Source organism: Felis catus, chromosome B1 (genome assembly GCF_018350175.1).
Source record: "Felis catus isolate Fca126 chromosome B1, F.catus_Fca126_mat1.0, whole genome shotgun sequence".
NCBI classification, from domain to species: Eukaryota; Metazoa; Chordata; class Mammalia; order Carnivora; family Felidae; genus Felis; species Felis catus.
In genome coordinates, this window is record NC_058371.1 from 43,380,898 (window position 1) to 43,957,613 (window position 576,716).

General features: G+C 39.5%; 6 protein-coding genes, 2 long non-coding RNA genes and 2 pseudogenes across 44 annotated transcripts; 4 read left to right on the top strand and 6 right to left on the bottom strand.

The window, feature by feature from the left end:
- Positions 1 to 4,403: 4,403 nt before the first annotated feature.
- On the bottom strand, positions 4,404 to 181,657 carry ADAM32 (ADAM metallopeptidase domain 32). 18 transcript variants are annotated; one of them, XR_006596508.1, is made up of 25 exons: positions 180,444 to 180,884; positions 167,791 to 167,870; positions 157,195 to 157,256; positions 154,700 to 154,775; positions 151,935 to 152,011; positions 150,516 to 150,693; positions 145,381 to 145,449; positions 142,473 to 142,544; positions 142,101 to 142,267; positions 125,819 to 125,900; positions 116,969 to 117,105; positions 108,459 to 108,636; positions 101,441 to 101,533; positions 100,013 to 100,208; positions 50,020 to 50,125; positions 48,002 to 48,185; positions 45,482 to 45,565; positions 31,309 to 31,408; positions 30,570 to 30,732; positions 23,537 to 23,569; positions 21,403 to 21,463; positions 12,153 to 12,191; positions 7,712 to 7,750; positions 5,389 to 5,427; positions 4,404 to 4,522 (listed from the first exon to the last, which is right to left on the bottom strand). XR_006596508.1 is itself a non-coding variant. In XM_019828534.3 (24 exons), the coding sequence occupies exons 1-24, from the start codon at positions 180,499 to 180,501 to the stop codon at positions 4,516 to 4,518; spliced, it is 2,319 nt and encodes a 772-aa protein (XP_019684093.1). In that variant the 5' UTR covers positions 180,502 to 180,873; the 3' UTR covers positions 4,404 to 4,515. The 18 variants fall into 18 exon arrangements, 12 of the variants coding, with proteins under 12 accessions (XP_019684093.1, XP_019684094.1, XP_044911471.1 ...); XM_019828534.3 differs by lacking the exon at positions 21,403 to 21,463 and having other exon boundaries at positions 180,444 to 180,873; XM_045055534.1 differs by lacking the exons at positions 4,404 to 4,522; positions 21,403 to 21,463 and adding an exon at positions 4,529 to 4,777 and having other exon boundaries at positions 180,444 to 180,877.
- Positions 181,658 to 184,816: 3,159 nt separating this feature from the next.
- ADAM9 (ADAM metallopeptidase domain 9) lies at positions 184,817 to 330,059 on the bottom strand. Of its 2 annotated transcripts, XM_003984768.6 has the most exons (22): positions 329,722 to 330,055; positions 318,590 to 318,687; positions 315,218 to 315,276; positions 301,909 to 301,987; positions 294,819 to 294,895; positions 293,265 to 293,460; positions 292,112 to 292,177; positions 289,729 to 289,800; positions 288,336 to 288,505; positions 283,167 to 283,248; positions 282,529 to 282,662; positions 261,745 to 261,916; positions 253,535 to 253,627; positions 252,361 to 252,556; positions 244,780 to 244,885; positions 236,039 to 236,222; positions 203,154 to 203,234; positions 202,767 to 202,872; positions 194,750 to 194,891; positions 192,933 to 193,020; positions 187,921 to 187,988; positions 184,817 to 186,276 (listed from the first exon to the last, which is right to left on the bottom strand). In XM_003984768.6, exons 1-22 carry the CDS (start codon positions 329,816 to 329,818, stop codon positions 186,183 to 186,185), a joined length of 2,460 nt encoding a protein of 819 aa, XP_003984817.1. In that variant the 5' UTR covers positions 329,819 to 330,055; the 3' UTR covers positions 184,817 to 186,182. The 2 variants fall into 2 exon arrangements, 1 of the variants encoding a protein (XP_003984817.1); XR_006596512.1 differs by lacking the exons at positions 184,817 to 186,276; positions 187,921 to 187,988; positions 192,933 to 193,020; positions 194,750 to 194,891 and adding an exon at positions 209,867 to 209,993 and having other exon boundaries at positions 329,722 to 330,059.
- On the bottom strand, positions 204,307 to 207,007 carry LOC109498844 (annotated as a pseudogene).
- LOC123384840 lies at positions 219,302 to 222,309 on the top strand. Its single transcript, XR_006596514.1, has 3 exons — positions 219,302 to 219,569; positions 220,656 to 220,749; positions 221,273 to 222,309. It is a non-coding gene; the product is annotated as an uncharacterized LOC123384840 (long non-coding RNA).
- A 244-nt stretch (positions 330,060 to 330,303) lies between the features above and the next one.
- TM2D2 (TM2 domain containing 2) lies at positions 330,304 to 335,423 on the top strand. Its single transcript, XM_003984769.6, has 4 exons — positions 330,304 to 330,652; positions 331,441 to 331,528; positions 333,159 to 333,274; positions 334,700 to 335,423. The coding sequence occupies exons 1-4, from the start codon at positions 330,426 to 330,428 to the stop codon at positions 334,911 to 334,913; spliced, it is 645 nt and encodes a 214-aa protein (XP_003984818.1). The 5' UTR covers positions 330,304 to 330,425; the 3' UTR covers positions 334,914 to 335,423.
- Positions 335,424 to 337,837: 2,414 nt separating this feature from the next.
- HTRA4 (HtrA serine peptidase 4) lies at positions 337,838 to 348,554 on the bottom strand. 2 transcript variants are annotated; one of them, XM_023252584.2, is made up of 9 exons: positions 347,896 to 348,554; positions 347,343 to 347,442; positions 346,355 to 346,559; positions 345,284 to 345,478; positions 344,829 to 344,861; positions 342,889 to 343,003; positions 342,212 to 342,266; positions 341,700 to 341,795; positions 337,838 to 338,024 (listed from the first exon to the last, which is right to left on the bottom strand). In XM_023252584.2, exons 1-9 carry the CDS (start codon positions 348,371 to 348,373, stop codon positions 337,859 to 337,861), a joined length of 1,443 nt encoding a protein of 480 aa, XP_023108352.2. In that variant the 5' UTR covers positions 348,374 to 348,554; the 3' UTR covers positions 337,838 to 337,858. The 2 variants fall into 2 exon arrangements, with proteins under 2 accessions (XP_023108352.2, XP_044911479.1); XM_045055544.1 differs by lacking the exon at positions 344,829 to 344,861.
- A 142-nt stretch (positions 348,555 to 348,696) lies between these two features.
- Positions 348,697 to 421,322, bottom strand: PLEKHA2 (pleckstrin homology domain containing A2). Of its 4 annotated transcripts, XM_023252581.2 has the most exons (14): positions 406,630 to 406,772; positions 406,182 to 406,276; positions 393,975 to 394,138; positions 380,553 to 380,648; positions 380,284 to 380,340; positions 374,812 to 374,860; positions 373,299 to 373,396; positions 366,003 to 366,143; positions 365,287 to 365,433; positions 364,895 to 364,963; positions 364,445 to 364,515; positions 360,998 to 361,061; positions 352,892 to 352,969; positions 348,697 to 352,450 (listed from the first exon to the last, which is right to left on the bottom strand). In XM_023252581.2, exons 3-14 carry the CDS (start codon positions 394,113 to 394,115, stop codon positions 352,088 to 352,090), a joined length of 1,374 nt encoding a protein of 457 aa, XP_023108349.1. In that variant the 5' UTR covers positions 394,116 to 394,138; positions 406,182 to 406,276; positions 406,630 to 406,772; the 3' UTR covers positions 348,697 to 352,087. The 4 variants fall into 4 exon arrangements, with proteins under 4 accessions (XP_023108349.1, XP_019684102.1, XP_023108351.1 ...); XM_019828543.3 differs by lacking the exons at positions 406,182 to 406,276; positions 406,630 to 406,772 and adding an exon at positions 421,135 to 421,322; XM_023252583.2 differs by lacking the exon at positions 380,553 to 380,648.
- LOC123384841 lies at positions 372,695 to 374,367 on the top strand. Its single transcript, XR_006596516.1, has 2 exons — positions 372,695 to 372,853; positions 373,946 to 374,367. It is a non-coding gene; the product is annotated as an uncharacterized LOC123384841 (long non-coding RNA).
- A 32,254-nt stretch (positions 421,323 to 453,576) lies between the features above and the next one.
- On the bottom strand, positions 453,577 to 574,100 carry TACC1 (transforming acidic coiled-coil containing protein 1). Of its 15 annotated transcripts, none has more exons than XM_019828544.3 (15): positions 573,838 to 574,100; positions 511,996 to 512,182; positions 510,925 to 511,040; positions 484,881 to 485,982; positions 482,556 to 482,591; positions 481,196 to 481,256; positions 479,112 to 479,319; positions 476,494 to 476,546; positions 467,981 to 468,106; positions 466,292 to 466,368; positions 465,135 to 465,178; positions 463,575 to 463,735; positions 462,657 to 462,763; positions 459,435 to 459,555; positions 453,577 to 458,348 (listed from the first exon to the last, which is right to left on the bottom strand). In XM_019828544.3, the coding sequence occupies exons 2-15, from the start codon at positions 512,154 to 512,156 to the stop codon at positions 458,280 to 458,282; spliced, it is 2,442 nt and encodes an 813-aa protein (XP_019684103.1). In that variant the 5' UTR covers positions 512,157 to 512,182; positions 573,838 to 574,100; the 3' UTR covers positions 453,577 to 458,279. The 15 variants fall into 15 exon arrangements, with proteins under 15 accessions (XP_019684103.1, XP_023108356.1, XP_023108353.1 ...); XM_023252588.2 differs by lacking the exon at positions 573,838 to 574,100 and adding an exon at positions 545,324 to 545,473; XM_023252585.2 differs by lacking the exons at positions 511,996 to 512,182; positions 573,838 to 574,100 and adding an exon at positions 545,324 to 545,473.
- Positions 533,808 to 534,288, top strand: LOC109498846 (annotated as a pseudogene).
- Positions 574,101 to 576,716: the final 2,616 nt, after the last annotated feature.

The following is a 576,716-nucleotide window of genomic DNA, read 5'->3' on the forward strand; positions in this document are numbered from 1 at the left end:
AAACAGCCCTTCATAAGTTTACAAGAATTGAAATTATACCATGCATACTTTCAGACCACAATGCTATGAAGCTTGAAATCAACCACAGAAAAAAGTCTGGAAAACCTCCAAAGGCATGGAGGTTAAAGAACACCCTACTAACGAATGAGTGGGTCAACCAGGCAATTAGAGAAGAAATTAAAAAATATATGGAAACAAACGAAAATGAAAATACAACCATCCAAACGCTTTGGGACGCAGCGAAGGCAGTCCTGAGATGAAAATACATTGCAATCCAGGCCTATCTCAAGAAACAAGAAAAATCCCAAATAGAAAATCTAACAGCACACCTAAAGGAACTAGAAGCAGAACAGCAAAGGCAGCCTAAACCCAGCAGAAGAAGAGAAATAATAAAGATCAGAGCAGAAATAAACAATATAGAATCTAAAAAAACTGTAGAGCAGATCAACGAAACCAAGAGTTGGTTTTTTGAAAAAATAAACAAAATTGACAAACCTCCAGCCAGGCTTCTCAAAAAGAAAAGGGAGATGACCCAAATAGATAAAATCATGAATGAAAATGGAATTATTACAACCAATCCCTCAGAGATACAAACAATTATCAGGGAATACTATGAAAAATTATATGCCAACAAATTGGACAACCTGGAAGAAATGGACAAATTCCTGAACACCCACAGTCTTCCAAAACTCAATCAGGAGGAAATAGAAAGCTTGAACAGACCCATAACCAGAGAAGAAATTGAATCGGTTATCAAAAATCTCCCAACAAATAAGAGTCCAGGACCAGATGGCTTCCCAGGGGAGTTCTACCAGACGTTTAAAGCAGAGATAATACCTATCCTTCTCAAGCTATTCCAAGAAATAGAAAGGGAAGGAAAACTTCCAGACTCATTCTATGAAGCCAGTATTACTTTGATTCCTAAACCAGACAGAGACCCAGTAAAAAAAAGAGAACTACAGGCCAATATCCCTGATGAATATGGATGCAAAAATTCTCAATAAGATACTAGCAAATCGAATTCAATGGCATATAGAATTCTAGGTGCAATAACTAGACATATCTTATGAAAATGAAGATAAATAAAAACGTTTTCAAACATAAAAAAAACAGTGAAAGAATTATCAGCACCAGTAGCACACTCTAAGGAATACTAAAGAAAGCTATTCACACTGAAGGAAGTGATTCCACATGGAAGCACAGATCTATGAGAGGAAATGAAGAATACCTGAAAGATTAAACATGTGGGTAAATGTAAAAGACTAAATTTTTGAGAACACTGTTGACTCTTTCAGGTGAAAATAATAGCAGCATATAGGTGGAATTTATTAAATGTGTAGAATTAAATGTAGGAGCACCAAGGGTAGGAGGAGATAACAAAAATTACACTGTTGTAAAGTATTTTGTTGTTAGGTAGGATAATACTAATTCAAGGTAGACTGTGATAAATTAAGGATAAATGTTATAATCTCTGGAGTAGCCACCAAAAAATTAATATTTAAAAAGACAGCTAGAGGGACGCCTGGGTGATTCAGTTGGTTAAGCTTCCAACTTTGGCTCAGGTCATGATCTCATGGTTCATGTGTTCAAGTCCTGCATCAGGCTCCATGCTGACAGTGTGGAGCCTGACTGTAATTCTCTCTCTCTCTCAAAATAAATAATAAACTTTAAAAAAGAAAAAAAAGACAGCTACAAGAGCCAACAGGGAAGAAAAACAGATTAATCCTCAATTACCCTAAAAGAAAAACAGACGTGGGGGGAAGAACAAAGAAATGTAGGACAAATAGAAAACACATAATAAAATGGTAGACTTAAAACCAATAGTATCAGAAGTTATATTAAATGTAAATGCTTTTAACACTTCAATTTGAAAACATTATATGACTGAATTTAAAAAATATAAGATTCAATTCTATTCTGTTTACATCAGATACATCTTAAATATAAGGAAAGATACATTGAAAGTTAAAGGATGGAAAAGATATCTGTATGCAAAGAACTGTAATGGCTATATTAATATCAGAAAAAAAGTAAAATTAAAAACTAAGACTATTAGAAATAAAAAGAATTATGTCGTGATAAAGGGTCAGTTAGTTCGTCAGAAAAGCATACCAATCCTAAAGATATATGCACTAAAATATAACTTGAAAACATGTGAAACACCAATAATATACCTAAAACAAATAACATATGAACAACAATAATAGGCAATTTTAACACATGTCTCTCAGGAAATAATAGAAAAGGGAAAAAAATTTAAAGGTTTCAAAAATACTGGTAACAAACTTGGCTTTATTGACATTTTTCAATAATCGCAAATTGTACATTTTTTAGTGCACATGGGAGCACTCACCAAAGTACATCATAGTGTGGACCATAAAGAAAACAATAATTTCAAAGAATTGTTAATTGTGTATGTATGTTCTCTGCCTATGATTGAATTAATTATAAATCAATAAGAAAAGATTAAACTGAAAATATCCAAATATTTGGAAGTTAAACAATACACGTCTAAGTAACCTATAATTCAGATATCAAAGTGAAAATTAGAAAATATTTTGTCCTGAATAGAACTACCCTGTGACCCAGCAATTGCACTGCTAGGTATTTATCCAAGAGATACAGGTGTGCTGTTTCAGAGGGGCACATACACCCCAATGTTTATAGCAGTGTTATCAACAATAGCCAAAGTATGGAAAAAGCCCAAATGTCCATCAATGGATGAATGGATAAAGAAGATGTGGTATATATACAATGGAGTATTACTTGGCAATCAAAAAGAATGAAATCTTGTCATTTGCAACTACGTGGATGGAACTAGAGGGTATTATGCTAAGTGAGATTAGTCAGCGAAAGACAAGTATCATACGACTTCACTCATATGAGGACTTTAAGAGACAAAATACATGAACATAAGGGAAGGGAAATAAAAATAATATAAAAACAGGGAGGGGGACAAAACAGAAGAGACTCACAAATATGGAGAACAAACAGAGGGTTACTGGAGGTGTTCTGGGGGGGAGGATGGGCTAAATGGGTAAGGAGCAGTAAGGAATCTACTCCTGAAATCATTGTTGTACTATATGCTAACTAACTTGGATGTAAATTTAAAAAAATAAAATTTAAAAACAAAATTAAAACTACTAGGCAAAAATTAAGGTCAAATAGGAAACATCCACAATAAAAAAAAATAGAAAAGAAAGGAAAAGAAGAGAAAAGACAAGAAAAGAAAAGAAAAGAAAAGAAAAGAAAAGAAAAGAAAAGAAAAGAAAAGAAAAATATTTTAACCTGAAGAAAAATAAAAATACAACATATCACATTTCATGAAATGAAGTTAAAGAAGTATATAGAGCAAATTTACACCTTTAAAATATTTAGAAAATGTTTAAAATAAATGAACTAAATTTCCACTTCCAGAAGCTAGGAAAAGAGCAAATTTTAAAAAGACAGAAATCAATGAAACAGAAAACAGAGATGCAATAAAGAAAATAAAAAGACGAGGTGGTCTGAAAAGATTAATAGATTTTAGTTAATGTGAAAACACTTATCAACCCTGATCAGAAAGATCCCATAAAAAGTTAATAACACTAAGAAAGGTTATTAAGAACAACTTTATGTCAAAAGATTGACCATTAAATGAAATAGACTCCTTTAAGATTACAATATATGAAAAACCTACTGCAAGAATAAATTAAAAACCTGAATAGTCTTCTGTTAAAGAAATTGAATCCATAATTAAAGTACAACCCACAAAGAAAATTCCAGTTTCATTGGTGAATTCTGACAAATATTTCATTGGAAAAGTAAACAATTTCATACAAAATTTCAAAAAATGAAAATGAGAGAAACTTGACCTAACTCAATTTTTCAGCCTTGCCACTAAACTCTGATAGGGATTAACCTTTGCCCCTGAGACCCAAGCCCAAGCTCTCTGGGTTCTTCTGTCTTCTAGGATTCACCCTATGGGTCACTTAGCCAAGGGACAAGGGAAAAGCAGTGGTTAGAGCAAGAGTCCTAGACAGTAGTATAGTCCTTAAGGCAAATATAGCTTCCCTCAGAAACCATGGATTCGGGTTTTGGGGAAGGTGAGGTGGGAAAATATCAGGATTAACTGAGATCTATATACAGCCAGCCAAGTCCAGTGAGAAGGACTAGGAGGAAGAACATGGACTACCACCCAGAGCTCTTCCTGAGTAAAAGCAGTTGATGCAGACTGCCAGCATCTGAGGCTCCAAGCAAGTAAGCAGGAGTGGGTGGTAGGAGAGCTGGGAAAAAGAGCTCAGGGAGCCAGGTTGGGATGGAGATGCCTGAGTAGAGATGAGTATCTTCAGTTAAGGGCCCTGAAATGACAGAACTGCAGCCTCAGGGGTGGAAGCAGAAAGAAAAACAGATGCACATGCAAATAGTTCCACACTCGGTTTATTGTTTCCTTCAACTGTGACCAAGGGAGCAAAGGTGAAATTTTCATTTCTCAGTGAGATACTCTCTGGTATCCATTGCCTTCTGAAGGAATTATTAGTTACTGTGAAAGAGAAAAAAGACACACAGGCTTAAGGTATTGAGAGCAATAAATTCCCTTCCACCGCAGAATATACAAACTGGGGGTACTGCCGAGCAAAAAAATTCACGTCAAAAAAAAGGATTCTAGGGTCTCCTGGGTGGCTCAGCCGGGTAAGCATCAGACTCTTGGTGTCAGCTCAGGTCTTGATCTCAGGATCATGAGTTCAAGTTCCACATTGGGCTCCACGTTGGGAATGGAACCTACTTAAAAAAAATTCTAGACAAAATTTTTGTTAATTTTGCTTGTGAAATTATTTAGCTGTGAGTAACATTTACGCTACAATTTTATGAGATTTCTGGAGAAGCATCATTTTTAATCAGAAGTATTTGCAAATGAGAAAATCTTACATTTTTCTACATAAAATAAAATGTTCATGAATATGAATCAAACTGCATTATTTTTTAGAAATTGAAATATATATTAATTATACCTTTTCCATATCTTGGGGCCAATCTGTTTGGTTTTTCATGTTGTAAATAGTTTTGTTTTTGGCAGTTGGAAACTCATAGGACTTAAATATTGTGCTTCAATGCCTAACGGATAAGGTGGCCCTGATTATAAATTTACTTTATAGACTAATTTACATATCAGATATCTTACTGGATTCAACCCTTTAATTCCATTCTACCCACAAAAGATAGTTCCCAACACACTTAAGAGAACAATATTGAATGAAGAAAAAAGACCAATAATAAGATTAGTAAAGATTAATACATTGTTTCTGATTTAGTACTTTACTAATTCAACTACCCAATAAATACTATAGATTATGAATTTCATTTTAATTTCAAACATTTATTTTAAGAGACAGCTTCTAATATACTTACCTACTGTTATGTGTTTGGGTGCTTTCCTGTGATTTGGATCTAAATAAACAATGAAATAATACTTTTACTTTGATACAATACAATACAATAAAGTTATTTTATATTTTTAATGGAAGTTTCTTCCTCTTTGCCTGCAAAAGAATGGTAAAAAAGAAATATCTCCCAAATGTCTACATTTATAGTACTTATTACCAAAAGTCAAAATCAAATTTTTGGATCCATAGATCCATAGATTTTTTTCTGATCCTCTAACCAACAGAATTAGAGAAAAAAATAATAAATTGAAGACAAATTAAATGAGGTTTATTGACAGAGAAAATAATATAGACGATAAGATTAGGGAGATAATTCAGTGATAAGTGATATAATTTTACTTTTCTCATCCTTTCCCTACCTCTGCTATTTTATATCTTCAGACCTTAAAGAAGATGTTTCCAACTATACTCACTATGAAACACCCCTTTTTAATATACAGTTGACCCTTGAACAACAAAGGGGTTAAGGGTGTCAACCCCCACAGAGTTGATTACCACATATAACACTTTTGATTCCTCTAAAATTTAATTAATAATCTACTGTTGACTGGAAGCCTTTCTGATAACATAAAAGGTTGATTAACACATTTTATACTTCATATATATATATATATATATATATATATATATATATTATAAACTGTATCTTACAATAAAGTAAGCTGGGGAAAAGAAAGGCTATAAAGAAAATCATAAAGATGATACATTTATGGTACTATATTTATATATTTATCAAAAAGCCCATGTGTAAGTGGATCTGCACGGTTCAAATCCATGTTGTTCGAAGGTTAACTGTAGTTAGTTCTCCCCCAAACCAATAAAGGGATCTAGACTTGTGTCTACTGACATGCACAACCCATTAGACTTCCAGCATTTAAAAAAATTCTTGTTTTGGTAGTGTTAACCATGCCTTTGACTATCCCTCAGTCCAGTTGAATACCACTTCTAGAAGAAGATGATTATGTGAATCCCATATTCTATAATGAGAGAGGGGACAATTGGAGTAGTAATAATATTAATTATGTGTGTATGTGAAGTTCAAGAGTAATCACTCATTCATTAACAACTTATTCTTTAAGCATGTACTCTGCTAGGTGTACAGAGCATTACCCTCAAGTGATTTCAGAGTATATATAGGGAAAGTGATGCTTCTAGGTAAGCAAAAGTTTGGAAGAATTGTGTTGAGCATTCTCTTGACAGGAAATGGAGACAATAAAGAAAATTAGCTCTTTTTTCATACCTAGTTGGGAGAATGTAACTAACATATATAAAAGGGTAATTATGTTGGAGATATCCAAAAATAACAGAGAGAATAAACAATGTAGAAATTCCATAAGCTTCCCTAATGGAGGAAGTGACTTTATCAGAAGGGATAGAAACTATAAATGTTGTGGTGCAGCCTGAAAATTTAACCTGTGGCTATAAAGGGATATTCTGGAATACTAGTAGATTGAAAGTAACTAAAAGACACTTTAAGGAAAAATGTCAGACAGTACAAGAAAACTAAAATTCTAATAAGGGAGAAAGAAATATTTGATGACTTTAGAAGGACCACAAGGCCACAACTGTGGAGCATGGGAAACTAAAAATTTAAGAAGAATTCAGAGAACCTTTGTTAACACAATTGTGGGCTGTTGCGGGGCTATGAGAAGCAAAGAATTTTAGTGTGTTTATCATACCATCTCTGTGATAAACCCCTCCTAAGTGGAGTTTACCCCATTGTTTATACTGAGTTTGTGGATATAAATGTAATCTGAACAAAAAGTAGTATTTTCCTTTGTGTACCTCATCATAAAGAATGTAAAAAATGCTCTGCTTATGAGTTACTTCCACATAATAATTATAGATATCGTGTCTCATTAGATTTAACTAGTTTTTTTCCTGTGTATCAAAAGAGTAGGGAATCAATAAAAATTTAGTCAACTGAGAAAAAAGACTGAGTTAATAAATATTTATTCCTAGAACGAAAAATACTGATAAATTGTTTTTTAGGACAGTACTTTATCATCTGTGGCTGCTAAAAAATAGTAAGCAATTATTTTTTCACTATTTTCTTTTTTAAAAGTTTATTTATTTACTTTGAAAGAGAGAAAGAGAAAGAGGGAGCAGGGGGAGGGGTTGAGAGAGAGGAAAGAGAGAATCCCAAGCACGCCCTACACGGGTTCAATCACATGATTTGAGCCGAAATCAAAAGTGGATGCCTAACCAACTGAGTCACCCAGGTGCCCCTGTTCATTCTTATTTTCAAGATACACTTATTTATGAGAAAAACTTTCTAAGTTACTTACCTGCTGGTATATGTTTGAGCACTACTTTCTGAACTGGATCTAAATAAAAATAAAAAATAAAAATAATGTCTAACAGTTAAGAAACTTGCCTAAATTGAGAATGATGATCAAGCCATTTTATACCAAAAGTAACTCTCTTAACACTTGGTACATGCAAATAAGTAATATTCTTATTTACACAACACCAAGTACAACATATAATGCAAAATATAAAACTTCCAGTGGGGGAAAAGTATCAAGATGGTAGAGATGCATTTTTTTTTCTTCACCACTTCTAAGCACAATACATAAGTTTGACTATGAATGCCTAAATTTGGCTTTCAGGCTTCAAGTTAGTTTTTTTATTCATTGATATGTAAATTTCCACATTTTGCAAATGAAAACTCACATTTATTTACTTCTGGGCAATTTAGCACAATGAAATGGCAGGAAAGAGTTCCCCTTTCTATTCCACAAGAAAAGTTTTCCCTTTCTATTCCACAGAAAAGCTGAAGAAGATGGCACAAAAATTTAATATCCAATGGAGATCGACAGCCAAAAAGGTTTTTCCTTCTGTCCGTAAAAAATGAAGAAACTAAGAGTTCAGAAGGAAAACAGGAGCAAAAGCTGAATGACTACAAGGGAATATGAATGATTTACATCCTAAGAGACATAGTTTTACTAACCGTAGCTTGGAAGGAGTAGAAGACACTGTTTCTAACAGATGTTAGAAAGATAGAACAAACCTTGAGACTAGTAGTCCTAAATAGAGCAAATAAAAATTATGGCCATTGGGAATGCAACAAGTAAGCTGGCTTATCCACGTAGATGGAAAAGGGCCACATAGAGAAGTAAAACCTCAGGCCTGTACTATGCAGAGGGGCAGGATCTCAATTCCTTAATCCTACTACCTACAAATTTGAGCCAGTAAATATAGAAAATATTGAAACATTCATGCTCCAGGACAGGCAAATCTGAAACATTCCCCTCTTCCTAATGTATGCGTAAACTCAGCATGCAGAATTCCCATGAGACCAATCATTGCTCCTAAGGATGACATCATTTACAAGTCTAAATTACAAACTACTGCTCTGTGTTAAATGACCACAGCCATAGCACAGCAGAACAAAAAATTCACACATTAAGATCAATGGACAACATAAAAAACAAATAGAAATATTTAAGATCTCCACAGAGAGTAAGATGGGAATAAGTCATGAAAAAGATAACCATTAGGAGAATGAGTGATTTGGAAGCTCATATGAAGGAATCAATGCCAGATAGAGAGGTGAAAAAGTACGGTACATGAACAGTCCAGTTAAGAAACATGGACGCTAAAACGAGAAGACTCTCCCCAATATAATCTTTTTAGATATTAGTCATTTTAAAGAAAAGAAAAAGAATGGGGAAGGGTCAATAATTGAAGAAATAATAACTGAATTTTTTTATAGAATTAATGACCTGAGTATTGATATCTAAAGACTATATTGAATCCAGATCAGTATCAATAAGAACAAATTATATCAGAACGTATCATAATAAAATAACAAAACTCAGGACAAATAGGAAACCTTAGAAGCCATTTAGAGCAAACACATTAATTGGAAAGGAATAAAGAAATTAATTACACTAACAACGGAGGTCTCATCAATGACAGTAAATGTCACATTACAATAGAATGCTTTAAAAGAGTTGTGTAAAGTGACTCTCAACTAGGAGCCTATAATCATCCAGGTTCTCTTTCAAAGCTGGGTGTGGAAAAAAATATATGTTCAGGCATTTAACACAAAATGCTTATAACCATAGACACTAATTGAAACTAAAAGGGTTGTACTTCAGGAAAAGGGAAATTGAAATCAACATGAGAAAATGGGTTCAAGAATGAATAATGAACAAAGTAATTGGTAAATATGTTGTTAGATCCTAGTAAATATAATAACAACAACAACGACTAATGGAAGGGAAATCATGTAGGTAAAGAACCTAGAAGTTAAAACTCAAATGACAATATATGAAAGATTCATAATGTAGTTTGCTATTAAATGATCTAGGATCCTTCTACTGTTTAGGAAAAGACTGGAAATATTAATTTAATTCAGATATTTAAAAATTAACGACGCTTAAAGTGGCATTAATATAACAATACTGGGATTCACGCCTCTCTGTATTCCTTGACTTCAACAGCCTTTCCCACTAACTTTCCACCAGATAAGTATTCCAAAAATAAATGACCTGAAAATTATAGTGTAGATTTTATGTTAGTAAAGCAAAGCAATAGTATCAAGTGACATTATTAAAACTTACGTGAATAATTATCCCAAAAATGTTTCCCTAGTACACACTAAGCCAGAAGGTTAGTGTAGTGGATTCACATCCTAAATTATACTACTCCAACTGAAATGTAAATTTTCCTATAATTAATGTTATCATCCCTCACCCAATGTAGGTGAATAATGACCCTAGAAGAGATGAATTATATCAACAAGTTTTAGGATGAGAGATAATATGAGAGAAGAAATGAGAGCAGTTATAACATCACAGCAGTTGTAACATCCATAGAGATATGGATGTGTATATGTGTGTGTACGTATCTATGTACTTTTGTATTTGTAAGGTTTTTTGTTTAGCTGCCCATGTGGGGAGGGGCAGGGGGAGATTAAAAGTAATCATTTATTCATTCATTCAACAAATATTTATTGAGCACTTAGCATATACCAAGAATTCTGCTACAGGCTGGCTATACAATGCTGAGAAAGATAATCATGGCTTTCATTTTCTGAGATAACAGTATAATAAGACATATGTCCAAGTTGAGGAAAAGTACCTGAGACTTGCTGTGTTTGAGTACCATATGAAAACTCCCTGACACAGAGAGGACATATTACTATTATCATTATTAAATGAAAATCAATTTTTTTTTGTTTGGTGATGGTAACTCATGATTTCAAAGTGTCACTATAAAGAGATTGTCATAATGAAAGAGAAATAAAGAAAGGCAGGCATTCTTATTGAAGAGGAAGCTCTCATCTGGAATAAGACAAACTATATAACCATGTTGTACAGCCTAAAAGGTTTACTCTATAGATCTGGAAGTGTTTTTGGAATAGCAGTGGACTTTGGAAGAACACATAAGGAATAACACCAACACTTCCTCACAAGTAAATAAAGATTGTAAGTCAGGGAGAGGGGTGTGAAAACTCCTAAACATTTTATATCTGCAGAAAGACCCCAAACCCAAAAATGACAGATGTGGGAAACTAGACTTACTGTTTTATTATACAGAAATATCCACCCTTCAGGAAATGGATGGAAATCTAATTAAAACTCTTTTGTGATATTGAAAGGCTATGGAAGATGTAGAATTACTGTGTTTTTTTCTAATGTTTATTTATTTTGAGAGAGAAAAAGATAGACTACAAACAGGGGAGGGTCAGAGAGAAAGAGGGAGAGAGAGAATCCCAAGCAGTCTCTGAACTGTTCGTGTAGAGCCTGATGTGGGGATAGATCCCACAAACCGTGGGATCATGACCTGAGTCGATATCAACAGTCAGACACCTAACTGACTGAGCCACCCAGGCACCCCCATAGAATTATTGTTTCTTGGGTCACCTGGGTGACTCAACTAGTTAAGCCTTCGACTCTCAGTTTCAGCTCAGATCATGATCTCACAGTTTTGTGAGTTTGAGCCCTACCATTGGGCTCTGTGCTGCTGGTAGGGAGTCTGCTTGGGATTATCTCTCTCCCCCTCTATCTCTGCTCCTCCCCTTCTCATGCTGTTTCTGTCTCTTTCAAAATAAATAAATAAACTTACAAAATTTTATTATGATGTTTCTCTTCAGCAAAGTTTTCTTAAGTGACCAGGGTAAGAATTCATTCAGTTGTTCATGAGCATGCACATTTAATTTCTAGTTGTAAAAATCTATAAATACAGAGGTAAACTTCCCCATTTATGAGTTAGCTCCATAAACATTTAACCAATCATTTTTTCCTTTGTTTCCAAAAACTAAACCCCCAACATACATTAACAAAATCAAAGTAAGAAGACATTGATTTTTCTAGACAAATAGTCATTAGTTATTAGATTGGCAAATACTAATAAGTTATTTTTTGGTATAGCACCTTACCAATTGTTACTGCTCAATTGATACTTAGTAATTTATTGCTGGTTATCAATTTGTTAATCTTATTTTTAACACATACTTATTTTGAATTTTTTTTAAATGTTTTATTTATTTTTAAGACAGAGAGAGACAGAGCATGAATGGGGATGGGGCAGAGAGAGAGGGAGACACAGAATCTGAAGCAGGCTCCAGGCTCCAAGCTGTCAGCACAGAGCCCGACGCAGGGCTCAAACTCACGAACCATGAGATCATGACCTGAGCCGAAGTCGAACGCTCAACTGACTGAGCCACCCAGGTGCCCCCACATACTTACTTTAAAAGACACCTCCTAATTTACTTACCTGACTGTATCTGTTTGGCTGCTGCTTTCTGATCTGGATCTAAATGAGAATGAAAATAATGCTTTCCAAGTTAATATTAAAAAAATATGCATCCATAACAAATGAATGTCAGACTATTTTGTAACCTGCATTAACTCTTTTATATCACTAATTGCCACTAATGATTAAGAGATTACTAAATTGAAGTATGCAATTAATATTCTTATTTATACACATACCATATCCATAAAGAATATAAATATCAAATCCCCAATAGGGAAAGGAGTAAGAAAACAGATTAGTTTTTCTCCTTTTTACTTGCCAGGATATGCTCAATTTTAAATGCCTGATTCTGGCCTTCAAGTTCCAATCTAATGTTTTACCCACTGATAAACAAATTATTACAGGTCATGATTTAAAACCCTCACTGACTTCTAGATAATCAAGCTGACTGGGCTGACAAGGTAGCTTCCCCCTTCTACCCTGCACAGAGAAATAGTGAAAAAATAACACCAAATACTAGCCAAAATTTAAAAGACGGGAAATTTCCCATGATAGTATTAAAAAGAGAGAAAACTATAAGCATGAAAGGTAAATAGGAACTAAAGCTGAGTGACTCCTGGGGCGCCGGGGTGGCTCAGTCGGTGAAGCGTCAGACTTCGGCTCAGGTCACGATCTCGCGGTCCATTAGTTCGAGCCCCGCGTCGGGCTCTGGGCTGACAGCTCAGAGCCTGGAGCCTGCTTCTGATTCTGTGTCTCCCTCTAGAGAGAGGGACCTCTGACCCTCCCCCGTTCATGCTCTGTCTCTCTCTGTCTCAATAAAAATAAATAAATGTAAAAAAAAAAAAAGCTGAGTGACTCCAGAAGTAGGTGAATTAGTCACCCACATAGCCAATAAGGAGTTGAGCCCTCCTAGAAAGCTTACACTGACTCCTTCTCTAAACTTGGAAGCCATAAAAGAGGGATAGTAAAATCTGCTACTATTAATCTTTGAGATGCAGCAAGGTAATTGTTTCAAAAGTGTAGATGGAAAAGGATCACCTAGAGACATAGAAACTCTAAGTGCTTCAAATGGTTTAAGGATGTGAATGGAAAAAAATATCAAATAGAGAAACAGGAACCTCAAGCCTTATGAGTTTTAGGTTTAGGATACAGGCCCATGCTTCCTATGAATTCTAGATCTCCAGGTATAACAAATGTAAGCATTTATGACTTAGGAGAGTAACACATGAAATAATCTCCACAAGGAAGATTCTACAAAGCAGGATACACAGAAATCTCATGATATAATTATGGGTGCTTAAGGTGGCCTTACAATCAAAGAAAAAAAGGCACTGAGAGTTAGTGCCCACAGGCAGAGAAAAGTAAAGAATTCATACATAAAAAAAATTACAAGTAACAGACCAAAAAAAAAAAAAAAAGAAAAGAAAAGAAAAAGAAAGAAAAAAAGAATGTTTGGGATTTCCATAGAGACCAATAAAGAAACAGAACCCATTAAACAAAAAATGAAAGAACTGGAAAAAAAGGATTACTGATTTTTTAATTGTTTAGGGAAATCACCCAGAACACTTGACAAACAGAAATGTAATAAAATATAAAAATACCAGTTAAGAAACATGAAGGAGTTCAGACACAGAAGATTTAGAATGATAGAGACTCAATATTTGAAGAGAAAACATCTAGGACTTTTCCAAACTTGAAATTGTGAGTCTTCTCACTTAAAGAAAATACTGAATTTGGTACAGGGGTTTAAAAAAAAATCTCGGGAAGGAGAGAAGATGGCGGACAGCATGGAAGTTTTTTGTGTGTCTCGCGTCCATGAAATACAGCCAGACCAACACTAAACCATCTTACACACCTAAAAAACTGATTGGGGGAATAACACAACAATCTGCACAACCTGAACCACAGAATTCAGCAGGTACACGGTACAGAGAGGTGAATTTGGGGAGTGAGAAGCCACAAAAGGTAGGGAACTGCTCTTGCGGGCAGAGGATGGAGACTGGGGAGGGGGGAGAATACGGGAAAAGCACCCCTCCCCAAAAGCAGCCAGAGAGAAAGTGGAAAATTGGAAATAGCCACAGGGACTAAACTAAAAAGGGAGAAAGGAGAAAGGAGAGGGTTTAAATTCCATTAAGACTGTAAGCAAGGGAAGTGCAAAGGCTGCAACTCTGCAGCTCGATACCTGGCAGTGCCCCGGTGGGAAGGGCGAATCCCCAGGAACAGACTGGGGTCCGGGAGGTTCTCGAGCCACACTGGGAAAAGCAGTTCCACAGCTGGAAGGACATTTGGTACAGACTGTTGAAGCCACCTGGTCCCAACAGACCCCAGAAGGTGGCCACATTCGCTGGTGCTAGAGCAAGGTCATTAAGGGTGAAGCCTGGTGCCAGATGTGTGTTGTGATTTTCCATAATCCCTGAAACGCTGCTGCTACATTGTCTCACGAACATTTTCTGGGGTGGGCTGGCACCCGGCCACAGTCTCAGGGTACAGGCAGCAGCAGGGTCCAGCGGGCATTCCTGGGTGCAGCCGACATTTGGCCATTGCTCATTTGGCCATTGCCTGGTGAGACCCTCCTACAGAGGGGTGGAACAGGTCAAAGCTGCAGTCCTTTGGATGTTAGGGGCCAGGGAAAACAGCCGCATCTGAGACAAAACTCAGGATAGAGGTACTGCCTGGAGCCTGGTCACAGAGTGAAAAAGCAGGGAGTGGACAAGAACTGAAGACAGAGGACGGGTGTGCGATCTGGTAGAACAGACTGGGTAGCTGGGTGGGGCCATTTTCACCGCTCAAGTGCATGCACATATGCACCTATGAGTCCCGCAAAAATACACCCCAGTAGGCTAACAGCACCATCTAGTGGAGAGCGGAGCTGTTACACTGAGCCCTGCCCAACTGGGCCAACTTGGCTCTTCAAGAACAGAAGTCTCACCGCTGGCTTAATTTATGGACTATAAAGAGCTATGTAGACTGACTTCTAGGGGAAAAGAAAGCAATTTCAGTCCTACTTCAATCTGTTACCAGGTTCATCTATTCAAGTTTCTTTCTTTTTTCTTTTCCTCTTTTACAATTCTTTTTTCTTGAATACAGAAACAGAAAAAATTTACTTTTATTTTCAATTTTTATTAAAAATATTTTTCTTTAATTTTTATTACTATATTTTTTACTTTTATGTAAATTTTTTCAATTTCTACTTTACTTCCATAATTTTATTTTAGTCTACTTCAGTGTATTCACCTTTTCAAATTTTCAAACAATTTCCTTTTTTTCTTTTTTCTTTCTTTTTCTTTTTTTCTTTTTTGTTTCTTTTCTTTTTCTTGAATGCAGAAAGAGAAAAACTTCATTTTTACTTTCAATTTCTATTAAAAATATTTTTATTTAATTTTTAATACTATATTTCTTGCTTTTATGTAAATTTTTTCAAATTCTATTTTACTTCCATTATTTTATTTTAGTCTACTACAGTGTATTCACTTTTTCAAATTTTCAAACTATTTCTTTTTTCTTCTTTTCTTTTTTTATCTTTTTTCTCTTTTTCATTTCTTTTCTTTTTTCTTAAATACAGAAAAAGAAAAAATTCATATTTATTTTTAAATTTTATTAAAAATATTTTTCTTTAATTTTTTTCTACTATACTCTTTATTTTTCTATATATTTTTTCAAATTCTATTTTACCCCCATCATCTCATTTTAGTCTACTTCAGTGTATTCATTTTTTCAAATTCTCAAACAATTTCCTTTTTTTTCTCCCCCCCTTTTTATTTTCTCTAATTGTCAAACCACTTTCAATACCCAGATCAAAACACACCTAGGATCTAGCATCATATATTTGATTTGTGTGTGTGTGTGTTAAATTTTTATTTTTAAATTTTTTTAATTTTAATTTTTTTTAATTTCAATTTTTCTACCTCATTATTTCCTTTTCTCCCTTCAAAATGACAAAACGAAGGAATTCACCTGAAAAGAAAGAGCACAAAGAAACGACAGCTAGGGATTAAACCAACACAGATACAAGCAAGATGTCTGAACCAGAATTTAGAATCACAATAATAAGAATACTAGCTGGAGTCAAAAATAGATTAGAATCCCTTTCTGCAGAGATAAAAGAAGTGAAAAATAACCAGAATGAAATTAAAAATGCTGTAACTGAGCTGCAATCATGGATGGCTGCAGCAGTGGCAAGGATGGACAAGGCAGAACAGAGAATCAGCAATATAGAAGACAAACTTATAAAGAATAATGAAGCAGAAAAAAAGAGGGAGATTAAGGCAAAAGAGCACAATTTAAGAATTAGAGAAATCGGGGCACCTGGGTGGCTCAGCCAGTTAAGCAGCCGAATTAGGCTCAGGTCATGATCTCACGGTCCGTGAGTTCAAACCCCGCAACAGGCTCTGTGCTGACAGCTCAGAACCTGGAGCCTGTTTCAGATTCTGTGTCTCCCTCTCTCTGACCCTCCCCTGTTCATGCTCTGTCTCTCTCTGTCTCAAAAATAAATAAATGTTAAAAAAATTAAAAAAAAAGAATTAGAGAAATCAAGGACTCATTAAAAAGGAACAACATCAGAATCATAGGGGTCCCAGAAGAGGAAGAGAGAGAAAGGGTTATGTGAGCAAATCATAGTGGAAAACTTTCCTAACATGGGGAAAGACAGATATCAAAATCCAGGAAGCACAGAGAACCCCCATTACATTCAACAAAAACTGACCATCAACAAGGCATATCAGAGTCAAATTCACAAAATACTCAGACAAGGAGAGAATCATGGAAGCAGCAAGGGAAAAAAGTCCCTAACCTACAAGGGAAGACATATGAGGTTTGCAGCAGACCTATCCTCAGAAACTTGGCAGGCCAGAAAGGAGTGGCAGGATATATTCAACGTGCTGAATCAGAAAAGCATGCAGCCAAGAATTCTTTATCCAGCAAGGCTGTCATTCAAAATAGAAAGAGAGATAAAAAGTTCCCCACACAAACAAAACTTAAAGGAGTTTGTGACCACTAAACCAGCCCTGCAAGAAATTTTAATGGGGACTCTCTGAAGGGAGAAAAGATGGGGGCAAAACAAATAAATAAAGACCAAAAGCAACAAAGACTAGAAAGGACCAGAGAACACCACCAGAAACTCTACAAGCAACATAATGGCAATAAATTCATATCTTTCATACTCACTTTAAACGTCAATGGACTCAATGCTCCAACCAAAAGACACAGGGTAACAGAATGGGTAAGGAAACAAGATCCATCTATATGCTGTTTACAAAAGACCCCCTTTAGACCTAAAGACACTTTCAGATTGAAAATAAGGGGATGGAGAACCATCTATCATGCTAATGGTCAACAAAAGAAAGCCGGGGTGGCCATACTTACATCAGACAATCTAGACTTTACAATAAAGACTGTATCAAGACATGAAGAAGGGCATTATATCATAATCAAGGGGTCTATCCACCAAGAAGACCTAACAATTGTAAACATTTATGCACCTAATGTGAAAGCACCCAAATATATAAATCAGTTAATCACAAACATAAAGAAACTCATCGATAGTAATACCATAATAGTAGGAGACTTCAACACCCCACTCACAGGAATGGACAGATCATCTAATCAAAAAATCAACAAGGAAATATGGCTTTGAATGACACATTGGACCAGATGGACTTAACAGATATATTCAGAACATTTTATCCTAAAGCAGCAGAATATACATTCTTCTCCAGTGCATATGGAATGTTCTCCAGAATAGATCATATACTGGGACACAAATCAGCCCTAAGTACAAAAAGATCATACCGTGCATATTTTCAGACCACAACGCTATGAAACTCGAAATCAACCACAAAAAATTTTGGAAAGGTAACAAATACTTGGAGACTGAAGAACATCCTACTAAAGAATGAATGGGCTAACCAAGCAGTCAAAGAGGAAATTAAAAAGTATATTCCTAAACACCACAACCCAAAACCTCTGGGATGCAGCAAAGGCGGTTATAAGAGGACAGTATATAGCAATCCAGGCCTTCCTAAAGAAGGAAGAAAGGTCTCAGATACACAACCTAACCTTACACCTCAGAGATGGGAAAAGAGCAACAAATGAAATCCAAAACCAGCAGAACACAGGAAATAATAAAGATAAGAGCAGAAATTAATGCTATCGAAACCAAAAAAAGCAGAACAGATCAATGACACCAGAAGCTGGTTCTTTGAAAGAATTAACAAAATTGATAAACACCTAGCCAGTTTGATCAAAAAGAAAAAGGAAAGGACCAAATAAATAAAATTAAGAATGAAAGAGGAGAGATCACAACCAACACAGCAGAAATAAAAACAGTAATAAGACAATATTATGAGCAATATATGCCAATAAAATCAGTAATCTGGAAGGAAAGGACAAATTTCTAGAAACATATACACTACCAAAACTGAAACAGGAAGAAATAGAAAATTTGAACAGACCCATAACAAGTAAAGAAATCAAATTAGTAATCAAAAATCTGCCAAACAACAAGAGTCCAGGGCCAGATGGCTTTCCAGGGGAATTCTACCAAACATTTAAGGAAGAGTTAACACCTATTCTCTTGAAGCTGTTCCAAAAAATAGAAATGGAAGGAAAACTTCCAAACTCTATGAAACCACCATTACCTTGATTCCAAAACCAGACAGAGACCACACTAAAAAGGAGAACTATAGACCCACTTCCCTGATGAACATGGATGCAAAAATCCTCCACAAGATAATAGCCAACCGGATCCAACAATACATTAAAAAAATTCTTTACCACGACCAAGAAGGATTTATATCTGGGATGCAGGGCTGGTTCACTATCTGCAGAACAATTAACGTGATTCATCACATCAATAAAATAAAGGACAAGATCCATATGACCCTTTCAATAGACACAGAGAAAGCATTTGACAAAATACAGCATCCTTTCTTGATAAAAACCCTGAAGAAAGTAGGGATAGAAGGAGCATACCTCGAGATCATAAAAGCCATATATGAACGACCCAATGCTAATATCATCCTCAATGGGGAAAAACTGAGAGCTTTCCCCCTAAGGTCAGGAACAAGACAGGGATGTCCACTCTCACCACTGTTATTCAACGTACTATTGGAAGTCTTAGCCTCTGCAATCAGACAACACAAAGAAATAAAAGGCATCCAAACCGGCCAGGAGGAGGTCAAACTTTCACTCTTCGCAGATGACATGATACTCTATATGGAAAACCCAAAAGATTTCACCAAAAAACTGCTAGAACTGATTCATGAATTCAGCAAAGTTGCAGGATATAAAGTCAATGTACAGAAATCGGTTGCATTTCTATACACCAAAATTAAGCAACAGAAAGAGAAATCAAGGAACTGATCCATTTACAGTTGCACCAAAAACCATAAAATACCTAGGAATAAATCTAACCAAAGAGGTGAAAAATCTATACACTGAAAACTATAGAAAGCTTATAAAAGAAATTGAAGAAGACACAAAAAAATGGGAAAAGATTCCATGCTCCTGGATAGGAAGAACAAATATTGTTAAAATGTCGATACTACCCAAAGCAACCTACATATTCAATGCCATCCCTATCAAAGTAACACCAGCATTCTTTACAGAGCTAGAACAAATAATCCTAAAATTTGTATGGAATCAGAAAAGACCCCAAATAGCCAAAGCGATCTTGAAAAAGAAAACCAAAACAGGAGGCATCACAATCCCAGACTTCAAGCTATACTACAAAGCTGTAATCATCAAGACAGTATGGTACTGGCACAAGAACAGACACTCAGATCAATGGAATAGAATAGAGAACCCAGAAATGGACCCACAAACGTATGGCTAATTAATCTTTAACAAAGCAGGAAAGAATATCCAATGGCATAAGGACAGTCTCTTCAGCAAGTGGTGCTGGGAAAACTGGACAGTGACATGCAGAAGAATGAACCTGGACGACTTTCTTACACCATACACAAAAATAAACTCAAAATGGATGAAGGACCTAAATGTAAGACAGGAAGTCATCAAAATCCTCGAGGAGAAAGCAGGCAAAAACCTCTTTGATCTTGGCCGCAGCAACTTCTTACTCAACATGTCTCTCTCTGGAGGCAAGGGAAACAAAAGCAAAATTGAACTTTTGGGACCTCATCAAAATAAAAAGCTTCTGCACAGCAAAAGAAACAATCAGCAAAACTAAAAGGCAACTGACAGAATGGGAGAAGATATTGCAAATGACATATCAGATAAAGGGTTAGTATCCAAAATGTATAAAGAACTTATCAAACTCAACATGCAAAAAACAAAGAATACAGTGAAGAAATGGGCAAAAGACATGAATAGACGCTTCTTCAAAGAAGACATCCAGATGGCCAACTGGCACATGAAAAAATGCTCCACATCACTCATCATCAGGGAAATGCAAATCAAAACCACAATGAGATACCACCTGATACCTGTCAGAATGGCTAACATTAACAACTCAGGCAACAACAGATGTTGGCGAGGATGCGGAGAAAGAGGATCTCTTTTGCATTGTTGGTGGGAATGCAAGCTGGTGCAGCCACTCTGGAAAACAGTATGGAGGTTCCTCCAAAAACTAAAAATAGAACTACCCTACAGCCCAGCAATTGCACTACTAAGCATTTATCCAAGGGATAAAGGTGTACTGTTTTGAAAGGGCACATGCACCCCCATGTTTATAGCGGTGCTATCAACAATAGCCGAAGTATGGAAAGAGCCCAAATGTCCATTGATGGATGAATGGATAAAGAAGAAGTGGTATGTATATACAATGGAGTATTACTCGGCAATCAAAAAGAATGAAATCTTGCCATTTGTAACTACATGGATGGAACTGGAGGGTATTAAGGTAAGTGAAATTAGTCAGAGAAAGACAAAACTCATATGACTTCACTCATATGAGGACTTTAGGAGACAAAACAGATGAACATAAGGGACAGGAAATAAAAATAATATAAAAACAGGGAGGGGGACAAAACAGAAGAAACTCATAAATACGGAGAACAAACTGAGGGTTACTGGAGGGGTTGTGGTGGGGGGATGGGCTAAATGGGTAAGGGGCATTAAGGAATCTACTTCTGAAATCATTGTTGCACTATATGCTAACTAACTTGGATGTAAATTTTAAAATATAAAAAAGAAAATTTAAAAAAAAATCTCTACAGAATATATTATAATGAAATAACAAGTCTTGGGACAAGAAGAAAATGTAGAGGCTTTTGTTAGGCAGAATTCTAGAGGTGGCTTACTAAGTTCCCCATACCTTGGTTATTCAAATATTCTTCAAAGTACTGAAAAGATTTCCCAGCTCCAAATCCGTTGACCTTAAAAAACAAAGTTTATTTTTGGTGGGCCTGACTCAATCAGATGAGCCCCTCAAAAGTAGAGTATTCTGGGGGCACCTGGGTGGCTCAGTTGGTGAGGCATCTGACTCTTAGTTTTGGCTCAGGTCATGATCTCACAGTGTGTGGGTTCAAGCCCGACATCAGACTCTGCAGTGACAGTGCAGAGACTGCTTGGGATTCTCTCTCTCCCTCTCTCTGCCCATCCCCTGCTCTCTCTTTCTCTCTCTCTCTCAAAATAAATAAATAAACTTAAAAAAAAAGTATTCTGCTGGTGGCAGAAAAGGAAGTAAGAGAGAGTCAAAGCCTAAGGAACAGTTCAACGCCCTTTTTCTTTGAAAATTAAGGGAGGTACGTGAGAAATAATGCAGGCAGACTCTAGGAATAGGGAGGGACCCTTAGCAGACAGCAAGCAAGTAAATAGGTACCTCAGACCTACAGTTGCAAGAAATTAGATTCTGCTTACAACCTGAATGAGTTAGGAACATAGCCTGGCCTTCAGGCCTTACAGTCAGTCTTGTGAAAACCCAGCCAAATCCACCTGGATTTCTAACTTACAGAACTTTGACATAACAAATAAATATTGTCTTAAGTCACTAGGGTGTGGTAATATGTTATGCAGCAATATAAATACAACAGATAAACTACAGATAAATTCCTATTAGCCATTAAGGAATAAATAAATAAACACACTAAGAGAAGATTTATCATCATCTTCTAGCAGTAAATGCCAGACTACAATGACATATCTTCAAATAGTCAAGGCAAAATAACTCTCAAATTAAAAGTTCACACTTCATAGACTCTTATTCAAGAATGAAAATAAAGATAATTTCAGGTGGGTAAGATAAATAACTTACTACACAGAGACTCACTGATGGAAATTCTAAGAGATGTACTTCACCAAAAGGGAGATTGAACATAAAAAGATGGAGTGAAATTCAAAAAAGAATAGTGAGCAAATAAAGTGGTAAACATGTAGTGAAATCCTGGTATGTTTTGACTAAATACAACAATGACAATGATGACTTGTTTGCAGGAGGTTAAAATTCAGGAGTAACTAAATATCAAATAATAATAATAAGAGTGAATAAAAGATTATAGGGTTAAATGGGCTAAGATGTTCTTAGAAAACTGTAAATGCTCATTATAGCTGAAGTTAACATTTAATATCAAAAATTAAATAATAATACAATTCAATCATTAAATAATATCACTAAAAGAATAAAATTAGAACATGTAATGACTAAATTAATAGAAGGAAAGAAAAAACAATGAAAGTACAATTGATACAATAGAGTACAAGAAAGTAGAAAAATAAAATACTGGAAAAGTATGAAATATAGAACAAAAAATAATAAAGTGGCAGAATTTAGTCAGCAGACATGCAAGTATATACACATATTAAATTCAACTATTGAGAAACTCTTGAGATTACATATGTTTAAGCTCCATTGGCAGGTTGTTTTTAAGAAACCACCTTAAATAAAAGATTGAAAGCAAAAGAATTGAAAAATTGTATCATATAAATCTAACAAATAGAATGTTCACACAGCAATTATAGAACAGTGAGGGCTGAATTTATGGGTAATAAACACTAATGGGGGACAAAATACTAACAGCACAGTTAGGTTAATATAATTAGTTCTTCCCAATCCATAATTATTATAGATTTTACCTGAGCTCAGTCATGTACAATCTATGAAATGTCAGGTATCTGCTTGTTTATTTACCCAAGCAATACATGAATACAACACAAGTTGGGCTATTTCTAGGCACTATACAGCCTTTTTCTTTACTAATTATGTACATCCTATTTCTGACTAGAGTTGGCTATTTTAGTCCTTGTTTTCTCAGAGTAGGCTTCCAATAACATTTATTAAATGAATAATAGACTAATTTACTAGAAATTAAATTGCTATATATATTAGTAGCCTGGTTTTCAGCGCATTACTTTACTAATTGCAGCTGTTCAAACAGTATCTAAAAATTATGAATTATTAACTCATTCTTAATTTACAACATATATTTTAAGATGCCTTTTAATTTACTTACCTGCTAGCATATGTGTGAGTGCTGCCTTCTAACCTGGATATTTAAAAAAATGGAAAATTGTGTCTCATGTTAGTCCTAAGAAAGTCTTGCCAACTACATGAATAAAAGTCAGACCATCTTATAAACAGTTTTACCTCTCTTACAAGACTAGTTACCAATAAAGAAAATAATGTTCGAGGTCACTGAACAAAGATAGAAAAAAATAATACTCTTATTTACCCATATACCTCATCCACAAAGAGTGCAAATTTCAAATCCCACAGTGAGGAGACTATCAAATAGGCACAAATTGCTTTTTCCTTATTGCTTCTGAGTACAGAATACAGATTTGACCCTGAATGCCTGATTCTGACCTTCATGCCCCAACCTTTAACTTTTATTCATTGATTTAAAAAAAAATTCTACATTTGTGAATTAAAAAAACAACAACAACAACAACAACCATACTGACTTCTAGACAGTCTGGCAGAGTGAGGTGGCAGGGCAATTTCCTTCCCCTTTCCTTCCAATCCTCATAACAGAGGAATTGCTGAAAAAAATAATGCAAACATTTAACACATAACTGAGATTAACAACAAGAAAAGACTTCTCCCAGTGCTAACAAAAATGAAGAAACTGAGAGTTCAAACGGTAAACAGGAGCTAATACTGAATAATTTCAGGGGTATCTAAACCAGTAATAACACCTTTGGGGCTAGAGATTTAATAGCTCTTTCTTAAGAAGGAGTTCAAGACCTTTGCCTCATGGTGGGAAAACCATGAGTTCCTTAATTAAACCTGAGAGCCATGAAGAGCCATATCACCAATGAAACAGGAATAATAAAAATTCTGACTAGTGGACTTGGGAATGCTGGAGGGAAATGAGGATATGAAGATGGGGAAAAAATGTATCATTGAAAGAAGTAGGAATCCAAGCCTTTGAAAAGTATAATTTTAGGACCCCAGTTCACACTCCTACAAATTCTTGAACAATTACACGGCAATTATTTTAAATATTTTTGCTTGATAAAAGAAGCAAAAGTGAAACAATCCACATGTATTTTTCTTCAACACAAACATGCAGAATTCTCACAGGAAAACAAAAGACATTGAAGATCAGAGTCTGATTACAAACCACTGAAAGCTAATGTGAACATCCACAGCAAAACAATGAATTCACACACCAAAAACCATTAACGATTAAAAACCTTTAATGTAATAATATTCAAAATCTCCATAGAGATCTTTGCAAGAATAGAATCCATAAATCCAGAACAGGACAGTGATGGCAGAAGAAATGGTAAAGTGAAATAAAAAAATCTAACACAATGTGAGATGTTGAGACAAATACAAAAGTATGGTTACAGACTATAAAGGCATACTTCTAATTCTGACCAAAATGTAGTAACAGACTTGATTTATCCTCCTGCCTAAAATAACTGAAAATATGGACAAAATATATGAAACCGTGATTTTCAGACATTAAATATTAGGCAGCACAGGACAGTGATCTCTGATAGAGGGGAATAAAAAAGGTGAGACCTACTGATTGACCCTTCTTACTGCCTGGTGAGAGTTTTCAGCCTATAGCACATCCAGGGGGACCCAGACAAAGCCCAGAAATCTCCCTGAGTTGAGCTATTAGAATTGGGAGTCTTGGGAGGCCACGGCAGCTAGAATTCACAGGGAAAACTCCAGAAAGGGAAAGAGCTGTACACAGAGAGCTCCTGAGACCTGTGGAAGATCCCTCGTGCGTCTTCTGCAAAGTACTGATTATTGAACACACATAAGGAAACTACCTAAGCCAGAGAAATATTATTTGAAATTGAGCAATCTTTTGTGTTCACATAGGGACAGGAAAAGCTTGTGTTCCCACCACCTGAGTTTCAAACTATTATGCTATGGAGAATTGGGTAGAGTTACTCAAAAGGGTATTGCCTCAGTAGTGGTGACTGTTTTGATCCCACTTAACAAAGCATTAAAAACAATGCTGTTAGACCAATTGGATATTCTTACACAGAAAACAACCACTTTATCCATACCTTTAACCCATACAAAAGTTAATTCAAATCATATATAGGCCTAAATGCAAAACCTAAAACTATAAAACTTTAGAAGAAAATTTTTATGAATTTTGGTTAGGCAAATATTTCCTAGACACAAAACCAAAAACATGATATATAAAAGAAGAAATTGATACATTGGATTTCATCAAAATTTAAACTTTTTGTTCTTTGAAAGGATAAAAAAAATAAGTCTTAGACTACTCCTAATCTACATATTTGCAAATCATATATATATATATATATATATATATATACATATATATATATATATATATATATATATATATAATAAGACATATCCAGAATATATACAGAACACTCAGAATGCAATCATAAGAAAACAACTCATTTAAGAATGACCACAAGATCTGAACTCAGGAATAAAAAAGATAAGCCAACCAAAAAATGGAGCCTTCCAGCTGGAACCACCATCTTCCATAGTTTTTCAAAATGACCAACACAAAGGGAAAGAGGAGTGGCACCAGCTATACATTCTTTGTGCCTTTTAGAAAACATGGAGTTGTTCTTTGGCCACACATGTGAATCTACAATTAATGTATTTATAGACATCAAGGGAATGGGCACAGTTCAAAACAGAATGTCCCACAAATGTTAACATGGCAAAATTGAGTCTACAATGTACCTAGCATGCTATGATTAAGGGCAAAATTCATGCCAAGAGAATTAATGCACCCAATGAGCATATCAGGCACTCTAAAAGCTGAGAAAGCCTCCTGAAACGCGTGAAGGAAAATGGTCAGAGAAAGAAGGAAGCCAAAAAGAAACGTACGTGGGTTCCACTGAAGCACCAATCTGCTCCACCCAGAGGAGCACATTTTGTGAGAATCAACTGAAAGGAGCCTGAGCTGTTGGAACCCATTCCCTATGAAATCATGGCACAATAGGTACAAAAAAAAATAAGTAAAAGACTTCTAAACTGTAAGTTAATTAATTAATTACTTAATTTTAAAAAGGGCCAAAGATTTGCACAGACACTTCTCCAAAAAAGTACATATAACAACAAAAAAAACACATGAAACAACTGACAATTTCGTTAGTCATTAGAGAAATGTGAATTAAAATCACAATGAGATGCCACTACACACTATCAGAATTGTTAAAATTTTAAAAATAAATATGTTACCATATCAAGTGTCAGGAAGAATGTGGAGGAACTAGAATTCTCACATTCTAGTGGCTGGAATATAAGATGGTGCAACTGCTTTGAAAAACAACTCAGCACTTTCTTTAGAAGTCAAATATATCTACCATATTGCCCTACCATTTTATCTTGGGTATTAACCCAAGAAAAAGAAAGCACATATTCCCAGAAATTTGCATATAAATGTCCATAGTGGCTTTACTTATAATAAGCTAAAATATGGAAACAACCCAAACATATATCAACCAATGAATGGATAAACAAATTATGCTGTATTTGCACAACTGAATACCTATCAGCAATAAAAAAAGAAGTACTGACATACATCAGAACATGAATGAATTGCAAAATAATTACAGTGAGTGGAATAAACCAGACAAAAATAAAGAGCACATACTGTAGGATTCCATTTATATAAAATTCTAGAAAGTGCATATTAAACTATACTGACAGAAAGCAGTTCAGCAGTAGTCTGAGGATAAAGGAGATGGAAGAGGCAGGAGTGGAGATTACCAAGGAACACAAGGAAGCTTTTGGGCATGACAGATATCTTCATAACCTTGATTGTGGTGATGGTTTCATGAGTTTCATGGGTGTTACTTTTCAAACTATCAAAACATACCAGATTATGCACTTAAAGCATATGCAATTTACTGTATATCAATTATACCTCAATAATCTGTATATTTATAAAAAGAACAAGCACATAACAACATGGATGAATCTCAAATGCATTATCCTGAGGGAAAGAAGACAGACTCAAAAGACTACATACTGTACAATTCCATTTATACAAAGTTCTGGAATAGGCAAAACTACAGCAAAAAAGACAGATCTGTTAGTGAGAGGAGCAGGAGGTGGAGTTAAGGGAATTTGTGGGGTAATGGAATTGTTCTGCATTTTATTGCAGTCATGGCATGCATATGGATTTGTTACTATGTATTTGTTAAACTCAGAGAATCACACACACTAAGAATATTAATTTTACTATATGTAAAGCATAGCTCAGTTTTTAAAAGCCTCATTCTAGTGTCAAAAGGATAGAAAAAAATGGAGGAGGAAGTGGAGGAGAAGGTGATTAATGAAGAGAAGGAAAACAACCATCATCATCACCACCACCATGAATGTCAGAATAGAAAACCCTAAAATATAGGACTTGCAGAAAGATAAGAGAGGTAAGAGTCAATTATTGAAGAGATCATTGAGAATTTTCTAAAATTGAAGAAAAACTTTATAATTAAAGATTATGCTGAGTTCAGAGCTGGATAAATAAAAACAAATTCATCACAACAGGTAATAATTTAATAACATAAGACTTTGGACAGAAGAATACTTGGGAACCTAACTTAAAGAAGAAATACAGTTTAAGCATAAGGTAAAAATAAATTAAGTCGGCAACAGACATCAACAACAGTACATGCCAGAATTCAATGGCATATCACAAGAGGGCTTACAGAAATAATTGTTCGCCTATAATTCTATACCCATACAAGAGTGAAAATGAAATAAAGCCATTTTCAGGCATGTAAGTCAAACAGATTACCACACATAGACAATCACTCTTATAACTACTAAAATTTGTACTTCCTAAAAATAAAATCAAACCTTGCATGAAAAAAGCAGGATTCCAAAATAATGGTGATGATTGTGGTATCACAAATGATGTGATTAAATTTCATAATACTATACACACACACACAAACACACACACACACACACACACACACACATCATATATATGATGATATATGAAGCATATAAGCATAACAAACTCCACTGGTGTCTTCCATATAAAGGCCGTTTACAAGATACCTACTAAAAACAAAGAAAGATTGAGAATAAAGGATGAGAAAAGACATACTAGGTAAGCCTAAATATCAAAGATCATGTCGGCATAGCAATATAAAACAGTGAGAATAAAATTTAAGATAAAATTATTAATGATAAAAATATAATATGCCAAGAAATCACAACTAAACTGAACATTATGCATTTAGTCACTTCCTCAGAATATATAAAGCAGAAGTGTCAACAATCAGAAGGAAAGCCATGAAATATTGAAAAACTTTATGGGGAAGGGGGGGAATGCCAACACGTGAAAAAATGATTTGAAACAACATAATTAAAAAGTTTGTTTTCAAAATTAAAACAACAAACATGTTATGTCACAATAATTGAAGCATACATACAATCATACAAAAATTGACTTTCATTCTGGTTCCAAAATTTAAGAATAAATCATAGAAACAAGTCTCCCAAAAAGGTAATGAAATTGGAAAATATTTTTTCAGCAATATAAATCAATCTATAATTGGAAGCTAAAGACTACAATTTATTCATAATTTAAACAAGAAATCATACTACAAGTTTCTAACTTTTTGAACTCAATGTCAACTGTACATTAAAAACTGAGTATGTCTCCCTCTCTGCCTCTATCCTGCTCACACTGTCTCTCTCTCTCTCTCTCTCTCTCTCTCTCTCTCTCTCTCTCTCAAAAATAAAACTTAAAAACTGAAGAGTGTACATGAAATCATATAAAGGGGAAAGTTTTAGCTTTAAAAGTATATGTTGGAAATAAAAAAATGTTGAAAATTAGTTTTTAAGAAAAGCATTAGACTCAAGAAAGCTAAAATTAAAATAGAGCAAAGATAAACAGAGTAGAAAGGAGGAAACGAACAAAACTTAGGGATAGTAAACACTAAGGAAATATAGAGATCTCAACAAAACCAAAAGTTGTATTTTTCAAATTATCAATAAAGTAGAAAAACCTCTGAGAAAACTGCTCATGAAAAATAAAAAGGGAAAAAGAAACACATAAGCAAAATCAGAAGAGGAAACAAATCTATACAGTGTAAATATTTAAAATTATATATAATTCCAAATAATAAAATATTAATATATAATTCCAGATATGGCACATGGATACAGCCATATGTAAGCAAAAATATTTAATACCTATCAACTTTCAGTGTAGAGGCTGTTCTCTGCAGAGAGGGAGATAATACTAGAAGGGGATTCCAGCCGTAAATGCAATAGTTTATCTCATAAAAGAAACAAGAAAAATATTAACATTTGTTTATTTCCACTGGTGGGCAAATGAGTATGTCACCATGTTCTCTGATTTTGTGTTTGAATTACTTTTTTTTAAAAAATTAAAATATGCTACAGGCTAAATTATAAACTTGCTGAATACCTTACCCAGAGAATATTTTTAAAGTTATTTCTTAGATGAAACAGCAACAAAACCTGAAATATGTCATCTGTGATAAGGACTAGAAGGGTGCCTGGGTGGCTCAGTCAGTTAAGCCTCCCACTTTGGCTCAGGTCATGATCTCATGGTTTGTGAGTCCAAGCCCTCCATCAGGCTCTCTGCTGTCAGCGCAGAACCCACTTTGGATTCTCTATCTCCCTCTTCCTCTGCCATGCACTCCCTCTCTCTCTCTCAAAAATAAGTGAACATTAAAGAAAAAGGACTAGAAATCTGAATTTCTAATAAATATTTCTGGTGCTTCTCCCGTAGGTAACACAGATCACAATTTGAGAACCACTTAAGTATTTGAAAGCAATACATAGGGATACATTTGAGTTTTTCCTCTGTTAATTTCCAAGGCAATGACTTTGGCAAATTATTTAAACTACACTCCCAAATTTTTGCATCTTTAAAGTGGGGATATTCAAAACGATCTCACACAACTGAATGAGATATTTATGTAGTACTCAAAATCCCTGCAAGATGTAAAGTATAGTTGCTGCTCATGATACTGCCTTATATATGGCTAGAGTCAAATGGTACTAAAGTTTAACTTCAGAACACAAATTCAATTTACTCGCTACTCAAGGATTCCTCTTCCTTGGTGAACCACTTTTTTGAACTCTTCCATGAAACAATGGCTATTATGGTTGCTATGATGAGAATAGGCAAAGCAATGTAGAAACCTAGAAGCCACCGGTTCTTTTCAGCCTTCCTAAAAGCTCTTTCCATGATTAAACCTAAAATAGAAATACATTAAAAATCAGAGCCAAAAAATTAAACCATCTACTTTTATTTTCAAGTTGCAGCAAACCAATTTTTGTTGTTATTCAAGAAACATGGAAAAATAATAATATAATTATATAATACTTAGAACTCTCTCTATAACCTCTCATTCTAAAACATTATAAAACAAGTTCCAGGAAATTCCAACGTATTCTACATCATACAGCAGCTGTAGCAAAATCTCACTATAGCACTCTAAGTTGGACCAAAAACTTCAACAATATATAAAGTGGGATCATGTAATTGCAAGGTTATCCAACAAATTTACAATATAGTCTAAAGGAAAAGTCAATGACATCAGTAAATAAAAATTTTAAAAGATACTGTCAGTTTCAATCATGATTTTGAGAGTTAATATTGGAAGAGCAAGATTAAGAAGATATATTTGGTTTTCATTTCTTGAAAATAAGCCTATTTACCTTTTAATTGCAAATATTGACCTCTAGGTGATAGAAATCTAACTTTGTTTTTGTGAAGATAAGCATTTTGATAATTTATTAACTGAATACGTAAAGATATTAGATACTTGCCCTGTTTCTCAGGCAAACTAGAAGCTTCTCTGCCACGCGTTTCACAAAATGGAGGCCGGTAGCCTTCAAAACAATGGCACGTTTTATTGGAAGTGCACACCTAGGATCATTTTAAAAAACTCAAATGATCATTTAAAACTATTTTCTCGTGAAAAATAAAATTATCAGATGGATCATCAAGCTTACTTTTGCATTTTGATCTAGTGTAATTTTATTTATTTACAGAGATAATCTTACAAATCAAATAGTTTGGTTTCTAATGCACACACAAACACACCCACAAATAGTTGGGTTTTTTTAAGCTACAGAGGCTGACAGTATTTGCATTGAGAAAAATTTTAATATTTCAAATATTCACCTGAAAACTTAGTTTTCAATTTCAGAAACACACCCTCAAATTCTAATGAAAATAAGACCTTTCTAGTGGTGTCCTGGAGCCACGTAGTATCGTTCCAGAGCTGAATGTGCACATCTCTTCCTATCTCCAAGTTCAGTGACATGCCATAGCTTGAAGTATTTGCAGTTGCAAATGAGCACCTTCCCAACTGCCCTACTCCAGGATTGGGTTGTGTTTTGTTTGCTTGATTTTTAATCCAAGGGATTTTGTACTTCAAGAGGCCATCAGATACTTAGGTTAGGAACTGATGGTTTCTTAAATAAATAAATAAATAAATAAATAAATAAATAGTAAACACCTTTATGGTACTTACTAGGTGTGTGTCTCTATTGTGAACACTTTCTATAGATTTATTTATTAAATCCTCACAACAGCCCTGTGAGGTTGGGACTATTATTATTCCCACTTTATAGACGAAGACCCTGAGGCATAGATATTTAACTTGTCAAAGTCAAATGGCTAGTAAGTGATGGAACAAGGATTTAAACTTATGAGATCTGGTTTCAGAGACCTTGACCTTGCCCATTTGCTATGTTACCTCTCAAAATAATATAAAACATCTCTCAGTTTCTAAGATCTCAGTTTAACAACTTGGATCTAATCCCATGGCTTAAATGTATATGGGGGTGGAAGTGTTGTGTTGAGGGTATCCATTACCCCAGCTTTTGTCACACCACCTTTAAGCTGTTTGAGTTTGTGTGTGTGTGTGTGTGTGTGTGTGTGTGTGTGTTTGTGTATTTTTATGCTGAAATACTTCACAGAAGTGAACTTGTCCTTCTTAGGAGATACGTGTTGTCAGTTTGTCCTAATATTGTATTGTTATTTTTGGATCACTTGGTTAAGTTGCTGTCTTCCAGGTTTTTCCACATGCATCCATTTGTAATTAATAAGTAATTTGTGAGGAGATAGTTGTTAGATTATGTAAGTATCTGGGTCCTCATAAAACTTTCACCCACTAGTTTGAGCATCCATTCATAACTATTTTACTCCATTATTCCTTCTATATTGATTACACTATAAGGAAGAATTTTCTTTTATCTCCATTTATTTATTCAGTTATTGCTATCAATAATATATAATTGATATGGTCAGATGATCAATAACAAGAATGCCAAGACCACTCAATGGGAAGTCTTATCAACAGATGAGGCTGGAAGAACTGGATATCCAATGCAAAAGAATGAAATTAGACCTTTATGTACAAAAATTAACTCAAAATGGATTAAAGGCCTAACTATAAGACCTAAGACTATAAAACTCCTAGAAGCAAACACAGTGAAAAAGCTTCATGACACGGACTTCACAATCATTTCTTGGACTAAAAGCACACACAACAAAAATAAAAATTGATAAATGGGTCTACAACAAACTTAAAAACTTTTGTGCATCAAAGGACACAATCAACAGTGAAAAGGTAATCTACAGAACAGGAGAAAAGATTTGTAAGTCATATATCTGATAACAAATTAACATCAGGAATATGCAACAAACTTACACAATTCAACAATAATTTTTAAAATTGGATAATTTAAATGGGCAAAGGACTTGAATAGAAATTTCTGCAAATATGATATACAAATGGCCAATAAGAATATAAATAGATGCTCAACATCACTAGTCATAAGACAAATGCAAATGAAAATCACAATGATACCAAACTACATCCATCAGGATTACTACTTAAAAAAAAATCACAAACAACAAGTGTTGGTGAAGATGTGTTGGAATCCTTGAACACTGTTGATAGGATTGTAAAACCGTGAAAATGAAAAACAGTATTGGAAGTTGTTTTTAAAAAAAAAGAGAGAGAGAATGACAATATGATCCAGTAGTCCCACTTCTGAGTACATATTTAAAAGAACTAAAAGCAGAGTGTCAACGTGAAATTTTCACACCTATGATCCCAGAAGTATTATTCACAAGAGCCAAGAGGTGTAAACAACCCAAATGTCCATCAACAGATTACTACATTAACAAAATGTGGTACATACATACAAGGGAATATTATTCAGTCTTAAAAAGGAAGGCAATTCCATCACATGCTACAACATGGATGAACATTGAGGAAATTATGGTTAACTGAAATGAGCCATAAATGAAAGACAAATACTGTATTACTCCACTTATGTGAGGTATCTAAAGTAGTCAAATTCATCAAAACAGAAACTAGAATGGGGGTTTGCAGGGCTGTTGGAATAAGAGAAAAAAGTTATCACTTAATTGTTTGCAATATTGTGATTTGTAAGAAATATGTACTTGTTCATTCAGATGATCAAAACATATTTCTCTAATGTATTTGGTCTTCACCCACAATTCTTGGCTTACACCTCCCAAAACCCTTAGAATTACCTGTGTTGAGAGAGAGATAAAGGTGTCTTTTGTTATGTGAAATAAGTAAGTTTTGAAGTCACCTAAGAATGGGAGCTGGTTTCCAGTGGAATCCATGTGATTCCAGGTGCCTGTGCCAATCTTCAGGGAGGAAAGAGGGCTAGAGGTTGAATCAATCACAATGGCTGATGATTTAATCAGTTGTGCCTATGTAATGAATCCTTCACAAAAAAAGAAAAAGAAAAAAAAGGATAGGTTTCAAAGAGCTTCTGGGCTGGTAAACATGTAGAGATTTGAGGACAGTGTGCATCCAGAGAGTGGCATGGGAGCTCTGCACCCTTTCCCTATATCTTGCCCTATTCATCTCCTCCACCTGGTTGTACCTGAGTTATATCCTTTTATAATAAAAAAGTAATCTGGTAAGCAAAATGCTTCTCCAAGTTCTGTGAGCCACTCTAGCAAATTAATTGAGGGAATTTTGGGAACCTCTGATTTATAGCCAATCAGGCTGGGGGCCGAGATGGCAGAGCAGCAGGGAACTTTTTTGCCTCTCTCATCCTTGAACTGCAGCTAGATCAGCGCCAAACCATCTTGCATACCTAGAAAACTGATTTGAGGATTAACACAACAGTCTGCACAACTTGAACCACAGAACTCAGCAGGTATGCAGCGTGGAGACGTAAAATAGGGGAGAGAGAAGCCATGGAGGGTAAGGAGCTATTTTTGCTTGTGGAGAGAAGATGGAGACAGGGGGGAGAGTACAGGAAAAGCACTACCCCTGAAAGCAGCTGGAGAGAAACAGAAAGAGTGTACTGAACAAAAAAGGGAGAAAGGAAAAAAGGGAAGGGAGAAAGGAGAGGATTTAAATTCCATTAACACACTATAAACAGGGAGTGCAGAGTCCGAAACTCTGCAGCTTGATACCTGGCAGAGCTCTGATGGGAAGGGTGAATCCCCAGGAGCAGACAATGAGGTCCGAGGGGTCCTCAGGCCACAAGGGGAGTGGCAGTACCCCTACTGAGAGGACATCTGGTAGAGGCTGTGTGGCCTCCCTACAAGGCAAAGTTCCCAGCAGACCCCAGAGAACAGCCACATTTGCTTGTGTTGGAACAAGGACATTAAGGGTAAAGCCTGGAACCAGATAGCTGTTGTGATTCACCACAACCTCTGAAATGCTGCTGCTATATAATTGCACAAACTTTTTCTGGGGCAGGCAGACACCTGGCCACAGTCTCTGGGCTATGCAGCAGCACAGTCATGTACACGTACCAGATGGTGGGCCAGCACCTGGCCATTGCATGGTGAGACTCTCCCAGAGAGGTTCTGAGCGGGTCAAAGCCGCAGGGCCCTCAGAAGTAAGGGATTTGGAAACACAGCCCCATCTGAGATAAAACTCAGGAGGGAGGTGCCTCCTGGCAGATTGACCGCTTGGTCACAGAGAGCATAGAGGCAGGGAGTGGATGAAAGCAGGAGACAAAGGAGGGGTGCTTGATTGCCAGTGGGTGAGAGCACAGAGTTCTGATACTAGAGGCTAGGTAGCTGGGTGACGCCATTTTTAACCCCTCCCGTGCATGCGCATACATGCCTACGTGCACCACAACAATCCACCCCAATAAACTAAGCAGCACCGTCTAGTGGAGAAGGAAGCTGCTACACCAAGCCCTGCCCAAATGGGTCAACTGCACTCTAGAGGAACACCACAAATCTCTCAGCCTGCTTAGTTTATGGACTATAAACGGCCTCATAGTTTGGCTTCTAGGGAAAATTGGGTGTAATTTCAATCATATTTCATTCTGTTTGCTGGTACATCTATTCAATTTTTTTTCTTTTTCTTTGCTTATTCTTTGTGGGAGATGCAAGAGAGAAGCATCAAAGGAAAAGACTTCAAAAGGGAAGGGCTGGAGAAGGTGCAAGGCCTTAGGATATGTTTACATAGCTGACCGAGGCTGTGGCTGGTAAGGAATGCCTAGAGCCATTAACATTGTCCAGGGCCAGATCCTCCTTCACACCTGACCCTTCCTAGTGTTATAGAAACCAATTAACTCAAAATTCAACCTTAAAAAGCTAAACCATTAGATTGATTAACACACTTGCTTAGCTGACTTTATGCACGTAGTCTTTAGCAATTATGCTAATAAAAAGACGCTGCATTCTGGAGTTGGGGCCTCATTCCGACTTGAGTATGAGAACCTTCACTTAACTGCAATTTGTTTGCAGACTCATCTTTTGCAACTCCAGCCATACTCCCTGCAACAATTCTTGAATACAGAAAGAGAAAAAAATTTATTTTTATTTTCTGTTTTTATAAAAAATATTTTAATTTTTTTCTAGTATATTTTTTACTTTTGTAAATTTTAAATCCTATTTACTTTCATCATTTCATTTTGTTCTATTTTACTGCATTCATTTTTTTAAATTTTCAAACATTTTCCTTTTTCTTTCCCTTTTTTCTCTATTCTGTCAAGCTTCTTTCAACAGCCAGACCAAAACATACCTAGGAGCTCACATCCTTCCTTTGATTTTTTGTGTTGTTTTTAATTTTTTAGTTTTAATTTATTTTTTATTTTATTAATTCTTTTTCTTTCTTCAAAATGACAAAATGAAGGAATTCACCCCAAAAGAAAGAATAGGAACAAATGACAGCCAGGGACTTAATCAACACAGATACAAACAAGATGTCTGAATCAAAATGTAGAATCACAATAAGAATACTAGCTGGGGTTGAAAATAGAATAGAATCCCTTTCTGTGGAGGTAAAAGAAGTAAAAGCTAGTCAGGATGAAATTAAAAATGTTGTAACTGAGCTTAAATAGATAACACGGCGGCAAGGATGGGTAAAGCAGAGCAGCGAATCAGCAATATAGACGACAAACTTATGGAGAATAATGAAGTAGAAAAAAGAGGGAATACTGGTTCATGGTTTTTTTTTTCAATCCTTTTAAATCTTCTTCCTTCAATTTAAATAGTTTCTATTGGTTTATCTTTAAATTTACTGATATCTTCTATTGTGTCTGTTGAGCAGTTAATCCCATTGATGGAATTTTTCATTTCAGTTATATTTTCCCATCTCTAGAAATTATATCTCCCATTCTCTTATTATTATGTTAATATTTTTTAACTCCATGAGAATATTTATAGTCCATGGGGGAGGGGAAGAAAAAAAAAAAGAGGTTAGAGAGGGAGGGAGCCAAAACATAAGAGACTCTTAAAAACTGAGAACAAACTGAGGGTTGATGGGGGATGGGAGGGAGGGGGGGTGAGTGATGGGTATTGAGGAGGGCACCTTTTGGGATGAGCACTGGGTGTTGTATGGAAACCAATTTGACAATAAATTTCATATTAAAAAAAAAGTTCCTATCAGGTAATTATATCATTTTAAACATTTCAGGGTACATTTTTATTGACTAATTTTTTTCTCCTTATAGGTTACATAATTCTCTTTCTTGGCATATTTCCTTATTTTTAAGAATTTTATGCAGGATATTATTGATATTGTAGAATATATAGATTTTATAGTTTCCCTTTAAAGATTGCTATACCTTGTGCTGGGAGACAGTTAAATTACCTGCAAAGCAGTTTGATAAGGATTATTTTTAAGTTTTGATAGGGCAGATTTAGAATATCCTTTTCTCTAGGGCTAACTTACTGCTACTGTTGCTAGTAAAACAACGACTTTTCTGAGGTCTCCAGTGACTGTTCCAAGTTTTCTACAGTTTAGTAAGTTATATAAACAGAAATGAATGTGCAAATATTATTAACTTCCCTACACATTAAATGTAATAGGGAAAGATCCCCATAAGCCATACAGAGAAAGACAGATACCATATGGTTTCACTCTTATGTGGATCCTGAGAAACTTAACAGAAACCCATGGGGGAGGGGAAGGAAAAAAAAAGAGGCTAGAGTGGAAGACAGCCAAAGCATAAGAGCCTCCTAAAAACTGAGAACAAACTGAGGGTTGATGGGGGGTGGGAGGGAAGGGAGGGTGGGTGATGGGTATTGAGGAGGGCACCTTTTGGGATGAACATTGGGTGTTATATGGAAACCAATTTGACAATAAACTTCATATATTGAAAAAAAATAGGGAAATATCCCTAATCACACTAAAAACAAACAATGGAATATGAAGAAATAATTTTAACAAAGTATATTCAACATCACATGAAGAAAACCACAAAACTTTCCCAATATTATAACAAAGATTTGAATAAATAATCCAAGAGAGAATAGTTAGAAAACTTGACATATCTAATATTAATTTGTAATTGTTTTTTACCAATTGCTATAAAACATAAAATAGTATTATACTATTGTGAGAATAGTCAGGTCAATAAATAAGACAGCCATTATACATATTAGACAAATGATAATATACACAGCACCACATCTTAGACACCACATGGAAATTAGAAGCTTAGTGGGAAAAAGGTAGGAATAGTTTTCTTTCTTTCTTTTTTTTAATTAAAATATATCTATCAGGAGCACCTGGTGACTCAGTTGGTTAAGCATCCAACTCCTGATTTTGGCTGTCATGATCTCACAATTTGTGAGATTGAGCCCAATGTCGGGCTTTGAGTTGAGAGCATGGAGCCTGCTTGGGATTCTCTCTTACCCTCTCACATCCCCTAAAATAAATAAATAAACATTAAAATATATCTATCAAGATGAGGTTACAATTATAATTCTCTTATTGTTTTTTTAAATGAGAGGGTTTTTTAAGCTTATTTATTTTGAGAGAGAAGAGGGAGAAAGTGGGGGAGAAGCAGAAAGAGAGGGAGAGAACCCCAAGCAGGCTCCACACTGTCAGCATGGAGCCCAACATAGGGCTGGAAATCACGAACCATGAGATCATGACCTGAGCTCAAATCAAGAGTTGGATGCTTAACCAACTGAGCCACCTAGGTATTCTGAGGCTATAATTCTTTTATATGACAACCATAACACCAAACCAAATATTTCAACTATACAAACACAATACACATACAACACATACAACATATTTTAGGTTTCTATTCTTTAAAATAGTATTTGAAAAATTTTTTTAGAATAAATTGAACTTAGCACTGGATGTATAAATAAGGTTTTTTTAAGATTCATCAGTATCAAGAGTCAGTCAACATGGCAGAGAAGTAGGGGGACCCAAAGTTCCCTCATCCCTCAAGCACAGCAGTATTGAGGCCAGAAGACTGGAAATTCCAGGAATCTGGGCAATGGAGTGACAGAAACATCTCTAGGGGCCCACAGGGACAACTTGGTGGGCCATAGGTGGATGATTGCGAACCAGGAGAGAGAAAAAGGGCAGTATAGGCATGGAGGGGAGGGATCCCCTTCTGTGGAGAGACAAAAGTAATAGAAAGAGAGGTTGTGGAAGTGTAGGATTGTATTTGGACAAGAGGAAAACCACAAACCAAGGAATGGAAAAAACAGAGAAAGAACCAATTTCTAACTGTGAGGCTTTCTCCGCCCTACTCAAGCACCTGGGGAGGAGGGGAACCAGCCTTGGTTCCATAGCTAGCTCCCAGGTGCAGTTGGAGAGAGCAATCCTCTCCCTTGAGTGCTGTGGGAAGAAGGCAAACAGCCATTCAAAAGACAAAAGACCCTGCAGGCCCCTGCCACACAGAGGACCTTTGTAACAGTACCCGGAGTGACAGTACACTGGAACTGGGACACATGGAGTGGGATCCTTTAAGACACAGGGGTTTGAATCCCAGCCGAGTGCCAGGGAAGTGCAGGAAATGGTGGAGCGGACATAGTGGCCCACTTGCGCCCAGTCAGCACTGTGAGGAACTAGAGGCCATTAGTCAGTGGGCTGGGAAGAGTGGCACTTCTCTGGAACCAGGGTGCATGGAGTGGGATCCTTTCAGACATCGAGGTTTGAATCCCAGTCAAGCACCTAGGAAGTTCAGGAGACTGTGGAGTAGAACAAAACCAGCCTGCTCCTGCCCATGTGGCACTGTGAGGATGATCTGAACAGATTGGTTTGGGACCCCTGGTCCAGGGAGGAGAGACTGGGGTGTCACCATTTTTCTCCCCATCACCAACAAAGCAGGGTTTCAGGGAACAGACAGTGGGTGCACAGTGGAGGCAGGACCTGTCTACACCAAACCATGCCTCTCTGTTCCTGGTAACTATGTATCTAACAGAGCAGGACTGACACTGACCAAACCAGACAGTCCCTCCTCCAGACCAGCGCAGGCACTGGTTCCAAGGCACCATCAAATATCAAGTATCGAGTGGTTTTACATTCTCTGATTTGGCTCTTGGTCAATTCTTATTTGTGTGTGTGTGCGTGTGTGTGTGTGTGTGTGCGCGCGTGTGTGTGTGTGTATGTGTGTGTGTGTGTGTGTGTGTGTGTTCTTCCTTTTATTCCTCTTATTTCTTCCATTCTCTAGTCTGATTGTTCTGTTTGTTGGTTTGTTTAAGCAGACATTTTGAATCTATTCCTTTTATACCTCTTCTGTATCTCCTTATTTATGTTCCTCTTTCTCTCTATGGACTAAGCCCTATAGTTTCTCTGATTCTCTGCCTGGTCAATTTTTTGTTTGTTTTCCTTTACCCCACCTCAGTAATTTCTCTCTTTCTATGGGACAAGGCCTCTTCCACCACCACCACCCTTTTTAAAAAAATTTTTTCCAGGGGTACTTCAACAAATCAAAGCACATGTGGTGGAAGGACCAAACCACCACTACAAGTAGGGAGATAAAGCAACCAGAGTCTCAACAACAGACAGCATGAAACACACTCCAAAAATACCTCCTGAAGGGCCAGACCCTGGACAGCATTATGACCCCTTTTTAATATAGTAGTGCTTGCAGGAGCAGGACTCATAGCAAACTATTAAAACACAAAAGGGACAGAAAACTAGTCAATATTATGAAACAGAAGAATTCTCCTCAAAAGAAATTCCAGGAAGAAGTGACAGCTAGAGAATTGCTCAAAACAGATATAAACAATATAACTGAGCAAAAATTTAGAATAATAGTCATAAGATTAATTGCTGGGCTTGAAAAAGCATAGAAGACAGCAGAGAATCTATTACCGCAGAGATCAAGGAACTAAAATAGTCATGACAAGTTAAGAAATGCTGTGAATGAGGTACAAAATAAACTAGATGCAGTGATAGCAAGGATAGAGGAGGGAGAGGGGAGATTAAGTGAAATACAAGATAAAATTATGGAAAATGAGGAAGCTGAGAAAAAGATAAGAAAATACTAGACCAAGAGGGGAGAATTGGAGAATTAAGTGATTCAATGAAACATAATATCTGTATCATAGGAGCTCCAGAAGAAGAAAAGAGAGAGAGAGAGGGGCAGAAGGTTTACCGGAAGAAATTATAGCTGAGAACTTCCTTAATCTGGGAAAGAAAATGGACATCCAAATCCAGAAGGCACAGAAAACGCCCTTCCGATTTAACAAGAATAGATCTTCTCCATGGAATATCATAGTGGAACCAGCAAATTACAAAGATAAAGAGAGAATTCTGAAAGCAGCTAGGGACAAATGGGCCTTAATTTACAAGGGTAGACACATCAGGGTACTAGCAGACCTATCCACAGAAACTTGGCAGGCCAGAAGGGAGTGGCAGGAAATATTCAATGTGCTGAATAGGAAAAACATGCAGCCAAGAATCCTTTATCCAGAAAGGCTGTCATTCAGAATAGAAGGAGAAATAAAGACTTTCCCAGATAAACAAAAACTGAAGGAGTTCATGACCACTAAACCAGCCCTGCAAGATATCCTAAGGGGGGCTTTGTGAGTAGAATGCTGCACAGACTACAAAGGACCAGAGACATCACCACAAGCATGAAACTGAAACATAACACAATGACACCAAATCCATATCTTTCAATAATAACACTGAATGTAAACAGACTAAATGCTCCAATCAAAAGACATATGTTATCAGAATAGATTTAAAAACAAGATCCATTTATGCTGTCTACAAGAGACCCATTTTAGACCTGAGGACACTTTTCAATTGAAAGTGAGGATAGAAACCATCTATCATGCTACTGGAAGTCAAAAGAAAGCTGGAGTAGCCATACTAATATCAGACAAACTAGATTTTAAACTAAAGGCTGTAACAAGAGATGAATAAGGGCATTATATCATAATTACAGGGTCTATCCATCAAGAAGAGCTAACAATTGTAAATGTTTACACTCCCAACTTGAAAGAACCCAAATACATAAATCAATTAATCACAAACATAAGCAATCTTATTGATAGGAATGCCGTAATTGCAGGTGACTTTAATACTCCACTTACAGAAATGGAAAGATCATCTGGGAAAAAAAATCAATAAAGAAACAATGGCCTTGAATGATACACTGGACCAGATGGACTTGACAGATATATTCAGAATCTTTCATCCAAAAGCAGCAGAATACACATTCTTTTCACATGCACATGGAACATTCTCCAAAATAGAATCATGTACTTGGTCACAAAACAGCCCTCAATAAATATAAAAGAGATAAGATCATATGTTGTTCTGATCACAATGTCATGAAACTCAATAAGAGAAAATTTGGAAAGCCTCCAAATGCATGGAGGTTAAAGAACATCCTACTAAAGAAAGAATGACTCAACCAAGCAATTAAAGAAGAAATTAAAAAATATATGGAAGCAAATGAAAATGAAAACAGGACAGTCCAAACCCTTTGGGATGCAGGAAAGGCAGTCCTAAGAGGAAAGTACACTGTAGTCCAGGCCTATCTCAAGAAACAAGAAAAATCCCCAATACAAAATCTAACAGGACACCTAAAGGAACTAGAAGAACAGCAAAGAAACCTCAAAGCCAGCAGAAGAAGAGAAATAATAAATATTAGAGCAGAAATAAACAATATAAAATCCCCCAAAAATAGAATATATCAATGAATCTTAGAGCTGGTTTTTGAAAAAATAAAATTGATAAACCCCTAGCCAGACTCCTCAAAAAGAGAGAGGACCCAAATAGATAAAATCATGAATGAAAGAGGACAGATCACAACCAACATCATAGAAATACAAACAATTATCATAGAATACTATAAAAGTTATATTCCAACAAACTGGACAACATGGAGGAAATGGACAAATTCCTAGACACCCACACACTAACAAAACTCAGAGGGGAAGAAACAGAAAATTTGAACAGGCCCATAACCAGCAAAGAAATTGAATCAGTTATCAAAAATCTCCCAGCAAATAAGACTCCTGGGCCAGATGGCTTCCCAGGGGAATTCTACCAGACATTTAAAGCAGAGTTAATACCTATCCTTGACAGCTTGAGAGCTGTCCCAAAAAGTAGAAATGGAAGGAAAGCTTCCAGACTCATTCTATCAAGCCAACATCACCTTGATTCCCAAACCAGACAGAGAACCCCCTAAAAAGGAGAATTACAGGCCAATATTCCCGATGAACATGGATGCAAAAATTCTCAACAAGACACTAACAAATTGAATTCAACAGTATAGTCAAAGAATTATTCAACACAATAAAGTGGGATTCATTCCTGGTATACAGGGCTGGTTCAATATTCACAAATCAATCAGTGTGATACATCACATTAAGAGAAGAAAGGATAAGAACCATATGATCCTGTCAATAGATGCAGAAAAAGCATTTGACAAAATATAGCATCCTTTCTTAATAAAAATCCTCAAGAAGCTGGGATAGGAGGAACATACCTTAACATCATAAAAGCCAAATATGAAAAGTCCACAGCTAATATCATCCTCAAGGGAGAAAAACTGAGAGCTTACCCCCTGAGATCAGGAATCAGCAGGAATGTCCACTCTCACCACTGTTGTTTAATATAGTGTTGGAAGTCCTAGCCTCTACAATCGACAACAAAATGAAATAAAAGGCATCCAACTTGGCAAAGAAGTCAAACTTTCACTTTTCACAGACGACATGATACTCTACATGGAAATCCCGAAAGACTCCACCAAGAAGCTGCTAGAACTGATACATGACTTCAGCAAAGTCGCAGGACACAAAATCAATGTACACACCATAAATGTAAATAGCATTTATGTACACCAATAATCTAGCAACAGAAGAGAAATCAAGAAATTGATACCATTTATAACTGCACCAAGAAGTATAAAATGCCTAGGAATAAACCTAACCAAAGTTGTAAAAGATTTGTATGCTGAAGACTATGGAAAACTTATAAAGGAAATTGAAGAATACACAAAGAAATGGAAAAACATTCCATACTCATGGACTGGAAAAACAAATATTGTTAAAATGTCAATACTACCCAAAGCAATTTACACATTCAATGCAATCCCAGTCAAAATTGCACCAGCATTCTTCTCAAAGCTAGAGCAAACAATCCTAAAATTTGCATCGAACCACAAAATACCCTAAATAGCCAAACTGGGATCTCATCAAGATAAAAAACTTCTGCACAGTGAAGGAAACAATCAGCAAAACTAAAAAGCAACCGATGGAATGGGAGAAGATATGTGCAAATGACATATCAGATAAAGGGTTAGTATTCAAAATCTATAAAGAACTTATCAAACTCAACACCCAAAAACCAAATAATCTAGTGAATAAATGGGCAAAAGACAGTAATAGGCACTTTTCTAAAGAAGGCATCCAGCTGGCAAACAGACACATGAAAAGATGCTCAGCATCATTCATCGGCAAGGAAATACAAACCAAAACCACAATGAGGTACCACTTCACATCTGTCAGAATGACTAACATTAACAACTCAGGAAACAACAGATGTTGGCAAGGATGCAGAGAAAGAGGATCTCTTTTGTTCTGCAAAAGCACTGGGAAAGCAAACTTGTGCAGTCACTCTGGAAAACAGTATGGAGGTTCCTCAAAAAATTAAAAATAGAACTACCCCACGAGCCAGCAATTGCACTACTAGGTATTTATCCAATGGATATAGGTGTGCTGTTTTGAAGGGGCATTTACACCCAATGTTTATAGCAGCATTATTGACAATAGCCAAAGTATGGAAAAAGCCCAAATGTCCATCGATAGATGAATGGATAAAGAAGAAGTGGTGAATGTATACAATGGTGTATGTATACTCGGCAATCAAAAGGAATGAAATCTTGTCATTTGCAACTATGTGGATGGAACTGGATGGTATTATGCTAAGTGAAATTAGTCAATCAGAGATAGACAAATATCATATGACTTAGCTCACATGTGAAATTTAAGATACAAAACAGGTGAACATAAGGGAAAGGAAGCAAAAATAATATAAAAATAGTGAGGGGGACAAAACAAGACTCTTAAATATAGAGAACAAACAGAGGCTTGCTGGAAGGGTTTTGGGAGGGGGGATGGGCTAAGGGTATTAAGGAATATACTCCTGAAATCATTGTTGCACTATATGCTAACTTGGATGTAAATTTAAAACTTAATTAATTAATTTTTTAAAAAGTGTTCAAATAGATGTAATTTGGGGAAACAAATTTTGTGCTTACTTACTCCATGTCCGTTGCACTTTTTTGAACAGACAGATGATTCAGACTTAATTATTCTTGATTCTACACATTCACCATTTACACAGATCTAAAAAAAGAAAAAAAAATCTTTTTTCCATGTTAAAGGAGTCCAGCTGCCTTGACATAAAAGTCAGTAATTTTATACCATAAGACCATAAGTGTTCAATGTAATAAATTTCCATCTAAGTATTGCTTTTGCTGTAACCTGCAAATTTTTATGTTGTGTTTTCATTTTCAATTAGTTCAAAATATTTTTTCAAATTGTCTTAAAATTTCTCCTTTAGCACATTTAAAAATGTGTTGTTTAATCTCCAAGTATTTTGCAATTTTTCAGATAAATCTAATGTAAATTATGGACTGGGTGATAGTGATGTGTCAATGCAAGCTCACCAATTGTATCAAATGTACCACTCTAGTGGGGGATGTTGATAATAGTCTTATGCTTATGTGAGAGCAAGGGAGTATATGGGAACTCTGTACCTTCTTTTCAGTTTTGCTGTGGGCCTAAAACTGCTCTAAAAAATTCGTTTTAGGGGAGTCTGGGTAGCTTAGGCTGTTGATTGTCTGACTTCAACTAAGAGCATGATCTCGTAGTTTGTGGGTTCGAGACCACATCAGGCTCACTGCTGCCAGTGCAGAGCCCTCTTCAGATCCTCTGTCTCCCTCTCTCTGCCCTTCCCCCACTCATGTTCTCTCTCGTTCTCTCTCTCTCTCTCTCTCTCTCTCTCTCTCTCTCTCCTCTCTCTCAAAAATAAATAAACATTTATTTTTAAAAATTAGCTAAAAAAATAATTCAATGTAGGGAAGTGACAGATACAAATAAGACCAAAAAAAATCATGTTCACATAACCACTTATAATACCCTGAAATCTAACAAAACTATTCCTAAGAGCACAGTTAAAAGAATATGCTGTATTTGTCACATATATCAAAAGTTTGCATCGAAAGAAAATCATCAGGACATATAGTAAATTTTCCTCAAATATGAATTATTATTAGAATTCTCTAATAAAGTTGATAGGAATTTTTATTAAAATATGCTATACATATCTAAATTATATTATGGAATGTATGAAACATCCAGATATAATCATTCTAAGTTTAAAGTGTATTAATCAGAGGATTAAGGATACATTACCAACTCCAGTATTTACAGCAGTATCAACTACCCTAAGATACAGTTTTCTTATCTGAGTACAAATCATACTTTTTCTAAAGCATTGAGATTTGTTTTGAAGTTAAAATGGGATGTAGTATGTGAAAATGATTTCCTTTTAAATGTTAAAGCACAGTACAACTCTTCAAAAAAATAGTTTTAGGGGTATCTGGGTGGCTCACTCAGTTGAGTGTCTGACTTAAAAAAAAATAGCCTCACAAAACACTTTCTAAATGCAAACAAACTAACAATTCTTTTAAACCTTCACTGTGTTGAGTTTTCTCATTAGTTCTTGGCCTTGATGGTGTGTCTAAAACTCCCTTTGAGTGTAGTATCTATTGCATGCCTGCCTCAGTTGAAACTGAGATGAAGAGTCCTGTTGTATTAGGATGCTACTGACAAAAAAAGTTGCCAAGAAGGTTTCATCAATGTGATTTGTAATATCATTAAAAACTATCTGGTAAAATGTGTTTTCATACATTAACACTGAGAAGAACTGTCCATGTTATAAAATGGATTCTATTCTTACTAAATTATTGACTGAATAATATCAAATCATTTGTTGACTATGTTTCATTTTTTAGTTGTTTTGGCTCCAAAGCCAAAATATAGCTACTGAGCTCCTTGGTATATACATCCTTTAAGGAGGCATTTAAGGCCTACACTAGATTATCATTCCTCATAAGCAAAGATCTGGCCAGGAATTAAATGAAATGTTCAAGTAAGTTTATTCCTCCTATGTTTTCTCCAGATTTGGGTTAGCCTCAAACATAGTTAATTATAATAATCAATAATAATAGCCAATCTACATTTAGCTCTATGTGCCAGGAATCTCATTTAATCTTTGCAATAACCCCATAGAGTAAATGCTATTACTATCACCACCTTACATCCAGTTGTGGCATCTCAGACTGGTTAGGTTACTTGCAGAATGTCAAAAAATAAGAAGTTTTGAAGAATCGATTCTAAGAAGCCTGATCTAAGTGGTGCTCTTATCTACTGGGCTACGAAGAGACATATATTACTAAGGGGGATTTCTTCTTTCTTCTCTAAGAAGAAAAGTGAATTTCCATGCAATGGAGTACTTAAGATAGTCACAAGATAGCTCTCCTCACACTCCAGTTCCAAAACACTTGGGAGTTTCCTTGGTCACAATACCAAATTCTGAAAAAGATCAAACATTCCTATTGCCCTCTTAATATCTGGAGACAAAATGAAGCTTATTCATTTTCTCCTTATCCAAATATTTAAAGTTACATAGAAATGAACTGAAATTTGATACTTAAAGGAAAATATTAAAGAAATTAATAAAACTAGATTTAAAAAAATAGATTTTAAATCATTTACCCTCCCTTCATCACAATGAGAACCATTGAAGACTTTCATTGGATCTTGATTTGCATTAGGCAATCTGTAGTCTATGGTTATACATAAATTATTTCGTACAAAAGCATAAATCACAGCGCCATTTTCTTTGCGAAAAGGAATTCGTGTAGGGTAAGTACAAATTAGTCTCCCACATTGAAGATTCCTGCAAACATAGTAAAATTATATGATTATTACACATTAGGTATTTGTTAGGAATTTGTTAGAAATGCTTCAGATTTTCTTTCTTTGACAAAAAAAAACCCAAAACAAAACCAAGTACAGCTCTCCATTTATGGCAAATGTAACTAGGGAAAATGTAACATTTTAACACCAACATTTAAAGTAAATACTCCAGAGATGCCTGGGTGGCTCAGTTGGCTGAGTGTCTGACTTTGGCTCAGGTCATGATCTCACAGTTCATGAGTTCAAATCCTGTGTTGTGCTCTGTGCTGACAGCCTGGAGCCTGGAGCCTGCCTTGAGTTCTGTGTCTCCCTCTCTCTCTGTTCCTCCCAATGCACACTCCTTCTCTCTCTCTCCCTCTCTCTTTCTCTCTCAAAAATGAATAAATATTTTAAAAATTAAAAAGGAAATCACTCTGCAAGCTTATCTTTCAATGCTGCTAATGAAAGGTCTTTTATTCACTGTGAAGAATTATATACTTACTGTCAAATAATCAATTCACTCAAGTATCTCAATCCCTCTGTAGAGGGAAAGAGTGATAAGTTGTTACTCTTAACCTCAAGGACCTTACAGTTTAATACTAAATGTAATATAAATCCCATTAAAAGTGCCACAATAAATTAATTCTCACAGAGATTTAAGATGAGGACCCATTCTAACTTAGCAATTAGGAGAAACTTCATAGAGAAGATGATTCATAAATCTAAGTCAAAGTTTACAAATTAGTAGAATTTCAATAGCCAGAGTAAGGTATTTCTATTTTTTTTTAACATTTATTTATTTTTGAGAGAGAGAGAGAGAGAGAGAGAGAGAGAGAAAGAAAGTGAAAGTGGGGGAGGGGCAGAGAGAGAGGGAGACACAGAATCCAAAGCAGGCTCTAGGTTCTGAGCTGTCAGCACAGAGCCCAGTGTGGGGCTTGAACTCATGAACCATGAGTTCATGACCTGAGCTGAAGTCGGACGCTTAACCAATTGAGCCACCCAGGCACCCCAGAGTAAGGTATTTCCAAACAAAATTAACAGCATAACCAACCAAGGAAACAAAACTATGTGGTGTGTTTACCAGTGTACAAATTCAGTAAGCACAAGGGCCATGTATGCTTGCTAATGAGTATCTAGTTCAGTGTCCAGCACATAGCAGATTCTTTTAAAATGTACATTTTTTAATGTTTATTTGTTTTTGAGAGAGAGAGAGACAGAGTGTAAGTGGGGGAGGGGCAGAGAGAGAGGGAGACACAGAATCCAAAGCAGGCTCCAGGCTCTCAGATGTCATCACAGAGCCTGGCATAGGGCTCAGGCTCACCAACCATGAGACTGTGACCTGAGCCAAAGTCTGACACTTAAGCGACGGAGCCACCCAGTCACCCCACACAGTAGGTTCTTAATAAATGTTTAAAACAAATTAATGACCAAAATATCAAAAATATTGCTTTTCAAATGCAGGGGAAATTTAATTTCATTTTATGGACACTGGGCAGTCTTCAGCTTGGGCAAACAATCAAGTGAGTGAGGATAGTATTTTTATAAAGAAAAATGAGCAGGTTCAAAGAATAAAAGTGCAATGGATATTATTACTTTCAATCTTGGATTGAATTTAGAAGTCTAATGATCACCCACATATAGATGTTTAAAATTAGATAGAAATTTAGCCTATAACACAAGAAAGATGTCAGGGCTACAGATTTTGATTTAAAATTCACTCCCTTACACATGTGATACTTGAAACCACTGGAATGAATGAAATATAGAGAGAAAAACTAAAAAAAAAAAATCTTATAGAACATAAGAAAAGTATCTTTAATATTCCCATGGCATACCTCCATGAACAGGATTGAAATTTGCCTCTTATTTTACCACAGTTCCCAAACCTATCAGCGTGAGACTGTATTTCTTCATAGCAGGCAAATGGTGCATTTTTTGAACCTGTCAGAGTTAGAAATATATTTGGATTAAAACTCCCTTCTTCATCTTAGTTCATTCTCTCTTACATATTTACTTTGCCTTCTAATATTAGCATCTAATTCAAAAGTTTTCCTAGTGAGATTGTTTAATAAAAGAGAATTAAAGTGAAAAGTAGCGCTCATAATTATTTCCCCTTTTGTTTCATTTTCAATTATTTGCATCACAAAAGATATCATGAGGGGAAAGGAGAGTTACAGAAGTGTAAACCATGAGAGTGCTCTATGAAAAAGGCAATAGAGAGATAATGCAAGAAAACGATACTCACTTTCCCAGTTTGTGAGTAGGAACATATAAAAAGCCAGGTCTATTACAAAATCTCATTGAAGAAACCTAATTGTACTTTCAGAAAGTCTAAAATGAAAGGAGCAAAGCTGCCAACCTATTACCTACCTTTTCCCTTCATTACTGTATTTAGTTTTCATCACTGTGTAAAATATTACCAAAATCTTGGCAATTTAAAACAACACCCATTTATATTACACAAGTGAGGTCTCTCTCTGCTCAAGAGTCTCATAAGGCTAAATAATGTTACTGACTGGGGCTGCAGTCTCATCAGAGGCTGAAGTCCTCTTCTGAGATCATTGGTTGTTGGTAGAATTCAGGGGTTTTTTTTGTAGCCATAACTTCATTTGCTGCCCATCTGGCAGGGGTTGCTCTTGGCTCCTAGAACTCCCCTCACATCCTAGTCACATGGCCCTCTCACAACGTGACAGGTTGTTTCTTCCAAGCCAGCAAGAGAATCTCTCTGACATCTCCCATCTTTTAAAGGGCTCACATGATTAGGTCAGGCTCACTCAGAATGATCTTCCTTTTTGCTTAACTCAAAGTTCACTAATTATGGACCTTAATTACATCTTCAAAATTCCTTCATCTTTACTATTAACTATAATCACAGGATTGACATTCCATCACATATTCACTGGTTCTACCCCAACTCAAAGGAAGGGGATTAATCCAAGGCCTGAACGCTAGCAGAGTCTTGAATTTGCATGAAATCACAAAAGACCCTAAATCACAAAGCAGTCCTGCAAAAGAATAGCAAAGCTGGAGGCATCACATTTCTGGACTTTGACTTATATTACAAAGCTGTAGTTACCAGAACAGTATGGTAATGGCAAATATAAGTTTAAAAAAAGGCACATAGATCAATGGAACAGAATATAGAACTCAAAAATGAACCCACAATTGTATGGTCAATTAATCATCAAGAAAGAAAGAGAGAATATCCAATGAAAAAAAGACAGTTTTCTCAACAAATGGTGTTGGGAAAACTGGACAGCAACATGCAGATGAATGAAACTAGACCACTTACTTACACCATACACAAAAGTAAATTCAAAATGGATTAAAGACCTAAATGTTGACAATGGCCATAGCAACTTCTTTCCAGATATGTCTCTTGAGGGAAAGGAAACAATGCGAGAATAAACTATTGGGGCTACATCAAAATAAAGTGTCTGCACAGTGAAGGAAACAATCAACAAAACTAAAAGGCAACTTACGGAACAGGAGAAGATATTTGCAAATGGCATATCTGACAATGGGTTAGTATCCAAAATCTATAAAGAACTTATCAAACTCAACAACCAAAAAAACAAATAATCCAGTTAAGAAATGGGAAGAAGACTTGAAGAGACATTTTTTGCAAAGAGGACATCCAGATAGCTAACAGACACACAAAAAGATGTTCAACATCAATCATCAGGGAAATATAAACCAAAACCATGATGAGATACCACCTCACACCTTTCATAATGGCTAAAAATAACAACACAGGAAATAACAGGTGTTGTTGAGATGTGGAGAAAGAGGAACACTCTTCCACTGTTGTTGGGAACACAAACTGGTGGACTCACTGTGGAAAACAGTATGAAGGTTTCTCAAAAAGTTAAAAATAGAAGTACTTTATGATTCAGCAATTGCAGTAGGTATTTACCCAAGGAATACAAAAATACTATTTTGAAAGGATACAAGCACCCTGATGGTTACAACAGTATTATCTACACTAGCCAAATTATGAAAACAGCCCAAGTGTCCATCAATTGATGAATGGATACAGTAGTGTATATACATATATATGTATATGTATGTATATATATATATATATGTATATGTATGTATATATATACATATATATGTATATATATATATATACACACACACACAATGGAATATTACTCAGCCATAAAAAAAGAATGAAATCTTGTCATTTTCAATGACGTGGATGAAACTAGAGAATATTATGCTAAGTGAAATAAGTCAGTGAATGACAAATACCATATGATTTCACTCATATGCAGAATTGAAGAAAGAAAACAAATGAACAAAGGGGAAAAGGAGAGAGGCAGGCAAACCAAGAAACAGACTATTAACTATGGAGAACAAACTGATGGTTACCAGAGGACAGGCAGTTAGGGAGTGGGTGGGTTAAATGGGTGATAGGTGATAAGGAGTACACTTGTTGCAATGAGCACTGGGTGTTGTACAGAATTGTTGAATCACTATATTGGAATTATATATCAGGAACAGTCTATTCCCTGAACTACTATTACCCTGTATGTTAATTAACTAGAATTTAAATTAAAACTTTAAGAAAAAAATTCTGCCTAGCACAGTTACCTTCTCTAAAATGAAGCTTGCTAAGCCCAGCTGCCTCATCTATAAAAGTAAACAGTATCTACCTCAATAGATTGTTATGAGAATTAATTAACATGATGTTTATTTAGCCACTGTAAATTCCCATCTAATCCTTTTCCATTTTTCTTTTAGGATCAAGAGGATTTCTCTTGTTTACCTGCTCCTTTCATTAACTACATCTTCCCCAACATTCTTTTTCTTTCTTTACCATTTCCTAATTCTCTTTTCACCAGTTTTAAACATCGGTCCATCAAAGGTGATTGTATAGTACCATTAGGACAGACAATGTTATTTCTAAGTATTCACAATGTCTAATCAGTTCACTTGTAAATCTGAAATACCAGGTCAAGAATGCCAATTCAGGACTTGTTAAACACCAAGATATTACCCAGGACAAGTCAGAAATTGGATAATTCAATCCAGTTTGGAGATATAATATAAAAATTATGTTTAGTCACAGAATACAGACAGTTCCCGACTCACATTTCAACTTAACATTTTTTTTAAATTTATGATGGTGCAAAAACAATATGCATTCAGTAGAATCTGTACTTCAGAATTGAAATTTTAATCTTTTCCTGGGCTAAGTGGTATGATACTCACTTGTGATGCTGGGCAGCAGCAGCAAGCCACAATTCCAAGTCAGCCTCATGATCATAAGCATAAACAACCAATATACTTACAACCATTCTGTATGCATATAACCATTCTGTTTTTCACTTTTCATATAGTATCCAAAAAATTACATGAGATATTCAATACTTTGTTACAAAATAAGCTTTGTGTTAGATGATTTTGCCCTATTGTAGGCTAATGTAAGGGTTCTTTCTGAGCACCTTTAAGGTAGGCTCATCATAGCCTAGGCTCTGATGTTCAGTAGGTTAAGTGTATTAAATGTATGGTTTATCAAGATGTAACCCCATCATAAGTTGAGAAAGATCCGTAGTCAAATGAATTCTCTTAAAACTAATGTTCTTCAACTAGCCTATTTTTTATTAGTCCATCTTTTGTGAAGATACCAATGAGCTTTATATTAATTTCTCTCCTGAATACCATCTTTCATTAGTGTTAGAGACTTTCTCTCAGACCAGTCTGTGTTTTCCAGAGTAAGATGGAAACACTAAAAGGGCAACACTTTGCAAATGTGAAGTCACATGTCAAAATGTTACCTCATATCCAGTATAGCAACCAAATCTACTAAAAGAATCTGTCCTTCCATAGTCCAAATAGTGTATTTAGATTGCCTATACACTATTATAAAATGCTATGGGATACAATAAAATAGTAAATACACTGTCATAGATATTTGTGCATGGCTGGTACTAGGGCAATAGATATAAGTATTGCAAAATTATTGCAAAAAATTTAGGCAATCCTCATATATAGCATTGAGCATTAGGAATATTTAGCCTATACTCCTTGACTGTTATTAGAGACTACTGGCTTATGTTTCCAGTTAGATGGAATAAAAGGCTACCTCCTCTCAACTAGAACAAAGGGAGCCAATGAAATGTTAGCTAAAATTTTAGCTTTCATAACCTGACATCTAACTCAACTTCATCTTCGGTTCAACATACTCTGATTTACCGCTAGACTTCCTTGTTTCAGTTTTTAGGACAATTAGTCAACCAGATGCTCAGGCCAAAATAAGAATCTTCCTTGATTTCTTTTTTCCCCTTACTGCCTGCCTCTACCACCTAATCCAAGTCTTACTGACACTATCTCCTAAATATAGCCAGAGTATGATCACTTCTTACCTTCTCACTGGCTACAACTCTAGTTGAGCTATCATCAATTCTCTTCTAATATTCTACAACAGCCTTCTAAGTGATTCCCTGCTTCTGTTTTTCCACTCCCTAAAATAGTGCATTCTCCATACCATAAATCAGTCATTAAAAAATAAATAAAAATCATATATTAGTCTCCTACTTAAATATCTCCAAGGGCTTCATACTACCCCAAGGATAAAATCCAATTTTCTTGCCATGGTCTTTACTCAGTTTGGTTTACTACACTTCAGCAACACTGCTCTTCTTTTTATGTCTATTGCCTGATCCCATCACTGGACTATAACCTCCATCTGGACTATAACCTCCAATATACATCTTTTTTTTTGTCTTGTCCATCACTGGGTTTCCAGTGCTAGAAGGGTAGTGCCATACCCAATTAAAGTGTTATATAAATATTTATTCAATGAATGAAAAAATCAACACCTTGGATAACTATATCCCACAATCGTTCTTCCTTATGGAGTTTGACATCCAAAATCAAGACCTCCAATACGAACCATACCTACTCTCTTTGAGGCAATACATATTTTTTTTTGAAAGTTTATTTATTTATTTTGACAGAAAGAGAGCGTGAAAAGGGGAAGGGCAGAGAGATAGGAAGAGAAAGAATCCCAAGCAGGTTCCACGTTACAAGTGCAGAGTCCAGTGTGGGGCTTGATCCTATGAACTGTCAGATCATAACCTGAGACGAAACCGAGAGTCAGATGCTCAACCAACTGAGCCACCCAGGTGCCCCAAAGCAATAGAGATTTTCAAAGATTAATGTTTGAAACAAACTTCTTAGTAATCTCTTCTAAATTATATTTCCAATGTCACCTCACTAATTTCATTATATTTTCTTTTTTGTGATCCCCTATTTTTATTAAAAGAGGCCATATCAATGCTATATTTTTCAAAGAATTTGCAGATAGAACCAATTTAAACTTTCCACAAATGATGAGAGGAGAGAGTAGAAATCTTTTCTTCATGGCTTCTAAAACAGTCTTAAGAGCAATTTAAGATAAATAAGTCTTACTCATAGAATCTGAAGCCCCTTGACCTACAATGCTTTTCCACCTTTAATAAACTATAGAGTACTGCTGTACACCAACTGAAATGATGGAAAAATAACCACTTCTAACAAGTCCAGAAAATCCATAAAAATTATGAGATAAGAACAGGCAGATTAAATATTATTTATTACACTGGCATTAAAGGAAGAAATATAAGTAGATTATCTCCCTTTCTCTTGTTTTCATATATGATTACACTCCAGCTTCATTTCTCCATTTCTTTGAGGCCCACCTTTCTCCACATGGTCAAAAGCATAGCTGTCAAAAACTCTAGAGCTATACATATGATATTTTGAGTACTTAGAGGGAAAATTCTCTTGTTCAATGGCCCAAAATTCCAGACAAGAGACTCAGGACTTCCCAATCTCCCTTAACATGAGTCAGATGCTCACCTTAACACAGACCAACTGTAGCAAGGTTGGAGAGTACTGCAATTGGACCAGATCTGGTTAGGTACCCACTACAGTATAAACAAATATGAATAAATGTATTATTAGACCATACTATATTAATAGGATATTTTCCACAGTAGTCATGTGAATATTGGACAGCTCCTAGAAAATGGTACTAAGAAAATCCTACCTGAGATCTCTACAGGAAGGGATGAAGCTAGGAGTTTACTGTGAAATCTTACTTATTATCATCAATAAAACAGTTGATGATATTCAAATCCATACTGATCTCTGCCTTCTGTATATAAACTTCAGCACTCCAGACAAACATGACTAGTACAAAGAGTATCATGCTACCATAACTTATAATGACTAATGCTGAGCTAAAGAGAGAGGAAAGATAGCATAGAAACTGGCATTTCCTCCCAATATCCATTCCTTCTTTTTTCCACTAGTGACAGAAGTTTCTTATTAATAGCAGGGCAACAGAAACCAAGCTAAAGAAAACATTTCTCAGACTCTCTTGCAACCAGATGTGGTTATGTGACTAGATTCTGGCCAGAGGAAAAGCAGTAGATATTATATATCCAAAACATCAAGTTAATATCAGTAAGTAGAAGCTAAGTACACTCTCATTTCCTCTTTCCTTGATTCCATGGACTGGTATGAAGATTTTGTGCTGGGAAACCACCTTCTACCAGAGACACAAGGGATTGCTAAGCAAGAATAAAGACCATTACAGCAAATGGAAAATGTCATTACAGCAAAGTTGCTGAAATGCCTCTGATAACATGCCTACCTCTAGAATATTATATGAGATAAATAAAGCTCTTTGAACCACTATATATGTATAATAACAACTTATTTTATTTTTTAACCAATGAAGGGGATTGCCACTGTGGTAAGCCAAAAATTTTAGGAATGGGTGTCTCATACCACACCAGATGCCACAGTTCACTAATAACAAGAATATAATACTGACCCATACAAAGTTCCAAACTGAGCCAGGGTTCAGAGGACCAGTGGGAGATCACGTAGCCATCTCAACCTATGTAAATACATTTTGGGAATTGGTGAATTTGGAATACTGAATTAAATGAGATCACTATTAACATAAGCGATCTTACAGATACTTTATAAGCAATCCATTACCATTCATGAGATCACACACACTAAGCTCAACTGAATAACCACTTTGAATACCTGCAACTTCCATTATATAATTCTTGAAACTTCCTAATGATATTCTCACTTTTATAGACTCTACAATAGCACAATTTGTTTCTAAGATACTCCATTTTACCTCAGATAAATGCACAAGTACTATCTTCCAATAGCCACCATTCCTATATTCCTTGTATCTATCATACCAACACATTTACCACTTACAAAGAACTTTTCTAGGGGCCAAAGACAGTGGGGTATCATCTATACTGAAAATGTGTGATAGATTTTGAGTCTGGGAGTTTGGGACCAAATGTTAATGAAATGAGTGGGCTCCCTCTGGATACTAACATTCACAGAATAATTTATGGTAAGGAATTTCTGAGGCCTTGATTTCTCTTATTAAGATAATCCTATACATTTTACCAAGAAATGAACTAGAAGATCTACTAAGCTAAGGATACACATTTGTTTCTCTTCCACTTAAAAAATTCTACTGATGAGAGGAGCTAAGATGGTGGAGGAGTAGGGGGACACTAAGCTTGGCTCGTCCCTTGAACACTGTTAAATACATATCAAATCATTCTGAAAACCTATGAAATTGATCAGAGGGCTTAAAGAACAAACTGCACATCTACAGGTAGAAAAATGGCCTTATGGAAGGTAGGAGCTATAGAGAATTAATTTGGGGGAGAAAAGGACTGCAGGTGCCACAGAGGGAAGGAAATCATGAACATGAGAGAGTAGCGAGAGAAAGAGAGAGACAAAGAGTGAAAGCACGTGCAGGGGACTGCACAAGAAAAACTCTTCCCTAAAACCATTGAAGAGGAGAAAGGAGAGGGACTGACCACAGAAAGCTTTAATAAGCAGTGGAGCACAAAGTCTTAAGTTTTAGAAGTCCATGCAATGCCAGGGCCGTGCCTGGTGGGCTTAACAGTATTCAGTACTCGGAGGGCAAGGAGGCCAGAGACTGGCAAATGGGATGCATGGTCTGAGGATCCCGTGGGTCACAAAGGGAAAAACAGTTCCCTTTCTGGGAATGCATTTTGGAGTGGTGGCACAGCCTCTCTGGGGACAAAAGAACTGGTGGACCCAACATGCTGCAATGTTCACTAGCATACGAACAAAGACACCAACTTAGGGCAAAAAACTTTGGTGCCAGGTGTTTGCTGTGCTCTACCATAAATTCCAAACCACTGTGCAGTCCAGTGACCATTTTCTGGGATGAACTGGAGGCAGCCACAGCGTGGCAAAACATTCCCCAGTGTATCAGTGCAGGACCACATCATGCAGATCCCTAAAATTTGGAGGTTTGAAATCCAGCCATGCCCCTGAGACAAAACACAGGAATACTATGCTGCCTAGCAGCCAGACACCTCAAACACAGAGACCTAATGAAGGCAGGGATTTGATGGAAGCTGGGGGAAAAGGAGACGTGAATGTTTGCTCTTCTGTGAGAGCTTCCTGAAGAGAGCAGAGTAGCACCATTTCCTCCCACCCATAAGCACTGAACCACTTCACTGAGCAACACAACACCATCCAGTGGAGGCTGGAGCTGCTACAAGCTGCTCCAAGCTGCTACAAGCTGCTACAAGCTGCTACCAAGCCACACCCAACTGAGCCCTACAGGTGCATCTCCACTAGGGCAAGTCCACCTGACAGTGTAGCAGGCACCTCTCCCAGAACACCAGCATAAACCAAGTCTACTGATTATAGAGTAATGCAAAGCATCAGATCTAGGGGAAATAGGATCTATCCTCTTTTTTTGGATCTAACTTCTTTTAACAAGAAGACCAGCATACACCTAGCTAAAACTTGACAAACAGTGAACAAAGCACAAACACCTCCACTGCAGGCAAGGAGAAACTCTGCAGAGGACTGATGTGAGGGAAGGAGAAGCCAAAACACAATAGCAGAGTGTACACTCTGAAACACCTCCTGAAGTACCAGGCTCAAGGCAGTAAAGGCCCTTTTATCTATCTATCTATCTATCTATCTATCTATCTATCTATCTTTTCCTAATAAAAACATTACTATCAGGGGGAGGAATATAAGTGGTCTGAAAATCACACACACACACACACACACACACACACACACACACAACAGTGACTTAGACAAAATGACAATATGTAGGAATTCACCCCCCAAAAAAAGAGTAGGAAGAAGAAGTAATGGCCAGGGAGTTAATCAATACAGATATAAGATGCCTGAACCAGAAATTAAAACAACAATTACAAGGATAATAGATGGGCTTGAAAAAAGCATAGAACACGTTAGAGAATCCCTTACTGCAGGGATAAAAGAACTAAAAACTAGTCAGGCTGAAATTTAAAAAATTCTCTGAGATACAAGGTTGACTGGACATAATGACAACTAGGATGGGTGAACCAGAGCTATGAATCAGTGATAAAGAAGATAAAATTATGGAAAATAATGAAGCTGGAAAGAAAAATAATGGATCATGAATAGAGACTAAGGGAATTCAGTGACTCTGTAAAGCATGATAACATTTGTATCATAGGAGTCCCAGAAGAAGGAGAGAGGGGAAAAAGGTGCATAAATTTATTGAGCAAACTAGAGCAGAAAACTTCCCTAATCTGGAGGATACAAATATCCAAATTCAGGAGACACAGAGAATTCCCATCAAAATAAAAAAAAAGAGTAGGCCAACACCAAGACATACTATAGTTAAATTTGCAAAATACAAAGATAAGGAAAGAATCCTGAAAACAACAAGGGAAAAGAAATCCCTATACTATAAGAGAAGACAAATCAGGTTAGCAGCAGATCTCTCCACAGAAACTTGGCAGCCAGAAGGGACTGTGATGACATATTCAACATGCTGAATGGGATAAATATGCATCCAAGAATATCCAGCAAGATCATCATTCAGAATAGGAGAGATAAAAAGCTTCGCAGACAAACAAAAACTAAAAGAGTTCATGACCACTAAACTAGCCCTGCGAGAAATGTTAAAGGAGACTCTTGAGTAGGGGGAAAGGACCAAAAGCAACAAAGACTAGAAAGGAACAGAGAACATCACCAGAAACACCAACTTTATAGGTAACACAAAGGCACTAAATTCATACCTATCAATTATCACTCTGAATGTAAATGGACAAACTGATCCAATCAAAAGACACAGCGTAACTGAATGGGTTAGAAAACAAGACCCATCTATACATTGCCTCAAGAGACTCATTTTAGACCTAGAGTCACCTGAAGATTGAAAGTGAGGGGATGGAGAATCCTCTATCATGCTAATGGACATCAAAAGGGGACTTTAACACCCCACTTACAACAATGGACATATTATCTAAGCAGGAAATCAACAAGGAAACAACGGCTTTGAAAGACACACTGGAACAGATGGACTTCACAGATATATTCAGAACATTTCATCCTAAAGCAGCAGAATAGACATTCTTTTTAAATATACATGAGACATTCTCCAGAGGAGATCACATACTGAGTCACAAATCAGGCCTCAACAAGCACAAAAAGTTTTTGATCATGACATGCATATTGTCAGATTACAATGTTATGAAACATGAAGTCAACCACAACGAAAAAAAGCCCTTAAATACATGAAGGTTAAGAAACATTCACCTAAATAATGAATAGATTAACAAGGAAATTAAAGAAGAAATTTAAAAAATGCATGAAAGCAAATGGAAATGAAAACACAACAGTCCAAAACCTTTGACAGGCAGCAAAGGTGGTCCTTAGAGGGAAGTACATTGCAATACAGGCCTACCTACCTCAGAAATGTCTCAAATACTCAGAGTAACCTTACATCTAAAGGAGCTAGAGAAAGAACAGCAAATAAAGCCTAAAGCCAGCAGAAGAAGGGAAATAATAAAGATTACAGCAGATATAAACATCATAGAAACACACACACATACACACACACACACACACAAAACAGGACAACTGAAAAACAAAATTAAGAGCTGTTTCTTTGAAAGAATAAACAAAATTGATAAACCCCTAACCAGATTTCTCAAAAAGAAAGAGAAAGTACCCCAAAAAAATCATGAACGTAAGAGAGATCACAACTGACACCAGAGAAATACAAACTATTATAATAGAATATTATGAAAAATCATATGCCAACAAACTGAACAATCTTGAAGAAATATATAAATTCCTAAAAACATGCAAACTACAAGAACTGCAACAGAAAGAAATAGAAAACTTGAAAAGACCCATAACCAGCAAATAAACTGAATCAGTAATAAAAAATCTCCCAACAAAAAAAAAGACCAGGGCCAGATGGTTTCCCAGGGGAATTCTACCAGATATTTATTTTATTTTATTTTTTTACTTTTATTTTTTTATTATATGAAATTTATTGTCAAATTAGTTTCCATACAACACCCAGTGCTCATCCCAAAAGATGCCCTCTTCAATGTCCATCACCTACCCTCCCCTCCCTCCTACCCCCCATCAACCCTCAGTTTGTTCTCAGTTTTTAAGAGTCTCTTATGCTTTGGCTCTCTCTCCCACTCTAACCTCTTTTTTTTCTTCTTTTTCCTTTCCCTCCCCCATGGGTTTCTGTTAAGTTTCTCAGGATCCACATAAGAGTGAAAACATATGGTATCTGTCTTTCTCTGTATGGCTTATTTCACTTAGCATCACACTCTCCAGTTCCATCCACGTTGCTACAAAGGGCCATATTTCATTCTTTCTCATTGCCACGTAGTACTCCATTGTGTATATAAACCACAATTTCTTTATGCATTCATCAGTTGATGGACATTTAGGCTTTTTCCACAATTTGGCTATTGTTGACAGTGCTGCTATAAACATTGGGGTACAAGTACCCCTATGCATCAGTACTCCTGTATCCCTTGGTCTACCAGATATTTAATTTTTTTTTAACGTTTATTTATTTTTGAGACAGAGGGAGACAGAGCATGAACGGGGGAGGGTCAGAGAGAGGGAGACACAGAATCTGAAACAGGCTCCAGGCTCTGAGCTGTCAGCACAGAGCCCGATGCAGGGCTTGAACTCACGGACCGCGAGATCATGACCTGAGCCGAAGTCGGCTGCCCAACCGACTGAGCCACCCAGGCGCCCCTCTACCAGATATTTAAAGAAGACGTAATACCTATCCATCTCAAACTATTAAAAAAAAATAGAAATGTAAGGAAAATTTCCATTCTAGGAAGCCACCATTAACTTGATTCTAAAACCAGACAAAGACTCCACTAAAAAGGAGAATTATAGGCCAATATCCCTGATGAACATAGATGCAAAAATTCTCAGAGACTAGCAAATCAAATCTAACAGTACATTAACAGAAATTCACTACAATCAAATGGTACTTATTCCTGGTAGTTCAATATTCACAATCAAATCAACCACATTAATAAAGGATAAGAACCATACAATTCTCAAAAGATTCAGAAAAAGCATTTGACAAAACACAACACCCATTCTTGACAACAACCCTCAACAATGTAGGACTATATGGAACATACCTCAACATTTTAAAGGACATATATGAAAGACCCACAGCTAATATCATCCTCAATGGAGGAAAAAAATGAGAGCTTTTCCCCTAGAGTCAGGAACAGGACAGGGATGTCCATTCTCACCATTAATATTTAACGTAGTACTAGAAGCCTTAGCCTTGGCAATCAGACAACAAAAAGAAATAAAAGACATGAAATTAGCAAGGAAGAAGTCAAACTTTCACTATTTGCAGATGATCTGATACTCTATGTAGAAAACCCAAGGGGCACCTGGGTGGTCAAGTCAGTTAAGCAACCAACTTTGGCTCAGGTCATGATCTCGCAGTTCGTGAGTTTGAGCCCTGCATCAGGCTCTCTGCTGACAGCTGAGAGCCTGCTTCAAATTCTGTGTTTCACTCTTTCTCTGCCCCTCCCTTGCTGTTCTCTCTCTCAAAAACAAACATTAACAAGTTTTGTAATAAAAAAAAAAATGCCCAAAGACTCCACCAAAAAATTTCTAGAACTAATACATGAATTTACCAAAGTTCTAGGATATAAAATCAACGTGCAGAAATCTGTTGCATTGCTATACACCAGTAATGAAGTAGCAGAAAGAGAAATCAAGGAATTGATTCCATTTACAATCAATTGCATCAAAATCAATAAGATACCTAAGAATAAACCTAACCAAAGAGGTAAAAGATCTGTACTGTGAAAACATAAAACACTTATGAAAGAAATTGAAGAGGACATAAAGAAATAAAAAAAACAAAACCGTGTTCATGGATTGGAAGAACAATTATTGTTACAATGTCTCTAATACCAAAAACAACCTACACATTTAATGCAATGCCTATCATTTTTTACAGAGCATTTTTTACCCCAGCATTTTTTACAGAGTTAAAACAAACAATCCTAACATTTATATGGTTCCACAAAAGACCCTGAATAGCTGAAGCAATCCTGAAAAAGAAAAGCAAAGCTGGAGGCATCACAATTCTAGATTCTAAGCTATATTACAAAGCTGTAGTCATCAAGACATCTGGCAAAAAACAGACATGTAGATTAATGGAACAGAACAGAAAAACCAGAAATTGACCCACAACTATATGGTCAACTAACCTTCAACAAAACAGGAAAGAATATTCAATGGAAAAAAGACATTCTCTTCAAATGGTGTCAGGAAAACTGGACAGTGACATGCAGAAGAATGAAACTAGACCACTTTCTTACACCATACACAAAAATAAACTCAAAATGGGTTTAAGTACTAAATGTGAGATAGGAACCCATTAAAATACAAGACTAGAACATAGGCAGCAACCTCTATGACATCAGCAATAGCAACTTCTTACTAGGCATGTTGCTGGAGGCAAAGGAAACAAAGGCGAAAACGAACTACTAGGACTTCATCAAGATAAAAAGCTTCTGCACAGTGAAGGAAATAATCAGCAAAACTAAAAGGCAACCACCAGAATGGGAGAAGATATTTGCAAAGTACATATTAAAGGGTTACTATCCAAAATCTATAAAGAATTTATCAAACTCAATACCCAAAAAATATGTTATCCGCTTAAGAAATGGGCAGAAGACACAAATGGACACTTTTCTGAAGAAGACATCCAGATGGCAAACAGACACAGGAAAAGATACTCAGATCACTCATCATCAGGGAATTACAAATCAAAATGACAATGAGATACCACCTCACACCTGCCATGATGGCTATAATTAACAACACAGGAAACAACAGATGTTTGCAAAAATGCAAAGAAAGAGGAACTCTCTTTACACTGTTATTAAGAATGCAAACTGGTGTAGCCTTTCTGGAAAACAGTATGGAGGTTCTTCAAAAAGTTAAAAATAGAACTACCCTATGATCTAGTATTTGCATTACTAGGTATTAACCAAAGTATACAAAAATACTGATTTGAAGGGGGACATGTGCCCAGTGTTTATAGCAGTATTATCAACAATAGAAAACTATGGAAAGAACCCAAATGTCCACTGACTGAAGAATTAATAAAGAAGATGTGATGTATATATATACAATGGAATATTAGCGATCAAAAAGAATGAAATCTTGCATTTGCAAGGACATGGATAGAGCTAGAATGTATTATGCTAAGCAAAGTAAATCAGTCAGAGAAAGACAAATACCGTATTATTTCTCTCATATGTGAATTTAAGAGATAAAAGAGATCAACATATGGGAAGGGAAAAAATAGGTAAGCAAACCATAAGAGACTCTTAGTGATAGAGAACAAACTGAGGGTTGATAGAGGGAGATGGATGGGGGATGGGCTAAATGGGTGATGGGTATTAAGGAGGGCATTTTTGCGTTAAAGTAAGTGATGAATCAGTAAATTCTACTCCTGAAACCAATATTACACTATGTTTACTAACTAGAATTTAAATAAAAATTTGAAAAAAAAATTCTACTGAGGAAAAGATCTGCCACATGGCAGAGTAGGAGATGCCTTCATCCCCTCACAAGAAAACAAGAAGACAGCTATCCACAAATGAAAATAGCCCAGGAAGGGCTCAAGAGTATCATTTAAGAAGTTACAGAAAAAAAAGTTACAGCTATGTAGTAGAGCAAAAACAAAGGGTGAGAATAACTGAATAGAAAGAATTACTGGGGAGATCGACTTAGTGGAGACACGTGGGCACAACTAGGAACAAAGAAGGGTGGGAGTTATAAATAGCATTCAGCAGATGCCACACAGTGCCCAGGGGACTGCTCTGCAGAGGACACTACAGACTTTTCCACTAAGGATCTCCACGATTCCCATGACAGCCATAACCTTCCCACAGCTTTCACAGTAGAGGATCCCAGCATTCACCTGGAGCTCCACAGAGGCACTGGTAGCTTTTGCCACTGAGGTTATCAACAGCCATCACAACTGCTGATACTCCAGATAAGAAGATGCTGCTGAAAAAAAAAAAAAAAAAAGAAGATGCTGCTGTGCCCCACTCAGAAAGAGTTGATGTTCTGCTGTCCCAGAACCAGGGCTGCCACCCCTTTCCCCAAACACACTGCAGCTTCCCCAGACTCCAGAGCAACAGATGCTCCACATACACCCATATCTCAAGCACAAGAACCACTGCCCCTGTGTGCTATTCACATAGACCCTGGATCTGTTGCTGTTCAATGAACACATGCTTTCCAGTCCCTGCCTCCACAGATACTCCAGGATCACCTGGGCCTGAGGCAACAGAGCCACTGACACTCTGGGCTAGCCATGGCCCCAGACCTTGGCATGCTTTCACTCTGTGAGCACCCTATCACTGCTACACAGGCCCTGTGCATCAGACACCATGCCGCTACCACCACCACCACCACCACCACCTCCACTATTACACCACCACTACAAGGGAGCCCACAAACTGATACAAGGGAGTCCCTTAGCCACAATATCTTCCATGGGAGAAAGAGTGATAAGTAGGCTGCCAAGAGCCTTTTTCACTGAAGAACCCAACAACCTTGCCACGGCTTTGGCCATTTGAGGACCCCCTGCAATCTTCACTGGCACTGACCTCAGCTGAAGGAGCTACATAGACACTGTGCCACAGTGCCTTCCCTGGAGCTGGAACCTCTATACTCCTCTGAGATTCCACAACACAGTCACCAATAGTAAAGATATTTCCCCACCAAAACCACTCCATGAAGTCTGGAAGAGGATGCTTCCCTATCAAATATGCAGAAAGTGCAAAAACACAAGAAACAACAACAAAAAAAATCCAGGAATTTGTTGAAATTTTCACCATTAAAATATGTTGTAGTTTCTCAAGTGCTTTTTCTGCATGTAATGAAATAGTCACATATGATTTTTACCCACTATTTCTTTAAATAAGCTTTCAATCTCCTTCTTCTCTTTTCCTTATGGCACTTGTTTCTTTTGATGATATTCCACGGATCGCATAGGATTTCTTTGCTCTTTCTCATTTTTTTCTTTGTTTTTCGCTGATTGGATAATTTCATAATTCCTATCTTCTAACTCACATATTATTTTTCTTCTGTTTTATCCATTATGCTGTTGATGCTCTCCATTGCATTCCCCATTTGGTTCACTGTATTCCTCAGCTCCAGAATTTCTGTTTGGTTCCCTTCAATGATTTCTATCTCTCTGTTAAACTTCTCATTTTGTTCATGTACTGTTTTCATTTAGTATCTTTTTGTGTTTTCTTGCAGCTCTTTGAATTTCCCTAAAACAGCTATTTTGAATTAAGTTCACTGAGCTACAAGAGAAAGAAATACCTTTCTTGCTTTCATGAAAGAAATACCTTCCGTCAGCTCTGCTAGGGATTTTGAGGCTTTTTCAGACCTTCTCTGAATATATCTGCTCCATCTTCTTGCTTCCTTTTGTGGCAGAATTCTTAAGCTTATAAGACTTTTCTCAATCCTGTAATGCACCAGGCTGAGTGATGGAAAACTGCCTTTTGCTCATGCGTGGCACTAAAGAGCTCCAAATGCATCCAAACTTTTTTTTTTTTTTTTTTTTTTTGCTCCACTGATGTGCTGGAACTTCTCTTCTGGAAACCTGGACTTCCACAAAGGCTTTCTCATCAGTGGGTGATTGTCTAAGATAGTATTTTCTAGGCACTGCTGGACTGTAACCAAGAGGAGCAAAACCAGCTCATAAGTCACTGCAGGTCCACAGCTGGCCCTTATATTCCTATTATTCAATGCACAGGTGGGTTGAGACTCCTCCTAAGTCCCTTGGCATATGATGCTGGGTCACATAGCTCCCACAAAGGTATTACCATAAAGGTCCACGTATGAATGCCAAATTGTTGTTGTTGAGGGTGGAATCAATGAGGGACATTGTACCAAATACTTAATGAAGAAATAATATTCTCAGAAAACAGAAGAGGACTTTTCTTGTACTTTCTTTTTTCTTTTTTTCTTTTGTTTTTTTTTTTTTGAGAGAGAGAGAGAGAGAAACAGTGAGCATGGGAGAGGCAGAAGGAAAAGGAGACAGAGAATCTTAAGCAGACTCCATGCCCAGCATGGAGCCCCATGCAGAGCTCAATCTCACAACCATGAGATCATGACCTGAGCTGAAATCAAGAGTCAGACACTTAACCAACTGAGCCACCCAGGCACTCCAAAAGTGAACATTTTATATTCATTTTATGAGTGTAACATAATTCTCACACTAAAATCTAACAAAAATATTTACAAAAAATATTATAGCTCATATACCTCATAAACACAGACAAAAATCCTTAGCAAAACATTAGTTAATCAAATTTAAGAATACATAATAAAACAATAACATATAATAAATAGGTTTTAATCTAGAAATGTAAATTTGTTTACCCCCTGTAAAACTGATAAACATAATCTACCATCTTAACAGACTATTACAAAAATATAATCATCTCAATTGAAAAAATTCAACACCCATCTATGGAAAAACTAAAAATAGAAGGGAATTACCTCATCCTTATAAAGGATATTCAGGAAAAACCTGTGACTAATATCATACGGGTAACATTATACATATTAACTAAGTATAATACTTAATGCTTTCCACCTAAAATCACTAAAACATTGATGTTTTACTATTCCTTACTACCTTCATTCAACATTGACCCTGTAGAGTGGAATAAGGAAATAAAAATAAGTATATGGCATACAAACTGAAAAATAAAAAATAAGACATTTTTTTTCTCAGAAGATATGATTGTGTGTGTGTGTTAGTGTGTGTGTTGCACACATGTGCAAAATCCAACTCAACAAAAAACACTAGAAGAACTAGAAAGCTAGGTACTGCAGTACATTAACAAATTCCAATGATCTCTGTGAAAGGTCACTTTTCAGACAAAAAATGTACATAGAGGCACCTGGATGGCTCAGTCAGGTAAGCGTCCAACTCTTGATTTTGGATCAGGTCATGATATCATGGTTCATAAGATTGATCCCCACATTAGGCTTTGTGCTGACAGCAGGGAGCCTGCTTGGAATGTTCTCCTTCCTCTCTCTCTCTCTCTCTCTTTCTCTCTCTCTCTCTCTGCCCTTTCCCCACTCACTCTCCCTCTTTCTCCCAAAATAAATAAATATTATTTTAAAAAGTATATAATCAGTTTGCTTCTAGTAGTAAATTTTATATCAAATTTGTTATCTTTGTTCATCCTTGTCAGCATTTATATAGGAAAGAATATATTTTAAAAATCCCTGAAATCCTTGGACATTTGTGTAATTATCAGGCACATATACACAATGCGTGGTAAATTTTTTTCTTATGATGATTCAGAGTAAGTGCTCTGAATTCTTTTTTTTTTTAATTTTTTTTTCAATGTTTATTTATTTTTGGGACAGAGAGAGATAGAGCATGAACGGGGGAGGGGCAGAGAGAGAGGGAGACACAGAATCGGAAACAGGCTCCAGGCTCCGAGCCATCAGCCCAGAGCCCGACGCGGGGCTCGAACTCACGGACCGCGAGATCGTGACCTGGCTGAAGTCGGACGCTTAACCGACTGCGCCACCCAGGCGCCCCGTAAGTGCTCTGAATTCTTATTAAATGGTTTTGTCATTTAACAGTTCTGCATACCTACATCATAGTATGGCTCCATGTTCTCTGGTAACAAATTAGAGTAAGACTTGTCTATACTTAGTAGATATCATTTTGTCTCACTACATCAGATCACAGATAAAAGATCAAGGTACAAAAATCAATTATATTTCTACTGATTAGCAACAAACAACTGGAAAACCAAGTTTCGTGAAAACAATAGCATCAAAATCTAAAACATAGATAGCAATAATGTAAAATAAAAGTATAAAAAACATGTTCACTATAAACTAAAAACACTTCTTAAAGAGCATGTTCATGGTTTGCAAGACACTACATTGTCAATAATCCAGAATTCATCTAAAATTTAGTACAACCTCAATTAAAATCCTAGCTAGCATTTATTTTAGAAATTGGCAAGTTCAGGGGCACCTGGGTGGTTGAGTTAATTAAGTATCCAACTCTTGATTTCGGCTCAGGTCATGACCTCATGGTTCGTGAGTTCAAGCCTTTGCACTCTGTACTGACAGTGCAGAGCCTGCTTGAGATGCTCTCCCTCCCTCTTTCTCTGCCCCTCCCCCACTCATGCTGTCTCTCTCTCTCTCTCTCTCTCTCTCTCTCTCTCTCTCTCTCTCTCTCATTGTCTCAAGTAAATAAATAAACTTTTAAAAAAAATTCTGTGGGTGCCTGGGTGGCTCAGTCAGTTAAGCGAACGACATCAGCTCAGGTCATGATCTCACAGTTTGGGAGTTTGAGCCTTGCATTGGGCTTTGTGCTGACAGCTGACAGCCTGGAGCCTGCTTCACATTCTGTGTTTCCCTCTCTCCCTGCCCCTCCCTCACTCATACTCTGTCTCTCTTAAAAATAAATAAACATAGGGGCGCCTGGGTGGCGCAGTCGGTTAAGCGTCCGACTTCAGCCAGGTCACGATCTCGCGGTCCGGGAGTTCGAGCCCCGCGTCGGGCTCTGGGCTGATGGCTCAGAGCCTGGAGCCTGTTTCCGATTCTGTGTCTCCCTCTCTCTCTGCCCCTCCCCCGTTCATACTCTGTCTCTCTCTGTCCCAGAAATAAATAAATGTTGAAAAAAAAATTTTTTTTAAATAAATAAAAAAAATAAATAAACATTAAAAAATGTTTAAATAAATAAATAAAAATTCTGTTTAGAAATTGACATGTTAATGTTAAAGTTTAAATGGAAATGAAATGGACACAGAAAATCCAAAGCAATATTGAAAAAGAATAAACAAAGTTGAATAATTTACATTACCTGATTTTAAGGCTTATTGTAAGCTAAGGTAATCAATAACATAAGGATAGATAAACAGATCAATGAAGCAGAAGAGAATCCAGAAATGGAACTATCTTATATTATCAATTGATTTCTAACAAGATATCAGATCAACTGAATGAAAAAAATCTTTTTGAGAACTGATGGAACAACTGGACAAGCTTATGGGGGAAAATTAAGCTCAATCCTTATCTCATACCATACACAAAAATTAATTTGATTTAAAAGAAAAGCTAAATCAAATAATTTTAGAGAAAAACATAGAAAAATAATGTGCATGACCTTGGAGCAAGCACGTGTTTCTTAAAATAACTATAAAAGAAAAATATTCGATACACTAAATTTCATCAAAATTAAAATTTTCTTATATGTCACCATAAAAATGTGAGGGAGGAAGACTCATACTGGGAAAAAATACTCACAATATTTATGTTTTAATATGTACTTGAATACAAAATGTATAAAGTACACTTATAAGTCAATAATAAAAGGAAAAAAACCAATAAAAATGGGCAGAAATGTGAACACTGCAAAAAGAAGATATATATCATGTATCATATAGTCAATAATCACTAAATAATGTGCTCAACATACTCAATATCATTTAGTCATGATAGAAATATAAATTAAAGCCACAATGAACTATCACTTCACATCCACTAAAACGACTAAAATTAAGAAAAGTAACAATATGAAATGTCACCAAGGATATGGAGTAACTGAAATTCTTACATTGCTGATAGAGTACTAATTAGTGCAATATTAGAAAACCATACAGGTTTCTCATAAAATTAAACACACAGCTACTTGAAGACTGCATTTCCACTCCTAAATCTTCACTCAAATGAAATATGTATTTTAAAGACTTATATATGAAAGTTCACAGCACCATTATTCATGATAGAGAAAAAAACAAAACAGGAAATAATCCAAATGTCCATAAACAGGAGAATGTAAAAGCTACTAATAGTATACTCACACAATGAAATACTATTTATTGTATAAAATTCAATAACAAGTAAAATTAATCTATGATAACAGGAAAGATAACAATTGTTGCCTTAAAGTAACTGACTGCAGAATGTACCAAGCAGATGGAAAATTTCCTCCTTTTAATTGGGGTGAGGATTACATGAATATGTGCATCTTTTAAACTCATTAAAATATATACTTAAGGTCTATTAAGTTCACTTTATGTAATTATATCCAATTTTTTTTAAGTCCACAGAATGCTGCTAGTAGAAGTATGATAACCAGAAAGGTAAATCCATATCCAAATTATGTCTATATTCTAATGAAAACAAATTCCTACCCTCTAAATATCTAGAAGGATCTAATGTCATCAAGCTAGCTGAGCATTGTGCTATATCAGAAGCTGAATTTTGTCCCATTGCTGTTTACTGCTTGTTAACTTAGCAACAGAGGTAGCCATATCATCTTGATGAGGGAAATTCCTATTTTTGAAACTATTCACTGTCTCCATCCCTGCAGCCATAAATTCTTTGTACATGGGTTCATTATGAAAGTACTAGGGTACGTGAAGAAAGAAGCTAACATTTACAGAACAGATCATCTTATTATTCTTATTACTGAGAGCCTCCTCTATGTGAGGCTTTACATGCAACACAAATATCTTCACACTCCATGCTCATTCTGAGAGGCACATATACCTTCTCCCAAACTCCTTGTCATCAGTTTTTAAATCTTATTTTTCCAGTTCTTAATTAATTGCACATCATTAGCCACTCTCAGAGAGCAATATTAATTAACCTGTACCTCTGGATATCTCTCTTTTCAGACAAAGTAGAAAACAGATACACTGCTAAGATAATTTTCCTAGACTGCTATTTTTCAGACACCTCTGATTGTAATAGGCAGAAGGAATCTACTTCCAATTGATGCCAAAATACTGGAGAGACTCATCTGTACCAGACTTCAGTATTTATTTCTCCTGGCAAATGGTTATAGGAAACTCCTGTGAAAGCCATACATATACACTGAGAAAGGGTTAGAGATGCAGCCAAGATTAGGTGGCATAAGACATAACCATCTGCTCACACAATTTATTTATATCTTCCTCATTGGTGTTTTGCACATAATCTTTCTGACCTACTGTATCAATCAGCATTGTGTGCGTGGTGGGCAGCTCAGATTTCATAATTTTGGGAGAACTCAGATTCATCTGTCCTCCTTAGATAGGATATACTTTCTCTAGGTTGCCACAATGTCTGCAATTTCATTATGTCTCCTTGACACAGTTTGAGAATCAGATTTCCTTCACTGTCATGCTTGCACTATGTTTTTCTTTCTTTCACAATAAGTATTTTTCATAATTTATGTACCTATATAAAATATTATTAAACCCTATTTCTTGGTAGAAGAAACCAACTCCCCACCATAAAGACTGAAAAATCCCAGATATTACATTTCCAAACCATTTTGTGGCCAGATCAGGGGCATGTGGCTTAATCATGGCCAGTGAATCCTGAGGAAAATTCTGCTGGGGATTTCTAAAAAAGGTTGTTCTTTCTTGCAAAATATATAGGTAGAAATATATAAGCCCCTTTTCTCTATCTTTGAAGAAAAAAAGTACCTGGACAAATGAAGGGAAAAATCAAGACAATGATGGGGAAGTCAGTCTGGAAATTTGACAGTGATGAAATTCAATAATCCACCTCTAAAAAGCATCTTTTGTCTTTTTTCATTATGTGTGCAAAGTAAATCCCTATTATCTCCCTTTTCTTCAGACATTGATGTAGATAAAAGTTGCTAACTAATAAAATATTCAAGTCCTCACTATAAAGCCAGATATGTGAACTGCTTACAAAAGCAGTTGTAAAAGTCCTCTCACTATTCATTTATTCAACAAAATTTACTGAGCAACTATTTTGTGTATTATGTATTATTCTATGTGTTGGAGATACAGTAATGGACATAAGATATAAGTTCCTGTTTACATGCTAGTGAGGAAAGACAGATAATAAGTAAACAAAAAGTGGTGAGTCATATGGCAATAAGTGCCATGGAGAAAATAAAACAAAAGAAGACAGTTGAGAGTTCAACAAAGGGTCTAATCTTTATTATTTCCTTCCTTGTGTTTGTTTTGGATTTTGTTTTTTTTCTAGCTCTGTTAGGTATAAGATTATATTGCTTATTTGAGATTTTTCTTGCTTTTTGAGGTAGGCCTGTATTACTATAAATCTCCCTCTCAGAACTGTTTTTGCTGCATCCTAAAGGTTTTGGACCATTGTGTTTCATTTTCATTTGTTGCCATGTACTTTTTAATTTTATTTTTTATTCAGTATCTTAATTCCAGTATAGTTAACATACAGTGTTATATTAATTTCAAGTATACAGTATAGTGATTCAATAATTCTATACATCATCATGATAAGTTTACTCTTAATCCCCTTCACCTATTTCTCCCATCCCCCCACACACCTCCTATCTGATATGTTTTATTTTATTTTTATTTTTTTTTCAACGTTTTTTATTTTATTTTTGGGACAGAGCAAGACAGAGCATGAACGGGGGAGGGGCAGAGAGACAGGGAGACACAGAATCGGAAACAGGCTCCAGGCTCCGAGCCATCAGCCCAGAGCCTGACGCGGGGCTCGAACTCACGGATCGCGAGATCATGACCTGGCTGAAGTCGGACGCTTAACCGACTGCGCCACCCAGGCGCCCCTGATATGCTTTATTTTAAACAAGCACCTTCAGTTACAGTTATTTTTTTTTCAACAAAAACATTTTTTACTTGAGGCATACTTCAGAACACATGAAGTATATATGTAAAACATTCCATCCAAGAAAACAGAATATAAATTTTCCTCAAGTACACACAGAAGAATCCCCTAGTTAAATCATGTAAAAAGAGACATAACAAATATTACAAAATTAAGAGGACTGAAATGTCTATGTTTCAACCACAATGGTACAAAACTAAAGATCAAAAATAAAACAAAGCTATAAAATCTACAATGTAAATACAAAATATTTAATATGCAATTAGTAAACAACACACTACTGCACAAGCAATGGGCCAAATAAGAACTCAAACAGCAAATCAAAATAGGTCTCATTGCAAAAGAAAAAGAAAACACAATATTCCAAAACCTAAGGAATACAACCAAAGCAGATGTTAAGAGGGAAATTTATCCTATAAATGCTTATATTAAGAAAAAAAGTTCAAATGAACAACTTAACATTATACTACCCAAGGAACTAGAAAAAGAAGCTTAGCTGAAATTTAGTAGATGAAGAAAATAACAAGAAAAATCAGAAATAAATAAAATAGAGACCAGAATAAATAATAACACAACATTAAAAGTAATGACCAGATTTTCCAGAAAAATAAACAAAATTGGCAATGCTTTAACTACATTAATTAATTTAGAAAAAAAGAGAGAAGACTCAAAAACCAAAATGAAAATGGAAAACAACACAACAGATAACCACAGAAATTCATAGTGTGACAACAGATTACTAGAAACAAGTATATACTAACGTATCAGATAATTTTAACACAGAAGTTACCAAGATTGAATCATGAATCCAAGAAGCAGGAAATCCTCTTAGACCATTGAGAAGAATGAAAGTTAAATTAGGAATCAAAAATCTCCTAGCACAGAAAAGCCCGAGGCACATGGCTTCATGGGTGAACCCCATCAAACATTTAAAAGAAATAATGACAATCTTTATCATACAAATAAGGGAATAGAGAGAATACATCCAAAATCATTCTATGAGGCAGTATTACCTTGACACCAAAACAGTACTAAAATAGTACAAGAACAAAAAAGTCTACTTTGTCCAAATATAAGTACAGCCACTCCAACTTTGTTTTGACATCCGTTTTAGTGATAAATGTTTCTCTACCCCTTCACTTTCAATCTGAAGGTATCCTTAGGTCTAAAATGAGTCTCTTGTAGGCAGTCTATAGATGTGCATTTCTTTTTTATCCATTCTGACATCCTATGTCTTTTGATTGGAGCATTTAGTCCATTTACATTCAAAGTAATTACTGACAGATATGTGTTTATTGCCATTTAGTTACTTGTTTTGTCATTGTTTCTGGAGAGTTTCTCTGATCTTTTCTTCTCTTTGTGACTTTTAGTTTCTCCTTTGCACTCAGAGTCCCCTTTAATATTTCTTGAGGGGCGCCTGGGTGGCGCAGTCGGTTAAGCGTCCGACTTCAGCCAGGTCACGATCTCGCGGTCCGTGGGTTCGAGCCCCGCATCGGGCTCTGGGCTGATGGCTCAGAGCCTGGAGCCTGCTTCCGATTCTGTGTCTCCCTCTCTCTCTGCCCCTTCCCCGTTCATGCTCTGTCTCTCTCTGTCTCAAAAATAAATAAACGTTAAAAAATTTTAAAAAATATATATATATTTCTTGAAAGGTTGGCATAGTGATCACAAACTCCTTTAGTGTTTGTTTGTCTGAGAAACTCTTTATTTCTCCTTCTATTCTGAATGAGCCTTGCTGGATAAAGTATTCTTGGCTGCAGATTTTTCCCATTCAACACATTGAATAAAACATACCACTCCCTCCTGGCTTGCCAAGTTTCTGTTGAAAAATCCCCAGATAACTTTATGGGTTTCCCCTTGTAAGTTAAGGACTTCTTTTGTCTTACTGCTCTTAAGACTTTTTCTTTATCAGTGTATTTTGCAAATTTAGTTATAATATGTCTTGGTGTTTGCTTTTGATTTTGTTGATAGTTCTCTGTGCCTCCTGGATCTGAATGTCTGTTTCCTTCCCCATATTAGGGCAGTTTTCTGATATTATTTCCTCTAATAAATTTTCTGCCCCTTTTTCCCTCTCTTCTTCTGGGACTCCTGTAATACAAACATTATGTTTGATGGAGACACTGAGTTCCCGATGTCTATTCTCATGTTGCATAATTTGTTTTTCTCTCTTGTTCAGCTTCATTATTTTCCATTATTTTGTCTGTTAGACCACTAATTCATTCCTCTACTTTTCCCAGCCTGTTTGTTGATTGCATCAAATCTCGATTATTGCATTCTTCACCTTTGATTCTATTTTAACTCTTTTACCTTTGTTGTAAGGTGCTGACTAATGGCTTCTACTATTCTTTTCTCAAGTCCAGTGATTATCCTTATGATTTTTGTTTTAAATTCTCCATCCGGCCTGTTATTTATAGCTGTTTCACTTAGATCTCTGGCAATGGCCTTATCTTGTTTTTTGATTTGGGATAAAGTCCCCCATTCTGGCATTTTGTCTAAGTCTCTGTCTTCTTCTGTGTGTTTGAAAAGCCAGTTATGTCTCCTACTCCTGAAAGCAATGGCCTTAGGAAGGAAGAGATCATACAGTGCCCAGAGTTTGGTATTTCAGGGAGTATCTCTGCTATGTGCTGCATGTGCTCTGCTATTATGTTTTGGTTGCTCTATCTTTCAGACCAGTTGTCTGCAGAGGCTGTCCTCACCTACTGTGGGCAATGTTTGGTCCCTGGCCTGAATGTAGTGAGTTTTAACTAGGTGTGTTCTGGTCTTCTTGTGAAATGAGACCTGACACCAACCACACCATAACTGAGGCCCTGAAGAACTGTGTGGTTGGGAGATATGGTATGGGAAAAGGTTTGTGCTGGTTTTCTGGGGAAGGGACCTGCCATGCTGGGACTGAGGCAAGCTTGTCTGAGAAGAGTAGTCCCACCAGAGTGCAGATTGGTGGGGTTTGGTGTAATCAAGTTAGCCAGCCAGTGGCCTCACTGAGCTGCTTCCCACAGATGGCTTTGTTTATGCTGACCGGTGGAGGAGGAAAATCAGACAGCCAGCTCCTTTGTTCTTGGGGAGGTATCTCTGTGAACACTAACTCCTAGGGATGCTCTTTGAGATAAGCAAATAATCTCCCCACTGCCGGCCCCAGGAATTTTTCACATCTCTTTCCATGCTGTCAGCACTTGCCTGCCTTCTTTCCAGAAGCAGCTCAGTGTCCTCCAGGCTCCATCCTAGCCAAACCCACTTAACCTTTAAAACTTCAGGCCTTAAACCCTGCTGGTTGCAAGAACACATGAAATTCAGTCCCTCTCATTTTCTAAGCCAATGGCTTGGGGAAACATTCTCATTGTGCCATCCCCTGTGTGCTCCTCTCTCTCTTGCCCTTCACTGAGAATGGCTCCCTTCTCTTCACAGCACCTGTGATTCATTTCCTCCCTAAACCATGTTTCCGCATTTCCTTTCTTCGATGTGACCTCTTCTTTCTCTTTAGTTGTGGAGTTTGTGCTATCAGTCTTCAAGCTGATTTCTAGGATATTTATGATTAATTGATAGTTATCTAATTATGTTCCTGGGACAAGACAAGCCTAGGGTCCTCCTCCTCCTCCACTGCCATCTTTATTCAGAAGCTGCTTACATGTACTTTTTGATTTCTTCTTTGATTTCCTGGTTGATCCATTCATTGTTTAGTAGCATGTTATTTAACTGCATGTACTTGTGGTCTTTCCAGATGTTTTCTTGTGGATGACTTCTCATTTCATAGCATTGGTCAGAAAAGATGCTTTGTAAGATTCCAATCTTTTTTAATTTGTTGAGGCTTGTCTTGTGGCCTAATATGTGATCTATTCTAGAGAATGTTCTATGTGCATTTGAAAAGATTGTGTATTCTGCTGTTTTAGGATGGAATGTTCTGAAAATACCTTTTAAATCCATTTGGCCAAGTGTTTCCTTGTTGATTTTCTGTTTTGATGATCTGCCCATCAATGTAAGTGGAGTGTTAAAAGTCCCCTAATACTAATGTATTACTATCAATTTGTTCCATTATGTTTGTCATTAACTGTTTTATGTATTTGAATGCTTCCATATTGAGTGCAGAAATGTTTAAAATTGTTATTTCTTCTTGTTGGATTGTCCCCTTTATTGTTATACATTGTCCTTGTTTGTCTCCTTTTACAGTCTAAGTTTTAAAGTCTATTTTGTCCTATATAAGTATTGCTATTCTTTCTTTTGATATCTACTGCATGACAAACGCTTCTCCATCCCCTAATTTCAATCTGCAGGTATGTTTACATCTGAAATGAGTCTCTTTTAGGCAGCAAATTGATGGGACTTGTATTTTTATCCACTCTGTCACCATGTCTTTCGACTGGAACATTTAGTTCATTTACATTCAAAGTAATTATTGATAGATATGTATTTATTGCCATTTTGTTACTTGTTTTGTGGTTGTTTTATAGGTCTTCTATGATCCTTTCTTCTCTTTTGCTCTTTCATGGTTTGCTGGTATTCTTTAGTGATATACTTGGATGCCATTCTATTTATTCTTTGCATACCTATTGTTTTCAATTTGCGGTTACCATTAGATTTGCATATAGCATCTTCTGCATATAGCAGTCTTTATTAAGTTGATGGTCACTTAAGATCAAATACATTCTTTACTACTCTCTACCACCAACCCACCATGTTTTAGGTATATGGTGTCATATTTTACATCCTTTTGTTTTTTTTAATCCCTTGACTGATTTTTTACAAAAATACTTATTTTGACTGCTTTTGTGTTTCCTTCTTTTCACACTGCCAATTATGGTCTTTCTTTCCACTCAAAAAATCCCCTTTAATATTTCTTGTAAGGCTAGTTTAGTGGTCATGAAATCCTTTAGTTTTGTCTCAGAAATTCTTTATCTCTCTTTCTATTCTGAATGATAGCCTGTTAGATAGAGTATTCTTGACTTTAGATTTTTGTCTTTCACCGTTTGAATATATCATGCCACTCCCTTCTGGCTTGCAAAGTTTCTACTGAAAAAAAGAAAAAGGCACTTATAGCCTATGTAATTTCCCTTGTATGTTACTGTCTTCTTTTCTCTTGCTACTTTAACATTTTTTATTTATCACTACCTTTTGCCATTTTGATTACTATGTGTCTTGGTTCTCCTTTGGTTGATTTTTTTGGGGTATCCCTGTGCCTCCTGGATCTGGATATCTGGTCCCCTGTTCCCTGCTACAGACTAGGGAAGTTTTCAGCTATTATTTCTTGGAACAAGGAGCTGGTTCTTTGAAAAGATCCACAAAATTGATAAACTTCCAGCCAGATTCATCAAAGAGAGGGAGAGAGAAAGGACTCAAATAAATAAAACCACAAGTGAAAGAGAGAAATAAGAGTAAACACCACAGAAATACAGAAATTAGACAACCCAGAAAAAATGAGTAAATTCCCTGAAACATATGACCTAGCAAAACTGAAACAGGAAGAAACAGAAAATTTGAACACGCTGATTACCATCAAGGAGATTAAATCAGTAATCAAAAAAAAACTCCTGACAAACAAAATTCCAGGACCACACAGCTTCACAGGCAAATTCTACCAAACATTTAACAAAGAGTTGATATATAGCTTTCTCAAATCATTCCAAAAAACAGAAGAAGGGAAACTTCCAAATATACTCTATGAAGCCAGTATCATCCTGACACTAAAACCAGATAAAGACACCATTAGAAAAGGAACTATAGCCAATACCTCTGATGAACACAGGTGCAAAAATCCTCAACAAAATACTACCAAACTGAATCCAAAAATACATTGGAAAAATCATTCACCAATATCAAGTGGGATTTAACCCCAGGATGCAAAGATGTCTCAGTATTCACAAATCGGTCAACATGATACATCACATCAAAGAATAAAACTATATGATCATTTCAATAGATGCAGAATCATTTGACAAAATGCAACATCCATTCAATATAAAAAGGCTCAACAAAATAGGTTTAGAGGGAACATATCTCAACATAATAAAAGCCATATATGAAAACTCACAGTGAACATCATCCTCTATGGGGAAAAAAAAGAACTTTTCCCTCAAGGTCAGGGAAAAGACAAGGTTGACCACTTTCACCACTTTTATTCAACCAGGTCCTGGAAGATCTAGCGAGAGAAATCAAATAAAAAGAAAGCAAATGCATACAAATTAGTAAGGAGGAAGTAAAACTTTTACTATATGCAGATGACATGATATAGAGAACCTTCAAGCCTCCAACAAAAAACTACAGAACTGATAAATTAATTCAGCAAAGTCACAGGATACTAAATCAATGTGCAGAAATCTGCTGCATTTCTATACACTAAAAATGAAGCAGCAGAAAGAAAATTAAAAAAACAATCCCATTTACAATTGCACCAAAAATAAACAAACCTAGGAATAAACCTAACCAAACAGATGAAAGACCTGTACTCTGAAAACTATAAAACACTGATGAAAGACATTGAAGATGAGACAAAGTCCTAGTCCTAGTCCCCAAAACACAGGTGTTGAGGTCAGATTACTTGGAACACCCCAGAAACTGATCTCCGGACTGGCAGAAAGATCTCCATGGTTGGAGGGCGACAGTGTGGCAGGTGCAAGGTGCATGAAAGTGAATTGGGGGAGAGAAAAATGAAGGTGCTGCAGAAAGGAGAGAACCTGTTCTGTGGAGAGACAAAAGGGAGAGAAAGAGAAAAGAGTTGAGAAAGTGCAGTATCGAGTTCACACAAGCAGAAAACCTCGCTGAACCATGACTGGGAAGCAAGAAGTATGGAGTGTCCAAGTTTTTTGTTGTTGTTTGGTTTGGTTTTTTTTTTTTTTTTTTTTTTGGCAATCAGCTTTTGGAGCTCAAACTCTGAGGTTTTAGAAGTGCATAACTTTCTCCTGAGCACAGCTGTGATGTGCACTCCTGGGTGGGAAGGAAGAAGCTGCTCCTGGAGTGCATAGTGTGCTGTAAAGATCTCAGGGGCACATTGGAAGAGAACATTCTCCTTCCTGGAGTACTTGTGGAAGACAAAGAGGTTATATTGCCTCCCCAAAGACAAAAGGCCCCTGAAAGTGCCAGCAAAAGGCCTTTCATCAGCAGGGAACAGAGACACACCAAGAGGGAATATAAACTTTGCTGCTTTTAATGGTGCTACACTCTAGATTCCTCACACTGCAAAGGTGTGGGACTGTTTGTCAGAGACAAAGGACTTCAGACACAACATGGAGAGGCTCTACTCCAGAGGAGGGGCATGGGTCCCCAAAGTGTCAGGTCCTTTAAGACTTTGAGTTTTGAATCCCAGCTGTGTGCCAGAGAAAAAAAATTCAGGAGAGTTGAGACGCAGGGTGAAAAGACTGCCCTCACTATTCTCTGAGGGCTGCCTAAAGAGCAGGGGTTGTGAAATCCCTTGTCCCGGGACAAGATATTGGGGTGTCAACACTCTCCCCCAACACCAACACAGTGGGAATTCAGAGAGCAACACAGCTGCACCCGGTGGAGGTGGAATCCATTTACACCAACCCCCCCAAAACCCCACCCATACTCAGCAAGTGCTTGTTCACTGGAGCAAGATTGACTCTGAGCCAACGCAGTGGACCCCTCCTCCAGAAGACGAGCACAGCCAGCACCCCTCATGCAACAACTGTACTAAAAAATCAAGTGCTTCAAAATGATACCTGCAGTTCTGGTGGAAATAGATCCAGGCTCACTTTTTTTCTTTCATCTTTTTCTTCAGAAATCAGGCTCATAGTTTCTTGTTTGTTTTTCATTTCATTTTCTCTCTCTCTTTCTTTTTTCCTTTGGATGAGGCCTTTTTATTTTTTTTTCCTTTTCTTTCCTCGTTTTTTCTTCATTTCTTTTTCTTTTAAATCAGGCTTATAGTTTTTTTATTCTGTTTTGTTGTTGTTGCTGTTCCCTTTCTTTTCCTTTTTTTTTTTTTTTTTGCAGCCGGGGTTTTTTTCCACCTTTTTACAACTTATTTTTAAAAACAAATTAAAGCACACTTAATTAAATGTCCACAAACACTTCACACTGCAATCAAGAGGAGCTCTGCAGAGGACTGACTAGTGGGAAAGAGCTATAAAAATGCAACAACAGAGTGCACACAGTGTGCACCAGAAACACTTCCTGAAGTACCAGGCCCTGAACAATGTATGAGCCCTTTTTAATTTACCACTACATCTCAGGTACAGGAAACACAACACGTTTTTAAAACATGCCAAAGACAGAAACAGCCAAAATGACAAGACAGAGGAATTCTTTCCCCCAAAAGAGGTCAACAAGAAATCACAACCAGGGACTTGATCAAAACAGATATAAGCAATATATCTGAACAATAATTTAGGGGGCACCTGTGGCTCAGCTGGTTAAGCGTTCACACTTGGTTTCAGCTCAGGTCATGATTTCATCATGGTCTTATGGGTTCAAGTCCCTCATCAGGCTCTGTGTTGGCCGTGCAGAGCCTGCTTGGGATTCTTTCTCTCCCCTTCACTGCCTCTCCCCCACTCATGCTGTCTCTGTCTCTCTCAAAAAAAAAAAAAAGAATTTAGAACAGTCATAGCACCACATAATACCACTAACCGGGCTTGAAAAGAGGATAAAAGACACCAGAGAAACTCATGCTGCAGACATCAAAGTCAGAAAAATGAGTCAGGCTGAAATAAAAATGCTATAACTGAGATGTAAAACCCACTGGATACAATCCCAACAAGAATTGAAGAAGCAGAGGAGAGAATAGGTGATATAGAAGATAAAATTATAGAAAATATTGAAGCTGAAAAGAATATGGAAAGGAAACTATTAGATCATGAGAGGAGACTGAGATAATTTACTGTTCCCATAAAAATGAAACGATATCCATATCATGGGAGTTCCAGAAGAAGAAGAGCAGGAAAAGGGGGCAGAAGTTTTATTCAAACAAATTATAGCTGAGAACTTCCCTAATCTGGAGAAGTAAATAGGCATTGAAGTCCAATAGCCACAGAAAACTAACTCCCCTCAAACTCAACAAAAACAGGTCAACACTATGACATATTATAGTGAAATCTGCAAACTACAAACATAAAGAGAGAGTCCTGAAAACAGCCAGGGGCAAAAGTTCCTTAACCTAAAGGGTAGACACATAAGGTTAGCAGCAGACTTGTCCACTGAAACTTGGCAGGCCAGAAGGGAGTAGCAGGAAATAGTTAGTGTGTTGAATGGGAAAAATATGTAGCCAAGAATGCTTTATCCATAAAGGCTGTCATTCAGAATAGAAGGAGAAATAGTTTCTCAGACAAACAAATACTAAAGGAGTTTGTGACCACCAAACCAGCCCAGCAAGAAATTTTAAGAGGGACTCTCTAAGTGGAGGAAAAAAAAAGACCAAAGCAACAAAGCCTACAAAAAGCCAGAAGACATCACCAGAAATACCAACTTTATAAGTAAAAAAAAAAGGTACTAAGTTCATATCTTTAAATAATCACTCTGAATGTAAATGGACTAACTGCTCCAATCAAAAGACATAGGGTATCAGAATGGATTAAAAAAAAAAAAAAAAAAAACAAGATCCATCTATATGCTGCCTAGAAGAGACTCATCTCAGACCTAAACATCCTGCAGATTAAAAGTGAGGGGATGGAGAGCCATCTATCATGCTGGTACATATCAAAAGAAACCCAGAGTAGACATATGTATATCAGAGAAACTAGATTTTTAAACCACAGACTTTAACAAGAGATGAAGAACACCATTATATCATAATTAAGGAGTCTAAGACCTAACAGTTGTAAATAAATTATGCCCCCAACTTAAAAGAACCCAAATATAGAAATCAATTAAAAACAAACATAAATAAACTCATTTATAATAATACCATAATAGTAGGGACTTTCACACCCCAACTGATAGCAATGAATAGATCATCCAAGCAGAAAAATTAGTAAATAAACAATGGCTTAGAATGACACACTGGACCGGATGGACTTAACAGATATATTCAGAAAATTTTATCCTAAAGCAACAAAATACACATTCTTCTTGAGTGCACATGAAACTTTCTCCAGGACGTATCACATAGTGGGTCACAAAACAGCCCTGAATAAGTACAAAAAGATTGAGATCATACCATGCATATTTTCAAGTCACAATTCTATTGCAATTCAGGCCTATCTGAAGAAGCAAGAAAGGTCCCAAATACAAAACCTAACCTTACACCTAAAGGAGCTAGAAAAGAAGCAGCAAATAAAGCCCAAAGCCAGCAGAAGAAGGGAAATATAAAGATTAGAGCAGAAATAAACAATATAGAATCAAAAAAAAAAAAAAAAAGAATAGAACAAATGAATGAAACTAAGAGCTGGGTTTTTTATTTTGAAAGAATAAACATAATTGATAAACTCCTAGCCAGAGTTATCAAAAAGAAAAGAGAGAAGATTGAAATTGGACATCTGTCTGACATCATACACAAAGATCAACTCAAAATGGATTAAAAACTTAAAACGTGACTTAAGAATAACCCGACCAAAATGGCAACATAAGGGACAACAGCCTTCTCATTTGCCCACAAATGTCAACAATTAGATAGCTATCCACGAATAAAAACAGTTCTGGGAGAGCTTTAGAGTCCCTCTAAAAAAGTAGTACAAAAAACCTGAAAGTAATCACACAAGAAGAGAGACAAAAGATAGCTTCATTTTGTCTGTGTGGCCCATCCCCAAGCTGATCAAAAGGGAACTTTCTTGGCAGAAAGAGTTTCCCCGGCAAAGAAAGGAAAAAGTTGGTGAGTGACCAGTACTTCCAGCCTTCCAGGAAGCTGCACAAAGGTCCTGCTTTGGTTTTACTGCACTCTGACTGGCAAAACTGAGCAGCTAGAAACAGGAAGAAAACTGGGGATTACTAGTAATAGCCATACAGTGGAAGGAATCATGGTCCCCGGTGACCTATTTTATAGACAAAACCAGAAGTTTCACTGCTGATGAAACTAATGGCCCACACAATTGCTGCAGATTACCTGCAGATTTCACAACGTTTCATCACACAGGTATTCATGATTGCTGAAGCCAGCTACTTGAGTTCGTCCCATTACCTCCACACCAACCCATGCCAGAGCCCAGGAACTACATTTATAGTCAGCCTAGGCCTCTATGGTTGTGCAGTGCAAGACACCATCCTAAACCTCCCCACCCAGCCCAGCAGACCCCACCCCCATATATATGCTTGGGCTACCCCTACAACTGTGCACTTGGACACTGCTGACCTGACATCTGCCACCAGATGCAGTGTGTTCATCCAGAATGAGGGTGTTCAGCTACAGAGGAACATACTAATAGCCAGGGCCTCACCAGCTATTTTTAGGCTTGCACTAGGCCCCATCTTTAGTTAATGGTCTGCACCTCAGGGCCTACCTGGAGCTAGCCCCTCCACAATGCACCTGCATACAAGTGGCCTAAAGACTGTCATCAGCCTCTAATGCAGTGTGTATGCCTAAGAGGGTGCAGCTATGGTAGAGTATACCAACAGCCAGTGACCTGACAGCTGCCAGTGAGCCTATAATTGGCCTCAGCACTTGCTGCTTTCCCTGGCCCCCATCACTGTAAGTGTGTATCCAACCAACCCCTACCCCTACACAGGCACCTGGAAAAGACCTCTGCAGCCAAGGGTTGTGCACTCAACCACCTCTAGTCATCATCACTGCCTGTACCTAGTCTTTAGCCAGTGGACCTGGAGTTTTTGCTGAGGACTCCAAGAGCCCCAGCAGTCACTTTCAGACTGTCTGACTACACAATGTCAATGTCGTGGACCCCAATGGCCTAAGCCAAAGAGATACCACACCCCACAGACCAAGTGCCACCAACACATGCCTAAATTGGGTGCACTGCACCACTAGCCTCAGGGTCACCACCTACTTCAGAGTCCCCCCACCCATAGGTGAAAGTCTTCCCTTATCAAAGTCAGTCTGGAAGAGGTGACTGTTTCTTCATGAGTAGATAGCTACACAAAGCTACAGGGATCATGAAAAGCAGGGAAACATGATGCTACCCAAAGAATACAGTAAACCTCCAGTAAATGGCTTCTCACAAATAAATATCCAGGAACTTTCTAACCAATAATTCAAAATAATTGTTCTAAAGATGAGCCACAAGAGAACATGAAAGTACAGATTAACAATTTAATAAAATCAAAAAACCATACAAGAACAAAATGAGTGGCTCAACAAATAGAAAACCTAAGAACCAATCAGAAATTTTTGGAGCTGAATAATACAATGACTAAACTGAAGAATTCAATAGCATAGTTTAACAGTAGAACTGACCAAGCAGAAGAATCAGTAAGCTAGAAGACAGATCAACTGAAATTATCCAATCAGGGAAACTAATAGAAAAAGAATGAAAGGGAACAAAGAAAGCCTATGTGACTTATAGGACACCACTGAGAGAAATGATGTATATGCATCATTGAAGTCCCAGAAAGACAAGAGAGGGAGAAAAAAGTAGAAGTCTTACTTAAAGAAATAATGGCTGAGAACATCTCAAACCTGAGTAGAGATTTGGACATTCAAGTTTACGAAGTTAATAGATCACCTCAAAATTTCAATCCAAAATAATCTTCTCTAAGACACTTAATAAAGACACATTATAATAAAAAAAAACACATTATAAAACTATGTGAAATTAAAAACAAGAGAAAGTGGTGAGAGAAAAATATTGTCTCTCCTAAAAGGGACCCTCCCCCCTAAAGGGCTGTCAGTAGATTTCTCAGCAGAGATCTTGCAAGTCAGGAGAGAATGGAAAGATATATTCAAAGTTCTGAAAGAAAGAAACTGGTAACCAGTTTTACCCAGCAAAGTTGTCCTTCAGAAATTAAGGTGAGATAAAGACTGTCCCTAATAAACAAAAGCTAAGGGAATTGATCAACACTAAATCTTCCTTAGAAGAAATGCTAAAAGGAGTTTATTGAGCTGAAATGAAAAAAAGCTAATCAGTAACATGAACACAAATGAAAATATACAACACACTTGTAAAGGCAAGGATACAGTCAAATTCATAATACTCTATAACTGTAATATGGTGGTATGTTAACTCTACTATAAAGGTTAAAGGAAAAATGTATTAAAAAGAAATAGCTGCAGTAATTTTTTAGTGGATACACACTACAAAACGATGTAAAGTGTGACATCATAAACATAACAGGAGGGGAGAAATGGGTAGGGTTTTATAATATCAAAATTGCTATCAGCATAAAATAAGCTGTTATACATATATTCATGTAAATCTTATGGTAACCATAAACAAAACCTGCAGTAGACTCACAAATGATAAAGAGAAGGGAACCAAAGCACACCACTATGAAAAATCACAAATTCACAAAGGAAGACATTAAGAGAGGAAGAAACAAGGAAACTACAAAATAGGAAAATAACAACTAACAAGATAGAATTAGTAAGTCCTTACCTATCCATAATTACTCAAATGCAAATGGACTAAATTTTCTAATCAAAAGACACAGAATTGCTGAACAGGTAAAAAAAAAACAAGTATATGCTGCCCATAAAAGAATCACTTCATCTGTAAGGACACACATAAGCAAACATAAAGGAAAGGAAAAAGATTTTCCATGCAAGTGGAAAACAAGCAAGCAGAGATAGCTACACTTATATCAAACAAAATTGACTTTAAGCCAAAATGGCAACAAGAAAAAAAAAAGGTCATTATACCACGAAAAGGCAGTCAATTCATCAAGAAGATACAACAATCATAAATATATATGCACCCAACATTGGAGTACCTAAATATCATAAGCAAACACTAACAAAACTGAAGGGAGAAACAGACAACAATACATTAAATATTCCACTTTCTGGGGTGCCTGGGTAGCTCAGTTGGTTAAACAACCAACTTCAGCACAAGTCATTATCTCACAGTTTGTGGGTTCATGTCCCATGTCGGGCTCTGCACTGACAGCTCAGAGCCTACAGCCTGCTTGCGATTCTGTGTCTCCCTCTCTCTCTGTCCCTCCCCTGCTTGAACATTTTCTCTCTCTCAAAAATAAATAAACATTTTAAAAAATCTTTAAAAAATAATAAAAAAATATTCCACTTTCTACAATGGATAGATATCCAGACAGAAAATCAACAAGGACAAGCTGAACTAGGACCAGACTTAGGACCAAATGTGTGTAACAGACACATACAGAGTTATTTCATTCATCAGCAGCAGAATACACATTCTTCTCAAGTGTGCATAGAACATTCTCCAGGATAGATCATATGATTCATCATAAAACAAGTCTTAGCAATTTAAGAAGACTGAAATCATACAAAGTATCTTTTTAAACAACAATGGTATGAAACTAAAAATTAATAATAGAAGGAAAGGTGGAAAACTCACCAATATGTGGAAATTAGAGGACATTCTCTGAAACAACCAGTGGATCAAAGAAGAAATCAAACATGAAATAAAAAAAAATATCCTGAAACAAATGAAAATGGAAGAACAACATATCAAAATCTATGGAATTCTGCAAAGCAGTTGTAAGAAGGAAGTTTATAGCAATAAACACCTCCATATAATAAAAAAGAAAGGTCTCAAACAAACAACCTAATTCTCTACACCTCAAGGAAAAAGAAAAGAACAAACTCCAAATCAGAAGTTGGAAAGAAATAACAAAGATCAGAGCAGAAATAAGTTAAATAAGGATGAGAAAAACAAAAAGATTAACAAAATAAGAGTTGGTTTCTTGAAAAGACACTCAAAATTGACAAATATATAGCTAGACTAAGAAAAAAAGAAGATTCAAATAAATAATCATAATTAAAGAGACATTATAATTGATATCATAAGCATGCGAAGGATCATCAGTGACTATTAAGAACAATTATATGCCGACAAGTTGGATAACCTAGAAAAAATGGATAAGTTCCTGGAAACATAACCAACCAATACTAAATCACAAAAAAATACAAAATTAGAACCAACCAATAATAAGTAATGGGAGAAAATTAGTAATCAAAAACTTCCCAACACAGAAAAGCCCAAATCATATGGTTTCCTTGGTGGATTATACCAAATACTTAAAGAATAATTAATGCCAATCATTCTCAAACTTTTCCAAAAAACTGAAAATGAGAGAAAATTTCCACACTCATTGTATGAGGCCAGCTTTATCTTGATACCAAAGCCAAATGAGAACACTACAAGAAAAGAAAACTACAGACCTTGGGCGCCTGGGTGACATTCAGTCAGTTAAGTGGCCATCTCTTGATTTTGGCTCAGGTCATGATCTCATGGTACATGAGTCTGACCCCTGCATCAGGCTCTATGCTGACAGCACAGAGCCTTCTTAGGATTCTCTCTCTCTCCCTCTCTCTGCCCCTCCATTGCTTATGTGCTGCATCTCAAAATAAATAAATAAACATGAAAAAAACAATAACTACAGACCAACATCTCTCGTGAATATAGATGTAAAAATTCTCAACAAAATATTGCCAAACTGAATTCAACAGAACATTAAAGAACCAAACACAAGAACATGGTGGAGAAGTAGGGTGATCCAAACTTCCCTTGTCTCTCAAACAAAGAAATGTTGAAGCCAAAGAACTTTGAGCCCCAAGAGTCTGGGAGGAAAACAGGCAGTCGTGCTTCCAGGAACCCACTGGGACAACCTAATGGGCCATAGGTGTGTGATTGTGAACTGGGAGAGAGAAAACGAAGGGAGGGGAGGGATCCCTTTCTGCAGAAAGACAAAGGGAAGAGAAAGAGAAGCTGGGCAGCATAGGACTATATCTGGACAAGAGAAAAATCTCAGACTGGGATGGAGAAAGATCCAGTCTCTAAATGAGGGGCTTTCTCTGGACTGGGGCCAGCTGCCCTGATCACGCACCTGGGGAGAAAGGGAGCCAGCCTGGGGCTCGGTGGCTAGGTCAGGGGCACAGTCCACACTAGGAGAAAGCAGTCCCCTCCCTGGAGTGCTGTGGGACAGGACAAAGCCTGCCTGTAACCACCAGCTAGGGGCCACATATCAGGTGGTGCAGAGTGGCACTTCCCCAATACAGGGGTATGCGGAGCAAGAGTTTAAATCCCAACCAAGTGCCAGGGCACACAAGTTGGCAGAGTGAGACAAACCGCCTCCTTTGTGCCTGTGGCACAGTAAGGATGGCTCAAACAGAGTGGCGTGGGACACCAAATCCGTGGAGGAGAGACTGGGGGATTGCCATTTTTCTCCCCACCACCACTGAGGTGGGGTCTCAGGGCCCACAGGGCCCCTTCTGAGGGGCCCACAGTGGAGGCGGGACGCGCCTACACCAAACCACGCCCCTCTGCGCCTTGTAACTGCGAATCTACTGGAGCAGAATAGATGCTGATGAACCAGACCGCCCCTGCTCCAGATCAGCACTGCTGATTTAATTCTGACAGTTTTTATTATATAGATTCATTCTTCCTTCCTTGTCTCATTCTTATCTCTTCTCTCCTCTAGTCTGGCTGTGGGTTTCTTTAAGCAGACATATTTAATCCATCCTCTTGTTACATGTTCCACACCGCCATCTTTATTCTCTGTTCTCTCTCTCTAGATTAAGCTGTATAATTTCTCTGTCTGGATAACTTTATTTTACTTTCCTTTTTCCCCACCTCCTTCTTATTTTCCTTTCTCTCTCTCTGGATTAAGCCATATAGTTTCTCTAGTCAATTTTTATTCTTTCTTTTTTCCCCACCGCTGTCATTTCTCTCTTTGTATGGGATAAGGCCTCTTTCATCAGCAACACCTCCACCCTCTTGTTTACTTGTAGCTGGTGTTTCTGGTTGTTTATTTGGTTTTTGTTTGTGTGTTTGAGTGTTTTTGTTTTGTTTGTTTTTTGTTTGTTTGTCTGTTTATTTTCTTTTTCAGGGTTACTTCAATGAATAAATCAAAGCACACCTGGTAGAGGGTCCAAACATCACTACACGTAGGGAGATAAAATAACCAAAGTCACAACAATAGAGAGCAAGTAACACTCTCAAAAAAATACCTCCTGAAGGTCCAGGCCCAGGACAGTGTATGACCCCTCTTTAATATAGTAGTGCTCGCAGGTACAGGGCATATAACAAGCTTTTAAAACACGTAAGAGACAGGGGCACCTGGGTGGCTCAGTCGGTTAAGCATCCAACTTCAGCTCAGATCATGATCTCGTGGTTTATGGGTTTGAGCCCTGCATCAGGCTCTGTGCTGACAGCTCAGAGCCTGGAGCCTGCTTCGGATTCTGTGTCTCCTCCTCTCTCTGCCCCTCCCCCACTTGTGTTCTGTCTCTCTCTATCAAAAATAAATAAATGTAAAAAAATTTTTTAAATAAATAAATAAATAAAACACGTAAGGGACAGAAAACTAGCCAAAATGAAAAAATGGAAGAATTCTCCTCAAAAGAAATTCCAGGAAAAAATGACAGCTAAAGAATTGACCAAAACAGATATAAACAATATAACTGAACAAGAATTTAGAATAATAGTCATAAGATTAATCTCTGGGCTTGAAAAAAAGCATAGAAGACAGTGAGAATCTATTGCAGCAGAGATCAAGGAAATAAAAATAGTAATGATGAATTAAAAATGTTATAAATGAGGTGCAAAATAAAATGGAGGTGGTCACAGTGAGGATTGAAGAGGAAGAGGGGAGAATAGGTGAAATAGAAGATAAAATTATGGAAAAAGAGGAAGCTGAGAAAAAAATTTTTTAAATCTGGATCATGAGGGGAGAATTAGAGAACAAAGTGATTCAATGAAACAGAACAATATCCATATCATAGGAATTCCAGAAGAAGAAAAGAGAGAGAAAAGGCCAAAATATACTTGAACAAATCATAGCTGGGAACTTCCCCAATATGGGGAAGGAAATGGACATTGAAATCCAGGAGGCACAGAGAACTCCCTTCAGATGTAACTTGAATTGATCTTCTGGACGACATATCATAGTGAAACTGGCAAAATACAAAGATAAAGAGAGAATTTTGAAAGCAACTAGGGATAAACGCGCCTTAACATGCAAGGGTAGACACATACGGGAAGTAGCAGACCTATCTACCGAAACGTGGCAGGCCAGAAAGGAATGGCAGGAAATCTTCAATGTGATGAACAGGAAAAATATGCAGCCAAAAGTCCTTTATCCAGCAAGCCTGTCATTCAGAATAGAAGGAGACATAAAGGCTTTCCCAAACCAACAAAAACTGAAGGAATTTATCACCACTAAACCAGCCCTACAAGAGATCCTAAGAGGGACTCTGTGAGTGAAATGTTGCAAGGACCACAAAGGACAAGAGACATCACTACAAGCATGAAACCTACAGATAACACAATGACTCTAAACCCATGTCTTTCAATAATAACACAATGTAAATGGACTCAATGCTCCAATAAAAAAATATAGTGTATCAGAATGGATTAAAAAATAAGACTCATTTATTTTCTGTCTACAAGAGACCCATTTTAGACCTGAGGACACTTTCAGAATGAAAGTGAGGGGATTGAGAACCATCTATCATGCTACTGGAAGTCAAAAGAAAGCTGGAGTGGCCATACTTCTATAAGATAACTAGATTTTAAACTAAAGGCTGTAACAAGAGATGAAGAAGGGCATTTTACAGTAATTATGGGGTCTATCCATCAAGAAGAGCTAACAATTTTGAAGCACCCAAATATATAAAACAATTAATCACAAACATAAGTGATCTTATAGGTAAGAATGTGGTAATTACAGGGGACTTTAATATTCCACTTACAACAATGGACAGATCATCTAGACAGAAAGTCAATAAAGAAACAATGGCCCTGAATGATACACTGAACCAGATGGACTTAACAGACATATATATTGAACTTTTCATCCCAAAGCAGCAGAATAAGCATTCATCTAGAATGCACATGGAACATTCTCCAAGATAGATCACATACTGGGTCACAAAACATCCCTCAATAAATATAAAAGAACTGAGACCATACCATGCACACTTTCAGATCAGAATGCTATGAAACTTGAAATCAACCACAGGAAAAAGTCTGAAAAACCTCCAAATGCATGAGTGTTAAAGAACATCCTACTAAAGAACAAATGGGTCAACCATGCAATTAAAGAAGAAATCAAAAAATATATGGAAACAAACGAAAATGAAAACACAACAATCCAAACCCTTTGGGATGCAGTAAAGGCAGTCCTAAGAGGAAAATGCATTGCAATCCAGACCTATGTCAAGACACAAGAAAGATCCGAAATACAGAATCTAACAACACACCTAAAGGAACTACAAGCAGAACAACAAAGAAACCCCAAAGCCAGCAGAAGAAGAGAAATAATAAAGACCAGAGCAGAAATAAGCAATATAGAATCCAAAAAAAAAAAACCAAAAAACAAAAAACAAAAAACAAAACAGTAGAACAGATCAATGAAACCAAGAGTTGGTTTTTTGAAAAAATAAACAAAATTGATAAACTTCTAGCCAGGCTTCTCAGAGGACCCAAATAGATAAAATCATGAATGAAAATGGATTTATTACAACTAATCCCTTGAAATATAAGCAATTATCAGAGAATACTATGAAAAATTATATGCCAACAAACTGGACAACCTGGAAGAAAGGACAAATTCCTAATCACCCACACACTACCAAAACTCAAAGGGGAAGAAATAGAAAATTTGAACAGACCCATAACTAGTAAAGAAATTGAATCAGTTATCAAAAATCTCCCAACAAATAAGAGTCCAGGACTAGATGGTTTCCCTGGGGAATTCTACCAGACATTTAAAGCATAGTTAATATCTATCCTTCTCAAGCTGGTCCAAAAAATAAAAATGGAAGAAAACTTCCGTAATCATACTATGAAGCCAGCACTACCTTGATTCTCAAACCAGACAGGGACCCCACAAAAAAGGAGAACCACAGGCCAATATCCCTGATGAACATGGATGCAAAAATTCTCAATAAGATACTAGCAAATTAAATTCAACAACATACAAAAAGAATTATTCACCATGACCAAATGGGATTCCTGGGCTGGTTCAATATTCACAAATCAATCAATGTGATACATCAAAAGAAAGGATAAGAACCATATGATCCTGTCAATAGATGCAGAAAAAGCATTTGACAAAATATAGCACCCTTTCTTAATAAAAACCCTCAAGAAAGTCGGGATACAAAGAACATACTTAAACATCATAAAAGCCATATATGAAAAGTCCACAGCTAATATCCTCAATTGGGAAAAACTGAGAGTTTTCCCCCTGAGATCAGGAACATGACAGGGATGTCCACTCTCACCACTGTTGTTTAACATAGTGTTGGAAGTCCTAGCATCAGCAATCAAACAACAAAATGAAATAAGAGGCATCCAAATTGGCAAAGAAGAAGTCAAACTTTCACTTTTTGCAGACGACATGATACTCTACACAGAAAACCTGACAGACTCCACCAAAAGACTGCTAGAACTGATACATGAATTCAGCAAAGTCACAGGGTACAAAATCAATGTACAAAAATCAGTTGTATTTTTATACACCAATAATGAAAGAACAGAAAGAGAAATAAAGAAACTGATCCCATTCACAACTGCACCAAGAACCATAAAATACCTAGGAATAAACCTAACCAAAGATGTAAAAGATCTGTATGCTGAAAACTACAGAAAGCTTATGAAGGAAATTGAAGATGACACAAATAAATGGAAAAGCATTCCATGCTCATGGATTGGAAGAATAAATAGTTAAAATGTCAATACTATCCAAAGTAATCTACACACTCAATGAAATCCCAATAAAAATTGCACCAGCATTCTTCTCAAAGCTAGAACAAGCAATCCTAAAATCTGTATGAAACAACAAAAGACCCCAAATAGCCAAAGTAATACTGAAGAAGAAAACCAAAGCAGGAGGCATCACAAACCCAGACTTTAGCCTCTACTACAAAGCTGTAATCATCAAAACATTATGGTACTGGCACAAAAACAGACACATAGACCAATGAAATATAATAGAGAACCAGAAATAGATCCACAAATGTATAGACAACTAATCTTTGACAAAGCAGGAAAGAGTATCCAATGGATCAAAGACAGTCTCTTTAGCAAAAAAGCAGGAAAGAATATGCAATGGAATAAAGATGATGATGGGACAACTGGACAGCAACATGCAGAATAATGAAACTAGACCACTTTCTTACACCATACACAAAAAATAAACTCAAAATGGATGAAAGACCTGAATGTGAGACAAGGAAACCATCAAAACCCTAGAGGAGAAAGCAGGAAAAAACCTCTTTGACCTTAGCCGCAGCAATTTCTTACTTGACACATCTCCAAAGGCAAGGGAATTAAAGGCAAAAGTGAACTATTGGGACCTCATCAAGATAAAGAACTTCTGCACTACAAAGGAAACAATCAACAAAACTAAAAGGAAACCAACGGAATGGGAAAAGGTATTTGCAAATGACATATCAGATAAAGGGCTAGTATCCACAATCTATAAAGAATTTATCAAAATCAACATCCAAAAAACAAATAATCCAGTGAAGAAATGGGCAGAAGACATGAATAGACACTTTTCCAAAGAAGACATCCAGATGGCCAACAGACATATGAAATGATGCTCGATGTCACTCATCATCAGGGAAATACAAATCAAAACCACACTGAGATACCACCTCACACCAGTCAGAGTGGCTAAAATGAACAACTCCGAAACAACAGATGCTGGTGAGGATGTGGAGAAACAGGAACCCTCTTACACTGTTGGTGGGAATGCAAACTGGTGCAGCCGCTCTGGAAAACAGTGTGGAAATTCCTCAAAAAATTAAAAATAGAACTACCCTATGACCCAGCAATAACACTGCTAGCTAGCCAATTTACCCAAGGGATACATGAGTGCTAATGTATAGGGGCACATGTACCCCAACGTTTATAGCAGTGGTTTCAATTATAGCCAAATTATGGAAAGAGCCTAAATGTCCATCAACTGATGAATGGATAAGGAAGATGTGGTTCATATATACAATGGAATAGTACTTAGTAATGAGAAAGAATAAAATCATGCCATTGCAGCAACATGATGGAACTGGAGGGTATTATGCTAAGTGAAATAGTCAGAGAAAGACAGATATCATGTGTTTTCACTCATATGTGGATCTTTAGAAACTTCAGAGAAGACCATGGGGAAAGAGAAAGGGGGAAAAAGTTATAAAAAGAGAGGGAGGGAGGCAAACCATAAGATACTCTTAAATATAGAGAAAAAAACTGAGTTGGTGGGGGGTAGGGCAGATGGGAAAGTGGATGATGGGCATTGAGGAGGACACCTGTTGGGATAAGCACTGGGTATTGTATGTAAGACAATTTGACAATAAATTATATTTTTTAAAAAGGTACCAAACACCATACTCAAATGGTATTTATCTCTGGAATGCAAAGATAGTTCAACATATGCATATCAATAAATGTAATACACCACATTAACAGAATGAACGATAAAAGATCACAAAATCCTCTTAATAAATATAGAAAAAGCATTTAACAAAATACAACATCCTTTCATGATAAAAAATAATCAACAAATTGAGTACAGAAGGAACATACCTTAACACAATAAATGCCACATATAATAAACCACAGCCAGCATCAGACACAATTGGAAAGGTTGAAAGCTTTTCCCCTAAGATCAGGAAAAAGACAAAGGTGCTCATTCATACCACTCCTACTCAAAATAGTACTAGAAGTCATAGTGAGAGCTGTCAGGGAAGAAAAATAAAAGGGCATCCAAACTGAAAAGGAAGAAGTAAAACTGTCTTTGCAGAAAATATAATCTTATATAGAGAAAGTCCTAAAGACCCCATCAAAAAGGTGTTAGAACTAATAAATTCGATAAATTTTCAGGTTACAAAATCAACATATAGAAATCATTTGAATTTCTATACACTAACAACAAAACAGCTGAAAAAGAAATAAAGATAACAATACCATTCTCACCAACATCAAAATCAATAAAATACTTTAAAATAAATTTAACCAAGTAAGTTTGAGGTCTGTACTCTGAAAACTACAAGACTTTCATGAAAAAATCTAGTAAGATACAAAGGAAAGCTATCCTGTGTTCATGAATCAGACAAATTAATAGTGTTAAAATGTCAATACTACCCAATACCATCTATAGTTCCAATGCAATTTATATCAAAATTCCAATGGCATTTTTCATAGAAATAGAAAAAAAATCCTAAAATTTGTATGGACCCACAGGGATTTTGAGAAGCCAAGGCAATCCTGAGACAAAATAAAACTAGAGGAACACAATTCCTGATTTCACTTATACTCCAAAGCTGTAATAATTTTAACAGTATGGTACTGGTATAAGAATAGACACAGACTAATGGAACAAAACAGAGAGCCTAGAACCAAACTCTATGTATATGCTCAACTAATATTGGATGAGGGAGCCAAGAATACTCAATGGGGAAAGGAGAATCTATTCCATAAATGACACTGGGAAAAACACAATATTCATATGCAAAAGAATTAAACCCCTAGCTGACACAACTCACAAAAATTAACTTGAAATAAAGATTTAAATGTAAGAACTGACACCATAAAAATTCTAGAAAATAACATAGGGAAAAAGCATTGACATGGACATTATTTTCGGCAATGACTTTTTACATAAGATACCAAAGCACAAGCAACAAAAGTAAAAAATAATAAGTGGGACTTCATCAAACTAAAAGGCTCCTGCATACCAAAAGAAACAATCAAAAAATGAAGACAATCTATGGGATGGGAGAGAATATCTGCAAATCATGTATCGGGTATGGGAAATTTCAAAAATATATAAAGAACTCATAAACCTCAATAGCAAAAACTCAAGCAATTTGATTTAAAATTTAAGAACAAAGGAATACAATAATTTTCAAAGACATAAAAATAGCCAACAGGTACATGAAATATACTCAATATATCACTAATATCAGAGAAATGGAAACCAAATCCACAATGAGATAACTCCTTACATCTATTAGAATGGCTCTCATCAAAAACTCAAGAAATAACAAATGTTGGTGAAGATGTGGGGAAAATGAAACACTTATGCACTGTTGGTGAAAAGGTAAATTGGTACAACCACCATGATTAGGCAGTACATAGGTTCCTCAACAAGTTAAAAGTAGAACTACAATATGATCCAGCAACCCATTTCTAATCCAGTTCATGTCCAAAGGAAATGAAAACAGGATTTTGAATAGGTATCTGCACACTCATATTTATATCAGCATTATTCACAATAGGCAAGATATGGAAATAATCTAAGTGTCTGTCAATGATGGATAGGTAAAGAAAATATAGTATTTATATAAAATGAAATTTTATTCAGTCATGAGGAAGAAGCCATCTTCACCAAATGGATAAACTTGTGGGCATTATGCTATGGGAAATAAGTCAGGCAAGGAAAGACAAATGCTCTATAATATTACTTACATGCGAAATCACTTAAAAAAACTGAACTCATAGAAATGGAGAGTACAGTTGTGATTACTACAAGCTGGGAGATGGGGGAAAGGGAGAGATGTTTGTCAAAGGGGACAAATTTCTAGCTATAAGATGAATAAGTTCCGGGGATCTAATGAACAACATGATGTTTATACTTAATGCTGTATTATATACTTGAAAGTAATTAGAAGAGAAGATTTTAATGTTCTCACTACAAAAAGGAAATGGTAATTATGTGACATGTCGCAGATGTTAGCTAACAATATGGTGGTAATCGTTTTGCAATTATAAGCATATCAAATCAACATGGTATACACTTTAAAATGACACAATGTTATATGTCAATTATATCTCAATAAAGCTGCAGACTGGGGATGAGGGTCTGGATGGACTTATACTTAAGACCTGAAACCGTAAAACTACTAGAAGAAAATGGGAAAAGCTCCTGACCATTGGTCTAGAAAATAGTATTTTAGATATGACAAGGGAGCACAGGCAGCAAAAACAAAAGTAGACAAGTGGAACTGCATCCAACTAAAAACTTCTTAATAAAGAAAACACTCAAGAGAGTGAAAATGAGACTTGCAGGAGAAATAGTTTCAAACCATGTAGCTGATAAAGTTAATCTACAAAATATGTGATAACTCATACAACTTAATTGCAAAAACAAACAGAGATGTAAAAAGAGCAAAAGACCTAAATAGACATTTCTCAAAAGAAGACATACAAATGACCATCAGATATATGAAAAGGTCCTCAACATCACTAATCATCAGAAAAATGTAAATCAAAACCACAACTCACACCTTTTAGACAGGTATTATAAAAAAGAAAAAAAATTACAAGTGCTGGCAAGTGGAAAAAGGGGAGCCTTTGTACATTGTTGTTGGGAATGAAGTTGGTACAGCAGTTATGGAAAACTATATACAGACTCCTCAAAAATTAAAAATGAACTATATTATGATGAAGCAATTTCATTTCTCAGCATATAGACATAACTAATACGTTAAGTACCTTGATTGTGGCAATTATTTCACAAAATTATTTCAAAATTATTTCATAAAATTATTTTAGCAAAACATCAACTCATATACCTTAAATATGTATCTTTGTCAGTTATATCTTAATAAAGTTTGAAAAAATAAAAATGTAGATGTTAAACTGAATAAATAATTTAAACATATAGAATTTAAATTATACATACATATATGTAATACAGAATTATAAAATGTATATGTACATATATTATAACTATATATAAATATAATATGCATGTATAATTATATATTTGCCAATTGTCTTGAAAATGTTAATAAAAATATTAAGGATGAACTATGTAGACGTTACAAAACAATATTACCTTTTCCAAATGTGACCTCACACCGTGCATCTGTATCCTGGCAGACTCCGTCATAACACACATATTTTTGTTTACATACATGTCCATTGTGTATAGTCATATCAGGTTGACATTCTGGTGAGCTTCCATTACAAAACTCAGCAATATCACATTCATGATGTCTTGCTTTCCTACATTCAACACCTTGTCTTTCAATCTAATATAAATTAAAATACAAAAAATAAAACATTACATTTAAGATTGTTGTGTTTATCAATATTTATTTCAAAACTGTTCTATTTCAAAATTAGTTATATATTTTTTTAATTTTTTCATGTTTATTTATTTTTAGAAACAACATGAGCAAAGGAGGCACAGACAGAGAGGGAGAGAAAGAATCCCAAGCAGGCTCCACACCACCAGTACAGAGTGCTACACAGGGTTTGAAACCACGAACTGTGAGATCATGACCTGACCCCAAATAAAGAGTCAGATGCTTAACCAACTGAGCCACCCAGGCACCCCAAAATTAATTATATTAATTAAATAATTAATCTTTCTCTTGAATTATCCTATAGGTAATTAACACTTTCAAATACAGAATTCTGAAACACTCTTAAATGGGCATCTATTTCATACATCTTAATTCATGACTTCAAGTTGACACTAAAAAGATCACAGAGGTAAGAATGTAACCACATGATAAGATTCTAGAAAAAAATAACATAAAACTGCATCAGTCAAGGATAATCAAGAATGCAGAACCCATAGTAGGTAATAGACGAATTCTCATATGACAAATTTGTTATAAATATATTGGAGGAGCTAATAAGGAAAACACAGGACAAGAATCAACATCTTCTACATATAAACTAGTGTGTGATCTTTAAATCAAATGATCTTTCAATAAATGGTTAAGTTTGCAGTTTAAACTTTGTGCTAATGTAGCATTTGGAAAATGCTACTTCTACTGAGTTTCATTATTTATATATTTATGGGAAACTGCTGTGTCTTTCAGTTACATACCTAGAGCTACCTATCACAACTAGTAACAATATTTTTACTTATAAAAATATAAATATTGGATAGAATAAATTAAAAGTCCCTTTTAATGGAGATCTATATTGAATAATTTTATGGTAGCTCTCAATCAAGGCTTAAGAACATCAACATAAATATTATGGCAAAATAATGGCCATAAGAAGGAAACCTGAATACCCAACTAAGGTTCACAAAATCAGAAATCTGATTCTGAATTTAGTATCTTTTTATTTGAAAGTTCATTTATTTTTAACCCTTTATTCAAATTCCAGTTAGTTAACATAAAGTGTAATATTAGTTTCAAAAAGTTCACTTATTTTTACTTACTGCCATAGGTCTAAATGTACTAAGGTATCTAAGGCATGATTCATTATATACTTGGAAGATATTAATAAACTTAAATCTTACTTGACAGTTCTTGCAGCATAATCCATGACCACACCGTGCTCCTGATTTCAGTGTACAAGTTCGAAAATTACAACAGCTAGACTTTCCACATTGCTATTAGTAGAATAAGTAGAATTAGTAGAATACACAAGTAAAAATACATCATGATAATAATATAAACTTTTGCAAGAATTATATTCACTGGGCTTATTTTTTCAGTTTTGGGGACGAATATGAATGCTGTCAACATTTATAGTTTTGCATCTCTAAACAAATAAAATACTAAAATAAGACTTTCACGTCAGGTCAGAACAGAGCACTAGTACCCCAGAAACTCTCAATCAACTAGAAAACTAGGAAAAAATGTATGAAATAACTTTTTTCAGAAATTAGAGAATAGTAATAGAGAGTAGAATGGTGGTAAATAGTGTCTGGAAGATGGGGGGAAAGGGGAGATATTGTTCAAAAAGTATAAATTTTCATGCTACTGTATAGCATGATGACTATAATATTATGTTATATGCTTGAAATTTGCTAAGAGGATAGATCAATTGTTCTCAACATATACAAAAAATGGTAATGGATATACTAATTAGTCTGATTGCAGTAATCATTTCAGAAGGTATACATATATCAAAACCATCATGTTGAACACCTTAAAAAATACAATTTTTATCTGTTAATCATACCTCAGTAATCCTGGGGGAGAAAAGGTGTGTAGAGTTTAGGCCTACTGCAAAGTTAGAACAGTCTCCAAAACTCCTCACTTCTTACACCAAACAAATACAAGTTCAGTGGATTTCCAAAACCACTCTCAGGTTTGATAATTTACCAGAAGGACTCACAGAACTCACTGAAAGCTGTTAACTCACAATTATGGCTTATTATATGGAAATGATACAAATTAAAATTAGCCAAGAGAAGAAGCAACTAGGACAAAATCCAGGAGATACTCATACTGCCTTCACCCCACACAAAACTCTCACAAAATTAATACGTGACACTTCCTAATTTATTCTATGAGGCCAGTATTACTCTAATACCAAACTCAGAGACATTACAAGAAAGGAAAATTATAGACCAATATCTCTAATAAACATAAATTCAAAAATATTCAACAAAAAGTTAGGCAATAGAATCCAACAATGTATGAAAAGAATTATACATGCCAACCAACTGGAATTTATTGCAAGTATACAAAGCTGGTTCATCATTCAAGCATCAGTACATACAACCCATCATATCAACAGAATGAAGAAAAAAAATCACATGACTAAAACAACTGATATAAAAAAAGCATTTGACAAAACCCAAATTCACTTAATGAGTTATACAAAATATGACAAACCAGGAAGAGAGAACTTCCTAAGTTTGGTAGTGAACATTTAGAGAAAACCTACAGCTAACATCATATATATGGTGAGAAACCATTAGCTTCCCCCCTGAGATCAGGAATGGGGCAGGGATGCTACCTGTCACCACTCCCTTCAATATCTCACTGGAAGTCCCAGCTAGTGCAATAAGATAAGAAAATGAAATACAAAATATAAAGGTTGAAAAGAAAGAAAAAAACCCCTATTTTTTCCATAAATTATGTGATTGACTATGTAAAGAAAATCCCAAATAAATTACCAAAAAGCAACAAAAACAAAAATCTCCTGTGACTAATAAGTTATTAAAGAAGGATTTCTGGATACAAAGTTAATGTAAAAAATAAACTGTTTTCCTGTAATATGAACAATGAAAAATGGGAATTTCAATTAAAAAACACAATGCCATTTATATTAGCACCCAAATGGTGAAGTATTTGTGAATAGTTGTAACAAAATTTTATAGGATTTGCATGAGGAATAAAACTCTGATGAAAACCACTGTTATTTTCTCAATATGTCAAGATGTCAGTTCTTCCCAACTTTATCTAGAGATTTAATGTAATTCCAATAAAAGTTCCAGCAAGTTATTTTGTAGATATTGATGAATTGATTCTAAAGCTTATATGGAGATACAAAAAATGCAGAATAATCACATAATACTGAAGAGGAGGAAGAGGAAGAAGAGGAAGGGAAAATGAAGAAGAAAGGAGGAGGAGGAGGAAGAGGGGAAAAAAATGAGGAAGAGGAGGAAGAAAACTGAAGGATTGATAACACCCAACTTCAAACTTACTATAAATTATAATGACAGTGTGGTATTCATATAAGAATAAACAAAGGGATCATTGGGGCAAAATAAAAACCCCAGAAACACCAATAATAAATCTTTAACAATGGAGCAAATGCAGCTCAATGGAGAACGGACAGTCTTTCCAACAAATGGCGCTGGAACAACTGGACATTCACAGGGAAAATAATGACTAGACACTGACTCTACACCTTTTACAAAAAAATAACTCAAAATGGATCATAAATTTAAATGTAAAATGCAAAGCTGTAAAACTTCTAGGAGCACAGATTTAAGAGAGTAGATATCATGTGAAGTGCTCTTCCATGATAAAAATAATAAACATATAAATACATAAATAGAAATAATACTAATCCTAAATAAATTCATTCAGAAAGTATTGAGTAAAGGGATCACTTTCCAACTCATTTTATGAGTTCAGAATTGCCTTGATGCTTAAACCAGAAAATATTACAAGAAAAGAAAAATCTGCAGACCACAATTCCCTTGTGAAAATAAGTGCTGTAACCCCAAACAAAATATTAGCAAATTAAATCTAGAAACACATAAGCAAAATAACCCAAGTGAAGCTAATGCCAGAATACATGGTTGGGTTAGCATTCAAAACCAATCAGTGAAATGTGCCATGTTAACTGTAAAAAGAAGACTCACATGATCAGCTCAATACACACAAAAATAAGACATTGGACAAAATTCAACACTAATTCTTGATTTGAAACTCTCAGCTAACTAGAATATAGAAAGAAATTTCCTCAACATGGTACGGGCATCTGTTTACCAAAAATGCTTTGATCTAACATTATATTTAATGGTGAAAGTCAGAAAACGTTCCCCCCCCCAAAATAAAAAGAAACAAAGGCCATTCTCAACATTTCTAATCAACACTAGATCTAAGGTGAAGTCACAAGTCAGTTGTATTTTCTATACTAGCAATGGATAATTGTTAAATAAAATTTTAAAACAATGCTACAGAAACAGCTATAGAAAAACTATGGAAAAACTATATGAATTAAAGAAGAGCCAAGTAGGTGGAGATATACACCATGTGCATAGATTGGCAGACTCAATTTTAGTAAAAAACGTAATCCTCCCAAAATTGATGTATGGATACCACACAATTCCAATCAAAGTTCCTACATTCACATGCTGATTTTCCAATTTATATCAAAATACAAAGATCTTAGAATAGTAAAACTATCTTGGAAAAAATGAACAAAGTTGGATGATTTACATTATCTGTTTTCAAGATTTACTGTGAAAATGCATTAATCAGAGTAGTGTAAAACTACCATAAATGTTACATAAATAAACAGAAAAAAATCCAGGGTAACACATAGGTATGGTAATTTATTTTCATAAGAATGCTAAGTTAATACAATGGTGAAAAGATGGTCATTTTAACAAATACTACCAACAAATTGATATTCAAATGGAGTGTGGTGAATCTCAACCAAAATCACCCAAAACACAAAACACACTTAAAATGGATCACAGACTAATTGTGAGCGATAACTATAAAACTTCTCACAGGAAACAGAGGAGAAAATATTCATGACCTTGAGTGGGCAAAGATTTCTTAGGACGAAAAAGCATTACCATAAAAGAAAAAAAATGATAAACTGGTCTTCATAAAAAAATAAAAAGTGCCTGCCATTCAAAGATGTTATTAAGCAACCAGAAAGGTAATACACAGACTGGAAACAATATTTGTAATGAACATGTCTGACAAAGGACTAGTATCCAACCTATAGGAAAAAAAAACCTCATACAAATCAATTACAAAAAAACAAATTAATGGTTACTAAGGACATGAGAACAAGCACAACATAATTACAGTCAGCAAGAAAATACAAACCAAAACCACTGTAATGGCTAAAATTTAAAAGGCTACAACATCACATTTTGGTGAAAATGTAGGGGAAATAAAAGTTTTTATGTCGCCAGTAGAAATGTAAAATAATACAATGCTTTGGAAAATAGTTTGGCAGTTTCTCATGAACATACACTTATCATATGACCCAACAATTCTACTTTTTGGGAATTTGGAATAATGGCCCATTACTGTTAACAACTCAAATATATATTAGCATGTGAATGAAAAAACAGATTATGTTATATTCAAACAAAATATTACACAAAATTAAAAGGAAGGAATGATTGTGACATAAACAATGTTGAGTGAATCTTAAAAACACAGTATTGAAAGGAAAAAGCCAGACACAAAGGATATGTGCTGTATCATTCCATTCACATGACTTCTAGATCAGGCAAAACTGAAAATCAGAAGTTTCCTAAAGAAGTATCACAATCCCAGATTTCAAGATATACCACAAAAGCTATAGTAATCACAGCAGTATGGTACTGGCGCAAAAAAAAAAAAAAAAGACACTTAGATCAATGAAACAGAATTACAGAGTTCAGAGCTAAACCCACAATTATATGGGCAATTAATCTACAATAAAGGAGGCAAGAATATACAATGTGGAAAAGACAGCCTCTTCAACATATGGCGTTAGGAAAACTGGAGTTGCATGCAGAAGAATGAAACTGGACCATTTTCTTACACCATACACAAAAGTAATCGCAAAGTGGATTAAGGAACTCCATGTGAGACCTGAAACCATAAAACTCCTAGAAGAAAATACAGGCAGTAATTTCTTTGACATAGGCGTAGAAACATTTTTTCCAGATATGTCTCCTCTGGCAAGGGAAACAAAAGCAAAATTAAACCACTGGGACTGCACCAAAATAAAAAGCTTCTGCATAGCTAAGGAAACCATCAGTGAAACAAAAGGTAAGCCTACTGAATGGGAAGATGTTTGCAAATGCTATATCCAATAAGGGTCTAATATCCAAAATATATAAAGAACTTCTACAACTCAACACCAAAATCATCATCATCATCATCATCATCATCATCTAGTTAAAAATGGGCAAAGTATCTAAGTAGACATTTTTCCAAAGAAGACATGCAGGGGCCAACAGACACATGAAAAGATAATGAACATCACCATCATCAGGGAAATGCAAATCAAAACTACAATGAGGTATGACTTTACACCTGTCAGAATGGCTAAAATAAAAAACACAAGACATAACATGTTGGTTAAAATGTGGGAAAAAAAGGAACCGCATGCACTGTTTGTGGGAATGCAAATTGTTGTAGCCATTGTAGAAAATAGTATGGACACTCCTCAAGCAATTAAAAATAGAAATTATCATATAAATCTGTAATTCCCCATACAGGGTATTTACCCAAAGAAAACAAAAATGCTTCAAAAAGATATATGCACCCCTATGTTTGTTGCTGAATTATTTATAATAGCCAAGATACAGAAGCAACTCAAATGTCCTATCATAGATGAATGGACAAAGATGCAGTATATAGATGCAATAGAATATTACTCAACCATAAAAGAATAAAACCTTGCCATTTGTGACAAAACAGATGGGCCTACAGGATATAATGATAAATGAAATAAGTCAGTCAGAGAAAGACAAATACCATATGATTCCACTCAAATGTAGAATTTAAGAAACAAAACAAATGAACAATGACAACAAAAAGACAAAAAAAAACAGAGAAAAAATGGTGGTTGCTAGAGGGAAGTATGCAGGGGAATGTAGAAATTAAATAAAGAGGATTAAGAGTACACTTATTGTGATGAGCACCAAGAAATGCATAGAATTTTTGAATCATTATTATTGTGCACCTGAAATTACAATAACACTGTATGTTAATTATACAAGAAAGAAAGAAAGAAAGAAAGAAAGAAAGAAAGAAAGAAAGAAAGAAAGAGAAAAAGGAAGGAAGGAAGGAAGGAAGGAAGGAAGGAAGGAAGGAAGGAGGGAGGGAGGGAGGGAGGGAGGGAGGGAGGGAAGGAAGGAAGGAAGGAAGGAAGGAAGGAAGGAAGGAAGGAAGGAAGGAAGGAAGAATTAAGTAGGAAGACTTGTTCTACCAAATGGCAAAACATACTAGAAAGGCACAATAATTAAAACAGTGTGATACAGATACAAGTATATCCAGACCCATATATGTATCACACCCTAATATCATTTCCATCTATTTTAATTTTTTAAATATTTTTTATTTTTGAGAGAGAGAGAGAGAGAGAGAGAGAGAGAGAGAGCAAGCAGGGGAGGGGCAGAGAGAGAGGGAGGGGAGCAGAGAGAAAGGGAGACACAGAATCTGAAGCAGGCTCCAGGCTCTGAGCTGTCAGCACAGAGCACAGCGCAAGGCTCGAACTCATGAACCCGAGATCATGACCTGAACTGAAGTCAGACACTTAACTGAGCCACCCAGGCACCCCTCCATCTATTTTATAGTCATGCAAATATATGATATCTACAGAATTGCTGCAAATACTGAACTGTCTAAAAGTATTACAACCTGGACTTTTTGTATTCACTGTTTTTTCAGAGTTTTGTTTCCAAGTGAATAATTAAAATCACCCACGTTCAGACTGTAATATTAATAGTCTTCCCTTACCATACTACTAATTCCATTGTGAAATAATACCCTAAAGTATACTTGATGGTCGGCTGACAAATTAATCTTCAGTAAAACATTTATAGTTAAACACAGGTTTGGAAAAATCTTGAATGTTCAGTTTAGAATACAAAAGCTCACTCTAGACTCTCTTTTTTCCCATCAGCAATAATTTTTAGGAGTACATTTCATTCTTGTTCAAAATTCTTCAACCTCTATCTATACAGTATACTCTTGCATGTATTTCAAACTTGATTTCACTTAACTGTAAATATTCTGCATAGTATTCAGCCATATTTGAGATACATAACATTCACAGCAAAGAGATGAACTAAAACAATAAATTTATGAATTTTCCTATTTCAGACTTACTTCCTCAGTACCACAGTCACACACTTCACCTCTCTCCACTTTGCCGTTGCCACAGATTGCTCTCAGAGCTGTTTGCATTTGGGGTTTATTCTGAAGACATTTGGCACCCATATTTGAAATGAAATTTTCAAAGTCACTCAAACTGCAACTGCTAAAAGTCTTGACACCACTTGATCGCCTAGAGATGAATCCATACAATGTCATTGGCAATACACTTCTGAAAGCACAACTCTATATATTTCAAAATGTTAAATTTAATAGGTAACAATAAATGTTCATAACAAGTGCTAAGAGGCGAAAATCATTCCTGAGTAGATCATGTGATTTCATTCACTGGAATACATGTCCCTATTCAAATAAAATTATTACTTAACAGTAAAAAACAAACAAACCAATTAGAAAATGGGCACAAAACATGGATAGATCACTAGCCAAAGAATACATATAAATGGCTAACAGGTAAACGAAAAGGTGCTCAATATAACTAATCATCAGGAATTGCAAATCAAAACCACAATAAGGAGCACCTGTGTGGCTAATTTGGTTAGGCAACCTACTGTTGATCTCAGCTCAGGTCTTGATCTCAGGGTTGTGAGTTCATGCCCCACACTGGGCTCTGCAGTGGGTGTGAAGCCTACTTAAAAAAACACACACAATAAGATATCACCACACACCTGTTAAGATTTCATTTTTAAAAAGATAAGAGTTGACAAGGATATGGAGAAATTGGAATCCTTGGTACACTGTTGGTGGGAATGTAAATTAGGACAGCCACTATGGAAAACTGTAGAGAGGTTCTTCAAAAAGTTAAAAATAGTGGGTGATGGGCAATGAGGAGGGCACCTGTTGGGATGAGCACTGGGTGTTGTATGGAAACCAATTTGACAATAAATTTCATATTTTAAAAAAAGTTAAAAATAGAACTACTGAGTATATATTGGAAATAACTGAGGGATCTCAGTATCTGCATCCCCATGTTCATTGCAGCATTGTTCATAATGCCAAAGATATGGAAGCAACCTAAATATCCATTGACAGATGAATTTTAAAAATGTGGTACACATGTGCAATGGAAAATTATTCAGCCTCAAAAAAAGAAGGCAACCCTGCCATACGCAACACATGAATGAACTACGAGGACATTAAACTAAGTGAAATAAGTCAGTAACAGAAGGCAACTACTACATGATCTCACAAATATAAGATATCTAAGACAGTCAACCTCATAGATGCAGAAAGTACAATTGTGGCTGCCAGGGGCTAGGAGGAGGCAGAAATGGGAGTTATTCAATGGGTATAAAGTTTCAGTTATTCGAGATGAGTACGTTTTAGAAATCTGCTGTGCAACATAGTGCCTCTAGTTAACAATAGTGTATTTCATATTTAAACTTTCAAGAGAACTCCTGTTATGTGTTCCTACCACAATAAAAAAATCAAGAATAGATTTAACTTTATTTTTATATGCATTACAAACTACATCACCTAAGATAAAAATTTTTGGAAGTTTATTTATCTATTTTGAGAAAGAGAGAAAGCACAAGTGGGGGAGGAGGGGCAGAGAGAGATGGAAAGAGAGAGAATCCCAAGCAGGCTCCACACTGTTAGTGCACAGCCCAATGTGGGGCTCGAACTCACGAAACCATGAGATCATGACCTGAGGCAAAAAACAAGAGCTGGCCACTTCACTGACTAAGCCACCCAGGTGTCCTCCTAAGAGAAAATTTTGAGTTTTGGGGTATGATTGTATGTAAATTCTTGTATATAGGAAAGAAGTATTTATATATGTATATGATGCTTCTGCCTAGGAATGGAGAAAACCTCATATCCACTTATGTCAATTCACAGATATACATCAAATATATTCTTCAAACTTCTCTTCTACTCCCTCAGTCTTTCCCATGACCATTATAAAATTAAGAATCAAGCTCTTTGAGGGGTACCTGGGTGACTCAGTTGGTTAAGCATCTGACTCTTCATTTTGGCTTAGGTCATCACTTCTTGGTCATGAGATCAATCCTGGCATGGGGCTCCATGAGGAGCATGGAGTCTGTTTAAGATTCACTCCCTCCCTCTCCCTCTGCCTCTCCCCTGCTTGCACACATGTTCTCTCTCAAAAAAAATTTTTTTTTAAGAAAAAAGAATAAAGCTCTTTGAAAGTTTAAATCTCTTCTACTTCAATAATTTTTCAATAGCCATTCACAGGTTTGTAGTATATATATAATATGATAGATAACTCAATAAGTTGTTAGCTGTTTGAGGCAGGAATTTTATCATCCTTATTGTTGGTATTACTTATTACCAGGACAGGACTTAAAACATAGAATCAGCTGTCTACTGGTTCTTCGTAACAACAAAAAACTTTTATTAAACAGACTATACTGTGCTTATTCCTGAGTTTTCTCACAGATTTCAGAGAAACTGTATATTAATCAAAACTTTATAAGGTTAACACACCACTAATAAAGATAACCTCAGAGAATATTTCTATGAGTCACTCTAAATACGTAGCAAAAATCTAACAGACAAGGTGGAAACTAACATTTATTGCACACATATTATTAGCCAGATATTTTAATTTTTTTTTTCAACGTTTTTTTAATTTATTTTTGGGACAGAGAGAGACAGAGCATGAACGGGGGAGGGGCAGAGAGAGAGGGAGACACGGAATCGGAAACAGGCTCCAGGCTCCGAGCCATCAGCCCAGAACCGATGTGGGGCTCGAACTCACGGACCGTGAGATCGTGACCTGGCTGAAGTCGGACGCTTAACCGACTGCGCCACCCAGGCGCCCCAAGAATAAACTTCTTTAGCCTTTACTCCATTTATTTCTACTGTGATCATTCTTATTTCCTCCTTCTACTTTGGGCTTTGTTTCTTCTTTTTCAATTCCTTTAAAAGTAAGGTTAGATTGATTATTTGAGGTTTTTCTTGTGTCTTACTGTAAGCCTGTATTCCTACAAATTTCCCTCTCAGAACTGCTCTTGCTGTGTCCCAGAGACGTTGAACTGTTATGTTTTTATTTTCATTTATCTCCAAGTATGTTTTGATTGCTTCTTTGACTTCTTTGTTGATCTAAGTGACCATTTAGTAGCATGGTATTTAGCCTCCGTGTGTTTGGGTTTTTAATTGATTTCTAGTTTCTTAGGACTATAGTAAAAAAAGATGCATGATATGGTTTCAATCTTCTTCAATTTATTGAGACTTGTTTTATGGCCTAATATGTGAAATATCCTTGAGAATGTTCCATGTGCACTTGAAAAGAATATATATTCTGTTGTTTTTGAGTGGAATGTTCTCTATGTACCGGTTAAACCCATCTGGTTTAATGTGTCATTCAAAAATACTGTTTTCTTAAGTGTGGTCCAAGATGGCAACATAGGAAAACCCTGAATTCACCTGCTCCAGGGAACACACCAAATTACATATAACTATAGGACAATTTTTCCTAAATGAGAACAAAGGGCTGACTGAAAGGCTACTGCACAACATAATATAGAACAGTAAAAGAAAACAGCAAGAAAGATGGAGACAGTGGAGCCTAGGTGGCTCAGTCAGTTAAGCCTCTGACTTCGGCTCAGGTCATGATCTCACAGTTAGTGAGTTCGAGTCCCACGTCAGGCTCTGTGCTGACAGCAGGGAGCTGGAGCCGGGAGCCTGCTTCAGATTCTGGGTCTCCCTCCCTCTCTGCCCCTCCCCCGCTCACGCTCTGTCTCTCTCTCTCTCTCTCTCTCTCTCTCTGACGCCTTTCTCTCTCTCAAAACTAAACATTAAAAAATAAAAATTAAAAATAAATTTTAAAAAAGAGAGATGGAGACAAGGTAACAAAGGCAATTCCTACTCCTGACTTTGTGAACCCCAGTGGGGAGGTATATACGTACAGAAGGACCAAAAACAGATTCTTCTGTCCTTAGACACAAGAAAACAAAACAACTGCAGCTTTAAAAAGCAACTAGCATTTGAAAGACACAACACTAGAATGCTGTCAAATGGTGGAGGGGCTGCAGGAACTTTCTCTGGGTCACAGGGTCACCCATCTGAAGAATGATGGGTTTATATTTCCCCTCCTCCTTAAAAACGCAGACTGGAGCAGGGTCCAGATGTCATAACGGGCTTGCTGACTCATGAGTCCCAGGCCCTCAAACCCACCCCAGCCCCAGCTGTGCAAGGACACAGAAAAAAATCAAATCCTTTCTTTCTTTTTTTCTTTCTTTCTTTCTCTTTCTTTCTTTCTTTCTTTCTTTCCTTTTCTTTCTTTTTGTTTTCTTCTCTTTTTCTTTTTCTTTTTGTCTTTTATCTTTTCTTTAAAAAGCCATGATTTATTTTTTAATATTTATTTATTTATTTTGAGAGAGAGAGAGAGAGAGAGAGAGAGAGCGCAGGGGAGGGGCAGAGAGAGGGAGAGAAAGAGATTCCCAAACAGGCTTCATGCTGTCAGCACAGAGCCCTATATGGGGTTCAGTCTCATGAGCCATGAGATCATGACCTGAGCTGAAATCAGGAGTAGGACACAACCAACTGAGCCACCCAGGTGCCGCTAAAAAGCCGTGATTTAAAAGAGCAACTAGCACATAAAACAGCCAGCACTAAGACTCCTCCAAAAGGCTGAAGGAGCTGCTGGATTGCTTTCTGGTAGGAGGGCAGTCTTGAAAGTACCTTGAAAGCACAGACCAGTGCACAGTCCCAGTGCCCTAATTGGCCTGCCATCTCAGTGAGCCCAGGCCCACAGCTCACACCAACCCCAGCCATCTTACCAAGGTGGCCGATATGCATCAGGACACCCCTGGTTAGTCTCACTGAAGCCCCAGACTTCATGCCAAGGTAACACAGGTGCAAATCACCACAGAACACCCCAAGCCCGCACCACTTGGACTTCAGACGTCTTGCTAGGACACCCCATGGTGAAGAGTGCTCTGGAACCTCTTGATTGATGTATGTTTCAAATCCCACTGCATGAGGTACCCCAGGAAACACAAGCCCATGCTTGCATCAATTTCAGCCACTCCAGCAGGGCATCCCCTATAAGGAGTGCTCTGAACATATCACCCACACCACTCTTGGCTCCAGTCACCCAGCCAGGGCAACCCTGAGCTAGCACCTTCAGAAAACCTGGCTTGTATGCAATTCAGCTTCAGCTGTCCTGCCAGGGCACACTGTATGCAAAGAGCCCAGGAATCACACTGGCTCCTGTCCATTTTAATTTTAGCTGTCCTGCCAGGGTGCCCCATGCGCAGAGCATGCCAGGACCTCCCAGCCTATACCCCACCTCAGCTTCAGCCACACCTAAAGGGCATGCTCTGTGCAGACAGTACTGGAACAACCCAGTTTGTATCCACTTCAGTTTCAGCTTTCCTGCCAAGGTGCCCTCTGTGCATAGAGATCTGGGTGCCCCAGTTTGCACGCACTTTAGTTTTAGCTGTTCTGCCATGCAGAGAGTTAAGGGATCTCCAGATACTACCTTAGCTCCAGCTGCCCCACCAGAGTATGCCCTGCACAAAGCGCCATCAACAAATAGCTCCCCAAGACACCCTAGCCTATAATCACTTCATCTTCAGCTGTCCTGACAGGGAACCTCCTACACAGAGTGCCGTCAACATATAGAATCCTGGGATATCATGTACTGCATTCACTTCAGCTTCAGCTATCATGACAGGGCACACACCATGTGGAAAGCCTCTGGATATCCAGCCAATGCCAGCCACAGCTCCAGCCAACCAGCAAAAGTCACCAACCACACAGTCTACCTAGAGGATGGCTATACATAAGACCATTCCTTCAAGTTTATAAGTAGCTGTTCTGACTAATCCATACAAATAAGCACAGTAAATCAAGCAAAATAAGAAGACAAAGGAATATGCTCCAAAAGAAAAAACAAGACATCAGGAAAAAACTAAAAGAAATGGAGATAAGCAATATGCTGAATAAAAAATTTAAAGTAATAATCATAAAGATGTTCACTGGAATGAAAAGATGAGGGTTAGAACTCAGTGAGACTTTCAATAAAGACATACAAAATATTAAAAAAGAATCAATCAGGGGTTCTTGGGTGGCTCAGTTGGTTAAGTATCCATCTTCGGCTCAGGTCATGATCTCACAGTTCATGAGCTCGAACCCCACATCAAGCTCTCTCCTGTCAGCATACAGCCCACTTCTGATCCTCTGTCTCCCTCTCTCTGCCCCTCCCCCACTCATGTGTATACACTCTCTCTCAAAAACAAACAAACATTAAAAAATAATAGAAAAATAAAATAAAAAGAAGACCTGAAGAATATAATAACTGAAATAAAAAACACACAAGAGAAAATCAGAAATGAGAAAAGAAGTAACAACTGATACCACAAAAGTACAAAAAATTATAAGAGAATACTGTAAAAAATTATATGCCAATGGATTCAATAACAAAGAAGAAATGGAAGCATATAGTCTTCCAAAACTGAATCCAGAAGAAATAAAAAATCTGAACAGACAAATTACTAGCAACAAAATTTAATCAGTATCAAAAAACTATCAAAAAATAAAAGTCCAGGACCAGATGGCTTCACAGGTGAATTCTATCAAGCATTGAAGGAAGAGTTAATACCTAATTCCAAAAAACAGAAGAAAAGCCTCCAAATATATTCTATAAAGCCAGCATTACTCTGAGACCAACACCAGACAAAGACACTACAAAAAAGAAAAGGCCAATATCTCTGATAAACATACATACAAAAATCTTCAAAAAAATTAGTATTAGCAAGCCACATTGAACAACACATTAAAAGGACCATTTATGACAACCGAAATTTATTCTGGAGATACAAGGATGGTTCAATATTTGCAAGTCAATCTATGTGACAAAGGATAAAAATTGATCATCTCAATAAATGTAGAAAAAGCATTTGACAAAATTCAATGTCCATTCTTGATAAAAACTCTCAACAAAGTGGGTTTTGATGGAACATACCTCAATATATTAGGCCATATATGAAAATACCACAACTTAGTCAATGGAAAAAAAACTGAGACCTTTTCCTCTAAAATCAGGAACAAGGCAAAAAATGTCGACTCTTACCACTTTTATTCAACATAGTACTGGAAATTCTAGCCATAGAAAACAGACCCAAAAAAAGAAATTAGAGGCATCAAATTGGGAAAGAATTTAAACTATTACTATAAGCAGATGGCATAATACTATACATATAAAACCCTTAAAGCTATATCAAAAAACTAAGAAAACTAATAAATGAATTCAATAAATTTGCAGCATAGAAAATTAATATACATAACTCATTAGCATTTCTATACACTAACAATACAGTAGGAGAAATAGAAATTAAGATAACAATCTCATTTATAACTGCATCAAAAACATTATAATACTCAGGAATAAACTTAACCAAAGAGGTAAAAGACCTGTACTGTGAAAACTATAAAACACTGTTAAGAAATTGAAGACAACACAAAGAAATAGAAAGACATTCCATGCTCATGGATTGAAAGAACAAATATTTTTTAAATGTCTATACTACCTAAAGAAATCTACACATTTAATGCAATCCCTGTCAAAATACCAACAGTATTTTTCACTGAGCTAGAACAAACAATCCTAAAATTTGTATGGAATCCTGAAAGACCCCAAATAGCCAAAACAATCTTGATAAAGAAAATCAAAACAGGAGGTCTATCAATTCCAGACCTCAAGTTATAGTACAAACCTGTAGTGATCAAAAGAGTATGGCACTGGCACAAAAACAGACACCTGGATCAATGAAACAGAATAGACACTTGTGTCGAGCACAGCATAATATATTAACTTGTCAAAAAACTAAGTTGTATATGTGAAACTAATATAAAATTATATGTAAACTACAAATAAAATAATTTTAAAAATACATACAAAAAAACACTGTTTCTTTACTGATTTTATTATATTACTGTCAATTTCTCTCTGTATGTTTGTTAATATTTGCTTTAACTATTTAGGTGCTTCTATGTTAGGTGCATAGATATTTACAACTGTTATGTCCTCTTAATGGATAGATATTTTTGCCATTATGTAATTTCCTTCTTTGTCTCTTATTACAGTCTTTGTTTTAAAGTCTATTTTGTCTGATATAGCTATTGCTACCCCAGATTTTATTTGTTTCCATTTGCATGTAAAAGCTCTCTCCAAACCTTCACTTTCAGTCTGTGTGCTTTTCTGTCTGAGACTGTTGTAGGCAGCATACAGATGGGTCTTAGTTTTTTATCCATTCTGCCACCCTATTCTGACATATTTTTAAACATGTCATTTCACAAAATACATAGTCTAAATATCACTCCCTTGCTAATTTTTCTTTCCAATTGAATTTGTTATCCTTGACTATTCTTAATGGTATACCTCCTTCCAACTCTCTTACACTTAAAATTTCATGTTTATATTTTATAGTACTTGGTCCATTTATGGCTAATTTGTGCTATAAGTAAACACTAAATTTTTGTACTTGAAATATTTAAAACAAAATAAACATAATCTTACTTTTAAATAAACTTACATAGCTTCTGGATTCATTATACAGATAGCTCCTGTACAATGACATTTCTTTGTGTCATCATATGATATTCCCAGACTCAGTCCGAGCATCTGTGTAACAATAATGGAAAATGCCTCCAGAGTTACCTCCTTGGGGTACTACATTAACAAAAACAAACATTCAAATGAAAGACAAGTCACTGAAAGGTGATAAAAAGTAATAATTTTCTAATTTTGAATATACTTATTATTTTATCAAATACTTAAGAATAGAAAATACAGTTCCTTGAACAGGTGAGAAGCTTAAGTTCTTCTTATGAAATTTTACTGAGATATAAGCAAACTGAGACTATGCCAAGCTTTATCATGATTTAACAATTGAATACCTAATATAATTCTTACGTAGCTACCATAACTATATAAAAGGGCTGTTTTTCATTATATTTTTGGCTATATGGGTCATCATCTTCAATTTAGCTAATTTCTTATGACAGCTCTTGTATTCATTCTGCTTCCCAGCTCACAAAGTGGCCATGTAACCAAATTACTCAGTTTAAGTGTGCTATCAGCTTCCTATCAGGATTCTCCATGACTCAGTAACTCATATCAGGGGAAACCACAGAAAGACTCTCAAGATAGCATTCCTGGATTATGCTGCTCACATATTTAACAAAGCACAGGGATAACTTCCTTGCCAAAGAGAAATGTGACACTGATAATTCATGATATGCAATAACATTATAATTTGTCCAGTTATTACCAAATATGGCATAGGATAAGGTATAGGTGAGGACAAGTTGTGAGGAAGATCAGGGCACTTCATTGCTATAATGACAAGCTCTAGTAAAAACTTTGGGTTCAACTGGATTTTTGACAGCACTAGAGGATGCACACTATGAAAAATATAAACAAAAAGCTGTGAACGAGCAACAGAGAATGCAAATAGGCAATCAGTAAGCTCATGTACCAGCACTGTAGTAACTCTTCATATCCTGTAGTTGTTGGATTGACATGGCTGAGTAACACCATATGTAAAGTCTAAGGATAAGGGCTGAAAGGCTGCAGAATTAATTTAATTCCCAAATCTACCAGGCTTGATGGGGAAGAAGCTAGAATCTGAAACTTGGGAAGGGAACAATTGGATGACATGGACAAATATACTTGGATTTCACTTTCCAGCATAGGAAGCCTCCCTCTAAACAATATGAGAGAGCCCCCAAATTAAAAACAAACAAACAAACAAACAGGGGCGCCTGGGTGGCTCAGTCGGTTAAGCGTCCGACTTCAGCCAGGTCACAATCTTGTGGTCCGTGAGTTCGAGCCCGGGGTCGGGCTCTGTGCTGACTGCTCAGAGCCTGGAGCCTGTTTCAGATTCTGTGTCTCCCTCTCTCTGACCCTCCCCCGTTCATGCTCTGTCTCTCTCTGTCTCAAAAATAAATAAAACGTTAAAAAAAATTCTTTAAAAAAACAAACACAGTTTTGATGATGATAATACCTAGGACATTTGTCTCACCAACCCTCATTGCCTTCAGGTCCATGTTAAGAATTAAATCACAACATTAGTGATGTTATCAAGATGGTGTGGTAGGTCATTCTCAATTTTACTACCCCTCACAAGAACAACTAACAACTATTCCTGGACAAGAATCCACCAAGAAGATCCTAGAACATGGAGGTGAGCCTGAAGCACTCCGTGAACTGCAGAAACCAAGACAGACCACATTAGAAGGGTAAGAGCAGCTACACACTGACTACCTTGCCTCTTCCCAAGGCTGGTGCAGTGACAGAGGTTTCCCCAGAGTCTACAGTACCTCAAGTGGGAAATGAAAGCCCAGGGTAGACATCTAGCTTCCCCAGCAATTTAGGTGACTTCTTGGGAGTCCCCAGTCTAGTCTTCCCTGACAAGGAGCACAAAGGATGCTACGTGACTCAATCATGGGAAATCTGTGACAGAGAAGGGTGGAGGGGCTTGCAACAACTAGCATTCAGATCTTAAGACCACATTCCTACCCACAGCACCCAAGAAGTAGCCTCGACCAGCAGTTTTGCCCATCTGTGGAGCTAAGATAGTGATGCAGTCCGACCAGGGAATGCAATGAACAGCGAGTCTTCCTTATTCAGGTCATCAAAAAGCCTTGCCACTGCTGGAGCCTGTCAACCTCACACCCCCACCCAGGCAAGGAGGCTGAGTCATAATCCTACCCAATGCCAAGTGTAGCTTCTTGCCCCACCTGACCAGAAGCCAGGTCATAACAACTGGAAGTTATATAGCCCAGCAATGTGCAAGTGGAGAGTATGGTAAGCATGGCTGATTGTCCACAGAGCAAAACCAATGGCACCTTTCAGCCAGGGAACTTGGGGCACATGTCAACTTAAATTAAGACCACAAAAAGCCTTCCTGGGCTTGGAGTCAGTTCCACCCAGACAGGGGTGGAATATTCAATGCTGAATATTGAATCTCCTTGCCCTACCTGAACAGAAAGCCTAGCTGGTACACCTGAAAGCTATGTAGCCCAGTATCACTTGAACAAAGAGAACTGCAGGCACAGGTGATTATCCACAGAGCAAAGCCAGTGATACCATTTGACCATGGAACTTGGGGTACAGGTCAGCTTGAATCAAGCCAGCTGATTGTCCCATTCCACCTTTGCAAGGAGACTAATTTTTAATCATGCCCATTGTTAAATACAGACTTCAGCCAGCCTAGACCAGGGAACCTAACCAGTGTACATGGGAAACTGTATAGCCATACAACAACCCACTTACAGTGGCACTTGAACAGAAGACACAGCCCATGGCTTTCCCCACCTTTACCACAAAACAACTGTCCCATCTAGCAAAGGAATTCAGTGTACAGTACTGCCTGTTTTGGGTTCCCAAACAATGGGTCATACAAGCCTTGGGACATATTCTGCTACCCTGCCATGGCAGGGAATCTAAATCATAGCCCATTTCCTGTTGAGTAAAATACCTGTCCCAACCATCTAGGAAGCCCAATGAGTGAAGCCAGGCAACTGCAAAGCATATCCCACACCCTCACTTGGGCAGGGAACCAAGCCAGCACTCCCGTCCAATTATTAACAGCTAGCAGCAATTCCATCCCCAACCTCAGAGCTCACACAGTGGCCTCTCTCAAAAATGGACCCTGAGAGCAAGCTTGACCTGCCCAAGGACACTACCAATGGACATGTCTAGAAACCCAAACTAAACTAACTGGTAATGAACTATCTCTGCCAAAGTAAATCTGTAAAACCTGGAAGAGGAGACCGCCTACTCAAATGCACATATACCAAGGGAGACTCCCAGATAGCAACCTAGGAAGACCCTGAACTCATCTCCTCCACAGACACACCCAATCTATGTCTACCTATACAGCAACTCCTCCTGAAAAAGAACTAAGGGCTGACTGAACAGCTTCTGAACAACTTAGGATAGAGGAACTACATAAAGAATGGCAGGAGACATGGAGACACAAAAATAACAGGAACACCATGTCAGATGCTGTGAGCTGCAGTATGGGGGGATAGTACAAAGGAACTGTGAGCAGATTCATCTGTCCTTGGGCTCATTTTAAAAAGCCAGAGTTTAAAAGAGAAGCTAGAATATAAAGGAATTAACCCTCCACCAAGTGGTAGAGAATCAGAGGGGCTGGCACCATTGTTTACATTATCCTGTTACCTTGATAGCACAGATGACAGCCGAATTCAGGCATCCTAGCCAGCCCACCACCTTAGCCAACACTAAGGAGACTGGTGGGCCCTAGCCAACACCAGTCCTGGATACTATGGAACAGAGAAAAAAAGCCATAGTTTAAAGAGCTACTAGAATAAAAGGAACTAGCCCTAGAATTCTAAGAAATGGCAGGAGAGTTGTGAAACTGTCCCTAGAGCCAAAGGAGCAGGAGAGTACCATTGTTTATGTTCCTTCTCCACCTTGATAACACAGACAAAAGAAGGGTCAGGGCACCTTAGCCAGCCCAATGCCTCAGTGAGCCCTGGGATTCTGACCTACACCAGACCCTGCCATCCCCCACCCCCCCGCCCAAGAAAAGTCCCACAAAGTGGCCCCATGTAGCACACACAGGGACATCCTTGGACAATACCCACTATAGCTCCAGCCATTTCACCAATGTAACACATGTACAAAGCATCCTGAAGCACTCCAGGCCAACAGCCACTATACAAAGAACCCCAGAATCCCCTGGCCAGTGCCCACTGAAGCTCCATCCATTCCACCACGGCAGCCCCAGTGTGGAATGCTCTACTTCCAGCCCACACTCATTACAGATCCAGCAAGCCAGCCAAAGCCACCAGGCACATGCAGTCCACATAAGCAATGTTCCTACAAAAGGCCATTTCTTCAAGTCTAAGAGAAGTAGCTGTTCTACCTAAAACATAGAAACAAACACAGAAAGACAAAGAAAATGAGGCAACAGAGGAATACACTCCAAACTGAAGAATAAGACAAAACCTCAGAAAAAGAGCTAAACAAATCAGAGATAAGCAACCAATCTGATAAAGAGTTCAAAGTAATGGTCAAAAACAGACTTACTAGACTAGAAAGAAGAGACGATGAACTCAGTGAGAACTTCAACAAAGAGATAGAAAATAATTTTTAAAAAACAATCAGACTTGAAGAATAGAATAACTGAAATGAAAAATACATCAGAGAGAATGAACAGCAGATCAGAAAATGCAGAAGATGAATTAATGACTGGGAAGACAGGGTAATGGAAAATACCCAAGCTGAACAGCAAAAAAGTAAAAAAATAAAAAACAATGAAGATATGTTAAGAGATCTCTGGTACAACATCAAGCATATTAATACTCTCATTACAGGGATCCCAAAAGGAAAAAAGAGAGAGAAAAGACCAGAAAATTATTTGAAGAAATAATACCTGCAAACTTCACTAACCTTGGGAAAGAGACAGACATCTATATCCAGAAAGCATAGACAGCCACAAATAAAATAAATCATAGGAAGTACACACCACAACACATAGTAATTAAATAATTAAAATGACAAAGATAGAGACAGAATCTTGAAAGTACCAAGAGGAAAACAACTATTTACATACAAAAAAAACTCCATAATGCTATCAGCTGATTTTTCAGCAGAAACTTTAGAGGCCAGAAGGGAGTTGCATGATATATTCAAAGTGCTAAAAGCAGAAAACTACAAACAATAATACTCTCCCTGACAAGGTTATCATTCAGAATTCAAAGAGGGAGAGTTTCTCAGACAAATAAAAGTTAAAGGAATTCATCACCACTAAACTGACCTCCCAAGATATGTTAAAGGGATTTAAGTAAAAAAGAAAAGATAATAATTAGAAGAAAATTACAAAAGGAAAAAAATTCATAAGTAAAAGAAACAAAAGAGCATAGGGGAATGAATGAGAGAGAGAGAGAGAGAGAGAGAGAGAGAGAGAGGCAAACCAAGAAACAGACTCTTAAATATAGAGAACAAACTGATGGTTATCAGAGGGGAGGTGGGTAGCAGATGAGCTAAATAAGGGGATTAAGGAGTGTACTTATGATGAACACCACATGTTGTATGAAAATATTGAATCATTAAATTGTACACCCAAAGCTAATACTATACTGTATTGTTAACTAACTGGAATTTAAAAACTTTTAAAAAAGAATGAAATCATACTATTTGGAACAACATGGATGGATCTAGAGAGTATAATGCTAAGTAAAATAAATTAGTCAGAGAAAGACAAATACTATGTGATTTCACTCATGCGGGGAATTTAAGAAACAAAGCAAATTAGAGAGGAAAAGAAGCAAACCTAAAACCAAACTTTTAACTATAAAGAACAAACTGATGGTTACCAGAGGGGAAGTAGGTGGGGGAATGGATGAAACAAGTGAAGGTGATTAACAGTACACTTATCTTGATGAGCACTGAGTAACAGTACACCTGAAATGAATATAACACTGTATGTTAACTACATAGAAATAAAAATTTTTTTAAAGACCTACATGAAAAGATAAAAATATTTTAGATTCTTACATTCTCATCCTGCATCTCTACATTGAATATAAAGGAGTTCTAAAATATTCCTCCTAGCTTTCCAAAAAAATAAAGATAAATCTAGACCAGATAGACCACACTTATCTCATGTCTCCACTGCCCCAAAAGCAAACAGAAAAGCTACAGGTGAGAGATGGGCAGTCATAGCTGAGAGTTCCCTATGGGTGGGAGCAAGCAATCAGTTTCTTGGAGGAGGGTCCTCCTGCCTAAAAAGTCCTGAACTCAGAACACTGGGCAAAGGATCTAGTCAAAAACAAAAGAAAATGATTGCTTATAATTAAAGGAATGCAAAGAATAATTTTTTAAATAATTTAACCCCTAATACACTTAGCATATAGGCCCTATGAGGCCAGAGAAAGGAAGTGACATTGAAGCAAAAATCAGATCTACAAATGAATTCTGAACTAGCCCATACTCAGTCATCTGAAGACATAAACTTTCCTTTACCTTGAACTCAATGTATCATACCCAATTCAAATAAAAAATAACAATACATTAAAAAATAAAAGAAACTGGAAACTAAAAGCAGGCAAACAAACAAAAACTCATCAGTTATTAGAAAAAAATAGGAAAGGATTCTAGGAAAAGGAAGATGAGATTCAATTTTCTATGGCAGTTGGTTTCACCTAGAGAAGGTAAAGAAGTGAGGAAAAAAATTAAGCATCTCCATTAGACCCTAATGCCTAAAAGGTTTTCTTAAAGCTTTACTAGCATAACAATATATTTATTTATTTATCCAAGAGTTAATAATTTACATTTTTACAATATTATACTATTTATTAATTTAATCTTTAAATTAACCTGTATACAAAGTATAAAAGTTTTATAGAATAAATTATAAATTTTATAATCTTGACAATGGACATAAGAAGTGTTGAACTATTTTAATCTCTTATTTTTCATAGCAAGTAATCAATGGACATTGTCTAAGGTAATTATATATTTATAATATAAATAATAAGATATGAATAATAGAAACAAATATTACTAAAATGTCATGTAATAATATGTATTATGTATATATTACATATGCATAACTATAAAGCATATATATGCATATAATGTGTAATGATGTATAATTATTAAAATATTTTTACATATTTTTATAATATATGGTATATTACATAGTAACATACATTAATAATATATCTTATTTTATATAACAAATTATATACTATATATAAATATATAATAAATATATGCATACTATATACAAGTATGTTCTGTATTTTATATGCTATATATAAATATATACCATATATACTATATATAATATATATATTTATAAATATATATACACTATATATTATAAATACCCAAACATATATTATACATAAATATATATGTGCTATATACAAATATATTTACAAATATATATACTATATATGTATAAATATAGCATGTAGTAATACATTTTGATAAACATATACTGTTAAAATAATGAATAGGTAAGAATATATACATGACAAAGAGAGTGGACTAAATATATCAAAGATAATATTACCAACATTGCCTGAAGTTTATAAATGAAAATAAGGGTAAGAGCATATTTACTTTAAATAATAAATTTAGGGGCACCTGGGTGGCTCAGTCAGTTAACTGTCTGACTTCAGCTCAGGTCATGATCTCACAGTTCATGGGTTCAAGCCTTGTGTTGGGCTCTGTGCTGACAGTGCAGAGCCTGGAGCTTTGTGTGTATATCTGTCTCTCTCTCTGCTTCTCCCCACTTCTTATGCTCTGTCTCAAAATAAATAAACTTAAAAAAATTTTTAGTACTTAAATTTGTTTTTTTAAAAAAATGAATAGGATGGGAAAATTTCTCAACAAATTACTTCACCTTTCAACAACACATCTAATTGTATCAATAATTTATTTTTCTATATATAAAATATTTACCAAAACTATAAATATTTAAAATAGACATAAAAATTTCTTTTACACACTTTTGGAGGTTTGAAACATTTTAAAGAATTTTTATCATACTTTTTGTTTAATCATTTGTTTTCATTTTTTTAAGACAAGGTAGATTCTTTTTTTTTTTTTTAAGTTTATTCATTTTGAAAGACAGAAAGAGCGAGAGTGGAGAGAAGCAGAGAGAGAGGGAGAGAGAGAATCCCAAACAGGCTCCATCCACACTGTCAGCACCAAGCCTGACACGGGGCTCACTCATGAACCATGAGATCATGACCTGAGCTGAAATCAAGAGGTGGACACTTAATTAACCAACTGAGCCACTCAGGTACCCCTCATTTGCTTTTGTTTTGAAGGTATTTTATTAGGAAGACTATTTGTCTAATTTTCTGTCTATAAGCAAAAATCTATTTGGGTTATAAAAGTTTTTTAAAGGTAATTTCTCATGAGGCACTATTCTATATAATAAGGAATGCATGTGTATTGATGATATTTCTATTCTACTTCAACTTCCAAAATAATTGCAACAAGATGTTATTCTGCAAAATACTCTTTCATCTACACACTTCAAACTTTTAACAGTAATAGAAAGTAAGTGTAATCTCTAAATGCAAATATAAAACTAAACTGTATAAAATCTTTGCTATAATGTTGAATGCTATTTTTAATGTCTATTTTGAGAGAGAGATAGAGTGCATGTGGGGGAGAGGCAAAGAGAAAGAGGGAGACACAGAGTCTGAAGCAGGCTCTAGACTCTGAGCTATCAGCACAGAGCTGGATACAGGGTTCAAACTCACAAACCATGAGACCATGATCTGAACTGAAGTCGGATGCTCAACCAACTGAGCCACCCAGGCACCCTGAATGATTTTTAAATGTATAAATATTTTTTAAATAGTAAGATAAAATAATTACATACCATAGCAATTCCAGCTGAAAAATGGGTAACACACATCTTTCCAGGAACTGCTGCCCCCACATAATCTGGATAATTTCTATAGCTAAATAAATAAGTGTACATTTATAATTAATTTTGCAAATAATTCAGAGGTGAGATTTCCTGCTAATAATTTGTCCGTAGTCCATAAAATTCTAGTCTGAAGCAAACTGAGGTACAATCTCTCCATACATCCTTATTGTTTCAAATTTGGAAGACATTCTTATGAGATTAAGCATGTTATATTTCTAAAATATGTTCAGTGGATCCAAGTTTTTAATGGCTTTACTGTTCTCATCACATTTGGTTAGGATTGCTTTTGATAAAACAATTTTGATCAAAAGCATTTTGCTGAGTGACAATGAAAAAGTTTTAATAGTTGAACACTAATATGGATTAAACATTTTCATTCTCATATAGAAAAGCTTACCAGTTTCTCATTGGAATGACTTTATTGTTCTAGAACTTAACATTATTATTTCTGCTTTGAGTGAAGGCCCATATAAACTGTCCTATAATAGCACTATTCCCAGAGGTTTTTCATAAATTATTCCATTTAATTCTCAAGTCAAGCCAGTGAAATAAATATTATTTTCACCTCTATTGAACAAATCAAACATCAGATGAGAAGTATAAGTAACTTTCTCAAGGTAGCACCATTAATAAGTGCTACTAAAGGATATGAATTTAGGCAATCTGAATCTACAACCATACTCTCAACCACTTAAGGTATAGATGCTTCAAATATATTCTGTCGTCTTTATAGCTCCCACCAGGAAAAAAACATTCCAAGATGTATATAAAGAAACTTGTTTCAGTCATCAGTTTGAAACTTCCCTCAGTTTCAACTGCTTTTCCTTCACTTCACATTGCACTTTCTCCCTACTGCTGCCTCTGTTCTGTTATCTCTGATATTTTCATACCTAACCATTCCAGCACTTGTGTACAAGTATTTACACTTAACATGCAACTTTGGCTTATTTTCCCCAGTGTCTTAAGTATGGTTTATACTCTTTCTTAATCCAAGAAAGTGCTACCAATAGATTGTGAAAAGGCAAGGAGGTTTGCTCTCACCACCAGTATTCAGCATCATACTAGAAGTCCTAGCCTGTTCAATAAGGCAAGAAAATAAAATAAAAGATATATGGATTGGAAAAGAAGAAATACAGTTTTCTCTGTTTATAGATGATGTGACTGTCTACCTAGGAAATCCCACAGTATACAAAAAAGCTACTAGAAATAAGTGTATTCAATAAGTTTTCATGTTTCAAAGTCAATGTATAAAAGTCAAACTGATTTTTATAACCTAGCAATAAAATATTTGAAACTAAAGTAAAATGAAACATTTACAGTAGTGCTAATGTTATTTAAGGGTACAAACATGCAATGAGTCATCAATAATACCTAGAGATCGAATACACAGTATAGTAGACATAAATAACAATGTTGTATTATAATCTTTAAATTTGCTAAGAGCCTAGAACTTCATTATTTCAACCACTAAAAAGAAATGATCATTACACAATATGATAGATGTGCTTATTACCACTGGTGGCAATCAGGGCTGTGCAGCGTTGGTGGTATAGTGGTGAGCATAGCTGCCTTCCACTAGTGGCAATCATATTATAATATATAAATGCATTTATTAACATGTTGTACACCTTATATTTACAATGTTACATAACATTCAAATATATTTGAATAAAAAATTTTTAAACAGGTAAATTAAATCTTTTCAACCTGTGTTCAAAAAAGAATAAAAAATAGCACTAAGGACATGAAATACTATGATATAACGCTAACACAATGTGAGAAATGTCTGTATACTAATGGAATACTGATAGATCTGTATACTGATAGAACTGTACAGAACACTGATGAAAGAAATTAAAGAAGACCTAAGTAAATGGGAGGATATACCCAGTTCATTGATTGGAAGACTTAGTATTATTAAGCTGTCAGTTCTCCCTAAACTACCAGATACATTCTATACAGTTCCAATCAACATTCCAGCAAAATATTTCATAGCAACTGAGAAGCTGAATCTAATACTTATGAAGAAAGGCAAAAACTAGAATAACCAAAACAATTTTTAAAAAGAACAACACTTTTGGAGAACTTATATTACTTGATTTAAATGGTTTTTATAAAGCTATAGTAATCAAGGCAGTGTGTTCCTCACAAAAGGATAGAACGAAAATAGACTCATACGTGTAAGGTCAAATAATTTTTGACAAAAGTGCAAAAGCAATTATATGGAGAAACTATACTATCTTTTTGAGGATTGGTGAATAATTAATTATTCATATGCAAAAAAATGGCCTCTTCCATACCTCATAATATATACAGTAATTAACTCAAAATGAGTAATGAATCTAAATAAGAAAAACTTAAAACTATAAGGCTTCTAGAAAAAGACATAGTAGAGATATCTATAACCGTAGGTGAGGCAAATATATTTTTAGGTACATCAAAAGCACAATTCATACAATTAAAAATTGATAAGTTAATTATGAATTCATCAAAATCTGCTTTTTAAAATATATTGTTAAGAAACTTAAAAAACAACCCACAGCCAGAAAATATTTTTAAATCATATATTATTATAAAAGACATGTACAAGAATGCTTAAAGAACACTTAAAACTCAATAGGAAGAGCTGGTCCAAGAGAGCGACACAGGAAGATCCTGATTTCACCTCCACCATGGACACACCAAATCTACACCTATTTATATAGCAATTCCTCCTGAAAAAGAACTGAGGGCTAACTGAGCAGCTTCTGTACAACAAAAGATAGACAAGAAAGAATGGCAAGACAGAAGAGAACCCCCACCTCCAACACTGTGAATGGCAATGAGGAGGTACAGTACTAAGAGACCAGGAGCAGATTCATCTGCCCTAGGCTCAGACAAAAAAGCTGTGGTTAAAAGAGCAACTCATACATAAAAGAGCCAGCCCTAGAAATCCACCAAATGGCAGGGGAGTTGCTGGAACTCTCTGCAGGTTGGAGGGACAAGTGCAATGGTTTATATTCTGCCTGCACCTTAATAATGCAGATAAAAGCAGGGTCTGGGAGCCATAGCCAACCAGGCCTCCAGGCCACTCCCGGATGCCCTGAGGCACAGAAAAGAAGCCAGCATTTAAAAGACCATCTAGTATATAAAAGATCCAGCCCAGAGAACTCCACCAAACCGGGATTGGGGGTGGGGTTGGAGGGCAGCTGCTAGAACTCTCTCCAGGCCAACAGAGGTAGTAAATGCAACAGTTTGCCTTCCCTAAGTTCCCCTTCCATCTTGATAATGTGAATGGGAGCAAGGTACAGGTGCCCTGGCCAGTTTATTACCTCAGTGAGCCCTGCCAACCCCAGCTGTTCCTCTAGGATGCCCCTGGTCATTGCTCACTGAAGCCCCAGCCATCAGAACAATCCAGGCCCACACCACTGTAGCTTCAGTCAGCTTGCAAGGGCACCCCCAGCACAGAATACTCCAGGACCTCCAACTGACACCTGTTTCAGCTCCGACTGAAGAAAGAAAATATTAACCAATATAAAGGGAGAAATTGACAGTAATGCAATAATAGTAGGGGACTTAAATACCCCACTTACATCAATTGATAGATCATCCACATCTAAAACCAATAAGAAAAACAGTATCTTTGAATAAACACATTAGACCTGATGGACATAACAGATATATACAGAATATTCCATACAAAAAAACAGCAGAATACATAGTCTTTTCAAGTGTATATGGAACATGTTCTAGCATAGATCATGGTAGGACACAAAATAAGCTCTCAATAAATTTGAAAACACTGAAACTATATCATGCATCTTTTCTGACCATAACAATATGAAACCAGAAATCAATTACAAGGGGGAAAAAAAACTAGAAAAACCAAACACATTGAGGCTAAACAACATGCTAATAAACAACCAATAGGTAAACAAAGAAATAAAAAAAAATACGTGGAGACAGATGAAAATGAAAAACACAATGTCCCAGGGGCACCTGGGTGGCTCAGTCAATTGAGCATGGGACTCAGTTTCAGCTCGGGTCATGATCTCAGTTTTGTGAGTTCAGTGTGGAGCCTGTTTGGGATTCTCTGTCTCCCTCTCTCTCTCTGCCCCTCCCCCACTTGTGCTGTCTCTGTCTCTCAAAATAAATAAACTTAAACACACACACACACACACACACACACACACACTGGCCCAAAATCCATGGCACTCAGAGAAAGCAGTACTAAGAGGAAAACTGATGGTGATACAGGCACACCTCAAAACAACAAGAAAAATCTCAGTCTAACCTTACATCTAAAGGAACTAGAAAAAGAACAAGCCCAAAATTAGCAGAAGGAAGGAAACAATAAATATCAGAATAGAAATAAATGAAATAGAGGCTAAAACAAATCAATAGAAAAGATCAATGAAACAAAGAGCTGGTTCTTTGAAGATAAACAAAATGGATAAACTATTAGTCTGTCTCAAGGTACTTTTTGCTTTCTCTCTTGATTTTTTTGACCCATTTTTTTCAGTAGCATTTGTTTAAGCTCCATACATTTGTGAATTTTCCAGTTTTCTTCTTGTATTCATTTCCAGTTTCATACAATTGTGATCAGAAAAAATACCAGATATGCTTTAAGTCTTCTTAAATTTATTAAGACTTGTTTTGTGGCCTACCACATGATCTATCCTGGATAATGTCCTACATGTGCTTGAGAATACAGTGCATTGTGTTGGTTTTAAAAGTAATATTCTGTATATATCAAGTCCATATGATCTAATATGTTATTTAAGGCCATTGTTTCCTTTTTTATTTTGTCTGGATCCATTCCTTCACTTTCAGTGTGTGTATGCCTCCTTACATATGAAGTGAGAACACTGTAGGCACCACAGAAATGTGTCTTGTTTTTTATCCATTTAGCCACTCTGTCTTTGGATTGAAGAAGTTAGTTTATTTACATTTAAACAATCATAGATAGTCCCCAACAACAGGTATATTCTTATTGCCACTTTATTGTTTTATGGCTGCTTTGTAACTGCCCTGTTCATTTCTCTTTCTCTTGCTCTCTTCCTTTTTAATTTGATGATTTTCTGTAATGGTATGTTTACATTAATTTCATGTTACCTTTTGTATGTATACTACAAAGGTTTGTAGGTTTTACATTTGTGGTTATCATGAGACTTACACAAAACAAATTATATTTGTACCAGTCTACTTTAAGGTGATAAAAATTTAACTTTAGGGGGCGCCTGGGTGGCTCACTAGGTTGGGTATCCGACTTCAACTCAGGTCACGATCTCACAGTTGGTGGGCTCAAGCCCTGCATCAGGCTCTATGCTGACAGCTTGGAGCCTGAAGCCTGCTTTGGATTCTGTGTCTCCCTTTCTCTCTGCCACTCCCCATTCATGCTCTGTCTCTCTCTGTTTCTCAAAAATAAAAGTTAAAAAAAAATTTTAAAAACTTAACTTTGAACACATTCTAACTCTACATTCTTACTGCCTTTACCCCCATGTTTTGTTATGATGTCACAATTTATATCTTTCGACCTTGTGTATTCTTTAAAAAATTATTGTAGTTACAGTTGTGTTTACTACTTTGTTTTTAAACTTTCTTGCTATCTTTATAAGTGATGAACCCATCCCATTTACAACATTAGATTTATCTGGATTTTACTTTTGTTTTTTTAATTTTTTAACTTTTATTTATTATTGAGAGACACAAAGAGACAGAGCATGAGCATTGGAGGGGCAGACAGAGGGGAGACACAGAATCTGAAGCAGGTTCCAGGCTCTGAGCTGTCAGCACAGAGTCTGACGCGAGGCTCAAACTCACCAACCGTGAGATCATGACCTCAGCCAAAGTTGGATGCTTAACCAACTGAGCCACCCAGGTGCCCCTGGATTTTACTATTACTTTACCTTTACCAGTGAGATTTATATTTTCATGTGTTTTCTTGTTACTAATTAGTGCCCATCTCATTTTAGCTTAAACATATCCCTTTAGCATTTCTTGTAAGACTGGTCTAGTGGTTACGATATCCTTTAGGTTTTGCTTATTGGAAAACTCTTTATGTCTCCCTCAATTTTTCTAGGTACAGTATTCCTAATAAACATTCTTTTTCTTTCAGTACTTCAAATGTATCATGCAACTCCCTCCTGGCCTGGAAAGTTTCTGCTGAAAAATCTGCTAATAGTGTTATGGGGTTTCCTTGTATGTAACAATTTGGGATTTTTTTTTCTTGCTGCATTTAAGATTCCCTCTTCTTTAACTTTTGACAATTTGATTTTAATGTATCTTGGTGTGAGTCTCTTTGGCTTTGGCTTTTTTGGTTCTCTCTGGAATTACCATATCTGAATGCCTATTCCCTTCCCGAGGTTAGGGAAGTTTTCAGGCATTATTTCTTCACCAAAGTTTTCTACTCTTTTCTCCTTCTGATATGCCTGTAATGTGAATATTGGTCTGCTTGGCATTCTCCCATAAGTCCTTTAAGAAGCTACTTTTATTCTTCTTTCTTTTTTTCTATTTGCTGCTTTGACTGGGTGAGCTCCACTGACCTTTGAGTTCACTGATGCTTTCTTCCACTTCATCTCATGTGCTGCTGAACGCTTCTAATGTCTCTTTCCATTCAGTTATATCTTCAGCGGTATGATTTCTATTTTGTACTTCCTTACATTTTGTCTCTTTATTGAAATTCTCACCTTGTCCATACATTCCTGAGCTCAAACAGCATCTTTAAGACCATTATTTTGAGGTCTTTATCAGGTAAATCACTTATAACCATTTCATTAAGATCTTTTTCTGAAATTTAATCTTGGTCTTTCATTTGCAACATAGTCCTGTTTTGCATTTGCTTGACTTTGTATTAGTTTCTATGCATTAAATAAATCAGTTACCTTTCTTAGTCTTAAAGGAGTGACCTTGTTTAGGATATAAACATTATCATTCAATCTTGTCCTACCTCTGGTAGTCTCTCAAGCCTTTGTGATTCTCCAAGCAACATCTATTTTTAAAATATTTTCAGGGGCGCCTGGGTGGCACAGTCGGTTAAGCGTCCGACTTCAGCCAGGTCACGATCTCCCAGTATGGGAGTTCGAGCCCTGCGTCAGGCTCTGGGCTAATGGCTTAGAGCCTGGAGCCTGTTTCCGATTCTGTGTCTCCCTCTCTCTCTGCCCCTCCCCCGTTCATGCTCTGTCTCTCTCTGTCCCAAAAATAAATAAACGTTGAAAAAAAAAAATTTTTTTTTAAATAAAAAATAAAATAAAGTATTTTCAAATGGTTCCAGGCCACCTGGGTGGCTCAGTCAGTTAAGCATCCTACTTAGGCTCAGGTCATGATCTTGCGATTCACAAGTTTGAGCCCCAGGTTGGGCTCTGTGCTAATACCTCAGGGTCTGGAGACTGCTTCAGATTCTGTGTCTCCCTCTCTCTCTCTGTGCCCTTCCCCCACTCGCACTCTCTCTCTCTTTTTCAAAAATAAATGAACATCAAAAAAATTTAAAAGGTCCCAGTAGTTGGTATGCCAAGATCTGTCACTGTCCCAAATAGGAGCATCTCAGTCAACATCTAGATTCAGGCTGACTAGAAGCCAGACACTAAGACAGAAGTCTTTAATGTATGCAAATGTACCTCTTTCATGAGAAGACTGGGCGACTGGCATTTTGGTCTACTCCTGTGCTGAACCCTGGGGTAATAGCCAATCAAGAACCATTTCTTTATTTGTAACCACCCCTTCACCCTGTGAACACAAGCTCCACTGGCCACCAAATCTGGGCTAACAAGGGGTGTATCCTCTGGGCTTAAGGCATCAGACATGTGCACAAGCTCCTCTCTTTGGAGACAACAAAGACCTGGGCAGGACAAGGAAGGATATGAAGATGGTGCCTGCTAGCCTCCCCAGTCTCTGAAGAGGATTACAGTCAGTCTCCAGATGTGTGTTTAATTCAATGTGTACATAGCTATGTGGCCCTTAGGCCAGAGCTAAGAAGATAACTAATAAGCCTCTTTCACAGAGAGACTGGACATGCATTTCAGTTTCTTGTCTCTGTACTGTGCCTGGTGGGGTATAGCCAGTCAACAACTATTTCTCCATTAGCTACAGTCCTATAGGATCCATGAAAGTAAATCCATTGACCACCAGAGCCAGGTGATCAACAGGTATCCCGTGGGTAGCAACCATAAAAACTGGCACCAAATGAGACACAAGCTCTTTCTGAGAGATTCCAGCAACCCAGAGTAATGAAGAAGGAAAGCACAAAATGGCACCTATGGCCTCTGTCTTTGAAAACTAATTCCTTAGGACCTTAGATGTGTGTTAAATTCCCTCTTTCACAGGAATACTGGGCATTTCTGTCCTCTGTTCTAGGCCTTGTGAGTAGCCACAGAGTCTGATGAGTCCTTAAGAACTGTTTCCCGGAGAAAGGCCAAGATGGCAGAACAGCATGGAAGTTTTTTGTGCGTCTTGCATCCATGAAATACAGCCAGACCAACACTAAACCATCCTGCACACCTAGAAAAGTGGTCTGAGGATTAACACAACAATCTGCACAACCTGAACCACAGAGTTCAGTAGGTATGCAGTTCGGAGAGGTGAACTGGGGGAGACAGAAGCTGCGGAGGGTAGGGAGCCACTTTTGTATGTGGAGAGAGGATGGAGATGGGGCAGGGGGAGAATACAGGAAAAGCACCCCCCCCAACCTGCGCCAAAGCAGATAGACAGAAAATGGAGAAGTGGAAACAGTCACAAGGACTGAACTAGAAAGGGAGAAAGGAGAAAGGAGAGGGTTTAAATTCCATTAAGACAATAGGGGCGCTTGGGTGGCTCAGTGGGTTGAGCGTCCAACTTTGGCTCAGGTCATGATCTCACAGTCTGTGAGTTTAAGCCCCGCGTCGGGCTCTGTGCTGACAGCTCAGAGCCCAGAGCCTGCTTCAGATTCTGTGTCTCCCTCTCTCTCTGACCCTCCTCTGTTCATGCTCTGTCCCTCTCTGTTTCAAAAATAAATAAACATTAAAAAAATTTTTTAAATAAAATAAATGCCATTAAGACTATAAAAAAGGGAGAGCACAGAGTCTGAAACTCTGCAGCTCAATGCCTGGCGGTGCTCTGGTGGGAAGGCCGAATCCCCAGGAGCAGAGTGGGGTCCAGGAGGTTCTCAGGCCACACGGGGAGAAGCAGTTCCACTGCTGAGAGGACACCTGGTAGAGGCTGTGAGGGTCCCCCAAAGGCAATGCCCCAGTGGACCCGGGAGAACAACCACATTCACTGGTGCTGGAACAATGTCATTAAGGGTGAATCCTGGTGCCAAATGTGTGTTGTGATTTTTCATAATCCCTGAAACACTGCTGCTACACTATCTTGCAAACTTTTTCTGGGGTGGGCTGACACCCAGCCGCAGTCTCTGGGGATTGGCAGCACGGTCCCACAAACATTCCTGGATGTGGCCAACACCCAGCCATTACTCAGTGAGACCCTCCCGCAGAGGGGCAGAATGGGTCAAAGCCACAGTCCCTCAGAAGTAAGGGGTTGAGAAACACAGCCACATCTGAGACAAAACTCAGGAGGGAGGTGCTGCCTGGGACTTCATCAGAGACTATGTAAAAGCGGGGAGTGGACAGAGGCCAAAGGCAAAGGACAGGTGTGTAATTGCTGATCGGGGAGAACAGAGTTCCAATACTAGAGACTGGGTAGCTGGGTGCCACCATTGTCACCGTTCCCATGCATGTGCATACGCACCTATAAGCACCACAACAATCCACCTCAAGAGTCTCCCAGCACCATCTAGTAAAGAATGGAGCCGTTACCCTAAGCCCTGCCCAACTGGGCAACCTTGCTCTTCAGGAACACAAGTCTCATCGCCTGCTTAGTGTATGGACTATAAAGTGCTTCACAGTTTGACTTCTAGAGGAAAACAAAGTAATTTCAGTCATATTTCAGCCTGTTCGCCAATCCATCTATTCAACTTTCTCTCTTTATTCTTTTTTGTTTCTTTTCTTTTTCTTGAGTACAAAAAGAGAAAAAAATCATTTTTATTAAAGTTATTTTTCTTGGGGCGCCTGGGTGGCACAGTCGGTTAAGCGTCCGACTTCAGCCAGGTCACGATCTCGCGGTCCGTGAGTTCGAGCCCCGCGTCAGGCTCTGGGCTGATGGCTCAGAGCCTGGAGCCTGTTTCTGATTCTGTGTCTCCCTCTCTCTCTGCCCCTCCCCCATTCATGCTCTGTCTCTCTCTGTCCCAAAAATAAATAAACGTTGAAAAAAAATTTTTTTAAGTTATTTTTCTTTAATTTTTTCTATTATATTTTTAACTTTTGTGTAAATTTTTTCAAATTCTATTTTACTTCCATCATTTCATTTTAGTCTACTTCAGTGTATTTAATTTTCAAATTTTAAAAGATTTCCTTTTTTTTTTCTTTCCCATTTTTTCTCTATGTATCAAGCCCCTTTCCAAAACCACCCAGACCAAAACACACCTAGGATCTAGCATCATTTATTCAATTTTGTGTGTGCATTTGTTTTTAATTTTTTAATTTTAATATTTGTTAATTTTCAGTTTTTTACCTCATTAATTCCTTTTCTCTCTTCAAAATGACGAAACGAAGAAATTCACCCCAAAAGAAGAGCAGAAAGAAACGACAGCCAGGGACTAACCAACACAGATACAAGCAAGATGTCTGAACCAGAATTTAGAATCACAATAATAAGAATACTAGCTGGAATCAAAAATAGATTAGAATCCCTTTCTGTGGAGATGAAAGAAGTAAAAGCTAGTCAGGATGAAATAGAAAATGTTATAACTGAGGTTCAATCTTGAATGGATGCCATGGCACCAAGGATGGATGAGACAGAACAGAGAATCAGCGATATAGAGGACAAATTTATGGAGAATAATGAAGCAGAAAAAAAGAGTGAGATTAATGCAAAAGAGCACAATTTAAGAATTAGAGAAATCAGTGACTCATTAAAAAGGAATAACATCAGAATCATAGGAGCCCAGAAGAGGAAGAGAGAGAAATAGGGGTAGAAGTGTTATGTGAGCAAATCCTAGCACAAAACTTTCCCAACATGGGGTAAGACACAGACATCAAAATCTGGGAATCACAGAAGACCCCCACTAGATTCAACAGAAACTGACCATCAATAAAGCATACCACAGTCAAATTCACATTATACTCAGGAAAGGAGAGAATCATGAAAGCATCAAGGGGAAAAAAGTCCTTAACCTACAAGGGAAGACAGATGAGGTTTGCAGCAGACCTATCCACAGAAACTTGGCAGGCCAGAAAGGAGTGGCAGGATATATTCAACGTGCTGAATCAGAAAAATATGCAGCCAAGAATTCTTTATCCAGCAAGGCTGTCATTCAAAACAGAAAGAGAGATAAAAAGTTTCCCACACAAACAAAACTTAAAGGAGCTTGTGACCACTAAACCAGCCCTGCAATAAATTTTAATGGGGACTCTCTGAAGGGAGAAAAGATGGGGGAAAAAATAAATAAAGACCAAAAGCAACAAAGACTAGAAAGGACCAGAGAATGCCACCAGAAACTCTACAAGCAACATAATGGCAATAAATTCATATCTTTCATACTCACTTTAAATGTCAATGGACTCAATGCTCCAATCAAAAGACACAGGGTAACAGAATGGATAAGAAAACAAGATCCATCTATATGCTGTTTACAAGAGACCCACTTCGAACTTAAAGACACCTTCAGATTCAAACTAAGGGGATGGAGAACCATCTATCATGCTAATGGTCAACAAAAGAAAGCCGGAGTAGCCATACTTATATCAGACAATCTAGACTTTAAAATAAAGACTGTATCAAGACATGCAGAAGGGCATTATATCATAATCAAGGGGCCTATCCACCAAGAAGTCCTAACAATTGTAAACACTTATGCACCAAATGTGGAAGAACCCAAATATATAAATCAATTAATCACAAACATAAAGAAACTCATTGATAGTAATACCATAATATTAGGGGACTTCAACACCCCACTCACAGGAATGGACAGATCATCTAATCAAAAAATCCAAAAGGAAACAATGGCTTTGAGTGACACACTGAACCAGATGGACTTAACAGATATATTCAGAACATTTTATCCTAAAGCAGCAGAATATACATTCTTCTCCAGTGCACATGGAATGTTCTCCAGAATAGATCATATACTGGGACACGAATCAGCCCTAAGTACAAAGAGATTGAGACCATACCATGCATATTTTCAGACCACAATGCTATGAAACTGCAAATCAACCACAAGAAAAAAATTTGGAAAAGTAACAAATACTTGGAGAGTAAAGAACATCCTACTAAAGAATGAATGGGCTACCAAGAAGTTAAAGAGGAAATTAAAAAGTATATGGAAGCCAATGAAAATGATAGCACCACAATCCAAAACCTCTGGGATGCAGCAAAGGCGGTCATAAGAACAAAGTATTAGCAATCCAGGCCTTCCTAAAGAAGGAAGAAAGATCTCAGATATACTACCTAACCTTACGCCTTAAAGAGCTGGAAGAAGAACAGCAAATAAAACCCAAAACCAGCAGAAGACAAGAAATAATAAAGATTAGAGCAGAAATCAATGCTATCAAAACCAAAAAAAAAAAAAAAAAAGCCAGTAGAACAGATCAATGAAACCAGAAGCTGGTTCTTTGAAAGAATTAACAAAATTGATAAACACCTAGCCAGTTTGATCAAAAAGAAAAAGGAAAGGACCCAAATAAATAAAATCAAGAATGAAAGAGGACAGATCACAATCAACACAGCAAAAATAAAAACAATGAGAATATTACGAGCAATTATATGCCAATAAAATCTGGAAGAAATGTACAAATTCCTAGAAACATATACACTACCAAAACTGAAACAGAAGAAATAGAAAACTTGAACAGACCCATAACCAGTAAGGAAATCGAATTAGTAATCAAAAATCTCCCACAAAACAAGAGTCCAGGGCAGGTTGGCTTTCCAGGGGAATTCTATCATACATTTAAGGAAGAATTAACACCTATACTTTTGAAGCTGTTCCCAAAAATAGAAATGGAAGGAAATCTTCCAAACTCTTTCCATGAAGCCAGCACTACCTTGATACCAAAACCAGAGAGACTCCACTAAAAAGGAGAACTATAGACCAATTTCCCTGATGAACATGGATGCAAAGAGCCTCAACAAGATATTAGCGAACTGGATCCAACAATACATTAAAAAAATTATTCCCCATGACCAAGTGGGATATATACCTGGGATGCAGGGCTGGTTCAATATCTGCAAAACAATCAGTGTGATTCATTACATCAATAAAAGAAAGGATAAGAACCATATGATCCTCTCAATAGATGCAGAGAAAGCATTTGACAAAATACAGAATGCTTTCTTGATAAAAACCCTCAAGAAAGTAGTGATAGAAGGATCATACCTCAAGATCATAAAAGCCATATATGAAAGACACAACACTATATCATCCTCAATAGAGAAAAAATGAGAGCTTTCCCCCTAAGGTCAGGAACAAGATAGGGATGTCCACTCTCACCACTGTTATTCAACATTGTATTGGAAGTCTTAGCCTCTGTAATCACACAACACAAAGAAATAAAAGGCATCCAAATTGGCCAGAAGGAGGTCAAACTTTCACTCTTCACAGATGACATGATACTCTATATGGAAAACCCAAAAGATTCCACTAACAAACTGCTAGAACTGATTCATGAATTCAGCAAAGTTGCAGGATATAAAATCAGTGCACAGAAATCGGTTACATTCCTATACACCAACAATGAAGTGACAAAAAGAGAAATCAAGGAATCTATCCCATTTACAATTGCACCAAAATCCATAAAATACCTAGGAATAAATCTAACCAAAGAGCTGAAAAATCTATACACTGAAACTATAGAAAGCTTATGAAAGAAATTGAAGACACAAAAAAAATGGAAAAAGATTCCATGCTCCTGGATAGGAAGAACAAATATTATTAAAATGTCGATACTACCCAAAGCAATCTACATATTCAATGCAATCCCTACCAAAATAACACCAGCATTCTTCACAGGGCGAGAACAAATAATCCTAAAATTTGTATGGAACCCAAAAGACCCTGAATAGCCAAAGCAATCTTGAAAAAGAAAACCAAAGCAGGAAGCATCACAATCCTGGACTTGAAGCTGTTCTACAAAGCTGTAATCATCAAGAGAGTATGGTACTGGCACAAGAACAGATACTCAGATCAATGGAATAGAATAGAGAACCCAGAAATGGACCCACAAATGTATGGCCAACTAATATTTGACAAAACAGGAAAGAATATCCAATAGAATAATGACAGTCTCTTCAGCAAGTGGTACTGGGAAAACTGGACAGCAACATGCAGAAGAATGAACTTGGACCACTTTCTTACACCATACACAAAAATAAACTCAAAATGGATGAAAGACCTAAACGTCAGACAGGAAGCCATGAAAATCCTGAGGAGAAAGCAGGCAAAAACCTCTTTGATCTTGGCTGCAGCAACTTCTTACTCAACATGTCTCTCTCTGGAGGCAAGGGAAACAAAAGCAAAAATGAACTACTAAGACCTCATCAAAATAAAAAGCTTCTGCACAACAAAAGAAACAATCAGCAAAACTAAAAGGCAACCGACAGAATGGGAGAAGATATTTACAAATGACATATCAGATAAAGGGTTAGTATCCAAAATGTATAAAGAACTTATCAAATTCAACACCTGAAAAACAAAAAACCCAGTGAAGAAATGGGCAAAAGACATGAATAGACACTTCTCCAAAGAAGACATCCAGATGGCCAACCGGCATATGAAAAAATGCTCCACATCACTCATCATCAGGGAAATACAAATCAAAACCATAATGAGATACCACCTCACACTTGTCAGAATGGCTAATATTAACAACTCAGGCAACAACAGATGTTGGTGAGGATGCGGAGAAAGAGAATCTCTTTTGCATTGTTGGTGGGAACGCAAGCCAGTGCAGCCACTCTGGAAAACATATGGAGGTTCCTCAAAAAACTAAAAATAGAACTACCCTATGACCCAACAATTGCACTACTAGGCTTTTGTCCACGGGACACAGGTGTGCTGTTTCGAAGGGACACATGCATCCCCATGTTTATAGCAGCACTGTCAACAATAGCGAAAGTAGGGAAGGAGCCCAAATGTCCATCGATGGATGAATGGATAAAGAAGATGTGGTGTAGGGGCGCCTGGGTGGCTCAGTCGGTTGGGCGTCCGACTTCAGCTCAGGTCACGATCTCGCGGTCCGTGAGTTCGAGTCCCACGTCGGGCTCTGGGCTGATGGCTCAGAGCCTGGAGCCTGCTTCCGATTCTGTGTCTCCCTCTCTCTCTGACCCTCCCCTGTTCATGCTCTGTCTCTCTCTGTCTCAAAAATAAACTTTAAAAAAAAAAAAAAAAGATGTGGTGTATGTATATACAATGGAGTATTACTCGGCAATCAAAAAGAATGAAATCTTGCCATTTGCAACTACATGGATGGAACTGGAGGGTATTATGGTAAGTGAAATTAGTCAATCAGAGAAAGACAAGTATCATATGACTTCAGTCATATGAGGACTTTAAGAGACAAAACAGATGAACATAAGGGAAGGGAAACAAAAACTAATATAAAAACAGGTAGGGGGACAAAACAGAAGAGACTCATAAATATGGAGAACAAACTGAGGGTTACTGGAGGGGTTGTGGGAGGGGGGATGGGCTATATGGGTAAGGGGCACTAAGGAATCTACTCCTGAAATCATTGCTGCACTATATGCTAACTAATTTGGATGTAAATTTTTAAAAAAATAAAAAATAAAATAAATAAAATAAAATAATGCAGAAAATCCATTAGGATAAACTATTTTTAACCTACTTTACCAAGCCTTTGATCATAACTTCATAACAAAAATATAAACTTCACAAGATAAGTCCCATTTTTTTAGGTAGTGGTTAAGATTATGGGCTCTGGAGTTAAAACCTGTGGGTTCAACCTGAGAGACACCACCAGATCCAAGAGTCCTGAAATTGTTTAACCTATTGAAATATCAATCTCATTAGTAAAAAGTTAATATGCATAGAGATAAATTTTGGCAAGTTTTTTTTTTTACTGACAACCAGAGAGTATGATGCCTGAATGAAGTATATAATAATGTATGAATAATCAGAACTGAATAAAAATTCCCTAAATTAAGCTACATCATTGTCACAGATCTTTGTTTTCTAAGAATACTGAAATATTATTCTTACATGAATAGATATGCAATATCATGAGGTCTTAGAGAAAGATAGGACTTTTTCCATTCTAAAAATCTATGCAATACTTCATCTGCCTCACCAACTGTAGAAATCTTATTGTTATCTGACCATAACTCCAACGATGACAGCACAATAGTAACTTTAAATTGGGCAAACATCTAAAGACAAAAGAGGTAAATACATGAAAAATTAATCTTTGTTATTTTACAATAACCATGAAATTAATTCAATGCATTGACAAATCCACACTCAGTCTATATAGATGGCTTAATTATTCAGAAATGCCACGTTAAGTTAATTGCCAATTATAATTTCAAAACTAGTATAAATTTTTCTAACTAGTATGAAAAGGAAAATACTTACTGCATTTACAAGGCCAATAATTTCGATGATTTTATTTGTTACTATCATGCTTTCAGAGCCCAAGTAATCATACTGAAAAACAAAATTAATTTTAAATTGAAATACAATCTGTTGTGTAGTATGTTTGAGATATACTCTCCATCTACTCTCAAAAGTTTGAGACTGCTTGGGAGTTAGATCAGTGCAAAATAAGATAGTAACAATAAAAAAATAAATATAAATTGGACCACTCAAATATGCCGGTGGGAATGTAAAATCATACAGCCATTCTGGAAATTTAACAGCTTCTTTCAAAACAAATAATGTACTGACCATATGACCCAGCAATTGCACTCCTGGGCATTTATCCTAAAGAAATAAAAACTGATGCTCACAAAAAATCTATACATAAATGTCCATAACAGTTTTATTCCTATTAGCCAAAAACTGGAAACAACTCATATGTCCTTCAGTCGTTAACTGGTTAAACAAATTGTGGTACATTCATAACATGTAATACTGTTCAGTAATAAAAAGTAACTCACTAAACTGGATAAAACTTAAGAAAATATGCTGAGTATTAAAAAATCTCAAAAGGATATATACCACAAGGTAACATTTATGCAATATTCCTGAAACCAAGGGATGGAGAACAAATTAGTGACTGCCAGTGGTTAAGAAGTGTAGGGAGGCAGGGAGAAACAAATGTGACAATGAAGTTAGAACATGAGAGAGTCTTATTAGTGATGGTACTATTGAGTGTCTTGATTGTGACAGTGATTACATAAGGCTACATAAGTGGCCCTACTGCATAAAACTACACACACACACACACACACACACACACATAAATGAGTGTATATACAACTGCTGAAATCTGAATAAACTTTGTGGAATGTGCCAATGTCAAATTCCGTATCTATAAATCATCTCTCTAAAGTACAGCATCCCTTGATGTCCACTCTCACCACTCTTATTCAACATAGTATTGGAAGTCTTAGTCTCTGCAATCAGACAACACAAATAAAAAGCATCCAAATCGGCCAGGAGGTCAAACTTGCACTCTCGCAGATGACATGATACTCTATATGGAAAACCCAAAAGATTCCACCAACAAACTGCTAGAGCTGATCCATGAATTCAGCAAAGTCGCAGGATATAAAATCAATGCACAGAAATTGGTTGCATTCCTATAAACCAATAATGAAGCAACAGAAAGAGAAATCAAGGAATTGATCCCATTTACAATTGCATCAAAATCCATAAAATACCTAGGAATAAATCTAACCAAAGAGGTGAAAAATCTATACACTGAAACTATAGAAAGCTCATGAAAGAAATTGAAGAAGACACAAAAAATGGAAAAATATTCCATGCTCATGGATTGGAGGAACAAATATTGTTAAAACATCAATACTACCTTAAGCAATCTACATACTCCATGCAATACCTATCAAAATAATACCAGCATTCTTCACAGAGCCAGAGCAAACAATCCTAATATTTGTATGGAACCAGAAAAGACACTGAATAGCCAAAGCAATCTCTTTAAAAATTTTTAATGTTTATTTATTTTTAAGAGAGAGAGAGAGAAAGCGAGCAGGGGAGGGGCAGAGAGAAAGGGAGACACAGAATCCAAAGAAGGGTTCAGGCTCTGAGCTGCCAGCATAGCGCCCATGGATTCGTGGAACCCATGAACCACAAGATCATGACTTGAGCCAGAGTCAGACACTTAACTGACTGAGCCACCCAGGTGCCCCCAAGAACTTATCAAACTCAACACACAAAAAAACAAATAATCCAGTGAAGAAATGGGCAAAAGACATACATAGACACTTTTCATAAGAAGACATTCAGATGACCAACAGACACATGAAAAATTGCTCAACATCACTCATCATCAGAGAAATGCAAATCAAAACCACAATGAGATACCACCTCACACCTGTCAGAATGGCTAAAATGAACAACTCAGTCAACAACAGATGCTGGAGAGGATGAGGAGAAAGAGGAACCCTTTTGCACTGCTGGTGGGAATGGAAACTGGGGCAGCCACTCTGGAAAACAGTATGGAGGTTCCTCAAAAAACTAAAAATAGAACTACCCTATGACCCAGCAATTGCACTACTAGGTATGTATGCAAAGAATACAGGTGTTCTGTTTCAAAGGGACATATGCACCGCAATGTTTACAGCAGCTCTATCAACAACAGCCAATGTGGAAAGAGCCCAAATGTTCACTGACAGATGAATGGATAAAGAAGATATGGTAGATAGATAGATAGATGATAGATAGATAGATACATAGATACATAGATAGATACATAGATAGATACATAGATAGTGGAGTATTACTTGGCAATCAAAAAGAATGAAATCTTGCATTTTGCAACAACATGGATGGAACTAGAGGGTATTATGCTAAACGAAATTAGTTAGAGAAAGACAAATATATGACTTCACTCATGTGGAATTTAAGATTCAAAACAGATGAACATAGGGGAAGGGAAGCAAAAATAGTATAAACATAGGGACAGGGATAAAACATAAGATACTCTTTAAATATAGAGAACAAACTGGATTCCTAGAGGGATTGTGGGTGGGGGGATGGCTAAATGGGCAAGGGGCATTGAGGAAGACACTTGTTGGGATGAGCACAGAGTATTATACATAGGGGATGAATCAGTGGGTTCTACTCCTGAAATCATTATTGCACTACATGTTGACTTAACTAACTTGGATGTAAATTAAAAAATAAAAATAAAACAATTATATAATTTTGAGTATTTGGCTTTTCAGTTTGCAAGTTTTTTCACTGTTCTCTCTCTGACATGTGGTCTAAAATTTGGAATTTTTAAATTCCTTTTTAGCTAGGGATAGTCATGCACTCACACCAAATATTTACAGCAAAGAAAAAGAAAAACACATACCAAAGCTTTATCCACCACAATATGCATCTCTAGATAAAGAGGGATTAAATCTGGAACAGTTGATTGTGACTAGAAAAAAGATAAAGAACACTTAAAAGCATATAAAACTTTCATAAATTGTTTATCCTGAGCTTTTAAAATCATTTTCCCACTTTACTGAGGAATAATTGACAAATAAAAATTATATGTATTTAAGGTATAAGATCAGATGTTCATATATACACATATAGTGAAATAATTGCCACAATCAAGCTAATTAAACATATCCACCTCACATAGCTACAATTGTGTGTGTGTGTGTGTGTGTGTGTGTGTGTGTGTGTGTGTGATGAGAACCTGTAAGATCAACACTCAGGAAATTTCAAGTTTACAATATGCTATTGTTAACTATAGTCATATTACTGTATATTAAATCTCCAGAACTTACTTATCTTGTATAACTGAAACTTAGTACCATTTGGCCAACATTTTACCATCTCTCCCTGTCCTCAGGTCCTGGCAACTACCATTTTATTCCTTGGCTCTGAGTTTGACTATTTTAGATAACACATATGAGTGAGATCATATATTATTTGTCTTTCTGTGCATGGCTTACTTCACTTAGCATAACATCCTCCAGGTTCATCAGTGTTGTCACAGATGGGAAGATTTCCTTCTTTTTTAAGGCTGAATATTCCATTGCATAAACATATTACAATTGCCAACAAATTGGGCACTCTGGAAGAAATGGACAAATTCCTAGAAACATACAAACTACCAAAACTGAAACAGGAAGAAATAGAAAATTTGAACAGACCCATAACTAGCAAAGAAACTGATTCAGTAACCAAAAATCTCCCAACAAAAAAAATCTCCTAAAAAGGCCACGTATGTTTCCCAGGGGAATTCTACAAGACACTTAAAGAAGACTTAATACCTGTTCTTCTCAAACTGTTCCAAAAAAATCGAAATGGAAGGAAAACATCCAAACTCCTTCTACAAGGGTAGCATTGATTCCAAAGCCAGACAAGGACCCCATTAAAAAAGGAGAATTATAGGCCAACATCCCTGATGAACATGGATGCAAAAATTCTAAATAAGATACTAGCAAAACAAATCCAACAGTACAATAAAAGAATAATTCACCAGGATCAAGTGGGCTGCAACGGTGGTTTAATATTCACAAATCAATCAACATGATACACCACATTATTAAGAAAAGAACCATATGATCCTCTCATACATGCAGAAAAAGCATTTGACAAAGTGTAGTATCTATTCTCAATAAAAACCCTCAACAAAGTAGGGACACACCTCAACACCATAAAGGCCACATATGAAAGACCCATAGATAATATCATCCTCAATGGGGAAAAACTGAGAGCTTTAACTAAATGGTCAAGAAGAAGACAAGGATGTCCATTATCACTATTACTATTTAATACAGTACTAGAAGTCTTAGCCTCAGCAATCAGACAACAAAAAAAATAAATAAATAAAGGGTATCCAAACTGGCAAGGAAAAAGTCAAACTTTCACTATGTGCATATGACATTATATACTATGTAGGAAACCCAAAAGACCCCACCAAAAAATTACCAGAATTAATACATGAATTCAATAAAGTTGCAGGATATAAAATCAACATACATTAATGGGTTGCATTTCTAGACATCAATAACAATACAGCAGAAAAAGAAATCAAGGAATTGATCCTATTTGCAATTGCACCAAAAAAAAATTAGATACTTAAGAATAAACCTAACCAAAGAGGTAAAAGATCTATACTCTTAAGACTATGTAACACTTACAAAAGAAATCAAAGAGGACACAAATGGAAAGGATCCCATGCTCATGGATTAGAAGAACATTGTTAAAATGTCGATACTACCCAAACCATCTACACATTTAATGCAATCCCCATCAAAATAACACAAGCATTTTTCACAGAACTAGAACAAACAATCCTAAAATTTGTATGGAAACACAAAAGACCCCGAACAGCCAAAGAAGAAAAACAAATACAAATCAAAAACCACACTGAGATATCACCTCACGCCAGTCAGAGTGGCTAAAATGAACAAATCAGGAGACTATAGATGTTGAAGAGGATGTGGAGAAACGGAACCCTCTTGCACTGTTGGTGGGAATACAAACTGGTGCAGCCACTCTGGAAAACAGTGTGAAGGTTCCTCAAAAAATTAAAAATTGATCTACCCTATGACCCAGAAATAGCACTACTAGGAATTTACCCAAGGGATACAGGAGTGCTTATGCACCGGGGCACTTGTACCCCAATGTTTATCGTAGCACTTTCAACAATAGCCAAATTATGGAAAGAGCCTAAATGTCCATCAACTGATGAATGGATAAAGAAACTGTGGTTTATATACACAATGGAGTACTACGTGGCATGAGAAAGAATGAAATATGGCCCTTTGTAGCAACGTGAATGGAACTGGAGAGTGTTATGCTAAGTGAAATAAGCCATACAGAGAAAGATACCATATGTTTTCACTCTTATGTGGATCCTGAGAAACTTAACAGAAACTCATGGGGAAGGGGAAGGGAAAAAAAGAGGTTAGAGTGGGAGACAGCCAAAGCATAAGAGACTCTTAAAAACTGAGAACAGACTGAGGGTTGATGGGGGGTGGGAGGGAGGGAAGAGTGGGTGATGGGTATTGAAGAGGGCATCTTTTGGGATGAGCACTGGGTGTTGTATGGAAACCAATTTGACAATAAATTTCATATATTAAAAAAAAAGAAATCGTGGTTTATATACACAATGGAATACTACTTAGCAATGAGAAAGAATGAAATATGGCCTTTTGTAGCAACGTGAATGGAACTGGAGAGTGTTATGCTAAGTGAAATAAGTCATACAGAGAAAGACAGATATCATTTGTTTTTACTCTTATGTGGATCCTGAGAAACTTAACAGAAGACCAGGGGGAAGGGGAAGGAAAAAAAAAAAGAGAGGGTGGGAGCCAAACCATAAGAGACTCTTAAAAACTGAGAATTAACTGAGGGTTGATGGGGGGTGGGAGGGAGGGGAGGGTGGGTGATGGGTATTGAGGAGGGCACCTGTTGGGATGAGCACTGGGTGTTGTATGGAAACCAGTTTGACAATAAATTTCATATTTAAAAAAAAGGAAAAAAAAAACTGGAGGCATCACAATTTTGGATTTCATGCTATATTATAGTCACTAAAACAGTATGGTACTGCCACAAAAGCAGACACATAGATCAATGGAACAGAATAGTAAACCCAGAAGTGGACCCACAACTGTATAGTCAATTAATCTTCAACAAAGCAGGAAAGAATATGCATTCCAAAAAGGTCTCTTCAACAAATGGTGTTGAGAAAACTGGGCAGCAACATGCAGAAAAATGAAACTGACCACTTTCTTATACCATATATGAAAATAAATTCAACATGGGGTGAGGAAAAATGAATGAAGGTCGTCAAAAGGTACAAACTTCCAAGCTATAAGACAAATAAGTTCTGAGAATGTAACGTACATAAGGTGACTATAATTAATAATACTGTAATGTATATTTGAGAGCAGCTAAGAGAGTGAACTTAAAAGTTCTCATCACAAGAAAGAAAACTGTAACTATGTGGTGATGGATGTTAACTAGGCTTACTGTGGAATTCATTTTGCAATATATGTAAATATCAAAACATTATGTTATACACCTAGAACTAATAAGATGTTATATGCCAATTACCTCTCAATAAAACTGGAAAAAACTTTTTAAGTATAAATAAATTTTTTAAAAGAGTCACAGATTCTGAGTGTTAAAAGCAAAAGCCACCTCCAAAGACAGGGTGTCCCACCATCCTGCCTTATATCCACAAAAATACAGTAAGAGTGGATCTTGGCAGAGCACCAACATTGTCCACCACACTTGTTCATCTAAGCCACTGTAAATTACCATTATAAATTCTTAGATGGAAAAAATTCAGTATTTAGTTAAGAAAATTTCATTTAAAATTATAAATACATATTATATTATATTATATTATATTATATATAATTATATTATATTATATATAATTTTATATATATCACTAAACACTTTGGTGCTGCATGTACATTTCAAAATCCACTTGAACCCTGTATTATTTGGGGCATAGGATTAGAATCTATAACAGAGACACTAAAATAATAGTGGATTAAACAATGGAAGTTTATTTCTCCCTTACATAAAAGTTTGAAGAGGTATGGTGGTTTAGTCTTGTAAATTCTTCAGGAGTAAGGCTCACTCTACATTATTGTTCTGCCATGAATGGCATCATCCTCATCCTAGTAGACTATGATGTATGAACATGTCCACATTGCAACCAGGAAGTGAAAAGGAGAAGATAAGCTCCCTTTCTTTAGAATTCAATCCAGACATGACAGACATTATACCTGTTCACATGTCACTAGCTATAACTTCTTCACATGACCCTATGTAGATACATGGGAAGTTTGAAAAATGTAGTCTTTTTTCACATGCCCAGCTAAATTGTGAGGGGTTTTATTTGTTTTTTTAAACTGAAAGAAGATGGAAAAACATGCACTGGGAACAACTAACACTGCCATATATGTCTTTTATAAACTATGCATATTTATGCCACATTTACTTAGAAAAAAATTTTATTTCACAATTACTTTTATGAAAATTAAAACATGAAAGTATATAAGGTGAACACTGGAACAATTTACATGGCTATACATAACAATCTTGCTTTCAACATTTTAATTTTAATTATAGATATAATTTAATGCTGACTCCTTATTTATGAATGCAATCTTTATAAACACTGTCCTTATTAAATAACTTCCAGGAATACAGACACAAAGTCAGGAGTTGAACTAAATTAAATTTATATTGAATACACACTAGTTAATTTTTAGAAAGTTATTAATATGTAACAAAATAAGAATTAAAATAAAAATGGGTCATAAAAAAGTAAATGATCAATTGATGCAAGGAGAAAAAGGCAATGTATGGTTCAAAGGAAATTTTAACATTAAGGAAAGATGAGTATGTTCTCAAGGAAAGTATATTTGCTACAGTGATACAATAGGTTAATACATTTCTCTTATACATAAATAAAAGCAATAATTTCCCTGAAAGTAGTAAAAACAACACATACAAACTCACTTTTTCACTTATAATAATGTTATAGTCCACTGGGTTTTGTTCTATGCCTCGGTTATCTTTGGTAAGAGCTGCAAATTCATTGTTTCCATCCCTTAATTTATAAATAAGATGCTGAAATTCAACTACAGATTCCAGAGGCTCAATTCCATAAGAAACATTTTCAAACTGCAGTATTCCTCTGTAAAATTATGGATAAAAATGTTAAGTGCTTTCAATCAATTCTATATGATAAAATTCTGACAGAATCCTAAAGAAGAAGGAGGATGGTAAAGAATGTTTCTGAGCTCAGTATTTTTAGCCAAATTCTTTACATTTTGGAGATAACTCTGAAGAGACAAAGGATCTCCTGCAATCCACAAAACTAACTTTTCATTTCATTCTCTTTATAGTTGTAAAGGCAGAAGAAATTATGTAATCAGTTGCTAGGTATATAAGTATACAGCATTACAGTGATCAAGAAATTCCCTGTCCTCCAAGTCAGTGACTTAAAGAAAGCAACAGTAAATAGAAATCTTAATGAATTTCTCTCTGTCTTGTGTTGGTTTTGAAAACTGCTTATATTGCCTATATAACAAAACTATATGTAATGAGTAATTTTATTTATAAAAATAAAATTTAGCAGTAATTATGAAAATACATGTATTTTCATTAAGTACACAGTCTGAATAAGAAATTAAAAACATGAGTTTAAAGAGTAAACAACTTTCATAACTATTATTTCCTGCAAACAGATTATATTTCAATAGCTAAGTAGTAAGATACTTCCCAAAAACCAAATTTCAGGGTTCCATATAACAAGTACCGAAGAACATTTATTTGTGAAAATAAGGAGCTTATACTACAAAATGAAGGTGAAGAATTTCCTGACAGAATGGAAAACTCTAGGCATTAAGGAGGAAACCCTACAATTCTTAGAGTTTAAGACAGTGATATTATTAGAAAAATATGAGTACTATATTAATAACTATTTGTTTATATAGAATTTGTCTCCTCTCCCTGAAGGTGATTTTCCTGAAGAAAAAGATTGTTTATCTTTATTTATCTTTATATCTCCAAACACGAGGCTAGTAGGTGATATATCATAGTACCAAAAATATTATTTGCTGAAAAACTAAGTTATCCTAAACAGCTCTTCCAACTTGCTCTAGTCATGTACATTCAGTTGTCATTTCTGTAGTTAAGAAAAAATAAGATACAGATTAAAGAAACTAGGAAATATAAATCTTCAAGGAAGTTAGAAATGTCTCCAGTCAGCAAGGAACGTGAAGAGATACAAGAGAAGAAAGATGTTCACTGAAGGATATCATTGCACATGGGAATCCTCTTCCAGCTCCAAACTTAATATAAACATAACAAATTCACTGCAGCCAAAAATCATTAACTATAGTGTTCACATATCAATGATAGAAAATAAATAACCTCAATCCAGTGCACGTGCTGAGTGTAACAACAGAATTGGGATATCCTTCAACATACCCCTGGTAATAGCACTGAGCCTATGAAAAAAAAAAAAGTGGTTACTTAGGATTAACAAAACTTTCTAATGATTTCTTATTTTTATACTTGCCAGAACTTTCTGAGTATTTTCACAGGCTACATGGTTTATATCAATATGAATAAAGTGACACTCAGAAAGTTTCCCTCTATTTGTCACTTTCACTATATTAACTACTCTTCTGATGAATACTTGAGGTTATTATTTTATACCCTGCTTCCAAAGTGTTATCCATATTTTATGTTAAATTACTTTCTAATATATAAATTTAGCTCATCAATCAAAAGACCAAGATTATGGGGGCGCCTGGGTGGCGCAGTCGGTTAAGCGTCCGACTTCAGCTCAGGTCACGATCTCGCGGTCCGTGAGTTCGAGCCCCGCGTCGGGTTCTGGGCTGATGGCTCAGAGCCTGGAGCCTGTTTCCGATTCTGTGTCTCCCTCTCTCTCTGCCCCTCCCCCATTCATGCTCTGTCTCTCTCTGTCCCAAAAATAAATAAAAAACGTTGAAAAAAAATTTTAAAAAAAAAGACAAAGATTATGAATCTGAATATCTTTAAAAATCTAATATTCTACTAAAAAGAAACACCTAAAATTTAAAGGCAGAGAAAGATTAAAGAACTAGAAAAAGATACACCATATCAATACAAACCAAAAGGATGATTCTGGACCTATACTAATACAGGAAATGAAGACTTTAAGGCAAGAAGCATTACTAGTGATAAAGAGGGACATTTCATAATGAAAAGAATTTCAACTGACCAGGAAGATACAAATATTCCAAATCTGTATTCACTTAATACATAGCTTCAAAATACATAAGCCCAAAATTGAAAGAATAAAAATAAATGCATAATCATACTAAAAGATAACATTTGTCAGTAACTGATAAATCAAGCATTCAGAATCTACAGAAGATTTAAACAGCATGTTAGCAACCTAATATAAGTAGAACAAAAACTGAAGAATATACTTTCTTTTTAAAGAGCATGGAACATTTACAAAAATGAAATCAACTTCTGAGCCATGAAGCAAGACAACAAATTTTAAAGAGCTGAAGTCATACAAAGTTTGGTCTCTGACCACAATACAATTAAGCTAGAAATACATCAAACATCATCACAGAGAGGGGGGGGGGGAAAAAGGAAGATTACATAATTTCCAAGACACAGTAGATAAATTTTGGTGGAAACCAATGTAAGATTTCTTTTTAAAACACTGCTTTATACTGAAACTAAGGGGAGGAAGAAGGAACAAGAAAAAGAAACTGATGGTCCTATCCAATAAAAGTGAAGTGACATGGTGTCCAAATTCAATCTTTCAACAAATTTTTGTTATGCTAACCATGTGCCAGGCATTTTTCTAGACACTGGGGATACATCAGTGAAAAAAAAAAAAAAACAGATGAAACTCCCTGCTCTCATGAAAATTATATGCACTGGGGAAACAGAAAATGAAACAAATAGATAAAATATATGACACATCATATATTGATAATCACTATGAAGAAAAATAAAACAGATAAAGTAAGAGAGTACTAAGGTTAAGAGTTCAATTTAAAATAGGGGGTAGTCAGGGACTAATAGAGTAATTTTAAACAAAGGCCTTAAGGAAAGGGAATCTTGAAATCTTGAGAAAGAGAACAATATGGATTAGAGAAAATAGAAAGTACAAAGATCTTGAAAGGAAAACATGTCTGGTATGTTAAAGAACAAGGAGACCAATATAACTGGAACAGAATAAACAAGGTAGACAGTAACAGGAGATGAAGTCAGGCAAAGAGGACCAGATTGTGTAAAAGCTGTAGGATATTGAAATGACTTCAGTTTTCACTTTGTGAACAATAGGAGATCATACCATGGAGGGTTCTGAGCACAAAAACAACATAATGTGTCTAGGCTTTAAATATGATCTGGTTGCCATGTTGAGAACTAACTGAGGGGATGGGCAAGGTATAGAAACAAGGAGATTATTCAAGAAGTTATGGTAATAATCCAAACATTTACTTGGAAAAGAGTGGTATCAGTGGATGGAGACAGAGGAAGAGGATGGATTCTGGGTAGAATCAATTAAATTTATTGATGGATAGGATGAGGGTTAAAAAAAGTTTTAAAATGTATGATTTTGTGTCCAATAATATTTGTGTTTGCTTCTATTAGTCTTTAATTTATATTCATTTATTCAATAAAATATAAATAAACTAAATAACTAAATGGTGCCTATATTCTAGGTAGAGTAAAAGCCTCAGTCCATCAAGTTTGTCTTTAATTTACTAAGACTTCAGGAAGACCTAATAGTGAGGGAAATGAGGCAATAAATGGATTCTTAACTATATCATCTATGAATAGTGTTCTGTATTAGGAAAACATACATTCAATGTAAAAAAGATTTTAGGGACACCTGGGTGGTTCAGTCAGTTAAGAGTCTGACTCGATTTAGGTTCAGGTCATGATCTCAAGGTTTGTGAGTTCGAGCTCAGCATCAGGCTCTGTGCTAATGGCACAGAATTCTCTGTCTCCCTCTCTCTCTCTGCCCCTTCCCTGCTCTCTCTCTCTCTCTCTCTCTCTCTCTCTCTCTCTCTCTCTAATATAAATAAATAAATAAATAAATAAATAAATAAATAAATAAATAAATTTTTTAAAGCATTAAAAAAGATTTTATAAATCTGTAAAATATAGAACTTAAATCTTACCTGAACATCTGAAGGATGTGAATTCATAAATCCTTGATTATACACATAAACCATAAAGTTATGTGCTAAAAAAATCCTGAATTCAAAAAATGAGAGAATATTAAAAGTTATTCTTTCTGAAGCATATAAAGCAGTGCTCAGCAAAGTAAAGTAATACCCCCAGGCCAAATCTGACCTACTCTGTCTTTGTAAATAAAGTCTTATGAACACAGCCACACCCATTAAGTTATGTATGGTCCATGGCTGCTTTCAAGCTACAACAGCAGAGTTGATACATTTTCATAGAAGTAGTATGATCCTCAAAGCCTGGTATATTTATTATCAGGGCCTTTATAGTAAGTCTGCAAACACGATAAAGGTAGTATTTTCTTTTGACATGTATGTGATTTACAGTCAAAGCGATATGCACTCAAAATAATTTTTCTATTTTAATGAACTCCCTTAAAGAAAATAAGAAGGGACTACAAGATGAGAGAAAAGGCACTGTAAAATTTACAAAGATATGAACTAGATATAGGATTATGAGAATTTTCCATTCTTTCTTTCTTTCTAAATTTTACTACCACGCATATATATTACCCACATAATGAAGTAGAAGCCGTATTAATCCAAACATAGATACTAAAACCAGAAGTTCAACATTCTCTGGTATCATTGCCTATACTTATCCTATTTTAGGTATGCTTCCTCACCTCATGGTCACTCTTCAATTCAATGTAACATAAGCAGACCACCCACACTAGCTAGTTGGGAATCCTCTACTAAAAGTGATCTCATATAGGTTACTAATGACCCTCTAGTTGTCAAATCTAAAAGGCAGTTTAAAGTCAAGTAAAAGTAGTCTGACATACACATACTGTTGACCACACTTCCCTTCTTTAAACTATCTACTCTTCAACTCTAATCATACCATTTCCACCTGGCTTCCCAAATATCTTTCTATATACTTTTATGAGTCCCTTTATCTAGATCCTTGCTTCTTCCATGGTATTCAATTCTGGGTTGTTTTTCCTTCTCACCTTTAATATTCACCCCATCTCTACACATTTATCTTGTTCATTTCTGGTGCTTCATTTATATCCACATAAAATAGATGGCTTTGAAATTCATACTCCCATTCTAAATTAAATCTAACTGCCAAATGGACACTTCTGGAATATCCCACAAGCACTTTATATGTAACTTTTCCAAAACTGAGCCCTTATTGCCCGTGACTCAGATGTGTTCCCCTTCTCCTTCACTGCCAAACCAAATCTCTACTATCACTATATCCAATGTTAGCTAATATTTTTCCTGCCACCTCAGTATATCTCAGAAAAAAAAGCCCTATCTCTACAGACATAGCTCTGCTTTTCATTATTTCTCATATAAGTTATTTGCAAGAACTTTCTAATTGTCATTATGCTGTCATAATCATTATGCAAATAACTTCCCAAACAATACACACATGCTCTATCCATCTCCTAAACTCCAGTTCCTATAATGCATACCACTGTTTATAGTCCTGATAAGATGTTCAAATGCAATGTGAGTTCTTTCACTTTCCCTCTTATATACCTGAGAAGATCTTTGAGTTGTCATTTATCATATTCTTCCCTTCTGTCTAAAGGAGTAGGTTAACTGTTCTTTGACTCAATGCTATTCTTCAGCATTTTACATAAGGGATCATTTGTTTATACATCTCTCTCTAAGAAACTTCCCTTCAGGCAAAAAAAAAAAAAAAAAAAAAAAAAAAAACCTGTGTTTCTTGTTTCTTAAAAACCATTCATCTGAGCCTCTTTCTTCTTTTTCTGCCAAACATTTTTGAAAAAGTTATTTACACTTACTACTTTACATTTCTCACAATCCATCTCTCCCTCATACTATATAGTCTAGTTCTACAACCAAAATTTAACTGAAACTATCCTATTGAAGGTCACAAATTAATTCTAAGTCAATTTTTCTCAATTTGTTTTCCATGAAAGAATTAAACCCCACAGAAAGTTATTTCAATTACTTTCTCAACTCCCTAAAGGATGGTACATAAGTAGTACTATTTTCCATAAACTATACACCAGCTTGCACAAGCATATAATCTAATTTCCATATTAAATTCCTTATTCCATATCCCTCATAGGGATATCCCTCATAGGCCTCATAGGTCTGCCTCCTTCATCAAACTCTAACTGATACAATCAGTTACAGACTTACTTCTTATTGCAATAGCCTGCCCTGATTATATAGGTCCTTCTGGGTCTGCCAACAACATAAGATCATATAAATTAATCTTCAGGAGGTGAGTCCCTATTTTTTTCTGTTCCTCCCCCCTATTCACAAAAGACTACTTAAGGCATTAGGAATAAAAATTTAATTAATTCACAGGAGAGCATCTGCTCATCTGAGACAACTAAAAGGTTTAATAACAACTACATTAATTATTTTAACACTATTTTTATTATAAGTAAATAAATTCATATCAATAAAATGAAATACAAAACTAAAGAATAAAAAATTACCTTTGCTTAAGATGTATAGTGTATAGCTTCTGGTCTATTGTAATAATATATGATATCCATTCCTAGAGAACCCAGAAAACTAAGCTGATCAATGTGACAGAAGCAAAACAAAAATTTTACATCAACGCATTCCTCCAAACAATCCCTAAAATGTCTTAGTTAAAATGTCTGTGATAGATATGATTTAAAATCTGCAACAATATATCAAAAATTATAACATATACTTATTATATAATCCATTCTTACTATTTCCACAAAACTAAGTCCAACCTAAGGATTTATATAGGATTAGAAATCTATATTTAACTGAATTTTAAGGTCTTCTGAAATTAGAGACTATGTGTTATGCTGTAATGTCTATTTAGGGGACATCATTGGGATAATAAGGTATCCTGTAACAGTGAAGCTTATTCCATTAGGCACAAAAGATATTTATTTTAACTGTTTTCTTAAAATGTATTGTCTGTTTTCTATTTTTTCCAAATAAAAAATTCTTAAAATTTGGTATTGTTTTTGACTCTATTACTACCATTCCCAAGTTAAAACATAAATAACAAACAGTAAGTTGTAATATCAGTAAGTTGCTGCACCTGAGTGATGAGATTTAATCCAGCCAAAGAGAACATGTAAAAAGCAAGAGTTTGAGCATCACTGAAAAAAAAAAAAAAACAAAAAAACAAAAAAACAAAAAAAAAAAACCTTAAAGCATTTAAAAACCAAAAAGACACAAATATTAGAATATAGAAAAAGATAAGCCTCCCAGGGTCTGTGACTGCCAGCCCTGCCCACCCACAAAAAATTCACAAAGGGCAGCACAGAGAGAGCATGATAGCTTGGGATCACTGTAACCCCAAAGTCAGACTGGGGGTAGACATCTGGTCTGACTGCAGGTCCTGCCCATCAATGAAAGCTTCTCAGGGGACAACACAGGGAGAGTGCTCTGCAGCAGGCTGACTGTAGTTCTGGCAAACATATGCTCTGACTCTATCCAAGTCCAATGCAGTCCCAGACTGGCTCCTTAACAACACAGAGAGCAAACACTGCAAACGAATGGCAAAGAGAGCCATTATAGACAACTGGACTAAAGGTAAACACATCTCAACCACAACATTAGGGCACATGCAACACATATAGATAACATTCCTGAAGCACCAGGATCTGGTAAATAGGGGACATTATACTTCAGGGCACTACAGGATCTCTTCTTCATAAAGCCACTACTTTCAAGAGCAGGAGACAAGCTGACATTCCTAACACATAGAAACAGACACAGAGAGTTAGACAAAATTAGAAGATAGCAGAACATGTCCCAAATGAAAAAAAATAAAATGAAACAAAACAAAACCACAGAAAAAGAGCTAAATGAAATGGAAATAAGCAATATGCATGATAGAGAATTCAGAGTAATGGTCATAAAGACACTCACTGGATTCAAGAAGATCTGGGACAGAAAATATTAAAAGAACCAATCTGGGATAAAGACCTCAATAACAGAAACTAAAATACACTAAAGGGAATAAATCTTAGACTAGAAGAAGGAGAAGAACAAACCAGTGAGCTGGATGACAAAGTAATGGAAAGCAACTAAACTTAAGAGCAAAAAGTAAAAGAACAATAAAAATGAGAATAGGTTAAGAAATCTCAGCAATACCAATAAGTATAGTAACATGAACATTATAAGAATCCAGAAGGAGGAGAGAGAGAAGAGGGAAGAAAATTTATTCAAAAGAATAATAAATGAAAACTTCACTAATCTGGGGAAGGAAACAGAAATCCAGATCCAGGAGGCACAGAGTGCCCCCAACAAAATCAACCCAAAGGGGTCCATGCCAAATAATAATTAAAACAGCACAAAGAAATAACAGAGAGTTTTAAAAGCAGTAAGAGAAAAGAAAACAGTTATATACAAAACAAACCCCATAAGGCTATCAGCTGATTTATCAGAAGAGACTTTCCAGATCAAAAGGGATTGGCATGATATATTCAAAGTTGAAAGGAAAAAAATTGGCAGCCAAAAATATTCTATCCAGCAAGGATATTCAGAATAGAAGGAGAGATAAAGAGTTTCCCAAATGAACAGATGTTAAAGGAATTAATCACCACTAAAACAGTTTTAAAAGAAATGTTAAAGGAGATACTTTCACTGGAAAAGAAAGACCATAAGTAAGGGTAAGGAAAAGAAAAAAAACTCACAGGTACATATAAACATAATAAAAGTAGAAGATCAATCACTTATAAAAACAATAGGTAGATTAAAGCAGTAAATCAGTCAAAAGATTCACAAAATAAAAATATGTAAAGTATGACATCATATACCTAAAATGTGAGGGAAAGGAATGAAAAATCAGTGCATTCATAACATGTTCAAACTTAAGTGACCATCAACTTAATACAGAACAGATATAAACACAGGATGTTATATATGAACCTAATGGACACAACAAATCAAAAACCTGTAATATATATGCAAAAAATAAAGAGAAAGAGATCCAAGCATTTCACTAAAAACAGCCATCAAAAAGAGAAGAGAGTGCAAGAGAAGAACAGAACAGAGAAGAACTACAAAAAAAAACTATAAAACAAGTAACAAATGACAATAATTACATACCTATCAATAATTATTTTGAAGGGGAAGAGTTAAGATGGTGGAGTAGTAGGGGCACTCTATGCTTGCCTCCTCCTTGTAACATAGCCAAATACATAACAAATAATTCCTAACATCCAAGAAATCGATAGGAAGACTGAGAGAACAAACTGCATATCTCAGAGGGAGAAAAACAGCCACATCTTGGAAGGTGGAAGCTGTGGAGAACTGATAAGGGGGAGAAAAGAATTGTGCTGTGGAGGGGAGGGAGCCCTGATCATGAACAAAGGAGAAAGAGAGACAAGACAGAAAAGGAGAGAAAGCAGCAGGCAGGGACTGTAAAAGAAAAACTCTTCTCCAAAGACATTGACTGGGGAAAGGACAAGAGCTGATTATTTCAAGTTTTTACAAGAAGTGGAGCTCAAAGTCTAAAATTTTAGAAGTCCACACCATCGCTGGGATCATACCTGGTGGCTTAAGGGTGCTCCTGTGGGGAAAGAGGACAGAGGCCCAGGAGGGGACAGCATGGTCTGAGGATCCCCTGGGTTGCATAGGAGAAAGAGTTCCACTTCTTGGAGTGCATTTGAGAGACATGGCACTGCCTCTCAAGGGACAAAAGAGAAGGCCACTGAGCAGCCCCATGAACTAGCATAGCTGCAGAGGCACCTATTGAAGGCAGCTAACTGGAAGCCAGTTAGCTTTGGCTGTGCTTTACCATAAACTCCTAACCCCGTGTGGTTATGGGACTGCTTTTCCAGGACAAACCAGCACCAGCCACAGTGTGACAAGATCTTCCCCCAGAGGATCAGAGTGGGTCTAGACTGCTGCACAGGATTCCTAAAATTTAGAGTTTTGAAACCCAGCTGAGTACTTGAGATAAAACACAGGAGCACTGATCTATCAGGCAGACAGATGGCTCAGAAACAGAAGGGTGAAGGCAGGGTTCTGATAGAAGCCTGGGACACAATATTCAGAATAGAAGGAGAGAGAAAGAGGGGAGATTGTTCGCTCTTCTATGAGGGCTTCCTGAACAGCAGCTGTTAAAAAAGGAGTGCAAACTCCTCTCTCCAGGGATGAGAGAACAATAAAACATTTCCACCCCACACCATCCCCACATTAGCATGGACAGACTTCAGTGAGCAACACAGTATCCCAAGTGGAGACTCAAGCCATTTACACAAAGTCCCACCCCACTGTGCCCTGCAGGTGCATCTTTACTAGGGCAAGTGATGCTGAGGACCAGTGCAGTAGGCCGCTCCACCAGAAGACCAGCACAAACTCCCCAGCCACATCAATTCCACTGATCATAGAGTGCAGCAAAGCTTCAGCTCTAGGGGAAATAGAATCTAGCCTTTTCTAACAAGCAGTTAAAATATACCTACTTAAAATGTGCCACACACTGGACAAGATCCAAACAATCCACACTGCAAGCAAGGAGAAACTCTACAGAGGACTGATCTGAGAGAAAGGGTAGCCAAATCACAACAGCAGAGTGTACAAAGTATACACCAAAACAACTTCTTGAAGGGCCAGGCCCTGGACAGTATATGACCTCTACTTAATACAGTCATTATTATCAGGAGCAGCAATATAACAGGGTTTCCTAACATACAGTTGACAGAGGTCTAGGCAAAATGCCAAAGAGGCAGAATTTATCCCAAAAGAAAGAACTGGAGGAGGTCATGGCCAGGGATCTAATCAAAACAGATGGAAGTAATATGCTTGAACCAGAATTTAAAACAACAATCATAAGGAGAATAGCCGGGCTTGAGAAAAGCATAGAAGAAACCAGAGAGACCTTTACCACAGAGATAAAAGCCCTAAAAACTAATAAAGTCAAAATAAAAAATTATATAACTGAGATGAAAAACTGACTAGATGTATTGGCAACAAGGATGGAAGAAGCAGAGGAATGAATAAGTGACACAGAAGATAAAATTATGGAAAATAATAAAGCTGAAAGGAAGAGGGAAAGAAAAATATTGGATCACGAATGTAGACTTAGGGAACTCAACAACTTCCTGAGCATAATAACATTCATATAATAGGAGTCTCAGAAGAAGAGAGGGGAAAGGGGGCAGAAGGTTTATTTGAGCAAATTATAGCTGAAAACTTCCTTAATTTGGAAAAGAAAACAGACATTGAAATAAAAGAGGCACAGAGAATGCCCATCAAAATCAACAAAAACCATAGACAACACCAAGACATACTGCAGTAAAATTTAGACTATACACAGGAAAGGAAATAATCCTGAAAGCAGCAAGAGAAAAAAAATCCTTAACTTACAAGGGAAGACAAATCAAAATCGGGTTCACAGCAGATCTCTCCACAGAAACTTTGCAGGCTAGAAGTGAGTGGCATAATATATTCAATGTGCTGAATGGAAAAAATAAATATGTAGCCAAGAATGCTTTATCCAAAAAGGCTGCCATTCAGAATAGAAAGAAAGATAAAGAGTTCCCCAGACAAATAAAACCTAAGAGTTCATGACCACTAAACTAGCCCTATAAGAAATATTATAGGGGACTCTTTGAGTGGGAAAGAAATCAAAAGCAACAAAGACTAGAAAGAAACAGAGAACATCAGAAACAACTGTAAAGAAACAACAGGTAACACAATGGCAATAAATTCATATTTTTCAATAGTCACTCTGAATGTAAGTGGACTAAATGTCTGAATCAAAATATACAGGGTATCAGAATGGATAAACAGGAAAGACCCATCTATATGCTGTCTATAAGAGCATAAATCATTTTAGACCTAAAGAGACTTGCAGATTGAAACTGACAGGATGGAGAACCATCTATCATGCTAATGGATGTCAAAAGAAAGCCAGAGTAAAAATACTTATATCTGACAAAGTAAATTTTAAACCAGACTGCAACAAGGGATGAAGAAGGGCGCTATATCATAATTAAGGGGTCTATCCAACAAGAAGATGCAACAACTGTAAACATTTATGCCTCCCAACTTGCATGTATGCAAATATAATAATCAATTAATAACAAACATAAAGAAATTCACTGAAAATAATACAATAAGAGTAGGGGACTTTAACATGCCACTTACAACAATAGACCATCTAACCAAAACTCAACAAAGAAACAATGACTTTGAATGACACACTGGACCAGATGGACTTAACAGTTATATTCAGAACATATCATTCTAGAGCAGTAGAATACACATTTTTAAAGTACACATGGAATATTCTCCAGAGTATATCACATACTAGGTCACATATCAGGACTCAACAAGTATAAAAATATTGAGATCATACCATGCATATTTTAGGACGCCAACACTATAAGATCAGCCACAAGAAAAAATTTGGAAAGACCACAAGTATATGGAGGTTAAAGAACATTCTACTAAAGAATGAATGGGCTAACCATGAAATTAAAAAAGAAATTTAAAAATATATGGAACCCAATGAAAATGAAAACATGACAGACCAGAACCACTGGGATGCAAAAGGCGGTCCTACAAGATAAGTATATTGCAATACAGGCATACCTCAAGAAGCAAGAAATATCTCAAATACCCAACCTAACCTTACATCTAAAGCAGCTAGAAAAGGAACAGCAAATAAAGACAAAGCCAGTAGAAGATGGGAAATAATAAAGACTAGAGAAATAAACACCATAGAAACAAACAGTAGAACAGATCAACAAAACAAAAACTGGTTCTTTGAAGAATAAAACTGATAAACTTCTAGACAGATTTATCAAAAAGAAAAGAGAAAGTACCCAAAAAATGAATGAAAGAGGAGAGATCACAACAAACACTACAAAAATACAAACAATAATAAAAGAATGTTATGAAAAATTATATGCCAAAAATTGAGCAATCTGGAAGAAATAGACAAATTCCTAGAAACATACAAACTACCAAAATTGAAACATGAAGAAACAGGAAATTTGAACAGACCCATAACCAGCAAATAAAATGAATCAGAAATCAAAAATCTCCCAACAAACAAAAGTCCAGGGCCAGATGGCTTCCCAAAGGAATTCTACCAGACATTTAAAGAAGAGTTAATACCTATTCTTCTCAAACTGTTTCAAAAATACAAATGGAAGGAAATCTTCCAAACTCATTCTAGGAGGCTAGCCTTACCTTGATTCCAAAACCAGACAAAGAACCTACTAAAAATAAGAATATCAGGCCAATATCCCTGCTGAACATGGATGGAAAAATTCTCACCAAGATACTAGCAAATTGAATTCAACGGTACATTAAAAGAATTATTCACCATGATCAGGTAGGATTTATTCCTAGGCTGCAATGGTGATTCAATTGCAAATTAATCAACATACACCACATAAATAAAAGAAAGGATAAAACCATATGGTCCTCTCAATAGACATATAAAAAGCATTTGACAAAACACACAGCATCCATTCTTGATTTAAAAAAAAAACCCTCAACAAAGTAGGGATACACAGAACATACCTCAACATCATGAAAGCCATATATGAAAGACCCACAGCTAATATCATCCTCAATGGAGAAAAACAGAACTTTAATTAAATGGTCAGGAATTAGATAGGGATGTCCATTCGCACCATTACTATTTAACATAGTACTGGAAGTCTTAGCCTCAGCAATCAGACAACAAAAAGAAATAAAAGTCATCCAAATTGGCAAGGAAAAAAGTCAAACTTTCACTATTTGCAGAGAATGTGATACTCTATGTAGAAAATCCAAAAAAAAAAAAAAACACCAAAAAATTGCTAGACCTAATACATGAATTCAGCAAAGTCTCAGGATATAAAATCAATGTACAGAAATTGGTTGCATTTCTATACACCAATAATGAAGCAGCAGAAAGGGAAATCAAGGAATCGATCCCATTTACAACTGCACCAAAAAACAATTAGGTACCTAGGAATAAACCTAACCAAAGATGTGAAAGATCCATACTCTGAAAACTATAAAACACTTATGAAGGACACTGAAGAAGACACAAAGAAATGGAAAAATGTTCAATGTTCATGGATTGGGAGAGCAAATATTGTTAAAATGTCTATACTACCCAACGCATTCCACATTTTTAATGTAACCCCTATCAAAATACCACCAGCATTTTTCACAGATCTAGAACAAACAATCCTAAAATTTGTATGGAACCACAAAAGACTCTGAATAGCCAAAGCAATCCTGCAAAAGAAAAGCAAAGCTGGAGTCATCAAGACAGTATGATACTGGCACAAAAACAGACACATAGATAACAGGAACAGAATAGAAAACCCAGAAATTGACCCACAACTATATGGTCAACTAATCTTCAACAAAGCAGAAAAGCACATGCAATACAGAAAAGACAGCCTCTTCAACAAATGGTATTGTGAAAACTGGACAATTATATGCAAAAGAATGGGACTGGACCACTATCTTACACTAGACACAAAAATAAACTGAAAATGGATTCAAGACCTAAGTGAGACTTGAAGCCATAAAACTTCTGGAAGAAAATATAGGCACTAATCTCTTTGAAATCAGCTGTAGAAACATTTTTTTTTTAGATATGTCTCCTCTAGCAAGGGAAACAAAAGCAAAATTAAACTACTGGAACTATATTCAAAAAGAATGAAAATTTGCCATTCACAACTACGTGGATGGAACTAGAGAGTATTATGCTAAGCGAAATTAGTCAGAGAAAGACATATCATATGACTTCACTCATACGAGGACTTTACAATACAAAACAGAGGAATATAAAGGAAGGGAAGCAAAAATAATATAAAAACAGGGAGGGGGACAAAAACATAAGAGACTCTTAAGTATGGAGAACAAACAGAGGGTTGCTGGAGGGGTTGTGGGAGGGGGGATGGGTTAAATGGGTAGGGGGCATTAAGGAATCTACTCCTGAAATCATTGTTGCACTATATGCTAATTAACGTGGATGTAAATTTTAAAAATTAATTAAATTTTTTTTAAATGGGCAGTAAACATGAACAGACATTTCTCCAAAGAAGACATGCAGATGAACATCAGTCACATGAAAAGATGCTCAACATCATTCATCACCAGGAAAGTGCAAATCGAAGACACAATGGGATGTCACCTCACATCAGTCAGAACAGCTAAAATAAAAAACACAAGAAACAACAAATGTTGGCAAGAAGGTAGAAAAAAGGAACCTTGTACACTGCTGGTGGGAATACAAACTGTACAACCACTATGGAAAACAGTTTGGAGGCTCTTCCAAAAAATTAAGACTGAAACGACCAGGGGCACCTGGGTGGCTCAGTCAGTTACACATCCAACTTCAGCTCAGATCATGATCTCATGGTTTGTGGGTTTGAGCCCTGTGTCAGGCTCTGTGCTGACAGCTCACAGCCTGGAGCCTGTTTCAGATTCTGTGTCTCCCTCTCTCTCTCTGACCCTCCCCCATTCATGCTCTGTCTCTCTCTGTCTCAAAAATAAATAAACATTAAAAAAAATTTTAAAAACTGACATCAAAATACATCATCTGATTAAAAAAAAAAGGACTAGAATGACCATATTAATTTTTTCTTTAATGTTCATTTATTTTTGAGACAGAGAGAGACAGAGAATGAATGGGGGAGGGGCAGAGAGAGAGGGAGACACAGAACTGGAAGCAGGCTCCAGGCTCTGAGCCATCAGCCCAGAGCCCGACGCGGGGCTCGAACTCACGGAGTGTGAGATCGTGACCTGAGCTGAAGTCGGACGCTTAACCGACTGAGCCACCCAGGCGCCCCTAGAATGACCATATTAAACAGTAATTTCACTACTGGGTAATTACCAAAAGACTACAAAAACACAAATATGACAAGATATATGCACCCTTATGCATATTATTATTATTATTGCAGCATTATTTAATATAGAATGAACCCAAGGGCCCATCAATAGATGAATGGATAAAGAAGATGTAATATGTATACACAACAGAACATTACTCAGCCATAAACAAGGAATGAAATCTTGCCATTTGCAACAACATGAATAGATCTAGAAAGTATAAAGCTAAGTGAAATAAGTCAGTTAGAGAAAGTCAAAGAATAGAATAGAATAGAATAGAATAGAATACCCCGAATTCAAAAAGATGTATGCACCCTATTTACTGTAGCACTTTACAATAGCCAAAGCAATCTAAGTGTCCTTTGATAAATGAACAGGTAAAGAAAATGTGGTATACACACACACACACACACACACACACACACACACACACACACACACTGGAATATTACACAACAATAAATAAGGATGAAATTTGCTTTTTGTAAAAACATGATGGACCTTGAGGGCATTATGCTAAGTGAAATAAATCAGACTGAGAAAGACAAAGATCATATGATTTCACTCATATGAGGAATCTAAAAACAAAACAAATGAATAAACAAATAAAAAGGAGAATCAGACCTGCAAAAACAAAGAACTACCTCTGATGGTTGCCAGAGGGAAGGGGGTTGAGGGGATGGACAAAATGCCTGAAGGGGAACGGAAGATACAGGCTTTTGTTTATATGGAATGAGTAAGTCATGAAAATAAAAGGTACAGCATAGAGAATACAGTCAATGATATTATAATAGTGTTGTATGGTGAAAGATGGTAGTTACACTTGTGATCATAGCATAATGTATAGATATGTTGAATCACTATGTTGTATACCTGAAACTAATGTAACATGTGTCAACTATACTTAAAATCAAAAAATTTTTAAAAGAGATTCTCTTAACCATTTTGGTGAAAATTATTCTCTTCATCTGAATCATGTAAATATTACTCAGATAAGACCCTAATTCTTCTACATTATTTTCTTTATTAGAACTTTTAAAATTTTTACCATAAGGAAATGACAAATGTTAGACAAAACAGAAGATTCCCATCTATATATTTGCTTTCACTATCAAACTTAAAATTCCATATAAGTAGTAATAGTGTATACTTAGATTCATTCTATAATGGGGTTGATACATTTAATTGCTATAAATAAGTATTTAAAAAAATCATATAATATTGTGAAAAATATCTCTTACATTTTCTAGTTCCAAATTATCACTTGTATTTTCTTGGATTTTCTCTGGAACTATAATTTGTAAAAATGGATTTTGAGAACCTGAAGAAAGAAAAAAGATAGTTAATAATTGTGTCTTATACCTGACTATTTGTTCAGGTTCTTTTGTAGAATTCACTAAAATGCACATATGAGTCATCCTTATGTACTCCTATAAAAATCTTGAAAATGCTTAATTTAAAAACAGAGTAGTTGGGGCGCCTGGGTGGCGCAGTCGGTTAAGCGTCCGACTTCAGCCAGGTCACGATCTCGCGGTCCCTGAGTTCGAGCCCGGCGTCAAGCTCTGGGCTGATGGCTCAGAGCCTGGAGCCTGTTTCCGATTCTGTGTCTCCCTCTCTCTCTGCCCCTCCCCCGTTCATGCTCTGTCTCTCTCTGTCCCAAAAAAAATAAATAAACGTTGAAAAAAATTTTTTTAAAAATAAAATAAAATAAAAACAGAGTAGTTAAGATCAAAAAAAAAAAAAAAAGGACTGGGGAGTGGAGACAGGGCATAGTTAAACTTAGACAAAATTTGCTGTTACTGGAGAAAACAAACAAACAGACCAAAAAAAGGTCAAAGATATACTTCAAGCAAACTTTCCTTAAATAAAAGATTTGAAACAATACACTGAAAAGTACACAGAATTCAGGAATAACTGATAACAATTAAAAGTGAGAAATATTCTACTAAAGTTATTGGGTGTCTAAGATAAAGAAAGAATCCTATTGGCCTATGAACAAAAAGAAAAGCAAAATCATATTGGGCATAACGGAGAAAAGCAGGCTGGCTTGACAATTTTTATAACAGTATTCAAAATTTAAAAACTGAAGAACAATGTCTTTATTTTTTTTAAGTGTTTATTTAAATTCCAGTTAGTTATCACACATGGTAATATTAGTTTCAGGCGTACAAAGAGTGATTCAACACTTCCATACAACACCCTATGCTCATCACAAGTGTACTCCTTGATCCTTATTACCTATTTAACCCATGCCCTCACCCACCTCCCCTCCTGTAACCATTAGTTTGTTCTCTATGACTAACAGTCCGTTTCTTGGACTTTTCCCCTTTTATTTTATTTTATTTTATTTTATTTTATTTTATTTTATTTTATTTTATTTTATTTTATTTTTTTTCCCCTTTGCTCATTTGTTTTGTTTCTGAAATTCCACATAGGAGTGAAATCACATGGTATTCATTTTTCTATTCTCAGCATATTACTCTCTAACTCTATCCATGTCATTGCCAATGGCAAGATTTCATACTTTTTTAATGTCTGAGTAATATTCCATTGTATATATACATACTACTTCTTTTTTCTTCTCAGATATAGGATTAGAGTTAGGGTTTATGGCCAGTGTTAGGGTCAGGCTTAAGGTTAGGGCCAGAATGAGGGCATGTTCCTGGTATCCTGCTGTTTAGAGAACTCTCCAGAGGGCTCAATTTGGAGTTAGGGCTTTGGGGTTAGTGTTAGGGTTAGGATGAGGATGAGGATGAGGATTAAGGTTTAGGGTTAGGGGTTGGGGATTAAGTTGGAGTTAGGGGTTAGGGTTAGGGTGTTGGGGGCTAGCAGGTTTATATTAACTAGAGAAGATGTTACTTGAACTGATGGTTTATACTCAGTGTAGTTTCAATAAGATATACACAAGGCTCTTCCCATATGCTTCTAACATATGTTTACAAACACTTATATCTTAATGAAAAAGGTGTCACTTGAAACATGCCATAGTTTCATTCAGGTAAGAATAGGTCTATTCCTACATGCTTTTACGGATATATTTACAAACACATATAAATCAATGAAAAAGATGTTACTTGAACAATAGTTTATATACAGTGCATTTTCAATGAGGTAAGCATACGACTATTCCCATATGCTTTTATGTGTATGTGTAGAAACTTTAATGAAATATGATGATACTTGAAAACTGAATCTACAGAGTGTGGTTTCACAGTGTTAGGCATACAACTATTCCCATATGCTTCTATGCATATGTGAGAAACTTTAATGAAATATGATGATACTTGAAAAGACTGATTATACACAGTGTGGTTTCACAGCATTAAGCATATGGCTATTCCCATATGCTTCTAGACATATGAAGAACTATGTTTTTAGAAAATCTTCAAGAAAAAGTGTAGACCCTTGTATTTCATTCCCAACAAAACTGTTATTCAAATATAGGGGCAAAAGACAGGTATTTATAAGCAAAACTCAAGGAAAATAGTTCACCTCCACCTGTCACCAAAGGCAGAGAAACTTCTTCCAACAAAGGTACCAACAGAGTTAAAGGTTAGTTGTGGATATTAAACAAACTTAAATATAGAATAAGGCTAATAAAACTGTGGAAGTCTTAATTATCCAATAGGGTACAAATGTTATTAACCCATGATGATATAGACATAACGTCAGGCAGTGTAGCAGAAGAGGAATACCATAAGTGCATCCTGATTTCCTTACATTTATTGCAATGTGGCCTCCCAAAAATGTGACTTAAAGTTTAAAATCAAGTTATAGAAGTAGAAACATACTGTTTAATGGTATAACAGTGTATAATAACTAAGATTTAAAATAACCACAGTCATGTAATAAAGGGGAGAGCCAAAAGTGGGAAGAAGTAGTAAGATATTAATTTTTCTAATTACTTACAGTGAGGAATCATTATTACTGCCTAAATAAAAATTTTAATCTGTTATGTAAAACATTATAAATATTCCAAATTAAGAGAAGAGAAAACATACACAAAGGCACCTACAAAATAAACCAAAAGCCAGATTTTTACAATGAAATACTTTACCAAAACAAAAATATGAAATCAGAAAAGTATGACAAGATCAAGATCTCAGAAGTTGTAAGATCAAAAATCTCAGTTTTATCAATAAATGTAAATAGGATAAAGCAACCAACTAAAGAAAATCTTCAGACTGGATCCACAAAATCAAAACCCAACTATTCAGACCTTCTATGGAATATTAAACACTTGCTCTAAGCTAATACTTATTTTTGAGGACCTAAAATATAACTGGTTCACTTCAGGAAAAGACATATGCTTATAAGAAGACTGGTGATACATGAAATTTAGGTTCAAATCTGTGAGTTTACTCGTGGGACTACAAATTCATCCTATCATAATCTGACCAATTACAGAAGAGTATGTGGAAATAGATATAATCAATATCTTATGTAATCACCATCTTGCCTTCCTGACCCATAGAATGAGAACTATCATGGTAGGAAGTCTGTGAATATCATAATGCACCATCACCAAAACATTAAACCAAAAGTTTTTCTAAATCCAGAAGGTAGTCCAACCCTGAAAAGAACTGAAATATACAAGAGCAGTGATTCCTATTATTTTCCTATTTTGTTTGTTTGATCTGTGCAGATTATAAGCAATAGAGAAAGACAAAGAATTGTCTTAAGTTTAATTAGGTGATATAATAAATATTGTTTATAGTAAAAAATATTGTTCCAAATATAGTCTCTTTACTGAAGCAAAGCAACACAGGCATTGGCACCTGCAAGTAACCCCTGATAGAAAAAGGTGTTTTCTCTCTCCCAATAAGCAGAAACTTTCCAGGAGCAAGTCTGCTTAACAGTGAGAACAATGTACTTTCACCATCCATACTGCCTCAGGTTCTTGAATCATTTCTAGTTCTACTTCTTCCTAGACTCTAACATCTCACTAACTTTGGTAAGGGGAATAATAATTCCTCTCAAAGATGTCCATACTCTAATCCCCAGAACCTGTGAATATGTTAGATTACAAAGCAAAGTATATTAAGGTTGCCAATAAGCTGACCTTAAAATAGGGAATTTATCCTGGATTATCCATGTGGTATTAATTTAATCACAAGGGTCCTTAAAAGAAGATGAATGGGGGCAGAAGAGAAAACCAGAGAGATGGTAGTGTGAAAATAACTCAGCCCGATATTCCTAGCTTTGAAGATACAAGGTAGAGGGCCTAGCCAAATAATGCAAACAGCCATTAGAATCTGGAAAAGGCAAAAGGAAGCAGACTACTATAGCCTATAGAAGAAACACAGCACTTTCAACACCCTGATTTTAGCCCAACGAGACCCATCTTTACAAAATTGTAAGATAATAAATTTGTATTGTTTAAGCCACTAAATTTGTGGTAAACTGTTACAGCAACAATAAAAAATTAATACATCATCTAAGAGACAATTATTCTGGAATTCTGGAATGAAATTGGACCACCATCTCAAACTATATACAAATATAAACGATACATACAAATATAATCTGAAACCATTAAACTCTTTATAAGAAAAAATAGGCAGTAAGCTCTTTGACATGGGTCTTAGTAATACTTTTTTGGATCAGTCTCCTTGGACAAGGGCAAAAAATCCCAAAAATAAATAAATGGGATTACATCGAACTACAAAAACTTTTATGCAACAAAGGAAATCATCAATGAAATTAAAAGGCAACCTGCTGAATGAAAGTAGATATTTGCAAATCATACATCTGATAAGGGGTTAATATTCAAAATATATAAAGAACTTACACAAGTTAATATCTAAAAAACAAACAAACAAACAAACAAACAAGCAACACAATTAAGAAACAGGCAAAGGGGCACCTGGGTGGCTCAGTTGTTAAGCATCCGACTTCAGCTCGGGTCATGATCTCACAGTTCATGTGTTCGAACCCCACATCAGGCTCTCTGCTGACAGCTCAGAGCCTGGAGTCTGTTTCAGATTCAGTGTCTCCCTCTCTCTCTGCCCCTCTCCCTCCCCCACTCATGCTCTTTCTCTCTCAAATAAACATTTTTTTTTTACAAAAAAAAGAAAAGAAAAGAAATGGACAGAGAATTTAAATACACATTACTCCAAAGAAGACATACAGATGGCAAACAGGCCCATGAAAAGATGTTCAACATCATTAATTGTCAGGGAAATGCAAATCAAAACTACAATGAGATATCAATTCACATGTGTCAGACTGATTATCAAGAAGACAAAAAATAGTGTTCTTAAAAAAAATAAAATTTGAACAGATTGGAATTTGGGTGATCTAAGAAATTTTTGTTAATTTTTAAGGTGTGATCATGATACTATGAGATTATATTTCAAAAGTGTATTTTTTGTCAATTAGCAATACATACTGAAATATTTAGAGATGAAATGATATGTCTATAACTTGTTCCAAATAATATGAGAACAGAAAAGCAGAGGAACATAAGAAGAATTGGCTAGGAATTTATAATTGTTGAAGCTGGGTTTTTTATACTCTTCTACTTCTGCATTTATTTGAAATTTCCATAATTAAAAATAAAATAATAACAGTAGAGGCCAAATAGTAAAGTATCCTCAAAGTGTTATTGGAAAAATAACTGTCAGTCTGAAATTCCATATCAAGCTAAATTGCCATTCAAGAGTGAGGGAGATATAAGGATATTTTCAAGTGAACAGACATTTTGTCACTCAAAATTTTTATGAAAAAGCTAAGAAAGGAAGAAGTGCTAGAAACAAGGTAAGCAAAAAAAGCAGTAAACAGTGGATAAATCTAAGCAAACTTGACTGAGGAAACAAATAGAGATAATGACTAGGAAAATAATAAAAGTGGCACTAAATACTAAATAACAATAATATGTAAGAAGATGAGAGTGGTGTCTGACAACTTTCATTTCTCATTGTTGGAGGAGTTAAAATGGCAGAAAAGTACAGCTGTATTGAGGTCAGAATACTTGGAACACCCAGGAAATCTATCCGCGGAGTTACAGAAAAATCTCCACAGGTGGAGGGAGATAGCTTGGCAGGACTGAGCTGTGAGTATATGAATTGGGGGACATAAAACAGAGTGGGCACAGAGGGGAGGGATCCCCTTCTATGGAGACACAAAAGGGAAAAAGAAGGTGTGGACTGTGGTATTGTGTTAGGCCAAGAGAAAAACCTCTGCAGATCAGGACTGGTGAACAAGAAATACGAAGAGTGCCACTCTCTGCTTTGCAAACAGCCATAGGAGCTGAAGATCAGAGTTTTCAAAAGCGCTCCTTTCTCCAAACTGGAAGACATGTGCGCACTTCTGGTGGGGAGGGAGGCCGGCCTGGGGAGCAGTAGTGATCTCAGGGGCACACTGGGAGAGAACAGTCCCCTCCCTTGAGTACTGTGGGAAGAGGGTATATTGCCCCCCAAGGAAAAACGACCCTGCAGGCGTCTACCTTATCAGCAGGGCTGAGTGGCGCTACCCCAGAACAAGGTCTGGGACATGACCACTCCTTTAAGACCTCGGGTTTTGAATCTCAGCCAAGCACCCCAGAATGCACCGGAGAACTGTGGGGCAGGACAAACCAGCCACTAGTGCTACTCTGTGAGAGCTGGCTGAACAGCGTGGTTTGAGACATAGGGTCTGGGGAGAGACTGGATGTCGCCATTTTTCCTCTCCCTCACCAACATGGTGAGGCTTCAGGGAAGGGGACAGCTGCCCCCAGTGGAGGCTTGGACCTGCTTACACCAAACCCCGCCCCTCCATGCCTGGTAACTGCCTATCTATTGGAGTGAGACCAACACTGATCAAACCAGACAGCCTCTTCTCCAGACCAGCACAGCCACTGGTCCCAGGTACCAACAGACAACCGTACTTCAGTTTTGTATGTTAATCTGTTGCTCTTCTCTCTCTCTCTCTCTCTCTCTCTCTCTCTCTCTCTCTCTCTCTCTCTCTTTACTTTTCTTTCCTTCTCCTCTCTTTTCTTTTTCTTTCTACCCTCTTCTTTTTTTTCCTTTGGAATCAGGCTCATAGTTTCTGATTTGATTTTCGGCCAGAAAATCTGCTTTGTCTGTTTAATCAGGCATTTTTACTCTATTCTTTTTACACCTTTTCTATAGCTCCTTCTTCTTTATTTTCCTTTCTCTCTTTCTTGATTAAGTCTTATAGTTTCTTTGATTCTCTGTGTGGTCTTTTTTTTCACCCCTTTCATTTTTCTCTTACTATGGGATCAGGTCCCCTGCCCTTTCCTTTTTTCCAGGATTACTTCAATGAGCAAATCAAAGCACACCTGGTGGAAGGTTTAAACAATCCACCACTATGAGTAAGGAGAAGCTTTGTAAAGACAGACCAGTGGGATAGAGCAGCCAAATATGCAACAGCAGAGCACATGCAACATACTCCAAAAATACTGCCTGAAGTGTCAGGCCCTGGAGAGTGTATGGCCCCTTTTTAATACAGTAGTTTTCACAGGTTCAGAACACATAAAAAGCTATTAAAACATATCAAAGAAACCTAGCCAAAATTATGAAACAGAAGAATTCTCCTCAAAAGAAATTCCAGGAGGAAAGGACAGCCCAAGAGTTGCTCAAAACAGACATAAACAATATATCAGAACAAGAATTTAGAATAACAGTCATTAGACTAATAGCTGGGCTTGAAAAAAGCACATAAGACAGCAATCTATTGCTACAGAGATCAAAGATGTAAGAAATAGTTCACGATGAATTAAGAAATGCTATAAATGAGATGCAAAATAAACTAGATGCAGTGACAGCGAGGATGGAAGAAGCAGAGGAGAGAAGGGGTGAAATAGAAGATAAAATTATGGAAAATGATCTGAAAAAAGAGGGAAAGGAAATTACTAGACCACGTGGGGAGAAATAGAGACCTAAGTGATTCAATGAAATGAAATAATATCCATATCATAGGAGTTCCAGAAGAAGAAGAAGAGAGAGACAGGGAAAGAAGGTTTATTTGAACAAATTATAGCTGAGAATTTCCCTAATCTGGGGAAGGAAATAGGCATCCAAGTCCAAGAGGCACAGACAGCTCCCTTCAAAATCAACAGAAACAGGTCAATAGCATGACATATCATAATGAAACTGGCAAAATACAAAAGTAAAGAGAGAATTCTGAAAGCAGCTGGGGACAAATGGCCTTAACCAACAAGGGTAGACAGATAAGTGTAGTAGTAGAACTGTCCACTAAAACTTGGCAGGCCAGAAGGGAGTGGAAGGAAACATTCAATGTGCTGACTAGGAAAAATATACAGCCAAGAATCCTTTATCCAGCAAAGCTATTGTTCAGAATAGAAGGAGAGATAAAGGCTTTCCCAGACAAACAAAAACTAAGGAGTTATGATCACTAAACTAGCCCTGCAGGAGATCCTAAGGGGGCACTCTGAGTAGAAAGCAGCAAAGACTACAAAGGACCAGAGACTTCACCACAAGTATGAAACCTGTATATAATACAATGACACTAAATCCATATCTTTCAATAATTACTCTGAATGTAAATGTACTAAATGCCCCAATCAAAAGACATAGGGTATGGGGCACCTGGGTGGCTTAGTGGGTTGGGCATCCAACTTAGGTCATGATCTCATGGTTCATGGGTTTGAGCCCCACATCAGACTCTGTGCTAACAGCTCAAAGCCTGAAGCCTGCTTTGGATTCTGTGTCTCCCTCTCTCTCTGCCCCTCCCCTGCTCACGCTCTGTCTCTCTCTCTCAAAAATAAATAAACACTAAAAACAAAAAAAGACATAGGGTATCAAAATGGATTTAAAAAAAAAAAGACCCATTTATATGCTGCCTACAAGAGACTTATTTTAGACCTAAACACACCTGCAGAGAACCATCTATTGTGCTAATGGATGGCAAAAGAAAGCCAGAGTAGCCATACTTATATAAGACAAACTAGATTTTAAAACCAAGATTTTAAAACAAGAGATGAAGAAGGTCATTATATCATAATTAAGGGATCTATCCATCAAGAAGGGCTAAAAATTATAAATGTTTATGCCCCAAGTGTGAAGCAACCAAATATATATATATATAAATTAATCACAAACATAAATAAATGTCTATTGTCATTGTCTTTTTTGGGAAAAGTAACAGTCTTAGTTCGGACTTTTTTACATTAAAATTAGAAATACAAAACACATAAGGCTGGAAATGAGATTTTTTTAAATGGTATCAAATAAAAAGCATGATATATAGAAAGTATAAAATATCATAACAGACTTAAATACAAATATCCTTCCTGGACAGCTGTATGGCTTTTTCAGTTTACTATCTGCATCTGGAAGTTTCAGGGCCCAAGGGATATTTTAATTCTTAAAAGTAAAAATATTTTTTAATCTAAGTTTGAGGTTCTTTGCTAATACAGTACCCTCAAAAACTTAGTAGTTTCTCATCTAGTTGCTTTCTGTATAAGTAACACACATACAAAACTTTTTAAAGTCATAATTTTCAGGGTGCCTGGGTGGCTCAGTCGGTTAAGCGTCCGACTTCAGCTCAGGTCACAATCTCACAATTCGGGAGTTCGAGCCCCGGGTCGGGCTCTGGGCTGATGGCTCAGAGCCTGGAGCCTGCTTCCGATTCTGTGTCTCCCTCTCTCTCTGCCCCTCCCCAGTTCATGCTCTGTCTCTGTCTCAAAAATAAATAAATGTTAAAAAAAAAAATTTTTAAGTCAATTTTCAAATCTGCTTTATTTCTTTGCCTTTTATATTCTGGATACTTGGCCCCTTTCAGACAAATGATTTTCAAATACTTTCCCTCATTCTATAATTTCTTTGCTAACTCCTATTTCTCCCTCCCTCCCCTCTCATCTCTCTCTCTTTCTCTCTTTCAACTAAATGATGGCAACCTTGACTTATCTGGAAAAATATATGTCCATACCCTTAATTAGAGCTCTTCCCTAAGTAATTTTCTCTATGTGAGAGTTTTTACTGACACTCTGGTGCTCAAACCTTTCTAAATTCTATTTCTTACCATTTGGAATCTGGAATCACTTTTTTAAATCCTGAAAGGCCTTGAATTTCTGGATTTATTCCCTATCATTTCTTTTTACAAACTGGCCAATTGTTTCCTGAGATTATATCCTTCTCTTAACACTTTGCCAAACTTGGGTAATGAAACTGACCTCCAACTGCAAAAAAATAACATACCGTTATCTAACTTCGGTAAAATGCAGTCATACAGTTTACTATAACTTTATGAAATATACTATGAAACATTTTGTAACTTCCTAACATAGATCTCCATTTTTCCAGTTAGTTTCAATTTTTTGTCATCTACTATCCATTACCCATCATTCACTACCCAGAAGCTCAAAGACATCTATTTTAAGTTTATTATGGCAGCACACCACTTCAAAGTTCCAATTTCTATATTGGTCAGCTTAGCCTGACCAGGCTATGGAATGGTAATAAATAAAACATTGAAATGTTAACACAATAAAAGCTTATTTGTTTTTCATGTAAAGTTTGGTAAGGGTCACCAGGGGCTCTCATTCAAGTAGTGACTCAGATGGGGCGCCTGGGTGGCTCAATCGGTTAGGCGGCCGACTTCACCTCAGGTCATAATCTCACGGTCCGTGAGTTCGAGCCCCGCGTCGGGCTCTGTGCTGACCGCTCAGAGCCTGGAGCCTGTTTCAGATTCTGTGTCTCCCTCTCTCTCTGCCCCTCCCCCCTTCATGCTCTGTCTCTCTCTCCGTCTCAGAAATAAATAAACATTAAAAAAAAAATTTTTTTTTAAATAAATAAAAAAATAAAGTAGTGACTCAGAGATCCAGGCTCTCTCCAACTGGTGACACCATAAACTCAGCTCATGGCTTCTCAGGTTACTGTGGCATCAGAAAAGAGAGATGGAAGGATATCAACTCTTAATTGCCTTGATCCAAAAATTACTCACCTCATTTCTTCTCAACCTCATGAGCACGAGATAGTTAAAATGACGCAGTCTGAATGTTAAAAGGCCAAGAAATATGGGCAAAAGATAGATACTCAGTGAACACTAAAGAACTGCCACATAAAAGGATGGAAAATATATATTTACAGCAAGTACTAGCCAAAGGAAAGTTGATGTAGCTATGTTAACATCAGCACAAATAGATTTTAATGGGGCAAAAAAGCATTAGGAATAAACAGAGAAACCAGAATGAATGTGAAAAAATGAAGCTGAAACTCTACCTCACAGCATATATAAAAATAAAGTTAAAATGGATCAACAACCAAATTTAAGAGATAAAACAATAAAATTCTTAGAAGTGAAAACAAGAGTAAATCTTCATGACTTTCGATTTGGCAATGGATTCTTAGATATGTCATCATAAACATGAACAACAAAAGAAAACATAAATATATTAGATTTCACCAAAATAAAAAACTTTTGTGAATCAAAGGGCACTCACAAGAAAAGTAAAGATAGCCTACCGAATGAGAAGATATTTGTAAATCATTTGTCTGAAAAAGGTCTAGTCCCGAATATAAGAACTCTTACAGCTTGACAAAAACAACACAATTTTAAAAACAGGCAAAAGACCTGAACACTCATTTCTCCAAATATATACAAATGGTCAACAAGCACATGAAAAGATGCTCAACATCACTAAACAGTGGGGGAATTCATATCATAGAGACATATCCCCTAGGAAGATTATCATCATAAAAAAACATAAAATAACATGTTGACAAGAATGTCGAAATTTGGAACCCTTGTACTCTGCTAGTAGGAATGTAAAATTGTGCAGCCACCGTGAAAAACAATGTGATAGTTCCTCAAAAAATTAAAAATAGAGTACCATATGATGCAGCAACTCCTCTTCTAGGAATATATACGCAAAAGAAGTGAACACAGGCACTCAAACAAGTACAGGTACACATGTGTTCATGGCAGCATTGTTCATAAGAGCCCACAAGGAGCTGCAACCCAAATATCTATCTACAGGTAAACAGATAAACAAAATGAAATACGTATTTGTCCACTCATATTCCACACAATAGAATACTACTCAGCCTTAAAAAGAAGAAAATTCTGATACATGCTACAACACAGATGAACATTGAGGGAGTTACGTGAAATAAACCAGTCACAAGAAGAAAAATACTCCAGAATTCCAGTTACATGAGCCACCTGGTATAGTTAAATCCACAGAGACACAAAGTAGAACGGTGGTTTCCAAGACTGCAGGGAGAGGGGAAAGAGGAGGTTAGTGTTGAGTGAATAGTACATTCTACGCACTGACACGGGATGGCAAGATTCAGAACAGTAGTGTATAAAAAGGGGAGGAAAATAAGAACATACCTGGAATGTTTGCTTGCATCTAAACCACCTCTAATATATGTTAAAATTTTGTGGATTCTTTATACCGTTCTTTGTACCCTGCCATAATGGACCTCTGTCACTGTCAGCACAGCTGACACTGAATTTTTTTTTTTTTCTTTGACAGCAGGACAAATTATTGTCATAGGTAAGCCGGATTAGCTATGTTGGAACAAATGGTAAGTGAGGAGAATCAGGTTTTTGTTTTTATTTTTGTCTGGATTTTGAGTGGAATTCAAGAAGATTCTAGAGTGCTTCTGAGTACAGGATGTGTTGGGGCAGTTTTGTGAAGTGGACGACACACCTGCAGGAAAGGCTGCCTCCAACCCACGTTCAGAGAGAAGAGATTTGTCCTTGAGTTCACTGAAATGACCTTCCCCTCTCGGAAGTCACTTGTCTATCCCAACAAAACGCCCCCTAAAGGCCGGGTTTCCAGGCTGACCGGCCAAAAGAAACCAGAAGGCAGATCTGAACCGAGTTGCGCCACCGTTTGACAGAAGCAGGAACTCGTTGGAGGAAGGAAAAGAAACACCTTCCTCTGCCCAGACCCAGTGTACCAGGGTCTCCGCTGCCTTACCAGGTCCTGATGCCAGCAAGCCGCGGAGCCCAACAAGCAGCAGCATTAGGAGGAACATGGTGTGGCTTTGGGGCTCCGACAGTGGACTGGGGTGGCGGCCGTTGGGAGCGCTCTAGGGTCGGCGCCACGGCCGCTCACACGCGCGCATTCGTGGGGCGAAGATCTCGCGAGGCCGCTGCCACGGATGCTAGTCGCCAGCAGCACACACCCACCTGGCTCCCGACCTAAATCCCGCGTGCCTGGCCCGAGAGCCCACAGCTCCTCTGAGGTTGTCCAGACGTCTCTTCGCGCCTGCGGCGTTGCAGTCGCTGTCCACCACTAAACCTTTCTCTTCGTGTTAACAGACCTAACAGATCTAACGCATTAATTGAACTGTACGCTGTTTTGTATCACACACTTCCAGATGTTTTGAAAAACAAACGTGCAGTACTTTCTGAATTTAAAACTATATGCACGCACGCACACTCATATTTACTGAAGCTCGGTTTCTAAATAAAACAACAACAAAACTAGCCAGATGTGTGAAAGACATTCCAAGAAAGGGAAAAGTTTTGGTATCTCTGAAAAGCTTGCTGTGATTTTTTTTTTTTTTTTCCATGCCTACTGCCCAAATGCGCTGTGTAATCAGGCTGTGTCTACTTTTCTTCCAATCTGGTTCTTCAACAGGCCTTGGCTAGAATTCATGTGTTAGCATTCTCTTGTTCACGAACTTCTCAGTACAGTGACTACTCATTCATTCATGTAGTCAATGAGTTGGAGGAGATTCTTAACCATAGTTGCAGTACTTATGTTCCAGTAGAAAAAATTTCTAAATTCCAAGCCCAGGCTGCCGCCTATTTTCTCTTAACCCCCAATGCTTTGGCCACTCCAACTTCTGGTCTTTCCTGAATAAAAATTGCCTTATTCCCTGGGATACAATGTCTCCTCCCTCTCAGCTTCACCTCCAGTCTCTACCTATATGCACAATCTTTCAATTCTTTTGAAGTCCCAAAGAATGAATTAATCAATCATACTAAGTAACAAAGAGGCACACACAGACTAAAAAGCTCTGTGGAAACCAAAAAGCACACTTAGAGAATTACATCGTAAATTGCCATTTGAGACGCGATTTTGCAGACGCATAGGACTTCAACAGGGCCATCTAGGCCTACAAAAAGAATAATATGAGCAAAAATAAGGCAACAAAAATCTACACCCAGCTTGTATCTCAACAGAACAGCCAAAACTAGACTCTAGGCAGTAGTTGAGCCAAAAGCTGGTTTCATCTTGCTTCATAGTATTAGAAGAAAAATTACAGTAAGTACTTAGACTTGTCAATTAGTGGTATTTTCAATGAATTCCTGGTTTATTGGTTCTCTTCTTCAACCTTTCCTGTTTCGATCTTTAATAGAGCAGACTTTATATTATTCTTACTGTGTATATAGTTCTCAACGTAAGTTTTATGTCCCATCCAGAACTTATATATCACAGTGCCTAATATGGTATCTGCAAGGTGATCAAGTTTCAGTAAACATTTATGGAATTCAATAAAATCTGATTTGTGCTTAGAAAACCTGGATTGTGCTTAACTATATGGTTAAAGACCCAAGCAACTGCTTAAGACAAAGAGAAAATGCAATATCCTGAGCTATATAATTTTGTGAACATATAGTCAAACAGGGATTAAGTTACATATAATTTATCTAATTATTAAAATGTCTTTATCAGATATTAAAGAAGCCCTTTAATATTTGCAAATTTTGAAGTGATATTTATGGCCAAGAAATTTTACAATTTTAATAGCAATCCAGAATAAATCAAGGCCAAACCTAAGTGAAAAACATATACATATGGAAATGCAAGGTGGTGCAGCCACTCTGGAAAACAGTATGTAGGTTCCTCAAAAAACTGCAAATAGAACTACCCTACGACCCAGCAATTGCACTACTAGGTATTTATCCAAGGGATACAGGTGTGCTGTTTCGAAGGGACACCTGCACCCCCATGTTTATAGCAGCACTATCGACAATAGCCAAAGTATGGAAAGAGCCCAAATGTCCATCGATGGATGAATGGATAAAGAATATGTGGTATACACACACACACACACACAATGGAGTGTTTCTCGGCAATCAAAAAGAATGAAATCTTGCCATTTGCAACTACGTGGATGGAACTGGAGGGTATTATGCTAAGTGAGATTAGTCAGAGAAAGACAAATATCATATGACTTCACTCATATGAGGACTTCAAGAGACAAAAAAGATGAACATAAAGGAAGAGAAACAAAAATAATATAAAAACAGGGAGGGGACAAAACATAAGAGACTTAAATATGGAGAACAGAGGGTTACTGGAGATGTTGTGGGAAGGGAGATGGGCTAAATGGGTAAGGGGCACTAAGGAATCTACTCCTGAAATCATTGCTGCACTATATGCTAATTTGGATGTAAATTTAAAAATTAAATGAAAAAATTTTTTAATAAAAGGAAACCATGTACGTAAAAATATATACAAAAGTAAAAGAAGTTAAATGATTAAAGGTTTTTAGAAAAACTTTTTGTCTTTTTTTAATGTTTATTAAAATTTTTTTATGTTTATTCATTTTTGAAAGAGAGAGAGCACAAGCAGGGATGGGTCAGAGAGAGAGGCGGACACAGAATCTGAAGCAGACTCCAGGCTCTGAGAGGTCACCACAGAGCCCAATGCGGGGCTCGAACTCACAAACGATGAGATCATGACCTGAGCCGAAGCCAGATGCTGAACCGACTGAGCCACCCAGGCGCCCCTAATGTTTATTTATTTATTTTGAGAGCAAGTGAGTGAGTGAGGGAGTGGCAGAGAAAGAGGGAAAGAAAGAAAATCCCAAGCAGGCTCTGTGCTGTCAGAGCACAGCCCAATGTGGGGCTCCATCTCACAACTATCATGACCTGAGCCGAAATCAAGAGTTGGATGCTTAACCAACTGAGCCACCCAGCACCCCCTTTTAGAAAAACTTCATAAATATTAAAAAATCCAAGGAATTATCTAATCCTGGAAAAATCTTTGAGTTATATAGTTAAAATATTACCGAGGTTTCAGTGATATGAATTACAATAGCAAAAATTGAGACAATATGAAAGACACAAACATTCTAGTCTTACATGCATTCAGAAGTTTAAACTGAAAGAATCTTCATTTGGGATTGTTTGCACTTTTTTTTTTTTTAAATGAACACATTAGGTGCACCTGGGTGGCTCAGTCTGTTAAGCATAAAACTTTGGCTCAGATCGTGATCTCGTGATTCATGGGTTTGAGCCCCACATCACAACTCAGCACTGAGACTTCAGAGCCTGCTTGGGATTCTCTCTCTCCCTCTCCCCCTCTGCCCCTCCCCAACTTGTGCTCACTCTCTCTCCCTCTCTCCCTCAAAATAAATAAACTTGACCAAAAAAAGTAAAAATAAATGAACACATTGTTGAAGATTGTGTTTAATTCATTAATGAGGAAAGTGGTAAGGTATTACACCCAGTTCAATGGAGAATCCAAAGATCAGGAATATCGAAATAAATGTGCCAGTGGAGGCAAAATAGGGAGGGATGTCAGCTCAACCTCTCTCTGCTGGGCAGAATTTACCTTTACATCTATGGACAAGAATTATTTTACATTGCTATCAGTTATCTACAGCTTAAAGCTGTAAAATAGTTCTATAGAATCCTATAGCTAGGAAGGGTAAATTCTCTTCTAGAGTCTAGACTCCAGACAATGCATAGTTTTCCACTGAAGTGGAAACTATATGTCTATATCCTACTGTTCTTTTAAATATTTTTTTAATTTTTATTTATTTTTGAGAGAGAGAGAGAGAGAGAGAGGGAGGGAGGGAAAGACAGAGAGAAAGCACAAGGGGGGAGGGGCAGAGAGAGACACACACACACACACACACACACACACACACACACACACACAGAATCCAAAGCAGGCTCCAGGCTATGAGCTGTCAGTACAGAGCCCAATGCAGGGCTTGAATCCACAAAGGTGAGATCATTACTTCAGCCAAAGTTGGACTCTCAACCAACTGAGACACCCAGGCACCCCATATCCTAACGTTCTTTTAATGGACTACCTGGCCCCTGAGTATTTATCCACCCATGTCCTATGTACAATTTTTAATATATACCAGATTGTTAAAACAGTGTACCATCTTCAGAGAACTGAAATATCAGTCTTCTTCAAAACTAATCTGTTTTCCTTTAATAACAAAAAAGCTACTGTGCACAATTTAGCAGAAATCTGAAAATTAGTGACATAATATCTGTAAAAGTTTGACTAGTAGTTTTATCTAAAACTAATATGATGTTTTAATTAATAAGCTTATAAACAGCTGGGTAATTAGAAAGTTACTGGGTGACACAAAACAGAATTTCAAGTATTTTATTTATTGTAAATGTTATATTTGTATATGTATATATACACAAACCAAATTTTTTTGAAAAACTAATGAAATTCAGTTAATAAACCTATTATTAAACTTTATTATGAAAGGTTATGAAAAATTTTTAAGTGTTCAAAATTTTACCATTCATATCATTTTTTTCCAAAGTAAAAATTCATTTTTTTTACACAGCTGGAATAATAACTACTACACACCACACTTGCTTTTTTGCATTTATCTAAGAAAACCTTTTCTAACTTCTTTTCTCCAGCCTAATTTCTTTGAAAACATTAGTATCAACAGAGACATGATCCAGCACACCTTAGTAAATGTAAACATTCTAAATTATATTAATAGCAAGCTTTGAAGTTTCAGATTTTAAAGTGCTCATAAAATTCTCAAGTGGTTTTATGATATCTCGATTTGACTGAAGATATTATAAGAGCTCCTGCTTTATTACAGCCATGTATCAACAGCATATCTGATTAGTTCTATTAAATACTCCGTACCTTAAAGTTTCATTTATTTAAAATAATGCTATTGTAAAAGAATTCCATGCTTTAACATGATTCATAATAGAAATTCTATTATTAAATTAATTTTTCTAATATTCACTATCCATAGATAAATCCATAGACTCTATTATCCTTAGAATCCATAGAATCATTTATCCATAGAATGATCATAAAAATAGAAGACAATAATTGTATGTGAATACACACATACACACTTTTAGTATGCTTTGTACTTCCAAAATAAGATTATGATCTCTGAATTGTGGGTTTTGCCCATTCTTCTGAAGACAGAGTGTTCCTTTATTTGTGAAGTGAATGAGACAGACAAGATTATAGCATATGATGATTATTAGTCCGTGCAAGATGAAAAGTATTAGATATTATTGACAGCTAATTAGTTTTCACAGGTATTAGATTATCACGTGTTCAACCAGAAACTACATTAATGACAACTAAGGTCAAAATTCAGAATTACACTTAAGTGCTTAATGACAAAACTTAAACCAATACAGTTAATTTAAGAGTCATTACAATAACATGTTTAAGGTAACATAATCCACGTTCAGTACATTAACATCACGGAACGACTGAATAAAACTTATTCAGTGATGGAAATGGAAATGTTATTCTAGATTCCCTGGCTTTACTGTGTTTCGTAGATTTCTCAATTGCCACTACTCGATTTCTGTTTTTCTGTTAGTAAAGTTTGTTTCATGGTATTTTGTTGTCATTCATAGTTGCAGCAGGAAGAAAGGCTTTTCAAGAAAATATCAGGAAAAAAAAAGGATTATCTTAGTTCCCTGAAGATATCTGCAGAAGTAAAGGAAAAAAAAATCAAGTGAGGGAACTATATAAAGGAGGTGCAGGTGCAGGACGAGCAGGAATTAAATTTCCCTGAGATGATACTTTCGGTTGTGGTGGAGGTGGCCTGTAAGAGGAAAAAAGACAGTTAATCATGTGTTTCAGCTACATGAAATAATACTACTTCATTACAAGCCCAATGTAACACCATCTGTAACACTGCTGACAATTCTTAAGAGTACATTATATTCTGAGATTATTATTCATCTGATATGCAATGGCTAAAGACAAAAACCAGAGCGTAAAATGGAGTAGCTACCACAAAGTAATGCTATTCTATAATCAAAAACCCTTGTATGAAGGTTCTGGTTTATATATTTTTAAATATAATAGCACATGAAATTGAAAAGACAAACTGCAAAACACACACGAGGTCACTAGCTCCCTGTTTACATAAATAGAGCTGAAATTCCAACTTCCTCAAAACATTACATCCACTCTGAGAATTAAACCTGCTATGACTTCTATACCTGCCCTTAACCTCTCTACCCTTCCTTACCCTCTTCATCTAATTCTAGTATTACTCTACTCCAATAACACACTACCACATTACTTGATGAATATCTGTCTCACGATTTATGTATTCTTCTCTTGATGCACAGCTGGATTTCAATGAACTCTTTATTACATAATAAAGATTATACATGAGGACACTCCCCAGTGTTGCAATTCAATTGTAATTTGAAGGACTTTTGGAGGTGGGAGGGGTAAGATGCATTTTATATACTGCAAAATATCGTAATAAATGCTCCTTCTTTCTGATTTTAAGCCCATCTATTGAGAACTGAAAGATTTTAGTTCTTGTGTTTTTCAGGTCTAGAATTTCCATATAATTCTTTTATTAAAGTTTGTAGTTCTGTGCTGAAATTCTCAATCTTGACTATTAATTCTGTGACATAATTATTACAGTTATTTTAAAGTCTGTGTCTGATAGTGCCACTCACTGGATTGCCCTCTGAGTCTGTTTCTGTCGTCTATTGCTTCTCTTGTTTTAGACACATTGTCTTTTCTTGTGTGTCTGCTTTTGTGATGAGGGGCCAAACATAAAAAAAAATCATAGAAATAAAGTTGAGGATCTAGTTTACCCTTACTGCTGGGTCCCAACACAAAACCTGGGAAGTTTGCCAGGGTACTTCCTCTTTGGCAGGGCTTCAGTTTTAGTCCCCTCAACCCTGTGAATTTGTTGAAAGCTCTCCTCAGTTTCCTAGTCTCTCTTTTCTCATTTTCAGAATAGGTAAATATGTCCAGGACAGTAAAGTGTTCCCCCAAAAATGGAATTATCTCCAGACTGCCTTCTTCTCCTGGGCCCCATACTTCCTCATTTCCTTGGTAGTTCTCCCATGCCTTCAAACACATATTTTATTACACACTGTCTAGCTTTTCTAGCTGTTCCTAATAGGAGGAGCTGGTCTAACCCATCTGGTTTGCCACTGCTGGGTACTTTAAAGGCCCTTGCTTCTGAAACTTACATACACCAAAGGTTGCAGCACCATTTGCTTGTCCTATTCAGATTTCTTTAAAATTTCATTTTGACCCTGCACTAATATGACAAAATTTATATCAAAAGTTCTTAAAAGCTTCTCTAAAAATTGGATTCGATCTAAACTGTTGATAATAAATACCTTGTGCTAAATTAAATACAAGGGGAAATATTAGACATTAACCCTGGGTTTTATTCTGCTTAAGTAATCTAAGTAAATTCACTTCAGACCTTGATGGGAACTGCTGAGGCTGCTTGGCTGCATAAGTTGGTACTGGAAATCTGTTTGCATATATAGGCTAAAAAAGGAAGAAACAGTTATTACCACAATGCACTCATAAATTTATTTTCTATACAGTTTATTTTCCATATGAAAGTAATCAATATATTTAAAATTAATGAATAGATTGGGGCACCTAGGTGGCTCAGTCAGTTAAGCATCTAACTCTTGATTTCGGCTCAGACCATGATCTCACAGTTTGTGAGATAGAACCCCGCACTGGACTCTGTGCTGACAGCATGGAGCCTGCTTGGGATTCTCTCTCTGCCTCTCTCTCTGAATCCTCCCATGCACACTATCACTCTCTCTCAAAATAAATTTTAAATAAATAGATAACATTAATAAATAGATGACTTACGATGCTGACATTCAAAAATATTTTGCTTATTCAACATTTTGCCACTGAATGTGGACTACTTAATTCTTTTAAGGTTATTTTTTTTTAATTCAATAATACTAAACTATTATAATCTTGGTTTAATCAACTACATTAGTTAAAAGGTAACATGTTTCCTATTTCAATATATTTTAAATAAAAATTTCCAAAAATGTATTGCCAAACATGTATAGTACCTAACTGGTATTGTAAATAGTCCTAATTTACAATGCTTAATTTTGGAATTCATGATATTCTTCCTTGACAAGATAGTTGAAATGAAGTTTTACAATAAAGTGAGAGTCTAAAGCAAATAAGAAAGTAAACAGATAAGCCTCACATAAGAAAGTAAAAGTAAGAATATTTTTTACACATCACATTTACGTTAGGAAAAGTTAGGGAAGATCAGATGGAATTACTGAATCACCGATAATATGATCCTGACCAAGATGTTGTCTACTAACTGCTGTTATTTTCTAAAGCTCTATGAGTGACAAAATATGCACAGTGTTGGAGAAGACCTTGAACATTCTCTGGGTCCTGCTGTGGAACAGGTGGTCTATTTTTGGCCCCATAAAATGATTTGCTTTTATTGTGAAAATGGAGAAGGGATGCAAGAAAATGTCTCCATCCCTTTCCATTAACCCATAGAAGCAGCACTTTAAAAGGATAGTTCAACTCCACTTCTTGGAATTTATTTGACATATACTTTTACATGTAGGCACAGACCTATACAGAAGGATGCTTGATGCTGCATTTTTTTATGGTAACAAGATTGGAAACAACCGGTTTTTAAATCTGTGATAAATCCATAAGATGGAATGGTATAGATATACGGTTATTAAAAACAATAGGATACAGGCTTATTACTCACCAACAGTAGACTAAAATGTTCTAAGTAGAGGACACCTAAAATGCTGGTTAAAATATTAATACGTATTTTTTAATGCTTGAATGAACTTCTAAGGAGTAAGAAATATCTTAAAGACCAAAAACAGTAAAAGTATGAAAGAGTCCAGAGGATGTAGCAGCATTGGTTCTATGAATATCTTCCATCCTTGGTGGACTACATTATATGTTTTCAAATAATACATAGATCTAGAAGACAAAACCTGGAGCCTGCGTTGGAATGGAATGCTGAATCTAAGACCTAACATAAAAAGCCTAGGCCCCTGAAGGGCAATGTCCTCACTGGATTAACTCAGTGAAGAAACACCTGTCCCGAAGAACAGTGAGGGAACTGCCTAAATAGACGGTGGTGATGGTAGAAGGGGAATAAAAGAAAATAATCTCTGTGGGTAATTTCTAACCACATACCCATCCTCACAAGGGTTTGGGGGGCCAGAGTTCATAACACTTGTGTGGCCCAAAATACCAACAAAAATTTTAATTTAGAGAAGCTGAAATTGACCCCAGGCATGTGGCCAAGGGAAATATACACACTCTCTGTAGGAACTCTATAATTCAGGACTGAAATAAAATTTCATATAAAATTCTCCCATATAAAATTCCAGAGAATATGAGTTTACAATCAGTATCACAAAGCACACTAACAAATAAGCCACTGTAAGAATCAGTAGAAATAACAAACCAAGACTGCACACATTAAAATGATCAGATAAAACACAAAAAGTAGGTATTTTTATATGTTTAAAGAAATGAATGCTTTTAAAAAAAAAATGAAGCTACAAGAAACTATCACAAATAAGTGGCAGATTTGAATCTAATTTATGTAACAATGTATCTAAACACAAGCAGAAGAGAAAAATGACATGGGACAAGAAGGAAACTAAATCAGCCCAAAAAAATAGAAGAGGATTTGTGGTGTGGGAAGCAAACAGAAAAAAAAAAAAAAAAAAAACAGGAAAATTAAAGATCATAAAGTCATATGGTAGAAAAACTACATTAATAATTGCAATCAACATAAAGTCTCCAGTTAAAAGACAAATATTTTGGGGGTGCCTGGGTGGCTTAGTTGATTAAGCGTCTGACTTCAGCTCAGGTCATGATCTCACGATTCGTGGGTTCAAGCCCCGCGTTGGGCTCTGTGCTGATGGCTCGGAGCCTGGAGCCTGCTTCCCTCTCCCTCTCCCTCCCCCTTTCCCCCTCTCCCCCTCTCCCCCTCTCCCTCTCCCTCTCCCAAAACTAAATAAACATTGGGGCTCCTGGGTGGTTCAGTCAGTTAAGCGTCAGACTTCAGCTCAGGTCACAATCTCAGGGTCGGTGAGTTCAGGTGAGTTCAAGCCCCGCATCGGGCTCTGGGCTGATGGCTCAGAGCCCAGAGCCTGCTTCCGATTCTGTGTCTCCCTCTCCCTCTGCCCCTCCCCCGTTCATGCTCTGTCTCTCTCTGTCTCAAAAGTAAATAAAGGTTAAAAAAAAAAAAAACTAAATAAACATTAAAAAAATTTTTTTTAAGACAAATATTTTTTAAAAAATTTTAAATAAAATATTGTGTTTATAAGAGACAACATTAGGACAAAAAAAATTACATGTAACAGATATAAGGTAATATGAAACAAAAATAAAAAGCTGATATTGCTGTATTCATATTTCAAAAATGGGTTTGAGAAGAGAGATGATCTTTCCCAATTTCATAAATAAGGACTCTGACTACCAACAGCTGAAAACCTTTAAAAACAGCTATCAGGAACTGCTTTAAGTACTTCTCACAATCAACATGAAAGATGTCACTGGAAGAACATGAAGAAATATTTAAATATGCCAAGAGTGGGGGGGCGGCTGGGTGGCTCAGTTGGTTAAGCATCCGACTTCAGCTCAGGTCATGATCTTGTGGTTCGTGGGTTCAAGCCCCACATTGGGCTCTGTGCTGATAGCTCAGAACCTGGAGCCTGTTTCAGATTCTGCCTCCTCCTCTCTCTCTGCCTTCTCCCTGTTCCCTCTCTCTCAAAAAATAAATAAACATCAAAAAAAAAAAAAAAGGTTTTTTTTAATATGCCAAGGAAACTGAAAGCTTTCCCACCAAGATCAGGAATATAAGGATGCTTGCTTTTACCACTGCTATGCAACATAGTACTGGAAGATCTAGCCAGAGCAACTGGACAAGAAAATTATGGAAATAAAAGACATCCAAGTCAGAAAGAAGTAAAACTACCTCTATTCACAAATAACATGATCCAATGTAACAGAAAATCCCAAAGGGTCCACAAGAAAGCTACTAAAGCTAATAAATGAATTCAGCAGAGATACAGGAAGTAACATGAACATGCAAAATCAGCAATGAAAAATCCAAAAAGGAAATTAAGAAAGCAGTTCCATTTACAATAGCATCCAAAAGAATAAAACACCTAATAATAAACTTAACCAAGAAGGTTGAAGACTTATATACTGAAAATTACAAAACACTGCTGAAAGTAATTAAAGTAGACCTAAATAAATGCAAAGACAACTGGTGTTCATGGGTTCAAAGTCTCAACACTGTCAAGATATGTCAATACAACCCAAAGTGATCAACAGATCCAACACAACACCGATCAAAATTCTGCCTTTTTTGCAGAAATGGAAAAGTACATTCCCAAATCACATGGAATCAAAGGGGCCTTAAATAACAAAAAATCTTGAAAAAGAAGAAAAAAGTTGCTGGACTCACAATTTGCAATTTCAAAACTCATTATAGCTCTACAATAATTAAATCATGTAGAACTGCCATAATGATAGAAATACGGTCCAAATGAACAGAACTGAGAGTACAGAAAGAAACCTATACATCTATGGCCAACTGCTTTTCCACAAGGTGCTAAATCCACTCAATGAAGAAAGAATAGTCTCTTCAACAAATAGGGCCAAGACAAATAGATTTCTACATGCAAAAGAATGACATTGAACCCTATTTGATATCATATACAAAAATTACTCAAAATGGATCAAAGACCTAATAATAAGAACTAATATCATAAGCCTCTTAAAACATACAAGTAAATATTCATGACCTTGGATTTGACAATAGATTGTTAGATATGACATCAAAACACGAGCAATAAAGGGAAAAAAAGATAAATTGCACTTCATAAAAATTAAAATCTTTTGTGCACCAAAGGATCTTATCAACAAAGTGAGAAGACAGAATGGAAGAAAATATCTGCAAATCATGTATCTGGTAAAGTGTTAACATCCAGAAGTTCAAAACATTTGAAGTAATATCATATATTTTTTAGGGATATATGCATATGAAAAAAAAGGATATTATCCTAGTATTCCCTAAAACACTCAGAGGAACAGTGTTTACTTTTCCATTACTGAGACAATTAGGCCTATTGCAGAAGCTCAGCACTAGGTCTTGGCCACATGCCCTAGGGAAGCCAGGCATTAAAAACAGAAAGATAGCAGACACAGAAAAACACAGTGACAGTATAGATCCCATGTCATTTCCCAATCTTGATTTCAGGACAAAGCATTCCTAATGTCTACATATCTTCTCCCGACTTCTCTGAGCCAGGGACCCTACCCAGAGACCACACTCTTAAATTATAAAGAAATCATCAATGCTTATTTCTATATCCATGTAACAATAATTTTTTTTCATTTTTAGCAATGTGATACCATAATAAATTTTGTTTGTCTGAAACTTACAGCTTCTCTGGGAGGAGTCACTGAAGAAACAGGTCGAGGAACACTCGCTGGCTGTCTAGAAGCTTTCGCTTGATTTTTGCCATCTGATCTGAAAGAGACAATTACTTTTCAGCCAAGGTAAGATTAGAACATTTCTACATGATATGTAGAAAATGACATTGCATTTTTTCAAATATAGAATAATGATGTCTGCAGTGGTGGTAATGATGATCATGATGATAGTTAAAACTTTTATGGCACTTTTAACCGCTTTCACATATTTTCAATCCTTACAGCACTGGAAAGTTTTGTTAACTCCACTTTACAATTAAATAAACTAAAATTCTAAGAAACTATAAAATTTGGCCAACTAGGCCAGTGTTTCCAAACTTTTCTCTTCAAGCGTTCCTAAAATCAAAAAGCAAATGCATATTCTTAGGCTGAAACAAAATGTTAAGTAGTCACTCTAAAAATTAGGAAGTCCAAGAGGAGCAAACAAGCTAGTTGGAAAGATACCAATTAAATTTTAGACATGCTGAGGTAACAGCAAGTCAGCTCAATAGAGATGCATCGGAGAGAGCTATGATTATGGAACTAAAATTTCAGAGATGCAGACTGGAGAATTATCTATGGATTGGTCAGTTTGAGTGTGACAGGAAGTAAGAGAAAGAAAGAATAGGAGATAAATCTGTTTTAGAATACGTTAAAAATTAAAACTCACATCAGAGTACTCTATCAAAATATATTAAATAAGAAATCATTATCATGATAAACTATTTTTATTATAATAAAAACTCATTTTTAAATAATTACATTATGCTAACAATGGACTATGGATTTTGTTAATAATCTCCCATTTAATCCTCATATCAACCCTAAGAGACAGGTAATATTATCCCTATTTCAGAGGAAATAAACCAAAGTTCAGAGAGATTTATTATTCCAGTTCACAATTCTAGCATATGACAAGCTAGATCTTAGATCTGATTACAAGGCCAGTATGCTATATGTTATATTCGAACATGCTAGTATGTTCTATTCGAAAGCCAACATGTTAGAAGTGATAGTTGAGAGACAGTCGTGCAGGAGTCCAACACATAGACCAGAAATGTCAGGTGTCTGAATTATAATAGCCCTTCCTTCCATCAAAACTAATTTCTTAAAAACTTATGATTCACAAAATAGGAGTGCATGGTGATTCAGCCGGTTAAGCAACCGACTTTGGTTCACGTCATGATCTCACTGTTTGTGAGTTCAAGCCCCGCGTTGGGCTCTGTACCGACAGCTCAGAGCCTGGAGCCTGCTTCAGATTCTATGTCTCCCTCTCTCTCTGCCCCTACCCCACTTATGCTCTCTCTCTCTCTCTCTCTCTCTTTCTCTTAAAAATAAACATTAAAAAAAATTATAATTCACAAAGTATGTTTTTAGTATTAAATATTCTTCCTTTATGAGAACTGATACTTGAAATATATATGGAAAAAAATTTTTGACATTTACATTTTTTATCTTTCACCCATATTTTAACATCTAATTAAGAAGCTCAAGTCAGAAGCTATAGCCCCAAATTATACTTACCCGACTATCAGAAATCAATGTCAAACAAATGAAGCCTAAGGGCCATTTTCAGTAGCATACAGGCTGGTCATTATAATCTTTTCCCTCACCATTATAAGAGGTGGCTGAATCACCACTATCCTTTAACCTCTGCTAATTATGTCAAAAAAATAGAAAGAACCCTTAGAACTCTATTTTTAAACCAACCTCTATGATATGACTGTCATCATTAATAATTACTTTAAATTCTTTATTATGAATTTAAAAGAAAAAAATTTAAGTACTCATATGTTTGTGATCTCTTCTTTCTGAAGTAGCTTTTCCATAGTTGATCTCTTTTGATGAAGACAAAAGCAGCAAACACAATAAGGGGAACAATTACAAAGAAGAATACCAGAAGTCCATCTCTCAATGCAGTACTCTTTTCTAGAGAAAAGAATTTTATATTAATGGTCATTAAATTAGAAGTTAACACATATTAACTAAAACATACTAGGTGATTATAAATGTTTTACATTAATTTTCACATTGTTCAAAAGTCAAACTGACAGAAACAATTCATTGAGAAGTCTTGCTTATACCTCTTCCCTAACTACTTCATCTTTGCCTTTCCATTAGATAACCACTTTCATTAGTTTCTTACAGTATTCCTTCATGCAAACATAAGCAAAAATAAAGTATGCTTTTATTGCCAACCCTTTCTTACACAAAAGGTAGCATATCATAAACACTATGGAGCACATCATTTTTTTTTTTTTGCTTCTATGTACATCTTCCCAAACCATACAGAGGACCACCTCATTTTCTATACAGCTATACAAAACTCCATTACAAGGATGTCCTACAGTTTATCTAGCCAGTGCCCTACCGATACTTTTATTTTTCCTATCTTTTGCTATTCTAAAAAAAAATGCTATAATAAATAACCTTGTACATATATCATATCATATTGATACAGCCATATGTATAGAATAATTTTGCAGAAGTAGAATTGCTGTATCAGAGAGTAAAGGCATTCATCATTTTTTAAGGCACTGTTAAACTGTCTGCCACAGCGGTGGTTACAATTTAGTTAGCATGCCAGCCAGCAATATATAAGAATTCCTCATTGTATCACCCGTAGAGTCAACCTTCTGCATTTTTGCCAACCTGTTAGGTGAAAAATTGTATTTTATATAATTTTAATTTACATTTTTTTTATATTATGAGTAGAACAACTGTTCATGTGTAAGGAAATACTGTATTTCTTTTTCTATCCAATCTATTTTTCTATTGGACTATTGGGTTTTTTTCTTCTCAGTTTCTAAAGGTTCTTTATACATTAGGAAACTAGCTTTGTCTGTGATATGAGTTGGAAATATTTTTCCTATGTTATCATTTGTCTTAGGATCCAATGCTTTTCTCTATGCATACATTTATTGTTTTTAGGTATTTAATTTTATCAATATTATTTTTTATGGTTTCTAGGTTGTAAGTCTTATTATAAATTTTAAAAATTCATTAATTCATATTAATTTGATATATTCCATGTTCTTTAGGAAAAGAAAAAATATACTAAATATAAACAGCAGTGGTAAACTATAAAGTTGTCTATAAAATATTAAGTTTATAAAAGTACCAAAACTTTCTGTTAAAGCTTGTATGAAACTACATGAAATAGAATTCAACCCAATTAAAAATAAGAATATAAAAAATTAAAGTCAGTTTGATGTCTCATTTCATACTTACTAATGAGTAGACAGAATTTAAATTAAAGCAACCAACACTGACAAGGTTATATTGAAACTGATACCTTCATACTATCAGCGACATTAACATAAATTCATTTGGAATTGTGGTCAAGAACCATAAAAAGGATTATACCTTCAACCTAATAAGCTCATTACTGGCAATTTATCCTTCAACTGGAAAAAATGCATAAGTATTAGTATGTTCTCAGTGCATATCAAAAACTTAGAAACCTAATGTCAAATAACTAGAAAACAGCTAAGTCACGTTATAGCACACCCACTCAATGGAATGATAAAGAGCCACTGAGGTCCATACATAGTTCCAACTTTCCACTTCTAGTCAAGATGGAATAACAGGGACCAGACTTATCCTGTGAGCTAAAATAACCAGAAAACCAGGCAAAATACATTAAGCAACAGTTTTCAAGACATTGGGCACATCAGGTAACAAAGAAAAGTAATCCCTGAGAGAAAACAAATAAGGTGAGCTTTGCTGCTCAGGGAAAGCTAACAGATCATAATAACAGTGAGGGAAGCTCAGTGGTCTCCTTGAATTGAGGAGATGGAGCTGGTTGTCTGAGGAGGCCAAGGCAGCTAGAGTTCATGGAGCAAAGTACTGGACAGGAGAGCTACACAGACAGAACTTAAAAATCTGCAAAGGGCCCCTCTCAAATATTTAGTTGAGTACTGATCAATGTATGCATGTAAAGAAAACACCTGAAGCCAGAGAAAGAATCCTCTAAAAGGATCAGTGGGAACAAACCACACAGGTCACATAGAATGAGGAAGAGTGCTTCTTCCTACCATTCACAGTAGAAAACTTCATCATCAATGTGGCACTGAGTGGAATAAACAGAAGGCTTTTTGCCTCAGTAATGGGACAAAATTACCCCTAGACTAATTGCTGTTCAAGTCCTGCTTAATAGAGCTTAAAAGCAAGACCCAGAAGGATCAAACTATGTCCAAGTAACATCAGCACTCAAGAACAAAGTTCATCAATAGAAATCCCAAAATACCTAGTATCCAACAAGGCAAAATTCACAGTTACTGGCATCCAGTTAAAAAAAAAAAAAAAATTACTGGGCATGCAAAGAAGAAACATATGACTCAAAATGAGGAGAAAAATCAAGAAAATGATACAGATGATAGGATTAGTAGACAAAAACACTGTAAGTTATCATAATTGTATTATAACTATATGTTCAAGAAGCTAAAGATTGAACACGCTACGTAGAGATATGAAAGTAATGAAAAAAACTAGAACTTATAGAAATAAAAACTACAATGTCTATGATAAAAACACACTGGATGGAATTAACGGCAGATCAAACATCAGAGAATAAGAGTGAATTTGAAGAATAACAATAGACTATTTGAAATTAAATACAGAGAATAAGGAATTTTAAAAAAAAATCAAGGCAAAACAGTGAAATGTTAAAGAACTCCAAGTAGCCAAATATATATGCAACTGGAGTCCTGAAGAACGGGAAGAAGAAAGACAGAAAAAAATATCTGAAGAAATAATGATTACAATCTTTCCAAATTTGAAGAAAACTATAAAAGCACAAATCCAAAAATTCCAACAAATCCCAAACACACCAAGGCACATGATAAGCAAATACTAAAAACCAGAGATAAAGAGAAAATCTTACAAGCAACCAGACAGTGAAAAAGACACCTAAAAAAACAAAAGACCAAAAAAGAAAAGATGATGGCCAATTTCTCAGGAAAAGCAATGCCAAAAGACAATGGAGCAACATCTTTGAAGAAGTAGAAGAGGGAGGGAAAAACTGCCACCGTTTCATAATATAAAGTTAATAAATGTAAGTTAATAATAACTTTACCCAGTTATTATTCAAGAAAGAAAGCAAAATAAAAACTTTTTAAGATACACAAATGCTAAAAGTATTTGTCACTGGTAGAGCTGCATTACAAGAAATGTGAAAAGAAGTCCTTCAAGCAAAAATCGAATGATACCAGATGGAAATACAATTTTCAGAAATGAAGACCACCAGAAATGGTAATTATGTGGGTAAATATAAAGACCTTTTCTATCATTTAAGCCTCCTTAAAAGATAACTGTTTAAAGCAGAAATAATAACAATGTATGGTAGGGTTTATAACATATACAAAATATGACGGCAATAGCACAAAAGCCAGGAGGAGAGAAAGGGAAGCAACGGAGTGAAGTGGAAAGTATCACATGAAGCGGGACTGTGATAGAAAAATAGCAAGATGATAGATTTAAACCCAAACATCAATAATAAAATTAAATGTAAGTGGTCAATGAGGCACCTGGGTGGCTCATTCGGTAAAGCGTCCAACTTCAGCTCAGGTCATGATCTCATGGTCTGTGGGTTTGAGCCCCGTGCTAGGGCTCTGTGCTAAGCTGCTCGAAGCCTGGAGCCTGCTTCAAATTCTGTGTCTCCCTCTCTCTCTGCCCCTCCCCCGCTCACACTGTCTCTCTCTCTCTCTCTCTCAAAAATAAATAGCATTAAAAAAATCTTTTTAATTAAAACAATAATAAATGTAAGTGGTCAAAAGAACTCAATTGAAATGCAAAGATTGGCAGACTGACAAAAAAAAGCAAAACCAAACTATATCCTGCCTACTAGAAACCCACTTTAAATACAAAGACACAAGTAGATTGAAAATAGAATGAGAAAGGATTTCCCATGCTGATTAATCAAAAGAAATCTGGAGTAGCTATATTAATTTCTAATTGCAAAGCACTGAATATTAACAGGTATAAGGAGAGCTACTTCATAATGATAAAGGGATCAGTTTGTCAACAGAACAGAGCTTCACATTACATGGAACAAAAACTGACAGAACTTCCATGACAAACAGGCAGATTCACAGTTATAATAATACCAGAGATTTCAATATTCTTCTCTCAAAATTGACAGAACAGGTATATAGAAATCGGTAAGGAGATACAAAACTTAAACATCTGTCATCTAACATGAACTAATTATTTATAAAACACTCTAACCAATGATAGCAGAATACACATTCTTTTCAAGTGTACATAAACTAATTATTAAGATAAACCACAATCTGGAACATAAAACAAGTTTTGGAAAATATACAAGTATTTGAGTCATATAAACTATGTTCCTGACTACGGTGTAATAAATGGAAAATCAATAACACTAAGGTATCTAAAAATCCCTCAGATACTTCAAAGCAAAGCATTTTTTAATAACTCATGAGTCAAAGAAAAAAAATAAAAATACATTGGAAGTTAGGTTGAGATGAATTAAAACAAAGGCACAACATATCAAAATTAATGGGATACCAAAAAAAAAAAAAAAAAAAAAAAAAAAGAAACACCAGTTCTTAGAGGAAAACTGATAGCACTACAACACCTATATTAGAAAAGAAAAAAAGGTTTTGGGGTGCCTGGGTGGCTCAGTTGGTTAAGCGTCCAACTTTGGCTCAAGTCAGGACCTCAGGGTTTGTGAGTTAAAGCCCCGCATCAGGCTCTCTTTGCTGTCAGTGCAAAGCCCTCTTCGGATCCTCTGTCTCCCTCTCTCTGCCCCTCCCCCGCTCTCTCACAGGAGCACTGTCTCTATGTCTCTCTCAAAAATAAATGAACATTAAAAAAAAAAAAAAGCAAAGCAAAAAGGTCTCAAATCAATTACCTCATCTTTTACCTTAAGAAACTAGAAAAAGAACCACAAATGAAACCCAAAGTAAGCAGACCAAGAGAAAATATTTACAAAGGATATATGTCAGAAAGGACTTGTATCCAGAATAAGGAACTCAAGAAGACAACCTAACTAAAAACCGGACAAAAAGATTTGAACAGACACTTCACCAAAGAAGATATGTGGATGGCAAATAAGTGAACAAAAAAATGTTAATCATTAGTAATCAGAGAAATTCTATTACACTAGAAGGCTAAAATTAGCCATCTGCTAGAAGGGCTAAAATTAAAAAGACTGACCACACCAAGTGTTGGAGAGGATGTGGAGAAATTAGAGCCCTCCCATGCAGCTGGGGAGAATATAAAGTGGTACAACCACTTGGGGAAACAGTTTGGCAATTCCTTAAAATGCTAAACATAAGCACACTCTATGAACAACCATTCTACTTTGTAATTACCCAAGAGAAAGCAAGCATATATTCTCACTAGGAAGATACTGGTGAACAAGGAGCTCATTCATAGTCTATCAGGGGAAAAAAAAAATTAGTAACTAATTACTATAGAATGTGATAGTGCTTACAATAAAAGGAGAACAAATAAAGAAAGCACATTTATTCAGATTTACACAGTCAGGGGAAACTTTCTAGAGAAAGTAAGGTATAAACTGAAGTCTGAGTAGCAATTAGCCAAGTTTCTACAATGTGACTATAATACTGTATGAAGACCAGAGGTAAAAGAGTAGCCTTTTAAAGGAAACAAAAGCAGTTACAATGTCTTTTTTTTTCCTTTTAGAGAGAGAGAGAACACATGGGAGACTGGGGGAGAGGGGCAGAGGAAAGGAGAGAGAGAATCTTTTTTTAAATATTTACTTATTTTGAGAGGATCAGGAGGGCTGGAGAGAGAGAGAGAGAGAAAGAAAGAAAATCTCAAGCAGGCTCTGAGTTGTCAGCACGGAGCCCAATGCAGGGCTCAATCCTACAACCCTGGAATCATGACCTGAGCCAAAATTAAGAGTCAGACACTCAACCACTCAACCCTCAATCAACTGAGCCACCCAGCCGCCACAAGAAGTTTACCATGTCTTAAGCAGAGTGAAAGGAGGGAAGAAAGTTAAGCTAGAGGCAAATCATGCAAAGCATTTAAGCCAGGTTAAGGATTTCTGGACCTCATTCTAATAGCAATGTAGAAGCACTGAATTTATTTGTTTATTTATTTATTTTGAGAGAGAGAAAGAGGGAGGGGGGGTCAGAGAGAGAGGGAGAGAGAATCCCAAGCAGGCCCTGCACTGTCAGCACAGAGCCCACGTGAGGCTCAAACTCAACCTGAGCCAAAACCAAGAGTCAGATGCATAACCAACTGAGCCGCTCAGGCACTCCAAGAAGCACTGAATTTAAAGCACGACACAGACATAATCAAAACTAATTCTTGACGAAAAACACTAAAATTCTGTAATGTAATGGAATATTTCAGTTATCAAAAAGTATGACAGGGTGCCTGGGTGGCTCAGTAGGTTGAGCATCCAACTCTTGATTTTGGCTCAGGTCATGATCCCAGGGCGTGGGATCGAGCCCCACATCAGGCTCCACACTGAGCATAGAGCCTGCTTAGGATTTTCTCTCTCTCTCTCTCTCTTTCTCTCTCTATTTAGATCTCTCTCTCTCAAAAAAAAAAAAAATTAAATTACATTAAAAAAAGAATACAGGGGCGCCTGGGTGGCTCAGTCGGTTAAGCATCCGACTTCAGCTCAGGTCACGATCTCGCGGTCCATGAGTTCGAGCCCCGCGTTGGGCTCTGGGCTGATGGCTCGGAGCCTGGAGCCTGCTTCAGATTCTGTGTCTCCCTCTCTCTCTGCCCCTCCCTCGTTCATGCTCTGTCTCTCTCTGTCTCAAAAATAAATAAACGTTAAAAAATTAAAAAAAAAAAAAAAGAATACAATCTTGCCATTTGCAATGACGTGGATGGAGCTAGAATGTATTATGCTAAGCGAAATGGAGAAAGACAAATACCATATGATTCCACTCATTTGTGGAGTTTAACCAACAAAACAGATGAACTTATGGGAAGGAAAAAAAAGAGACAGAGAGACATACCATAAGAGACTTTTAAGGTGGGTGGGGAATGGGTTAAATGGGTGATGAGTATTAAGGAGGGCACTTGTTTTTGTTTTCTTTTGTGTTTAGAGAAAAAGAGAGGGCACAAGTGGGGGAGAGGGGCAGAGGGAGAGAGAGAAGAGAATCCCAAGTAGGTTCCATACTCAGCACAGAGCCCAACACAGGGCTTGATCCCACAACCCTGGGATCATGATTTGGGCCTAAATCAAGAGTCAGATAGTCAACTGACTAAGCCACCCAGGTCCCCAAAGGAGGGCACTTGTTATGATGAGCACTGGGTGTTATATGTAAGTGATGAATCACTAAATCCTACTCCTAAAACCAATATTACACTGTATGCTAACTACCTAGAATTTAAATAAAATTTGGAAGGGAAAAAAAAGAGTACACTTACCGTGATAGACACTGAGTGATGGACAGAATTGTTAAATCATTATATTGTACAGCTGACACTAATATAACATTGTATGTTATACTTGAATTTTAAAAAATAAATATAAATTATAAAATAAACAGCTGAAAAATAAAATAAAATAAAATTCTGTAAAGTAGTATGAAACATGGATTACAGGAAGCAAGATGGGGAAGAGGGAGCCTAGGTAAGAGGCTATCCTGTAAGTCCAGACAAGAAATTGAAGGTAATGAATAGGGATTTAAAAAAAAATGGAAACATTCATGAGAAATTTAGGAGGCAGAATCAACATATTTAATGTATAACCAATGTGGGAAATAAGGGAAAGGTACAAGGATGCCCACTTTCTGACATGGGCTACTGGACAATCACACTAATTTTCTTCTATATACTTGCCATTGTATGTAGGTCCGCTGTCCACACTTCCTCCATATCCTTTAGTCTCACAATTTGGGGGAGCCCAGCCATTATCACAGTGACAATTCTTATTGCTATTACATACCTTCAAAACAATAGAAAAAAAAAAACCACTTTGGTTAATTGTGAATTGGTTAATTGTGAATATCTACATCATAAACTCAAGAATGGAAACCAAGAAAAAGGATGAAATTCATGCAAATCCACAGGCACTCACTCTTTTTAAGAATGAAAAATTTGTCAGCTATCTAAATTCCCCAATATCTAAAAACCTAAAAATCTTGGGAAGTCTCACCTAACCCTCACTGAGAAGTCTCATGATTCAGCACTAGTTTCATGAACAAACCAGAAGAGAGTGTTACCTACCCCATGTCCATGACACTTTTTCTGAATATCACAGTCATAATTCAAAACGGAAGCATTTACACACTGGAAGTTTCTACAGATCTGGACAAAAAAAAAAAAAAAAAAAGAAGAAGAAGTAATGAGTAATGAGTAAGGAAAAACAGAACACATTAATCAAGTGCCCAGAAAAGAAGATCTAGGCACACACTATTTCACAGTGACTTTTTTTAAACTTTCAAGGAATAGCTAACTTTCATATTATATATTTGAAAATGTAAAAAAGTAAGTGAAATTAACATAGAATTAACAATCAGAAAAGAGAAGGATGACACAAAGGCCAAAAACAACGATAAAATTATAATCCATCCTTCCATACAAATATAAATGCGAAAAGCCCAAGTAAAATATTCACAAATGGACTTTTCCAAATCAAAAGTAACCAGATAGAGTTGATACCACTCTTATAAAAAAGGCTCAATGATAGGAAATCTATTACCATAAAACTTCAGATAAACTGTCATTAGTACAAGATATCAAAACAGTATTTCACAAAGTTTAAAACACAATTAAATTTTTAAAATTCTTCCAAAACAAGAATAAAAGTATACTTTGTTGATAAGACAAAACCTATCTACCAATATCATGATTAATGATGAATTAATAGAGGCATTTCTATTAAAATCACTATTGAAAATAAATCATTATTATCTTATATAGTTCTAGAAATTCTACTTCACACAATGAGATATGAAACAGAAATGAGTCCTAAATACTGAAAGAGATATAAAAAGTATTATTATATACAAAAAACATTACAGACTCAAAGGAATCAGCTAAAAACTTACTAGAAATTTTCTCGGTTTCCAGAAAAAAATTTTAATTTATTTTAATTAATTAATTTATTTTTTTTAAAAAGAGACATGTTTATTCAGCATCACGATCAGACTATTACATTTAGCAATCAACAGCATGGGTGCAAAAAAAAAAAAAAAAAGTCTACATTAAAACCCTTTGTTGGAATGCTTTACACTTTCCACAAAACAGAAACTAAAATAACCTGTTATGCAATTAGTCACAAATACAGTCGAGTTTTTTGCCCATACACTTGAGTATTGTCTAAAACATGTCTTCTTTGTAGCAGCTAGGCCCAGCAACCACTGTGCTTGGCTGAGTCCACAAATCTGTTGTAACCTGTAGCTTCCCTGTCACTTCTCTGGCTCTCCTCTCCTGCTAAGCTTTGTTTCCTGGCAGTAATTAAAATCTTCTGCCACTGCTATAGCTACTGCTGCTGCTGGAACCGCCATAGCCACTTTGGTTTCATGGTTTGGCAAAGTATTGGCCTCCACCACCATAGGGACCAGAGCTTCTGCCTCCAAAATTTCCTCCTTTCATGGGTCCAAAATTTGAAGATTGATTGTGGTAACTGCCAAAATCATCATAGCTTCCACCACCTCCAAAGTTGCTTCCATCATTACCAAATCCATTATAGCCATCCCCACTGCCACCATGTCCACCACACCTCGACTGCCACCAAAGCCACCTCGCCCAATTAAGTTTCCTCCATGGCCAAAGTTGTCATTCCCACCAAAACCACCGCCACGACCACCACCGAAGTTCCCAGGACCACTTCGACCTCTTTGGCTGGAGGAAGCACTAGCCATCTCTTGCTTAGATAAAGCTTTCCTTACTTCACAGTTGTGGCCATTCACAGTACAGCATTTCTGAAGGACAATCTTACTTCACAGTTGTGGCCATTATTCACAGTACAGCATTTCTGAATGACAATCTTGTCTACAGAGTCATGGTCATCAAATGTTACAAAACAAAGCCTTTCTTTTTGCCACTGCCTTGGTCAGTCATGGTTTCAATCACTTCAATTTTCCCATACTGTTCAAAATAATCTCTTAGATGATGTTCTTCAGTGTCTTCTTTAATGCCACCGACAAAAATCTTTTTCACAGTTAAGTGGGCACCAGGTCTTTGAAAATCTTCTCTAGAGACAGTCCTCTTTGGTTCTACAACTCTTCCATCCACCTTGTGTGGCCTTGCATTCATGGCTGCATCCACCTCTTCCACAGTGGCATAGGTGACAAACCCAAAGCCTCTGGAACGCTTGGTATTTGGATCTCTCATTACCACACAGTCCGTAAGTGTTCCCCATTGCTCAAAATGGCTCCTCAGACTCTCATCGGGTGTTTCAAAGCTCAAACCTCCAATGAAAAGCTTCCGCAGCTGTTCAGGCTCTTTGGGAGACTCTGACTTAGACATGACGGCGGTGGGAGGGGAGACTTTGACAATGCTTACTCGGGGGCGTCCACGGGCAGAAAGGATTAATCTAACAAACATATCTCCAGAAAAAATTTTTTATTGAAAAGCTGTTCTTTTGGGGTAAGTTAGAAAAAAAGGTTAACTTTTCTTAAAGACTGTGGAGTGCTATTTTAAAATTTTTTTAGGCAACCAACTACACAAAATCAGAATGTTTAAATGCTCTAATGAAATAAAGGACAATAAGAGAACAATGCAATATCAATAGCTACCTTCATTATTCTAAAAATAACATAGGTGTCAACATTATTGTAGTGTAAGAGGATCCCCAAATTGTCTAATAATTTTCAACTAATTTTTAAGTAAGAAGTATATTTATATGATTAGGCATTTTTAAAGTACAAAAGATTCCACAGTAGTAACTCCTCACCTGTCCTCCACCCACCCATTTCTCCAAATAAAGATCTCAAAATACTTTTTTTTATATATCTATAAGCTTTTGAGGAGATATTTACCAATAGCTTTCCCATTCAGCTAAAAGGAGACTTTTCTTTCAATAAATAATTTATAGTGGATGCTTGAAGCATTAAATAAGGTCATAGAAATAAGATGGAATGTGTTGATATCTGGCAGACTTACTTTAGGGAACAGAAAACTTCCAAGTTCTTAGTGGAAAAGGGTGTTCTGATTGGCATTGTTTACTTTGTGGAACGGGTAGAACCAAACTGGAAGGAACACCCTGATAAATTGCTTGAAGGGGTGAAGTAAGCCCATCCTCTCCAACACTACCGAGCCCACACCAACAACAACAACCACAAGCAAAGGAGGGCAGATGAAGTTAACTACAGGACTCACTTACTAATGTCAGGATATGAGTTTGGAGCCAAAGCTGAACTACCTGGGATAATAAAAAAGAAGCTAGAGTTCTCTTTTCCCACTTACTGCTTAGCTCCTCCCCTAAAAAAAAAAATGTTGAATAAATATATAAAGAATATAGACCTGAACTAGTACCAAATTATCAGCCTGCTCAAAGTCCCCAGAGTCCAGCCTTTGGTACAGACCAGAAGGACAGGACCCAACCTATCCTATTTTATGGCTACAGAAAATGTTTGGTGTTTTGTTCCATCAGTATGTTAGTGTAGGTACACATACCAAGCATTTGCTATCCTTGTACATAAACGTTGACATACTAATACAACACAAAAAGAAAATATTTTTGAATGAAACACAAAAAGATAAAAGCCCTTAAAATACAGTAATCATCGGAATTTAAAGCCAGTATTTTTTCAACACCACCACCACCAACAACAAAATAGCGTGTGAGGGATTGGAAGTAATAGAGGTACATCAGGGAGAAATCAGCAGATATTATTTTGCTTCTTGACATCATTGGGGAAAACAAATTAATGTGTTTCTCTTGCTATTAAAAAAAAAACTAGTATAACAGAAAAAGGTATATAACCTCCATATCAAACTCATACAAACACACAGAGACTCAAACACAATTTGTGCAATACAACGAGAGGAAGATAAAGCAGGAAATATTAAGAAAACATTTTAAAACATTAAGATTATAGAAATAGAATGAAATATTAACAAATTAAACTGTGCCAATAAAAGTCAAGCCCAACAACACTGTAAAAATATAAAAAGAAAACATCAGAGAATTTTTATATTTTACTGGAATACAAAACACTTTTCTAAGCATAACATGAAACCAAGGCAAAACAAACAAAACTGAAATAACTTCATTATATTTTAAAATTTCTTTGTAGCAAAAACAAATAAATCATGAGATAACTGTTAATATCCTTTATATAGGAGAAGCCCTTAAAAACGATAATAAAATAATAATAAATAATAAATAATAAAATAATAATAATTCAAAAATAATAAATAATAAAATAATCCAACAAAAAAACCAAAAGCTATAAATACTGGCTTAACAGAAAAGGATATACAGAGCTAATAAAGATATGAAAAGATGCTCAAGAAGGGAAATGCAACTAAAATAATAATGAGGCTTTTTGTCAATTAATCAAAATTAAAAAGACTGATAACATACAATATTATCAAAAATAAGACAATCTTATATATAATTAGTGGAATGTGAATTGTTACCACCTTGTTGAAAAGTAAATTGACAGTTTCTATCAAATTTTAAATGAATGTCTCCCTTAATTTAAAAATCTATTCCAGGAAATCTATCCTACAGAAGTACTCACAAAAGTAGATGAGATTAAATGTGGAAGAATGTTCAGTGCTGGTAAAGTCAACCAACTAACCAACCAACTATAGACAATACAAATTTCTGGAATGTGGTTAAGTCAATGGTATATCTATAATGGAATGAAGTAGATTTCCATATATTGACATGAAGCATTGTCACTCTCCATATAATGACACTCTGCATTGTGCTGTTGAGTAAAAAACATTTCAGAACATTATTTAAGGTCTAATCTGAAAGTCTAATGGAGGTAGTAGAGAGTATATCCACTTGCAAATGCCCAGAAAGAGAAATGAACAGAGAAAACATAGTGGTAACAGTAGTTACCCCTAGGAAATGAGTTTCAAAAGAGGGGAAATGAATAGGGTATCAGCAAAGGACCTTGATTTTTCGCTTTACACAATATTTTTGAATTTTTTAATAACAAAAATATGACATTCCCATAATCTTTTTTAAACACTTTTTTTTCCATAAAAAAAAAAAAACTTAGATTGGGTCACAAAATAATATGTAAGGCTATTTATAAGGCACATGCTTCAAACAAAATGACTCTGAAAAGAGTTGGACAGAACTTCTATTTGGCAAACTTAAAGTGTGGTAACAATATCAATTGAGGTAAAATTGAAGATAAAAACATGAAGATAGAGCAAAGGGACATTTTGAACTACTCAAAGCTATAACCCACAACTAAAATGTAACAGTCAAAAAACTCTGCCACATGGATTCAGCATTCTTAGTTCCAAAAATGTTATAGCTACAAGGGGAAATGAAAACAGAAAACTAGGAGACTTTAACTTCCCTTTCTCTAAATCTCGAACACATTAAGGACAATAAGAACGTAAATGATTGGAACACATAATTATCAAACACAATACATTCTAAGCAAGAATACACTCTTCAAATGCAGTTGGAGCATTTGAACATTCATCCAAGAGTGAACATACAGAGTCAACTCATTCAAATAGATGTTTCATTCCTAGAAATAACCAAAGATATTAAACCAAGAGCCAAACCTGAAGTGAATACCTGATGGCTTTTACAGCCATCAGAGCATGATCAATTTCCAAAGCAAAGAGTCGTTTTCATTGTCAGTAAATCTTTTTGCCAGGCTACATTTAGGGGAAGGAAAAAGGCATGTTTTGTTGGTTAAATCAAACCAGGCAATCAAGCACTTTCTGATATAGCAGTAGGTTCAGAGAAAAATCTCAAAACTTTGGTAACTCATAAATTATTAAGTAATCAGGCATTCCAGTAAAACTGTATCACCACTGTCATAAATTCTTCCCACTGCAGAATCACTCAGCCTACGAATGTCAACAAGAGTCTCTGAATGTCAATGCTGTACTATTCTCAATCAAGCTGACAGAACACGTCTAAACTGACTTCCAAAGAACAGGGTACCAGTTTACCTTTGTTTTTTCATTTAATTTTTTTTTAACAAAACACATGCACATGGCTAAAAATCAAACAGTGCTAAAAATGTTTAATGAAACAACTACATGACCCATTTCTAGCCTCTGGCAGTCTAGCAGTCCAGAAGCAACTACTGTATTTTTCTGGTAACTCCCTACCATTTTTAATTAGTATACTATTTCTGTTTCTTTTCTTCCTTCCTTCCTCTCTCTTTTTCTTTCTTTTCTTTCTCTCTCCCACTCTCTCTCTCTCCCACTCTCTCTCTCTCTCTTTCTTTTTTTCAGCCAGGTAGTTTTGAGTCTTTGTTTTTTTTTTACTTGAAGTATAGTTGACATAAAATATTAGTTTCAGGTTTCAAGATAGTGATTCGACAATTATACACATTACAATTCACCATGTAGTTACCATCTGTCAACATGCAATTATTACAATATTACTGATTATATTCCCTATGCTGTACTTTTCATCTCCATGGCTTACTTTATGCTATTTCTTGACTTATCTATTCTATACATTATCAATAACACCCTTTATGATAAATAAGGATTCAGCTTTATAACACGAACCCAAACGCCCCTTGTTCATCTTCTCAAAGTAAATATTGGTTCATATTTATACCACTAACACTCAGATATTATCCCATCAGTACACTGCATACCACTATTCCCTGAGCAAGTTCAGAACTAGGTGAAGAAAAAAAAAAAAAAAAACAGGGGAAGCTGACAACTGAAAATTGAGGTATCATCTTTATTATCAATAAGGCATTTAACATGACTAAAGTAAACAGCAAAATGGGCTTCCTAATACTGCACCCCAAAATCAAACTTACCTGCCTAATCACAGGCTGCTCTGGACAACCACAGGCCTCCCCCCACAGAAGCAGAGCCTGCCCTGCTAATCTTACTGCATGGTTGACAGAGCAGACCAGAATGTACCCTCTCTGCAGGCAGGGAGATCTGAAAAGAGAAGACAGAAGGGACTGAGGCACCCATGCCCGGTGTCTTCTCCCAAACTCATTAACTACATCAGTTACTTTGCTTTCCTTGGGTGTGAAAGAGGAACACACTGAGGCTGAGAGTGTTATTTTTTTCCAGCTTTACGGAGGATATAATTGATGTATAATATTGTGCAACTTTAAGATGTACAACATATTGATTTGATAAACTTGTGTTCTGAGAACTGATCACAGTAAGGTTAGTTCACACTTCCATCACACCACATAATTACCATTTCTTTTTTGTAGGGAGAACATTTAAGATACACTCTTAGTACTTTCAAGTATAAAATACAGTGTTGTTAACTATAATCACAATGCTGAATATTAGATTCCCAGAATTTATTCATCTTTTAACTGAAAGTTTATACCCTTTGACTAACATCTTCCCATTCCTACCACCTCCCCACCCCAGCCCCTGGCAACCAACATTCTGCTTTATTTTTTTAGTTTGGCTTTTTAGAGTCCACATATAAGTAAGTTCATAGAGTATCTGTCCTTCTCCATCTGACTTTTTTCACTTAGCATAACACCTTCAAAATACCTCCACATTGTCACAAATGGCAGGATTTCCTTCTTTTTCATGGCTGAATAATATTCCATTGTGTATATATATCACATCTTCTTTATTCATTCATCAGCTGATGGACACTTAGGTTGTTTCCATATCCTGGCTATTATAAATAATGCTACAATACATATATGAGTACAGAGATCTCCTCAAGATCCTATTTTCATTTCCCTTGGATATACACCTAGAAGAGGGATTGCTGGATCACATGGTAGATCTATTTTTAATTTTTTGAGGAAATTCCATACTATTTTCCACAGTGGCTGTACCAATTTACATTTCCACCAATGGTGCACAAGAGTTCCGTATTTTCCATATCCTCATGAACACTTACCTCTTGACATTTCATGAGAACTATGTAACAAGGATGAGGTGATAGATCATTGTGGTTTTGACTTGTATCTTCCTGATGATTAGTGATGCTGAACTTTTCTTCATGTACCTGTGGGCCATTTGTTGTCTTCTTTATAAAAATGTCTACTCAGGTCTGTTCCACATTTTTTTAAATTAGATTGAGCTGTATGAATTCCTTACATGTTTTGGATATTAATTCCTTATGAGATATATGATTTGCAAATATCGTCTCCCATTCCAAAGGTTGCTTTTTCACTTTTTGACTATTTATTTCACTGTGCAGAGGTTTTTTAATTTGATATAGTCCCACTTAATTATTTTTGCTTTTGTTGCTTATGCTTTTGATGCCATATTAAAAAAAAAAATCATTTGCAAAACCAATGTCAAGGAGCTTTCTCCCTGTGTGTTCTTCTAGGAGTTTTACAGTTTCAAGTCTAATTAAGTCTTTAATCCATCTTGAGTTATTTCTGTAAGTGTTGTAAGATAGGGGTCCAATACCAATGAATATTCAATAGCATGTGAATATCCAGTTTTCCCATTACCACTTACTGAAAAGAGTATCCTCAATGGGAAATTGAGTAGTCTTGGTTCCCTTGTCAAATAGTAGTTGATCATATATGAAGGGGGATCTTTCTGGGCTTGATTCAGTTCCACTGATCTGTGTGTCTATTTTTATGCCAGTGTAATACTGCTTTGAGTACTACAGATTTATAATATAGTTTAAAATCAGCACTTTCATGCTTCTAGCTTTGGTCCTCTTTCTCATGATTGCTTTGGCTATTTGGAGTCCTTGTGGTTCCATTCAACTTTTAGGACTGTTTGTCCTATTTCTGTGAAAAATACCATTGGATTGCATTGAATCTACAGATGACTTTGGATAGTATGGGCATTTTAACAATACTAATTCTTCCCATCCAACACAGGATATCTTCCATTTATTTGTGTCTTCTTCAATTTGTTTCATCATAGTCATATAGTTCTCAGTGGATAGGTCTTTCACCTCCTTGCTTCAATTTATTCATAAGCACCTTATTTTTTTGACACAATGGTGAATGGGATGGTTTTATTTCTCTTTAACTTAGTTCACTGTTAGGATATACATACACAACTAATTCCTGTATGTTGACCTTGTATCCTGCAACTTTACCAAATTCATTGATTAGTTCTAACAGTTTTTTTGGAAGTCTGTAGGACTTTTTACTTAAAAGATGATATCAAAAAATAAATAAAAGATCATATCATATCAAACAAAGACAATGTCACTTTTTCTATTGTGATTTGGATGCCTTTTATTTCTTTGTCTTGCCCAGATGATCTGGCTAAGACTTCCAGTACTTGTTAAATAAGAGTGGTAAGACTAGACATCCTTATTTCTTATCCCAGGTGAAAAGCTGTCAACATTTTGCCAATGAGTATGATGTAACCTATGGGTTTATCATATATGGCCTTTATTATGTAGAGGTACATTCCTCCTATACTCAATTTGTTGAAAGGTTTTTAGCAAGAAAGTATGTCGTATTTTGTCAATGCCTTTTCTACATATATTGAGAGGATCATGATTTTATCTTTCATTTCATTAATATGGTGTATCACATTTATATACTTGCTTATATTGAACCATCCTTGCATTCTAGGGATAAAACCACTTGATTATGGTATATGATCTTTTTAATGTGCTGCTGAATTCAGTTTGCTAGTATTTTTGTTGAAAATTTGTGCATCTATATTGATCCAAGGATTTGGACTGTAATTTTCCTTTTTTCCTGTATCTTCATCTGGCTTTAACATCAGAGGAATGCTAACCTTGTAAAATGAGTTTCCGAGTGTTCTCTTCAATTTTTTGAAGAATTTAAGAAGGACTGGCATTAGTTCTTTAAATGTTTGGTGGAACTCACTAGTTAAACCATCTGGTTGTGAACTTTTCTAAGTTGGGAGATTGTTGATTGCTGATTCAATCTCCTTCCTTGTTATTGGCCTATTCAGATTTTCTATTTTATCATGACTTAGTCCTAATAGATTGTAGGTTTCTAGAAATTTATCTGTTTACTCTAGGTTATCCAATTTTTTAGCATAAAATTGTCCACAGTAGTCTCTTATAAACCTTTGTACTACTGTGGTAACAGTTGTAATGTCTCCTCTCTCGCTTCTGATTTTATTTATGTGAATATTCTTTTTCCATAGTCTAACTAAAGGTTTGTCAGTTTTGCTTATATTTTCAAGAAACCAATTCCTATTTCTTCGAACTTTTTTATTGTGTTGCTGATGTCTGTTTTATTTATCTGCCCTGATCATTGTTATTTCCTTCCCTTATTAACTTTGGGCTTGGTTTACTCTTCATTTTCTACTTCCTTGAGGTGTAAAGTTATGTTGTTTAAGATCTTTAATTTTCTTAATGTAGATGTTTATTGCTTTATACTTCCTTCTTAGGACTGCTTTTGCTGCATTACATAAGTTTTAGTTTGTTGTCTTTCCATTTTGTTTGTTTCAAGATATTTTTGATAGCCCAATGGTTGCTTTCAGGAATGTGTTGCTTATTAATTTCCACATATTTGTGAATTTTTTAGCTTTCCTCTTGTTGATGATTCCTAGTTTCACACCATCGTGGTCATAAAAGATACCTGGTATTATTTCAATCTTCCTATATAGTATATAGTACAAGTAATCACATCCCTTTAATGTCCTCCAAGAGTAATGTGCTACTCTCCCAGTCTCTTATGCCCACTCTCACAAGTTAATACTATGGATGAGGTAAGAGAGAATGGGTCCTCCACAACTGGGAAAGCCAGGGGCCCACTCACCACTCTCAATTCCCCTCATGGGATAAACCACGGGCTGAAAACATTTATCTGGCCCTAAGCTGTGCCACTGTGGGTGAGGAGTGATGTGGGCAAAGTCAAATCGTTCCTCTTACCCTCTCCAATGTGTCCAAACTCATATACTTTTGCTCCAACACTGTGCTGGAAATTCTCTACTGGAAACCTGGACTTCCACAAAGGTTCTTTCATCTTGTGGGTGACTGTCTAAGACAGTATTTTCCAGGGACTTACAGACTGCAGCCCAGAAGGGCTAGAGACAGAAACAGGCCACTGCAGAGTCCACAGCCAGCACCGAAGTCTTTATGCCTATTACCTAACACACAGTGTGCAAAGCTCCTTCCTGGTCCCTTGACATATGATGCCGTATCACTCAGCTCCCACAAAGGCACTTCTGTGCATAAATGGATACCAAATTGTTATTGTTGAGGGGAGGGTGGGGCACAAATGAGGAACATCTTATTCAGCCATGTTGCTGAAGTCACTCAAAACCCAGGAGTGCTGAAATTCCTCTACAAGGAAACAATGACGTGGGGAATAAGTATTCCTTGCCAACAATTAACACAAAACACTGTTGATTTCAAAGCTAAGTACTAAGAGTATATTTTCTTTCTTATATAGCCTTTGTTTTCACTACAGCAAACACTTGCCTTTCTTCTTACACAATTGGCCTCTGTCATATCAACATTCAATCCCTGACTGAAAAAAAAAAAAAAAAAGCTATTATGCCATTTCAAGTTCCTGCTTTCTCTAGAAAACTTCCTTCAGGGTTCCCTTACTCCAAATAAACTGATTATTCGCCTGGCTGGTACACAACTGTTTATCTTGGAATTTCTCTTTGACATTCTTCTGTGTCCTAGATTACGATTCTTTCTCTTTTTTTGGTTTCCTTCCTCATTTGCCAGAACATTACATTAGATTACTTCCTAAGAAAATATAAATAAAAGATAATTTTGCTGAGCCTCTGAATGTCTGAATTGTTTTTACTGTGCCCTCCCACTTGGCTGATACTTCAGCAGACTTCTAATTTGAGAATCTTTCAGAACATGAAACTATTACTCCCCTGTCTTTCAGAATTCAGTTTTCAATCTCATTCTTTTATAGGTGATCTATTTTTGGTTTTGTTTGCTTTGGGTTTGTTTTTCTTTTGTTTTGTTTTTGTCTCTGGAAGCTATTAAGGTTTTTCTTCACCAAGTACTCTGTAATTTCACAATTGTCCACTTTCTCTACTTTCTTTCTCTAAAGATTTAAATTAGCTGGATTTAAAAATCTTTAATTGATTCTCTCAGGCTTTTATCTTTCTCTCATTTTTCTGTCTCAGTCTTTGGGCTCCGCTTCCTCTGAAAACTGTCCAACTTTATGTAAGAATTCCTCTATAGTTCAGTTACATGTGCAACAAGGGAAACAGCATACTATGGTTAGGATAGGGAGACAGGCATCTCACAGGATGAGCAAATACATATATCAAAAGTCCTATCTTCTCACCTTCGACCTGGAGAAATAGGCAACTGCTTGCTGAAGCTTTGCTGGCCAAATGAGAGAACCAGACAGATAGGACAACAATCTAGCCTCTCCATGACTACAGTAAACGTAACTCCATATTCTGTCTCATGCTTCAGCCCACTCTCAGCTATAACCAGTGTTTCCAAATCTGAGCTGCAAACTGATGTGTTTCAGGTTCTGCCCACCTAAGAAACAGTCTTCTTGTTCACATCCCATCAGTTTGCTCTGTAAGTTGTGGATCCCACCACTGTCTACTATTTTCTGTCCTCTTTCAGTTTTTCATAACTGGCTAAAATCTTTAGCTACTGTTGAAATCTCCTGTATTTCTCACTTCAAGATTTATTCCTTGGGAATGCAAACTGGTGCAGCCACTCTGGAAAACAGTATGGAGGTTCCTCAAAAAACTGAAAATAGACCTACCCTACAACCCAGAAATTGCACTACTAGTATTATCCAAGGGATACAGGTACACTGTTTCGAAGGGGCACATGCACCCCAATGTTTATAGCAGCACTATCAACGATAGCCCAAGTATGGAAAGCGCCCAAATGTCCATCGATGGATGAATGGATAAAGAAGTGGTATATATATACAATGGAGTATAACTCGGCAGTCAAAAAGAAGGGAATCTTGTCATTTCCACGTGGATGGAACTAGAGGGTATTATGCTAAGCAAAATTAGAGAAAGACAAATATCATATGACTTCACTCATATGAGGACTTTAAGACACAGAACAGATGAACACAAGGGAAGGGAAGCAAAAATAATATAAAACAGGGAGGGGGACGAAACATAAGAGACTCTTAAATATGGGGAACAAAGAGATGGTTACTGGAGGGGTTGTGGGAGGGGGGACGGGTAAATGGGTCAGGGGCATTAAGGAATCTACCCCTGAAATCATTGTTGTGCCATATGCTAACTAACTTGGATGTAAGTTAAAAAAAAAAAAATTATTCCCTATGTATTCCTTTCTATTTTGAGAGGTTTTGGCAGACAAAGAAGATAAATGAATACTATAATCCACCATTTTTTATAGATTTTTTTTCCCAATACATATTTTTACTCTGAACTTCATTAACTTGTAATAACTATGATGGTTACCTTTATGTGTCCACTTGTATGGGACACTGAGTGCCCATGATCTGTACTGAAACATTATTCTGAGCATTTCTGTGAGGGTGCTTTTTTTTGGTCATTTAAATTAATTAGACTGGTCATTAATTAATAGACTGATTTAGGTCATTAAATTAATAGACTGAGTAAAGGAGATTGCTTTCCTAATGTAGATGGACCTTGTCCTATCAGTTGATGGCCAGAAAAGAACAAAAAGCCTGATCCTCCCCTGAGTAAGAAAGAATTACTCCTGCCTGCCCGTCTTCAATCTAAGGCTGGTTTTTCCTTCCTCCTGACTTGAACTAAAGCACTGACTCTTCATGGGTATTGAGCCTGCTGGCTTCCAGACTAGAACTATCATCAACTCTCCTGGTTCTCAGCCTTTGGACTCTGGCTAGAACTGCACCATCATCTCTCCTGGATCTGCAGCTTGCAAACTGCAAATCTTGGGCCTCTCAGCCCCTGTAACTGTGTGAGTCAATTTCTTATAATTAATAAATGAATGAATACACACACACACACACACACACACACACACACACACACACACTTCCTATTGGTTCTGTTTCCCCAGAAAACCCTGACTAATGCAGATAATGATACCAAGAGTGGTTTTAGAGGAACAGGTTTTAAGGATGAGTTTTCTGAATTCGTTCCTGGGCCTCTGGAATTGGATCTCTTATCTGACTACATTTGAAGATGTTAGTGCTCTATTTGCAATAACAGAGTACTGAGAGCCCATAGCATGATCTGACAGGAAGATATGCAAAATATCACCACTGTTTATTCCTAATCAACCATTTATAAGAATCAAGGATCTGCATAATTGTGCATATGATACCTTCAAACATTTCTTATTAAATTAATAAGTACGACATCAGGTAGTTACTCCTAATATCACCGGACAAAGTAGGGAATGAAAAGAGCTTATTGCGCAGAAATTTGAACTCTCAGCTCAAATACAGCAAAAATAACCTGAGAGCTTCTAAGTGTCCCCAGAAGGGGACCTTAATCTTTTGCAGTCACAGGGTTGAGACCTCTGAAAATCAAACCCAGAATTTCATCCTTCAACTGGTGAGATTACAACACAAGTTGGACCTCCCAGACTTGCAGGGTACCTACCATTAAAATGAGGGCATTAGGGAGAAAGAATGTGATCCTAAAACTTGTCTTGGGGATGTGTGGGAAGACCCTGATATCTGTAGAAGCAGAAAAGTTCTAGGTCAAATGAACAAGAGTCTAACCTGAATTGTTGAGCCCCTAAAGACTGATGAGTCTTCCTTGCCAGTGGAGGCAGTTTCCTTACCCTTAAAAGAAAAGGCCTTTCCACTCCCAAGTAAAGAGATTAGCATTACATTGCCAGAGGAAATTGTAATGGCCTCCAAGGAGGAAGTTGCCTTCCAAGACAATGCTGATTCACCTCAGGACTCACCCCCACCTGGCGCCCATCTTTGCTTTTGGACCTATCACTAGACTCAAGTCTCAGCAGGCCCCTAAAAGTATGACCTGTGAGGAGGTGTACCAAAAGAGCTACTTGAAGGGTGCATGGATGGTTCAGTTGGTTAAGCATCCGACTTCGGCTCAGGTCATGATCTCACAGTTTGTGGGTTCAAGCCACGTGTTGGGCTCTGTCCTGACAGCTCAGAGCCTGGTGCCTGCTTTGGATTCTGTTTCCCTCTCTCTCTGCCCCTCCCCCACTCACACTCTGTCTCCATCTCTCAAAAAATGAATAAATATTTTTTTAAAAAAGGGAGCTACTTGAGTTTTCTAATTTATCCAGACAGAAGTGCAGGGAACATGTGTAAGAATGGATATAAAGGGTGTGGGATAATGGTAGAAGGAACATAAAGTTGGATCAGGCCAAATTTACTGTTATGTATGGGCTACTAAGTAGAGATTCTACATGTAATGCTGCAGGTCAGGGATTTATTAAGAGCTTTAACAGTTTGTTGGTTAATTAGCTGAAACATGGACCAAAAGTTAACTCATCCTGAGGAAGTTGGAAATGCTGGACCTGTCTTGGTTTAAGGTAAAAGAAATGATTCAAAAGCTTAGTTAAGATTGGAATGTTAAGAATGGGTTATTTCAGACCCACTCACTCACTCTGGGAAGGTCCAGCAGACACACCTTCCACAATAACTGTGAGAAATAAATTTGTGTGGGGAACCCCAGCAGGCCTAAATGGCTCTGTCATCACTCTTCTCTGTAGGCCACTTGATATTAGGAACTACAGTCACTGAATTGTAAAACCTAAATGCCACAGAAGTAACTGAATGCCAAATGGCCAGGGCCAAGTGCAGTGGCACTCAATGACAAAGGCAGGGTGGATATGGCTACCATAATAAATAGCAAAGTCAAAGGAGCAATCATAAAAGTCCAACTTGCACAGACCTATGGCATTAGTTAGTTGATCATGGTATTCCTAGAAATAAAAACGGAGGAAGCCTACCAGTAAATTCTTACTACATCTGTAGAAGCAGGAAAGTTCTAGGTCAAGTGAACAAAACGGTGTCATGGGCCCTCAATCAATTACCAGACTTGAGCCATATTACAGACCCAGAAGCCTTTAACTGAAGGAAAGGATGAGTCCCGTTCAGGCAGTACCCTGATACACTAACAAAAATTTATATTGGTAATCTTTCTCCCATCCATCCCCAATAGGACCTATGGCCTTTTACCAGGGTAACTGAGCACTGTGGAAAAGGAAAATAATCAGATCTTTCAGGGACTACTGGATGCTGGCTCTGAATTGACACTGCTTCCAGGAGACCCAAAACATCATGGTGGCCTACCAGTCAGAGTAGGGAGCTATGGAGGTCAGGGGATCAATGGAGTTTCAGCTCAGGTCATCCTCATAGTGGGCCCAGTAGTTCCCTGAACCCCATCCCAGTTCTAGAATGCATGACTGGAACAGACATAATCAACAGCTAGCAGAATCCCCACATTGGCTCCCTGACCTGTGGAGTCAGGGTTATTATGGTGGGAAAGGCCAAATGGAAGCCATTAGAACTGCCACTTCCTAGGAAAACAGTACACCAAAAGTAATACCACAATCCAGGAGTCTCTGCAGAGATCAATACCACCACTAAGGACTGGAAAGATATTCCAATACAACTAAGCTATTTGGCCTGTGCAGAAGACAGACCTTGGAGAACAACAGCAGATTACAAGCTTAAGCAGCTGGTAGGTGTAATTGCTGCTGTAGCTACTGTGGTTTTACTGCTTGAGCAAATTCACATATCTCCCGGCACCTGGTATGCAGCTACTGAATAGGCAGATACTATTTTCTCCACACTGGTTAATAAGGATCCCCAGAAGCAGTTTGCTGGCAAGGCCAGCAATACACCTTCACTGTCCTCTCTCAGGGGTATAGCAACTCTCCAGTCCTACATCATAATTTAGTTTGCAGGGATCTTAATCAACTTTTCCTTCCACAAGATATCACTCTGGCCCACTACATTGATGACATTATCTGATTGGATCTAGTGTGTAAGAAGTAGCAATACTGTAGACTAACTGGTAAGACATTTGCATGTCAGTGGAAAGTAAATCAGACAAAAATTCAGGAGTCTTCTACCTCAGCAAAATTTCTAGGGCATCAGTGGTGCGGGACATATCTAGATTTCCCTTCAAAAATGAAAGATAAGTTTTTACATCAGGCAACCAAAAGAGAAGTAAGACAATTAGTGGGCCTCTGAATTTGGGGGGCAACACATTCCTAATGTGGGCATGTTACTCAAGCCCATTTACCATGTAACTTGAAAAACTGCTCATAGAGCATGGACCAGAGCAAGAGAAGGCTGAAACAGGTCCAGGATGCCACAGAAACTGCTCTGCCAACTGGCCCCTTGCTCCACTAGATCCAATGGTGCTTGAAATGTCAGTGGCAGATAGGGATGCTGTCTGGAGCCTCTGGCAGTTCCTTAGAGGTAAACAGCACTACAGACCCTTAGGATTTTGGAACAAAACCCTGCCATCCTCTGCAGATAACTACTCTCCTTTTCAGATACAGCTTAGGCCTTACTAGACTGAACACTTAACCATAAGCCACCAGGTTACCATGACACCTGAATTACCCATCATAAACTGGGTGTTATCTGACCCACCATACTTTAAAGTCTAGCATGCACAGCAACATTCCACCATCAAATGAAAGTGGCAGATACATAGTACAGCCTGAGCAGGTCCTGAAGATAACAGTAAGTTGCATAAAGAAATAGTCTAAATACCCTGGTCTCCATTCTTGCTTAACCGCTTTCTCTCTCTCAGCCTCTGGACTGGAACTACACCATCAGCTCTTCTGAGTGTCCAGCTTGCCTACTGAAGATATTGGCTCTTAAGACTTGTTAACCGACATAAACATGTAAGCTAATTCCATACAAGAAATCTTACATACACACATATACAGACATCCTATTAGTTCTGTTTCTCTAGAGAAACCTGACTAATACACTGACCAGTATCTCTCACTTATATGTCCAGACCAAAAACAAATACCAAAAATAACTGAAATGTGAAAATGTTTAGGAAAAGGTTTAAAGCCTTTACCACACTGAGCAGAACATACAACCCCACAGCAAAAAGCTACCTGGACATAAGGAAGGAATAAATATTATTCTACTTTTATTAATTTAAATCTACCCTAGTGGCTCTCTTTATAAACTCATTGCTTGTATTCTCTCAAGATTCATATGCTGAAGCCCTAACCCTGATATAGTAGTATTTGGAGATAAAGATTTTGGGAGGTAATTAGGGTTAGATGAGGTCATGAGGGTGGAACCCTGGTCTGATGGAATTAGTGCCTTTATAAGAAAAGAAAACCAGAGAGTTTGTGCTCACTTTCTCTCTCTCCCTCTCTTTCTCTCTCTCTCTCCATGTGCACACAGAATAAGGGTCATGTGAGCACACAGCAAGACGACAGCCACCTATGAGCCCAGAGAAGACTGCAGGCATAGGGATCAGGCAGAAGAAACTCCCATCTATGCCCCCTGAGATCCTGAAAGGGCCCAAAAGCAGTTCTAGCTTCTTCACAGCCACAGTCTGCCAACAGTCCTAAGGGCCCAGGGCCCCAGTGGGGGACACTCTTGTCTACAACCCTAGTATTTCTAAAAGGACACTCTACTTGGCTCTATCCCTAACAACTGCACTCTGTGAATATACTTTCTGGCACAGGGACCCAAAATGAGACTCTCCCAGCTGTAACCCCAGAAATCCTGAAGGGCCTTACACTTGGCTCCAGTCATATCACAGCCACAGCCCACCACTAGATCCATCAACCAAGGAACCAATCTCCTGCATTCCCAAAAATTCTGAAAGGGATCTATACTCAGTTTCAGCAACTCCAAGCCTCAGTCCTCAAGCTGTCCTGCCAGCTTTTGGGGAACCAAGAGCAGATGCTCATGTCTACACATCAAGAGATCCTGAACTAGCCCTATATTCAGCTCCCAGCCCATCCAGCCAGTTAGGGACCCATCCTGGCCACCCAGGGATCCATCCAGTGAACAGAGAGCAGTATTCTCAGGTATCTGATGGGAGCCACACCAGTCCATGCACCTAGTAATAGGCCTGGTGTCTGAAGACCCAACTGTGGACTCTGAAGCAGACCCTTGTCTCAAGGCCACCTTACCTCCTGAACAAGGTACTACTACAGGAAGTTCAATCCACTCAGAGACCAGTCACGATTTATGCCCACCCAAGCTCCTGATAACAGGCCCACCAATCACAGACCCCACTGTGGAGACAGACTTGTAACCAGCTCCAACCCAGCCTAAAATTCCAAGGTAATCCCATCAATACTGAAAACAGACAGGAGGTCTTTACCTGATGAAACCAGTATGTAAAGACTAGAAGAGGGGCGCCTGGGTGGCTCGGTCGGTTAAGCGTCCAACTTCGGCTCAGGTCACGATCTCACACTCCGTGAGTTCGAGCCCCGCGTCGGGCTCTGTGCTGACAGCTCAGAGCCTGGAGCCTGTTTCAGGTTCTGTGTCTCCCTCTCTCTCTCTGCCCCTCCCCTGTTCATGCTCTGTCTCTCTCTGTCTCAAAAATAAATAAACATTAAAAAAAAAAAAAAAAGACTAGAAGAGGTGTTTATTCCTTCAAATACATAGCCACCAATGCAATACTACATAAGCATCAGGCAAATATGGCATCACCAAAGGAAACTAATAAAGTGCAAATAAATGACCCCAAAGAAATGAATATCTATAGGTTACCTGACAAAGAATTCAAAATAATCATCATAAAGAACCTGAATGAAATGAAAGAAAACAGAGACTACTAAACAAAATCAGAAAAACAATCAATGAACAGAATGAGTTTAAGAAAGAAGTAGAAACCATTAAAAGGAACCAAACAGAAATCCTGGACCTGAAGAATACAATAACAGAAATGAAAACTTCAATACAGAGCTTCAAGAACACATTTACTCATCCAGAAGAAAGAATCAGCAAACTCAAACACTGTTTGAAATTAGCCAGTTAGAGAGACAAAAAATAAAAAAAGAATGAAAAAGAGTGAAGAAAGCCTATGTGAACCATTATGGGACACCATCAAGCAAACAAACATTCATATCAGAAGATATGATTCAAATCAGAAGATTTCCTCAGAAGAGGAAAATGGAAGAAAGTTTATTTAAAGAAATAATAATTAAGGGGTGCCTGGGTGGCTCAGCCGGATGAGCGTCCGACTTTGGGTCAGGTCATGATCTCACAGTTAGTGAGTTCAAGCCCTACATCAGGCTCTGTGCTGACAGGTCAGAGCCTGGTGCCTGCTTTGGATTCTGTGTCTCCCTCTCTCTCTGCCCCCTTCCCCACTCATGCTCTGTATCTCTCTGTCTCTCAAAAATAAACAAATGTTAAAAAAAAAAATTTAAAGAAATAATAGTTGAAATCTCCCAAATCTTTGGAGAATATGGACATTCAAGTACAGGAAGCTCAAAGAACTCCATGTTAGAAAGCAGAAAGAGAAAGCAGCAAGATTCATCACATACAAAGGAACCCCCATATGACTGTCTGTGGATGTATCTCTCTAAAGAAACTTTGAAAGCCAAAATAAATCATCGGGATTATATATCCAATGTGCTAAACAGCAACAATAAAAAATTGCCAACAAGGAATACTATACATAGGAAAATTGTCCTTCAGATATGAAGGAGAGTTAAAGACATTCCCAGATAAAGAAAAACTAACAGTTCATCACCACTTGCCCTACCTTACAAGAAATTTTAAAGTGAATTCTTCAAGTTGAAATGAAAGGACACTAATAATATGAAAATATATAAAACCATAAAACTCATGGTGAAGGTAAATATATAGTTAAATTCAGAATACCTAACTATTGGGGCCAACATGGTAGAGAAGTAGGGGAGACTCCCCGTGTCTCTCAAACAAAGAAGTGCAGAAGCCAAAGGACTTTGAACACCAGAGCCTGGGAGGAAAAGAGACTGAATCTACCCAAAGAAAATGGGAGAGCTGGAGAAAAGATAGGTGGGTGACTGCGAACTGGGGGAGATAAAAAAAAAAAAAAAAAGGCCACGTGGGCACAGAGGAGAGAGACAAAGGGAAGAGAAAGAGCGGCTAGGGAAGTGTATGACCATATCTGGACAGGAGAAAGACCTGGGACTGAGACTGAGAGAGATCCGATCTCTAACTGCTGGGCTTTCTTCGGCCTGGGGCCAGCTCCCTGTTCGCACACCAGGGGCCTGGGTGCAGTGGTATGTAAGGGGCTCAGTCAGCAGTTGCAGAAAGTGGTTCCCTCCCTGGAGGGTTGTGCAACAGTACAAAGCCTGTCCATGTCCATGTCTGCCACCCACGGGATCCGTGGCTGGGCCGAGGGCACAGTCTGCAGGAGGAAAAGGGAGCCATTTCCCTGGAGTGCTGTGGGAAAAGACAAAGCCTGCCTGAGTCCGCGACCGCAGGGACTAGCGGCGAGGGCGGCAGCTCAGTCCACAGAAGGCAGTCCTCCCTGAAGTGCTGTGGCACAAAGCCAGCTGGGGCCACATATTGCCACACTGAGAGGCGCTTCCCCACTGCCAGAACGCACGGAGGACTTTGAATCCTAGCCAAGCGCAAGGTCAGGGGAGGTGGCAGAGCAGAAGGACCGCCCCGTCTGCGCCCATGGTGTGGCACAGTGAGGACGACTCAAACTGAGTCCACCGGGTCCAGGTCCATGGAGAAGAGACTGGGGGATCACCACTCCCCCCGTTGCCCCCACCACCACCAAGGCGGGGCCTCAGGGATCAGTTCAGGGGTCCATAGTAGAAGTGGGTCCAGACTACACCAAACCACGCCCCTTCGCACGGGGTAACCACATATCCACCAGAGCCTCACAGACCCTGCGGAAAGCTCCTCCCACAAGCGCTGCAGCATTGCCTGGATTAACTCAAGGTCAATTCTGGATGTATAGATATATTCTCCCCACTCCCCACTTTCTCCTCCTTATCTCTTCCCTCTTCTAGGCTGGTAATTCTGGTTATTGGTCTGTCTAAACACGCATATTTAATCCATTGTCTTGATACATGTTCTACACCTCCTTCTTTACACTCCTTTCTCTCTCTCTCTCTCTCTCTCTCTGTCTCTCGAATAATCAAGCCATATAGTTTCTCTCTCTGGGTAACGTTATCTTCGTTTCATTTTCCCCACTTCCTTCTTTATTTTCCTTTCTCTCTCTCTGGATTAACACTTTTAGTCTCTCTGCCTAGTCAATGTTTATTTTTTTCTCCCCCCTCCCCCATCATTTCTCTTTGTATGTGCTCTTCTAGCACTGCCTCCACCCTCTTCTTTACTTGTAGTCAGTGTTTTGGGGTTTTTTGTTTTAGACTTTAATTTTTTGTTTTTATTTGTTTGTTTGTGTTATTTGTTTGTGTATTTTCGTCTCCTGTTTCTGTTTTCCTTTACAGGGCTACTCCAAGGAACAAATCAAAGCACACCTGGTGGAGGTTCCAAAATATCACTACGAGTAGGGTAATAAAATAACCAAAGTCACAATAACAGAGAGCAAGTAACACTCTCCAAAAAAACACCTCCTGAAGGGCCAGGCCCTGGACAGTGTATGACCCTCCTTTAATACAGCAGTGCTCGCAGGTCCAGAGCACACAACAAGCTTTTAAAACACATAAGGGACAGAAAACTAGCCAAAATGACAAAACGGAAGAATTCTCCTCAAACGAAATTCCAGGAAGTAGAGACAGCTAACGAATTGATCAAAACCGATTTAAGCAATATGACTGAACAAGAATTTAGAATAATAGTCACAAAAGTAATTGCTTGGCTTGAAAAGAGCATAGAGGACAGCAGAGAATCTTTTGCTACAGAGATCAAGGCAGTAAAAAATAGTCATGATGAATTAAAAAATGCTATAAATGAAGTGCAAAATAAAATGGAGGGGGCCATAGCACAGATTGAAGAGACAGAAGAGAGAATAGGTGAATTAGAAGATAAAATTATGGAAAAAGAGGAAACTGAGAAAAAGGCAGATAAAAAAAAAAAAAATCCAGGAGTACGAGGGAAGAATTAGAGAACTAAGTGATGCAATCAAACGGAAGAATATCTGTATCATAGGAATTCCAGAAGAAGAAGAGAGAGAGAAAGGGGCTGAAGGTATACTTGAACAAATCATAGTTGAGAACTTCCCTAATCTGGGGAAGGAAACAGGCATTGAAATCCAAGAGGCACAGAGAACTCCCTTCAGGCGTAACTTGAATCAATCTTCTGTATGACATGTCATAGTGAAACAGGCAAAATACAAGGATAAAGAGAAAATTCTGAAAGCAGCTAGGAATAAATGGGCCTTAACATACAAAGGTAGACACATACAGGTAATAGTAGATCTATCTACTGAAACTTGGCAGGCCAGAAAGGAATGGCAGGACATCTTCAATGAGATGAACAAGAAAAATGTGCAGCCAAGAATCCTTTACACAGCAAGTCTGTCATTCAGAATAAAAGGAAAGATAAAGGTTTTCCCAAACAAACAAAAACTGAAGGAATTCATCACCACTAAACCAGCCCTACAAGAGATCTTAAGGGGGATTCTGTGAGTGAAATGTTTCAAGGACCACAAAGTACCAGAGACATTACTACAAGCATGAAACTTACAGATATCGCAATGACTCTAAACCCCTATCTTTCAATAATAACACTGAATGTAAAAGGACTAAATGCTCCAACCAAAAGACATAGGGTATCAGAATGAATAAAAAAAAAAAAAAAAAACAAGACCCATCTATTTGCTGTCTACAAGAGACTCATTTTAGACCTGAAGACACCTTCAGATTGAAAGTAAGAGGATAGAGATCTATCATGCTACTGGAAGTCAAAAGAAAGTTGGAGTAGCCATACATAAATCAGACAAACTGGACATTAAATTAAAGGCTGTAACAAGAGATGAAGAAGGGCATTATATAATAATTACAGGGTCTCTTCATCAAGAAGAGCTAACAATTATAAACGTCTATGCACCGGATTTGGCAGCCCCCAAATATATAAAACAATTAATCACAAACATAAGCAACCTTACTGATAAGAATGTGGTAATTGCAGGAGAGTCTAATACTCCACTTACAACAATGGATAGAACACCTAGACAGAGGATAAATAAAGAAACAAGGGCCCTGAATGATACATGGGATCAGATGGATTTGACAGATACATTTAGAACTCTGCAACCCAAAGCCACAGAATATACTTTCTTCTCAAGTGCACATGGAATAGTCTCCAAGATAGATCACATACTGAGTCACAAAACAGCCCTTAATAAGTATAAAAGAATTGAGAACATAGGCACACTTTCAGATCACAATGCCATGAAACTTGAAATCAACCACAGGAAAAGTCTGGAAACCCTCCAAAAGCATGGAGGTTGAAGAACATCCTACTAAAGAATGAATGGGTCAACCAGGCAATTAGAGAAGAAATTTAAAAATATATGGAAACAAATGAAAATGAAAATACACCAATCCAAATGCTTTGGGATGCAGCGAAGGCAGTCCTGAGAGGAAAATACATTGCAGTCTAGGCCTATCTCAAGAAACAAGAAAAATCCCCAATACAAAATCTAACAGCACACCTAAAGGAAATAGAAGCAGAACAGCAAAGATACCCCAAACCCAGCAGAAGAAGAGAAATAATAAAGATCAGAGCAGAAATAAAAAATATAGAATCTAAAAAAAGAGTAGAGCAGATCAATGAAACCAAGAGTTGTTTTTTTGAAAATATAAACAAAATTGATAAACCTTTAGCCAGGCTTCTCAAAAAGAAAACAGAGAGAGGACCCAAATAGATAAAATCACGAATGAAAATGGAATTATTACAACCAATCCCTCAGAAATACAAGCATTTATCAGGGAATACTATGAAAAAGTATATGCCAACAAACTCGACAACCTGGAAGAAATGGACAAATTCCTAAACACCCACACACTTCCAAAACTCAAACAGGAAGAAATAGAATATTTGAACAGACCCCTAACTAGTGAAGAAATTGAATCAGTTATTAAAAATCTCCCAACAAATAAGAGTCCTGGACCAGATGGCTTCCCTGGGGAATTCTACCAGACATTTAAAGCAGAAATAACACCTATCCTTCTAAAGCTGTTCCAAAAAATAGAAAGAGAAGGAAAACTTCCAGACTCATTCTATGAAGCCAGCATTACCTTGATCCCCAAACCAGACAAAGCCCCAGCAAAAAAAGAGAACTACAGGCCAATATCCCTGATGAATATGGATGCAAAAATTCTCAACAAGATACTAGCAAATTGAATTCAACAGCAAATAAAAAGAATTATTCACCATGATCAAGTGGGATTCATTCCTGGGATGCAGGGCTGGTTCAACATTCGCAAATCAATCAACGTGATACATCACATTAATAAAAGAAAAGATAAGAACCATATGATCCTGTCAATCAATGCAGAAAAAGCATTTGACAAAATTCAGCATCCTTTCTTAATAAAAACCCTTGAGAAAGTCCAGATAGAAGAAACATACTTAAACATCATAAAAGCCATTTATGAAAAGCCCACAAGTAATATCATCCTCAATGGGGAAAAACAGTGCTTTCCCCTGAGATCAGGAGCACGACAAGGATGTACACTCTCACTGCTGTTGTTTAACATAGTGTTGGATGTTCTAGCATCAGCAATCAGACAACAAAAGGAAATCAAAGGCATCAAAATTGGCAAAGATGAAGTCAAGCTTTCACTTTTTGCAGATGGCATGATACTCTACATGGGAAACCCCATAGATTCCACCAAAAGTCTGCTAGAACTGATACATGAATTCAGCAAAGTCGCAGGATACAAAATTAATGTACAGAAATCAGTTGCATTTTTATACACCAATAATGAAGTGACAGAAATACAAAGAAGCTGATCCCATTCACAATTGCACCAAGAATCATAAAATACCTAGGAATAAACCTAACCAAAGATGTAAAAGATCTGTATGCTGAAAACTAAAGAAAGCTTATGAAAGAAATCGAAGAAGATACAAATTCCATGCTCATAGATTGGAAGAATAAATACTGTTAAAATGTCAACACTACCCAAAGCCATCTACACATTCAATGCAGTCCCAATCAAAATTGCACCAGCATTCTTCTCGAAGCTAGAACAAGCAATCCTAAAATTTGTATGGAACCACAAAAGACCCCGAATAGCCAAAGTAATATTGAAGAAGACCGAAGCGGGAGGCATCACAATCCCAGACTTAAGCCTCTACTACAAAGCTGTAATCATCAAGATAGCATGGTACTGGCACAAAAACAGACACTATCATAGACTCCAGAATAGAATAGAGACTCCAGAATTGGACCCATAAATGTATGGCCAACTAATCTTTGACAAAGCAGGAAAGAATATCCAATGGAAAAAAGACAGTCTCTTTTACAAATGGTGCTGGGAGAATTGGATAGCAACATGCAGAAGGATGAAACCAGACTACTTTCTTACACCACTCACAAAGATAAACTCAAATTGGATGAAGGACCTAAATGTGAGACAGGAAACCATCAAAACCCTAGAGGAGAAAGCAGGAAAAAACCTCTCTGACCTCAGCCGCAGCAATTTCTTACTCGACACATCTCCAAAGGCAAGGGAATTTAAAGCAAAAATGAACTATTGGGACCTCATGAAGATATAAAAAGCTTTTGCACTGCAAAGGAAACAATCAACAAAACTAAAAGGCAACCAACGGAATGGGAAAAAAGATATTTGCAAATGACATATCAGATAAAGGGCTAGTATCCAAAATCTATAAAGAACTCACCAAACTCCACACCCAAAAGACAAAAAATCCAGTGAAGAAATGAGCAGGGGACATGAATAGACACTTTTCTAAAGAAGACATCCAGATGGCCAACCAGCACATGAAAAGATGCTCAACATCACTCCTCATCAGGGAAATACAAATCAAAACCACACTGAGATACCACCTCACACCAGTCAGAGTGGCTAAAATGAACAAATCAGGAGACTATAGATGTTTGGAGAGGATGTGGAGAAACAGGAACCCTCTTACACTGTTGGTGGGAATGCAAACTGGTGCAGCCGCTATGGAAAACAGTGTGGAGGTTCCTCAAAAAATAAAAAATAGATCTACCCTATGACCCAGCAGTAGCACTACTAGGAATTTACCCAAGGGATACAGGAGTGCTGATGCCTAGGGGCACTTGTACCCCAATGTTTATAGCAGCACTTTCAACAATAGCCAAATTATGGAAAGAGCCTAAATGTCCATCATCTGATGAATGGATAAAGAAATTATGGTTTATATACACAATGGAATACTACATGGCATTGAGAAAGAATGAAATATGCCCTTCTGTAGCAACGTGGATGGAACTGGAGAGTGTCATGCTAAGTGAAGTAAGTCATACAGAGAAAGACAGATACCATATGTTTTCACTCTTATGTGGATTCTGAGAAACTCAACAGAAGACCAGGGGGGAGGGAAAGGGGCGGTGTGGAAGTTACAGAGAGGGAAGGCGGCAAACCATAAGAGACTCTTAAATACTGAGAACAATCTGAGGGTTGATGGGGGGTGGGGGGGAGGGGAAAGTGGGTGATGGACATTGAGGAGGGCACCTGTTGGGATGAGCACTGGGTATTGTATGGAAACCAATTTGACATTAAATTATATATATATATATATATATATATATATATATATATATATATGTGATTTAAATAAATAAATAAAGTAAAAAAAAAGAATACCTTACTATTTTAATGGTGCTGTGTAAATCACTCTATCTCTAGTAAAAAAAACTTAAATAAGAATAACTAGTAACTTATTAATGGATGCACAATATAAAAAGGTGCTAAGTATGACACAATAGTTTAAAATATGAGAAGTAAAAGTGTACTTGTGTATGCAATTGAAGGTAAGTTATTATCAGCTTAAAATAGACTGTTATATCTACAAAATGTTTTATATAAGCCTCACACTAACCACAAAAGAAGAAACATAGTAGAACACACAAAAGAATTAAAGCATACTCTAAAAATAAATAAATAAATAAATCATGAAAGAAGATAGTAAGAAAGGAAAAAAGGAACAAAAGAACTAAAAACAGTCAACAAACAATGAAATGGCAATGAGTCCTTAGCTATCAATAATTACTTTAAATAGAAATGAACTAAAGCCCCATATCAAAAGACACAAAGTGGCTGAATAGACTTAAAAATATATACATATCCAACAATATGCTGCCTAAAAGAGGCTCACTTATAGTGTTAAGGACACACAGGTTGAAAATGAAGGGACAGAAAAACATATTCTATGCCAATGGTAACCAAAAGAGCAGGAACGGCTATATTTATATCACATATAATAGACTTAGTCAGAATTGGTTGCAAGAGACAAAGAAGGCCATGAAATGGGGATAAAGGAGACAATTCATCGATGTAATAATTTTAAGTATTTATGTACCTTCCACTGGAGCATTTAAATATTTAAACCAAATAGTGACAAAAGTAAAGGGAGAAACAGACAGCAATACAATACTAGTAGTAGACTTCAATACCCCACTTTCAACATTGGATAGGTCATCCAGACAGAAACTTCTTTTTATTTATTTTGAGAGAGAGCATGTGTGAATATGTGAGCAGCTGGGGAGGGCAGGCAGAGAGGAAGAGAATCCCAAGCAGGCTCCACACTCTCAGTGCACAGCCAACACAGGGGCTCAATCTCACAAACCATGAGATCGTGACCTCAGCCAAAATCAAGATATGAATGCTTAGCCAACTGAGCCACCCAGGTGCCCCCAGACAGAAATTTAATAAGGAAACAGCGGATCTAAAGAACTTTATAGACCAAAATGGATCTAACAGACATAAACAGAACAGCCATGCAACAGCAGCAGAATACATACTCTTCTGAGGCACACACAGAACATTCTACAGGATACAATTTATGTTGGGCCACAAAGCAAGACAACATATTTAAGAAGACTGAAATCATATCTAGTATCTTTTCCAATCACAATGGTTTGAAACTAGAAATTAGTAACAGGAGGAATGTGTAAAATTCACAAAAAATGTGGAAAGTAAACAACACACTCCTGAACGACCAATCCTGTCATTTGCAACAACATGCATGGACTTTGGGGACATTATTCTAAGTGAAGAAAGTCTGACAAAGACAGACAAATACCATATGATCTCACATATATGTGGAGTCTTTAAAAAAAAGGGGGGGGTGAAGCCTCACTCATAGGAAAAATGGGGAGATGTTGATCCAATAGTACAAATCTCCAGTTAAAAGATGAGCAAGTTCTGGGTATCTAATAGTCAGCCTGATGATTGTAGTTAACAATATTATACACTTGAAAGTTACCAAGAGAGTAAATCTTAAATATTGTACCACCAAAAAAAAAAGAAAAAAAATTATATTTATGGGAGGTTATAGAAGTGTTAACTAACCTTACTGTAGTAGTCATTTCACAATATATACATGTATCAAATCATCACACTGTACACCTTAAACATATAGCATATTAAATGTTAATTATATCTCAATAAGATGGGGCAAGGGAGGGACGGGGAGCCAAAAGGGAGAAGCAAAGATCATAGAAACATTATTTGAGATTCTGGGTTCCAAAGCTCTTTATTTGATTCTTTGGTTTAAATCAATTAATCCTGTTATACTTTAATTCAATATTATCTGAGTTTTTTGTGGGACTTAAGAGTACTGACTACAATCTACAGAGTAAAAGTTCATAAATTCAAAAAACATCAAAAGTAGACAGTTTCAGAAACACAAAAGTAAATTCACCAACACATAGAATCCGGGAATATATCTAAAGAAAAATTTAATGTTACCAGTGTGTGCTCCAGGAATGCAAAAATAATTTAATGTTAGGGAATTTATTGATATAACCCAGCACATATCAATAGGTCAAAGGTAAATAATGATTATTTTTTTTAATGTTTTTATTTATTTATTTTTGAGAAAGAGAGATAGAGAGCACAAGTTGGGGAACAGCAGAGAGAGAGAAGGACACAGAAAATCCAAAAAAGGCTCCAGGCTCTAAGCTGTCAGCACAGAGCCCGACACAGGGCTCAAACTCACAAACTGCAAGATCATGACCTCAGCTGAAGTCAGATGCTCAACCAACTGAGCCACCCAGGTGTTCCAAATGATTATCTTAATAGTATCTAATGTTTTTTAAATATTTAATATTTTAATGTCAAAGAACTACTTATAAAATGTAAAATCTACTGTTTATTTTTATTCTTATTCAATAGGATGAAAAGGATACTGCATTAAGTGAAAAATACTATGTACCCCAAGCGATTAGCCAAAATCATACATAACCTTGAAAGGCTAAACGCATTCCCACTCACGTCAGGGTCAAGACAAAGATGCACACTATCACTATTTACAATTATTCTGGAAGTGCTATCATTGCAATTACACAAGAAAATAAAGCCAAACTGTAAATATGAGAAAGAAAATCAACTTTTTATCATTTGCAGATGATGACTTTTTCTTAGAAAATTCTAATATAATTGACAATAGAAATAGGTAACACTAAGTGTATGCCCGGTAACAAAATAAACATATACAAATGAATTTTTTTCTGAATATCAATAATACCCAGTCAAAAATACAAACAAAATAGCTTTTCTTGTCAGTAAAAACCAATTAGAAATTGAAATATAACAAAACAGAAAATATAACAGGAGAAAATGGGCCTATTCATAATAACAATAAAAATCTACCCAATAATAAAATTAACAAAAAACATAAAGACCTTTATTAGTAAATCTTTAAAAGAAGACCCCTCAAAAATGGACACACATACCATGTTCTACTTTGAGAAGACTCAATAATGTAATGATGTCACTTTTCCCCATTATAAGTTTATAAATTTAATGCCATCCCAACCAAAATTCCAAAGCATTTTTTAGTTTTTTAGATTTTAATTTTTTTTGCACCTCAACAAACATTATCTCAAGTTCATCTGGAATTATAAGCAAATAAAAGTAGCCAAGAGAACTAGGAAAAAAGAATGGGAGGGTATTTGCATGACCAGATAAGAAAAATACATTATAAAACCAATAAAAACTAAATCAAGGCAGTACTGACACATGAGTAGTTAGACCTATCAACGGGCATGAAGAGGGAAAAAACAAAAATTAAGCCCTAGAATATATAAAAATTTAATCGGTAATTAAAATAAAATTTCAAATTAAAGGAAAGAGATTATAAATGAGGTTAAGGCAAATGATAAGCCATTCTGAAAAAAAATGGCATTAGAACTCAGCATACAGTAATGAGTAAATGATAAAAGAGAAAAAAAGAATGCCAACCCCATACTATATACACTCAACATTCCCCTGGATTAAAGAGGTATTAAATAAAAAACAAAATCTACTACAAAATACAAGAGATTAATGATCTGATATACTGATAAAGGTCTTATAAAACATGTAAGTAAAGTTAGAAACCATAAAGGAAGAGAATAACAGCTTTAAATACATAAAAATGCAAACACAGCAAAAAAAAAAAACTAAAAACAAAAGAAAGAAGAGGCAAGAAGTAAGCTGGGCAAAAACATCATATATGTATATTTATATATTATACTTGTTACATATGACGTAAATTAATTAAGGTTCTTTAAAATCAGTAAGAAATCAAATTCAAAATCAATAAGAAAACAGGCCAATTTTTAAGTGTATAAAGAACATCAACATGGCAAATCACAGAAGAAGGAATAAATAGAGACAAAAAAATTCAACATAACTAATAATTAAGAAAAAAGTAAAATAAAAAGGAAACCACCAACAAAAGCTTGAAAATGATAGCTAATCTTGACTATGGTGTGAAGAATTAAAACATTTCCCACTAAAAACTGGTTGGAAGGTAAACTATTAAAGCTTTTTCTAAAGAGAATCAGGCACGGGCACCTGGGTAGCTCAGTTGGTTAAGCGTCCAACTCCTGATTTCGACTCAGGTCATGATCTCACGGTTCATGAGTTTGAGCCCAGCACTGGGCTCCATGTGCTGATAGTGCAGAGCCTGGTCGGGATTCTCTTTCTCCCTCTCTCTTTGCTCCTCACCCACTCATGCTGCTCTCTCTCTCTCTCAAAATAAATAAATAAACTTAAAAAAGTAAAAGAGAAATCATGCAAAACTCTAAAACCTTAAAAAGTATGCACAACCCATTATAGTAGTTTCACCTCAGAAAACAATCATAATATTCTGAAATTTTTATTTATAAAGCCATTTACCTCAGCATTGTTTATAGTAACTACAGCAATTGAGTTTTTTAGTGGCAACAACAGGCACAAAAAAATAAGGGTCTTTTGGTAGGAAAGGAGGAACAGAACTGGAACTGAAAACTCAGTACACAATGACTGAGGTAACTAGCAAGTCCACCCATCTTTTTTATGGTCACCTTATCAGTCACTTGTGTTCTCTCTCTCTTCCCCCTCCTCTACTCTCCTTTAAATTGGTTTCTTCAATTTGCCCAACATTCCTGCTCCCCCATATCTTTTGTATATGACTGAAGTTTGCCATAACCATTCTAGCCCTGCTCTTGCTTCATAGCATCGCTGAAGAATTCTTACAGTTTCTGCCCTGTTCTTAATAGTATTTCTTAATTATATAGTCCTCCCCAAAAGGAATTTGTCCTAGCTCATCTTATCATATAGAAACCAATGGTAGTGAGTCAGGAGCTGGCTGACTCTTGACTCATATCTGATCCAAACAGCAGTGATCAGAGTAGCAGAGAGCATGGGGGGACAAGCATTATGACATTTCTAGTACTACCCATTCTAGTCTAGAGACACACAATCATACACACACACACACACACACACACACACACACACACACACACTCACTCACAATCCTGGCAATCACCTAAATGTCCCAATAATAGCAGACTGCTAATAAATTATAGCACCATTGATAATGGAAAGAAATATGCACAGTATACTGCAACACAGACTAGTGGTTAGAATATGTGACTGCCAGTGAAATCTGGATAGTAGAATAACAGCCATTCTTAATTTTGTATTTTCCAAAATCTCTACCAAAAAAACATTAGATTTCTTTTATAAATAAGAAAAGAATAACCACTTACTTTGTATAATGCTTTTCATATTTTTTTAATTTTAAATTATAAATAGAAAACATTCTGATTACCTTTCCATCATCACATCTTGTACCTTCGTTCACCATCCCAGGATCTGGAACATCCGATCCTAGCTGGAAATCCACACCCCAACATTTGGTGCCTCTACTGGGAGTCTGAATTATAGCAGGCACAATTCCAAATACAGGCATGTCTTGTACATTCTCACACTGAAGCTTTCCACACAAAGCATTCCTGTAAGATAGAGAAATAATGCAACATAAAATGCACCCACTGTAGATACAAAATAAAAATCATATATTTGGACACATAAAGGTTTTTTTTTTCTTTTTTACTTAAAGAAAGTTTACTGATAGTTAGCTGAAGGGAGTCTCAAAAGAGAAAGCATATAAGAGCAAAGGCACCTAAGCAGGTCTCTTCAAATATGGCAGAGATAACTGGATGCTAGGATGAAACCAGTAGGTGTACCAGGTGGTGTTCGTGCTCCTTCTCTCCCCACACCTACTCTCTCTTTACTATCAGTTTAGGGCTCAAACACGTCTAACTAAAGAGTTGTTTATAAATATAATTTTATAAATGCTTTTCCATAGAAAATAATAGAACTATACCAAAATTCGGTTGTGACTTCTTACAGAGTTGCTATAAGGAGAAAATTAGATTCTGTACTATAAAATAACTAAGAAAGGACTCCACCCTTCATGGCTTGGGCTAAGCTAACTCTTAGTTACTTAATTTAAGACTCAATTCATTAACGCATTAATTCACTAATTCAATTCACTGATTCAATATTACAACTCTATGAAGGGCTATCTGACTACAATTCCTATCACCAAGGCTGTGTTAGCTAAATGCCCTTCCTATATCCTTCCATTACACACTAAATACCACTAATATCAACTCTTAAGATGCTATATTGAAATTTTCTACCTGATTGCCTTGTGATCCAAGAATCTACCCTATACTAGAATCTCCTTTATGTTATCACTGCCAAGTCAATATAGGATATTGTTTTCCTCTAATTCGCCAATTCCTCTAATTAATCACCCCCTAAAAATTCCCAGTCTAGCTTTCATAAAACTATTTTATTTCTTGAGCTAAAATTTATATCCTTATAACTTTTCCTCATTGGTCCCAGACCTTCCACATGAGATCACACAGCTAATAGCAAATGTCTTTTCCTTCTTCCACATGGCAGCTATTTTAGGACAATTATCACATAGTTCCTAAATACTTATTCACCAGAGCAATATCTTATAATCATTTCTCATGGAACAAGGAAGCTCCCCTCTAAATATGTTCCAGGTTCTCTCATTGCCTCTTGAAGCACAGTGCTCAGAGCAGGGCATGAAATTTCAGTTATAGCCTGATAAGCAAATAACATAACAGAGCTCACATTTCCTATATTCTAGATACTGTACTACTATTAGGCCCATGATTACAGTAGCTTTTATGGTAACTACATTACATTATAGATGCCCTTGAACTGATCACTAGCTAAAATTCCTATTTACTTTTTGCATATATTGTTAAGTCTCCTCTTTCCTCCATCCTGCACTTAAGGGTTAGTAATTTTGTCTCATTTACATTTATTCCTATGTCACCATTTATTCCCTAGTTAACCTGAATAAAGTGTTTAAACTTTCTGAGCTTCAGTTCCTTCATCTGAAAAACAAGAGATAAATAATAATGTCTATCTCACATAGTTGGTTGAAATTAGATATGAAAACCTCTAAAACAGGGGGCGCCTGGGTGGCTCAGTCAGTTGAGAGTCTGACTCTTGATTTCAGCTCAAATAATGATCCCAGGGTTGTGGGATCAAGCCCCACGTCAGGTTCCATGCTGAGCCTGTAACCTACTTGGGATTCTCTGTCTCTCTCCCTCCATTTCTCTCACCCTCCCTCTCTCTCTCTCTCTCTCTCTCTCTCTCTCTCTCTCTCTCTCTCTAAAATAAAGAATAATTTTTTAAAAAAGAAAACCTCCAGAACAAAGTGTAGCATAAAGCAGACCTTAGTTAACATCTGTTGGACCTACCAAAATTCAAGCTGTGATGATATACTCAGTGTTTCATGTGTAGTCTTGGTGACATGTTAAAAAGTAAAAGGAAAATACTCTTAATGTATAAAAAGCCATAGGACACCTAGATGGCTTAATTGGTTAAGTGCCCGAATTCAGCTCAAGTCATGATCTTACAGTTCATGAGCTGAAGCCCCACATGAGGCTCTCTACTGTCAGCATGGAGCCTGCTTTTTATTCTCCGTCTCCCTCTCTCTCTGCCCCTCCCCTGCTCACTCACTCTCAAAAATAAAAATAATTTTTTTAAAAAAATTAAATATATATACATAAAGCTGTTACAAATCAGTAAGAAAAAAATCCACTTCCACAGAAAAAATTAGCAAAGATACAAAAAAGGCAATTCACAAAATAAGGAATACAAACAGCCAACAAAGCTAAGAGGTGTTCATGGTTATATTATAAAAGAAAATTCTATCACAAGCCTCAATAGAATAATTGCTTCAGGCAAGGATCATCAATGCATATTAAAACTGTGAAGCAAAACATTGGTGGGAGCAAGTTCCAGGCTCAGCAGGGAGCCTGACATGGGGGTTGGGGGCTTGACCACTAATAAAAAGACAACCCAGAATTATGTGCCTCCTTGACATCATGTGCCACTTACGAAGTATTCTTCCCTAAAATGTTTAACCTGAATCTAATTACGACTTTAGATTTAACTTCTGATTTATAGAAAATTTAGGGATAGAGACACATATAAAGCAACATTGAGAAGAAACTATCAAACAAATCCAGATCACGGGCCATACTAAAAGAACTGGCCCACTTATTTCCCTCAGATCACTGTCGTCAAAAAGAAAAAAAATTAATGAAGAAGACTACATATTTTATATTAAAAGTGACATAAATGGCATGACAACTAAATGTGATGCATGATCCTTGATGGAATCCTGATGTGGCAAAAAAAAACCAGCTATGAAACACAACTTGAGGACAGTTGGAGAAACTTTAATATTGACCAGGTATTACATGATATTAGGAAATTATTAATTTTGGTAGGTATGACATTGGTATTGTGAATGGCCTTATCTGTCAGAGATGAATACTAAAGAATTTAGGAATGAAGTATCATAATGCCTATAATTTATTTAAAAGTGCTTCAGCCAGGTCTAGACAAAGGAAATATGATAGAATACCAACGTTTTTAATCTAGAATATATGGGTTTCATCATACTTCTACTCCTTCTGTATATTTGAAATACTCCTTCTACTCCTCTGTATTCCTTCTGCTCCTCTGTATATTTGAAATTTTTTGTTTAAAAAGTTTTTAAAAGATGACACCATCTATGTACTGAAAGAGAAGACAGCTCTTTTGGTGAAATGCAACAATACAATCTGCACAACAGTGTCTGCAGTATGCACAACAGGAAGCGGGGAGGGGGGAGGAGTAAGACTCTACTGGCAGAAAGACACTCCAAAGACATACCAAAAGCTAACAGAAATAGGTACCTGCGGGTAGGGTGGGAAGAAAGAAAAAGAGTAAGTGCAAGCCACATTTTTCTAGATCTCTTTAAACATCTTTTGAACAACAACAAAAAATCTTAAATAATTATTTACAAATTCATTTAAAATAAAAATGAGGGGCGCCTGGGTGGCTCAGGCATTTAAGCATCTGACTCTTGATTTCAGCTCAGGTCATGATCTCACAGTTCATGGGATCAAGCCCTGTGTCAGGCTCTGAGTTCAAAGTGTAGAGCCTACTTGGGATTCTGTCTCTTTTCCCTCTCTCTTATGTGTGCTCCCCCCACTTATGTGTGCTCACACTTTCTCCCTCTCTCAAAATAAATAAACATTTTTAAAAAACGGGGGCACTTGGGTGGCTCAGTGGGTTAAGCATCCAACTCTTGATTTTGGCTCAGGTCACGATCTCCAGGTCGTGGGACTTGAGCCCCACATCAGGCTCTGCACTGAGTGTGGAGACTGCTTAAGATCACTTGCGCTCGCTCTCTCTCTCTCTCTCTCTCTCTCTCCCCCCCCCCAACCCTCTGCTCCTGTCCCCCATTCACGCTCTCTCTCTCTAAAATTAAAAAAAAAAAAAAAAAAGAAACATCTATTTGATATAACAAATTGGAAAAGTCCAGCTAACCCTAGAACATTACATGTTTGAACTGCACAGGTCCACTTAACACATGGGTTTTTTACAGTGCAGTCCTGCAAATGTATTTTCTCTTCCTTATGATTTTCTTAGTAACATTGTCTCTAGCTTACTTTATTGTAACAACACAGCATATAATACATATAACATTCAATCAACTAGTTTTTTGTTATTGGTAAGGCTTTTTTTTTATATACTTTTTTTTTTTACTTTTTTTTTTTCAACGTTTATTTATTTTTGAGACAGAGAGAGACAGAGCATGAACGGGGGAGGGGCAGAGAGAGAGGGAGACACAGAATCGGAAACAGGCTCCAGGCTCCGAGCCATCAGCCCAGAGCCTGACGCGGGGCTCGAACTCCCGGACCGCGAGATCATGACCTGGCTGAAGTCGGACGCTTAACCGACTGCGCCACCCAGGCGCCCCTGTTATTGGTAAGGCTTTTGATCAATAGTAGGCTATTGTAATTAAGTTTTAGGGGAGTCAAAAGTTATAAGTGAATTTGTGACTATGTGGGAAGTCAGCATCTCTAACCCCGATGTTGTTCAAAGGTCAACTATAATTTTTAAGATAACACTCTGGCATTGGTGAGGGGGTAGGAAAGCATAAATCAGTTAAATGTTTTGAAGATCAATTTGGAAGTATCTATGAGGAGCCTTAAAACTTATCCATATTTTTTGAGAAAACCTATTAAGGAAACAATCAGAGAAATAAACAAATACTTCAGCTGTATATATCACAACCTTATTTAAAATAGCAAACTACGGGGTGCCTGGATGGCTCAGTCAGTTAAGTGTCCGACTGTGACTCAGGTTATGATCTCATAGTTCATGAGTTCAAACCCCGCATCAGGCTCTGTGTTTGCAGCTCAGACCCTGGAGCCTGCTTCAGATTCTGTGTCTCCCTCTCTCTCGGCCCCTCTCCGACTTGCACTCTGTCCTCTCTCTCTCTTTCAAATATAAACGTTAAAAAATATAATAATAAAGTAAAATAGCAAACTACCAGAAACAACTTGAATTTCTAAAATAAGGAAATGATTAAAAGAAGCTGAATACATCCTATAAACTCTCTTAATATAGTGGAAAGTAAACTGAATTTATAAAATAGTACAAATCATACTTTGCAATTTTGTTTATACATACAGATGTGGGGCTCTGAGTACACATACATATGTGTACATACATGTATGATGCACAAATGTATGCTTATGAATGTATATACACACATACAAAAAGGAAATACAACAAAAATGTGAGGGAGTATCTCTGAATGGCAGGACCACAGGGTTCACTTTCTTTAGATTCTTCTAGATTTTATACATTTTCTGTGATGAGGATGATTACAAAGCAATGATGACAATGATGAGTCTTGCAATGAATCGGGTATTCTTCTTAGTACTAGCATCTATCAACACATTTGGTCTTCAAAACAACTGGAAATAGGTACCATTATTATCCTCATTTTATAGAAAAATGAGGCACAGAAGAAAAAGAAAAGGAAAGCAACATGTCCAAAGTCTCAGAGATCTTAAGCAGTTGAAGCAGTATTCAAACCCGAAGAGTCTGACTTCAGATATGCATTCCTAATGGCTATATTAATGCTATATTACTATTATAAAATGTTTTTCAAATCAGCTACCCAGTAATTTATAGATTTCCTAAGTGTAGTTTCTATAATTTCATTAAGATACTCATAAGATAATGGAAACAGAACCAGGCTAAAGACAAAGATCAGACACGTCTAGCAAGCTCTCTCCAAGTCTGCATTAATCCACTTACCCCAAAGTTTCACCTCAGTTCATTTAACCAGTTACACTAATTATCCACCCATCAGCTGTATCATCTGTTCCTACATTCATTCAACAAATATTTAATAGGCACTTATCACGTGCCAAACACATAAGATAAAAATGTGTCACTTCACTTTAGTTTACCAATGAAGGGTGATCACCAAACAGTCACATAAACAAATGAAACTGCAACAAATGCTAAACAAGAATATTGCAAAGATAAAGAAGAAAATTTGGTAATAATTAAAGGGCCAATTCGTCAAGGAGACATAACAATCCTAAATGTGGATCACCTACTAACATAAGCATTTACTGATTCAAAAGACACACAGCAAAAAAATGTATAGAACTGAAAAGAGAAACAGACAACTTTATAATCATAGCTGGAGATTTTAACCCACTTCTCTCAGAAATTGAAGGACTAGGGGGTGCCTAGGTGGCTCAGTCAGTTGAGCACCCGGCTTTGGCTCAGGTCATGATCTCACAGTTTGTGAGTTCGAGCCCCACATCGGGCTCTATGCTGACAGCTCAGAACCTGGAGCCTGTTTCAAATTTTGTGTGTGTCTCTCTCTCTCTCTGCTCCTCCCCTGCTCATGCTCTGTCTCTCTCTCTCTCTCTCTCAAAAATAAATAAACATTAAAAAAAATTTTTTTAATTGAAGGACAAACCTAAAACGCACACATGCAACGCAAAGATATTGGAAGCTTGAATAAGACTGTTAACATTTATAGAATAACACAACCCAATAACTATAGAATGCACTTTTTTTCCAATTGTACATGGATGTTCACCAAAAGAGACCACATGCTGGGCAATAATTCACATCTCAATAAACTGCAAAGAACTAAAGTTATACAAAGTATGTTCTCATTGGAATTAAACTAGAAATCAAACACATAACAAGAATACTCCCAAATATCTAGAAATTAAGCAACACACTTTTAATAACTCAGGAGTCACAGGAGAAATCACAATATAAATTTTAAAAAATTAATGATATGAACAATAAGGAGAAAACACATCAAATTCAACAACAAAAAAAAGCATCCAATTTCTTAACCAGTTCGTCCTTCGTCCAACATTCAAGTTCTTACTTTTCTCATTTTAATTTAGACAAATTATGGTAACCAAGACAGGTCCAGTCTCCCCAAAATGCAGGACAGACCCTCCTGTGTCTTTTCTAAACACCAGAAAAGAATCATGAAAATTCTATGCCTAGAACTGGTTTTGTATTTATTCTTCTTTTTACCTGGAAAATTATCCTCTATCTTATTTGAAGATATTGTCATTTTTATTTTATTTGAGAGACAGAGCGTGTGCAAGTGGGGGAGAGAGGCTGAGGGAGAGAATCTTAAGCAGGCTCCACACACAGCACAGAACCCAACACGGGGCTAGATCCCACGACCCTGGGCTCATGACTGAGCCACCCCGGTGCCCCAGATCATATCATTTTTAAATGATTGTTCTTACTAGGACAGTGGTTTGGGCAGAAACCAAAAGAATTCAGAATTTAAATACACTAAAAATGTATTAATAATAATAGTATGACTTCCCCAGAAAAAGTGTTATGTAAACAGAAGAGAACGTATATCTACAACTACTTTTAAAACTATATAAGATAAATATCAAAAGTTACATTCCTATCTCCTTTTGAAACACTTTCTTGTTTTTCTTATCTTCCTTCCATCTACTCTGTTTTATATATCAAGAAATAATTAGAACAAAATAAATTGGCTGACATTAAGGGGGAAAAGCACACAGCTGTAAGAACACCTTACAAGAGGGCTCTCTGGCTCTGTTAAGAAAGGTGAGGAAGTCTTTAAAACTGAGATCTGGAGGAGCTGAAGGCATGCCAGGCAGAAGGAATAGTGTGTGCAAAGGCCCTGTGGCAGAAGGCCACATGTAAGCCAGCATACGTGGTGTCTCCAGTATTTAATGGCTGAGTAGAGAAAGATGAGCCTACAAATAAACACACTAAAGGAGCAACCAGAAACACAGAAAAGAATACTAGAAGAACATCCCACACAAAAGCGAAGGAAAGAGGTTTCTTCAAGGAAAAAACAGTCAACATACTTGAATGACACCAAAACGTCAAGTAGCATGAAGACCTAACAATGTCTGATGGATTTAGCGACATGGAGATTGGCTGCTGTTATTTCTTCTTAGCAAACATTGTTTCCGTACAGTTACTTAGACTAATTGGCAAAGTAGGAGCAAAGAGAAGAGATGCTCAGTAATATAGAATAATTCCAATTATACAAAATATCAGTGTGTGTATGTTCAGAAACAAAAAAGAGGAAGAAATACAATGAAATTAGTAAATATATATGGACTGATATTATGGGTGACTTTTTTTCATTTGTAATTTTTTAATAATTATTAACTTTTACAATAAGCAAATGTTGTAGAAACAAAAAAAAAGGTTTTAATTTGTCACTTTAAAATTATATAGAGCAAGAAGAAAATAACAACATCCAGAATGAATTTTGAAGGTATCTACACATTAATCCGTGCCATCTTTTAATGAAAAAAAGAAGAGGAAGAGTGTTTATTTGAGGTTCTTATTGTAGAATAAGGAAAAACAAAGATTCTAAAATCCATTAGACTTTAGACAGTTAACATCAAAAGGGATGAATTATTTTACTAGTTCTTTTCAGAGAGTCTCGCTGAAGTCTTATGTTTTAAAACTTGAAAAGTTAAAAAAAAATAAAAATAAAAATAAATAAAACTTGAAAAGTTAATTTCAAAAGTTCAGTATTTAAGGGAGAGAAAGCCAGCAGTCACAAGATGACGGGTCTTAAAATCATTCACATTCCTTTATAACCTCACCTCCACTTACCCAGTGGCACACTTCTTGTACTCATTGCCAGAGAAACCACAATTGCCAAATCTGTCACCTTTAGAATTCACATCAATGAAACAATCTCTTGGGGCAGCCTTGGCTTCTGTAACATTAAAAAAAAAAAAAAGTATAGCAATTTAATTCATAAATAAAAAGTATATTCCCTATGACAATCCATATACCTTAATGAACTGCCTCAACACCTTCTAGAAAGTGTCAAGCCTCACAGATAAAACATTTTTGTTCTAAACTTAACAACAAAATGTAAAAATAAAGCTTACATTGTACCTGAAAGTTAGCCTGGGCTCAAACACTAAGACCCTACAAGAAATATCATTAAAAAGATGAAATTATAAATAAATGAAAAAGCATGCATAGTATGCTAGTATTCTCAGCATATTCCTTTTCCCCGCTCTCAAATATGTCTCTAATACATCATTAGACTTTAGATCAGGCTGGGAAGGGTTGGTGAAGACATCGCCAGCTATTGTTATTGGGTTTTTAATTTACCATATATAAAATGCTGAATTTAGATGCTCTACTAACAAGAAAGATTGTCAAACAGCCATGACAGCTGACAAAGTGGCAATCCATTTTTGTTTTCTCATATTGTATATATGTATTATCACTTCATGTTCAATTCGCCCACTAATTACACATTCCTAAATAAATTTTATTTGTAAATATTTTTAAGTCAAAATGTCAGTACTTTCTATTGAATAAAGGAATTCACTGGCCTATCTTACGCATCTAATGTTTAGATGGTTTCGTTTAAAAGAAAATGGATACGAGGCGAAAGAAGTTGGATCAAGCAACATGAAAAGGGAACAGAGAATAATACCTGAACGGGGCAAACAGCACATGGCAGGACCCCTAACAGGGCCCTTCTAGGGAACAGAGGAGCTCTAAAACTTCCAGATAATCTCCAAAGAGAAAAACAACTGATGGTGCCTGGGTGGCTCAGTCAGTTAAGCACCTGACTTTGGCTCAGGTCATGATCTTGCGGTTCCCAAGTTCAAGCCCCACGTCGGGCTGTGCTAACAGCTCAGAGCCTGGAGCCTGCTTCAGATTCTGTGTCTCTAATCGCTCCTCGGCCTTTTGGCTAAGATCAAGTGCAGATTCTGTGTCTCCCTCTCTCTCTGCCACTCCTCCACTCTCGCTCTGTATCTCTCTCTCTTTCAAAAATAAACAATTAAAAAAAGAGAGAAAAAAACAACTGCAGTTTGTAGTCCTAGACTTTTCCACAGGCCTCTATGAAGGTAATACCTTTGCTACGTAATAGTATTTACCTCATCAAAATGTATCTGTAATTATTTTTTTAGACTGCAATAACTTGCTATTTTTACAAAATGTATCGAGTTGACAGATCTCTACTACTCTAGCCTATGATCTAGCATAAATACGTTCCATTTAATTTTTAGTTGTCTCTCCTCAATCCCTATCTGACCCACCATAAAATAAGGTGTACAACAGACAGACACTAGAGACAGCAGGAGTCTGGTCAAAGTCAACATCTCTACCTTCAGAGAAATCCAGCACAGTACTCATGACTGACCTTCTTAACTGAGAAGAAACAAAAATAAAAATAGAAAATTTGGGGGGCGCCTGGGTGGCCCAGTCGGTTAAGCGGCCGACTTCGGCTCAGGTCATGATCTCGCGGTCCGTGAGTTCGAGCCCCATGTCAGGCTCTGTGCTGACAGCTCAGAGCCTGGAGCCTGTTTCGGATTCTGTGTCTCCCTCTCTCTGACCCTCCCCCGTTCATGCTCTGTCTGTCTCTGTCTCAAAAATAAATAAACGTTAAAAAAAAAAAAATTTATAAAAAAAAAATTGAAAATTTGGGTCTCCATTCGTTTTCTATCCTTTCTTTTCCTTTCCTTTCCTTTCTCTCCCTCCCTTGCTTTCCTTCCTTTCCTCATTAAATATGTATCAATCCCCTACTAAGTGTCCCACATCCTGGTAAATAATGGATTTAGTTTACCAGTACCTCTCTGAAGAGAAACAGAACAGCTCCTATTATTAAGTCTCTGTTTTCTCAAAGAGAAGCCTCAATCAACATATGGTGCTCACTTATTTCATTCTCTTGAATGCAATGTTGTTGCTGTTCCTACTGACTCAGGACAGAAATGGAAGATGGGAAAACAAGAATCCAGCATGATCCTGGCATAAACACATCACTGCCAATTATCAAACAAAGAAATCTGCCTAGTTATGCTGAAAGCACCCATTTCCTTGGGAACCTCAATCACTTTAACTTAAGGAAGGAAACATAAGAGGCAATACAACATACACTATCACTGCAGGAATACTGCTAGCATCATTGTGTAATCAAAATAAAGCTGACTAAAAATTAGTAACACGGGGCACCTGGGTGGCTCAGTCAGTTAAGCGTCTGACTTCAGCTCAGGTCATGATCTCATGGCTTGTGGGTTCAAGCCCCGCATCAGGTTCTGTGCTGACAGCTCGGAGCCTGGAGCCTGCTTCAGATTCTGTGTCTCCCTCTCTCTCTTCCCCTCCCCGGCTCGTGCTCTGTTTCTCTCTCTCTCTCTCTCTCTCTCTCTCTCAAAAATAAATGAACATTAAAAAAAATTTTTTTTTCATTAACAACACAAGAAACAACAGGTGTTGATGAGGATGTGAAGAAAGGGGAACATTATTTCATTGTTGGTGGGAGTGCAAACTGGTACAGCCACTCTGGAAAACAGTATGGAGGTTTCTCAAAAAGTTAAAAATAGAACCACCCTACAACCCAGCAAGCACTACTAGGTGTTTATCCAAATACAAAAATACAGATTTTGTTTAATACAAAAATACAGATTAAAGGGGTACATGCACCCTGATGTTTATAGCAGCATTATCAACAATAGCCAAAATATGCAAAGATCCCAAATGTCAATTGACTGATGAATGGATAAAGAAGATGTGGTGTGTGTGTGTGTGTATATACATATACATATGTGTACATGTGTGTACATACATACATATGTATATACAACACGTTACATACACATGTATACATACATACACACATGTATACATACATACATACACATACATACACTGGAAAATTAGCCATCAAAAAGAATGAAATCTTGCCATCTGCAACAATGTGGATGGAGCTAGAGTGCATTATAAGTGAAATAAGCCAGTCAGAGAAAGACAAGTACCATATGATTTCACTCATATGTGGAATTTAAGAAACAAAACAGATGAGCATATGGGAAGGGAAAAAAAAAAAAAAGAAAGAAAAAGAGGGAAACAAACCATTAAGAGACTCTTAACAAGAGAGAACAAACTGAGGGTTGATGGAGACAGGTGGGTAGGAGATGGGCTAAATGGGTGATAGGTATTAAGGAGGGCACTTGTTATGATGAGCACTGGGTGTTATATGTAAGTGATGAATTACTGAATTCTACTCCGGAAACCAATACTGCACTGTATGTTATGTAACTAGAATTTAAATAAAAATTTGAAAAGAAAAATATAAATAAGAGAATGGTTTCTAACCCAACAACAATAAAAGTAATAATAAAGCTGACTACCCGTGGTGCCATGCCTCAGTGTAAACTTGCCATGGTTTTTCACCAGAACTACTACATAGCAGCTACTTGATATCCTTTTTGCATAATGAACAGCAAAGTCAAAGGAGCAATTAGAAAAGTCTGACTTGTACAGACCTATGGCATCAGTTAGTTGATCACAGTGTTCCTAGAAATAAAAAGAGAGGAAGCCCACCAGCAAATTCTTACTACGTCTCTATAAGCAGAAAAGTTCGAGGTCAAATGAACAAAAGACTAACCTGAATCAAAAAAAATCATGGGCCCTCAATTGATTCTCAGACCTGAGCCATATTTTTAGACCCAGAACCCCTTAAATGAAGGAGAGGTAGAACCCTGATATACTGCCAAAAATTTTTGCTGTCAATCTTTCTCCCATCCATCCCCAACAGGACCTAAGGCCTTTTACCAGGGTAACTGAACATTGCAGAAAAGTAATCAGAGACTACGAGACACTATCTCCGAACTGACGTTGCTTCCAGGAGATCCAAAACATCATGGTGGCCTACAAGTCAGAGTAGGGAGCTATGGAGGTCAGGCGGTCAATGGAGTTTCAGCTCAGGTTGTCCTCACAGTGGGCCCAGTGCATCCCTGAACCCATTCTGTGGCTATTTCCCCAGTTCCAGAATGCATGACTGGAACAGACATAATCAACAGCTAGCAGAATCCCTACACTGGCTCCCTGACCTGTGGAGTCAGGGCTATTATGGTGGGAAAGGCCAAGCGGAAGCCACTAGAACACCCACTACCTAGGAAAACAGTAAACCAAAAGTAATACCACAATCCAGAAGGCACTGCAGAGATCAATACCACCATTAAGGACTAGAAAGATAAAGATACTCCAATTCAGCTAAGCTATTTGGCCCGTGCAGAAGACAGACAGAACTTGGAGAACAACAGTGGACTGTCATAAGCTTAAACAGTTGGTAAGTGTAATTGCTGCTGTAGCCACTGAGGTTTTACTGCTTGAGCAAATTCACATATCTCCCAGCATCTGGTATGCAGCTATTGAACAGGCAGATACTATTTTCTCCACACTGGTCAATAAGGATGACCAGAAGCAGTTTGCTTTCAGCTGGCACTGTCCTCTCTCAAGGGTATAGCAACTCTTCAGCCCTACATCATAATTTAGTTTGCAGGGATCTTAACTGCCTTTCCCTTCTACAAGATTATCAAAAGATATGTCCTCATAGGAAAAACACATGAAGATATTTGTGTCCCATGTGAACACTCACCAAAAAGTGACCTCAGCAGAGGAGAATTTTAATAGTCAAATGAATAGGATGACCTATTCTTTGGATACCAGTCAACCTGTCTTCTCCATCGTCCCTGTCATCTCCCAATGGAGACAAGAGCAAGGGGCCATAGTGACAGGGATGGAGATTATACATAAGCTAAACAACATGCACCTCCACTCATCAAAAACAACTGGGCTATGGCCACTATTGGGTGCCCAATCTGCCAACAGCAGAGACCAATTCTGAGTCTTCAATATGCCAGCCAGCCTCTTGGTTGTAGGTTTATGACACTGGACCTTTTCCATCATGGAAGAATAAGAATTTTATTCTTATTGGAATAGATACTTAATTAGACAAGGACGGCTTTGCCTGGATGGAATTCTTCTGCCCAAACTACCATCCACAGATTGACAGACTATCTTTAACCACCATCATGGTATAGCACATAGATTTGCTTCTCATCAAAGAACTCACCTCACAGCAAATGAAATGTGGCAAGGGGTACAGGCTCATGGAATTCTCTGGTCTTACCACATTTCCTACCATCCAGAAGTTGCTAGTTTGACAGAATAATGGAAGGCCTTTTGAAGACTCTGTTACAGCACCAACTAGGTAGCAATGCCTTATAGGAAGGGGCAAAGTTCTCCAGAGGGTTGTGTATGTTCTGAATCAGCATCCAATATATGGTGCTGTTTCTACCACGGCCAGGATTCACAGGTCCAGGAATCATGAGGCAGAAGTAAAAGTGCCACTGCTATTTCTCCTAGTGACCCTCTGGCAAAATTTTTGCTTCCTCTTCCCACAACCTTCTGGCTTAGAGTCTTAATTCCAAAGAGAGGAGTGCTTCCATCAGAAGACACAACAATGATTCCGCTGAGAGCTGGAATTGAAGACCACCAGCTAGCCATTTTACACTCCTCATGCTTCTGAATGGACAGGCAATGAAAGGAGTCACTGCGCTGGCTATGGGGACTGATCTTGACAACCACGGGGAACTGCTATTGCACAATGGAGGGGAGGAAGAGTATGTGTGTAATACAGGAGAGCCCCGAAGGTGCCTCTTAGTATTACTGTGCCCTATGATTAAGGTCAACGGAAAACTACAGCAACTCAATCCAGGCTGGACTACAAACGGCCCAGAGCCCTCAAGAATGAAGGTTTGGGTCACTCCACAGGTAAAAAGCCACAACCAACTGAGGTGCTTGCTGAAGACAAAGGGTATGTGGAATGGATAATGAAGAAGGTTGTTAAAACTACCAGCTGTGACCACATGATCAGTTACAGAAACTAGGACTTTAATGGCCATATATATTTCTTCCTTTTTGTTATTAATATATTTGTGATTATATATAGATCAGAGGTTCCCACAACTCCCTTCCTAAGTTTGATTAACCTGCTAGAGCAGCTCATAGAACTCAGGGAGGCATTTGATTTTCTAGATTACTGATTTATTATAAAAGGATATAACTCAGGAAAAGCCAGATGGAAGAGATCCATAGGGCGAGGTATGGGGAAAGGGGCTAGAAGTTTCTATTCCCTCTCTAAGTGCAACACTTTCCGAGAATATACACCTACCTCTTCACCAAGCTGGAAGCTCTCAGAACCCTATCCTTTTGGGTTGTTATAGAGGCTCATTACTTGGGTAGGATTAATTAAATCATAGGCCATTAGTGATTAACTCATCCTCTAGCTGCTCTCCCTCCACAGAGGTGGGGAACTTACAACCCTCTAACCGTGTGGTTGGTTCCCTGGGCAACCAGTTCCCATCCTTGAGTTACCTCTGAGCTTTCCAAAAGTCACTTTGTTAACATATCAAGAGACACACTTCTAGCTCCCAAACTTAGGAAATTCCAAGGGTTTTAGGAGTTTGAGGCCAGGAAAGGAATGAAGATCAAGTATAGTTTTCTAATTATAAATCACAGTATCACAAGAGTCCTCGATGCTTTAACTAAAATCATACTTAATCCATATTAAAAGGATGGAGAATGCAAAAAGACCATGAATATGATGGGAGTTGACAAGGGTTGAAAGAATTCTAAATTCTCATCTTCAGTAGTGAGAAATTAGTAGTTAATGCCTAGAATGTAAAAATCAAAAAGTAGCATTACCAAGAGATTATTTAAAGACCTGGAACAAGTAACAAAATAATCAGCTAGAAAAGGTGAAAAGTGGTTGCCCCAAGGGATGGGGATTTTAGGTGGGAGCACGCTTTTTCATAAAACCTCATAAAAAAATTGGCTCTTTAATCTATGTGTACGTGTAACTTTGACAAAAATGAAAATTTTAAATAGAGAAAACAGGAAAAACTTTTAAACATCTAAAATATCTATCAGTGAAGGAATGGATTCCATTTATATAATGGAGTACTCTAATGCACTAAAATCTAAATGCATCAACATATTGATATTGTAATCAAACATATCAAAAACATTTTCAGTGAGCAATGAAAGTAACAGACCCATATGTACATCCCCTTATTATTTATATGAAATTATTAAAACTAGAACATGATACTAAGTAAATGTATATTTACTTATTTTGTTTATACGCATAGAATAGAAAGGTGATAAAAAGGAGAGGGAGTAAAAGCAAAAATCACCAACTGAATTTCTACATATCAAATTCATGATCAGCACTACTTACGGAGAAGGAAGGAGGGAGATAGGACAGGGGAGAGAAAACAAGAGAACTTCACTTTTACCAATAATGTTTTCTTTCCATTTTTAAAAACAGACGCAAATAAATGAATAAAATAAAGGCCATCGATTATAATTAAAATGTCTTACTTGAGCCAAAGATGACTTGGCACTGAGCATCGTAATACTGGCACACGCCATTGTAGCAATAGGCTTTGTTACTCTGGCAAGCATAGCCATTCTGAATAAAAACGTCTGGCTGACAGAACTGAGATGAACCATTGCAATATTCTGGAACATCACATTCATTAGTTTTTCCTCGGCATAAAGTACCTCCTGGAAGGAACTAGGGTAATAAGATACAAATTAAACAGGAATATCAAGACAATCCCCACAAAGTGATCAAATTTGAAGCCACAAGTATTTATGTCTATAAAACATCTAGCAACAACAAAAGATTAGATAACCCAATAGAAGTACGAACAAAGGCCAGTAACCGGCAACCCATAAAAGTCATGAAATACGGAAAATGAAAAAATGTAACTTTACCAATAGCCAAAAGAAATACAAATTAAATAAAACTTTAAAAGCACTTTACACGTATCAGACTAACCAGTATTGGACTCACCAATGATGTCACAGCACATATTTGATTACATTGTTGGTAGAAGTACAGACCAATGTATTTGTGGAAGGTATATAAAATGTGTGCCACAATTTTTAACATACATACTCTGTCCCAGCAATTCCACTTATAGACAAAAATTAGAAGCAACCTAAACATCCATTAGTTAACTAAATAAAGAAATTATGTGATTGCCTCATAAAACAGCACTAACTATACAACCATGTAGAACTAATTATACGAATAGATAAAATCTACGGTATGCTACTGAAAAAAGCAGGTAGTAAAAATAAATGTATCTGTGTTCACACACATACACTCACACATATACACATGCATTCACTTTTGTATAGGAAAAAGTATTTAAGTTAACAAATTATCAACGATGGCTACCTGAGGAAGGTAAAATGATACTGCCTTTTACTCTGTACTTTCTATATTTGGTATTTGTGAATTATTTATAAAAAACATAGATTACTCTTAAAATCAGAAAAAAAGTTTCTACTTAGAGAAAAGTCTCGTGAGACCGCTTGTTATAAAAAGAATGTAATTCAAAACTGCAAACAAGTGGCATAAAATTTTTCATAGAATCATGTAATAAAAATGGTGCTCTCTTACAGATCAGAAAAAAAAAATTTTTTACATATGCATGTTTTGCTTTCTTCTACTTTTTTTTCCAAATAGGGAGGAACTCCTTACCCAACAGTCTTTACAACAGTCACCGTATGCACATTCAGCAAATGATTTAAGTTTACAAGTACTTCCTTCACAACAAGGGTCCGATTCACACTCCTGTGAAGAGTAAATGACTATCAATAAAGAAAGGACTTACTGTCATCAATATTCATTAACAAAAGTCTTATCTTAAAGTCTAAAATCTTTCTAACCAAGCTACAGCAATGATTCTCTGGAAAATCACTTACTATCCTTCTGAAGTTTTCATAACTCTTTGGCTACAACTATTTAAAGCTCAACATATTTCAAAGGAATGAAATCATACAGAGTATGTGTCTGTGTCTTCTGGGACTGGGAGAATAAGATACCACAGACTGGTGGCTTCAACAACAGAAACTTAATATCTCACAGTTCTGCAGGCTAGATGTCCAAACTCAAAGTTCCTGCCAATTCGGTTTCTGGTGAGGAAATTCTTCCTAGCTTGCAGAGAGCTGCGTTCTCTAACATGGCCTCTCTTCAGTGTGCATGCTCTGAGAGAAAGAGAGCGAGAGAGCGCGCAAGCAAGCTCTCAGATGTCTCTTTATAAAAACACTAACTCAGGGTGCCTGGGTGGCTCGGTTGAGTACCCATCTCTTGGTTTCAACTCAGGTCATAATCTTACAATTCATGAGTTCAAGCCCAGCACCGGGCTTGCTGCTGTCAACGCAGAGCCCACTTCGGATCTTCTGTTCCCCTGTCTCTGCCCCTCCCCTGCTCGCTGGCTTACTCTCTCTCTCTCAAAAATAAATAAACATTAAAAAAAAAAAAAAGCACTAACCCTGTCAGATCAGGACCCCCTCCTTTTGATCTCATTTAACTTTAATTACTTACCTAAAGCCCCATCTCCAGACACAGCTACCCTGGTGGGTAGGGCTTCAACATATGAATTTGGGGGAGGTTACAAACATTTAGTCCTAACAGTCTGCGTAATCATCACCGAAAATTAAGCATCCGTGAATGCATTTCTCTTCATACTCAGGAACTAACTTGTCTATTGAGTAGGTCTTCACCTCATGTAGACATTCTTTTTATCTTGCCTGCCTTGTCTCACCCTACTTTGAACCACCATGGCTCCCCATTGCACCACCACCCATGCCCCACAACCTCCCACCCACAGAGACATCTCTTCTATGTTTCAGCTAATGTGTTCAGGTCTGAATTGTTTGAGAGAGAAGAAGGATGGGGAAATAACAATACAGAGGAAAGAAGGAGGAGGAGAAGAAGGGGGAGCCAAGGAAACAAGCTTTCTTTAATTTTTGAAGAATATGTGTCCTATGTATGGAACTCTAGGTTGTTAGTTTCTTCCATTTAGAACAGTAAATATACTGTTCTATTATCTCTGGCCCTTATTGCTTCAGGGGAAAAAAAATCATCTATCATTCATATCTTTGTTCCCCTGTTTTCTATTGGCTTCTTTCATTACTTTCTGTTTATCTCAGCACTTTGATTACAATATACCTAAGTGAATTTTCTTTGCAATGATTCTGACTTGGGTTCACTTTGGAATTGTAAGTCAATATTTTTCCCCAAATTAGGGGATTTTTAAGCCATTATTTCTTTTATCTTTCTTTTTATCTCCTTCTCAGTGTCCTGAAATTTCACTAATAGTTACATTAGATCATTTGATATCTCCTAGTGTCCCTGATACTCTGCTCATTTTTCTTTAATCTTTCTATTTGTCCTTTAGTTTGGATTTTTTTTTGGGGGGGGGGGGGGTCAGCTTCATGTTCATTGACTCTCTTCTGCCATATTAGCCTGCTTTTAACTCTAGCCAGTGAAACTTTCATTATTGGTTTTTAGTTCTATAATTTTTTAGTTCTATAATTTCTATTTGGTTATAATTTAAATTTCTAAGATTTTTTCTCTTTACTCACAAAGAACATATTTTTTCTTTAATTCTTTGATGATAAATAGTGGAACATAATTCATAGCAGCTTTATTTTTAACAGCAAAATGTTCAAAAAAAAAAAACCCAAATGCCCTTTAAAAGGTGAATGATTAAACAAACTCTGCATGGTTATACTACAGTTAACAAATGGTTAACCATGGTTAAACATGTTAAACAAACTCTAGGCAGGACCTCTCAGCTGGTAGAAAGACCAACAGGAACATTATTCTAAGTTCTCTACAGTTAAATCCATCCAATGGAACAATACTCAGCAATAAAAAGGAATGAAATATTAATACATACAACAATCTAGATTGACCTCAAAGGCATTATGTTTAGTGAAAAAAGTCACTCTCGAAAGTATATACTTTATGATTCCATTTTTTAACATTACTGAAATGGCAAAACTACACATGGAGAACAGATAAGAGGTAGCCAGGGGAAGAAGGGATTAGGCTAGAGTTGGGAGTAGGTACAGATACAAAGAGGTAGCAGCAAGGAGGATTTTTTATGATGATAGAACAGTTCTCTGTGTTAATTGGGGTGGTGTTTATAATCAATATATGGGATATATTGATATCAATAAATCAATAAATGGGATAAAATTGCATAAAACTACACAAATACACACATACACAAATGTGGTTAAAAATGGTGAAAACTGGGGTTGCCTGGTGTCTCAGTCAGTTAAATGTCCAACTCTTGATTTTGGCTCAGATCATGATCTTCACAGTCATGAGCTCGAGCCCCTCCTTAAGGGGCTTAAGATTCTCTCAAGAAATTTAATTTAATTTAATTTAATTTAATTTAATTTAATTTAATTTAATTTAATTTAAAATGGTGAAAACTCAATAAAGTCTTTAATCTAGTTAATGCATCAGTGTCAGTGTCCTAATTTTTATATTGCACAATAGCTACATAAGATGTCACCTCTGAGGGAAACTGGGTGAAAATACATGGAGCTCTTTGCACTGTTTTTACAACTTCCTGTCAGTTTATAATTATTTCATAATAAAAATTTAAAAATAAAGGAAATATAATTTAAATCTTGTACCATACAAAAGAATTATATAAAGTTGAAATAGATCATAGTTCTAAATGTAAAACCTAAAATTAAAAGGCTTGTAGGAGAAAACTTTTGCAACTTTAGATTAGACAAAGATTCCTTAAATGTAACACCAAAAAAACATAACCCATAAAAAGCACAGCTAGGGTGATTAAAGATAAGCTACAGGGGTGCCTGGGTGGCGCAGTCGGTTAAGCGTCCGACTTCAGCCAGGTCACGATCTCGCGGTCCGGGAGTTCGAGCCCCGCGTCGGGCTCTGGGCTGATGGCTCAGAGCCTGGAGCCTGTTTCCGATTCTGTGTCTCCCTCTCTCTCTGCCCCTCCCCCGTTCATGCTCTGTCTCTCTCTGTCCCAAAAATAAATAAACGTTGAAAAAAAAAAAAAAAGATAAGCTACAGACTGGGAGAAAATATCTGCAAATCATGTATCTGATAAAAGACTTGTATCCAGAATATATGAAGTACTCTCAAACCTCAAAAATAAGAAAACTACCCAATTTTCAAAATGGGGAAGAAAGCTGAACAGACAAATCATCAAAAAAGATATACAGATGGCAAATAAGCACATGAAAACATGTTCAACATTACTAGTCACTAAAGAAATGCAAATTAAAACCTCAGTGATGGACTACTTCACCCTTAATAGAATGGCTACAACGGAACAGATTGACCATATGAAGTGTTGGCCAGGGTGTGAAAGAACAACTCTCATGGTGATAGTGTGGATGTAAAATGGTACAAACACTTTGGAAAACAGTTTGAAATTTTCTTGAAAAGTTACACACCTATCATATGAGTCAATCACTCCACTCCTAGGTATTTACCCAAGAGAAGTGAAAACAGAAGTCCATATGAAGACTTGTATGTGAATGTTCACAGCAGCTTTATCTGTTAATAGCCAAAGACTGGAAATAGCCCAAATGTACATGAACAGATGAAAAGATAAACCAACTGTGGCATATCCATACTACTCAATGATAAACAACAATAAGGAATGAGCTACTGACACAGTAGCAATATGGGTGAATCTCAAAATAATTATGCTGAGAGAATGGAGCTAGGCAAAAAGGAGTCATTCTATGAAATTCTAGGAAATGCACCCTGATGTATAATGACAGAAAGGAGAAAGGTGATTGCCTGAGGATAGGGGAACAGAAGGGGTGGGAAGAAAGGATTACCAAGGGTCACAAAGAACTTTTTGGGATAATTACATGTTTAATATCTTGATCATGGTGATAGTTTCATACATGTATACATGTGTCAAAACTTACCAACCTGTATGTTTTAAACATGTGCAGTCTATTGTTGACCAAGTGTTCACAATTGCATGTTTCTTACTCTTTTCTCTATCTTGACCAAACTTAACTAAGGCTTCTCTCTTTCCTATAGGCCTCTGAGCTCTGCTTGTCCCTACAGAAAAAGTGGAGCACCCCCACCTTATCAGCTTCTCCTGGAAATCAGCTGACCACAAAGAACACTATCAGACCGGTCATTTCCCCTTGCTTATCTAACTTCCTCTTAAAAGATTCTGTTTATCTCTACTTCCCCCACCTTGACCCTTTAAAAGAAAAGCCTTCTCTTATTTGATTTTGAGATGCTTCCAGATTTTTCAGATCAGGGCACTGTCCTTGTTACAACAGTCTTTATTCTGAATAAAGCCTTTCATTATCTAAGACCAAGTTTGTTTGTTTTTTAACACTGTATTCAATTACACTTCAATAAAGCTGTTAAATTGTTTCAAAAACACTGTGTAAGACAGATGGCTTCATAAAAGATTAAAGAATGAAGAAACAGGCTGCAAGGAATTTTGTTTATGATAAAAGTATAATTTTAAATGATTATGTAATAACTGATCACAAGTGGATAAAAGTTAATACCCTAGCTTATTCCACATGCCCCCTTCAATTAAAAAACTAAAAGAAAAATTTTCAATTAAAAAATACTAAAAGAAATTATGGAGGGGTTATGCTGATAATCTTGAAATAGGAGTACTACAAGCCTAGTCAAAATACAAACTTCAGAAAATCCTAAGGAAAAAAATTGATAAATCTTCCTTCATTTAAATTTCAAATTTCAACCTAATAAAATATACCATATGAAAAGCTAAATATCAAGAGTGAACCTAAGGCAAACCAAGAAACAGACTCTTTACTATAGAGAACAAACTGATGGTTACCAGAGGGGAGGTGGGTGGGGGGTGGATGATAAAGGTGATGGGGATTATGGAGGACACCTGTGAGGAGCACAGAGTGTTGTATGAAAGTGCTGAATCGCTACATTTTACACCTGAAACTAATATTAACTAACTAAACTAACTAGTTAGTTTAAAATTTAAACTAGTTACTTTAATTAAAATTTAAACTAGTTTAATTAAAATTAACTAAACTAATATTAACTAACTGCAATTTAAATACTTAAAAAATAAATGAACAGAAAAGGAAATCAAAAGAAAAATTGTAAACTAGAAAAGAATTAAGAAAACACAAAATAGAAATGAACTAAAACTTATAACTAAAAAGTACAGACCGGGGGGAAAAAAGAGTAAACCCTAATGTAAACTTTGGGTGATAATGACGTGTCAGTGCAGTCCTCAACTGTAACAACTGGACCTGGGCTGCAGGATAGGGAAGGGCTGTATGTGTAGTGGTATATGGGGACTCTCAGTACTTTCCATTCCATTTTTCTGTGACCCTAAAACTGACCTAAAAGATAAAGTTGAATAATTTTTTAAAAGCTAAATGGTAAGCTATAGAGGAGAAATATTAAAACATATACCAAACAAAAGACTTTGCCCACAATACATGAGTTCCTAAAAATCAATTTCAAAGAATGACTAACCCAACAGAAAAATTGACAAGGGATGTAAAATGGTAATTCTTAGGGAGAAAAAAAATACGTATATAGTCTCCAAACATATGAAAAGGTTAAAAACTGAAACAATATCTTCTTACTTTTCACCCATCAAAATTAAGAAAAAATTTATTATTCTTTGCTGGCAAGACTATACACGGCACTGAATGCCATGACACACCATTGGTATAAGTGCAAATTGACACAGCCTTTTTGTAGGAAATTTCATAACCACTAATAAAATTTTAAAGCACATAACTCTTCAATTCAGTAATTCTACCTTTATGTAATTATCTTAGAGAAACACTTGTATATATGCACATGGGATGTGTATAAGGATGTACTGTTTGCAACAGGAAAATATTAATTACGATAAGTAAATGTCCATTAATGGTCCATTATGGTTCAAGAAATCATAGAACATTCTTTATAGGAATACTAATTACAGTAGATTAAAGGGTAGATTAAAGGACTATGCCTACATGAGGTAATGACATGGAAAAATCTCTAAGATACAGTAATGAGGAAAAAATCTGCATACAACATATTGTCTGATTTCATTTCTGAAGAAAAATAAAATCCTAAAATAGGCCAAACTATTTACAAATATACATTATATATATACTTGTATAAATGTATAAAGTCTAAAAAGAAATACACTGAACTTTGATTACCAATGCAGAAGGAAGTTTAAAAATTTATGGGGAAGGGGAGTCTGGGTGGCTCAGTCAGTTATCTTGATTTCAGCTCAGGTCATGATCTCATGCTTTGTGGGTTTGAGCCCCTCATCAGGCTCTGCACTGATGGGCACGGAGCCTGCTTGGGATTCTGTCTCCATCTGTCTCTGACCCTCATTTGCTGGCTCTCTCTGTCTCTCTCTGTCTCTCTCTTTCAAAAATAAATAAACTTTTTTTTTTTAATTATGGAGGAAATAAAGGTCTGAAAGGAGAATTTTGCTTGAACTTAATATTTGCAACTATTGTACCACGAAAAAAATCTGTTGATATTTGAGAGGGAGGTGGTGTTCCTTTTTAAAGAGTACACCTGGGTGGCTCAGTCGGTTGAGCGTCCGACTTCAGCTCAGGTCACAATCTCGCGGTCCGTGAGTTTGAGCCCCGCGTCAGGCTCTGGGCTGATGGCTCAGAGCCTGGAGCCTGCTTCCGACTCTGTGTCTCCCTCTCTCTCTGCCCCTCCCCCATTCATGCTCTGTCTCTCTTTGTCTCAGGGATAAATAAATGTTAAAAAAAAAAATTTTTTTTTTTAAAAAAGAGTAATTCTGTAGTGTGAAAGCTTAAGAAGCAAATATAGACCATTTCAATAAGTTTGGTAGTGAAGTGGACAGTTGGGAGGAAGCAAAAGATCTATAACACTTTAAGAACAAAGATCTGAGAATGGCTGGAAAGGGGAAGAACTTGGTCAGCCCAACAGTATAACGTTAATTTAGAAATTAAACATAATCTTTTTGGCCTTATTTTCCTCATTTGAAATGAAAGTATGAAAAATACCAATCTCTTAGGGTTATTGTGAGGATTTTACCATGTAAAACACTTAGTAGAAGTCCCTGACATTCAGCAATAGTGCAATGAAGGCCTGTCCCAAGATCTTCATAAAATACGCAGTGTCTTTCCAGAGCATGAAGTCATCTGGCAAAAGCCAGATATGGTCAGATATAAAAGAAGAAGAAGAAGTGGAAAGGATGAAAAATATTCACCATATTACACACCTAGTTACCAGCTTGCACACCATTAACAAATTTCTTCAAAATTTAATGCAAGGCCTAGGAGGAAACGACTTACACAGGCCACTTTGAGAGGAGAATGGCTAAGATACAGAACAATCAATGATAAAGACAGGCATGGGCTTATGGCACTAAGTGTGGATAACAGGTCTGATAGAGCTAGAGACCGTTAGGCACAACACCGAAGGTTAATAAAGGGGAATGCTAATTTAAAGAGCAAGGATTTTGTTACTGAAGGACTATGGAATATGGATTGGCTTCAATTTAGTATTAAAATGAATCCAACTGAATAAACATTTCTGCAATGGCAGTGCCAGAATACTGAAAGCTGACAAATCAAGAGCCAAGTGAAAAACTGATTAGCTCTTCAAAGTAAATAAATGACCTAATAACCATAACAGATATGGTAGAAGCGAGCAAAAAATACAAGAATAAACACGGTGCTTTACTTGACACCAAAACAGATGATACCATTAGTTATGCTCTGGGAAGGAAGAGATGACCAATCCCAGGAATATATCCCCACAAGCAAAATGAATCTTCACTGGCCACTAAATTTCACTAACTCCTATGTCCATTGCCCAAAGCAAGCTGTTCCAACTTTTTCCAAATCCTAAGGTAATTTCACAAAGCAAAAATCGAAAATTAAACTGACCTTTGGAGTACCACAGTCACACTCTTCCCCGGGATCCACCAATTTATTACCACAGAAGGGAGCACTATAGGCTTCATCAGGCTTTGGAATATTAAGAAGGCAGTTTCCTCCTTTATTTAAAGTTAACTTCTCAAAGTCCTCTGCACTGCAACTGCTAAAGTTTCTGGAACCTCTACAATAAACATTAAGAAAAAGATCTTATGTCATGGTGATTATTCATTTTGAAATTTTAAATCATGTCCTCAACCAACAAGAAGTGAATATTTTAAATGGCAGAAAATGAGCTACCAAAAATAGAAATGAGAATTTATATATCTATTTCTAATAAATATAGTACATTATTTCAGTTACTACATAATAATTCAGTATTTTGGTGATAATATATTAGACCTCCATGAAAATACCTTCCAAACATATCATTTACATTAATATATAAAATCATAAGAGACCTGAGAAATTATCTACTCCTATCTAAAATTCAGTTTTATTTACCTTCCATAGTAAAAGTTCCTCAAATATTTGAAACTAGCTATATATTTCCCCAATCTTTTTTCACTCTACAGTATAGCATTATTTTGTTCTCCTCACTCTAACTTATAGGGAGCTATGCGAAAATAATGGGAATGGGCATTCGAGTGAGGGTGCATGATAGCCATCGAGCAGCAGAATAGTGCAGAATTTCCACTACAGTTTGAGCTTTAAATACCTTATGATAACTCCTGAGAACCCTGGTTAATACTCTGAAGGCTACATGGGCTTCTACAAACGGTCCACCTTGAGCTACCCATGTGATATTTATACAATTGTATGCAATTTTCATGGATTCTATAAATTGTTGGGTTTTTTAGTTACTGGTTTACTCAACTCTAAAATATATTCAGATACTCCTACTGCCTATTTTCATTCTTGAAGATTATGGAGAAACACACCCATACATACACCAAGGGTCTTTGAGAAATCCAAGTCCCATTAAAATTTTATCAGGGGCATTTGGTGCCCTGAAAGAATCTCTTTCATGAGTTTGAGCAGTCGTGCCAAAAGTAGCAGTAGATGTGAAAACTGTGTTGCATTACAGTTATTGAGGAGGAAACCCTGTCTGTGCTGGGTCTTTTGTACATCCAAGGAATCTAAAACACAGATCCTTTCTGTGAGACTTTGTGTTTTAGATATACATGTTATACTCTTTTTTGCTAACTGGCCCAGTTTCCAGAGAAGTAGAGTCTTGGCTCTTGGCTCTTGAGAATAGAAAGCAGTCTGCCTAGACATTTCGGTACCATTAACTCCTATTTGACAAAAAAAGTCTTTGAATGTGGGGTTAACAAACTGACCAGCAGACAAAGAAAGGAGAAAGAACATAAATGGTCAACTGTCTATAACAAAAAAATTAGCAAAGGCAATATTTTGACTCATATAGAAAGAAAACATCAGCCACAAGGCTATTGACAATAACAAAAAAGCTTCTTTTCTGTATTGTTTTTCTCACTACTCTCTGATTAAGGATATTATGAGGAGGAGTCCTTTTGTATAATATCGCTCATTTAACAAGTATTTGCTGAACCTTATGTACAAGGCACTCTTCTCTTGTGCAAGGGATGAAACTGAACAACGCAGACAAAAATCCTCACCTTTATAAAGGTGACTTCTAGTGAGTGAGACAAACCATACACATAATAAGTAAACTGGATAGTATACACAAAGTGAGAAGTGCCATGGGGGAGAAAAAGTGAGAAGATGAAGGGGGTGACCCAGGCCCCAGGGTGGAGGGAAGGGGTTGGGGGGGGGGGGGGAAACAGTCGTTTTTAAAAGAAAGGACAGGCATTTCAAACACCGTGAGAACCAAATCAAAACTGGTTATCTGGGAAAAGAACCTCACACCAGGAGGGAATAGCAAACGCAAAAGCCCTGGCAGCAGGAAGCAGTAAGGAAGCCCGTGGGGCTGGAGTGGAGTGAGTCCATGAGGGCATGAGTAATGACAGAAGCAATCAGCACAGGTGAGAATAAGCCACTGTAAGACTCTTACCTTTTACTATGAGTGAAATGAGGAATTTAGGGGGATGATACAATGGAAAGTAGTGAGCAGGAGTAACATGATTTGACTTGTGTCTTAATAGGATCACCATGGCTGCTATGTTAAGCAGGAAGAACAAACAAGAGGCTCTTGCAGAAAATCACCCAACAGATGATGATGAACCAGCATGACAGCAATGGAAGCTGTAAGAAGCATTTGCATTATTTACATGTTTTAAAGGAACAAACAGCCTGTAAGATGAGGAATGTGAATACAAAGAGAGAAGTCAAGGATGACTCCAACTTTGTGTCCTCATCTATGAAAAGGAAGGAGTCGCCCTTAAATGATACAAAGAAGAGCAGGTTTGGGGAAGGACAATAGGAGTTTGGGTCTAACAGTCATCAGGTGAAAATGTTAAGAGTAGCAGTATCTAGTAATTATCTGATAAATAAAGAAAACTTCCATTTACTTATTTTTGTTTCCATAGGAGACTTCAATTTAAACAGATTTGTAGGGGCGCCTGGGTGGCTCAGTTGGTTAAGCGTCTGCCTTTGGCTCAAGTAGTGATCTCACGGTTCATGAGTTTGAGCCCCACATCGGGCTCTCCGTTGTGTGCACAGAGCTGGCATCAGATCCTCTGTCCCTCTCTCTCTCTGTGCCCCTCCCTCACTTATGCACTCCCTCTGTCTCTCTCTCTCTCAAAAATAAATAAAAACTTAAAAAAAAAAAACAGATTTGTGACCGCTTTTTATTTCCTATTGTTGATCTTTGTATGGTAAGTACCTTACCGGCCACATAGTATACATACGTTTTCTGGAAGAATACATTAATCAGCCAATAGCCACAAAAATTTTGCAGACACGTGTATATTTCTACACTTGAGTCCCTAATTCTAATCTACATAAAGCCTACCACTTTGAAACAGGTTATTTTTTAAATATGCCTCCTACTTAGTGGTTTGGACACAGTTTCTCACAAATACAATGTTTAAAATGTTTGATCCTAAAGCAACCTATTAAAAAAAAAAAATCTTTTTCCCCACAATGAAGCTGACTAGAGTACTGAAAAGGATTAACAAAATCATAAGCATTTCTCATGCATTTTACCTGATGGAGATAGTAACAAACATCCCCATATTGCTTGTCAGTGATGCTCTAGGGGCTATAAGGAAGATATTTTTCTCCTAGTCATCCCTGGATGGCACCTACAGTAATAAGGATGATCTTTCTCCTGATACTTGGCTTGAATAGCAACTAAAATATTCATATTCTCTACATATCACCTCTGGATGCGAGGGTATCAATCTCCTCATCTCTTTTTTCACATCTAAGCAAGTTTTCCAAAACTGCATCAAAAGGAGATGGATGTGACTGACAAGGATGGAAATAGTCTACCAGAATATGACACACACACCCCAAAAAGAAACTATCATTTAGAACATTCTTTCTATGAGTGACCTTGAAGTAATCAGAACACAGTTCCACCATCATCATCCTAATCCTCACAACAAAAGAGCAAAAGTCCTAAAAGAGGGCTCTAAATGATGTCACTTAATTAGATTTTTTTAAAAGAGTACCCTGATTGTGGAGGCTTTCTGAAGTAGGTGACATTGAGGGGCATAGTTAAGAAAGCCGTTTCTCTAGAAAAGTATCTCTCAGGAGGAGTACTTCATACTTCTAGGAATCTAAGAGCAGTATGTGAGAAAAATCCTACCAGCCCCACCTCAAAATACCTTAATAATAACAAAAATCATTTACACAGTTTGTTACCCACTTTTTAAGCAGAACTGGCTCCAGATGACTGAATTATCTGGAAAAAAAATTGAATATCTCTATCACTTGCATCTAAAAAAAGGCCTAACCTATAATGAACATTCAGTTCATGTTTATTTTACTACACAGGATATGAAGTAGAAGTTGGGAAATCTATTCTCAAAGTAAGACTTGAAGGGTGCCTGGGTGGCACAGTTGGTTGGGCGTCCGACTTCGGCTCAGGTTATGATCTCGCAATCTGTGGGTTCAAGCCCCATGTTGGGCTCTGTGCTGACAGAGCCTGCTTCAGATTCTGTGTCTCCCTCTCTCTCTAACCACACCCCCCATTCCCCACTCATGCTCTGTCTGTCTCTTTCAAAAATAAACATTAAAAAAAATTTTTTTAAAGATTTGATATCATAACCCTTCTTCTCAAGTTATTCTTACCGAAAATTGTTCAACACATTGACCAACATATTACCAAAATATAACATGAAGACACAAAATACCAAGAACCACACACACACACACACAAATTAAAAGAAACTATGAGAAAAAAAAAAAGATACAACCCAATAAAGTCTCCAGATACTAGAATTATCAATCAATAACCAAAACACCCCACTTATGGCCAAGGAAAAAAATGACAAGCTTGAAAATTTTAGCAGGGAAATGAAATCCACAATAGTAATACAGCAGGTATGAAAAAGAACCAGACAGAAATTTGGCAACTGAAACATAATAAACAAAAGTAAGAATTCAATGGATAGATTTCACAACAGGCTAAATACAAATAAAGATACGTTCAGTGAATTGAAAGGTGTCAGAAGGAATTACCCAGAAAGAAACACAAAATGATGAAAACTATATAAGAAAATTTAGGAGACAGGATGTTGTGAGTTCTTATACACAGTGAACAAGAACCACACAAGAAGGAAAGGAAATATGCATGAACACTATGCACAGAGGCAATATGTGAAGAAGCAGTTATGGAAAACATAATGCCTAAGAATTTATCATAATTTATGAAAAATATCAAACCTCAAACTTTAAAACTCAAAACAAAAATCCTAAGCAAGACATGAATGCATATGTGGGTGTGTCAATGTGCGCGCATGCTATTTTTTTCTCTTTCCACAACTTAAATGTTAGTGAACCTTAAAAAAAAAAAGAGAGAAAATTATGAAAATAGCCAAAAGTAAGTAGATAAATCTACTTCAATAAAATTACATTTAGTAATAGCTGACATCAACAGCAACGTGGAGGCCAAAAGAAAACAGAATAATACCAATATGCTAAGAGAAAATAACTGATAATCTAGAATTCTATATTCAACAAAAATGTTCTCAAGAAAGAAAGAGAAATAAAGACGCCCTCGAGGGGGGGGGGGGTGGTCACTAAGAAACAAACTAGTAAGAGAAATTTTAAAAGGGTTTTTCAAGGTAACTAAAATATGATACTAAATGGTAGGCAGAGATGCAAGAGAATCAAAGAGTAATGGAAGTGATTACTATGTACGCAAATCCAAACAAACAGTAATGACAATGTTCATTAAACAATGGTAATAATACACGTCTGACACATAGCTATATATAAGTCAGGAAGTGGATAAAGTCAAACTGCTCTAAAGTCCTTGCACTGTGTAAGGAAGGATAGGATTTAATATTAACCATCATAAATCATCGACATGTGCTGTAATAACTTCTAAAACAAAATAAAAAAGTATATAACTTCCACTCTAATAGAGGGAAAATAATGAATATAAAAACACATTATCAATTCAAAATAAACAAAATAGAAGATTTTTTTAAGAACATAAAAGTGAGGGGCGCCTGGGTGGCTCAGATGGTTGAGCGTCCGACTTCAGCTAAAGTCATGATCTCGCAGTCTGTGAGTTCGAGCCCCGCGTCAGGCTCTGTGCTGACAGCTCAGAGCCTGGAGCCTGCTTTGGATTCTGTGTCTCCCTCTCTCTCTGCCCCTCCCCCACTCATGCTCTGTCTCTCTCTCTCTCTCTCTCTCTCTCTCTGTCAAAAATAAATAGACATCAAAAAAAATTTTTTTAAAAGAACATAAAAGTAAGACAGTAAAACACATAAGATGGCAGATTTAAACCCAAATACTGCATTTCATTAATTCTAAAACACATTCTTCACATATTTAAATACTCCAAAATTGAAGTTCATCTAACAAAGTATTAATTTAATTGACACCATTTTTCATTTCTTTTTGTAGAGGGAATTTTTATTTTTTGAAACAGAGAGAGAGAGAGCATAAACAGGGGGAAAGGGCAGAGGGGCAGAGAAGGAGAGGGAGAGAGAGGGGGAGAGAGAGAGAGAGAGAGAGAGAGAAGGAGAGAGAGGGAGAGAGAGAAAGAGAGAGAAAGAGAGAGAAAGAGAGAGAAAGGGAAAGAGAGAGAATCTTAAGCAGGCTCCAATGCACAAAGCATGGAGCCCCACACAGGGCTCAATCCCACAACCTTGGGATTATGACCTGAGCCAAACTCAAGAGTTGGCCATCTAACCAACCAAGCCACCCAGATGCCCCTCCATTTTTTCTTTCTTAGTGGTATGTAAATAATGGTATAGCTTATATCCAATTGCATTTACATTTAAATAAATACAGTACATTACTAATCACATTAAACATAATGCAATGTAATTAAATGATACAATTGAGAGATAAATATTGTCAAGCTGGATTATGTTGTTTAGAAGCATATATCTAAAATATAAAGTTCAAAGTAAAAGATATACAAAAAAAATATATACTTCAGACATGAAAAAAAATCTAGGAAAGCTAAATTAATATCAGGCAAAACTGACAGTCTAACCAATAAAAAAAGGAAATGAAGGCATACAGATTGAGAAGAAATAAAACTGTCTGTCATAAATGATATGATTGTCTATGTAGAAAATTCAAAAGAATCAACAAAAAAATTTCTGAAACTAATAAGCAATTAAACCAAACTAATTAAAGCAATTAAAGGTTGTGGAACATAATAAAATGAATATACAAGTCAACTGCTTTCTTATATACCAGCAACAACAGAATTTGAAATTAAATGCACAATAACATTTACATTAGCAAAAACAAAAACAAAACAAACACTTAGGTATAAGTTGAATAAAATCTGTACAAGATCTACAGAGGAAAACTACAAAACTCTGATGGAAAAAAATCAAAAAGACCTACATAAATGGATTGATATCCCATGTTCAGGGACAGGAAAACTCAATATTGTAAAGAAGTCCATTCTTCCCAACTTGATCTATAGACCCAATGCAGCCCCATTAAATCCCAGCCAGTTATTTTGTGGGTATCAACAAATTGATCTAAAGTTTATATGGAAAGACAAAAGACCCACAATAACTAACACAATATTGAAAGAGAACAAAATTTAAAAAGTGACACTATCTGACTTTAAGATTTACCAATACTCTACAGTAAATCAAGACAGCATGGTGTTGGCAAAAGAATGGACAAATGGATCAATGGAAGAGAATCAAGTCCAGACATAAACCCACACAAAGGATCCTTTGACAAAAGATCAAAGACAAGTTGATGGAGAAAGGACAGTCCTTAACCCAGTAAAGAGTATCTGCTGCAGAGAAAGGGGAACACTCTTAAACTGCTGGTAGGAATGCAAATGGTGCAACCACTCTGGAAAACAGGATGGAGGTTCCCCAAAAAGTTAAAAATAGAACTATCCTACAACCCAGCAATTGCACTACTAAGTATTTACCCAAAGGATACAAAACTACTGATTTGAAAGGACACATGCACTCCAATGTTTATAGCAGCATTATCAACAATAGCCAAATTATGGAAAGAGTACAAATGTCCATTGACTGATGAATGGATAAAGATGTGGTGTGTGTGTACACACACACACACACACACACACGTATAATGAAATATTACTCAGCCATCAAAAGGAATGAACTCTTGCCATTTGCCATGACGTGCATGGAGCTAGAGAGCACTACACTAAGAAAAATAAGTCAGCCAGAGAAAGACATATACTGTATGATTTCATTCATATGTGTTAAGAATCAAAACAGATGAATATGGCGGGGGGGGGGGGGGTGGTGGGAGAGGCAAACCAGAAAACAGTGTCTCAACTATAGAAAACAAACTGAGGGTTACTGGAGGTCAGATAGGTGGTGGGATGGGTTAAGTGGGTGATGGGTATTAAGGAGGGCACTTGTTAGGATGAAACCTGGTGCTGTATGTAAGCAATTTAGTAGAACTAAATTCTACTTCTAAAACTAATATTACACTGTATGTTAACTAACCAGAATTTAAATAAAAGCTTTAAAAAGAAAAGAAAGAGTATGTGCAAAATCTTTACCAAACATTATATTTAATGGTAAATGTTTAAAGCTTTCCTTTTGATATCACTGTATGGTGACAGATGGTAATTACACTTGTGTAATGTATAGAATTGTTGAATCACTATGTTATTATATACCTAAAACTAATATAACATTGTATGTTAACTATTTTGTTAAAAAAATAAAAAAAGAATAAGACAAAGATGCACATCACCACCACTTCCATTTGAATATTGTACAGGTAATAAAAGTAAATAAATAAAAGTTATATAAGGATTGGTAAGGTAGAAACAAAACTTCATTATTTCCAGATGATATGATTATATAAGTAAAAATCCAAAAGAATTTACAGGTGTGTAGCACTAATGTAAGAATGCAAAAACAAACAAACAAACAAAAAGAATGCAATGAGATGCTAGATGTAAAGCAAATATACAAATCAATTTTACTTTTATACAAAAAATTAGAAAATTAACTTTTAAAAGAGACATCACCTACAATAGCATCCCAAAATATAAAGTATAGGAATAAACTAACAAAAGAAGTTTAAATCTCTGTAAAAATATAAGAGGAATTAAAGATCATGGACTTGAAGACTACTTATTGAAAATATGTTTAATTCTTCACCAGACTAATCTAGAGATTTAATACAATATCAATCAGATGACAAATAAGACTTTTTGGTGGAATTGGACAAGTTAATTGTAAAATTTACATGAGGAAGCACAAATAGCCAAGACACTCTCAAACAAGTAGGTCAAAGTAGGAAAACTTGCTTTAATGAACTAATTATAAAGCTGTGAAACTTAGGAAATTGTAGTACTGATGCAAATATAGACTAATTTACAAATGAAACAGAAGAGCCCAGAAACACACACATATATTTGTGGACCCTTGATTTATGACAAAGGTGGCACTACAAAGTAGCAATGAAAGGGATATCTCTTTAACACATGGTGCCAATTCAACCAAGTATTCCTACTGGAAAAAAAACTTGACCTCTACCTTATACAATGTACAAACAGTAATTCTAAGTGGATTATAGACCTAAATATGAACATTAAAAGAAATAAGGGTCTGGAAGACAATACGCAAGAGTATCTCTGTGACATCAAAGTTAGGGAATAATTTCTTACGTAAGACACAAAAAGCAATAGTCATAAAGGAATATATTGATATACATGACTACATTAAAAATTATTCATTTTTCACTAAAAATAACCAAAAAATTTATGAAGAACTTGTAAAAAATCAATAAAGGAACTCAACCCAACAGCAAAATGTGTGTGTTGGGGTGGGGGGAGACAGATTGAAAAACAAAATCCAAACAGCCCATAAACAGGTGATCTAATCTAATCTTATTAGTAATCAGGGAAATGCAAAGTAAAAGCACATTAATATACCACTATACACCCAACTCATTAACTAAAGTTTAAAGTAGATAATACCAATTGTTGGTGAGGTATGTAGTTAGCACTCACTGTAGCCCACAACACATCTCCTCCAGCCACCTCTGATTTCAGCAGTTATGGTGGACAACTCTCCACAACCCCTACCTCTAAGCTTTCTTTGAGTTGTAACTCAAATGTATAGAGGAATTAAAATCCTAGAGAGGCAACCTTCAAACCAAAAGAAGATGGAAGCCACAAAAATGAAAATGTACCGCAGTTACCTGTATCAGGATGGACAAACATCACAAACAATGTCAACTAAAAAAAGCCACACCAACAGGAAGCACACTTGTATAATTCTATTTATTTACTCCATTTAATCTATTCTATGATTAGAGCTTAAAACAGGCAAAAACTAATGTGTTTAGGAATACATACTTAGGTGGCAAACTGTAAAGAAAAGCAAAGAAATGATTGCCATAAAAATCAGGATAATGGTTAACTTTAGGGAAGAAGGTATGTCGGGGGGAAACTGCAAAAGGAACTTCTGAGGATGCTGCTAGAGACTTGATGTGAGTTGTTATACAAATGTTCACTTTATAAAAATGTGTTCATCTGTACATTTGTTTAGCTAGATTTTCTGTACGTACTTTATTTTTCATAATAAAACTAGGTTTTTTTTAAGTTTCTTTACTTTGAGGGGGAGAGGCAGAGAGAATGGAAGTGTTTTTTAAAGTTTTTTTTCAATGTTTATTTATTTTTAAGAGAGAGAGACAGAGAGAGAGAGAGAGGGTGACAGAGCACGAGTGTGCGAAGGGCAGAGAAAGAGGAACACACAGAATCCGAAGCAGGCTCCAGGCTCCAAGCTGTCAGCAGAGTCCAATGCAGGGCTCGAACTCACCAACCATGAGATCATGACCTGAGCCGAAGTCGGACACCCAACTGACTGAGCTACCCAGGCGCACCTAAAAGTGTTCTCTAAAAAAGTACATCATTGAGTTCTATCAGAACAAGAAGGCCCAGCAAGAGTTATCCTTGGTGTTTCTCTTTCTAAAGTCAGGCTCAGTGGAGTCTAGTAAACTAGAAGGGTTTACTACTAGTAAACTACTGAGTCAGGACTGAGAAACCCTTTAAAAAAAAAGATGAATTTGCTCAACCTGATGGGGGTTGTTAAAGATCAAAAAGCTGACACCGGAATATAGCTTTTATAGGAAGCAATCATCTAAAACAAAACAAAACACCCAGAATCCAAGATAAAGACCAGAGTAACAGGTAAACTTGGAAAGCAGGGCAGGCTTTCTTTAAAAATCAAAACAAAAATTAACAAGAAGATACAATAGAAAACACCACCATTAATAAATCTAGATTTATCGCCAACTGTGGAAGCAAGTAAGTCCATTTCAATTAGGAATAGGAATAGGCTAGAGTCACCTATCTAATGAGTAGTGCCCACCAGATCTTACAAAGTTAATCCAACACCATCTCCATTATATGTCCATTCTGCCCTCTTCCCAGAGTATTTCTCTGTTCAAAGTGGAAGTGAATGCAATGTCGTCTGGGATAGTTTACATTTTCCTTAGAAGAAGCAGGTTCCCCTTTATTCGGTAGTGAAGGTCTCACTTATTGTTCTTTTTGGGGAGTTGCAAAAACTTTTATTCTCCAAGATTTTATATTCCTAGATCTAGAAAGCAATGTTCCCTCATTAGAAGTCCTTTTGGACCAAGCCATTACAAGTGTTGCTCAGACCACAAACTCAAAGGGTCTATGTTTGCTACAGACTCAATTTTATCCTAATATTCCTAAAGTATTTCTACACTAACCCTGTAAGCAATGATATCCCAAAATGACATTCCTTGCACAATCCTGCACCCAGTCCCAAACTGTCTCTTTAATATTTTGTTTTGCCTTAAGACCATGCTTAAGCCAGCTCCCATTTCAACCCTGTAAGCATAATATGTATCTGTTTCATATACAAAAGGTCAATAGTGAAAACAGAAGCTCAAGAGGTGAACATCTATTAGCAGTGGAATATTTATATTTATCCCATACTTATGTCTACAAGCTATAGCTCTGTCATAGAAGGTAAGTAAATTACAAACAAGACTTTTTCTCTTTTTACCCTGGGTAATTTTAACTTACTACACTAACAAATAAAATTACTTCTACAAGATCAATAGACTGTGTATAAATTCACATAATGACTCACTACACAATCATGCAACCTCCCAAAAGGCAAGGGCAACAACTGACAACTACTCCATATATCCTGAAGTCTCTATTAGAATGCTAAACAAGTGTGAAACTATTAGGGCACCAGTAATAATGGGAAAACAAAGTCAGCACAATCCACTCAGATCTATACAAAATATGATCATTCAGTGAAAAGTTTTTAAAATAAATCCACGATAAAATCAACATATAATATTTCAAGCATATATTATCAGTTCTCTAGAGTAAAATCCAGGGAATACCGGCAAATAGCAACCTCTTAAATGGTCAATGCTTTTAATATTAATATTTATAATAGACTGGTACCTATACTTTTTCTAGAATACTTCTATTAAATAATATTGCTTTATTTCCTAACTAAAAAATTATTTATCAGCTCAGAGCAAAATCATTCAAAAGACAAAGAAAAACCATCAGAAAAAATATAAAAATGACCTGAAAGACTACTGCCAATAATCAGAGCCAGCTAAACATTTTGGCATACAACCAGTCTTTTTTCACATGTTCATATATTTTTAAAACAGGAATAATTCACACCATGATATTTCACATATTTTTTTTCACTTGGATAAATATATATTTTAACAAACATATTATTGACCAGAGTGATTTACAAACCATCTTCTGCAGTACCCTAGAGTTTCTAAGAAGATGCCCTCAGGAGCCAGGGCTAACAAATACATTAGGCACAGTATGGCACAAAGCCAAAGACTCATGATAATTTCAATGGCCCACAAAAATGTTTTAAGTGAAATTTATTTTAAAATCAGAAGAAAAAAGGGAAATCACAATAATGAATATTTAATAATGAATCTAGAGCACCTGGGTAGCTTAGTTGGTTAAGCATCCAACTCTTCTTGATTTCAGCTCAGGTCATGATCTCAGGGTCATGAGATTGAGCCCCATGTGGTGCTCTGCATTGGGCCTGGAGCCTGCTTGAGAGTTTCTCTCCCTCTCTCCCTCTGCTCCTCCCCTGTCCACACTCTCTCTCAAAAAAAAAAAAAGTAAGGTAAAAATTAAAAATTTAAAAATTTAGAAACAAAAGAGAAGAAGAAAGGAAGGGAAGGGAAGGGAAGGGAAGGGAAGGGAAGGGAAGGGAAGGGAAGGGAAGGGAAGGGAAGGGAAGAGAAGTGAAAGAAAAGAAAAGAAAAGAAAAGAAAAGAAAAGAAAAGAAAAGAAAAGAAAAGAAAAGAAAAGAAAAGAAAAGAAAAAGAAAGAAAAGACGGAATCTAGACTGGGTTATACCTGTCTTTATACCAATACAGTCTTGTATTTAATTTTTAATCATTTTTAATGGAGGAAGCGACTCACAAAAGCAAAAGAGCCTAGGGCCCATGAAAATAATAAGGCAGCCTAGGGATAGAGAGAGCCACTAAGCAGTTAGAGAGGAGAGGGTGCTTCTCCTCCTCCCACTTCAACCAGAAAAAGTCCTCTTCTATATTTTATATAATGGGCTTCTAGGTAAGAGTATAGTAGGGTGAAAACAAAGGAGGTGGCTTTCCCAGCTTAAAAAGAAAGTTTAAAATCCACTGTTTAAAAATATGACTTCTAGGGGTGCCTGGGTGGCTCAGTGGGTTAAGCATCCAACTCTTGATTTCGGCTCAGGTCATGATCTCACGGTTCATGTGTTTGAGCCCCACATGGGGCTCTGCAATGACAGTGCAGAGCCTGCTTGTGATTTCTCCCTCTCTCTCTGCCCCTCCCCCACTCCTGCTCTATCTCACAATAATAAACATTATATATACATATATATATGTGTGTGTGTGTGTATTTATATATACATACACGTGTGTGTGTGTGTGTGTGTGTGTGTGTGTGAGTGTGTGTGACTTCTACTACTATACAGTGTTACATTAAATAGGGATTTCATGGTGAATTTAAACAATCTGGTGTTTTTTTGGACATGTGTAAGTTGTGCCCATGTTTTTATTGTTGAACAATGCATATGCATACTATTTGCCCACTGTCTGGTTATTCCCTTAGAACAATTCCAAAAATAAAGCTGCTGGCTCAGAAGTGTTTGGACACAAAAAAGGGTTTTGGACACAAATAACCAACCTGCTCCACAGAAAACCTGTAGCAATTCTCATACCAACAGTATATGAAGCTGCACTGATGACTTACATACCCTTCAAAAATAAGTATTAGTGCTAGATCTTTCCTGGTTTCATAGGTTAAAAACATATTATTTCATTGTTTTGATTTGCATTTCCTTGTTTCACAAATTTACTGGTCTTTTTATATTTATTTCTTTTATTATGAGCTACCTGTTCATATCCTTTGTTCATCCATAAATTTGTGATATTTTTATTAAAAAAAAAAAACTTCTCACAAATGTTTCAAATAGTATTTTTGCTATTTGCCCTTTCACTGTTTGAATTGTTTTTGACATACACAACTCTTTAGAGCCATAGATTTTGTCCTTTATAGTTTTTTGGGGGGAATGGGGAACAGAGAGCAGAAAAGTTTATGTTTAGAAAAACCCTTCTCCAAGATTACTATTTATTAAATGTTTTCTTATATTTCATTATACATTTGGAATTTATTTTAATGTATGATATATGGTAATTTCTTCCAAATTCTTAACACATTATCTCAGCCCCATTTACTGAATAACCCCATCTTTTAAAAAATGCCACTTTTGGGGTGCCTGGGTGGCTCAGTCAGTTTCGGTCATGATCTCACGGTTCATGAGTTCAAGCCCCACATCGGGCTCTCTGCTGTCACATGGAGCCCGCTTTGAATCCTCTGTACTCCTCTCTCTGCCTCTCCCCTGCTCACATGTTCTATTTCTCTCTCTCTCTCTCTCGCTCTCTCTCAAATATAACTAAACATTAAAGAAATGGATAGGCTTGCATAAAATACAAGATTTAAAAAACAAATACAATAGTATTTCTGAGCTTTCTACTATGAGACTGTTGATACGTCTATCATGCTTAATATTGTACAATTCCCAAATATCATAATAGCTCATATCAAAAGCATTCTTTAAGGATCTTCTTTTTCAGTATTTTCTTCACACTATTACAAAATTATTCTTCCAAGTTGACTTTAAATTTATTTTTGTCAATTTCTAGAATGAAAGAACTATATACATATCTGGAACTTGATTAGAATTACATTACATTTATGAATTAATTTCATAAAGACAGATACATTTCCAAAATTTAGTCTTCTCATAAATGAACACTGACTTTACTCAAATTATGTATTTGGACTTTCAGTAAACTTCTGTGTGTTCTTTAAAGAAGTACTGCATATTTCTTATTAAGTTGATCCCAAGATATTCAGAATTTTTGGCAAATAAAGTTTTTTCTAATGTTTTTCAAAATAGTTATAACTGGTTTATTAGAAATCTACTTATGACTATGTTTCTAATAACATATAGACATATAACATCATTAACTACCCCCTCTTTTCATATATTTATTCCTAAATCTTTTCCTTATTCATTGTACCAGCTAGAAAATCCAAACCAAAATAAAGTAATAGTACTGATAGTATCATGTATCCTCAATATTTTATGGGTTCCCCTCTAATATTATCCCCATCCTTCTCCACTGTTCTATGCTTAGGAGATTGTACAGACTGCATCCAATGATACATGGCCAATAAGAGGCACTGGCAGAGATAAGTTGGTAGGAGAATAAGGCTGATTATTCTTATGGGTCCCACTCTATCAGGTTCACCTGATGTTGGTAGTTTCCCTCTACTTCAACTCCTAAAGGGTCAGTCTCCACACTCCCCCAACAGCCTTCTCCCGCTATATCTTCTACATTCCTACCGGTTTGCACACTTAAGGTATCCCCCGAAAACAACTTCTTGCTGTTCTCATGGGGAAAACCATATATCACCTTATATATTTGAGATCATCTTATGTTCATGGTGAAGTTTTAATATGCAGTAAGTTTTAAAGGTAATATTCATAATACCATTTTATTCAAAATACTATATAATTACCTTAGACTTTAGGTCTCTAATACAAGATTTACTCAGGAAAGTGTTTTTATTATTTTTTTAAAATGTTTACTTACTAATTGATTTTGAGAGAGAGGGCAAATAGGGGAGGAGCAGGAAGAGGGAGGCAGAGAATCCCAAGCATGCTCTGCACTGTCAGTGCAGAGCCCAACACTGGGCTCAATCCCACGAAGGGTAAGATCATGACCTGAGCCAAAATCAAGACGCTGAACTGACTCAGTCACCCAGGCACCCCAGAAGAGTGTTTTTAAATTACCAACTCATTTAAGGGTTTTTTGTTAATAATATCTAATTTTACCACAGTGTGGCTAAAGAATGAGACCTGTTCTATTTCTGCCTTTTTTTAATTACGTAAGTCTTTTGGCAAAATACTTGGTCAATTTTTGTTGAGATTTCTAACCCTGAAATGAAGATATATGCTCTGTTTGTACAGAGTTATATTTTAATTTATTAAATCAACCATACTAATATTTATTTAAGCCTCTATAATCTTATGTTATGTTTATATAATCTGTTAATGATTAAAAAAGATGTTTTCAAATTTCCTCTAAGATATGTGCTCATTTTTCCCTTGACATGCTTTTTACATTATATATTTTAATAACACAATACAAATAATTATAATAAATGTTCATTAATGATTATATACCTCATAATTGAAAAGGGATCATTTTTGCCTTATTTTGATCCTCTTTGTCTCAGGTATGTTTCCTAGATAAAACATTTCAATAAAGTAGTGTGAGACCTAGTCTAAGAGGCATTCCATATATATTTGTCAAAAATGTTGTATTTGGCCTTAAATTATTATATCTTAAACTTTGTATTCTGTAACACCTCAACAGTATGTTCTTTAGGGCTTTTTTTTTCTATGTGGAATCCATTTTGTAAAAATTTTTTGTCCTGGGGCACCTGGATGGCTCAGTCAGTAGAGCATGTGACACTTTATCTCAGGATAATGAGTACAAGCCCCATGTTGGGTGTGGAGTCTACTTAAAAAAAAAAAAAAAGTATTCTCCTTGTGAATTGGAAATGTACATCCTGTTTTCAGTTCTTCCTTTAGGCTATTATTATGACAATTTAAAATGCAGTTAGATGGGGCGCCCGGGTGGCTCAGTTGGTTAAGTGTCTGACGGCAGCTCAGGTCATGATCTTGTGGTTCATGAGTTTGGGCCACGTGTCCGTCTCTGTGCTGACAGCTCAAAGCCTGGAGCCTGCTTCTGATTCTGTGTCCCCCTCTCACTCTCTCTCTCTGCCTCTCCCCCACTTGCACTGTCTCTCTTTCTCTCTCTCAAAACTAAATAAACATTAAAAATTTTTTTAAAAATAAAATAAAATGCAGTTAGACGTATTTCTTCCATTTTCTGTGATTTTATACCTCTCCCACTTATTTTTTTTTTTAATACTATATATTTTCTTTCAAGCTCCGTTTGTTCTGGTTGCTCCCCCACTAAATCCAATGGCCCATAAACTATTCTTTCCACTGTGTTCTCAACCTCTACTCCATCTTTCTAACTTTTAATCTCTGTTCTTTCCCTCTGCAATCTGGAAAGCTTATCAAAACTGACTTGCAGATCTTTTGTGAACAGGCATTAAGGAGGAGTCACCCACCCAGGGCCAAAATGAATTCCGGTGCTGGGACCAAGATAAACTCAGATCTCTTAAATCCACTGAGGGAAGTCACGAGGAAATCCCAAACACTTCACCTGTTCCATTTCCTAACACATGCAGCCCAGCACCAGTCCCTGCCTTGAGTCTACCAGAACAAATCTCATTATGTCCTTTATTTCTGTTTACATCTATCACCATAGCAAGCTGTAGCTCTCTGTGTAGGCCCTTGTCTCCTTCCTGTTCCTTTACTATGCACCCTGGAATTCACAGTCCATCAGCAGCAAAGACTCCGAGATCCTCAACCTCTTCTCTGAAAGCACCTTTCACTGTCAAGCTCTACTTGAAATTCAGCTATTCCCTGATTTCACAGCTTCCACTAGAACCTTTTCAAAGCACAGCAGCTTTTTCCCAGAACCCTCATACAACTAAAGACAGAATCAGTGCTCTTCCTCCAGATTGCTGCTTCTAGTCCATTCTCTCTCCCGCCTTTCCAAAATCTCCCAGCTTTGAATCTCATAAAATTAAACTGCCTGCTGTCTTTATTACTAACATCTACCAACCCCTGGGTTACTCCCTCTCATCTCCTTCTTGCTAACATTGTCACTCTAACACTATTCTTGTCTTAATTTTTGCTGAATTCAATATACAGGTAGATAATCCTATTAATCCCTTGGGCTCTCCTTGGCTTGAATTCCTCTCCTCCAATGACCTAATCCTCCACCATTAAACCCCTCATCGCCACACTTTTAATGGACATTTTACCATTACTATAATTTACAATTCAACTTTATGCATTTCATTCTCCCCAGGTACACCTTTATACTCCAATATACCTTCAATCCCATCAGGACATCTGATTCATTGATGTTTTCCCTTTTTACTTCCCTGATCCCCTTGATGTCCTCCCTTTCCTAAACCTTATCCAGCTTAAATATCACAGTCCATCATTATAATTGCTCCTTTGCAAACAGATTTGACTTCCTTTCACCTCTCTTACTTCATTGTATTTGGCCTGACTACAACCTAGTTAACATCAACCCTCTTATGTGCCTATGCAGTTGAATGTGGCTGCACAAAACCATACAACCAGAGACTAATCTCATTTAAAATTCATGACTATGAATCTCAAGTAACCCTTTAAAACTGCCCGGGAAACATACTTTCCTCCATTTATTCTCCCATGCTACCACATGACTATTTCATACCTTCTCCTATTTCCTGAAATCCCCAACAGCTCCCCGTCAACCTTTCAGCTGATGGTTCAGCTGATGAACCTACTTCATATTTCACTGACAAAACTAAACCACAGACTCCCACCACCACATCTATCCATCTACCAGCATCTATGTCCACCATAGATGCTACCAGCATCTATGTCTACCAGCATCTATGTCCACCATTACAGATACCCTACAAGTAAGTGCTCCATTAGAACAAACCCCTCCACTTGTGCCCCCGATTCCAAACCCTCTCACCCACTCAAGGTCTACTACGGCAATGCCCCCCTCTTTGTCCTAGATTACCAATTTTACCCCTCTACTAAATTAGTCCTATTGGCATACAAACCTGTTGTAATTCCTTCCATCTTGAAAAAAAGTCTCTCCTGACTGTCCTCCCTTTGTATTTGGCTCTTCCCTCAGATATCTACACAGCTTTCAACTCACTTCCTTCAAGTATTTAGTCTAACATCATCTAAAAGAAGCTTACACTGACAATACAGATTTAAAATTGCAACCTGACCTCTACCATCACCACTTTTGGCCCTCCCAATCTTCCAATCCTGCTCTATCTTATCTTCCATGACACTTATCACCTTCTAATGTTCTATATTATTGATGTATTTATTACATTACTAGTTTGTCTTCCCCCATTAAAATGTAAATTCCATGAAGGGCAAGTCTTTATCTAATTCTTGGAGATATTCCAAGTGCCTAAAACAAAGCCTAGCACATGGTCAGTGCTCAACAAATACCTGATGAGTGAATGAGTAAGTATGGGTCCATTCTTCACTACTTCTTATACCATTTTAAGTTCCACTACAGCACTGTTTCAGGGCATTCCTTTCCTAACTCTGCATGTCACTATTTTTATCTTAGTCTCCTGTCTTATTTTATTGTTGATCATTTGTTTCTTATTCTCTCATGTCTTCCTCAACTCCACTCTCAGCCAAAGCAAATACTAAATTTACTTCCTTCTCCTACAGGAAATCTTTTATAAACATATGACTTTTCTTGTGAATATAATTACTTTTTTTTATTAAGTATAGGTTTTTTTTTCATAAGCACTGTTCTAATTCTTCCATATCTATTTTTCAACCTAGTATTCACTCAAAAACAGATAAATTCTCCAGTAAATTCTGCTTGAGTGCTTCCCTTTCCACCCAGATTTAATTAGAATTGTACCTTCAGGTCTGAAGATAAAGAGCTGGCTAAAAGCAGTTTTTATTATTCTTTCTGTGCCCCAGGAACTTGAGAGAGATAGGAAAGGAAATGAACACTTGGGGCTATGGATATTCCCCATATGAAATCTTCAGCTGTGTTTGGAAAAGATGAAGTGCTTCCACATCTAATTTTTTCTCTGGCTCAGCTTCTACTCCACATATACATTGTGACTATTGTCCAACTGTCTGCTTAGCACTACGACCTTCTAAATTAATTAGGAAGGAACCTTGTTCCCTTATGACAAATCTGCATCAAAAGAAGCCCAACAACTCAGTGGTGTTGTTCACACTTAGACCCTCTCTTATAATTACTTTTGAACCCTCACAAAGGGAGGGGTTCTAAGATCACAGGCTTTGGACCCAGACTTGACTTTAAATCCCACCTTCTCCACTTACTCTGATGTTTCTTCATCCGTAAATAGAAATACCCACATCTCATTAGGTTGCTGAGCATTAAAGATTAATATATTTTAAGTGCTTAGAGTGGTGTCTAATACATAAGAAAAATTCCATGGAATTTTATTCCATAAATGGAATGTTTCTTCTTCTTCTTCTTCTTCTTCTTCCTTCTCCTCCTCTTTGTCTTGCCTCCCACCTTTATCTATAAAATTGGAAATGTCAGTAGAACTATGTCAAGATTTCCTCTACTTACAGTGACACTGCAGCACTTTCTCAAGAAGGGGTTTATGAGTAAATGCTTCATATAGTCTTTCAATCTAATCCAACCTGCACTGCATCTAACAGAAACCCTTTGCTAATTCCTAATGCAGATGTAAATTTTTCCACATACTTATACTCTTTTGGTCTGTCAACTGGTTTACACAAGAGTGTAGCTACATATTTGTGCCTACATAAATGTTTATTTCTTAAAGCTCTCTGGAATCACTTATTTAGTTAAAAATAGACTTCTCATTGGTATATCATGTATTAATTTCACAGGAGCCAGGAACATTTTTTTCAGCACAGACATGAGTATATCATAGAGTGTAAGAAACACTGATCTACAATACCACATAAAAGAAGAACAAAGAATTCAGTCACTCACGATGCTCCTGAATTCATGATGCAGCTCTTTGCTCCACAAAAACAATCTCTGCCATCATCATGATTCATTCCAAGGTTATGACCCAACTCATGAGCAACAATGGATGCAAAGGTCTCCACCGTGATTTGCCCAAACTGCCCAAACACAGGAAAAGTATTAATTAGGTTTCTGAACAAAAAGGACATGTTTTGTTCCTCAGATTATTTTTTTCCACAAGAGGAAATTTATCAGTCACTACAATGGTGACAGTCTTTATATAAATCAAGCATCTAATATCAGTCTTCATATATTTCAGTAGGAAACTTATGTGACTCAATATACTGATTATGGAGATAGATCCTTTAAACAACAGACCAATTAGCACTAATAGATTATGTCCAATGATTTATAGGAAAACAGATTCATGGTTCTAATTTAATTTTCTTAAATGGCATCTCAACTTCCTTGTCCAGAAAGAGTGAGGAGCTGATAAACATATAATATTAGAAAACTTAATCGAGTCTCTAGGGAAAAAAACACATCTACCATTTCTACCTAAAATTTTGTTTTAAGGAATAGGGGAGGAAGTAAAGCAGAGAAATGCTTGACACTGTCCTAATGCAGGTGTCCAAAGTTAAATATCAAGAACAAAAACGTACCACATTAATCCCACCTGCGTGGCTCCTTGAACACACTGTTCCCACAAATGCCATTCCTGCAGTCCCACCAAAACCTTTCTTCCTAAATGAAAACAAAAGGTTAAAGTTAGAACATATACTTGGTGGGGAAAAGGAACACACTGCTCTTATTTCTTTGGGTAAGTTTAAACTGGATTGGTAGAACCTTCAAAAACTGGAAGAAAAATGGCAAAGATAACTAACATTTTAAAATCAGAATACAGGGGCATCTGGGTGGCTCAGTTAGTTGGGTGTCTGACTTCAGCTCAGGTCATGACCTCACAGCTTGTGAGTTCAAGCCCCACATCGGGCTCTGTGCTGACAGCTCAGAGCCTGGAGCCTTCTTCGGATTGTGTGTGTGTGTGTGTGTGTGTGTGTGTGTGTCTACCCTCCTCCACTCATGATCTGTCTCTCTCTGTCTCAAAAGTAAATAAACATTTAAAAAAAAATTTTTTTTTTTTAAAAATCAGAATACAACTGGGGCACCTGGATGGCTCAGCTGGTTAAGCGTCCAACTTCAGATCAAGTCATGATCTCACGGTTCGTGGGTTCAAGCCCCGTGTTGGGCTCTGTGCTGACAGCTCAGAGCCTGGAGCCTGCTTCGGATTCTGTGTCTCCCTCTCTCTCTGCCCCTCCCCCACAGTGCTCTGTCTGTCTCTCAAAGGTGAATAAACGTTAAAAAAAAATGTTTTTTTAATCAGAATACAATTAAGTCTTACTTCATTTTTATTATCAGAGAACGAGATTAACATCACAAATTCATTTTTTCAAACAAATGAAGATATGTTTTAGATACCAAGCCAAGTTTTTCTCTTCCCTCGAGGTGAAAAATCTTCCGAAAACGCATTACAATTATTTTTTCAAAAATTCTAATGAGGAGAGACAGGTAACACACTCAATGAATATATGTACACAAGAGGCTTCAGGGCAGGAAGCACATGGAACCAAAGAACCACAGTGGCCTCCATGTGGTTCCCAATCATCCCAGACACGCTCATATCTCAGGACCAATTTTCTCCACCTGGAACTCTTTTGACCAGTATATATCCCTAACTCATTCCCTCACCTCTTTAGGTCTTTACTCAAAAGTCTTCCCATCGCGGCCTTCCCTCACCACTCCAAACTCACTCCTCCAATACTTTTTTTTTTGACAGGTACTCAACTATTGAATAAAAAAGCATAATAATAACAACACAATGTATTTAAGCCTTCACAAGTGCTTCACAAAAATAATATCATTCGATCCTGAAACCTTACTACATAAAAATCACTGTACCCACTGAACAGATTTAGAAACTGAGGCTCAGGGAAGTTGTATCTTTACTGTTAGGTAACTGGAGCTTGACGTAATGCTATCTGAGTCCATATCGACTGCCCTCCATAACTATACCATCCTGGCCCTTTCTTCCCTGTAAGGGAAGCAGGTAAGCAGGCTCTAATTAGAGAGAAATGCAAGAAAAGAAATGTATCTTCATGTCACCAAGAGCTGAGCCTTCAGTGCAACAAATATTGTGGCTCCTAAGTTTCTTCAAACATTTCCTAGATTCTAAGTCAGAATATGAGCTTCAATAGTTGTCACCTTAACCTTCCTGGGAGACATGCACCTACAGGAAAAAAGAGGTACTTATTCCTTCACATGATGATAGAAAATCAGAAACCAAGAGAGTGTGTTGTGTCTGGGTCCATCATCACAAATTTACATATGACAGAGGTCACATGACATGCCCAAGCTCACAAAGGTTCTTTCTGTACCAGTCTTCACAAACAAGCCAAGGTAGGCAACTCCTTCCAGTGATAAAGGCAGATGCCAGCACCTTGGCTTTCAGTGGCTAAAACAAAGGCAAGGAGATGGAGAATTCAGCCTCATGCATCAGCTCAGGCAGTGCCACTCAAACTAGGGGAAAGGAACAGTAATTTTTTCTTTAATTTCCAATTCATTGCAGACCAGTACTTCATTTTGCCACTTTTTTACTTGAACTATCACTGACATATTAGTTTCAGGGCTACAGCACAGTGACTGAATAATTATATACATCATGAAATGCTCACCACTGTAAGTGTAGTTACATGCTTCCAATACTTTTACTTCTACCTTCCCTGCTTTATTTTTCCTCCTTACCACTTACTAGTATTTAATACATTATACACACTCATTTATCTCATTTATGGCCAATCTCCATCACCAGAATATGGACTCCATGAAAGCAAGAACTCTGTCTGGACAAAAACAATAAAACTGTATTATTTTCCTTACAGAAAAGTCTAGAAAGTGTAAATTAACCCACATTAACAGGAAAAAGATTAGTGGTTGCCTGGGGAGGGAACGTTTTTGGAGGGGAAAGGAGATTGGATTACAAAGGGGCCAAGGAGACTTTTAGAGGGACTGGATGTTTATTATCTTGATCATGGTGACAGTTAAGTGGTTATATACATATGTCAAAATTCATCAAAATGTACACTTTAAATATGTGCAGTTTAATCTTCATCAGTTTTACCTCAATAAAACTGCTTAAAAATTTAAAACAGTTTGGGGCACCTGGGTGGCTCAGTCAGTTAAGTATCCAACTCTTGATTTCGCCTCAGGTCATGATCTCACAGTTTGTGAGTTTGAGCCCCATATCAGGCTATGTGCTGACAGCATGGAGCCTGCTTGGGATTGTCTCTCCTTCTCGCTCTGCCCCTCCTCTGCTTGCTCCGTATCTCTCAAAATAAATTTAAAATGTTTAAAAAAATTGTTAACATTTTAAAAATAGAGAATTTTTGCCTACTTTATTCATTGCTATCCCCAGTGCCTAGCATATACACCTATAAATATATTATAAATGAATGAATATATCTTTCTCTGGGGCATCTGACCAGCAAGGAGAAGAGGACCAGAGATACTGACATAAAGAGATGGCCAAGGAAAACACTTTAGCCAGATCACCTCTACTTAATGCCATAGTGTCCAAGCCCCACTCATGTACTCAGTGCTTCCAAAAGGCTCTTTGGTATCCCATTCTTAACCAAAACCACAACCAGAAGTCATCAAACATTTGGGAAATGCCTCTAACATTACAGATGGATACCAGATAGAGAAGAAAAGATACCTTGGTAGGTTTGGTTGGGCAAGGTATGGAGAATGTGCTGGAGGCCTGTTCTTTCTGGCCCTTTGTGAATTAGAAGGCATGCTCACTGCCAGGATACTTGCAAGTGCCATATTACTAAAAATTAATAAAAAGGTCACGACCCAGGCTTTGTGAGTATAGGGCTATAAAAAATTATTTTGGCATTTTCAGTGCCTTGCTCTAAATTAACTCCCATAACAAAAAAAGAAATCAAAGGAAATTTCTCCTTGGAAAAAATTATGAGTTTTAGGTACTCTCGACACTGAAGGAGGCAAAAATATATAAATTAGAACATTTTTCTGCAAGAAGCCAGCCTATCAAGTTAGAAAACGTTTTTTAGGAGGTTGTGGGAAATAAAGAGGAATAGCTTTATTATTTTGCCGAGCAAAGGATGCTACAGCAGGCTAAGGCCTTCAAAACTGCAAGCCCTCAAGCCAGAAAACCTAAAAAAAATTTTTTTAATGTTTATTCATTTTTTTGAGAGAGAGAGAGAAAGAGAAAGACGGGAGGGAGAGAGAGGGAGAGGGAGAGAGAGAGAGAGAGAGAGAGAGAGAGAGAGCGCAGTGGAGAGGGAGACACAGAAACCAAAGAAGGCTCTAGGCTCTGAGCTAACAGCACAGAGCCCAATGCAGGGCTCTAATCCATGAACTCTAAGATCATGACCTGAGCCGAAGTTGGACACTTAACCAACTGAGCTGTCCAGGCACCCCTCAAGTCAGATAACTTTTAAGAAGAATGAAATGTTTTAAATAGTTTTAATTTTTTTTAACATTTATTTATTTTTGAGAGACAGAGAAAGACAGAGCATGAGCAGGGGAGGAACAGAAAGAGAGGGAGACACAGAATCCGAAGCAGGCTCCAGGCTCTGAGCTGTCAGCACAGAACCCAATGTGGGGCTTGAACTCACAAACCAAGAGATCATGACCTGAGCCGAAGTCAGACGCTACCCGACTGAGCCACCCAGGCATCCCTTAAATAGTTTTAAATGAGGGTTTTGCTGTAAGTTTTGGAATGTGTTTGTATTAAGTGAGTTATATAAGTTTAAGTTTTATTATGGTACCATGAAGATGCTGTGTAAAAGAAGAAAATTTTTAAAACATGTATCAGTAATATCTCAAAGAGAGCAAAAAAATTATTATATCCATGAAATCAGTACTTGATTATATTAAAAAATTAAAAGGAACAAAAAGATCTACTGAACATTAAAAATAAGATAGCAAAAATTTAAAAAACCCAATAGAAAGCTTAGAAGAGAACAAAGAATAAACATAAAGAGGATCAAATCATCTATAAAATAATTTGAAAACAATTCTTAAAATTGCAGGACATGAGTTTCAAGACTGAAATGACCCACTAAGAACACAGCAGGATGAGCGATAAAAGACCTACACTGAAGCATATCATCAGGAAAATTCAGAAGCCTGGGAACCAAGAGAAGATCCTACAAGTTTCCAGAGAAGGAGGAAAACAAACCTATAAACAAAGGATCCGTTATCAGAATGGGTTAAGGCTTCTCAACAGTGATACTGGAAGTCAAAAGACAAGAGCCATGCCTTCAAAATTCTCAAGGAAAAAGATTGCATGCCTAGCATTTTACACACAGCCAAAGAATCAAAAAGTTACAAGGCAAACTGTAAAGCACACCATGGAAAGACTGAGTTACTCAGGCTCTGGGATGATACGAGGTCACATTGATGTAATTCTTAAATTCTCTTCTGAGACGGTAAACACATTTTCTGACATAGAAAAAGCCAAAAGTTTTTTCTTTCCATATATCCTTTCATAAGAAGAAACTAAAAAACATGCTACACCAAAGTGAAAGAGTAAATCCAAGAAAGAGGAATGACATGGGACAAAGGTGACAGGGAATCCAACACAGAAGAGAAGTCTCATTATCTTAGTGTAACTTGTGAGGTGTCATACAAAGTTCTCCTTATGCAAATGAACACTCAAAAACCTTAAGAAAACATGATTCTAATAGAAAAAGATAAGCAAAAGTTATTCTGACCATTTCATTAATAGTACTTTTTAAAAAATCACTTACAGAACTAGCTGTGCACTGTCGTGTCTCCGACGTGTTATGAGAAACTTTTCCCGCCACTGTACAAAGTTCCCCAACACATCACCAGCACCTCCAATTATGTTGATCAGGTTTCCATTTGTCCAAATCTCCAGCCCAACTAACACAATTCGAATATTCAACATAATATACATCTAGAAAGAAAACAGAAATGAAAGTATATAAAATATATTAAAGAATATGAGACTATCTTTAAACTTATGATGAAATAACACAACTACTTAAAAACATTTCCTTCAGTATAATGAGATTCTAATCTCTCAAGGGTCTCGGTTTCCCCATTCATAAAATAAAAGTAACAGAAGTTCAAAATCCTTTTTTATCTTCCATTCCAAAATCTGACAAACTGAAAATTTTAAGTTTTTGGTAAATTTGGTTTCCAAATTGCCCTCAACTAATGCAAGTCTATTTATAATCTGTATGTTATCTCACTTAATGTAAATATTCATACACTTCACTACAGGACTATCAATGAGTTTGATAACAAAGTGCTACCACAAGATCCTGTTAGAGGTGTTATGCAATACATGGTGAACCATATTACCTTTCTAAGTTTTTATCTAAAATTCTAATTACACGCACCCCAAAGATTTCAGATAATGCACTAAGGAACCCATTTTTATTTTATAGAGATACTGTGAGGAATAAAGAACAATAAATATAAAGCACTTGTCTCATATTATAAATACTCAATAGAACACTATTGTCCTTATCATTATTATTAAGCATGATATTCACATCAGGGAAAAAACCTTATAGGTAAAATGATCTTATAAGAACATGTATCTAATTCTTCAGTATCTCTCAATGGGTGAACGTACTCCAAAGTCTCAAACCAAATTTCTCTCCTTCCCTCCTTCCCTCTTGCTCTCCCTACTGCATATTCTCTCTCTCTCCAAAGTCTCAAACCAAATTTCTCTCCTTCCCTCCTTCCCTCTTGCTCTCCCTACTGCATATTCTCTCTCTCTCTCTCTCTCTCTCTCTCTCTCTCTCTCTCTCCCCCCCCCCACACCCTCTCTCTTTTCTCTCTCACACACACACACACAGAGTCATATCATGATTTCAGAGAAGGAGGCAGCCTTAATCAAAATAAGATTGAGTACAAATTCAAAGATCTTTTCATAAATGCCAAAGTACCTTAGCCTATCTACCCTGAGGATAAAATAGATCCTAATATGAAAGAAATCTCTTGCTTGTCTCCAAGTCTTTGTACAATCATACATTCCTTTCAAACATAAAAAATGTTACAAAACAATCTAGAAAGCAAACCCCTGAAATGAGACAATTTTTTAATTCTGCTCTGAAACTGTGAAAAGACAGGCTAGAATAATCCCAGTGAATAGAAAACACAACTTACACTATCCAAGTAGTTTGCTAAACGGATCATCTCTTCTCTCACCGCAGTCTGATTTCTTCCCATCATGTCATACTGAAAAGCAAGAAAGGAAAATCATTTTCACCAAGTAAGTTATGAAAAAGTTTCTATAATCTGTTACAACGAAGATAAGAATCCCAAATATTTCCTCTGAACTAAAAATGGAGGCATTTAGACATTCACCTGCATTTTAAATTAATAAATCTAAGGGATACATTTTAGTGTTAAATACGAATAAAAGAAAAACAGGTTCAAGTGTGAAATAAGTAATAAGACTTATTATTACTGAAGTCTTTATTCACTCCAAATTAGCATAATTTTAAAATTAATTTTCTCTTTAATGTCCCTTTTACTCATTTCAATGCAAAAATGGTTTCCAAACTAAATTTTATAAAGGTAGTGTTTAAAACAATCAAAATGCAGGAAGGCTGGGTGGCTTAGTCAGTTTAGTATCTGACTCCTGATTTTGGCACAGGTCATGGGATCAAGCCTCACATCTGGCTCCACACTGAGTATGGAGCCTGCTCAAGATTCTCTTGCTCTACCTCTGCTCCTCTCCCCTACTCAAACTCAGGCTCTCTCTCTCTCTTAATGAAATGAAATGAAATGAAATGAAAAAAATAAAATGAAATACATAAAAAATAAAACAATCAAAATGCACAGATAAAGGAATAAAAACAATTTAACAGATTTTCTGACCTTTTTTTCCCTTAGGCTAAAGACATTATCAGTAAATAACTTCTAAACTCTGGGCTAAATTAATAATGAGAGATTAACCAATGTTTACCAATAGAGACATTACATGTAGACAAAATAGATATTTAAAAGTTTAACCATATTAAAACAAACAGGTGATATGACCTATTCTTTTCTTCAAGACCTGGCTAAATCCAAATGTCTTTTTTGTTTGTAAGTTTCATTTATTTATTTTGGGAGAGACAGAGACAGCATGAGTGGGGGAGGGGCAGAGAGAGAGGGAGAGAGAATTCCAAGCAGGCTCCATGTTGTCAGTGCAGAGGCCAACACGGGGCTCGAACCCACAAACCATAAGATCATGACCTGAGCCAAACCAAGAGTTGGATGCTTAACCGACTGAGCCACTCAGTAGCCCCAATTCAAATGTCTATTTTAACATTATTTTAATATGACCAACTAAATAACAAAAAGAAAATTTTAAAAGAATGTATGGTTTTGTTCTAAGATAAGAGCATTAATATCAGAATATATCAGATCTTACGAGTTGGGCATTTTATCATGATTCTCCTAAACAAACAAAAAATCTAATATATCTGACAAGGTTTGATTTAAGTGGAACCATTCTTATTTTGAACCAGTTTCCAGCAGTACATAACAAATCTATCTGGAATGAGTAATAAATAAAAACATCTCAAATCTCTATTTTTGTCACTTGTCCAAACATTCTCCAGAAACTTTTTATCCATTATCTGGTGCAAAGTTCATGCTTCGTCATACTCCCTATGCTTTTTCCGTCTACCACTTGAGGGTTAGGAACTTATAATGAACAAATCTGAATACATTTCTATCTATTAATAAACACAGCTTATTTATTTCCAACCTACACACAATAAGAGGTTTTTCTTAAACCATAAAAATCCTCTAAACTGTCTCTGCAGCTTACAGGAAGGAAACTGCTAATATTGCTAAGTTTCTACAAACAACCTTTTCACACAAACAACAAAGCTGACAGTAAAAGTCAGACAAAACATTTAAAATAATCTATATGTTAAATTAAACAGCAGCTATATCTAAAACTGATAATCCTGTAAATGCTGAAATAGACCTATTACTTAGTTAAGTTAAGCACAATTCTTAAATATCAATAAGGAAAATTCCTGGTGTTATCCTGAACACAGAAATTAATAGTAAATACTAAGATCAAGTACTCTCCTCGATTCCCTTCTAAAGCATGCCATGACATGGAAGTTTTCCGTCTCTTAAAGGGAAGTACAGGTTAGCTGAAATTCTAAAAAGCAAAGCAATTTTATTAGGCAACAAAGTAGTATCTGATTAACTGGTTTTCAACACAATCCTTTAAAGTCATCTGAAAAGGTGACACTAACTAAAAGGCAGTACAGTTACACTTAAGAAATTAAGAAAATCACCCAAAAGAACAAAGGGGGAGAAATCACCAGTAAAAAATAGTTAGATGTACTCTCATTCACTACATTTGGCTTCTGGGGGAATTATGAATATCAAGCATGTTTAAAGGACAAAAGTCATTCTAGTTTTAAATTACATTTAAGAAAAATCAACACAAATATATCACATTTTATGTTTCTTTCATGGGATGCTCACTTCTCATCTGCTTTTCATGAAAAAGAAGAAAAACTGTCACCAATCCTACCCTTTCCTTGTCTACGACAATGAACAGCTCCACATAGCGGGTCTGTGGCAGGATAGCTCTTCTTCTCTGTCAAAAACACAAACATCATAAAGGCAAAAAACAAACAAAAAAAAAGTTGTAACACTACATGATTTTTATATATAGTGGTCTTACCCTAATCTCTAGTCCCTTAAAACATCATACGATTAGTTTACTTCACACAGATCATTAAAGCCAAAAGCGTGTTGCTGTTGTTTTAAGTGGTAACTGCTCTCTGTACTAATCTCAGAAAAATCCTAGGTAAAGATAATATGAGGTATTCAGGTTTCCAAGGAGAATTACTGATTTCCTAATATTGAAATTATACACACTCACACACACTTTAATGGGAAACCCCATTACTGCGTTAAGAGTGGAAAAAAGAAATATAATAATTATAATATTATAAGAATATAAGAACCCAGAGCAGAAGTAAGGACAAGGTTGCCACTTCAAAAAGTGACTAATTCTGTGATTTTCAGAAATTCATATGTAGTGCAGAATTGGGCAAAAACTTGAATGTTTTCCAATGATTAAAGCTAAAAAGAGTGGACGGCTGAAGAGGCAATGAAAACAATGCCATAAACTGGCACATGCCCTTTCCCAACCCAGCAGCACCATGACACATATAGAAAGGCACAGACAACTGTAGCTGACCTATTCCTAGAAACACTTGGGTCAGCGAGACCCTTGCCAAGAGTAAGCAGTGAATTCTAGTGAAGACTCAAAACTGGGATACAAGTGTCCCTGCAAGACCTCTGAAATAAGTCATAACGCCCGATCTCTCTCTGTTTCTTCAATCTAGCACTCAAGAATCCCCATTCTGTTTGTGTAAAAGGTATCTAAATAAACTGCTCTCTGAAAGACAGTGTAATGGACTATAATGCAGCAGTGGTAAAAAAAAAAATACGTATATAAGTATCGTTTAAGATCTAAGCCCTAATTTCTAAAACACATAGAAGCTTGACTATGTTCGACTTGGTGGAAGGAACTGCATCTTTTTATTCCCCAGTAGCTACCACAACATCTGGCACATAGTTGGCAAAAACAAAACAATAATAAGTATTGGTGTGATGCAAAAATACATGATTTTTTAACACTTTAGTCTGGGCCATGAAGAAACATATTTCCTTACTCGAAGTAGCTGAGTAATCCTAGGAGGCTCTTCTTCTTCATAGTCTGTGGTTTCTTTCTCTATATCCTTGTTGATAACCCCACATTTCAGAGGCTCTTTGTGGACATGATCCATTCGATAAAAGATGTGCTCAAAACGAGAGCTATTTTGTAGGGGTTCGATCCCGTAACTCACATTCTCTATATGTAGCATTCCTCTAAGTGTCGCATTACACGTACACAATTTTTAAGAATGAAGAAAATAATACACAGGAAAAGAAATTAGAAAACACGAAATCAAGTCCCAGTGCTTAACATGTTTAAGAAAAGAACAGCCCAACAGTCTGTGGATGACAAGAGAAGCAATGAAAATAATGCCATAAACTCAAATGAGTTAATGAAAATACACTAGAAGAGGCACATGCCTCTCTCAACCCAGCAGCACCATGACACATGTACAAAGGCACAGTGCCCACAACTGTAGTTGATGTATTCCTAGAAGCATTTTGGTCAAAGGGACCCCTGTCAAGAGTAAGCAGGGAATTCTAGAGAAGACTCAAACAGGGAGTCAGAAGAACATCTGAAATAAAGTCCTAATGCCCAATCTCTCTGTTTTTCCAATCTCAGACTGTTGGTTTGTTTCTCTATACCATGCTACCTAGAGAAAAATACTAGGTTTTAGAATCACGCAGACCTAAATATAAAGCTCAAGACTGCTAGTTACTAACGTCACTCCCCTGAAAGTCAGTTATCTCTCCAAGTGACTGCTGTATAATGGAAGGCAATACAGAGGAGTGGCTAGAAGTATGGAGTCTGGAGCCAAAGAACCAGAGTTTGAATCCCAAAAGTTTCCTACTAGCTACGGGATTTAACACCTCTTCTTTATGTTCCTACTAGCAATGATTTAACACCTCTTCTCTATGTTACATTCTACGTGGGGCTGTTCTGGAAACGAAATTATTTAATAAGTGTGAAATACTTAGCACATTGCCTGGCACACAGTAAGTGTAAGTGTTATTACTTAAATGGAGATAATTATAGCCATTTATACAGCTGGTTTGAGAATTAAAAGTAATATTTATTAGTTCAATCAATCACGTAATCAACCAAACAGCACAGCATCATATTGCCAGGCCCTCAACAAATGTAATTTTAATATTATTATCACTTTACTTCATATGTGGTACAATTTCTCTAAATCCCAGTTTGCTTAATCACCTAAATATGGAGATAATGAGCCCCTTTTCACAGGCATTGTGAGACTTAAATGAAATATAGGTGAAAATTGTGTAAACATAAAGTACTACACAGACTTAAATTATGTTTTTTTAATAGCAAAAATTACTTAGCAACCTCAAAACAACGAAATTTTCTCTTTGGATATTGAAACTCACCACTGTAATATTTTCTTAAATAAACATGCCAAGAATGATATCTGATACATAGCTCTAAAGACCTTCAGCAATACCAAAGTAAATCTAATATTGTTAATTCCCCCAAATGACTTGATTTGGAAACAGAGATAGGGAAAGGGGTAAGAAATAGAAGGAAAAAAATGATAAAGAAAATTCCTTACCTGAGTCCAAAACAGTCGCTCAGAGCAATGGATGAATTATAAACTCCCTCCACATAGCCACGATAATGACAATGATTCTAAATGATAAAAACTGTATTATCTTCAAATACTGTTACATTGCTAAAATCATCACAGAAATTATAGAGCTAATAAAATTATTTCAGGTCAGTAAACTAACAATTTTGTTCATATCACTGGCATCTTATTACATGGCGTTCTTCGGATTATCTTCAGATTATCTACTGCCCTCCTGTACAAGGATACAAATATTTAGGCAGATTTCCAGAGGATACTAAGCACAAAGAGCTCTATCCCAATAACCATTAAGCTTAGAAGCAGAACAAGACACCATTATATCATGTTTAACATTTTTTTTAATGCTTATTTTTGAGAGAGAGAGAGAGAGAGAGAGAGTACAAGCAGGGGAGGGGCTGAGACAGAGACACACAGAATCCAAAGCAGGCTCCAAGCTCAGAGCTGTCAGCACAGAGCCTGATGCGAGGCTTGAACTCACAAACTACAAGATCATGACCTGAGCTGAAGTCAGACACTTAACCAACTGAGCCACCCAGGTGCCCCATATCATATTTAACATTTTAGATCACAGTCAATCCAAGAAGCAATAGCAGCCACATGACACCTAATACAGAAGGGGACCTTGTGACAAGCCAATGATGCCAAGGTGGGAAAAAAATCAGTATGTGGTAAAAAAGTAATTTTGACCAGATGATTTTTTCTTCTTAACTATATATTGATTATATTATTATTAGTTTTACATTTAGCCATCTTAAAAAAACTAAAGAGCCTTTATCGTTAATTTTGAGGAAGAAATTGGCCAGTGGAAACACAAGCATAATATCACTTACTAATATCAGATTTTTGTACTGCATGATGAGATCTTGTCCTCTTTAAAACAATTTCAAAGCACAAAAAAAAAAAAAAAAAGCTAAGGTGGGTGGGGGAGGTGGTTGTTAGGCAACATTAAGATGTATCACAAGGCCTTAATATTTAAAACAGTACAGGGGCGCCTGAGTGGCTCAGTCGACTGAACGTCAGACTTCGGCTCAGGTCATGATCTCACGGCTCGTGAGTTCAAGCCCTGCATTGGGCTCCGTGCTGACAGTTCAGAGCCTGGAGCCTGCTTCAAATTCTGTGTCTCCCTCTCTCTCTGCCCCTCCCCTGCTCTCTCTCTCTCTCTCAAAAATAAACGTCAAAAAAAAATTAAAAAAAAAAACAAAACAGTACAGTACTGGTGGTGCATTGGGATAACAACCAGTGGAACAGAATTTGGGGACTTGAAATAGACCAAGTACACATGGAACTTTTTGTGATAAAAGTGGCATCTCAAATCAATGCAGCAAGGATGCACCTTTAAGTAAATGGTGCTCAGTCCACTTAGACATTTATAAAAGGATAAAATTAGATCGGTACCTCACACCATGCATAGGAATAAAATCTTAATGAATCAAGAGTCTGAACATTAAAAATAAAATCATATATAAAAACCAAAAGAAAACATGAGTGAATTCTTCTCTAACCTGGGTACAGAGAAAGGCTATTACTTGAAATATAGACGCAATAAAAGAAAAAACTGATAATTTTTACTACATAAAAAGTTTTTCAAGCTTCTATATGGCAAGAAACACCAAAAAACAAAGTCAAAACACAATACACAAACTGGGAAAAAATATTTGTAACTTGTATCAGAGACACAATAACTATAAAGAACTCTTAAATATCAAAGAGGAAAGATTAAAAACCCAACAGAAGAGAGGAAGAAGTAAAACTGTCACTATTTGCACATGACATGATATTATATATAGAAAACCCTAAGGTCCCCACCAAAAAACTGTTAGAACTAATAAATGATTTCAGTAAAGTTGCAGGAAACAAAATCAATATAAAGAAATTTGTTGTGGTTCTATTCACTGATAATGAACTAGCAGAAGGAAAGATTAAGAAAACAATCCCATATCCATCAAAAAGAATAAAGTACCTAGATACAAATTTAATTAAGGAGGAAGGTCCTGTACACAGAAAATGGTAAGATATCAATGAAAGAAATTGAAGATACAAATAAACAGAAAGATAATCCATGACCACAGATTGGAAGAATTAATATTGTCAAAATGTCCAAACTACTCAAAACAATCTTACAGATTCAATGCAATTCTTATCAAAATTCCAATGGCATTTTTTACAGAAATGAAACAAATAATCCTAAGATTTGTCTGGGACCACAAAAAAACACCAAATAGAATAAAGACACTCCTTCCTCTTCTTGAGAAAGAAGAACAAAGCTAGAAGCATCATGCTCCCTAATTTCAAACCATATTACAAAGCTATAGGAATCAAAACAGTATGGTGTTGGCATAAAAACAGACACACAGATCAATGAAACAGAGAGCCCAGAAATAAACCCATACATATATGATCAATTAATTTCTGACAAGGGAGCCAAGAATATACCAATCTCTTCAATAAATGGTCCTTCAGAGGAGCACCTTGGGGGCTCAGTTGGTTAAGTTGTGAAGACCATCACGACTTCAGCTGAGGTCATAGTCTCACAGTTTTTGAGTTCGAGCCCACATCGGACTCTGTGCTGACAGCTCAGAGCCTAGAGTCTGTTTCAGATTCTGTCTCCCCATCTCTTTGCCCCTCCCATGCTCATGTTCTGTCTCTCTCTGTTTCTCAATAATAAATAAATGTTAAAAATAAAATAAAATAAAATAAAATAAAATAAAATAAAATAAAATAAAATAAAATAAAATAAAATAAAATAAAATAAAAAATAAAATAAAATAAAAATAAAAATAAAAAAATTTTTTAATAAAAATAAAAAAAATAAATGGTCCTGGGAAAACTGGAGAGCTACATACAAAAGAATGAAACCAGACCACTATCTTACACCATACATAAAAATTAACTCAAGGAGCGCCTGGGTGGCGCAGTCGGTTAAGCGTCCGACTTCAGCCAGGTCACGATCTCGCGGTCCGTGAGTTCGAGCCCCGCGTCAGGCTCTGGGCTGATGGCTCAGAGCCTGGAGCCTGTCTCCGATTCTGTGTCTCCCTCTCTCTCTGCCCCTCCCCCGTTCATGCTCTGTCTCTCTCTGTCCCAAAAATAAATAAACGTTGAAAAAAAAAAAATTTTAAAAATTAACTCAAAATTAGATTAAAGACAGCATAGTGACTACAGTTAATAATGCTGTATTGTATAATTGAAAGTTGCTAAGGGAATAAATCTTAAAAAGTTCTCACTACAAACACAAAAAAAACTTTTAACTATTATGGTAACAGATATTAACAAGACTTACAGTGGTGATCATTTCACAATATATACAAATATCAAATCATTATGTTGTACACCTGAAACTAAGGCAGTAAAATGTATGTCAATTATACCGCAATTTAAAAACCAAAATCTTAGAGGGACAACAACAAAAGAAAACCCAGTGGAAAATTGGGCAAAAGACATAAACAGACAATTCACAAAAGAACATAAAAATGCCCTCACATACATGCAGATTTTCAATCTCACTCATGAAAAAGTAAGAATCCATGAGTCTGCACTGATATAAATAAATGGGAAGGGACATCTTTTCCTTACAGAAAGCACTAATTCATACAGAAGCACTAATGAAATTAAGAAATCACCATTTTAACAACCATCATAACCATTAATTCAGACAACTACTACATACTAACACTAGTGGGTAAAAATTTGAGAAGTAACAGGATATTTATATTAGTCTCAAAATGTCTAACCATAATATTAATTAAAAAGGCAAAAACAGTAACTTTATAGAAGAGAAACCTGGCAGGCAATTCCTTAACTAAATGATCAATATTAATACCATCAGGAACAGCACAAATGCAGCCCCTGCTTCCTGACAGGATACACTGAGGACCATTCGGTATCACTTTGGTGGTATTCCTGCCAAAAGTACATAACCTGACTCTGATCACGAGCAAACGTCAATCTCAAATGGCAGGATGTTTACAAAAGTTAGCCTATACTTCTCAAAAATGCTATTGTCATGAAATACAAGGGAAGACAAAGGATTTCCAGATTAAAGGCGACTACAGAGACATGACCACTGAATGCAGCACAATAACATGGATTTTCTTTTGCTATAAAGTATATTATTGGGATGATGGACCAAAAACAAAAAACAGAAAGAAAAATCATTAAGGTCTGTATATTAGAAAACAGCATCACTTCAATGTTAACTTCCTAATTTTGAGAATTGTACTTGATTAAATAAAAGAACTCCTTGTTTTTAGGGAATTAACAATGAAGTGTTTAAGGGTAAAGTGATACCATGTTTGCAATATACTCTTTAAAACTTTCAGAAAAAAAATAGAGAAGAAAGAAAGGATAAAGCAAATGCAGTAAAATGTTAACATTTGGGGAATCTGGGTGAATGGGACGCATGAATGTTTTATATTATTCATGCAACTTTTCCTATAAGTCTGAAGTGGTGAAAATTAAAAAAAAAACTAAACAATTTACACTAAAAATACAGGCTGAATTTCAACACTTTACAACTTTTTCTATTGTGGGGCAATTCACAACCACTAATGTTTTTCTTTCTAGTGCTTTATGTTAAAGTCTAGCTTTGATATTGTCTTCTTCTCATCAGAGAAAACTAAATACCTTCTATTACTAATGAGGTAGCATCTATGAGGTAATAATACTTGTAACTCATGGCACTCTAAAATTAAATGTTTCTAGGGGCATCTGGGTAGCTCAGTCGGTTAAGTGTCCTACTTCGGCTCAGGTCATGATCTTAAGGTTCATGAATTCGAGCCCTATGTCAGGCTTTGTGGAGTCTGCTTCAGATTCTGTGTCTCCCTCTCTCCTCCCCCACTCATGCTCTGTCTCTCTCTGTCTCTCAAAAATAAATAAACGTTAAAAAGAAAAAATTTTTAATTAAATGTTTCTAGTTTCAATTATAATAGAAGCTCTCTTATTTGACATGACTGAAACCCATCACTTGGTTGCTTAATCTGCCAACCTGACAGTATTTTTTAAATAACTGGGTTTTATTAATAAATCTTTCCAAAGGCTTCAATGTACTTTAAAAAATCTTATTTCATAAGTTTACAAAACATCTAGTTAAACTGCATGATTACAGTAAAGGTGCAAATGTCACAGTTTTGGAAATACACAAACTATAAGCAAAACACTCAACTAGGGAGAGGAGAAATACACAGAACTATTATAGAGCACCTAAAAAAAAAAAAAAAAAAAAACAACCTAGCCATAGCCCACAAGCCTTGGGCAGTCAATATACTTTTCATATGGAACAAAGAGTATTAATTAATTAAAGAAGTCAACTTTAGAAGTGTCTTAAGACACTTGCTAATACATTTGCAAGGTACCCCAAAGTTCTAACACATAGTAATCTGGAATTTTATTTCACACAGAAACTTGAATAAAGTGGTTATTAAAACTTAGTTTCTTTGTGAAAAATGGCCTTTGTGAAAGACACTAATGATAAAAACCAGGTAATAGCACTCATAAGGGAAAGCATTCATGTTTACTCAGTGTAATTTCATTGCATTTTATAAACAAAAGTAATGTCATTATAATACCTGACAATCTAGCCATAGGCCAAAAATTCCCAGTACCAAGGTTTTAATTGGTATCTCAAATCTACATACTTTCATTTATCTAAACAATACTAAAAACCAAGAAATAAGAAAAAGACTTCATCTGTCTTAATTTGTATTTTTCAATCACCCAAGAAAGCACAATTCCATAATAATACTTTCAGATAACAGTTGCATCAATTTCTATTGACTGAAATCTATTTTTAGCAGTTTTAAGCATTTATATTTTCAATAATAATAAATAATATTTATTGAGTTAATAATGGTCAGACTATCTGTTCTGAGTATCTTACAGGTATTAACTCATTTAATGGAGACACAATGTACAGCATAAGGATTATAATTAACAATATATAACAACTTTGTATGGTGACAAATGGGAGCTAGGCTTGTCGTGGTGGTCATTTCATAACGTATATAAACTTTGAATCACTATGTTATATAGTGAAACAAATACAATATTGTAAGTCAACTACACTTCAATTTTTTAAAAAGTATTAATTCATTTAAGCTTTCCAGTAACTCCATGAAGTTGTAATTATCATTCCCATTTTAAGGTGAAGAAAATAAGGTACAAACAACTCAAAGTAACTTGACCAACAAATAAATGACAGAGCCAGCAACAACAACAACAACAAAAAAGAGCCAGGATTACATCCAAGCACGTGTGAAATTAATCTAAAACAAGGGTTTGCCTTCTATTTATTTGAAGTGCACTGCAAAAGTGCGTAACTGACATAAACAATTCAACCCAGCCAAACATTACAGAGCTTGCAGGAAAATAACACATGTTTAATGGGAACAAAGACTTCCATGGACACTCATGCAAAAGAAAGAAATACAGAATAGCTAACTGCCAAAAAGGACTGCAAAATGCTCTTCCCAAAAGACACGAAAAATGTTTATCCTCTAATTTAATAATGCATAAGGCCAAATTCAACAACTACCAATTATTTTGAGTATTCCTGGCCAGTTCTGTCTTCAGAAATACTCTGTTCTCTGATGCAAAGAAGACCACATTTCTTTAGAAAAGAACAATTTTTAGTAAAAAATTACAACATATAACAGCATACAAGTGTTTGTTCTTTACTAAGTACTAATGGCAAATCAAATGTCTTAATAAGTAAGAGATGCTTTCAGGGAGATTAACTTCCAGCAAAAACAATTTTTTAGATTTTAAAATATAGCAAACATTCATAAGGAGTAAGGAGTACCATAAATAGAAGATTATTTCTTGAACTTTAAAAAAAAAACATTTGACAACTTGAGGACCTGGAGAACTGTAAAGTGCTCTCCAGTCCATGTAAATACACCCACCACACACCCCCTTCCCAGGACAACTCCATATATTATAATGTCAAGAGCGGCCCTGGGTGACTGTGTGATGTATACATAGTCTTCTGTACCTGAATAGAACTAATTGTAAAATTATAATTATGTTAAATTCCAATATAAGACCAAGAGGAAAATGTTACCTGTACATCGGGATGGTCAGAGATCAGAACCCCTTCCTTGTTGTAGGTATAAACTACAAAATCTTGGGGCAAAAGGTCTCTGGAAGAGGAATAAAACATATCACTTAAAATTATTTTACCTACATACAACTAAGAAACAACTCATAAGGCAATATTCCTAGAACATATAAACAGGAACAAAAACTTTCACCTGACAAATTATTATTTAAAGGGAAAGCTATTATAAAACAAAAAGGTCATAAATAGACTCAAATCTGAAATCATGTGCGTTGCTTCCTCATAAAGAATGCTAGGCTGCCTATGTGTTCTAGTGGTCATAAAATGTTGGCTGCAAAAAATAAAGTAATGTCTTTAAATTTTTCTGATACATCTCATAGGAAAAGTATAAATAAGGTTATGTACTTATCATATTTCTAGATGATGTAATCATCATGTTTCTTAGAAGAAAAATAAGTGCTTTTACTCTTTCCTAAAAGTCCTATATAAACGAGAAGCACTCACTGCTTTAACCTTGTAAGTAGAGAGGCAAAATCAGTGTCAGTTGGAGGAAACAATTACTGCTGATTGTTGAACTCCCTTGCATGTTAAGGGAGCTCAGTATTGTAAACCATATGTGTAAAGACAGGGTTATCTTCGTTAAAGAAAACAACTGTTCAGTGATACTTGTTAAAAATGGTAAGGCAGACTTTATTCAGCTCCACTGTGATAAGTATAGGAACCACTGCAATGAGAGACAAAGGATCAACTACAAATACAGCATGGGCAAGTGGGAATTTATACCCAAGGGGCAGAGGTCAGTGGATAGGAAATTACTAACTGAAAATATCAGTGGTGAGGGGTGGTCTGGCTAAACTAACCTAACAGATTCTCGCTGAAGATAGGCCAGGGTGATAGGAAATCACCTGGGGGGGTGGTAAAGGATGAGGAACCTGATCACACGTCCAGAGGGATCAGAAACCAGGGGGTTCTTGCTAAAGCCAGATTTTATAAGGAAGTGCATGGATGATGTACTTAGGAAAAGGTTCAACCGCCTAAGGTTTAGTCAAGCAAAGAATGTTTGTCAGTCTCCCCTCTTGTTCAAGAAAAGAAGAGACATCCTTCTTTCCTCTGAACAATATAAATCCAGACAGAATCTGGAATCCTTTTGTTCATTAAGGACCAGCTGAATCATCTATTGGAACTTGGTAGTAAAGGACATTTGCTGGATGGTGCTAGCAGGCATTTAATGAGGACGGTTGCTATGAAAATAAAGACAAATAAACTCAGTTTCTGAATCCAGTGGGCAGCAGTCAAGGTTTTTAGATTTGAAATTCTCGAAGCATGTTTAGATGGTAGAGGATGGCACTGTCCATCCGACAAATCTTCCTGGTTGGAAATTTGAATGTACCCGGTGATGGGATCAGGCGTTCTGGTGAACTTTTTGAATGGTCCATACCAGAAGAGACAGGAAGGTTGCCCATATGTGAACTGTTGTGGTAAATTTTTTTTTTTTGAAATTTATATCAATTTGTTTAGCTTCTGCTTGTAGAGCTTCAGGAAAAGGGCAGTTTTAACTCTCAATGATTCCAACTCAGAAGGGAGAAAAACTAGAAATGTTAATTTGGAGAGTGGTAGCCAGATATTGGAGGAAACCAGAAGATTTCAGATTTGGTAAAAAAAAAAAAAAAAAAAAAAAAAAAAGGCAAAATGTGCAAGATGGAACTGGCAAGGGTACATTGGAGTTTTCTACTGAAACAAACAAAAATATTCTCTCTACAGTCACCCTCATTTCTGTCAAAGATAATCAAAGTAAGACTAATCTGTTTGCCAAGTAAGTCAAGTCTCATTAAACCTGCCCTGATTATTTACATAAGTGCAGCAAAAACAGTGATTGGCCACACAGGTCCTTGTTTGAGTTTCATTTCCTGGAACATTTCATAAGGAATCTCAGATGGGACTTCTAAAAGCCTCCCAGGATGGGGCATCTGAGCAGCTCAGTCAGTTAAACGTCTGACTTCTGCTGAGGCTGAGATCTCACATTCCTGAGCTCAAGCCCCACATAGGGTTCTCTGCTGACAGCACAGAGCCCACTTTGGATCCTCTGTCTCCCTCTCTCTCTGCCATTCTCTCGTTCTCTCTCTCTCTCTCTCTCTCTCTCTCAAATAAATAAAATAAAATTAACATTTTTTTAAATAAAAAAATAAATAAAAGCCTCTCAGGGCTTAGAAGCCATCAGATTTTGCCTGCAGTGCCTAGAGGTATGGAGAATTCCTCTCTTCTCAAGGTTTTCAAAATACCCAGAGGTTCCTGGACCTGCCAGAAATGACCTTCCTTACTCAGCTGTAAGGCAGGAAACCCTGCAAGAGGCCAGGTACAGGCTGGTTTTACCAAGGTGTGTGGGGTGACGGGAAGGTATAAAATTGGCTCCTTAAAGTCAACCTTAGCTCCTAATGCTGTCTGATCATACCTGATTTGATGCATATCACTCTCAAATATGACATTCCAGTCAAAAACCTTGATAATACAACTAAGGTTTCCAATTGGATCCTCACAGATTCTCACTGAACTTCCACAAAAAACCATACTGCCATGAAAATAAGGATACTCTCTAAAAACTTCTAATTTCTGGAGGTCTTGGATAGGGAGAAAAGATCAATGGTTCAATTCCATATACAAAAAGAAAAAGGTTTCCTGCAATCCCTATCAAAATAACACCAGCATTCCTCACAGAGCTAGCAGAGCAAACAATCCTAAAATTTGTATGGAACCAGAAAAGACCCCAAATAGCCAAGGCAATCCTGAAAAAGAAAACCAAAGCTGGATGCATCACAAAATTCTGGACTTCAAGCTGTATTACAAAGCTGGAACCATCAAGACAATATGGTACTGACATAAGAACAGACACATAGATCAATGGAACACAATACAGAACCCAGAAATAGATCCACAAACGTATGGCTAACTAATCTTTGACAAAGCAGGAAAGTATATCCAATGGAAAAAAGTCTCTTCAGCAAATGGTGTTGGGAACACTGGACAGTGAAATACAAAATGAACCTGGACCACTTTCTTACACCATATACAAAAAATAAACTCAAAATGGATGAAAGACCTAAACGTAAGACAGGAAACCATCAAAATCCTAGAGGAGAAAACAGGAAACAACCTTTTTGAGCTTGGCTGCAGTAGCTTCCTACCTCACATGTCTCCAGAGGCAAGGGAAACAAAAGCAAAATGAACTATTGAGACCTCATCAAGATAAAAAGCTTCTTCACAGAGAAGGAAAGAGTCAGCAAAACTAAAAGGCAGCCAACAGAAGAGGAGAAGATATTTGCCAATGAAATATCAGATAAAGGGTTAGTATCCAAAATCTATAAAGAACTTACCAAACTCAATACCCAAAAACAAAAATCCAGGGAAGAAATGGGCAAAAGACATGTCTTTTCCAAAGAAGACATCCAGATGGCTAATGGACACATGAAAAGATGCTCAACATCACTCATCATAAGGGAAATACAAATCAAAACCACAATGAGATACCACCTCACACCTGTCAGAATGGCTAAAATGAACAACAACAGATGTTGGTGAGGATGTGGAGCAAGAGGAACCCTTTTGCGCTGCTGGTGGGAATGCAAACTGGTGCAGCCACTCTGGAAAACAGTATGGAGGTTCCTAAAAATATTAAAAATAGAACTACCCTACAGGCGCCTGGGTAGCTCAGTCAGTTAAGAATCCAACTTCAGCTAAGGTCATGATCTCATGGTTTGTGAGTTCAAGCCCCATGTCAGGCTCTGTGCTGACAGCTCAGAGCCTGGAGCCTGCTTTGGATTCTATGTCTCCCTCTCTCTCTCTGCCTCTCCCCCACTTGTCCTCTGTCTCTGTCTGTCTCTCTATCAAAAATGAATAAAATGAAAAAAACAATTCTTAATTAATAAAAAAAAAATAGACTACCCTAAAACCCAGTAATTATACTACTAGGTATTTATCCAAAGGATTAAGGAGTGCTGATTCGAAGGGCACATGCATCCCAATGTTTACAGCAGCACTATCGACAATAGCCAAATTATGGAAAGAGCCCAAATGTCCACTGACAGATGAATGGATAAAGAAAACGTGATGGACTACTACGCGGTAATCAAAAAGAATGAAATCTTGCCATCTGTAACACATGGATGGAACTAGAGTGTATTATGCTAAGTGAAATTAGCCAGAGAAAGACAAATATCATATGATTTCACTCATATGTGGAATTTAAGAAACAAAACAGATGAACTTAAGGGAAGGGAAGCAGAAATAACATAAAAACAGAGAGGGGGACAAACTATAAAAGACTCTTAAATACAGAGAACAAACTGAGGGTTGCCGGCAGAGTGTTGGGCGGGGGGATAGGCTAAATGGGTGAGGGGCATTAAGGAGGACACTTGTTGGGATGAGCACTGGGTGTTACATATAGGTGATGAATCATTAAATTTTACTCCTGAAATCATTATTACATTATATGTTAACTACTTGGATTTAAATTAAAAAAATAAAAATTTTAGAAATTTAAAAAAAGTTTTCCTTAAATTTGGGAAACAAAACATTAAAGAACCAGGAATGTTTCAACAAAAAGTCATAAAAAAATTATAATAATCCTCATCAGTTCATTCAGGCCCATGTAATTAAGTCTTGTTCTACTTAATCTTGTGTTAGCAGTTTTTATGAATCCATCAGTTTCTTCATTAGTTCTGACATTCTTACTCAATCCAATGGCAAGGTCTGAAAGTTTTTAAGTGATGCCATCAAGGAGCATTCTAACCTGTAGCTAATTATAATGCTTTCAGAGAAGAATCACAGTAACTGTGACAAAACACCTAAAATAGTTGTGGTTAAAGATCTGACAAGATTTCATTATAATGCTATTGACAAGGACATTTCGTTATTTCTGTGACATACAGCAATTTAAGGTAATAATTCAACAATGACAGTATTGATAAATTTCTATGAATATCATACAATTTCTGAAATAACCTGAATAGTAACATATCCACACACATGTAACCTAAGAAGGCTTATCATCACTTATTTGACAATGCTTCCCATGTAATTTAACATATCAAATACACGTAATTAGTTATACATCTCTCTTTTTATAAGAGACAAAACCCATGAGATTTTCCAAGGGTCATCTAGGAAATCTCAAAGTTAGTCTAAGGTCAAAAAGACTTCACTTAGAATCTGATATGGAGAAGTTGTCATGTCAGAAGGTTTGATCACTTGACTAAAGAAGATCACAGTCACTGTAAAACAATCCTTAGTCATCCACTTAACCAAAATCACAATTAAAAGATATCAAAGGCAAACACAGAAAGTTACATGGTTGTAAAACTTCTTAGCCTCTTACAATTAAGAAGACCTGGTTTTCGTCAATAGTCAAAGAACTGATCAACATAATATGAAGCACAAGAAATTATTTTAAAACACAAAATCTTGTTTTCCCAGGCATATTACTTACAAGGTAAAGAAAATCAACTTTTTTTTACAACTTCTTATTAAGAGCAAACCAAAAGAAACTTTGCTGTTTTAACACTGAGAGAAAATCAAATAATGGTTTTACATCAATGTACTATTAGTACAAAGGCAAATTTTTTTTAATTAAAAACAATTTTGTTTAATAATAAATACAAATAAATCCATCCAATCTTGGCCAACTTTGACCAGAAAAAGAAAGATTCCTTTTCTAAGATTCCTTTTCCACAAATCTTACAAAATTTTTTTCTTATATCCATTCAGTTTTTCTCCTACTCTTTTCTTCTTTCTCATTCTGGAACAACCAGTCCATTCTACTTTCCAGTAAAATTACTCTCTTCTTCCCTTAACAAAAACGCGTCCTTCATAACTTTCCTCACCAAAAATACATCTTACTTTCCCTGAATACAGTTTTTCTTTACTATTACTATTCCTAGTAGTTTCATTTACACATACTGATTATATTTTTAACCATCTGAAACCCAAATTTTCAGTGAAAAGTGGGAAGCAGACAATTGCAAACTCACATACTATCACATACTCAACATACTATCATAATATAGCAAGTTTAAGAATATATCATTTCTATAGACATGTCATTTTCATAGTATAACTTTATCACACTTACTTATAGACCTAAATATATTCAGCTTTTCTATACCATATTAAAAATGAGATACCAAAAGTAAAATAAAATTAATGTTCAGCAATTAATGTCTCAATATTTCTCTAATTTGGAAATGATCTAGATGGTCAATAAATATCCATCTTTAACTTAGTATAGCTTTAATGTTTAAAGTTATGAAAAAGGTTTTGAAACTATTCTTAAGGAGAACTATCATAAAACAGAATGATCAATGAAAAGTTCATTTATAATCTTTTATTCCATTCGTATCTATTTAATTTACTTGATCTTAATAATTATACTTGAATTACCCATGAAAATTTCATAAGACATTAACTAAACAAAGCTAGCCATCCATCATCTTAAGTTATTTTTCCTGTTGACCGATAAAGTAAGTAAAAAAAAAATCACAGAAGCAAACATCCTAAAGAATCTAAAAAGTTATTCATGATTCTTCTTTCTTTTCTAACTGCTGTGTTTGATGTGCACCAAGCAATTCCTTTTTATTATACATTTTGTTTTTAGGTTGGATTTATAGTTTATAATCTTAAACATCTAGTAGACACAAATTTGTCTGACTAGTAAACAGAGATAGAAAAAAACTTTGTATCTGCAACTCTGACAACTCTGAAGTAGTCAGAGTTTATCAATAAGTTTAGCAATAATTTTAAAGCTAGCTTTATTTACCAAAGATCATCCCAGATCATGTGAACTTAAAAAACAAAAAACAAAAGACAGGTTAGTTTCTATACTTCTGAATGTTAAGAAAACTTAATTTATGTAAGTGTTCATTGTCTCCAGACCAATTTTAATAGAACTCCATTAAGGAATTTTATGAATTAATTTGTTAATACCATCCAGAAGTAGAAAACTACCACACATCTAGAATATACATATATAAACATATATATGTATAACATATATATGTATATATATATATAAACATATATATGTATAACATATATATGTATATATATATATAAACATATATATGTATAACATATATATGTATATATATATATATAAACATATATAGACAGATACAAATAGAGATCCTATAGCTTCCATTTCAAAATTTCAGCTATGAGTCAGTACAACAGTAATACAATCTCACTGGTTTATCCCCACTTTGTTTTTTCATCCAAACTGTGTTTCTGGCAAATGGACCAAGTTAAGGTTACCTGCCTACCAATAACTGTGGAGACTTTTTAAGATTTTCTTTTGTTGTGATAATGTAATATGAAGGCAATGAGCTAAATTTTAGGTGAGTGACTAGAAGACATCTAAGTGCTGTCTGGATGTTTCCAGCCCATGCATGGGCAAATCATCCAGCTCTATTTCCAAAGAGTCTTTTGTTTCTCTTCTGAGCCTTAGGTAGTCACTCTCAGGGGTACCTGACTCCCTTAAGAGGCCCCAGTGGAGGCCAGGGCACCTACAATTCCAGTGGCTGTAGAAAGCCGAAGGGCTGAAGTGGGACGGGAAAGGCAGCAAGGGTGGACAGAGGGATGGAGAACATAGGGGCTTGAATAGGAACATCTCAAAGGAGTCAAAGGAACTAGGGCAGAAGACTGAAGGTGGTAAAAGGAGGAAGGAGGAGCAGCAGCAGTGGGAAGGGAGAGGTATTGGGAGTCAATCTGGGGAGATCTCAAGTTTCCCAAAATGGCCAACGAAGTTCCAAATTATCCTCAGCAAAATCATGCCAACAAGAAAGGAAGTAGGCCCAGAAGAAAGTCATCAGGAGTTTGAGAAAAGGGTTTCAGTTGACCGAGAAATTCCCCTGGGAGAAGTGGGATGCAACAGAAGAGAAGAGAGAGACCTCACAGAGAGTAAGGAAGAAGAGTCTTCCAGCCCAGGAAGTCAGGGAATAATCCCCACTCCCTACACAGAACAAGGAGCCAGGAAGACCTCCAGCCCAGCAGGTACCTTGCAAAAAAGCTTGCGACTTTAACCCAGCTTCAGAGAGTATAACCAAATCTTAAAAATCAAAATCTGTCCTTACCAGCTTCAACAGACATTTGTCTGAAGCAACAGTTCAAGAGTCAGATTCACCTATGGATCCCCAATCAATTAGCCAGTAATAAAGACAAAGGCTTCAAAGATAGGTACATACTTAGGGTCCTAGGTGAAAGGTCTGAGGGTCCAATGATGAATCTGACCCTACCTAAGTCATGGCACCATGACTGCCAAGGAAAAAAAAATATCAATGACATATTTTTTAAAAAGTTTAATTTTGAAAGAGAGAGTAAGCACGCACATGTGTGCACTCTTGCATAAGTGGAGGAGGGGCAGAGAGAGGAGATAGAGAATCCTAAGCAAACTCCTCGCTGTCAGTATGGAGCCCAATGCAGGATTCAGACTCACTAATCACCAGATCATGACCTGAGCCGAAACCAAGAGTCGAATGCTTAGCCAATTGAGCCACCCAGGTGCCCCTCAATGACGCTGTTAAAGATGGTAATGATGAGAGAGCAGAAGGCAAGCTGAGGGCTAAACATAAGCCAACACCCTGTAACCCCCCACCATGTGGATATGTGTGACATTCCTCAGGCACTCCTGGCTGCCCAAGAACAGAGGAAGGGGAAAAACAAATGGCCAACTGATAGAGATCACAGTCAGGCAGAACATAAATCCGTATCAGTTTGCAACTGTCTTAATGATTTACAAGAAAAAAGCAATCTTATCAATAGCCAGACTTTCAGAAACCTATAGACTCAATTTCCTGCGATGCTAAAATTACCATCCCCTCCAGAACATACAAAATCTTATATAATCAGTCACTCTCACACTTATAACGCAGCTCTTTCTGCCCACAGGTCCTGTTCCTGTGCTATAATGAAAACATCTTTTTGCACCAAAAAAATCTGAAGAATTCTTTCTCAGCCATTGGCTCCCAAACCCCATTTCAAACCACATCAGTAAGGCAGACTTTATTCAAGTCCATTGCACTGAGTGTAAGGACTACTGCAATGGGATTTCACAGTGGAGGAAAGAGGTAAGAATTAACTCCAAATACAGCATGGACAAGTGAGAATTTATAGCCAAGGGGCAGGGTAGAGGGGTCAATGGATAGAAAATTACTAAGAGGAAACTTCAGGGGTGAGGGGGGTTCTAGCTAACACAACCTAAGAGATTCTTGCTTAAGACAAGCCAGGGTGATCAGACCTCACCTGGGGATGGTAAAGGATGAGGAACCTGGTTACACGTCCACAGTGATCAAGGGCAAGGGGGGTGGTGGTTCTTGTCAAACTGACTTAGCAGGGTTCTTGCCAAAACTGGATTTTACAAGAAAGTGCACTGATACACCTAGAAAGAAGGTCAGCAGCCTGACTGAAGTTTGATCAAGCAAACAATCTGTCATTTGCAGCAGAACTGGAGCAGCTCTACGCTTATCTCCAGGGATTATGGACAAGTCAGGGAGGCAATGTGCTAGCTGGTGATTTAGAATACGCCATTTAACGTTCTAAACTCCCCCTGGAGGCAGCCGGGACCAGCTTCCCTGTACTGTTTAGAGACGGAGAGATTGATGGTTTGCATGCAGAGTAATGAGCTACAGAGCCTGATTTGGGCTACATGACCAGAGTAGTATAAAAGATGCCTTGTGTAAACCTGTGCCTGGGCTCCCATGAAAATAGATGCTACACACTATCTCAGAGGTTTGTTAAACTGAAGACAAAGCACATCTGTGCAACTGAGAAAGGACCCTGAGGGGCTTTGCATAAAGTTTTCAAACCCCTTGATTCTCTGCACTTTCTCTGTCCTGATGCACTGTATCATTTACCTTTATTAAAGGCAACTTGAACAAACTTGGGAGTAGCCTGTGGAGTCTTCAGTCCTTTTGATTCGTTCATCACTGCACTGTCTCCCCTTCTCTCTCCCCAACACATGCGCATGCGTGCGCGCGCGCACACACACACACACACACACACACACACACACACACACACGTGTCTCCCTCTAGTGGTGAATCCGAAAGATAGTTTGCTTTGCTCTGCTTATCTTCCTCTTTGGAAGTCACTGCCTACCCAGTGAGAGAGAATTCTACTATGCTTCTCCAGAAGCAAACTTGCCACTATGTGGCATTCACATAAATAACTAAATCTGCCTAATACTAGGGTTCAGGATTAGTAGGTCCGTTGGGCTTTCATTCTAAGCTAAATCCTCCAACCCAGCCCTTATCAATAATAAAAGTGACATGTAACCTCTCATTTAACTTACCCTTGTATTTAATTTTTAAATTTGCTCCTCACAGGCAGAGAAAGATGTGATCTCTTCTTTCCCACAACCCCCAGTTCCTGCCAAATACTCCATATAAGTGACTATGTACCCTCCTCCACAAGAAGGGTTCAATGGCTTTTACCAAATTCTCAAGGGAGACCCAAAAAGAGTTAAGACCACTATTCTAGAAGCAATGGAAGGAAAAAATAAGCATTTGCTACAATATAGTCACTCTTTTATTCAATGTCATAACTTCTCCATTATTACAGAGAATGTATCTGAGCCATTTTATTCTAGGCTATCTACCCTAACTTTTTTTCATTAGTGATCATAGCTTTGATAACCACCTTTCAAAGACACTCAAACAAATGCCTGGAAAGGTACCATTTGCCACCAAATCAAGAAGCATAGTAATGTAGAGTATACATAGCACATATATTTGGATCACCAGGCTTCCAGTCAAATGACCTGGATTTGTGCCCCAGCTTGAACCATTACAAACTGTGATACTGAGCAAGGCAGTAACCTTCCTGAACCTTAGTATTCTTATGCATAAAATGAGGACAACAAACACTGCTCCAGAATTAAGTTGTTATTAACAATATGATAAATGAGATCAAGGTTGTGAAAATGTTTTGTAAGATGAAACCTATGCAAAAAATAAGGAACTACAGTGGATCCTTGAACAACACAGGAGTTCAGGGCGCTGACACCCCACACAGTCAAAAATCCACACATAATTTTTGACTCCCCAAAAACTTAACTACTGATAGCCATCACTGACTGGAAGTGTTACTGATAACATAAGCAGTCAATTAACACATATTTTACACATTGTATGTATTATATACTATATTCTTACAATAAAGTAAGCCAAAAAATGTTAAGAAAATCATAAGGAAAAAATACGTCTACAGTATTGTACATATATTTATTATATGTATAAGTTGACCCATCAGTTCAAACCCATGTTGATCCAGGGTCAACTGTATTATTTTATTGACATAATTTTAATTGATTTACATCTACAGGAAGGATGAGAAGAAAATATTTAGACCTGTTAGATTTTTTTTTTTTTTACATAGTGACATCACTACATTGGAGTCAAGCAGGATCCTTCAGGAGTTTTGTGAGAATTAAATAAATACTATACCTAAAAGTACCTAATACAGTGCCTGGAACACACACACACACAAAAAAAGTGTTCAATAAATGTTAACATCCATCAAATACAGTAGAAGACTTCAGAAAGTCTGTCTGAAAATATCTGTCACATTGCTGAAATTCTGCCAAGGAGACTCAAACCCTTTGGGTGAACATCCTCTTCTAGATAAAAAGTCTTACTCAAACTTGAGGATGCAAAAAAAAATCAGGAAATCCTGTTAAAACACAGATTGCTATGATACCTCCCAAAATTCTGGTTCTTTCTAGAGTTAGGCCTGTGAACTGGCATCTCTGACAAACTCTCAGCGGCTGTGCAGAGGTTCCAGGACTAGGCTTTGAGCAGCACTTCCTTAGACAGAAACACTTAGCATCCCTTCATTCATACCTCATTGTAAATGGGTCTATCGTGTGGCTTTTTTTTTCTAGGATCTCTCACTAAAGATATTAGAAGTTTTGCTGCGTAAGAAAAGGGAAGGATGAGAGAAGACAGGCCATAGGAAAGTTGGGTGACTCAGCATGCTTAAAAACTTGGCATTTCAAAAAGACAGCCAAAGAACACAGGTTACCAAGGTGGGATTAGGAGAAAACATGCCAAAATGCAGAGAAGGGATTAAAATGGGGATGTGAGGAACAGCTGGGTGGCTCAGTTGGTTGAGTGTCTGACTTTGGCTCAGGTCATGATCTCGAGGTTTGTGAGTTTGAGCCCCACATTGGGCTTGCTGCTGTCAGCCTGTCAGCAAAGAACCCGCTTTGGATCCTTTGTCCCCGTCTCTCTGCCCCTCCCCCGCTTGCACATTCTCTCTCAAAAATAAATAAAATTTTTTTTTTTTTTTTAAAAAGGGGGGAGATGAGGGGCGCCTGGGTGGCTCAATCGGTTGGGCATCCAACTTTCGGCTCAGGTCATGATCTCACGGTTTGTGAGTTCGAACCCTGCAAGGCTCTGTGCTAACAGCTCGGAGCCTGGAATCAGCTTCAGATTCTGTGTGTCCCTCGCTCTCTGCCCCTCCCCCACTCGTGTTCTGTCTCTCTCTCTCTCTCTCAATAATAAATAAATGTTAAAAAAAAATTTTTTTTTAAAGGGGGGTAGATGAGAGACTACTATTGTGTTCTACACGTTTGTGTCCCTCCCCCACACCATAGAAACATTCATATTTTGAAACCCTCACCACCAGTGTGGTTGTATTTGGAAATGGGGCACGAAGGAAGTAATCATGGTTAAATAAGGTCATAAAGGGTGAGGTCCTGAGCTGACAACATTAGTGTCCCTATTAGAAGAGACACAAGAGAGCTTGCTCCTTTCCCACCCTTCACCCCCCACACCAAGGAGGCCATGTAAGTGAACACAGCGTGAGAAGATGGCCATCTGTAACTCAAGGGGAGAGTCCTCACCAGACACCAGCCCAGATAGCTGGTGAGATCTTGGACTTCTGGTCTCCATAACTTGTGAGAAAATAAACTTCCTTTTTTTAAGTCTCTGGTATTTTGTTATGGCAGCACTAGCAGACTGATACTAACTATTAAAGACTTCTTTACCTCTGCTCAATTGTTCCTTGGGCCTATCACAACTAAAAACTTTTCTTCTGAAATATAGCTTTCTGTAAATTTATTTTCCCTTGCCTTAATGTCAATGGAAACACCAAATAGTATGGCTTTTTCCACACTGCTACTCTTGTTATCCTCACCTTTTTATCCATCTACTAAACAATATCTAACTAAATATACTATTTAAATATACTACTTAAAATATACTTTCTTAAAAATATATAATACTTTTAAACAAATTACCAAAAAGCCAAAGTAAATTAAATTTCTTACTTGTTCTTTTCCAAGTGAATAATATGCTCTTTTCCTTCAGCTTGAATAATATAAGATACCTAAATGCACAGAGAAGGAGAAAAAAAACAATAAAACACCATCTTATAAATTACTTTTCAAAAACAGGTATTTATAAGATACTGGAAATTATCCTGAATTAAAATAATTTAGCACTGACTGAAATTGTTTTATAGAACTTTATAACTGTTCTTAATAAAAATATACTCTGACAGGGGCACCTAGGTGGCTCAGTTGGTTAAGCATCCAGCTCTTCGTTTTGGCTCAGGCCATGATCTCGCAGTTTGTGGGATTGAGCCCCTCATCAGGCTCTGCACTGGCAGCAGAAGTGTGCTTGGGATTCTCTCTCTCTCTCTCTCTCTCTCTCTCTCTCTCTCTCTCACACACACACACACACACACACACACACTGATCACCCCTACCTTCCTTTAATAACTTATTGTGGGAAATCATCTGCATGTCCATCTAAACTCTTCTTAAATTCATTTATAATTCAGCTGTAACTTCAGGGATTATTTCTATTAAGTCTGTCCAAGTATTACCTCCAGTATAAATTAATTTTTCCTTTTGTTTAAGTGAAATGAATTTCTTAGTTTCAAGAGATTATCTCTAGTTCTAATTATCCAAAAGTTGACATTTGTACGCTTTTATGATTTTGTATCTTCACATGGCTTACCACATTTCATCAATCCTAAATCACACATTTTTCCCCTCAAATGAACATCTCCTGAATTCAGGATGCATCATACAAAGGCAGAGCAGTCAAACTGGTAGGACTCTGTTTCTTTCTTAATTAGTGGTATATTAAACAATAGTGTGCCTTACAATGGACAGCATCTCAGAGCCAACGAACTAAGATAAGACAACTTGCACTTACACATCCTGAAGTTCATGGGATCTACTTCTCTACCTCAAACAACTCTGAAACAACTTCCCCAGCAACTCACCACTTCATTAGTCGGAAGCATTTAATATGACCGCTAGAAGCATGAGATTCCACTTTGCCTTAACTCTTTAACAAAAGAGAAAGTCACGGAGGGACTCAACAAATAATATTATTAGAAGTGTTCTCTTATTTTCTTCACTGTCTCTGGACTCTAAGTTAACATTTTGCCAAGAAATAGCATGATCCCCTCTTCTAGGGCTCATCAACATCTCAATTCGAAGGCCTAGACCAAGTTACAGAATCTGGCACTCTGCTTCCACATCTGAATGAGAGCCTGTGATCTACTTCGATCTCAACTTAGGTATCAAAAATACCAAGCTCCTAGTTACAAACCTCTGGTGACAAAAAAGACAATGGAAATGAAAAGTACAGCATTAGAAAATATAGTCAGTAAAATGGTAATAACATTGTTTGGTGACAGATGGTCACTACACTTAACATGGCGAGCACTGAGTAATGTATAAAATTGTTGGATCATAATACTGCATACCTGGCACTAATATAAAAATGTATGTTAATTATACTTCAATAAGAAAAGGATGAAAACTAAAAATAAAATGAAAGAAAGAAAGAAAGAAAGAAAGAAAGAAAGAAAGAAAGAGAGAGAGAGAAAGAAAAGAAAGAAAGAAAGAAAGAAAGAAAAAAGAAAGAAAGAAAGAAAGAGAAAGAAAGAAAGAACAACAAAAAAAATACTAAGCTCCTTCCATTGTCATAGCTTTGGCATGTGCTGTTCTAACCTCTCTGCTCTTGGTCAGTCATATGATATAAAATCACCACCATCATGTCATCTGAGAAAAATTCTGAAGAGTCTGAGGATTGTTTCATAATGCTATATTCCTTCCCCAAATATCTGCCTGGATTGCTCATTCCCCTGCTTTACTCAAGGGTCACTTTCTCAGTAAGGCTTTTCCAGGCTTAAAAAGTACAAACCCTCTTACCCCACCCTTACCCTCACCCAGCACTCGTTATCCACCCTGCTGCTATAATTTTCTCAAGAGCACACATTACCACCTTAAGTAATCTACATCAATCTACCTTAGTTCTTTGTTTTTTGTCTCCTCCCCCAACCCCACTAAAATGGAAGCTCCATAAGAACATGGATTTTGTCTGTTTCGTTCACTGCCATAACCCTAGTGCCCAAGCAGCACTTCTACTTCTCCAAATATTTATCCAGGCACATGAATGACATTTATTATGATCACAAGTATCTGTGTGCATAGTCACTGTGCTAAAGAGTGAAGAAGAGGAGACAAATAATGAAGCAAGTATACATTAATTCTATTCTAAGTCAAAACATAATCCAATGGCAGTATGTCCAGCTCAAAACAGAAACAAGGAAGAATTCTAAATTGTAGGGTTATTTATTCCTTACTTATAGAGAAGAAATGGGGTTGAATGATCTACCCTAGTGGTAGTACTTGGAGGGTACTAAACCAAAAAGCTCCTGACTCTCAACTCCAGTGTTCTTTTTACGAGGTCCAGCCCCTACACAATGTTCGAGCTACCCTCTTTTTATGAATATATCAGCAATTCAGACATAATTAACAAAACTCTAACCCTCCTTATCTATTACTGTTAAATTACAGTACAGTTAAATTATGCTTCTATAAAGTTGAAGAATTGGCAAAATCAGTTGAAATCCAAACATTTTTTCTGAACTTTACAGTAGGAGAAAATAGTATAAAAAATAATTTTTGTGCATTGGGTTACAGCGTTCACAGCACAGTAATGTTTCTTCTGATATGGAGATAAAACACTTTTGAGTAAACATTCCCAAATATGAAATACATACATGTAACATACTACCATTCTCCAGAGCCTGTGAAGATACAGTACGAAGTATTCTTCCTATCACAAACTAAGAGAGGTTCATTCTTATTATTATGAAAAGACCACTGTAACCATCACCAGTGAGAAAAGGGTTACAAATCTGTATAATCAGGGGCACCTGGGGGGCTCAGTCGGTTGAGTGTCCGACTTCAGCTCAGGTCATGATCTCAGTTCATGAGTTTGAGCCCCATGCTGTCAACGCAGAACCCATTTGGGATCCTCTGTCCCCCTCTCTCTTTGCCCCTCCCTGCTCACGCTCTCTCTCTCAAAAATAAATTAAAAAACACTTTTAAAAAATCTATATAATCAGCATCCTAAACTGGTCATAGAATTTTATTTAACTATTTCATTCTGTTATGTTTCAAGTTGACTATTTGTCTTAAAAAAAATAAGGAACTACTAAGGATCAATATATCACTTTAAGTAGAGTAATGGCCAACAGATATCAGTGCCATATGTATGGTGGTGCACTAATCACTGGCCAACACTACTCACTGAACCAATCCCTGCTGAAAATAACACATCTATCTTTAAAAAAAAAATTTTAACACATACATATTTCTTAAGAGATAACTTGCCTGTTCTGAAAAGGGCCTAGGGGCTTCTCTTCGTTCTCTAGTTAATCTCCAAGGAGTTATAATTTCATAAGAAGAGAGATGTGAGGTCTGTTGAAAACCTACAGAAAAGGGAAAAACAAATATTATATAACAAATGAACCTGAAAAATTAAATGGTACCAAAATGTAATGGAAATCAAAAGCTTTATGTCCAAATCACAAAATCACGTGACCTTCACATATATACCTGTGTGTGTATGTGTGTATATATACACCATATAATTTTATACAAAAAATAGCAATATACCTGATAAGTATGAAGGGGAAAAATAGATTTCCTAAAAAATAATGTAAGTCTTCACAGTGCATACACAGCAATCATTTTCAAACAATTGTTTGCTATTAACTCTTTTTCTTAAAAGAAATCTTAAGATATAGACACAAGAAAAAAAAAGTGCTTTGGTGGGAAAATAGAAGGAAAGCATCTGGAGCCTAGCCCATTCACTCATCTCCCATTTTCCACCCTCATCCAACACAAATGAAATTCCAAGATGGTATTGGAATACCTATGAAACAGACCAGGACAATTAGAGGGAAAAGTTGCTTTCAATGCCTGATGGATTAACTCTAATAAATATACACTTAATAATGTAGCAATTATCTCAAATGAAATTACTGCCACAAATCTGTCCTAAAAACTAAAACTTCTGATAAAATTTATTAACACTGAAGAACTCAAAACCATCATGCAGCCTTACTCCCAATTCCAATCCTGTTCACTTTACTGCACAGTAGAATCATATCTAAGTGGAGGTTGGGTTCTAAAGTCATCACTTGAGCAAAAATTGAGTATAACCAAAATTTCCCTAATTCCTTACAAGACTCCTCTTATTGGAGTCTGATACAAAGTCTCTCAATACATCCAACATAATATCTGATGGCATGTCAATTTTTTTCAGTGAATTTAATGAAGTAGATGGTTACACCTAAGGACCATGGATGAAAATTCCTTGTCTCTATATGTTCATATGTACCTAAACCACATCCAGTATGAGGAGGCTTCAGTCTAGCATATACAAACAGGAAGACTAATGCAAGAATAGTCACATTCTTCACTCAGTAGATCAATGTATGAAATAATTTCATTAAGTGGAATTTCTTCAACAAATGCCCAAAAAGCAGGGGTGGAAGGGTGAAAGAGCCTTATAATTTAAAGAGCCTTATAGGGGCACCTGGGTGACTCAGTTGGTTAAGGGTCTGACTTCGGCTCAGGTCATGATCTCATGGTTCGTGAGTTCGAGCCCTGCATCAGGCTCTGTGCTGACAGCTCAGAGCCTGGAGCCTGCTTCAGATTCTGTGTCCCCCTATCTGCCCCACCCCTGCTTGTGCTCTGTCTCTCTCTGTCTTTCAAAAATGAATAAACATTTAAAAAAATTTTTTTAATAAATAAAGAGCCTTATAAATGTATGGATTTGTTGGATCCTAATTCAACAAATCAATAGAAAAAAAACAAATTCTGAATCAGGGAAATTTTAACACTGCACAGATGTTTGATGATCTTGAAAAACTTAATTTTTGTATGTGTGATAACCATATTGTGGATAAGACTTTCTTTTTAAAGTCCTTATGTCTTAGAGATTCATTCAGAATATTCACAGACAAAACTGTATGTCTAGGATTTGTATCAAAATAATCCGGTGTATGTCTGAGGTAGGAGATACATACGAAATTATATTGAAGTTGGGTAAGGGGTACATGTGAGTTCATTCATTATTCTTCTCTCTACTATCATGTGTGTTTAAAATTTTCTAGAATAAAATAATTATTCTTTACAGTAGTTACCTATAGGAAGTAGGATGAAGGGAAAGACATTTACTTTTCACTTCAATCAACTGCATTATAGCATTTATGAAATATTCCATCATATATACACTACAAAATGTCATAAATAAACATGTAAATATCATAAGTAAACATACCAAACTTGCTGAAAGGAGTTATCACAATGGAACAGAACCAGAGACTATTGAGATAAGGACTTGGGGCTTTATTTCCTGCACTACTCTATATCTGTATTGTTTGAATTTGTTTTTACAATGAGTAATTCATAATCCCTGTATTACTTTTGAAATTATAAGGAGAAAAAGCATGTTTCTTCAATAAAGAAAAGTATAACCTATTTAAAGTACTAATTATCGGGGCGCCTCGGTGGCTTGGTCGGTTAAGCGTCTGACTTCGGCTCAGGTCATGATCTCACAGTCCGTGAGTTCGAGCCCCGCATCGGGCTCTGTGCTGACAGCTCAGAGCCTGGAGCCTGTTTCAGATTCTGTGTCTCCCTCTCTCTCTGCCCCTCCCCTGTTCATGCTCTGTCTCTGTCTCAAAAATAAATAAACGTTAAAAAAAATTTTTTTAATAAAAAAAAATATAGTACTAATTATCTAGCATCTCCCAAAGCTCCTTCCTTTTCATCAGCCTTACTAACCCCACACCTTAGAAAGAAGACTTCAATCCTTCTTACCTGGTCTCCCTACTCCCACTCTCTTCCTTGAATCCAACCTGTGTGTTCATTTACCCATTAATTGTTTATGTCCCTCAGATTTCTCAAATACAAATGAAAATGAAGTATTTATAGCTTTCTCCAAGATAACACTGTATATACAAATGTCTATAACGTTGTCTAGTTTGAGATTTTAAAAGATACAACAGAAAAACAAATTGTATTCTATCCAATACAATACATATAATACTAACAGTTTTCAAACTCTTTACCCATCTTTAAATACCTTATGTCTTTATAATATGATATACTATCTAAATGTGGATTCAAGCCATTACATAAAAACACCAGAAATGGATTCCAATACTCACAAAAGCAACCATGAGCTTATCCAAGGCATATTTATAACATACTATGATAAAATATCATTCAGATATTTGGAGTTATTAATTGGGAACCATGACAAAAGAAATCCATGGCCTTAATACATGCCGGCTTCAAATCACTAGATAGAAACATCCTTAATCCCATCCACATTAATTGAGGTACAGGACTACTTCCTCACCCAGAATAAACCTTTCAATGACTTTTGGGTTTTTTTTTTTTTTAATTCCTAAAAACACAAGTTTCAATATTATCCTTAATAATTTCACTCTGGATCATGTTAATCTGTTCATCTACTAGGACAGTCAGTCACTCTAGAAGTGGTGTTGTTAACAGAACCAGACCCTTGTGCTCTCTACCCAACAGAAACTGACAAGGGGGGAGGCAGGGAGCCTGGGTGGCTCAATCTGACTCTTGGTTTCGGCTCAGGTCAAGATCTCACAGTTCATGGGATGGAGCCTCATATCCGACTCTGTGTTGACAGCATGGAGCCTGCTTGGGATTCTCTCTCTCCTTCTCTCTCTGCCCCTCTCACTCTCTCTTAAAATAAATAAATAAACATTAAAAAAAAGAAGAAGAAAGAAATTGACAAGAGGCCGAAGAGGAGTTTCAAGCAAGGCTTTTATCAGGGGCTTCTGCAGGAGCAAAAGGCAGGGAACACAAGGCAAAGTATCCTTGGGCTAGCTGCCTGAAAAATGTCCAGGGAAAGTTTTTTTGTTTTTTTTTAACTTTTTTTTTTCTTCAACGTTTATTTATTTTTGGGACAGAGAGAGACAGAGCATGAATGGGCAAGGGGCAGAGAGAGAGGGAGACACAGATTCGGAAACAGGCTCCAGGCTCTGAGCCATCAGCCCAGAGCCCGACGCGGGGCTCGAACTCACGGACCGCGAGATCGTGACCTGGCTGAAGTCAGACGCTTAACTGACTGCGCCACCCAGGCGCCCCTGTCCAGGGAAAGTTTTTAAGGGGGCTGAGGCAGGAAAGAGGCGACATCTTAGCACATAGGGGCAGGAAAATACAGAAAGTTGGGCCCACAGGTAGTTGACAGACCATACTTCATACATGGTATGTTTCATTTGCATGTTAAGTTAAATTTTTAGCATTACATTGAGGAGAAAAGTCAGTGACAGGTCAGAGCTAGGTCCACTTGGCTCTAACTGGCCTGGTGTTTACAGGAGCACACAGGCTGTAAATTGGGTCCTGGAGCTTGTTACAAGCTTGTGGCTTTTGACTTCCTGATCACATGCAGCCACCTGCAAGCTGGACTAGAGAAATGGGTTATTGCCATTCGTGCTCTGAGAGGGTTCTGACTTTTTCTGCAAGTTCCTGTTCTGTTTCAGTGGCACAAACAGTCGGCAGGAATAAAATTATTTTAGTGAGTAAAATAAATTAGAAGCTCTGTGTGACAAAAAGTAAATCATTGTGTACATTTATTTGCAACTTCCTCTGACTCTAGAATGATTTCAAAATAAAACCTTTTGAAAGTAAATCGTTATAGGCAAGAATACATATGCTAAGAGGCTCAGGCAACTGTTAAACTAGAAGCTAAACAATATGCAACTGAAGTTTTCTCATTACAACTCAGAAGAAACATAACAGAGAAAAAGAAACATCTCAGAACTACAAATGGGCAGGCAGATAATTTAAAGAGCTTTCAATTTCAAACAGGTTAAATGACTTTAAAATGTCATACAGCTAGCTTCAGGCCAGGTCTGAAACTATGATCTTCTACCAAGACTGTTAGCAAAGAATAACAATCCAGTATAGGAAAGTAACATTCTTTCTGTCCTTTTCGTTTTAAAATATAATTCTTGATAGGAAAAAAAAAAAAAAACAAAAAAACAGCACCACAATTATCCTTTATTTTTAATAAGACTTTCAAAATTTTAGCAACCAAAAAAACTTCTGTATGCAGAGCCATTATTCCAATACTGACTTCTTGGTTTTAAAATCCAAGGATCTTTCTGAGTCCCATAAGGAGTTCCAGAACATCATAAGAAATTGCACATATTTTTTCCCAAATTCCTTTCTCTCTCTTTTTTTTTTTTTTTTAATTCCAAATAGAGGCAACCTTCTCATGGGAACCAAAACAATATATTCCCCATGTTACTATAAAGTAAGTATATGCACATTATTTGTATAAAGCTTCAACCTCATCACTGCTGACATTTGGGACCAGAAAATTCACTGCTGTGGGGGGCTGCCTTGTGCAATGTAGGATGTTTAGTAGCATTCATGGCCTCTACCCACCAGATGCCAGAAGAACCAACAGTGTGACAGCTAAAAATATCCCCCACATGCTTTCTGTGGGCAAAACTGCCCCCAGTTGAATATCACTGGTATAAAGATATAGTTCACAATTAAAATACAAACCTATCAACTAGATGGAGAATACAAATTTGTTATTTTAGAATTTGACAAATAAGCACACTGTCAAAAACCACATTACCGGGAAACATGGGCTAGAGACAAAAATAAGAGCTGAAACATGAAACTTAAAGAGTCTTAAACTTAGTGAAAGAAAAGAAAGGATGTTAGTTGCACTTTTCTTCCTCTAACTCCTTAGATCTTTCTATGAACTCTGTTTTGGAGAAAGTCTATGTTTCATAATAGTAACTGTAGTAGAGGGCAACAAGTTAAAAGAATTGTACTTAATTGCAAAGCAAACAAACATGGGCTTTTCTCCTTTCCTTCCTGCCTATTATATAAACAAACAGCCACCTTTAAGTATTTTCACTGTAGAAGATAAATCCAAGTGCTACATATAGTACAAACAAAATAATTCTGTTGCCCAAATTATTTCTTGAAGAGAAATTATTGTAATTAGATCCATAAAACGCTGTTATTTTGAGCCACATATTTCCATCTCATTCAAAAGGTCAATCCCAAGTGTGTATATATATATATGATATATGTCATATATTAATAACTATATTTTAAAAATTATAATTGCCACTGCTATGTCCTACCTTTTTACATTTTTTGAGTGTTGTAATTTCTTTCCACATTTACTTGTCTTCACATTTAAAAATAAACAGGGGCACCTGGGTGGCTCAGTCGGTTAACTGTGCAACTCTTGGTTTTGGCTCAGGACATGATCTCATGGTTTGTAAGTTCCAGCCCCGCAATGGGCTCTGTGCTGACTGTGCAGAGCCTGCTTGGTATTCTCTCTCCCCTTCTCTTTCTGCCCCTCCTGCTCACTCACTCTCTCTCTCTCTCTCTCAAAATAAATAAACTTAAAAAAAAAAATCTTAAAAAAAAAAATGCCCCTTTGGGAAAACCACCAACCACTTATAATATTTAATGCCCTCAAGAACTTAAGTTCCTCTAGCAAGGAATTTAAGTTTTTTGAGACAAAGGATGATATATCTAGTAAGGATGATAATCTTATTGATCATATGTTAACTACCCTGGTACAGGGTTGAGTAAACGACTTTTTACCTTTATATCTATACATACATAGATTTCCTAATTGTTAATTATCATCTACAACCTGAATTATGCTTTATTTTCAAGATTAACATCTTTTATATCAATTTTCTAGAAATCCACATGGTCCACATATTTGTCATTTTAGGGGCAATGCTATATTTCTTTTTATATATATATATATGAAATTTATTGTCAAATTGGTTTCCATACAACACCCAGTGCTCATCCCAACAGGTGCCCTCCTCAATACCCATCACCCACCCTCCTCTCCCTCCCACCCCCATCAACCCTCAGATTGTTCTCAGTGTTTAAGAGTCTCTTATGGTTTGCCTCCCTCCCTAACTTTTTTTTTCCTTCCCTCCCCCATGGTCTTCTGTTAAGTTTCTCAGGATCCACATAAGAGGGAAAACATATAGTATCTGTCTTTCTCTGTATGGCTTATTTCACTTAGCATAACACTCTCCAGTTCCATCCATGTTGCTACAAAGGGCCATATTTCATTCTTTCTCATTGCCACGTAGTACTCCATTGTGTATATAAACCACAATTTCTTTATCCATTCATCAGTTGATGGACATTTAGGCTCTTTTCATACTTTGGCTATTGCTGAAAGTGCTGCTATAAACATTGGGGTACAAGTGCCCCTATGCATCAGCACTCCTGTATCCCTTGGGTAAATTCCTAGCAGTGCTATTGCTGGGTCATAGGGTAGGTCTATTTTTAATTTTTTGAGGAACCTCCACACTGTTTTCCAGAGCGGCTGCACCAATTTGCATTCCCACCAACAGTGCAAGAGGGTTCCCGTTTCTCCACATCCTCTCCAGCATCTATAGTCTCCTGATTTGTTCATTTTAGCCACTCTACCGGTGTGGGGTGGTATCTCAGTGTGGTTTTGATTGGTATTTCCCTGATGAGGAGCGACGTTGAGCATCTTTTCATGTGGGCAATGCTTATATTTCATTGAATGGTTGTACTGTACACTGCTTAGCCACACTCTCAGGTAGCTGGGATCAGAGCTTCTATTCACAACAGGATTCCAATGTGTCAATGAAGCCAATGGAACAGGCTCTCCAGGGGACTACTTGCACGAGGGTTTTAAGGAGCTACAAAAAGGAAAGGGGGGAAACCTCCTAAAATGAGTAAAAACCTCATTAAAAGAGAAATGTGTCAATGGGAAAAAGGCATTTCCCTTATTTGGAATGGATTTTGTCCTACAGTATGACAAATGTCTGGCAGTGGCATCGCTTACTTATAAACTAAAATACTCTAATCCTTAAGATAAATATAAACAAATACAAAAACAACTGCAGATCTAAAAACTAACCAAATTGGGGCACCTGGGTGCCTCAGTTGGTTAAGCGTCCAACATCGGCTCAGGTCATGACCTCGAGGTTCATGGGTTCGAGCCCCGCATCGGGCTCTGTGCTGACAGCTCAGAGCCTGGAACCTGCTTCGGATTCTGTGTCTCCCCCTCTCTCTGCCACTCCCCGGCTCATGCTCTGTGTCTTTCTGTCTCTCAATAATAAATAAATGTTTAAAAAAATTTTTAAACCTGACCAAATTAAGTGAACTTCTCAGGTTTCCTAACTCGCTCTTAAAAGGTCTGATTCAAGCAGTATCTCATGCAGGATCACTTCAGAAAAATGACTAGACTAAAATAACAATGTCGCAAAATGTAAAAGAAACTAGAATAATCTCTCAATATACAAACAAGACCATACAATTAGATTTATTTATGAGGCAGTCCTATAGCACTGACTCTAAGGATGGCATAACTCCAAAACTCTGAGATATACTACGTATCAAAGGGGGAGAAAAATACCATGAGGCTATAGTTATGTCATGTATCAGTGCTCGTGCATATTCCAAGAAAAAGCTTTCAATCAGAGCTTGCATATTTGGGGAAATTTTCTAATAAACCAGGATTTTTAACAAAAAGCAGATATAAAGTCAACTTTGGTAAGACAAAATTCAAAATTCTTTTTGAAAACTATTTTGAACCCGGCAACTTGTTTTGTATATATTTTAATTATAAGAGTTTTATTTTTTACTTAAAGTTGGAAAATCAGACTATCTTTAAATTTAGAAGACTGCATTCTCCGATACAGCAAAAACACAAAGATATCAAATTCAAATAATTTGCTGGCACCCAAAAACAAAATGAGTATGGACTTAAGCTCTTTCTACATAGTTCGTTTTATAGTGATTCACCATGAGTAAGCTTTAAAACTCAACGTCTTTAGAATGCTAGTCTTAAAAAAAAAAAAAAAAAAAAAATTCTAGGGTCTGCATCATAACTACTACCTTAAAAGAGAAAATCAGAAAAGGTTTCACACCCAATTCCCTTTGTTATTTTTTCACAATGATACAAAGTTACCTTTGTCAGCCCCAGTTTTGTTTTTTTTTTTTTTTAAGTTTACTGTAAGTGTCAGCCCTTTGGAATTTATACTGCATTTCCTCATTGACACATTACAAATGATCCTACCAAAGGCTGTTTAGCTTTTAGTGTTACTAATGTGTGGGTGGTACTTACTGAGTCCTCAAATTCTTCATTAGCAGAAAATGTTTCAGTGCATGTTTTAAACATCCTGTATTGCAAAAATTTAGTCAGCTGATTTTGGAAGAACATTCCCCTAGGGAAACATGAGTTGACTCACTGCACACTATTACAAAGGCCTCTCAAATGGTCTCTCACAGCCTCCAGTCTCTCCCTCCTATATTCTGTCCTCTACTGCCTTTGCCAGTTATCTTAATCGCAAATCTAGTTATATCACACCCATATTTGAAACCCTTCTTGCCCAAAGAACTTCTTGGTAAAGTCCAAACCTCTTAGCATGAATAGAAGGCGCTCTCCAACTGGTACTAACTTATCTTAGTTTCTTCCTAGCCTCCCTTTCATGTAGACTGCCTGCAGACATTCTCATCATTACCTAACAAGTCATGTTCTTTCATCCTTCCATATTCTTGTAAAAAGTTTTTTCCCCTTAGAATGAACTCAAATCCTTTTCCTTGAACATTCCCTAATGTACATGAGTTCAAATACCACTTACACTATAAAACCTCCCCCGAGATTTTATATATCGCCCAGAAAGTCTTAGCACATTTACTCACCTTTGTCCCTCCATAAGCATTAAGCATGTTGTTCATAGGAGTTCGATAAATGTTGACTAAATTTTGAAAGTATACCCATGCTTAAATGAAGGGACTGGCCATAAATTGTTAAAGCCACAGTTAAAAGCCATAAGGGTTTTCCATTCATCTCTATGCAGGTATGCAATAATACCTACATTAATATTGGAGCACCTGGGTGGCTAAGTTTGTTAAGTATCCAACTCTTGATTTCGGTTCAGGTCATGATCTCACCATTCATGGGATCAAGCACCACGCTGGGCTCCAGGCTGACAGCTGATAGAGCCTGCTTGGGATTCCCTCTCCCTCTCCCTCTGCCCCTCCTCTGCTCATATGGGTGCGCATGTGCTCACGCTCTCACCCATGCTCTCTCTCTCAAAATAAATAAATAAACATATACTATATATAAACATATACTATATATAGTCCTATTTATATTTGCAAACACTGAAAATCATGGATTACTAAAACTCCAGATGGGTAATATACTACACCTTACCTACTGATAAATGTTAACCATCTAAGAAAAGCACAGCAGAAACAGTCTTAACCAAAAAAGATATGGTGTCTTCCCATTCAATAAAGTTTTAGTATTTAGAGCTTCAAAATTTCAACAATGGGGCAAATTTACTTAATTGGAAAAAAAAAAGTAAGAAAAAAATTTAATTAATTTCCTGAAGGTCAGCAGTCCTACATTGAAATCTTCTATCATCACCTTTGCACAACTCTCAAGGCAACGATTCAGTAAAAACCCTCATTCTCCATACTTTAGGGCTAATAAAGGAAATACAGCCATGCAAACAATAATTTAACGCAAGAGCCAAAATAAACAAAGAAGTTGCTTCCAGAAACAAGCTAGAGTGTTAGCAATTTGTTTCCACTATGTCTGGGCATCTCCAGTATAAATACCTTACATATTCAAGGGAAGTTTCACAATTCAAAGGCGATCTCACATAAACGATTTAATTCTTACGGTAATCCCGTGAGTTAAGCAGAGCAGGGATTATTTTTACGGATTTAAGACATTGTGAGCCCAGTAAAACCACAGATAAAAGACTGTTTGGCTATACAAACACAGCACCTCGCTTCCAAAAAGAAGTACTCTTTGCTACAGCAACAAAATGGCCCAAGACAAATGGGCGACCCCCCTTTATTCCATCACTAAATTTAGCTCTGTGAACCTACAAGGGACTCCGCTATTAAAAAGAACGTCAAAATTTCAAATTATGATAACCTGGAGCAAAAGTTCCATCTCCCAGTCTATTTCCGAGTGACATTAACTCTACTAGAAAAACGAAGCTCCATTTCTCAAAGCAGTTCAAACAAGAACACACCCTCGGCGCGCACTCAGACTCCAAAGCTTTCAGCCGACTCCCTGAGGTCAGAGTAGGTCCCAGAGAAGTCCCAAGAGAGTCTGGGGGACCCAGTTATGACGAGATGGGGGTGGGGCGCAATGCAAAAAGCTCCGCCGACCAGGAGACGGAGGAAGAGGAACCAGGCAGAAGAATACTGACAAGAAGGGTCTGGGGCGCCAGACCCCGAGCTTAGGGTCTGAGCACTGTCCACACACAAGCTGGAGTGGCTCCGCCTCCCGACCCCAGGTCCAGTCCCCAGCCAGGCCCCTCTGCTCCCAGACACCACAGGGTAACTCCGAGCGTCCCAGCCCTAGAAACAGAAATCTCAGAGGTCCCTGGGGGGGGGCGGACACCCACCTGGCCGAGCCCCACCGAGGACTGGGCCCACCAAGCCAAACAACAGCAGCCACCGGAAGCGGAGGACCCCAAAGGGCGAGCCCGCGCCCGATCCCATCGCGGCAGATTCCGCAGGTTCCACTCAACACTCGGTCGCTTCTGCCTCAGCGTGCTCCATCATTTCCCAACCCAGACGGGGCCCCAGAGCTGGCCGAGATGCGCGCGCCTGGAACGAGCACGCGCTCGGCACTGACGCAACTTGGCTCCAGTCCGAGCTCGCTCCCGGCATCGCGCTCGCTACGCTGACGTAAAGAAAAATCCAGTCGCCGGCGGGAGAAGGGGATTTCTGTCCCAGCCGCTAAAACCCTCACTAGCCTACCCCGCCCATTCACACTAACTGCCCCGCCCACTACCATTTATGCCCCTCCCCCTCCGCTTCCAGGCCCGCCTACTTTGGGCGTAGAAGGACCTAATTGGAGGAAGTACCCGGAGGTGGAGCGCAAGACCCAGAAGCGGAATTGAGGAAAAGCGAAGGGCAGCCCCGCCCGCTGCGCAGCCCTTTCTGATTGGTTTGCGGGCATTGGGCGGAGCACACCCATTGGCTGTTTGGTGGCGAGGAGTGGGGCTACGCGCGGAGAGGCCTGACCTGGCAGGACTACCTTGGGTCGGCTGTGCCGGCCGAGCTTTGCTGTTGAGGTCTGGTCTCTTCCACTGGGCCCGGGAAGATGGTGCTGGGTGGTTGCCCGGTGAGTTACTTACTTCTGTGCGGCCAGGCGGCTTTGCTGCTGGGGAATCTACTTCTGCTTCACTGTGTCTCTCGGAGCCACTCACACAACGCTACCGCCGAGCCCGAGCTCACATCCGCTGGCGCCGCCCACCCAGAGGGCTCCGCCGGCGCTCCGAGCTGGGAATATGGCGACCCCCAGTCTCCAGTCATCCTTTGCTCTTACCTGTAAGCTACCCAGTCGTCGAGGTGGAGATGGAGATGGGGCCAGGGATACCTGGGTGTTGGGGTTGGGGGGGAAGGGAGGCTGCTTTTTTTTTCAGACCCTCTTCACCTGAGGACCTGATAGTCAACACGCGGGAGGTAAATACCATGACAGGTTTCTCACTCCTCTCACCCGTGCAGGGGAAAACCTTGTGTGTCAGTGGCAGATCCTTTGGGATCCCGAAAAAGGAAAACTAGGAAGGAGTGACCTCATATAGCCTCCGGAAGAAGGGTACGAGGTTGTGCCTTCTCTATCCTGCTCCCTTTAACTGAAGGAGAATCCGTCGTATGTGCTGGTACTGAGGCACAAATGGAGTAAATTACTTATCCTTGCCTACAAGGCACTTTCTTTTTTTAAAAAGCAATATCCTGTTGCAGAACCAAGTTTTTAACATCTCTTTAGTCCATAAGAAAAGGCGTTTGGGAAATGCAAAAGAGAACTGGGAATCCTTTGGCTTCAATTTTGCTCCCATAGCCTTGTGGCTCTTTGCCTAGGGAAGAGGAAGCCTTGGCAGAAGTAGAATCCATGTAGAAATCAACCAGAAACACTCCCTTTCCCCCAATTAAAGGATGGCTGTTTGACCTGCTGTTCTTCAGTCTGATTGACAGCAACTCTTGGGTACAGTCAGAATGAAATTAAACCCTAGAAAACTTGAAGCAATGTCTCTTGCTTGTTTTGTTTATATATACATAAACAGCCATTTGCAAAAACCATATGAGATGGTGATCATGATCTTACTGGTGATTTACAGACCTGATGAATTTATAGAATGTGACGACCCAGTGGATCATGTTGGAAATGCAACTGCATCCCAGGAACTCGGTTATGGTTGTCTCAAGGTGGGTTTTTATTTTGTTTTATAAGTAAACTCTTCCATAGAGAAATAGTACTAGGTAAATGCTGTTATAATAAAAGTATAGGGGTATGAAGTTACCTTTTTGTAGACTCTGTTAGAATGACTTACTGGAAATTTCCATCATGGCCAGGGTCATTAACTGAACAAGACATTTCACTTCCTCAGGAAGAAGCAGTGTCTGTGCCAAAACTACCCAGGTGCACAGACTAACCTGTCTTTGATTCTTTGGGCCATTGAGATTGACTGATAGAAAGCTATTATGTAACCTCATTATCTTTCAAGTGTGCACTTGGCTGAAAGAGCAAAAGAAAGGTTTATGCACTTTCTAAAACCAATAATGGATTGAGCTGTATCTTTATTACACGTGCATTTGGGGCAGTGATCGTTCTTTTCACCAGGCAAGCAGTTACCATCTACTTCCTGTTTTCTTAGGAAATAGATGGGGTCTATCAGTATATGCCTTTGTAGGAGGTTATAGTATTCAAGGAGAGGCCTTTGGTAACAGTGGCCTCTCGATGGAAAAAAGCCATTCATTTCCATTAATAACATCCTACTTAGTGTCCCCAAAACCAGTCAAGTTCATGTACCTTCCTCTCGTATTATGCAGCATAATGCAAGTCAAGATTCAATCAGGTATAAGAGAGTTATGGGAAAACATTGTTTATACTAAATCAGAGACAAAGGAATAAACCTGAAAGTAGCAAGACCAAAAAAGCAACTCTTACTGCAATCATGTGTGAAGAAGTATTTTCAATACAATGAGATCTTGTTCTATTGATAATTATCAATGAAGGCTTGAGTTAGCATTATATAGAGACCACTTACTTTTGCCCATTTTAATTAAAAACTGAGTTGATCCCGTGAAGGCACTCAAACTGCTACTTTCCCCAGAAGTCCTAGAGAACCAGTACTCAGGCACCTGAATCCCAGGGAAGGTATGATTTGCAAGTCCCTTCCCTTTGAGGATGCTCCAATGAAAATACTAGTGAAGTACTTAATAAGGTGCCAGGGGAGAATGTACAGCTGTGCTTTCTCTACTAGAGTTCAGTTACATAAATGGTAACAGGTCCTGTTCTGAAATTTTTTTGCTGTAATTTAAACTAATAAAAAAATGTACTGTAGATATTTGATAATCACACATTCATGACCTAAATAGAATTCTGAGTCAGCTGATATTCTGAGTTTTTTCCTAATTATGTTCATTTATAATATATAAAGCAGACTTCTAATACACATTGACTTTTTAAATACCCATTTCCAAACGCTCCAGAATATATTCTTTTTCCTGTAAATATAGGATAATTAAAGCATTGTGTCCATCTGTTCTAAATGGCATTTAATGAAACTGATTGTAAAGGTTTTTACTATATTATTAAAGAAGCCAGTCACAAAGAAGAAAAAAAAAAGTTTACTTAAAACAATGCACAATTATGGTGGAATAGTTTAAAATCCCCTTGAATCACTAAATTCCTTGCTCTTGAACACAGCTTTACCCCAACTTTGTTAGTATAATTATTGTCCTGAGTCACCTTTTATTAATGAATATAAAGATATATTTTGTATTTACTTGCTTTGGTGAGTTTGGATTGTTTGTTTTGGTTGTTATGGCACAGTTTGGTGGTCAGGCCTACAGTGACGTGGAACACACTTCAGTCCAGTGCCGGGCCCTAGATGGGATTGAATGTGCCAGTCCTAGGACTTTCCTACGAGAGAATAAACCTTGTATAAAGTAAGTGTTACTTTGAATGGTTTGGTTGGTACTTAGAGGTACAGCTGTTTTTCTTGTCATCTCTTGATGTGACTTTTTCTTTTAAGTGTTAAATGGGGCACCTGGGTGGCTCAGTCAGTTAAGCGTCTGACATCTGACATCGGCTCAGGTCAGTGATCTCACGGTTTGTGAGTTCAAGCCCTGCATCAGACTCTGTGCTGACAGCTCAGAGCCTGGAGCCTGCTTTGGATTCTGTGTCTCCCTCTCTCTGCCCCTCCCCCACTCTCTCTGTCTCTCTCTGACTCAAAAATAAATAAAACATTTTTTAAAAAGTGTTAATTAGGGGCGCCTGGGTGGCTCAGTTGGTTGAGCGCCCGACTTCGGCTCGGGTCATGATCTCACAGCCCATGAGTTTGAGCCCCCACATCAGGCTCTGTGCTGACAGCTCGGAGCCTGGAGCCTGCTTTGGATTCTGTGTCTCCCTCTCTCTCTGCCCCTCCCCCACTCGCATTCTGTCTCTGTCTCTCTCAAAAATAAATAAATATTTTTTTTAAAAAATTTTTAAGTGTTAAAGGGGCAACATGATTACTACTGTGCATAATCCATGGACAGGGGCAATGTGGTTATAAACAGAGAGGACCCTGGACCAGAGGCCAGAAGTTTTAAATGTCTCTTTCATCAACTAGATAAGTGCCTTTGGATGCCCAGAGACTAAATCCCTCCCTAACCTACAGAATAAAGGAGTTGGACCAGATGATCTAGTGCCAAAATTCTTATGATAGGTATAAATCCTGTGAAAATAGCCTTAGTATTTCAGGAGTAAAGGTTTTATTATGAAAAGTGTGGGTTTCTCTCCTTGAAATAAGTTTATCTTAAAGAATTAGGGTCATTTCTGTAAATTTTGCTTGAAGGCACAGAATGTACATCATTTGCTAATGAAGAGTCTGTGATGTTTAGTGATATTAGGGCAACTGCAATTGAGTGTCATTGCAGTATGTAAGACCCAAGTCCTTATTGAAGAAACCTCACTTTTAGTTGCCACAAAACAGCAGAAGGGTATACGGAGATCAGTGTTCACCTGATGAAACACGACAGCACTTCTTTAGAGAACTGTATTCAGAAATACAGCCTCAGGAGCCTGCCTGTGTCAGGGAAGGATGCGGGCCCAGACTCCCCTCTACCAGACTGTCTACAGAGCAAATGTGCTTGACTGTTTCTTGTCTAATCCAAATACATATTTGTTCCTATAGGTCCCAGGTAGTGCTCTTTTACAACACTAGACCAACTAGAGATTTTCTTCAGGCAGGCGGGGGGGGGGGGGGGGGGGTATATCCGAGGCCACAGAGGAACTGCTACACTATCTCTTCACTTATGTTAAGTTCATTAATCATTAAATGTTTTAATTTTCATGTGGTAAACATCTTCCTTTTCATTCCTTCTGTCTAGATATACTGGACACTACTTCATAACCACTTTACTGTACTCTTTCTTCCTGGGATGTTTTGGAGTGGATCGTTTCTGTCTGGGACACACTGGCACAGCAGTAGGGAAGCTGTTGACACTTGGGGGACTTGGGATTTGGTGGTTTGTTGACCTTATTTTGCTTATTACTGGAGGGCTGATGCCAAGTGATGGCAGCAATTGGTGCACTGTTTACTAAAAAGAGCAACCATCATGGCCCAGAGAGGCACGTCTTCTGAATTCATCTCTACAGGCTCAAAACTCTTCCTTGATGCCAGACCTGACCATTACTTTCCCTCTTTGGAGGGAATGGGTTTGGTTAGGAAGGTTTCTCTGGACTCCGGGTTTTCAACCCAAATTTTACCTTGCAGACTAGAAATGACAAACCAACAGTGTTTGGGAATCAAGTGTGTACCTTTCCTCATGTACAAAATATAAAGGATAGTGACTAACTTATAAGCTGCAGAGGGGTTTGCGTGCTCTTTATTTCTGTACATTGCTGTATCTTTAATACTTTGGAGCAAGTGGACCCAACAAGATGAGCAAGTGAACCTTGTGCCTTTTGTGACCCTAAATCTTCATGCAGAAGAGATCTGAAGCTGAACCAGTGAAAATCTTCAGCAGAAGTAAAATGGCCATGGATTTTAATACACACTGAAATTCTGACTTTCTGAATTTAAATTGCAGAATAAACTTTGCCAACCTGGAATGCTGTTTGGTACTTTCAGTAGGTAGAATGAGACTCAAAATTCTGTTTGTTTTGCCAAAAGCTAGGCATTTAAAATGAACCACTCTGTTAATAATCCTACTGTTACATCACTATTTTGCCCCAGAGGCAGGCAGTATATACAGTACAATAATTTCTTCATTTCAATTATATTTTGAAAGCCCAACAATATCAGTCATGTCTGGGTTAAGCTATCCTCTTGGCTATCCTATCCAAAAATTAGTTATTCACTAGTTTAGAGAGCCTACGTTTTAGGCTGGTAAAAAACATATCATACACCTAACTAAAACTATTCTTCACAATTATGTAAGATAAGGTGAAAGAAAAACAGATGCTTAAAGGACAGAATTACTGAGTACTGGGTAGAGTTAGGATGTGATTTATGGGGACAAAGAGAAACTGAACATATTCTGTCAAAATAAGTGTGGTTCCAGAAGCTCTCACTGTGGGCTATAGTAGTCAGTAGGGAAAGAGACAGCCAGGCTTTTGCATTCCCAAATCACGGGGAATAAAAGGAAATGTTCTGAATTATAAGTGGTTTTAAAAGCTTAGTTCCCATCCTTTGCAATTTAAGTTGAAAAGAACTGCTAACTATAAAGTAAAAGGAGGACTTTGTGGACAAACTAAGAGCCTGATATTCAGGATAAATTCTAGAAACAATCAAGGTAGAAGTACTCAAAGTTTAGTCTCATAATAGTTGACTTAAAGACCAAGAATCACAGTTAAAAAAAACTCTGGATATGTTCCATCATTATGAATCAGCTTTTCTAAAAGTTTCAGCTTTATTATCCCTGATAAATATGCTCACTGTACTTCTATTCTTAAATGGTAGCAACTGTGAAAAATTAAAACAGATTATTCTGTCTTGAAAGTTCTGTGCCACATTGACCTTAACCTTGTTGTCTACAATAGTAATAATTGGTAGATTCTTATTCATAGTCTCTATACTATAAGTATATAGTATTTTTTAAATTGTTGTAGGTCATGAAGAAACTAGACCCCCTCCCCAGGAAAAAATGCACATAAACATAAAATTCTGCATAGAATTTAAGGAGACACTGTATTAAAAAAAATAATAACTACTAAGAGAAATCTAGAAAACAAACTAAAATTAAAATCTTACCAAAAATAAGATACTACTCTTAAGCCACAAGTCCTGCCTCATCTCACACTTTTTAAAAAAATCTCAGGACTGGGGCGCCTGGGTGGCGCAGTCGGTTAAAAGCATCCGACTTCAGTCAGGTCACGATCTCGCGGTCCGTGAGTTCGAGCCCTGCGTCAGGCTCTGGGCTGATGGCTCAGAGCCTGGAGCCTGTTTCCGATTCTGTGTCTCCCTCTCTCTCTGCCCCTCCCCCATTCATGCTCTGTCTCTCTCTGTCCCCAAAATAAATAAACGTTGAGGGGCGCCTGGGTGGCACAGTCAGTTAAGCGTCCGACTTCAGCCAGGTCACGATCTCGCGGTCTGTGAGTTCGAGCCCCGCATCGGGCTCTGTGCTGACAGCTCAGAGCCTGGAGCCTGTTTCCGATTCTGTGTCTCCCTCTCTCTCTCTGCCCCTCCCCTGTTCATGCTCTGTCTCTCTTTGTCCCAAAATAAATAAACATTGAAAAAAAAAATTTTTTTTTTAAAATAAACGTTGAAAAAAAAAAAAATCTCAGGATGCTCACAAACCCCCACCAAAAGCTATTTTCTTTAAAAACAACACTTTGGCAACTTTCAGACTCAAAATCATTAATGTTGCCAGGAGGATGAGCTTGGGTAAAAAGGTAAAAATCTGTAAGTTATTGAAGTATCTGTCTTATAAAAGAAGCCCTTCTCACAGTCAGAAAAGCTTTTGGAGACCACTGTCAGGGTGATCATGAGAATCTTTAATATTCTCTGTGACACTCTGCAGTTGCCAGTGTCAGTTTGACTTGCAAATGATGCCCATCCTCTGCATCTATAAACCCTGGCCAAATATGATACAACCTGAAAAACTGGGAAAAGGAGTATTATTAACAATTGGATTTCCTTTGCACTCTGGATTCAGGTTGTTTCTTCATATTTGGTGTGTGTGTGTGGATGTTTGTGTTATATCCAGTTTGTAGCTATAGAGAAGTTTTAAAGTCCTAAAGCGGCCTTCTGTCAAGGTTAAATTAGAAACTGTGCCTGTCTTTCAGTTGTTTCTTTGTTTAAATAAAATGTTATCAGTTCCCAGACTTCCTGGCACCATGTCCTTCACTTGATTTAGTAAGGCTTCTTAGCAACCAACAGTAGAGCACCCCAACCAAAAGGTCCCTGAATGTATGTGTGTTTTAAAGCATTCATTTTTCTCTATAAGAAAGAGAACCTAAAACTTGCCATCTTTGGTACATCTTCAATACAAACCAGGTAATATAGCTTTGGTTTTGTTAGATAATTTCTCTTTAAGGCAAGATATTTAATTGATTATTTCAGGTGTGACTGTCAGGATCAGAGTTTGACTTCCCCGACGAACCATCATGGAAAGGGAATCACTGTCCTTAACAGCTTGAGTAACATCAGTTGTGGTGGTAACAGGTTGCCCATTTATGCTGACAATTACATCGTGGTCTCTCAACCCAGAGCTGGGGGGGGGGGGGGGGGGGGGGAGAAAAGAACCATGAAACTGTAAGTTTTGCTTGTCCCCATCCAGAATTTAATGTCATTTTTTGGCATTATTTTGCTGTGATTAAACATACAACCAGGAAACCAGAAATAGCCTCAATCCTTCCAAATATGAAGACTATCCTAAGATAGTCCTGGGGACTATCACCTGGGGACAACAGTCTTACTTACCTTTATAAAGTCAATACTCTAACAATCATGTAAAAAGTTTACTCCTCCCGTATATTGGATTTGGTTTGGAATAGGGTATTTAGCTTTTGGTTTTTATCATTCTCTGACCTCTGTAAACCTCAAGCAAAGATGAAGCAATATATTTCCAAGCAATATACATTTTCCCCAGGCAGTTGTACTCTATCAGTTTGGTTTTGACAGCCCACTTGTCCCATCTTCACCCATGGTTGTGGAAGTAGACTATGCTGAGCTGCATGGTGGCTCTGCTTTCAGTTAGTCAAAAACCAGTCACCCCTCCAAGTCTAAATATTGAAGGCTCTGGTTGTAGGCTCCTTTTCCCCAAAGCCGTGATTACATTCTGTCTCCAACACGTTTGCTTCACATAGAGTACATAGTCTAGAAACAAAAAGCACCTCCAAACACAAAACACTGCAATAATATATGGCCATGCTGATGATTTCTCTTAAAGTCAGTAATAGGCTGGAAGAGGCTCATCAAATGAAATGACTCCAGGAGACACCATTTTAAAGAAATGGGAGGGGTGCCTGGGTAGCTCAGTCCGTTGGGCAACTGACTTCGGCTCAGGCCATGAACTCACGGTTGGTGAGTTTGAGCCCCGCATCGGGCTCTGTGCTGACAGCTCAGAGCCTGCTTTGGATTCTGTGTCTCCCTCTCTCTCTGCCCTCCCCCACTCATGCTGTCTCTCTCTGTCCCAGAAATAAACATTAAAAAAAAAATGTTTAATAAAAATTAAAAAATAAAAAAGATATGGGAAGTCAAAGGAAGGATGTGGGAGGATTACCAAGAATGTGGAATTTTTTTTAATAGAAATTTAAAGCAAGAGGCTATGAAAAGTTTGAGGGCAAAGCTAAAAGCATGGAAAACCTTTAGAACAAGGACACCTCAGGAGGATGACTGGGGCAATGTACAAAGAAGAAACTTAATTCATTATAGTTCTGTGAATAGAAGAAAAAAGATAAAGAAACCTGCCAGTTATTAGTGTAAACTACACACCAAAATGAGGGAGTGAGGCTTAGCCAGGATAAACGATCTTTCCCATGTCCCACAGCTTGGAAGAAACTAAAGGATTTGATCCTGGGTCTTTCAGACTTGAAAACCCACCTGGCTACTCCCTCTGCCTCTCAGAAACAAGAGAAGGAGCTACAAAACGGGATAATCCAGGGGTTAAGCCAGATTCCACATCCCTGCTCTCTGGATAATTATGTACCTCTCAAGTAATTACCTCTCTGTACCACAGCTGCCGTTTCTATAAATTAATGCCTATATCATAAGACTATTGGGGGCTCAAAAAAGTATGTAGAACACTTAAAATGATGCCTGACATAGTGGTTAATAAGTGCCAGCTGTTATTACTATAATAATTGTGATTGTTATTAGATATAAGTGGGTGAAGCCAGAAATAATAGATTTCTGGTTTATCGGTGACTTCAAGCAAGTCCCATATTTTAATGTTCATCCAAATCACCTGCAGCTCTTGTTTAAAATGCAGATTCTGGGGCACCTGAGTGGCTTCATTTGGTTAAGCATCTGACTCTTGATTTTGGCTCAGGTCATGATCACCGTTGGTGAGATCAAGCCAGGAGCTGGGCTGCATGCTAACAGCATGGAGCCTGCTTGGGATTCTCTCTCTTTGTCTCTCTCTCTCTCTCTCTCTCTCAGAATAAACATTTTTAAAAATAAAAATAAAATGCAGATTCTGATTCAGTGGTAGAGCCTGTCGTTCTGCATTTCTAAAAAGCTCCAGGTGATGCCAATGCTGCTGGTCTACAGACCACATTTTGAGTAGCAAGGACTTGGAGAGCTGAAAGAAATAGCTTTGGCCTTGAGCCAAAAGTTAAAAATAAAGGGGTGGGGGGAGGGCAGGAAGCAAGAAAGTTTAGAAAAGCCTATGACAAGCCAAATTTAGTAACATGAGACCTACTACTTAGCTATTCTGAACAGTTAGTACCCTGTGGTTTCTTCTCCCTAGTAAAAGAGTTGCCATAGTCTAAAAAGGTGACTGAGCTCTTGAAAACCAAAAATAATAAGAAAGGGATATTGAAGAAGTATAAGAGAGAGACTCAGGAAAATAACTGTAGGACAAACCACCTCTTCCCTCAGTAGTTAGTATAAATGTTTAAAGACAAGAGTAGGGGCGCCTGGGTGGCGCAGTCGGTTAAGCGTCCGACTTCAGCCAGGTCACGATCTCGCGGTCCGTGAGTTCGAGCCCCGCGTCAGGCTCTGGGCTGATGGCTCAGAGCCTGGAGCCTGTTTCCGATTCTGTGTCTCCCTCTCTCTCTGCCCCTCCCCCGTTCATGCTCTGTCTCTCTCTGTCCCAAAAATAAATAAACGTTGAAAAAAAAAATTTAAAAAAAAAAAAAAGACAAGAGTAAAATCAGCTGAGCACTTCTTTGATAAGCTATTCTAGCCTTTGCTTTATTTACATTCATTCATTTATTCAGTGCTGGCCTCTGTTACGGTCTTCCAGAGTTCAAAGAAAAAAGTGTCTGAAAGTACCTAAAATATATTATTAAACCATTAGTCCTCTGAATTCTTCCTGTTCTTAATAACTAAGGTATCGAAAGAGTAGATTTGAGAATTCCTAGCAAAATTAATTTAAGCTTATGCTATTAACTCATCATGAATTCTTGGGCTACAAAGAACCATCCCCTTCCCAAAAGAAGTCCTTCCAAACACAAACACAAACTCAAAAGTCTAAATCCACACTGTCCAATAGAAACGTAAGGCAAGACACATACATAATTTTAAATTTTCTGGTAGGCATATTTTTTTTAAACTTTTTTAATTTTTAGAAATATCTTTAAAAGTAGATGAAACTAATGTTAATAATGTACCTATTTGGGGGCACCTAGGTGGCTCAATCAGTTAAGCGTCCACCTCTTGATTTCAGCTCAGGCCATGATCTCACTTGTCATGAGATCGAACTCCACGTCAGGCTCCACGCTATCGGCGCAGAACCTGCTTGGGATTCTCTCTCTCTCTTCCTCTCTTTCTGCCCCTCCCTTGCACGTGCTTCTGTGTGCATGTTCTCTCTCTCAAAGTCAATATTTAAAAAATATACCTATTTTAGCTCAATATATGTATTATCATTTTAACATGTAATTTTTTAAATTATTAAGTTATTTTCCACTGTTTCATAAAAGTCTTTGAAATCCACTAGAAACAACACTCACCTGTTATGCTACTATACAACATCTTACACAATGCAGTGATTAAGGTATGAAAGGCAGTCCTTCCAAAACAAAAGGTATGTTTAATGGAAAAATATTTTACATCCATTACCTCTTTTTTTATTTAAATAAAATTAAAGAACATTCAGTTCCTCAGTCACACCAGCCACATCTGGGTATTCAACAGTCATGTGCGGGGAGGGCCACTGTACTGAACAGTGCACATCTCAATCCAACACACATTTTACTACGGCACGTGAGCTGCGCTCTTACCTTTCAGCAGCTGTTCCTTGAATCACCTCATACACAAAAACTCCAGAACTCACATCAGGGAAATCTGGATCTTGCCTTTTCATCTCTTGAAGAAGGCTAAGAAAAGTGAGAAGAGTTTTCCCGGAAGGTTAAGAAACACAATGACTTAATAATCTTCAGAGCCCTGGCCAAAATCTCCAACTCAGTAGGTACTCTTATCTGTTCTACTCAAGGCTCCAAGTGGCCAGGGAGAATTCCATCAAGCCGGTCACAGTTATTCTTCCCCGGGGGTGGTCTGGTTCTCTGCCGAAGCCTGGGACCATGGGACATTATAAGGTAGAGCCACAGAGAAAGAAGCTACTGAAACGTTCAGCAAATATTGGTGCCAGCAGAGGCACCTACTCAGTGACAACAAGGCCCTGCAGTCACAAGAGTAGCTAGTTGTGGTCCAAATGCTTTAGATCACCTGTTAAGACTGTGCTGTGACTTTTGCTTCTGAAAAACAACCCAGACACATTCAAACCCACGCTTACTTCATAGTGAGAGGCAGCATCCGCAGACCGAGATACTTCTGTGAAAGAGCTTTTCCTGGAAAGGAAAATTAGGAAAATTAACAACAAGAATTCCTTCCTTTGGGCAGAGCATAAAAGACACCAAGTCATGGATTATCCTTACTATTATTATAACTGCCTTTTCAGGGGCGTCTGGGTGGCTCAGCCGGTTAAGTATCCAACTCTTGGTTTCGGCTCAGGTCATGATCTCATGATTCATGGATTCAAGTCCTGGGTCAGGCTCTGCATTGACAGTGAAGGGCCTGGGGTGCTCTCTCTCTCCCTCTATCTCTGCCCCTCCCCTGCTCATGCTGTCTCTGTCTCTCCCAAAATAAGTAAATAAACTTAATAATAACTGTCTTTTTGGGGTGTCAGCAATGAAAATGCTTCAGAGAATCTTTGTCACTAGCATGAACACTCCTCCCATCCACTCCCATTTCTAGCCCGTGGGTTTCCTTTCCACCACAATTCACGTATTTCTGGGGACGATACATGCCTGGCTTTGTGCCTTGTCTCCCAATATTGCCACTCAAGCCAACGTGATAAGAGCTGGGTATTAGTGACTCAGTATTCTACAGAATTCCTAATGGCAGTCTCTATGATAGATTGAGTGCTCCTGAAAAACACAAGAAGGAAGAAAAAGTCCTAACTCCCCTCACCTTTCAACTGGCGCTCATGGAATTCTGCCAAGAACTGTCGAATTCGATCTGAGGGAATTGCGAAGGAGATTCCCGCGGTCACCTTGAGTGTATTTATGCCAATCACATCACCATCCTGGCAAGGGAGGAGCCATCATTAGGTCTCCAAGTCATGCAAACTGATAGGTGCAAAACTAAAACCAGCAGAGGAGAGAGTGAAGCCAGTCACTGAGGGTCAGAACACAGAGGGGCTAGAGGAAAGCGGACTTCAACAGAGAGCAGCGGATGTTACCTTACAGGACACACAGCGTTGTAGGAAAACCAGGGGAGGGGGGGTACCTACCCATGTGCAAATCCCTACTGAGGACATTTTTTAAAATTTTGAGCTCATTTTTTTCCTTCGCCAAACTGATTTTAAAAGTGAACCACAGTTTGTATTTTGACAGGGATAAGAGGACAGGGAGCATTTGCCTTTTCTGCTTAAATGAAACTAAAAAAAACATGGAAAAGGCAAAAAGGCAACACTTCAGTGAAACTATTCAGGATTAGCTAACTGACCTTAGAGAACAAAGCTCTACAAGGCCGAAGCTGAGAAGTGGGAAACACTTTCCTCTTGGTGCACTTCATCATCCTTTAGCCTTTGTTGAGTAATGGCAAGGGTAGAAAAGAGACTTCTGATCATACTAAAATACGTATTATAGGGGCTCCTGGGTGGCTCAGTTGGTTAAGCATCCAACTTCGGCTCAGGTCATGATCTCACAGCTTGTGGGTTCAAGCCCCACCTCGGGTTCTGTGCTAACAGATCAGAGCCTGGAGCCTGCTTTGGATTCTGTGTCTTCTTCTCTCTCTGCCCCTCCCCTGCTTGCTGTGCTCATGCTCTCTCTCTCTCAAAAATAAATAAACATTTTAAAAAATACATATTATGGGGCGCCTGGGTGGCGCAGTCGGTTAAGCGTCCGACTTCAGCCAGGTCACAATCTCACGGTCCGTGAGTTCAAGCCCCGCGTCGGGCTCTGGGCTGATGGCTCAGAGCCTGGAGCCTGTTTCCGATTCTGTGTCTCCCTCTCTCTCTGCCCCGCCCCCGTTCATGCTCTGTCTCTCTCTGTCCCAAAAAAAGAAAAAAAAAAAATACATATTATAATTCAGTAGGTCTGGAATGTGGCCTGAAAATGTGCATTGTCTACTAGAGTAGACAATGTGTCTACTCTAGTAGACTTAGACTCATTGTCTACAGGAGAAAGCAGGTGCAAAAAATTACATGCATTGCTAAGCAAAAAGGGGCTCACTAATTTCACATACAATTCATCCTCCAAAAAGTAAGTGTAATATGTAAAGAACCAAAAACAATCAGCTCAAAGGGACTCAGAAAGCATGATCACAGACTGTCTCAAACAGCACTACACTCTCATGCTTTCCCCACATAATTGAGCAACAAGAAACTCCCATTTCCACTAGAGACGCTGAATGAAACTAAAGAAACATGACAGAGCAATGGATTCTTACTGTGGCTTTTCTGTCATCTCTATCAAGACTAAATTTAACCCTGAACAGACCACATCATGTAGTTAGCATCTTGGGATCAGGAACAGTTTTTCATACACAGCAGCAGAGGGGTTTCAAGGATAAACCCTACATAGTACTGTTGGTCATTTAACATCTATTTTAGTTTAGTGCCCAGGACTTGTGTTAACTACGCGATGAAGACAGAAAGCATGCTCAAGAGATGTCAGTAAGCATAAGTAAACCCTAGCACTCTCAGTTTGATGAAATCACATGCCAGGAGGATAAATCCACTGTAGATTTAAATTTCTGCTAACTGGTTACTTAAACGATGCAATAACAGAAAAGCATCTTACCACAAATCTCTACATAAGGGTGACATCCTAGTCTGCATCATGGAATTTGTAAAGTCTTTGAAAGTGAGGAAGAGACGTGAAGCAGCAAGGAAAGTGGTCACTTACCAAGTTCACCAGAGGTCCCCCAGAATTCCCATGCTGAAGACAGAAATTTGGAAAAGTCAGTACTTTTCTCCTTGTCATTTATACATGGTTCCTAAAGAGGTTTACCAAAAGCAGCCTACGCTGGTGAGTGCCTGTTCCTCCTAGATAGGCAAAGCCGTGCCCCCGTCATCACCAACGCTGAAGTCAGTGCCAGTGAAGGACAACAGCAAAAGGACCACCACCTTCTACAGCAGGGGGTGACCCCTATGACAGACCTAAGAGGCTACCATGGATGCCAATTATCACATCAAACAGGCTGAACTCTAACAACATGGCATGCCATCCCTCTCGTGAGGATCTAACTGTACTCTGGACATCCCCAACAGGCCAATGGGAAAAGAGGGCATTCTTACATGTCCTTCTCACTGTCCTGTCAGTACCTAACGGGTTGAGGATGGCCCTCCCAAGTGACTTACGTTAATTATGGCATCAGTCTGGATATAGTCCATGTTCGAATCCTTCAGCCCCAGCTCTTTGCCCCCTCTCTGTGTAGTGCTGACGATTCCTGCAGTCACCGTGTTCTGCAGAGAAAACGGGCTGCCCAAGGCCACCACGAACTCTCCAGCCCACAGGTCAGATGACCTTCCCAGCAGCAATACAGGAAGGTCAGTCTGCACAAGACCAGAAGGGATGGGAAGGACAGAGAGGTGAAAAACAAATCAAGAACAGAATCAACCAGTATTTGTTTTCAACACACATAGGACACCATCTCTATCATTTGGGCAGTTAAAATCCAAGAATCACCTACCCACCCACATACATTCTACAAGTGCCTGATGCTTCTTCCTCAAATTCCAGCAACCACCAAACTCTCTCACTTGATAAGATGATCAGTATCATCTCTAAAATCTAAAACTATTGCTTTGTAGAAATTACTATAACTAAACCACCAGTGAAGTAGCTGATGAACATAAACTGACATTAGCAACTTAGCTCGATTCCAGCTCAAAGGTTCCTAGTCAAGGTTAAGCCACAAACAGAAAGGAGATCACCCAGAGCAGTGCTTCTCAAATTTTAACGTGCACACAAATCACTTGGGGATCTTATTAAAATGCGGATTCTGATTCTGTAGCCCGGGGTGGGATCTGAGATTCTGCATTTCTAAAACATTCTCAGATAACGTCAATGCTGCTGAAGTGCAGATTACACTTTGTGTAGCAAGCACCTCAAAGTATTCCTCAGCAGCTTTGAATCCATTGCAATCATTCCTAGTATTCTAAGGCAAGCAGAAACAAAGCTTCCCAGAAGCAGCATCTGTTGAAAAAAGAGGTAAAGGAGGCTGGATAGTTAATAGAAATTGTTAGGGATATACAGATGGGCAGAGAGGAAAATAAACAAAGGAGGAGTGAAAAACAGGAAAAAAAAGAAACCAGAAAAGAGCACATACCAGGTAGAAAAGATGTGTGGGAGTGGGGTGGGAAAGAAAGTATCAGCAAATTGATGAAAAGCCCCAGCTGTACAGACTGATTTGGCCCTTGCATACTCACGTTTGGCTCAATCTTAATCAGCGCAAGATCCAATTTATGGTCAATGTCCTTGACAGTGGCTTCATACTGGACCCCACTCTGGAGCTCCACCTGGATCCGCTGCTGGTTGGTGAGGACGTGGGCATTGGTAACAATGAGCCCATCCTCAGACACTATGAACCCAGAGCCACTGGATGCAGGAATATCCTTGCTGCTAAGAGGTGACCTGTCTCAGCAAGACAACGGCATAAGCAGAGGGCAGGAAAATTAGGGGATCTATCACAGTCTGGGGACATGGGAACCTCTCATTTATCAAGCATACTAGAACCACGGTTTTCTCAGACATTTTACTTTCTCCTGTCTGTTTTCATGCTCTCCATGTGTAATTGGATTCTGCATGTTCAATGCCTTGGCCATCTCTTAGGATCACGAATGAGAGCTGATTCCAGCTCCCCTTTTCCAGGAACCACCTCTGACCCCCACCTTCAGCGATGGTCAGAGCAGCAACCCTCCGCTTCAGAGACCTAATCTAATCATGCTACGGGGGCCAAACGTGGATCCCACGTTACTGAGTGCCACATTACTGAGGACCCAGGCAGGGAGAGAGTTTAAGAGAAGGCTGGTTCCAGCTTGGATCCACTACTAACTGGTCTTGTCACACATGATTCCTTTCCATGCAAACGAGCAGCCTGAGCAAGATCACCATCAGGATGCCTTCTAGCTCTTACATCTGACTCTCAGATTTTGTCTGTGGGAGATGAGGGAGGGAGAAACCCCAGGCAACTAAGTGCAGAGGAGTGGCCCAGATTTGGAAGTCAGGAACCCTACGCTTCCGCTCTTTGGCTAAACCACCCTGAACAGATTACTCAACCTGTTTTGAGCTGCGATTTCCTCACAGCAGGTTTTATGACTAAACGATGCTTGTAAAGCGGTAGCGCAGGGACTTAAGTGGGCAGGCGCTCATAAACAGACCGCTGGGCAGCTGGCGGCCGCCTCTTGCCTCCTTTACCTGCGGAACAGCTGCAAGTGAACCACGGATGGCGCCACCTTCTCCACCACGGCGGCGATGAAGTTGTACTTGCTCCTGAGCCGGCCTACACTCCTGGTCCCTGAGAAGAAATGCTCCATGCTTGGGGGCGGTGGGCGTCCCGCTGCCTGACCGCATCTGGTGTCCTATCCCCAAACTCCCGGTCTCTCTCCTCCTCCAGTTCCCTTTCCCTCCCCTTCCTCTCTTCGGGCTCCCCTTTATGTTCACGGCCATCCCGTAAGGATACGCCTTGAGGAAACCAGCTGTCATCCCATCCCGGGTGGGGGAAAAAAAAAAAAAAAAGAGAGAGAGAGAGAAAGGGAAAGGGGGACACGGTGTTTAACAGGCCTGGGGAGGCAAGTGGGGAGAAACCACATGGGTACTGGTAAGGAGACACCTAAGAAGGAAAGAAAATTGGGAACAAGGAGTTGAATCCGCAGGCAAAGGCGCAGGGACGAGCCTGCGGCTAACCCCGAGTGCGGCGCGCCGCTTAGAGGAGTCGCGAGCGCCCAAGCGCGCGCGGGCCGGCGCTCACCTTGGTCGGCGCAGTCGCCCTTCAGCACGGGCACGGCCGGGAGCGCGCCCCGGAGGCGCGCGGCTCGGTTCTCGGCGCGCAGCGCGCACAGGTTGGGGTAGGTGCGCCCATCGCTGCCGCACACGGCCGCTCCCGCCGCGGGGCAGCCGCAAGTGCCCATCCAGGCGCCGCGGAAGCGCTGGGCGCTGAGCGGCGCGCGGCACTGCAGCCCCGGGGCGCACCGCCGGCCTAGCGTCCCGCCGCAGGCCTCTCCCTCGGCCGCCGCGCAGACGCGGCAGCAGCGGCAGCGGTCGAGCACCGGCGTCGCCCCAGCGGAGCAGGTGGGCAGCGGGGGGCAGCGCGTAGGCTCGCAGGCTGCCGGACAGGGCAGCGAGGGCCTGGACTTCCTAGCCTCGACCCTGGGCACAGGCAGCGGGGGCAGTAGCAGCCACAGCAGGAGTTGTCCGAGCGCGGTGGGCCGCAGCAGAGATCTAGTCATTCTGCCCCCTTCCTTCTTCGCTCTGTTCAGTTACTTTGGTCTCGCAACTGCTCTAACGTGAACAACACTTTCTCCCGGCTTGGGTGCCGCCTCCGCCAACCCCCAGACTTTATGGGGCAGAACCTGGCAGATCCCACACGTATCACCCACACCGTCCCCGCCCCGGGGCCAGGTCTACCCCCACGCCACGAAGAGAGGTCGCCAGCCCTGCCCTGTGCAGGCACTTACCTCGGGAAGTCCAGAAAACCAGTAATAGGGCACACTGACTAGAGAGATCACCCACCCACGGACAGAAGGTCAGCGTTAGGAAAACATACACCATATTTCAGTATTTCACATAGTTTTATTACAAAACAAGCAACAAAACAGTTTTAGAAAATTATTTTTGCTACATACCAATTAGTAGATCACATAAAATGAGAAGCATAACAGTTTCCATGCACTCAGCTCAGTGCTTGCAGTGAGTGCATTTCACAGCTGAAACGTACTGGTTCAAAACACAAAATCATGCCACACCATAAGCAGTGGGGGAAGGGGTCAAACAGTATATTTTTCCCAATATTAGCTTTACTCAAACTCTACTTAGCATGAGTGACTGTAACTGACTGCTGCAGGCAATAACATGGAGGAAAAAAAAGGATGAGGGGAAAAAAAAGTGATGTTGGTAGAAAAGATTTAATAAACTGCCCATTTTTGATATGTTCAAAGTTTATAAACAAAACTCATTTGGGAAACTCAATTTCCAAAATGGTGTTACTTCCATGTGCCTGTTTATCTGGTCAACAGTGAAAACTAACATCAAATCCCACTGCTCAGCTACTCAATCTACTATTTATTTATTGGTTGCTTTTACTCATATCAGAGCACAGTTATATTTAGGAAGAAAAAGAAAAAACCTTTTGTGTCAAGTAAACTACAAAGCTGGGCCTTTCCTCTGCTCTTTTTCATGTGACCTCAGCATTCTGCTCAAAAATAAACCTATAACCTCCAATATTTTGACCTGAGTCCACTCTTCACCTTACTAGGGTTACAATGTCTCACAGGATGCAAAAGGCCAAACTACATTTACCAACCACCACAGAAATTCTTAAGCTTTCATTCTTAAGCTTAAGTTCTTAAGCTTTCAAGATAGTGAATGGTAAATAGTTCAATTATAGGGAAGACCACTTGGGGCACCTGAGTGGCTCAGTGGGTTGAGCGTCCAACTTTGGCTCGGGTCATGATTTTGTGGTTAGTGGGTTCAAGTCCCATGTCAGGTTCTGTGCTGACAGCTCAGAGCCTGGGGCCTGCTTCGGGTTCTGTGTCTCCCTCTCTCTCTCTCAAAAATAAACAAGCATTAAAAAAATTTAAAGCCAAATGCTTTGCATAGGCACCATCTTTGGCTCAAAAGGACACAAAAGGAATTCTGAAATAAGGTTTGGGAATTAGAATGCTTTTAAGTGCCATTGAAGATAATTCTATTTATCTGGTGTTGGAACCACATTAACAATGTTCTCACTTGGTATTCCCAAGTATTTGCCATCTACAGTCCTTGTTTCCATCATAATAATACAGTCTAGATTTATAAGCATATTGAACTCACATTCTTAAAATAGACCCTACTGAATGAGAAATATATCAGCTTACTATAATGGCCAATTAATTTAGCAGTAGTATTCTAGCAGAGAGTTTACTTAACAAAAGAGAAATGGATACATTTTTGCCAGAGGATGACAGCTTTCATGAGTTGGGGAATGTTTAAAGAGATCTCAAAAGTTCCTAATTTATTTTTGCTAGTGCAATATCATTTATTGTGTACCTTCTTTGACCTAGCCAAAGAATTTTCTTAAGGAAAATTTGAAGATGAAACCAGAGGTGAGGAGCTTTAAGAATTTGAAATGGCTACTTGAAGCTGTAACCTCACTCACCCATGAATAACTAACTCCCAAAGCACAGATTTCTGAGGACAAAAGTCTACAAGAGTCTGCAAAAAAGAGTGGGGGGAGAGAAAAAGAGAGAGATCCAGTAGATGTCTTTTTTTATAACAGGACCACTAGGCCAAACAATGCAAGGGAACTACACTGCATTAAAGGAACAAAGATTTCCCTCAAGCCCCTAGGGGTTTCTGATGACATGTTTTTACCTCTGCATTACATCTGGACATAAGGAGGGGAAGATATTCACTTAGGTAAAAATGCTTCTCTCAGTATCTTCCTCTAGTCTTTAATTTTTAATTTAAAGGTAACTAATTGATCTAGCTGATGAAAGGTATAGACAAAAATGAGTTAGTTTTTCTCTCCCTTTAGGGAACCCTGGTAAGTTAGCAGTAGGCCACATTAAGTTAGACAAATTCTCCCAGGGACCTGGAAATAGTATCTTTTGTCAAGTTGAAAGAAGGTAGGAATTTGGGTGGAAAAGGCAATCTATGCTCTTCTACCTGGGAAATCTCTAGTCAGCAATGCAGAGCTTCTAAATCAATGTTTCTATGCATAGTTTCTATTTTATTAAAAATATAAATACCTCTCAGGATTATCCTTGTATCTCTTTACTGTTAAGTACATGGAACCTTATCATATTACAAGGTGTGATCATGCAAGTACACAAGGCTTCATTCAAAGGGCAACAGAAAAAGTTAGAAAGAAAGCAAATCTGCCAGGGTATGTAATATACAGCACTTAAAATTAGACTAATATCAGCCCATTGAAGAGAGCTGTGAAGTAAGGATTCAAGAAATCCATCTGTGCTAAAACAGACCTTTTCTTCTGTCTGGGAAACACGGATCAGAAAAGTTTATCTGGATGAACTATAATCCATGTTTTCCCAGCACCTGCTTCAAAACAATTCTAACACTCTAAAACAGAGATCCGATCTATCACACAAGTGAATTATCATACACTTATCAACCCTCGAAACTTCCAAATAACGCCACTTCAGTGGAAATGTCTGCCCTATTCTCAACAGTCATAACTTTTAACACTGATAAACCCATCCTCGGGGCCTGACACACAAACTGGATGGGCAGGTCTATCACTCACGTTGACATTATTTGGAGTCGTAGACAAGAACAGAATAATTCCCCAAACTGGCTGATGCACTGAGGTTGAATCTTTCCCCATACCTTACAAGAGATCCCTATTTCTTCCCCAGTGGAAGATTCTCCCCTGGGAGGATCCACCTTAGTGGACATTCTGAGAGCTACCTGCCAGCCCCCAGATCGTAACACCTCCCCTCAGAATGTATCCCAGCCAAGCCAGAGCCTAGGTCTGCTGCGTTCAGCTGGGTCAGTTACCTACTCCTACTTCACTGTTAGACCTCAGCCAATAAACAGGAATAGGATAACCCAGATGACTGCCCAAGACTCTGTGCCCGGCCTGGAAACCAAAGGAAGAAACTATAACTAGGACACGGAAATAAAACTTGGTTGGGATGAAACTGCACTACTAAACCTCCTCTCACCAGGAAGACCTTGGAGTGGTCAAATGAGAGGCAACCTGCTCTCCACTGAGCATGCCTACAGGTCTAACCTCGTGATTTTCCAAGTCAAATACGCTGTATTATATTTAAAAAAAAAAAAAAAACAAAAAAAAACAAAAAACAACCGAATGGGCCCTCCCCACAGAGCATCCACAGGAATATGAGTGCCAAAGGGTCTCTGACCACCTTCCAAAAGGTAGGGAAACTGAGTCATGGCCTCCTTTTCTTGAGTCCTCCCCCCTCCCAGGGTACCGTGCCCTATCACACATCAGAAGTTCGTATGCTCTCATCATCAAGGCTGAACAGAAATGGCTTCTCCTTGGGGTGCTGGGGCTCTGATCTGTGCCTTATCCGGGAGCTGGGCAACACCCCAGAAGTACTGCTCTCCCCAGGTCGAGGCATGAACAAGGAGTCCCCAGGAGTCTCTTCAGCTGGAAGCAGCTTGTCCCCGGCCTGGGGGACAGGTGTCCAGGGTTGCCAGGAGGAAGCCACAGAGGGGGCTTTGCAGAGGGCTTTTTTCTCTTCCACAGCTGGCCGCCCCCTGCACAAGGCAGAGTTGGGCCCACCTGACAGGCTGGAGCTTCCAGAGCGAGTCAAAGAGATGGATCTAGAAAAGGACATATCCTACAAAAATAAAAGGGAAGAAAAAAACAAAAGAAAATAAGGGCTTTCCTGACAATGTCTACTCCAAAGCCCCAGGAAGAACAGCCACTTAGGATCACCACCTCATAGGTCCAGAGACCCCTGTCTATGGAAATCAAGTACAACCAACGGAATTCACTCCAGATGTGTCATGTTCTGCCTGGCAGGGAGACGTGTAGAACACATCAGAGTCTCTGTTTCTTTACCCAACCCAACTTGCCGCTTTCAAACAACCAAAAAATAAAAATAAAAATGAAACTCTGTACTTAAATCAGTAGAAAGAGAAAACAAACAAGACAGCCTGGGGCTTCAGCTGCATCCAGAACAGGCTGCTTGCCTACATCACCAAATAAAACCTGACCACTCAAGCAGAATTCATCTCCAAGTTGACAGCGGCTGCGTACCAGAAAGGAAATGACTTACTCTGGGGTGGCATTTGAGGGCCTGGACAGCTGCCCTGATCTCCTTAATCCAGCTGTGCATGTCTTCTGGACTGTCCGCCTGCAAAACACCCATGGCACTTATGGAGAAATCTTTGGCACTGTGATTTCAGCTTTCAAGTCTGTGATTCAATTCTAAGTTTATGAAATTACACCATTAGAACTGGAAGGATACCAGAGATCATCCAGTCCAGTGGCTTTCAGACTTTTGAGGACATTTTTTTCCTGCAAACTCTTATTTGACACCACATAAATAAAACAGCTCAAAGTGGATCTGCTCTGCAGTGGGGCAGAGGCCGTCCCTGCTGAAGCCCCTCACCCCACCCCCCACCGCCCGGAGCACAAATGGCCTCCTGCTTTACAGAAAAGGCAAATGGGGCCCAGAAAGCCAAAGTTCAACGTTTATGGCTGGTCTAGATTCCAGTTCTCCTGACTCCCAATGCAGTCCATCTTTCTACTACAGCTATCCAAACAGAATAATCCCATTTTCAACTCTAGTCCCGCTAAAGCCAAATCCTCCAACATTCGTATTATCTCTAGGAACAGGGCTTCCCTCAGAACACAAATGACCCGGGTCTGTTGTGACTTCATCCAGGCCTGGAGAGTTGGTAGACTCAGGGCACTAAGCTTAACAACATGTAGGACACTGCTAAACCTTTAAAAGGCATATCCCCCAGAAATGCCCACCAACGCCAGAAGGGGGCAGCAGCGACTCTGTGACAAAAGGAAGGAAAATCAAAACACCAAGGAACGGCAGGTGGAGCCCTCGGAATTCTCAGTGCCTTCCAGCTTTATAGGGGTTGAGTTCAAGTAAACCTAGCAGATGTTCGCTGAGGCCCTCAGTCTTACAGCATCAGGTGCCAAGCACAGAGATGGGACCAGACCAAATTCCTGACCTCCAGAAATTTCTATTCATTAATTTCTCTCTGCCCCCTGTGCCTTCCCCTAACAGTCCCACCATAAATCAGAAGTGTGCATTTGTGTGCCTATGTATGGTATATGTAAACACCACGCTCCAGCCTGCAAAACTCTCCACATACACCCCTCCCTTTCCGCAGCCCCCAAATGATTCTTTTACTTTGCACTGTATTTGGATAAAACACTAGTTTTTGGTTTTGTTTTTTGGTTTTGGGTTTTGTTGTTTTGTTTTTAATTTTTTTTTAATCCTCATACTTGCATTCCTACCCCTTTCTGTCACCCCAAACAAACCCACATCGGTTAGGTGTGTGCAGAAGACACTTAGGAAAGAAACAGTGTCACATCCTGGCACGCTGCGTTAATCGGGTATAGCAGCAAGTGCTCAAGGTGAACACCCCTCTCAGGTGCTAGAGCTGCAAAGTTACGTGTATTCTCTCTCCACTGGGCTTTTCCCAGTTGTGTGACAACCTGATGGTTGGGTTTTCCGAGAAAAATCCATCACTAGTCCAAAAAGATAAACAGGACAAGGTGTCCAAGATCCTTCCAGAAGGTATTTTAGTAGCATCAGACCTAGCCTGTTCTGCAAGTAGAACTCCTGGGAAAATGTAATGAACTCATTTAGGTAAAGCAGTTCAAACAGTGTTGGATGCACAGAAAGGGCTTCTTAAGTATTAGTTATCGTTTTTATTATTACACATGGGACATGAATGAAGCCTCAAACTGCAATATTATAAATATGTTAACTGCCTTCTCCCTGATATTTTTTTTTCTGTTTCCTCATACTCAAACTGCACATAATTCCTACCTAAGGATGAAATTGTCAGGATCAAAAGAGATAACCTATTTGGTTACTTTGAATAGAACGAGATGGAGGTAATTAAATTGTCCACTAAGTAGAGAGACACACGATTTGGTAGGGGGCAATGTTAGAAGACTGGGAAAGAGAAAGATGGGACCTGAGGAGAGACAAACATCTCCCACATCATACAATAGGTCTGGCAAGATCCACACGACAACAGTTTCCAGGGCTACTGAGCTAATCTATCCCCTCCCACCACCCAAGCACAACACAGCACCCCCCAAGTCAAATGCTTCCCCACAAGCCACAGGCCACCTAACTGACTGTCCTTTAAAGCTCCACCAACATATTTGTACATCTTCTCTAGGAACTTACCTCCATCTAGCAAGGAGCCACTGAATAAGAGAAAACTAGGGACCACCTGACCTACCGTCTGGGAAGTCAGACACAAGAATCAAAATCCTATAAAACACATTTAGATTGTTTCCAATTCTCCTTTAGTATAAGTAATGCTGCTATTCACACCTTTGTGCACAAAGCTTTTTTCATTCTTATGATTCTAGGAAAATTACCAAAGACTTGCGTTCTTTTAAGGCTCTAGTTACATCTGGTCAGAGGGATTTCTGGCCAACAATATGGATTTCACTTACCACCAATATATTATTTTTTTACGTGCACCCTTGCTAGAATTAAATATTACAATTTTTAAGTCTTTGCTAATATGATGGGCAAAATTATTAAATCTCTTCCTGAAAACATTTAGAAATTCAGAGATGGAAATTATTTGCTAGTTATATTTTTCCCAATTCTCTAACTCCACATATGGACATTTTTCCGTTAGATAACCTACAGAGTTAACCAGCCATGAGGAGAGTAATAATAAACATTAGTAAGCATTATTTTAATGTTTGACAAATGTCATTTAAAAATATTATTCCAATAGAAAAGCAGATATTGTGAGAAAAATTAAGAAGAAACAGACTTCCACTTTATTGAGATCACAATTATAATCTCTAAATTCCTCAAAGCCTCAAAAACTGTGTGCAAACATATGGCGTATGTGTATGTCTACCTTTTATGGAAGGCTTGTGCTTACCTTTCATCAAAACCCCCCAAATATCTTAAAATACCACCTCAAAGGTAGCTTTGTGAACCAGGGGTAAAAAAACAGTGCTGAGGTCCACACACAGCATGGAGAATTGCAAGAAGCCTACATGATGCTTAAAATTCAGTAGAATAAAAAAGGAAGTACCATGCTTATACCTTCACCTCTTCCTGGCGTGCTTAAGTGTGTGCATTTGTTTTGGGCAATTGGTTCAAAAGAAAAAGTAGGGTTTCTGTCCTTGAGGGTAGTTTTGGAGGTGAGAGGAACAAAGGGTATTAAAAGCATGAGTCACCGTATCCTGATGTTTATTGCAGTCCTACAAGCTTTTACTGAGTACCTACTATGAGCCCAGCACTGTAATATTTGCCACGGTTTAAAGCAATGAATTCCACAGGTCATCAGTAATAGGTCTCCAGTCCCTACCAGGGTGGCTTCTCCTGCAGCTGCCCAACATTTGTCTGTTCCCAACCTCTGCACCTCCCCACCCTTCCCAACAGCTAATAATCCCTGCTTTCTCCCCAGGAACCAATCCCATCTTTAGACACAGCCCTGCCAGTATGATTGCCTAGACTGTGCACTACATAGTTCAAGATGCTGTCATTCACCCTGTAGTCTAAATTAAAACAGTAAGTATCTATCTTACTTACTGTAAGAGCTCTATACCAACACTCTGCAATTCACATAGGAGCCATCTTATTACTACTCTTATCCTGACATAGCCCCCTAGTTCTGACAACTAGGCCTATACCAAGTTACCCAAACCAGTCTGCACTACATTTCTCATCTGGAGTTACTACATCCTCCTACCTAATACCCCTGACCTTCTATGAAAGGGAAATGGGGAAATGGTGACTGCTGCATGTCTTGTATTCCAAGGATTGAAATCTCATTTTGAACCCTTGCCCAGGACTGAGAACCTGCTGATAAGCTTGCTGACATCCCAAGCTTCAATACCTGATTACTGCCAGATCCTGGATCTTGGTCACCATGATCCATCACCCCAAGCTGATCTCCCCTAGTTGTCTGTAGCCACACCTTCTACATCTTTGTGCTCTGCACCAAGCTGCTTTTAAACAACACAAGTGGGTGGGTCCTGCTCTAGCACCTGACTAGGTGACTCCTACTCAGTTCCATAATTCACCAGGTTGATGATCTCAAACAAATAGTTTGCCTTCAGACATTCTGTCTCCTCATCTCTAAAATGGAGATGGTCTCAGATATCACTGCGAATTCAGTGATGTGCTGCCTGTAAACTACTTAGCACTGTGCCTGTGACATCTAAGTGTCCAACACAGGGTAGCATTCTCAGGCACAAATTATATACATGTGTGACTTGGAAGGCAAATGTGACAAAAGATAAATGACCAACACCTCAGCAGATGGCAGCCAGCCCCATTCTGCTGCCCAAGCCTCTGTCCCTGCCCAAGGAGTCTGCTCACCCTGCCTACAGCTGCCCTGGTCCAGCTTTCCCAGATAGTGAGGATATGTGGTTCTTTCAGGCAGGTTTACTGAACATCCCCTAGGAAGCAGGTCAGAATGCCACATAGGCATGGTGGGTAAAGCTGCTGGCACCAAACTGTAGGGGAAGCCATTATATTCTTTTACGTTTCTCATGAAACACAATTTTTACTTGGAACAAATGACTGACGAACTGTCAGACTTACTCAGGTAAATGGTGGACACTTCCTCAAAAATGAATGAAATGAGTCCATTAAGTCAGGGAAAATCATGAAGCATTTTTTTTTTTTTCAATTTTGAGCTTCCAAACAAAATTAGAATTCCAAAAGCTTTCCGTACTTAAAGACTTTATTGGGTCACCTGGGTTGCTCAGTCGGTTAAGCATCCGACTTCAGCTCAGGTCATGATCTCAAAAGTTCATGGGTTCGAGCCCTGCATGGAGCTTGGCGCTAATGGTGTGGAGCCTGCTTGAGATTCTCTCTCTCCCTCTCTCTCTGCCCCTCCCCTGCTCAGGTGCACATGCTCTCCATCTCTCTCCCTGTCTTTCTCTCTGTCTCTGTCTCTCTCTCTCTCAAAAGAAAAAAGAAAAAGGAAAAAAGACTTGGTTGATGATGATCGTTGTGGTGCTATTAACAAATGTGAGTTTTTGATATTATATATAATAAAATGTGTCAACAATTAGAAGATCTGCATACCTCTGTGTGACTACTATTTTCCTAACGGCCAGCACATGAAGTTACCAAATCATGCATTAGTAAAAAGGATCCATTCAAAGTATGAAACTGACCAGTGGATTTTAATGTAAAAGCATGGAAGTTTACCAATATTGATATTGGCTTCCAATTCCACACTGCACCTGAACACTAAGAAACTACCATTTGTCAAGTTTTCATATAGAATCGAAGAAGACTATCCACAATTATCTGACAAAGCTATTAAAATAGTCCTTTTTTGCAAATACGTATCTGTGCAAGGCCAGATTTTCTTCATATTCTTCAACCAAAACAACATATGGCCACAGATAGAATGCAGAAGCAGATAGGAGAATGCTGTCTTCTTTTAAGCCAGCCATTAAAGAGATTTGCAAAAACATAAAAACAATGCTACTTTTGTTGCGTTTTTTGTTTTAGAAATATACCTATTTTTCATAAAATACTACTTGTGTTAACATAACTGAGTTTTTGGTTGCTATCTGAAAATAAATACATATTTTTAATGACTTTTACTCTATGTTCTTCTCAATTCTCTACTCTAAGTGCTGTAAACAGACTTGTTCATTCACTCATTTGTTTATTTCAGGGAGATGCTAGTATTCTTTTATCCTGGAAATGTGAGACTAGAAGGCAAACGGTGGTAAAAGTGATGAGAAGCTCTGGTAAATGTGCATACATTCATTCAGATGATGCAACCAATGTCTCTTAAACATTGTTCTTGTTGGGATTCACGTTTCCCAAATCACTCTCTCTAGTCCAAAGCTCTTACCGAGCATAATCGTTCACTTGGCAAATACTTATTTAGTACCAACCATGTGTCAGGCACTGTCTACTGAAGGACCTTCATAACACATCACCTTCGATGTCCCACAGACACTGTCAACTCAGAACCCCCAACACTAGGCTTGCCTTCACACTCACCAGTACCTCCTCGCCTGGCTGTGGTCTAAGTGATTGCTGTTGTCTGACACCCTGAGGCCCAGGCCAAACACCCAGCGGTGTCCTTGCCTCCCCATCTCCCCTCAGCCCACAAGTCCCAGAAACAACTCTTCAATAGCTTTTAACTGGTCCATTTTTCTCCATCCATCCTAGTTCAAGCTTCTTTCATCCGTCACCCAAATTACTACCACAGACACCAAACTTCTCCCTCTACCTCCTGTCTTACCTTTTCTTTGTCTGTCTATACTGCCCTGGGCCTGGAAACTCACAGCCGGCACACCATTAATGTGGTCGGTTGAGGGATATCATCGCCACTTTACAGATGAGGAAAACAGGGTTTGACCGTTAGATCACTTGCGGCATTTTTAGAAGGCAAATTTGATTGGGCCACTCCCTGGGTTCAACCTCAATGGGACCCAACCCTCAGGATAAAATACAAGCTCTCTAATAGGGGCTATAAGGCATGGGCCCTCCACACAGGCTTCCCAGCCCTCCCTGTGCCCTGTGCTCCTTTTATCTCCAGGCTTTTTCACACATGCTGTTCTCTCTGCCTAGGCCACTCTTCTCCCAACTGACTCTGTTTAGCTGTGCCTTCCTGCAAGAAACCTCCCCCAACTCCGAGATGGGGGAGATGCCCCTTTTATGAGTTCCCATGGCAACCACAACTCACTGTCATGGTAGCACTTACCACACCAGGTTTTTTTGTTCGTTTGCTTCCTTTTTTTTTAATTCCCCTAGCCCCTTCAGTGAGGTCGTTCCAACCCTATAATGCATTTAGGCTCTTTTGTCACAGTCTATATGCCATTCTAGAATCACCCAACTGCCTAAGTGATTTTTTAAATTCACATATATTAAAGTTTACTCTTTACTTTTATTGCCTTCTATAAAGTTCTATTTCATATATCGACCATTACAGTATCATACAGAATAGTTTCACTGCCCCCCAAAACTCCCCTGTGTTCAACAACCCAACACTCCTTCCTCAACCCCATCACACTGTTTTAATTGCCTGTTTACTTGACTCTCTCTCTCTCTCTCTCCAGTTCATGATCTGTTCTATTTAACACAGTGTCATCCCCAGTATGAAGCAAAATGCACGGCACTCTAAGGATACTCTACAAATACCTGTTAAATTCAAGAACTGGAAACTTTTCGAACCTACAATTTAAACCCTGTCCCTGAATGACAATGGAACCAGCTCTAACAACTCCAGCAATGCTATGCACAGCTCCCTTATGCTAGCTCTTCCCCAGTGACACATGCTTGGGTGAATGAATGGAGCCCACAGGTAGTTAAGGCTGCCAGCATGTCTGCTGGGCTCGGGCAGAATGACCAGCTCAGAAGGGTCAGGACTATGGAGCTGCTGCCCAAGAAATGGGGGAGGGGTGGCCCTGTGGAACAACAGATGGTACTTAGTGGGGAGTGACACTTGGAACAAAGAAAGAGCACTGGGAACCCTGAAAAGCCTTGGCTAGGGAGCCCCACATCTAAACCAACACATTGCATGGCAGTCTGAATCCCAGAAACGTGGCATTATCACGATGCTGCATGGATCAAGGCATGCTCTGTAGATTACTAGGCCAGCTTGGGTAGGGACTTGGCATTGAAAGTCTAGGCCCTGCTCGGGTATCTGCCTTTCTCGCTCCTATGATTTAAGAAAGAGCTGGGAGAACTCCAAAGCTGTGGGTGGAGGGAGAAGCTTCTGAGAGCTGAACTGTCAGAGCCCAAACAATGGCTTTCTCTGTGCAGCTGGGCTTTGCACCTGGTGCCTGCACAGGGCCCTCTGTGCTTCGGTTCTTCCGCACACAGCAATGTCCACACAGGCGGGGCTTATAAATACCCTCCAAAGGAGAAGTGAAACCACTGGCTAGTTCTCCTTTTCTCTGCTTAGTTGGCGCCCAGCAGCTGAGAGCAGCTGGTACAAACTCACATTCCCCAGTTCAGAGGCTCAACCTGTTCTTATTATTTTATGGTTGGGAAGCTTCTGGCAAACATCCTGTTTAGAATAAAATGGGACTCAGACTGACTATCAGGGGCTAAATTTACCACCTAGAAACTTCAAACAAAATAAAAGAGAAAGCAGAGGAAAGGGCAAGACCTATCGCACACCATTCACAGAAAGAGAACACAAAAGTCTTCTCAGAGTGAGCCTTTTACCTGTATGTAGAAGGTCCTGGAGCTTGTTATGATTTCAAACAGGTTGTCCCTCATTAAGAGATCACTAGACAAAGAGAAAGCAAGTTACCAGGCATGCCTGCACACACACTGAGGACATGATTTATCCCAAGTAAAGGCTCCTGCGCCCTCTCCCATAGAAAGGGGGCTCCCAGGCCATTCTTCCTCCGGCCTCTGCCTCAAAAACCATGACGGGGTCTCCTCCAGCTTAACTTCCCACAGGTTCTCAGTAGGTCTCACCATCCCCATGGAAATCCCACACATACACACACCCCACCATCAGTTCTAACAAGATAATGCTCCTTTCCCTCTAAAACCTCCTGCCTAAGATCCATCACATCCCATACGACCTACAGTTGTGGGGGGAAGGGGCAGTTAGGGGCCAAGATGTATAAAGTTCTTTGTACAAAGCACTGCTTTAAGTGCTTTTTTCAGGGTCAAGCAGATGAACATTTTATTGGTTTTATAAATATGTAAATGTAACTAATCAATTATTCATTTTACATATTTATTAATACATAAGATATTATTTACATATAAAGACATAGGGAGAGAGAATGGACCTGTAACATTTTATTAGTTTCAGGTACACAAGATAGTGATGCAGTATTTGTATATATTGTGAACTGATCACCACAAGAAGTCTAGTTGACATCAGTCACCACACATAGTTACAAGCTCTTTTTTTCTTGTGATGAGAACTTTTAAGGTCTACTCCCTCAGCAACTTACAAATATCCAATATAGCATTATTAATTATGATTACCATACTGTACATCACATTACTAGGACTTATTTATTTTATAAATGGAAGTTTGTGCCTTCTGATCCCCTTTACCCATTTTGCCCACCCCCCACCTCCCACCTCTGGCAACCACCAATCCAAAACTGTTGAGTGTTTTGGAGTGTGTTATTTTATCCAATGTTTACAACAATGCAGTAAGGAACTTAAGACTTTCCCCACTTTGTGGATGAGGAAACCCAGCCTCAGAGAGGCTACGTGACTTGTCCATGGTGCCGAAGTTAGTAAACAGCAGAGCAAGGATTTGAACCCAGGTCTGACTTCAGAATCTATGCTTTTAAGTACTCCATTACCATTTGCCTCTCCTATGGGAACCAACTCTCACTTCCAAAACCTTCCTCCCCACAAGCAGCAACCTCATCAGCTTCATTACATTACTGCTCTGTGCCACCCTGTGCTGGGTTGAGACGGGGAACCAATGAGATATGGAAGGAGAAACTAGACTACTTTAAGATACTTCAAACTCGGTATGAGTTTGGGAAGAATCCTGACTTCTACAAGGAAAAACGGGAGATGTAGGTGGTGCCCAGTGACAAACCCTAAATCGGCCAAAATTATTTGCAGTGTTGAGCGCCTGTTGTGTGTATCCAGGTGCTGTGGGCAATACATAAGGAGTGAAAGATCTAATTTCTTCCCAATAAAAGAACCAAAAAAAAAAAAAAGCAAAACTATACAATTAGATGTTAGACTGTGTGTTCTTACGCCAAGAGTGAGAATAATTCCAAAAAAGGACTGATTGCAGGCAGAGTTGGCTTCATGAATGAGGACTTGGAAGGACATGGCAGGCACTGAGCCAGTGACATGGGCACCCGGGCAAAGGAGGAGCAAGAGACTAAAGACCCACGTGGGAAGGGACAGCAAGACGGTGTTAGAAAGACCTGGGACCAAATCCTGACTCCACTTGGGGAAAAGATATTGTAGGAATATTTTAAATCTTTGTGGGCCTTTGTACCCCAACTGTAAAAAGGAGATGAGAAGACCCCCCTTACCAGGCTGGTGACCACAAAGATCAATGTACAAAGTATAGAAGGCATCTGCTACCATGCATGTCATATAGCGGTCACTTAAAACATTTCACTGACCATTATTACTTTCTGAATGGAGATGGCTCTTCTTACTGACTAAACTATTTTCATTTTTTAAATTACTCACACACATACAGTACACTCATGTCATCAACTACTGAAGAGACGAAAGCAAAGCAAGGAGGAAACCCCACCCTTGTCACATCTACTTCCCAAGCTACACGTTGCCTTTCAATTCAATTCAGTTCAATTCAATTTAATTCAAGTTAACAAATGTTTGTTGACTACGCAGATGCCCTAAAGCTTCTTAACTGGGTTTGGGGAGGCCGCACAGTCTCATAGGCCTGGAACCCGCAGAGCCTTGGGGACTTCTTTCCCTAATGATCTGAAGCTCTCTTAATTCCTTCACTAAGGATTCAGTCTGACTGTGGCAGTGAGAGACTCAGGTGAAGTACAGAGCACTCTTAGGACTCAATGCCATCTGGGCTCGCTAAGCTGCCCAACATGCCCAGGTGGCTGTCCACCTACCTGTTTGCACGGGAATCATCTCTGAGGATGCAGTCATGCCCAGTCTTTCCTCCACCCACCATCAACCTCTGGAGCCACACTTCTGGAACATCCATCACCAGCCACTTTTATGGAATACAAACTGTCACTGGGAACTTCCCTAATCTCTACTCTGCAAATATCATTTGCAAGACTCAGTACAGCTCCAGTTCAGTCCCTGCTTCCTTGGGGTCATGTGGCCTTTTGTTGCCATGCAAGACCTTCCTATGCCTTCATGTGATAACAGTCTGCCTGCTGCTAAGAGCCTCCCTGATGATGTTGGTCTGTAATGCACAGTCCATGGGATGGAGAGACGCAAACAGTCTCTAAAGACTGGAGCTTAAGGGGCAAAAGGAGGACTTTTAGATGTCCAGATGCCCTTGGGCTTCTACAGTTTAGTTCTAAGGGCATCTGTATCTATATTGACTACAGGAGAGCGCCTTTGCCTGTGGGCCCCAGATCCCAAAGTCCTCCTATGCACCATGGCACTCTTCCTAGTGGGAAGAGGAACACATTAAAAATACTCGCTCTTCCTCTACAAGGGAGTCACACAGAGATGCTGTTAATCACCTTTGTGTTAAGGAGATATCCAGGACTTTGTCAAAAAAGGGGAAAGGGCGTAAGAAGTTCAGGGAAGAAGCATTGGAATAAGCAGTGATCTGACCAGCAGTGCTGATAAGTGAGACCTCAGGACACTGTCCCTGCTCTGAGCCCTAAGCCTCCCATGCAATGAGCATCTAATTCTAACACTTGAGAAGCATCCCAACACCACTCTCTTCTTTTTCCCACATTCTTTCTTTTTCTACATCAAAAATTATTATTTAGACTCAGCCTGTCTCCTCAGGGGCCAGAGAAAGGCAAAGGGAAAAGATGAGATGAGCTTGCCCAGTTTGGTCTCTTAGCTGCATTAGTTTGGATGCAGTAAGTGAGATGTCAGGCCCTGTCATGCTCATGGGAGAAAATTCTTAAATAGAGCTTCTGAAGGGTAGTAAATGAAGATTTAGGCAGGCAAATGTGGATTCCTATCAGAAAAAAAAAAGTAAGCAGAGATAATTACCCAGATTTGACCAGACACTCATGGGTCTTAAGAACATCCTTGAGAAATATAGTGCGCAGTGGTTCTCGGTCCTGGTGGAAAAAATTAGGTAAATGAGACTATCCACATAATGCCACAACCCAGCCCAGCTGATGAATGTATCTCTCTGATCAGAGGTACACTGCAAACAAGGCAAAGTCTCAAAATAACTATCAAGAGAGGAAAAAGTTCTAAGAAGATATTCTGTGGCTCTGACCACAGAGCAGCTCACTGTGTTGAGGGAGGGAGAAAGTGAAGGCCACGTTACTATTGACGTAAAGATGTACACATGGGGTGGATGCTCATAAGACAGAGGCACCCCGCAGGCCTGTGTGTGTGCCCACATCTCTACTCATGCACACACATGTCAGTGTCACCTGTGTGCCTCTTGCTTCCATGGCCTGTCAGAAGGGCCCCAGAATGACTACAAACCTGTTCACACTTGAAGTAGCAGAGAGTAAAGTCATCAAGTGCAAAGAAGCGACGTTTCCAGCTCTTCCGCTGAAATAAAAAGCAAGAGCAGGACATTAAGAAGAGGTCCCAGCATCCCAGAGGGTGTTCCAGTTCTAAGCCTCTGGGTACCCAGCCCAATGGAAGCTGGGCTCCCACATTCAGTGGGAGAGACGGGGTCAGCAGAGGGAGAGACTTCTTCCTATTAGAGGCAGAGCCTCAGGCATGCAGGGGTGAGTATTTAGTCCCAAACCTTTCACCGGTTTGGGAAGTGGGCAGCTCCTCCTTGCAGCCAGCTGTCCCCTGTGCACTGCCCACAACCACCGCTCCCAGGAGGCACCAGGACTCACTCTGGCCCCAGTGCTGACACTCACCACATTCCCTTGCTTCACGCAGTAGCCACTCTTAATGAAGTGGGGCCCAGAGGGAACATGGCTGCCTGTTGTAGGGATGTAACTCTGAGACCTTCGAAGGATGGCGTGGGACCCGGGTTCACTCCCTTCCTGCCCATCCCCACCGTTCTACAAGGAAACAGTGTCAGGATTAGCACCTCCCCTTGCTCCTCACACGGCAAACCCCAGGCCTCACCCAGCTCTCTCGGGGAAGCCTCTCTTGCCTCTTTACCCATGATAGCAATCAAAGAAGAAATAACAAGAAAGTAAACATTCATTTTGCTCCCATCAGGCACTGTACTGGGTCCTGTCAGAGAACAAGGCTTGCGAAGTTGGGCAGACCCAGGAAAAAGGTAAGGACAGAGAAGGCAAACCAGAAGAGGGGAGAAACACCCTATGGGAGGAGGGACAGCAGGCTTGTTTTGCCCCTGTGATTTACAAGTGCTAGTCTCCCATGTATGGTGCAGGACCATACCGGCCAAAATGCCTCAAGATATGGTGGCCCTGATTTCTGTACTGCTACTATTCACAACCACCCCTGTCCTGGGTTTTCTTGGCCACCCCATCTTCCCTGGTTCCCCCACCCACAACTACCTTTCCTCAGTGCAGCCCACATCTATGTACATCACTGGCACACTATGGACACCCCCATACCCCTGCCCCCTCCCGCCCCCACCAAAAGCCCCAGGTCCCAGCACCTGGTTGATGGGCGTGTGTACCACCACCCCTCCGATGATCTCAGTCTTGTAGGCCACCTGCGGCTTCTTCTCTAGGGCTGGAGGAGCTGCTAGGCTTTTCAGAACCTCGGTAGTCAGGGGCAGGCTCCCAACTTTGGGCACCTGGCAAGAAAGACAGCTTAGGAAAAGTGGGGAGGCAAAAGAGGATTGGGGAAGAGGTAAGAAAAGCTAACGTACCAAACTGTAGTAAGGGCTCTTCCTCAGCCCTTCCATCGACACATTCCTGAATACGAGGAACTCTGCCAGCAGACCCCTATACGCACATGCACACGCACACACACAATTACGGAGCACCCACTGTGAGCCGGCCCTTCCCTGACTACAGACCAACCATAAGACAGCAAACAGACATACATGTCCCACCCTAACAGCACGGACATTCCAACAACAGAGACTGACCAAATAATGCACAGCCAAACAATAAGAATAATTATAAATTGTGGGGAGTGCCATAAAAAAAAAATAAACAGGAGCTGAGATACAGAGGTGCAGGGGAACTATTTGAAACGGAATGGTGAGCGGAGGTATCCAGAGGAAGAGAGATGCTGGAACAGTAACCCAGAGATGAACAGGAACCAGGAATGTAAGGAGGAGAAAGCATGCTAGGCAGGGGAACAGGTAACATACATGTGGGATACGGAATAGAATTAGGGGACCATGAGCTTTGGAGCCCAAGGACCCGGGCTACCTACTCCTGACCTGTCACTGACTATCTGAGTGACCTTTGGCACTGAACCTCTCTCTAGGCCAAAACTGGCCCATGTAGAAAACAAAAAGGGTAATAATATTTATATCGTAGTCACTGTACTTATCAAATGACAGAGTATATATATATTTAAAATTTTCAAAAATAAAAAATATAAAAGTACAGTTGACCTTTGAACAACACAGGGGGTTAAGAGCACTGACTCCCACACAGTAAAAACTCCATGTATAACTTATAACTCTGAAAATTCAACTACTAATAGCCTACTGTTGACCGGAAGCCTTACTGATAACAGACATCATCAGTTAACACAGATTTTGTATGTTCTATGTATTATATACTGTATTCTTACAATAAAGCTAGACAAAATAAAATATTATTAAGAAAATCATAAGGAAAATACATTCACAGTTGTACTGCAAAAAAAAACCCTGCATATAAGTAGTTCAAACCTATGTTGTTCAGGGGTCAAGAATATTACAAAATATTTTAATTAACATTTCACAAATGGTACTCACATTTACAAACACAGCCCTTTTGAACAGTTATCTTTTTTTCTCTCTTGGAAGAATTAGGGCACCACAGACAATCACATAATCACAGAATTTTTATGGCTCTTTTGACACCACAGGCCACAGGCTGCAAACTGGTGGCCTGAAGGCAGATTCTGGCCAAACTATGTGTTGTTGGTCCTATGTAGTGTGTTTTTCAATCCACATTTCCAATGTGGAATATTTTAGCTAAAAATCCAGACTTCCAGCTAAGCAGCATTTCTCTCTTAAGATGGAGAACACTCTTCAGTTTGCCACTGTCCCTATCATGCTCCCCAACACTGAGGCTACAAGCCAGGTGCTGTTTATCCTCATTTATGTTGTTGTTTTTCTTCCTCCTTGCTCATTTCACTCATTTATACTGGAAATTCCAATAACATCTTTCATTTTGTAAGAAAATAAGAGAGGCCCAGGCCAGTCAAGTCAATCGCCCAAAACCGTGGTCAATAACTGAACAGAGACTAGATCCTAACTCCCTACCAGGGCGCAATTTCCACAGCATCACAAAGCCCATCCTTCACAAGTCTCATACCCTATGCGGATCTAGACACGAGTAAAGCTAACATCTTCCATTTCTATGGCCTTGGGAATCAGAAGGACCTAAGAATCCAGACTTTTTCAAGAGCTCATAGCTCAGGGCCCTTTGAGAACTCTGCCAAGGATGAGACCAAAGACTACTCCATTCCATGTCTATTCAAAGGGCTAAGACCACTGTGATTACGCTGGAGCTCCAGAAAGAAGATGAGACCCCTGGCCTGGGCATTCCATTTACATAGACAAAGGTGACCTCCACCCATCAGCTCTCCAGATGGAGCCAGAAATCTACCTTCTCTCCCTTCCAGCTATCTGAACTGCAGTTCCCACCTCAGTGGGCCCCATTCAGGGCCACACAATGTGTCAAACTCTGCTGCATGGTCTCTACCTCAAGCAATCTGCTGCATGGTCTCTACCTCAAGCAATGCCTATGAAGTAGGCATTATTTTCTCCATTTTATAGAAGAGATCAATGAAAGCTCATTCAAAGGAAGTAAATTTCCCCCAGGACTGCATGACTCTCCATTGCTAAATGCCCCACTACCTACCTATGCCACCTTTTCTTCCCTGAGCTTTGCTATAATGTGATGGGACCCCTTTAGGGATGTTGATTATGGCTGGGATGTTTAGTGATATCATCATCATGGAACAAGAGAAGCTCCCCTCAAGTGACCTAAATGAATTCTAGCAAAGAAGGAGGGATGTAGCCTTTTAGACTTCCCAGTGGACAGCAAAGGACTCATAGAAGCTTAGCTGTTGTACTGCCTCTCAGAATCTTGTCATCATGGGCTGCATCTGACCATCTACACAGAGCCTTTCCAAAGCCTCCAGCTTGTGGAGGACAAACCCACAATAACTGCCCAGAGCTTGAAAACAAGGTTATTCTTTTGGTTGGTCCATATCCCCAGAGGCCTAATTAAAGGTGTGCCCTCCTCAATCTCCCTGTGGAGTATTCTCTGATGGGGGGTATCCTTATGAATCTCATTTGCAATGTGAAATGAAAATTACAGGGACATGGAGCACCTGGCTCAGTTGCTGGAGCATATGACTCTTGATCTCGGGGTTACAAATTCAAGCCCCATGGTGGGTGTAGAGGTTACTTAACAACAAGAAAAGAAAGAAAAGAAAGAAGGAAGGAAGGAAGGAAGGAAGGAAGGAAGGAAGGAAGGAAGGAAGGAAGGAAAAGAAAGAAGAAAAAGAGACAGAGAAAGAAAGAAAGAAAGAAAGAAAGAAAGAAAGAAAGAGAAAGAAAGAAAGAAAGAAAATTAAGAAAGAAAGAAAGAAAGAAAGAAAGAAAGAAAGAAAGAAAGAAAGAAAAGAAAGAAGAAAAAGAGACAGAGAAAGAAAGAAAAGAAAGAAGGAAGGAAGGAAGGAAGGAAGGAAGGAAGGAAGGAAAGAAAGAAAGAAAGAAAGAAAGAAAGAAAGAAAAAGAAAGAAAGAAAAGAAAAGAAAAAGACAAAGAAAGAAAGAAAGAAAGAAAGAAAGAAAGAAAGAAAGAAAAATAGAAAGAAAAATAGAAAGAAAGAAAGAAAGAAAGAAAGAAAGAAAGAAAGAAAGAAAGAAAGAAAGGAAGGAAGGAAAAGAAAATTACAGGGGCTCATCTTACTTCCACCAGGCATGTCTAGCCTGCAATGAGGAACAATCCAATGGGGGCAGGAGGCTGTGCTTTACTTTTACTGCTCAATTTTCAACAGTTTTGGGAAATGTAGTAAGTTGAATAATGTCCCCTTAAAACCATCCACCCACAAACTCAGAATATGACCTTATTTAGAAATAGGGTCTTTGCAAATATAGTTAAATTAAGATCAGGTCATAACCAGTTAGGGTGGGCCCAAAGTCCAATGACTGACGCCCCTTTTAGAAGAAGAGAGGACACACAGACACACAGGCCATAGTGATGGAGGCAGAGATGGGAGTAATGCAGCTATAAGCCAGAGCATACCATTATCTTCAGTGATAAGGACTCAGTGGCCTCAGCACAAAATGAACAGTGATCTGTGGGCAGATAAACTCGATCTATCCTGGTTCCATAAACTTGGGCAAGTCACTTTAATCTCTATATATTTGTATCACCCCATTTATAATTGGGAATAACAACACTTAAGGTTTTTATATGAGGCTAAAATGAAGCCATGTATGTAAAAATGGTGTGTAATCCAAAAGTTTACAACTGTTGCTCTTTTTAAATATTTTTAAAATTTTTTTAAATGTTCGTTTATTTTTTGAGAGAGAGAGCAGGAAAGAGTGTGTGTGTGTGAAAGGGGGAGGGACAGAGAGAGAGAGAGAGAGAGACAGATCTGAAGAGGATACAGGCTCTGAATTGTCAGCACAGAGCCCAATGTGGGGCTCAAACCCACAAACCATGAGATCATGAGATCATGACCTGAGCTGAAGTCAGAAGTTTAACCAACTGAGCCACCCAAGTGCCCCTTTAAATATTTCTATTAACTCTTTTAGGTCTTGGAAGTCATAGGGTCTGGGTGTTTAATCTTAGCTCTACCATTTACCCACCTCTAGATTTTGGGCAAGACTCTGATTTCCATCTTTCTCATCTAAAAAAGGGTAATAAAACCATTTATAAGAGTGATGTGAGAGGGGTGAATAATATGGCACGTGTGAGAGCTTGGCTCGATACATTATCTGTTCCCTCATTCATCTCTGTATCTGCCAAAGTGCCTGATGCTGCACTTTGTATATAAGGTGCCCTAAAATAAGTAGGCATGCCATCAATGTGATGCCCAGCCCACAACTTCCTTCATCCCAGCCTCCCTTAGGAAGGACACAAGATACAGGACGATATGGAAGTAGAAAAAGAAGTAAACCCTTCCAGGGCACAAACTGAATAGGAAATAGAGTATCCATCCTCTTCCTTCTATCCCACGGGACCTTTGGCAGGAGGAGTGAAAAGACATATGAATGGAGTAAAGGAAAGTAAGGGGGATCCTGGAGACTATGGAGACCTAGCAGAAGGCTCTGACATTCCAGCAAGCCTCTGGACTCCCAGCCTCTGGGCACTGCCATGCTCCTTCCCACTCCTGTGGCTTATGACTTCTGTTCCACAAGACCAGAAAAAAGGTGGGGGGACCTCACTACTGACAGCAACTCTATGCTCAAGGCACAAAAGAAAGGCCCCACCTCCTATCAGGCTTTGTAGCCCAGTTTATGAGGCAGGAACAGAGAAGGAAAGCCATGAGGGAATGCTGAAAGAGAATAAAGTATTAGACACTGAAAGAAGCTCCAAAAGTGTGTCAAACACAGAAGGGTGAAGACCGCATCATGAACGAAGGAAACCTGTACTAAGATCCGCACTCTAGAGTCATGTGCACAAGCATGTCGGTTAGCACACAACTGTGAGATAGCTGCACTCTCCCTCCCTCCCTTCCGTTCTCTTTTCACAGGTGAACCAAAGTTTATAAAAATAACAAGCTACTAAGCCAGACCATCTCAATGACTGAATTGTACTCTGCTTGAGACTGCCATCGCAAGTGCTGGATAGGTGTACAGATTTCTCCTATTAATTTACTCACAGAAGCCCTGAGGTATTTGGGAGAATAATCTGCCCCAGTACATAATGGTTACTATTAGAAGTGACTAGCATGTAAACTAGTCTGACCATATGATAAGAAAATGAACCATCCAGGGGCACCTGGGTGGCTCAGTTGGTTGAGCATCTGACTCTTGATTTTGGCTGAGGTCATGACCCTAGAGTCATGGGATTGAGCCCCTCATCAGGCTACACAATGAGGATGGAGGCTGCTTAAGATTCTCTCTCTCCCTCAACCCCTATCCCCATCTGTGTGCTCTCAAAAAATTTAAAAAAAAGAAAAAAAAAAAGAAATCAATCTTCCGATTACAAAGTGGACAGAAGACATGAACAGACATTTCTCCAAAGACATCCAGATGGCCAACAGACACATAAAAGGATGTTCATCATCACTTATCATCAGGGAAATGCAAATCAAAACTGCAATGAGATATCACCTCACACTGTCAGAATGGCGAAAATCAACAACGCAAGAAACAAGAGGTGTTGGTGAGGATGTGGAGAAAAAGTAGCACTTGTACACTGTTGGTGGGAATGCAAACTGGTGCAGCCACTGTGGAAAACAATATGGAGGTTCCTCAGGAAGTTAAAAATAGAACTACCTTCTGATCCAGCAATTGCACTGCTGGGTATTTACCCAAAGAATACAAGAACACTAAGTCACAGGGATACATGCGCCCCTATGTTTATAACAGCATTATCCACAATGCCAAGACATGGAAACAGCCCAAGGATCCATCAACTGATGAATGGATAAAGTGGTATATATACATACACACACACACACACACACACACACACACACACACACACACGAATATTACTTGGCCATAAAAAAGAATGAAGTCTTGCCATTTGCAAGGACATGGATAGAGCTAGAGAATATAAGGCTAAGCAAGATAAGTCAGCGAAAGACAAATGTCATATGATTTCACTCACATATGGAATTTAAGAAAACAAACAAGCAAAAGAAAAATAAAAGAGACAGAGAGAGACAAATCAAGAAACAGACTCTTAACTATAGAGAACAAACTGATGGTTACCAGAGGGGAGCAGGATGGGGGGATGGGTGAAATAGGTGATGGGAATTAAGGAGTGCACTTGTGATGAGCACCGGGTGACTTATGAAAGTGCTGAATCACTGTATTGTACAACTGAAACTAACATAACACTGTATGTTAACTAACTGGAATTAAAATAATAACTTAAAAATAGCTAAAACAAGAATATCAATCTTCTCAGCATACAAACCACAGTTTACATGCCACAAGCCTGCCTATTATTGATGAAATGTCTAGTGGTTTTTTGGCCCCCAAAACATTAAGTTTTCCCTCTTCTCCTTCCTACCCTTCTTTCTTTTTCTGTATTTCTAAGGAAGAAGAAAGGAGTTCACCAGTCAAAGAGAATGAGGCTACTCACAGAGCAGTCAGTGAACTAGCTCAGTGATGCTTTTCAAATGGAAGGCTTCTTCAGGACAGGTTGGTGGATGGCCCGGACTGACCCCCAGGTCACCTCTTAAAGGAAGAAGAGTATCTCCCCCCTCCGTGCCAGTAAAAAGTTCTGACTTCCCTCTTCATATGCTTTCCTTTTACTCTGCTTCTCATAGTCAGCAATCCATCTTCCAATCCCACCACACTCTGAATCAGCACACCAGAATTACCCAAAACACGACAGAGCGGGAGCCCTCCCAGGAAGCGCAAAGGGGACGCTCCATAAACTTCCCCTTGAACTTGATTCAAACTCAAACTCTCAGTTCAACTTGTGGTTAGTCAGCCAAGGTGTAAGAAGAGGTAGGGGGAACTGGGTCTGAACCGGCTCCTGGGAAAGCCCCTGCCATCATCTGAGCTTTTCCCCACCCAAAATGGGCCACGTGCTGAGAAGAGGCACGGACTCCCTCCAGGAAGGAGAAGGAATCATACATACGGTGATTTTGCTGGCTTGGTTCAAGGCTTCAACCCAGTCCTTCAGATCTTTCTGGTCATTAGCTTGAAGGAAATACCTCTGAGAGAGGGCATTGATGACTGCAATAGTCATGGGGAAGAAAAGAGGAAAGACCCAGGTGAGAACACATGCAAGACAAAAAGACTCCACAAAACTAAGGTGCCGAAGTAGCAAGGTGGAGGATTCTAGGAAGCAGATGAAGGCATTTGTCATGACGCAAAGTCAGCTGCATGAATATCAGGGAAGCAGCAGGCTGTAAGTGCTCTCTCTTTAAAAGTGTTAATTAGTCCATCACCTGTCGTTAATGTTCTAATAACCCCCTTAATAACATACTGTTGTACAGCGATCAGGCTTCTAGTCCACCACCACCAAGATACACGCTTGAACTGCTTTTTAGAGGTGCTCAGATTTACAGTCATGATGATACATATATAATTTCGGACCCAGTGCTCCTTGTTTTTACTGGCACAACTGGCCTGGGTTAGGAGCCTTGTCCGTGGTCGGAAAATGGAACAAAGCTTGCCTGAGATCAAATCTGTGACCCTGACCTTATTTTCCACCTGTTCTTTCCTCTGAGCACTCCATGAGGTCAATAATTTACTTTTGGGTTCATTATTTATCTCTTTTAGATCTGCTGACCACAAAATCTGAGACAGTAATTTCTGAGCTTAGCAACGATATTTGAAAGAAATGGGACAATGAGAGCACCAAAGAAGCCTGAACCAGCCTGCAGTTGGGAGAGATGACAGCTCAAGACACTATTTTATTCTTCTAGCATAAATAAGCCAGAACTATAAGAAGTAAGCATCATGCGGTACACATTGAATCCATTAATTCATTCAGTCCCTCAACAAATATTATTGAACAGCCATTATATGCCAGGAACCACTGTATGTGGTGAGGAGACAGCAGTGACAGAGCAAAGGGATATCCCTGCTTCATGGAGCTTGGGAGAAAAACAGAAGCTACTTGTTAGTATCTGCTTGTAGAACTTTGTACAGTACTGAGAACACAGTAGGAGCCAAATAAATACTGATGATTTAATTAATGACTAGAGGCAGCCACCGAGCAATGCCCTCTCTGCTTCCTGTGTCACTCCCAACTCTTCACTCATCTGGCAACACTGAGACACTCGACAGGATAGTCTTTTCCATTGTTCCTCCAGCTCCCCCCCAAGTCTCCACCTTTCCTGAGCACACCACTACAGAGTTGGAGATGAGGGTTCCCAGAAACTACCAGTAGATACCTGTACCCTGCCCTGCGGAGTCAGGAAAACAGAAACATCGCTGCTCCCTGTACCTCTGTCTTATGCTATTAACGGTGTTCACAGGGAGACCAAAGAAAGCAGTATCATTGACACCTAGCAACATCGCTGTGACCGAAGTCACTCATATACACAGGACATAAGTCACATGTGATCACAGGACCGTCTCCACACAAAAAGGAAGTTGCTGTAGGAGTGTTCGGAGAACCCATCCTCCAGTTCAGTACTTACCGAAGCAAAATGGAGTTTTTGGTTTCTGCTTTGGTGTAGCTACGCTCACCTAAATCAAATAAAAAACAAAAGAAACAAGAATATATTTCTAACATTGTTGTAAAAGAAAACAGTGTTTTCTTTTCAAATTTTTTTATTGTGAAACTTCTCACACAAAAAAGAAGAGCATATAAAACATACATAAACATTCTGAAGAATAATAATTAAATGGAAACCCTATACTCCACGATCCAGATTAAGAAATAGGCCACTATCAATCCTCTTTCTTGGAAGCCTTTTGTATGCCTCTCCCTGATAGAACCCACCCCCACCCCTCAGAAATAAGCACTATCTTGATGTCTATATTAATCTTTATCTTTGTAAAAATGCTTTTAGAAACCACTGAGTCCTGACAAAATTCTCTTTGGACCACACAACCTGTACTTGCCCCATTCACACTACAAGATTCCACTCCTCTCGCAACCACCGACCCCCTCCCTAAACAGTTCTCCAAATTAAAGATGGTATTGCTACACACACATAGATTCCAATTAAAGCACACAGAAAGGTCAGGCAGTGTGCATTTGGACATGCTGATCAGTGTCCTTTATATCTACCCTGTTGAACCACAAAAAATAAGAGGGGCCCATGGAATCAGAACATACTTATGTATTTAAAAGAAGACAACAGAAGAAAGTAGAAATATGTTTATAGCTCCTGTACTTTCATATTGTTTTATCAATCCTACCCCTTTCATGTACACTCCTGACTACATGCAGAGGTAAACCCATGTCACTCTGGTTCAAACCCACTGAACCAATAAAGGAAAACAAGTCATATTCCATCATATGCCCACAAACATTAGGTGACTACTCTTGGTATAGGTTGAATAGGAACTGTACCTGGGATTTCTAAGGAGGCACCTTCCCCCCGCCCTCAAACCCTAGGTTAGGAACTATTTCCACATTGTCATCATACGCCTGTGGACACATTCTCTCAGTCCCCTTTCCAAGCAAGGGCCTTCTCCTACTTGTATGAGACTGAAAAAAAATACCTTGCCCTCCAACAAACAAAATGAATATAGCATACTCAACATTAATACATCAATCATTAAATGTCTATGTAACATTATATAAACCTCCTCGACATTATATAAACCTCTTTGACAAGTGTTTGCAAGATGTCACATTAAGTCAACTTCGTTCATGTTTCATTTAAACAGTCAAAGAAATTTCATTACTTTCGAAAATAATTAGTAGCTTTGATTTTCTTAGTTCGCAAGAACCCTCCTGGATGGGCAAGATGACTGCTAAAAAATTACAGCCAATCACAAATTAGAGTTACTCAGCCAAATCATTCCAAATATCAGGTGACTGAAATCCTTTCGAATATTTTACAGCCAATTATATTTAATGAGGGAGATGGTTATATTCTGATACGTTCACCATCACGTGAGGTGGAGGCCTTAGGCCTAATGGAAGTCTTTAAACAGTCCTGAAACACAAAGATTTAGGGAAAGATGAACACACATATCCTAAGTTCAGTCACAGACCACCCAAATTCAGGCATGTCTTTGCCATTCCCAGAAACCACTCAGCAGAGCTCCACGACATCATAGTTCTTTGCCCCTGTGCTGCCTGGTGTTCCTGGGTTTGAGATCCTGAATTCCATCTGAACCACAGTATGTGCCTTTATCCTGCTTGTGTCTGATGTTCTGATCTGTCAGTGTCTCATTTTCTTGCTCTATCCCTCGGCATCCATGTTCCCCCTGCAGGTCCTTACGCCCAAGGTCCATGCCCAAAAGGTGCATGCCCTACCTTCCACTCCTGTGTAGCTCTGACCATCACAGAACTAACTGCCTGGCCCTCAGAACCCACCCATCTCACGGCTTCTTTGTACTTGAAGCTTTCGGATGGCTTTGTAAAGCTGGGCACTTTGAGACCTTCTGGGGCTTATTTGGAGATGCACCTCTTTCTCCCAGAAACTGACTTTTATCACTGACCAGAGAAAGCACCACTGGCAGAGACTTTTCACCAGGTTGGGTGACAGACAGTCGACTCCGACCACAACTTATCAGCAGCCTATACTGAGAGACTACTACCAATATGCTTATTACAGCAACTGAAACCAAGAGATCATCTGGTTTTTCATTTGTTTTTATATGTTTATCCAGTTTTCAGTCAGGGGACGTGCGTGATTACATGCATGCATGTCTATAATTTGCCCCATGCCTAACCACGGAAGGAATATCTGGCAAGGCTGCTAGTTCTTTGCTGAATCAGTTCTAGTTCTGCCCTGATAGGCTATTTAGCGAGGGTCACACCCTCAAAATTTCTGATCAGCTTCCCAATTAGCAAAGCCAGACTGCAATTACAAGTCCCCTTCTTACAATCACAGAATGGCAGAAGAGGAAAAGAAATCATGTCTCTAGCTGTGCTGTGTCCTTCGGGGAGAAGGGCCAAGGTACAGGCTTCATTTACTATGGAAAGTTAGCTCTGGCCTCCCCGACATCCTGGGGACTGTGGCAGCAGAATCCCCGCCCCCATGGGACTATAAGTATAAGCCCTCTGCTCTCCACCCCACCTCATGTTGGTGATCAGACCAGCTTGTGCAGCCTCTTTCGGATGTAGTGAAGGAACAGAGGATCCTGAAAAAGTATGGTGGACAGCTTAACTATAGTGGGTGTGGCCAAGTGCTACCATCTGCCTGCCCTGAGGTGGCCACAGTTAAGTAGCTGCATGGCGGTGATTGACTGGTGGGTCCTGAATTATGCAAGCAATGAAAGGAGGTCAGGATGTGAGGCGGGGTATGGGCGCGGGTCACCCACAGAGTGACGCAGATAAGGCCACTCTACATCGCAACAGACTATCAGGAACTCGCTCTTATCAGATCAAATACAGACCACAGGAGCAGCAAACTCATCGGTGGCAGGGCACTGTTTAGCCGGCCCCATCCTGTCTGCCCCTGGCCGGAAGTAGAGCTGGGGCCCCTCTGGCAGAAGCAGCAACAGCAGAACACGGTCTTGAAGCCCTGGGGTAGCTCTGCCCCGTGTCCAGGGTGACCCTGCCCCTTGAGGTGACATCAAGAGCAGAGGAAGAAGCAGTCAACTACACAGAATGGTTGGAAGGGTTCTAGGTAGGGGCCTCCAGACCAGCTTCAGGGGGTCAATGAGCCCTGAAATCACAGGCAAAACCGGGGTGTACACACAGGCATACTTTACCTGGAAAAGGAGTCCACACTCTTCATGCAACTCTTAGAAGGATCCATGACCACGACTCCCACCCCCCAACAAGAAGAAGAACCAGTGTTCTAGGAAGGTCTTCCTTATAGCTAGCTGAGGGCAAGGCCCTGACAAAGCGGGACACAAGCTGGGAGTGGGATGCCGGTGCTGGCTATATACAAGAGAAGAGCCATCCAGCAAAGTGGGAAGGTGATGGCACCAAGGCCACCTTCAGACATTTTCTAGTTTGCCCAAAACCTGGTTCTACTGCCATTGGTGCCCTGGACATCAGGTCAAGAACATTCATCTCTGTTGGCCTTTCTGAAGGAACTCCTCTTCCCAACACTAGCCCTCAAGAAAGAACTATGGAAGAGCACGTAGCATCCCCCCCCCAACCCCCACACAGAGACCACACGCACACCACAAGCCAGGTCAACACCGTGGTTAAATGCTTTACTCTAGGGGTTGGGGGGCAGGGGTGCTAACTAGGGGTTAACAAGAAATAACCTGGAAGGCTAAATTTGATGCCAGCACCACAGCTCAATGTTTTTCTGGGAAAACCCCTGCTTTCTGGCACTGGGTCAGGCAGGAGTTAAAGGCTCCTCTCAGCTCCATGTAACCTGACCCTGTGGCAGCTGTGGGTTTCTGCATAACACCCACCCAGGCCTGCATCTCCCAAGAAGGGCTAAAAGGCATGCCCATCCTTTCTAAATGAGGCAGCCTCCAAAACTGAGAACTCTAAAAGCCCTCATCTGAGCTGCATTTATAAATCATGATTCAGCAGGAGATTGTATTCACTTTTCCCTAATCAAAAAAAAAAAAAAAAAAAAAAAAAAAAATCTCCAAAACCCTCTCAAACAGGAGAGGGTTTGGAATTTCACTAATAATGAGGTTCTCTGCTCCCCCTCTGAGTCTGTTCCTCCAAGCCTCCTGGAGAAAGACCTAATGAGCTCACAACAAGACCCGACAGGCAAGGGGAAGGCCCAAACCTCTGGCCGGCCTAGCCTCGGAGGCGGCCACATCTCTCACCACAAGGCAAGCACAAATTGCCCACAGCTGTGCTAGCAAAGCTTTGCTTAAAGCCCTGCTCCCTTCCCGCCCCCCCCCCCCACCAGGTCATTATCTCCTCTCTCTAATCCACTCAAACCCTGCCCTGCATCTTCTGCCTTTGTGCCCAGCTGTGTCTGCCAGACGCTGCCCGCAGCCCCTGCAGCCGCCTCCACCTCCAAGCCCTCCCCCCCCCCCCCCAGCCAGCTGGGATGGCAGGCTGAACACAAGGGCTCCCAAAGCTCATTATGAAAAGGAGCCAGTGGTCACTCAGATCTGGGTCCCCCTACCGTGTATCAACCCCTGAGGGTGAGAGAATGTGGACAAGGAAGCAGAGATTCCCCAAGAGGCCTGAAGTGAGGGGTGCTTAGGGAAAGCAGGACTTCCGGAACCTTTGTGCTGGCTGGGTGCCACCTGGCTCTTCTCATTGGACAAAGAGTTCCTCTTTCTGGCAAGGCACTAAATCCCCCGGCCTTTTTTATCTCTGCTGCATCACAGGTCAGCACTGGTGCCTGCTCCAGGGAGGGGCCGCTAAAAGAAGCTAAATTCAGCAGCTATGTGTGGGCATCATCAACCAGCCCTCTGCCCACCCCCCTCCCCCCCGCCGCCCCCTCTCTGCCCCGTCTCTGCTCGGAAGGGGGGCTGATCTCCTACCATCCGGACTAACCGGATGGGGGATGGCCCGTCAGCCCACCTGCCAGACCCTCCAGCAGTCATCTGACTGCTGAATGGTTCCCTGGCACAACTGAGTGTCTTCCCGGAGCTCTCTCAGCCTTCCCTCCAGGAATCCTGTCCAGGTGATTGATAATCCAGCATAGCCCCAACTCTTTCTGAGCTGCTCCTTTAGAACAAGACCCCTGGGGAGAATCTTTTAGAGTCACTAGGAGGTTTCGTAGTTGTTTTTGTGCTCCTTTTTGCCCCAATTTCGAAAAAAGGTCATGCCCCACTCCTATCCCCACTACCAATACCTCGTTGGCAGGAGCTGGGAGCATCACTGATGTGTCCCAGAAGGAAGAGGCTTCAGGCTCAGCTCCAAGAACCTGCGAGCCACACTCCACCCAGCCCTGGTCAGCAGCAAAGTTCCAAAGGCAAACGTGAGGACAGGGGAGCACTTCACTGCCCACGGAATACCCCCAAATGTTAACGCCAGAAGAACTGGACATTTCTTGTTTAGATACTAAACTATTTAGAGAACATGAATTCCCAGAGCTCCAGGAGAACATTACCTTCGAGATGTAGGTCAGCTGCAAAGATCCAACAGCTCCTGCCCCAATTGCCAGGTTCTGAAAGACAGATGTTTTTCATTTTGAGAAGGATGATGCTACGTGAGGCAGTGGAAACAGTGCTAAGAGACAGAAGACCAAGACTCTAGTCCTGGCTTTGCAGCCCTGAGCAAGCCACTTACCCACATTCTTGAGCTCACTTTCCTCTCTAAAACAGTGATAATTCTTGCCATGTATATGTATACACTAATCTTATCCTTGGCCTTACTTACCACAGAGGGCCATATTCTAGGACAGTGGTGAAAAGTGTGAGCTCCACCATTTGACAGTGAATACGTTCCTGAACCACTAAGCCTCCACTTTCTTTTCTGTAAAAATAGAGATGATAATAGTACCTACCTCATAAGGCAGCCATACGGATGACCTAATACATTTAAGGGCACTTGGAGTTGTCCCTGGTACATAAATGACTCTCAACAAGTGTTAGCCATTGTATTTTTTCTTTCCTGACTGCTCTGATCTCCGTGGTGGCTTGGTCCTGTTTCATGCCACTCTAAGTTCTTTTTGTAATAAACACGGTGCAGATTCACACAATACAGAAATTAGAAAATACAGCTGTTCGGTTTATTTTGCAGGAGCATTACGAGTACCAACTGGAATGATGTCTGTAGACCATAAAACACTAAGTAAATGTTCTATTAAAATAGCAAGAAACTCACAAGCACCTTGTCGGGCAATATTCTATCTTGGCACAATCTCTTTGGCTTTCTAATTTCTCCACTGTTAGAAATGAAATAATGATGACACAGGGATGGTAGCATATCAAAGAAATGACCAAGATTAGAAATCACAGCTATGGAGTTTCTAATTTATAACGTGGAAAATTCACTCCCCCATGGACCTGAGACCCTGTCCACGGCTCCTGGTGACCTCTTAAACTGTTGCATAAGCCTCAAAGAATAACCCTGAAGTCCCCATTACCTGGGGTTATCTCAAAGAAATAAACAGAGATGAATCTTGGATAATGAGAATTTAGTGAATTTCCTAAAGGGTTAGCAGTGAAATGACCGGTCATTCCAGAAGACTGCCCTTAAGAAGTATCTTACATGGCAGGGAAGAGTCCTTCTAGGCCCAATTAACTAAATTAACACACATCACTTGAAGCAAGTGCAAGATATGAAATTTTCTGTTCAGGAAAAAAGGGATGGGGATAATACCACAGTGAAAGGATTCTCAGAGCCCTTAAATTTTAGAGTAAGAAATTCAGAAAGGATATCCCCCCTCTCCCTTTTACAAATGAGGCTATAAATCTAAAATGCTGCCTTGTGAGTCTCCAGATTAGCATTTCAAATATGGATGATCTGATTTACACATTTTTTTCAAATACACAGTGACAGCATTTTGTTTACTTTTAAGGAAACCTCTACTGGATAAAGAGAGATACGTCCTGTGCCCCTAAATCAGAGTCCAAAAAGGAGCCACAGGACTCCAAAAGGCCGGTGAGGGACTGACACTGCCCCAAGGAGACCGTGAGTCACTCTGGATGGACACATGGAGCCACGGGCCTCTGCTGGACACAGAGCACCTGGCCCACTCCCAGCCCCCATTTGGCATTGGAGGAAAGTGAGGGGATTTGTGAGTGAGGGGATTTGTTCCACTTCACATAAATGCTCAGATCTCCTGACTTCAACCCAATGCCCTAGAAGCAAGCAGCACGATAAAATTTTAAAAGCTTGAGTGGCTGGAATTCTGGCTGTGACATTATCGCCCTATGACTGCAGGCAAGTTTCTCTACCTATAAAATGGGGACGACAAACCCTGTTTCATAGGCTCATTGTGAGAACAGCATGAAAATGCAGAGGGAGAGCCCAGCACACGGCAGCTCCTCTCCCCGACCCACAAGGCTAATTACAAGATACACAAGCCAAGTCTCAGAGCTGGTCTTGCATAACTCCCTCTCCTCACCCCAAACCACAGCCCGAAGGCCTCCAGAGGTATCTGGAATTATGAGAGATGAAGTGAGATCTGGGGAACCATTCGGGCACTAACCCACACGTAATGACAGATATGAGCCGATCAGATTTCAACTACTTCATCCCCCCCACCCTCTCCATTGCTCCCCCCTCCGCCCCCTGCCTCCTTCAGCTCTCCCGCTGCAGAAATACACAGCAGCAGTTCTCCAGGCCCAGCTACCTGAGGGCAGGGGTGTCTTCACCACCTTCACCCACAGCCTACCCCTCAGTCTGCTCCTAGGCTCACATGCACCTCCACTATGAGAAGCCAGGAAAATATGATGAGTGTCTGTAAATGCAGTTTCCCCCCATCTTCCTCCCCACCCAGGGGAAAATCAATGACAGGAGTAAACAGCCCCAAGATCACTGAGCCTTGATCCAGAGGGATGGCTCCGTGTCCACTCCAATTACTGGACCTAGGAGATTAATGGTGACAGCTCACTGCCAGGGTGGCAGCCCCAGGCAGACACTTCCTGGTCAAGGAAGAATGTGCCAACATGCCTGAGCTGAGGACCTCAGGCAGCCAGCTGTCAGGCCAGGGATGCCAGGAAACAGCACCTGGGGAGGGGCAGGGCGTCAGAGCCTATGCAAGCTGCCTCTCCAGGCCACGAACTGTCTCTTCCAGGGAAAGGACAGAGGACCCTGACTGCAGTCTGTCCCTCTCTTAATTCACGTACACCAATCCTTCTCCAACTTTGGTGTACATCAGAATCTCCTAGGGAGTTCGCCTGAAAAGGCCCAGGCTCAGGACTCACCCAAACAACACTGAATCAGAGTCAAGTGGAATGTGGTCAGAACATGCACATTTTTTAAATGTTCCCAAGTGATCCCTCCACAGGCCCAAGTTTGAGAACAACTGGTCTACATGACAAAATCTAGCCCTTGATTCTGTATTGGAGTATATTTTTCTGTGAGTTTAAGTCTCTTCTTACTAGATTTTAAGGACATTGAGGACATGAGTGGAATCGTATTCCTCTACAGAGCAGACTCCTGAACTTAAAACAAACAAACAAACACCATTTACATGGTGGGCAAGTTCCCAAACCAGTCCATAAAAGCCTGCTACACTCAGAGTGCCAAAGGCCTCCCATCCACCACTGGCGAATGACGTTTCTTTGGAATGACTTGTTCATGTTTTGAACTTGGCTGTCACTGAGTTTGCATTTCCCATGACCTTGGGTAGGGTTCCAGAGGGACAACAATAAGGGGCAGGGGGCATAAAAGGATTGAATCCCAGCTACAAGAGGGTCAAGGGCTTGAGGAGAAGGACGAGAAGCATCAAGATGAGAGCATCTAAGCAGATGCGGAATGGAGACAGGCTGATGGGAACACTACTATGTGAATCACCTGGGGATATATATATATTTATATTTGTGGGTTTTTTTTTTATTTTGAGAGAGAGAGAGAGAGAGAGAGAGAGAGAGAGAGAGAGAGAGAGGCAGAGGAGACAGGGAGAGAGAATCCCAAGCAGGCTCCATGCTGTCAACACAGTGTCCAACGTGAGACTCGATCCCATGAACCGTGAGATCATGACCTGAGCCAAAGTCAAGAGTTGAATGCTCAAACAGACTGATCCACCCAGGTGCCCCAACCTGGGGATGTTTTTAAACAAATTAATACCCATGCCTCATCCTTAGTTTTAGCTGATCCGGGGTAGGGTCCAGGCACCTGTATGTTTCTCAAGCTCCCCACTGATTCCACGGTGCTGCCCGTTTTGAGGACCAATGCTGCACACACTGGCTGGTCCTGCTGACTGTGCGCTGGCAATGTAGCAGCTGGTGAGAGAGAGTCACGCCCAGTGGCAGTGCACAGGGTGACCCTGGCTGCTGCACCAGCAGTAAACAGGAAGGAAGGGAAGGGCGGGGCGGTGGGCAGGGAGACAGAAAGGGGATTCCAGTGCCACACGAGGCTGTCAGCAATTGTGTGTGAGGATGTCTGTTAAGTCAGGAGCATTCTAAATTTTCTGGAACAATGTAGGGCACAGGACAGGTTCCCATTAAATGGTGGACAGTTTTTGTTTTAAGTTTATTTATTTATTGAGAGAGAGAGAGACAGCAGGGGTGGGGCAGAGAGAGAGACAGAGAGAGAGAATCCCAAGCAGGTTCTTTGCCATCAGCACAGAGCCCGACATGGGGCTCAAACCCATGAACCACGAGATCATGACCTGAGCTGAAATCAAGGGTTGGCTGCTTAACCAACTGAGCCATGCAGGCGCCCCGAATGACTGACAAGTTTTTATGACGATACTGCCAACACCTTGCTTTTTGCTCAAGTGTTCTGCCACCAAGGACCTCAAAGAAGCTCCCACTTCCCATGAGTGAAAAGCGTAGAGTTTATTCTTTTCCATTACCAAGGAAGGAGCAGACATGCCCACACAGAGATGTGACACACCTCCTATAGTAAGCCTGTTTTCCAGAAGCAACATTATTTCTTGTTGAAATAGAAAATTTTACCCGTGTGTCTCCTGCTGCCTTTCCCATCTTCTAATGAGAGTAACAGGGAACACAGAAATGACCAACTATAGAGTCATAAACTCACAGCACAACAACACTAAGGTTCTGGTGATCCCTCATCATTCACCATATGAGTCCTCTAAGGCTCAAGGTGGGGAAATGACTTCCTCAACAAGCAGATAAAGGCAGAGCTTGTAACTCCCAACATCAATCTGATACTCTGGCAAAGCACAACTGGAGGAAGAAAAAAGGAAGCTGATGCATATGTAGAGTCTATTATGCACCAGGCCTGTCGCTAGGTACTCCTACACATTGCTTCATCCTAGCAATCCCATTTTGCAGATGAAGATACTAAGGACTGAGCAGGTGAAGCAACTTGTTCAAGGTCACACATGCACTGAGTAGTCAGGCCAGTACGCAAACCCAACCCTTTCTGATTCTCCAATCTCATGCTCTTTCCTTTGTACCTTGCCACCTCCCGTGAGACAATCCTTCAAATGTACAAGGACCTGCTCATTATCTGAGAGTTGATTATCAATGAAAGGTAAATACAAGAGCAGGACCAGCAGGGTTACACCAAAAGAGGCCCTATATAGTTACCCAAGCTGGGCAGGGCAGGAACTGGTCAAACTGGCTCTTGGCTGCCAAACTCCAAAAGACTGGGGATTCAGAGTAGAAAGGGGGGAAGAGAGAGGCTAGCCATCTTACCTTCTCTCACTCATATCCCTCAGTGGTGCCTAGCAGAACACATTAGGTGGTCAAAACCAGCTTGCTAGTTAACTAGTGGGAGAAGGAGGAAGGGAATGTATGTGGAAATCCCACAACTAGGCCCTGAGCCAACATGGCTGCCCATGGGCTGAAACCACAACTCAAACCACCAGAAGCCAAGGCCAGACACACTCTCAGAAAAGAAAGACTTGCCTAGGAAGATCCATGTGATGGGAACAGAGGGGAAAGCATAATTCCCTCTGCCCCACATTCCACAGTCCTCACCCTAGAATAAGAATAACCAAAAGGAAAGTAACCAAACTATTCCCAGGGATTAGGTGATCCAGACAGTGGCTTGACCTGTTGCTCTGGTGTCAAATACATCTCCTCCCCTCCACTCTGCAGCTCCACTTCCTGATAACTAACTTGAGGAAGAGTGAAATGTCCATGGCTATTCTCCTCATTCTACAGTTCAAAATACGCATTTAATCTTTGCCTTCCAGAAAAGTCAACTCTGTATCATAAATTGCTATGTTGGTATAATGCTTGCATTCTATTATCTGGATGCCTCTTTTTCACTGACACACATCAGCACCAGCTTCAGCCAGTGGCTGGACTTTATGATTTGTATGTCTCCTGCCACCACATTCCCAGCCCCTTTATTTCCCTCCCCCAAATCCTGGTGATAGTGACCAAAAGACATGCACCAAGGCCCGGGCTGTAGATAATCCCCTGGACACATTCAGATTCCAAGACTCCAACTACTGGCCACAAAAATGGTTCTAAAACTAAAACCTTAAACTCAATAAGCCAACCCCCTTCAGCGTGCCTGGATAGTTCAGTAGGTTGAGGGTCCAACTCTTGATTTCGGCTCAGGTCATGATCTCATGTTTCAATGGGTTCAAGCCCCATATTGGGCTCTGCACTGAGACCCCACCCTCTCTCCCCCCCACCCTCTCTCCCCCCCACCCTCTCTACATCTCCTGTGCTTGCTCTCTCTCTCTCAAATAAATAAAAACTTTAAAAATTTTTTTTAATTAAAAATAAAAAAAAAAGTAAGCCAACACCTTCACCCCTGTGCTCAAGGCAGCCCCCTCCACACATGCCTCAAATTCAAGAGTCATTTCCCCTCCAGCCTTGAACTGGCCCCATACCCCACTGCCCCGCATCTGCCTGCGGATCCACACTCTCTCCCAGTCAGCCTGGTCCTAAACCTCCGAATGCTCTCCTTCACCCTTCTGTCAGTCACCAAGCCTGTCATTTTCTTCCTTCACAGGGCCTCTGGATCTGTCCCTTCCTCCCTATTCACCTTGCACCACCACCACTGACATTCCAGGAAACCCTAGGAAAATGTCTCACTGTGAACAAGTAACATCTCGGTGACACTTTAGAGTTTATGCAAGCACTTTCACAAAAATTATTTAATCTTTACGGCAACTATGTCAGAGGGAGACATAATTAATATCATTACCCCTACTTTACAGAGGAGGACAGGAGGCTCAAAAATGATTGGTGTTTCCCTAATTAAGGTATACCTCAAAGTGTTCTGTGCTCAGCTGATGTGAACTAAGAAAACGGGCTCAGAAGCAAAATCTAATAGGCAGCCCCCTCCCAAATATACAATTGCCCGCTTTGCCTTAGAGGCATTATTTGAATAAAAACAATAATAAAATGCCATTCTTTTGTATATAGTTTTATAAATACATAAACATAGATGTATATGATAGATATATTCAAACAAATATTGAAGACTGAAATCTAAAAGCAAAACATTAACAACAATATAACCAAAGACAAATTTTAAGAAAACTTAGAACAGTTTCTTCACGGCTTCACATGGGTAAAACCTCAGCTACGTCTCTCAGCTTTCCTCTCTTTTAGTTGCTTGAACTTTAATAACAAGTAGGGCTAACTATTAACACAATTTTCCCCAAGTGCCTCTTGGTTTTCACTTCTTTTTAATTTAGACAAAGTGCCATCTTGTTATAAAGAAGAGGAGGATTGTTTTTTAAAAAACCACATGATTATACTCTAGTATTTTATGTTCATTCTCCAAAAGTCCATGCATAATTTTAATTCTAAAAACATTAATTAAATAGTAATGTTCCCTTAACAGAATTTGCATTTGGGTGAAAGTACAGATAGATCTGTTGCTTGCAATCTTTTAGAATTTTTTTTCCCCAAAGGAATTCTGCATCCTTACTCTAACACAGTATGGACAAAAGCATGCCAGAAATTCTACTTAGCCCGTTAAATCATTTGTCTACGTGGAAAGTTAATACACATACCAATAACACAAAACCCATGAATGAAAAACACTTGGCTCAAACAACTGCTGAAGATCTGAAAATTATCATGATGCTTGTTTAGACAGAGAGTATCTCTGGAACGACACACAAGAAACTGGTCATGTGGGCTGCCTCTGGCTAGGGAAAGACGTGGCTGGCACAGAGGACTGGAAGGGAGTAACCTGTCACTATATGTGAGCTGTCCTACATTTTGAATTTTGTACCATATGCATGCATTGGCTATTTTTTTTAAGTTCTCTTACCCGTTCTTGGCATTTTGACAGGGTAAAGCATGTGATGCAAAGATCTTTTAAATATTGTTGGATTTTAGCCAAATTTTGCTCAAGGAGGTTTCTGACAGAAAACACAATTTTAAAAAGTAGCAATTTTCACCTAGCCTTTAAGACAACACTATTGTCGGGGCGCCTAAGTGGCTCAGCCAGTTAAGCATCTAACTTCAGATCGTGATCCCGAAGTTGGTGAGTTTGAGCCCCGCATTGGGTGCTCTGTGTCAGCATGGAGCCCACCTCAGGTCCTCTGTACCCACCTCTCTCTGCCCCTACCCCACTCATTCTCTCTCTCTCTCTCTCTCTCAAAAATAAACATTAAAAAAAGAGACAACATTATTGCTCATTTATATGTTCTACATATTCCTACCACTGTTCTGTATTCTACTAATATATCCAAAAACCCAAAATAGTCAAATAACCATCTTTTTTGTCAACACGGGTGAAACTGCTTGCCACTTTCAATGGAAAAAACTTATTAAAAGTTCTTAAAAAAAAAAAAAAAAAAAAGCAAAGGGCTTCCATTGCAGCCCCAGAGTTACCAGGAGAGATAACAATCTTTCTGAAGGTTATAATGATCCATAATTCATATCACGGCCTTTGCAAAGTAAAAGCATCTGAGTATTTTTCTGTCAACAGAGACAAAATACACTTCGCAGAGTACATTTGACAAGAACAACCATCTAGTACAACAGTATTTTCATGCTTCTGTTTATCCTTTGTTCAGGGCTATATAATTACGTCTTGCAATTACTTAGGCAAGTGGGCATCACGAGGGTGGAACATAAGCGTTGCTGTGCAACTAAAATATAGTTAGTCACTCTGTAGGTCACTGTAATAAAGTAGAGCAGCCCAATTAAGGTATTTCCTCTCCTCTCTCATGATAGACACCAACATTAAATTAAAATACACGCGCTCGTTCCATAATATCATGGTGACGTTTCAGGGAGATCCAGCCAATGTTTGTTTCCGTTCAAAAATTATTTGTGTACTTAATATTATCAGCGTATCGATTTTTAAATGCATTAGCCAAATCTGTGGCCATAACCAAAAATATTGAAACTTTCTATTTATAGGGGTGCTTTTTAGCAAATGGGTTTCATCCCATATCGGTCTGGTGTCACCACTGCCTGTATTAAAAACTTTACCACATTGAATCCAAATTCTGTCAGACATCTGGGGCTGTACTGGGCCCATGCATGCTGACGCCTAGCGTACCCCTGCCATTCATCCCGTGAGCAGACACGGCTGCTGTGCACACGATGGCCGGCACCTGCAGCTCTGTTTCCGAGGGCAGCCTTCAGGCCTCTGGAGCTGTTTTGCCCACACTGGTAGAGCCAAAACCAGTGACTGTCCAGTGGGGCATGCGAAAGCCCATGTCTCTTGGAGAACTCCGAGGCCTAACCTACAGCGAGCCCCCCTGCAGCATCAGGCTGAGGCCTACCCTCTGCCAACTTCTTGGAAGACCTTTGTCTGGCTTCCTCTGCTTCCCTGTCCTGCTTCCCAGCTCTGTTGACAGCTTCCAGAAGAACATTTCCTTAAGAAAGAGCTTGGCACAAATCCTTGTCTTGGTGCCTGACTCCTGGTCTTGGGGTCTCACTCTAACCAGGTGAGCTCACCTTCCTCCTTGGGACAGCCTCTGTCCCCAAATGACTGCTGTTTCCCTCACATAGAATACCTTCCTCTTCCCCTTTGGCTCTGCTTAGGATAGAGTGCATAACAATCAAATGAGAGGGGTGCCTGGGTGGCTCAGTCAGTTAAGCGTCCGACTTCAGCTCAGGTCATAATCTCACGGTTCCTGAGTTTGAGGCTCACTGCTATCAGCCTGTCAGTGCACAGCCCGCTTCACCTCCCTTGTCCCTTCTCCCTCCCCCACTTGCACTCTCCCAAAAATAAATAAATATTGAAAAAAAACCCTATCAAATGAAATAGCGTAAGTGAAAACACTTCAAAACCTATAAAATGCCCTGCAAATGGGAATCACTTGTGGTAATAATTCATCTCACCCATCCTTCCATATCTGGATCTAGCACCACCCCCCTCCATGCAGGTGGGGGTCCCACTCTCCCTGCCACTTTTTTTTTAATTGTCCACCTCCTCACCGACAGTGTAAGCTCCATGAAGGAAAAGATGCGGTCTATGCACTGCTGGAGCCTCAGCATCCACAGTGGCGTATGGTGCACAGGGCATGTTTAGCAAACCTGTGTTAAGTTGTGTTGCTAAACTCCAGTAGCTCACTCTACTCTTCTCCCTTCAGGAAACGAAGGGCTGACAGCCATGTTAGAGATCATCTAGAGTACCTACAGCCCAGTGAGCACAGATACCTCACCTAATGTACAAAACCACTCAGTGGCAGAGCCAGAATCTGATCCTTCATCTCGCCTCCCAGACCTGAGAACTTTCCATGTGAGACTCCACCTTGAGGCCCTACACCTTCCCTGGATGGGCAGACACACCAGAAAACTGCACCCCCTTCCCCTTCAGCCAACCTACTGGCATCTGGGCCATTCAACTTAACACTGTGCCATCTTGTTATAAAGCTGCGCTGAGATTTTTAGCGCCACAGTTGTGTGTGACGTTTTCATCTCTCCAGCTAAACCTGAAGCTTCCCAGTGGCAAAGACTTCACTGAATTCAGCTCCCACCTCATCTCCAGGACCTTGCACAGGGCTGAGCACAGACGTCAGTGGGAGGAAGCGGATGCAGGTGAAGAAAGCAGGCACTGGAGCGTCTATACCTGGCTCCAACTCCAGCTCTACATTTTAACACCTGTGTGACTCTGAACAAAGTTGCCAAACTTCCTGCTCCTCGTCCAGAGTGATAACGGTCCCTGAGTCCCAGGATTATTAGGAGGACGTAATGAGATAATGTATGTAAAACATTTCACGCTCAGTAAGCATAAGCAGCAGGTAACAGTAATAGTAGCAGCAGCAGTAGGAAAAACAGGCTCCATAACCACCAACTACCAAGTGGCTTCAACAGGCAAAGATCAGAGACATGGGTTGAAAGAATCCCCTGCTTATTAGTGCCTATTAACTAAGATACCATATCAGGCGTCTCTTTTGCCCTATAAAAATAAGATACTGAGTGACCGAACGCAGTTCCATGTCTCTCTCCTCAGGGGCAGAGCACCCCCTCCACCCACCCCCTCCGTTTACTCCTGGAGATCATCTCCAATCCACCCTCCTCCTGACTTCCAGCACTCTGCTTTGTCTGCCTCTGCAGAGTTTCCACTCAGTTTAGGCCCAAGGGAAGCCCAACCCCAGGAGAGCAGTGTTGGGCACTCTGCATTTCACAAAGGCCTCCCTTTGGACAGACTCTTCACTTGGCCCTCTTTGGTCTGTTCATCCATTCATTGAGCACACACCTTTATTGAATGCTGGACACTATGGATCAAAACCTAAGCCAGATGAGCTCCCTACCCTAGCCTCCCAGCCCTGAGCGTCCTCTGGCTTCTCTTTCTTCATCAGAGACTGCTTCTAAAGCTTTCCTTCCTCCTAAGCAACATTACGATGATGGTCTCATTATCAGCAATAAAGGCAGAAGAACTGGAGTCAGACTGCCAGGGCTGGAATCTTGGCTCTGCAACTCTTCACTATGTAGCCATGGGCAAATTCTTCCCCTCTCTGCCTCACCCACCTCACCTTTACAGTAAGGACAATAATACATATCAATTAGACTTGTCAGAATAAAATGAAAACCCCATGAAGTCTTTAGAACAGTTCTTGCCACACAGTAATAAATGTTCACTAATACTATTTTACAACTTATAAAAATATCCACTCTCAAATCTAGAATGGCTATTTGGCCATTAACACAATGATGAGCTAAGTCAACAGCTGAAGGAGGAAAATGTTCTAAACTATTGTTCTGAACTATGTCAACAGCAAGACTCTGCTTTTTTAGGCATATGCCAGGCCAGCTGAAATCTCTGCTTCCAGGGAAACTGTAAAGACTCCCCAGCAGTGACCACAAGTTCTATTTGGTAACTCAAACTCAAAGAAAGCTCTAGCACAAAGTGCAGCTGAGAGCTCAGTCAGCAGGGAAGTGCAAGAGGCTGCCCTTGGCAGACGAGGGCTGACCCCAGAGGTCCTAGTAAGGCGGCCCAGGGCAGAGCATTCAAGGTTAGTGTGGGTTCTGGAACCAAGGAACAGTAAAATCAGTGGGCAGGACAGAGCAAGGGAAATCCCGACAACTGGCAACATTTGAAACCTGAGATGGTAACAATGTGGCCCTGAGTGATCTGTCACTGACAGCAAGGCTCTCAGTCTGTGGTCCAGGATATGAAGGAGGATCCAGCTCTCAGGGGCGGTAGTTGTCAACAGTTAAGTCAGGATTCCCCAAGCAAATGAATCTGCATTAAGAACAGTCTTAGCAGGAAGCATGGCGGTAAGCAGGTACGTCAGGATAAAAATACTTTTGAATTACCTTAGCTAATATGATAGGTGAGTCAGAGAAGGTACACAGAGGGAGAAAAAGAGAAAGGGAATGATAAGACCCAGAGACCATGAGTCACCCTTAGCTCACCCCTGGCATGCCAGGGGCCAAGTCAACCAGCAACAAAGATTTGATCCCAAGCTCCTCCAACAATGCCACTTCCTTTTGCAGTGGCTCTGCTGACCCAGCTAGGGGCACCTGTACAGAACAAAGGCAAGGAAAATGATAAGAGTAGGGCCAGAAGGCAAACCTAACACAAAAACACTATAAGAGGCAAGCATTCCAGGCTAAGTCAAGGATGTAAGTGTTCATAGGGCTCATTCTGTACACTCAGCATTTTCAATGAAAGTGATCAACAGAAGGTTATCAGGAATGAGAGGTGACACACGGGGCACAGTTCTATTTAGGGGTTAAGTTTTTTCTGGAGGAGGTGACTAGCAGCAGCTAACCAGAGTATGTTTTCTGTATCTATAGCATGTTCTCTCGCCATCAAATCCAGAGGGCAAATGCCAAAGGCCTCTAGAGGGTTAGTCCCTGGATAATAACCTAGAGATTCACAGTAATCTTTTTCCACTGCACATCTTAAAGCACATATCCATCCCCTAACATTCAGACTTTCCCCTTCCCAAGTCTCTGAACCAGAGCCAGATCTCAGCCCCACACTCCTCCCTGCCACAACATGGCTGTGACTCATGAACTTGACATTCAGGGGCCATGCCAATCTTTGGGGACTCATTCCACCAAACTTCCATTGCTCCAGGGCAATGGGAAGGAAAGACCCAACAGCACTCATAGCACCAGAAATAAAAAGACTTGAGACTTTTTCTCATACCAGTGACAACACCAGGGGCTCCCAAGCCCAGCAATTAAAAGTAGGGGACACTATCTTTGTGTCTCACTGCCACAAAATGCTAGGCAGGTCACCTAAGTCTGGCCATGTCCTCGATGAAGTCAATTCCAATGTCTGAGACTCAGTTTCTCATCTGTTACCATCAAGAAGCAAAACTAGGTGACCACCAAGGTCACCTCCCACCCAGGATTCTACAACTCCCTGATGCAAGAGACCAAAGAAGTCCAACGTTTGTTGAGCTCAGGGAACCAGGCCACACTCCCTGCCAGGGAGGGGCCCCAGACTGGAAGAGCAGGAGTGGCCATGAGGCCACAGTCACAACAAGGGAAGTGAAAGAAAGCAAGCCATGCCTTGGAGCCTGGAACAAGCCGGGCCGGCCTCTGCTGAACTTCTGAAGTTTTAAATTCCTGAGCGTAAGAAAAGATACCAGATCCCCAGAATCAGGACAAATGAGCTTCTTTTTCCTCAAACTAGTATCTGGGATGGCTGTGTGTGTGTGTGTGTGTGTGTGTGTGTGTGTGTGTGTTGTGGGGAGTTTCACTCCTTACTGACCACCAGTGTGATGCTGCCCACAAGAGATGAAGTGCTTGGACCTAATCCCATGCATATTCCTCCCAAGCAGTGACAGGCAGCCAGCCACCTTCCCATGCAGCCTCTCACCTGGGGGTTGTCCATGTACCAGAGAAGGCAGTTGGCCTGGGTGTCCAGAATAAAGTACCTCCGCAGAAACTTGCCGCTGTTCTCATTCTCCTCGATGTCCAGAAACCCACAGATTCGGTTCTGTCGATCCACATAAGGCATTCCTGGGCTCTGCTCACATCACCCTGCATGGCAGGAAGAAGGGAGGTGCTGATGAGGAGGGTGAAGAGTGCCCTGCCTCAGGACCTGGAGGACCTTCACTCTGGCTTGACTCACCTCTGTAAGAAGGTAGGCTTCTACATATCAGCCCCTTTCCCCAGAGCAAATGTTCCACCCCAACCAGACCCTGGAAACCTCTATCAATTCTGTTCCATAAGCAGCCATCAAAATTCATTAACATGTACTCAACTAAGTGTCCTGAGGGCCCACTGTGTGCCGAGCAGAGTCCTATGCAACTTTACACATAAAAAGAGGATATAAGCCTAGACTTCGGGTCAGGGGCCTGGGTTCAAATTCCAGTTTTAGGGGCGCCTGGGTGGCGCAGTCGGTTAAGCGTCCGACTTCAGCCAGGTCACGATCTCGCGATCCGTGAGTTCGAGCCCCGCGTCGGGCTCTGGGCTGATGGCTCAGAGCCTGGAGCCTGTTTCCAATTCTGTGTCTCCCTCTCTCTCTGCCCCTCCCCCATTCATGCTCTGTCTCTCTCTGTCCCAAAAATAAATAAACATTGAAAAAAAAAATTAAAAAAAAACAAAAACAAATTCCAGTTTTAGCTATTTATGAATTGTGTGACTACAAACTATTTAATCTTTCTGCACCTCAGTTTCTGCACCTGTAAAATGGGGATAATAGTGGTACCTACACCTCATAAGATTTTGGTGAGAATTAAGTACCCCATGCACATCAAGCATTTTACAAACACTAGGCATTATGATGACCCTTTACAAAGGCCTTGTAAAGTAGGTCATAACCTAATTTTATACACAATGAAACTCAGAAAGGATTTAAGCTCCAATTCAAATACCTGCATAAAACTTTGCCAGGAATGCAGCCACAAAGAGCAAACCCTCCAGCTCCAGGAAGGTACTAAGTACTAAGGAATTAAATCTGAGGGGCTCATGGGGCCTTGTGGCAGGGCCACATCCCTCAGCCCTAGCTTCACTTACTTCACTCTGCTCTTCCCCAAAGGCCACTTATGACTGAAAGAATGAGGAATCAGAAGAAGGCTCCAACCAATGAACACGGTCACAGATTCCAACAAGGCCTCTGATAATGGGAGACAAGCTTTGCCTTCAAGCCGGACTCCGTTCTCCTCATGATTTCCTTCCGACTCTCCAAAGAGCCAAACAAAAGGGCAGGAGCTCTCTTCTCCTCCCCAAAGAGGATGAGCGCCTTCCAACAAGCAGCTACACCCAACCCGGATGCACAGGTGGAACACAAGAGCCAGAAAACGCCATCTGACATTCTGACTTTCAAGAACAAACACCACCCACCACTGGGTCCCGCTTGGCTCTGACAAGCAAACCTCACTATGACCCAAGCCCACCAGGGCCCTAAGCAAAGTGGTGAGCTGGCTGGCTTACAGCCATGCCTGCACCACAACACTGGATCAGCAAGTAAGCCACCAAGATGCTGCACCCATAGTGGTGCAGAACCAGGGTAGGCCAGTCCCACATTCCCACAAGATCAGGCTCATTCGAAGGGTAGCTACTGGCAGTGTGGTCTGCTCTCCCTCCCACCCCCACAGGGGGCCCTGCAGTGTGGAGAGGCTGCCCCAAGAAGAAAGTGCCTTTCCCCTCCCCCGACACACACAAGGACACCAATGAACATTAAATCCTTGATTGCGGGTTAAGATCAGCCCAGATTCCCAATGGGGACAGATGACAGGGGACCCAATGGCCACTTGATGGGTAATGATGGGGGACAAAAGAGTACAGCAGGCAGAGAAACAAGACAAAGATGAAGCAGCACAGCTAAAAGGGAAGAAAAGGAGAAGTAAAAGGGAAGGTGAGAAGATAAAAAGTGGAAAGACGGGGTTTTAAAAGATGGTGGAGGAGAAGGAAGTACAGCAGAAGTGGAGGAAGTGGAAACAGCATCACGTCTGTCACAGGTGCCTGCAGCCAGACCCCTGCTTCCCGGCGCTTTCCCGAGCTGAGCGTCCACCCCGGCTCCCGTTTCACAGTGGGGCGAGTGTGAGGTCAGGAAAGGGGACGAGATGGGCTTGAGCCAAGAGTCAGGAACAAGCACCATAGGAGGAATTTCAAGTCTTCTAGCAAACGCTGAGTTAAAGACGGGAGGCGGTGTTGGTTGGGAAGGAGCACATCCCTGAGACAGGGTGCAGTTCCCCACCCCCCAGAGAATCGGGAAAATTGGAGTCCCACGCAGAAAGGCTAGGATGACCCAGGCATCCCATGCATAGTCCCATGCACAGCTCCCTGAGGGAGCTCACCCAACCCCCAGGAAAACTCGGTAAATTCCCTTGGTGGCAGCCTAGCCACAGAGATAGAATTTCCGGGGGGGGGGGGGGGGGGGGGTCAGGACTATTGCCACTCCTGGAACATCTCTAAGAGAAAGCTTATAAACTGCAGTGGGACAACCAAGCCGACTGTCTCTAGCCCCAGTTGGTAAGCACAGCATCCAACTTCATGCTGGCTTTCAAATGTTCCCTTTTCAGCCTACAGGATTCATCAGTGCCAGTCTTTTTCTCAGGTCACAGGCTAGGGAAGGCACTCTTTCTACAATCCTCCAACGGTCTACTTTTGTTGAGGGGCTTCCCATTGACATGATCCATGAGTGGGAGAGGATCCTCATGTGCCAAAAGAAGGATAACAAAAAGGATTCTGGTTATGTCTCCTGGCTATGGTTTTATCGCCAGAAAAAAAAAAACTGCTCAGATGTCCTGGGAAGCAGCTGAGTCATGGAGCTCATCGAGAGTGTGGGTGGTGAGGAGAAAGGATGGGCTGCAGGAGAAGCAAGCATCATGTGTAAACGTTGTTATGACTAGCCGACCCACACAGAGACAAGGCACTCACAAGATGGCGCACCAGACACAAACCTGAGGTCCTAACCCCCAGTCCTCTGTCAGTTCATTCTGACCCCATTTGTGAATCCTTTGTCAGAACAGCGGCTAAGGTTTGGTACAGGGAGTCTGCAGCTCCCAAACCCCCAATCCCCTCTCCCTACTCTTCAACCTGCCACCACCATCTTGCAAGTCCCCTTGGCTCCTCCTCTTTTTCCTGGAAAGCCCCCCCAAGTAGAGTGATCTCAGCCACCCCAAGCGCAGCCCCAACAAGTGGGCACTGAGGGGAGAAACGGAAGTGCTACTAATTGATTCATGAGAGGAGAAAAACACCCTGATGCACATGTACACACAGTCACCCCAAATTCCCCTCCTAAGACCAAGGCAAAGCTTTGTAATGTTCTCTCTCACAACATTTCTCCAATTATATGGTTTTAGCCCATTTTGTGACTCTCTAAAATCACTTGCTATCTTAAATTTCATTTGAATCCAAATTCTCTGGTGTAAACCTACAGGTGGGGGTAGTTTTAGAGGGTGCTTTATCCCAGTAGTTACCCCCAACCCATGTCCTGGGCCCCACACCCTGACAATGACTCTCTCCCCACCTCCTGGGACAACATGCCAAATGTTCTTGCTGGGGTGCAGCACCAGATACCCCTGCCCCGGACTAGCCCTAGTAGCATAATGAAGCCTTTGCTCTAGTAGCATAATGAAACCTAGTACCTTCTGAGCCTTCACAACACAATGGTGACAAAAAGTATAGAATATTTGTAGAGGAAGGGACCTCAATTCCACTCCACTCAGTAGCCTCTTTCCAAAGCACGTCAAACCTCCCTAGAATTTTCCAATTTTTGGTGCAAAACTCAGAGCATAACAATGCTGGAATTTAAAAAAATTCACTCTGGCCAACCATTTTCACTTTTGCAAGCTTTTTCATGCCCCTATCCGCATAATTGGCCTTTTAAAATTTTTAAATTATATCATAAACATGTTCCATGTTGCTACATAGTCTTTATAACAATTGCCTTTAATGGTTGCATAACATTACTGAACTGCATTTACTATAATTTACTTAACCATTTCTCTAGGATCAGACAGATTATACTCAATTTTTCATTATATAAATAATGTTAAAATTCTTATTTTCATGCTTTCTTTCTCCTTTTACATGGACACAGCATACATAATTTCCAAGCAATAATACGACTAGGTCATAGGTAATGATCTTTTAAAATTCTTGAGACCTATTACAAAGTTACTTCCTAAAAATATTTTCTGTTTACATAACAGTCAGCAATATATCGTTACTATCTCTAGAATTGTATATACATTGGATGTTCTCATTTTAAACTGTTGCTAGTTTTAAATATATAATGATGCCTAGTGAGGCTGAACATTTTTTTCACGTTTGCTTCCTGCTTCATCTTCCTTCCTAGACTTTGTTAAATACAAATCAAAATTATGTGTACATACAATAGTGTGTTCTCTCTGTCTCTCTCTCTCTCTCTCACACACACACACACACACACACACACACACACACACAATCAAACCAAGTCAAAACATGCCCTCCCATAATCCCAATAACTGAATAATGCATTTTAATGAAAAGTAAAATAGAAAAGAGGCTGGGGTGCCTGGGTGGCTCAGTCGGTTAAGCATCAGACTCTTGATTTTGTCTCAGGTCATGGTCTCACAGTTCATGAGTTCAAGCCCTGCATCAGGCTCAGCGCTGACAGTGCAGAGCCTGCTTGGGATTCTCACTCTACCTCTCTCTCTGCCCTTCCCCAACCAAAGTAAATAAATGTTTTTTAAAAAAAGAGGAAAATTTTATATGATCCAGATTTCTTCAGTATACAAGTTCCTAAGTATGCACTGCACTTGAAAATATGTTAAACATTTAATTTGTGGTAAAAGTGAGACTGAGCAAAAAGTGAACTGCATGGAGTTACCCATTGATCAGCAACAGAAAATGGGTTAATGTCAATTAAATCAAGATTGCTGGCCAACATTTGCAGTTGACCAAATGAAGCTCATTAGAAGATTCAAGTGCCTTCTACCTTTAGATGAGGTGAAGGGCACTGGGAGATATCTGTCTAAAATATCTCCTTGACTGACCATTTCAATGTCTTACTTTCCATTACTGGAGAATGTTTAATCCAAGAATAAAACTGTCCCCTACGAACTGAGGCAACTGACATCTTTATCAGACTGATTAAAATAAGAGACAGCTATGACCAACACCCTAAGGAAAAAGAACACACACCAATGGGAGACAGAAGCACTAGCAGGTTAAGAATGTAAAGAGAAGATTGCTGCTGGAAACAAACGTCATCTACTTGAAAAGATTTCTTAGGGCTCTTACACACCCAGGACAAGAGCATGAACTTTTGTGGAAGGCCATTTGGCAATATATAATAAAAGAGCTAAATATGTTCAGACCCTTTGACCCAGTGATTCTACTTCTAGGATTGGATCCAAATAAATAAAGATGCAAATAAAGATTAAAATTTGGGGGCACCTGGTGGCTCAGTCAGTTAAGTGTCTGGCTTTGGCTCTGGTCATGATCTCATGGTTCATGAGTTCGAGCCCCTTGTTGGGCTCTGTGCTGACAGCTCAGAGCCTGGAGGCTGCTTTGGATTCTGTGTCTCCCTCTCTCTCTGCACCCCCTACCCCGTTCACTCTGTCTCTCAAAAATAAACATTTTTTTAAATTTTTTAAATAAAAAAATAAACATTAAAAAAAGATTAAAATATTTAAAATGACAGCTGTAATAGAATTTCTAATAACAACAAGTTGAAAATGCCCTGAATGTCCCAATGATTAGGGGATAATTAAATTAGGGGACATTCACATAAGGAAATGTTACAGAATCATTAAAAAAAACTATGCTTCCAAAGAATTTTAAATAAATCAGGGAGAAACTCATTATACCATAAATTTTTTAAATATATAATATGACTTAGAATATCATCTCGGGTTTGAGTTTCATGAGTTTCATGAGTTTGAGTCCCACGCTGTCAGGACACAGCCTGCTTGAGATTCTCCCTCTCTCTCTGCACCTCCCCTGCTCACACTCTCTCTGTCTCTCTCAAACTAAATAAATAAACTTGGGGGGAAAAAAGAATATGATCTCGATCCCCTAAATATTATTTTTGTATTTCTATATTTGGATAGAAAAAGACTGACATATAGACATCAAAATATTGGCAGTTCTTATCTATGGGTTATGGGTGAATTTTATTTACTTCTGTGTATTTTCCAAATCTTCCAAATATTCTACCGGGAATGTGTGCTCCCCTTTATTCAGCAGGTGGGAAAGCTATTTAACTGCACACACACCCTGACCCGAGTGTATAAATTTTGAAGCTGAGAATAAATTTGTCAAGTCTCCAGATTCCACAAACAAACAAAACCTTGCCTCAATTATAGCTTTCTTGGGACCTTTTGGTGTTTCAAAGTCTTTTTTTTTTTTTTTAAAGTAAGCTCTACACCCAACATGGGGCTTAAACTCATGACTCTGAGATCAACAGTCACACCAACCAAGCCATCCAGGTGCCCCAAAGTATTAAATCTCATAAAGCACTATGCATCACAATTGCCCAAGAGCCAGGTACCTACCCAGAGGGCTTTGGCACTCTCCAAACTAGCTGGGTTTGGGTTTCTTACCTACTATTGCAACATCTTCTTAGAGAGGCTCATTCTTTCCCCTGCAGGTTTGGTTCCTTACTCTCTGGTCTCCATAAGAGAAGCCCCTGTCCTTAAGGCCAACTCAGTATTCACACCCACATGAGTAACTATATTCCTCTACTGCTATAGCACCTAAGCCACACCATGCTCAGTGCTCTGGGAAAATGAAGAAGGAATCCTGACACAGACCCCTAGTGGAATTTTCCTTCTTGAAACTTAGAAGACAGGGCTGACATTTTTTAAATAAATGGCTAAATAGATGAATGAAGAGATGGATAAATAGATTTATGTTTAAAAGAAAAGCTATAGGGGTGCCTGGGTGGCTTAGTCAGTTAAGCATCTGACTCTTGATTTCAACTCAGGTTGGTGAGACTGAGCCCCACACACCAGGCTCCGCACTATCAGCAGTGAACCTGCTTGAGATTCTCTCTCCCACTCTCTCTGCCCCTTTCCCAATCTCTCTCTCAAATAAATAGATTAATTAAAAAAAAAAAACTTTAAAAAAAGCTATAGAGCTATCACATCATTAAAGCTGTAATTTGCTCTACTGGATGTCTTATTTTTAAGATCGCTAGTGCAGTTTAGAGATACAAGAAAAAACAGAGTGAAGTAAGGGAGATTCATCTGCTTGACCATCCTGACACTTTTGAAGCAGATAAAAAGGGACAGAAAGTGATAATAGAGATAAAAACCTCAAATAGTATCGTCCCCATTATGAAACGACCTCTGACAGTTCAAATATGAAAAAAAAAAAAACCATCACTTTATTTTACAAATTTGGAGATTTTTTTTCACATCACTTTGCGTTGGCAGCACAGGGAAATTTCAAGGATTTTGCTCCCGAGAAAGTCAGGATGGTGTTTCTCAACATGTGGTGGGGCATATGCAGAACATCTCTTGTCTGATTACCCTGCTAGGTTGGAAGGTGGAGACAGCAGCATCCCGGTGAGTGAGAGGGATACCAACAGGCAATTGCTAAACTCGACAGGAGAAAGTTTATCGGGAAATGACATCAGAGGTCTCAGGGGACTGTAATACAGCAGACAGGAACCAGAGTGAGGAGGTTATGATCAGTCACTCCACTATCGCTAGAAAGCGTATGGGCCATCAGTACAGAGCTCACCTGTGTTTAAATCTGCAGCACAGGTAAGTGTGTCCTGTGCAGCTTCACCAATGCCAAGGGCAGGGTAAAAACCACGATAACAGCTAGACACAAGCAGGGCTGTTTCATCCTTGGGAATGGACCAAAAATTATAACTTAGGAAGTGTGGGAGCATCTATCTCCTTTTGTTAACTATCACTGCATTTTGAATGTATCCTAAGAACAAATTCCAAATAGTCTGAAGGCAGGAGAGTCATGTGAGAGAGCAGGGAATGTACTGAGAGCATGTTCCCAACAGAAGTGCGAAGTGAAAAAAGCAAACATCCACAGCAACAGAGGGGTAAGAAAACGTGCCCACGTGGCACAGATAGCCCAAACCCTCCTGGACCCTATAACTTTAAGGGGAGAGCCAAAGACACTCAAGAAGGAATTTTTAAGGGGGAAATTTTCAGGGAAAAGGCTGGAGAAACTGAACACTGATACACCGCAATCAAGATGCCAAAAGCAACAAAAACATTTTAAACAGTCATGACGTCTTTTAACAGCAACTTCATCTACGGTCAGAGAAAATGTGGCCGTTGCAGCCAGGAGGAAACGAAGGCCTTCCCGTGGCCCAAGGCTCCACCAGAGATCTCAGGCACAGGTAGGTGAGCAGCCACACCTGGTTTATAAGTTAGCCAATAAAAATGGAGATCTAACAATTTTCAGAAGTGTGGCAGTCCCCTCCCCCACCCACTTAGAAGACACAATTATTTCAGTTTTCACTGCAGAGTTTCCTAACAGGAATCGGGAGCTGAAATCTTCATTTAAAACTTGACCCGCTAAAACACAGGCAGTAGAAAAATGAAAAGGCAACATCATTACTTCTGTCTACTAGCCTTTTTGCAAAGTGCCAGGGGAAACTGTGAATGGCCTCAGCCTGTCTAAAGAGAAGGTGGGGAGGAGGAGGGACTGGGTGTGGCTAAGAGGATGTGCAGGTGACGACGACCAGTACCAGTGCATTTGACTAAACTCTTGCACGAAGGTGACCATTAAAAAGGGCATGCTGATTTCAGTTGTCCATCAATGTGGGAGAGTGAAGTGAAAGAGCACGTATTTTAGAGTCAGACAGACTCCACTGAACTCTTCTCCTCATCTGCAAAATGGAGAGAATCGCTTTACCTACTTCAAAGGTGGCCGTGAGGATTAAATAAAATAACGCGTGAAAGTGCTTAACAGGAGTTCTGGTAAAGAGTAAGCACTGCTTAAATGTTGTTATGATGCGTGTGCATGTGTGTGAAGTGCCTGACAAGTAGTATGCGGTTACCATTACTACCGCCGAGCTGCTTATTACAGGGCAGGCAGCTGCACGGGCCGTCTCTACCCCTCCAATATCAACAAGCAAATGTCAAGAGAAAGGGATCCCCCTCAAAGAAAGGCATAAACCTCCCTTACTGTTCCCTCTACTCCAAGAACCATCGTAGTTTACATCTCTAAAATTCTTCAGGAGAATTTAAAGAAACAATCCAAGAGATCCACAGACTCCATCTTGGCCAGGCTACCCTGAAAGTTAACCACCCAAGCCCTCGAAGATCAGGTTCCAGGGAAAGGACTCCACCCTGCCTCCCCGCTCCGCCTACAGAAGCATCACAAGGGGGGAGAGAGAGCCCCTTTGCAACTAGATGGCCAAATTTAAGTCCTAGCTGATGGGGCAGCGAATCCTGGCCTTTGCCCTTTAACTACAGTGTTTCTCAAGAGTGTAAGGACAAGTGGACCTAGCTTCCCACCCTCTTTATCTCAGCTGCCAGCCTCTGTGGGCAGAAAGGCACACCACAAGCCCAACGCTGAAAGCCTTTTGCCCACACTGGGCAGTGTTAGGAGCTCCTGCCTCAGCAGGCTGTGACCTCCACAGTGAAAGAGCTCGATTCAGCTTTTAATCCTCTCCAGTCACTTCAGTCAACAGAGAAGGGGCTTTCACAAAGGAGATAAAGTATAAAGCCTAAAAGGTTGGATGGGCTTCACAGCAGGGGCCAGGGGAGGGGAGAGGGGAGCAACCCAAGATTCGGAATAAAGGTCAATGGAGTCTTCCAGTTATGGTCCCGCTGCACCCGCTCCTGGAACAGGAAGGAAGGGACCCCATCCCTCCCACCTCTCAGCAGCCCTATCTCCCCACCCTGTCCCATTCCCTGGCTCAGTGATGGGCTTATACTGGGCAGGGCTAGGATTCTCCTCTCCCCATAGGCTGTCACACTACAATATTTGCTCTGCTTCCTTCCTTTCCAAAGCCTAACAGATTAGATTGCAGGAGTCCTATCCAACTCACTAAGACAGATGGAAAACTGAAAGTAAGGCGACCGAGACTGCTCACAGTAGGAAGACAGAAGAGGTGGGGAAGTCCAGTGTACCAGCACCCGGACGCTCTTTTCCAAGCCCGGGACTACATGGGCCAGAATAAGCCACAGTAACTTCACTGAATCAGAAGTATTTACTGCACTGTGGCGCACAGCAAGATCCAACTTGAGGCACTCCAGCCTTTTGACAGGGGCATCCCCCACCTGTCCACCGGCCTCATGAAGAGAGGAAATCAATGAAGTGCCAGCCGGGTGCACACAATGAAGACCATGCTCCTGCTGTTTGGAGCTACTTCACAGTGTTCCAGCACTTTTAGCAAACACCCAGCAAGCAAGCAGGAGGGCTGGCTGTTCGGGACGATATGACTGATACAACTAATACTTCTCCCGTCCCACTTTCACAGAAGCTCTCTAGAGGTAGGCATCAACCAAAACCTGCATGTCTCCAGGATTTATTTTAACGTTGCTAAAATACCGAGCGCAATATGGTTCGGCTCACTAGGATGACAAGATGCAGGCCCTACTTCCTTATACAGAAGAGAGAAGAAAGCACCGACAAGGGAAAAGACGGGCTTGCAAACTCTCTACCAAGGAGCAGCCGGTTTCCAAATCAAACCTAGGTGATTAATTACCCCCATCTGTGAGGTGAGCAGGGCTCCCATCATTAGCTAGCTGGAACACCACCAGGGGCGTCACAGACACCCTGTAGAAAGGCTTAGAAATAGGAGACAAGGTCTAAAGGCAACATCAGAGGAAACCCTCATGCGCCAGCTTGGTGAACCAAATCTCTACAGGATTGAGTTACTGCCACACTGTTCTTTTCCCTTCCAACTGGACAGGTGCAAGCAATTCATGTACCTGCAGCCATTCATTCATCCATTCATTCATTCAACAAACATTTGGCTTAACACCCAGGAGATGTCATACATTGGGCTGCCCAACGTATGGCGAAAGTCATTGTGTGTTCAACCGGCACACATGGAGAAGACAAGTATCTGAAATGAGGATGCTTTTTAAAAAGCCTCTTCTGGTTTCTCAAAGCACCCCGGATCTCTATTTTAGGCACTCATGTACAGCCTGCGTCCTCCATCAGACTGCAAGCTCCCTGAAGACAGAGGCTGGGTTTAGTTCCTGTCTTTCCTATCCTTACTATCCATTAAATGTCAACTGAGTGCAACCGTGAAACAGAACACAAACACTTCTATTCTTTCAAGACTTCTGGCTTTACTGTTTCTGAAGGCTTTGACACCAAAGAAAAACGATGAAGCTCCAGAAAGGAGGGAAAAGGGGGCTGACTTAGATATATTAGGAACAGGAGTACAATTTCGGAACTTCAGCCCCAGTGCAAACCACCACTCAGCGGGCTGAGGTGCCTCCAAGAGCCACAGCTGGTGTCCTGGTAAAATGCTTTCCCCTCCCTCTTTCTGCTGTTTACTCTCCTCTGAAAAAAAAAAAAAAAAAAAAAAAAAAAACCATTTGGAGTCCTAAAGAAAGCAAAGAGGAGGAACGGGAGACGGAGTTAGAGGGGGGAGATTCGGCTTGAACCCAAACTCGCTAAGAAGGAAGGAAACTTTCAGGCAAAAGGCTGGGGGTGTGGGGGAGGGCTGGCCTGGGGGAGGAGATGTGTAAGGCCCAAGTGGAGGTGGCCCTGCCGCGCCTCCTCTCTGGAGGTGCCTGTACACTTTTCCTTCCTGCACGGCCTCTTTTTTCCCTTTCCTCCTCCTTTATCTGTTTTTTTTTTTCTTTTGGTTTGGGGTTTTGTTATTTTTTTGTTGTTAATTTGATGAAGTAACAGTCTTCAGAACTAGAGCAGAAAAGGGAAGCGTGTAAGGTGAGGAAGAAGTTAGTGAGAGCCAGAGACAGCTCTCTCGAGGGTGCTTTCCCAATCTGGCACCGAACTTGGATCTTAGGACAGTTTTCCTTCAAGTCACCCCCACAGCCTGGAGTTCCAGAAGCCCGAGGGCCCGAGCTGGACCCAGTGGAAAGGAAGGGATCTCCCTAGGGGAGCACTGTAGGCCTGTCACGTAATAAGGTAATAGGGGAAGAGAAAAATGAGGATCCTTGGCCCAGTCCGAGCCCACGGGACTTGCCTGGGACGTTCTCCGCTTTCCTCCCCTACCCGCAGCCCGGGCAGTCGTTGCGAGGCCGGTGCTCCAGCGCCAGAACCCGCAGAGAAGTTTCGCCGCTGCAAACGTGAGAAAATGCAGCTCAGCAGAACACCCGCCCCCACCCCCCTCCGCGCGGCCCCACCCCCGCAGCCCGACCCCTGGCGGTGGCGACCTTGGCCACCCCGGATGCTCCAGAAAAATGGAGGAGGGGCTGCCCTCAGGGGTTTCCCGGGGGCTGCCGGAGGCGCCCACGGGCCACGGCGACCTTTCCCTTCGCCGTCAGCCACCAGGACAGGCGCACCCAGCCCCCGCCTGCGCGCCCTCGGCGCCCCCGCCCGCGTTCCTGCTCCCCCTGCTCCGCAGCCCCGCCGGCCCCCGCGCGCCCCTCTGCGCCTCTCTGCTCCCGGACCCGCCAGGGCGCCCCACTTACCCCGCCGTGCGGCGGCCGGGGCTCGGGCAGGGTGGTTTACATCGGGGTGGGACGCGCCGCTCCGGCCGGCCGGGCCGTCGCTCTCGGGGGATTTCTTTATCTCGCTGCCAAACTCTCGGTGCCTCTCGCTCCTCTCGCTCTTCTCCCCCCACCCCCACCCCTCCTTCTCTCTTGTCTCTCGGCTCTTTTTTCCGGGTTAATTACGTTTCGCATTAAAGCAAAACCCAGCCCCGGATGTGAGTACAATGCTCCGCCGAGCCCGCCGGGGGAGGAGAGGGGTGCCGGGGCGCCGTGGGGTGGGAGGGGGCGCGGCCGGGCGCCGCGGGCTGCGCGGAGGAGGCGGGGGCGGGGCGCCCGGGAGGCTGCCCTGGTGGCCGCGCGCCAGGCGCGGGCCGGGACCACCTCGCCGGGGTCGGCGGCCGCGCAGGTGGGACCCGGGCCGCGGAGACGGCCGCGCGGAGGAGGACTGCCTCCGACGCCGAGCCCCGGGCAGCAGGTGTCCGGAGCCGAACGGGGGCCCGGGGCTGAGGGCATCCTTGAAGGAGGGAGGCGAGCCGCAGCGCGGGCTCCCTCTTGAACCCCGTTTCTTCTTCCCAGAGCCCCACCCCGCGACTTCAGCCGGGCCTCCCTCGGATCGGGAGCCCTTAGCCTTTCTGGGGCCTCAGGGTGAAAGTTTAGGGTTGGGGTGAGAAGAAGAAGCGATTCTTCTGGATTGTCATGAATGTGCCGGAAAAGCCCAGTGGCACCGGACGTTTTTAACGAGGGGTATGGGGACTTTATCAGAGTGTAACGACGCAAAGTCGCCTTTCCTGCCCTCAGAGCGGGAGGGTGCTCTGGAAAAAAAAAAAAAGAAGGAAAATAGACAAGCATGCGTTAAGTAAATAATGCCAAGGGGAACCTAAGAAAATTACTGTGTGCCGGTGCAGCCCCTGAATTATCTCACTTGGTCCACACGGCAACCCTATGGATCTCAATCCCGTTCACGATGAGGAAACCGAGACTCAGAGACGTTAAGTAATCTGCCCTGGGTCCCACAGTCTATCAGTGGCAGGTCTGTCAGGTTCTGACGCCGGCCTCCCACAAGGGGAGATCATTTACATATACAGAAAGTGAGGCGCAAGACATCGGAAACATGGACACGTAGTGGATTCACCCTTGGGATGGAGGACGGGGAGATGCTGCTTCTGGGGATTCTGATGCGGGCGGGTTGAGGCTTTGAGGGAGAAGCGGACAAAGGAAGAGCCTCAAGAGGCTCGGGCACAGGGACTGGCTGTGCGGGAGGGATGGAAAGGCTGGTCCACATCCCACTGATACGGGGGAAAGGCATGCTGAAAAGTCTCCAGGAGCTGAGGCAACAAAGCCTGGGAGCAGGGGACCTGGAGCCGGAGGGAGGTAGCAGCACACACCCCGAAAGCACCAGTGATGAAACCACACAAGTTTCCTCTTCCATTTTGATTGCCAAAGCAAAAATTAGCTGCCTGCTCTCTCAGGTGTGAAAAGAAAGAAAGAAAAAGAAAGGAAGGAAGGAAGGAAGGAAGGAAGGAAGGAAGGAAGGAAGGAAGGAAGGAAGGAAGGAAAGACTTTTTGCATTACAGCATTTTGCTTCGAATGAGGAAGGGGGGACACAAGGAAAAAAACATTTCCTTTGAAATAAATATATCAACGTCCATTTTTTTCTGCTCGTGAAGATTTTTGCTACTCATAGGTTTCAGGCAGCATAGCGTCTTAAGGAGCATGTTCTCTGGAACCAGATGGACTGGGTTTGAATCCCAGCTCTGCCACTTATTAGCTTTGATCTCTGGGCAAATGACATTTCTGTGCCTCAGTTCCTATCTGGGTCGTTATGAAAAGTAAATTGAGTTAACTTTTGTACTGTTTAGATTACTGTGGTACATGAAGTAGGTGTTATGTAAATGTTTTTTTATTTAAAAATTAGATTATGGTTTTCATTGTGAAAAGTAACAAAATTCCACCCAGCGCCAAGCAAATCTGACTGGAACTGACTGTTTCCAGTATGAGCAATGAGGTAAAAGTCTCAGATTCCATGGTATGGTTCATATTAAAACCCATAAAACTCTACTCCCCATGGGGCCTGCCTGAGTCACTCAATCACAGAGCCGCAAATATTTTCTGTGCACTACTGTATTGGATGCCTGGTAAGCAAAGGGAGCCAAAGGCCTTGGGTCTCATTAGAAGGATACAAGTGTCACTTGAAGGCTGAGGCGGCCTCATATCCCTCATGGAAGTGCCCTGAAAATGGCACAGAGAATAAGTACAGTCAGTCTTTAGAGGAACAAGACATCTGGGGGGAGAGGTAAAAAGGGGACTTGTATCAAAAAGGAGATGGACTTTGAAATGAGCCTGAGAAGACGGGTACAATTTACTGGACAGAAGCAAGAATACACTGGACTAGAACGAGGGTCATCAATGTACTTTGGGTGATGCTCGTATTTCACTGGGAGCAAGCCCCATTTACCACCACATTTGCCCCTGGCCAAAACCTGGCCCCAGTTAGACTACAATTTCTGCCCCGATTCCACTCCCTTATTCCTAGATTTCTGGGCGCTTTCTCAATGGACACCCCCCACCTCCTCCTGTAGTGGGCACCACAGAGCAGGTGTCAGTTGAATCTGTGCCCTGCTCTGGCCCCTTTGCCATCTCTTGACCTGGACATTTAAAGAATACTTCCATTACCTGATTTTATTCATGTTTTTTCGGTGCAATAAATAGTCCTGATGTCTGAAAATGTAACCGCCTGTGGGGAAAGGAATGTCAAAAAAGGACCTTTCGCATCAGCTATTTCAGTCCCCTCATTGTGTCAGCAAGATGAGTTTCAACAACTTGCTCAAGGTTTTGCAGCTAATTAGAGGCAGAGTTGGTTCTAGAACCCAGGGTTGACTACCCCCAGAATCATCTATTATTGGTATAGGAACCTTTCCATGAAGATGGAGACTTCTGGCCCAGAACCCAAGAATCTATAAACAGTACACTTGTACTCTAGCCATTTATTTATGCATTTTCTATTTCTTTTCAATATTAATAGCTGGGTAACTAGATGGCCTAATAACCTTCAGTGGTAAGCCAGCACACCCTCTGGGCAAATGCATTGTTTTCTGTCCTTAAAGATACACATTACATAAGGTACCAGGCTGCAGCCAGGGCCCATTAGTTCCATTGGGGAAAGTGTGAGACTCAAAAAGCCAAGGTCATTGGTTGATCCTGGTTCAGGCCAGTTAATTTTGCACAGAGATAAATTTCTCCAAGGCCATTACAACTCTAATGCTAGCTGGACATTTCATAAATAGTTACTATTAGTTTCCATAGCGAAGTACCATCCATTTCCAAAAAGATTATTCAAACTAACTGTTGTCCTCTTCAGTCCTATTCATTCAACAAACAATTATCTGAACCTATTACCATTTTTCCTCCCACCGTGTATCTTGCATTTACTTATTATTCAGGTACTTGCTAAATGCTAATTGTTTTACCTGGATTATCTCACTTAAGTCTTAACTGGGAGCAAGGTCCTATTGTGTTCTCAGAGATAAGATGACTAAGGCATAGAGACCCAGACTAGATACAAACCTGTGCGGCCTGAAGCCAGAGCCTGCCCTCTTAACCACTGAGCTTGTGAAGGGTACAGAAAGACATAACACAAGACTCTTCCCAACCACATTGTTGATAACTGTCAACATTTAGAACCTCCATTCCATTTCACCTAGCAATTTCATGTCCAAAGATATGTGCTATTGAAAGTCATCTGGAGACATATACAGTATATAGGGAGTATATGTGTATGTGTCCATATGCCGTGTATACATATGAAATATATACATACATACTCACTGCAGTATTGTTCATAATGTTGATAATTGGAAATCACCCTCATGCTCATCAACACGGATTGAACAGGTAAATACTGGTACATCCATACAATCCCATGCTATGCAGCTGTTAAAAAAGAATGAGGTGTACCTCTTTATGAAATATATGAAAAATGCTAAATATTTTAAGTGGAAAAAAGGTACAGAGCTGTCTGTATGGTATAGTCCAATTTCTGTAAATAAAAATTACACATGTTTATTATATGAAGAAAGTGTAGAAGACTACATTCCAAACTGTTAACCACAGTTCTCTTAGGGTGGGGGAGGAGGGATTATAATAGTGTATCTCACTTTCTAAGAGATGTAGTTCTGTAATGTTTAATTTTTTGCAATAAGCATGCATACATTTGATTGTCAAAAAAAAACAAATAATGATTTAAGACTTTAATAAAAAAAAATTTTTAAAGCTCTATGAGAAAGTATATTGTAGCCCTCAAGGAACCCATCCTTAAAGTTGGGAGGAGGGGCGCTTGGGTGGCTCAGGTCATGATCTCGAAGTTCATGAGTTCGAGCCCCACATTGGGCTCTGTGCTGACATCTCAGAGCCTGGAGCCTGCTTTGGATTCTGTGTCTCCCTCTCCCTCTGCCCCTCCCCTGCTCATGGTCTGTCTCTCTCTCTCAATAATAAATAAATGTTAAAAAAAAAAAGTTGGGAGGAAATATACAGAAATATACGGAAATAAGGAGGGAATATACAAGGAGACAGTACAACATATACATAAATAACTATTATAAAAGCCAGAAACTTGTATACACAGATTGACGAGGGGAGATAAAATTCTGTGGGAAAAATCACAACCAGCTGGGGTTGAGAGGTGCAGGAGAAAATGCATAAAGGAGATGGCAGTATGGAAGGATGTTGAAGGGAAAGGAAGACATAGAAGGTGCAGAGGGGCTGAGAACAGGTGGGCCCCAGGTAAAGACTGCATCAAGGGCAAGGCACAGAAGCAAGAATGCATGGGATCAATTTGGAGAAGTATGGGTAGTCCAGTTCAGCTGGAGCACAGTAGGGAGATGAAGCATTTTCATGGGAAACAAAATGGGAAAGAAAAGTAGCTGGAGGGTCTTCATTGCTAAACTAATGAGTTGTATTTATTATTTTAGGCATCAAGAGTCCCTGAAGGTTTTTGAGCCAGGAAATGACACAATTAGCAGTGAATAAGCAGCAATTTCATAGTGACTGGGGTAGTCACTGGACTCTAGCGCCAGGATTTGCCTCCTGACTGTCACTAATTAGCTGCAAAGGCATGACCAGTTATTTTACTTCTCTGTGTTTCCATAAAATGGGGAAGGTGGTCATAATAGATAACCTATCTCATACCATTGTTGTTGAGTGAGTTAATGTTTCTAAGGTACATAGCAAGCGCTGAGTTTGTCTGTTACACTTAAAAAATCAGTATGGTACCTTTGGATTAAGATCTTTGCATTTCATTTTGAAACTTTTATTACAAAGAGTTAACATTATACGGTAAATTATTAACTATTCCTTCTTTTCCCTTTCACAGGATTAGAGATTATTAATCTCATTTTACAGATGGAAGAATTCAGGTTTTAAGGAGAAAGATGAACCCTACCCAGCACCCAGGGTTATCTCTTAGCTCAAACTCTCAGAACCTGGAGAATAGGAGAAATGGGCAATGGAAGAAGCTTTGGCAATTTCTGTTTATAGGATAAGGGAAACAACAGTAAAGGGCGGTAATAAAGTAAATTCAAAAAAGATAAAACTTTGGTGGAACACTTAAAAGTTTGTATATAAAATTAAACTTGTAAAATATAAATATATAAATACTGAATTATGTGTCCCCCTCCACCACCACCAAAAAATCATATGTTGAAGACCTGACAATGTGATTTTGTTTGGAGACAGTGCTTCTAGCAGGTAATTCAGGTTAAATGAGGTCATAAGGGTGAGGCCCGAATCCTATAGACTGGTCACCTTATAAGAAGAAGAGATCTCTCTGTGTGCACCAAAGAAAGGCCATGTGAACACACAGCATGGAAACGACCATTTGCAAGCCAGGAGGAGAGTTCTCTCCAGAACACAAACATGCTGGCCAACTGATCTCAGACTTCAGCCTCCAGAACTGGGAGAAAATACATTTCTGTTGTTTAAGCCATCCAGTCTGTAGTATTTTTGTTTCACATATGTATACATACATATATACATGCAATGCATACATACACAGGCCAAAAGGGCTATTTCCTAGTAACAAAGTTGGGAAAATATTGCTATACAGCTAAATCTGACACTAATAAACCTCAAAACTGATTGTACATCCTCTCCCCAGAAATAACAGTCTGCTGGCCAAATGCACCACTCCTATTGATTCATGCTGATGGCATTGTTTTTCTGTCAGTTTGAATAAGTGCAGTGCCCTGCTGGGATTCCTGCATCCCTAGAGATGCCCTGTGATTATATGGGAGGAATTGGACCCATAGAATCAGAAAGAGAGAATGAATAGATACGTTAGCTTTGTATCCATGACCATATTTAACACTACAGTTAACTTTATATTTGCTTAGAGCAGTTACATAATTCATTTCCTCGACAATGAGCCTACGGAGGGGCTGCTATTAGCAAATACTTGTGGGTGAATATAGTCAAAGTCATTAACTGGAATAAACTTTATCCAGTTTATTCCAAGAGATGCCTATGGTAGTCAGTGAAGTGGGCAGACTTTTGTATCAGTGGTTCTTAACACAAGCTGGTTATTACAAAACAACAAGAAAGCACAAAGGATATTTGAATGTGAATTTATGTCCTTCCATTATTTTGTTAATAGGAAATATATACACACAGTACAAAGTTCAGAAGGTACAAAAGAGTAAGTATGAACAAATATTTCTTCTGCTCATGTGCCCCAAACACTACTCTCCTCTCCAGAGATAACCAGTGTGTGTGTGTGTTTAATAAAAAAAAATTCAGTTTTGCAGGGATATACTAAAAGTGTTAAAAGTAATTATCTGAGTTAGGTTTACAGGTGACTTTTAAAAATTTTTGTATTGGTGAATTTTCCAAGTATTCTTTAATAAGCTCATAGTATTTTGTTATTAGAAAAAAATATTAGGTTTAAAAGTAGATAAATATATTTTAATTTAAAAGTACCTTAGAGGGGCACCTGGGTGGCTCAGTTGGTTGATTTTGGCTCAGGTCATGATCTCATGGTTTGTGAGTTCAAGCCCTGCATCAGGATCTGTGCTGACAGCACAGATCTACCTGCTCACTCTCTCTCTCAAAATAAATAAATAAACATTTTTAAAAAATAAATAAAATTACCTCAGAGATCTCATAGCTGCTTTGTGACTTAAAAACCATATAACTGAGACGCCTGGGTGGCTTTGTTGGTCAAGCATCTGACTCTTGATTTCAGCTCAGATCATGATCTCACTGTTGGTGAGATGGAGCCTGAGTTAGGCTCCACACTGATAGCACAGAGCCTGCTTGGGAGTCTCTCTCTCCCTCTCTCTCTCTGCATCTCCCCTGTTCACACTCTCTCTTTCTCTCTCTCTCTCAAAATAAATAAATAAACTTTTAAAAACTAAAAAGTAAATCAAAAGAAAAAAACCATAGAACTAACTTTATCCTCAAATTAAAAATACTTGTCAGTCTGTGGATACATTTTTCAAAAGCATTGTAGCCAATTTTATTCCATTCACATTAAAATTCCTGCCTCTGGAAAAGATATACAGAAACTGATTACCAACCTAAACCCTGAGATCTAGTGAAACTCATTATGATTCACTGGAAACAGGTAATTTGCTCAAGGGTCTTCTTCCAAATTTCATCATAGTATCTATGATGACTTCACATGTCTATCAAACTATATTAAAACTAAGTATAACACTAGGCTGGAGAATTAAGCCTGGTCCAGCCTAACTTCTTTATTTAGTAATTAAATAATAACAAGCCAAATTTATCCTTACACCTAATACTTAATGATGCTGTGAATGTTCTAATTGGATAAATAGTCAAATGCACCCTCCAGCATCTGATGACAAAAGATGTCACAGTCTTGCTGAAAAGACATATAGGGGATTTGGCACTGATCTGGAGGTCACCCTTCTGGCAACTTGAGTCTCCAGAGTGGAATTCCAAACACAGAAAACAAGAGGGAAGGGGCCTCTTTGTAGCCAAAGTCCCTGTATTAAGGAGAGCCTTTCTTAGCCTTGCTTACTAAAGGTTCAGTTATGTGGTTTTCTAGTCCTCAGAAGATTAGAAACAGCAGGAGAAAGGAGACAATATTAGAGACGGAGGAGGAGCAGGATGGAGAAGGAAATTATTTTATTCCATTCATTCCTATGTCTGTAAATGGATTAGCTGACAACAAAGGAGGGGAAAGAAAAGTTAAGAATTCCCAGAAGTTGGGGTGCCTGGGTGGCTCAGTCAGTTAAGTGTCTGACTTCAGCTCAGGTCATGATCTCATAGTTCATGGGTTTGAGCCCATTCTGTGTCTCCGTCTCTCTCTGCCCCTCCCCACTCATGCTCTGTCTCTCTGTCTCTCTCAAAAATGAATACACATTAAAAAAAAAAAAAAAAGAATTCCCAGAAGTTATATGTGCTCAAGACAATCTTTGTCATTCCTGGTGATGACCTTGGGGTAGGAAAAGGTAGTTAAACTGTGATCAGAGCCTTTATTTTAGGTGGAAAGTTCCATGTAGTTTTGCTGGTAGGAGTGGTGGCCTGTGGGGAGCAGACCACCTCTGAGGGAGGTGGTTAAGAGCAGGCAGGATTCACTCATACCCTCTTACTTTTTTAAATGTTGTATCATGTGTATTATGTATCTTTTGTTTAATAATACAAAATTTTTAAAAATATTTAATGCCCATACAAAAAACTTTACAAGCAAAAAGTTGGTGAAAATAAAATTGCAAAAATTAAAAACACTGAACACTTTAAGCCATAAAACTCCTAGGAGAAAACATAATAGGTAAGCTCTTTGGCACTACTCTTGGCAATGATGTTTTTAGATTTGACATCAAAAGCAAAACAAAACAAAACAAAACAAAACAAACAAACAAAGAAACAAACAAGTGGGACTACATCAAACTAAAAAGCTTCTTCATAGCAAAAGAAACAATCAAGAAAATGAAAAGGCAACCTCCTGAATGTGCGAACATATTTGCTAATCATGTATATTGTAAATGTTTATTTATTTTGAGAGAGAGTGTGTGGGCATGAATGAGCATGAGCAGGGGAGGGGCAGAGAGACAGAGAGAGAGACAGAGAGACAGAGAGAGAGACAGAGAGACAGAGAGAGAGAGAGAGGGTAAGAATCCCAAGCAGGCTCCACGCTGTCAGGGCAGAGCCCAGTCAGGGTTCAATACCATGAACATGACCCAAAATCAAGAGTCGGACTCTTAACCAATTAAGCCACCTAGGTGCCACAACTAATCACGTATTTGATAAGGAGTTAATATCCAAAATATAAAAAGAACTCACACAACTCAATAGCAAAACCAAAAGCCTGATTAAAAATTAAACATTTTTATAAAAATAACATACAAATAACCAAGAGGTATATGAAAAGATGCTCAACATCATTCATCAGCAGGGAAATGCAAAACAAAACCACGATGAGATATCACCTCACATCTATCAGAATGGCTATCATCAAAAAGACAAAAGATAACAATTGTTGGCAAAGATGTGGAGAAAAGGGAAACTTGGTGCACTCTTAGTGGAAATGTAAATTAGGGCAGCCACTATGGAAAACAGTGTGGAGGTTCCTCAAAAAATTAAAAATAGAAATACCATATGATCCAGTATTCCATTTCTGAGTATATATTCAAAGGAAGCAAAATCACTACCTCAGAGGGTTATCTGCATGAGCTAGCCCATGTTCATTGTAACATTGTTCACAATAGCCAAGAAATGGAAATAACCTGAATGTCCAATGATGGATAAATAGATGAAGAAAATGTGATATATATACGTACGCATATATATTGTAATACATACACACACACACACACACACACACACACACACACACACATGCATATGGTGGTTGCCAGAGACAGAGTAGTTGGGGTAGGAGGAAACAGGTGAAGATGGTCAAAAGGTACAAACTTCCAGTTATAAATAAGTTCTGGGAATATAATATATAGCATGGTGCCTAGAGCTAAACTAACAACCCTGTATTGTATATTTGAAACTTGCCAGAAGAGTAGATCTTAAAATTTCTCATCACAGAAAAATTTGTAGCTGCATGAGGTGATGGATGTTGACTAAATTTATTGTGGTTACCATAATAAATATATATATATATATATATATATATATATATATATAATGTTGTATACTTTAATACCATGTTATATGTCAATTATATCTCAATAAAAATGGAAACAATTTCAAAAGATACAAAAACAAAAAACAGTACCACAATGAGATAGCACTACACACCTACCAGAATGGCTAAAATAAAAAACAGTGGCAATGTCTGGTGAGGTGGTGGCTGGTGAGGACAAAGAGAAATGATCATGATACATTGCTGGTAGGAAAGTAAAATGGTATAGATCATCTGGAAAACAGTTTGGCGGTTTCTTAAAACAGTAAACATGCAATTATCATATATCCAATAATCGTACTGCTGGGCATTCGCCTTAGAGAAATGAAGACATGTTTACACAAAAACCTGTATATGAATGATTATAGCCACTTTATTGATAATAGCCAAAACCTGGAAACAACCTGAATGTCCCTCAACTGGTGAAGAGTTAAACTGTGTTAGATCCATATGATGGAATACTATTCAACAATAAAAGGGAACAAGCTACTGACATACACAACAAAAAGGATGAATATTCAGAAAAGTATGCTGAGTGAAGAAAAGCCAGTCCCTCAAAGGCTACATACTGTATATTGATTCCGTTTATATAACATTTTTAAAATGACATTATAGAAATGGGAAACGAATACGTGATTGCGAGGTCAAGAAAGGCGCGGAGTAGGAGGGAAGTGGGTGGGGCTATAAAAGGGCAACAAGGGGCCGCTTGTGCTGATAGAAATGTTCTTTCTTGGCTGTATCAGTGTCAGTATTCTTGTTGTATTGTACCATGGTTTACAAGGTGCCACCACTGGGGGAAACTGGATGAAGGGTGCATAGGATCTCTCTGAACTATTTCTTACAACTGCATGTGAATCTACAGTTAACTCAAAATAAGACGTTTAATTAAAGAGAAAAATTATAAGCTTAAAAAATGAGAGTTTTATGCTTAAATAGATACTAGCTATTTTTAAAAATCACTTGTGATGCAACATATCCCTCTTGACCCTAGATTAACAGAGGCACCACTACTCACGAAGCCCACACACTGGTTAAGCACACTTTCACATATTGTGGCTGGCAGTACTCCATTTGTGGTGAACTAACATTTAGTTTTTAGTTCTGATATGAAAAGCAGTGCTCCATTGCCCTCCTACCTCAACTGCTACCATTCCTAGCCCATAGTTTCCCACATGTGCGTTTCCTCTGTCATCGGGGCACATGGCTGCTCCCATTCATTTTTCTGTCTTCCTTTTAAAAAGCAAGGTTTTGGTACTTGGAGAAACTCCAGGACCTCAGCTGGTGTTCGAGAAAGTCACTCTCCTATAACAGGGCGCACAGAAGGGTTGGTTAGATCATTTCAATCAGTTACCATAAAATGCTGCTGTGGTTCCTCTATATTCAGAAGGTGAGAAGCAAGCAGTGCAGAAGTCTGTTGAAGGCAGCTCGTAATTATATGTTACTGAGTGCGCCATGAGTCAAATCATGGCCACTGAAACGTAACTGCGTATTCTTGAAATAGTTCAGCCGTGAGGTCGAGGGGCTGGTTTATTTCTGGTTTCTCCAATTTAAGCCCGTGTGCATGACCCTATGACTACCACTCAGTTCAGAGTAGATGAGCAGCACAGTGAGGTACACAGAACTTTGGACAACGGCACCCCTGAAACAGCAGGTAGAATGGTGCCTGTGATTTTTGTTGTTCAAAGTTGTAAAGGATCTGGAAATGTAACTACTATATTTTGAGCGGAAGTGTTAGTAAGAAAATGATATAAAGCAGACGTCTTCAAACTTTTCTTCCCTTACACCCCCTAAAAATGCTGAAAACTACATATCCCTTCACACATTTTAAGTTGATATCTATAGCTTTTCGTGGTTTGAGTGCTGGCAGGGGATGTAGTCTGTAGATTGTTTTCATCGAATGTTTTAAAATAAAACTGTTATATCACTCTTTTCAATGCACCCAATAGAATCTAAGCACCATAGTAATTTGACACCATCACTCTTTTTTCAAAATGAACACGAAGTTCCTTAACAGAAATGTTAAGTCATTCCCTTCCCTCCACGAACTGTATCTTCATTCCACTTCCGTTAAAGATTTGCATCCAAATATTTTTATGACATCTTTTATTACTTGAATATCTATCCTTTGGACATCTTTTAATGATTACCCTATCATCTTTTTTGAAACAAATATGCATGTGTAAATTGATTTTACAATTTCAAAAAATATCCTGTGACCATAAGGTATTAAAACACTTCCTGAGACGAAGCCATTGTTACCATCATCAGTAACATGATAAATATGTATTTTATTGATCATTAAACATAAAACAGTAAAATATTGAAAATTATTCTCCTCGTAAGAATTCTCTCTCCTAATGGATGAGGATGGATTTTTACCTATATGGATTTGAATATATTTACATACATATGTAATTAGTTCAAATATCCATCAATTAATATTACTTATTGCAAGAATGAACAGGCCTAGCACCAATATTTTCCCACATCGCATTTTTATGAATGTAAACATTGAGAAACCTTGTTCACTTGAATAAGTAGATGGGGCCACAAGGAGCTTTGTCATGACAATGTCCAGGGCTGACAAAAAGAAAGGAAAATAGGGACATATTTCTAGGCTTATGGCTTCAGAGGCACACCTGGAATGACTGGCTTGCTCATGAGTACAGACCCTATATGAAGATCCGTGGCCAGTCCACCTTTGCCAGGGAACTTGAGATTTGTTTTTCAGCAGGGCCAAATCTGGCAGTGTCATTCAATTCTTTGGATTCCTTCACCTTACAGGTCAGATATCACTTAGAAACTTTCCTTCAATAATTATTCTATGGGGGGAGGTTGTGCCTGGATAAGGGCAAGGGGTATGTGGGAACTCTTTGTACTTTCTGCTTAATTTTGCTGTGAACCCAAAACCCGCTCTGAAAAATAAAGACGGTTTTAAAAAAATTATTCTGATGATCTATCAGCGGTCAACTCAGTTAGGTTTTTCTCCAAGTTTTACGGAAAACGATAACTTGGAAACCACCTAATTTGTGAAATGATTGGTATCTCAGTCAAAAAGGCTTTTGCTTTCTCAACACAAACACAAATATTTCTAATTGTTCCTTGTCTGGCCCCTGGAGGCTTTTACAATCTAGGACAAATGCCTTTCTTTCCTTTTTTAGAAGTGAAGAAGGGCTAGTGTGCCAGGGGAGTGGGAGCAGAAGAGACCCAACGTGACACCTGGCTCTCACTTCACCTCAGGCGGATTCCGAAACGGATTCCCTAAAACCATCTACCCCAGAGGCACCCACCATTTAAACACCACTGGAGTAAGGTAGTTTAAGAACTTCTTCAAATACATCGAACTGTAAAGTCAGCTTTTGGGGGTACTTATCTGCTGGTTATCCGAAATTCAAATTTAACTGGGTATCCTGTATCTATCTCTCTGGCAACCCTGTCTCATCCAAACCATTCTCTTTAAGAAATGGCAAAAACCAGGACCAGGCAAGACTCAAGTCCTCCACCAGGGAGTAGGGTCTTTTATTTCTCCCTCTACCCAATTCTCAAATGTAATTACTGTTCTCTCACTTTCTCATCATGGTGTCCATCTTTCTCTCCCAACATTGTTTCCACTCTTCTAACCCAAAGCAAGAAGGGAGGCAGAAACAAGAGCACGACAACATTCATGAGAGAAGGACAGCTTTTGGAGGAAACCAGGGCAGTGAAACGCATTTGAGAGGAACAGAACGAGTGTGGGTACAGTGTGGGCAAAACATCTCTGTCCTGTCGTCTCAAAAACAGAGGCTAAAAAAAGGAGAGGCGGGAGCAGCCGTTTCTTTGGGGGCAGAAACCACATGTATCAAATTTGTGCCTATGCTCCTTTACGGTCTAAAAATAATTTTTAAAAAAATAATAAAAAGTATTACTCAAGTCCAGCTACATTTATTTTAATATTTGGTGCTCTCCTGAGCTGTTTCTTAGGAAAGATACTGACAAGCCTTCCTGTTTTTTCTGCCCCCTTCTGTTCCTATTTACTACCATTGCTTTCTCTCACCCCCCTCTCATCTCCCAAGCACTAAAATAATTTGAATTTCAAGCTTTTTTTTTTTGGTGGGGGGGGGCCTTCCTGTGGGTGTGGGAGGACCTCCTTTGGGAATTGTTCTGGATCTAGTCGGCTCCATCTGTATTTTGGCAAAATCTGTCTGCACCCCGCCCCCACTTCCTTTTCTTCATACGTAGGAGTCCGAGTGTCCCCCACCCGACAAAGAACCTCCTTTATCTAACCCTTAGGTAACCAAACTGAGAGGAACCCCCCGCCCAGGGGGCCCTAGGGGTCTGCAGCCTCCACTTACCCCGCCCTTGGTTTTGGAAGAACAAGAACTCTGCAAAAAGGAGCCAGCTTCTCACCAGCCACAGGAAGCCACCTCCTGCAGGCGAAGGCTCCAAAGGACAAGGTGACTTCCAGGAGGAAGGCAAGAGCTGTGTTTTTCGGTTTCAGGAGACCCAAGGCAAGTTCCTGTTTCAAAGACAGAGTTTTAAAAACTGATTAAGTTCAGAGAGTTTGTGTGTGTGTGTGTGTGTGTGTGTGTGTGTGTGTGTGTATGCACGCGCGCACACGCGTGCACACGCTCGCGTGTCCCTCTCCCCAATTTACCCACGTGATCCCCTTGATTTTCCTCTGGGGAACAGCTGATCTGCCTTTCTAAAAAATCTCTCTAGACCTAACCTCCCCTCCTCCTCCCCCTTCCCCACCGGCTGTCATCATGGCCATTCCTTAGCTAGTGTCTCAATACTCTGGTACATTTTTGTTATTGACAAAAAAAGAAAAGGGAAAAAAAATGAGAAAAGGACTGCACATCTAAGAATTTCCTGTGGTTTGGGACAGGTTTAGTTCAAGCTTTTCATAACTTATTTTCTCTCATTTTTTCCACGCTGAAGACAGTGCTCAGAAACACTGCTGCCAACCCATGGACCTTGTTTTCTTCCTCAGGTCCTGGAGAAGACATTCTCCTTGGATCTGGAGTGGGAAGGGAGGAGATGAAGGGGTGATGCCCAAGGCTGAAGAGTCAACTTCAGGCAGATGTTTTGTGCTCACCAGAGCCTCTGTCTTCCATTCTGGAGACAGTGGGCTGCAGAGCCCAGGGAGAGCATACCCCTGGTTACCTGACCAGAGAGGCACCAAAGAGCAGTCTCACATCTTGTTTTCATAATATTTGTATATTCCTTTATTTTAGCAGTTTCCTTATAGTAAAATAGGTATAATAATGCCTAGCACACAATGATATGGGGAGGAATTAATAAAATGAAAGTGCTTGTATAGTACCTGACATACAGTAGACACAAAACTAACATTTGCTAAGCATGAAGTACATTTATCACGTTACATTCTGTGTGCTCACTTACCTGTCTGTCTTACCACTAAACTCTGAATGTCTTAGTCATGGTTATATGCCCTCTATCTATGACAGTGCCTGTAATACAGTAGACAGCCAAAACATAATGTGTTTAATCAAATAATTACTATCTGTTTCCACCCTCATCCTGGCTCCATTTTCCTTGCTGGTCAAGAGTACGCTCTTTGCACTCTCCTGTGTTCTCCGGACAAGGTTCTAGAACTCAAGCTATGAATAAAAATTGCCAGGCTTGAAATGGATGAAATGATTGTTTTCCACTTCCTAGAAATACCAAAGGGAGTTTTCTCAGCAAGCACACAGAAAGGAAGAGATTAGGAAGCACAAAGTCTGTGGGATGTTGTTATTTCTAAGTCCGTTGCAGAAATGTGATGTGTTCAAATTAAAGTCAGAGTCCAGGGTGATATTTATAGTCAAAGTATTTCAAAGAGCAGAAAACATGAGATTCCCCAAGGCCCTTCAAGGAGGGAAGACCAGCATTCTAAAAGAAAGAAAGAGAGAAAGGAAGGAAGGTAGGAATGAAGGAAGGAGAAAGAGAAAGGCGGGGGTGGGGGGGGGAGTGAAAGGGAAGGGAGGTAAGGAAAGGGAGGGAGGGAGGGAGGAAGAGATGGAGAGAGAAGGAAGGAGAGAATATGGAGCAGGGAGAAAAGGAAGAAAGCTAGAAGAGTGGATTTAAAAGTAGGCACATAAGGGGCACCTGGGTGGCTGAGTCGGTTAAGCAGTCTGACTTTGGCTCAAGCCGTGATCTCAAGGTTCCTGAGTTCAAGCCCCACGTTGGGCTCTGTACTGACAGTTCAGAGCCTGGAGCCTGCTTTGGATTCTGTGGCTCCTTTTCTCTCTGCCCCTAGCCTGCTCACACTTTGTCTCTCTCTGTCTCTCAAAAGTAAATAAAAGTTAAAAAAAAAAAACAATAAAAAAATAAAAGTAGGCACATGAAAATCACAGTTAAGCATGGTCTACCGAACATGTCTTTTATTAAACCTTCACTAAAATGACAACAAATGGAGAAAAGGAGCATAAACCCTCAAGGACAAAGAGAACATGAAAGCATCAACAACCAACGATAAATTTTACAATTAACAGAAGCACAAAAGCTATAATTGGTGGAAACTCAGCTACCATACCAGGAAAACCTAGACCTGCAAGAGTTGGAAGCCAACAAGAAACAAGCTCTTTGACATGTCCAGGCCCTAGAGAGCCTGAGGGAAATTAGAGGACCAGGAACCTCTGAAAGGGGTGGCAGGATAGGTTTGGGTGTGGCTGACAACAGGAAGGCTGGTTGAAAGCTTGTATGAGGAGGAAGAAGACGGAGAGATTGAACAAGATAGACTCAAGGCTTAGGAGCTGGGACCACAGAGGACAGAAATAAAGACAATTTACTAATGGAGGTGGGTTCATTGAAAGCTTGTACTGAACGGTAATGCCTCCACTCGTGCCCCATCTCCCTTACCCAACTTAGCTGGAAGAATGCTGAAAAAGGCTTCCACCTCCTCAATTCCCACCCCCACCCCCAGGCAGGAGTGTGGAGGAGTAATCTCATTGGGAAACTGTCCAGCTCAAGAGAAAAACTCTACAGAATCAGTTATTTGTCTCCCAGTACAACTTTGGTGCAGCCCCCCTGTCTTCAAACCTCCCACACGTGCTCAATGCTTTCAAACAGATTTTTTTCACTTATAATTGTGAACCAACCATCAAGGACCATCAGATATTTCAGGGAAGCCTCCAACATCAAAGATAGACCAAAATAAACACATGAGGGAAAATGGGGGGGGGGGGGGGCTTGGAAGACACAGAGACAATGCAGTGAGAGAAAAAATATATATATTGAAGTAAAAAGAGATACTGTGTTTGTTCTTAAAATAATGATAATTATTTTATAATACTAGGATGCTTTTTAAAGAGACAGAGGGCATTCACAGAATAAGAAACACTCATGGAGATTACAAATATGACAGAAAAAAATTCAATAAGAGAGGTGAAAATAAAGTTGAGGAAATCTACTGAGAAAAGTAAAACAGAAAGAAAAACAAATTAGGAAGTAGGAAAGATGAAAACAGATACAAATCCAGAAGGCTCAATATCTGCTTATTAAGAGTTGCAAAAAGAAAACACAGAGAAATGAATTCATGATAGGATCCCAGAACTGAAGTACATTAGTTTCCAAATCAAAAGGGCCAATGGCTACTCAACGCAGTGAATGAAAAGAGACCTAAACCAAGGCACATCACTGTGAAATCTCAGGACTCCAGGGATAAAGAGGAGATCCCAAAAACTTCTAGAAAGGAAAAAGGTCATGCTCAGAAAAGCCGAGGAATCAGAATAGCACCACACTTCAGGACAGCAGTACTGGACAGTAAGGGACGAAGTCACGAGGGCCTTCAACAGGTCTTTTTTTTTTTTTTTTTTTTTTCTTAGAAAGGCAGACTGCCACGTGCAGCGCCTCATTTGGATGTGTCTGGAGTCTTGGAAGCTTGACTACCCTACGTTCTCCTACACATGGACCTTGAGAGCTTGTTTGGAGGTTCTAACAGGGGAGCGCAGCTACTCATATACCCTTGACTGAAGAACGGCCCTCCTGTATCGGGGAAGTTCGTCCTCTTCGACCGAGCGCAGCTTCGGGAGGGACGCACATGGAGCGGTGAGGGAGGAAGGGGACACCCGCCTAGCCAAGCCAGGTCAGCCAGATCAACCCTGGTGATCAATGGGGTGACAGATGTTGCAGCCAGATCACCCTCACATCCCTTCAACAGGTCTTAAAAAGGAAAAATGATTTATGACTGTGACTTCTTTTTTTTTTTTTTAATTTTTTTTTCAACGTTTATTTATTTTTGCGACAGAGAGAGACAGAGCATGAACGGGGGAGGGGCAGAGAGAGAGGGAGACACAGAATCGGAAACAGGCTCCAGGCTCTGAGCCATCAGCCCAGAGCCCGAACGCGGGGCTCAAACTCCCGGACCGCGAGATCGTGACCTGGCTGAAGTCGGACGCTTAACCGACTGCGCCACCCAGGCGCCCCAATGACTGTGACTTCTATGTTCAACCAAAGTATAAACTAATCATGAGGATAGAATAAAGGTATTTTTCAGGCATACACTGTTTCAAACATTCACTTGCCATTCACCCATTCTCTAGAAGATACAAACTAAGATCCCTGGGAAAAGGTAGGCCTAACACATGAAGGAGGTAGAGAGAATTCCCAGGATGAAGATGAAGGGAAGTTTCAGAATAATCGTTACGCATCAATCCAAAGGAAAAAGCAGTCCATATCAGAGGTGAGAGAGAAATGCAAGATTGCTGGATATTGGAGACATCCAAAAGAAAGAAAAAGAAGAAAGAAAGAAAAGAAAGAAAGAAAGAAAGAAGAAAGAAAGAAAGAAAGAAAGAAAGAAAGGGAGGGAGGAAGAAAGAAAAGAAACTAGGATATCATCTGATGTGTTTAAATGTAGTTGGAAGAATGTTATAATTCTATCAGAAAATTAGAAGATGAATTAATGACAGATACAGAGAAAAGCAAACAACAATAACAACATTGAAAAGGCAATTATTGGGGCGCCTGGGTGGCTCAGTCGGTTCAGCGTCCGACTTCGGCTCAGGTCATGATCTCGTGGTCCGTGAGTTTGAGCCCCGCGTCAGGCTCTGTGCTGACAGCTCAGAGCCTGGAGCCTGTTTCAGATTCTGTGTCTCCCCCTCTCTCTGACCCTCCCCTGTTCATACTCTGTCTCTGTCTCAAAAATAAATAAACATTAAAAAAAATTTTTTTTAAGAAAAGGCAATTATTAATTCCATGAAAAACAAAAAGTTATACAGGAAAGAAAAAGTAAGCATAATGTACTACATGGCTCTTCTTTGAACAAAGCTTACATAAATACTAATGTAAATATTAATATTGATTTGATAAAAATTGTTATATAACTAGAAGGGAGAGGCATAAAGGAGCTAAAATCTCCCTTCCATAGTAAGATGTCCATAGAAGGAAAAATCAAGAACTAGATACTTAAGCATGATAAATGAAACTAAGATGGTAAAAAGCCTAAGAAATGGCTAAAAGTTTAAGTGATTTCCTCCCAGAAAACGGCAAAACGTCAAGGAAGGAGCTATGTTTTGTTATAAGCCTTGTAGTACTATTTGATTTTTTAAAGGGTGGCATCTCTTGATTCCATATTGGTGATTTCAAAGTTGACAAAACAGGCATTCTGAGTTCTGGTTCTAGTTCCCTTCCATGTTATAGGATCTCAGTTTCTTGTATGTCAAATGAGGGGCTGATGATGTCTGTCTCCTCCTTTCTCAAAATGGGGCAGTGATCAGAGCCCAGTCAGTGGAGTCTCCCCAAACACTCTTATCGTCTGAACTCCTGGCACTTGATGTCCATCCCTTTTTCACAATAGTTGTAATATTTACTCACCCACTAGAGTAAACTGGAGATTTGGGGGTATCTTTATAGCGCTTGGAGGAAGTTTTTAATACATTTTCTTTTATATAAGATGATCGAAAGATTCAAAGAGTAAGGGCAGTATTGGGAGCCTTGCCTCTTTTCTTTGATAACATCATGTCCTGCTTTCAGACAGTCTTTGTATCCTAAATCCGATCAAATATTTCTGGCCTGGGTCACGTGGGTGGCTCAGCCAGTTAAACATCCAACTTCCACTGGAGTCATGATCTCACAGTTTATGGGCTTGAGCCCCACATCAGGCTCTGTGCTGACAGCTCAGAGCCCAGAGCCTGCTTTAGATTCTGGGTTTCCCTCTCTCTCTGCCCCCCCCCCCATTCACAGTCTGTCTCCCTCTTCAAAAATAAATAAACATTTAAAAAAAATTAATGAAATTAAAAATATATATATTTTTGGCCTTTCTCCCCAAGCCAGTTGAAAACTTTCAGATGGCAGGGACCATAATTAGTGGGTTTTTTTGTTTGTTTGGTTGGTTGGTTGGGGTTTGTTTTCTGTTTTTTGTTTTTGAATTCCACATTGAACATGATAGTGGTTTGATAACTATCTGCTGAGCAAGCAGGGGAGGCCTGTCCTGTCTTGGTAAGAGGTCCTGCAGTGCACATGAGTGTAAAGGGAGATATTTATTTTAAAAGAGAATAAAAAGAGCAGGATGATGGTGGGGGATTGTGGTCAAAGAGCCTGAGACACTGCTTGAGTGGTTTTCTGTACCACCCCTGTTTCTATTTTTTGCTCATTGCTTTGTCCAGTTCCTGGATGCATCACTGGGTTAGGAACCAGAAAACACCAAGACTAGCTATGCTTTGCCACTTATATACTGGGTGACCTTGAGGAAGTCAGATATGGTCATTTGTCCTCATTTCTTCTCCCGTAGGATAAAAGGATTGGACTAAGTGCTACAGACCCTTCTCATGCTAACATTGTAGAAATCATGACTGTTTACAAATAAGCGGACACACTGACAGGCTGCTGGAGGGCCCCATGATGCCCTGCAGAAAGAGAATGGCCTGAATGGCAATGGCATTGTTAAATATATAGAAAAGAAGGAATAATAGCACCAGGTGGCAGAGGGCCCAGCCAGGCGACAGATGTGAAAGGGGAAGTAAAATGCTGTGCAAGTAAACTGCAGGTGGAATAATTCATGAAGAGAAGAGCACCTCCTTTCATTTCACTTAAGGTGACTTTGGAAAGAAGGTGCCATTCACCTGTACAGTCTGAGCCCACTGCGGAGCTCAGTAATTCCAGAAAATAGTGGTGATATTATTTCCATCAAAGTCACTGATTTTCAAGAGGCTCACTGGTGGGGGGAAAAAGCCAGGGAGCATTTGGTGTGCAGATTGGGAAGGGCTGAGGTGCGGGGCGGGGAAATCTGGAAAGCCGCTGTATAATCACAAGTTATGGAGAACTACAGTGCTGAGTCTGCCCAGCACACTTGTACACACCTCACCTTTGGGGAAGACCCCCTCCCACACCACAGCTCTCCTGAGAAATGCTCCTTCTCCCTTCTCCCCAATTCTGGTGTCAGAGGGGAGTCCCCATGTTCTTCCATAACTCTGCCTCCCTGGTATGGTCATTTGGTTGCCAATGGATACTTACTCTCCCCTGAACTCATCATGGTGCCCCACTCACCTGGCTCAGTTGGTTGGGCCAGGGAATAAATCTGTGACCAGAGTCTGGCCAATTAGTCAACTTAATTAGGATATTTCAAGTTGCAGCTGGGTAAAAAGAGCCAGATCCTCTTGTATTGTGTCACAGCTTGGTGTGAGCCCACCTATGCTGAGTGAATGAAGCTCCTAGGCAGGAAAGAGACTTCTAGGATCTACTGAGTAATTGATTCCTGATAGCCCTAGGGTAACTAGCATCTGAAAAAGTAAAGCCCTCATTTGAGGTTCTAGAAGCCTCTCATGGAATCCCCCTATTCCCTTAAGCTATGTTGAGTTGTTTCTGTTACTTGGAACTAAGAGTCCTACCTAATGCTCCAAATCTAATTGAATATATAAAAACCCAGGCTTTCTCATGTATTGGACTATTGCAATTTTTAATTTTGAATCAGTTCCTAGAATTAGTTCTAGAATTAGTTCCTAGAATTATTTCAATGTCTTGAAATACAATTTCTACCAATTTTGGAGCCAATCAAATAATTTTGCTTAAAAATAAATTAATGTTTAAGATTTTTCTGAAGATTTGATCCAGATTCTTCCATAACGAACCTTCCAGTGATAAAATAACACAGTCAGGCAAATGTGAAACAAGGGCATTATCCTGCTGTTTGCTTGACACAGTCATGTTTTTCAAGTTCATTCTTCAAAATAAACATTTGCCTCTAAATGCTTTTGCTACGGCTGCTGGATTTTTTTATTATTATTATTTACTTATTTTTGAGAGAATAAAGAGTGGGGGGAGCAGAGAGAGAGGGAGAGAGAATCCCAAGAAGGGACTGGGGCCTGAACCCATGAACCATAGGATTATGACCTGAGCCAAAATCAAGAGCCAGACATTTAACTGATGGAGCTACCCTGGCGCCCCTACTGTTTCTTTAGCCAAGCCTAGCAAATAACCCGGGTTGCTGTTGTATGATATATGTGCCATTATTTCCCTCCTATGCCCATGGTGGACCCTGAGAATGGACCACAGGGCTCTCATCCCCTAAACTGGAGTCTCCAAGTTGTCTCAATACAGCTTTCCAAGTATCTCCATGAGTTGACCAGAGATGGCAAGTGAACGAAACCTACTTCCCCTTCCTGAACTAGGAAGTTTCAATTCTAGTTTGCATTAAGCTCCTCAATGGAATTCATTCATGCACTTATTAATTCACTCAGAAAATATTTACTTAGTGCCTTTGGGGGTGGGGGCAGGGCAAGGCCCTGTTCTAGGTGCTCTGGACACAGTGGTAAAGAAAACAGAGACTGTTTTTGTGGAGCTTATGTGAACATGGAAACAAATAAGTGATGTAAGCATGGCAAGCACTAAGAGTAAAAACTGAATGAGAGGAGCAGAGAGTAAGAAGGATCCGAGGTACATTTAAAATATAGGAGGTGACATTTGAGCAGACACCTGAGTGAGGCTGAGGAGTCAGCCATGCAAAGATCTGGGGGAGAGACTTTCAGGTCAAAGGAACACAAATCAAAGGCCCTGTGTAGCACTGAGTTCTGCAGAGTGTACAGGGGAGGTGTGTAGGAGACAAGGTCAGAAGGATGGGCAGGGCCACATCATGTGGAGCCGTGGTAGGGTGTAGGATTGGTACACTGCACATCTGAAACTGTGAATAGTTCATACTTGGGGCAACGCATCAACATTAAGAGTTTGTTCTGTTGATTTTATCTTTTTTGCAACCATTTTCAAAAGTACAATTGGATTTCATGGTGACTAGTCACCTCTCCCACCTCTGCCCCCAGCCCCTTATTTTCCCTCCCTACAATGACCCTTGATATCTCATGTGTCCTTCTTAGAGATATGTTGCGCATCTGCAAGAACATTCCAATATGTGTTTTTAAACCTCCTGTGTTACACCAGTGTTAATATACTATGCATATCATGCTTCACCTTATAAGGAATTTTAGGAAAGTTGGCTCAGGATTAGTTGGGAATGAATAAAGGTAGCAGAACAAACACACTTTAGTTTCTCCCTTCTTTCTCTCCACAAATATCAGAAAATATACTAAAGGATTTGGAAATACTATACTACTGACTTTAAGATATGGCCTAGTCAACCACGTTCTTAGAGTCAACAAGCAATCTATATGTACAAACCTATCAGTCTGATTCTTCAGAGTCAATGACACTCTTGTTGAGGAATGATGGAAAGGGCAGAAAACCCAAGAAACTAGGGCTCAGTTTCTTCTGGCTCCATCGCCAACTTCCTGTAGGACCTTGGGTAAGCCACTACAAAGTTGAAAGAAGGAAGGGTGGGAGAGAGAGAGAGAGGAAGGAAAGAAAGAAGGGGTGTTGGTTTGGGCTAAGTCTCTCCCTGAGAATAGAAGTGTGTGTGTGTGTGTGTGTGTGTGTGTGTGTGTCAAGAACAAAAGGGACAAACTCCATGCCCTTGGGGAGTTTATATTCTAGCGGATGAAAAAGGAGACAAACAACATAAATAATTGAAATATGTAATGTATTAAATAACAGTAAGTGCTAAGGAAGAAAAATAAAGCAGGAAATGGGGCAGGGAAGTAGAGGGGAGTTTAGATAAGAGTGTCCAGTCAATGTCTGGTTGAGAAGGTGATACTGGAATAAGAATCTGAACGGAGTGAAGGAGCCCGCATGGGAGGTTTAGGTTAGGAGGCAGACAGGACAGCAAGAGCAAAGGCCACAGACGTGAAAGCTGCGTGGCAAAGACAAGAGGTTGGAAGAGCAGAAACAAAGAAAGTATCCAGGACATTGGTGGTATCATGGAGCTGCCTCTAGACATCTCTTTCAGTCACAAAAGAAACCCCTACAGGGACACCTGGGTGGCTCAGTCAGTTAAGCATCCGACCCTTGATTTCAGTTCAGGTTGTGGTCTCATGGGTTCAAGCCCCACGTCAGGCTCTCTGCTGTCAGCACAGACCCCGCTTTGGATCCTCTGTTCCCTTCTCTCTCTGCCCCTCCCCCACTCTCTCTCTTTCTCTCTCAAAAGTAAACATTAAAAAAAATTAAAAGAAAAGGAAAAAGCAAAATACAATTATATATACACACATACATATATATCTTTCTCTGAAGGAAGTGAATACATACATACATACACATATACATGATAAATACAAATATTTTTAACTATGCTTTGTAAAGCTTATGGAGAAAAAAAACTAAAAGAACAAAAAGCTAATTGTGGCATAACTTTTAGATTATAATTTATATTTGCCTTTCTTTGTTAATGAGTTTAAACTATGGTTATTTGAGGGGCACCTGAGTGGCTCAGTTGGTTGAATGTCTGACTTCAGCTCAGGTCATGATCTCATGGTTCGTGGGTTCGAACACTGCATCGAGCTCTGCGCTGACAGCTCAGATCCTGGAGCCTACCTCTGTTTCTGTATCTCCCTCTCTCTGCCCCTCCCTCACTCATGCTCTGTCTCTTTCTCTCTCTCAAAAATAAATAAACATTAAAAAAAATTTTTAACTACAATTATTTGAAATATACCTTATTCAAACAAACAAGTAAAATAGGGAATGGGGTAGTGGGCCTATATGCTTTCACAGAATGTACCCCTGCAGAGAATTCAGAAAGGAAAGTATAGTGTTTAGACAGAGGACTTGGTTCTTTGTCTCAAGTGCACATACTGTATTGATAAAATTTCCATTTGAAAATTCAAATGTTCAAAGCAGCAGGTTAAACACCATTCTGTCCTTCATTCCTTGGCTGGCCTTTGCTGTTAGAAAGGCCAAGCATGGAATGATGCCTCTCATGTGGCCCTTTGCAAACTCCTCCTTGAGTTCTGGCATCATGGGCACTTGGCTAGCCAGCAGTGGGGACACCTATCCTATAAAAGTTTGGGGAAGGGCCTTCCCTTGTATCTACAGGGGGGAACCTGTTCTCAGAAAGAACCAGTCATCAGCTCGTATTTCTCCCATTCACAGCCAGAGTCTTTCCTTCCCCAGTTTAACTGATGTCTTTCCTTTGACTTCAAGTACCTTCTGTGTTGCCAACTCTTAAATATGTATCTCTGGTTTGGACTTTTCTCCTAAACTCTAAATTCCTATGTCAATTGCTTCCTGCTCTTCTATCCTTAAAATGTCCCAAAGTTACACCTAAGACTGAGCTCACAGACTGCCTCATAAATATTTCTCTTCTACATTCCCTGTCTCTATCAAAGATGACACAAGGGGCGCCTGGGTGGCTCAGTCGGTTGAGTGCCCGACTTGGGCTCAGGTCATGTTCTCGTGGTTCATAGTTCGAGCCCCTGCTTCTGGCTCTGTCCAGCTCAGAGCCTGGAGCCTCTTCCGATTCTGTGTCTCCCTCTTTCTGGCCCTCCCCCACTCATGCTCAGTCTTTCTCTCTCTCAAAAATAAATAAGGATTAAAAAAAATTTTTTTTTAAAGATGACAGAAGCCGGAGATCTCAATATCATGCTTACCCCTCCTCTCTCTCTCCACCCACATCAAGTTAGTCACTAAGCTGCATCCATTCTCACTGCTTTACATCTTCTTATTACACTGCCCTTCCCTACTTGTTGCCAGAGTTCAGGTCCTTGTTTGACATGTCATTCATTCATTCAGGATCTAGGATATGTTGGTGAACAAGACAAGGATGACTCCTTCCCTCGTGAAGGATATTTGAGATGGCAAAAGACAATAATTAAAAAACCCAAAGAATCACACATTTATCATATACTAAAGTAAAAGAAGATGAGATTAAAACTGAGACTTCATGGGCAAGAAGATAGAGTTATGGGGAGAGCCCAAGGACAAGCACTTTAGGCAAGAGAAACAGGAAATAAATGCAAAGGTCCTGAGGTAGAAAGAGCTTGCCATCTCTGAGAAAGATACTGATAAAAGGCCCTGAAGCTGTACTATTCCTTGAAAAGGAAGTGGTTCAAGATGGCATGGAGAAGTAGACAGGCCCTTCTGGGCACTAAGGAGAAGTCTGGCTTTTATTTTAATCTACTGGAAAATTTTAAGCATGAGAGTGAGATGTCTTCCTGGGTCCACTCCTTACTTCTTCAATATGGCTTCCAAGTTGCTTTTTCTATGACAAAACTCTAATTATCTGTCTCTGTGGTTTTAAATCTTTCAATGGCTTGGGATGCCTGGGTGACTCAGTTAGTTAAGCATCAGACTCTTGATTTCGACTCAGGTCATGATCCCTCAGTTTGTGAGGTCAAGCCCTAAGTCAGGCTCCGCACTGATAGTGCAGAGCCTGCTTGGGATACTCTCTCTCTCTCTCAAAAATAAATAATAAACTTTTAAAAAAGAAAAAGAACTTTAAATCTTTCAAAGGCTTTCGTTTGTCTATAGTTCAAACTCCTGAGCCTGGCCCACAAGCACCTTCATGATCTTGCCCACACTTTTCCCATTCTTATTTCTCCCTGTACCTCCTTCTCCCCTTTGCTTTGGCCATGCAGTGTGACTACTGGATCCCCTGATGGGTTCTGCTATTTCACCACCGTGTCTTTACTCATGATTTATCTCTTCTGAGCACAGTGTCCCTTACCCCATCATCTGCTCATCTTTTAAGACAAAGATCAAATGTCACCTTATCTGTGTAATCTCTCCTGATGACTATGTCCAAGCAGAATGTACCATTCCCTCCTTTGGGTCCTCAGTGTACCCTGGATGAACTTCTAGCAAAAGCCCTTTGGGCTTTTGGCACTTCTGAGTTTGCTTACATCTTTCCCTGTTTACACATGAGCCTCTTTTAGTCCTGTTCATTTCCTACCACTTAGCATAGATCTTGGCATACTTTATTGTAGAAAGAGGATGAGTTTCCCTCCGTTGTGCATATTTAGAGTACACATGACAGTTCTTCCAAAGTAGGAAGAGCCCAGAAACATGGGGCTCAGTAAGAATTTTAATGAAAATGTCAGATGAGACTTATAGCAGATCCACCTGTCGTTGAGCTGAGTGTCCCCACCATTAGCTCCATCAGAGCATTGATTCTCATTGGCAAGGATGGAACTGGGAAGAGGTCTGAGTAGGTAAAAATATCTAGGTTTTGGAACCTATTTCCTTGTTAGGCACCTCTTGGCATACTGCAGTGGCCACGTCATCGGACATGTCTGTAGTGCTCACTCAGTAACAGGTGGCACGAGGGATCCATTAGCTGGTGGGTGTGGGACTGTTGGAGACTAAGCTCATCATTTTATACTTTTCTGCTATGTGGTCAGCACTGTGGAGTGTGAGCTGCAGAGAATAAAGAGGCAAATAACTTGTTCCCTGTGTTTGGGGAAGGGAGAACATGGTTATATCTATAGAAGACATTGATAGTCGTCAATTAACGCGTTAGAGACGTAACCAGAAAATAACCTAGGACTGCACCATCAAGAGCTGGATGAAGTGTTCTAGGCAATAGCCACCGTGGATTCTCTTGATTTTGATGTTGAAGGCCAATATGTAGCTTCTTCCTGCTTGTCTACTTCTCATGGGCTGGGCTGCAAAGAGAATCAGGAAATGACTCTGCCAAGTGCTCAGAGCAGTTTCTCTGCTGTTTATTCAGAGTGCTTGCCGTGTACTGAGAAACACATATGGGACGTATGCCTGTCCTGCCTTTGCAGCAGCTGCATCTCAGAAGGTGATTCAAAATTGACCCGGAGGAATGACGAGGTGGCAAGATTTGCTGAGCCCTGGAAAATATATGGGATGAGTGTGGTCTGCATATGCTGCTGTCTGGGGTCAAAAGAACTGTTGTCTACTGATTCCTTTTTTTTATGAGTTCTCACTGAGAAAAGTCATAATTGGACCCCAAAGGCAAATGTGCTCCTTGTGAAGAAGATCGATGGTAGTAAATTCTCTTGCTCCCCAAACAGCGGCAGCTGTAGCAGCTTATCCAGAGGCTTTGCCAAGAAGACATCATTGCCTGAGCCGGGATCACAAGTAGCCATACTTGGGAGAGAGCAGCTGGCTGGAGTGCAGATGAGATGTAATCATTACCAATTTCTGAAGAAAGATTTGAAAACTTAAATCGAACTACAAATTATGATGGCTCATCCTTCCATAAATCCTAATTGTGGTGACTTCATTTGGTCTTTTTTTTTAATGTTTACTATTCATTTTAGATAGGGACAGAGAGAGCACAAGTGGGGAAGGGGCAGAAAGAGAGGGAGACACAGAATCCAAAGCAGGATCCAGGCTCTGAGCTGTCAGCACAGAGCCCAACCTGGGACTTGAACCCACAAACCGTGAGAACATGACCTGAGCTGAAGTCGGATGCTTAACCGACTGAGCCACCCAAATAACATAATAGCTTTTTGGTGAAGTGTTAAGTCAGTGCATCTCTTCGCTTAATGGTACAAAATTTCAGTTGACTTAAAAAAAATTTTTTTTTGCTTTCCATACATTTATTTCTTGACTCACCAATCTAATTTGATACATAAGAAGACATGGTGTGTTCAGAGCAGGGGCCCATGAAGTTCATTGCACATAAAAAACATACTGAATATCTATTGCTTGGCTGACATATTGAGTCTTAGCTTTTTAGATCACTGGAAGACATTTCATATTAGCTAAATATCACCTAACATCAAGTCCATATTCACAAAGCTTCATTGTGTACAAAAGGTCCTTTGCAGCTTATTGTTAGCTAGCTTTTACCCTCTGAACCTCTTAAGACAGGAGGTTTTTGTATTCCCATTTGCTTGATCACAATCTTCTTTATTTTCTGCACAGGTAGAGCCTGCATCCTCAGAGGGGGAATTTAACCCTTTATCTCTCCTCTTTATCTCTCCTCTGCCCAGATGAACAGAAGAACGGGCACAATGTGTCAAACCTATTGTGAACTCCAGGCAACGCCCTGTCTCCAAACAGGCTCCAAGTGAAGTGCGGGAAGGGCAGGCACTGTTCCATATCTTTGCTCTGAATATCAGCTGTAAACAAAAACTCACTCTGGAACTAAGGACCCAAAGCTTGCTTTGAAAAAGGAAAACAAAAATGTGCATTAGCATTTGATGTTGATAAAATGTGTGACCACGTCCCAGTTAGCTAATCTGTCTTTTGATTAGCTGCTTATATTACATCACCCCATGTAACTTGGGTCTTTGCCTTCTATCGTAAGCTTAGCTCTAGTCTGTCCTTAGGGCAGTCACTCAAAGGCTTCACTTGATAGGGACCAAAAGACTCATTACCCGAAGGCAGAATTGGACACACCTGGTGTAAAAGTTACGTATCCCAGTTTCAGCTCTTGTCCGTTAGCATCTCCCCACCCCCATCGTCCATATTTAAAAATGTTGGGTGCGCATGTGCGCCAGATGATTCATCCAAGCTGCTCTGGAAGTTGTCTCTGCTGGTGACAGTAAAGCTGATCCACCCTCTCCCTCCCCTCTATCTGGTGGAAATGCAGGGCGTCAGTCTGTGGCACTGCTACCAGCACATTGTGGCTCTTTATTCAGGTGGGATGCATTTAGGCAACTTGCTTCCACACGGAGCTCTTCGTCTCCCGATCGATCGCAGTTCCCCATGGTTTCCATCTGCCTGTGCCACCCGGAATTGTGTGAGCCCTAAAAGAGGGGAAGGACCCACAGACCCCTCGGGTCCTGGGAACCCTCAGCCTTGCTCCGTGGCTGCATATCCATGGAGACTAGGCACTAACCTATTTCTCAGCTTTATCAGTGTAGGAGTCTTCGTTCTCTCTTCCTGCATCTCAGATTCTCCACTGCAAAGGTGCCAAAAAATGATTTTGAACTTTCAGTAATTTTGAGGCTGATTATATTAATAGAGATTCTGAAACCTGTAGAAGTAGCAGTTCTTGGGGTTTTATTTTTTACAATATTTGGGGGACAGATCTGTGTGCCGAGGTTCAGGCTAAGCATCTAAAACCACGACTACTTTGTGGGAACTGCCCTTTTCCCCTCCCTGCTCTGCTCCCTCTATACATTCTCACATTCTGGAGGAAAGCCAGGCTTTTTTTAAACTGTAGATTTTCAAGCTAGCCCTAGCAGGTTTCCAGCTCTCTCTCCCTCCTCCCTCTTCTTTCTTTCCCCTCCTGGCCCTTGTTCAATGACTAAAGCTCTCCAGGAGTATTTATGGACCAGGGTATCTATTGTGACCTTGTGATTGCACTAATCCTTTGGCTTGAGGCTGCCCTGCTCTGACAGTCACAAGGGTGATTGGGGGTGGGAGTGGGGAGGAGGACAGTGCATCATCCAGGAGTGGTATTTATTTATAGAACAGGCCTTTTCCTTTCCCTCTGAATAGTCTGCAAAGGCAGCAGTTGTCAGAGCCTCTGGGAGATAGGTGATGGAGGCCCGTGACTAGGTAGAGGCCAGAGTTCTTGGAGTCAGAACCAAAGGGCTCCTTTCCCCTACCTCCATGGGACAAACCCAAGGAGGCCCGAGTTCCTAGGAATGGTTGACCACTGAGCCTTATAACTTTCTCACAGCCCCAGAGGGGCAGCCAGATGCTCCTGGCTGGGCCACCTGACCCAGGGCCTCAGGGAGTGTGAGTCAAAATTCCTGCAAAACTCTGGTCTCATTCTCATGGTATTTGAGGCTGGTAGGGCTGTCGATCCCTTTGGGGTCTTTGAGGAGCAGGCTGGGAAGTTGCTGTTACAGTAAGAGAGAAGACAACAGGGGACTGACTTTGTATGTCTGGTGGGATGAAATTGCTCCTATCTGGATTAAGGAAAAAGAGGAAAACCAGGACTCTGGGAAAAGAGTGAGAATGAAGCCCACCTGAATAAACAGGCAAGGCCCACCTAGCCTCTCCCCAACTGAGCGCGTGATTTTATGCTACTGTGGGTGACTGTCATCGCTCCTTGTGTTGGATGTCCAGTTCTGACTCAGCTGGATAGCAAAGCATCTGAGGGCAGGAACCCTAGGGCACAGAGCTGGGTGCAAAACTAGTGCTCAGTAAGCCTTGTGGGTTCTTATACGTTGATTCTAATGAGTGACTCTTATTAGCATTAAGAAAGTCGTTGTTGTTGTTGTTGTTGTTGTTTTTGGGGAGCCAAATGTGGGACTTGAACTCACAACCCTGAGATCAAGACCTGAGCTGAGATCAAGAGTCACATGCTCAACCGACACGAGCTACCCATGTGCCTCTAAGAAAAGGTTTTTGACAATGAGTAGGATGGCAGAATTCGACTGTGGGCAGGACCTCTGCACCTTTTCTACTTCTCTCTTCCCTCCGCCCAGAGAGTACAATGCACATAGTAGGTTTTCAAAACCATTTGCTAAATTGTTATTAATAAATGATGATTATCATAGTTCTATGTCTGTCACCTAGAAGTTCTAACCTGCTTGGTAATGAGTGAACTAAGCTTAAAGCATTTCTCTCTCTTAAAAAACCAAACAGGGCACCTGGGTGGCTCAGTCAGTTAAGTGTCTGACTCTGGATTTTGGCTGGGGTCATGATCTCACAGTTCATGGGTTCGAGCTCACATCAAGCTCTACACTGACAGCACAGAGCCTTCTTAGGACTCTCTCTCTCTCTCCCTCTCTCTCTGCCCTTCCCGTGTGTGTGCACATATGTGCTTGTGCTCTCTCTCTCTCTCTCTCTCAAAATAAGTAAATAAGCATTAAAAAACAAACAATTTGCTGAGCTGGGTGGTCAGCTCTCCCACATAGCCCCTTGAAGGTGATACCATATGGTAGTGGTTGTCCAGTGTTAGCCTTGCCTCAGAGTCACCTGGAGAGCTTATGCTACATGGAAGCTGGGCTCCAGGGTTTCTGATTTGGTGGCTGTGGAGTGGGGCTCAAGAATGCACTTTCTGCGGTTCTGATGTACTCGTGCTGTTGGTGTGGGGAGCACACATTGAGAAACACTGCCAGCGGGGTGTGTGAGAAATGTCTCAGGTTCTCTTAGCTGCAACTTGAGGATTTAAGAAAAGTCCTGGGAGTCTGTGGATAGAACTGTGGAGAGGCCCTCTGCAGAATTCTCCGCATCCACCTTCTCTAGAACTTAGAAATTGCCAAAGTGGGGCAAAGGTTGACGAGAAACCATTTGGGGATCTCAATCGAATTGGCCTCCAGGCTCACCTCTTCACCAATCTGCTCTCACTCCAGTCCAGGTGGGTTTTCTAAATCAGAAATCGATCATCTCGGTCTCCTGCTTGAAAAGCCTTCGATGGCTCCCTAATTCCTCTAGCGAAAAGTCCAAACTCAGGGGTGCCTTAGACTGTTTGGCAAACCCTTCATGGTTTGACCCCTGCCTATCTCTTCCCCGACTACCTCTCTCCCACACTCCTCTGTACAAACTTTCCCCCGGGCTTCCCTGGTCTCCTCTCAGCTGCATCCTACTACCCACAGGGCTCACCCCTGCTAGGCCTCCGAGCAAAGCACTCCTCCTTTGTTCTCGCTTCCTGCCTAGGCACCCCTCCTTACAGGGCCCTCACGGCCAGAGCTGCCGTCATAGTGCTCTGCTCTCCGACTCACCCCACCAGGCTATGGAGGGCCCTAACATTGAGCACACTGCCCCGGATCGCAGAAGGAGTTTGCAGCGTGTTTGTTGAATGAACAGAAATTGCGGAGGACTCAGCCGCAGCCGACCACACACTGGACCAGTAATTACTTTTACCTTGGACACTTTTGGATACAATGTGGGGTGGGGGATGTTTGCAGGTAAAGAGGAGGGGAGGGAATGGAGAGAGGGGTGGGCGCAATTACCAGCATTCCCTTTAAGTCCCCCACAGTAGGGGCCCCTGGGTGGCTCAGTTGGTTAAGCGTCCGACTTCGGCTCAGGTCATGATCTCACAGCTCGTGAGTTTGAGCCCCATGTTGGGGTCTGTGCTGCCAGCTCAGAGCCTGGAGCCTGCTTCGGATTCTGTGTCTCCCTCTCTCTCTGCCCCAACCCACTCACATTCTGTCTCTGTCTCTCTCAAAAATAAATAAACATTAACAAAAAAATTTTAAAGGGGCACCTGGGTGGCTCAGTCGGTTGGGCGTCCGACTTCGGCTCAGGTCATGATCTCGCAGTTTGTGAGTTCCAGCCCTGTGTCAGGCTCTGTGCTGACAGCTCAGAGCCTGGAGCCTGTTTTGGATTCTGTGTCTCCCTCTCTCTCTGCTCCTCTCTTTCAAAAATAAATAAACGCTAAAAAAAAAAAAAAAAAAAAGTCACCCACAGTAAAATGAGCTCCTCCAGCCTTTGTTTTCCTAAAGTACAGTGACAAAGGTGTATCCAGAAGCAAACAAATGAAGCTTTAGAGGTAGAACTGTAGGCACTGGCCCACACAGGGGGAGGAAGTTGGAGGTTTTGCAGAAAGGGAAGTAGGAGCCTCCTGAAATTACAGTGGCCGGTGAGAGGGCCCTACCCACCAGGCCCTTACCTCCCTGAGCTCCCCCTTCTCTCAGGCTGGGTGGTAGCATCTTTCTCATTCCTTTTAGTTGGGTGGCTTTAGATGGTGGCAAGTCGCTTTGAGAGGTTCTGTGTGGTGCCTGAGGACATTAGGCTTCTCTTTGTGCACTTAGTGTATCAATCAACTCCATTTCTGAAGCAATTGTTATACTTACAGGGTTGGCTTATATACCATTGGATCATGTCTATAATAAAAGAGGTAGACTGGGAACCAAGAAGCCTGGTTCCTCTTTCTCCTCCAGTGACCAGCTAGCTGCCTGCATTGGGGCAGTTGTATCTGCAAGTTCCTTCACTGCCAGGCGGTGCTCGTTGAGACTGCCCACTCGGGTTTATTTATGACCCTTTAGAGCTGACCACATAGCTGTTTTCCATTCCTAAGATTGCGCCTTAGAAAACTTGGACCCACTTTCTAAGTTCTCCCAGAGATATTAGTCTTTGTGAACTCCGATGGCCAGGGAAGTATGATAAACAAAAGCAACCCCAGAGGGACTTTGTCAAGTTCCAAATGTTTGATCTCAAAATCTGGCGGAATTTATCGGCTGAAACCACCATTGACAGAATATTTCTGGCTGACCTTTCTGCCCTCTGCGCCAGCCACCCCCATTCTGAACACTGAGCTTCTCAGCCCTTCTATTAGCATCTGCACAGATACCTCCCTTGGGATCAGAGCCTATGTTCTTCCTGGAACCGATTTAAACCCAACAGAGACTTTAAAAAATACATTTAATAGTTGGAGAGGCTCCCTTCTCCTTTTAACTTCTGAGCTCATTCCCTCTGGGAACAAAGTGACATTTAGAATCCGGTGTGTAAGTTGTTTTTTCTTTAGATCAGTTATTGTGTAAACATTCCTCTGCAAATTATTTTCACATTTTAAGGCAACTTCTTTCAAGTGTCCAGTCAGACTGATTCCTACTCTGTTCCCTTCGCTACCCTCAACTCGACTTTCTCACTCACCAACTTCCCCATTTCTCAACAACTCAAATTCAGACCAATTCTACCGTTCGTTAAAATACCTCCCCAACTTTCTGGAATTTCCATTTCTCAAGGTTATCTCCCCTGGGCCACAGCCAAGGCTAGGCCCACGAAGACAGATGAAGGCAGCGTGGGTCGAGAAGGACGAGCCCTCATTGTTCTGCCCAGGGGCGGTCAGCCGGAGGCCAGAGCTGCCCTGAGAAGGCGACTCGGGACCAACAAGACAGGCTTAGAGTGACGTGGAACACTAGCACCAAGACCAGGCAAATGGGGGAGAAGCTGTCTCATTGTGACACTGAAGCCTAGCATTCAGAAACAGAAAAGCAGGCAAACTGCATCCTCTTCTGTTAAGAACACAACTGCTCCTTGTAACAGGCCCACAAGAGTATCTTCACCTCATGCCTTTTCTTCTAACGTTGCTCTTGAAAGTTTTGTCTAATGTAGTGTGGTTCTCCTTATACCCACTCTTCATCTCTCAGTTTTATTTTATTTTATTTTTTTAAGTTTATTTATTTTTGAGAGAGAGAGACAGAGACAGAGTGGGAGTGGGAGAGGGGCAGAGAGAGAGGGAGACACAGAACCCAAAGCAGCCTCCAGGCCCTGAGCTGTCAGCACAGAGCCTGACACGGGGCTCAAACTCACCGACAGTGAGATCATGACCTGAGCCGATGTCAGATGCTTAACCGACTGAGCCACCCAGGTGCCCCCATCTCTCAGTTTTAAAACATGTCCCCTCATCAAGAGGGACAGCCACATGGGCCAGTCATGACTCCAGGGAACACCGGTCATACAGACTACAATATACTTTTCAAAAGAACAAGCCACTTCTTCCCTTTAAAACTCAGAGACATCTTTTATTTTTCTTCTATACATTAAGAAAGGTGAACTGGCTGTGTGGAAGGAATACCTAAGTAGTTCTACCAGTGCCACAAAGTTACTGTGTGCCACAGTGCCACAAAAGTCACCATGCTATCCACACCTCTCAGCTGTAAAATAAGGGAGGTGGACTGGATCATCTCTAAGGTCTTGCCTGAGGGCAATAATCTTTTCAGATCAGCAGAAAGTGACGTTGTTCTGATCAGTAAGGTACGGGACAGGGAGCTTTGGAATAACCATTTTCTTGTATTGCCACTCTGACATTTCAAGTTGCTCAGCCTGGCTGTGACATTAGCTCTTTCCTTGCAACACCCAGGAGTTTGAAGTCCAATGAATGTGGACTCACTGGGCCAATCCTCTTCCTTGATTTTCTGAGCTTGGATCTTTTCTGCACCATTAAAACTACAGGCACTAATTTGAGGAATTAACTGAGGTGGTCACTTGAGGTCACACAGCAGCTGTGGCCCTTCAGGGTCTCACTTTTGCAAAAAAGTCAAAACAAAAGAGGCAAGAAGGTTGACCAGATAATTTTGGAAGTTTAGGTAACAAAGCATTCCATTCTAAGTTTTTTCGGGGGGCTGAATCACAGCACTTCCTGGGTTTTGTTTCCTATCAAGTCGTAACTTGGCCAACATTTTCTGGCAAAGGTCATAAACCAGTGCTGTGGAGAACAGTGGAGAAACACTTGCTTGACCAATCTCAGAGTAGTTCTGCGACACAAGTTCCAGAAAGGAGGTTCGGGAGAGAAGGCTGTTTTCAGTTGACCGCATCCAACAAGGCTTTGTCGAGGGCTCTGGTTGTGAGGAGACAAGAGTGGAAACAGTACTCCCGAACCTTGAAATCAATTTGTAATCTAACACTTGTGAAAAATCAGAAAATGAGAGCAGTGCTTCTCAGTCACTCCGTCTATACTGCAAGTAATTCACTATTAATATGTAGCCACTAAAGCTTGAAAGTGATTGTTTTGAAAATATAAATTAGAGTGGATTCAAGGTCATCTTTCAATACTGAACTTCTTTTAAAAAGTCTTCTGCAGGACTGCTAATTCCCTCTGAAAGAGAGAATTATTTTTGTTTAGGAAAATACCTTGTAGGGACATTTAGATTTTAAAAGATGGGATGGGGGCACCTGGGCAGCTCAACCATTTAAGTGTCCAACTTGATTTCGGTTCAGGTCATGGTCTCTTGATTGGTGAGATTGAGCCCTCCATTGGGCTCTGTGCTGACAGTGCAGAGCCTGCTTGGGATTGTCTCTCTCCCTCTCTCTCTCTCTCCTCTCTCTGCCCTTCCACTGTGCCCTCTCTCTCTTTTTCTCTCTCTTTCAAAATAAATAAATAAACATTTAAAAAAATAAAAGATGGGACACAGAGCAGAGCCTGAATGGACAGATTCAATGGAGGAATTCGTGAATTGTTCTGCATAATAAAGAGGATGGAATCCATTTTTTTTTTTTCACTTGCTGTTGTTGTTGAAAATAGGTAAACCAGGAGGTGGAATGGTGGTGTGGTCCAGATAATGTGACTGGAAATGGGGACCCCAGAGTTAGGCCACTTAGGTTCACATCTATAAAACCCACTATGATGTACCTTGCAACAAAGCAAATTTAGAGAGAAGAGAATTGGTTTCCACCCTCTGCCCATCTCCCATTCTCAGCCAGCGTTGGGTAAGGGTTCTTTCTTTTCTTTCTTTTTTTTTAATTGTGGTAAAATACACACAACACAGAATTTCTTATTTTAATCACTTTTAAGTGCACAGTCCAGTAGCATTGAGAACATTCACATGGTTGTGGTGGCCTAAGGTTCTTATTTTCTCTGGCGGAGGGGAGTGTGTGAGGGAAGGGTGACCTGACCCCAAAGACAGAAGGAATGTTTGGCATTCCTGGTGTTCTCCCAGCCCATCTCCCTGGCACCATGTAGCCTGGAGATTCCTGAAATTGCCATTCTGGAAGTCCAGTTAACCACAGGACCAGAGATTGACCCTATCAATATTTAATCCAGAGTGGTCAGTCACCACTAGGTGGTTGGTGCCAGCCTATAGGATGGAGTCCAATAGCACAGCTGGACGTCTAGAATGCCAAGCCAGCAACTAGCACAAGCTCACACCAGCTTTATCATTAACCTCCCAATAAGGCAATCCCGCCTTTTGGGGATTGAAAAATTTGGGCCCTAAATATTTCTTATGGAGGGGTTTACCGTGTATATAAACATATAGGTATATCTAGCACATAATAAGCACTCTAGAAGTCCTAGATATTACTGGACATGTCTAATAACAATGTAAGTTGTGGCATTCCTGTGATGTTAGCTTGCTGTTCTGCAGTGGTTCTACATCTACAAGACTTCTTTATTATTGTTGTTGTTGCTATTACTTTGGTGAAGATTAAAAAAGATGCTAATGGGGGGCGCCTGGGTGGCTCAGTCAGTTAAGTGTCTGACTTCAGCTCAGGTCATGATCTTGCGGTTGGTGGATTCGAGCTCCATATTGTGCTCTCTGCTGTCAGATCAGAACCCGCTTCAGATCCTCTGTCTCCCTATCTCTGCCTCTCCCCCACTTGTGCTCTCTTTTCTCTCTCTCAAAAATATATAAACATTAAAAATAAATAAATAAGATGCAAAGGTACATTTTTGAGCCAATGCAAGCATAAAGATACAGAAATATCCATTAGATTCAGGATGAAGAATAAGAATTCACTGGAGGAAGGAAGCTAGCTCCAAAGTTCAGCATAAGAAGGTAAGCCTCTAGAATTCTCAGTAATTTGGGGGAGAGTATTGGACTTTTCACGTAAGGCAGGGAATGCAGATTCAAGTCAAGCCTACCTATATCACCAAGGAGACCCCTAGGTAATAACTAAGTCACTCATAAAGTCATCCCATTCAATGCCCAATGGGGACTGTGCAGATTCTAGGCGTCCTGCCCAAGGGAGTATTCATCACATGCATAGAGCATAGACGTGCTAAGCTGGCCTGGATTTTAACTCTGATTCTGCCACATGCTACCACATGTCATTGGACAAGTTTACTTGCTCTAGATTCCTCATCTACAAAATGGGGATAATAAGATAAGGTGTCCATGAAGTCTGGAAACAGAGGAAATATACATTACATCATGAAGGACATCTTCTAGCTATAAAAAATCTATTTTATGGACACTGTAGTAGTGAATTCTGTTGGGGAAAAATTGCCACTTTGAAATAGGCAAAGAAAAGCTTAGTGATTAGCTCATTCATCTGTGTTATGTCCATCTTTCATCTTTGAGCTTCTTTTCAACTCTATAAATTGTAGGAAGCTGATACCAATGAAAACAATTTTTGTCCATAGAAATGCCAATGAACTGTGTCACATAGAATGCATTATTGCCTTGAAGATAGACCCATTTTTGTCTCTATACATTTATTTCAGAATTCCCTATTGTCTCTGTAGGCTCTTTGGGTTCCCTTCTGAGCCACTTAAACATTTTATAGGTTCCCTCATTAATACACGAGTTTAATAAAATCTCTGATGTGTGTTCATTTTATATATCCGAACAAAAGTCATGATTATACCCTCTTCTAAAACTTTTTTTTAACACTTCCTAGGGTTACTCTGAAGACCAAGTGGGTTAATGCATGTACAATCTTGAGAGTGTGCTTGGCACACAGAAGCACGAAGTGTTCGTGAGGATTGTTCTTATCTATAATACGCACTCAGTTCACTGTGATGTCACTATTAAGGTCTTTTTCCTGTGTTAGACTCCACTTCTCTCTACAGTGTGAGGCCCATTAGGACAGGACCTTTGTAACTCCAGCACAGAGAACAGCAGAACCAAACACTAAACAGAGTAGAGGCACCTGGGTGGCTCCGTTGGTTAAGCATCCAACTTCAGCTTGGGTCATGATCTCATAGTCTGTGAGTTCGAGCCCCTCATTGGGCTCTGTGCTGATAGCTCAGAGCCTAGAGCCTGCTTGGATTCTGTGTCTCCCCCTCTCTCCGCCCCTCCCTGCCTCATGCTCTCTCTTCCTCTCTAAAAAATAAATGAACATTAAAAAGTTTTAAAAAAAGAAAGAAAGAACACAGACAGTCAATAGATTAGTTGGATATAACAGGGATTGGCCTTTTGGGGGGGGGGTGGTAAATGACTAGATAGTTAATATCGTAGATTTCATAGGTCAACCACTGTCTGTCACACCTACTCAACTCTGCTGTTGTGATATGAAAGTGTCACAGACATTACCTAAAAAAATGAGTGTGACTATATTACAAAAAAACTTTATCCACAGACACTGAAACTTGAATTTAATATAATTTTCACGACATGAAGCATTCTTCTGATTTTTTGACCACTTAAAAATGTAAAAAACCATTTTTAGCTTGAGGGCCATAGGAAAGCAGGCAGTGGGCCAGATTTGGCCTCAGGCCATCATTTGCCTGAATTAGATGACAGGTACACGAAGGGCGAGAATTATGCCTATTCACACCACCTTTAATCTGGTCCTTGTCATGTAATAGATGTTCGAAAAATATTGAATTAAGTAGCAAGGACTTAAAGGCAAAAGGGAGACATTTTAGGAGAGTAACTTGCTAAATCGTTCCAGAAATATTCAATCTGTAGTGATGACAGGCTGATGGCTGGCTTGGCCAAGCCTGTCCTGTGGTGGCAGTGACTAGTCCCAACTGCACCAACCAAGTCCTTTATCATAATCAGTCTTAACTGAAATCTTAAGTGACTCCAATGGTTTTTATAACCTGCCTGTAAACTGCCTTAAATTCTTCTTTAGAACAAAATAGAAATAAGTCTAAATAATATCTACTGATCAGAAAAATGGGACCAGAACCACATTACAGGATGCCTTCTCCAGAGACGCTAGAAAAACTGTCAGACTATCTTATATTGGCAGGGGTCAATTTCATAGAGCAGAATTAGGAATTTTCCAGAATTAGGAAAATGGCAGATCGGAGGCCAAAAGCACAGATAGGCCCAGAATTTGATCCACCTACGTAACTGAAACGGACCCAGCTGGAATCTACAGATGCTGCCTGCTTTGCCTCTCGGTGCACATGCCTCCCTCCCCCTCACTCTTACTGTCTCCCATGTAGAACAAAAGCATTTGCCTCCAGCCAAGTGAACTCTGTCCTCCCTGAAGACCACAAGTCCATGAACACTGAGGTACTAAAGGTATACACACATAGGTACAGCTGTATTTCTGTTTATGATTTGATTTCATTTATGGCTCAGGCAAATGTTAATTTGGATGGTGGACTTTCAAACAAGAATTCCATAAAAAAGCATTTTTCAATGTATAACTATGACCAAATGAATTAGGAGAACCACTGTGTCAGGAGAACAGATCTGGAATAGGAAGGAAATCTGAACAGAAATTGGAAAAGAGCTCAAGTTTAAATGACACATTTAAAATATTAGTATATCTACACACACATGCAGGGTTAAAAAGAACACGAAGTCACAGAGCGAGTCTGAACTCCCGGTATTTTATAGGTGAGGAAAGGGGTCCACGGTATTATGGTGACTGTCCAGAGCCCCACCACAGAGGCCAGGTCTGGCACCCAGCTCTCTTCTCAACCAGACTCGGGTGCTTTGCCAAGAAGATGCAGGGAAGAAAAGGAAAGGGGTCTTTCTTTCATCTATGGCAAATCATCATACATCGATTTGTAGCTTTAAAAAATGTACTAAGGTAATATACCTTATTGCAAAAGAGGTGGCCCACGATACCACCACTCAGCTATAACCACAGTAATGCTTGTTTCTAAGGTGGGGTGAAGAGCTCTTAGTCCTTCCTTGTCCCTTTGTGGAACATACCACAAAAGTACAATAATGCTTGAAAAAAGAAGGGGAAACCCTGGGGAATACAAGGGAGAAAGAAATGGATTAAGCTTCCCCCATCGGCACCTACCCGGGACTTGGCACATAGTGAATGCTCAGTAAACACTCAGACCCTCTTGGAACCCTGTAATGGTAGGATAAGAAATAGGGAAGGGGAGAAGTAGAGAGCTAACGACAAGAGAAGGAAGAAACGTCTAAAGAATCCTTGCAACTTGCCTACAAATCTAAAATTATTCCAAACTGGGTTAAAATGTTTAGAGACGCTGGTGGTTATTTCAATAAATATTCCAATTGACCCATTATTTCACCATTCCTCTGGAATTCTCTGATTTCCACCTGTGTGACATTGTGCTGAAACTTCTTGGTTTTCTCCTTAGGCCTATTTCACTGACTCAAACTCCCAGATTCAACTTCAAATTTTATCACACTTCTAAAAACATCTGGTAACTTCATGACTTAGTCACTTATTCGCTGAACACAAGCATCCTAATTGCTTGTGTTATTCACTTGAAGAATGGCATTCATGGTAACAGAAAATCACCCAAATCTGGTCAAGATTTTGATAATTTACTGCTTATGTACACATAATTTTGAACTAGGGGCGCCTGGGTGGCTTGGTCGGTTAAGTGTCCGACTTCAGCTCAGGTCATGATCTCAAAGTTTGTGAGTTCAAGCCCTGCGTCGGGCTCTGTGCTGACAGCTCAGAGCCTGAAGTCTGCTTTGGATTCTGTGTCTCCCTCTCTCTCTGCCCCTCCCCTGCTTGCACTCTGTCTCTCTCTCTCAAAAATAAATAAACATTAAAAAAATTAAAAAAATATAATTTAGACTTGAACTGTGCAAACGGAGTTTAGGATAAGAACTTGTAATCAGGGAGAAGTCTTGCTTCTAACAGAGGGGGTTTCATTTTTTTGGACCTGGGTCAGGTTAGCTTGTAGTACTGGTAGCAAAACAGAAATGGGGCTTTGAACCTAAGGAGCCCGCCCTCTGCTGCCACGGAGGAGGGAGCATTCAGGACGGTGGGGATTGTGGAAAGCAGAGAATTTTGCTGTCATTCTTTTTCCAAATAGGTTTTAGTTTTTAGAGCACTTTTGGGCTTGCAGGCTTTTATTCTTTATCCCCCCAACTTCCTCTTTTCTTTCCCTCTCAACCGAGCATTAGGAAGGAATTTTTATTATGTCCTCTTTTCTGAACGCAGCTTCATGTTCCTGTTCTAGTTTTGACTTCTTCAAGTTACTATAAACCGTGGTTGTTGGTTACTGAGTGTTCTAACCCTGTAGCTTACTTTTAGGAGATGGACATTGCAGTTGTAAGTTCTTTTTTGCTCCCACAAAACACGTGACTGATTCCACAACCCCCCTTCCCCATAACCTGCAGTTAGTGGCTTTCAAAATTTCAAGTTGTCTTTGGTTTGGTTTGGTTTTGTTGTTTTAACTTTTCAGACCATCAAACTAAGTCATTTAAAATTGCAAGCCAGTGCACCTATGTGTAGGTGAAATACAAGTTCCACAGCTCGGTGCTTCCCTTCACTGTTCATTCTTACAACGAGCATTCTTTTCTGGTTTCTATTTCACATCCTCCCAAATGGGTTTTGACTCGCAGTTGGAGTGGAGCCCCCTAGTGACCATTCATACACATTTGCACTGGAAGCTGCTGCAGGAAATAGGCTATTTTAGACCTCTTATTTTTTTGCCGAAAGCTAGTAATGTTACAAAGATCAATTGAAAGGGCAAAGGAAAAAAATGTGTCTGGAAAAACCAGAACTTTATAAATGACAAATTACAGTAAATGCCACCCTTCCGGTGGAATCTCAGGTACGTTCTTCATTGCGCAGCACCTTGAGGTCTGAACTGGTCTGTCTGGACTCTTAAGATTTTTGTAAAATATGGTGACTATGCCTGAATACATCAAATTAGCCAACTGCGCTGTCATTTTTGATGTCTGGAACAAAAAATTCCTACGTTTATAGAATGTCTTACGGTTGAATACTTGTGATTATGAGTTTGCACATCTTGAGAACTCAACACATTTTGGCAATGGAATTTTTCTCAGAAAGGCAAGATGATACAGGCTGGCTGTCTCCACAGGGTGCACAACCCAACGCCTGAGTCCGTGGGCATGGTGCCCTGGAACTGTTCAGCACAGGTCAGCTTGAGTCATGGGCGTGATGGGGACAGTGGCTGTAATACACTTTTGGGAGATGCTTGGAGGATAAAACCCGACCTCATCCTGCGGACAAAACCGAGGCCTAGATTGGAGCAGTTGGCCTGAGAAAATGAGCACAAACCTGGATGTTGGCTTGGGACTTGGGCCCAGGCCTTTTCCCTTCCTGTGTGATGTGGGCTGGCGCTCACCTCTCTGAACGCTGCGGCCACAGTGGACGCTGAAAACAGCCCCTGGGACCCACCATCTTGTGGCAAGTCCACTATTGTCCGTACATCTGAAGACAGGCCTTTCCAGAACGCTTTTGAAAGGGAAACCGGGACCTTTTGCCTTCTAGTCAGCACTTTGGGCAGACCTGTGAAATCAGAAATCAGAGGAAGGGACCTGCTAGCATTCTCAGTCCAAAGGAGGGGGTTTAGGCCTGACTCAATGCAGTTGACAAAAACCGGGACTAGGACCCATGGCTCCGTCTCCCGTGCCAAGCTCTTTCTGCAAAGCCAGGATGCCCGAGAGGTAGAACTGGAGTTCCGTTTTCCCGTAACAGTGCCTTTCAATACAGTAACCAATTATTCATCTCTGACTAGGTTTCACGTTCTCACACTCTTGAATTGTGGGGACACTATGCAACAGCTTCTCTGACATCAGCTGAAATATTCCCACTTGAGATAAGGAAAGGACGAGGTCATCCTCTGCACTCTTGAAGGGTACGTTCCAAAGTGTCCCCCAACATGGAGTTGGCCTTGAGGATGGGATTTGAGATCAGAGACCTGGGTTCCCATGCCAACTCCACCTTCCAGTTAACTCCTTCGTGGCCAGTGTTCTTTAACCTCATTTTCCCCATCGGTTAAAAAAAAAATTCCACCGGCATGGAATTGTTGATGTGACATGTTTGTAAAGGCACCTATCTGGTGCACAGAGGACTCAGATGTCATTTATCTTTTCCTTTAAATTAGCTGAAAAGTGAAATTGCTAACTGAATTCTATCTTTGGTCTGTTCTTGAATAATATATATTCCCACGAAGACCCACATATTCTGCTGAAGGAAAACTAGAGATCAGAGATCTATCATTTCACAGCTGGTACAGGTGTGTGTGGGGGGGGCATGGGAGGGGGCTTGGAACAGTCTGTGGTACCAACAGCGGCTTCCATTCCCATTTCATTGCTCAATCACCCCAACTCTGGGATGTGTCTTCGGCGAATCCTCCACACTTCTACTTCCTATTAACCTCAAATAAAAGAACAAAGTTAGGTAACTGAAGTTTCTGAAGCCTTGTTAGAGATGTCTCATAGCAAAATCATTTGGCTCTAAGGGGGGGGAGTCTCCATTGGAAATGTTCATCGACTCCAAGTGTTAGGTGATAATGATCACTATCCCTTAAGGACCCAAGGGCCAGGCACTATGTGTGCATTCCTACAGAGTCCTCACCTCCTCTTCGGGAGGTGGCAACCCATTATCCCTAGTTAGGAAAACTGAAGCTCAGGTAGGTGACATAAGGGAGAGGCTGGATCTAAAGCCAGTCTGAGCCAAGTGTTGGTCTACATGGCCTGGTGCTCCACACGATTTGTGTGTCCTTCCCGATACATTGTCTCTCCTCCCAGACTCCTTCAGCACTTGGTGCTTGCCACAGCACGTAAGAGTTCCATGCCCTCTTGTCCTGTTTTGGGGGGTTAGATTTATCTGTAAGCACCATTGTGTCCCCATCCTCGGGCACCTTAGATAAGATAACCTACAAGTCACAGCCGGGCAAAGAAATGTAGATTAGGAATGGCTTTCTGCTGGGAAAGAAATTTTAATCGGCATATCACTTATATTTCAGTGAACTTTCAGTCAAATGTGAAAACAACTTCTCTTTTGCCAACCAGCCGTGGAAACTTTGCGCGGTTCACTTTGAACTCTGCAGAGGCAGGAAGTATTTATTTGGTAAATACTTATTTGGTAAATGCATGCAGAAAAGAGGCATTTTGTTTGGTCCTCATATACCTATAAACTTAGAAAATGCCTACATTATCCAAACATGAGAGGTCTTGTATTTAAAGAGCTTGAAAAGGACGAAGTGACAATATTGTTGCCCATTTTGAGTGCTGCACAATCTTGACCACATTTCTCCCCAGGCCTGTTTCTATAAATGCAAAAGGACTTAAGTCGGTAGACTGTTTTTTTATACTTCGACCACCAGCCATAGCAAGAAATTAGTTTTTCGTCATGACCTAGTACACACACACTTCTGAAACAGATTTCATGAAACACTACTTACCCTGGTGCGATTCCTTACTTCCTGTCGTGGATTCTCTTACGAAAATATGGATTGTCACTCACTAAAATGATCCCATGATCCCCCTATTTGCAAAAGTGTGAAAACAACTTTTGGTCTGATGTTACCTAAGAATAAAATTCTGTAAGAGCAGAAAGGTAATTTTCATCTTATTCTTCCCAAGAATTCTTAGAAAATGATGAGATTTCTACTGTCACCAGCACTTAGCGAAAGCCAGTGCCGCCTCCTGCCGGTTCAGGAGCACACTAGTGGGAAACCTTCCTTTTAAGAAGGAACTTCATAGGCTGTGATGTGTTGGATGCGGCCCACGGTAAGAAAGTGACAGTGTTCTGACCCTTCGCAGTGATTCCCCACCAGGTTGTGAAGTGCAGCCGTAAGCAGCCTTTTCATTGATCTTCTCCAGCAATCAAACTCATGAGATGTCCTGCCCAGTCCCCCTACCCCTGTAAGCAGAGAGCGGCCTGGCCAGTACTGAAAAAGTTTTTCCTGGTGTTAACCTAGAAGAAACCTAAAACGTCCACTATTTCCTGTGGGCTCTCCTGCAACGTTTGCGCAGTTCTGGCTTTATCCTGTGTCCTCCGAGGAGTCAGAGAGCTGAGTTGACTTCGGTACATAGGACTTGAAAAATGCCAGGGCCGGCAGGCAGTCTCTAAGCAAAACCAAGCAGCACTCAATTAAAAACTCTGTTTGCACAGATGCGAAGGCATGGAAATTTATACGGCAAGGTCTGAATTCCAAAGTTTGTTTGTTTTAATTACACACCCCACCAAATGCATAAAATTTCACGAAATGAGTGTAGTGAAAATGTCATCTTGTCTATTTTTAGACTGAAATATGGAGCTCTTAAAAAAGCAAGGCTGTCAGAAATGTTCACGCTCGGGGAGAAAATGACTTATAACCGGGGGAAAAACATTCACACACCCAGCTCTAACAGTGGTAAACAGTTTTTATTCAGGCAATGAAACATGGAAAAAATATATTAGTAATCATTATAATCATTTCATTTGTGTGAGTATAACTTTTACAAATATTTACCTGACATATAAAAGGGGAAGTACTGTGCATATAAAATTTATGTAGATGATTATTCCACACGACACGATCCTGACAGCAGTAGTCAGTGCAGCGTTCACGCCTCCCGACGAGAGGTTCCTCACACACTTCCCGGCACCCGAGGGGGCGTAGCGGAAGCAGATGGGCAGCTGACATGTACTTGTTGGCACGTGAGTACAAATGGGCATCTACTGGCAAACACACGCTTGCTAATGGCGACACCGACAAGCTTACTGCTACCTGGGAGGTTTATAAAGGAAGGCCTGGATCCTGTCCCCGGGCGTGAGAAGGGGCTGGGAAGAAGCTGCGGGGTGGTTGGGAACGCAGGGTGCCCTGTATCTGGACAGGGGGTGGGGTCAGGAGTTCAAATCTTCATATGTCCACGTGGAAGTTCTTCACAGAGCATCGGTTTAACAATGTGACTGGGGCAGACCTTGTGTATTTCAGGTACCACTAAAAGGCAGAGGGGGACAAAGTGACACCTTCACGGCCCTAGAGTGAAGAGTGGATACAGGGAAGGTTCAAGCCACACCTCAGCTGTGCCTGGCCTCCTCCAGATGGGTTAAAGCATTATTCAGACTGCCACAGGCTGGCATCACGTGGGCCATCTCCATATTAGAACTATAACCAGGATCTATATACCTATATATCTATATGTAATAGCTGTAACCATATTATAGTTAATAAAGTCATTCCTTAGGAATCTTGTTTGTCCAAATCTAACTGCATGCTAAGAGGCACAGAAATGGGATCGCATTTGGACGAAGAACTACGGAAAGTGCAATCTTTAGTCTCCAGAATGCTAGCTCTGGGCACAAGGGAGTGGGTCTTCACTGGAAATGCTGCCGTTACAGTACCTTCCAGAGGAGACCCTCAGAGAGAAGTTGTCTAGTGTATCAGTTCTTTTTACCTTTACTGTGTGGGAGACCAAGGTTTCAATGATACACTGCTCTTCATAAAACCACTGGAATCTGGAGGCCAGTCAAACCTTTTTGGACAGAAGTCTCCTCAAAATACTACGTTATTAAAATCTTTACAGAAGATGACTTCTTAGACCTTTGGCTTGGCATTCTGGGATTCCCAGACTATATTTACTCTTTAATAAGCAAAGAATAATCTGCTATCTTTTAAATTCTTCAGAATATATACATCTTTACTTTAAAATCCTTTGCCTGAAACATTTAATCTTTCAACACCCAGTTTCTCTCTTCCCAACAAGAGGCTAAAGTAAGAACCCCAAGTCCAAGAGCAAGCTCGCACGGTCACAGAAAGACTACAGGGGCAGCAGTCACGTGTAATTCAGGCCATGGCTGCCAGTCGTAGTGAAGAACCAAAGGAAATTAAAGGGAGCGTTAGAGCTTTTACTCCACTAAAAAAGGATGTGCTGAATCACTTCCAACCACAGCACACAAGACTTACTGATGCTTGCTCTTCAAAACTCCATTCTGAGCTCGTAGAGCCACCAATGGGCCTCCTGTTACCTTTACTTAAAATGAGCGCTTTACTCTGGCTGCTCAATCAGCCCAGGAACATTTGGGGCACTTTATGCTCCCCATTTATAAACAGGGCTAATTCGGGGCTGTCTCATAAATAGCTAAGTATCTATGTGAGGATCGTACAAAGTGTGGGACAGGTAGAAAGGTAACTGGCTGGAAATCAAATTCAAATTGAGCTAGGCTCCAGGACGAAACACGAATCTCCCCTTGGATTCTGTATCATTCTGGAAGGCTGCCAGATCCTCAGAGGTTTTCACTATCATGTGCTTCTGCACTTCCTAATTTGGGCTGGGTCTGAAGAAACTAGAAACCATGTGAGAAAACTGGGCTTCTCAATATTTCCAGAACAAAAGGTTTGGGCAGGTCACTGGCTTCCAGGAGGTTCTCCAAATAAAGTAAATCTCAGGAGGTCTGACTGTAACTGACTAGCCAACCAAGTGACAAACTGGTCTGTCTTACACTAAATCTTCCCGTTAAAATGCTTCTAGATAAAGACTATCTATCCACATTTTGGCAAAGTCAAAAACAAGAAATGGCTCTGGGTCCAGAGTCTCAACAAGGTCGATCACCTAGTACTCCTAAAGCTATCTGGGACAGCAGCTTCCCTTCACCTCTGCTTCCCACTCTTGTGACAGGATTTACTACCTCCTACCCAACAAGTAATGGCCCTCACATGCTTTGAAGCAAAGCTCTAGGCTAAACTCTTACTCTCCAAAATTTTGAAAGGTTTTTTTTTGCTTTTGCTTATTTTTAAAGAGAAACAAACATAACTTCTTTCAGCCCAGGATATTCTCTTGATTTGCCAGCTCCATTTTTATTCTTGTTGGAGAATATCCATCTATTAAATGAGAAGGAAGAACATTCCCTTGTACTGGCTGTGGCCGAGAGGCCAGTGGCAAAAGTTACTTGACCAGGGCCTTTCGTAATCCTTGTGCAGCAACTTCACCCACCGGGGTTTCTTTACAGGGTCTCTTCCACCAGCATGCTAGGGAAGGATTGTCGTCACCTTGGTTTTCACACACAGCTACTTTTTAAATATGCACATGAAGCCTAAATGGAGGACCATGGATTTAGAATGGAGACCACTATAAGCCTTTCGTGCTTAAAACAGGTCAATACAAAACAAATAAACATGGCTGTCTCACCAAAACACAGCAGTAAAAAGGTTTAGTAACGTTCCTTTCTGCAAAATGCACAGTTAATTTCCCTAGGAGCAGAGGACTGGCAGCAGAAACCAGTTCCAGCAACTGGAGACACGAGCAGTCCATGGGCACTATGACCGTGTGCAGAGACCACATGGAACTGCTTTCAAAGCCCACGTGATTGTCAAGTCACTTCTCCAACCACAGATCATTTCTGCTGTTCTTGTTTTGTACAAAATATTAAGACAATAGGCTTTAGAATACAGCCTAAGCACCAATTACGATAAATGCATATCAGTAAGACGTGACTTCTAGCTTTAAAGGACACTACTGACCTCCCTGGGGCTGAAGATTGCACCCATGTGAACAGTACACGGCTAAAGAAAAAATGCATGTTCAAAGATCTATAGAGGTTCTCCACGAGGCACAATTTGTTGCGGAAGTTGGATCATGCAAGAGTTTTACAAGAAAGGTACGAAAACTTACTTGTACGGAATAGAGTGCGTATCACCGTGAAGAGAGTGTAAGATTAAGACAACAAGAGTGCTTTAAAACACTGCATGGATTTGGTTTTGCCTACCACATGGAGGGGAGTTCACCGGCATCACGGGGAAAATTTCCATCTTGGGTTTAAAGGCCCCCACTCCGTGACCCAAGTGCAGGAAGAGCTTGAGGAGTTTGGTTTTGAGTGCAGCTCTGCTCCCGCACTCCTCTGCTCTGGGACTCAATGCACTTTGTTCAACAATATCCCCAACGTGATTTTTGGAGTGGTTCACATGATTTTTATAGCCTGTTTTGTTAAAAATTCTACCATCTAAGTTTGAAAGGATTTTTTTGCCTTAAAATTTTTTTTGAAGAACAACACAACACACTTGTGAAAAACTGCTTCTTCACCTTCTAACTGCTACCGCGGCTACAGTTACTTTTTCACTAAAGAAGATCACCTAAGCCTTTTTTCTTTTTTTACAAGTAGATTTTCTTTGTATATTTCAAATAGCAAGATGATAAATAAAGAGTAAATGTTGATTTTGAAGCAACAAACAGAAGCAGAGGTGACTGAACTGCTTTGGGACCAACTCGCCAAACCCCAGCTTTGAGGGATTCCTGCCTGCCAGGGCCACTTGCCGTGTGGTCTGAGGACTGACCCCAAAGGGGCCGCACCTGTCAAGGCCAAGGAGGGTCCCAACACCAGGACAATGAAACACTGGCAAAAAGTCTCCCCCAGATGTAAAACCTGAGTCTGGGGTCTTTATACCTACCATTCCCTAAATTCTGAGGTTGGCACTCTAGGCCACAATTCTATTTCAGGATAGGGTTATACATTTATGGAAATATGGTCTTCTGTGGAGAAGCTCTTATTTGACTATGCTTCAGAGAAAAAAGAGCAGCATATGTAAACGTGTGTGTGCATGTACGTGTATAAACGGGTACTCAGAGTCCCTTCTTGCTTATAAACCAGAAATAACAATAGGCCAAATTATTTCCCCAAATAAAACCACTAATGTTGAACATTAAATTTCAAAGATGAAATAAATAGGTCACCAAAAAACTTAGACAGTGGTGGACAGAGATGAGCCCAAGTAGTAGGCACAAAATCCCAAATTTAACGAGCTTGGAAAAGAAAAGAAGACTTTTAAATGGACTAAAGATGATCGAGAAATCATGACCCTAAACTTAGCAGCCCGTCTGACTGAACCTGTCAGCGGACCGTGGTCAGACGCCCCTCCTTCCGGGCCTGTGCGATACTCCAGGGATCCTTCCAGGGCTGTTGTGTCGGCAGCAAAGCGGGACAGGCAGCAGTAGGCATGTGCTTTTTTTTAAAGTTTTTTTTTTTTTTTTTTTTCTCTGCAAAGGGGCAATTTTTCCTGGATAAGGCAAGATAACTGTGGTTAAGAGAGAAGCAGCCAAATGCAGACCTGCTGAGCTAACGAGGGGGAGACTCAGTCAGTCTTTCCCAACTTCGCAATCAGCTCATCGCAGATTTTCGTTAGTTCTTCTATTTCTTGGTTCTGAAAGACAAATGACATGGTGATGTAGGCCACTTTGCATCCTGAGATCAAGGCAATTACACCCAAATAGTCCCAAGACTGGCCACACTTTTCTACACCCAAATAGTCCCAAGACTGGCCACACTTTGCCTAGACATCCTGACTCAGTGGTTGGTAACTTTCCTATGTCAGAGACCCTTTAAAGAAAGGGAACCTTGTCCCCTGAAAAATGTTCGTGTCGTGTTCATAAAGTCATGCTTCAGTTGAGTAAGGGATGAGGGTGACCACCGGCCCTCTGCAGCTTGCCCATAATCGTCTCAGTTCCCCAATTCTCTTGTTATCATGGGAATTACCTGTGATACTTGGTAAAAACACAAGTATTCTGGAGTCTGAGTAATCCCAGGGAACACTGTCTAGGGGTTAGCAGACCTCAAGATCGAAACCCTTGGCCTAGCTGAAGGGATGCCATACACGTGAGCACATAACTGGAGACACAGGAAGAAAAACACTAGAGGCACACACAAAAAATGAAGTCTAAGAATCACAGAGTAGCGAGAAATAGGGACCTGATTTTTATTTACCTACAGCAGAATTTCTCAACTGCGGCACCACCGGCATTTTGGGCCGGGTCAGTCTTTGTTGTAGGGACTGTCCTGTGCACTGTTAGATGTGTAGTAGCACTTCTGGCCTCTACCCATGAGACGCCAGTAGCATCTCCCAGTCATGACAACTAAATCCACCTCCAGATGTTGCCAATGTCCCCAGGAGGATAAAGCTGCAATCAAGGGGGAAGATGGCTTCATATATTACATAAAAAACAAAAAGAAAAAAGGTAACCTCGGAACCTAAGAAGTGTCTTGTCCCCTTTAGTTAATGCAACTTCCTCTCTGCATCCTGCCTGGGGATGGCTCCTACTCAGAGGCTTGGGAGTTCATGGTCTGCCTTGTTCGTGTCCACCTGAATCAGTTCCCAGAGCAGCTGGATCAAAGTTTGACTCTGGGCAAAAACACGAGGCTTCTCTTTCATCCAAATCCACCACAAGCCAGCCACGGCCACAGAGGAAAACCATGTATCTCACAGGTCGTCACCCCACACCCCTCTGTGTACCTTCTGCTGAAGGGCTCTTTCCAGGGACTCCACCTTCATCTGCTCCTTCCGGAGTCCAGCGTGGAGAGCCGCGCTCTCGGCCTTCGCTTTTGTTCGAACCTGAGCAATCTCCTCATTGGCTCTGTTTGTGGTGTTTTGTTTGTGGAGTAAAGGGACAAAAAGCTCATGGTTAGTTATAGGTCACAGCTAAGGAGTCAAGACTGCTGACATCTGTGAGACACAGAATAACAGGGCTTCATGATAAGAGAAAAACTGGTGACCCAAATCATTCCATTTAAATTTATAAAACTTCAGTGGATACACAACTGCTAAGGAAATTTCCAAGGTGCAAACCAGTGGTAGAATTAATCTCATAGGCCACAGTGACTTCAAAATTCACATGTCACTAGAAAATGGAATCATGTGACACTTTGTGCAGCAATCTTATATTTGTTTTTTAACCCAATAGCAGGCAGGGTCATCTGTGGGATTATCACAGCCAAAGAGTCAGGATGCTAACCACTGACATCTAGGACACTAGAACTAAAAGTGACTTTATTAATGAGATACAAAAGAAAATTCTAAAACTACAAATGTCAATTGATAAATGGCCAATTAATTGATGAAAGGATGCTAAAAACTCATTAGTAGAGGCATGCAAATTTAAATGATAAACTTTAAAAATTTATCAGATTGGCAAATATTAACTAGGATGATCTTATCCCATTATGGTCGAGATGCAAGAAACAGACTCACAAACTGACGGAGGAAGTGAAAACTGGCACCGTCTTCACGGAGAGTGAGATGGCTGTAACTATTAGGATTCAAAATGCATACACCTGGGGTGCCTGGGTGGCTCAGTCAGTTGAGCATCCAACTCTTAATTTTGGCTCAAGTCATGATCTCACAGTTTGTGAGTTTGAGATCCCACACTGGGGTCTGCACTGATAGTGTAGAGCCTGTTTGCAATTCTCTCTCCCTCTCTCTCAAAATGAATAAACATTTTAAAAATAAATAAATAAAATAAAATGCATATGCCTTCTGACCCAGCAACTCCCTTACATTACGTATCCACAGCAATACTTAAGTATCCACAGCAATACTTCCATGTTGCACAATGATTGTGGATAAGGATGTTCACTGCAGCAGTGTTTATGACTGAAAAACTGTGCAACTATCTAAATGCCCATCAGTAAGGAATGGAATAGTCCTACAACCTAACACAAATAATTGGACTGAGCTAGATGTTCTGACATGGAGAAGGGCCATATATACTATTAAGTGAAAAAGGAAATTTGTATCCTATGACTCCGATGTTATTTTTAAAAAAGTCCAAAGCCATGTTGGGTAGTATTTATAAAGGTGTCAAGAAAAAACTGGAAGGATACACAATAAAGCTTTTTCTTTTTTTTTGAGACAGCATCCCCACATGCACCAGCCGGGGAGGGGGACAGAAGGAGAGAGAATCTTTTTTTAATTTATTTGAGAGAGACAGAAACAGCCAACAGGGAAAGGGGCAGAAAAAGGTAGACAGGGAATCCTAAGCAGGCTCAATGCTGCCAGCGCAGAGCCTGTCATGGGGCTTGAACCCAAGAACCGTGAGATAATGACCTGAGCCACAAACTGAGTCAGACACCTAACCACCGAGTCACCTTACACCCCGAGGGAGTGAGAATCTTAAGCAGGCTCCACGCTTAGCATGGAGCCTGATGCGGGGCTCAATCCCATGACTGTGAGATCATGACCCAAGCCAAAATCAAGAGTCAGATGCTCAACCAACTGAGCCATCCAGGTGCTTCTGTTAATAAACCTTTAATAGTAGTATCTCTGGGGGTGGGAATGAGAGAGGGGAACTTAAAACGTTTTACAAATATGAAGATAGACAGCAAAACGTACAAGTATTACTTTTTAGTTAAAAAATAAAGTTGGATGCATTCTTCAGACTGTTCCCCAGGATAAATTCCAAACGTGTTGGATTTAAGGATTAAAAAAATGAAGCCATAAAAGTACTAGAATGAAAACATGGGAGAATATTTTATATTCAGAGCAGAGAAGATCTTTGTTACCATGACAGAAAATCCAGAAGCCATAAAAGGACTGATAAATTTCACTACATAAAAACAAACAGACTTCTGCATATCAAAAAACACCAGAAGCCAAAAGACAAACTAGAAAAAATATTCAAGACTCATATCACAAAAGGCCGGCATCCTTAGTACGTAAATATAATAATATATTTACAGATAAATAATATATAAACTGACAATAGAAAACCAGGCAAAGAATAGTCATTCACGGTACAGATAGTACGCGTACAGATAGCTGCTCAAATAGGTTCAATTCCATGAGGTAAACAACAATCAAAACTACATTGAATAAATGCTCCATTTGCTTATCAAAAAAAGAAATCCCCAACTAAACTGAAATACTATCTTGTATCTACTGGGTTTACAGAAAACCAAAAATTTGATCTGTGGGCAAAGCCATAAGGACAAGAGATGCTCGCACACCTAGCCTAGGGATAAATGGATGAAAATCAGGTGAGGGCAATTTGACACTTTTTATCATAATGATAAGCCTGTATGTTCTTTGGCCCAGCAATCCTTTTTCTAGCATATAGATAACTCACATGCACGCCAAGTGAGAACCATACCAGGTCACCTACTGCAGCACTGTTCACAGTGGATGGCAAGTACCCTGAGTGTCCGGAAGGAGGGGGCTGGTTAAATAAATGACACATTGCAACACTGGAACACCATATGGAGGCTAAGAAAAATACAGAAGCTCTTCATGGATTGACATGGAAAGGTTTCCAAAATATAGCACTAAATGAACAATGCAAAGTATGCTGTTATCTGTATAAAAAAGGAGATTCTCATCACATAAAAAAAAAAAAAAAAAAGGTGATCATGTGGTGTGATGGAGCTGTTAGCTAGGACAGGGGAGAAGAAGGGAAAAAGTTTATCTGAGGGGATGGAAGGAACCAAAAACTGATCACCTGGGTAAGGAAAGCGGGGGAGCCAGGGACAAGGGAAAGGGTGGGAGAGAGATCCTATAGATCTCTATTCTATTCTTTTTAATGTTTAATGTGAAGATACTATTCAAAAAATTAAATAATAAAACATACACACACACACCAATGCAACCTAGGGTTGCAAAACAACATTGGGTGGTTTTTTTGGCCTTTCTCAATCTCCCCACAACATCACAAAACATGAAACAGATCTCATTGCGAGCTCTCACTTGTCTAGTTTTTCCTCCGCGTGGATTTTCAGGGCCTGATATCGCTGTTCCTCTTGTTTAACTCTGGCTAAATAATCCTGAGCACACTTTTTCAAGGCTTCTTCATTCTGTTCCAAAGTGACAATTTAAAATAAAAAAAACTGGTCATTTCATCTTTCTTCAACTAGTGACATCCCATGTATCAGAGTTTTCATTTTTGTTTTTAAAATGAGAAAACCTCATTACTTCAAATGCCTTTAAATTCTATTCTGATAATTCAAAACAGGCACATGTAATTCTTACTGAAGAAATTCTGGATACTTTCTTTGCGTATAAATTTTCAAAACACAGTAAGGTTCAGTGACACCGATAAACCTAGTTTAGGGAGGCATTCTGAGTCTCATTGTAGGGAAACTAGGCAGTCTCATTTTTATTTTCCTACAGAAACAATAAAGAATGTTCACTGCTATAAATGTATCTTATTGATGATATGCAACTAAGTTGAACGTGCCCACTTACAAGCTAAATCTGAAACATTATACTTATTTTCTTCTAGAATATGTAGCCTGAATTTTTCAGGGCTAAATTTTCCTTCTACTAATATTAAATTGGGGAATTATCAAAACAATTTCTGGAAGTCTCCTAAGGTCTGAAGGTTCCACACTTCTTCTACTCCATGCCACACTCTGGCTGTGGCCTGACCCAGGAGAGGAAATGACCAAAACATGCCACCCGGTGGGCCAGATGCCTGAACCACCACAGAAAGAAAAAAGGGAAAAGAAAATCTCCAGCTTCACTGGAACAGAAGGTACAAGACCAATGATACATGGGCCCCGAACCCCCGTTTAGAAGGCTACCCACACCTCTGGCATACATGTTTAAAGATCCATTACCAAGGAAATACACTACTACAGAGACAAAAGGAAAAGGACATGCTACCTTCTTGAACCCTTCCAGAACGCCTTTCAGGTTCTCGTATCTCCTGAAGAGATCAGAAAGGGACCTTTCCACAGAATTAAGGTCAGCCAGGGCCTGCTCCTTCTCCATGGTCAGTTGCTGGAAGCTCTTCTGAGAGGTCATATTTGTCCTCTGTTCATCTTCTGTGAACCACAATCAAAAGTAATGGCATATTCATTCAACAGATTGTTAGCGGCTGCCCTCTGTCAGCTAAGCAGTATTTTTGGTGGGGGGCCCCGGCAGCAGACATAGCAAAGTTCCTCTCGAGGACTTAGGTTAGTGGGGGAGACAGCTGCTGACAACTGAGGGGGGAAAAACAAAGCAGAACAAGAAAGGTGGGGGTTCCGTTTTCATATAGAGTGACCCCTCTCAGAAGAAAGATTTGACAGGGACCCAAAATTGCTGAGGGAGGGCAGGAGCTGTGCAGCTACCCAGGAGAATATTCCAGCAGAGGAACAGCAATGGCAAAGGTCCCATGCTGGGAAGGCATGAGGTGATATGAACTGTAAAAAGTATCATTTTAGTGCTTAAGAAGTGCTTTAAGTAGAGAAAGACTTAGGCAGTCAGTCCTGCTGATATTGGCTACTCAGTTATTCCAAATTCAGTGGAATAAGAGAACCAACCACTGTTGTTTTGTAAAAGGTACCAGTGGGTCTAAATGAGGGAAATATGATTTGTGGCAGAGTTAAGGACACTGAGCCAAAATGAAGACCCCACTGGGGGGGGGGGGGTGGTGGCACACTAATGATGTGGCTAGGCCATCAACACTCTAGGGGCCAGGTGGAGGCTTTTCACACAATTCAAGCATTTGCTGGCCTCTGAAATGAACGTAACTACAGCTTATCTTCATTATTTGTGGACTGTGTATTTGTGAATTCATCCACTTGCTAACATTTATTTGCAAACCCAAAATCAATACTTGTGGTGCATTCCCGGTCATGCGCAGAGTGGCAAAACATTTAAGTCATTTGACAGGCACATTCCAAGCCAAGGCTGATCAGGGTGACACTGCCTTCTTGTTTCCTACTGTAAACAAGTGTCCTTTTCAGTCTACTTAGTACACCATGATATTTTCTGCATTTCTGTGCTTTCTGTTGGTGATTTTTGCTGTTTAAAATGGCCCCCGAGTGGAGGGCCAAAGTGCTGTTTAGTGCTCCTAAGGCTGTAATGTGCCTTATGGAGAAAACACCTTCATCCGATAATCTTCATTCAGGCATGAATGATAGCACTGTGGGCCAGGAGTTCAATGGTAACGAGTCAACCTTAAATGAGATGTCTTTAAACAAATATACATAAGACAAGGTTATGTACTGACAAAAATGGTGTGACCAGAGGCCCGCAGCAACCTCACCCTGTACTTTCCCTAAAGCGATGGTTCAGTATTCAGCATTCGCTGTGTTTGTGGCAACTCTGTAGAACACAACCACTGCGAACAGTGAGAATCAACCGGATCTAGGTGATGTTCGAGCTTGTGTTCTGATTTGAAAACCATCCACGGAACCTATGGCTCACACCACACACACACATAAAAAAAGTCCTTACCAATCATTTGAGCAATGGTCTTTTCATATTCAGCCACAATTTTCCTTAAAAAAAAAAAAAAAAATTATCAGAACAGATTTTTCAATAGACGTTCCTGAAATGCTGCCCCAAACAATTAAACACATTAACAAATGAACATTTCAACAAATAAGTACTTGAATGATGCTCAAATGAACAAATCTACCCTTTTGGGCAGCCTGCCCCCTCTAATTCAGTCACAAGTTTTATTTTATGGTCTTAGTTCCAAAAGCATTTCAGTTATTCAAAGACTTTAAAGATCATCCTGTCGTGTTAACCTTTCTTTTCAGTGAAGTGCCATAAAGTTTCCCTGACCCTGCCGGCCCTGTCCAGGGACTGGCGCTCTTCCCTGTGTGCCTCCCTACTGTCACTGGTGGTGCCCATCACTGTGACCCTGCATCCAAGTCCTTTATGATGGCTACCGTAAGCTCTCTAAGGGCAGGGGCTGTCCCTTCCTCTCCGTCACACCTGGCATGGGACCTCACACCCAGGAAATGCTCAAAACACAAGTAATATAAGAGCTACAAGTTAGAGCGGGCATATTTAAAATATCTCTTAATCATTCAAGTGCTGACTACACAAATGTAGAAATTATGCTTTTTTCTTCTTCTTTGATCCTATCTTCAGTTATTTCACAGCCTCTAACTCTCCATTCTAGGGAATGAGCAGCAAAAATAAAAAAGATTTCAATTTAAGGTCAATCAATTTTGTTTCCGGTTAACATGCTTTTTATAATCTATTTGATGGTGATGAAAGTTGAAGCCATCATGCATAATTAATTTGAGAGAAGTGTTATAGATTATAATGCCTCCAGAATCGAGTATGTCGATAAATCTTATTCTTCAGTTCAAATGGATATCTTTGCACAAATTGATGTCTTTTCAAAAGACAAGAATCATGTGGGTTCTGCTTACATGTAATGTTCTCAACATCCCACAAGAAGCTACCGTATGTGAATAATTGGTCAGCAATCCTCATAAAAAGATGCTGCCACAGTCACAAATTAAAGTGCAAATATCAATGCCCTCAAGTTCTCAACACCAGGTTCTGTGGTAAGCAAATACTTTCATCACTTCATTTATATGAAATCTAATAATGCATAAAGGTATCCAATCCCTCCCCCAAACCTCCAGTCTAACCTCATCTCCAACACTTCTTGTCGGGTTTCTTCGTATTTTTTCTTCCATTCATTTGCTTCAATTTCCTTAGTGATTATCTAAATTATAATAGAAATAGAGCTTGGTTTTACTGAATCTATTACAGTTTGAATTTAAGATTGGAAACTGAAAACGACACGCAACCAGGTGCATCCCAAGACATTTGAGCTCCATGAGGAATATAAAACCTCAACGTCTGTGTATAATGCTCACAAGCACCTGGAAAAATGTTCTCTCTGCCACACAGGATGGCAGAAATGTAGCCACCAAGGTAGGGGTGAACAGAACATCCCCCAGGGAAGATTCCAAGTGATAATCACAATCTCTGTGAATTTTGCCAGGGTCCAGGGTCTGCTCTCAGCTCTGCATGCCCAGAACCGTGACTGGGACAGGACACCAAAAGAAGAGCTATCTGCCTGGCAGAGATGCACCTTAACCAAAATACTGATTTTACTTAGGATAAGAAAAATCAGAGCATTAGCATGACCAGCACATTCTCTTCCTATAGAGATCTCTGCTTGATAAGAATGCAGTCACAACTAGGGGCTCAGAAGTTCAAATCCTTTAGCCAGATGCACCCATCTCACCATAGGCAGGATCTTGCTTGTCAGACCAGAACCCATATTCCTATTTGGGGTGCCCCTGCTAACTGGGAAGAAATACTCTAAACTCATTACCTCAAACTCTGTGTGCCTAGGCACAGCTTAGAAGGGCATCACTGCCGTCCTTTTATTCTACGTCTCTATGCTTCTTTCTATTTGGTACATTCTTTATTTTGTGCCTTTAATCAGGGTCTCAAGAAGCTAGCAGCCAGCCCATCTGCCTGAGGTGACGAGGCACATGCCTGTTCTGCTCCATTAGGGCATCACCTCACAGTTTCGCTCTCAGGAGGAAGATAGGGTCATTTTTCTCATTGACAAGATTTTGGTAGGCCTCCTCACCCACTGCTCCCGAGTTCTGACAACAGGGCCAGCTGACATCCCTCCTTATCAACTTAATGCTATTTTTGAAGCTTTAAAAGGCCTTGATATCAGAGGCTCTTAACTATTCCTATTATATTATGAAAATAAAATTGCTACAGCAAGGGAATTCCCTTCTTTAAAAAAAAAAAGGTGGAATCAACAAGAGATGCACAAACCAAACATACAAAATACAGCCTAGAAATATAATGGGAGAGAGTGGTAACTGGGCAACAGCGTCGTTCATATTTTTTCAGATCATCCAGGAAAGACCTAGCAGTAATCTATTTTCAACACAGAACTGAAGTTGTTTAGTTAAAGAATTGAACTGTTTAAAGAATGGATGAAAGTAAGAGACATATTATTGCAAATTTAAGAAATTTTTAAGCATGAACATATCATATCTGTCAAAGGAAGGCACTGATTTAGTTTTATATGTGGGTAGAGTCGGCAGAATTTGATATTTAAAAAACTTAAAGGCTGAAAGATAAAGAAGTGTTGTCGGCTTTGTCCCCAGGACACCAGAATGTCGGGACTCTAGCACCAATGCAGAGTTTACAGGGAGCCCTTTATATGAGCTCAACAAGCTGCAGGAAATAGGAACTTCCAGGAGGGGATAACTCAAGCCGAACAGAGATGGAATCTACCTGCTGGCACATGGGCTTGACAAAGACATGGGAGTGATAAGTGGACAGAACATGAGGGCCTTTACCTCTTCTCTTATGAGGGTGAGCACAGCTGTCTTATCGGATTCGCTGAGGCAGATGCCATCCAAGGGGCTCTCCCCTCCACAGGCCACAGACACGGGGGCCTTCTCCACAGATGACTCCAACAGTCCCTGAGGGGGGGAAGAAGTTACATTTAATATGTTTGGGCTTCAGCTTCTTAACCCCAAATAGCGTCCTTCAATAGCGTCCTCATTACTACATTGATTACAATCTTTAAAAACACGTTTGAAGAAAAAAAAAAAAAAAACAGCAGGGAAACTTAAAAAAAAAATCAAATCTAGTTAAAGTAGTTATTTAAAGGAAAAACTGGGGCGTTTGGGTGGCTCAGTTGGTTAAGTGTGCGACTTCAGCTCAGGTCATGATCTCACAGTTCATGGGTTCGAGCCCCACGTCAGGCTCTGTGCTGACAGCTCAGAGCCTGGAGCCTGCTTCGGATTCTGTGTTTCTCTCTCTCTCTCAAAAATAAATAAATGTTTTAAAAAATAAAAAAACAGAAAAAATTGAATATGGGGTGGGGAGGTTGGCTTCCATTTAACAGAGAGCCTAGTGAAGTTTTCTTCTTATCCAAAAAGGATAAAATCTGATTATCACAGTGACCAGTCACCAAAGATCACATGCACCAAAGAGAAACCTGTCTATATAAAGTGGAAAATGTCTCTTTTTCAGAGGGTTTCTGGTTTCCAGGGAAAATGTGTTCCATGTAACTTTTCCCAAAAAAGGTGTCAACTTTTTAACACAGTGATACTTTGTGTACAACTTTAGCCACTTTGGGTGGAAATGTTTCCAAAATGGACTACTAACTTTCAAGCTTAAGGAAGCAGAAATGGCAAACACATGGCTGACTACCCCCCCCCCCCCCCCCACCCCAGAATGAGTCAGGGTCATCAGGAACTTCAGCTGCTCTGTTGTGGCATGTCCCTGTCCTGGCAGTGTCAGGTTACAGCACTAATGGGCCCTCCCTCTACAAAGTGGCCACGTGTAAAGTCAAGGTCTGTGCCTGTACTCTCATTTTTTTGCTTCCTTGTTGCTGCTAAGTTTTCAGTTCCCTTCTGATGTGACAGAACTTAAGCTTTTATCATAAACTCAGGTTCCAGAAAGCCACGGTGGTAGTATTTTTTCACAAGAACATGGACTTCATCCTATTCTCCTTCCTAAAAGGCATTTTGGGGGCTATTTCCTCCCACGGTATGTAAGTAAACTTTTTTACATAAATAGGGAAAAAGTCAGTCTAATAACATCCAAAATGCCAGCCCAAGTGATCTGGCAATAATCTTAACAATCTTAAGTATCTGTATAACCAATCCATCAGTTAGTGATCATAATCAATCAGTTCTCTGGTATCTTGTTTGAACCAAGACTGAACAGAAAAGTCCCAAGTCAGAGATCAGTGGTTTTTAAACTTTTCATGGTCATTACAACTCCCTCTTTCCCTAAAAAATGCCCCCCCCGTCCCCCCCCCCCCCAATTTTTGCATTTAGCTTCACATAGAAGGGCCCTGATACAGAAAGCCCTGGTTTAGGCCACAGAAAAGGGAAATGCAAAAGCCACAAGCTGGCAGTGCCCATTTCAAGCAGCATTTGGGGGAAGGTACCCACATGCTGACAGGAGTCTGAGGTCCCCCCAGAAACACTATCTTGGGGTAGATCTATCACTAGAGCCAGAAGCCACTTGTGGTGAGCAGTGTCAAACATGGCCTGCAATGACCCCCACCCTGCTGGTACTAATCCTCTCGTGTAATCTCCTCCCCTCGGGAGCAGGCTGGTCCTGGTGACTTACTTCTAAAGAGACTATGGTAAAAGTCATGGGACGTCACTTTTGATATTAGTTTCCAAAAAGACTGGCTTCTGCATTGTGAGAAACTCTCTATGGAGAGGCCCATGTGGCAAGGAATCAATGTCTCTGCCAACAGCTAGTAAGGACCTGAGACGTGCCAACAGCCACGTGAATGAGCTTGGAAATGCATCTACCCCTGATTGAGCCTAGAGGTGACCACAGCTCTGGTTAATACCTTGATCACAGCCTGTGAAAGGTCAGAGGCACCCAGCAAAGCCGCCCCATGATTCCAGAGCCAGAAATGATAAGAAGTGCTTCTTGTGGATAATGAATAAACCTCTGGACATCTGAGTCATCACATTGACTTCCTGTGCCATACTTCTCAAGAAACTTTCTCATAATCTTGCTTCCCATGTAACTTGCCTACAGGGAGATAACACCCTAGGGTCAAGTTGACACATTTAGTTCACTTTGTTGTTAGATTTCTGATTCTAAACTAATGCACTTTAAAATCAGTCTTTTGTGTTTTTATTATTTGAAGCCAGAATCCCCAAGCTAATTCTAAAAAACAGCTCCCCTGTGCTTCCAATGACCCTCAAGTTAGCAAGAATTTGGGAAATAAGCCAAAAGAATTTTCCTAATAAGGAAAATATCAATGTCTATTCTCGAGTTCAGCATCTCAATCATTTGTGAGGGGATGAATGAGTTGTCTGCCTACTTGTGCAACAACTTAATGTGTCTGGAAGAGGCAGCACTCTGTTGGAGGCGGGAGACAGAACTCAGATGGTGGCAGAAATATCCAGGTGACTGGGCTCTGCAGCCTGCAGCCCTGCCTCCCCTGGCCACTCCCCTCCGCCAGGCCACATGCCTCTCGCCTCACGGCTCAAACTGCAACAGCTCTTAGGAATTTATGGCCATGGCCTATTTTAGCCGCCTTTTCAAGAACCCTAGGATTCAGTTTTTCACACTGTTCAGTCCTTTATATTGCTTATCCAACAGCACAGAAAGCCTACAGAATCTACCATCTCAAAAAACTGCGCCGGATCTCTTCCTAGCCTGGGCAATCTAACACGTTTAACAAAGATGCCAACCCAATTGATCAATCGTGGCCTTCGAAAAGGGTCCTTTTTCATGTCCCCTAATCTTCTTCCCTGTCCCCAAAAAACATTTACAGTTGAGGGCCAAAAAACACTTGTCTGTAGATAGTGGAGCCCAACACAGTCCTGGTTGCAGGATTTGCAGTGAGCAGGATGCCACAATGGAAACCTCTTTGCCCAGCTCCTTGCAGTGGGAGAATTAGCATCATTAATCTCTCACAGCATGCTGAGTTCATCCCATCTTTTGCCCTTGAACTCACTGGACTAGTACCACCCCAGGTACTTCGCTCTAACAGAGACGTGCCTGAAAAACCAAATGAACTTAACTTTTAAGAAGTTTAAGATGTTCTAAAAAATAAAAATAAAAAAATCAATAAAATAAATTGACTCCTACTTGAAAAATGCTGCAGACCAATAGCTGATAAACAAGATGAGACTGGCTAACCATCACTGACTGTCCTCTGGCCTTAGGTATTTTACCCTGGCCGCCACCAACCACTGGCAATGAGACTGCAAAGGAATTCACTTCCAAGCAGCCCAGAGAGGTGTAAAACAGTGAATGCTAGGCTAACCAGACTCTTTCACTGAGCGTCCTGAATACAGTAATTGCTTCATGCAATATCTATCCCACATTCTAGGAAGTAGAAATTCACCAATTTCAGGAAGTTCAACTGGGGTTACTTTTTAAAAGATGGCAACATAGGATATGTTCAGCAGCTGGCTCCAAAGGCAAGCATTCCCCATTTTTCTTTCTTGCTCACCTTCCCACCCTTTTCCTATCAGCACTGCCCCATCTCATAGAGGTCTAGCTCTTTGCAGCTTCCATCTTTTACGCTACCAATTCCCTCATCCTCTCAACTACTCGGACCAGTCAGACAGGTGCTCTTGTTCTATGGATGAAGAAGTTGGGAATCCGGAAGTGGAACCAGTCTGTAGTTGAACCAGTCTGTTTCAAAAACCGGGTAAGCCACAGAGATCTGCAGCCGTGCAGAGCAATGCTTGGTCCCCTTGACACAACCTTCTTCTATCATCTCCTTGTTATTATCACACACTGAAAATACAAGGAAGCACTCCCGCAGTATTTGGAAAACTTCAAACAAGTGCACACACAGGCTGTTCTGCTGGAGTGTGTAGTTTCACCCTCTCGTGGGTGGGGACGGCAGGCACCCCTCCCTCTCAGAGATGAGGAAAGACAGGCCGAAGCCCAAGAGTGGCTGTGCTGCAATCAGGTGGCCCGGCTCCCAAAACAGTGATTTTACCCAGAAACATATGTCACTAATGCGTGAAGCCCTTGTGAGAGGACAACGCTCCTGAGACCCTATGTGCACATCCTCCTTCTGCTCACACTTGCACAGGCTCCTCCTCCACCCATGTCCCTTCACGTCTACTGCTCACTGTGTCCTGTTGGGAACACCGTGGGTCATGGCCTAATAGTGAGTCCTGAAAACAATTTACTGGGACACATAGTCTGCATTAAAAAATGAAATAGAATATCAGAGTAAATCACACAAAGAAAGGCAGATACTGGTTTGTCTGTTTGTTTTAATTTGAGAGAGAGCACGTGCAAGCAGGGGAGAGGGGAAGAGGGAGACAGAATCCCAAGCAGGTTCCACGCTCAGCACGGAGCCCAATACCAGGGCTTGAGCCCATGACCCTGAGATCATGACCTGAGCTAAAATCAAGAGTCAGATGTGAACCAGCTGAGCCACCCAGGTGCCCCTGACAGATACAATTTTGTGCAACTTTTTTTTCTAAATTTCCTTTTTTATTTTTTTTTAAGGTTTACTTATTTTTGAGAGAGAGAGAGAGAGAGAGAGAGAGAGAGAGAGAGAGCGCGCGCGCACGCGAACACGAGCAGGAGAGGGACAGAAGTGGGGGTGGGGTGGGGAGGCAGAGGATCCAAAGCAGGCTCTGTGCTGACAGCAGACAGCCTGATGTGGGGCTCAAACTCACAAACCGTGAGATCAAGATCTGAGCCTAAGTCCGATGCTTAACCAACTGAGCCATCCAGGTGCCCTTTGTACAATTTTTTTTATAAACATACAAATGCATATGTTGTGATGTGTTATCTCTATATATATATGTTAGTCAAGATGCAAAAAAAAATTTTTTTTCAATTATCCTGTGTCCCAAAGGCCTTCAAATCTATTAAATCCAACCCAGGCTTTTCTTGAACTCATGCTATGTACTTATTAGAACTGTCTCCTGGAAATAATGGACTTAGAAACTGGTCCCACAGATGTCTCAGAGCCACAGATCTAAAAATTAATTCCTACAATTCTGCTTTTCTTTCTGTGTTCTTTTTTTTTTTAAAGACTTATTTTTTAAGTAATCTCTACACCCAACATGGGACTTAAACTTACAACCCCAAGAACACAAGTCGCGTGCTCCACCAACTGAGCCAGGCAGATACCAACTGTATTCTTAATTTACTGATTCCTGTGTTCACAGTATTTATTGTGGTAGGTGCTAATGTAGCAGCAAACAGTCATCTACCTGCACCAAGCTTAAAGTGTTAGAAGGAAAGAAGGGAAATCAAGAAGTGACTCCAAGGAGTAGCTTCACAGAACTAAAAGAAATTCCATAAATTAAGGCAAGAGTCAGATGTGCGAGGGAGAGAGGAGACAGCAGATGCTGGAGACAAAGGCAGAGTCCCACTGCAGAAAGCCACACTGGCCATAGGAAGCGTCTGAACTTACTCTAAAGACAGGGGAAGCCAACCAGGAGGTTTAAGCAGAAAGTAACAAGATCAGTTTTGTGTTTAAAACATCACCTTGGCTTACATAAAAGGATAAGAGAATAAGCCTGGGAACAGGGGGATTAGTTAGGAAATTACTCCTTCCTTCCTTCCCTCCATCCCTCCCTTCATTTATATTTCATTATTTTTTTTACTTTCATTTTAGACAAAGAGAGCATGTGAGCAGGGGAGAGAGGCGGGGGTGGGGGGGGTGGGGTGGGGAGAGAGAGAATCTTAAGCAGGCTCTATGTTCAGTATGTAACCCAACATGGTGCTTGATCTCGCAACCATGGGATCATGACCTGAGCCAAAAACAAGAGTCAGACACTCAATTGACTGAACCACCCAGGTGCCCCTTACCACCATATTTAAAAAGACTGGTGGTGGCCATGGGCTGAAGAAAAGTAGATGAATTTGCAATATATGGTTTCTGGACATAGAAACCACAGATCTTGCTTGTGGAAATAAGAGGGAAGGAGGAGTCCAAGGTTATCTTAGGTTTGTGGGGTGGGTTATCAGTAACACTGACCACTAGGATGTTAAAGTGGCTTCTGCCAACCTGGGTGGCTTTTGCCAACCTTCCCTTGCCACCACCTCCACCCCAGCTGCAATGCACATCTCCCAAGTTGTCTTACCAAGCAGTCATGGTTCTACCTGATAAATCTCTCAGCCTCCAGCCCATCCTTTGAACTATTACTGATTATGATACTCCTTACTTAAAACCCCACAATAGTCCCCAACTGCTTCTACCATGAATTCTAAGACTCCTGGCACCATGTCTATGGCCCCTGATGATCTGGCCCTCACCTACCTATGTAGAGTACCCTGTGATCACGTGAGATTACTAACAGTTCCACTTGCTTATAAAGGCCATGCTTCTCACTTCCTGCTTTTGTGCAGGGCAACTCTGCTGCCCAGAAAGCCCTTCACTACCTTATCGGTCTTGCAAACCCTATTCTTTCTTTACAACTAAGTTTTCAAATGGAGGAACCTCAGACACCACCACCTTAACCATGTGATCAAAGTTAATTCCACCAATAATGGGACACACTGAGATCCACAACGTCACTTCTGATGGATTCATACCCAAAATGCATAAACTGCATTTAATCACAAAGAAACACTGGACAAACCCAAATTGAAAGATATCCTACAAAACTGACCTGTATTCTTCAAAAGTGTCAAGGTCAGGAAAGATAGAGAGACTAAAGAACTATCACAGATTTTACAAATGAAACAATGAAGGAGGGTTCAATGAGGAGGTGGGGGGAAAACTGAGTTAATACCAATAAAAATGAAAAGTTATTAAAAAAAAAAAAACTATCACAGATGATAGGAGACTAAGAACCTGAGAACTAAATGCAACATGCAATCCTGAGTTGGACTCTGCACCAGAAAGAGGACATTACTGAGACAAATGACAAAATTTGAATATGGTTTATAGGTTAGAAAATAATACTGTACCAGTGTTAATTGATTTTGTTAACTGTACTGTGATTATATAAAATGTTAACATTCAGGGGCATCTGGGTGGCTCAGTTGGTTAAGCATCTGACTTTTGATTTTGGCTTAGGTCATGCTGAGCCCCATGTATGCTTACAGTGCGGAGCCTGCTTGGGATATTCTCTCTCTCTCTCTCTCTCCTCTCAAAATATTTTTTTTAAATAAAATATTAAAATTCAAAGAGTATGAGTGAAAGAGAGATTTACAGGAATTCTTTGTACTGTTTTTGTAAGTCTATAAAGTTTTAAATAATTTTCTTTTAATGAGCTCAAATTCAGCCTCCCAGATACCTGCTACACAGGCAGTCAGCTCTGGCTCCCACAGGCCCTGGAACACATTCTATTACAACATTCATATAGCATTAGTTTCCATTTTGTATCTACTACCAGTACTGTTTAAAAAAAAAAACAAAACACAATGCAAGGCATACATAATTTAAAAATTTTCACTAGCCATTTAAAAAGTAAAAAGATATAAGTGAAATTAATTTTAATAATATAGTTAACTATATTTAGATATATATCTAACAATACATCTATATCTAATACATATTGAGATGATCGTATCTTAGATATATGATATATATCTAACTATAGATATATATCTAACTATATATCTATATCTATCTCTATATATAGATATCTATATCTATCTATAGATACAGATATAGTTATCTAACTATCTATAGATATATAGATATCTATGTATATAGATATCCAACTATAGTTAGATATATATCATATATCTAAGATATGATCATCTCAATATGTAATCAATATAAAAGTTTGAAACATTTTTTTCTTTTCTTTTCTTTTCTTTTCTTTTCTTTTCTTTTCTTTTCTTTTCTTTTCTTTTCTACTAAGTCTTCAAAGACTAGTTGTATTTTATACTTAACAAGACATCTCAATTCAGACTGGCTACAGGTCAGGCGCTCAGTGGCCACTGGATAGGAGATCTCAGGGTAGGCTATGAGCTCAAGTGAAGAAACTTGTATTTACATTTCATCCCCAGCACCAAACAATGACTATGGTTTATTTAATGAATTAACGCGGGCTTTAAAATAAATACTAAGGCGTGCCTGGGTAGCTCAGTTTAGCGTCTGACTTCAGTTCAGGTCATGATCTCACAGTTCATGAGTCCGAGCCTCTTGTCAGGCTCTGTGCTGACAGTTCAGAGCCTGGAGCCTGCTTCGGACTCTGTGTTTCCCTCCCTTTCTGCCCCTCCTCCCACTTGTGCTCTCTCTCTCAAAATAAATAAATAAATAAATAAATAAATAAATAAATAAATAAATAAATAAATAAATAAATAAATAAAAAATACTGAGGAAAAAAAAGATTGAGCTGCACCTCCTCTACACCCCCTACCCCCCACAAATGTAGGAACTTACAGTCATGGTAGATCCATCTTTCTCCATCTTCTGGCACGTCTCTTTCTCTATGCCTAAAACACAGAGAGTCATTTTTATAGTTATCCCAAGAAGTCCGTTCCTTTCTTTCCTAGTGAAAGACTCTGAAAACCTCAGTGCAGGCCCAGACTGAAGTCTATGAAGGCATGAACAGCATTTCAAGATTTTCAAGGGAGCACTGGCATTTGGTTGACGGCTGTGTTGTCTGTGTTAAATGTCTAAAATATTCAGAAGGGAAGTGTGGGGTTAGCCAGCCATACACAGGATCGCCATCTTCACGTGGAAAGAATAGCAAGGCTGCCACCTTGTGTCCATGAAAAGTTCTGTAAGTTGTACCAACCAAGGGACTATTTCAGAAAGAGGAAGCGACAAGAATGCTATTTTCTTACCAAGTCTGAGTCAATTTAAATTCCAGCCCAGGAGGGTATCCTCAGACTAATTAATGTAGCAGACAAAACAATAAACTCTAAATTTCAATGCCTGAAAATATAAATTCATTCTCCTCCCCACACCCTTCAAACTTGTCTCCAGTCTACCTTCCACTCTACCACCACCAAAGGCAACATTGAAATAAAAAATACTATGCCTTTTCTCATTAAAGGAATGTGTACTCACTGAAGAAAAAATGTTAAATACGAAAGGGCACACAATTTTCAAGCTACCATCTTCCATGTAGCCACAACAAATTACTATCTAAGTGTACTGTCTATTAATAGTGGATTGTTGAACACACAAATGTGACCATCACTATTCTGCTTACAAACCTTCAATGGCTCCCCTATACCTGTAGGATCAGGTCCAGATTCGCCAGTACAACCTCGTTTTCCCACTTGTCCTAGAGTCACAGAGAACTACTGGGCACTCACCAACATGACAGGTTCCTTCCCATCCCTGGGAGAGATTCTTGTTCCCTGGCGCACATCTGTGTACGTCTCTATCAAGACCTAGCGCAAAGGTGACTCTCCCCAGGAAACAGACTCTGCCTGAGTCACCTGACAGCCCGTATTCCTTTCCCACCTCCACGTATCTACCACCCCCCTGCATGACCACAGTCTCTGCCTGCTCCCAGGACATGGCTGATCAGTTACATACACGGTAGCACGAGCTATTCACTATCTCTGAGGATAGCACTATAGTTAACGGAACCCTTGCTCTAGAAATTTCTGTTGGAAGGAATTTCCTTCTAGTGAGGAAGAATATAATTCAAATATCTACATGCTCCTCTACTGAAGGAAGTTCAAAGAGGAATCACTCATAGTCCTTAACCTCAGCAAGTTCATCAAAGACAACTTTTACAATAAATATATGGGGAATAGAAATGGTAAGAAGAAATGTGGTGGGAACATAAAGCGTGGTGGAAGCCAAGAAACAGTTTGGAGAGAAACCAGAAAGAATGGGCAGAATGTTTATAGGAGATGGCAAAGAAAGGTATTTCAAATGTAAGAAATAAACGTAGGTACAAGAGTACTCAAGGTTATCCTGCATAACTGGGGTAGAGGGGTGCAGATGGGAAAGCGGCCTGGGAAGAAAGCTGGAAGAGTGCCTGGCATGTATACTTTACAGATGGGAAGCTGCGACCTGGGCAGCAGGGAGAGGCCGAGGGAGTAACTCTCCCAAAGTCATCTACTTCCCTGGTTTGATTGTGATTTTTAAAGTTCTAAGTATAAAAGTCCCCACATCAAATTACATTGCTGAAAATCTGAGATGTTAATAATAATGTTTAAGGTAGTCAGGGACATGGCTCTTAACATTTCACAAGTCAGGTTGAAGGCCACAGATGTAACTTGGGGCCTGGAAAGGGACCTCAGCTCTAGAATGTTCTAATGAGTTCAACAGTAAGAAGCTTCAGCATAGGTTAGTCTAGTTAGTTCTTATCAGAACATTAAAGATTTTTTAGGATATTGGTCAATTTCAATCTACTACATCCCTGAACAGGAAAATGTGTAATATTCTAGTAATGAAAGCAATCTCTTCCCACATCAGCACTGCGGCCAAAAGACCATGAAACCAGATGGCCGAGGTTCGAATCCTACTTCTCGTAACGAACTATAGAAATGATCCCTGAAAGTATAGTCTTCGAATCCTACTTCTCTACCATTTGCTACTCAAGTGACCTTGGCTGACCTACTTAACTTCTATGTCTCACCTCCCTTCTCTGAAAAATGGGGTAAAAAAATAACACCTACCAAGGACTAATCAGCTAATACATGTAAAGCATGTAGAACTATTCCTGCACATGGTAAGCCATTATACGTGTTAAATATTATTATTTCTGTAAGTTGAACAATCACAACATGGCTACAGGCCACTCACTGTATTTTGAGATGTGACCACATTAAAAGAAATTATTACAAAATTCAAGTCGTCTCATATGTCGGTGTTTCCTGTGCCTTGTGCCACACTCATCCCTATGTCTCTGGTTCTTTGATAAGACTCCCTTCTGTGCCCCTCATCTAGGTAAAGAAGCAAAGCATAGACAGCATCCTACATCTATCCTCCAAATGACCCAATTCTCTAATCTCTTTAAAGCGCCTCCTGCTTTGGCTTTCAGGCATTTCTAGGCTTAAGTACATTATAAAGATGAACATATGCTTCCATACCTGCTTCTGAGGATGAAAACGCATGATTTATGGCAGACACGGGAACATTGGAACATTCAAAGTACTCCAGGTCTTCCTCTGGCTCACCTTTCACCTCGGCCCCAGCTGATTTCTGACCAGATGAAGTGGACGCCAGTTTCTCCTCGTCAGTAGCATGGCCATCCCTATTAGAAATGTCTGAAATCTGGGAGATCACTGCTCCTTCATCCTGGGAAATGCAACACATCAGATGCTACCGTTTAGGAAGACCAACAGTGGGGATGGCGATGTCTCAGGAATAGGGCAGGACAGCCACCATTCCACACGGATGTCTGACAAGACTCAACCACAGATTTGGTACCAATCAAAGAGGAAGCTGGGGTCTCTCAATCATGGAATGCTATGTTTCCTAGAAGCTACCTTCACATCTGAGGTTTGAAAAATTAACCTTTAGCCCACCCAGACTTACAAGCAAGCTGAAGTGGTCCAAGGCAACGGTTTTCAAATATTTTACTCATATACACCTTGAATTGTTTTGGAAAACCTAGGTACCCCACTGTATTTTCAGATGACATCCAAAAACATCTCAGCATAAATGTAAAAAACTGCAAAGGATACAATTATCTGGTACACTTTAAACACTGGCCTTGCCTAATTCAATCTAGTTACCAGAGTGATTTGATGATACTCTATCGTCTATTTAAAATCAAGCATGAACACGCTCAATAGCTTTAATAGTCAGAATTTGCATCATACCCTTTCCCCTCTGAATTTGTACTTCCACTCTACTTCCTCCAAGAAATCATCCTTTAAAAAAGCATTTATATGCTTGAAAGTCTTTTAAAGTTCTCCCTACCATCTTTCTCAGTTAAAAAAGATAAAAATTAAAAAAAAAAAAATTCTATGACTATAAGTCTTTAAATATTAACATTTTTGCTTCTGAAGAGCTAATCATTATAATTAACTAATGCACAATTTATCCTAAAAATATCACAACTTTTGATAAGTACTATCAAATACAAAAGTTTCTACTTTTGTACGATTACATTTTGTTGAATCAATTATTTAAAACTTTTGCAGTGTGATACGTGCAATTTTTCTGAATCAAATCAAAGGTAAATTTCTCACGGTTCTTGTTGCCACTTTAGCAGCATTTGAAAGTGGATAATTACACACTTGTAATAGATGAAAAAATAAATCAGAGGACAAATCATTTTTTGTTTGTTTTTAATCTTAAGCCATGTACCCAAGTTTTTGGTCCAAACTGTAAAGTAAGTTAAACTTAAAATGCATTCTGTTAACCAGTGAATGCATTTCTGTAATCACGGTTATGCTAAAATAGTTTAAAAAGGATCTTATCCCAATCAGATGGGTCTGTGTGCTTGATTTTCTGTGTTTCTCAATTCATATGGTCATGGACAAATATTTATTGCTAGAAGGAAATAAGGGTCTGCATGAATTTTATTCCTGTTTTTCATTTTTTAAATTATAAATCAGTAAAGAGTCTTATATATTTAAGCCTATTTATATAAATAAGTGAAACAGAAAAAAGTTTTGTAATAGAAATGTCTTTCAATTCTTTGAAACTCTTTCCAAGTTACATACCCAAACGAATCTATAATCAAAAATTATTTTTTAAATTGAGATATAAGTGACATATAACATTGTGTCAAAAGTAATTTTCAATAATCAGGTGACATCTCAGGTTCTCCTACCTCATTGGAAGCAATGAATTAGAAAACCATTTGACTTTTAAAAGAAGTTATTAAAGTCCTTCACTTTCTTAAAATATACACCAATATTTCAAATCTGCCCTTTGTTTGATATCCCAGACATCAAATGCACCTTAGTAAGATTTAGAATGAAAGAAAACTTTACTCAAAAGAAGTGGGAAAAGGATAGTATGAAGGGTTCCTATGTTCTCAGGAGTCTTCTCAGGTCACTGTGGGAAGTTAAGGATCTGGAAATTGGTTTCCTCAAAACTAGATACTCAGACACCCACCGCAAACTCTTCGTTAATCTACCCCTCGCTCCCCCAGGAGAATACAAACACCACTTTGGGGCCACTGATCTAAGAGCCATCCTGACGATAGGCATGGACTCACCTGAGAACACCCGTCCAAAGCAAGAGACTGTGTTTCATATTTCTTCACCTTGCAGCCACTCCTGGAAAGGAAAAACAAAAACAAAAAACAAAAACAGGCCATTTTGGAATCACATTGGCAATTTCCAAGCTATGAGATGGTGCAGAGACAGCAATGTGTGCAGAGAGAAGCGAAAGCATACAGCACCACACAAGTTCTACATCTACACATTTGAGAGGGGGACACCTTTTATGTCTCTGAATCTTCTCCCAAGAGACAAGGCAAGCAATGAAGTGTAGCTCAGCTCACTCTCTGAAAAGACCTCCTCATATGCTTCTGTGGGATGTTACACACCAGTACTCTGACCCCTACGGGTTCTGATTACATGCTACCAAGCCTTTCAGAGGTAGCCTTAGCACCTAGAGACATTCAGTTCATCTGATCCCAACTCACTTGGCTTTGACATTCATTAGAAAAATTACCACGCTGGACCAGATTCTTTAAAAAAGTTCTTTATTGCACTAGAAGCCACATAAGTCTGATAGGACAGTTCCAGACCTGTGTGCTGACAGAGAAAAACTGTGGTCAACAGAAAGTACAAAAATAAAACTATTTGCGTAAATTGTTACCATTCCTATGAAGCAGTAAGATGGAAAGCAAATGTCAAGTATTTGTGCCAAGACTGGAACTGGGGAAAACTCAAACCACCTGTTATTTTTTAACTAGCACATAATTTATGATCCGAGGATTGGTTCAGATGCTGTTCTGTTTTAATGCACTTAAAATTTCCAGTAAAAGCGCCACTCTGACAAAATAAATACATTTACAACTTTTTCTTCTTCTGCAGGGGGGATGGGGCTGGGTGTGGGGGGCAAGACGAGCATATAAAGTTCCCAGAATGTGCACGACTACTGTCTAGTTTCTGGTTTTCTTTCCTAATACTCTTACTAAACGCCACCCCCTGCCACCAAACCACCAAATTTGAGTTGCTTCTGAAATGTATCCCCTGCTCCAAGCCAGCAACCTTATCCTATCAAAGAAGTCCGTTATTTCCAACAACCGCAGAGCAGTCAGTCCCTCCAATCACTGTCGGGATGATGTGGGGGCCAAGCCAGCACGCATTATCAAAGCGCCACGTGAGGCGTGCCGAGCCGGGGAGCGCAAGCTCTCGCACCTAAGGTGGAAGGTTGGTCTCCACTCCGTTAGGTACAGACGATTGCAAGGCTAAGCTGACTCATGAAGTGGCAGATGAAATGCAAAAAAAAAAAAATCATCAGAAGGTCAAACTCAGATACAGAAGCCAACATGCTATGGAGAGATGGTCTGGGGAGAGGACGTGCCAAAGGTCCCAGGGACGAACAGAAACGGCCGGGGTACTTACAACAGAAAACAGAGAAATTTCACTTGTTCAGTAGTCCTGATGCACCAACAAAATTAGAGACAGGAAAGAGACAGACAGATGGAGAAAAAAATCATGTAAAGCCTGGAATATTTATCTGTAGTCTGGTAGATGTAAAGGCTGCAAAATTCTTTCTATGAGGTGAGACACAAATAAAGATGTCGTATTCATGAATGTTACCATTGGTGAGCGAATGATTATCAGGAACCTCTCTCTAATGCAGTAAGAGTGGTAGAAACACTCAGAAATGCCTCATATCCAAATTTATAGAGGAAGAGTAAACTTCCAAATATTTGTGAATGTAAAAAACCAACATTATTTCACTACTGAGAACATTTAAATGTCTCATCACCCAGATTAAAGGCAATGCATGAATACAACAATAGTGGACAACATATCTGCTCATAACTACTATAGGTGTGTATCACCAAGAAGCTTAAAATGGTTTTACATTAACTTATCTTATTTGATCCACAAAATACCAATCATGGAGAGTATGATGTCTCTACTTCACAGGAGGACAATCTGAGATGCCAATTACATGCATCTTTTAAAAAGTCATACAAATGACCTGTTAACAGAACCTCTAACTCCCCACTCGCTTCTACTTCTACATGCATACTTCCAGTCTTTCTTACCAACGAAGGGATTTTCTAAACAAAGCCCAAGTTACATAAGAGGTCACACACCGTCTCTTATAGAAGGAACAAGGAGATAAAAGGTTTGATTATATAAGACATACAAAAAAAATCTACAAGGTACATTAAACCAAGAAGTTCACTCACCAAGAACAGAACAGAAGGAAAATGCTACCGGGTGAGGGTGGAAGGACTGAGAAGGTACTTCCTGCTACTGAAAATTTGGTGTACGATAAACTTCCCTCCCTCTGGTCCAGATTTAGTCTCATCTAACATGAATGTACTGGCTATACAGCTTCAACATGCAACTGAAAGGGAGGCTCCCAAGGACTCCTTACTAATTTTGCTAGCCAGAAGCACCGCACAGGAAGCACCAAGGCAATGATGTGGCCAACACATACCCCAAGCACTGTCTAGACAGGTAACTAACCTCAGCCACAGAAGGGCACCTGGCAGACCCCAGATCAATAATATTTTTCAGCAACCATTTAACTGCTCATATATGACCAAAGAACAAATCAAGAGCTACTAATGACATTTCAATCACCTTAGGCATTCTGGCGTTGCTGAAGAAAGGATTTCTCATGGTTCAAGCTTCTTGGTCCTGATGCTTTCTGCTCTTTAACTTTTCTCTCTAGTATACTTCATCACACCACACTAGCATACTCCTTTAGGTCACAATAATGCTGAACATTATTTCCCTGACTCATCTACAGTGACAGCTGGAAATAACAGTACTTTTTCTCATTCTCCCTTTTTACTTTTCATCCTCTGTGTCATTGGTCTGACTTTATTTTTAGTAAAATGTCACAGGGTCACAAAAGGATATACGGTCATCAACTCAAGTTCTGTGAAAAGGTAACCCTTTAACAAATTTAAATTGAAATTTTACGTGGAATAAATATGCCTTGATCACTCTGGGAACTTCAAGGACCCTGCAAAAGTGGTTATGGCGTTCCCAGAAAAGAGGGGAGGGGGAGGGAGACAATGCACAACAAAAGACTAATTTAGTCAGATTTACAAGAATGTTTAAAATATTCTTGCTTCTTACTGCAAATTGACCTCCGTACTGATGGAGCCATAAGCTAAACATGGAGACATAAGAATTCTTAGCAACTTTTCGTGGTAGATTTGTTTGTAACAAAAGTCACAACTTTCTGTTTCAAGTGAAAGACTTCTATAAGACTTTTGGGACCATTTTGCACGTTACTGATATTAGACCGGTAATCAATCCGGAGAGATGGAATTTTCCTTTTATCCAGAGAATCTGAAGATGGTGGCCAGCACTGACACTTGAATTCTGTATATAAAGCAATTCCTGACAGCCTGGATAGGATTTCTGAAAACCATCAAATCTCTGCCTGTTGTACACTCCTCTTCTTTTTTTTTTTTTAATAGGAAAAATGTACCCAAGGTGTGGAGGTGGGAGAGGTCAGCCGAATAAGCTGAGGATTCAGAAACAAAGCAGACACCCACCAAGGACAACTCTGGCACTTCTAACTGTACCCCAGAGTTAAGCAAAACAGTGAGGGCTATAGCATAAAGCTCTAAGCTGCATGTCTGCCCCGATGCACCTCAAAGATCACTTCGGTTCACCGAAACCAAAAGCAGCTGGCTGCCAAACTCAGAAAGTACACAGAACACAACACCCACACCCGTCGCCACTCACGTTATTAAACGCGACTTTGCCTTCTTGGGTGATTCTAAGATTTCATTAATATGATTACCGGCGGGAGAACAAAAGTCACTGCTTGCTAAAGTTGTAGTTGGTTTAAAGGGATCCATGGATTCGTCAAGGTGGTAGGAGCCCTTAGAGGAGAGAGGGGGGGTGTTCTGCAGAGCGGAGAGGCCCCCAAAGGGACTGAAGTTGGGGTTATCCCACTGGCTGGGAGCCAGCTTAGCAGATGCCTGGGAGGGAGGAGCGCTGTCTGCAGCTGGGTCTGCAGGCTGGTCCCCACCTTTGGCGCCTACTGGCTTACTGACGCTATCTTTCTGTACCTTGGGAGGCAGTTTGCTACCCAGTTTCCTGCCAAGTTTCTTCGGAAGGCCTTTCCTGGACTCTACATTTTCCACATCTTCCGTGAAATCAAACTCGAGTTTCAGAGGTGAGTTCCTGGACTCCTCCAGCAGCTCAACTCCAGAGTCGTTGGTGTCACTGCCAGGGGTGCTCGAGGTCTCCTTAGTGTCAGGAGGAGGTTTCTGGATCCTGGCGCCTCCTAGCAAAGGATTTGCTTTCCCATCCATCTCATCAGCACAGAACTGATAGGATGCCTGGGGGAGAGGTGAGCCCTCTAGGGCAACATCAGCCTCTAAAAATTCACCAATCGTCTTCTTCCTCAGAGAGACAGGTTTGGGCTTTCTTAGCTTGCTTCTGCTGGGAACAGGCTCTGGACAGGAGCTGGCAGCCTTCAGGTCAGCTTCTGTGGAGGCCTCCAGCGTCACCCCCATGGTGCCTTCTGTCATTGCCTTGTCGGGGATGGCTTCTGGTGTGCTGGAGGGCAAAGCCTCGCCTGAGACCACAGTTAGACAGCCATAAGCTGCCTTTGTTCCTAGAGCTGCCGGGGCGTCCGTGGAATTCTTGGTTTCTATCGAAAATGGCCTCACGACTGAAATTTTGCTACTATCATGTTCAGGTTCTTCTTTGAAATCCTTGACTGGGTAAGAAGCAATAGCCTGCTGTGACACCTCATTTTCTGAGGGTCTAGAACAAGTCTCAGATGAGCATTTTTCAACCACTTCTGCTACCAGCTGTTCATCAACTTCTTGTGATTCTAAAAACAAAACACAAAAGCCATCTATTAAAGACTTATCTTTTTGGCATTGGTAAATACTCTCTACTAGCTGAATCCACCCAGACAAGCAGCAAATTCCTCCCTCTTTAAGAGCTTCTATTAAGCATCTCTAAGGTTCAGCAAGGTTGGCAGAGCAGCCTGGAAAGAAACAGTTGGTATTACACTCTAAAGTCAATCTTCCTATCCAAAATGTATACATGTTTTATCCAAGCTATACACATAATAATTAGACCAAAGAGAGCCACTGAGGAAAAGACGAAATAGATTGTGAGACTACTGCAAGGCATATTAATATGATGTTAACACTCCACAGGTTAAAGTAACCAGTCTGGAAAAAGCTTGAGACACTGCCAGCTCAGACAGAGGGTTCAGATCTGGAACCGACACAGTTCCCAGGGCCTGCCTGACAGCTTCAGGGTCCAAATGCCACACGGTACACAGATTTTAATCTCTGGATGTTAAAAACAAGTATTCTCTCTTCCCTAGACTATAGTTTAAATAATCGAACTGTTTCAAAATTAAATGAAAAACCCACCATGGCCTGCTCAAAGTAACTTCTCTATAGACTTAAAAAACTGAAAGAAACCAAATAAAAAACCTAATTTGAAAAAGCAGATACAGGGGCACCTGGGTGGCTCAGTTGGTTAAGTGTCTGACTTCAGCTCAGGTCATGATCTCTCGGTTTGTGAGTTTGAGCCCCACATTGGGCTCTGCGCTGACAGCTCAGAACCTGCTTCTGATCCTCTGTCTCCCTCTCTCTGTACCTCCCAGCTCATGCTCTCAATCTCTCTCTCAAAAAACAAAACCAGAAACATTAGAAAAAAGAAAGAAGAAAGCAGATATGGAAACGGCTTTAAAACAAACAGCCTTGGGGTGATGGCTGGTTCAACTGGTAGGGCATGCGACTCCTGATCTCAGGTCATCTCGGGTCATGAGTTCAAGCCCTACGTTGGGCATAGAGCTTACTAGAGAAAGAAAAATCGACTGGATTTAATAAAACTTAAAAAGAGAATCAATGTTACTTAAAAGCAACCACCACCACCACTACCAATAGTTCTTATTTTACTAAGACATAAATCATACAATAATAAAGTTTTTTTTTTAGAAGTTCTGTCTCAAACTGGGCCAGGTATTCTCTCAAAACACTTGTGAAAAATAAGGATCCTTTCTAATCTGGGTCTTATTAGAAGGAATGCTGCAATTAGGAAGGTGAAAGTGAGGGTATTTCCTTAAAGCACAAACTAAGATAGTACTTTCCTGACTAGTTACCTGAAATAACGATCGAATAGCAGCAACAAAAACCGAATAAATTGGTATTATCATGGTATCTTGTGATTTTAAAGGAAACTCAGAGGGGTACCTGGGTGGCTCAGCTGGTTAAGCTAGGCTCAGTTCATGATCTCATGGGTTCATGAGTTCAAGCCCCACAGTGGGCTCCCTGTTGACAGTGTGGAACTTGCTTGGGATTCTCTCTCTCCCTCTCTCTCTGACCCTTCCCTGCTTGAGCCCTCTCTTCTCTCTCTCAAAACAAACAAACAAACAAACAAACAATTAAAGAAACTCAGAGATGACCCTCTAATCCTACTTTCTAGCCCTACTTCCAATCCAGGAACAAAAAAGTGAGAACCACAGGAAGAGTTTTTTAAACCACCCACACATATTTTCACAAAACTCCTTTAGGACTACAATTAGGTAGGCAGTGGCTTACAAACTGTATTCTGCACAGATGCTTCAGGTATTCTATCAATGTCCAATGTAAGTTTTGTTTTCAAATACACATTTAACTATTATTAATACCGTAATCTTAAGAAAGCACTCAACACATGGTATCTGGGATTTGCTTTAACATACATCAAAAGAATTTCTTTCTAAAAATAGTAAATGTGGCAAAATCTTGATAACTGTTGAACCTGGGGATGGGTATACAGGAGTTTTCACTGTGCTACCTTCTCTGTTGCACAATTGCTAAAAGTTTCAAAATAAAAATATTTTCAGCTCAACTGCATTACACACAAAATTTTAATAAGAATGTTTTAAAGTGTACCAAAAATTTAACATGTCTGTGGATATATACATAGGAAAATCTGCACACACACACATCTGAACTGTTATGAATTCTGTGCTGATGGGGAAGGGTAGACAAGCGACAATGAAAACACATCACCAGAAACCCAGCGCTGCAAAGATTTACATGTATCCAGATGCTGTAGGCTCAGGGAGAAGCCAGGCCAGGTCTAAGCACCCCTGCTCATAACCTAGCATCCAGTCAGTTACAGAAAATGGAATCTCGATTACATCGAAATATAGACAGTTATCACTTACTTTAAGTTTTGGTGCTTACCATGAGCTTTTTAGATTCAACATGTATGGTACAATAAAAATATACATTTGTTCTTTGTCCTGGGTTCCCAACACAGGTCTAAAACTCTTGGGACTCTCAGGAGTGATGTGTCTTTTGTATGCTCCTGAAGTGACTGGTGGCCCCTCTAGCTTCAGGATGGGGGCTGGTCACCAGAAAGGTCAAGCAGTAGACAAGGTTGGAACTTTCATCTCCACCCTCCCACCTTAGGGGAGGAGGGAAGCAGGAAGTGAAGTCTAATCACCAATAGCCAATGATTTAATCAACGATGCCAAAGCATGGGTAAAAACCCCTAAACTATGGGGTTTGGGGACCTTACAGGTTGATGACCTTCTCAAAGTGCTGGAAATATGTATACCCATAATAACAACAACAAAATCTTGAAACTATGTGTGGTGACAGATATTAATTAACTGGACTTACTGTGGTGATCATTTTGCAAAATATACAAATATACAAAATATACAAATACTGACTCTTTACAGTATACACCTGAAGCTAATGTATCAGTTATACCTCAATTAAAAGAAATTTGAATTTTAACCAACTTTGTAAATGAGATATTATTAATAATTACATCATAGTTATGTGTCCAAATATTTTAGGGATGCATATTGACACAGATGACCCGATACCTGGAATTTGCTTTATTTAACAAAACAAAAGGAAAAGGAAGAAAAAGGGAATGTTGGAAGCAAGTCTTGAGAAAATCTTGATAATTATTTAATCTCAGCAGTGGGAATATGGAGGTTCTACTTTCCTGTGTGATGTTGGGAACTGATCACAATAAAAATTTGTTATGTAATTTCTCCGATGTCTTCTCCTTGCCACTGACTTACTAACATTCACCGTCAGTCTCCCTCGTGGGATCCCTGAGCCCCACACCCCACTCCTCTGTCCTTTCCTACAAACCTGAGAGAATGTGAGGGGAGGGCGAGGCTACAGACAGAAGAGTACGATGTGACTCCCACCCACCTCTTGGAACCTCTTCTCGCTATTTCGCAGACGCCTTCACCATCAACCTGACGCCTTCCAAAGGCCAAGGGGAGACCTTTCACTGACCTCTCTCCTAGCTTCTCTATTAAAAAAGGGCAGAAACTCCTTTTAGGTCCTTCCTTCTTGTCCCCATCTCCATCAACTGCTTTTCCCAAGCTAAGAACTGGAGAGAGGGAGAGCACCTCACAGCATGAGGGACAGGGCAGGCAGCCTGAAACTGGCCAAAGAGGAACAAAGGAGCAGGATCTCAGCATTCACACAGAAGTTCTAACGCTGCCCAGCCCAGCCCCATAGCTCTAAGGATTAAGGAGTTTTAACGGCTGCATTCTGAAGTGAGACACCCACCGGTGGAATGGAGAAGGAAAACCATCTCCCCTCACTGACTTCAGCCTGAGCAGACAGCTGAAGGAGCCCTGCCTGGAAGACACCACCCCAGTGCAGGCAAATTAACATGCCCAGTCTGCACCTAGTCCCTGAGGACCCCACCTTGGTCCAGTATCTTCAGTCACCACTAGAAAGTACTGCGGGGTGGGACAGAGTGGGTGGGAGAGGACTGCTCACCAGTTTTGGGAGTTGTGAGAATGTAAAACAAGAAAACAACCAGGAAACTCAAAAAGGTAGGTTTGGGTAAGATCTGATTTACATTTGCACTCTGAATCAGCCAAGTCTCCCAGGGCCCGCTGAGCCTGCATACCCAGTGCTGCCCTAAAAGAGAACGTACACCTCAGCTACCACAGAGCAAAAAGTTAGCCACCCTTCCCGGCAGGCTCCGCTTCTCAATCTTCTCCCAGTTAAGGGTTCTAGCCACAGCAGTCAGGGCTGGCTTTTCATCTGCAAACACTGTTATGTAACTGCCCTACCTCTATGCATCCTTCTATTTTTACAAAATTCCTGTATTCCTTAAAAATCTTCCTCCAGGGTGTGCTGAGATGCTCTCTTCCTGAAAGGAGTTTGATGAGTTTGGATGATTCTGACAAGCACTGCACAGCCTGGCAGCTTCCTGAACACAGACACTGAAGAGATTAGATCAGTAGATGAGTTCAAAGCAAACACAGAGGAAATCTAAAAATAGAGCGACATTTCCACTTCTGCCACATTTGTTGCTGTTAACAAAACTCTTCCTTTCAATTATCAGCCTCTCTTAAATCTAGACAGAAGGTTGTGTGAATCCCCCAGGGGTGCTTTAAAACATAGATGCTTTTTATGCTTACTCAGGACATAGCTATTCTCATGTAAAAAGGTTTTCCCCCCATTTTATCCTATTTTCAAAAGAAAAGGCACAGAATATCAACATTTTGAAGACTGGGGTAGCAGCCTGACATTGTGTATGTGTAATATACCTTCAACATACTGGAGTTGAACATAACTGGAGTATGTTGAAGGTATATTAAGTTGGAAGACAGGCTTACAAAACAGTTTAAAAGCCTCAGACGGTGACATGGTATTAACAACAGTATTTTTGAGGATGAGAAACATACCCCGCTAACATACACGGAGAACCTGCTGGCTAGCTGCTTTTGTATGTACAATCTCATTTAAGAGAAGACAAGACAGAACCACTTGGAAAACAACATGTATTAACACTTCAGATTTGGCATTACTCTCAAACATGCTTGTCTGTTCCCCCTCAGATTCTAATTTTTTGGTAAAACACTGTCTAGAAGCTCCTTTTAGATCTGCCCATCGGCCCCTGTCCTTTAGCTACAGAAAGTCCCTTTTATGAATTCCTGAATACCTGACATATAAAGTGAGAAAGCTGCCAAAATTTGAACAGGCCTCCTGTATCATACAGACATACACCTGGCCTCTTCCTAACCTCAAATCCAGTCTTTCGCATCCAAGTTGAAGACACAGGTCTGACTCTAAGGCCTTAAAACAGAATCTGAGAACCAATACATGAAAATGAGTGACTTTTATAGTAAGTAATTTAAGAAGTGTTCACAGATAAATTTTGAGAGGGTCCACAAAGCCCCCGAAACTCAAAGAAAATGTTTCCCCAACAGAGAAAATCCAACAGCCTTCTTTATTGGCTGGCATTTAGGAATCACTGTTCTTGAAGACTATTTCTGGACCACTTTTTAGGGTCCTCAAAAGGGCTCCTCTCACTACTTTATAGTTATAACCTCAATCCCCCTTTGATCACTACACTCACTGAAGCTTAAAAACTCTTCAGCTACAGGGGAAAAAAATCTTAACATCTAAGAATAAAGCTTGTCACCTTTGAGAATGCTCAAAAAAAATGTGTTGCAAGTGCAGTTTTAAGCACTTTGTAAAGTGTGGACTAAAGCTCTGAGAGGGAGCATTCATTAAAACATAAATTCAAGCAGGTTTCATTCAAACACAGTTCAGCCCCCTTACGTCATTCCTGTTGACATCAAGACTGGACTGAAGGGACGCTAAACACCCAGTGGGAGTGGGTGGGGGAACCGATCTCACCAGCACCCGGGTGTGGCAGGACGGGACATTAGGCAGACCACCCTGGGGAGAGAATCAAACCCCAGGAACAAACTGGAGTAAATATTTTCCTTCTCTGGACAGTGGTTCAGATTTTGTCATGCAGAGCACAGCAGAAGGTCAAGGGACAACCAAACTTTGGCCTAAGTCTGCAGATCTTTCTTCACAGGCTCCTCACATGGAGCTTTTTTCTAATAACTGCTGGATATTTAAAGAACATTGATTTGAAGGGGGATGCAAACTGCTGGCCTGCGTGGTGACCTTGGCCTTAGGCTGGCCCCATTTGGGGCCAGACAAGCAGCCACCCACAAGGCCTGGGGTAAAGTCAGAGAACAATGAGAGGGAAGAAAAGGGAGGAAGTAGCACTGACTACAGTGTCAGGCACGGTGACTGAGCATTTTACAAACAAAAACTCATACAATCAAAAGGAGGATTAAAGAGAACACACAGACAGAAACTCCATTTTAAGGAACCTATGAATTGGAGGCAGCGAGCAATTTTAGTGAGCAATCAGATGGTAAGTCCTCCTCCCCACCTCCCATTAAAAAAAAACACAAAACACAACAAAACATCCCTGGTGCTTTCCACCGAACAAATGAAATAAAGAATAAATTCTGTATGATAAACGGTACAAACAAACAAGAATTTTGTTGTTTTTTTTTTTAATAGCCAGGGCTGCCTGGATGGCTCAGTCGATTAAGCATCAACTCTTGATTGTGTCTCAGGTCATGATCTCACCCTTTGTGGGTTCAAGCCTGGTTGGGAGTCTCTCTCCCTCTCTCTCTCTCTCTGCCCCTCCCTCATTCACACGTGTATGCACTCACTCTCTCTCAAAATAAATAAACTTAAAAAAAAAAAAAGAATAGATTCTTTCACTCATCAATGCCACTGCTAGGAATTTATTTTAATTATGCTCACAAAGAGGGCCATACACATATGTACGAGAATGAGGATGTTCACTGAAGTGCTGGTTCCTACACACTGATCTGTGGCAATTATAAAGTATCACAGGGCACTGAAAGATCACTGCATGCACAACATCACAATGGAATACTATAGGGAGGTTAAACCATAACGTAGATCTGTATGTGCTAACAGGGTAGGATCTCCTAAGACATGTTACATGGAAAAAGCAAAGTTATTCAATTGAAACATATAAAGACATAAAACATATTCTGAGGTCCAGAATCCTTCTTATTAAGTGCAAAAATCTCTTCTTACCTAAACTTACTTTCCTTTTACCGATTTCTCTTTTTCTCCATTTCACCGCAAGATTCCTATTTCCATCCCCAACCCAGCTCACCTTCTCCTCCTCCCAAGACAGAGGGGTGGGATTCATTGTCAAAGGTGATTTTTTAAGTGTCTCCTGAAAAATTTTTCCTCATTATAATATTATTGTAAGTGCTTGACACTCTAGATACTTATTCAGTCCTCACAACAACCCTGTGAGGTATTTTTTAACTCCATCTCACAGATGAAGAAACCATGGCTCAGAATGGTTAACACACACATACACACACACACACACACACACACACACAAGGGGAAGAGGAGGGGGAAAGAGAGGAAGGCAGTTGGGAGTCTACGTTGGGGCACAGGCAGGCCATGGCTCAACCATGCTAGACCGTCCCCCAATTAACTCCAGAGTTATCTTCATTCATCTAATTTATCTTCATTCATCTAATTTCTCTTCATTCATGGGAAAGTCCAAGTGTGAACACAAGCCAAGGAAGAAGGGGTCTGGAGTACGGGTTCAATGCTATGGTATGACACAAATATACTGATCTATGCTGTCATATCCACTGCGGGGGGTGGGGGAGCATCTGAAAGACAGGAAGCAGAGGGACAGTCTCTAGGAACAAAGCTCCAGTACCATACTTCTGAATGCTCAGAAGTAAGATGATGAACCCATGTGACCATGCTGGGCTACATATCTCAAACAGATGGAGTTATTCCTATCTACTTTATTCTATCCTCACTGGGAGAGATAATCCTACAGTTGTACAATCCTCATATTGTAATATATCTCATAATCAGGCAACTTCAATCTATGCAACTATAGAATAGGACCCCTAGTTACCAAGACACTGGCCTGCACCTCTGAACTCAAGCCCAAAATGTGGGTCTTTGTTATTCAGGGCCACATAAAAGATATGCAGACACAATAACACAAACTTGGAAGGCCCAGCAACCACAGTGAAGTTTTATTTAATTTTAATTTTATTTTATTTTCGAGAGAGAGAGAGCATGCACGTGCAAGGGGAGGAGAGGGGGAGAGGGGGAGAGAGAGAGAGATAGAGAAAGAGAGAGATCTCAAGCATGGAGCCCGACACGAGGTTCAATTCTATGATCTTGGGATCATGACCAGAGCTGAAATCCAGTTGGAAGCTCAACCGAGTCACCCAGGCGCCCTGACAGTGAAGTTTTATAAATGTATAACAGCAATTGACTACAAACCACAGTACTAAGATATTCTACATAAGGATCCAAATCAGATGTTCAATAGTCAATACTTCCTAATTAATTTAACCATCAGCTTCATCAGGACTTGAAGTCCTAAAATCAAATCACAAAATAATTTCTAAAATAATCATCTAACCAACCAGGCACAGGCTCTTATAACCTGCAGCATATACTGTACTAGGCATGAAGAGACCACAAAATAAGTGCATGGGGCTTATAATGCAGTTAAGGAAACAAGAGCCACACTCAAAATCCCTTCAGAGAACAACCAAATACAACAGTGAGGGGAAAAAACTACCACCTTCTTATATGAGTGCCACCTCACGTGTCTTTATAGAAACATGTTTACAGAAAACACCAGCACTTGCTGGACTTCTGATCTTAAGGAGTCAGTTTTTATGTCACCAACTTCTCTTCCCTTTCTAAAGGAGAGATTCCTTCTTTGAATTTGTCTTCATATTCAGCAAATGAAGAGAACTTTCTAGAGCATTATATGAAATAATTCTTTTTTTAACGTTTATTTATTTTTGGGACAGAGAGAGACAGAGCATGAACGGGGGAGGAGCAGAGAGAGAGGGAGACACAGAATCCAAAACAGGCTCCAGGCTCTGAGCCATCAGCCCAGAGCCCGACGTGGGGCTCGAACCCACAGACCGCGAGATCGTGACCTGGCTGAAGTCGGACACTTAACCGACTGCACCACCCAGGCGCCCCAATAATTCTTTTTTTAATGTTTATTTATTTTGAGAGAAAGAGAGCACAAGCTAGGGAGTAGCAGAGACAGAGAAGGGGTGAGAGAATCCCAAGCAAGCTGAATTGTCAGCACAGAGCCCAACGTGAGGCCTGATCTCATGAGCCATGAGTTCATGACCTAAGCTGAAATCAAGAGTTGGGCACTTAACTAACTGAGCCACCCAGGTGTGCCAGCTAAGCTGTATTTTAAGAGAACCTTTATTACTGACTTTGACGCAAGCTGGGCAGAAGTGGGATGAATGAATATAGTGCATCTAAGGTATGGATTACAGGAAAGCTTAGGGAATCAGTGACTGGATAAGCTAGGCATTTGTTCAGAGAGGAAAGGAAACAGGTTTTCTCAGTGCTAGCTGAGAGCAGAATGAATCAGAGCCCACAACTGATTTCCTTAATGGGGCACTGATGTCCTCTGACCCTGACATAGGATCCCCAGCATAGGATCTAGAAGTTCTGCTACTCTTCAGGAAATAGGCAGAAATAGGCCCCCAAATGACTTTAATTCCCCTTTGAACCCAATCTTAGTTCATATTCTTTTGGGAACAAGAGCAACAACCTCTCCCCTGAAATGTAATTAACAAAGGAGGAACACAGTAGAAATGGTAAACTGCATAAACTGCAGACAGTGGTAAAATATGGTTATGTTTTCCTACAACTAAGAATTCAGAACAAGTAAAACATTTCACTTATTTGATCCTCAAAGCATTACCTAACTTGATCCTCAAATCAACCCTGTGAAAAAGGCAGAGCAGGGCTTATTAATTCCATTTAAAAATGAGATATTGCATGTTAACAAATTAGATAACTTAGATAAAGTAGAAAAATTCCTAGAAAGACACAAACTACTTAAATCTGACTCAAGAGGAAATAGAAAATCTGAATAGATCTAAAACAAGGAGAGAAACTGAATTGGTAAATTAAAAACTCCTCCCGCCCCCCAAAAACATGGACCAGCCTGGTGAATTCTGCCAAATATTTAAAGAACTAATATCAATTGCTCACAAACTCTTACAAAAAATATAAGAGGAAAATAGTTCCCAACTCATTCTATCAGGCCAATATTACTCTGATAACAAATCCAAAGTTATCACAAGAAAGAAAAAAACTACAGACCAATATCTCCTATTGAAAATAGAAGCAGAGGCCCCTGGGTGGTTCAGTCAGTTGAACGTTCAACTTCAGCTCAGGTCATGATCTCACAGCTCATGGGTTCAAGCCCCATGTCGGGCTCTATGCTGATAGCTTGGAGCCTGGAGCCTGCTTCAGATTCTGTGTCTCCCTCTCTCTCTGCCCCTAACCCACTTGCATTCTGTCTCTGTCTCTTTCAAAAATAAATAAACATTAAAAAAAAATTAAAAAAAGAAAACAGAAGTAAAAATCCTCAACCAAATACTATCAAACCGAATCCACCAACACATAAAAAGCCAATTTATGCATCATGAACAGTGGGATTTATCCGAGGAATGCAAGGTTGGTTTAACACCTGAAAATCAATTCGTGTATGTCAACAGAATGGAATATAAAACCCACATAATTATCACAGTATATGCAGAAAAAGAATTTGACAAAATCCAACATCCTTTCACGATAAAAAACATCTAACAAACTAGGCACAGAAGGGAACCTCCTCAACTTGATGAAGGACAGCTATGAAAACCTTAATGCTAATGTCATACTTAATGCTAAAAGATTGATGCTTTTACCCTAAAATCAAGAACAACAATATCAGCTTTTGCTACATCTATTCAGAATTGTACTAGAAGTCCTAGCCAGGTCAATTAGGCTAGGAAAAATAAAATAAAAGATACCTAAATTGGAAAGGAAAAAGTAAAAACTATCTCTATTCACAGATGAAACGATCCTGTATATAGAAAGTCCTAGAATATAAAATCAATGTGCAAAAAATTAATTGTATTTCTATACACATGCAATGAAAAATCCAAAAAAGAAATTTAAAAAAATAATTTCATTTACCATTATATCAAAAAGAAAAAGATACTTGAAAATAAACTTCACAAAAGAAAGGCAAGATACTCTAAAACTGTTTAAAAAATTAAAAATCTAAATAAATGGAAAGACATCCTATATTCATGGATTGGAAGATTTAATATTGTTAATATGACCACACTCCCCAATTTATCTACAGATTGAACACAACATGTATCAAAATCCCAGCAGGCTTCTTTGCAAAAACTAATAAGCTGATCCTAAAATTCATAAGGACATGCAAAGAACCCAGAATAGCTAAACCAATCAAAAGAACAAAGTTGGAGGACTCCTATGTCCTGATTTCAAAACTCACTACAAAGTTACCATAATCAAGGCAGTGTAGGACCAACATAAGGAAAGGCATATGTATCAATAAAACAAAATTAAAAGTTTAGGGACACCTGGGTGGCTCAGTCGACTAAATGTCCAACTTCGGCTCAGGTCATGATCTCATGGTTTGTGAGTTCAACCCCTCATCAGGCTCTGTGCTGACAGTGTGGATGGAGCCTGCTTGGGATTCTCTCTCCCTCTGTGCCTCCCCACTCACACTTTCTGTCTCTCTCAAAATAAATAAACTTAAAAAAAAAAATTAAAAGTTCAGAAATGAACCCTTACATCTATGATTAATTGATTTTGACAAGGGTACAAAATTAATTCAATAGAGAAAAGGGCAATCTTTCAACAAATGGTGCTGAGACAACTGCACAGCTACATGCAAAAGACAGAAGTTGCACCACTTCCTCACAAACTATACAAAAATTAACTCGAAATGAATCACAGACCTAAATGTAAGAGCTCAAACTATAAAACTCTTAGAAGAAAACCTAGGAGTAAATCTTTGGAACTGTGGTTGGGCAAAGCCTTCTTAGATATGACATAAGGGACAAAAGAAAAAGTAGAAAACTGAAGTTCATCAAAATTAAAAACTTTTACACATCAAATGATACCATCAAAAAAGTAAAAAGATAACCGCCAGAATGGGAAGAACTATTTACAATCACATCTATAGTAAGGGACTCGTATGTAGTACACATACTTTTATAACTCAGTATGAAAAGATAAATAACCCAGTTAAAAAGTAGACAAAAAATCTGAACAAACATTTTGCTAACGAAGATATACCAACGGCCAACAAGTACATGAAAAGATGCTCGATATCATTAGATATAAGGGAAACGCAAATCAGAACCAGGAGATGCCACTTCACACCTACTAAGATGGCTACAAAGAGATGGATAGCAAGTACTGGCAAGGAGGTGGAGAAACTGAAACCCTCACATGCTTGGTAAGAATGTAAAATGGTGCAGCCTCTTTGGAAAACACTTTGACAGTTCCTCAAAATGTTAGAAATAGTTACCTCATGACCCGGCAATTCTACTACTAGGCATCTACATAAAAACCTATGCACAGGAAGTGTTCATAGCAAGCAGCATTAACCATAATAACCCCAAAGTGGAAATAACCCATACATCTATCAGCTGAACAAAATACAGCATATCCATGTAGTGTAATGCTAATCAACAATAAAACAGGACTGAAGTACGGATACATGCTACAACATGGATGTAAACAGAGGTAATCACAAAAGACTATAGACTGTATAGTTCCATTTATATAAAATGTTTACAATAAGCAAATCTACTGAGACACAATTTAGATTCTCAGTTGCCCAGGGGTGGAATGGGAAAGGAATGGGAGGTGACTCCTAATGGGTACGGATTCTTTTGGGGGTGAAAATGTTCTAAAAATTGGATACAGGCAATAGTTGCACAACTCTGTTAATATACTAAAAATCACTGCATCACAGGCCTTTAAAATAGGTGAACTGTATGGCATGTGGCATGTGAATTATATCTAATAAAACTTTTTAAAAATATTTTTAAATGTTTATTTATTTTCGGGGGGGGGGGGCAGCAGAGAAAGAGGGAGAGAGAGAATTCCAAGCAGGCTCCCTGCTGTCAGCGCAGAGCCTGATGTGGGGTTTGAACTCACAAACTGCGAGACCATGACCTGAGCAGAAAGCAAAACACTTAACCGACCGAGCTACTGAGGTGCCCCTCAATAAAACTGTTAACAAAGAAAAAAAGGACACAGCTTAAAGGCTGAGCAGGAGGAGTTTCCTGCAATTCTTAATAAAATGTTCTAGTACACCACAGACTTACATTTCAGAAAATGCTGTAAATAGCTCTTATGTGTATCACCTGTAGGGACACTGCAGCGAGGTGGTAGGTCTCACTAGCACATCAATTTGGGATTTTAAATTTCTCTTGAGGAAGCCTACAGTGTGCTAGATAAATTCTATTTACAGAAAAAGGTGAAAAAATGACATCACTCCTCTCTCCTACAGCAGATATAGCCAAGCATAGGAACCATCCTAGAGACAGAACAATTGTTAAGCTCAAAATGCTTTTCGCTTTGTTTTTTGTTTTTTGTTTTTTTTTTAGGGGGGGGCGGGGAGGAAGGAGCTGTTTCTTTTCAATTCTGATTTTTAACATTTGACTTCTCCCAAGACCTCCCTCATACATTCCCTTGTAAGAACACTGGTAATAGAAGCTGGCAGGCTTCCTCCAGACTGAGTCCTGTGGGGGCCTTACACCTGGTCCCTTTTGTATCATCAAAACTGGAGCGAGCACCCAAACCAGAGGTGATCCTCAACCAGTGCCCACTGCTGGGCGAACGTCTGACACATAAAGGACTTCTTTTTCAAGAGATTATCATTTATAGACAGAAAAAGTACACTGAAGTAGTGGGGAAGCTGTTCAGCTCTACACCAACAGCTGTAAAGGATTAACATTTGTTCTTCATTTGACCCGTTCCCTTTGAAGAGCTGTCCTCTCTTAAATGTATGGCTTGGTCTTGTCTCCCACCCCCTGCTCTACTGTGCTGGAATCAAGGGCTTCAGGAGGGAAGTGTGATTCCGGCACTTGTGCCACCCCTTCCTGCTAAAGTGGTCTGACCCGAGGAGACTGTTAATAAGGTACAGATTAGCATTTAGGCAAGTGTCCAAAATTCGAGGGTTTTGTTGTTTTTTTTTTTCAGTTTCATGTCTCTGAATTCCCAGTCCCTCTGATTACCCCAAAGTTGAAATATACTTTATATATGTACATTCTAGGCCACTTAGTCAAGGACACAGGCCTTAAAATGCAGTAGAAGTGGACACGATGTGGTACCCAGGGGCAGGATAACAGCACACACAGGTCTCTTCCAGGAATGCTGGGTAGAACCTCAGGGTATAGGCTGCAGAGCTCATGTTCCCTCACGACCAGTGGGGCCCCAAGGTAATCCAGAGCATGAGAGTAAGGAGAGGATTCCAAGTGGGTGAGTCAAGGCAGGAAAATGCAGAACATCCTCTTAGGTAGCCAGAATTTTAAGATATCACTACTTAAAGCAGAAAAACATCAACATCCAACACCACCCCTCACGTACCCACCCCTGACCAAACCTAGACAACAACAAACAAACTGGCCAGACCTCCGCCTCCGGGCCCTACACAAGAAAAACAAAACAAAACAAAACAAAAACAAAAACAAAAAAACACCAAATAAAACACTATTCAGGAGCTGGTAGGGGCGGGGGCAAGTTTAACTGCTTTTTGTAAGAGACAGGATGCCAGATGCCATGTTCTCCAGAGATAAGCTTCTAACTCCTGACAGAGGCTCATCCTAAAATATAAGACTCCACAGGTAAAGGGTATCTGGAAAGCCACTGGACAGGCTTTAAAAGCTTGAACTAAGGGTGAAGAAAATATTTCAAATCTCCAAACCTGCATGTTATGCTATTTTATTTAAAAAGGAGACCCAAGGGGCGCCTGGGTGGCGCAGCCGGTTGGGCGTCCGACTTCAGCCAGGTCACGATCTCGCGGTCCGTGAGTTCGAGCCCCGCGTCAGGCTCTGGGCTGATGGCTCGGAGCCTGGAGCCTGTTTCCGATTCTGTGTCTCCCTCTCTCTCTGCCCCTCCCCCGTTCATGCTCTGTCTCTCTCTGTCCCAAAAAAATAAAAATAAAAATAAAAAAAAATAAAAAGGAGACCCAAACCCTATCCTCTGAAGGCCAACATCAAAATACAGTTAGATGGAGGGGCCCGCTAATCAAGACTGCCCACCAGGCAGCCAAACCTTGTCCACAGAAACCCATCCGACAACGAGTAAGTCTTCTCACTGATGAGATGTCCTGGAGTTTCAGAACCATCTGGATTTGTTTGAGGATACGTTTCAAATACATTAGAAATCCTCCACCATAGACAGAAACTGTAGAAGGCTCTCCCTGTAGGACTTTTCCTCCATCCCCAACAACTGCAGCAGGAGGAGCAGAGAGAAAGGGCACGTGCTAACAGATGGGACTCCTCTGCAGAGATGTGAAATTGTGTAACTTCACTCCGTTGCTGCCAAACAACCATAATGTGCATCTCTTCAGAAATAATTACTGGAGAATTCGAAATACCAACTGCCTCTCTCACAAAGTAGCAACCGCCCACACAGGAGCTGGGGGCTGATGCAGGATAAAGAAAAAGAGAGAGGAGCCTCCAGCCAAAGCAACAGCAACGGATTCACCAGGCACATGAGACACTTCCACAATAGGAGAGGGACCCTGGTTGAAGACCTTATTTCTCCTGTCGCTTCTGCTCCTGTACTCTAAGAAAAGGAGCCAAAGGAAGGGGTGGATAAAGCAGTGAAGAGGCCCCAGAGGAAGAAAATAATAAAAAAGGCTGAAGTCTTTGAAATTATACCCTTTGGTATAAGTTTTTTTTTAAAAGTAGAAAATGGTCTTGTGCTAGTCAGCCTCCAAGATGGCACCCAATGAGGGAGCCATTTATCAAGTGAGATGAATCCCACCTCCCAGCATTCATGTCCCTGGACTGACCCGTTTAACCGAAAAGATATTATGGAAATAACAACGTGACTTCTGAAGCTAAGTCACAAAACACGTTACAATTCCCATCTTGTTCTTGGATCACTCACTCTGGTCACTCAGCTGCCATGCTGGAAGAACACTCAAGCCACCCAATAGAGAGAGAGGTCCATCCACATAGTAAAGAACTGAGGCCTCCCACAAACAGCCAGCACTTGCCAGGCAGTAGTGAATTACTTGAGGAGAAGGTCCTCCAGCCCCAGTCAAGCTTTCAGATGACTACAGTCCCAACCAACACCATGACTGCATTCTCACAAGTAACCCTAAGCCAGATCACCCCGTTAAAATGCTTCCAAATTCTAGGCCTATGAAAGTTATGTGAAATAATCTTTATTGTTCTAAGCTGCTAATAACTTTTGGAGTAATTTGTTACACAGCAATAGATAACTAATACAGGCCTCTTAGAAACTCTTCTTTCTAACCCAAAATAGGTACAGAGTCCCAGGAGGCTGCATACATCTCCAGGTACCTACCTCTCCTCCCCCACACGACTCACATGTGGAGAGAGACAGCAAAAGTTACTACTCAATATGTCCCTTCCCTCTTTATTTCTCACTGATAAGCTGAAGCTAAGCATTAAGGAAGCAAAATGTTTTCAATAAAGTTGAATACCCAGTAATGCTTTTTTTCTTTCCTGCTTCTGGCTCTATATCTAAATTGTGCTGCAAACTTCTAATATTCAAAATTCCTGAACTACACTTTATACTTCATATATGTGCAAAGTTAATAAATATGTAATACATATCCCCTACTGAACTTTTTCTTAAAATCACTGTCACTTAACAGGATACCTTAAAGGATGCTTTCCCCCATCACACACTCTGTCCTGGAAACATTTTAAGAACCTTCAGTTCCTCTGAAAAGTTTTCAATCAGTGAAGAGAATCACAGAAAATCACAGATTCCCTGGGGGAGAGAAGCTGTATAATATGTTCCAAGAAGCTCTGGATGTGCAATCTTAAAAGCTAAATTTAAGACCCCACTCTACCACTAGCAGTAAAGACTCTGGCCCCAATCTGTGGAATGGAGATTATATGTGTCCCATCTCACAGCATCACTGTTCTAAAATCAAGTGAGATGCTGAAAAGAAGGGGGGAAAAAAAGCCTACTTGCTCCCATCAAATTCAATAAACTCAGCTGAGGGGCACCAGAGTGGTTCAGTCGGGTAAGTGTCTGAATCTTGGTTTCAGATCAGGTCACGATTTCACGGTTCATGGGTTCGAGTTCCACGTTGGGCTCTGTGCTGGCAAAGCATAGCCTGCTTGGGATTCTCCCTCTCTCTGCCCCTCCCCCACTCTCACTCACTGTCTCTAATAAATAAATAAAATAAATAAACAAACAGACAAACTCAGCTGAAACAGAAAGATAATGGTGTGCTAGGTGGCAGTCTTCTAGTGGGAAAGCTGGAGATGAGTAATTTGTTGTTAAATTGTATTTCCAGCAAGGACATGGGAAAGAGGGCACCTGGACTGGCTAGGAATATATCTGTATCTGTCAAACAGAACTGTCAAATTACACTTTTTCATTTGTGAAATAATGAAATATCCATTCAGCCATTATCAATCTAACTCCTGGAGATACAATCATGTTTGTGGAGACTCATGAAATCAGGTTCATGTACAAGTAAAGGAGAGAGTGAGATCTTGAACTTAGAAACAGCAATCCCTTTCTAGGCCCAATGCTAACAGTTTTCAGGCAATTCAGCAACCCTCATTTATCACAGCCCCACCAAGCTGTTTTGTTTTGGATAGATAAACCAGTAGCTTTTACATCACTAACCTGAGTTAGGAGATAGTGACAAAATGGCTTATGCTGCCAGAACTTCCTATGAACATTGCTACTGCTCACTTGAAAAAGACACTATGACTCTGCCCCTCGCCCGTTCATGCTCTGTCTCTCTCTGTCCCAAAAATAAATAAAAACGTTGAAAAAAAAAATTAAAAAAAAAATAGGGGCGCCTGGGTGGCGCAGTCGGTTAAGCATCCGACTTCAGCCAGGTCACGATCTCGCGGTCTGGGAGTTCGAGCCCCACGTCGGGCTCTGGGCTGATGGCTCAGAGCCTGGAGCCTGTTTCCGATTCTGTGTCTCCCTCTCTCTCTGCCCCTCCCCCGTTCATGCTCTGTCTCTCTCTGTCCCAAAAATAAATAAAAACGTTGAAAAAAAATTTTTTTTAAAAGAAAAAGACACTATGAGCACTCTTTAACCTAAATGTTTAAACGGCTTTAGGCCACATACATTTTTTTAAGTGGAGCATTAAATGCCAGCAACATAATTTTGGAAGGGTTGCCCCTCCCACACACACATGCACCACCAGAAACTATCACAGTAAGCTATATCACTTGATTTGCTGCTCAGGTAAGCCCCAAACTGGCAAGTACGAGTCTAAAGTGAGTTTAACCATTATAACATTTACTGCTTTACAGTTATTAAAATGTTTACTTCCTTTTTTTAATGTTTATTTATTTTGAGAGAGAGAGAAAGAATGAGCAGGGGAGGGGCAGACAGAGAGAGAGGGAGAGACAGAATCCCAATCAGGCTTTGTACCATCAGCGCAGAGCCCAATGTGGAGCTCAAACTCATCAACTGCGAGATCATGACTTGAGCCAAAATCAAGAGTCGGATGTTTAACCGACTGAGCCACCCAGATACCCCTAAAATGTTTACTTTCAGCAGGGAGGCTTTACCCCTGCTCCTAAGTTTTTTATTCAAATATTGTGGTTCTGCACTTCCTGAGAAGTCTGCTGGAAAAACTATACTTTTTCCCCGAGAAGACTTTCTTTTTTGGGTGGAACACCACATAGAAGCTCTCTGTGTGGCTCATTTACACTGCTATAAATTAACTAACAAAGAAACATGGCTCTGATCCCATTTACTAACTAGTAGGAATCTCCCAAGTTGAGAGCTAAAAATGTTATCTGGGAAAAAAAAAAAAAAAAAAAAAACACCACAGAATTGTATCATGCTGCTGAGGTTTCCAAGCCTTAAAGATCTTATAATAATAGAATATACAAATTTAAACTATGAAAGAACTAATTACATCAAAAATTAAAAAATAAAAGTATTGGTTTGGGATATTGTCAAAGGAGCCACATGGGTTAAACTTTTGGTCTAGGTAACATTAACGGTCCTTATTAGTCCCATCATTTCTAGGAAATTCTAATAAAGCAATCCTTGTGGTAGGGGCAGGGAGAGGATGTTAAACTAAATCCTTAGGAGAACCATACTCATGAATTTTACTGGAACACTTCAATAAATACCCAATGAAAAATGTCTGTATTTTCTTTTTTTTTTTAATTTATTTATTTTGAGAGACAGTGTGCACACATGAGCAGGGGAAGGGCAGAGCGAGAATCCCAAGCAGGCTCTGCACAGCTAACACACAGCACAATATGGGGCTCAAACTCACGAACTGTTGAGATCATGACCTGAGCCCAAGTCAAGAGCTAGACACTTAACTCACTGAGCCACCCAGGTGCCCCTGCATATTTTCTTGTACATGTAACCCAAAGCCTTAGAATTGAAAACCTAAGTCTTACATTTTAACAAGATCTGCATTCTGGGTCTTATATATGCACAGTCTAAAACAATCCAATAAATATACCATTTCAACCATATAGCATATACCAACAATATACCATATCAACTGTCAAATAAATTCTAAAACACCCAATTAAAACTATTAAATTAAATTAAAACTATTAAAAAACACTTAATGGGCAAAAGTCAAAAGTTATATATTTGTATTTATATTATTAAATGATTCCCAAGTTCTCTTCATTCTTCTCTAATTTCCATTTTTCATAACTCCTTGGATCTCACAGTCAATTAAAAAGCAAGTACACTGACAGACCAATGACATTTGTGTTTTGTAAGGGAGACAAACAGCCAGCCCAAATCAGCCTTTCCCTAGAGTCTTACCTAAGCATACAGGCCTGCACTAATGGCACCAGGTGCCACAGTTCATGTTAATTAATCATGTATATAGCCTTGCTGCTTTCTTGAAAGTTAGCCCAAATTACTTAAGCTTTATATTTTTATCAAAATTGTCCTAGGTGTGGATCTAGGTCAGCAAACTTTTCTGTAAAGAGCCAAACAGTAAACATTTTAGGCTTTTGCCAGCTACACAGTCTCTGTTCCAAGTAATCAACCTTGTTGTTCTAGTGTGAAAGCAGCCACAGACAGCACCTAAGCAAACAAGTGTGGCTGCATTCCCACAAAACTTTACTTACGGGCCCTAAAATTTGAATTTCATATAATTTTTACACGTCACAATTTTTTTCAAGCACTTAAAAATGTAAAAACAATTCTTAGCTCCCAGACAAAACAATAATCGGTCAGAGCAAGAGACAGGGCCACATTTGGTCTGTGAGCCACAGTCTGCTGATTCCTGATCGAGACTACCAAAACTGTGTCAATAAACAACTCGGCATTCCCCACCAGGCCTCCAGCAGTAAACATCTGTGGACTGATCCTGTTTATCTCTCTCCTTCTATTCTGGAGGACTACAGTGAGTCTTTGAAAAGGCACCTAATTAACATATCAAACAGGGTAGATTTAACTAGCTGTTCCAAGGGCACACACAAGAGCTTCAGCAAGAATTAAGACTTTCTTTCTCAAAGAAAGGTATATACATATATACATATATGTATATGTATATACAAAGGTATATGTGTGGCAGGGAGACTTCTAGTAGCTTCTAGTAGCACAGGACATCCACTCACTGCAGCTTTTATAGTCTAAGACAATGGACAAAACCATAGTCCATAAGCACACACACACACAAAAAAGTGGGGAGGGGATGAACTTGGGATTGTACCTCTTTCAGAAGTCCTCTGTACATGCCATCTCCTCACTGATACATCCCCCAGCAAAAAGAAAGAACAGTTAACAGCAGCAGCTTAAACACTCTTTGTTGGGGGAGGCAGACAGCAAACACAGAACTACCAGCCCCAGTATTACAGCCACCACTCTGGTATTTTCAAGGAACCTCTTCGGCTAAACTTTTATTTTACCAGTTAGTCCGAAGCCAGCTTCTGTCTGTGGCTTAAAAAAATCCCCACAACCTCATCCATTGTTTCATTCCTAGAATGGCATACAATTCTGTCTTAAGGAGTGTTAAGACAGAGTTCAGATACTATAAGTCCCCAAAAACTTCCAATAAAAAGAAAATTAACTTCAAATAGGTGTAGATGTTTCCCTGCATTCAAAGAATCATATGGAAGTTGGGGTGGGATACAGCCCATACATTGGGGGACCATAATATACCAGGATGCCAGTATCTTTTATGTATGTTAACTCTAACCCCTGACTAACTCATAAATAATCCCCCAAAATGATACAGTCTTATATAATTTCTACCTGCTATCCCACTATGTCTTGGAACCAAAGATATATGAAAGACTAACTTTATCAGGAGCCAAATAATCAACAATTTGGGAGAAAGAGGACCATCCAAGCTCAGAAGTTAAGACTTCAACGAGAAATGTGTCTCCAGGAATTTTGGTCCACTGATATCTTCCCTGGTCAGACCTGTGTTTGGTTGTATTTTTATATTTACTCTGTATGTGTAACAAGGCCATCAACAAGACTCTGGGCTAACTCTACACGTTGGGCAGAAGGAGCTCTCAAAGGCAGAATACTACCAGGCTGATATACAATCATCCTATTATTTAAAGGCTCCAGGGGCACCTGGGTGGTTCAGTCAGTTAGGCATCCAACTTTGGCTCGGGTCATGATCTTACATTTTGTGTGTTCAAGCCCCACATCAGGTTCTCTGCTGTCAGCATGGAGTCTGCTTTAGATCTTCTGTCCCCCTCTCTCTGCCCCTCCCCCATTTGCCCTTTCTCTTTCTCTCTCTCTAAAATAAACATTAAAAATAAAACAAAACCCCAAATTGAAAGGTTTTTTTTTTTAAACGTTTTATTTATTTATTTATTAATTTTTTTTTTGAGACAGAGACAGAGCATGAACGGGGGAGGGGTCAGAGAGAGAGGGAGACACAGAATCGGAAGCAGGCTCCAGGCTCCGAGCCATCAGCCCAGAGCCCGTGAGATCGTGACCTGGGCTGAAGTCGGACACTTAACCGACTGAGCCACCCAGGCGCCCCCCAAATTGAAAGATTTCTCAATATGCAGTGGTAGTCTCCTAGATTGTACACCCTACCCCATTACCCCATCAAATACATGGTCTCCAATCATGATCTACTCCACACAGCTTTCCTGGTCCATGACTCTCTAAAAAGAAATCTTTCAAAAGAAGAGAGAAAAAGAGTGTGAGCTAGAAGTTACCAAAACATGTAAAAAAAGAGTCAGTGGCACAGGAAGGACCAAACAATAGGTTCTCTATGGCTCTGGGGGGTCTGAGCCATAGGAGCCTCTATGCAATTAGCAAAGAATATGTCAAGATGAATCAGACTAGGAGCTGACAGAATGGTGAGGAAGGGAGCTGCCCAAGCTGAGGGACATTGAAAGAGACTTTCAAATTGCTACTTATGGGTCTCGTGAGCATTACTTAAATTTGATGGGAAAACTTCAATAGTTCTTTCCAGCTTTCAAATCTCTCTTCTGATCTGCCAATCTTGACAGAAGAAAAAGGAAGCTTTGAAGAACAAGTGCATCTTCCGTGTGCAAAGCTAAGCGCCACATGTGAGCTCTCCAATGTATAAACCTGCCTGTTCCCATGCGGTCTCTGCCTAAAACAATGGTGAAAAGCAACCCAGGGTGGAAAAAAAAGCAGGGAGGGAGGCTACCCAGGGTGTGTTGAGAGTATGGCTGAATTCTCAGCAGGGGAAACGCATTAGACAACTCCCAAGTCAAAGCAAAATCAAACCACAAAAGTAATAATAATTATTATTATCAGTGAACCAATAATTCCAGCTCTATCATGAAGTCTTTCACAGAGAACCTGACTTCCCAAGCAACCTGTAAGGAAGTTATGAAGCAATAAAATACAGTAACCATTAGGAGAAAAAAGTCATAATCAAGTCAAAAACTAGTTAACAGGATAACCTGGCTCTATTGAAGGATGACACTGGCAGACACTGGAAAAGAGAAAACATGGAAGAACAACATCCATGCTAGAGTCCCTTCTCCAGACAACAGTTAAGTAGCCTTTTTTTTTTTTTAAATGTTTATTTGTTTATTTTGAGATAGAGAGCACAAGTGGGGGGAGGGCAGACAGACAGAGAGCATCCGAACCAGGCTCCCAGTACCGAACTTTCAGTGCAGAACCCATCACGGGCTTCAATCTCACAAACTGTGAGATCATGATCTGAGCTGAAATCAACAGTCGGATGATTAACCAACTGAGCCACCTAGGCGCCTCATGTCTTTTTAAAAGGATGTCAAAACATGATCTCTCTGCTCAAAGCGCTCTGTTATGGGTTAAATTGCATCCCTCAAAAAGATATGTTGAAGCCCTAACTCTCCATACCTGTGAATGTGACCTTATTTGGAAATAGTACCTTTGCAGATGTAATCAAGTTAAGATGTGGTCATACTGGATTAGGAGGGTCCCTATATCTAATCACCGGTGTCCTTAAAGGAATGTCATGTGAAGGCACAGAGATACACAGGAAGAAGATGGCCTTGTAATGAAGGAGACAGAGACTGGAGTTATCCTGCCACAAGCCAAGGAACACCGTGAAGTATCAGCCACCACCAGAAGCTAGAGGAGACAAGAAAGGATTTTTCCCTAGAACCTTAGGAAGGAACATGGCTCTGTGGCTCTGCTGATACCTCGATTTCGGACTTCTAGCCTCCAAATCTGTGAGAGAATATATTTCTGTTGTTTTAACCCACCCAGTTTGTGGGTTTCTACTTTGTCAAGGCAGCCCTGGGGAGATAACACACCCTCCAATGGCTTCCTATCTTACTCAGAAAGAAAATCCAAGCATCATTACAAAGTGTTCCAGACTTTCCTTTATCTAACTTCAGCTCCTACTGTTCCCTTCCTAGTCACCACTCCATCCACACTGGCTTCTTCATTGGTCCTCAAAACCCTCCCACCATGGGGCCTCACCCCATCTCAGGCTGGTCCTGTTTCAGGCCTTTGCAGATGCCATTCCCTTTGCTGGAAAGGTTCTCTCCCCAAGAATCTGCAAGGCTGTTCCCTCAATCTTCTTTCAGGGCTCTGCTCAAGTTCCCTTATTGGCAAGGCTCGGCCTAATTACCCTTTGGCATCTCTTATCCCTACCCCATGCACCCTATACCTCCTTCCCCTGCTTTATTTTTTTCCATAATACTTAAGACAAGCTGACATGTGTATCTTGCTTAACCTTTAAAAGATCCATTTCCCTCCATAACGTTAGCTCAGTGAGAGCAAGACTCTTTCACTGCTGAATCACAGCGCACTCTATTGAACAGATAAACAGATTCTATCAGGACAGGTGAAATTTTACTGAAAACTGGCTGTGTGACAAAAAAGGTTTCTACTAATTAAATGGATCAGAAGCTTTTGTAGTTGAAGGGCAGGCTCAAGGTTGAGCTCTGAGGGGCTAGGAGACCATCTCTGTGCCAGGTTTCCTTAGGTAGACTGAGAGGCTCACCATTCCTATATAGATGAAGGAGAAGTGAACAATTTTGAAAGAGTTAAGATTCCTTCTTATCTAAAAAGGTCCACTCTTACATATAATTTTTGTCTCCAGCCACACACACCCCTGAAGAAAGTGACTTAGCCTGAGAAATATCTGAAGCCAAATCTAAATATACCTTCACCTCTGCATTACTACACACATTTTTGGTTTTTAGGGGCTTAGGGGGAAGGGCCCAGCAGGAATGTTTGATAATGATAATCTCAAACTGCAAATGTACAAACCACTTGGGAAGAAAACCATATTCCTAAAACAAACAAAAATATTTCAAATAAGCCAGGAGCCTTAAAACAGCTCTTAGTAAGTACTCGATCAAAAGCTTTTTAAATGGTCCTAAGTTAACACTCTTCCTTCCCTCATTTACATTCTCAAAAGTTTAAAATAAAAGAGGCAGAAAATGAAAATCTTCCTTTACCTTGGGTTTTGGCCCCCGGTGCTGCCAATCCTAATGATGAATCACAGGATTCCTTGAGAGGTGATCTGATTGGTGTTTCAGCTTCAGGGGTCTCAAAATTACCTTCTGAATCCGAGCTGCCAAGGGGGAAAAATGAGGAATTACCACTTTCAACGGTATTTCCGACACCCTTTACAACCTACATATCCGAAAAGGCTAAAGTCCAGCATTTTTGCCTAACTTTACAACCCACTAGTCCTCAGCAAGGACTGGCCTGTGGGAGCTGCTGCGGGTTTTCTCGCAGGGCCCTCCTCCGCCTTCTGTCTGGCATCCTGTCTCCCTGAATATCTCCTCCATCCTCCGGAGCTTTTCTCATCACCATTTATTTCTGAGGTCATCCTTTCTTCTGACATCCCCCCAAAAGCGCTTTCCAACAGACTCCTTTTCTAACAAGAATCCTTTCTCATAGGTTTAAAAATTAAGACTGCCCTCTCCCCCTAAAATTCAGCCAGCTCTCGCCATGATGCCTTTTTCTTTGGCAGGCCTCTACCTGTTTGGAACTCACTCGGCCTGAGGCTGAGAATGCTGTCACCTGCCTTCCTCAATCACTCGGTGGCAGCTCAGCAAAGACCACCATTTCTCACCAGCTGCCAGGGGCCTGTCATCACGCGACCTTCTTTACCAAGGCTGCATTTTCGGGCCACAAGGGGACACCAGGAGGGCCTGGGAGCGACTTCTTCTCCACAGGGAGGGCCCCAAGTTCTACCGGTGTGATCAATGACACTCTTGTGTGTAGGGGCGGGGGCTGGGGGATGGAAGCTTAGAGAAAGTGACTGAAGCAGACCGGGATGCGGGAAGACTGCAGATTCCGGGTTAGGTTCTGAAAGCTCATACGGAAACGGAGGAAAGGTAATACCGGACAAAACATCCTGAACTTTCGAATGCACAGCGGGGACCCGGTTACGGGCAGGGACGCAGCATTGCCATGATAATGGTTACGCGGGTGAGCGACCACACACAACGCACACAGAATGAGCCGCAGATGGATGGATGGCAGCACGTCTGCATCTCGGCAGGGATGCGTGTACTTGCCTGAAACTCAAGGATTTGGTCTCGGCTTGCGAGTCCTCCTCCTCGGGATCGCCCTCGGGCCCTCCGGCCTCGTCCTCTCCGGCGCCCCCGCCGCGCACCGCGGACCAGGTCCATTTCGCCCACTGCACTGGGGACAGGATCTGCCAAGGGCTGAACGCCATGAGCGCGGCTCCTCCGGCTCCAGCTCCTACGAGTAGGGGAAGGGGGAGAGCCTTTTTTCCCTTTCAAAATGGAGGGAACGGGTGACAGGCGCCTGTAAGCGTTTCCAGCGGAGGCGCGGATGTGGTTAAACGAGCGCCGTCGGGGGCCCGGGTGGAGCGCTTCCTCTCGGCCGGCAGTCAGCGCCGCTTCCTCCTCGTCCTCCTTCCCCAACGGTGAGGTCGCGGCCACCCCCGCGCCTGGCGACTCCCGCCGGGAAGATGCCTCTCCTGGGGCCTCCTCAGGGCCCCGGCCCGCGGCACCGGGTGGCTCGGGTCTTGGGGTCTCGGGCTCCCGCCTCCCGGCCGGCGGGGCGCGCATCAGCTGCCGCGGGAGCCGCGCCCCAGGAGCCGCCCCCTTGGACCGTACTATTCGCGCGCGCGGGCGGGGGCGAAGGCGGCGCCGGGGCTTTGAAGTCCGCGGCGCTCCCGCCCGATCCCCCCGCCGCGGCGCCGTGCTGGTAGCGCCCGGACTGCGGGCAGGGGGCTGCCCCGCTGCGACTCCGGCGGGCAGAGCACCCAGGCGCCCCCAACAGCTCAGCGAGCGGCGGGAGCTGGGAAGATCCATTTCCTGGGTCCGTGCACGCTGGGCTTTTCCTCTTTCCCTTATTTTTTCATCTTGCTACTGTGACTTAATGGCGTTGTGACATTAGATCGCATAGAAGTGAAGCCCCTTATTAAAAAAAAAAAAAAACTTTGAGGCCGCAGTTGCCTTTTCTTTTTACCCCTCCCTGACATTGACAGCGTGGAAGATTTCGGCCTATTCACCTCCGACTCTACCACTCCCAGGATTTGGAAATTCCTCAGCAATGCTACAAGAGGAGCCAAGGACTGGAATTGTAGATGCTTTGTCCCTCCCCAAACCGCACTCCTGGACGCTCTGGGGCCAGGTCTTTGGTAAAGGGTGCTAAATTACCCCTGTGAAATTACAGCCTGATCGGCTTCCCATTCTCCTTTTTGAGGCTTTCTCTTCATAACTTCGTCTAAATCTTTGATTTCTGACTTCGTTTACTGCTTCAGAAGTATGCCAACGGGCCTGGTGAAGGCAGCCTTCAAAATAAAAACCCTCTTTATGTTTGAAAGCAGAAGGAAATAGAAGAGCTCTCCTCGGATTTTCTTCATTTTCCGTTTAGGGATTGCTCGCCTCAGAATCTCCAATGCACCAAGGAAGCTGGCAGACACAAACCACAAACACCAGGTTTCATGATCTCCTTGCCTGGATAAGGCATTTCTTGTGCTATTGTAATTTCCCAGAGTCGCCGTGAATCTGTGAGGTGGTTGCAGGTTCTCACAGAGAGAGCAGCTTCAGAATTTAGGAACAAAGTCATGCTGAAACTGCAAGAGACAGTCTCCCCTAAAAGGGGAGTCATGCTGAGGAGTCATGACTGTTTTACGCATTTGATAACAAAAACAAAAGCAAATATACTGTAAGATAAGGCAGGGTAGTTATCTTACCATAAGATAACTTAGTCTTACCATAACAGAAAGGCAGAGGTTTGCCTGAAGTCTAGATAAAAGGATTAGGGTGTCAGGATGCTTTAGAATTCATCCAGCTCCTTTCCAGAGAGAAACACAACTATCAGGATTGTTCTGGAGACTACAAGGATGGGAAGTAAGCAGGAGTCTTTTTTTTTTTTTTTAAGTCATGAAATATACCCCAACATTATCCAGTTCTTTGTATTTTTAGGTTTATGGCTCACCATATAAACCTTCAGGTTATAAACTCCCCCAGGTTCCTGGATTTGACCCGTGTTTTTTTGTTTTGTTTTGTTTTGTTTTGTTTTTTTAATTTATTTTTGGGACAGAGAGAGACAGAGCATGAACGGGGGAGGGGCAGAGAGAGAGGGAGACACAGAATCGGAAACAGGCTCCATCCAGGCTCTGAGCCATCAGCCCAGAGCCTGACGCGGGGCTCGAACTCATGGACCGCGAGATCGTAACCTGGCTGAAGTCGGACGTTTAACCGACTGCGCCACCCAGGCGCCCCTGACCCGTGTTTTGTTGCCTGGAAATAATATTACCAACCCCCTCCCCCCCTTGTAAATTAGTAACTGGCACCTTATGTCTTCTTACGTCCTGTTCATTCTTTCTCCTGGGTAGTTCTCAAATCTTCATTCCTCTGCATCCCCACTGTCACTGACATACCTCCCAAACTGTCTGTTTCTTACGGCTCCACTGCAAATGTCTTCCAACTAGTTCTACCTCAGGGTTTTCCCACCTGAGGGCATCCCACCTGGTTGATAGGTGACTTGTGCTATATAGTCTTGCTGTTCCTGTTCCTCATTACTCCCAGCCCTTTGTATTCCTAAGCCATAATCAGTAGAGAATTGGTTCTGAACTTTCAGTATGTCCCAGAATCATCTGGGGTGCTTCTTTAAAAATACTAACTCAAATCACCACCAGGGCCTGGAAATCTGAATTTTTACCAAGTATCTTGCGGAATTTTTTTTCACAGGATAAATTTGGGAAACAATGATGAGCTTGGACTAATTGCTGCTGCTGGAACTATTTCTCTTTTTCCTGTAGAGTTCTGCACATTCCCACCCCCTTACCCCCACCTCAAGCTCCCAGACCTTGACTTCCCAAACTTCTTCAATACCCAACTCAAGTGTTTAGTCTGAGAAAGCAGGCTGATTTCTCCTGTTTCTACCATCTCTATACCCCAACCTCTCAAAGAAACTTTTACTGTGGTCCTTAGATGGTTTCGAAAGGGGACACTATTAATAGTTACACCAGACAGCAAGCACAAACCAGGATGTCCCCAGGATGTAAAGTCACCCTACACTTAGCATATGATATATAATGTATTTGTTTACCTATCTGTCCCACTTCTAGACCATAAGCTTCTAAATGGCAGGGACCACATCATATTTGTGATTTATTTTTGTTTCTCCAGAGATTAGGACAGGGCCATACACTCAATAGGTGTTCAGTAAATAAACAGAAAAGGGATATTGTAGTTTATAGATAGATCTTATGAGTTTGAGTAGGATGACATAAATTCCAAAAGCCTGACTCCTCCTGGGGAAATCAAGTTTTGGAACCAGCACAGAATGGAACTTGGAGCAAGTAATGACGCCAGTAAGATAAAGCCCAACCTATACAGCCATTTCTTGAAATTGGAGAAGCTAATGCTTAGTTTTCTGAACATCACTCTACTGCAAGCTCCTAGACTTGATGTGAACAGTGATAAAGGAAGTAATTACTCAATAACTTGAACTTATTTTATTGTCTAGAAGTTCAAGTAATGAGGCTAACTGACATATCAATTTTCCTGTAATTCTGGGAAAGAATGGGCAATGTTTGAAAACAGATATCCCAACCAAGGTAAGCCACTTTGCTGCTATCCTCAGCTTCAGAGAGCAGAATGTCTGCAAATACATGACCAAGTAAACTAATGCAACGGATTTGTCTTGGAAACAACCGAAACCACAGAAAGAAACCCATCTGTTCCTTCCTCTCTTCTTGCCCTTCACTGAAGCTTTAGATCAATAGGCCATGAAAATCTAAAATGTAACTTCCTTGAAACACTCCACAACTGTGGTGTGGCCAAGCCAGGCACATCCCTTGCCTGTAATGGATGCTCCAGAGGGATCTGCAAGATGGGTCTCTTCGTTTAAAAAAATAATAAAATGTACAGGTTAGCAAACTCAAACAAGCAAACAACTAATCATTTCATAGCATTTCACAGCAGAGCTATTCTGGGAAAGCCTGGCATGGGGCAGGAGGTGGGGGGCAGATGTAGTTGAGGCCTAAAGGAATTGGTATGGATCCTGTATACCTCATAAAGAGTTGATCTCAACTCAAGTACTCAAGTTGAACTTGATCCTGTAGCGGGGGACGGGGTGGGGAGGTGTCAAACACCAGAACCTCCCTAGGTAACATAAGGGAGTGACAAGGCCAGAGTGGCAGCTGTGTCATCTGGAGAACACTGCTGTGGCTAAGGGGCAGCGCTACCAAGTTCCTGGTGCCCAGCATTGCCATCTACCAGTCTTTCGAGAAAAACCCAAACCATGGGTTTTATAACCCATCTTCCGATCTTTAATGTTCTTACTAATTTAAATCATTTTGAACCTTGTGAAGGTCAACATGGTGCTGGACAAAAACAAAGCCATCTGTGTGTCCGGGTAGCCCCTGAGCCTGGATGGGCAGAGGGGAGTCATCAGGCTTTGAGCAAGTAAATAACATTTCCATTTAGATCATTTAGATCATTCTGGTAACAACCTGGGGGATGGAAGGGAAGTAGTGAAGACTGGGACCCAATTTCCCTGCCCCAAACTACCTAGAGAAAGTGGACAGCCTCTCCCCTAGAGGGTAAAGAAGCAGAACTGAAATTCACGTCCTTAGCTGTCACTGCACTTGTTCAGGAAGCATCAGAGTTGTAAGCAGCTCAAGCATGATGTGAACACTTTGACAGTGGAAGGACCAGAAAACCACTGCTAAGGAAACCGAGTTTGTGCCAGCCAGTGAAATGAAAAAGCATCGGTTATGAAATGATGTGGAGGGAGTGGAGGAGGCAAGGCAGGAGGACCAGGATGGCACAAGGGAATTAGGGATGAAGTAGGCAGAGAGAAAACCAAAAGGTCAGGCAGGCAGACAAACCCGTCAACATATCTGTATTTTCTCACAATTTAGGAATCTGGTGAGCGAGAGACACATCCCATGCAACTAAGATTAGATGCCAGATTGATGATGTAACCAAAGTGGCTGGGCAGCTCTGAAGCACTTAGAAAAAGCACCGGCCTGGGTGAAACTGAAATGGCAAATAGCAGCTAGGTTGACATGCCTCAGTGGAACCTCCATAGACTGTCTCCCACTCCCCAGCCCTGCTTTTTGAGAGCTGTTTGCTGGATGAGGTTCCAAGACGTGGCAGGGAATTCCCCTGCACGTGGTTGCCCCACCAACCTGATCACTGAATGTTCTCACCTCACTCACCAAGCTAAACATCCTCAGGAGGTCTCTAAGATGTAATGGTTTAACAGTACCCTAGATCAATCTGATCCCTGTAATCCTTCTCTCCAGTAGCGGGGCAGGTTTTCTTATTCTCAGTTTGCAGATGACGTAACTGAAGCAGAAAAGGCAACCACCTGCCTGAAGTCATACAGCTAATTGGTGCCAGAAGTGAATCTAGAACACCAGTCTCCTGTCAGTACTCTTGGCGCTGTATCAGACTGGAAGAAAGCAGAATGTCTTCGCAACCACGAGGTAGCTTGCCATTCCGTAATCTAGACACTCCTCTCGATATACTGCGGCTGCAGTCCCCGCTTCCTGCTTACCCGGCATGAAAGCCACAACTAAGAATACCTCACTCTGCCACAGAGAAGTGCCACTGCCAGCAGGAGGCCTGCTTTCCTGACCCACCTCGGTCTAACCAGGCAACAACATGCTGATGTCTGCACGAGGCAACATCACATGAAGCGGATAAGGGCATCTGACATACTCAAATACGTTAATGTTACAGTCTCAACCCTGCAAGATGAGATGTTCTTACCTAGAGGCTATAATCACCTGTAGAATTATAATCTTCACTCCACTACCCAAATACTCCCAAATCAGAATTCATACTACATATTTACACTGCACATTATATCATAAAGACATCCTCCTTTCTTTTTTTTTTTTTTTTAATGTTTATTTAATTTTTTTTGAGAGAGAGAGGGAGAGACATAGCACCAGTGGGGCGGGGGCAGAGAGAGAGGGAGACACAGAATCTAAAGCAGGCTCCAGGCTCTGAGCCATCAGCACAGAGCCCAATGTGGGGCTTGAACTCACAAACCGTGAGATCATGACCTGAGCTGAAGTCAGATGCTTAACCGACTGAGCCACCCAGGTGCCCTAAGAGAACCTCCTAATTTTTTTTTAAAGAAAAGCCAGATTTATGTCTGGCTACTCTTAGTTAATACTCTTTCAGAGTTCTACAAAGATTAAAAGGGATCTAAACTGTATCCATTAAATACTTGGCCAAGCTCCCCACCTAGGGCCTGCTCAGAGACCCTTGTCCAGGCTTTCTGCTGGTGAACAACTCTTGTCAGGTCCACCATATCACAAAAGTAAAGTCTGACTTTCCCAGAAAGTATGCTTTTCAACCTGGGTCAGGATCAGACCGACGGCAGAATTGCCACATGGCAGTTAAATAGTGTGTCAGCCTTCAGTGGGAGGTGGGGGGAAAAAAACAAATATATTTTATGGTGTTTACACTGAACTAGTATCATTTAAGAGCCAGTTCTATGAAGTTCTCTCTCATCCCTATCAGACAGCATGAATGTATGTTTATTGACTTTATGAGAAAGTTCACTTTAGCTCCGCCCTGGGAGGTAAGAGGGTTAGAGAAACAGTTGTTGAGTATGAAAGACAGAAGCAGAATTAGGTCTGTTCATTCCAAGTGAGGAAAATAACCCCAATATTATCCCTAATTCTTCCCACCAACTACCACAAACCCAAAGTTGAAAAGAAGCCAAAAATGAACACAAAAGATCCAATTAAAGCAGTGAACTCTCTTTAAATTTAGAAATACCTTCCATTCTAGGAGATAAAAGTGGTTTTTCCTGCTAAACAGCATTATTGCAATTACAGAGTCGGTTAAACAGGTAGGCAATCTTGTAAAATTACTGTTATTGATTTAGCACTTTTTGTTTTCTTCTGTTGAATTTGTATTCCTTTCCGGCAGATTAGGCATGAAGAAAAGTGGACCCTCTGAGTCAGGCAGTGCTACATGTTAAGCCTCAGACAAGAAAACCATCTGAAACCCTTTCTAAGTTGTTTATGAATTTAAGTTTCTAATAATGAACATTACCCCAAATTTGAGAGATCTACTTTACTTCATTTACCTAGATGAGGCAGAGGGTGGAATCTAAGGCTTGAGTTAAAGAGACTGAAGGAATTTAGGAAGTCGAAAGAGAATAATATTCCTACTCCTGCAGCCATTTTATTCCCTCCCCTCTCCTCTACCCAACCTCTAAAATAAATCTCCCAGATAATACACCTGGAACACTAGAAGAACACTGATCACATGACCCAGCTTTTCTGAGATCATCCTGATATCAAATATTCTACCTGCTCTCCTTGTAAATACATGTCCCCATTTTCAATTTATGAAACATTGTCACTAAGAAGTTGAAAGGTAATAGAGAGGGAGGACAACTGGAAAGGACAGCAGAGATTCATGGGGGTGGGGGTCAAGAAGGGAAAATCCAAAATAACTGGGGTACCCACTCCATGTAAATCCTCACTCTGGGATGTGGGGTGGGGGGTGGGGATTTCATGACAGTAACTCTTTGTGACTGATAATCTTCCTGTGTTTCTAAGGAAAGGAAGAAGCAAACTCCTTGACATGATATACCACCAGCCTTCATCTTTTTTTTTTTAGTTTATTTATTTATTTTGAGAGAGAGAGAGAGAGAGAGAGAGAGAGAGAGAGAGAGTGTGTGTGTGTGTGTGTGTGTGTGTGTGTGTGTGGAGGGGCAGAGAGAGAGGGAGACAGAGAATCCCAAGCAGGGTCCATGCTGTCAGCACAGAGCCCGACACGGAGCTCAAACCCATGAACCGAGAGATCATGACCTGAGCCGAAACCAAGAGTCAGATGCTTAACCAACTGAGCCACCCAGGTGTCCCTGACCTTTACCTTTTTAAAGCAAAAATGTAACTGCCATATTTGGGTTCTGAAACTGTATGTGTGTGAAAATTGAAGGAAAATATGTTCTTTTATATGTCCTGTTATACCACAAAGTGGGGAGAAGGGAAACCTGTCCTTTTTGTGTATGTTAAAATTTTTTAAAACTCCAAATGTTGGGGCGCCTGGGTGGCGCAGTCGGTTAAGCGTCCGACTTCAGCCAGGTCCCGATCTCACGGTCCGTGAGTTCGAGCCCCACGTCGGGCTCTGTGCTGACTGCTCAGAGCCTGGAGCCTGTTTCCGATTCTGTGTCTCCCTCTCTCTCTGCCCCTCCCCCGTTCATGCTCTGTCTCTCTCTGTCCCAAAAATAAACGTTGAAAAAAAAAAAATTTAAAACTCCAAATGTTAACACATCACTCATTTTCTTCACTAATAAACAAAAGCTAACCAACTAGCTGAATAAATGGAAAGATGTTACAAAGTCTCAAGTTGGTTAAATTAAATATTTAAAGATGGCAACATTACCCAATTAATGCATAGGTCTAATGCAATTGCAATAAAAATTCTTAGGGTTTTTTTTTTCCTTAGGATTTGTCAATGTTTTCCAAAAATTTACTTAGAAACAAGTGAGCATATTTTAGATTCTTAAGGAACAAAATAAACAAACAAACAAAAAAAACCAGAGTCAAACAGGGGATTGGGTCTACAAGGTATTAGGATACATTTATGCCAAAATAGGCATATCCTTGTTCTGTGAAACAGGATGGAAAGCCCAGAAAAAGAGACTACCAAATATGGGGATGTATTATGTGATAAAGAAGATATTATAATACAGTGGGGAAGGAAAGGATATTTAATTAGTGGTTGCAGAGTAAGTGGTTGGCAATGGGGAAAAAGATCAAGTTAAAACCTTACCCCAGAACATATACCAAGACGAATTCCAGATGGATTAGATGTCTAAATAATAAAAATCAAACCATGGGGAGAAAAAAAACCCAGAAGCAACAGAATCTGTCAAAGCTCTGTCGAAAGGATGACTGTCTAATCTTCCAAGTAATTAATGAAATCACACACAAAATAAAGATTGCAGATTTGGCCACATAAGAGTAAAGCTTCTAAATGTTTGCCTTCAAATTAAAAAGCAAATGACAGGCTGGGGAAAATAATAGCAACCCAAAGCTAGTATTGTTATTACCTAAGGCTCTCATGAAAATCATTAAGATCATCCAAACCTCAACAGAGAAATGAGCAATTATAACTGCTTGCTTTGTGTCAGACACTATGCTAAGCACTCTTTACGTGAATTATCTCCTCTAATCCCTGCCCTCTGGCCCCATAGTATTGGAGGATATTATTATGAAGAAGGTATTAGTATGGCTTTTTTTAAAAACCAGGTCAAGTTGACTACATTTGCAACTTCTAGAGTAGGGACTCTGTATCTGAGCTTAGCAAGAAGGGTTTCAGAAGACTGTGATCTCCTTGAAATTACATGCAAAATTGTGTGTGCGTGTGTGTGTTTGTATTTACACCCATCTCCCCCTGCCTCGTCCCCGTATCCAGTCAAGCTCCACTCCAGGAACAATGCTTTAGGCTGATTAAAGATTAATTTCTGAATCTGAAAGTAGAACCAAAAATTTTTCTTCCTCCAAAAGGTACAGGGAAGTTCTAAACCAAAAGGGCCCTTACACAGAGAACCCAGACCTGCCAGGGATTAACACAAGAGGCAAGCTTGGGTGACACGCAGAAGGGTAGAGCCACAGGTACCAGTGGGCAGCCGGTGGGTCTAATCTAAGGGACACCCTCATTCCTGGGGAGCCAAGGTGCCACCAAAAAGGAGATTTTCCCAGGGACTTCCTACTGATACATATGAGTGTCCTCAAGGACACAAAAAATTGGGTCAGATATCAAAGTTACACTTTATGTGGGAGATGCAAAAGAATCAGTTTTAACATCCCTGTCTTTGAGGTGCTCTCCTTTTAGGATACTTCCTTTGGAGTGGCATCTTCTGAGAAACCATGTTGCTGGGGTACACTGGACTCTGGGAGTCCCCCCTTATCTGCCATGTGTCTTTTTGTAATTTCAGTTACCCACGATCAACCATAGCCTGGAAGGGGATGAGTCTCCTTCTTACACATGGTCAGAAGGTCAATAGCAGCCTAATGCTAGCTCTCATTGCGTACATCATTCACCTCGCTCTATCTCATCACATAGGCATTTTATCATCTCACATCGAAAAGAATGGTGACAGATGAACACAAGGGAAGGGAAGCAAAAATAATATAAAAACAGGGAGGGGGACAAAACATAAGAAACTCTTAAATATGGAGAACAGAGGGTTACTGGAGGGGTTGTAGGAGGGGGGATGGGCTAAATGTGTAAGGGGCATTAAGGAATCTACTCCTGAAATCATTGTTGCACTATATGCTAACTGGATGTAAATTTTAAAAAAGACAGTAAAAAAAGAAAAGAACGGTGAGTGTAGTACAATGAGATATTTGAGAGAAAGACCACATTCACTTAACTTTATTACAGTATGATGTTATAATAGTTCTATTTTATGGTTATTGTTGTTAATCTCTTACTGTACCTAACTGATAAAACAAATCATAGGTATGTAGAGGAAAAAACATAGTGTATACAGGGTTTGGTACTATCTGTAGTTTAGGTACCCAATGTATCCCCCGTGAGTAAAACGGGCCTACTGTACTAGGTAGCAGACTCTTCCCATCTAGGAAAAATTTGGAACTGTGGCGGGGCTCAGTGGGGTATGGAGGCATGGGGCAGAATTCCAAGGCCCAGTTACGGGGAACAGTACGTAACAGTACGTAAGCGTCCCAGTTACGTGGAAGCTTAAGAATATGGGGAGCTCTGAACACAATGATAGGGCCCCTCTGGAGACCTTGGAGGGGGCCTACCCAAGTGGGGGGTCCTGAAGTTTAAGCTTCATTAGCTTCGTGGTAAATTCAACCCTACCCAGAGGGCAAAAGTGATCCTTGTGGCTCTGGAGTATCCAGCAAAACTTCAACCTGGTAAGTGAAAACATTGATAGACTGAGGGAAGGGGTCTCACTGACCTCCTCTGTCTTCTGAAAGGCAATGAAAAATTTTAACTGTTGGAAGCCTGATAAAACCGTTAAAAGTTCTCTCCTATACGAAGTGTGATACATATACCTCATGGTTCTATTGCTTCTGTACAAATACACACACACCACACATATATAACTTTAATTAAGGTGAAAAAGCAGGGGCGCCTGGGTCGCTCAGTCGGTTAAGCGTCCAACTGCAGCTCAGCTCATGATCTCACAGCTTGTGGGTTCAAGCCCCACGCCAGGCTCTATGCTGACAGCTCAGAGCCTAAAGCCTGCTTTGGATTCTGTGTCTCCCTCTCTCTCTCTGCCCCTAACCTGCTGATGCTCTCTCTCTCTCAAAAATGATAAACATTAAAAAAAATTAAGATAAAAAAGAAAACATGTAATCCTTCTTCAGCATTGTGTGCGTTATGCACTCTTACCCTTTGAACTTCCACAACCACTGTAGCAGAGTCTAACTTCCCCCCACAGCCATTATTTCCTTGTTTCTTCTGGTAAAAGAATCCCCTGAGTTTCCATGGGCCACATGGCCACCCAGTAGAGGCCACATTTCCCTGCCTTTTCTGTAGCCAGGCGTGGTCTTGTGACTTCGTTCTGGCCTGTGGGATGTGAACTAGGTGGCAGATACAACTTTGGGGCGATGTCTTTAAAAGGAAAAGTGCTTGCCCTTGCCCAATGTTGTGGTCTGGTGCTGAGCCAGCTTCTACTGTGTGGACCAGGACCACACTCGGGAGACGGTGGAACAAGACGGACAGAGCCACGCCAGGCTGACCTCTGGAGCACGGCGGCCTGCTGCCCTAGACTAACACACCTGAGGACTGTTACATAAGAGAGAAACAAAAGTCCATCTTTGTGCTACTGGACGGTTCAGTCTCTTGGTGCTATAGCAGCCTCTCCTCCCCCTTCACAATACAACCTCTTTTGGGGCATCTTAGCATCTTAAACTCCCTCAGCTGGCTATATGGAAGAACCTGCCTTAAATTTCATTCCAGATCATTGTGAGAAGGACTATATTTTGGTTCTTTCAAAAATTCATCTTGGGGCGTCTGGGTGGCTCAGTTGGTTAAGTGACCAACTTGGGCTCAGGTCATGATCTCACAGTTCATGGTTTGAGCCCCGCATCAGCTTCTGTGCTGACGGCTCAGAGCTTGGAGCCTGCTTCGGATTCTGTGTCTCCTTCTCTCTCTGCCCCTCCCCACTTGTGCTCTGTGTCTCACTCTGTCTCTTAAAAATAAATGTAAAAAAAAAAAAAAAAATTAAAAAAAATTCATCTTATATCACAGTTGTATCTCTCTCTTTTCTTTTTTTTCACAGAGCCCAACACAGGATTTGAATCCACAACCCTGATTCAAGACCTGAGCTGACATCAAGAGTCAGATGCTTAACCAACAGAGCCACCAAGTGCCCCTTCAGTGGTGTCTTTTTCTTACGGCCAGAAAATTCCCCAACTTTGAGACTCAAGCCTGCCATGTAGATGAGGTGGTCTAACTACTCTGAAAACAGGACTGAGCCCACCTTTCTCCTTACTGTAATGACTTGAGTTGTAATACTTCCTTTCTGAAAAATTAGGCAGCAGTTTCTTTTATTTTTTTTAACGTGTATTCATTTTTCTGAGAGACAGAGAGCGAGTGAGCGGGAGGGGGGGGGATGGAGTGGATAGAGAGAGGGGGAGAGAGAGAGACACACACACACACACAGAATCCGAAGCAGGCTCCAGGCTCTGAGTGTCAGCACAGAGCCCGATGTGGGCCTCAAATTAGGAACCATGAGATCATGACCCAAGCAGAAGTTGAACATTTAACCAACTGAGCCACCCAGGCACCCCTGGCAGCAGTATCTTTAAAGATGACAGGTGTAGACGAAAAAGCTGAAGGGACGACAAAGTCAATGCTTAGTTTCCTGCAAAGGCCAGATCTTCCAGGCAGAATGGATTTGGATATTGTACAAAGGATATAATCTTCTTTGAGGAGATTTTCTTGAAGATAGTATGATTTTACAAATCCAGAAATACTATATAATAACTGAGTATTTTGCCAATTCAAAGGCTAAAATCATAATTGACCCAGGACCTGGTTGAGTGTAAAGCGTCCAAGTCTTGATTTCGGCTCAGGTCATGATCTCGAAGTTCATGGGATCGAACTCCACATCAGGCTCTGTGCTGGCATCATGGCTCCTGCTTGGGATTCTCTCTCTCCTCTCTCAGCCCCTTCCCTGCTTGCTCTCTCACTGTCTCAAATAAACACTTAAAAATTTTTTACAAAAATAATTGACCCACATTCTATAAATAATCATCGTTGTTCTTTGGCTTGAATACCAACTGGTGTTAATAATAATTGCTGGTATTAGGGGCGCCTGGGTGGCACAGTCGGTTAAGCGTCCGACTTCAGCCAGGTCACGATCTCGCGGTCCGTGAGTTCGAGCCCCGCGTCGGGCTCTGGGCTGATGGCTCGGAGCCTGGAGCCTGTTTCCGATTCTGTGTCTCCCTCTCTCTCTGCCCCTCCCCCGTTCATGCTCTGTCTCTCTCTGTCCCAAAAATAAATAAACGTTGAAAAAAAAAAAAAATTTAAAAAAAAAAATAATAATAATAATTGCTGGTACTCACCCATAAAATATTTTTTTAGAAACTATTTTCTTATGGACTCAGTTATCTTTCAGAACTACCATAAGCAAAGTAATCCTTAACTGCTCTTAGTACCTCATCATGTAAGATACAGTAATACTGAATGGATTTTCTATTTCCTTTCACCAAGGCATAGATAACCACTAAGTAAAATGTATTTGCTTTAAATTGTTTTCTGAACAAATGATAAGTCAGTGACTCCAAACCTAAGCATCCACCCTAGATCTCACAGAACCACAGGAATTTTTAGATGGAAAGGATCTTTCTTTGAGAAAGATCACTGAGCTGAATAACCTTGTTTTCAGATGATCAGATGAGTCCCTGAGACATTAAGGATGGCCCAAGGTGCAGTCAGGCACCAAAGTTTGTATGACTAGGACTCATAACCTTTTGGGTGAGAAGTATGAATTCTAGGCTTTTTCCTCAATCCTAAAGCATATGCACACCTCATATGTATAACAGAGATACAACTCCCTGCCCCCCAACATTCATCTTATTTTAAAAGGCAACTTGAACTATTTTATAAAGCATTTTAAATACCTTTATTAAGGTGAATAATCCATACGTTCATTCTTTCATTCAATGATTCCACAGATTTCACACATGACAAAACAGATCTAGTTCCTGTCCACACGGAGCTTGCACATTAGTGAGTTTAGGAAGCAAAAAAATAAATATGTAACTTACAAACGGTTGTGCATGCTGTATCAGAAAAGTGCAGGGACTATGACAAAGGCCAGGGGTGGTGGGGGGATTAGTGGTGATAAATCAGGGAGGTGACATCCTGAGGCCTGAGGGATGAATGTGGTTAAGTGTGGGGGTAACAGCATCCTGGCAGAGGGCAGAGGAGCCTCTGCTTTGGAGCAAGTATGGCTAAAGCTAGGCCAGCCAGGGGTGGAATTGTCCAGGTTAGATGGGTGGAGTAGGAAGGGCATAGGTTGTCCAGGCGGCCCGCCGGATCGTGGTGCTTGAAAAGGTGCATTTTTGATGACACAAAAAAAGAACAAAGAAGGAAGGAAAACTCACCTACAGTTGTGCTTTTGATAAACAGCCACTGTTAAAATGCTGGTGAGCAATATACCATTTTTATCTTTTTCAAAGCACTTTTTACATCTGCAATCAAACTATTTCTATTTTTCTACTTATTATCTGTCTTTCCCAACTAGACATGGCTCCATGAACACGAAGCACCTTGTCTGTCTTGTTCTGTCTGATATTTGATGACCAAATGAACAGACGAAAACTTCCAAATACTCCTGGTGAATATAAACAAGCATGTACTTAGGAGAATGGATAGGTAGGTAGGTAGACAGACAGACACTTGTTACACAAATGGGATTTAAATACCATGCTGTCCTCTGCTAGAGGTGAGGACTTCATCCCTGCTTCTCCTGTTTCACCAGGATCTCTGCTCCCTGGGGGAGGGGGGATGGGGGGTGGGAACCAGGATGTGCAACCAATGCCCTTCCTGACCCTGCAGAACCCAAGTGTTCTGCTCTCTCTTTGCTGCAGTGATAAGCTTCTCTGTGTCTACAACATTTATCTTGTTTCCAGTGGAGGGATATTTAGGGGTTCATTGTCCCTCATTATAAACGAAACTGTGATGAATAACCCTATGCACGCATCTTTTCACACACATACAATGACTTCTTAGAGTTAAAACTCTAGAAATGAGATTGTAGTATCACAACACATTTTAATATCTTGATGCACATAGCAAAATTTGTTGTACCAATTTACCTTTTTAAAAAAAATTTTTAACGTTTATTATTTTTGAGAGAGAGAGAAACACAGAGCGTGGGGGGGGGGGGGGTTGGGCAGTGAGGTGGGGAGAGAGAGAGAATCCAGAGCAGGCTCCAGACTCTGAGCTGTCAGCACAGAGCCTGACCTGGGGCTAGAACTTGTGAACCTCAAGATCATGATCTGAGCCGAAGTCAGACACTTACCTGACTGAGCCACCCAGGCACCCCTAATCTACCTTTTTAAATGACAGTGTATGAGACAGCCTTTTCTCTAAATCTTAACACTGAGTTCAGTTAATCTACACTATGGCAAATAGGTGGAAATGACATGCCATTGTTGGTTTTATTTGAACACATTTGATTGCTAAATGAAGTCTGAATGTATTTACTTATTTGAATGTATTTATTGAACCACTTGCCGACTTCCTTTCTTCCCACCCTCCCTTCCTTTCCTTCTTTCTCTGGTAAACAGAGTGCTTAAGTCCTCTGCTTTAAACCACTAGTTCTGGGGCACCTGGGTGGCTCAGTCTGTTGAGCGTCCAGCTTCGGCTCAGGTCATCGTCTCACAGCTCATGAGCTCAAGCCCTACGTCAGGCTCTATGCTGACAGCTCAGAGCCTGGAGGCTGCTTCGGATTTCTGTGTCTCCCTCTCTCTCTCTCTCTCTGCCCTCCCCTACTTGCACTCTGCCTCTGTCTCTCAAAAATGAATAAATGTTGGGGCGCCTGGGTGGCGCAGTCGGTTAAGTGTCCGACTTCAGCCAGGTCACGATCTCGCGGTCCGGGAGTTCGAGCCCCGCGTCAGGCTCTGGGCTGATGGCTCAGAGCCTGGAGCCTGTTTCAGATTCTGTGTCTCCCTCTCTCTCTGCCCCTCCCCTGTTCATGCTCTGTCTCTCTCTGTCCCAAAAATAAATAAACGTTGAAAAAAAAAAAAAGAAAAAAAAATTAAAAAAAAAATGAATGTTAAAAAATTAAAAATTAAAAATTAAATAAATAAACCAGTAGGCTGGTCTCTGCATCACCTCAGAATAAGAAATCAAATTCTCAAGCCCCACCCTGAACTTACAGAATTAGAAACTCTGGGGGTGGGTCCAGCATCTGTGTGCCCTCCAGTGAGAAGCAGCCACACAGGAGACCCCCCTTCTCTACACAGGAAATGTGTCTCTAACCTCCGAACTAGAGACAAAAAGCTTTTTTGTTTTTTTAAATATTTTTTAATGTTTATTTATTTCTGAAAGAGAGTAAGAGCAAGCAGAGGAGGGGCGGGTGGGGGGGCAGAGGATCCGAAGCAGGCTGATGTGGGGCTCAAACTCACCAACCATGAGATTATGACATGAGCCGAATCAGATGCTTAACTGGCTGAGCAACCCAGGCATCCCGAGACATAAAGCTTTTTGATCAAAAACAAGTTCAATATTTCCTCCTCAAAATGGCATTTGTGGACTGAATTTCATTTACTATTTTCTCATATTCAAAATATTCTTGATTACCTCAACAAGACTCATGAGTCCATTGTATCACCAGCACCTAACTCACAATGGCGCAAGACAGCTGTAAGAAGTATTTCCTATTCTTGTCTGCCTGGCATCACTACCCCTTCTCTGAGCAAAACTCCACATTTTCTTTGAGAAGCCATCCCCTCCCACCCTCAGGGCCTGTGGTTTGGGTATCTGGCTCCAGATGTAGGAGTGGGAGAGTGAGTCAGGCCTGACTAAATACCACATTCCACAACCAGCCCCCCACACCACCACCCCCACACCTGGTTCTGCAAAGGGCACATGACCCAAGCACAACCACCTTATGTCTCCCGACAACCTCTCCAAACCCTGTCACCACTACCTCTCCTATTTCCTGTATCAAACCTGTGCCCTCTGATAGGATTCCAAAGAAAATCCAGCATCCTAACGGAGGGAGACATGCTAAAAGCTGCCCACAGGAGCCACCTGTGGGAGAAACAGCCTCTACCATGGTAACTACAGTGTGTTCAGCAGGCATCCCAGGGCACAGGCTGGTATCAGCAGACAGTATATGCACAAATGTGACTCCACACCGGGATTAGCCAACATGATGGGCATTTTCATTAGTCACTGGCCTCTTGGTTCAATAATCCCTTTATTTAAGAAGCTCTGTAAGCCTCAAGTAATGACAGCTGGTAGACACATTTCCCAGGCTGGTGGGTGCCAGGAATGGATCTGTGGAGTTTGTGTGGTAACATTCTTCAGTCTCATTCCAGGGCTCCTGATACATCTGTTTGGTAAAAAGGGGCCTCAGATGTTCCCAGAATTCACTCTCCCTCGCCAACACCCCCAACGGCCAAATTTAAAGAAATTCCCTAATTCTTAGATACTTATTGAAGTGTCCTTGTGCTAGAGTCTTTCTTTTCTCCCTTTGGTTTTTTATTTTTTCCCCCTCAAATAAGATATGCAGAATTGTTTTATCTCCAGCACCTACACTTCAATTAAATTCACTCATTCAAAAACTTCTATTGAGTGGCTCTCAGTACCCGCAAGGCAGGCCAAGGGAACTTGGCCTCTCTGAAATCGACACACAAAACAGGCACATTACAGACAGCATAATGCAAGGAACTGATTTGTTTCACACATCCCCAGCCTCTGCCTGATGAAAGTGGAGGAAAGCTCAAGTATGACCAAAAAAGGAAACAAAATGATTCAGCTTCCATAGAGGGTTTTCAAATGCGTGAAGGGAAAAAGTATGGGGGAGAGGAAGAAAAGAGGGAGGGAGGGAGGGAAACCCAAGAGCGGTGACGTTATCGACTGCAAAAGAGAAAAGTGAGCATGCTCCTCTCAAGATTATTCTCCTCCTGGAGAGCTATTTTCATGCTGATAAATAATGTAGCATCAAAAAAAATCTCTCTGCTTTGTAAAGAACATGGGAAATCTAGGATTTGATACTGTCAGCTAGAGTATTCATACTCTATTCAAGACAGGCAGCTCTGAATACAGCTCTTCAGCTCAGCAGGGGAAACCACAGTCATCTGACATCTCTATGTATGCAACTGTCACAGCTCTGTGAGAAAGGATGTGTGGGAAAATCAGGGCTGGCAACACAGTGCATGTCATACACGTACACACCCCCCCCCCCCATACACACAGCTCACACACAGGCGTGCACAGCACACACAGTCACAGAGACCCACATACACCCCCCCATACCTCTACACAGTCACATGCACACCATACACACATATACAACAGAATCACACACACCTCACACACATGCGTGCACTACATGAGTCACACACATACACATAGCCCTACACAGACACACACACACACACACACACACACACACACACACAGTCATACACACCCCTCAAACACTTCAGTCCCAACACAAGCCCCAGCCCCACTGACCGTTTGTACAGCAGTATGGAATCGATCAAACAAGACAGACAATTATCAGGGGTATAAAAACAACTTCTACTTAAAAGAAAAAGACCATAAAACTGGGAAAGTTCTGCCAAATAAGAAACACAAGGAGAAATTAAAACGGGTAAGCCTAGGGAAACAAAGACTGAGAAAAAGAAACGTTGGAAGAACCAGTCAAGTTAGAGTTTTGGTCTCTGAAGAACATTCCTCAAAAACTGGGCTAACCCACTCTCATTAAGGAAGAACTGGCATCCTGTTGGGTTGGGGAAACACCTGTGTCCCCCTTTCTCTGTGTGAATAAAACCTACTGTGGGGCGCCTGGGTGGCTCAGTCGGTTAAGCGTCCGACTTCGGCTCAGGTCATGATCTCGCGGTTCGTGAGTTCAAGCCCCGCGTCAGGCTCTGTGCTAATGGCTCAGAGCCTGGAGCCTGTTTCAGATTCTGTGTCTCCCTGTCTCTCTGACCCTCCCCCGTTCATGCTGTGTCTCTCTCTGTCTCAAAAATAAATAAACCTTAAAAAAAAAAATTTTAAACCTACTGTACAGATTTGCCAGCCATGTGCTACAGCAGCCACCAGAGGGCACCAGAAAGTTCTGTCACACATTCAATCAACAAATATTTTTTAAAGAGAATTTCTTCAAGATTTGTGTTTCTATAAATACAAAAAGTTACCACGAGCCCCTTCTGCATCCAACACAGGTGTTTATTCTGGAACTCAACCTTTGCACACCAATAAACAACACACGAAGGAGGGAGAAGTCTTCCAGCTTCTCAGAAGCCACAAAAAGTATGCTCTGAATCATGTGATTTGAAGTGAAGAGAAACAACACACCCATGAAAAGCTCCTTCCTAGCCAGCGGGAGACAGAAATATCCAAAAATTCAATTTCATTCCCCGTTGTTCCCTATTTTCATTTTTCCTACATGTACTGAGTATCTGATGACTCTCTCTTTTATCCCACCCAACAAAGGAGTCCACAGAAGACACTGTCTCATCCCAGACCAACCTTGGTCAAGAACTAAGGAGATGGTAGCTGGCGCCCCCTGGTGGGAGGACTGGAGAACAGCGCCTCCTACCTGGCAAGAAGCAGGTAAAAGAGGACCCACTCCACACCATCCTACCACTATCTCTTTCCTCCCCACTATTGTCAGCTACTTTTGAAGTTTGGGCACATCTCTTAGTTCTAATCTTATCCTCAAGGGAACCTTCCAACAAGCACTTCAGGTATCAACTGTTAAGGTGGCCCATATGCTTCAGAATTTGACTTGTGTTCCCAAATGTCATTACTAGGACTCATACTAGGAACCATGGCTTCACACATGGAGACCCAGTGGAGGCACAGGTTCGCCAAGGCAAAGGAAGCAATGGGGGACGGGACTGTTCTCAAAGAAATGCTTAAAAGGTGATGTCTGGCAGGTAAAATGTCATTCATCTTCCCACCATTATTTCATGTCCAAGCCTTCCTAGCTGTGTTTTCTCAAACCCCTATTTAAGAACAATTTGGATGTAGCCATAGAAACATAACATTTTGCAGTTGTTAGGAAAGCAAGACTCACAGACAAAAATAATTCAGCAAAGAAACCCAGGAGAGGCATTCTATCTGCTCTGTGTAAATGTAATACAGTATATGGGTATTTATCTACAGAATGGGCTGGACAATGTTTCTCAAACATTTACTTTCCTGAAACCATGTTATCACTAGGGAAAAAGCCATAAAACTTATTTTCTAGCAGATAACAGAAGCCGCTGCTAGTTAATGAGTTGCCTACATGGCAGACCCACTCTGGAAATGACTGGTAATTTTGTTTCTTCTGCTTCAGCCAGGTTCATTAGGCTTGAATCGCAGTGCTACCATTTACTACTAGCTCTGTGGCCTTAGTTTCTTAACTTTTCCCAGGCCTCAGCTTATTTATCCGTAAAATTCGGATAATAATATACCTCATGGGGATTAGGAAAGGATTAAATGAGATAATTTTCAGTGGCTTCAGGATCTCTGATCCTTCTAACTTTAATGTATTGTATATATGTGTATTTTCATTTGGAAAAAGCCTACACACATTTGATCATATAGTCAAGGGATCTGTGATCCAAAGGAGTTTTAAGAGCTGCTGTTCTCAAGCAGAGCATCTTTATAAGATTCCTGGGGCTCCTGTCCTTATCAGTGACATATCATGCTGTCAGGCTTCTGTGGGGGCATGCAGTATGAGACAAGTGTATGGGTTATATTAGAAACAGAACTGGCCTGCTTTCAGAAAATAGCTAGGACTCTAAAGTTTCTATGTAATACTCCTAAATTTAAACAAGCCAAATATAATTTCTTTTGCCTACAACTGTTATTAATAGCATTTGTAGCAGACATACCATAAGACTGGTCAAGCCAAAACTTTCCTATGTACAGGCAAAAACAAAAATTTATATACACAGTATCCTTAACAGTGATAATATGAAAATGAAGAAGTGTCGACGTGAGGAATTCTCTTACTTTCCAAAGTTACCAAGTCTCTACAGGTAGAAGAGCAGGCGGATAAAGGACAAGTAGAGAATAGTGGTTAATCATTTGCAATTCCTTATAGAAATCTACAAGGGCTTTATATCATATCACCATGAAAAGGAAAGTCTAGATGGTCCACAGAAAGTGTATGTGTTACAAAACATGCAGATGACATGAGAGTATTTGAAGGCACCACTGTTTCCATATAGGAAGCTAAACTGTTTAAAATGAAACCTTCAAGTGGACCCTAGATTGACCTATGTCAGTGTAAAATCTGAGAAAAGCTCTAGTATGGATGTTCTTTTTCACATTTATTTATTTTTGAGACAGAGAGACAGAGCATGAACGGGAGAGGGTCAGAAAGACAGGGAGACACAGAATCTGAAACAGGCTCCAGGCTCTGAGCTGTCAGCACAGAGCCCGAAGCGGGGCTCGAACTCACGGACCGTGAGATCGTGACCTGAGCCGAAGTCGGACGCCCAACCGACTGAGCCACCCAGGCGCCCCTGGATGTTCTTTTTTTCCCCAAGCTCCACACATTCCCCTCCATTCCCGAAATCATCTCCACCTGTTTGACTCTTCAGCAAATGTCCTGCCCTCGAATACTCAGATTTTAAACATTTAAAATAAAAATGGAAAGACCTTTTCACCATCTTTCCTTCTTCCCAGCTGCTGCAGCCATGAACATCAAGCTGTGGGGTTTCAGTGGGAGCAAGATGTACCCCAGACACGGGAGGCACCACAGCAAGACTGAGGGGAAGGTTTTCCAATTTGTTCATGCAAAATGTGAGTCGGCACTCGTTTCCACAGCAGATAAAGTGGACTCTCCTCTACAAGCACAAAAAGGGACACCTGAAAGACACTCAAAAGAAAAGAACTCACAGCTCAGTCAAATTTCAGAAGGCCATCACTGGTGCATCTCTTGCTGATATAATGGCCAGGAGGATCAGAAACCTGAAATTAGGAAGGCTCAATGAGAACAAACCATAGGGGCTGCCAAGGAAGCAAAAAAGGCTAATCAAGCACCTAAAAAGGCAGCAATGGCTGCTGCTAAGTAAGCCTCCCACGAAGGCAGCACCTCAGTAAAAGACTGTGAAACCAATGAAGCTTTCTGCACCTTTAGTTGGTGGAAAACGCAAAGTTGGCAGATCAGATTTTTAAATAAACATCTATTCAAAAAATGAAAAGAGAAAAAGCATCAAGTGTTAAATAGAAGGAAAGAGAGGTTATACTCTAATACTCAATATTTTATTTATTTATTTGGCTAGTGTGGAGCCCAATGCAGGGCTTGAACTCACAACCCTGAGATCAACACATGAGCTGAAGTCAAGAGTCAGATACCTAACTGCCTCAGCCACCCAGACACCCCTAATACTCAATTTTTAAAATGCTATTACAATCTGCAGGAAAAGAAAGGATTAATGCAGGTCTTCCTCAATTTACAATGCAGTTATATCTTGATAAAGCCATTATAAATTGAAAATATCATAAGTTGAAAATGCATTTAGGGGCACCTGGGTGGCTCAGTTGGTTAAGTATCTGACTCCTGATTTCAGCTTAAGTCATGGTCTCACAGTTCGTAGGATCAAGCCCAAGTCAAGCGCAGAGCTTGCTTGGGATTCTCTCTATCCCTCTATCTCTGCCCCTCCTGCTCTCTCTCTCTCTCTCAAAATAAACATTAAAAAAAATGAAGAAAATTCATTTTATATGTCTAACATACCAAACACCATAGCTTAACCTAGTCCACCTCAAACGTGCAAAGAACACTTACACTAGCCTACAGTTGGGCAAAATCCTCTAACACAAAGCCCATTTTATAATAAAGCATTGAATGTCTCAAATGGCTCAGCTGGTTAAGTGTCCAACTCTTGATCTCAGCTCAGGTCTTGATCTCTGGGTCATGAGTTCAAGCCCCACACTGGGCTCTGCACTATGGAGCTACTTAAGGAAGGAAGGAAGGAAGGAAGGAAGGAAGGAAGGAAGGAAGGAAGGAAGAAAGATTACTAAATGTAATGTGGTATTCTGGATGGAATTCTGTAACAGAAAAAGGATAGCAGATAAAAGCTAAGGAAATCTGAATAAAGTATGGACTTTAGTTAATATATCAGCAACAGTTTCATTAACTATAACAAATGTACCATACAAATATGAGATGGTGATAGAGGAGATTGTGTGTGGCATCTACAGGAATTCTCAGTAAGTCAGCTGAATTTTTCTGTGAGCCTAAAACTGTTCTAAAATAAAAAGTTAATTTAAAAAATACCTCTCCAACAAAACAAAACAAAACAAAAATGGTGGGAAAGGGTTGCTAGATTTGTGTGACACAATTTTGTCACTCATTAGCTGTGAGACCTTGGGCATGTTGTTTAATCTCTCTGTACCCATTTCCTCATGTATAAAATAGGAATTGAAAATTATACCTGCCTAATAGGGTTATTTTGAGAATCATTTAAATAAACGCATGTAAGACATTAACATTTTCCTAGCACATAGCAAGCACTCAATAGATGTTAGCTGGCCTCATCATATAAAGAATCCTCACAAATAAATATGAAAAATTAGTATCTCATTACAAAATTGACAAATAGAAATAAATAAAAAAAATTACAGCTGGTTAGTAACATATAAGGGAAAAGTTCACTCTCATTGATAAGAACAAAAGAAATAAATCAAAATTATATATTTTTTCTTACCAAACTGGCAAAGATTCAAACTGACAGTGCCCAGAACTGGAAAGGATGCTATAAGCATCTAGAAAGGACACTATACTGCTGGGGGGGAGTGCAGTCAGTACTAGTTTTTTTTTGTTTGTTTATTTCTTTATTTTTGAGGGAGGGGGGCACGAACAGGGGAGGGATGGAGAGAGACAGACAGACAGAATCCCAAGCAGGCTATGTGCTGTCAGCACAGAACCTGGCACAAGGCTTGATCCCACAAACTGTGAAATCATGACTTGAGCTGAAATCAATAGTCTGACGCTTAACCAACTGAGCCACCCAGGCGCCCCTAATTGGTACTACTTTTGGGGGAATAATTTGACAATATGTGGTAATATATAACAAAACATTTAGAATGTTCACATTCTTTGATCCTGTGATTAAACTTCTAGGAATGTTTCCTAAGTTATTAACCAGAGATGTACAAAGAATTATAAGGATATTTATTAACTGTGTTATTTACATGAGCAAGAACAGTTACCAACCTAAATGTTAACCATTTAGGAAAGAATTGAATAAACTATGATACATGTAGATACTATACCATGTCAGTATAATGACAGAGAAATGTTAATAACATTAAGTCAAAAAAATCAGAATGTAAAACACAGTATAACCCCACTTTTGAAAAATATATTTACTGGAGAAAAAGAGACAGTAATAAAATATACCAAGATATTAACAGTCATCTCTGGGTAATGAGATTATGAGTGATTTATTTTCTTTACAGTTTTCTGTGTTTTCTAAATTTTCAGATTTTTAAAAATATACTTTATGATTATAAAAGAATATATGCTTCTAATAGAAAATCAGGAAAAAGGAAACATTTATATATGCTACTGAATAACTAATAAACAAAAATGAAGACAGGGTAAGGGGTTGAAAAAGGAAACTCTAGTCCCCTGGATGTGCTGATGGGGTGGGAGGTGAGGTGCTGGGGAGAATCATAGGAAGTTGTGGTTTCCTGGAACCCCCCACCATTTGGTTGAGCCCCTCTGCAAGAATCCTTCTCCCCAGTCTCATCCAGGGCTGCCATGGTGGTTTGGCCAACCCCTCAGCTGAAAACTTCCATCTATGGCTCCTGAAATTAAGTCCAAACTCCCACATAAGCCACAAAGACCCCACACCCAGACTTTATCCACTTCTCCAGATTCACCATTTCCCGACGCCACCAGCCCATTCCACATACACCTTACCCCCAAATCCTCACCACTCCCCAGACACGGCAGGCTCCCCACACCACCAGGCCATGCTGCACACAGGCTTTCCTTGCACCTGGACTGCCCTTCCCTGACCCCCTCACCTAGCAACTCATTCATCCTTCAAGACTCCTTCCAGGGTCAGTTTCTTCTCTGCAAACAGGTGGGTTCCCTGAGGCTCATCTCTCAGGACGTCTGACCCTCACAGTGATTCCACTTTCCTGCCTGTCTCTCAGGGGCTCCTGTCCACATCTAGGTCCTCTTTGGCTACACGGTGCCTGAGTGTCTGGCTTGGAGCAGGTTCTCAGCAGACATCATGGGGTGAAAAGTCTGGCTGGAGATGGGGAAGGCAGGGAAGGAGAATTTCTGGGGCAGCATACTGCCACTGGAAGGCAGTCTAGCATTCTCTCAGGCAAGGCTGGCTGCCACAAGCCAAGAAGAAAAAGCCACAGAGAAAGAGAGAGATATTAAAACATACACACACACGTACACATGTACACACACACATGTACACACACGCACACTACCTCAAGAAACCCCAAGCAGCTAAGACCATCTTGAAAAGGAAAAAAAGTTGAAGGACCACACTTCCTGTTTCAAACTTACTACAAAGTTACAATCATCTAAACTGGTGTGTCACCAGAGTAAGAATAGCCATATGAAAGCCCAGAAATAAAACCTCACATACATGGCCAACTGATTTTCAACAAGGGTACCAAAACCATTCAACCAGGAAAGGATACTCTTTTCAACAAATGGTGCCAGAAAAACTGGACCCACATTCACTCAAAAGAAGGAAGGAGTCCTTACCTTACACTAGATGTAAAACTTACTCTCAAAATGGATACAAGACCTAAACTTAAGAGCTAAACTATAAAACTCTTAGAATAAGACATAGAACAAAATCCTCATGATGCTGGATTTGGTAATGATTTCTCGGATGCAACACCAAAAGCACATGCAATACAAGAAAGAGTAGTTAAGTTGGACTTCATTAAAATTAAGAACTTTTGTGCATCAAAGGATACTATCAACACAGTAAAAAGGCAACCCACATAATAGGAGAAAATGTTTGAAATGACATATATCCAAAGAACGCCTGTAACTCAAGAACAAGAAAACAAACAACTGGGGCGCCTGGGTGGCTCAGTCAGTTAAGCGTCTGACTTTGGCTCAGGTCATGATCTCACAGTTCACGAGTTCGAGCCCCACATCTGGCTCTGTGCTGATAGCTCAGAGCCTGGACCCTGCTTCAGATTCTGTGTCTCACTCTTTCTCTAGTAATCCCCGGCTCATGTTCTGTCTCTCTGTCTCTCTCTCTCTCTCAAAAATAAAAATAAAACATTAAAAAAAAAAAAAAAAAGGGAAAACAAACCTAATCCAAAACTGGACAAAGGACTTGAATAGACATTTCTCCAAAGAAGAGATACAAGTGGTCCATAAGCACATGAAAAGATGATCAATATCACTAATCACTAGGGAAATGCACAGCAAAACAAAATGAGATGCCACTTTACACTCATTAGGCTAGATATGAATTAAAAAAAAAAAAGAAGCAAAAAGAAAGTGTTGGGAGGATATGGAGAAACTGGAACCCTCATGCATTGCTGGTGGGAATGTAAATGGTGACATACTGGGGAAAACCATTTGATGGTTCCTCAAAAAGTTAAACATAGAGGTACCATGGGGCTGATCAATTCTGTTCCTGGCATATACCCAAGAGAAATGAAAGGAGAGATTCAAACAGGTACCTGCACACTAACCCACAGAGCAGAATTATTCACAACAGTCAAAAGGTGGAAGTGACCCAAGTGCCCATCAACAGACAACTGCATAAATAGTATGTGGAGTATACATATCATGGAATATTATTCAGCCATAAAAAGGAATGAAATTCTGCCCCGCGATACAACAGGGATGAACCTTGAGGGCATTATGCTGAGTTAAGTAAGCCAGACACCAAAGGACAAAGGACAAATATTGTACGTTGCCAGTTACAGAAGGGACCTAGACTAGGCAGACAGAGACAGAACGCAGAATAAAGGTTACCAGGGGCAGGGGAGGGGAGGTTGAGGAGTTACTGTTTAATGGGTGCAGAGTTTCTGTCTGGGATGATGAAAAAGTCCTGGAAGTGGATAGTTGTGGTGGTTATACAACATTGGGAAAGTACTTAATGCCACTGAGTTGTATGCTTATAAATGACTCAAATGGTGAATTTTATGTTATGTGTATTTTACCACAATTTAAAAAATGCAAACAAAACAACAACAACAAACCACCAAAAAACAAAACACACAGCCCACAATAGCCAGAGTGAGCTTTCTCAGAAGATGGGTCTCCATGTTCCATGGCCATTTGGGATGCAAGCAGTTCATTTCCTTGACCTTGGGTTAACAAATTCATGCACCCTGTGGCCCACTCTGCCTAGGAGCCAACTCAGACCTTAGAAAATCTGTTGCAAGCTCAGGACACCAGCAACTGAGCCTTCCCTGTTTTCCTTTTCTCTTCTTGATTTTTAATTTTTTAAATTTATTTTTTATATTTTTTATTTTTTTAGAGAGCAAGAGAGAGCATGCACCAAGCAGGGGAGAGGGAGAGAGAGAATCCCAAGCAGGCTCCATGTTCAGTGTGAGCCCAACGCAGTGCTCAATCTTATGACAGTGAGATCAAGACCTGAGCTGAAATCAAGTCAGCTGCTCAGCTGACTGAGCCACCCAGGGTGCCCCTCGTCTTGATTTTTAACACTGAAACATGTACCAGCTTGGAGAAGCCACACTGAATGGAAAAGAGGGAAGAAACTGCGGAACAAAACTATACCTGAACCCCCTCGGAGTTTCAGTCCTTAACAGACCAACTATCTTCCCTTTTAATGACTTTCAGAGAGAGATTTTTCTCCCCTTATTAACTGTTTACTATTTGAACTGCCCCCATGGTCTAGAAGTTGTGATAGCTAAGCTCAACATACACATACAAATAATCCCCTTGTCATGCAATTCAAACCATTTCCTTTTGTGCTGGCTGCACTGGAGATGGAGCCATTCAAACATGGGCATTTAAAAATTTTCTATAGCAATCGGGAACCTAAGTGTTTTTAAGGACAATATAAATCGCACTGGGTTTCAGAAACAGAATTCTCAAAGTTCACTTATTTTGAGTTATATTTTCCTGTGTCTAAAACTTCAAAGCCAGTGCTTCCCTTTTCATGTCAGGGGCATCTGTCCCAATGTGACTTGCCCATCAAGGGGCACTTCAGTTTAATTGTTGCTGATTTCGCAGGTCACCAGAACCTCCTAGAAACCGCATCTGATTCACATGATCAGAAAGGTGCATGGGAAAAACACTCAAAACCTCAAACTCGTCCTGACTTTGCCAATGTCCTATTCCATTACGATATATTCCAAATGCAAACAAAGACTGGTCTAGAAACTTAATAAAAATTGACAGCAGGTTCATATCTTGCATTCCAGGCAGACAAGCTCAACGAGCAGTAAATGAATTAGTTATACACCATATTCCCTAATGAATAAGGCTTTGTTTACGTCATTGTTCAAATCTCTCCACAAATTACTTGTTCTTAGAAAACCCACCCTAGCCACATTTAAAAAAAAAATCACCTAAGGAATCACTGATTTCAAATACTTCTCCAAAGTACCATATTCCCGGGGCGCCTGGGTGGCACAGTCGGTTAAGCGTCCGACTTCAGCCAGGTCACGATCTCGCGGTCCATGAGTTCGAGCCCCGCGTCAGGCTCTGGGCTGATGGCTCAGAGCCTGGAGCCTGTTTCAGATTCTGTGTCTCCCTCTCTCTCTGCCCCTCCCCCGCTCATGCTCTGTCTCTCTCTGTCCCAAAAATAAATAAACGTTGAAAAAAAAAAATTAAAAAAAAAAAAATTCAAAGTACCATATTCCCAAGCACACGTCCATCCTCTTGATAGTGCATCTTTCTGGAAAATGGAAATTAACTGAGGAAAAAATTAACTTGAAAAAGTCATTGCCTTGTTGAATTAGGACACAAGTCAATCTTCCCTTCAGAAAAGATGCTGCTTTTTTCAAAAATATACATCCCAAAGAAAATAGCATAGCATCTGGTTTATAGCTATATGTAAATGTACTCATAATAACTTAGGTATCGAGTCCTCAGTAAGTACCAGGCCCTGCACTAATAACAGACACCATTTCAAAAAGTAGTTATGAGGGGCGCCTCGGTGGCTCCATCAGTTAAGCGACCGACTCTTGATTTCAGGTCAGGTCATGATCTCAACGTCGCAGGACGAAGCCTGGCACTGGGTTCCACACTGGGTGTCCAGCCTTCTTGATATTCTCTTTACCTCTCTCTCTCTCTGCCCCTCCCCCGCGCTCGCTCTCTCTCTCTCAAAAAAAAGGTAGTTATGATTACTGCCATTTTAAAGATGTAAAAATTTTACTCAGCTGAAGAAATTAACTGTTTTCCAAAGCTTCCTGAACTAAGTAAGCGATCTAGCTGGAATTCTAACCTGAGTCTGCCTCAGTCCACAGCTTCTGTTCCTAATCACCATAATGTGCAGCCTCCCTGAATAAATGAAGTGACATTTCCCCTACCATTTACCAAATCAGCAGTTTTCTTTCCTTGGGCCTGGGGAAGGGAAACAGCTACAATTTTCAATAATAATCAGTATTGGGGAGGCTAGGTAGCTCAGCCAGTTTAGCGGCTGACTCTTGGTTTCCACTTAGGTCATGATCTCTTGGCTTCGTGGGTTGAGGCTTGAGATTCTCTCTCTCCCCCAGTCTGCTTCTCCCCCACTCACACTGTCTGTCTCTTTCAAAATAAATAAGCTTTAAACAAAATGTTCTTTAATGTTTATTTTTGAGAGAGTGCAAGCAGGGGAGGGGCAGAGAGAGAGAGAGAGAGAGACAGAGGATCTGAAGCAGGCTCTGTGCTGATAGCAGCAAGCCTGATGTGGAGCTTGAACTCCGGAACCAGGAGATCATGACCCGAGCCAAAGTCAGACACTCAACTGACTGAGCCACCCAAGTGCCCCCCCCAAATGTTCTTAATCATTAAAAATAATAATGAGTATTATCTTGGGGCTCCTGCATGGCTCAGTCAGTTAAGCGTCCGATTCTTAATTTCAGCTCAGATCATGATTTCACAGTTGTGGGATCAAGCCCTGAGTGGGGCTGCACACTGAGGACTGAGCCTGGTTGGGATTTTCTCTCTCCCTCTCTCTCTCTGCTCCTCCCCCACTCACACACTCTCTCAAAATAAATAAACATTAAAAATAATGACTATTATCTTAAAATCAGACATTTCTTTTCATGTACATCCATACTTCCTTATATTTCACAATACAGCTGTCACGAAAGATTTATCTGGCTAATTTTAGCACTAGGTTAAATTATTCCAAAATATAAATTGTGAACATCCTGAAACATAATTTCTTCCTCAAAAGGCAGATGCCAGCAGTAATGCTTTCCTTGTGAGTTTTTCAAGTATTTATTTACTTATTTAAAAAAGGAACAATAGATTTTGAAAATGCAACTGAAAAGGCTTGAGTAGGAGAACTTCCTTGAGGTCAGTGTTATCCACGACAGCCATATGTCCGGCAGGAAATCTGCAGCCGAGTGACATTAACAATGAATCCCCCATTTTCTCAGACCCTGGAGACACTTGTGGCTTGTACATCTAAATAAGGCAGGGCTTGCACAAAGCATACTTTTAGCTTTTCATATTACAAGCATGGAATCTCATATTTCTAATCTTTGACCTGGTGCATGCCAAGTCGTTTGTAGGCTGACTTCTTAAACAGAATCTGCACACTCTGATGAGACCAAATAATCCTATCACCAGCTACATGAGTTTCTGTGCTTCTTTTTTTTTAATTTTTAAAAAGTTTTTATTTTTGAGAGAGAGACAGACAGACAGACAGACCATAAGCAGGAAAGGGGCAGAGAGAGAGAGGGAGACACAGAATTGGAAGCAGGCTCTAGGCTCCAAGCTGTCAGCACAGAGCCCAACGCAGGGCTCCAAACCATGAACCAAGAGATCATGACCTAAGCCAAAGTCAGACGCTTAACTGACTGAGCCACCCAGGTCCCTGTGTGCTTCTTGATGTATTAAATTGGGCTATATTCCCAAGTGAAGATCAAAGATGGGCTTCTATGTTGATCATATTTAGGCAAGCTTTGCTAAATATCTAAGGTACACGTAAGAACTTCATTGAAGAGAAAGATCCTCTATCTATCGCCAAGCCACTGGATAATCTAACAACTGAGAATCAAATTCCTCACCCCAACAACTGAACCTTACACAGAAAGTACTGAGTTCGGCATGCTACCAGTGAATGATCCCAATATTTACTTTCAAATTACACAGTAAACCCTGCCACATGTTCACAAAGATTAGTCAATTTTTATCCTTAGGTAAAACAATATATTGTTCAGAGATAAAACTATAACTTGTTTTTTGTACATACATGATTTTATAGCACCTTCAGAACAGCCGATCAAGTGGACATGGTTTTCATTCCCATTTTACAAATAAGGAAACAAACACAGAGAGGTTAAGGAACAGATAAAAGATCTCCAGCTGTTAACGAGCAGAGCCTAGAATTAAACCCAGGATTATGTGCTTCCAAAACTCTTAACTTCATCTCAATGTTACACTGCGTCTCATGTTTGTCTTTGAAAAAGGTTAAATCAACTTTGGCAATTTCCTTTTAGTAGGTACTAAGCATTGCTAATTCAGATTTCTGCCTTATGCAGTAAGAATTAAAGGAAAAAAAAGTGGAATGCAGTCAGCCAGCTGAGACAAGTTTGCTTCCTAAGACAGCCCTAACTCTCCTGTGGGAGGCAGCTGCAGCAAGAGCTCTGGAGTCAGACAATGGGAGTCCACCACTTTCTAGCTGTGTGACCTTGAACAAGTCACTTAATCTCTCTGTCCTTCAGTTTTCTCATCAGTAAAACAAGAGCAGTAACAGAAACGAACTCAATGTTCTTGGGGGTCAAATAACTTAAAAGAATGTTTTTGCGCATTGTACATGCTTGTATTTAGAGGGTTTTTGCACATTTTACACGCTGGATAATTCTCAGCTCCTCATACGATTAATAAGCTGCCTGAACTAAGTTTAGTGTTCATACATAAACATCAGGAGGCACAACTAACATGCCTATTATTTAGATATTCAGAAAGCTACTTTGCCTTGAAAAGATGATCAAGGGGCGCCCGGGTGGCTCAGTGGGTTAAGCCTGACTTTGCTCGGGTCATGATCTCACTGCTTGTGGGCTCGCGCCTGGCTTCAGACTCGGTGCTGACAGCACCGAGCCTGGAGCCTACTTGGATTCTGTCTCCCTCTCTCTGCCCCTCCCCTGCTCGCACTCTCTGTCTCAAAAATAAATAAACATTAAAAAGAAAGGAAAAAAAAAGATGATCAAAAGCCCTCCCATGGCACAGACTGTTGTATGTCAAGGCCCAGGGTATCCTTCTCAAATGAAATAGCTTTGTCACTGGCTGACTGAAAATACAGTATGAGTTCCTCTACATTACCTCACCTCCAAGTTACACACACGCTCCAAAATTAATTTTAAATGAAAAGGTTAACTATTGTTTGGGTTCTCAAGTAGTTAGCAACGCATCCTCTCTGGCGAGAAGCATGGCCACCTTGCAAACCGTGCAACTAATTTGCTCTAAATCACGTTCTCTAAAAGTGTTCCTTCGCAGCTTGCATTTCAGTTACTTGGTGTCCCCAATTGTTGTTGTCCCAGAACAAAAGCCTAATTGCTGCTGCTACAATACAGCCCTTTTTCTGAGATCATCATGAAGCCCTCGGAGCAAACAAGAGAGGGAGTTCTCATGAGCAGCAAGCACTGCATCCAAATTCCTGCACTCCAAAGGCCAACACGAGCCAAATTATCGGAGACTCGAGCCCCTTTCTAATATCTACACTTCCCTGCAAATAGCTGTCTCGCGAATACTTCAGAGCCCTTTAGGACACATGTGTTTTCCTGCCCGGACGAGTTCGGAAAAACTCGGGGCCCCTTTCTCCCACCCGCGCAGCGTGAACAAGCGCCGGGCAGCAGCCCCGCCTGGGCGCGATTTTGTCGCGGTGGGGTCGTGGCCGGGCGCCCCCGGGCCCCGCAGGGCGAGGCTCGGGACGGAACGTCCCACCAGGCCCAACCCAGAGCCCCCGGGCGCGGGCGGGAGCGCCACCTTCCCGGCCCCTGAGGGACCCGCGCCGTGCGCTCGCATCCCGGGCTGGCACGCAAACCCCCGAACGGCCGCCCCGCGGAGGGCTCAGGGACTCACGCGCTCTCTCGGGCTGTCGGGGGCCTCTCCCCGGCCGGCTCCCGGCCCCGCGGGCTCTGAGAGTGCGAGGCTCCCATGGCTCGGAGCTCTGCGCCCCGGCTGCGCCGGCCGGAGCTCCGCGGCGCGCCGGCTCGACCCGGACCCTGGGCGGGGAGGAGGCGGCGGGGCGGGGGAGGAAGGGTGGGGCGGAGGGGCGGGCGGGTGGTGTGGAGCCCTGCCTCAGGGTCCCGGCCGCCGGGAAAGCCGGCTAAAGGGCGTTGCTCGAGACGCCGCCAACTTCGCCGCCAATTGCAGGGCTCGGCCTGCGCCGCGGCTCGGGACGCACGCCCCGCGACGCCGCGGGGAGATGCTGAGCTGCCGGAGGGGCTCGGGTCGCGGGTTCCGCACTCCCAGCCGGGGAGCCGCTCGGCGGCAGAGGAAAACAGGTGGAGTGGGTAGGGGCCTGGGCGCGCCCCCGGGTGCCCACGGACGGGGAGTCGTCGCTGTTTCTGCCTGCCCGGCCCGGGGCGCTCGGCGGCGCCTGGCTAGCCCCTGCTCGAGGCTAACAGGGAAGAGGCTCTGCGGGGAAGCACCGATAGGGGGCGGTGTGTGTCGGGATCCCGAGACCGAGGCTGCCTTTCCGCAAGGCACCGCTCCCCCGCAGCAACTTCTTCGGAGACTGAGGCAGGGGCTGAGCTGTGCAGAAAAACGGGTTCATCCTGGTTGTGCCTCCGTCTAGCGGGGACACATAACTGCACCCTATGCGAGTCATCTGTAAAATGAGGTTGTATGTTCATTTTTACCTCTAATGTCTCTTCTGGTTCTGACATTCAGTTTAGAATGAATTCTCTTCCTAATGCTGTCTTAGGGAAAAATGCACCCTATCCCTCCCACTGCGCCTGTGACCCACCTAATGACACACCTAGTAACTCCCTTTGCATAATATTTCATGCCCTTTCTCATCCATTCCCACCTCCTACATCCCTCCTCTCCAGCCATCTCTCCTCCATCCCAGAGTTTTGTTTTGTTTTAAAACAAAGATTGGAATGCCCTTTTGTTTTGTTTTGTTTTTTTAAAGAATTTATTTTTATTTTTTAAAATTTTTTAACGTTTATTTATTTTTGAGACTGAGAGAGACAGAGCATGAACGGGGGAGGGGCAGAGAGAGAGGGAGACACGGAATCGGAAGCAGGCTCCAGGCTCTGAGCCATCAGCCCAGAGCCCGACGCGGGGCTCGAACTCACGGACCGTGAGATCGTGACCTGAGCTGAAATCGGACACTTAACCGACTGAGCCACCCAGGTGTCCCAAGGAATGCCCTTTTGTGCTAACACCTATTTATCCTGCCAGACCAACTCATACCTTCCTTCTATAACTCTATCCTGCATTCCGATAGTATATCTTTTTTTGTTGTTTTGTTTTTTGGTTTTTGTTATTGCCGGTCTCTTTCACTAGAATGTAAACTCTGCGAAGACAGAGAATTTGTTTTTTCACTGTTGCCCCAGCACTGCCTGGTGCATAGTAGACATTAATAATTGTCGATAAATGCATTCATCCTATACTCATTTGATCGTTTTCCTCCCCAGTGTTCCTACACCATGTGTTAATTCCTCTAACATACCACTTACCAATCTTATTTTATAATTATTTGTCTTTCCACTAGAATATGAGTTCTGTAATGACAAGAACCCTTTCTTATCTCTGTATGCAAGCTTAGTGCCTGGCACAGTGCCTCTATCCTGGCATATATACGATGCTGAATGAGTGAATGAGTGAGTGAGTGAGCCAGTGGCAACGCACACAGAATGGTGTTCAATATCAACTTAATTCTTGACTCGAAGCTTTAGGCAATGAAGATGTATGTTCCTACATTTTAATGTTTCCAAAAAGGGTTAGAAAACTCATACTAGAGACTTAATATTTACAATAGATCTCTCTCTCTCTCTCTCTCTTTTATGTCTAATTTTTATTTCCTGTTTATACATTATCTACACTCTACTATAGCCAGAGAGTTCCTAGAGTTCAGGATGCTGCCACACTGTAGGCATATACAAACAGAGTCTTTGGGGGTGGGAAAATAAACATTAATTAGTAAAAGTGTAGTGAGACTAGGAATTGAGACAGGGAGGGGAGGAGGATTTCAAATAGCTGTAGAAAAGTTGACTTTTGGCAGATGATTAAAAAAAAAAAGCTCACATTCTTCACACATCCTGTCTGTAATACCTTGGCACTGAGATTGAAGTGCCACTGATAACACAAACATAACCCTGTCAGAGCTGTGGTCCCTTTCAGAGGAACACTCAGCCTCTCCTGGTAAGAAAGGTCTTTACTCCCAGTGGATCATTCTAAGGGAAAAATAGGAGGTGGGGGGAGAGGGGGAAGCAACAGGCGGGGCAGGGAAGGAGGGGAAAGCTTTCTACTGGGTAGACAAGATGGGGTGTTAGGAAAAGTTTTATTATTATCAGTGGAGAAAGGCACAGGGTAGCATCACTAAAATGGTTTAAAAGAAAAGGAAATATGTGACGTTCACACCCTATTGTGATGCAGAGAAACCGAGACAATGAGGAGAAACAGTGTCTGCAAAATAATGTGAAAGTTTGTGTCTACCGGCGGGGCCCAGAGACATGGCCAGTACAGAGACATGGGCAGCTGGGGCTCTAGACCCAGGGGAGTGAAGACAGTGAAGGCGAAGTCTTATCTTTGGAAAATAAACTTATGAAGGCTTTTCAGGGGAAATGCCCAGGATAGACCTGAGAGATCCAAACATTCCTCTTCCCCGCAACATTTAATGATTGGCTCTTCTCACAGAAGCAAAGCCAAGGTCTATTTCCTTATCTTAGAGACTGGCTGCAGATCTCCAACAAAGAAATAGGCTATGGGATATGTAAAGATCCTCTGCTACATGTCTCTTTGTTTAAAATCCTTCTTGCTTTTTATCTTTCAATTAGAACACAAAATTTAAAAGCTCAACATCCCTGAGCGCCTGGGTGGCTCAGTCAGTTAAGCGTCTGACTTCTGCTCAGGTCACAATCTCACAATCCGTGGGTTCCAGCCCCGTGTGGGGCTCTGTGCTGACAGCTCAGAGCCTGGAGGGTGCTTCAGATTCTGTGTCTCCCTCTCTCTCTCAAATATAAATAGACATCAAAAGCTCAGCATCCCTAATGAAGACATAGAATTGTTACCATGCAATCAAGAGTTCTTCTCCGAGGAAAATTAGTAAAGAAATGCAACCACCTCCTCTCCCTCAGTGTGGTTCTGAAGTTGTGAGCTCAAAAGCCACTCATAAGTGGTGGACAACCTTGCTGTCATCTGACCTATTGACTGAGCAAGTAATGCCAGTTCTGGGGCTCCCAACTATTCATACAGCTGAGGAGTTGTTCTTCAAGAGGAGGGCAGGAAGATAACAGCTGGACACCACTTGCTGTTGCATTTGATAGGGAATAAAGGAAGAATAGAACCTTCTGACTGTTTTATGGTGTCTGTAGTTTCTGCCTAAAGTGACCAAAGAAGAAGAAAGGGATGAGGAGAGGAAGGAGGCAGCCTGCATTTTGTAGTCCCTGGGTCAGCAGACTGCTGAACATGATGGCCAGCTGGGATCAAAGGAGATATGCAGCATGTGATGGAGTCTTGGAGGGGTAATATTTGATATCCAGTGTTATAGTTTCCATTTTGCATTATAATTCTGTCAGTAGGCATTTTTTAAACATTGGAAAACAAAGAAAATTTAAGAAACTGAAATTTATGATTGCCACCTAGATTGCAAAATACACTCTTCAGTGTCAAACCCTACCGCCAGAATGCTACTTATGCTCAGAAGGATGCGAGCTAATATTTATTGGATACCTGGGACGTTGCTTGGTGGTTGATGAAAGTAAGCACATTTAGTCCTCATAACACAGAGAAATGATAACAATAGTAGGTAATAGTTTTTTAAGTACTTTTTATGTACTAGACTGTTCTAAGTGCTTTAGGTTTATTCATTCATTTAATGTTCATTACATTACAACGTTTATAGGCACTTTTAGTATCCTCAATTTACAAATGAGTAAAGTGATGCATGGACACTTTAACATGCAACACAGCTACAAAATGGCAGAGCTAGGAATAGAACCCAGGTAGGTTAACTCTAGAGTTATAACATAGAGCTTAGCCTCTATGCTGTATTTCCTTAATTTTTATGCTGTGCACCCCATTTTATTTTATTTTATTTTATTTTATTTTATTTTATTTTTTAAAGTTTATTTATTTATTTTGAGAGAGAGAAACAGCATGAGAGCAGGGGAGGGGGAGAGGGAGAGAGAAAGAAGGCTCCATCTGCACTGTCAGCACAGAGCCTGATGCGGGTCTTGATCTCCTGAACAGTGAGTTCATGACCTGAGCCAAAATCAAGAGTCAGACACTCAATGGACTGAGCTACCCAGGTGCCCCTGTGTACCTCATTTTAAGATGAAGAAACTGACGCTTTGAGAAGTAAGTACCATAACCAGTATTTAAACCCAGTTCTGTCTTGATCACAAAGCTTATGTTCAACATGGATTTGTCTCCCCAGCAATCATGCCAAATCAGTATTACCCTTCACAGTAGCCCTCTTTGGAAGTTACATGCTTATCTCAGAGCTGCCCTACCTTTCCATTTTTGGAAGTTATTGAAATGTTAATTTATAAGCCAAAGGATAAAGTTAGGTTTACTACATATTGTTTGTTAGTAAGAGCCACATATTGTTCTTGAAATCAGGTAATGTAAGTGCTCCATCACTGTTCTCCTTTATCAAAATAGTTTTAGCTATTCTAAGTTCTTTGTTTTCCATATAAAAATTTTTCTTTTTCTTTTTTTTTTTTTTTATTTGAGGGGGTGGGGCTGAGAAAGAGATGGAGAGAGAGAGAATCCCAAGCAGACTCCATACTCAGCATGGATCGTGCTGACCCTGGGATCATGACCTGAGCCATAATCAAGAATCAGACTCTCAACTAACTGAGCCACCCAGGCTCCCCTTCCCATATAAAATTTAAAATAAACTTGTAAACTTTTTAAACAACCTTGTCTGGATTTCCACAAGGATTACACTGAATCTATTGACTAATTTAAGTAAGATCGGTAGTTTAACAACATTGAGACTTCTAATCTATGAACATGGTATAGCTCTATTTATGTAGCCCTTCTTGAATTTCCCAGAATGTTTTGTAGTTTTCAGTCTATAGGTCCTGCACATCTTTTGCTAAATTTATTCCGAAATGTTTTATGCTATTTTAGATGGAGAAATAAAACTGATTATTGTATATTGTATCCTGCTATCTAGCTAAATTCATTATTACTACTTTTTTTAAGATTAAAAAAATTTTTTTTAATGTTTATTTATTTTTGAGAGAGAGACAGAGACAGAGACAGAGACAGAGCATGAGTGGGGAAGGGGAAGAGAGAGAGGGAGATACAGAATCTGAAGCAGGCTCCAGGCTCTAAGCTGTCAGCACAGAGTCTGATTTGGGGATTGAACTCATGAACCACGAAATCATGACCTTAGCTGAAGTTGGACACTTAACTGACTGAGCCACGCAGGTGCCCCTCTTCTTTAAATGTTTGATAGAATTCACCAGTGGGGAGCCATCTGAGGCAGAAGGTTTGTCAGAATGTTTTTAAATTCCAAATTTCCTTTCTTTAATTGTCATAGGGCTCTTCAAATATTCTGTTTCTTCTTGGCTCAGCTTTGTAATTTATGTCTTTCCCAGAATGTGTCCATCTCACCTAAATGGTCACATTTAATGGCATAAAGATACTCATACTTATAATAATGGAGTGTTCTTTTAATGTCTGAAGGATCTGTAATGGAGTCCTCTCTTTCATTACTGATAAGGCAATTTTTTTTTTCTTGGTCAGTCAGGATTGAGATTTATCAATTTTATCAATTTTTCCAGTGACTAGCTTTTGGTTTTATTAATTTTCCCTTCTTTTCCTGTTCTCTATTTCATTTATTTTTGTTTTATCTTTATTATTTCCTTCCTTCTGATTGCTTTGGGTTTAATTTGCTTCTTTTTCTAGTATTTTTAACTAAAAAATTTTTTTTAATGTTTCTTTATTTAGAGGGAGAGAGAGAGACAGAGTGTGAGAGGGGGAGAGGCAGAGAGAGGGAGACACAGAATCTGAAGCAGGCTCCAGGCTCTAAGCTGTCAGCACAGAGCCCAATGCAGGGCTCCAACTCATGAACTGCAATATCATGTCCTGAGCCAAAGTCAGATGCTTAACTGACTGAGCCACCCGGGCACCCCTTCTTTTTCTAGTTGGAAAAAGGTGGAAACTTAGATGGAAAGGTGGGAAATTGATTTAAGAGCTTTCTTCTTTTATCTTAGAGGCATTCAAAGCTATAATTTATTTCCCTCTAGGTGCTACTTAGCACATCCCACAAAGTTTGATATGTTGTATTTTCATTATCATTCAGTACCAAATATTTTCTAACCTCTTGTAATTTCTTCTTCAACCCATTGAATATAGTATTAGTATTTATAGTATTAATATTAACATAGTATTAATATAATATATAATATAGTATTATAGTATATAATATGGTATTAATATTTATAGTATATAGTATTTATAGTATTGTTTAGTTTCCAACTATTTATTATTTTCCTAGTTATCTTAGTTTCTAATTTAATTTAATTGTGGTCAGAGAACAAACTTTTAAAATTTACTGAGACTTGTTTATGGTCCAGAATATGATCTATCCTGGTAAACATATCACATATACTTGAAAAGAATGTGCATTGGGGCGCCTGGGTGGTGCAGTCGGTTAAGCGTCCGACTTCAGCCAGGTCACGATCTCGCGGTCCGGGAGTTCGAGCTCCGCGTCGGGCTCTGGGCTGATGGCTCAGAGCCTGGAGCCTGTTTCGGATTCTGTGTCTCCCTCTCTCTCTGCCCCTCCCCCGTTCATGCTCTGTCTCTCTCTGTCCCAAAAATAAACGTTGGAAAAAAAAATTAAAAGAAAAAAAAAAAAAAGATGAGTAACAGGCAAAGACCAAAAATAAAATGAATAAAATCTTAGGGACTTGTTAGATGATATAAACAGTAAACATACATGGATTCCCAGAAGGAGAGAAGAGAATGGAGTGGAGGAAATATTTGAAGAAATGATCACCAAACTCCTCCCAACGGTAATAAAAGTCAGAAATTTGCAGACACGAGATGCTGGAAAAACACCAAGTAAAATAAACATAAGGTAAAAGTAACATAAAAGTCTACTCTAATCACATCCTGGTCAAAATGTTATAAACCTCGAAAGCAGAAAAAGAGCAACACATAAAAAGGGATTTCCATTTGGTTCTTTTTTATTGCTTCAATTTCTCTGCTGAAACTTTCCATTTATCTCCTGAGATTTTGATTCACTGAAAACAAGCATTTTTCCTTAATTTTCTTTGCTTCATGGAAGATGGCGATAAAGTCTTTTAAAACTGAAAAACATTTACACGTCCTTGCCTTCGAAATTCCAACATCTTATTCATCTCCAGGTTAGATGTGATTGACTTCTAAGAGGTGTTTTGTGTTCCCGGCTCTTCATCTGTCAGGTAACTCTGGACTGCATCTTGGACATCATAAATGCTAAGTTGCAGGGATTTCAGATTCCATTCTTTTTCTCTGATGAGAGTTGTTTTTCCTTTGTTTCAGCAAATGATTTTCTCGCTGGGCTTACACTGCAAACTGTTTCTCAGGTAACAGCTCCAGTCCGGGTGTAGATCTTTTTGTCTGGCTGAGCTGCTTTGAGTGTGTTCTGTGCATGTCTGGTTCAGGGGTTAATCAGAAATTTGATTTGGGGATCCTCTTTCTGACGGTTTCCTTTCTGGGTTCCCCCACCTTTTCAGCATTCATGATTTTCAGACTTGACTTTCCTTACTCCCTAAAACAGCAAGACTGTAGAGTTTTTCATGTATGCCCCTCTATTACACAAGCCACTATGTGAACTACACTGAGCCCCAGGCTAAAAGCCATGGTGGCAGAGGACTTTCTCCCGTGACTCCTCATCTCCTCTCCTTCAAGCTGACATGCAACACCACAACCTATTTATTTCTGTTTTCTCTTCAGTACCTCCAGGTAGTCACTTTATATATCATGTCCAGGTTGTAGAGTTATTTTCTGCAAGAATGATCTTTATACCCAGAATAGTCCATAATATCCAGAGATAAGAACCCATATATTGTTCTTATGAAATGGTAATACTCAGCTTTATCACCCACTTTACTCATCACAGTTGTCCTGAGTGACCCCAGTTTCAAAAGTCAAATCTACCTCCACAGGATGAAGATTCATTTAGAATACTGAAAATAGGGGCGCCTGGGTGGCTCAGTCAGCTGACTGTCCAACTTCGGCTCAAGTCATGATCTCACAGTTCATGGGTTCGAGTCCCACAACAGGCTCACTGCTGTCGGCAGTGTAGAGTTCGCTTCGGATCCTCTGTTCCCCTCTCTCTGCCCCTCCCCCACTGTGCGAGCACATGCATGCTCTCTCTCTCTCTCTCAAAAATAAATAAAACATTAAAAAAAAAAAAAGAATACTGAAGATAATTTGCTATGTGCCCTGAAGACAATTTTAAGGGATAGGACCAAAGGAGTTGAGCAATGGAAGCATCATTGCATAATTGCAGTACATCTGTAATATCTTAAGGTGACAGAGGCTAATATTTCCTAATATCTGTTCTTCTCTTTTAGTAAAACAAAGGGAAAACCACCTGGTTTTTGGCTATTACGAATGAAAGCTACATTTCCCTATTACACGTCTCTATTACATGTAGATATGGCCATGTAACTAAGTTTTGGTCAATGGGATAAAAATAGAAGTGTCAAGTTCAGCTGCCATGAAGCATCATTAATGGGGAGTGTGGAGGTACTACGGTCTGAATGCTTGTGTCCCCCTCAAATTCATGTGTCAAATAGTCCCCAAGAGTGATGGTATTAGGAGATGGAGGCTTTGGGTGCTACTTAAATCATGAGGGTGGAGCCCTCATGAACGACATCGGTGCCCTTACAATGACATTGACTCCAGAGAGATCCCTTGCCCCTTCCATACTTTGAGGACAATAGCCAGAAAGCACCGGCTATGAACCAGGAAGAGAGCCCTCACCAGAGTGCAACTATGCCAGCGTCCTGATCTTGGACTTCCAGCCTCCAAAACTATGAGAAATAAATGTCTAAGCTACAGTGTCTGTGGTATTTTGTGATAGCAGCCCAAATAGACTCTTTACTTTGCTGGCTGGGATATTGAGGGGCTAGCTGAATTCATGCGGCCACACTTCATCTTGAGGTTGAAGGAGCCTGGATCCATCACATCATGGAGCCTCTAAGCCTGCTGTACAGATTTTTTTTTTTTTATGTGAGAAAAAAAACTTACATATTGCTTAGCTACTATTATTTTGGATTTCTGTAAACCTCAGCCAAAGGAAATCCTAATTAATATTCTGGTCCTTAAATTGCAGAGAAAAACACTCCTATTATCTTGTACTCAAACTGGAAGAACTGTATTACTTAGTGGCCCTGTCAGCAATTATTCCACCTACTCTTTAATTTTTTTTAATGTTTATTTATTTTTTAGAGACAGAGAGACAGAGCGTGAGCAGGGGAGGGGCAGAGAGAGAGGGAGACACAGAATCTGAAGCAGGCTCCAGGCTCTGAGCTGTCAGCACAGAGCCAGATGTGGGGCTCAAACTCACGGACTGTGAGATCATGACCTGGGCCAAAGTCGGACACCCAACCAACTAAGCCACCCAGGCACCCCTATTTCACCTATTCTTTAGATAAAGAGTGTGGACAGAGGTGCCTGGGTGGCTCAGTCAGTTGAGTGTCCAACTCTTGATTTCGGCTCAGGTCATAATCCGAGAATCGTGGGATCCATGCTCAGCATGGAACCTACTTAAGATTCTCTCTCTTTCTCTCTCTCTCTCTCTCTTTCTCTCTCTCCTTCTGCCCCTCTCCCCTGTTCTCACTCTCTCTCTCTCTCTCTCTAAAAAAAAAAAAAAAAAAAAAAAAAAAGACTGTGTATAAATTAGCCCCTAACCCTAATACTTCTCAGGCCTGAAGTTCAGCTCCTGCTGAATGTATCCATAAAACCTACCCCCAGCCATCATTGCCCCTCATGTGAATCTATGCCCTATCCCAAATAAACTTCCTCCAACTGAAGGTTTCCATTCTCTTCTCCCTCAGTCTTGCCCTGAGTGATTCATTCATTCATGCATTCATTCATTCATTCATTCACCAAATACATACAAACACCTACCTTGATGTCTATCTCAATTTGAATTCATCTTCACAAAAATGTTGCACAAGGTGACAGCTGCCCGAGGCCTGCCACCAGCCTCCAATGACCACATTGACCCTAATTCCACCCCACATCATTGTTATGGCACTGCCTAAACATAACAAAAAAGTCAAAACCAAGAGACTGATTCCTGGAACAGAGCTGGAAAGGACCCTGGGCGTCATCTAGCTTTTCCTTCTTATATTAATACATGTGAGCCAAGGCCCTGACCCACTTGAGATTTGCCCAAGGTCACAGAGACCGTGCCAGAGATGCAGCCAGGACTCAGAGTTCCCCACCCCATCCAGGCCTTTGTTTTTTCCTCCCTTCTCATTTCCTTCATGCATACTTAATCCAAATATGAAGATTACATATCTGTTACTTTGATTAGAAAATATAAAAATGTTACCTTAAAAACCATCCTTATACTCAGTGTCAAGGAAAGAAATTACTTTGGTGATTTGTCTTTGAATTTATTCTCAGCTTACTCTGAAGAGTGAATATGCCAGCAACCCAGACCAGGACCTTTGCCCAGGCTGGAGCCATTAGCACTGAAGAAAATTAAGTCAGGTGAAAGTCACATGCTTCCTTACAAGGTAGGTTTTCAGTTCGTTTCCAGCCAAATGCCTTTTGCCTAAGGCTAATTCTCAGAAATTCTTCCACAATTCCACCACTGTGTGTATGACTGTTCTCTTACACTTTGTGCTAGCAAAACTGAATTCTGGCACACACACACACGCACACACACACACACACACACATACAGAGTCTTTGTTTCCCTGCTTCAAGGTGATACAACTGTCATCTATAATAAGTGGGCAGTTCCCAGAAGAAAGCTTGTGCTTCAGATCTGTGACACTGCCCTCCTCCTGTGGAAACAGCTGCCAACTTCACAATTTCAATCTGTATTCTCCGGGACAACAAGGAAAGCACTTAAAAAAAAAAAAACACAAAAAAAAAACCCACAAAAAAAACCTACTTGTCGATTCTATGCCTACATAATGGTTCAGGGACTATATACCTACATAATGGTTCAGTGTGCTTTCTATTGATTTTGTTTGGGAAGCAGGATATTTTTTGTGCCCTGGCATTGTCTTCAGAGACAGAACCTGCCTGGCCTATAATTCAAACATCCTGGACTCAGTAACCTCAAGTGTCTTCTTGGAACATTAACCCTTGGTACTCTTTTGGATCTTATCCAATTCTGGGGTAGTAACCAGGAGCAAACTGTGGATATTTATTTACTTTTTTTTTTAACGTTTATTTATTTATTTTGAGAGAGCTAGAGACAACACAAGTAGGGGAGGGGCAGAGAGAGAGGGAGAGAGAGAGAATCCCAAGCAGGCTCCGCACTGCCAGCACAGAACCCAATGCGGGGCTCGAACCCACGAAACTGTGAGATCATGACCTGAGCCGAAACCAAGAGCCGCATGCTTAACCAACTAAGCCACCCAGGCACCCCTGGGTATTTATTTTTAAGCGATCTCTACACCCAACACAGTGCTCAAACTCACAACCCAAGATCAACAGTCTCATGTTCTACTGACTGAGCCAACCAGGTGCCCCAACCTTTGGGTATTTAAAGATGGACTCCAACCCTACTGTCTCGTCCTGAGGGTTAAAGAGTAGGGAGACCATACTGTATTTCTCCTCTCTGACCCAGCAGGTTCCAGCTTTAGTCATTGTACCAAGACATGAAAAAGTGGGTAGAAAAAACCAGAAGGTTGGCAAGAGTACTGAGTGCCTGGGTTAAAGGAAGTGCTTTAATTTGTGAGCATTAAATTTGGAATTAAAAACCAGTATGATAGTTTGTTGTACAAGAATAGCAGCATGAATATTAAAAAAAAATGCGACTGTTTTCTGGCTGAGCAAACCAACAGGATGTATGGAGCCCAAAAATGCTGCAAAGCAGAAGCAAACATTCAAAGGAAATCTCTAAAGAGAGACAAAGTAAATATAAAATGTTCTTTGGCTTAGAAGTTAAGACTGTCCTTAGAGGTCATGTCAGGACCTTGATTATTTATCTTTGGATATTTGTGAGCCAGACAGAGCTGCCAAGTTACAAGAATAAAACAGGCTTTTACCCATAAGCAGGTTAAATGAAAGGAAGATTGAGTGCACGTATACCAAAACATCAGGGCCACTCTTTCCTCAAGAAGTCTGAAAGTGTTCCACCTTGCTACAGAGAAAGACCAGAACTGCCCCAGCATGATTCTGAACCTGCAGGTGAAAAATCCAGGGGTGCCCATGGGAATTGGGATGGAAGAAAATAAAAAGATCACACCTAGCCAGATGTAGTATATGCACTGATCAGTGGGGAGGGCTGTTGTTTACTTTTTACCATGTTCCAGGGAAGCATGGGTGGTAATCAGATCAGGATTTGGTTTGGGTGGTCTTAGCTTTGAAGTTTACAACTTTCTTGCCTGTGCTCACAAGCTTTTTGTCTCCATGCAACTCAGTGATCCACATTGCTATTGATACTATAACCATTTTCTTCAGCATCTGGGATTGGGCAGCACAAGTGGAAGCTATAGACTCCATCATTTGGCTCCTCAGCCCCTCCATGAAGAGTTCCTGGGAGGAAGGGACTGATTGTACCTCTAGGACAGAGCAGGGCATAAGATGATCAGTGCAAGAAGGGAAACAGAGGTGTGGGCAAGATGGAATGAACATGAGAAACATAATACCTGGCTTGCTTGGATCAAAGCATGCTGAAGAACAATCCTAGGGCCCAACAGATGAAAGGTGCCAACGGGATCATTGGATTCCAAATTCCACCTGACTCAGGAATCCTCTGCTTGAGAATCCTGACCAGTGGTCAGCCAGCTTCTGTTTGGAATTTTCAAAGATATTTCTGGTAGGCACAGAATTGTAGCACTCTGATCCCTTTCCAAGAAAGGACTTAGCAACCCAGCTTCAAGGAATGTGGTTAGCTGATAACCTCCAGCTGTTAGTGCCTTCAGGGTCTGCCTCAGCTTTGGAGCTGAGATCAGTTTTCCCCTGGAGTCCCCAGCCAATGCCTGAGCAAGGTGGTAGTATAAAGGCCTGACCATTTCTGCCCAACACGGCACTCCTCTAGTGGACAACGTTTGCTCTGGAACCCCTCAGCGGCCTGGCAGAGACTTAGTCAAAACTGTACGACAGTCTGAAGGCTTTCCTGCCCGATCTTGCTTTCTCTCTTTTTCCTTTCCAAGTGCTACTCTTCAATAAAGCACAGGGGATTTTTTTTTTTTTAGGGCATAAGTTATTATTATTATTTTTTTATTTTTTGTTAACTCTACCCCCAACATGGGACTCGAACTCATGACCCCGAGATTAAGAGTCATATGCTCTAGGGGCACCTGGGTGGCTCAGTCGGTTAAGTCTCCAACTTCGGCTCTGGTCATGATCTTGCGGTTCATGAGTTCGAGCCCTGTGTCGGGCTCTGTGCTGACAGCTCGGAGCCTGGAGCCTGCTTCAGATTCTGTGTCTCCCCCTCTCTCTCTGCCCCTCCCCCACTTGTGCTTCCTCTCTCTCTCTCTCAAAAATAAATAAACATTAAAAAAAAAAAGTCATATGCTCTACAGACTGAGCCAGCCAGGTGTCCCAGGCATAAGCTATTCTTTATGATCCCGTAATGGTGGAAACATGACACTACACATTTGTCAAAACCCACAGAATTTTACACCACAAAAAGTGAACCCTAATGTATATACATTAAAGAAAAATCACTCAGGAGGTCAGGGGATCCCAGGATGGAACTGGTAGAACAATCTAAATGTATTACAAATGTATGAAACATCTTTACTTGAAGAGGTTGAGGGGAAAAAGGGGCTGACCTAAGTAACTTTGGAAACGAGTGGAGTAAGACTAACAGCCAAATAAACTATACATAAGCACTGTATTCTGACTGATAAAGTTGTTTCCCACAGGAGCCCATGTTAACAATTCTAATACCACTCTACATGTATATCACAACTGAACAATGAGGTAAATGGATGGCAGATGGTGGGAGCCAGGTTTTTCTGTTGAAGTAGGAAGTTACAGGTAAGCAAAGGGAGGTCTACAAAGAGCCATGTGGTAATAGATTAGAACTGGAGACATCAGTATGAATCCATGTTTGGTTCCATATAGATTACGTATAGAAATATTAATAAGTAGGGGCACCTGGGTGGCTCAGTCGGTTGAGTGTCTGACTTTGGCTCAGGTCATCATCTCTCGGTTTGTGAGTTCGAGCCCCACATCGGGCTCTGTGCTGACGGCGCAGAGCCTGGAGCCTGCTTCGGATTCTGTGTGTGTCTCCCTCTCTCTCTACCCATCCCCCCCCCCCCCACTCACACTCTGTCTCTCTCTCCTTCAAAAATAAATAAACATTAAAAAATTTTAATAAAAAAAGAAATATTAATAAATATGTTTACATACACAGGTTAGTATACACACACATATCTTCCTGCTCTATGAGCTGAGAGGGCATAAAAGCAACATCACCTCTGTATAGCAAGCATGCACAGCACCCAGATCTTGGTTTTCAATTCCATTCTCTAATTAAAGGAACCAGGGCTACTTCTTGGAAAAATGGTGATTCTAGGACTGAGGCAAGAAATATACAAGATGATCCTGGAACACCTTTTAGTGCCAGAAAGTAAAGAAGTGTTCAAAAAACAAACAAACACGACACCAAAACCCACGCTGATAGAGCTATAACAAAGGGACACAGAAGCCAACTGAAAGACTTCCCAATGGTCAAAGCTGGAACAAGTTGAGAAATGAAATTAAGAAATTAGTGTTCAGGGGCGCCTGGGTGGCTCACTTGGTTAAGCGTCCGACTTCAGCTCAGGTCACGATCTCCTGGTTTGTGAGTTGGAGCCCCGCATCGGGCTCTGTGCTGACAGCTTGGAGCCTGGAGCCTGCTTCGGATTCTGTGTCTCCTTCTCTCTCTGCCCCTCCCCCCCTCTCAAAAATAAACATTTAAAAAATTAAAAAAATAAATTAGTGTTGGATTATAACCTGAAGTATGAAATAATTATGTATAAGTTTCTACAATATAAATAAATGATTTAATAAATAAGTAAGTAAAAGGACAAATGTTTCATGAAGAAAAATTCCAAATAACTTATGTAGATACTCCAGTCTCAATAAAGATGCTTAACTCTCCACTCCTTAAGCATGGACTGTGCATAGTGACTTCCTCCCAAAGAATACAAAACAGAAAGAGGAAAAAAAGAGTAACTGCACAGTGCAGAAATCTGACAAGCACTGCTTCAGCCATGTGATCAAAGTTAACATCAACAGTGATAAGTCATGTTGACAGTATGTACCCCTGTCTTGATGCAAGGAAATGGTACTTCACTTCTGTGGTCTTCCTTCTAAGAACCCATAACCACAGTATAATCGTGAGAACAACATAAGACAAATTCCAATTGAGATATTCTACAAAATACTGGATCATTGGTCCTCAAAGCTCTCTGGGTTGTCAAAACCAAGGAAAGTCTGAGAAACTGTCAAACCAAAAGTAACCAGAGGAGTTATAACTACTAAATGCAATGTGGCACCCTGGATGAGATCTTGGAACAGAAATTGGACATTGAGCAAGAACTAAAGAAATCTAAATAAAACACGAACCTTAGTTAATAATTATGTATCAATACTGGTTCCTTAATTGTGACATGGGTTCCACACAAATGTTAAATGTTAATGACAAGGGATTCTGGATGTGAATTATACTGGAACACTCTATACTATCTTCACAAGTTTTTGTAAATCTAAAACTGTTGTAAAATGAAAAGGTTACTTTCAAAAATACTCCCTTATATTGTTAAAATTCACTTTCTTATATTTAGCTGACATGATCCTCCTGGTTTTCTCCATCTTCCTCTCCTCCTCCTCCTCCTCCTTCTTCTCCTTCTTTCTTCTTCTTCTTCTTCTTCTTCTTCTCCTTCTCCTTCTTCTTCTTCTTTCTCCTCCTCCTCCTCCTCCTTCTTCTTCTTCTTCTTCTTCTTCTTCTTCTTCTTCTCCTTCTCCTTCTCCTCCTCCTCCTCCTCCTCCTCCTCCTCCTCCTCCTCCTTCTCCTTCTCCTCCTTCTCTTTCTCCTCCTTCTCCTCCTTCTTCTACTTGATAATCCTCCTGGTTTTCTCCTTCTCCTCCTCCTCCTCTTCCTCCTCCTTCTTCTTCTTCTTCTTCTTCTTCTTCTTCTTCTTCTTCTTCTTCTTCTTTTCTCTTAATTTTTAACGTTTATTTTTGAGAGGGAGAGAGTGTGTGTGTGTGAGTGGGGAAGGGCAGAGACAGAAGGAGACACAGAGCCTGAGGCAGTCTCCAGGCTCTTGAGCTGTCAGCACAGAGCCCAACGCTGGGCTCGAACTCAGGAATCATGAGATTGTGACCCGAGCCGAAGTCAGATGCTTAACTGACTGAGCCACCGAGGTGCTCTGACTTGGTTTTCTTCTGAAGTTATTTTTATTTTACATATTGTCTCATAACCACCTTCACCCATGAGGCCCAAGACCTCATTATTTTTGCCCACAGCAACCTTAGCAAATACCTAGAAAAAACTCTGGGAATACAGTGAGCACTCAAAAAGATTTATTAGTTGAATAAACAAATACAACTAATACAACTAATACAACTGGTCTATTTTCTTCTACATGATGGTTCTTCAAACATATGGATTTGCATCCCTCCAAGTTTTCTTTACTTTAAGCTGGAAACTTCTAGATTCTTCACTTGTTTTTCACTTGACATAGGCACCTGGTACTGGCACTGGATGATGATACAGTAGTAATAAATTTATTTATTTATTTATTTATTTATTTATTTATTTATTTAGTGCTTTATCATATGCTGTGCACTGTGGTAAGTAAGCACTTTTAAAACAACTTCTCTTTTAGCCACACAAAACTTATGCTTTACAAGTCAGGCATTGTTAGATGATTTCTGGAATGTCATTATTCCTCATAAAGAATGGCCCTCGATCTGGACTCTACTGACTAGGTGCATTCTGGACAGAGGAACTATCACCCTCTCCAATGTCTTTGTCTATTATCACCTATGTGGGGGATAGGTTTGCTGAAGCAACAGTGAAGTCATGCTTTTATTGTTGTCCTCTAGCCAGTGATCATCATGCTGGTCTGTGATGAGTGAAGGAGCTTGTAGCAGACTGTAAACCAAGCATATCACTCAAGTACACTGTTTAGTTAGCTGGCTTGTTTTCACAGCAAGACCTTCTCAATGAAGGAAGCTGTGTGTTGATTTATATTCTGATATCAGCCCTTCATCTTGTTGTGGACTGGCACTCTGAGTAGCACTGATCTAAGCCACAATTCTCAGCATTGTTTTCCTGTTCTGTGTTGTAACAGACTCAATATCTAGTGCATTCCTGCTGCCTATCAACTTCTAGCAAATGGAACTATTCAGGGTAGAAATCCCACAAAGAATACTCAAAGATTGTCCAGAAGGAGGCAGTTGCTGAGAAGGTGTGAGAAGGGTGAGAAGAATGTGAGAGGGTGGAATAGTAGAGAAGTCCTTAGACTGAGTCTATTTTAGTCCTGGATCTGTCATTCGCCAGCTGTTGGTAGGGAAATTCCCCTCTCTAGGTCTCATTTTCCTCATCTGTAAAAGAAGGTGATGAAGCCAGGTAATTGCTTTCAGTTTTTGTGCTCTAGGTTTTAACTCCTCGAGTCAAATGATTTCCATACACAAAACGTCCCTAGGCTATGCTTTTCCACAACTTTTGCGTCACCATCACATCTGCCACCATTTTGTTTCCCACAATGTTTGCCTGGTGACTGAACAACTGGCCTCAGAAAGGGAATGTCACAGTAATATCCATCAGCCAGGCCCAAAGATAAGGGATTAAGAGTCTAGGGGCTGAAAGACATCTTCTGCAATATGTGTCTCCCAATGACTGAGCAATGCTTTTGTCAAACAGAGGTGTCAATAAATGTGGGCCATTGAAATAGTTCTGGAGTTTTCTGGTACTGCATGAGGGCTTGGAAGTTACCACTCTGTCCTAACAGCAAGTAAAAAGCTGAACAGACTGAAAAATCAACAACTCTTCTTTCATCCATAAGAAAGGGAAGGACACAGGACAAACCACTGCACCCAAGATTGGAGAGACAGACAGGTGAGTACAGAAAGTCATTGCTTACCAGAGCAGAGATGCATAAGCAGAGACACCATGGAAGCCACTTGGATATCGACAAATTGATTCTAATATCTGTATGGAGAGGCAAAAGACCCAGAATAGCCAACAGGATTTTGAGGGAGAGGAACAAAGTTGTAGAAGTGACACTACTCAACTTCAAGACTTACTATAAAGCTACAGTACTCAAGACAGTGTACTGTCTTTCACTATTGGTGAAAGAACAGACAAATAAATCAATGGAACAGAACAGGGAGCATGGAAATAGGCCCACACACATATAGTCAAAGGAGCAAAGGCAAGACAACGGGCAAAGATAGTCTTTCCAACAAATGGTGCAGGGACAACCGGAACGTCCTTCATAAAACTGACTCAAAATGGATCACAGACCTAAACGTAAAATGCAAAACTATAAAACTTCTCAAAAATAATACAGGAGAAAATATGGATGGCTTTGAGTGTGGAGATGACTTTTTGATACAATACCAAAGACACAATGAATGAAAGAAATTATTAAAAACTTGGACTCATTAAAATTAAAAATTTTCTGCTCTGTTTGAAAAACACCGTCAAGAGAATGAGAAATAAGCCACAGCCTGAGAGAAAATATATGCAAAGGACAGATCTGATAAAGTTCATTACCTAAAGTTTACGAAAAACTCTTAAAACGGAACAATAAAGAAACAAGCGGAGAGCCTGGGTGGCTCAGTCGGTTAAGTGTCTGACATCGGCTCGGGTCATGATCTCACGGTTTGTGAGTTCGAGCCCCATGTCGGGCTCTGTGGTGACAGCTTGGAGCCTGGAGCCTGCTTCAGATTCTGTGTCTCCCTCTCTCTCTGCCCCTCCCCTGCACATGCTCTGTCTCTCTCTGTCTCAAAAATAAATAATAAACATTAAAAAAAAAACAAGCTGATTAAAAAATGGGCCAAAGACTATAACAGGCATTTCAAGAAAGAAGCTATGCAGATGGCAAATAAGCATTTGAAAAGATGCTCCACAGACAAATATGATATGATTTCACTCATATGTGGAATTTAAGAAACAAACATGATGAGCATGTTCATTTAAGGCAAACATAGGGGAAGGGAAGCAAAAATAAGATAAAAACAGAGAGGAAAACAAACCATAAGAGACTCTTAAATACAGAGAACAAACTGAGGGCTGCTGGAGGGGTGTTGGGTGGTGGGATGGACTAAATGGGTGATGGGCATTAAGGAGGGCACTTGCTGGGAGGAGCACTGGGTGTTATATGTAAGTGATGAATCACTAAATTCTATTCCTGAAATCATCATTACTATAGGTTAACTAACTTGGATTTAAATTAAAAAGATAGAATAGAAAAACAAGATACTCCGCATCATACATCATCAGAGAAATGCAAATTGAAACAGTGAGATACCACTGCAGACCAATTAGAACGGTCAAAATCTGGAACACTGACAACACCAAATGCTGGTGAAGATGTGGAGGAACAGGAACTCTCATACATTGCTGGAAGGAATACAAAATAGGACAACTGCTTTGGAAGACGGTTTGGCAATTTCTCATAAAACTAAACATACTTTTACCATTCACTCTAGCAATTTCACTCCTTGGGATTAATGCAATAGAGTTGAAAACTTATGTCCATAAAAAATGCACACAGATGTTTATAGCATCTCTATTCATAATTGGCAAAGCCTGGAAGCAACCAAGATGTCATTCAGTAGGTGAATGAATAAATAAATTGTGGTAATCCAGATAATGGAATATTATTCAGGGCTAAAAATAAATGAGCTGTGAAACCATGAAAAGACACAGAGGAACCTTAAATGCATATTATTCAGTGAAAGGAGCCAAGGATAAGGCTACATACTGTGTAATTCCAACTATGGGACATTCTGGAAAAGGCAAAACTCTGGAGACAGTAAAAAGATCAGTGGTTGCCAGTGTAGGGGGATGTTGAGAAGACAAATAGGCATAGTACAGAGGATTTTAGGGCAGTGAAAACACTCAGTATGAGATTATAATGATGGGTATAGATCATTATACATTTGTCCAAACCCATAGAATGTACAACACCAAGAATGAACCATAAGGTAAACTATGGACTTCGTGTGACTATGATGTGTCAATGTAGGTTCATCTTTGGTAAAAATGGACCATTCTGGTGAATATTGTTGATAATGGGGGAGGCTATGCATGTGTAGGGGCAGGAGGCATATAGGAAATCTCTCTGCCTTCCCCTCAATGTTTTTTGTAACCTTAAATTGCTCTAAAATAAAAGCTTTAAAAAATTGTTCTGAAGGAATTCACCTGTGCCTCTATCACTCTCTGTAGTAAGCTGAATAATGACCCCAAAGATATCAGGTCCCACTCCCTGGAACCTGTAAATGTGACCTTATTTAGAAAAATGTTATTTTATTTGCAAATGTAACAAAAGATTTTGAAATAGATAGACTATCTTGGATTATCTGGGTGGGCCCTAAATGCAATTACAAGAGTCCTTCTAAAAAGGGAAGCAGAAGAAGATTTCACACACAGAAGAGGAACAGGCAATACGACCACGGAGGCAGATACTGAAGTGATGTGGCCACAAGCTAAGGAGAGTGGCAGCCACCAGAAGCTATTGAAGAAGCGTGGCCCTTCTGATATCTCAATTTCTGCCCAGTGATACTGATTTTGGACTTCTGGCCTCCAGAACGGTGAAAGAATAAATTTCTGTTGTTTCAAGCCACCAAGTGTGTGGCCATCTGTTAGAGCAGCCACAGGAAGCTTACATAGCCTCTTCCTAAATTTCACCTTCCTTTCATATAGATTTTTCTTTCTGTAATAAACAAAGCCACCCACGTGTATCAGTCAGGATCCTGGCAGGTAACACTGCCCAGTTTGAGAGTTTGATAAAGGGACTGTAGGAGCACCTGGGTGGTTCAGTCGATTAAGTCTCCGACTCTTGATTTCGGTTCAGGTCATGATCTCAGCTTGTGAGTTCAAGCCCCACGTCAGGTTCTGCGCTGACAGTGCTGGGCCTGCTTGGGATTCTCCTTCTCTCTCTCTCTCTCTCTCTCTCTCTCTCTCTGCCCCTCCCCAGCGTGTGCACACGCATGTTCTCTCTCTCTCAAAATAAATAAATAAGCTTAAAAAAAACCCAAAAGGACTGTAATCAAAGGTCTGAGTAGAGTGTGAGAGATCTCCAGAGAGTGCAGTTTCACATAGCTGAACAATGAAGGAGACTCCAGCACCACTCCAGGCCTAAAGGGTGAGGGAGACAGAGCTGGATGGAGAGAGAGGGCTGACAGGAGCTGTGGCCTTCGGTCAGGGGACACAGTCGGCCCCCAGCAATGCCACAGCAAACGGGCAGAGGAATAAGCACCTCATATCACTCTCTTCCCTTCCTCTGATTTCCTGCCGGTGGCCTCTGTTGCCTGCACCTAACTGGAAGGGAGCCATTCACATCAGCCTCCTGCACACAGAGAAAAGTGGAGAAGAGTGGAGAGTGGATTTATAAGGGCACACGGAAATATATGGCAACCGCATAACTTTAATCTCTTCCCAAAACCATCCACTTAACAGACCGGTCTTAGCTCTGTGGCCTTGGGCAAGTCACTACTACCCTAAGCTTCCTTCTCTTCATCCGCAAAAGGAAGGATGTAGACTAGGAGGTCTTTATGATCCCTTTCAGCCCTGATGCTCTGGATTCTAGAAGCAGACTAAACCCTTAGCAGGCTAACGCTGACACATGCCTAGAGTCCTGACAGCTGTTTGCTTATTCAGATATCAGCAGGCCCCTCTTTTCCATGACGCACCTCCGCATTTATGCAAGCACGTGCGGGGCATGCCGGTTACTGAGCCGCTCGGAGGAAAGGAGCAGGCTGTGCTCACTCACCATGTGCACATGTCACAGGCGTGCTAGAACAGGGCAGCCAACGGCGTGCGGCGAGGAGGCAGGGGAGACAGGCAAGCCACTTACCCGATGGCCAGGACGCGGTCAGTGGGCACGTCTGCTTGTCCCTCCAGAAAGCTCCAGGGGGCCCGGGCAGCTGGTGCAGCCCTCAGGCCAGCCTGGCAACATCCCTGGCAGCCCCAGTACGGGGCGGCTGCCAGCAGCCACACACATGGTAATAATTAGCCAGAGAGTCAAACTACAGAAACTTCCAAGGGTCCAGGACGGCCCCACGTTGAACAAGGAACATATACCAAGCCTTCCCCTGCTGCCTTGAGAAGTTTTGTTCTGTATTAGGTCTGCCTTTACAACTACTCCTGTCTGCTTCTGTCTCTTTGAAAACTCCTTTTGGAAAGGGAGGATGAGGCCAAGGAAGAGAACATCTTCATTAGCCCTCCAGGCCTGCAAGTGTAGGAGGTGCAAACTACCCACCCTCCCCCATCCCCATACACCTTGGGTGGCCCGGGACAAATGACAGATTTCCTCCCTTCTCTTAACCCCACCCATAGTCATTAACTAGGACCTTCCATAACTCCTGATGGGCCCCACAGGAGCACTGGTTTATAGTGTGTGATTTGGGGGTGGGGGGGCCTAACAAGGACCTATACCCCAAATCCTTTTTTTTTAAATGTTTATTTATTTTTGAGAGAGAGAGAGAGAGAGAGAGAGAGAGCATGAGCAGGGGAGGGGCGGACACAGAGGGAGGCACAGAATCCAAGCAGGCTCCAGGCTCTGTCAGCACGGAGCCCGACATGGGGCTCGAACCCATGAACAGTGAGATCATGCCCTGAGTCTAAGTCGGACACTTAACTGACTGAGCCACCCAGACACTCTTATATCCCCAAATCCTTAAAAACCCTCCCCAAACTGCTAATTCCTAAATTCCATTGTCATCTTGTTTCCAGCAAAACAATTTGATTCTTGTTGCACACACACCCGCACTTGAGGAATATGTGTTTCAATGTTGTCCAGTGAGTTAAAGGCCTGAGGAGCTTGCTGGAGGTGAGGAAGGAAGAAGAGTCTACGTGTGAGGGATATAAGTGGAAGTGGGGCCTCCAGGAAAGACAAAAGGACACACAGAGGGGGAACCTGGGCACTGGGGAACGGCATCACCTATGTCACACTGCTGTCTAGAGCTGCCCCAGCTGAGCTGGTGCTAAAGATGTTTTGTGAGAATTCAGATAAGCAGCTTCTCTATCAAGAACACCTGAGAAGCTTGCGCTGCGGACCTCAGACCCTCAGAAAGGGGCTGCCTTTCCAGGGTTGGAGCAGATAGCCACCATGGAATGTGGTTAGGGGGTGCCTGGGGGTCTCCCTCCTCCAAAAGGCTTCCCCTCCTCACTGCCAGGGTGAGATCTAAGTCTCCCATTAGAGCTGAACCTGCGTATCAATTCATTTATTAATCACTTTCCAGTGGTTGGCTGAAAGTCAAGCACTGGTTGGGGCGCCTGGGTGGCTTGGTCGGTTAAGCGTCCGACTTCGGCTCAGGTCATGATCTCACGGTCTGTGAGTTCGAGCCCCGCGTCCGGCTCTGTGCTGACAGCTCAGAGCCTGGAGCCTGTTTCAGATTCTGTGTCTCCCTCTCTCTCTGCTCCTCCCCTGTTCATGCTCTGTCTCAAAAATAAATAAACGTTAAAAAAAAAAAAAAAAAAAAAAAAGAAAGTCAAGCACTGGTCAAAGGGAGTTCTGATGGATGACAAAAAGGATTCATTTTAGACACAGGACACTGAGGGTATGAGGTGCAAAGCAAGGCTCAGTAGGAGGCTGCAGCTGGGACCTTCTCTGTCTTGCAGAAAGTGACGGAGATCCTTGCATAGAAGGAGGGAGGAGGGGCACCTGGGTGGCTCAGTCAGTTAAGTGTCCAACTCTTGATTTCTGCTCAGGTCATGATCTCATGGGTTTGTGGGTTCAAACCCCGCCTCAGGGTCTGCACAGTGCAAAGCCTGCTTGGGATTCTCCCTCTCCCTCTCTCTGCCCCTCCCCTGCTCGCTTGCCCTCTCTCTCTCAAAATAAATTAATTAACTTAAAAGAATAAAAAATAAACTAAAATAAGGAAAAGGAGGGAGGAATCCCTGGACACAGGGACTCTGGAGAGAATGGAAACAAGTTCAGATAGCAACCTGCTTGCCGGGCCCTGCCTGAGAGTGTGATTGCTTAGATGCAGTTACTGTGCGTCCAGCACCCTGCCCCGGCCTGCCTTTGCATCTTCTGACTCCTGTTCTACAAAATGCCTAAGTGCTTCACTAGACCTCATGCTGTGGGTGTTCCTGCTCCCTCCATCTTCTTCCCAACAGCACTCTTCAAACAGACAGAAATGGCCTAAATCAGGGAGGATTAGATCCACTAGAACCAAACTGTGAGATTTAAGCACGATGCGCAAACCAGACGGTCCTGAGTTAGTGCCAACCCTAGCACTTACCAGCTGTGCGTGTGTTTACACATATTGTTTTCCTCTCTAAACTTTGCATTCTGCATTTGTAAACTGGGGATAAGTACAAGTAGTACCTTGATATGCAGTTCTGAGGATTAAGCAAATGAGAAAATGCGTATGAAGCACTTGGCACAGTGCCTGGTTCATAGTAAGTGCTCAATAAATATCAATTATTAATTCATATCTTGCCTACTTTTCCTTCCAGTAAAGGTTGGCAAACTGATGCACATAGCTTTCAAAATCCTTGCAAATTTAATCTAGGCTTAGGCTCTGCACAGATTTGTTCTTTGAAAAAGCCACAAAATTCTTTTGTAATTCATGATCTCTTTACTGGCTTTTTATCTGCTATATTTAGCTCTTAAATTTTATATCTCAGCTTGAAACCCTGAAGCCATTCTTCTAAAAATACAAGTGGTTCAGCCATTGGCATTTGCTCACTGAAAGCACAAGCAATTTTTTTTTCAAAATAACAATAGGTCAGAGGTGGGACTAATTACCATAACTTCAAAGATAAATAAATTATACTTCATTTAATCAAAGGATCCAATTTGGCAAGGCCAACCCTAAAGACTAGCTGCTTTAGTTCTACCTCTTTAATCTCTAAGAGAACATCTTAATTCTTTCTCGTAAGTCCTAAGCTGGGACCCTGGTCCTTTTTGGCTGGGGTCCAAGAACAACCCTCTCCCACCCAGCTCACAGTTGAAATTGTTAGTGTCCATTTTATAGTCTCAAACACCAGGTACTTATTTCCAGATGGCCACCCAGCTACCTAAAGTTAACCCAACAACCTCTTTTACACATAATAACATATTTACTGAGTGCATACTCTGTGCCAGACACAGTTCTAAATGCTTTATGTGGACTAAACCACTTAATCATAATAATATCTCTATGAAATTGATACTGTCATTATCATCCCTCTATATGGGATGTCGTTATTTTGATAATTTGTCTAAGATGACCTAACTAATACGCGGCGGTACTAGGATTTGAACCCGAGAAGTCTGGCTACAGAGCTGTTCTTTCCCACTAAACCACACCACCTCTGAGGGAAGAAGTAAAGCTTACCAGGGATATAGCTTAAAAATCCTGATCCCACTTTTTCACAGAAGCACCCTTCCTTCCATGGAACATTCTGTCCTGGCCTTGGTCACTCTGTTCCTCCCAGCCTATTCTCTGGGGCATCCTTTGCCCAAAATATGAACGAAACACACAACAATATCCCTCTTACCTCTGTCAAACAGGGCTGCAAAAATATTCAAGGCAGTGTGGCTCAGACTCAGAGGATGGGGTTCCAAATCCACCATCAACCCTAACCAGCTGGGTGCCCTTGAGCAAGTCACTTTATGTCTCTACCTTTAGATGCCCCGTCAGCAGAGTGAGGGACCTGCCCAACTGCCTAATTGGGGGGCTTTTGTGGGGACTACATGAGCTAATTGGTGTAATGTGCTTAGCACAGTGCCTGGCTCAGTAGGTAAGCTGTTATCATTAAAAGAGAGCAGTAACACTATTATGATTATTGATCATGCAGTCCATAACTGGGAACAGAGTTGAGAAGGGCACATTCAGAAAAGACTCAGAGGGAGGCCACGTTGTAATATAAGCTTGCCTGTCCCTGCACACGAGGATGGGCTGCCTGAGATGGAAGAGTTCACCTCCAGACCTGGTAGGCACACACCTCCACTGGGTGCCCCAGGGCAGGAGATGATCACTAAGTCGGAGGCAGTGGGGAGGGCCAAGTGAGAGCTTGGACAGGGAAGCTAGAAATCCTCCCGGAAATCAACTCCATCTCACAAGCAGTCATTTTCAGCCCAGACGCATGACTTCTTCCAGGTTAATGGTTCTCAAAATTGTTCTCAAAACTTTCCTTCAGCTGGGCACCCCAACATATAAGTCCATAAAGGTGGAGGTGCTTGGTTGGAAGTAGGAAGAGGAGGCTTCTGGCTGAACTCCTCCCCAAAGGGACCCTGTGTGCCTTCTGAAAGACAATGATAACCTCAGACCACAGTTTGAGAAGCATTAAAAAAAATTTTTTTTTAATGTTTTATTTTTATTTTTGAGGGACAGAGACAGAGTGTGAGCAGACAAAGGGCAGAGAGAGAGGGAGGCACAGAATCTGAAGCAGGCTCCAGGCTCTGAGCTGTCAGCACAGAGCCTGACATGGGGCTCGAACTTACGAACCGTGAGATGGGAACCTGAGCCGAAGTCAGACGCTTAACCAACTGGGCCACCCAGTTGGTTAAGAGAAATAAAAAGAGAAATAAAGAGAAATAAAAAGACATACTATATGAACCCTGCCCTTAGGGAGCTTGGAGTCCAGTGAGCTGGCAGCTACAGTCCTGTACTGACTGGCAAGTAAAGTCCAATGTCCCTCATGGAAGGTACAGATCCTCACAAGGCACCCTTGCTGTCACCCACAGAACCCTGAGGCTTTTCATTTGCAAGAGATCCGTCCACATTCATACCACACACTATAGGGACTGGGAAGGGCTCGCTTGCATTGTTCACTGGCTTCAATAAAATCATCTTTTAAATCTATTTTACCACTCGCAGCTCTTCTCTAAGGTGGAGATTATCACTATGCCATTTTACAGATGAGGGACCTGAGGCTGAGGGCATTGAACTTGTCCAAAGTCACCCAACGAGGCAATGCAGGAACCAAGATTCAAATCCCCACCTTCCTGGTTTCAGAGCTTGGCAGCAAAGATCCCGCCTCTGCCATGGGCTGGTTGTCTCTACACCTTCAGTGTCCTCATGGGTAAGTAAAGGGGACGACAGTGACACCCACCACCCTTAGAATGGTGCCTGGCTCCAGCAACCGTTGCTGTCTTGGGATCACCAGCTAATAGGTTATGACCAGTCTGTTCAATTCACGCTCTCATTTTTGCAGCCTGTAAGAGAGCAGTGCAACTGTGTGGCTCAGCAAAATACAGAGAAATAAAAGCCACACGAGTTCAAAGAGAGGGCATTTGAGATGCTTCATTTATGACTGCTTCATAAATTTTTGAGTTACTCCTTAGGCAGAAGCCAAGCTGCGCTCTCCGTGTCGGTCCCATGTCAGCACATGTGGTGCCAAGGCTGGCTTTCGGCGACGCACGGCCAGGAGCTCGTCCCTGACAGAGCCAAGGGCCCCACGCAGCCTCCCGGATGGACGGGTGACCTCTGCCACGCTCATCTGGGTCTCGAACGCCACCTGGGCGGACCCATAAACGCGCAGCGCTGGTGCTCAAGGTTCCCTGGGGGCCTGCGCCACATTTCCACGCCTGGAGAAGCCACTCCAGAGTGTTCCCCGTGGTGGGGGTGGGGCAGGGGAAGGAGACAGCACTGCCGGCCGGCAGGCAGAGCACGTGGTCAAGGTCCTGGGTGCCGGCTGCGCCCCAGCTCACCACTGCGAAAATGCCACTCGATCTATTCAGAGCTGAAGGTATTTACAAATGTGACATTCCAGGGAGAAGAAGAAAGAAGAAGAAGAAGAAGAAGAAGAAGAAGAAGAAGAAGAAGAAGAGACAAACCCCCAAAGCCAGAGAAATCAGGGAACTCTCAGAATTCTGCCACAGCGCTTTCCATACCAGAAATCAAACAAAACGTGTGCTTCCAGGAACCCAGGAATTAAAGTTCAACTTGGAAAGAGAGGGAAAGAAACGTCTGACTTTACGGCTGTGCGTCCACCCCCCGCCCCCCTCACACCCCCACCGGCAAAAGAACGCCATCAGCCCAAGGCTTAAAGGACAAGTGCCTCTTTGGCTCAATACAAGTCAAAGGATCGCAAGAACGTCCGGTGCCCCCGTTCCTACCTCTTCGGCTGGGGTCCCCACGGTCGTTTCTGTCTCCCTCTTCCACCACCTGCTACCGCGAATCCATCAACCCTGCTTGGGAAGCCGGCGCTGCTGCTCAGGGAGGGGTTCCGCGGAAGGAAGGGGAGGGCAGGCACTGAGATCACGGACGTGGGGAGGGGACGGTCTCCGAACCAAGCACTTGGTCAGAGGGAAAAGGATGTTTTGTAATTTTTGGCTTGAATTTCCAGAGGCAGAACAGGAAATGTCCACTGGGGCTGGGAGGTCCAGGGAGAAATGGGCTGAGTCTCCCTTCGGAGGGGGTTTTTCCGTGGGCTCTCAACTGTGCCCTCTCTGGAATTTAAAGCTCCGTCTGAATTCTGGTGCCTTTTCCCCCTTACTCTTTCCTCTAGCACATTTTTTTTTTTTCTTAATGGAACGTCAGCTTCGTTCCTGACATGCTGGAAAAATTTTCCTCTGCCTAAACTTGGCTCAGGAACACTCTCTCCTTGTGAGAGAATTTCTCCTATTACAAAGTTCAGTTTAAAAAAAGAGGGCTATTTGTTTTGCCAATTTTTGTATTAGGGACATTTTTCATGGATTTTTTTTTCTCTGAACGTCTGAATTTCAAGAAATATGCACACCCATATTCCTCTTGACTGTTTCCCACTCCCTTCTACTGGAAAAACAACAACAATAACTATTAAAGATTGCAGCAAAAATGTCCTTAAACTGTGGGTCTAGGTCAACCTTTTCCCTGCTCCCATCTCCACCCACAGTGCAGGGTGCCTGGAGTGTGGTAAGGAGGAGTAATGCTGGTCTTCAAGACCCTCTCTTAGTTCTAGGTCTTTCTATGACGGTAACGTAGGAATTGGCTACCTTTCCCAAATGGGGTCCAGTTCCAAGTAACAAACTTGCCTCAGAGATGGGTCGGCAAGATCACGGGTTGTGATTCTTGGAGGTGGTGGGTGGGGGTGATTTAGCTGTTGGTAATCGCCTGGAGGGTGGCACGTCTGTGAATTGTCAGATGCCACCACAAATTGGGAACCTTTACGGTACTTATTGACCCTTGCAATAAAACTCAGTAGTTCTCACAGTGCTAATTGGGGATTTGTTCACAAACAGGAAATGAGAACATCCCCTCTGTTCTAGTTATTAAAAGGAGGTGAGTAATAAACAAATTAATCGTGTAAGCAAGATAAGAACAATTTTTTTTTTTTGCCAATTCGTGAGTTTAGAAAATGTCAGATGCTTTAGAAGTCTCCTTCATTTACAAAAATGATACCGCATACATAAGAGGCTGAGGCTGGCGGTCTTTAGATTTTTGAGTTGATGTATTGATAACGTATTTGTACCTAGTTAGGAAAGCAAGACTGACATAAATGATATATATATATATTCTTTGTTTCTAGCTTGAGTTTTGTACCTAAACTTGAAAGTAATTGAAATGCATTCATATTCTGAAGTTTACAGATTCTATCATTTCAGTCTTGGTTTAGTGTGGAAATAATCCTAATCAACAAAATTTAGCCCATCATTAAAAGTATTTAACTAGATGCCCATTTTACTTTTTAACATATTTTAACATAATAGTATACGTAATAAACATAGAACTCCCTCACTTGGTCTTTGTCCGCAAATGCTCTCAAGAATCACACTCTGAAAAGAGGCTGACAAATTGAGTCTATGTGATATCTAAGCAATAGATAAGCTATGTTCTGAAAAGATTGACCAAGCCCCCAAATGAGGGCAAGAGTCTAATTCCCCACATGTGAAGAGTGTGTAGCTTGCTGGGCCCAGCTCACCACAGGGGAGATGTTGCCAGGCAGAATTGGTGGGGTGGCATTTCTAGCTCTCATCCTGAGAGCATGAGTCACTAGATTAGTCCTCTCTTTCCACTTGCTAAACTAACTGCTTTGATATCATGAATATAGCAGAGGCATAACAATCTCATAGGCAGCAAAAGACAGAGCTTGAAGCTGAGATGAAAATCCAGTCTTTTCCAGGTTAGAGCTAAACAGTATTTCACAAAATGCCCAAGTTTGGATTGGTTTGTGGGTGAGGGACCACACTGAATTTAACCAACTACACAGCACTGGTGGAGTGCTTAGTGTGCGTGCCAGTTCTATTGGAGGCCTCCTCAGATGGAGAACAATTTTAACACAACACCTCTGTAAGGTATTGTTGATCTCGTTTTACAGAAGGGATGCTGGGGTTCTGAAAAGTGTATTTTGCAATTTTACTTGTCAGTGTCAAGATTGTTCATGATTTGAGGTTTTTTGTTTTTGTTGTTTTTGAAAGAGCAAGAGCAAGGAAGAGGGGGAGAGAGAGAGAGAGAGGATCCTAAGCAAGCTCCATGCTCAGCACTGAACCCAATGAGGGGCTCAATCCTAAGACTCTGGGATCATGGCTTGAGCCGAAATCAAGAGTCGGATGCTTAACTGACTGAACCACCCAGGTGCCCCATGATTTTAGTTTTTTAAAAAGATTCATTTTATTCATGCTGCCTGTCTAGCCTCCAACTCCATACCACCTTCCTTGTTAGAATTGCGAATATCATCCACTTATTCATTCCAGGCAATAAACATGTAATGAACATCAACGTACATAGTACTGGGTCAGGAGACAAATACCTCAAACTCTGCCCTGGGGATGTTTTTAATCTAGTAGGGGGAGGAAATAAATATATGTGTATCACTGGATGCAGCAATTCTACTCCTAGGTATATACTCAAGAGAACTGAAAACGTATGTCCACACAAAAACCTGTACACGAATATTTGCAGTAACATTATGCATTATAGCTGCTGATGAGAACAACCCAAATGTTCATTAACTGGTGAGTGGATAAACAAAAGTGATAGAGCCATACAATAGAATATTACTCAGTCATGAAAAGAA

Excerpts from the sequence above, each read along its gene's own strand:
- PLEKHA2 (XM_019828543.3), bottom strand. The coding sequence starts at position 394,115 with ATGCCTTATGTGGATCGACAGAACCGAATCTGTGGGTTTCTGGACATC. Across the intron at positions 380,341-380,552 it reads CTAGAATATGGCCCTCTGTG|AACCTGGCAATTGGGGCAGG; the intron begins GTAAGTAAGGCC and ends TCTGTCTTTCAG. Across the intron at positions 364,516-364,894 it reads GCTACTTCAAGTGTGAACAG|GACCGAGAACCACTGCGCAC; the intron begins GTTTGTAGTCAT and ends TTTTTCCACCAG.
- TACC1 (XM_019828544.3), bottom strand. The coding sequence starts at position 512,156 with ATGGCGTTCAGCCCTTGGCAGATCCTGTCCCCAGTGCAGTGGGCGAAA. Across the intron at positions 482,592-484,880 it reads GCAAAGTCGCGTTTAATAAC|GACTACTGAACAAGTGAAAT; the intron begins GTGAGTGGCGAC and ends TTGGTGCATCAG. Across the intron at positions 466,369-467,980 it reads TCACCCTCATAAGAGAAGAG|ATAATCACTAAGGAAATTGA; the intron begins GTAAAGGCCCTC and ends ATTATAATTTAG.
- HTRA4 (XM_023252584.2), bottom strand. The coding sequence starts at position 348,373 with ATGACTAGATCTCTGCTGCGGCCCACCGCGCTCGGACAACTCCTGCTG. Across the intron at positions 346,560-347,342 it reads CACTTGCAGCTGTTCCGCAG|GTCACCTCTTAGCAGCAAGG; the intron begins GTAAAGGAGGCA and ends TTGCTGAGACAG. Across the intron at positions 343,004-344,828 it reads GGGGACCTCTGGTGAACTTG|GATGGTGATGTGATTGGCAT; the intron begins GTAAGTGACCAC and ends CTCCCTTGCCAG.
- TM2D2 (XM_003984769.6), top strand. The coding sequence starts at position 330,426 with ATGGTGCTGGGTGGTTGCCCGGTGAGTTACTTACTTCTGTGCGGCCAG. Across the intron at positions 330,653-331,440 it reads GTCATCCTTTGCTCTTACCT|ACCTGATGAATTTATAGAAT; the intron begins GTAAGCTACCCA and ends GGTGATTTACAG. Across the intron at positions 333,275-334,699 it reads GAGAATAAACCTTGTATAAA|ATATACTGGACACTACTTCA; the intron begins GTAAGTGTTACT and ends CCTTCTGTCTAG.
- ADAM9 (XM_003984768.6), bottom strand. The coding sequence starts at position 329,818 with ATGGGATCGGGCGCGGGCTCGCCCTTTGGGGTCCTCCGCTTCCGGTGG. Across the intron at positions 301,988-315,217 it reads ATTCACTTGGAAAAGAACAA|AGACCTTTTGCCCCAAGATT; the intron begins GTAAGAAATTTA and ends TTCCTCTTCCAG. Across the intron at positions 194,892-202,766 it reads CAGCGGACCTACATACAATG|AAAAGAGTACTGCATTGAGA; the intron begins GCAAGTATATAG and ends TCTTTTCTCTAG.
- ADAM32 (XM_045055534.1), bottom strand. The coding sequence starts at position 180,501 with ATGTTCCTCCTAATGCTGCTGCTTGTTGGGCTCCGCGGCTTGCTGGCA. Across the intron at positions 157,257-167,790 it reads ATAATTTGGAACTAGAAAAT|GAATGGATATCATATATTAT; the intron begins GTAAGAGATATT and ends TGGGTTCTCTAG. Across the intron at positions 100,209-101,440 it reads TATGCTGCAAGAACTGTCAA|ATTGAAAGACAAGGTGTTGA; the intron begins GTAAGATTTAAG and ends AATTTATATTAG.